The 567,257-nt window shown below is 38.0% G+C and overlaps 4 protein-coding genes across 4 annotated transcripts; 2 read left to right on the top strand and 2 right to left on the bottom strand.

Moving 5' to 3' along the window:
• Window positions 1-30,066: 30,066 nt before the first annotated feature.
• LOC131434360 (uncharacterized) lies at window positions 30,067-30,576 on the bottom strand. Its single transcript, XM_058601028.1, has one exon. The coding sequence runs from the start codon at window positions 30,574-30,576 to the stop codon at window positions 30,067-30,069; it is 510 nt and encodes a 169-aa protein (XP_058457011.1).
• Window positions 30,577-84,579: 54,003 nt separating this feature from the next.
• LOC131437484 (acid sphingomyelinase-like phosphodiesterase 3b) lies at window positions 84,580-325,683 on the top strand. Its single transcript, XM_058606862.1, has 10 exons — window positions 84,580-85,337; window positions 146,607-147,465; window positions 208,812-208,880; window positions 209,336-209,495; window positions 261,728-261,936; window positions 262,426-262,886; window positions 296,130-296,328; window positions 296,389-296,498; window positions 296,598-296,776; window positions 322,967-325,683. Exons 2-10 carry the CDS (start codon window positions 147,333-147,335, stop codon window positions 323,334-323,336), a joined length of 1,890 nt encoding a protein of 629 aa, XP_058462845.1. The 5' UTR covers window positions 84,580-85,337; window positions 146,607-147,332; the 3' UTR covers window positions 323,337-325,683.
• A 69,925-nt stretch (window positions 325,684-395,608) lies between these two features.
• LOC131434359 (serine/threonine-protein phosphatase 6 regulatory ankyrin repeat subunit A-like) lies at window positions 395,609-400,085 on the top strand. Its single transcript, XM_058601027.1, has 3 exons — window positions 395,609-395,619; window positions 395,783-396,831; window positions 397,399-400,085. The coding sequence occupies exons 1-3, from the start codon at window positions 395,609-395,611 to the stop codon at window positions 400,083-400,085; spliced, it is 3,747 nt and encodes a 1,248-aa protein (XP_058457010.1).
• An 80,361-nt stretch (window positions 400,086-480,446) lies between these two features.
• LOC131434358 (uncharacterized) lies at window positions 480,447-542,940 on the bottom strand. Its single transcript, XM_058601026.1, has 3 exons — window positions 542,645-542,940; window positions 541,234-541,456; window positions 480,447-480,638 (listed from the first exon to the last, which is right to left on the bottom strand). Exons 1-3 carry the CDS (start codon window positions 542,938-542,940, stop codon window positions 480,447-480,449), a joined length of 711 nt encoding a protein of 236 aa, XP_058457009.1.
• Between the last annotated feature and the right edge of the window lie 24,317 nt (window positions 542,941-567,257).

The raw sequence follows: 567,257 nt of genomic DNA, 5'->3' as shown, positions 1-567,257 counted from the left end.
ATTAGGAAGGGTTTTTGAACATTGCTAGTATAATAACGCATGTAAAATGCCTTCAGAAATGAGCTTGCATATGACAAAATACATCGTTAATACAATGCATTGCTGTATCATTTGTCATTTTTCGACAATAACTACACACTTAGAAAAAAATCGTGTTGATTTACATCATCTAAGACCGACATATTCGAGTGTCCAAAATGATACGGATTTACAGTTGATTTCAAAGTTACATGGTTTGAATATCGTTGCAATAAAACACAAAAATCGGTAGCAACAGTGCGACTAGAATCGAGAAGCAGTAGATCACAAAGCACGTCCGTTAATCGAATGCCGCATAAATAATCGCTAATTGGCATTCCAATCGCACTTGAGACTGAATTAAGGCCGACTTTGGCTAAATATACGGCTATTCATAGATAAGACTTATTTATGACTGATGTGCATTCTGAAAACTGAATTCTGATTGATTTACAACAGATATTGAGCTATAAGCATTTTTGGTGCTCAAAAGGCTATTTTAAGGTGAAATGTAGCGTCATAAAATGCGCGCAAAATTTTATCCGCTTCAGTTGAACGAACCGTCGCACAAAGCATACCAAGAAAAACGGACACATAGAAACAAAAACTTTTTTCAATGATTGAGCGCAGTGGGCTTACCTCTCGTTATATTGACTTGTAAACAAGACTGGACGTAATGGATTTTTGAATCCCTCACACTTTGAATATATGCTAATTCATTCGATATTGTTAGTGATTACTCTTACACTAGAGTAATCACTAACAATATCATGCGTAATTATGAATGACTAACATGAGGTTATATGTATATGTATTGACCAACTTGCTAACCATGTATATGCCTGTTGTTTTTCTATGTTTATCACATTGTTTGTATCACGATAATACTTGGTTTGTATTTCATTCAGTAGCTTGTCAATGATGAAGTTATAGTTTTGCTATAAAAATTTCTACAATCTAAAATAATACCTGTTATACGATATCACACAGCCAGGCTTTATTGCATTGCAGAATTGGACATTGTTAGCATTATAAATGACAGTTACTTAGAAAATAAACAATTTTTTGCAATGCCCATTTTACTGTATTCAACTCGTTTTTATTTCAACACAAAACCCAATGCTGCATAAAATCGCGTCATTATTTTATATGTAATTTTTGCTCATGATATAATGCCACCGTGCCCACCGTGCATTTCTCACACCACCTCAATACGAAACAGCAGCGCGCAAGCAATAAAAAAAATGCGGAAAAATTTATGTAAACTTTTTCAAATTTCGGTTGTTTTAACTAAAATTTTATAATTTTGAGTTGCATTTTCAGATTCTTTGTGAAATTCTGCTACAAACACTACTTTTCAGTTCTAAAATCATCCCCGTGGAACGGAACAGTAACCGTTTATACATTTCAAAAACCAATTACGGCTCGGCAAAGCAAAATTTCAAAATTCTAAGAATACTTAGTTATGATAAATTTGATTTCGAAAACTTAAATGTTTTTGGTTTTTCGAAAATCGGTCTAGTTTTTGAATAATTGATCAAAAACGCGATTTTCGCATTCCGCTACATTTCACCTTAATGGCATTATTAGTGCTTACTGGTTACCTAGGAATTGTTCTACGGATAATTGATACATATACAGGATCCGGCACTCGAAGTGTAACCAATTAAAAAGGCCATAAATTCAGTTTGGAAAATTACTTTTACTTAATTCAAAGTACAAAATGTGTAAAAATAATACAAAATTCAGAATCAATTCACTTTTGCTCGATATGACCACCTTTTGCCTTGACTATGGCCTTGAGACGGTCAAAAAACGAATCGCAAGCTGCCGAATGTGACTTGCAGGTATTTTGGCCCACTCGCGGACAATAACTTTTTTCAGCGCCTCGAGACTGTGGTGTATCTTTTAGTTCGGACTTTGCTCTCCAAAATGGCCCAGAAAGAATAATCCATTGGATTCGCATCTGGTGAATTCGAGAGCCATTGTGTGGACGTGATGAAGTTCGGAACGTTGTTTTTCAGCCATTCTTGGTTCACTCGAGCTTTGTGAGACGGTTCCGAGTCCTGCTGAAACGTCCATGGTCTGCCACCGAAATGTTTGTCTGCCCACGGCTTCAAAGCAACCTCCAGAATACTTTCCCGATAATATGTCGCATTTACCTTGACGCCAGGCTCGATGAAAACGATTGGAGAGCGCCCATCTGCGGTTACAGCGGCCCAAACCATTATCTGTTGCGGGTGCTGCCTCCTGGTGGCCAATCGATGACTCAAATTCTCGTATGAACGGTCGGTCAAGTAAACCCTATCGTTTTGAGAGTTTACGAATTGCTCAATTGGAAAAATTTTCTCGTCAGAAAATACAATGTTCGGAAATTGATCGCTTTCGGCCAAACGAAGCAACTCCTTCGCTCTCTCAAGTCAAGATTTTTTTTTCGCGTTCACTTTTGGCAAAATGCTTTCTTGCGCTTGTAAACAATACAACTCCGAACTGTCATTTAGCAAATTTCTAGAGAGCTGATGCCCGTGCGTCAGCTGCGCGAGCGGTCTGAAGTTGGTTACACTTCGAGTGCCGGACCCTGTAAATCCATCTTGCGGAATCTGTTTGGCAAGTGCAAAGTACACAGTCAGATTCTGTAAAACTAAATGCGATTCTTCTGAGCAGTTCTACTGCAAATGACAGTTTTACTTTTGAAATTTTATTTCTGTATTTTTTTTTATTTGGCTCAAATTTTGAAAAAGCCTTATTTATGGTTAAACGAAACAATTTGCATTATAAGTTTGTCATTTTAACTCTAGCCTTACTTTTGAGAAAGAAATTCCCCGAAGTGCTGCAACTTAAAAAGTTTAGAGAAAAGTTTGGAAAATTGCTGTTGCACATTTGAATTTAAGTTATTCAAAATTTATTCAACCATATGTGAGAAAGTGAAGTGAGCTCCATTCTATCACCTTTGATTACTACTGTCAGTACTTCTGGAACCGAAAGCTGGATATCGGTATAGTGACATTCGATTCATTCAACCATAAACTAATATGACCTGCAAATTTTGTTTACGATTCTCTGTGATGATTTGAATTTTGGCAAATCATTCATCGGACTATCAATGGTTTATTTAGTTTCAGACCCAGGTGGCATTAAAATAGTCTTTTATGGGCACCTGTACTTCTTATAGCTCTATATCTGCAATCTGAAAGCTCATCTGTTGTAAATCAATCAGAATTCAGCTTTCAGAATGCACACAAACAATAAATGAGCATTATCTACGAATAGCCGTATATTTTGCCAGAGCTGGCCCTAATTCAATCTCAAGTGCGATTGAAGTGCCAATAAACGATTTTTTGCTGTCATAATGCGGCATTAGTATGTGCTTATTGGTTGCCGGGGGACTCTTATGGTTTGCAAACTAGAGAAAATCACTAGCCAATATAAAAAGGTAGTTTATGAACGAAACATTCCTGAAATTTACATTTCTATACTGAGCAGCCTACCTCCGGAACCATGGGTTTGATCCGAATGAAAATTGGGTTATTCTTGTGGTATCTTAGGACTTTCCATCTCTGAGTGAGTGACATAATTTTCAAATTTTTGTATGCATATCACCCTGTAATTGCGGAACTGGAAGTCGGATCCAAATGAAATTCTAGAACTTTGTATGGAACCATGAGACCTTTCATTTGAATCTTAGTTTGTGAAAATCGGTTTAGCCATCTCCGAGAAAGGTGAGTGACAAGACATTTGCTCAGTTCGTCGAGGGGAATCGAATAGTATATGGCCATATTCGGTACATTCGGCCCTCTGCGCCTTGATTTGAAAGTCGGTTCCTACAGTTGTTTTCAGTTTTCTAACAAAATATACGTCATAATGTATAACTAGTACTTGTGCCCGTACCAGTCGCATTTAAACTCGCGTAATATAATCAGTTTCCAATATAACAACCATGATTGCAGATTTCATCGATCATGAACTTTTGGGGATTTCCGATATCGCTTTTTCTATGATCGATACCAACAAACTCGAACTATTAACGCTCGAGGAGTTTTTTTTTCTGTTGTAAATAAACAGCTATAGTAAATCAAAAATAAAATTAATTGTTTACTTGCTTCTTTCCAGTTTTACCTTCCTTTCTTGATTGTGAAAAAAACAAAAAAAAAAACAACAAATATCTCGTTTCGTGTCGTATACGAAAAATAAAAACTACCTATTATTTGACTTCTTTTTACCTAATTTTGAGTTTTTTTTTTAAATCTTTTCTTTCATTCGCTTCTTCCATTGTTGTCGAAATACAAAGAGTAAAACCACTCAACAGCGAGAGTTTCGTTCAATAAGCTAAAATTGAGTGAACCGTATCAACCTGAAATTGAGTGAATACGGCTCAACTGTAGAGTAAATATAATTCATCTTTAAGGATTTTTAAGCATGTGCCTTACGGAAACTACCTAGAGACACTTTACCAAAAACTAGGTTATTGAACGGAGCCCCCAATGTACTTGAAATTAGGTTGTTTTGCGGTTCCGTGTAGCAACTGTGCGATTGTGTAGCCAAATATGTTTTTTTTTTCTATCATACTGATCAAAACTGGGCAATGGGTTACCATAAACAAATATATAGACTAGAGACTGGCGATCGTTTTTTGATGTACATCACGGTCCTTCGTGAAACAGGCAACAATGACGTTAAACTGGCAGCGCTGCTGAGTTTCCATACTTACAATTCACATGTCAAACTATTTAAACACTGTTTCAAATTGCATGTATAACGTCAGAAAATACCTAGCGATGATAAAAGTGTTTGTGTTTATGCTGGTCAATTGGATAATTGTGTTAATTTGCATGGGAGTAGCAAATTCGTCCGTTTGACGACAAGATTTCCTGTGTTTGGTATAATAAATAGCGGCCAAGAATTATTAATGTCATATTTAATGATTAATCAAGTAATGACATTCCTAATTTGCATGGAGAATTCATCATTACTGCCCTTACATGTTCATTAAAAATGACATTACTTTTTAGTAATGAAACTTTTAATGATCGTGAAAGGGCCGCTAGTGGGGTTTTGAGCCTAAATTTTTGCATTTTGCAACGCATTTGTCACTGTGACCAGGTAGTAGTTAGGTCATGATATCCGAATAACTTTCTGACAGCAGCTCAACTGAACGAGAAGAACTTAGGTTTTGCCTGGTGAAGAAGTGACTTCCGGTGAAACCCTCAACGAGTGAACACGTCGTATCGTATTAGTGCGGTGAAAATGCGAGTATTTCGCGAGAAAGAAAGGATTTTCATCCGTACTTCGGTGACTCCACGTTGTCACACAGCGAGGGTTTCACTTGTAGTCCAGTTAAAAGAAAGTCCATTGGACTATAAACGAAAACTAACTGGCAATATAGCTAAATCACTGTGCCATCAATCAGCGTCATCTCAAGTGAGGTGACGCCACCAGAAGTGAAGAAGAGGAAGAAGGTGAAGAAGGTATTCTTCGAGTGGTCAATCGAACATACGATGTGAGAGCGGCAACAGTAAATAATAAATAATTGATAAACAGAAATTGATTCAAATTCAATTTTTCATCATCTACTACATACTATACTGAATCTTAGTTTTTGCGCAAGCTGAAGATTTTCATACAAAGTGCAACAATTAAATTCATTTTTAGTCACGTGCAGGGCCGCGGAAAGCATCTCCTACGCCTCTGAGGGTAAGACAAATGGCCCGTGGCACGATGTTACACTACACTTTGTCACTTTCGTAAATGACCATATCTCCTTCCGCTTCGTCGAATCCACAAAATTGAATCCATTCTTCAAGACTAGGAAGAAGCGCATTTTACAATTATTCAAATACTAAAGAACACAAATATAAAAAAATGTTACCATTCGGTTTCCTTTGGGAATTGGAACAAAGAATTCTAACACTCAGCAAAAGCGGTCAAAAACATAATTCCTGAACTCAGATGAGAAAACTTTTATCTCATGCGCCATACTTCCCAGAGTTGGCCCCTTCCGACTATCATTTGTTTTGATCGACGCACTTACTACCCAAGTAGCAAATGTAACTTATTGAATTTTCAAGATGTTTTACAATTGATTTAGAAATGTTATTTATGTTAGATATGTTTAGAAATATATATTAAAATTGGTTTTACAACTTATCACTGTTAAGTTTCACAATACTACCGAAAATGTACTGTAGAACAACTTTAGGTACATCTAAAACAATTGTGCAGTAAATCACCAACTTGTTAATTTTTCACTAGAAGCTCTTCATATCGTCATGTAAAACGGGAGTAACTATAACAATTGTGCAACTTATCAAAAACTTTCCAAAAGGCTGTCATAATTGTGCCGGACACAAAATACACACACGTCGATATAAGTTGATATAAATCTCTTGTGGAAGAAAAATTGGTGGAATGAATGATGCTCTCCGCAAGGCAATAAATGTTAAGTTGAATTGATAATCTTGCTGTAAAAAAAATATATCTGCAGAGTCCGTATTGTTTTGGCTGCCTCATGAATTTTTAGACCAGTGTGCGCAGTTTTCTTCAGTTTTAAAAAAAAACATTGATATAAAATTCAAAACTTGCAAAAAAAGTTGTGCAAGATATTTGAATTCAACGTAAAACTTGCAGACATGAGATTATTATCATAAAAGTTGCAGGAATACAGCGTTATATACGCATTGAAACCAAAAATCAATCAGATATTTTGTATTCGGTTTTCATCTCGCTAAAAAAAGAAGCAGACCTGACATCACTTTCCAAAGATATTGAACGAAAAGTTAATTTCATCATAGTTACTCCCATTATTATATATTACCGCTTGTGCAACTTGTTTTTGCAACTCCAGCACACGGACTTGCCAAAAGAATACCTACAGTGCGTATCACAAAAGTCGGGCCCTCTGAGATAAATGACTATACTGCATTGTTGGTTAATTCAACTAGAAGATTAAATCTGATAAAAAACAAAACGTAGAGAATTTCTTTCCGAAATATTAACATGTTAATGTATCCTGCTACTTAGATAATATATGTCATTACGTTGGGTGAACCATTTTCTATTCAACTCACTGTTACAATCGATGCCATATTGGAAAATATTCAAGAACAAATCATTTCGAGATTTTTCAGGTTTAATTACACATTAGTTTGATCAAAATCGTCTGAGAATTTTGAAGAATGTTTGAATACACGTATTTTAAACACCATTCCGATGATTCTCATTCAAAATAATAGACTGTTATTTTCACAGAAATTTGTGTACAATCATCAAAACACTTCATTTTAAAGGCGGTTGAAAATTTCGGGCGTACGAATACATGTTTCACCATAAAAATGCAGTTCGTTGTCGATTTTTCATTTACAAAAACACAAAAGATTAATTCTAAAATATGTGCATTATCATTTTCATGTGCAGATTATTTTACAAGATCCATGTTTGTGTTGAGAGCAGTTGTATTGAAAATCATATGTGAAACTTATTTATAAGAAATTATGTTTGTTATGTTTTTGTAAACGTCATTCTATTTCTTGTTTACATTACTTAGTAGTTTTTTTTTATTCAATATTATAATATAATTTTAAGGCACACTGCTTAAGCTCTAAGATGCCAAGGGTATTTACTAATCTCAATTACGACTAACTTAAAACTAGAATAGTATCATTATGTAATGTAGCGGTAGCGGATTCTCGAGAAGCGATCGGTAGTGGCCGGTGAATTGAATATCGCATGAGGGTCTTCCATATGCCGTTGGCGAAGATCCATGTTGGCCGCATCCTTCGGTCCGTGTGGGTCCGCGGGAAACACCCCCAGGCTACGAAGGCCCGGCGGGTGGCCCGCGTGCTGGTTTTCGACTGGGGCGGCCTTCCGTGGACGATGATGGTGATGTTACGGAAGAGAATGAAAAAAAAAGTAAATATTGTGGAAACGGGGTAAAAAGGGGATGTGGGAACAAAATGTTTGAAAACGATAAAGATCTAATTAGTTGCCATCGAGATGGTGAAGAGACAGGGAAGGGGTAACGAAAAAGTTAGTGACAAAAAAAGATCTTGTTAGTTCCAATGAAGATGGTGGACAGGGACGGGGATCGAGAGAATCGGGCGGATGTTAGTGTCGAAGCTGTAGGTGGAGTTTATACTTTCTGAGCGAGGGATAACACATTACACTTGTATATCAATGTGTTTAAGGTACTGGTATATGAGAAGCATATATAAACTATCCCGACTCGCCAACACATCCCGAACCGGAACCTCAGGCGGTCTACCTCGGGCCCTAAGGGATTCCAGTAGCTTCGACCTGGCGTCACGATACTCTACGCACGACCACACGACATGCTCGATGTCCTGATAACCGTCGCCACAGGTGCAGAGACCGCTCTCCGCAAGCCCAACACGCCGGAGATGTGCGTTGAAAGTGTAGTGATTTGACATGAGCCGCGACATAACACGAATGAAATCGCGACTCACGTTCATCCCCCTGAACCAAGGTTTCGTCGATACCCTAGGGATAATGGAATGTAGCCATCGTCCCAGTTCGCCATTGCTCCATGAAGTTTGCCAACTTTCGAGAGTTTTCTGACGAGAGATACTGAAAAATTCATTGAAGCAGATTGGTCTTTCATAAATATCACCTTCTAATGCGCCCACCTTAGCCAATGAGTCTGCCTTTTCATTGCCTGGAATGGAACAATGCGAAGGGACCCAGACTAACGATATTAAATAAGACCGTTCAGATAAAGTACTCAAATGTTCCCGTATTTTCCCCAGGAAATATGGGGGACACTTTCCTGGCTTCATTGCCCGGAGAGCTTCTATTGAGCTTAGACTGTCCGTGACAATGAAGTAATGGTCTTTGGGCAAGGTTTCAATGATCTCGAGGGTGTACTGAATAGCAGCTAATTCTGCGACGTAAACTGAAGCCGGATCACTGAGTTTGTAAGAAGCGGTGATGTTTTGATTGAAGATGCCGAAGCCTGTGGACCTGTTGATGTTTGAACCGTCAGTGTAAAACACCTTTTCACAGTTGACTGTTCTAAATTTATTATAAAAAATATTTGGGGCCACTTGAGGGCGCACGTGATCCGGGATTCCACGAATTTCTTCTCTCATGGATGTGTCGAAAAACACAGTAGAATCAGAAGTATCCAAGAAATGAGCACGGTTGGAAACAAACGAAGAAGGATTAATATTCTGAGCCATGTAATCAAAATACAAGGACATAAAACGGGTCTGAGAATTGAGCTCGACAAGCCTTTCGAAGTTTTCAATCACCATCGGATTCAAGATGTCGCATCGGATTAGCAATCGATATGAGAGATCCCAGAATCGGTTTTTCAACGGTAAGACGCCCGCGAGCACTTCGAGGCTCATCGTATGAGTCGATTGCATGCAACCTAGGGCAATACGCAAACAACGATACTGAATTCTTTCCAGCTTGATGAAATGAGTGTTCGCCGCGGATCGGAAGCAAAAGCATCCGTATTCCATCACGGACAATATCGTTGTTTGGTATAACCTGATCAGGTCTCCTGGGTGGGCACCCCACCATGATCCGGTTATTGTACGAAGAAAATTGATTCTCTGTTGGCATTTTTGTTTCAGATACCTAATGTGACATCCCCAGGTACCTTTGGAGTCGAACCAGACCCCGAGATATTTAAATGTGAAGACCTGAGCTATGGTTTCACCCCTTAGTTGAAGCTGTAATTGTGCTGGTTCTCGCTTCCTTGAAAATACAACCAGCTCAGTTTTCTCCGCGGAGAACTCGATACCCATTTGAAGAGCCCATGTCGACAAGTTGTCGAGGGTATCTTGCAATGGTCCTTGGAGATCGGCAGCTTTGGGTCCTATAATAGACACAACGCTGTCGTCGGCAAGTTGTCTTAGCGTGCAAGATGTGTTGATACATTCATCAATGTTGTTCCCGTAAAAGTTGTATAAAAGGGGGCTTAAGCATGAGCCCTGAGGAAGACCCATGTAACTGAATCGTATTGTCGACAAATCACCATGCGCGAAATACATGTATTTCTCGGAAAACAGATTATACAAAAAGTTATTCAAAATTGGTGAAAGACCATGCTGATGCAACTTCTCAGATAGGATGTTTATGGAAACTGAATCAAAAGCCCCCTTGATGTCTAGGAAAACTGACGCCATTTGTTCTTTACGAGCAAATGCCATTTGAATTTCGGTTGAGAGCAACGCAAGACAATCGTTCGTTCCTTTGCCCCTGCGGAAGCCGAATTGTGTATCTGAAAGTAAGCCATTAGTCTCGACCCAATTGTCTAGACGAAACAGAATCATTTTTTCGAACAATTTCCGGATACAGGAAAGCATAGCAATCGGCCGATACGAATTGTGATCGGAGGCTGGTTTCCCTGGTTTTTGAATGGCAATAACTCTTACTTGTCTCCAGTCATGTGGGACAATATTATCCTCAAGAAGCCTATTGAATAAATTCAATAAGCGCCTTTTGGCAGAGTCAGGCAAATTTTTCAACAAGTTGAATTTGATTTTGTCTAACCCCGGAGATTTATTGTTACACGATAAAAGCGCAAGTGAGAACTCGACCATCGAAAAAGGTGTTTCGTTTCTGTTTGATGAAGCGACGCGCATGATTGTCTGTTCCGGAACAGAGTCAGGACATACTTTTTAAGCGAAATCGAATATCCAGCGGTTAGAATATTCCTCGCTTTCGTTTGTGGTGTTTTTGTTGCGCATTCGTCGGGCTGTGTTCCAAAGAGTGCTCATTGATGTTTCTCTCGATAATCCGTCTACGAATCGACGCCAATAACCGCTTTTCTTCGCTTTAATCAAGCTTTTCATTTTAGCGTCTAATGCCGCGTAGTTTCTAAAATTATCAGGTGTTCCGTTTTTCCTAAACTCGACAAATGATGAAGTTCTCTCCGCGTTTAATTCTGAGCACTCTTTGTCCCACCACGGGTTGGGGGGACGGATGTTAGTTTTCGCGCCGGGTACACGTTTCGTCTGAGCTTGAGTCGCGGTGTCGAGAATCAAGCCAGCCAAAAACGTGTACTCTTCCTCCGGAGGAAGTTCTTGTGTTGTTTCTAGATTCTCAGATATCAAATTTGCGTAGCATTTCCAATCAATGTTTCGTGTGAGGTCATACGAAACATTGATTGTTTCCGATGGTCTTAATCCGGTGGCGATTGAAATTACGATAGGCAGATGATCGCTACCGTGGGGATCAGGGATTACCTTCCACGTGCAATCCAACCGTAGCGATGTCGAGCAAAGGGATAAGTCTAGCGCACTTGGTCTTGCTGGTGGTGCAGGAATTCGTGTCATTTCTCCCGTATTCAAGATTGTCATATTGAAGTTGTCGCAGATATCATGGATCATAGTTGATCTGTTATCGTCGTGAAGACAGCCCCATCCCGTACCGTGTGAGTTAAAGTCTCCTAAAACCAACGTCGGTGCGGGAAGAAGCTCTATGATATCATTGAGCCGCCGATGCCCAACCGAGGCTCTTGGGGGAATGTAGATGGAAGCAATGCAAAGGTCCTTGCCTTTGATTGTAACATGACATGCGACAACTTCAATACCTGGTATCGAGGGGAGGTTAATGCGATAGAAAGAATAGCACTTTTTGATCCCCAAAAGTACTCCTCCATAGGAATCATCTCGATCCAGACGAATAATGTTAAAATCGTGGAGGTTTAAGGGTATTTCAGAAGTTAGCCAAGTTTCGCACAATGCAAATGCGTCACATTTCAGATTATTTACTAGAAATTTGAAAGGATCTATTTTTGGGATGATACTTCTACAATTCCACTGTATAACAGTGATTGTATCCGTGACCTCGGTGGGTGTCTTAGCCATCGAAGGATACGATCGCTGAAAGAAGGGGCCATTTTGCAGTCAACTGCTTCAAGAATGTTTTAACTGTAGGAATAAAAGCCATTATCAGGCTTTTAAGAGGTTCAGAAATATTGAAAGTAGACATGATCCAGTCCACAATATCAGAGAATTTAACAAACCCAGTATTTGGTAAATTTTCTGACTGATCTTTAGGGACTTTCGGGGGTTTTTAAGTCCCAGGAAGTGATGGAAATTCTTGCTCGGAATTCAATTTTCCAAGGCCTGGAGCTTTTCTCTCTGGTTTTTTGCCATCACTACCAGTTGTTGTAATTTTTCGAGACCCATCAGAGGACATCTTCGAACCCTTACTAGGGAGCTTTTGAAAAGATTTATTTCTTCTCTTTCTGTATGATGAGCTAAGAGGGACAGCCGAAGATGTACCTTCGAGGGGGTCATCATATTCGCTCTCGTCAGTTGCCAAACAAGCGTACAGGTTTACTGGAGGCGTAGCACTCTTCAACATTTCAGCAAAAGAACGCTTTGAATGTTGCTTAAGTGAACGCCTCATCTTATCCTGGCGCAATTTGTACGCGGGACAATCAGAGAGGTCATGCGGCCCCTCCTTACAGTAGAGACACTTTTCATTGTCTCCACTGCAGGAGTTATCCGCATGACTCCCTCCACACTTTATACACCGGGATTTATTGCAACAATGGGATGCTGTATGTCCCAATTGTTTGCAATTAGTGCAGTTCATGACCCGCGGCACAAAAAGGCGAACAGGTAAACGAATTCGGTCCAGGAGGACGTAGTTAGGCAAAGCCGAGCCAACGAAAGTCACCCGATACGAGTCTGATGGGATATAGGACTTAGTGCCATCCTCAGCGGTCGATACTGAACGCAATTGCTTGCAGTCCAGTATCTTAACGTTCTTGAGTAAGGGGTTTTTAAAACCGCCTGCCCCATGCTTAAGAACGTCCTCGCAAGTCAGACTCGGATCGGTGATCACGCCGTCTATCTCGACTTCGCGAGCTGGTACGTATACGCGATACTCCCGCGTGAAATGCTCATTTTGAACGATCTCATTAGCCTGTTTTGCACTGGCTAACAAGACCCTAAGCTTGTCCGGGCGTACTTTTTCAATTTTTTGTACGGTATTGTATCGCGAGGACAGGTCTTCAGAAAGTCTTAGAAGATTCAATTTTTTACCGTTGGCTTTGGTCCGGATGTAAACCGCATACGGTCCGGCCGGGAGTGCAAGTCCATCGGGATAATTTTTTACACGAGATATTTGGCTATAAGATGATTCCATTTTGTCATCTGGAGGGAGGTCAGGCAATTCTGTGCCTTCTGTCATGGCACGGAAATGTGTCCGTGCGGGTAAATATTGGAGGACAAATGTAGTGGTATTGAAGAACAGGGGGAAAAAAGAAAAAGGCAAAAATACTTAGCTTTAGCTCTCAAAGGGTGAACGGCAGACAAGGCCCGGTCCTAGGCAATCGGTGGATATTCCTGATCAATAAAGTGCAAAAAACCTCCTAGAGGAAAAAGCACTTTTTTGCAGTCTCTTTCTGCACTGTACAATGGAATCTTATACGTTTTTTCACTATACACTGTCCAATGTATTTGTTAACAATATAGCAGCAGCGCCCAGCTGGGCGCTGGCTAACGGTACCACACAGTGCTTCTTTACACAACTCACAATTGACCTTGAAGACGGATTAATTCGAACTATCACTCGACCGCACTGATTCAGACAATAGAATACGAAATGACCTTGAAAGCGGAATAAAACAATTTACCGCACCACTGGAGAAACACGAACTTGCGTCCGATCAGCCCGATAGTTGCAGTGGAACTGATTACTTAGTAGTTCTCACGCGTTTCACAATTGTTTTTTCGTTGATTTTATAACTGTCTTTTCGATGGGAGCGACGCATGAATTTTTGTATCAGTTGCACAATCGTTGTGAATAAATGTTCGTAATAACGGATGAACTTAAACGTATGTTGCACAACACAGAAAAATTGCGCTTTTTCCATAACACAACAGTTACTAGAATAGTGATGTAAACTAACTTGATAAATTGCACAATCAGTAGAAATATACAAAATAGCAACTTAACATGCTACTTGGGTAAGCAACACAGATAAAAATATTTTGTGAATTTACATCTATTTTCATGCACATATTTGGAGCAGGTAATTAAACATAAAATTACTTTTCAATTCTGTACGTTTCAATACAATTTAATCGCAAAATAAGCGTTAATTGAAAGATTGAGGAGTTATATTCATTGAAAATTCAATGCAATTCAATTTGTTTTTGCATCGATGAAGGTTTTCAATCAAAATTTCGATTCAACTCATCTCTATTCCATGTTACTATTGATTTACATCTCGTATAAATTTCATTATTTCTTTCTGTGAACATTTCACTAGTTGTGAATATGTGGAATAATGGCTTCATTATTGGATGAGCGGATATTTCCACGTGGTATTCATTAACATTAACTGTTACACCAGGTTTATAATTGGAGGTTTTTTCAATCAACTGGAAAAGCATATTACTTTTTAGATCGAGTTTCCAAGTGAGATGTGAAAATGCCAAATGATAAAGAACAAAATTTAATTCTTTTCTGTATTCACCACCGTCTGCATCACAAACTGAAGACCCCTTCGACGCCACTTGAACAGCCATTGAACATTTTGCAATTGCGCAAAATAATGCACATTCTTCAGAATTAAAACGTTCACTTCTTCCTCTCTCGCTTGGTGGAGAAGCCAGCGAATCACGATACGATGGTATAGATTTAAAACGGTTAGCAACACTCCCGGGCCCGGGGAGGCGAGTGCCCTCAGGGTATCCAAATTCCTGTCGCCATTGTTTGTGTGAAACCTGCCGAACACGACAACAAAGCCTTTTCATGGGCTGCGCCCTTCGTCATGTGTGGAATATTCATATGGCGTCTTTTGTCAGCCTTTCCTCGACCCGACATACGACGTCGTAACCTCTTATAAAGCGCCGTCGGAAAAATTACGGAAAGGTAAAAGTAAAGCCAACTAGGGAATTCCCAAAGCCATTATTATCCCAAACCTTTCCACGGCATTCCGTCACACACACACAAACATACTCACATATGCTCACACTTTGTCTCGCCACCAACCCCAAATTCCACCATCACCGCAAGCTGCATAAATAATGTCAACGCCATTTTGTATTCATCTTCACAATTTTTATGGGGCATGTTTCGCCTTTGACCTCTCCCCTCCCAGACGGGTATTATTATTCATATAGATTGTGATGCCATATATATATTTCCCTTCGTTCCACGGTGCTTCCGGGTCCGGGGTGCGGGTGACGGAACACGGAAAGAGTTTTAGACTAACACTCGAAAACAATAGAGTGAGTGGTTTACTACCCATTTGCAGACGGCCACCCTTTCGCCTGTTGCCCACTTAGGGGATTTCTGCTGCGGCAGCAGGGGGACAAAAAAAAGGTGATGCACTTTTCGCTCCTTACCACCAGAAGAGGAATCTCGGTATTCCCTTTCCTTTCCTTTCCATTCCATTCGCATCACCTCAGCCATCGCCTTTGATAGTCACCACAAAAAACGACGCTTGATTTATGGTGTGTTTATTACATATTTTGTAGTTTCATTTAGTTTTTTATTACCTCACCAAAACCCAACAATGAATGTCCCGGAGTGGTGTTTGGTTCCGAGCCGAACAGCAGCTGCAGCAGGTATCGTTGGTGAAAGAAGCAACTTACGACGATGGCTAAAAGTTGAGTGCATTCATATTTTCCACCTCGGTGATGTGTGTCGCAGCAGTGCTGTGGGGAGGAAGGATGTTCGTCTGAATTCTGTGGCCACACACACAGGGCCCTTCGGGTAGGATCCATTTAGATCGAAAGGATGTATCTTCCGGATGCAACCGTCTGTTGTGGGCAATGAACAATCAAACGGTGCCGTAAATTACGGTGATGCAATGATGATTTCAGTTCTCATCTCCGGCACGGGGTTCGGTTTGGAAAGTTTACAAATGAAATTCAAATTTGCCCAAATTATTACTAATTAAACCGTCGTTTACCGCAAATAATTATCGATATTATGGTCGTTATTGTTTTGATAACGTTCCATCCAGTCATTCGAATTAACATTCTAGCCAATTAGTTGAAAATCAGCATCCGAACAGACGGACCAGTAATTACCGATGCCTTTTTGCCTGCAATTTTCGACTACCATGGGATGTGTGTGCGCAGTGGTGTGAAACCCTTTGCAGCAAACCCCTGGCTTCTGATAGTTGGAAATGATCGGGCCTTCGAAACCAACACCGTTACCTAATGTCGAGAAAGTTTCACCAATCACAATTTAATTCTGTTTTTTTTTAACCAGCTACTACCGCTTCACAGCTCAATGCGTCATGAATTTGAATTTTCTTACCAAAATGTCACAGGCCGTCGATTGGCAGCTGTCGATGTCAGGTCTGTGTGTGTGTGTGTACTTTTCGAAGATATTTGAACGCGCTCAATTTTCTCAGAGATGACTGAACCGATTTTAACAAACTTGGGCTCGTTTGAAAGCTACTGTCGGACCATTGATCAAGTTCGAAGATCAAATGGCTGTGATTTTTGGTTCCAGATATATGATTGTATAAGTGACGTAACCGACAAAGCACGTTGATTTTTATCGCTCTTATATATATAAGGGTGCCAAAATTTTGGGATCACCTCTATTTTCGTTAAGCTCTAGTGCTCAAAAGTTTAAGCACCTCGAAAAAAGCCTTTATGCAAAATTTGAGCTAAATCGGACATGCGTAAGGGGTGCTGCCCGGTGGTAAAGGTTTGATATTTTCGATCTTGAAAAAGCACCATAAGGGGGAGTACATGAAATTTCTAAAATCGAAATTTTTTTTTTGATGCCGAAGCCCTTAAAACTGCATGAAACATCGATCCCAAAAAGTCGACTTTTTCAAAAAATTTTTTTTCGAGATAACACTAAATCTCGACGTTTCATGCAATTCTAAGCCTTTTGGCATTAAAAATTTTTTTTCGATTTCGAAAATTTCATGTACTCCCTCCTATGGTGATTTTTCAAGATATATGAAAATTCCACTAAGTGGACTAAGAAGGCTTTTTTTTAGATTAGCATCACTGTTCTCATACAAATAGGCAACGCAAATGTCAAGCACTAGTTTGGAAAAATGATGCTGACTGTGTGACATAAACACTGAAGCATGCTTTTGTGAACTACTCGAATCAATCTGAATCAATTGGTGTCAAAATTAGTATCCAAATTTATTTAATAAAAGTATGAAACATATTTTCATGAGACTGTTATGAAAGAAGAGAAAGGCATTATCACACCACTAGGTGGATTAAGAAGGGTTTTTTTTTTTCTATTTCAATTATTATTTTCTATTTCATTTTTGAATAATTTTTTCAGTGCTGATTAAAAGATCAACTTGCCCTTAGAACCTGATCACCCAAGTTCATCCAGAGATAATATAAATCATTACCTAGAAGCGTTTAAAATTTCGGAAATTCCGAGCCTCGGTAAACTAAAATGAATGGCGAATTTCAGTGTAGTAAACACTCACACCCAGCGAGCGAATGAATGTAACTTTTAATTTTGTCATCCAATCGCTACTAGCGGCCTCTAGCGCAGCAAGAGGTTGACTGAGAAAAAACTGAGTGTCGGTGCCTATATTCATAGACTGCCTAGAACGATGCTGTATTTTCTTCTGCAAGACGCGAAACCTCTTTGTACCGATCGAAGTAGATTAAAATGCTACGAAATGAAATTCAAGATGTAAGCATTGATCGGAACCGTCGGCCGTGCCAGAGAAATCAGGTGGATGACATCATTATGGCATGCTGTGATTGGTTCGTGAAAACACATGTTCAATCAAAACCAATGTGTTTTTAGTTAAATGTTTCCGAATCGATTGGTTGTTAAATTATATCGATCCATCAACAAATGACTTAATATCTTAGTAAAAAATTATGACAGAAAAAAAAACTTTTGAAACTTTTAATTGACATCTGGCTCCGTGTAGTGAAGAGTAAGGCATTTTTAATGCCAAAATCCTAACTTAAACTCGAACTTAGCCGATTTTTTTTAAAGGCCATAGAAAAAACTTAAACCCGAACTTAGCCGATTTTTTTAAAAGCCATAGAAAAAATTTAAACCCGAACTTAGCCGATTTTTTTTAAAGGCCATAGAAAAAACACGTCAAAAATTTAGAAATAGATTTGGAAATCATGTTGTCGAACTTACTTAACATTTGTAACTTCATCTTGATGCTAGCATGGGTTTTGTACCTAGGGCGCACAGCGCATTTTGGTATTCTTTACGTGGCGTCGTCGACTAGTCAGTGCATAACAGTTTATGTTGAACTGTTATACCACCTAGCAGATCATGAAGTAGTCTATTTCCGATGGAAAATTAGGCAGTTTTGGATCAACTCTCACTGGTATCTATTGTCAGCAATGAAAAACCACATTCCGCGTATTTTTTATATTTCCTATATACACACGTTTCCTATCGTCAATTTTGGTTATTCGAATCATTGCAAGCTTTCGAATAAGCTACCACTTTGCCTTGTCACTTCCGGACGTTCAATCATGTTCCTTTAATGAACTAAATTGCACACTAACCACTTCATTACGGAAGCCGGCTCCAGCTCTAGGAACCGACCTGCCATACTGACGCCTCCGTTTATCATTTATTTTACACCCGAACCGACAAATTTGACTCCTCCGTCTGAGCTCGTATCCGGGGACAGCCTGCGTCCTGTCCCTGGGGGTTAGAAATAAATTCACTCAAATGCAATTATTAAAATAACCGCACGTAACTCCCTTGCGCCGCCAGACGATATCCTTCCTCCCGGTGGTACATCTTGTCAGTTCCGAAAACCAGCCCACAAATGACCAACTGCAGCAGTTTGACCTCTGTCAAAGCCCTTTAATTAACAACTTCAACACCCATTACTTCGAAATTCACTAGATTCTACACTTGGTAGTGGGGAGGAAGGGGGGGGGGGGGGAGGGAGATTCAGCCACCGAGAGTTTCACCACATGGAGGCGAGAGGTCATCTACAGTTCGTTCCGAGCTTGTTTCATATGTTATGAACCTCCGGGCAGACTGACCACTCCTCCCAGTGGGGACCGAAGGGCAAACAGGCCAAACCGGTTGGTGTTGCCAGATTCTCAGCAGCAGCAACAAAATCATAACCATTCGAAGCCCATTCCCGTCGGCCTCACAAAACACGGTCGCTTTAGCATCGAAACCCGAAAGACCATTTCAATTAAAGGAATTTATTAAATGTTGATACCCACCACCGACCGCACTGGTCCCGACGTCGGTGCTGTTGTCGTCGTCGTCGTCATCGAAGTCAACTGGACGCTTAAAAACAGGGAAACCCTGAAAGATCGGGTTGGGGAGGATTGGTAGTGAAACTGTTCTTAGGCAAAGATCATCACCACCATTACAGGGCCAGTGGCTAATGAAGAGAAGAGAAATCTATTGCATCTGCAGCAGCAGCAGGAGCAGCAGTACCACTATGGCAATGCACAACTGCATGTGAAACTGCTGCCGATGTTTCGTGCGGCTCGAATAAAGTTAGGTTTCTTTGCATCCAGACGACAGGGCAAAACAGGGCTGCTGGTGGCCGGACGGGTGGCAAATCGTTCTCAATCATTTCAAGCGACAGCGCGTTCCGTCCACTTCCGGTTTCGAAGTCGGAAATCGTGTGTGTGTGTGTGTGTAGGTATGTGCAAATAAGGCTGTTCGCATCGAACAATGTGCAAGTGTTCAATTAAAACTGAATTAATATTTTATTAAGTTTGCAATGAACTCACCGAGACTGGGTTGATTTCAGTTGTTCCGGACTACCGCCGGACAGGACAGGACGGCTCAGTACGGTCATTAGGGTGGGACGTGGAAATTTTGTTCTGGTTATCGGACCACTTTTTCGATGATTTTTACGGATTCCCCGAACTTCAGAATCGCAAGGGTTTTAATTATTTTTTCATTGGTTTTGAGTGCCACTCTAAACTCTGTTCATGTCTAGATTATTAAAAGATAATTATTGTGAATGTAGCCCAACAATAGATGTGCGATTGATTTCTCAAGTGCCGATTGAACTCATTCATAGACTTTCCTAGACATAGACCGAGGTAGAACTGTATATTGTTGTTTAGTCCTGCTAGAGTCCTGATTTATAAGCGTGTTCGTTTAGGCCTCCCGGTAGGGTAGGCGGAAGAGAAATATTTTTTCGAATTAAATACTGATGCCAGTGGGCATTTGAAAAGCCCTGGGCACTTGCAAAACGAATTAAATATGCAGGATGGTGGTACTGTCGATTCATTTATGAGTTTCAATTCTCAGCTCTTATTATCGTCTATTCGGAATATGTATGTGCTGTTTGGCTTGCCGGAAGAAACGTCACACAAATGGTAAGCAAACAATAAGGCTTGATCAGAATGAAACAATTGCTAATTTTCACGTGAAAAACAAAATAAACCGAAGAGGAAGTGTTTTGTAAACAGCTCTTTGTCGGAGCTACTGAGTAGAGATTGTCGGGTCTCGGATATTTGTACCCGAACCCGACGGGTATCTGCGAAACTCTTAAAGAGCAAAATTTAAATTTTCCAAAAGCAAAAATTTCACTGATTCGTGCGTCCTCTACAGTGTGCACTGTGATACTTTGACTTGGTTAAAAAGAACATTTTTCGTGATTGATTTTCTTATTGAGATGGTTCCCCTTCCACACAAAAATTTGCTCTATGAGAGAAATTGTCACTCCCGAAAATTTGCTATTGAGAATTCTAAATTTGATATTACTATTAACTGCACTGGTATTGCAAATTTTGACGTAGGATAACTTTCTTCTTTGATTTCTATATAGCAGTGCGATTTCAAAATACGGAAAGTATGGTAACGGCTCCCTATTTCATCTGAGCTCCTATGTCCATCTCATCTCTTCACCTCATTACTTTGAACATGAATAATATCTTACAACGTACCCGAACCAAACTGTAGAATGTTTCGAAATTATTATTCAAGCTATAGTCACACTTTCTCATTGGAAAAAATGGTTTTAAATTCTTCGGTGATCGTTTTTTCATTTAAAACAAACTCACTTTTCAATTTAGGATACATTTTCGTTTCAAGATTCATAGTTCGTCATGTTTCTGAATATCTACTAATCGATTCGTCTCAAAACATGATCACTATTTCGCACAATTTTACTTCTATTGAAATCTGGATGACTTCATAATTAGCAATGTTCACTTGCCATTTGTTTAATTAACGATTAAAAACTTCCAAGATTACCCGACAAGCAATACAAGATTTACACTTGATTGCGCTTTGTTTTCATCTCATTTGGTTTCGCAAAGTTTCCAAGTTTTCTCATGACGCTACAAAAAAAATTGTTTCCCTTTTTCAAATAATCATCAACAAGCAGAGCTAATAAAAGTCGTTTTCATTGACTGAAAAATATACGAAAATGACAAGAAATTACTGTCACTCTCAGCGACGACACGACCAGAAACTCCGAATAAAAATCGGAATAAAAAGTGTTCGTGTGATTTACCACCAATCACCACAGCATTGAGTGTCCCCTTAAAAATGATACAAATAATCTTTTCGAGCAACACTGTTTTGGTTGCTACGACGTCACCTTCGTCGCCATGCACCTCGAATAAACAAACATGCAAGAATGGAAATGGACGTTCAGGTAAAAGTTACAATTATTGCAATATTTGTTTCAAATAATTTAGCATTTTACTTATTTTCTTGCCAATGATTTTACTATTTGTGCAAATAGTAATCTGCTCGGTGACGGAATCAATGGTTGCAGCATGAAATATTTCGTAAAATCTGGAACTATGCAATATGACGTGTAAAGAAGTTCGATTCAAAACGAATAGACAAGACGTCTTTTTAGATTACATTAACGATCATGGATTAATAATTGATGCCAGTTACGAAAGCGATTTTCCCGAAGCGTTATAATAAATCTCTACAAAATGTTGATAAATTTGTGTGCCCTCTTCGTCGAAATTTAATGTTTGACAGTTAATAGTCATTTCAAATATCTTTATCGTTAATGTGAATTGATTTAGTCTCTACACAAGGAGCTTGATTATGCACATCATAAGAGAGAGAACAGAACAATGAAATAAATTCAAAGCAGATATATATTCGCAAATAAATTTTGAACGTTCCGCAATTTCAGAATAGCTCTTTTCCTTTTAATTTTTAACATCTTCTGATCAATAACAAGACACGATAACCATTATTAATATGTACCTCAACAATTTTAACCTAATATTTTGAATGAACTGATTTATATATGCATTAATATATCTTTATAAAACTTAGCACTTATACTACTGAGCATGATAGAGGCTAAATTATTTGGTGTTAAATCCGTTGTGCGTAATCTCATTTGATTTTATTAATATAACGTCAGGTTACAGTCAGACATAATTGAACACTCAAGAATAATAAGTGACATTGTGACACAACAAAGGTGGCAACGATTTACATTAACTTTTACCAAAAAGCATTTTTGTCGTTATCTCGGGTTTTTCTTTTTTCTGTTTTTATACTGCCCCGTCAATTTATTAGGGTTAAGTGACGTTCTACACGATTATCAAATGCGTAACTAAGGTTACGGTATCTGTTTTTATAAATACAACAGTTCAGTCTGGGCTGCCAGTTTCAAACTTATTTCAAACGGTTTGATCTTGACGTTTCGAGTTACTGAGGGGTAGTTAAATTTGTGAGACAGTTTTGAGAGGCGAGTGGCAGGTCGTGTCGTCGCTCTCAGCTTCGCCTGCAAACTATGAAAAGGAAATCCATGTCCAGTCATTGACATAAGCGGACCAGTAGTATCAAAATTGTGGTCTTTCTTTAAATTGCCTTTTCAGTCATTTGCAGTTTTCAGTGAAAATCCCATAGTACGCAATGTCGATATTCAACCGAAGCTGTGAGAATCGAAAATGAAAAAAAGGTGTCACAATAACTTTTGCCTGTTGGTGCTCGAATTTGTAGTAGTTTTGGTTTCCAAAGAGGTTCTGGGATGTAATTACTTCGATTTGCCATATTTTAGTCACTTTTTATAGCTAAGCGTCACGGATTTTCAATACATCGATGAAAGAATGAGAATTGAAATTCTGCTGTTGCTCCCTGAAAACGTTAGTTTGGTTTCGTCTTGTCATAGAGGAAAGAGTGACGTTGGCAATTATGCTCTCTCATTTTTTCGATGAGCAACGAAAATGATTCGTCTCTCTTCGTTTGTACTGGTGTCGATCATTTACGAATGAGACAGTAAAACATTGAAAATGAGACTGCTGGAATAGTTTCTTTCATTGAGAATGCGTGACAATTTTAAGCTCTGTCAGCAAGTATATTTTTGGTATCCGTGATAGTAGTTTAATTATTATGTTGATATTAATATTTCAATAAACGAATATTACTAGAAAGTGCGTGTTAAATACTAACGAAATAACCATTGTGGCAAATCTAGTAGCACTGGTTTCTTTCCGCTATATGTCTACATAATGTTAAGTGAGGGTGCGTCAGCGGCTGTGCCCAGAGATGCCAGATATTTTGTCGTGAATACGACTTACTTTACTATGGGGCGCCTTTTCAAAATTAGCCTTATGGGAGAATGGGCAGAACTTAATCGTGAATATCTCGACTTGTATTAATGGCAGCAACATAATTCTTTCACTATTTCATCAGAAAGCAACATAATTCTTTCACTATTTCATCAGAAATGTGAGATAACCACAAACAACTCAAAAATTAAGTTTTCTGACAATTTTAAAACAACGCGGAAAACTCTTTACTTTTGCTTGGGTTTTCTGCGCAAGGACAACGATTTTGAGGTAGTCAGGCACTTATCTTCAACTGTACGTTATAAAAGGGGAACCATGGCCGAAAATCGATCATTTCGTCTTGTGCGTTGGATGGAAGCAGACGTTGGGGCGAGAAGATGCATTCAAACAGCGTCATCGGAGAGAGCACCTTCTGCGTGGTTCAAAACCTCAAACGCTCAGGTCGTAGTTCTCATTTGTCTTCCAGTCGTCAAGGCGAGTAGACGCATTAAACCGGTTTCGGATCATTTGGCACTACGAGCAAATGCAAAGCAAAGCTTCAATTCAAGCAAGAACGATTGCCTAGTAGCTAAGTTTGCATTGGAGAGAAAGAAAACAAGAAAAGAAAAGTGGACAACATTATATAAAATCAGCCGTTATTATGGCTCCAAATATTATTTAAGGAACTATTAAGATTACTTCTTTGCAAATCGAAGGTAGAAATCATCAGTTTAGTGAAAATACAAAATAATTTGATTTGCTTCGTGCACTTTTCGCTGTGCGAAAATTGTTCGAGATAAATGTTCCTAACTGTGCTAAATATCCTAGAGAATTCCACAATTTGGGCCTTCTAAAAGGCAGAAATGAATCCTGTACAGCATCTTGATAGTTTCTTTCAATGAAATATGCAACTCCGAAATAAGATAATCGACGTCAAAAATCGTTGAAAATTTTAGTAATGAATTGGGGAAAGTTTCGCAATTCACACAATCGATCAACTATCAATTCGAATTCGAAAGTGTAAAGAAATCGTGTCAGTTTTATTCGTATTCACGACATCCAGTTATGTCTCTGACATTACACACCTGTACTTTTTCTAAAAAATATGTATCTGCTCTATCTGTTCTCACTAATAAAATGAATCAGTTCAAATTGGTTTAAAATTTTGATATAAATGTTTATCAGTGTTCATCATCAAATATTTACATGAAAGATTTCCATTTTAACATGTGATTTGTAAGTTGATTTATAAACTTTCAAAGAAGTACTGCAATCAAATACTATCAGATACTCAGAGAGAAAATTTTTACTTCTCACTTTTTATAAACCTTTACAAATCTGTATCAAATTAAGAAAATCTGTATAAAATCTTAATTTGAAACGAAAGATAACGAAAACGATAAAAAAAATTTTAAACGTCGAAATGATTCCAAACTGTTTCTAAAAATATCATGTGTTGTCTCATAGTTGACATCAGGCCCTTTTTAAGGAAAATTCTGACATTTTGAACCTGAAAATGTAATAGTGTAATATTTTCGTTTTGATTGCTGTCGCCATTACTAATTTATGGGATAAATAAAGGACCAACGATAGGATGAATATAAAACCTTTGAGGTGAAATTAGGAGCACAGTAGCGAACATATCAGAAGTCTTTTTAGCTGATTTTTTAAACATTATCTTAATTTCCAAGGAATGTGAATAAATTCTCAATGTGGAGCAAGGCAAATTAAGCAAAAATATGAAAAAAATCGTAGTGATTTTTGCGGCTAAATCAGGTTTTTAAGGTAACGTCCTTACAAATGAGATGAAATAGGGAGCCCTTCAAAAAGATAAAATCGATTCGATTAGATGATGGCACTGCTGAGTCAAAAAACTTCGTTTATCTGCTTAAAATGAGAATGCACAGTTCATGTTCAAATGATGATCACTCGGTACTCATTTGATAGTTTTCATTGTATGGTAGTCAGTGAAAGAATACTATAATGTAATCGAATATTCACTCAAATCACATACACATTTCGAAAGAAGCACTCAACTGTTAAAACACAAAGAAATCACATTCACTCTTTATCATGAGCTATAATGAACTGGTGGCCGAACAAACCTTTGACTTTGTTTGAATTTTTTTTACGAGCGGGGTATTTTCGCACGCAGGTAGTGTGTATTTTGAGTGCCTATTACTCAGTGATTTGTTGATGGATTTATATAATTTGACCTCCAATCGATACAGAAACATTAGACCTATACAATTATATCTCCGGTACCGGAAATGATCGTTCGGTTTTGATTTAAATCCCAAGAGTAGCCTTCAAACAAACTTAAGCTTGTTAAAATCGGTTCAGCCATCTCCGAGAAAATTTTCCGGAGAGGAAAATCTTTGAAATGTTCACACACATCACATACATAAAGAGAGACATTTTCCGATCTCGTCGAGCTGAGTCATAACATAACACTAGAAAAACTTCGTGCTCAGTAATTGCAACTGGACGTGATTTGATGGATGGCTCTACCTCGGTAGGTGTTTACGTTTTTCTTATTCATGGTTTCTGTTTTTCCGAAAAATGGAACCAGCGCACTCACGCATAGACAAATGTGATCACCAGTTCATTTTACATCGTCACTCTTAATTGTGCTACACTCAAATAAAAATTCACGTTCGATTCACTTGAAAAACCATGTAAAATGGTTTCAATTGTCGAATTGAATATTTTCCGTTATTAGTTGCTTTTCATTTTCAGAAATGGAAATTCTACGCTAATTTTTTTAAATTTTATTTTTCATTGGATAGATTTATATAAAAATCTGAAATCTCTCTTTTTTGATTTCAACCAGTATATAAAATAGTAATACTCTGGTATCTAAATCGCATGTCTGTAAAATCGAAAAAAACATTTTTTTCCTACGGGACTCGTAGGGTTTTACACTTTCGAAAAATCATATTTTTTCTTTGTTTTTTTTTATAGTAAAACATTTCAATAATGATTTGTTAAATTTTCAAGTCAATCGAAGCAGAATTCTTGGACCTGTACGCCGAGCTCTAGCTAATTCGCAGCATAAGGTAAGCAAAGATAAAGCCCCATGAATTCCAGAGTTTTATTCCGATAGACTTGAAAATTTGGTATAATATTCTTTTTTAATTATAAAAAATGTAAAGAAAAAATAAATGATATTTTTGAAGATTTAGACCCTATCGACCCCTTAAAGCACACATAGCTTGAAGCATCGTTTAGCTGAAGGTTATTGTTGGAAGGGAGTCTTGCATTCCCGTGGCATATGCGTAAGCACGTTGGCTTACGGATCCACCCAACCCATTTAGTCTTCTCTTCAGCAACAACAATAATGTAAAGGCTACTCGTTGTATAATTTCAGGGCTACGGTAAGTCTACCCGCTTTCCTTGGTAAATCTTTGAACTGATGGTGAAAAAAATAAATCATAAAGAGCAAGGTAACTTAATTACTTTACCATGAAGAAAAATACCGCGAAAACTCATGGTGTTTTAGTGCCATTGAACAAACATGCTGAAAGTGGTTGACGCTGTTCGAAATGGAAATTTTGAACTTGGAAGATAAGGTACGTCTCTGACTACCGAAAAAGTTCTAAAATGCAGACTTGGTGACGTTGCACGATGAAGATCCGTTCTAAACACTTCAAAAACAGTTCACTACCTGTAGGAATCGGTTTTTCGATGGTCGGAAAACGCTCCAGGGCCGTCATATCTTACTATCTTAACGACAAAGTACAATACAAGACTTCATGTTCCGTAAGTCGAAAAAAACTGAAATTGAACGTTCTGCCCCACCCGTCATTTTTACGGGAAACTGCTCCACATGGTTTTCCAGAACGGTACTTTGAAAATTGCGAAATGATCAAAAATCGAATCGATTAATTCATCGAATCGAAATAAAAATAATGTTTTTAACGCAGTTTCTACCCTTTACCAGAGAGATGGCAGAAAGTGGTTGATAACGATGGGCAATACTTTGAGTAACGGTACAGTAATGAAATGCTCATAATAAATCACGGAACAATGCCAAAACAATGTCTCCAATCAATCCCAACACCAGATAACAAAAGTGGAATTGTGCTTTTCTTTATTCAAGCGAACTCCCTAATGCTATCGATATTTCAGATTCTATCATACCTTATCAAATTACAATTATAAGTTCATCGCTACGGAAAATTGTTTACTTCTCCGAAGAAAACAAATCTTACCAACGATTCCGATACAACCGTCATAATATTCCGCGTCGTTAACAGATTTTTCGGTTCAACGATTAAACCCAACGATTATTTTTTCTCCTAGCAAACGTGCCACTCCGCTTCATCCATAATCGGCCTCCTCATTAAAAAATAAACACTTGTAAGTGGCCCTCCTTCAGTACGTGACTGAAATTTCGGTCGAATTAAACGCCAATTAAATGAATTATCCCTCCAATTAATTTCCATCCATCCTACTAATAACAACAACAACAATTACAACAGACCAAAGGAAACACTAAGAAGTGGCATCGATAACCGTCCTTGATTGGGTCCGGCGAAAAAAAATTGGGCTAGATTGGGATTTTCCCCCACTCAATGTCATTTTAATTTTTTTTTTCTCGGTTCTTGTTCATCTGCAATCCACGCTGGCTGATGCTGCGTTCCATCACCCGAGTCCGAGTGGATGCGGGAAGGTTTTTTCACTTATCCGGTTTATTTTTGAGAAGGATTATGAATTAATATAATAAAATGTCAGTTTTGCAATGACTGAGCGGAAACATATATTGGAGAAGCCAAATGAGTGAAAAACTAACAGAAAAGATGATTTATTGGAAAAAGATACGCTCAGAGACAGGACTCGAACCTGCGTTGCATCATCTTTTCTGTTAGTTTTTCATTCATTTGGCTTCTCCAATATATGTTTCCGCTGAGTCATTTCAAAACTGAACTTAGTTATGGCGGCTTTACGTCAAACCAACTATCAAAAATAAATCGATAATAAAATATGTTTATGTTAACTGAACGCAGTTCAGTGTAATTTGTACTTGCTTTAGTACATTCGCGAATATCTCCTATTACTGAACGAAGCAAGATATTTTATGCTTTAGCGGCTCGTAAATAAGCTCATAAATTTACAAACATATTTTGAATAGTCTGAGAAAATCACGAATAACTCAAACTGTTTTCACAATCGGCCAGCATAAAGAAAGAACATTCCTGACACGTGATAGCGTTTCTCAACCACGAACGACGAAGCGAGTGACATGCCTGGTAGGAAGGGTGAAAATTAGTTTCTGCATAATTATTATAGTTTAGTCAATAGCTGTAACTAAATTGCAAGACTAATAGTCACTAGCTGACGAATAAAGAAGATAGTATGCATCATGTTCGTCAGAATTTAGGGATGCTTCAAACGCTACACGTCTATGAAAGACACAAATCCGTTTATGTTTCTTGTTTCGTGAGGGTCCAGGGCACAGCGGTAACGTTTAAACGTTCGAACCCGTTGAATCTTGTAAAATAACAGTTCTTTTATTGAATAATGATTCCTTCATGGATAGAATATAACAATTAATTCACCTCCAAGTTTTACTGAGCAGAAGGTACATGAAGAAGTTTCAGTTACGGGAATAAAAATTATCGATGTTCTTGCAATTATATTTAGACTCATTCTCCTTCAAAATTATATACAAGTTTTCGTTTCCATGACCATGTTCATGTATTCCATGTCGTTGTACGATCCTTTCTAACCATTTCATAATTTTGACGTTTCCAGTAGATTTTGCAAATAAGTGATTCTTCAATAGGTTAAAAATTGGAATGTACAAAGCTTACAAAAGAGTAACGGATGTAACGCCTCGTAACGCCTGTACCTTTTGAAAATGTAACACATATAACGTTCTGTAAGTTTTGCATGTAACGATTTATAATACCTCTAACTTACCATAAAGTAACACATGTAACACTTCGTAACGCCTATAACTTACAAAAAAGTAACGCTTGTAACTTACAAACGAGTAACGCTTCATAACGTCGATAACGCATGTAACGTTTTTTAACGCCTATATATCACAAGAAAGTAGCGCACGTAATGCTTTGTAACACCCAAAACTTATTAAAAGTAAAGCATGTAGTGCTTGTAATTTACAAATGAGTAATGATTTTAACGCTTTGAAACGCCTATGACTCCTAGAAAGTAACACATGTAACGCTTCATAACGCCTATAACTTACAAAAAAGTAACGCATGAAACGCTTTGTAAGTTATAACAAAAAAAGTAACGCATGTAACGTTTTTTATCGCCTATAACTTACAAAAAAGTAACGCATGTAACGTATTTCAACGCCTATATATTACAAAAAAGTAACGCATGTAACGCTTGTAACATACAAACGAGTACGGCTTCGTAACGTCGATAACGCATGTAACGATTCATAACGCCTATATCTCACAAGAAAGTAACACATGTAATGCTTCGTAACACCCAAAACTTATTAAAAGTAACGCATGTAAACAGGAACAGGGCAGGTTTTTTAGGGTGTGGAAGAGGTTGGCGTCTTTCAGGAAGTTGATGAGGATAATTTCGGCTGCCGGTCATTCTATAAGATGTTTCTTATAGAGTTTTTGATGTCATACTGTTACTGGAGGTTGTGCAATTCCGGGCAGTTGACTAGTATGTGCTCCATAGTGCTGCAGGTGGAGCACATAGTTGGTGGATGCCTCGAGACGTAATGCTGATGGGTGAGACGTGTGTGACCCGTGCGTAGCGGTGACAGGACTCGTTGTTCCCGGCGGTCGGTGCGATCTGTCCATTTGGACAGATCCCCCTTGATCTTGAGCAGGAGGCCCCCGGATGATCGCCAGTGTCGTACGAAGTTATCCGTGAGCTTAGTTCGAATGTCGGTTGACGGGACTGCGGATCTAATCCGAAGGCTTTTTCTGCCCATAGCCGCGAGTAAGTCTGCCTCTTCGTTACCCGGGATCCCGCTATATCCAGGAATCCAGCATACTGTGACGTTTCTGCCACAGTTTTCCTCGATCGCCTGGACAAATGGGTGTCTGGATCTTCCCGTCTCCAGAGCAGTGATTACTGCTAAGGAATCGGATAAGATCACCGCCTCTGGTCTGGTTGGTCTGGTTGGTACCATGGTCTCTTCCAAACTCGGTATAGACATGCCAGTTTCGGGATGTTTTTCCCGTTGAAACTCCTGTACAGCGACTTAGCCATTTGCAGTCTTTTCCAGTGGTTCGTTCTAGGTAGCCCAGGGATCTGCGGAGGAAGCCGAAAACCAGCGGAATGGGAGCAAACCCGACTCTACGCAGGCGGCTGTTGCTGGGGTACTTGGGAGCAAGTTTGAGGCGTATCTGACGGCTCTGTTGTAAGCAGGGCCCAAAACCCTGAGCAGGGTGTCCATGCTTACAGCCGTCGCCTCTATCCCGTAGTAAATGCGACTCCAAGTTAGGGACTTGGCTATGTTTATCCCCTGATGGCGGTTCTTCTGGGGGTGCCCCGCAGTAATGGTCTGGATTAGTCTTAATCCAGATTGGCAGTCTTTTTTTACTTGGCCAAAGTGGTTTGTGAAGTCTAGGTTTCGATCGAAATACTCGACGCCGAGTATTCTAGGACATTTCACAAACGGTACGATGACCGTTCCAATCGAAACCGGAGAGTTAGTGTTGCGAGAGGGAGCATTTGTTAGGAGCGATATTGGTGGATCGCTCTCGCCGTCTGCTGGATTTTTCTTCTTATTATTTTACAGGATTTACCAATGACGAGGATCACAATGTCGTCGGTATATACCAAGATGAATATGCCTTTTGGCGAACAACTGAATATGGAGTTCATCCAAACGAGCAAATGAAACGAGGCGTCGGTTTACTAGCCCATACACGAGAGGAGGCTAATTGGATGGAAGTTGTTGGCGGCGAAAAAGCCAGCCAAAGCAACCTTTGGGAATAGGAATGGTGTGGGCTGTTTTCCAATTAGCTGGAATTGTCCCAGAAGACCAGACTTGGTTGAATAGGTTCAGTAGGGCAATGCGACCTTTAGGAGGAAGATGTCAGAGCATATCATAGTTAATGTTGTCCGGATCGGTCGATTTTCCCTTTGCGGAGCTTAAAGCGAAGTTTAGTTCCTCCGCAGAAAAAAGTCTGTTCCAAACCTCGTTTGATCCAGGTGGGATTGACACAGGAGAGCGCTGGGTGTTCCGAAGTGAAATTTGGAATGTCACTGGTAGCGCCGTGTTAGCCGACAAGGATTCTAAATAACGGCCTAGGTGGTCGGCAACATCTACTGGATTGGAAGTGAATCTGCCGCTAATTTCAAGGGAGAAGCCCTTTTGTCTACGTTTCCCTCTAAGTGCGTTAACCTTTTTTCACTGTTCTGCTGAGGAAGAGTCCGCGGAGATGCCTTCTATTCCAGCTATTCACTTCAGCTTTGGCCATCTGAATGTTGGTACTTTTGAAAAATAAGATAAGTTTGACATTACAAACGCCATCTCTGGGACATTTCTAGCAATGTGTTACACTCATCATGGATTTGATTTGTGCGCCGTTCGATTCTCACGAGACACAATCGGCTGTGTCTTTGTATTCGAGAGCCCCAAAAGAACAAAACTAAACGGTTAGGGTAACTAAAATTCTCAGAGAATTGTTTGCTAAAATTCGCACACATACAGAACAAGACAAGACTGCTGGTCTAATATTAAAAAAAAAAAATATCGGCAGTAAGTTTAACAGTTCGGTTGAAAAGTTCGTATCGTTTAATAGAAACACACATTTTTTTGCCAAAATTCGTTTTTATTATTTAACATAATTGCCATCAGAGGCGATACAGCGATTATAGCGATCTTCCAACTTTTCGATACCATTTTTGTAGTATGATTTGTCCTTTGCCTCAAAATAGGGCTTAGTTTCAGCGATTACCTCTTCATTGCTTCTAATTTTTTTTACCAGCGAGCATTCTCTTAAGGTCTGAGAACAGGAAAAAGTCACTGGGGGCCAAATCTGGAGAATACGGTGGATGAGGGAGCAATTCGAAGCCCAATTCGTTCAATTTCAGCATGGTTTTTATCGACTTGTGACACGGTGCATTGTCTTGATGAAACAAAACTTTTTTCTTCTTCAAATGAGGCCGTGTTTTTTGAAATTTCGTCCTTCAAACGCTCTAATAACGCTATATAATAGTCACTGTTGATGGTTTTTCCCTTTTCAAGGTAGTCGATGAAAATTATACCATGCGAATCCCAAAATACAGACGCCATAACCTTATCGGCCGATTGTTGAGTCTTTCCACGCTTTGGGTTCGGTTCATCGCGTGCAGTCCACTCAGCTGACTGTCGATTGGACTCCGGATCGGCTCCATCACTTCAGGAGCCATGTTTCGTCCATTGTTATATATCGACGAAAAAATCGGTTTTATTTCGATATAACAGCTCCAAACACTGCACAGAATCATCAATTCGTTGTTGTTTTTGATCGATTGTGAGCTCACGCGGCACCCATTTTGCACAAAGCTTTCTCATATCCAAATATTCGTGAATAATATTTCCAACACGTTCCTTTGATTTCTTTAGGGTGTCAGCTATCTCGATCAACTTCACTTAACGTTTATTGAAATCATTTTGTGGATTTTTTTCACGTTTTAATCGGTAACAGCCTCTTTTGGACGTCCACTGCGTTCATCGTCTTCGGTGCTCATATGACCAGTACGAAATTTTGCAAACCACTTACGAATTGTTGCTTCGCCCGGTGCAGAGTCTGGATTACACTCATCAAGCCATTTTTTGGTATCGGCGGCACTTTTTTTCATCAAAAAGTAGTGTTTCATCAACACACGAAATTCCTTTTTTTCCATTTTTTTCACAATAACAAAAGTAGTTTCACTCAAAATGCAATATCTCACAAACTAATAATCAGACAGCGTATCTTTTGAAGGTTGGTACTAACTGAAAATAGTATGGATTTAATTCTAGTGGCGCCCTCTCATAGAAACGATACGAACTTTTCAGTCGATCTGTTAATACAATTTGAGTAGTCCTACGTCAACAGTTCGATCAACCCGTCAGTGGTTTCTCGTCGTATTTATTTCTTAAAGACTGTCAAAGAAAGGAAAAACCATTGCCGTTTCAACCTTCCGAGCGAACGGACGTGATTTGGATTTACTGCGAAAGCATTGAAAACCAGTTGTGTGTGTGTGATAAAGTGGTCGGACGATATTGTGTGATAGACAATAGTGCTTTTTCCTCTGATAGGTTTTTTTTTCGTATTATATAATAGAACAGTGCCTTATTGCGAGCGGTCGATCGAAACGGTACCGTTAGCCGATTATTGTTTCGCCGATCAAGGCCAAGTGTGAGGATTATAAACAAGCGGCCATTGTGTGAGGATTATATATAAGTGTGCCTTTTCCTCTCGGAGGTTTTTTGCACATCATCAAAGCGGCGATACGCCGATCGACGAAGTCCAGCTTGGTGTCCCCCGTTGGATCTTAGTTAAGTACCTTTACTTCGTTTATTTTTATTTCTTTATTTGACCATTATATTTCCCCCCGAATCATTTGTTTTTGCGCGGAAGTAGTTCCGCTATGTCTAATTTAAAACCTGCCCCCCCCCGCTCCCGATGTTCAAATGGAGACTTCCCTTGTCAGTAAAAAGTCCCGCATAAAGAGCTATCCTGATGGGCTCGCACTACCGGCCGGGCCTTACGCGGTCTATTTCCGGACCAAATCAAAGGAAAAAAAACTGAATATTTTAAAAATATCGCGGGACCTGAATTCGCGATATAATACCATAAAAAGTATAGATAGAATACGGCCAGACAAGCTCAGGGTCCTGTTTACCAGCTCAAAACAGGCTAATGAGCTTGTTCAAAATGATCCTTTTACGCTGGAGTACCGCGTCTACGTGCCAGCTCGTGAAGTCGAAATCGACGGTGTGGTCACCGATTCGAGTTTGACTTGCGAGGATATTCTTAAGTACGGGGCGGGTTGTTTTAAAGACCCCTCACTTAAGAATGTCAAGATACTGGATTGCAAGCGATTGCATTCAGTATCGATCGCCGGGGATGGAACAAAGTCTTATCCCCAATCAGACTCTTATCGTGTGACCTTCGCCGGCTCGGCATTGCCCAACTACATCCTCTTGGACCGGGTTCGTTTGCCTGTTCGTTTATTTGTACCCCGGATAATGAATTGTACCAATTGCAAACATTTGGGGCATACAGCTACCCATTGCAGCAATAAGCCACGTTGTGCTAACTGTGGGGAAGCTCATGCGGACGGCTCTTGCGGTAAGGATGCTGAAAAGTGTGTCTACTGTAAGGAGGGTCCGCATGACCTCTCTGATTGTCCCGCTTACAAACTGCGAGGAGATCGATTGAAGCGTTCCCTGAAGGAACACTCCAAGCGTTCCTTTGTCGAGATGCTTAAGAGTGCCACCCCTCCTAAACAGACAACGAACCCATATGCCTGCTTGTCAACTGACGAGAGCGATTCTGACGACCCTTTGGAAGGTCCATCTTCGGCGGTCCCTCATAGCTGTAGGAAAAGAATGAATAAATCCTCTCATAAGCTACCTAGTAAGGGTTCGAAGGTGTCTTCCGAAGGGCTTCGAAAAGTTACAGCTAACGGGAATCGGGAAAAATCACCGAAGCAAAAAGCTCCTGGTCTCGGAAAACTCAATTCCGAGATGGAATTCCCACCGCTTCCAGGGACTAAAAAATCCCCAAGCGTCCCTGAAAATCCACCAGAGAACCAACTAGGTGCTGGACTTATAAAGTTCTCTGATGTTGTGGACTGGATTTTTACAACTTTCAATATTTCAGACCCTCTTAGAAGCATTTTAATTGCTTTCATGCCAACAGTAAAAACATATTTGAAGCAGTTGACTGCAAATTGGCCCCTTCTTTCAGCGATTGTATCTTTCGATGGCTAAATCATCCACCGAGGTCACGGATCTAATCACTGTTTTACAGTGGAATTGCAGAAGTATTATCCCAAAAATAGATTCATTTAAATTTCTAGTAAACAATCTGAAATGTGACGCATTTGCATTGTGCGAAACTTGGCTAACTTCTGAAATACCCTTAAACTTTCACGATTTTAACATTATTCGTCTGGATCGAGATAATCCCTATGGAGGAGTACTTTTGGGGATCAAAAAGTGCTATTCTTTCTATCGCATTAAGCTCCCCTCGATACCAGGTATTGAAGTTGTCGCATGTCATGTTACAATCAAAGGTAAGGACCTTTGCATTGCTTCCATCTACATTCCCCCAAGAGCCTCGGTTGGGCATCGGTGGCTCATTGATATCGTAGAGCTCCTTCCTGCACCGACGTTGGTTTTAGGAGACTTTAACTCACACGGTACGGGATGGGGCTGTCTTCACGATGATAACAGATCAACTATGATCCATGATATCTGCGACAACTTCAATATGGCAATCTTGAATACGGGAGAAATGACACGGATTCCTGCACCACCAGCAAGACCAAGTGCGCTGGATTTATCCCTTTGCTCGACATCGCTACGGTTGGATTGCACGTGGGAGGTAATTCCTGATCCCCACGGTAGCGATCATCTACCGATCGTAATATCAATCACCAGCGGCTCAAAACCATCGAAGACAATCAATGTTTCGTATGACCTCACACGAAATATTGATTGGAATAGCTATGCGACCTCGATATCTGAGAAACTTGAAAGAACTCAACAACTTCCTCCGGAGGAAGAGTACACGTTTTTGGCTGGCTTGATTCTCGACACCGCGACTCAAGCTCAGACGAAACGTGTACCCGGCGCGAAAACTAACATCCGTCCTCCCAACCCGTGGTGGGACAAAGAGTGCACAAATTTAAACGCGGAGAGAGCCTCCGCGTATAAAATATTCAGAAAAAATGGAACACCTGATAATTACCGGAATTACGCGGCATTAGACGTTAAAACTAAGAACTTGATTAGAGCCAAGAAACGCGGTTACTGGCGTCGGTTTATAGACGGCTTAACGAAAGAAACATCTATGAGTACTCTTTGGAACACAGCCCGACGAATGCGCAATCATAACACCACGAATGAAAGCGAGGAATATTCCAACCGCTGGATATTCGATTTCGCTAAAAAAGTATGCCCAGACTCTGTTCCGGAACAGAAGATCACCCGCGCCTCGACACCAAATACAAACGAAACACCGTTTTCGATGGTAGAGCTCTCACTTGCACTCTTGTCATGTAACAATAAAGCCCCGGGATTAGACAGAATAAAATTCAACTTGTTGAAAAATCTGCCAGACCCCGCCAAAAGGCGCTTGTTGAGTTTATTCAATAAGTTCCTTGAGGACAACATTGTTCCACGTGACTGGAGACAAGTGAAAGTGATCGCCATTCAAAAACCAGGAAAATCAGCCTCCGATCACAATTCGTATCGGCCGATTGCTATGCTTTCCTGTATCCGGAAATTGTTCGAAAAAATGATTCTCTTCCGTCTAGACAATTGGGTCGAGACTAATGGCTTACTTTCAGATACACAATTTGGTTTCCGCAGGGGTAAAGGAACGAACGATTGTCTTGCGTTGCTCTCAACAGAAATTCAAATGGCATTTGCTCGTAAAGAACAAATGGCGTCAGTTTTCCTAGACATTAAGGGGGCTTTTGACTCAGTTTCTATAAATATCTTATCTGAGAAGCTGCATCAGCATGGTCTTTCGCCAGTTTTGAACAACTTTTTACATAATCTATTGTCTGAGAAACACATGTATTTCGCGCATGGTGATTTGTCGACAATACGATTCAGTTACATGGGTCTTCCTCAGGGCTCATGCTTAAGCCCCCTTCTATACAATTTTTACGTAAACGACATCGATAAATGTATCAACACATCTTGCACGCTAAGACAACTTGCCGATGACAGCGTTGTGTCTATTATAGGACCCAAAGCTGGCGATCTGCAAGGGCCGTTACAAGATACTCTTGCCAACTTATCCACATGGGCTCTTCAAATGGGTATCGAATTCTCTACGGAGAAAACTGAGCTGGTTGTATTTTCGAGAAAGCGAGAACCAGCACAATTACAGCTTCAACTAGGGGGTGAAACCATAGCTCAGGTCTTCACATTTAAATATCTCGGGGTCTGGTTCGACTCCAAAGGCACCTGGGGATGTCACATTAGATATCTGAAAAGAAAATGCCAACAAAGAATCAACTTTCTTCGTACAATAACCGGGTCGTGGTGGGGTGCCCATCCAGGAGACCTGATCAGGCTGTACCAAACAACGATATTGTCCGTGATGGAATACGGATGCTTTTGCTTCCGATCCGCGGCGAACACTCATTTCATCATGCTGGAAAGAATTCAGTATCGTTGTTTGCGTATTGCCTTGGGTTGCATGCAATCGACTCATACGATGAGCCTCGAAGTGCTGGCGGGTGTTCTCCCATTGAAAAACCGGTTCTGGGATCTCTCATATCGTTTGCTCATTCGATGCGACATTTTGAATCCTCTGGTGATTGAAAATTTCGAAAGGTTAGTTGAGCTTAATTCTCAAACCCGTTTTATGTCCTTGTATTTTGATTACATGGCTCAGAATATTAATCCTTCTTCGTTTGTTTCCAACCGTGCTCATTTCTTGGATACTTCTGATTCTACTGTGTTTTTCGACACATCCATGAGAGAAGAAATTCATGGAATTCCGGCTCACGTGCGCCCTCAAGTGGCCCCAAATATTTTTTATAATAAATTTAGAACAGTCAACTGTGAAAAGGTGTTTTACACTGACGGATCAAACATCAACGAGTCCACAGGCTTCGGCATCTTCAATCAAAACATCACCGCTTCTTACAAACTCAGTGATCCGGCTTCAGTTTACGTCGCAGAATTAGCTGCTATTCAGTACACCCTCGAGATCATTGAAACCTTGCCCAAAGACCATTACTTCATTGTCACGGACAGTCTAAGCTCAATAGAAGCTCTCCGGGCAATGAAGCCAGGAAAGTGTCCCCCATATTTCCTGGGGAAAATACGGGAACATTTGAGTACTTTATCTGAACGGTCTTATTTAATATCGTTAGTCTGGGTCCCTTCGCATTGTTCCATTCCGGGCAATGAAAAGGCAGACTCATTGGCTAAAGCGGGCGCATTAGAAGGTGATATTTATGAAAGACCAATCTGCTTCAATGAATTTTTCAGTATTTCTCGTCAGAAAACTCTCGAAAGTTGGCAAACTTCATGGAGCAATGACGAACTGGGACGATGGCTACACTCCATTATCCCTAAGGTATCGACGAAACCTTGGTTCAAGGGGATGAACGTGAGTCGTGATTTCATTCGCGTTATGTCACGACTCATGTCAAATCACTATACATTCAACGCACATCTCCGGCGTATCGGGATCGTGGAGAACGGGCTCTGCACCTGTGGCGACGGTTATCAGGACATCGAGCATGTCGTGTGGTCGTGCGTAGAGTATCGCGACGCCAGGTCGAAGCTACTGGAATCCCTCAGGGCCCGAGGTAGACCGCCTGAGGTTCCGGTTCGGGATGTGTTGGCGAGTCGGGATAGTTTATATATGCTTCTCATATACCAGTTTCTCAAACACATTAATATACAAGTGTAATCTGTTACATCTGGCTTAGAAAGTTCCTCCTATTTATCGACGTTGTTTCAACTGTGGCTAAGAATTATTTCTCAACTGCAGGTTCGACACTAACTTCCGCCGATTATCCCGATTCCTCATCTGTCCACCATCTTCATCGGAACTAACAAGATCTTTTTGCTGTCACTAACCTTCGCTTCCCCCCTCCCCGTCTTTTCACCATCTCGATGTCAACTAATTAGATCTCTGTCGTTTTAGTCATTTCATTCCCATATCCCCATTTTACTTCGTTTTCCGCAATATTTACTTCGCTATCTTTTTTTTTCATTTTCTTCTGTAACAACACCATCATCGCCCACGGAAACTTATCAACAGCATGCGGGCCACCCGCCGGGTATTCGTAACCTGGGGGTGTTTCCCGCGGACCCACACGGACCGAAGAATGCGGCGAACATGAATATTCACCAACGCCATATGGAAGACTCTCATGAAATATTCAGATCACCGGCCGATCACCACATGAAGGCTGGATCTGCCAAAATCAACCACTGCGACCCAAATATGACATTACTTAATGATACAACCCTAGTTTTAAGTTAGTCGTAAATTTTAAATTAGTAAAAGCCCTTGGCATCTTAGAGCTTAAGCAGTGTGCCTTAAACATTATATTCTTGAATAAAAAAGAAAGGAAAAACCGTGCGAAATGCAATCAGGAAGTTCGGTGAGAATAACACCTTTGAGGATAAACCGAAAACGGGTCGAAAAAAAGGTCCTGCTAACCCTCAGTTGGATAAACGTACAGTGAAGGCGTTCGAGCAAAAGAAGAAAGTTTCAGTTCGGGATATGACCAAAAAAGAGGGCACTTCGAAGTCAAACGTTCTTCGTGCTAAAGAACGTTTGAATCTTCGAACCTATAAGAAGCAGAAACAACCAAAACGTAGTTCAAAACAAGAAGCATCGATCAGGCCGAGGGTTCGAAAGCTGTACAATACGATTCTTGCTGGAAATTTGAACTGCATAATCATGGACGACGAAACCTACGTGAAACTCGATTACAAATCCTTGCCGGGAAGGGCAAGTGTTAAACCAATCCGAGACATCGAAAAATCTGGTAAGAAAGCTATAATCTGGCAAGCAATTTGTTGCTGCGGTAAAATTTCGAAACCCTTCATCACCACTGCTTCAATGAACAGCGGAATGTTTACAAAAACGACTTCTACCCATGATTCGAAGCCACAAGGATCCTGTTGTCTTCTGGCCAGATCTTGCTTCTTGCCACTACTCGAAATCAACGGTAGAATGGTATACTACCAAAAATGTCACTTTCGTCCCAAAGGACATGAATCCACCAAATTGCCCACAAGTTCGACCAATTGAGGAATTTTGGGCATTAACGAAGGCACATCTTAGGAAACATGTCTCGGCAGCCGAAACCATTCAACAGTTCGAAAAAGATTGGAAAAAAAGTGTCAAAACTTGTGGCCAAGAAGTCTGTACGGAATTTAATGAGGAACGTTCGCAAGAAGGTGCGCCAGCTAAACCACAATGGCTAAGTAGCAAATGTTGAGAATAAGATTCTGTTGTTGTAGTCTAATATTATCAGTATATCGAATAAAACTTGTGAATTATTTACAGTGAAATCATAGTGCATCCATTCTTTCTGGGACAGTCTTCAAATCGTTTCAAAAAAATACCAGAAATGCTTCAAACTTCGAATTTACGCGAATTTTAGAGTTATATCGAAATAAGATATTAGCAAAATACGACATTCCACTTTTAGGGGATAAATAGGAATACCGTAGGAAAATAAGACGTATTCGCGTAAAAAGTACTAATTTTGAATGCCAAAACGCTTTGAATTAGGATGCTATTCATGTGAAGAGAATGAACGACTCCAGCACTCAACAGGCAGTTTCCGAACTCTTAGCGGTCATCGTTGAAGAACTTTGAAAATCTCTGTTTTAGGAGATTTCTAATTTCTGACATTTTGGCTTGATATTCAAGCTCAAGCAAATGCTTCGTCACTATATTGTCCTAGACTGATTGTTCCAGACTGCATCCATTTTCTCGGAGAGATTCCGAAAAACAAACCTCATTTATGTCAGCGCCGGCAAAGCTCAAAATTTTATGACCACAATTCACACACGTACAGTCATTAAAGTTCGATCAGAATTCGATTGCCAGCGACGATTACAACTTTCACTAATATTTTAATTGAATATTTTACCAATCGGAGCATCGAAGAAGGATGACTCACAGGAGGATGGCGCAAAGTTAAACTACAAAAAAAGAAACTTGTTTTCGGCGCATCCATTTCTTCCTGGTGTCATTCGGTCTTCCTCGCTGTCGCAATCCGATGACATCTTCGGGACAGATGCAGCATAACAAAAAAAAAAGGAAAGAGGAAAATATGCTGGCCATTTCTTCACCGGATGCAGCATCACTACTGCTGTGGGAGCTTTAAAATTAAATTTCATTGCACCATTGTTCGCCGGGAAGAAAGAGGGCGACACGTTGCACGATTTGGCCCACGATGGGAACCTCGTCGTCGTCGTCGTCCGTTTCTCGGTGGTCGTCGCCAGTTGTTGGAAAAACCGAGATGAAAACGATGCCATTTCCATAATTGAGCCATAATGGTGGAACGTTTTGGGAACGTACGCTCGGTGTGAGTTAAGTTTTGGACACTTACTTCGACCAATGTTTGCAAAATACACACACACACACACACACACACAAACAAACGCCTCCTCTCTTTCAAGGGAACGGAGGAATGTTGGACGTTGGATTCTGAATCTGTTTTCCAGTAAATGTCGGACCATGCAAGCATAATTATGACTAAACAAACAAATGAGGAACGTCTCTCTGTTAATGTTGTTAAGTGGTTGCTGAATTGAATTCGATTTAAATTGGGAAATGCGGGAATGTGGTGAACATTGAAGGTCCTCGAGTAGGTTTTTTTTTGTTGGTTGTTTGTACACTTGGAATAATGTGTTTTACATGTTAATTTAAAATTACACGTAAACATCAAACAAAGCGATTTAAATTAAGCAATTCTAGGTTTTTTTCGATAACAAAGTCAAATCAATTTTCCAAAAATCAACAGTCGACGGATTGCAATAAGGCGCAACAAATCAAAATCTCATTATTCTCAATTATCAATAGTGACCTGTTTCGAGGCCATTTTCTCCCCCAACCTTAAGCCGTCGTCGATTTGTGCAAAATTCTGAAGCAACGACAGCGAAAAAAAAACTCTATTGTTCATGAAATGGAAATAGATGCTTCGGGGCAATTTGTTTGGTCGGTCGGTTGGCTGGCCTGTGCCGGTTGTGAAAATTGAATTTTTGCAACGAAAACTGATTCCGAATTTGTTCGCACTTCAGGCTTTTTAGGTTTTCTCTGATCATGCATCCGAGACGGGTGGCATTCGATGAATCACGATGCACACGTTCCGGCAGGTCGCAGCTGGGTTGCTTCAAAACGATTCGAAATTTGTTTTTTGACTAACGTGTTTTTTTTTTGTTTAAGATTTTTGTTGTTTGGTATGAAGAGAAAAATTATAAATTTGAAAACTTCTACCCTGTCATTTTGCGATTTTCATATTTCAGCAGTTTTAATGAAAAGTCTAGAATGAATGACTAATGTCGTTTTCGCTTGATGCCAAACCTAACTGCTGTCAACCAGTTTGTTTGAATCTAGTTTGTTTGATGAAACTACCCTGGGGATCAGTTGAGGTATTCTCAAGCGAAAACAACGTAAGAGTGGCGCATTTTGCATAATTTTTCAAAAAAATTATTGGTAATTTTGTCACATTTCATCATCCGCAAGTCTAAAGAAAAAAAAATCAATTACGCAAAAGGCATAAAATTTATCTGTGGAGTTACCACTAATATACCAGTAAAAATATCAGATCAAATTTAGATTCTCATCTGGTAGGAAAAATAATATCAGTGCTTTGCAAGAGATGGCGCCACCAGTGGTTTTTCATTTTATTAACGAAGGCCCGAATTTTATTCGATCGTTTTGAACAAATGTCACCAAAACTAATTTGTGGGCAATCATGCCAAGTTTCAAACTAAATAAAAAAAATCTTATTTTAATTCACCTACTAGTGTGATTATGCCTTTCTCATAATCCAAAGATATTCTCCTAAATGTAGCTGTGGTATTTTTCCAAAAACGTTTTTTTTAATCTTAAACAAAAACAAGAATGTTTGTACTAACGTAAATCCTCGAATTTGAACAGTTTTGAGCCTAAGTTGGAAGATATTACTGAACAATTCCATACGAAATCGGAGATCGATTTTTACTTGATTTTTTTTTTATTTTACTCACATTTCGCATATGCACTCTTCATGATCATACGAGTGACAATTTGTATCACCATTTTGCAATTGTAACTCTAGCCTTACTTTTGAGAAGGGACTTAGCAAAAATCCCATCATTTTCATGTTCAAAAAAAATATTTCAAAAACGGTGAGTCTGATCGTTTTTCTACCCTCTGCAATGTTTTTGGTAATTATGATAATGTTAATCCGGTAGGTCTCAGAACTATTTTTTTCGAATTTTTCGATGAAAATTTCAGGGATTGTAGATTTTAGGATGTAGATTCCGAAAAAATGTTTGGTTCAAATTTTTCGGTCCGGGAAAACTAGTTACTGCAATTTTCCGAACGTTACCATACGGTAACGTTGGGACCTCTAGGGACCGTGTCAAGGTGAACAAGTTTTTTTTTCTCAATGAAAAATCATAAAGTATATCAAGGGAAATGTATCAAAATGCATTTTTTTAATTACATAAAAATGATTTTAAAAAGTATTTATAGGAAAAAAACAAAAAAAAATAAGGAACAAATTATTCAGCGTGTGGTGTGGCACTACGGGACCGATCAAACGCTGTGCTACGAGTATGGTATTCTGCGAAACATGGCACACAAAGGCCAACATTGCATTTCTTGCAAATTGTGCGAACAGAAGATTTGCAAAAGTCTCCAGCGCAACGTCGTCTTGTCGGGATTGGGCCGATGAAATGATTTTTCTCATCGAATCGAAGGTTCCGGGTGATGTCTTCCTCACGTCGCTGTTTTCGTGGACCAGTTTGAATCGGAGGTGAACCATAATGTTTGCAATAGAATATTGCGATTTCACGTTTGAATTCGAGTTGTGTTAAATTTTTTGTGCCGCGTTGCAATTGCCAAGCGTTGTTCACAGCTACATCGATTAACCAAGTGAAAATTGAAGCCCACCACTTTTTTCCACGATAACCAATGCGATGGCTGTTCACATTTTGATCCATACGATCAACACCAGCCATGTATTTGTTGTATTCCGTTACGGAGCATGGTCGAATAATATTTACTTTGCTTCCAACTTGTTTGGAATATCGTATTGCGCTTGATGTAGGCAAAGATCCATAACACGTCGAACCAACGGAGACAACGGAATTGTCGACCCATTGTGTCACTCTAATTCCAGTTTCCTGCATTCTGACAGCTTCAATGGTGCCACGTTGTTGTTTTTTTAATACCTTTTTCCTTGTGACTGGGCAACTTGCGACGATCCGATTTTCTCGCATTGTTCCTGTGCCATTGTAGCCATTGGCTTTCAGATAAGCAAGCAATGGAAAACCAGTAAACAAATTATCGAAGAAGAATCCAAACGGTAATCCTTTCAATTCATCGGGGAAGTCGTCAATCATGGACAAAAGTGGCGCCGTGGCTTTGCCAAATCTCTCTTCATACTTCGGATTTGATCGTGGGTTTGATCCTTGATAAATTTCGAAATTTACCAAATAACCAGACGGTGTGCACAGAGACCAAACTTTATAACCGAAACGAATGGGTTTGCCCTTTATGAATTGTTTGCAGCCATGTTTACCGTAATAAGCGATCATGCTTTCGTCATACGATAAATTTTGTGTTGGATGGAAATTTTTCAGAAAGTTCGCTTTTAAATGATCCATAATCGGACGCAGCTTCCAAAATTTATCCTTGTTATTTCTTGGTGCATTCAAATCCGGCTCAAAATGTAGCACACGAAGTATTTCTTGGAATCTGTTGCGTCGCATCGTCTGAAATATTATTTCATTGCGGAGATCAGCTGAGCTATTCCAGTATGCTTTGATGTTCGAAACTGTATTATATCCTGTCACCAATAGAATGCCGATGAAAGCACGCAACTCTGGAACCGTAATGGAGACTGGTTTCTGAAAATGCAGCACGGAATATCGTTCTGAGCAATCACAAATATGTTGTAGCAAATCATCGTCAAAAATCGTTCAAATAACTCATGAGATTGTACATCACGGCAATCGTCGAAGTTCGGTTCAGGAAAAACTGGAATGGCAGCGCTTTCGCCTTGTTTTCGCCACGTGAAAGTTGTGTCTTTGTTTGAGGGGGGCAACGGAACGTTCGATGGAATGGAAGATGTTCTTCTCAATCGATTGACCCAGGGCTCAATGTCAGGCAATTGGACAGTTTCCACTACTATTTCTTGCTCATCTCCTCCACTTGAAACGTCCATTATTACATGCTCAATCATTTGACATGGTTGATCATTTGATAAATTGTATGCTGATTCATTCATAACATCAACGAGAACATATTCTACAATTTCACTTTCGTTTTCTAGTGGCTCTTCCATATTGAGTGTTTTAGTGTGTACACCGTTTCGTAAAACTAACTCACAACAGGCATTCAACTGATTGCGTGACAATGCATCGATTGTACCTCCTTCATTTTCATTGGCTTCGTCTTCACCACTAATATTGCCGTCATTTTCGGGAGGTTCAATGTAAATACAATCAATATCTCGCATAAAATCTTCATCCTCGTCTTCTTCGATTAGTTGTTCTAAATAGTCGACGGCATCCTTCAATGACAATTTTCTGTTTGAAATGTAAACAAATACAAGAACATACAAGCATTTGTACGAAAAAGTGCACGTAAAATGTTTTTTTTTTTGTTCGCTTCAACACGGACCCTAGAGGCCCCAACGTTACCATATGGTAACGCATTACTTTAACAGAATACATCGTATCGAAAGTATTTTAGATTTACACCAAACTTGTTTCATGCTTAAAGTATATTTCAATATCTATCGTTTGGTATAAAATTTATCAAATTCTGATCATAAATATACAAAAAATATCATAACTTACTTGGACATGTTGGAAAAAATCGATTTTCTTTCACTTTCAAAAAAATAAAAAAAATCAACGTCTTATCTGGCTTACAGTTGAACACACAATGACGTTTGTTATATATCAATGAAAAGATACAAGTGTTGCCAACCTTAAAATACCTTATGTGTCACATTTGGTTGCGTTCGTGAGTAGATAAACATTAAAAAGTCGACCAGCCTTTTGCGTTACCATATGGTCACGTTGGGACCTACCGGGTTAAAAAAAATTAGTGCTGTTGAAAAAGATTATTTAGGTTTTCTGTAATTTTAAAAATAACACTTAACCTGGTGAACGACCATAATTAGGTTAAATAAACCAAATGAAATAAAATAATAACACTTAAAATTCAAATATCTCAATATACGTATGTTTGTTTATTTTTGTATAATGTAGCTAAAGTCCAAAGTAAAATACAGTCAAATTTTTAGAGTTTAATAATATTTAAAAAAAGTATAATTTTTTCATATGCAGAAAATTTTTGAAAATTATTTTTTATGTTTTTCAACAAAATTTTAAGAAAGAACGATAACTTTCCAATAGAAAGGATGTTAATCAAAATTTTGCTATATGTTACCGATCTTGGAGTACTGAGATATGAAAAGAAAAATTCGACAAATTTTTATTTGTGTAACGATTCTGGATGATCTTGAATCTTGTTAACAGGAGAGGAAATTTACTTGAAACAGTAGATTTATTGTTAGAATGTAAAACATATATGAGAAAGGCAATAGACATTTTTCGTAAAAAATCAGAAAATATGTTTCATTTGGCCATCATTAATGCTCATGCAAAATTGGAGCCAAATCAAAAAATCAAAAAATATCATTTGAAAAAAATCGGTCATTTGCGGTGGAATTGCGTTTTTCGCTATAAATGTCAGTTAGAAACACATTTCATCCTGTAGCTCCGAAGCCGGGAGTAGGAGCCGAATGAAATTTAGCAGCAGTATGTAAAAAGAAAAGAAGAAAGTGCCAAAGTTTGTGAAAACCGGCTCTTGCTTCGTAGCTCTGAATGACGGAGATTTTTAACCACTATTTCCGGAACCAAAAAATGATACCCGAAATGAAATCACATTTTGAAACACCTTCAAAAAGATTCAACAAACAACAAACAACAAACAACAAACAACAAACAACAAACAACAAACAACAAACAACAAACAACAAACAACAAACAACAAACAACAAACAACAAACAACAAACAACAAACAACAAACAACAAACAACAAACAACAAACAACAAACAACAAACAACAAACAACAAACAACAAACAACAAACAACAAACAACAAACAACAAACAACAAACAACAAACAACAAACAACAAACAACAAACAACAAACAACAAACAACAAACAACAAACAACAAACAACAAACAACAAACAACAAACAACAAACAACAAACAACAAACAACAAACAACAAACAACAAACAACAAACAACAAACAACAAACAACAAACAACAAACAACAAACAACAAACAACAAACAACAAACAACAAACAGCAAACAACAAACAACAAACAACAAACAACAAACAACAAACAACAAACAACAAACAACAAACAACAAACAACAAACAACAAACAACAAACAACAAACAACAAACAACAAACAACAAACAACAAACAACAAACAACAAACAACAAACAACAAACAACAAACAACAAACAACAAACAACAAACAACAAACAACAAACAACAAACAACAAACAACAAACAACAAACAACAAACAACAAACAACAAACAACAAACAACAAACAACAAACAACAAACAACAAACAACAAACAACAAACAACAAACAACAAACAACAAACAACAAACAACAAACAACAAACAACAAACAACAAACAACAAACAACAAACAACAAACAACAAACAACAAACAACAAACAACAAACAACAAACAACAAACAACAAACAACAAACAACAAACAACAAACAACAAACAACAAACAACAAACAACAAACAACAAACAACAAACAACAAACAACAAACAACAAACAACAAACAACAAACAACAAACAACAAACAACAAACAACAAACAACAAACAACAAACAACAAACAACAAACAACAAACAACAAACAACAAACAACAAACAACAAACAACAAACAACAAACAACAAACAACAAACAACAAACAACAAACAACAAACAACAAACAACAAACAACAAACAACAAACAACAAACAACAAACAACAAACAACAAACAACAAACAACAAACAACAAACAACAAACAACAAACAACAAACAACAAACAACAAACAACAAACAACAAACAACAAACAACAAACAACAAACAACAAACAACAAACAACAAACAACAAACAACAAACAACAAACAACAAACAACAAACAACAAACAACAAACAACAAACAACAAACAACAAACAACAAACAACAAACAACAAACAACAAACAACAAACAACAAACAACAAACAACAAAACAACAAAAAACAGACCAAAAACAAGTGGCGCTAGAATTGACATCGATTTTTTATCTATATTTGTCATGAAAATCTTACTTTTTATCATTACTAATGTGGTAAGGAGCTATAGTCAGAGGGGTTTATCATTTTGCTTGGAGTGAATGATTGCTTTCTGTATTGATCTTGTATAGATATTTAGCAGATTGTTTGGCATCCCTTGTGGGGTGCCGAATTTACTCCTGCTCATACATTACTTCCTTCCATTTATCCTTCCCTTCCCATCAGGAAATTGATTAGAAGCCATTGATATCTGATGAAATCTATACCTTTGAAAAAAAAACTGTATTTTTAAGTTTAATAAATCGACAAACGTGAATTTTTGCTTCTACTTAAACCTTGGTTTATTGGTTCAACAATTTTTTATTGGTTTAACAAATATTACGAGTTTCGGGTGATTTATCAATTACTATCAAAGTGTGGTATAAAATTCTCCACTTTCCAGTATGTTTGACTAATTTGTGATACAAATTAGGTAGGTTAAATTAGATTGTGACTAACTTTTGAAACAAATTAGGTCAAACAAAATTGCAATGCATTCAAATTCGATCATTGAGAGAAAAAATCGGAGAAAAAAAAATGCAGAGAGACAAAAGTGTGGTTTGTCGGTTACGTCACTTATGCGATTATACATTCGGAACAAAAAGTGTTTAATTAGTGGCGTTTTTAGTCTATCAAATAACTACGATTTTTCAATTGCGTCATCCAGAAGATTACATCTCCCGAACCAGAACTTGATCAATGACCTGATAGTAGTTTTTAAATGAACCTAACTTTATCGAAATTCGTTGAGTGATTTCCGAGAAATCTTCGAACTCATTTAACCGACCAATTATAACTTTCATGCGAGCCCTAGCTAGCTGAAATCGGTTGAACAATTCTCGAGGAAATTTTGCGTAGAAAAAAATCTTTTAGAAGAACACACACACACACACACACACACACACACACACACACACACACACACAGCGAGAGACACACACACACACACAGACACACACACACACACACACACACACACACACACACACACACACACACACACACACACACACACACACACACACACACACACACACACACACACACACACACACAATTTCTGGTCTCTAAGCGCCAAAAACCATGGCTTTTTCGGCTAGGTCACTTATGCCGTTATAAATCCGAAGCCTAGGAAGCCAGTCATTTGATTTTCGAATTTATAAAATGCATTCACATCATTCGGTAATTGTTTCTTCTTTTGTCGAGGTTAAAACAATCGAACTACCAAACATTTCCATTCTACTGATATATCAGCACAAATAAACGTTTTTCAAAATGATGAAAAATCATTTTTACTTTAAAAAAATAAGCTACCGAGGTTTGAACAGCTGAGATCAGTACTTTGATTTAAGTGTGTAAGCTTGTTGAAACCGTTGTAGCCGTGTTCGTGAAAATTGAACGGAGAGAAAAATGTTTGAAACGTTAACTTACAGAAATTTTCGATTTCGTTAAGTTAGAGTCAGAAAAAATTGGCTCCTTGGCACCTACAAAAATAGTAGCCTTTTGAGACCCTCCAGCTGATGACAATTATGGTTAAAATTGAAGTGAAATAATTTATCATTATGAATAATAATAACAACAGCCTCTAGATAACTGCAATTGGAAAAATAAATCACTTCAAAAATAACTACCCCAATAGAAATAGTAACAACAACAAATATATCTGAACCAGACATAAGACCAATATTAAAAATAAGAGTTACAACAAAATTTAAAAATATAATAATCAATGCAAAAATAACTTCCACAAGAAAACAAACTAAGGCTAATAATTGAAATTACTGATATGACGAAATAAAAAATAGAACAGAAATGACACTGATAACATTACAGTCAGTTCAAAAATTACTGCAACAATACATTTAATAACAATAACAACAATAAAAAAACAACCAGAGTACGAACAAGAATAACAGACGCTGCTAGGAAAATACTACGCAGTGAATAAACTTCAATATTAACTGTCACTAGAAGGAACAATAATAACACCAACAAATTAGAAAATGACATCAGCAGCCAAAATCGCGACTGTAATATAATAAAAAGAAAGTGATATTGCAGCAAAAATAAGAGCACTAATAGTAACGGAAATACCCGCATAAAAATAAGTAATAACAGCTCATAAAAGTAAGCAAGAAAAAAATATAAGTGAAAATAAACGCAACATTAAAAAAGACATCAGCAAAGAAATGGAAAGCAAGTTAACACATGGATCAATAAGTCCCGAGACCAACAATGAAAACAACATTTTTTTTGCAAAATTTTTTTTAATCATCAACATAATCACCTTTTAGGGTGATACAATGGTTCCAACGTTTTTCCAATTTTTCAATACCATGTTTATAAAAAAATTTATCTTTCGCTTCAAAATAAGCTTCAGTTTCAGCGATGACCTCCTCATTTGAGCCAAATATTTTTCCCTGGAGCATTTTTTTAAGATCAGCAAAGAGCCAGTAGTCACTGGGGGCTAAATCTGGCGAGTATGGGGGGTGGGGAAGCAGATCAAAGCCCAATTCGTTCAATTTCGCCATTGTTTTCATCGACTTGTGGCAGGGTGCATTTTGTTCCATCGAAAGCAATCGCGGCACCCACTTGGAAAAAACCTTTTTCATGCTCAATTTTTCATGAAGGATAGTAAATACACTTCCATATGATATCTGTGTCATCTCAGCAATCTCACGGAGCTACACTTTACGATCTTTCATTATAATTTTTGTCACTTCACTCACATTTTCCGGTGTAACGGCTTCCACAGGTCTATCCGAGCGTTCCGCGTCATTTGTGTCGGTACGACCACGTTCAAACTCGGCGAACCACCGACAAATCGTTGCTTTTGATGGACAAGAGTCCGGATAACATTTTTCAATCCATTGTTTCGCTTGCACGGTGTTTTTACCCATTAAAAAACAATGCTTTATCAAAACACGAAACTCGTTTTTTTCCATTTTTTAAACAAACTACAAAACGACTTTACTCCAACCTCGATAACTCAGCTGTTTCTGGTCGGATCGAAATTTTGACCCGTTTCAAGCAAAGGTTAGTACTCTACAAAGACGTGGTTACTGGTTCACTACGAGCGCCATCTCTGCTTTAGTCTCGGGACTTATTGATCCATGTGTTAAATGCCAGCTGTAGTGAAAAATAACACCAACAATAGAATAACGCTTCATAATCCATCTATTTTTTTATTTTGTTCATTCAAATAGAATCATTTTAACATGGTTCTCATTGAGCTAATTTTGGACACGAATTTCGTTAGATCTAGTAAATTACAGATTTCAGAAATAGAACTAACTATTGACAATGTCGAAATCGGCTGGGTCATTCGCGATAAAACTGTGCTGTTAGAATAAAAAAGGGGACTTCATTGGTCTCTTATTCTGGAGCCGGAAGAATTCGATAGGAGCTATTGGAACTCAATAGATGACCTAATCATATCTTTCAAATGAACTAAAAAAAGAAATGTTGCTCATTACGCATATAAAGCCCTATTTAGATAAAGTGCAAAAGATTCTATTGAATAGAGGAAGATGTGCAATATACCTTCAATTATCCTCTGAACGGCAGGTAGTTAAATTCTCGGCCAACATTAATAACGTGTATCACGCCGAATACATACAATAAATACATCAAGTTCAATATATAAAGTATGTTTGTATCGAAGCACATCGTAATAGTGTTTGATTTTTATGTGATTCTCGGCAACGGGTAATATCCTCGTGAAACGTTGGTCGCCAACGATAACCAACCGGACTCATATCAATACTTTTCGTAATCCTCGTCCGGGTAAGCTTTGTGAGAAACTGGACTAATAGAAATCAAGATTCAAGTAGATTTAATATAACTTCTTTTACACCGATTGCCAGTAATTTTAGTATCCCTAAGAAAAAAATTTTACACAAAACAATAGAAAATACAAACTACTATAAATACATCTTCTTTTGAACTATAACATGCCGGCTCTCTAGTTTAAGTTTGGCAAAAATATATATTTACTATTTACTATCAGAATCAGTGCAGTAAAACTGCATTTCAATTCAATTGAAACTGAATGTGAAACACATTGACGATTTCTCTAATGCAGTAAACTTCACTCTCTGACAATGTTTGCTGACGGCTCGAACGGGTAGCATTCAGTTCATCACTCGTTTCTCTTCAATCGAGGCTCAGTTCAACCACCGTCAGTTGATCTCTTGAAGTAACAAAATATCTCTTTCAATAGTGTGAGAGCGGCCTTCATATGAGGTTCATGTAAACATTCGAATTGGTTCAAGATAATAGATGAAAGATTAATCAGATAGCTGAAATATCAATCACAGAATACACATAAATTAATTTTTTCCTCCTTAAGTTTTCATTTTTAACACTTTACTCCATTTATAATTCTATTCGTTCGAAATTGCTTACTACCAAGAGCGAAGACAATGAAGCAGCTAGACTACTTGGCACTTGAAACTGAGCAAGCAAAACTTCAAATGACTAAATACAATTATTAAACTGACGATGAATTCTGGGAGCTTCACTTGAAAATGGCAGCAAAAGTCAAATGGATTAGAAGGGATATGCTGACGGTCAGTGACCATAAATTTCATTTTCATCTTATATTATTCGATTGAAAATGAAATTTTACCGCACTGATCAGAATCATTAATCACTACATATTAACTCGATAATATTGTCTTATTTTATATTCTTAGATATATGCAGAGTTTTCTAATAATTCGCACTGATTTCAGCTAGTATCGAACATTTCAATTTTGTAGGTCATTGAGTTCTACGTTTCACAGGTTTCTAGCTCCAATTAACTAATTGTCAAACGTATTTATTTAATTTGAAAAAAAAAACATTTAAAGCTTGTACTTACGTTTGGATAAAACTATGTAGAAAAACATGTAAAGAGACTTATGAAACTCTTCAGAGGTGAGAAAAAAATGACTGGACGGAAACTATAAGATTGTTTCAATCGTGCCCTTTTTATTTTAAGTAGAATTAAATGATTGTGTTCTAACCAAATTAGTAATGGCTCTGTATTCTTCCCATTTTCTAGTTCTTAAAATGGATATACTCTACCAATTTGCGATAGCCAATCTTGAATTCCAATTTTTCCACTACCAATCTTGAATTCTTGGAATTTTCCACCAAATGCACTGCCAGCAAACGAACCGACGAACCGAAAAACGTGGGGAAAGCGGAAGCCACTTTCGGCAAATCTTTGCCTGTTTGCTCACCTAATCCTAATTGATTTATTTCTGGTTTTTCGATTCCTGCCCGGTACGGAATCGGAAGCCGTCGGTTTCCATCATCCGGGTTTCGCTCCGGGACAGATGCCAATGCCGATCAAACGCAATCGAATCTAGTTTTCCATCAAAATGGGGCGGTATGTACAATAATAGTTTTGACAAGGCCATTGCTCGGTTCCATCTTTTGGCATTCAGTTTGCTGGTTATGTTAGGAACCGTACATTCGCTTGTTGTTGTTGTAGAAATTTGCAAAAGTGAGAAAAGAAAATTTCCCATTTAGTCAATATAAATCAAAAAACAAGTGAAGGAGCATCGCCGAAGTGGTTCTTTCTGTTGTGAGAGTCTTGAAATTTTAATCTTGAGTGAATGCTCTTTTCAACGAATGTTGAAACTATAACTTTTAGGATTTTACAATATTGAACAGAGGCGGATTTTAGAATCGCAAACCACTTTTTTCCCATAAATACGTTTATTTCATAGGTAATATACATAAGTTTTTCTTCGCCGTGGCATCCACAATACATAGTACTTTGAACCTAATACATTTCGAATATCATATTAGTATGTTGGTATTCATTAGTTAATCTAAACACTGTTTTTATCAAACGAGTTGCTATTATACATTACATTAAATGAAACACATTTATTTCGTACATGATCTTAGGTTTGTTTGTATCAGTTCATCACTTTTATTTAATATCTGGCTATTGGTTGAACTCATGGAAGAGAAAACAGTCTAACATAAAATAAAATTTAAATTGGAACTCCAGTGGACTTAATGAAATGATGAAGAAGTTTCATGTAAGAAAAGTCGCGACAAGCAAGAATGTTTAGAACTGGGACATTGAATTGTCTACCTTGGGTACGCAAGGAATTTATTAGTTGAGATCTGACATCACGATACTCCACGCATGTCCAAACGACATGATCAATATCGCGATAGCCTTCGCCACAAGCACAATGATTAGTCTCGGAAAGTCCAATTCGAAGAAGATGTGCGTCTAACGTGTAGTGATTGGACATGAGTCTGGACATCACACGAATGAAATCCCTACTCACATCCAGTCCCCTGAACCATGCCTTTGTCGATATTTTAGGAATAATTGAGTGCATCCACCGACCCAGATCATCTTTATTCCAAGAAGCTTGCCAGCTGGCAAGTGTTCTTTGGAGAGACGCGCTATAGAATTCGTTGAAAGCAATCGGTCTCTCATAAATTTCACCCTTAATAGCACCACGTTTGGCTAAAATATCGGCTCTTTCATTGCCTGTAATGACACAAACCACTTGGGAGTTTGTTTATTTTCTAAATTTACTCTGAGGGCAAATTGCTTTTTTCCATGTTTGTATGCATTGATGCATTGTATTTATTTTATCGGGAGAAACACCACCTAAAAAATTCTATACAAACATGAATTTCATCCAGATCCGACTTCCGGTTGCGGAATTACTGGATGAAGAAAGCTGAAAATTTCAAACAGTTATATGCAGCGGTGATGCAAAACACATTATAAAATTTGAAACTGGATTCAAATCAATTCTCATCGATAGGTCATGTCAGTTGAAGCCCAAACAAACCGACTTCAGCTATATTGGTTCTTGCTTTCGATAGGAAGCATCGGAAAGAGTTGTCATAATTTTAAAATGGAACACACTTTTCTCAGTCATAGCTTGAAATGTTTTCACAATCTTTGGTTTAAATGAACGGTCTTATTATCTCATATGAAATTCCTTAATTTCATCCGAATAAGAGTTCCGGCAGCAGAAGTACAAGATGTTAAGTTCAAATTATCAAACCGTCATATAAAGCGCATCTGTACGAACATGTGCTCGTACGGACGAAGAAAAAACAACACCGGCTTTTTTCAACAATGCACACATCAATCCGTGTTCGAGTTCATGCACGCGGCAAAGAAAACGAAATCCGAAGCTCGGAATTGAAACTACAAACGAGTTCATGTACGCATATTTGCTACCGGTGTGTAATGCTGGTTGAATACGGTGCTGTGAACAGAGCTTGAAATTGTCACGCATTCTCAATGGAAGAAACCATTCCAACAACCTCATTTTCGATATTTTACTGTCTCACTCGTAAATGACCGACACCAGAACCAGCGAAGAGGGACGAAGCATTTTCGTTTCTCATTGAAAAAATGAGAGAGTATAATTGCCAACGTCACTCTTTCCTTTAATGACAAGACGAAACCAAACTAAAGTCTGCAGGGAGCATCAGCAGAATTTCAATTCTCATTCCTTCAGGTATTGAAAATCTGTGAGACTTGGCTATGTAGAGTGACTAAAATATGATAAATCGAAGTAATTACATCCCACAACCTCTTTGGAAACCAAAACTACTACAAATTCGAGCATCAACAGGTAAAAGTCATTGTGAAACTTTTTTCTGTCATTTTCGATTCGCAAACCGACAGGGTTAATTTAACATAGAATGGGCACCAATGCTTATTATACGCTTATTCTAACTATGTGCATATAATTCTTGTATAAGGTTACCTATGAAAAAGTTAGTGAATGTTCCACACAAGGGATTTGAAATATTGTAACCTAGTATGAGAATCATCAGGTCGAATCATCGCTTCGATTTTCTGCGATAATTGTCAACTTGCGATTCTCTCTTGGTAAATTCCACACAGCGCCTACCATTGCCAGACTGTATCTATTTTGGTAAGGGCTGTGAAATATGCATTGAGTGGCAGCGGGTTTCTGTAGCATCGGCTATCAGATTGTACGATACAATGTAGAGAGATATCGAGGCCCTTTCTGCCAAATTATTGGCAATCACCAACACTACTTTACGCAATATCGAACATTACTGCATTCTACTGATAATCCATTTCATTTTCCATTGAAATTGAAATCCGAATTCAACTACAAATAGTTATTACCAGTGAAAAGAATTTTCCCCGAACACCCTCGAGTACTTAAAACTAGTGCACTTGTGGTATCATTTCAGTGGCATCCCAGTGGTGCCGAGTTCCGAATCACAATACGAACTATCCATGTGTACCAGCAGTCAGCACGGCAAAGTCCACCTGCAGGTGAATCATCGACGCACCATTTAAACTTTTTAAGACGGTGTAAAGTAGCTTACACTGGGAGTGGAAAAACCGAGTCCAAAAGACTCATATTGTTCGCAAATAAACTTTCAGCTTTCTGTATTTGCCCGTACCCTCATTCCGTTCATTTGATATTGCTTTGTTCGTGGGTCATTATTTTAAATGGTGAACTTTACAAAGCTCCTTGTGCAGAAGAAGAAGAAGTCCCTCGATGGCGAACAACCGACCCGGACAGGAACTCTAGGTGTTATAAAATTTACTTTTGGTGGCCTTCTGCAACCGCGATTGTTTGTTGTTTTTGTTTTTCCATTGTGAGAAAAAGATCGCTTTTCTTGAAAATAATAAAAACAAAATCATGAATGCAAAATCTAATCATCTTAAATTGGCGTGACCCAAATTGGCACTTTCATCATTCCTGAACCAATCGACGAAAAACAGAGTGTCATAATAAACCACACAAAAACAGCTAATACCGTGTAATATTTTTGTTTCGTTGGAAGAAAATGTTCCTTTCAGCAACCCCTTCACTGACCGTCCGGATCCGAAAAAAAAGGCTAAACAATTCCCCTACAAATGCGTCGTAAACTTTTCAACTTTATGAAACTATCCTGCGGTCAGTAAAGTTGTCTTCGCTTCTTCAGCGAAGTGGATTTCTTTCGAACCGAACCTTTTTTTTTCATTCGGTTTCGAGAGAGTAAATCCCCGTCCTTTCCCCTTCCTTTTTTTTGTACTCTCGCCGAACATTGCTATCCATTTCAGCGAAATTTATGGTCATCATTTTATTGTTGGTCTGTCATGCAGCAGCACCTCACCCCGTGTCCCTTAGTCCAGTCCCAAATCTCAAGTTCGTTTGCCGGGTACCAAATACGGAATCATTTCGCTTTTCCTTCTGCTTTTCTTCACACCGATAAATTCGGGTTGTCTTTCGTTCGGTGCTCTAGCTAGCGGCGGTGGCAAACTAGTTCGGACCAGAGCAAAAACTTTGTCCACTTCGTAATGGCTATCATATGCTGTCGAAGGGTGGTTTTTAGGGTGGTTAAAAGTGTGCTTCGTCGATTCGGTGCAGTTTTCTGTTTCATCTGCTTCTTTTTATTGTATGATTACGAAATATGGTGCACTATCCAATATCCAATCGACGACAAGTTCGTGAGTTGGGGAAGAACCCAGGAACGATGTTCAACGCAAAAAAACAGAATTCCTTTTCATAAATCGGAGCTCCTTTTTACTTCTAGTTCAAAATAAAATGAAAAATCGATCATTTCTTCGCAATCTAATCCATGAATCCGAAAGATCATAACATAAATTAGTTAATAATAAGATTAGGACATCATGCAGTATCTAAGTTTAGCTCCCATCCGACTGAGCTTTTGCCCCAAATTGGTCTGGAAAAAACCGGGAACGGTCCATAAAGCGAAACGATTCTGGTCCAGTTCGGATAAATTCGTTTACTTTATGGTTTGTACCTAATTTCGTTTCCAGATGGAAAGAAAAAAAAACAGAACAAACTTTAGGTCGGTCAGTGAAGCCAACCCCGGCGGACGGTTTAACGAATAGTGATTTAATTTCCTGATTCTATTGCTGTAACGTGTTCATGTTTATTTCTTACGGCCGTTTCCTCTCCATTAAAGTGTGTAGGGAAAAACGGATTTCGGGGTTCGAACTTTCGCCCCGGGTTCCCGGCCACTACTGGACAGTGTCGGAGTGTCGTTCGTGGGGCGGTCGGTTCAGTAACTGAAATCGGTTTAACCCCAATTGGATGATAGCTATTTCAGTCGACAAACAACAGCCAAACAGCGTCCACTGGATGTGATAAGAATTCACATTCATTGTCTTTAGTTGACTGGGAAAACCAAAAAAAAAAAGAAAACGATGAATAAGGTTGAAGAGCAGGGATAAATGTCGCTAGCTTGGCCCATCTTTCGTGACAGTAAACTAATAAACCTGAATGATCGTTTTGTGAGCTGGGCTTTATCGCGAGGATTGCTCTCGGGCTTACGACGGGTAAGATTTTGGCTTCCTTTGCAAACCCAAATTAAATGGTCTCAATGAATTTACTGTTTTACTGTCCACGCAGGACTACTGATTTGTTAGAATAGGTTGATCTGAGTGGCCACAACATTGAGGTAGACCTATATTCGATTGTTTATTTATTTTGTTAAATTCCGTCCATCTGACCAACATGGTCTTAATGGAACTGTCTAATTCTAAAAACGAACAAACAGCAAGAATAATAACAAGTAATAAATTACGGACGGACTGAGAGTAGACGCCGACGGAAGCTGTTAGAAGTGCAAATAAAGTCGAAGTGCTCGGAGACCTCGTTGAAGTGACGAGTTGAAGCAGCTAGAGAGTTATTTGCAGCGTAGTTTGTGAACTGCGGAGTCTCAAACAGTAGAGTCCTCGGTCGAAGTAAGAGCGGGCAGGAGCATATAGGTTGATTCGAGCCAGCAAGTCTGGCACATCGTACTCAGCAAGCAAGATTTTCGCAACAAAGGTAGCATTTGATTCATTCCTTCTATCAGTTAGGATGCCGAGACCCAGCAAACGACAGCGGTCGGCGTACGGTGACAGGTTACGTGGGTCACTCCATGGCAGGTATCGCAGTGCATACCTGATGAATCTGCGCACAGCTTCGAAACGTGCACTCCACATATCCTGATAGGAACTCCAGTCAACAGAAGCAAATTCAAGCAGCGAGCGAACCAAGGAACAATACAAGGCCTTGAAACATAGAGGGTCACGGAACTCTCTCGATATCTTGAACTGAATCCAAGTTGACGATTCGCTTTATCCAGCACGACACCAAGGTCCTTGACGTGGTCGACACGTTGAAGCGGGGTTCCAGCGATATGCAGGAACTGCAGTCCTGGTCCTTCGAAAGCTAATTACAGAACATTTGGCAACACACAAGACCATCATATTACGTTCGCACCAGTCGTTGAAGATGTACAGGAGGTTCTGCAGTTCTCGGCAATCAGTTTGGTTACGAACGACGTGATAAATTTTTACATCATCTGCGAAAAACAGTTTTCCTCCACGCTGTAGGACAAAAGCTGCACCATTGACGAATAGTGAGAAGAGCAATGGACTCAGTGTGCTGCCCTGCGGAACTCCTGAACAGTTGGTAAAGCAGTCAGAAGAACTATTTCCAATGCAGACCGATAATTCTTGTTGCACCAGGTACGATCTTAAGGAGTGTATCGAAAAGTAGCTAGCAACATTTACTATTGAATAAAAAAGCGAAAAAAACATATTTTGACATCAGTTTTCGATATATTGTAGAAAAATTACATTTTTATGCATTTCACTGATTATATTGAAGAAAATTCTAGTTTCTGTGAAACGCTCGCACTGTGGACTTGACATTCTTCATTAAATTCTGCACAGTTACTTTTGTAACTTTCCTGGTGGCAGCTGTCCAGTTTTTTTTTCGAATTCCTGCATGTTTTGGGACACTGTACCTTCCTGCCGAAAGTGCCGCTTGACAATTGCCCAATACCTTTCAATTGGCCGAAGATCCGGGCAGCTCGGTGGGTTGATGTCCTTTTCCACGAATCGTACATTATTTTTTGACAACCACTGTAGAACGGAGTTGGCGTAGTGGGCTGAAGCCAAATCCGGCCAGAAGAGAGGAGGAGCCTTATGCTTTCTGTACAGTGGCAGCATTCTCTTCTTCAAACATTCTTCTTCGTACACCTTGGCGTTAATTGTGCCCTTCGTGAAGAAAATCGACGACCGCAAACCACAGGTACAAATTGCTTGCCAGACCAACACCTTCTGTCCAAACTTTTCCATCGCCACCGTGGTGTCAGCGTCGTCCAGGTCCTGGTGCACCGATTTCGTATAATATTGCGGTCTGGGCAGCGCTCGAGAGTCTTTCTTGGCGTAGGTTTCGTCGTCGATCAGGATGCATCCGTCTTTATTCTGTAGAATCCGGTTATACAGTTTTCGCGCTCTTGTTTTGGCCTGAACTTGCTGAACCAGGGACTTTTTCGGCACCTTCTTTTTCTTGTATGTTTGCAGGGAGTTCCGAACTTTGATCCGTTGAATCATCCCGATGCTGGTGTTGAACTGCTTGGCAAAATCCCGCGTCGACGCCGATGGGTTTTTCCTAATGCACTCAACCACTTTTAAGTCCCGGCCGGGCTGGCTGGGACCCGTTTTCCTACCGGATCGGGGCAAATCCTTCATGGAAAGGGTCTTACCGAACTTCTCGATAATATTTTTGACACTGATGTGGTGCACTTTCACCCGTTTTGCAATTTCGTTGTACGTGACACCACTTTCTGAGCACCAAGTGTGCAGAATTTTCTTTCGCGTTTTCGGATCAATTCGACTCATCATTGAAACGATAAACTGTACCAAAACCAATCGATTGCGCAGCTGTTATTGACATGTAAACAAACATGTCACCGCAAAACACGCTGCAAAAAATTAAGCCATTTCAGAGTAATAACTGTTTGAATGTTGCTAACTACTTATCGGTACACTTCTTCTCCAGTCGCAGAATCCAGACGAGCATCCCATTTTTGCAAGTTCAGCGAGCAGAATGTCATGGTTGACTTTGTCGAAAGAAGCTTTCAGATCCGTGTAGATTACACCCACTTGCAGTTTTTTGCATAATTGATCCATGCAGAATGATGTAAAGCTAATGAGATTAGTCTCAACAGAGCGACCCGAAAAGAATCCATACTGGTAGGAACCAATGTATTGCTTATAAGATGCGAAGAGTTTTTCGTAAATCAGCGACTCAAACACCTAGGATTCCACTCCCAGGGAGGTGATGCCACGGTAGTTATCCCCTTTCTTGAACACGGGGAACATCGTAGAGCGTTAACTTATCAGTAGGGGACATAGCAATGTCATTGTCGAGATGCAGCCTTGACGGGAGACTATTTCCTTTCCTCTTTGTATTGACGAACGACCAAAATCCCTTCTGGTTTCGGCACAGATTCTGTTGAGTGCGATTGACATACCGCTTGTAAAGAAACTTATTGTAGCTGCGATAGTTGTTGCTGGCAATTGAGAAGTTCTGTTTCGTAAGGGGGGATCGTCTTGCAAACATTAAATCCAAAAAGTGAGATTGAACGTTAAAAACATGGCTGAGGTCTGAGCCAACCGAGAAGGGCAGCTCCATCGACAAGCAAGCGGCTGGCAGGAGTAGTTGTCGATATTATCGGATCGGGAAACGCATATCCATGACGAGTGGGTGATCAAACAAGTACATGTCGAGAGAGAAGTTTATTCTTAACCCACATCGTTTCGATCGAAGTGAACCGATCGTCCCTGATCAAACCGGAGTCCAACGTGTTAGACACCGCGATTAACACTCCTCCGCCACGTGTTCGAATGCTATTAGCTATGCTGCGGTCACGTCTGTAGACGTTGAAACGGTCACCAAATAGTTGAACAGAATTGATTTGCTCGTCCAACCACGTTTCTGAGAAGACATAAACATCATAATCACTATCCAGTGCAGCCAGGTAGACATCGTCAAGTTTTGTCTTCAGTCCCCGAGTGTTTTGATAATAAACACGGAGACCGCGTGCGGATGCAGAGTGAGTTGTACCACTTCGGCGAGTTGGTGGTTGGTCCATCGGTGGATGAGAGTTTACTCCATTGGTGAGCCCAGCATTTCTGGGATTACCAACGGTTGTAACAGGGTTTCGATTCGTGGGACCTTCAGAGCTCTTGGCTTCCAAAAATCCGCCGTGTTCCTCCGACCGTCGAATTCTCGGAAGAAGATACCGTTCGGCCAAATGGATGGGTCTAAGGCATTGTCCTTAAGTTCACGATCCACTCTGACCTTGAAGGACACGAAGGCGAACGAAGAAAGATCGGCATCTTTTTGTGTCATCTCTTGACAACTAGCTCCAAGTCGGTGACACACTCCAGAACCATAGCAGCGACGTCCTCCTCGGTCACGTGTGGAGTAATTCGGGAAAGGTATAGCCAGACTTTCTCCACTGGCTTCGGTACGGTATCCGCCGCTTTGACAGTATCACTGACTTCGCGAGTTCCACTTAGTAAAGCTGACGTAGGCCTTCCACTAGGAGTAGCCTTGTAGCCAGTATCGGGTAGATGTTTACCAGTGAGCCTATTTGACGCTTGCCGACGAAGTGTTGAACTGGTCAGACTACGCTTGTACTGCACAATTAGTCTTGTCCAGCTCAAGTTTAAACTCCTTCAGACAGTCGTTGATACAATCGGAGACCGTTGAAACAAGATTCACCGTGGTTGAAGATGAATTCTGTTGTTTCAGTTGGTCCAGTGTTTAAATGTAGTCGTTGCAGAACCATAAAAGATTCGGCGACTGGTTGTTGACAAAATCGAGGTTCAATCTGGTCCATCCGATGCATTTAATGTGGGCCGTGTGCTCACAAAAGTGACATTTGATGAAATCCAGGCTTTTCACCGGCTTAGAGCTCTGAAAGCAAGATGAATCCATTTTCCAAACTTGTCGCTCACAAAAAAGTGATCAGTCTTTATATATGTTATCTTCGCACTTAGTCAGACAGAGTGTAGCTATTGTCATACAGATGTCGCGACGTAACCCGATTTAGTCGACATCCCCTGTATGTCCTGGCTGCCCAGACGAGATCGAGACGGCTGAACACGTCTTGTTCGCATGTTCCCGTTTCGCGGCTCAAAAGAGTGAGCTACTGGAGTCATGCGGCATTGACACCACACCGGAGAACCTGATCCAGAGAATGTGCCACTACGTAGAGAACTGGAACGCAGTGTCGACCGCGGCATCCCAAATTGCGGGCATATTACAGCGGAAATGGAGTGCGGATCAACAACAGGCAGCCGCGACCGCTAGCCGCGTGCAACCGTAGTAGGCTCAAGAGGGATCAGCGAATAAACGTCGGTCCGGGAGAACCTCCTTCGCCGGAAAGCTCTTCGTCGAAGTAATCTAGATCCATCGTCGGGGACTAGACGAGTAGTACGTAAAACTGTCAGGATCGTTGGGGCGCCAGTGAACCGGAAGCTATCCCCCAACCGGAATCACTGGATCGACCCAGGCATCCTCTCGGTCGGGCGTTGACGGGAATCGAAAGCGTCGGTTTCGGGAGGGCCTTTTTCGTCGGGGAACTCTCCGTCGGTGTAGGCTAGATCCTTCGGCGGGGGCTAGTCGAGTAGCCGCCAAAACACCGATTCGAGTCGTCGAGGCGCCAGCGAACCGGAAGCCAGGCTCCAACCGGTATCGCGGGACCGACCTCGGCACTCCATCGGGTGTCCCGTGTGGTGTAAGAGACTCGGTGTCGGGAGATTCTCCTTCGCCGGGGAACTCTCCGTCGGAGTGGTCTAGATCCTTTGTCGGGGACTAGATGAGTGGATCGTCGCGTGGTACCGCTAGGATCGTCTGAGCGCCAGTGAACCGAAAGTCACGCTCCAATCGGAATCATTGAATCGACTTAGGCATCCTTTCGGTCGGGTCGTAGACGCGTACCGTAAGCGTCGTTTCGGGAGGACTTCCCTCGTCGGGGAACCCTCTGTCGGTGTAGACTAGATCGCATTTCACAGAGAAAAAAACAAAGAAAAAGTATCGAACTCGCGCGCGCAGATTATGCCATATAATTGCTGTATTTTGAAATTAGTGCACCTTTCAATAATCGATTCTTTTCAGGCCCATATATAGTTTCACAAAATGATGCTCCAAAAGTTGATATTATATAATTTGATCTGAAAAGAAGGGCGATGGTGTGACAAATCTTTGAAAGGTTGAAATAAAGAGTAATGTTCTTAGTTACTTTGCTTAATTTGATGATTTGATCGTTAAAAGTTGTGTATAAATTCAAAATATGAAGACTGTCCCAGAAAGTATGGACGCACTTTGATTTCGCTGTAAATAATTCACAAGTGTTAGATATTCAAATTTTATTCGATATACTGATAATAGACAGGCTGCCGAGACATGTTTCCTTAGATGTGCCTTCGTTAGTGCCCAAAATTCCTCAATTTGTCGAAGTTGTGGCCAATTTGGTGGATTCATGTTTTTTAGGACGAAAGTGACATTTATGGTAGTATACCATTCTACCGTTGATTTCGAGTAATGGCAAGAAGCAAAATCTTGCCAGAACACAACAGGATCCTTGTGGCTTTGAATCATGGGTAGAAGCCGTTTTTGTAAATATTCCTTGATGTATATTTCGCTGTTCATTGAAGCAGTACTGATGAAGGGTTTCGAAATCTTACCGCAGCAACAAATTGTTTGCCAAATCATAGCTTTCTTACCAAATTTTTCAACTTGAATCGATGTCTCGGACTGGTTTAACACTTGCCCTTCTCGCACCGTATAATATTGTGGTCCCGGCAAGGATTTGTAATCGAGTTTCACGCAGGTTTCGTCGTCCATGATTATGATTACGCAGTTCAAATTTCCAGCAAGAATCGTATTTTACAGCTTTCGAACCCACGGCCTGATCGAAGCTTCTTGTTTCGGACTACGTTTAGGTTGTTTCTGCTTCTTATAGGTTCGAAGATTCAAACGTTCTTTAGCACGAAGAATATTTGACTTCGAAGTGCCCACTTCTTTTGCTCGAACGCCTTCAGTATACGTTTATCCAACTGAAAGTTAGCAGGACCATTTTTTCGACTCGTTTTCGGTTTATCCTCAAAGGTGTTATACTCACCGAACTTCCTGATTGCATTTCGCACGGCTTTTTCACTTACTCCTTCCATTTTTGCTATCTTTCTCAGTGACAGTCCGCGTTCTGTGCACCATTTGTACACAATTTTTCGACGTTGTTCTGCTGAAAGTCCACGCATTTCGAAACAAACTAATGAAAACGAATAAACAACTGCACAAGTGGTTAGAGAAGAGTGTAAACAACAGAACGCTGCCATAAAAATTGACAGATTCTGAACCATTGCGAAATGGTAGCGGTTTTTGGTTGCGTCCATACAGTCTTTACAGTGTTACTTGTGTTTGAGATCACACAATCGTCACTGTTGCTACCACACACTAGTGGAGATCCATAAAATCGATGGATGATACTATCGTGTGTTACCTCGTAGATAGCGAAATAGATAAAAACAAAGTTCTCGAACCAGTATCTTGCGGCAAAAATAGATGGGTAGAAATAGACTCGTGATCATTGTATGTGTTTCTGTTGAATTTGGTTCCGTCGATACGGGACTGTAAGTGAATACCGTAGTGGCTAATTACAGCGAAGCATGCTTGGTTTCGTCTAGTCAAATGGACTTTGTCTTCATATGTTTTCATATGCAGGGTAGTTTAATTGGTAAAACAATTTCCCCGGTTAGGAGTTATCTACGGGTTCGAGTCCCGTCTCTTTCGTAACATTTTCGCGGTTTTCATTGTACCATTATGTTCATATGTCAGTTTTCCAATCTGTTTCCCCGTTAAATACTGATCATATTAAAACTAGCTCAAGACGGCTCCACGTCTTAACAAAGACTAAAACAAATCGTTGAAAAATATATTCATGTTTCAAGAATCCGTCAAGAATTTTGTGTCCAAAATTATGAGTCCGGTTTGGCCTCACGTTTTGTTCCACTTTAACCCGAAGTACAATTAATTATGATTTTATTTCCTACGTAATCAAAAATCACTGAACTTTTAAAAGCACTAACCTGACTATCGTTTCGATGAACAGAAATCAAATATACCCAAAAAATCAGAAAATAAATAAAAATCAGTAATTCAGATTGCCGTAATTGTTGGTTTATGAGATACGTGGTCCATTTAACCCCGGTCTCCCTACAGTTATGCTTTCAGTAGTGATGAATCGATTTCGGACTAAGTTGTACCATCGGGTATGTTAAATTAAACGACACAAGTTTTGTGCTGGTTGAGGCTGTGATGGCTAAATAGTGGTACTTCAAACGTTATCGCTTCCATCATCTAATGATAAAAATAGAAACCAGTTTCGGTGAAAACAGAACAGTTTTGACTCTGAGCGCAAGAGTTTTTTCTTAGTCCTTTGAATCCTGATGTAATTGATGTTCGAAATCCAATTCTCTGGCGGAACCAATATCAAGTAAAATCCCCCAGTGCAATCAATCATTTTCGAGTTTCATCCGCAAAACCCCGGCTCCGAGCTAGAAATTATTACGCACAATTAGGCTGTCTGCTCTTATTAGCCCAGAGTAAAGAGAGTGTGAAAATAAGCAAATCGCGACCATGTTTGCTTTTCATCAACCGAATCGTCATCGTCATCATCATCATCGTTGATCGGAGTATCATCCGCATCAGGCATCAGTTCTCTCCTGTGACACTATGCATGTACTAGAAATTACTATACTATTATCAGAGGTCGTTGTTGCGAAATCAGCATGACCCATGCAATAATTTGAAACCGTTTTGTGACAGCATATGTTTTTCTATTCGATGGGTTGCAACAGAAAATTGCTAGCAGGAGTCCAGCATATTTTTTACCCGACAAGCTTCCGCCTGTTCTCTGACTAGCAATCAATCGAACCCAGAACCTCGAGCATTGATAGAGGAAACCATTGACCTTCGGAGTGCTGACGGTACCCGGTACAAAGGCAAATGAAGCCGACCATTGTGCAGCCAGTCGCTGTCATCAATCAATAGCGGGGAGCACATTTTATTACGCGCAAATCCCGCTCGATTCAATAAAAATGATGATGTTACAAATCCTTTTGATAGGAAAGTACACTGCCGAAGCACTGCTGTGAGCTTCATCATTTTCTACGCCGACGGAGGCGCGCGTGTGGCGCTCATAGACCGGAATCGGAAAAACAGATCGCTGAGCATCACTACTACTAACCGGGGCGGCCCATAGCTGAGAGTCACGCTTCTGTGGTGTGCCTCTGCTGTGTGAATATCCTATCCTTTATCCTTTTCCCCAAAAGGCGAAAGGCGATGCCACTGGGAATTTCGCCATCGGGACGCAACGAGGGACGAGAGACGGAAGCGAAAATAAACTACAAAATAAATATACAATCCATCGTACTGCCGAATGATGACGAAGCTGATCCTTTTTCAGGCCGTTTCCTACCCTGATTCCAGTGTGGCTCCAGTGCAGTCAGTCCCTAAACAGAGGGCCGAATGACGCGATTGGGGTGTTGATCCCCAGGGCAAACATCGGGGAAGCTACGCCGGATGATGTAAATACTGTTTGACCTCTGGCACTAATTACGTTCCGGGAGCCGAGCTCTTCGCTTCATCAGAGACACTACTACTACTACGTATGAGAGATACACATTCCTCCTGAAAGTGGTGTTAATTATTCGAATCAATGATGAATAGAAACGGAGTTGCACTGATTGCACAATGACGAACACATTTGCCGGAAGCAGAAGATCCTGACTGCATTAATTTATACTAACGGCAAACGAGAAGAGAGACGGACCGGACGGTTCTGATGAGTTCGGATGAAGGATTTAGAAAAATTAATTGCTTTTAACGTTTGGCTGATCAGGCACTGGCGCTTCATGATCGATCGTGCTGATGGAAACGTAATTAAAGTATCAATCAAACACATCTGCGAGTTGATCCTGGCTGACTGACTGACTGGGCAATGGCTAATGATAGAATAATTGCAAAACATCTCTGATCCGGTGTGGTAAAAGTTTGCTGAAATGTTGATGCGTTGGTGAAACTGAATATTTCCCTTGCCGAAAATTTCGTGGGCGGTGGAAAAACTGGAGCTCCCACGCCAAAACTGATAAAAGGCAGTCGTAGGTGTCCACGACCACCGACCGGAATCGAATTGGGACTTTGAACCTTCTTTGAACCATTTTGTGCTATTTTCCAAGTGCATGGACCGATGAAAAATCGGGCGAAACAATTCCAATCTACATTCTTTGTAACGCCGGTATCCGTTTATACACCACCACCACCATTGAAGGACATGTGTGTTAGCCCGGGAAGGTTGATTTCTTTCTTCTTGTTTTGTCGTTTCGTTTCGTTCCGTTCCGTCGTCGGCAGTTCCTATAGTTGAACATTGCTTTCAGTCGGGCAATCAACCGTTCCGGTTTTCAACCCTTCTGCGAAGTGATTTTGCCTTCATTCCATCATCGACCGTGTAAACATGGCGGAAAATTGTCCACTGGAGACATCTCTTCTTTATTTTCAGAACGGGAACGGGTCCTGAATCGTAAGGAAAAATGGCCAATGGCAAGGGCATCCTTTTCAGACACGTACGCACATACACACGCACACACATACGTGCGGTTCGGTGCGACAAAGTTATGTTTAAGGCGAGGGACTGTCTGGTGTACATTGTTTTGTTTGGTCAGCTAATAGCTATCCTGGAGATTATCTACTCACATAATGATGTATGGAAAAAACTGCAACCACTTTCTCGGTTTTTCGACTGCTTAATAATTTAGATGTTTTGTCGTACATTTGACTCACTTTATTATGGGGCGCCTTCTTTCATATTTTACCCTGTACCAGAATGGGTAGAACTTGATCGTGAATAACTCAAAATTGAAGTTTTCTAACTTGTTTGGTATAAGGAGTGTATCGGAAATAAGCTATCCACATACATTTGAGTTGTACGCTTGTATTTGTGATGATTTTTTATGCTCAGATCACAGCATGCTGTGCGTTTGGCTGCCATTTTTCGTTTGTTTACTTGTTTATGCGGTTTAAAATGTCGCGTATTGAAAAGGAAGTGAAAATTAAGGTTCTGGACACATGGCTAAATGAAAAGAGTATTACTATGCGAAAATTGGCAAAGCGGTTTGAAGTTCATCATGCCAGTGTCAAAACCATCAGTAATCAGTTTGGGGAGCACTATTCTTTAGATGAGCTACCAGGAAGAGGCAGAAAACCTGGTTCTTCCAATCCGTAACTGGACCAGAAAGTGGTATCTCTAATTATGAAGAACAAATCAATGTCAATACGTGATTTGGCCAAAAAAGCAGGAATGATCCACCGAATCAAGAAGTGAAATTCCCTGAAGACCTACAAGAAGCAGAAAATCTCGAAACAAAGTGTAGAACAGAAGAAACGAGCAGCAACAAGGGCCCGGAAACGCATGTGTTTTGATGGATGATGAGACTTATGTAAAGGAGTCAAAAACCCTTCCAGGTCCACAATACTTTACTGTCGTCGTTGGGGAGGATGTGAGCGATGCGGACAGGTCAATTCAAGTGGAGAAATTCGGTCGAAAGGTACTGGTATGGCAAGCAATATGTTCCTGTGGTTTGAAGTGAACCATTTTGTACACTACCGGAACTATAAATGCAGAAATCTATCGATCTGAGTGTCTCCCGAAGAGATGCCTGCCTTTATACAAGAAGCATAGTACACTTCCACCATTTTGGCCGGATTTAGCGTCGGCTCACTATAAATTTCGTTGAGAAAAATATCAATCCACAAAATTGCTCTCTGCTTTCCTAAGATGTGCCTTCGTTAATGCCCAACATTCCTCAATTGGTCGAAGATGTAGGCAATTTGGTGGATTCATGTCTTTTGGGACGAAATTGACATTTTTTGTAGTATACCGTTCTACCGTTGATTTCGAGTAGTGGCAAGAAGCTAGATCTAGCCAGAAGACAACAGGATCCTTGTGGCTTCAAATCATGGGTAGAAGTTGTTTTTGTAAGCATTCCTTAACGCATATTTCGCTGATGAAGGGTTTCGAAATCTTACCGCAGCTACAAATTGCTTGCCAGATCATAGCTTTCTTACCAAATTTTTCGACTTCAATCGATGTCTCGAACTGGTTTAACACTTGTCCTTCTCGCACCGTATAATATTGTGGTCCCGGCAAGGATTTGTAATCGAGTTTCACATAGGTTTCGTCGTCCATGATTATGCAGTTCAAATTTCCAGCAAGAATCGTATTACACAGCTTTCGAACCCTCGGCCTGATCGATGCTTCTTGTTTCGGACTACGGTTTGGTTGTTTCTGCTTCTTATAGGTTTGAAGATTCAAACGTTCTTTAGCACGAAGAACATTTGACTTCGAAGTGCCCACTTTTTTGGCCAACCTCCTTCTTAGGCTCGAACGCCTTCAGTATACGTTTATCCAACTGAGGGTTAGCAGGACCTTTTCCTCGACCCATTTTCGCTTTATTTTCAAAGGTGTTATCCTCACCGAACTTCCTGATTGCATTTCGCACGTCTTTTTCACTTACTCCCTCCATTTTTGCTATCTCTCTCAGTGACAGTCCGCGTTCTGGGCACCATTTGTACACAATTTTTCGACGTTGTTCTGCTGAAAGTCCACGCATTTCGAAACAAACTAATGAAAACGAATAAGCAACTGCACAAGTCGTTAGAGAAGAGTGTAAACAACAGGTCGCAGCCATAAAAATTGACTGATTCTTAACCATTGCGAAATGGCAGCGGTTTTTGGTTGCGTCCATACTTTCTGGGACAGTCTTTATTATGTGAAAGAAGGAAATCTTGAGGAATTTTGTGCATAAACGACTCAACGGTAGATTGTATCGGAGTTTACAGTCTGTTACATAAGATAGTTGTCACGATTACTCGCGATCGGTAAAGGGTAATGGTGTGATTATTTTTATAACACAGAGGGCAGTAGTGTCCTTCATCAGCTGACTATTGTTTAGAAAACGATCTCGGCATTTTTCCAAATGAGTACCGTTCGCTGCAGTTTTTTTTGTGCTCGCACCCAAAAGGTCCCAAAATGATCCATGCTGCCGCGGCGAAATACATGCAAAAGTCTAAACAGTTTGTGAGTAAGTGGGTGAATCGTTTTAAAGAGGTCAAAAATGTCAACGACTTTCCAAATCGCGGTTCTGGCGGTGTATTGTCGGACAAAGGCGAAAAAGTGATTTGGGACTTGTTTTTCAAGAATTCGACATTACCTTTGCACGAATATGCTTTAAAATTAACCAAAAAAGGTTTAAATATTTCGTACGGAACTGTTCACCGACATTTGATCGAAAATGATTTGAAATTTCAAACTACTTTACGAAAACCGATGTTGGCGCCGTGACCTTGGATCGGCCCTCTCAGTCGCCCGATGCCAATCCAATAGAGAACGTTTGAGCTAGAATGAAGATGAAGCTTGGAAAAAACCGACCCCACAATTTGAAACAGCTTGTTCGTCGAATTCACAAATTTGAAGGTCGTTGTCAGAAGAATTCGCGCAACATCTCGCTCAAAGTATGCCTCGAAGGTGCCAAGTAATTATTAACGCTGAAGGAGGTTGGACTTGCTATTATTGTATTTGTATGTAGGTTTTTAATCTAACAAAACAATATTCAAAAGTATTTTCGTGTTGAGTCTTTTCATTTTCTCTCAACAGCGACCAGAATATTATTTTGAATCCTTTGAAGTGTTTCGTTCCTGGTGGGGAATCAGCTTCATCGAATGGCTGCATAAATCAGAGCTGGTAGAGATGCAAGTTTTGAAATCAATATGAATTCAATATCAATTTGAAAGACTGTTCCAGAATTTGATCTGATTTTAGTTTCTTGTTTTCTTAAATGCTATAATTTAAAATATTTGACTTACGATGTATTGAATAAAAACGTACAAGTTTGTGCCTTTTTTGCTGTGGAAAAGTTTCTAATTATCTCATTTGTCTTCTGTAATCGTTAAAGATTCAACAAAAAGGTATAATAATTACATCGAATTTCTTGATATCAAAAAATTTCATATTCATTTTATATCCACTCTTATTTGACACGGAAATAGTGTTTAATCGATAATTGTACAATAGCAAAAACCGTTGAATAATGAATAATAATCCACACGCGTTAAGTCTTCACGTAAATCCCGTGCCATTACTTACCACCGTGAAGAAGGACCTAACTCTGACAACAAACGACATAATCTTATGCAAATTACCGCGAATTACCGTCGCCGCGCGGATTTGTTCCAGTTTCGCACCTTAAAGTCAAACTGTTCTTCCGGTATCCCGGGCAGGCATTGAATTTAAATGCCGAATTTTGCGGCTGCTTTCTTTTCGCTCGCCCGGCACCCGCTGTGCGTTGTGATGTGTTTTCCCTCCCGCGGCTGTTGGTGGGTTGTTTCTTTTTCCATTGCCACACTCTGTCATATTGCTGCCGAAAAAGGTTGATCACAGAAAAGTTCGGTTGCCAGGATTTTGTATGTGTTGTTTGAGGTTCGACTTTCTGTTGGGTAGGTGTCAAAAGTTAAATTTCGGTTAGCAGTCTATTAGTGGTCATTGTGTGGCTCTCGCAGCAGGATGGTGCCAGTAGGAAACTGGCTGACGATCGAAGGAGTGGAGAAATTTAAATATTTATTTGAATAATCACATTTAATGCAATCCGTTTCTTATTGACAAACTACCATTCCAACATTCTTTCGTTCTTTTGTTCTTTCGTTCTTTCGTTCTTTCGTTCTTTCGTTCTTTCGTTCTTTCGTTCTTTCGTTCTTTCGTTCTTTCGTTCTTTCGTTCTTTCGTTCTTTCGTTCTTTCGTTCTTTCGTTCTTTCGTTCTTTCGTTCTTTCGTTCTTTCGTTCTTTCGTTCTTTCGTTCTTTCGTTCTTTCGTTCTTTCGTTCTTTCGTTCTTTCGTTCTTTCGTTCTTTCGTTCTTTCGTTCTTTCGTTCTTTCGTTCTTTCGTTCTTTCGTTCTTTCGTTCTTTCGTTCTTTCGTTCTTTCGTTCTTTCGTTCTTTCGTTCTTTCGTTCTTTCGTTCTTTCGTTCTTTCGTTCTTTCGTTCTTTCGTTCTTTCGTTCTTTCGTTCTTTCGTTCTTTCGTTCTTTCGTTCTTTCGTTCTTTCGTTCTTTCGTTCTTTCGTTCTTTCGTTCTTTCGTTCTTTCGTTCTTTCGTTCTTTCGTTCTTTCGTTCTTTCGTTCTTTCGTTCTTTCGTTCTTTCGTTCTTTCGTTCTTTCGTTCTTTCGTTCTTTCGTTCTTTCGTTCTTTCGTTCTTTCGTTCTTTCGTTCTTTCGTTCTTTCGTTCTTTCGTTCTTTCGTTCTTTCGTTCTTTCGTTCTTTCGTTCTTTCGTTCTTTCGTTCTTTCGTTCTTTCGTTCTTTCGTTCTTTCGTTCTTTCGTTCTTTCGTTCTTTCGTTCTTTCGTTCTTTCGTTCTTTCGTTCTTTCGTTCTTTCGTTCTTTCGTTCTTTCGTTCTTTCGTTCTTTCGTTCTTTCGTTCTTTCGTTCTTTCGTTCTTTCGTTCTTTCGTTCTTTCGTTCTTTCGTTCTTTCGTTCTTTCGTTCTTTCGTTCTTTCGTTCTTTCGTTCTTTCGTTCTTTCGTTCTTTCGTTCTTTCGTTCTTTCGTTCTTTCGTTCTTTCGTTCTTTCGTTCTTTCGTTCTTTCGTTCTTTCGTTCTTTCGTTCTTTCGTTCTTTCGTTCTTTCGTTCTTTCGTTCTTTCGTTCTTTCGTTCTTTCGTTCTTTCGTTCTTTCGTTCTTTCGTTCTTTCGTTCTTTCGTTCTTTCGTTCTTTCGTTCTTTCGTTCTTTCGTTCTTTCGTTCTTTCGTTCTTTCGTTCTTTCGTTCTTTCGTTCTTTCGTTCTTTCGTTCTTTCGTTCTTTCGTTCTTTCGTTCTTTCGTTCTTTCGTTCTTTCGTTCTTTCGTTCTTTCGTTCTTTCGTTCTTTCGTTCTTTCGTTCTTTCGTTCTTTCGTTCTTTCGTTCTTTCGTTCTTTCGTTCTTTCGTTCTTTCGTTCTTTCGTTCTTTCGTTCTTTCGTTCTTTCGTTCTTTCGTTCTTTCGTTCTTTCGTTCTTTCGTTCTTTCGTTCTTTCGTTCTTTCGTTCTTTCGTTCTTTCGTTCTTTCGTTCTTTCGTTCTTTCGTTCTTTCGTTCTTTCGTTCTTTCGTTCTTTCGTTCTTTCGTTCTTTCGTTCTTTCGTTCTTTCGTTCTTTCGTTCTTTCGTTCTTTCGTTCTTTCGTTCTTTCGTTCTTTCGTTCTTTCGTTCTTTCGTTCTTTCGTTCTTTCGTTCTTTCGTTCTTTCGTTCTTTCGTTCTTTCGTTCTTTCGTTCTTTCGTTCTTTCGTTCTTTCGTTCTTTCGTTCTTTCGTTCTTTCGTTCTTTCGTTCTTTCGTTCTTTCGTTCTTTCGTTCTTTCGTTCTTTCGTTCTTTCGTTCTTTCGTTCTTTCGTTCTTTCGTTCTTTCGTTCTTTCGTTCTTTCGTTCTTTCGTTCTTTCGTTCTTTCGTTCTTTCGTTCTTTCGTTCTTTCGTTCTTTCGTTCTTTCGTTCTTTCGTTCTTTCGTTCTTTCGTTCTTTCGTTCTTTCGTTCTTTCGTTCTTTCGTTCTTTCGTTCTTTCGTTCTTTCGTTCTTTCGTTCTTTCGTTCTTTCGTTCTTTCGTTCTTTCGTTCTTTCGTTCTTTCGTTCTTTCGTTCTTTCGTTCTTTCGTTCTTTCGTTCTTTCGTTCTTTCGTTCTTTCGTTCTTTCGTTCTTTCGTTCTTTCGTTCTTTCGTTCTTTCGTTCTTTCGTTCTTTCGTTCTTTCGTTCTTTCGTTCTTTCGTTCTTTCGTTCTTTCGTTCTTTCGTTCTTTCGTTCTTTCGTTCTTTCGTTCTTTCGTTCTTTCGTTCTTTCGTTCTTTCGTTCTTTCGTTCTTTCGTTCTTTCGTTCTTTCGTTCTTTCGTTCTTTCGTTCTTTCGTTCTTTCGTTCTTTCGTTCTTTCGTTCTTTCGTTCTTTCGTTCTTTCGTTCTTTCGTTCTTTCGTTCTTTCGTTCTTTCGTTCTTTCGTTCTTTCGTTCTTTCGTTCTTTCGTTCTTTCGTTCTTTCGTTCTTTCGTTCTTTCGTTCTTTCGTTCTTTCGTTCTTTCGTTCTTTCGTTCTTTCGTTCTTTCGTTCTTTCGTTCTTTCGTTCTTTCGTTCTTTCGTTCTTTCGTTCTTTCGTTCTTTCGTTCTTTCGTTCTTTCGTTCTTTCGTTCTTTCGTTCTTTCGTTCTTTCGTTCTTTCGTTCTTTCGTTCTTTCGTTCTTTCGTTCTTTCGTTCTTTCGTTCTTTCGTTCTTTCGTTCTTTCGTTCTTTCGTTCTTTCGTTCTTTCGTTCTTTCGTTCTTTCGTTCTTTCGTTCTTTCGTTCTTTCGTTCTTTCGTTCTTTCGTTCTTTCGTTCTTTCGTTCTTTCGTTCTTTCGTTCTTTCGTTCTTTCGTTCTTTCGTTCTTTCGTTCTTTCGTTCTTTCGTTCTTTCGTTCTTTCGTTCTTTCGTTCTTTCGTTCTTTCGTTCTTTCGTTCTTTCGTTCTTTCGTTCTTTCGTTCTTTCGTTCTTTCGTTCTTTCGTTCTTTCGTTCTTTCGTTCTTTCGTTCTTTCGTTCTTTCGTTCTTTCGTTCTTTCGTTCTTTCGTTCTTTCGTTCTTTCGTTCTTTCGTTCTTTCGTTCTTTCGTTCTTTCGTTCTTTCGTTCTTTCGTTCTTTCGTTCTTTCGTTCTTTCGTTCTTTCGTTCTTTCGTTCTTTCGTTCTTTCGTTCTTTCGTTCTTTCGTTCTTTCGTTCTTTCGTTCTTTCGTTCTTTCGTTCTTTCGTTCTTTCGTTCTTTCGTTCTTTCGTTCTTTCGTTCTTTCGTTCTTTCGTTCTTTCGTTCTTTCGTTCTTTCGTTCTTTCGTTCTTTCGTTCTTTCGTTCTTTCGTTCTTTCGTTCTTTCGTTCTTTCGTTCTTTCGTTCTTTCGTTCTTTCGTTCTTTCGTTCTTTCGTTCTTTCGTTCTTTCGTTATTGTTTTGTCATTTTGCAAGGTTGCTGTTTTGTAAATTTGGACCTTGTGAAGGACTGATTATCGATGCTTTAACGTTTTAACGATCAAAGTTTTAACGTTTCAATGTTTCAACGTTTCGAAGTTTTGACGTATCCATCATTTTAACTTTATATCACGTTATGGTTTCGTTACAACGTTTTTTATCGTCTAACGTTATTATTGTTTTAACATTTTTTTTATTAATTTTTTTTTATTCTGACCAATTTGCGTACAAGCTTTACGTGGCCGAATGAGCCATGTTTTTATTAGATAAAATATTTTTTTTACCGTTGGATCTCGTTGTCACCTTTTTTCTAGGGGGAGAGGAGCTTCCAATTTTATCTTGCGATGAGTGAGGGGCACTTTGTTCGTGGCTCGTCTCGTCCTCCATTGCCGCATCGGTGGTATCGTTGTTGGTTTCCGTTTTTTTTCGTTTTTCTTGTAATTCGCATTCTTGGGTTGGTTGTTAGTTGCTGTAGACGCGCCTTGTTGTGCATTAATTGCAGTTGCTGGTGGGTTTGATGGTACAACAGGAGTACTTTTTAACATTTTAATCGTTTTAACGGTTCTACTGTCTTAATAATTTTAATTTAAGTTTTGCCATTTTGTTTTCTTTGTTTTTTTTATTTAAGTTTTGCCATTTTGTTTTCTGATAACTTAGATTTATCTGTATTCTCGTTTAACCGTTTAATCACCTGTTTTGCCGTTCAAAAATTTAGCTAACTGACCGATTTGACGTTTTGGTATTTGACCGATTTGATATTTGACGTTTTGAATCATATTGTCGATAAATTGATCTGTCGTTATGTTATTTTGTGGTTGTGCGGTTCTGTTTTTCATTCCAGAGCTGATATCATCTGTCACTATCAACTAGCAACATTGTACGATAAATATTTGATAGCTTATGTCACTTTTGCCAACCAAGCTCTACAAATCACCATGTACCGATATGTCAAACTCAAAGTGCTCTCTATATTTCACTCGTCAGGACGCTCACTGATTGCAGATGCAATTGACATTATCTTCCGATGTTTTATTATTTTGAAATATAGCTGTTTTGTAATCCTGTTGTTCTACTGTTTTTTATACTGTGTTTTGCAAATTTGTACATTGTGAATGACTGATTGTTTGAACATATCGCTATTTTGTCATTCGATTTGCCATTTTAACATTTTCCCATCGTAAGTCGTTTAGCCGTTTGATTGTTCGACCATTTTACTGTTTTGCTAATTCATGATTTAACGTTTTGAAGTTTTTAACGTTCTAACGTTTTTCGCGTTTTAGCGTTCTACACATTTTTGAGTTTTTTTTTGTGTTTCAATGTTTTTCACTTTTAAACGTTTTAAAACTTTTCATGTTTTTGGCGGTTGTATCATTTTAACGTTTTAAAAATTTATCGTTTTCCATGTTTTATTATTTTCAATGCTTTACCTTTTTCACGTTTGAGCGCTTTTCCCGTTCTAACGTTTTTTCAGGTTTTAATATTTTAGATGTTTTAACCTTTCACAAGTTTCAACGTTTTCCATGTTTTAGAGATTTTCACATTTTGTCGCTTTTCAACGTCTTTAACGTTTTTCACGTTTAACATTGTTCACGTTTTAAAGTTTTTCACATTTTAACGTTTTATTGTTTCAACGCGTTTATAGTTTTTATCGTTTCAGCGTTTTCATAGTTTTTATCGTTTTAACGTTATTCATATTTTAACTTTTTTCTCTTTTGAAAGTTTTTTCACGTTCTAACGGTTTTTATGTTTTATAGTTTTTCAAGTTTTCACGTTCTTCACGTTGTAACGCTTCATTGTTTCCACATTTTAAAGTCTTCCACATTTTAACTTATTTCTTGTTTTACCTTTTTTTCACGTTTTATACGTTTTTCATGTTTTAACTTTTTCCACGTTTTTATTTTCTTCATGTTTTAACGTTTTGACATTTTGCACGTTTTGAAATTTTCCACGTTTTAACATTTTTCACATTTTTATGTTTTCCACATTTTTCACGTTTCGGCATTTAGCACGTTTTGACATTTATCATGTTTTCACGTCTCTCTTGTTTTTCACGTTTTAAATTTTATCACTTTTGAATTTTTTTTTCGTTTATCGGTTTACACGTTTTTACGTTCTTCACATTTTAACACTTTAACGTTTTAGTATTTTCCACGTTTTCAACGATTTACCTTTTCAGCGTTTTAACGATTTTCACATTCTTACGTTTGAATGATTTTATCGTTTCACGCTAATATCTTTCTAATGTTTTTAACGTTTAGACGTTTTAATAGTTTAAACATTATTATCGTTTAAACGTCTTCATCGTTTTCATTTTTCTAACCTTCCTATCTTTTTAACGACTTCATCGTAGTTTTTGTATTTCCAACGTTTTTATCGTTCTATGGTTTTTCACTTTTAAACACTCTCATGTATTAATGTTTATCTCGATGTTTCAATGTTTTTTTTCGTCGGTTCAATGTTTTAAACGTTTTTATCGTTTCTACGTTTCTTTATTTTGCGGCTTTTATGTTTTAACGCTTTCAACGTCTTAATGCATTTTTCGTTTGAACATTTTCACGATTTCACGTTTTTCGTGGTTTGATGTTCTTGACGTTTTTTACGTTATAAGTTTTTTGCGTTTTAACGTTCTCTGCGTATTCACGTTTTAACTCTTTAATGTTTTCCACATTTAAATGTCTTTCACGTTATAACATGTTTTACCATTTTTTACGTTTTAATGTGTTTATCGTTTTTTACGTTTGACGGATTTGATCGATTCAACGTTTTTCACGTTTTAAAGTTTTTAATGTTTGAACTTTTTTTACAATTAAAGGTTTTTCACGTTTCTACATTCTTCACATTCAAATTTTCACATTTTAAAGTTGTTCACGTTTTAAAATTTATCGCGTTTTGCAATTTTTCATATTTTACCTTTCTTATACTTTAACGTTTTTCACGTTTGTTCGTTTTTTCAAGTTTCAACGTTTTTCTCGTTTAAACAATCTTTTAACGTGTTTATAGTTTATATCGTTCTATCGTTTCAATTTTTTTCCCCTAGTTTTTGATGTTCTAACGTTTCTTACACTTTAAAGTTTTTCAGTTTTTAGCTTTATTCTCGTTTTAAAGCTTTGCACGTTGTAGCGTTTTCTATGTTTCAAAGTTTTCCACGTTTCAACGTTTTCCACGATTTTTGCGCATTAAACATTTTTCGCATTTTAACAATTTTTGCTTTTTAATGTTTTTCACTTTCTAACGTTTTCTAAGTTTTAACGGTTTTCACGTTTATGATTTTCTAACGTTTTCGACGTTTCAATATTTTTATGTTTTAACGTTTTTCACTTTTTGAAGTTCTTCATGTTTTAACATTATTCATATGTTAATGTCTTCTATGTTTGAATATTTTTCACGTTTTTACATTTTTCATGTTTTAAAATTTTCACGATTTAACATTTTTAAAGGTTTAATTTTTTCACGTTTCTTACATTTTAATGTTTTTTATATTTCAATATCTTCCACGTTTCTATATATTTCACTTAACATTTTCCACGTTCTTATGTTTTCATCTGCTTAACGTTTTCTACGTTTTTCACGTTTAATGTTAACGTCTTGCACGTTTTTCTTGTTTTGTACGTTTGAATGTTTTTCACGTTTTAAAATTTTTCACGTTGGAACATTTTTCACGTTTCTACGTTCTTCTTGTTTTACAACTTCATCGTTTTTCACATTTTGATGTCTACGTTTTGACGGTTTAATGTTAACGTTTTAACGGTTTCAACGTTTAAACGTTTTTCACATTCTTACGTTTAAACGTTTTAAGGTTTTCATCGTTTTCACGTTCATATCTCTTTAACGTTTTCATAGTCTTAACATTTTTATCGTTTTAACGTTTTTGTAGTTTTAACGTTTTTATCTTTTCAACCTTTTCATCTCTTTAACGTTTATATTGTTTTGAATTTTCAATCTTTTTAACGTTTTTATTGTTCTATTAGTTTTATCGTTTTCAAGTTTAAACGTTTTTCTCGTTTCAACGTTCTTCACGTTTTTACGATTTCACGTTTTAACATTTTTTCGCTGGTTAATATTATTAAAGTTTTGACGTTTTTCTCGTTTTAACACTTTTCACATTTTTACGTTTGAACGTTTTCAGGTTTTTATCGTTTTTACGTTTATATCTTTTTGACGATTTCGTAGTCCTAATATTCTTATCGTTTTAACGTGTTTGCATCTTTTATTTTTTTAAATTTTTTATCGTTTTAAACTTTCATTCGTTCTAACGTTTTTGTCGTTCTTATGATTCTATCGTTTTACAATTTTTCAATTCCTAAACTTTCTCATGTTATATGTCATGTTTTTCGCGTTTAACGTTCTCCACGTTTTTATGCTTTCGCGGCGTTTTAACCGTCTAACATTTCAATGTTTTCATCGATTGAACGTTTTCATAGTTCTAACACTTTTATCGTTTCAACGTTTTTCAAGATTGATCGATTTAATGTTTTAACGTTTCACGTTCTAACGATTTTGACGTTTTTCTTGTTTTCCAAGTTTTAATGCTTTTTCTCGTTTTTTTTTTTGTTTCCATTATAGAAGTTTTAACATTACGGTCATTCACCTCTTCGGACCAGAAAAGTTTTCTGACCCTATGTGCGGGGTTGGGAATCGAACCCAGGTGGACTGCGTGAAAGGCATAGACTTATCCATCACGCTATATCCGTTCCCCTTTCTCGTTTTTAAAATTTTCACGTTTTTCATTTTTTAACATTTTTTCACTTGTTAATATTATTGAAGTTTAGACGTTTGTTTTGTTTTAACATTTTTCGCATTTTTACGTTTGAACGTTTTAAGGTTTTTATCGTTTTTTCGTTTATATCTTTTTGACGATTTCATAGTCTTTACAATTTTATCGTTTTGACGTGTTTGTAGTTTTAACGTTTTTATTTTTAAACCTTTTCTTTTTTCAACGTTTTTTTAACTTTCATTTGTTTTAACGTGTTTGTTGTTCTAACGTTTCTATCGTTTTACAATTTTTCACTTCTTAAACTTTTTTATGTTATATGTCATGTTTTTCACGTTTAACGTTTGACACGTTTTAATGTTTCCTCGATGTTTTAACCGTCTAACGTTTCAAAGTTTTTATCGATTGATCATTTTAATCGTTCTAGCGTTTTTCATCGTTTCAACGTTTTTCAAGTCTAATCGTTATTTTTATTTGGACGTTTTTCTTGTTTTCCACGTTTTCACGTTTTTTTTTGTTTTTAAAATTTTCACTTTTAACGTTTTGAAGTTTTTCACGTTTTAACACTAATGTTTCTCACATTTTAATGTCTTCCACGTTTTGATATTTTTGACTTTTCAACGTTTTTCATGTTTTAACGTTCTTCTCGTTTTTACGTTTTCAACGTTTTAACGTTTTTCACATTTTTATATTAGAACGTTTTTATGTTTTATCGTTTTCACGTTTTCGTTTTTTAAAATTTTTATCTTTCAATCGTTTTAACGTTTTTGTTGTTTCAACGTTCTATCGCTTTATCGTACTTCACTTATTAAACTTTCTCATGTTATAACGTTTTTCACATTTTAACCGTCTAACGTAACGTCTTTCGTTTCTGTTGGATCATTGTAATCTGGTGATACAAAAGATGAGGAGGTTTTATGCCTGCTGGAGAGAGAGCTTGTTATATTTCATCTCCATCGGGCTTTTCCCTGCTCCCCAAAAAAAATAAATAAATAAGTGTTTTTTATAGATTCACTGTTGTAAAGGTTTTTTTTTCGTTTTAACGTCAAAATCGTTTGAACAGTTATTTCGTTTCAGCGTGTTTATCATCTTCACGCTTTTACCATTCTAACACTTTTATCGCTTTGACGTTTTTATACTTTTAAAGTTTTCATTTTTGTATCGTTTTTAACGTTTCGTTGTTTCGTAGTTTTGTCGTTTCATCATTTTATCGTTTTATCGTTTCATCTTTTAACTTTTTAATCGTTTCAACATTTTATCGTGTTAAATTTTTTTGGTTTTAACATTTCGGCATTTCAATATTTTGTGGTCTCAAACCATTTTGTCGATTCAACATGTTTTCGTAGACCATCCGATGTCCCAGTTCGAGACATTCTTGCTTGTCGTGACATCTCGTATATGAAACTTCTTTATCATTTTATAAAGACAATTGAAGTTTCAATTTAATAATTGATCCTTTTGAAGGTTAGTTCTGACTCCTACTGCGTCCATTAGTTCATCCAATAGCAAAATTTTTAATGCGAATGATGTGCTGACAAACACAAACTCGAAATAGATTATGAAATCAACAACAAAATATATAAAAAATTCAGCTTATTTTATAATTTATAGAAGTTAATCGTTTGGTTCAAATAATATGATATCGAAAAAATAAGAGGAAGATGTTTTATGAAACTCAAATCATTGTGACTATATTAGTATTAGATTAGGATAAGAATTTTATGTAAAAGTGATACTGCGGCGAAGAAAAACTTATGTAAATTACCTTAGGAAATAAACGTATTTATGGAATAAAACATGTTTTCGTTTCAAACATTTATCAATTTCAAACATTTTGTAGTTTCACACATTTTACCGTTTCAATTATTCTGTCATTTCAAACTTTTTGTCATTTCCAACATTTTGCTGTTTCGACATTTTGTCATTTTAAACTTTTTATCGTTTCAACAATTGGTAGTCTTAACATTTTGTCATTTCAACGTTTTGCCATTTTACTGTCTGATAAAAACTCGATTCCCATCATTGTTCAATGACTCGAAGATTTAGGAATTATTTTAACGCAAAAAAATAGAACAAATGTTCCGAAAATGTCCTTAGCCGACGAACAAAAGTAAGAAAAATCGATAGATTTAAGGCTTGCATTTAACACCATATCAAAATCGAAATCTCAGTGAAAAGTGTCCTACTTTTTTCGTGTTCTACACATTTAAAGCCTCGAATTGACAGTCCTCTCGGTAGGCACCATCAAAGAAGACGACGAGGACGACGACGACGGACCTCGAAAGGAATCATCGCGCCGGAAAACATTTGAATAATTTATTACGTACGATTCCTTGGCCAGATTTTTGCTGCCGCTTGGTCGCCACGATGCAATCACGGAGATCATAATAATAGTTAATGGCGTTGTCATCGGCAAGAAAAAAAAAATTCGCACGGTTGTGTTGGACTAACGAAAGGAGGGTGTGGCATTGGAGGATCGTAATGCTGTTGTTGAGAAGATTTTTCTGGATTCGTCTATCAGTGATATTTCTAGTCTCCGGAATGCAAAATTTATATATCAATTTACCAACGACATCCGCTGTGACGTTAGCAAATTTTCTACGCGCTTCACTTCGCGAAAAACATCGAATGTCACAGATCCATCCGCTTAGGACCGATGAAGTAAAAAAAAAAAGAAGAAAATACACTCACGGAATGGAAACGTGTAAGCTGCCATGCGAGACACGTTATATTAAAGTTTCAGCAGAATTAGGTTGACGACACCCACCCCCTTTTCAGTCCACGTTTCTCCGCGTTCGTGTTCCACTTCGTGGTGGTCGCTTTGCTTTCTGTGTGTGTCGTGACTAGGCAAGCAAAGTCTCAAACGGCCAAACAAACCGAAAAACGTTGCGTTCCTCTACGACAGCCACATGAATCTAGGTTATGGTTGAAGAGATTGTATGGAAAGCTTCTACGTTCGGTGGAATGCAACTGCTGAGTTCCCTGAGTTCCCTGTGAGCATGAAAGCTTTCCGTGCCGGTTCAGAGCTCTGAAAACCGAAATGCATGTTTTGACAACCACTTGGCCCTTCCAGTGGACATGCGCATCCGGTCGCGAGTGGTCCGAACACACCGAACGGAATGGGCTTTCGAGTTACACGAATCCATCCTGCTGTTGGAAGGAAACGAATTAAAAAAAAAACCGAAACCGAAAATGGCAGCAGCAGCAGCAGCAGGACTGCGAAAGGAACTTTCAAGCACGACTTTCGGGTTACTGCTACTGAATTGATCAGTTTAATGTGATACCGTCGCCTCGTTCGGACGTGTTTTTCGCGTTGGTCCTCGCGTAGCGATTTTTCCCAAGGCGGTTCCGTCAGTGTGTGCATCAGCTGTGCTGTGTGCTGAGGAAGTCTGAGTTTCACAGGCACAGCGTATCGAGAATACGCGTAGGCGTCCAAAGCCGTGCCGTGCCGTTGAAGGTCTCTACCGAGTCACAGCTTCCAGGCGTAAATCGACACAAATTTTCAAACGTTTTTTTTTGCCTTTAAAACGTGAAGGAACACCCTTTCGAGGTGCCGGGCATCTAGAGAACCGGTGCACACGGATCACGCGTCACGATGGGGGTGATGTTTTAGGTTGAAGAAAAGAAGAAAAGAAAAAAAAATAATAAAAACGAAAAAATTGTGCGTGTGAGTGTGTGTGTTGCCAATTTGCATTAAACATATTTTTGATCAGCAAAAGTGCGGCCTGCTACGATGCGGGCGGATAAAAAGGTGTCCGTAAAGAAGTTGAAAATATGAGTTTCGAGATGAGAACTCGTTTCGAAACGTGATTTTGTGTAGGTGTGTGTATTCGAGGGTGAAAAATCTTGCGTCCGCAGTGAAAGCCATCTGCCAGTGACTAAGAAGATCAAAAGCAAGAATCAGCTTGGATATTAAAGAACACGAGAGAAAGCGAAACGAAACGAAACGAAACGAAACGAAACGAAAACCGTGGTAGCAACGGTGGATGTCAAAGTTGCTGGAAAAAGACGCCAGGATAGCACACGGTATTTATTAACTTACTTTTTTTTAATATGCTTCATTTCCATGCCGTTAAGAACTGTCAACGAGTTGTGACAGGTTTTCCCGGGAGAGGCAAGCGTCCTTTTTTTCTGAGCAGTTACAACTTCGTTCCGGGTTCTTTGAATGGGATGGAATTGGTACCCGCTCCGTGACACCTTGTTGTTACTTGGAAACGCCGTTCCGAGCATCGGAACTTTTCCATCATCACTCAAGGAGTTTTTGTTTTTTTTTGGTCTGGAGTTTGCCAACGTTTCAACCTGTGTGTTTCCGTTCAACTTTAGTTCAATTCCGGTGGTTTCTGTCATCGGTAATGGAACCGGTTAAGTTTGACTGCAGCAACGGAACTAATTTCATTGAGAGGAAAGAGAGAGAGAGAAAAAGCGAAAGAGAAGTAGGAAGTGATCCTTGATCCGAAACCGGAGGCAGTTGAAACTTTAACTTTCGAATGATATCAGCGAAAGTTCTACTGTCGATTTCCGAGAAATGGGGAAATGACCACAAGGCCACCCGAGTTGGTGCTCAGTTGGAATATCCAAATCCGATTCCGATATCACTCCTGAAGCTTTGAACTTTCATCCGGCAAACATTTTCCTAATCAAATCACACTGGAATCGGTTGGCTGGCGGATTGTTTTCGTAATGTAATTGGAAGCTCAATCCGCACTCTTGTTACAGCAACGTTAGGGTTTGTTTGGAACTCGGCTTCCTTGGAAATTACATTTTGATGTATTTCATCAACCCACTTAATTTGAGATTCAAATACTATGTAGAGAGAAATGGTACAAACAATAATTTTTTTGCCAATCCTACAGGATAGAAATAAAATGTTCATTCAAGATCCCATCGAGCGAACATTGAGTAAACGAAATAGAGGTTCAGCATAGACAACAAAATCTCACATGTCGTTACCCAACTTGGAGAATTGAAGGAAGATTCATTCGGTATGGGAAATGTTTGGTACATTCGATCACAGGTGGCAATTAAAATTTAAACCAGATCATATACGAAGTTTGGTTTTCCACCGGGAGAGTAAGGGTGTATCGAAAATAAGCTATCCACAAATTTTTCATTCAAATTACGATTAAAAGCGATATTCAAACTAAAAATTGATCCGTTGTACGATATTAAACTTGACCATAATGAAAACCGGATGAAATTTAAGTTTTCGAACTTTTGATCGAACGCTCTTCATCAAGTTCAGGACAAGTGCTGCATCGCATTTTTTTGTACGCTTGAGCCCATATTTTTTTTTGAACTCCTGCATGTTCCCAGCTGTCTTACCAAGTGGCATTACATTCCTTTCGTGGAATTTGTCCTTCCTGTTTCGCAGATTTCGCAGCCGATTCATAGCGTACAGAATCATTGCATGGCTAGTACTATGGATCCTACTGATACTAAGAATCCTTCCAGGTCGGGACTCGAACATACGACAGCTGGCTTGTAAGGCCAGCGTCCTATGCATTGAACTGCCAACCCGGGTCACCAGCGTTTTACCAGTCTTCTTGAAAACCCTCTTCACGATTGCCTAGTAGCGTTCGATGGATCGATGGAGCTGAGGTCAATTTGGTGGATTGATATTTTGCTCAACGAAATTTATACCCTTTTCCGCAAACCAAATGAGAGTGGTTTTGGCATAGTGAGCCGACGCTAAGTCCGGCCAAAACAGTGGAGGTGTACTATGCTTCTTATATGAAGGCAGCATTCTCTTCTGGAGACACTCAGATCGATAGATTACTGCATTTATAGTTCCGGTAGTGTAAAAAATGGTTGACTTCAAATCACAGGAACATATTGCTTATCATACCAGTACCTTTTGACCGAATTTCTTCACTTGAATCAACCTGTCTGCATCGCTCACATCCTCCCCAAAGACGACAAGAAAGTATTGTGGACCTGGAAGGGTTTTTGAGTCCTTCTTTACATAACTCTCATCGTCCATTAAAACGCATGCATCCGGACACGTCAAAAGACGCGGATACAATTTCCGGGTCCTTGTTGTTGTTCGCTCCTTCTGTTCTACACTTTGTTTCGAGATTTTCTGCTTCTTGTTGGTCTGCTGGTGATTTCACCTCTTGATACGTTGGATCATTCCAACACTCGTTCCTGCTTTTTTGGCCAAATCACGTATCAACATGGTTTGTACTTCATGATTAGAGATACCACTTTCTGGTCCAGTTTCGGGTTGGAAGAACCGGGTTTTCTTTCTCTTCCTGGTAGCTCATCCAAAGAATAGTGTTCCCCAAACTTATTAATGATGGTTTTAACACTGGCATGATGAATTCCGGGTTGGCGGTTTAATGCATAGGACGCTGGTCTTACAAGCCAGTTGTGGTATGTTCGAGCCCCGACCTGGAAGGATTCTTAGTGTCAGTAGAATCCATAGTACTAGCCATGCAATGATTCTGTACACTAAGAATCGGCTGCGAAGTCTGTTGAAACAGAACGGCCAAATTCCACGAAAGGAATGTAATGCCAGGACTTTGCTTTGCTTTATGATGAATTCCAAATCGCTGCGCCAATTTTCGCATAATACCCTTCTCACTCAGCCATGTTTGCAGAACCTTAATTTTCACTTCCTTTTCAATACACGAAATTTTCAAAACGCAGAATTTCAACCGCACAAACAAGACAACAAACGAAAGCTGACAGCCAAACGCACAGCATGCTGTGATCTGAGCATAAAAAACCATCACAAATACATACGTACAACACAAATGTATGTGGATAGCTTATTTTCGATACACTCCTTGATTGGTTTTCTAAATTTACAAACGATTACGGTTCTGTTCTACGGGGATGGTTTTAGAAATGAAAAACAGTGTTAGAAGCAGAATTTCACAAATATTCTAAAAAGGTAACTCAAATCTACAAAACTCTAGCTGAAATAACCGAAATTTGAAAAAGTTTCAAGTGAATTTCAAAAACTTTTCATAATTTTCTGTATTACTTGCGCGCTGCTGTTTTCGTGAAATTTTTGAAAAATATCAAAGTCTCAGAAAGTCGATATTTTCGAAAAAAAATTTTTTTTTAATAACACTAAATCTTGATGTTTCGTGCAATTTTAAGATTTTTGGCATCAAAAAAAATTTTCGATTTCGGAAATTTCATGTACTTCCCCCCTGCCTTTCCAAGATCGAAAATTTTCAAACTTTAACCGCCGGGCAGCACCTCTTATCCATGTCCGATTTAGCTCAAACTTTGCATGAGGACTTTCTTAGAGATGCTTGACATTTGAACAATAGCGCGAATTGTACGAATTAAGAGTTGATCCCAAAATACATTAGAGCGGTAAAAAACAACGTGTTTTGTCGGTTACGTCACTTATACCATTATATCTCCGGAACCAAAAGTCACAGCCAAATGGCCAAATTCGAACTTGATCAATGGACCGACAGTAGCTTTCAAAAAAGCATAAGTTTGTTAGAGTCGGTTCAGCTATCTCTGAGAAAATTGAGCGCGTTAAAATATCTTCGAAAAGTGCACACACATATACATACACACAGAGCCATTCTCCGATCTCGTCGAACTGAGTCGAATGGTATATAACACTATGGGTCTCCAAGGCTCCGTTCGAAAGTCGATTTTTTCAGTTATTCCAATATTTTTCTATAGAGAAAGGCAAAAATGACACGAATTTGTGCCTCCGATTACTTTTGGGCCGACTGTCGTTTAGAAACGCAGTGTGGATCAGACCCCGTAACAAATAAACAAATTGCTCTTTGTCCGCCGCGAAATTATTTTTTTTATGGCAAATTTAGTATGCCTAAATTTTGGCTATAAACACATTAAGTTTGTGATTCTATTTTTAGATCAGCACGACTAAATCGTAGTAATCAAAATTGGGTACAAATAGATATCAAGAACTGGGTATAAACTAATATTCTTGTGGTATTGGTTTGGTATCTTAAATAGCTCAACTTGTTATAAATCTGGTATGAATGGTGTAAGTTTTTGGTATTCAAGCTTTAATATTTTAGCTCCTAATTCAACCTAACCAATACCATATAAAACTATTTAGCTATTCCGGAAAGAATGACAGAATATGGTCTTCGTTTGATATTCTCTTCTGATATTCTCTTCTGATCACCCCTAAATGAGTGATTAACTGTTTCAAACAGAACTCCAGCCCGATCAGAAGAAGATATTTAATGCATACCATATCATACCCTTGTATTCGATTAGCAAAAGATTTTAAAATGATATTCGTGAGGTTAAATATTAAGAGCTGAAATAACTGAGTAGAGAAATATCTGATTGAGGTATTTCCAATACCAAAACCAGTCACTAAACTTAAAATATATTTGAATTCTCTCCGAGGTAATACGGTTTCGAAAAAATTCACTACAAAATGCTAAAACTTCTCTAGAAGTTATCAAAATTTTATAACAATTTATTAAATGCGTTGGTCTTACACCTGCATAAGTAATATTATCTATAAATTGCAGAATAAAAGCAAAACAAGCTGAACTATTATACCAGATTAATGTAGTATTTGGCCATTTCAATGATAAAATAATACCGAAATAAGCAAAGATTGTAAAATAAACTATTACTATGATATGAGTTTGCTATTACTATATATTCGGGGCTCTCCGTCCGAGAGCTAGCTGAGGGTATCGTCTGCAATCATACATCGAGCTTAAAAAGCTAACCAAAGTGCCGATTTACTTAAGCGAAAAAAACCGACCATCGAAATACCATTGTTGTGATAAACTTACTGTACACGAAGATTCTAATACAATTTGATTACGTTGTACAGCTTTTTAGAAAGAAATATTATACGGTAACTAGAAGATGTAAGATAGCAGGGACTTCAAGGCAAGTCAAGCTGTCGAAGTTAGAAAAAAATAACTTGCGGCAGGAAGGCTCTCTTCTTCTGTGGTATAAAAAGTGACATTTATATCGCGACCGGGTCCTTCAATCAAAAAATGGTACGATACGTTGATCCGTTTTGTTTCGGCTGGAATTGGCATCTTGCCATCACGGGAAAAAACTAATGGAGTTGAATGACGTGAACAACTTCCAAATGCAACTCAAGAACATGTATCCTGCTAACGTGCCAAATCTCTGCACAATAACGGAATATCAAAAACAAATTGAAAATTATTAGAGAGATTCAGTTCAAGCGACTTTTTATGAATTTTATGAAAGCGTGATGGGTAAGTCGATGTCTTTCCCCCGGGGTTCGATTCCCAATCCCGCACATAGGGCCAAGAAGTTCTTCTGGCCCGAAAGGGAAATGACCTTATTGTTAAAGCCTCTAAAGACGAAAACAAAAAAATGGCCTTCTGCGGTGGAGAATGTGATCAAACAAACCTTGATGGAAAAATTTGTTTGCTTTTTAGCGATTTTAACCATTCAAAAATATTCGCTGCAGTTAAAGGAAAATATAGCCATTAGCGGAAGGATCATACTAATAGTCCGGGAATTCACGTCAGTTAAAACGGAGCCTTTAGTGACTAGTTTCTATTTATCCTATGTGCATTGAACTTGGGTAAAAATAATGGTTTTCAAATAAAAAGTTTTATCGATTTACAGACTTTCTTATTTGACCAAGTTTTGATCGTGACACCCTTTAAGAAGGTTTTGTTTAAGTCTTTTCCCGAAAATCGATTCATTTTCCATGACAAAATATTGACTGCATTTTTTTACATCGTTCTCAATAGACAGATTGTGTGGGAAACTCTCTTCAAAGGTGTAAAAATTTATATATTTTATCACACAAAACCAAAAAAAGGAGTGTTGACTCCGTTCAACGATTTCTTTACAGAACCTTTCCGAAACTATAACGCTCAAATGAAACACAGGTGTTTGGTGATGAGAAGTTATAATTTTCCTATCGAGTATAGATTGAAAAAATGTAAAGTTCAGTTTAGCTAATGGTATGTAACAATTAATTAATTCAAAACATTTAATTATATGAACATAGTATATTTGCAAATATATAAATTAGTCACGTTTAGTTTTACTCGTAATTTCGCCTATTCTGTTACGATACGGATATCTTGACGAGATCAAGAGCAAGTTCTGTTCAATCAATCAGTGATCCTAATATTAAGAATAATTTGTAAGGAAAATTTACGGCTATTTTGCATTATTTCTTACCAATTCGCGTTATTTAGTGATAAGAGCACTGCGATAAGGTAGTTTTAAGCACTAGCGATAAGTTAGTTTTAAGAACTAGCGATAAGATAGTCTTATTAGAGTTGTATTTGTTATAGGGATTTTTGTTAGCAATTCACTAGATTTTACTATTATTTTTCTTATTAACACCGATGACAGCAGCGATGTCGCAACCAGCATAGGTGGCCTATCGTCGTTGGTGAGTTGGTGTGTGTAAGTCCCTGGATTTATAGAAACGGTGTCCACATTTCCAGGTAAGGCTGAGTTGATGAAGGTGCGCAAACTTGCGCTTCGTGCAAGGTAAAAAATTGCGAAATCAGGCAAATTATCCATGTACGGAATCTTTTAAACTTTCCGTGAGCGGGAAATTCTCTAATAGCGGTTGTGCTGTGAAATACATATTGATCAAAAGCGCCGCCCACCAATTCGAAGAGTATTGTTTTTCGCAGGTTAGTCAGCAGCCAAACCGAGTCGTAAATCGACTTCAAATGTTTAAAAACGATCTTTACCAGTAAATAACTTGAATTGGATTTTTTGTGTCAAGATGCGAAGTCTGTTAAAACAGAAAAGCCAAAATCCACAAAAGTAAACGTTTCAACACTTTGCTTTGCAAGAATCATTTAACGACGAATTTCGCGTCAAATCGCATTCGCAGTTGGCAACATGTGGACTTTGTCACAAAAACTCATTTTGCGCACAATGCAAAAATTGATCTAAACTGTCTTTTAAAATGGTCCAAACTTTTTAAACTATTTTTCTTTTCAAAAAGTTATTGTCGAAAAATGACAAATATTACAAAAAAGTATTGTAGTTGTATTTTCGAATAAAAATACTGAAAAAAGTCTTTATTGAGCCCTACACTGTGACATAAATTAACTTTCAAAATTTAAAATCGATTTGAATAAAAAAAACCTTCGATGCCGATAAAATTTTTCCCCAAGGTAAGTGATTATGTTCCCTACCGACCGTTCATACATTGAAACATCCCCGGTAATCAATTAGCACATACTAATGCCGCATTATGGCAGCAAACAATCACTAATTGACATTTCACTCGCACTTGAGACTGAATTAAGGCCGACTTTGGAAAAATATACGGCTATTCATAGGTAATGCTTATTTATGACTGGTGTGTATTCTGAAAGCTGAATTCTGATTGATTTACAACAGATGAGCTTTCAGATTGCAGATATAGAGCTATAAGCATTTCTGGTGCTCATAAGATGGTATTTTAATGCTATTATTCATGCTTACTACTTACCTGGGATGGAAGAAAAAAAAGTTGTTCTGACAAAAACTGTTTCTTGTACAAACTGATTTTTTTGATCAGTGTCATTTTATCGAAAATAAAACTGAACTGAAAGTCTTTATTATCTAAGATTCCAATAAAACTCAATTTGTGAGAAAATCATACCAATCTACCCTATTACTATTTACCCGATATTAGCAAAAAGTGTCAGTACTAGGTGTGTCCCGGGTTGGCGGTTCAATGCATAGGGCACTGGTCTTGTATTGAGTTAACAACGATTTGAATACAATACAATAAAATGAGTATTTTAATAAATCGTTCATTTTCTAGGGTAATGTTAGTAATGTCCAACTCTGTTCAGCTCAATGCATTGATGTTGTTTGTTAGTTGTCTAGACAGGCAACTGAATGAAATGAACACAAGCCAAGTATTATCGTTCATTTACATCACTTTAACATATAACATTCGTATAACCTGGTGCGAGAATCATAATTCAAAAATATATACGTTTAAGAAAATAATTTATTTGGTACATTTTCATTGTCTAGTGAATGTCCAGTAATTTCTTATATCAACAGTTTTTTTTCATCGATGAAGAAATTCGGCCGCGCTCTCTGATTCAGCGTATTGCTATTTGGTACTAGTAAAGATACCGAAAATACTTGAATGTTTTCTTGTTTTCAACCGTTCTATACTTACTACTAAACTCAGGCGTATTCATTGTCAGCATAGCAACTCTATAACCTTATGTTAGCCAAACATAAATACTAATAGCGTATAGATCTGGTGTCATAGTAATCAATAACAATAAAGATTAAATTAGCATACATTCAAATTGTGAAGTACTCACGAATCCATTACGAATCAATGTGTCTCTTTTTTACACGCCAACAAAACGTGTGGTAAGCCCACTGCGCTCAATCACTGAGTTCTGCCATTTTTTTTTAAAGCTTTACGTGGCCGATTGGCTTACATTTTTGTTACTTAAATTATTTTGCTATTGGATCTCGTTGTCACCCTCTTTACAGGGGGAGATGAGTTTCCATTTCCATCTAACGAGGATCGGGGATCACTTTGTCCGCGGTTTATATGCTTCATCGTCGTTGTTGTGTGTGATTTCCGTTTTCTTTTCGTTTGCCTTGTTGGTCGTAGTCTTGGGCTCGTTGAGAGTTGCTGTAGATGCACCTTGTTGTACATTGGTTGCAATTCCTGGTTGGTTGGAGGGTAAGTTGTTAACTGCAGCTGGTGTACTTTGTTCTATAGGGGATACTGCTGGTTTCGTTGAAGGGGATGCTTCATTGTTGTTTGTGGCTGTCACAGGTGTACTGGGGTAGCTTGGGGTTTGTGTGAAGGAAGCACCGCTGTCCTTTGGTGTAGTTGTCTCCTTGTCCAGTTTATCACATGGCTTACCGTAGTGAACAGCTTTTTGGCAATATTGACATGTGGCCATCTGATTGTCATAGGTAACAAGTGATTTGCACGGGATTCTTGTATCCTGACCGAATGTCACATAAGAAGGTATAGGCCTCCTCAAGCGCATGCGTAACAAACGTACGCCATTTAGAACACCGGCGAAAAACTTCTTCCACTTTTCTTTTTCGATAGAGAGAATCACTCCGTATTGGGACATAGTTTTGCGAATATACGAATCGGTGACGCTTGAGGAAAGATCATGCACACGCACTTCTATAGCACTATCTTCCATATATACTGGAATGTTGTACTTAATGTTCTCGTGCTCCACATAGGGCACATTGTTATTGTCTTTTGCGTATTGAATTGCATCGAACTCTTTATAAAACTGGATGTAAACAACATTATTTGTCTTATTGCATTGAAGTGCACACGTTTAATGTCAAGATGCATTTGCTGCTTAAGCAAACTTTCAAGTTCTCGTATCGAAGGTCGAATTTTTCACTGCCTGAAGTCAACAAAAAATGTATTCTTTCGTGTCGGCGGTAGCTTTTGTTCATTTGGTTCACTCATTTCATGGTAGTTTTATTGTTCACTACACAATACTGTACTTGGTTTCTTCAGTACCGAACGTAAGCGGTTTTGTTATATCGACTGACTTGGATGAGATGTGAAAGCGAACTGATTAAATTCTGGTTGATTCGACGTAAAGTCGCCATAACAAAGTTCAGTTTTTCAATGACTGAGTGGAAACATATATTGGAGAAGCCAAATTAATGAGAAACTCACAGAAAAGATGATTTTTTTGAAAAAGATACACTCAGACACAGGACTGGAACCTGCGTTCTTATGCAATCCGTGCATACGCATTTACCAATTCCACCACCCTGAGCTGTAAGTGGCACAGTTCTGCCGCAAAACTGGGTTGGTAAGTGTATATCAAACAACGTTCTAATTCCTAGCCGCCTCACGACGGGTACCATATATCCAAACATCTTCTCTGTTCATCAGACTATAATCACTTTATACTCTAAAGTGTTTGTTGCCTGATGAACAGAGAAGATATATGGTACTGGTTGTGAGGCGGCTAGAACTTAGACCGTTGTTTGATATACACTTATCAACCAAGTTTTGCGGTGCGTCGATTCACCAATATCTTCTGATCTATGAGAGTCTCGAAGTAAATGGTACGTTTTGTTATGCTTTGAAATAAAAGTGCTTCCCGCAAAAAAAGCCTGAAAATATACGCTTTTCAGAAACAAACAGAGTGGCGTTATTGTCAAACGTTCAACAAGACCGGAGAATCTGATGGTTGCGCAAGCTTTCGTGCACAGTTCGAAAAAATCTTGTTATTTTACATCTCATAAGATGCATATAAGTGGAGCGTCGACATATTTTACACAAATTTGTATTCAAGAACATGTAAAATTGTGTGATGTGAGAGTTATATGGTTTGAATCCGCATGAAATATAAAACAAAAAATCGATACCAACAGCGCGGATTGAACCGAGAAACATTAGAATACAAAGCACACCAGTTAGTCGACTGATCCACAGAAGCTCATATCTGCTTGATGAATAATTGATACATTTAGATGCATACAGCGGCATTTTGTATTATAACCGGAGCCTGTGAAATTTTGTGCGAGTTGAATGTTACGTCATTTGAAAAGTTAAATAGTTATGAATTGTATCGTTTGTAGCATTATGTCACAGAATAAAATTCATATTTAAATTTTTGGTGTAGATTACTGCAATCTCTATTCTGATTTCTATTCTAAGTTTTATACATTTGAATCTACAAGTAGCAAGTATTCTTTGCATTTTATACATAAGAATTTACATTCTCTGGAACTTAAATTTAGAATATAAAATTAGTTTCAACCTCCATCGATATGACTTTTTATATTTGACTATACTGAATACTTGTATTTGACTTGTATATTCATTCGATTCTTCATCCGGTCGCGACCAGAAAATGTTTGTTGATGTAGGCGATAAAAATATGCACTCACTTCTCTCTTAGATGGCCGAACCGATTTTCACAAACTTAGATTCCAATTAAATATCCGATGATTGCATCAGTCTGCTAGTGAATTTTATTCGATCCCTTTATTTGTCACTTGGGTAATATCGGTTTTCAGCATGAGGAAAATAACTTGATTCAGGTTTTCAGCTTGAGAATGACATCTCCACATCACTAGGTGTATCAGAACTAGATATTACCTACTGCATTGAATGGACTAAACTTCCTTTTCTACCCCAGTTTGCTGTGGTGAACGGGTGTAGAAAACGAAAACCCTGTTAGATATTTGTTTTTAAATTCGAGCGTAGCGTAGTAGGCTATCACTGGAAATCACTTTTTCGCGTGAAGTTTGCCATTCGCCTCTACCTCTAACATCATTCGTTGGTTCCGACCAACGCTCCGACACGCTTATCAACGATGACATCATGTCGATTTTGAGGTTGTTGTTAATTAAGGGTTTTTTTTTCTATCGCGACGTCAAAAATAAAATCGCTACTTTAAATGTTTTAAAAACACATATAATGTGACTCATTCTTGTCTCTAATGTGTGGCTTACGAGGTCTGTTCAAAAAGTTCCCGGATTTTTTTTAACTGCGCGCGTCTGGAGAGTCCGGTGGTCAAAATTTTTTTTTTATTGTGTTGGTACATATGTCCCAAATGTATGGTGAAATTTCCAGCTGTATTCATTGTTTACATTCTGTCTTGTAGCGGCTGGTGTAGACGTGTTTTTTTGAGCTCGGCGATTTTTGTTAGTTTAAAAAATGGAAGAATTGAAGAGTCAAAGAATTTGTATAAAATTGTGCGTGAAAAATGAAATAAAGTGTAACCAAGTGTGCGAAATGTTACAGAGAGCCTACGGTGAGTCTGCTATGAAAAAAACAAGTGTTTACGAGTGGTATAAGCGTTTCCAAGATGGCCGCGAAGACGTTGAAGACGACGAACGCTCCGGTCGACCCAGCACGTCAATAATCGATGAAAATGTGGGAAAAGTGGAAAAAATGATTATGGATGATCGCCGAATCACTATTAGAGAAGTTGCTGATGAAGTTGGCATATCATATTTTTTCAAATGTTTTGGGCATGAAACGAGTGGCAGCAAAATTCGTTCCAAAACTGCTGAATTTTGATCAAAAAAACAAACGCATTACCATCGCTCAGGTGCTGTTAAACGACGTCAACGACGATCCAAATTTGCTTGAAAGGGTCATAACTGGTGATGAAACATGGGTGTACGGTTATGATGTCGAAACAAAAGCACAATCGTCCACGTGGAAGCACCCAACGTCACCAAGAGTGAAAAAAGCACGTCAAGTTCGATCAAATGTCAAGGTTTTGCTTACTGTTTTCTTCGATTATAATGGCATAGTGAGTATTACCTTGAAGTAATGCGACGTTTGCGTGAAGCAATTCGAAAAAAACGCCCCGATTTATGGAAAAACAATTCATGGTTTTGCACCACGATAACGCACCTGCTCATTCATCGTTGCTTATTCGTTATTTTTTGGCTAAAAACAAGACTTTAATCATGCCCCAACCTCCTTATTCACCAGATATCGCTCCGTGTGATTTATTCCTGTTCCCAAAGTTGAAGAGACCCATGAAAGGACAGCGTTTTTCATCGATTGAAGAGATAAAGGCAGAATCGCTGAGAGTGCTACAGAGCATTACAAAAAGTGACTATCAGGGGTGTTTCGAAGACTGGAAAAAACGCTGGCATAAGTGTATTAAAACATTAACTTTAACAATCTCATAAAACATACTAGTCGAGTATGTGACTTTCTATACCGGGTTCCGGTCAATCGCATCAAAGCTTTCCAAATCGAACAGAAATCAATTTCCAATTGCCTACGCTTCCGGATGACTCAGTGAATGCCTGAAATGACAGCAGGAGTAGCAGCAATAAAATATACCTGCCTGTGATTCCGACATTTTTTACCCTGGTTATTCATATCGATAACTTCATCGGACTCCATCGGTTGTGATTCAATTTTCATCCATCGAATCACTGAACTGCATTCGATTGAAGCAGATTTTGATCCGATATTGGCATGTTTAGTTGTATTTTTTTACTCGATTCTGGATGAATAGCGTTTCGACCATGCTCAGATAGTTTTCGAAGGAAGTACCAAATAAATGCAAGTGCAGTTATGGAGCGGAGGGCGAAACGAGAGAGAGAGAGAAAAAAAAAACTATGTATTTCTGCATTCATCCGAGGATTTAAATATATTTTGGCTTCGGTGACTATTCTCTTGGATGAATAGATTTTCACAACGAATGTGAGTTAAATTAAAATCAAACGATTTAAGCTATGGATGATGATGCGAGCTAGTATATTTTGCATTTCTACATTCATCATATGTTGGGATTTGTTGAAGACAGGATAATACTGAAACGGAAACGTTGGAAATTGAAAATGATGTCTCTCAATTATATTAAAGATATTAGATTATCGTCTTCTAACAGCTATAGAAGATATCGTTAAGCTGCACAGATTTGTGTCGTAAATCCATTCTTCATGGAAAACCGGTCATTCACAAAATTGAAATGTTGCAATTGTTGATTCTTGCCTTGACCATTTCTACTTTCACTGATTTGAAAAACATGTCTGTTATTTTGTTTCATTTAAAAAGGCGGGTGGATAATGTCAGAGACATAACTGGATGTCGTGAATATGAAAACAACTGACATGTTCCTTAACACTTTCGAATATCAATTAGTTGATTAATTGTATGAATTATGCAAGTATTCCCCTTTTTCACATTTTTCGCGAAAGCAAAGAAGGCTTCACTTGATCTCGATTACTGTGAATTTCACACAGCGAAAAGTGCACAAATCTAATCAAACTGTTCAAGATATGCACTAAACTGAAGATATTTACCTTCGATTTGCGAGCAAGAAATCCTAATAGTTCTTTAGAAAACTTTTAGAGCCATTAGAACGGCTGATTTTGTGTGATGCTCCCCACCGTTGTCCTCTTTTCGTTGTTTTTTCACCAATGCAAACGACTGACAGCTGTGACGTAATCGATCTTGTCGGAAGCGAAACTAGCTTTGCAAACGACACACAATACATCTACTCGCAGTGGCGATAGAATCCAAACTGATCCAATTTTTGTTAAGATATTTCTTTTACGTGATTTAAATTGGTCTAATGAGGTGATTTCTCAATCATGGTTAAGGTAATGGATTTTTATCCGTGTAGGATTTGTTTCTTTATTCAAGTATTTGAAATTTTTGATGCCAAAAGTCTTAGAATTGCACGGAACGTCGAGATTTGATGTCATCTCGAATTTTTTTTTTAAATATCGACTTTCTGGAACTTAGTAAAATATCAAAATTTTTGTCCCAGAAAGTCGATTTTTTCAAAAAAAATTTTTTTTTATATAACACTAAATCTCGACGTTTCATGCAGTTTTAAGAATTTCGACATAGAAAAAATGTTCGATTTTGGAAATTTCATGTACTCCCCCCTATGGTGCTTTTTCAAGATCGAAAATTTTCAAACCTTACCCACCGGACAGCACCCCTTTCGCATGTCCGATTCAGCTCAAATTTTGCATGAAGACATTTTTCGAGGTGCTTAAACTTTTGAGCACTAGCGCTTTACGAAATTAGAGTTGATCCCAAAATAAGAGCGGAAAAAATCAACGTGTTTTGGCGGTTACGTCACTTATACAATCATATCTCCGGAACCAAAAGTCATCGCTGTTTGATCCAATTCTGAAGTTCGTGAAATTTAATTCCAAATATCCAAGATTGTCAGAGTATGGATCGTCCAAAATCAAAGTCTAGAATCTCTTTCCAGAATTCCGGAACTGAACCCAATTTTGGAACTACAATCTGCATCTGGGAACAGAAGGATTTCAATTCAAGACCTGAACTCTAGAACTAAATTTCAGATGTAAATTTTGGACTATCTGGATTTGAAATTGAGATTGAAAAAGACCAGAACTCAGCTCAAAAAATCAGCTCCACAATTCTAGAAGTGTAACCGAATTTTGGAATCGGATTCTGAAGATTTTGGAACTAACTAACTAACTAATGGTATTTGAAAATTGAATCCTAGACCGTAATTCTGCAGCTAAAATTCAGCTACAGAATACAATCCAGAGCTCAGTGTTAGGATTCAGGATCATATTTCAGTGCCGAATCAGGGTTCTGGTCCCGAATTCAGTACCAGAACACAGATTCAGCGATAAGTTCAACGATCCATTTTATTCGTATTCACGTCATCCGGTAAGGTCTTTGATATTACCTAGCCGCCTTCTTTTATAACCTTTCAGAAATCGTGTAGGGTTGATTTTTATCGATCTGGCACATGTTGAAAAACTGATACTTGAAGGTTGACTAGTTTTTGATGAAAATACTTTGTGGAGCGTGTGCAATAATTACCCTGAAAATTGCAATAATTAAAGACTGTCCCAGAAAGTATGGACGCACATTTAATCCGCTGTAAATAATTCACCAGTGTTAGATATTCAAATTTTATTCGATATACTGATAATATTAGACTACAACAACAGAATATTATTCTCAACATTTGCTACTTAGCCATTGTAGACTAGCTGGCGCACCTTCTTACGAACGTTCCTCATTAAATTCCGTATAGACTTCTTGGCAACAAGTTTTGACACTTTTTTTCAATCTTTTTCGAACTGTTGAATTGTTTCGGCTGCCGAGACATGTTTCCTAAGATGTGCCTTCGTTAATGCCCAAAATTCCTCAATTGGTCGAAGCTGTGGGCAATTTGGTCATGTCTTTTGGGACGAATGTGATATTTTTGGTAGTATACCATTCTACCGTTGATTTCGAGTAGTGGCAAGAAGCAAGATCTGGCCAGAAGACAACAGGATCCTTGTGGCTTCGAATCATGGGTAGAAGTCGTTTTTGTAAACATTCTTTGATGTGTATTTCGCTGTTCATTGAAGCAGTGGTGATGAAGGGTTTCGAAATCTTACCGCAGCTACAAATTGCTTGCCAGACCATAGCTTTCTTACCAAATTTTTCGATTTCAATCGATGTCTCGGACTGGTTTAACACTTGCCCTTCTCGCACCGTATAATTTTGTGGTCCCGGCAAGGATTTGTAATCGAGTTTCACGTAGGTTTCGTCGTCCATGATTATGAAGCTCAAATTTCCAGCAAGAATCGTATTGGACAGCTTTCAAACCCTCGGCCTGATCGATGCTTCTTGTTTTGGACTACGTTTTGGTTGTTTTTACTTCTTATAGGTTCGAAGATTCAAACGTTCTTTAGCACGGAGAACATTCGACTTCGAAGTGCCCACTTGTTTGGCCACATCCCGAACTGAAACCTCCTTCTTTTGCTCGAACGCCTTCAGTATACGTTTATCCAACTGAGGGTTAGCAGGACCTTTTCTTCGATCCGTTTTCGGTTTATCCTCACCGAATTTTCTGAATCTGCTGAAAGTCCACGCATTTCGAAACAAACTAATGAAAACGAATAAACAACTGCACAAGTGGTTAGAGAAGAGTGTAAACAACAGGACGCAACCATAAAAATCGACAGATTCTGAACCATTGCGAAATGGCAGCGGTTTTTGGTTGCGTCCATACTTTCTGGGACAGTCATTAGTTTGAATTTTGGAAAAAAAATGGTCTATATGAGTTCTATTTCGGAGTTATTTATTATTACTTTCAGTACTTCCAGGTTGTGGTTGGTCATTATTCGTCACAACTAGCAAATCCAAACGATTACGTACTTTGCGCCAACTTTTTGTCATTTAGAAATTTATGTTTCGTCTTTGCCTCGTCAGTGCATAACAGTTCACATGTTGAACTGTCGTGCCACATGCTACAACATAAACCGCTAAGCTGACGTAAAGTTAAGGAGTGTATCGAAAAGTAGTTAGCAACATTGATTATTGAATAAAAGAGCGAAAAAAGACATATTTTGATATCAGTTTTCGATATATTGTAGAAAAATTACATTTTTATTCATTTCACTGATTATATTGAAGAAAATCCTAGTTTCTGTGAAACGCTCGCACTTTTGACTTGACATTCTTCTTTATTTTCTGCACAGTTACTTTTGTGATTTTCCTTATGGCAGCTGTCCAGTTTTTTTCGAACTCCTGCATGATTTGGGACACTGTACCTTCCTTCCGAAAGTGCCGCTTGACAATTGCCCAATACCTTTCAATTGGCCGAAGATCCGGACAGTTCGGTGGGTTGATGTCCTTTTCCACGAATTGTACATTATTTTTTGACAACCACTGTAGAACGGAGATGGCGTAGTGGGCTGAAGCCAAATCCGGCCAGAAGAGAGGAGGAGCCTTATGCTTTCTGTACAGTGGCAGCATTCTCTTCTTCAAACATTCTTCCTCGTACACTTGGCGTTAATTGTGCCCTTCGTGAAGAAAATTGACGATCGCAAACCACAGGTACAAATTGCTTGCCAGACCAACACCTTCTGTCCAAACTTTTCCATCGCCACCGTGGTGTCAGCGTCATCCAGGTCCTGGTACACCGATTTCGTATGATATTGCGGTCCGGGCAGCGCTCGAGAGTCTTCCTTGGCGTAGGTTTCGTCGTCGATCTGGATGCATCCGTCTTTATTCTGTAGAAGCCGGTTATACAGTTTTCGCACTCTTGTTTTGGCCTGAACTTGCCGTACCAGGGACTTTTTCGGTACCTCTCTGTTTCTTGTACGTTTTCAGGGAGTTCCGAACTTTGATCCGTTGAATCATCCCGATGCTGGTGTTGAACTGCATGGCCAAATCCCGTGTCGACGCCGATGGGTTTTTCCTGATGTACTCAACCACATTTAAGTCCCGGCCGGGCTGGCTGGGACCCGTTTTCCTACCGGATCGGGGCAAATCCTTCATGGAAAGAGTCTTACCGAACTTCTCGCTAATAGTTTTGACACTGGTGTGGTGCACTTTCACCCGTTTTGCAATTTCGTTGTACGTGACACCACTTTCTGAGCACCAAGTGTGCAGAATTTTCTTTCGCGTTTTCGGATCAATTCGACTCATCATTGAAACGATAAACTGTACTGAAACCAATCGATTGCGCAGCTGTTATTGACATGTAAACAAACATGTCACCGCAAAACACGCTGCAAAAAACTAAGCCATTTCAGAGTAATAACTGTTTGAATGTTGCTAACTACTTATCGATACAATCCTTATTACTATTTGCAATACACCTATATTTAGCATCGAAATTCCAAGTCCTTCCTGACGTGCCGAAACGAAAACAAGTTTCAGCTAATACCGGCCGAGGCAGCTAGTACTGGCATAAACTTCTACGCACTGACGAGTCTAAAATGAAACGTAAAGATAACTATTGTGTGTTTTTTTTTTCATAAATACGTTTATTTCTTAAGGCAATTTACATAAGTTTTTCTTCGCCGTACTATTGTGTTAATAACCCGATAAAAATAATTTTTCGTTCGACTATAAGTTTTGAGAAAACGTCTTAAGTGCTAATTTTTGTGACCGAAACAAACACGGGTACATTCCAATTTTAAGTCGTTGCCCTAACTTTTAGCAAAATTTCCAGAGAGGACAAAAATATAAAAACAAAATTTTCAACCGAATAAATCTCAAACTAAGCTAGTTATGACAATGTGTAACAACCAAAACCACAAAACTTACTGAACCCTACCATCGACTGCTGAAAATACCATGTTTCAAACGTTTGAGTGGTGAACATCTGTTTTAAGTTTACTAAAAATAGGAATAATAGTAAAAACGCTGAAACTATCTACCCTCAAGCCACACCGCGAAGGTTTCCCCGGAATTTTCGTCAGTTCGAAGCAGCAAAACAGCGTCGCTAATCCACTTGATGTCTACTGAAGAGCTAAGGGTAAATAACGGCTGCGGTCGCGATTTTCTGCACGCTCGGCTGCGGCCGGTTGCCATGAGAAGAGGAAGGACTTAGTCTTCGTGCCTTTTTTTTCGTTGCCCGCCAGCGAATGAAGCGAGCAAATCGTTTCGCCTGGTTGGAAGGCAAAATATGATTCTTACGCTTTATTTAACTGAGCGATATAATTTTTTGCCTTGCTTCCTGTCTGTATTCACCGTTCGCCGCGTTTCCCTTCGGGGGGCGTGCGTATGAACTGCTAGGAGCTTAGTTTTTTATTTCTGCACGGGAAAATCACTCAGCCTGGATAGGGAGGAATGCGGTCGATTGGGACGGAAGCTGACTGGTGAACACACAAGGAATCTTGTTCTGATCGGGTGAACATTCAAACAAAACAAAAAAAAAACACGCACAACATCCAATGGTGTCAGCTATTCTTGTAAAGCGTAAACAACAAGCAAACAAAAAAAAAGTTTAACGCCCTCGAATGGAGAAAGCATCGTCACGCGAGATATCGATAGCTCGTTCAAACAACACAAAGACACTTTCCCCCCATTTCCACGAGGACGGACGAGGACACATGGCGCTCAATTGCCACACGCATTCGGTGTCACTTCCGTGGAAAGTTTCCCCCCACCCAAACGCGCGCTAACATTCGGTTCTACCTGGTCGGTCGCGGAGGTGTCGGTGATAAACGCCGACGCCGCCGCGATCATTGAAATTCGATTTTTCCTTCCCTGCTGGGAGAAAAAAACGGTCGAAAGTTCGTCCTATAGGGCGCCATCCAGTCCGGGACTGATGCAACTGACAGGTTCCGGCTTTTCATCTGTGAGGTAACAGATGACGACGACCGCCACATGTTTGAAAGAGAGGGAAGCTTTTGTACGCACCCGACCAGGAACCCAGGTGCTATTTCAAGCTATCATCCATCCAACAGCCGAACAGTGTTGATTTCTGTTTGAATGCCGGGGCAACATTCAAAAGCCGAAGCTCAAGGAAAATGTAGGGCAGGATAACTGTACGAATGGGATTTATTTTCCGACGCCTAGGCGTGGACGCGAACGAGTTTCATTGATTAGTTTTTTTTGTGACGATAAAAACCTTTCGTTTTCCAGCAGTCATCTGTCAAAGGTGTTTTGAGTAATTATTTTCCATAGCAACGAAAATTGAATCGAATTCAATTGAAATATCAGCTCCACGGATCGTTCAATGCGTTGACGTAGGACTACATACAAGTTTTAACGTGAGCAAAGAAAATATAAAAAAAAACACAGTAAACAAATCACATTCTCGTGGATTAATGCTCCAGCACGGCGCACTTTCCAACACTTTCCTTCAACCATCGCGCCGCAGTTCCCGGGGATAATATGTTACTGCTTTCGCTAGTCGTGACGGTGACGATGACCTTCTCACCTGCTAAATTAATGATGCTTTTGTGATTTATACACTTTCGCATGAACGTGACGGTTCTCATTAAGGCGGCCCCCTCAAAGGGAGAATTTTTTTCCGCCCACCCGGGGTTTTTTTTTCTCCGTTGCGTTCAAAAAAAGGTAAAAAAATCACCACCCAACCGAAACCGACGAGAAGCCTCCGAGCTTCCTTCTCCCAGTTGGAGTTCGAGTGCTCTATCCACGTTGTCAGCACTGTCCCGTTGTCGGTCGGTGTCGGCCGAAATCGACATTGCGGCTGAACCGAATCAGACACTGGAAAAAGAAATTATCAATAAACGAAGGGGAAATAATAGGCACGTCATTACCGAAATTGTTTGTTCTGGTGCTCTAAAGAGACTGTCTCTGCCTCTGCCTCGACTTGACGGCTCTGTGTGTGTGTGTGTCTGTGTGATAGAAACCTGGAAACCGGTACCTGGTTATGTGCTCACCAGCAATCAAATCGATTTCTACCGACAAATGAAGAATCCTTCGGAACTGTTCCGTTTGTGTCCTCTCAGCCCAGTAGCTTATTGCTGAGTTTCGGATTGTGTCTGCCCTGATCCGGTCCGAGCGAAAACAAGCTGCCTGGGTTTATCGCGTTAATGAACCTTGTCGTGAGTGCCGGGTTGTGGTGGGTGGTGCCATTAAGTGGGGTTGACTTTTATTTGGCATAAAGTTGGGCAGTTTTTTTTGGATGTTTTTCTCTTCTCTTCGGATTCGTCGGGTTGGTGCATGCGGGGGTGATGGCGGTGTTTTTGATACGATGGAAATAGGAAAAAGACAAGCATTCATATTCAATTAGAAGTGATACCATTGGAGTCCGAGCTTTTTGAGTACCCGCCGCAGCAATTTTACTGTGAGATCGAAGCCTCACTTAAAATGGCATACAGAATCGTTAAACGATTGATTTTGGAGCTGAGAAGACTATTATTCAATTTACAATGTGCTGATAATTCTAAATACTCAGTTCCTAACGTTAAAGAGCGGGTTATTTCACCGAAATTCATATCATCGAAAGCCGTTTATCCAAACGGGTCATTTCGTCGAAACACATAAATAGTTTCGGAAAGTCGTTTTTTCAATACATTTTATTGTAGTTTAACATTTCAAAAATATTGCGTAAAAATTTCAAATCAATCAATCGAATTCAATGTAAGTTTAACAAAATTATTTTTTTGCTCACTGCTTGAGAAAAAAAATTTAAATGCGTTTTTCTGAAAACTAATTTTTCGAAGTCCAAGAACACGATCCTGCAAAATCAACTGAACCGATTCTTTTCAAACCTGAAATTTTTTTTGTTATGGTAGTTTTTTACCTCAAAATTGACGGAAAATTTAGCGCAAGATCGTATTTTTTTATTTAGATTATTCCTTACTCCCCCCTTAAAGACATACAAAATTTAGACGAAAAATTTCCATTTATAAATTTCTGACGTAAAAATTTCTGACAGCGAAATTTCTAAAGTAAAATATTCTGACGGAAATATTTTCAACGGACTATTTCTGACGTAATATATCAGACTTAAAATTTCGGACGTAAACATTACGAAAATTTGTTGACGAAAAATTTTTGATAGAAAAATTTCTGATCAAAAAATGTCTGACTAAAATATTTACAACGGCAATATTCCGACAGAAAATTAATGATGCACATTTTTTTTTTGTTTTCACTCAGACGTAAAATTTGTTACGTTTTTCGATCTGAATCCACATAAAAAGGAAACGTCTAGGTCTATTCGTTTTTTATACCATTTTTTTACAACGGCTTTAACCTTTTTGGTCGTTTACTGTTCGTTTTGCTTAGCTTACTTAAAGCTTGATTGTACAACCTGCTGATTGTGTTTTTCTTACCTGTTTATTTTTCTTCAGTAAAAAGCGTAATACACCAATTATTAGTATCTTGTTATATTCACTCCCCGACCCATTGAAATCTTTGATTTATTAAAAAGTTTATACAAATTCATTCCTCATTGGTTCCCAATGGCAAAGTTTAATTTGGAGATTCATTTACTATTGAGTGAATTCGTTATTTGAAGCATAACAAAGCCTAATCACATAACCATACTTCAATGCGGTAGTTGATCTTCTGTATTCTTCCAAATCGTAGCTCAAACATACGATATCTAGCATTTGGAAGCAGGATCTTGCCTTCTGAGTCATCGACCCGGACTAAGCAAAGCCAAATGTGATAAAAAATATACAAATTTACCACTATCGATCAAGAGGAGGGAAACATAATAGTGCTAGAAATTAAGCAGTAGGCGTGGATAATAATGAAACCATTTAGAAAAAAACTTTATGTCTGCTTTTAGATTTTAGACGTAAAAAATTCACATATAAAACGTACGAGATAAAAATTCTGACGTAAAATTGCTGACGTATTAATTTCTGAAGGAAAAAAATTTGACGTAAAAATTTTTGACGGATGAAGTTTTGAGGTATTCCTGACAGAAAATTTCTGACGTATAAATTTTTAACGTAAAATATTAGACGTATAAATTTTTAACGTAAATATATTTTTGACGCATAAATTTTTTACGTAAATATTTTTGACGTTGACTTCTGTTGCTGACGTACAACGTACTGAAAAAAAAAACAATTCTGACAGAAAAATTTCCGACTAATAAATTCGGTCATAAATAATTTTAGACGATAAAATTTAACATATAAAACGTAAGAGATAAAAATTGTGACGTAAAATTTTCATGTACAATTTTCTGACGTGATATTACTGACGTATGAATTTTTGACGGAAAAAAATCTGACGGAAAAATTTCTGACGGATGCAGTTTTGAGGTATATCTGATAGAAAATTTCTGATGTATGATTTTTGACGTAAAAAACTAGACGTAATATATTTGACATTGACTTCTGTTGCTGACGTACAACTTTTTGTCAAATAAAAATTCTGACGGAAAACTTTCGACGAAAATGAGCAATTTTTACTTAAAATATCAGATGTGAAATTTCTGAAATAAAAATGGCGAAAAATTTTCACGAATAAATTTCTGTTGTTAAAATTTTCTGATATAAAAACAGCTCCGAAGAAAACTGCTTACAAGAATTCCCCGAAAGTACTGCTCGACAAAACTATTCGAAAAACATATAGTTACTTTCTAATAAAAATGCTCGATAAAACTGCTCTAAAAATTCTGGCTGCTCCGGAAAAGTTGCTTCCAAGAACTATTCGAAAGTACTTCCCGGAAAAACTGTTGTACAAATTGTTTCAAAAATAATTGTTAGAAAAAGTGCTTGAGACAGCTTCTCGAAGAAAATCTAAAAATTCATTACGATGAATTGCCAATGAAAAATTTCAGACGTAAGTTGAGACATAAAATTCTGGCGTAAAGTTTCTATGTAAAGTTTTCTGATCAAAAGATTTGGACTGTTTGAAAAACTGCTTGGGAAAGTGTTCGAGTAAACCATTTAATGAAAATATGAGGTCAACAATTTTGGCGTTAAACGTAATGACGTTTAACTTCTGATATAAATATTTCAGTTGTAATACTTGAGACATAAAATTTTCTGACATAAAATAGCAGACGTAAAATTTTCGTACGGAAAATTTTTGACGTAAAATGTCAAACGTTTAATTTCAGACGCTTTATTCTGATGTAAATATTTCGTACGGAAATGTTAGTGTAAAAACAGTGTCCTGCATTCTTTTTTCCATTTATGTCTATATCTCAAAATAGTTCATACACACCAAAAAAATTTGAATAATACAGGTGACCTAATTCCTCATACGATGTAATTCATAAAGACCTAATCTGTCAAACGACGGAAAATTTTATTTGTAATGACTTAATGCTAGATGAGTTTGAATTTTACTGATTTCGACTGTAACTTGCATTCTGTTAGCAGGTGCGACTGTATGAATTTAAATGCACCTTTCACCAGCCAAGTAGTTGTGTGCTTCTGTGGCTCAGTCGATTAACAGATATGCTTTGCGATCTAATGATTCTCGGTTCAAGTCGCGGTGGTCACTATAAGTATTCATTTTTTTTTATTTAAATGAATTTCATGCTATGGAATTTTATACACAATATTAAATATTCTTCGACGTTAATTTGCCTAAACTGCGACGCTCCTTTTATGTGCATCTAATAAGATGTAAAATCACAGGGATTTTTTTAAGTGTGTAGCAAATTATTTTCACGAACGTCGGTGAAGTTTAATTGACTTTCAAACAGCTGAACATTCAGTAATCAGTTTAGTGAAAGTTTCATTAGCTTAATGATCGGTAGATTTGAACTGAAATATGATCTGTCATAATTCTCCTGACTTGCTTATCAGCTAATACCAACGTTCGGCGAAATTTAGAAAATAATCCTCAAATATATAAAAATCCCTAATATGCGAGGTATTACTTTTTTCTTTGTTAAATTTCAATAAACGTCTGTGAAATGAAAGGAGCTTTTTCTAAAATCAAAATATATTTTCTTCCTTTCAAATGATTTATTTATGTGTGATAAGTGATGGTTTGCACTTACTGTACTCGAGAAAACTGCTCTAAAAATTCTGTCGCAAAATTTCTAACATAAAAAACAGCTCCGAAAAAATGTTGACAAGAACATCCCGGAAGTACTGTTCGACATAACTAATCGAGAAACTGCTCAAAACTACTTACTCGAGCAAACTACTCGAAAAATTGCGATGTAAAAGTTACTGATAAAAAATTTCAGATGTAAAATTTAAAAATTGAGACCTAAAATTTTAGACCTTTAATTTCACGTGTAAAATTTGAGACATTAAATTCCTGACGAAAATTTTTTCAACGTAAACTGTCTGACGGCAATATTTCTGAGCGTTAAGGGGTTAAATCAACTCGGGCAATGTTATTGATTTGCTATAATAATCAAAGTATACTTATTGATATACGTCATAAATTCTTTGAAAAAAGTTCGGTACGAAATCAATATCGTATGTTTAATATGAAAAGTATTTTATAGTGAATAAACGTCCACATAGACCAAGCTTGCGTCGGATACACATTTAAAATTACCTCTACAAGTAGAACAAAATCTTTTTCAACTTGTTGAAAAGAATGTTTGAACTTTTGTTTTAAAAGATCTGGGTGAAGCAAGCCTGTGAGCAAATGCGCGAAAAAAACTTAGTTGATTTTTCCATGTGTCTCCCCGATCAACAGAGCATAACAGGATTCTATCAAAATTATATGTGATCTTAATATTTATATCTCATTATGTTATAAATATAATTACAACTCAGAAGCAAACATTCAGATGTTATTAAGATTGTAGCAAGTCCAGATATTATATTAAGGTCCGTTACATTTAAGGAAAAACTATACTAGAGAATTGAGAAAAAAGAGTTTAACCATTTTTGTCGATCATGTTTTTGACTTTCAACCCGAAAAATGCTATGCTTCAATGAAGAGCAGTAACAAATTTTTTTTCCAATTTCACATACCTGAAGATGCGTTTGAAAACAACCATTTGATATTTGATTTTGAAATGACAGCCTAAATTTTAAATTTGAGAACGTTCCTAAGTAATTACTACTTAAATTGTGCAAAGTTTGTATTCAAATATTAATTTTAAATTGAAAATAATATTTTTCAAGATGATTTTGCGCTTTTTTTCTTGCGAACAATGAAAGGTTAGGCAAAACCTTTAAAACTCGACTAATAAATATTGGAAATAGTGATATAGCATTCGACTCAGTTCATTGAATCCACAATGTTTCCTAAGAGATGATTTTCACAAGCTTGGAGTAAAATGAATGCTTAAGCTCTTCAATTTTATCGGTGGCCGTTTTTTGTTTCCGAAAACACAGAGTGTTAAAAATTTCAAAATGTCTTCAAAAGTGACGCTGCAATAAACGGAAAATAAAATCTAAACTCAGCTCAATACTTTTTCGATTTATAGGTTTTTTAGTTGCAGATTGAAAATAGCGACTTTAGTTTTACCAGATCCCGGATGTACTGGAAATAGAGAAAAAAAAATCTTAAAAAAAAATTCGTATCGATTCATCTTTAGTTCTTGCTGTACTTTATACTATGTTGATCTGATGATGTTTCACGTAGTTCTAAATAAAAAACTTTGTTAATATTACATTGAAAAATGTTCACTGGTGGCGCTGATGATATCATCATGGCCTAACGCAAACTAAAGTAATAACGAATCACTTTCATAATTTTTGGATCAAAAATCAGTAAAATCGAGATGAGCTGGTTAGGTCATCAATTAATAGGATCTACGAATTGCAGATATCGAATTTTGCCGTTGTCATCTATATCATTGCATGAACATTTTTAAATTCATGAATCAGACAAAAACGATTTATTGCACCATAATCAGTGCGGTAAAATTTCATTTTTAATCGAATAATATAAGATGAAAATGAAATTAATGGCCGCTGACCGTCAGCATATCCCTACTAATTCATTTGACTTTTGCTGCCGTTTTCAAGTGAAGCTCCCGGAATTCATCGTCAGTTGATTAATCGTTGATAGTCATTTGAAGTTTTGCTTGCTCAGTTTCAAGTGCCAAGTAGTGTAGCTCCTTCATTGCATTCGTTCTTGGTAGTAAGCAAGTTCGAACGAATAGAATTATAAATGGAGTAAAGTATTAAAAATGAAAACTGAAGAAGGAAACAATTAATTTATGTGTATTCTGTGATTGATATTTCAGCTATCTGGTTTGTCTTTCATCTATTATCTTGAACCAATTCGAATGTTTACATGAACCTCATTTGAAGGCCGCTCTCACACTATTGAAAGAGATATTTTGTTACTTCAAGAGATCAACTGACGGTGGTTAAACTGAGCTTCGATTGAAGTGAAACGAGTGATGACTGAATGCTGCCCGTTCGGACCGTCAGCAAACATTGTGTGTGTCAGAGAGTGAAGTTTACTGCATTAGAGAGATCGTCAATGTGTTCCACATTCAGTTTCAATTGAATTGAATGAAGTTTTACAGCACTGACCATAATACCTTCGATTTGAAAAGTTCAATTTATTCATATCTGATAAATTTATGATAGTTTTTGTAGTATTTTGATTACTTCCAATCCGGAACCATCAGCTGGGATTCGAAATTTGAAATGTAGAGTTTAAAGCGATCGACCCGCATTATGAGACTTTCCATTTGAATCATTTTTCTGTGAGTTAATCTAGCTAGATATCAAACAATCAAACCGGAATGAACGTTCAATTTTGATAGTTTTTGAACATTATGCGGGGCTTCTGGTTGCGAATATCGCAAGCTAATGTGACAATTGGTTGATCATCAATCATAAAAACTTGCTATTTGAATCGATATTATATACACTTCTTCTGATTTTTCACTGCCTTTCAAACGAATTTTTATTCTAATCTAAATTCACGAAAATCGATTCCTCCATCTCCGAGAAAATTAAGTGCACATTTTAATCAAATATACCCGCCAATCGACATACATACACGCAGTGTTGGTGATTGCCGAAAATTTCACAGAAGCTGCTATATTGCTATCTATATTGTATACAACATTTTCAATCCGGTAGAAAATGCTACAAGAACTCGAGTCTCTCAATGCCTGAACCGCGAGAGAATTTTTCTACATTCCTTCGCTCCACTTCATACTCTGAGTATTTCTCGGCCCTTAAAAAAAATGCAGTCTGATAATGATCGCCGCTGTGTGGAATTTCCCAAGAGAGAATCGCAAGTTGACAATTATCGCAGAAAATCGAGTCGTTGATTCAACTTCATGATTCTCATACTAGGTTGCAATATTTCAAAACCCTTGTGTGGAGCATTCACAGACATTTTCATAGACACCACTAATACAAAGGTTAATTGCACGTAGTTAGAATAAGCGGCAATAGTAAAATGATTCTATCGCAATTATCAACTGCCTGTATAGAATCGGATCGCGAAACGAGAATAAGCAACCGTTTGTTGTTTCAGAGAGGATCCCCACAGCAGCGTGCTAACCTTTGATTCTCAGAAATGTCATCGAGAGAAATTCGCTCTCGCACTGGTGTCGATTCTATGTTAAATGAGCCATGGCGGGTTTTTTGTTGTTGCGATAATTTCCAACTCTCTTTGATGGCACTGATTCAATCGGTGAAGAGTTGCCAGCGAACGTTCTTTGATACGATAAAAGCCATCCTTGCATACACGTACAGATTTCACTACTTAAATTGAACGAGCGAACTGATTCAAACTGAAAGTCGACAAGGGGGTATGAAGAAGAAGAACCTGAAAAACTATCATTCATTAGTTAATTTCCTCAGATTCTATAAGGTAGGGGAAAGTGTTATAAAGCGGCCATGCTGGCCAAAACGCCCCCCTTCCATTTTTAAGTATTCAAGACTTTTCTCAACGAAAGTTTTATCTCTAATGTTATCTTTTCGTTAGATCTTACTGGTATGCAAGTTTGACAGTTGTGGTTTGCTGGAAAATATGAAAAAAACTGAAAATATCATTAGATAGCTTTTCGATGTAAGGTTTTGCTTCGACTAAACAAGCATTTTAATCGTGTAAAACGTCTAATGGTCGGTTGCAACTTAGTAATTAACTTTCAGCAGTGCTAATGTCTCTATTTACAGTATAAATATCTAGAGAAACAAAGCCATTTCTTTGATATACGAATTTTCTCATAACAATCACTCTGTGGATTTTATGCCCCACCTTCGATTCAACAGTATGTTTCGAGTTAAAATATTGTTTAAAAGATTTATAACGGTTATTAAAACAAAAAGTAGCGTTGGGAGGATAAAAAATGTTGGTTTCCAATTGTAATTAATTGATTATGCAATTGATTTCTGATGCAAAGAATATCTTCTTTATCTGCTTTTCTTCTATACCGACATTTCAAGGGGCATATTGCATCATTGTTGTGGGGCATACCACTGATTTGTTGTGAGGCATATTATACGGTTGCTGGGGCATTATGCCAACGGCAAGCGAGAAAACTTAGAATGTGGTCGTTTTGGAAAATGTGTTTCTATCAATCAATTCTCATCACTTTTTCCGAAATCATTGATAATTATGTTCCTCAGACGTATTGCAAAGAAATGCATACATTCTAGAAGAAAATATATCAGTACATTTAGAAATATCTCAATGTTTTCTTAAGGGGGGCATATTATAACACTTTACCCTTGTTTTGTTTCACTGAATTTAATCATTTCCGTTCATTTACAACTATTCTTCAGTACCAAAAAAAGCTTGCTCATAGTTCTAAAATAGCCCCTTTGTCATTCCTATGCCGGTTGGAAGGAAACGACGAAAGAGGTGGAGAGCGATAGATTATTTTTGTTGCAATATGGACTTACACTAGTTATTATATAATGCCAATATATCCTCCCAACCTCAGTTGGTTCTCATGCCCCGATGCAATCGTAGTGTATGTTGGCAACTCAAAACTTCCCGGCTCGAAACCAGTCGCTTAACTGTTCATGTTTTTTTTATCGCAAATCCCTCCCATTGGTTGGTGGGCTTGACGGTATTGCAAACATCATCACATACAATCAATTAGCGTTACAATTTGATAAAGATATGCGTTACAGCTTTTAGTTTCATAATTGAATTAAATGAATAATATATGGAACGACTTGAATAAGATGTTGATTGCATTACGCTCCAACATCCGGGGTTGGAGAGGCCGGTAGGGCTTAACTGAGCTCTTTTTTATGTTTTATTTTCATACTACCGGCCCTTATTACCAGTGAGAAGTGAGAATTAAGTAGAGTAAACGTATCCCAATTGGGTTTCACACGATGACAATAAATGAACGGTAAATCGAGTCCATCTTTGACGTTTATTGGTGGTTTGTGTACCATGGAATACTGTGGAATGAAATAGAATATTGTATAATAGAATGAACTAATAATAATGACCGAACCAATGAGAAAACCACTGATAGCTGTCAAACGATGTTCATCCAGTTTATATTGTGAGTATGTATCGTTTGGGACCTGATGGGTGGGATGATGTGTGAGTGCAAAATAAGAGTAAACATGTAAGTGTAATCATGCAAGAATGGTAATAAAGGCCACCGTTTCAGCTCAGGACTAACGATCGACCATTAGAAGAGATAGAAATCGGGTAACGGTACCCCCATTCATCTCAAATCCATTAGTCATTTCATATACGAGAACCACTAGTTAGAGTGAGATATGTTATCTCTGTTTGATAGATTAATTTCAAGAGTAACATGAAATTTGGAGCATTTTGCTTCGTTCAAATAGCAGTATTGAACCATTTCCGAACTACTTTTATGCGCCATTGCTTCTTACAGACGAGGTAAAGATTTTGTATTCGATTTTATCACAATAAACTTATTGAAAGTCGAGTAATCGGTAAAATAACATGGTGACTCTACTATTGAGATGACTAAAGGCACACAAATTTTAGTTAGAATCTATTAGAATAGAAATAGTAACTCAATGTTGTGATGCTTGCTTGTGGAATACATGTAGGTATGTATGCATGTGTGTATGCGTGTGTGCCTGTGTGTATGTATGTGTTTTTTGTGTGTACAATATACATTATACCGTTCCCTCGGGTGCGTTGTATCAAATTGGTTGTGATGCATTTCCATTGTGAGTCAGTGTACACCAGATGTTCAAAAGTGTCTGAGCGGATGGTAATGCTGTCAAGGATCAACCGAAGATAACGAAATGTGAACATGCTGTAGCAATACTAACAAAACCCAAGTGGTAATATCATTTAAATAAAAACGCATGTCCTCAGTTCTTATCCGTCAAACCATGATGAGCTGCTCTATAAAGATCAAAGAAACACTAATATTTTTTTTTTTTTTTTTTTTTTTTTGGAACTAACTGGATGAGGAACAAGAAATACGAAAAAGCTGAAAGAATTAGAAAAGAATATTGGTAAGAACATAAACACCACAGCATACAACTAACTTTAACATTTAAGGAAACAACATAACACGCCAGCAAAAGTACGGAGTGAAAAATGACAACAAAAGACATTTACGAATCACAGCTGAATAGAACACTGGAATTAAGGTAAAACAGAATATAAACTATGACCAAAGGTAAGAAAACCAACATAAATAAATTATAAAAACTGTTGAGTAATAATAAAATTTCCTCATATTGAAAGAGGCGTTTATTATTTATACAATTTTGTTATCACCTATGTTAAATTGAGTTATAATTTTTGCTATTTTAACTATTAACGAGGCCAAGATTATGACTAATTTAGATAGAAAAAACGAAACAATTTTGTTCTTCCTTGTTGTTCGGGAGTTTATATTAGAGAAAGTTTTTTGAAAAAGAATCTTGATAGAATCGTCTTGTGATGTTTTCAAAAATATAAGTAATGCGAGAAAGGCATCATTACATCACTAGTGGGATTAAGAAAGGTTTTTTTTATTCAAATTATCTCTTACTCTTCCTTTAGGAATTATGCTTTTGGCAAAAGGCTTATTTTCCATTGAAAATTAAAGCATGTTTGTTCAGTCCTAGCTCAATTAATTCGGTTTTAGGTTTTATCAGAATTAATGAATCCTTTCTTTGAACATTAAAATTTATTACCAAAGTACAGCTGTTCTGCCTACTCCTGCCTGACTGTTGCGAATTGTTAAAACCAGGAAAACTGGAAAAATTCGGCTACTAAGACGGGAGAAATGGAACACAAAACAAGGATTTGTGGGCGCCCTAATGCAGCATGCTGGTTTAATCGTAAATATTATCACTCCTGGATTATCGCCATGAAGCTAATGCACTATCAATCTTCGCCAATCTCGAGTGCCATTAATCCGGAAAATCTCTTTTACAAACCTTTACCCGCCCTGAGAGGCGCTTCGAAGCGTAACACAATTTTATCTAGGCTCAATTATCTACTGCAACGGAACCCATGCCAACAAGGATAACAAGGCCGGACCAAAAATTAGATATTATTCATCACAGCCCAGGATTCGTTACACACCGAACCGAACGGAAACTTCATTATCACTTGCATGCATCCAGCAAGGCATCTCGATTCATCTCGCTTCGGAAAGACCATGGCCCCAGTTTACACTCTAGCAAGGGAATCGATTCCACGACCTCGTAGATCAAAAGAAGTCAAAATTTCCCCCCGAGGGGCTGCTTCCAATGACCGAAGACTGCAGCACCGTAACAGCATCATCATCAACCCGGGGAACCAACGAACGAAACACCGAAGCTAATGAACATGTGTAATTTTCCCCCTCAGCCGACCGACGCGATGGCAAAACCGGCCCTTTTCAAGGAGGCCACTGTTTGCCTCTGGAACAATTACCTATAAATTACAAATTGGATCGTCTCCAGAGGCACCGGGGGTTTCCACACTCTTGCCGATCTATTTTGCGTACAGTTTGGGGTACCAACCCCCCTCCCCACCTCAACCCAGTTGATTTCGGCCGGCATGGCAGTCAGTGTCGGGTTAAATTTATGCCTCCCAAAGTATGCCGTAGTGGCACTGGTTTTCCTTTTTCGTGCCGCAGGAGGCCCACCAGAGGTCCCCGGTGCGGCTTACAATTACCGGAGCGCAGATTGGCAATCGGGCAATTCTCGTAATAGGAGTGATAAATTGGCTGCGGTAGGAGGTGCGTTCGGTTCGGTTCGGTTCGGTTCGTGTTCGTGTTCAGGCCGGATGGTGGTTTGTCAGTCATTTCCTTGAACCCCCTTCTTCGCGTTTCGGTGCGAGGTTTTGGTTCCTTCGAAAGATTTAATTGGGTGGTAATGAATGGGTCGAGAATTAATGATTAGGATTATCAAAGGCCTGTTGAAGGCTAGCAGCGGATGACGTCACGAACTATGAGCTCCCTTTGTTTTTCATTGCTTGCTTCTCCTCCTCCTCCTCCTCCTTCTCCTTCTTAGACGAGGGTTAAAGGACAACAGACTTTGTTTGAAAAACTTTTTTTTCTGTGTCTCGAGCTAAGTAATAAATGTTCCGCCTCACTCAGTCTAATTGAACGTTAAGTGATTTCAAAACATAAATTAGATTCCCCTGAAAACACTGTTCGTCATGCTTCGTTTCCTTCGCCATTAACGGCCGCTTCGAAAATAATCATTTCCTGAATCAAATTTGAAATTTCGAGCCGGTTTGTCATCAAACAAACGCACAAAAGTTCGCGGCCGTTAATCGAAGTTCTGTTGGCTGTTGGGGAGAAAACGAGCCGTCGAAATGAGATAGCACACAAATTGTTGTTTCCAGAAATACCTGCAAAAATCCAAAGACTTTCAAATTGCTCATTTTAACCTGCTCACTTTTGGCGCATTTTCTTTGCACCAAAGAAGTCGTCGGTCGCTTCTCACGCCGATGGAACAAATTAAATTTTCCACTTGTTTCCAAGGTTGACTGCAAAAACCTTTTACCGGTTAGATTCACCTCTGAGTGGTCTTTTCGGGGGCAACGTAAACACAAACAGCCCAGGTCCCGATGGTCCTGGCGGCCAGGCTGAAATGAATGGAGTACTGACTGACCTGCCTTCCTGACTCCCTTCCTGACTGCCCCGCCCTTCTTCGTATTACTGGCACAAATTTCACTTCGTTACGGAGCGGGTGAAGAAGCGTTTTTCTCTCCCCCCACGACACTGCCTGGTTCGCTTTCATCAAGGGCCGAAGGACCAGGAAAAATGGTTCGCTTATTTATTTCATGGCGTCCGGACATTAGCTACCTTTTTATCTTCGGCTGGGCCAATTTTTCAACTCTTTCTGCTTCTCGTCGTATTTCTTGCTTAGACGATGCTGATGATGATGATGCCCGGCAATTTTCTCTGTTTTTGTACTTCTCCTCGGCACAGGCTTCTGGCATGTATATTTCCAACAAAAAAAAACCCGGAGTATCTACACGGAGGAGAAACGAAAAAACGCTGGCATGGATGTGAAGTGATTCCATTGTGACCGTTTCGAGTTCTTTCATTGGATGCTGACCCAAGCTCGCTTACTGCTGTGCTGAGTTCTTTTGCGCGACGAGGGAATGCTTCGAGATAACGGGACATTAACGGAATCTTGGCGGTACAATGCCAGTGATCAAAGTAAAACAATGGCCGGATGATAAGTGGCGCCGGGTCCCCCCCCCCCTCGTGGCACAGTGAACTGGATTGTGGATGGAGGATCCGCTGGTTTTTTTTCTGTCCCGACATCCGCTGAACTTGTTCGTGGTCTTTTTCACCGTTTTTGTGTGTCAAAAATTTAATCGATGGATTCTTGTGACTAGCTTAAACCAACGTTCAAATCCACTGGCGTTGATTTTTCAAATAAGAAACGGTTACGGTACCGTTCCACGGGGATGATTTTAGAACTGAAAAATAGATTTTGCGAGCATTATTTTTTTTTTGAGTCAGAAGATTTTACGACAGAAATTATTCGATCAAAAAATTTTCGCCACTTCAAGTTTAAAAATTATTCATCACAAATTTCATGTCAGAAGTTCAAATGTCAGAAATTTTACGTTTGATATTTTACGTCAAAAATTTTCGGTCAGAAACATTTCCGTCAGGAACATTTTCGTCAACCATTTGACGTTAGAAATCCACGGTCTTAAATTTTACCTCTGAGAACTTTTACGTTGCAATTTTGTTATCAGAAATTTCAACGTCTTACGACTTACTTTACTATGGGGCGCCTTTTTAAAATTGACCCTGTACAAGAATGGGCAGAACTTTATCGCGAATATCCCTTGATGTACTTAACCCAACAACATAATTTTTTCTACAAGCTATCGGAAATATGATCAGGAATTTGTGATTAAATTTTCAACAGTGTAAGATAACCATGAATAATTGAAAAACAAAGTTTTCTTAAACTTTTGGAAATAATGAGGAAAATTCATCACGCTTGCCTGACATTTTCGCACCCGGACGACGGTTTTGAGGTAGTCAAGCAGATATCAGTACCGATTATCTACTGGGCGAGTATAAAAGGTAAATTTTGATTGAAAATCGTTCATTTCGTCTAGTGCTTCAGACGGAACTGGATGTCGAGGTGAAGTTCTCCCAAAAATCATCAGTAAGAAGTTCTAATGGATCCAAATTTAATCTAAAGAACTATAAAGAATTGGTAATTAAAATCAATTTGCAAATTGGTAATTAAAATCATCAGTGTAGTGCAAATCTGGGATAATTTGATTAGCTTTGTGCAATTTTTGCAGTGCAAAATTCGCAACAGTGTTTAATATCGTTTATATCTTAGATGATTACATAATTTGGCCGTTCTGAATGCCAGGAATTAATCCGGTACTGCACTTTGATAGTTTCTTTCACTGTAATATTCAAATCCAAAATGACATAATCGACATCAAAACTGCATGTTGCTATTTTGAACCATCATTGTATACCCAAAAAATTTTGCGAAATTTTCCTCCACTATACTGTATATGGCCCATTTTTCAACCAGCTGTAATTTGTACTAGAATTTTCTGCTGATTTGCTACTTAACATGCATAGCATCGACTCAGAACAGATTTGAACTCAACTCGTCACACTCCATCACGAACGCCTTCATAAAAGTTTTTAGAACCACCATCATTTTATCATAAATAACTAAGCTAAGGTAAATAAATAACTAAGCTAAGGTTATTTCGTAATATTTAATTGTATGTCAGAATGTTCAATGTAACTAATCTGTACTTTAGTTTAGGTGTATCGTTAATTATTGCCTTTCCGGTTGGACGCAGGCATTTTTGAAATGAATGAAATTTTAAATTAAATTTACTAGGCTTAATTAGTCTTCGATTAGACTCCTAGTTTGGAAAAGTCTTGAAAAAGACTGATTTTGTGGTAGTCTCAATAAAGACTGATTAGTACGAAGAATAGTTCTTTGAATAGCTAGCCTTGAAAAAGGCTGATTAATTTCTTAGTCTTGAAAAAGACTGATTATATTAGAATTTCACTCTTTGTATTAGCCTTTATAACTACTACTGTCACTGTCACTGTCACAATGTAAACTTTACAAAGTTTCAGACTTAGAAAAATTCTGATTGAAAATACACAATGGGTAAAATATTACAGTCATTTAACACTGATGCCATTTGACTCCGAATACCCTTTAGTAGCATCAACTAGATGTTGCGCTAGCAATGAGGAACGTCAATATATTTACGTTTCGTCTTTGACTCATCAGTGCATAGCAGTTCAAATTGAACTGCTTTATGCAAAACGCGGATGCTCAATTTAAACCGCTAAGCAGACGTAAAGTCTCTGCCATTTCAGGAACGCTTTTTTCATTGCTTCGAAATTCAATGTCGATACTGACGTGCCGAACGAAAAATGACGAAAGTGCAAAACCCTCACCAAACCAAAAACTACCACTTAGGTTCTTCTGGCTCTTTCTCACATTTCCATGGTTGCTCAATTGACAGAGCAATTCTAGTGATTGGAGAAACATTTCCCGTAAGAGGTGCAATAATGACTGCTTCATGATTTCAGTTGTCTATTCAAAGATTTTGTTCACTAAACCAAGTGGTTGTCAAAACATTTTATTACAGGTACAAGGATGCATGTATGGTAAATTTATGTGTATAGTTTTTAGAATTGAATGACAGTAATGTTATCTGAAATCCGAAATATTCAAATACCAAAAACTAACTCTTTGTTTTCAGATTGCCACTTGATAGACGAACTTTGCTCTTTCCAATTTAGATAACCGGCAAACATTTTTCGTACGATTTAGAGCCGATGAGCACCATTACACTTCTACTCAAAACTCGTTTTGCAAGTGATGGTGTATTCTCAACAAATACAACAAATTCTCTGTCAGCATACTAAGGAAAAGAAACATCTAAATCAAGAATAAAGTCTTATTCAAGTTGTACGAAGACCAAAAATGAATAATGGATTTTATTCTGATTAGATTGTGATCTATAATATATTGTTCAGCATGCCCAAAAATAATGAAATCATGAGTTAGTAGTGGAAAGAGATGAAATAAAATTTACAAAATGATAACTCAATTGGGTAAAATCTTTGTTGAATTTCCTACACACAGCTCCGTGTTAGAAGTAATCATCCATTTTAATGACATAGAATAAAATAGGGAACAAATCCGTACCTTCCCATTAGAGTTTTCTTATTTCAGAGAGAGAGAGAGAAAAATGACACCGTATTTTGGCAATTCAAATCTCTCGCCGTTGGTTTCGGAGGTTTCGTCCGACCGACCAACCAACCAACCGACTGACAGTGACAGTGTGAAAAATGACGAAGAAACTCTGACAGTTGCGTTCACTTTTCGTTTCATGTTGTTGGAAAAGGTGTACCAACATATTTTGATTTCGGCTCTCAAGGAACTGGAAAATGGATAGGCAGCCGAAACATAATAATTCTGACTACCTTCACTCAGCATGCAAAGCGGGTGGGGATTCTGCTGCTGCCCGGAATGGTGGGTGGATGAACAGACAGTGTTCTGGTTGAATGATTTAATGGTTCCTGTATTGTTTGGAAAGAAATCTTCTCGCTACAATCCTCGGGAGTGGGTGGGAATCCGTTTGTGCGAATTTTCGGATTGTTTCTGAAACGACGACGACGGGATGCCTGTCGGGGTTGCCGGAAGCATCGGGTAAATCTGGGTCAGGAGCGGAAATTGTGATTTACGGCTACCATTTCAGCAAGTTTCGGAACAAAGGCGCAACCGTTTGAAATATTCGAAACGTGTTTCCAAACTGTGATGTATTGTGGAGGAAATGCTTTGCAGCGTGAAAAATTTATGAGTAAGAAGTTTTTTCCCACCGACGGCATTCGCAAACCGGTCGTAAGGATATTAACAGCTCAACACCTGACGAGAAAACGAAAAACTGAAACTTTGATCGATAATTTACAGTTGCCACGGATTTATTGAAAAAAAAGCTACACAGTGGATCTCAGAAAAGCAGAAAATTCTTTAACTCTAACTCAAAAATTAAAACGGTTTCCCATTAATTATTAAATGAGAAATGTTTAGAGTAAGAAATGCGCCCTAGGCTTCAAACGAAGCCGCGTACTTCAAGGAAAAGGGTTTAATCAAATTAAGCGAAGGGTGGACCCAATAACTGTGAAACGATTTGCCTGATGGCAACAAAAAATAACAATTAATCGCTAAGTGGCATAACTAGAATTGATCACCTTTTTGGAATGACTATCTTTACGTCTAAAAATAACACATTAATTATGTATTGAGCGATCATTTTTTAGCATTAGGCTCGCAGTTATTTGCACCTGAAGTAAAATTAACGAGGTTTACACTGAAAATGTCAAATTTCGTGCAATCAAAGCATCAATTGGTATCATTTTTTTGCTCTCATTTTGGAAAGAAACAATTCAAAATGATTCAAATACCATTGCTGTTAAAAAGCATATGAAAAACTTATTTCTTTGGTACACTGATTGCTGAAATTTCATAAGCGGCAGTTCTGACATGGAATGAAAAATAAAACACAGAAACACAGTGAAAATTCACAGAAAAAGACTTAAAGGTAGTACTAGAGAAATAGTCGCGAGATTGACGCAGGACTGCATTCAAGATATTTATAGATATTAACAGATTTGATACCGTTTAACCGTTTATGATTTTGTACTCCTGAAAAGAACAATTCGGTTTCGGAAGATTGCGTTTGTATTCTAGGGATTAGAGCGGCAGTTTCAGACAGTTTTCTAAATAAGTTCTTCACGTTACTTTTGGGGTCCTAAAAAGGACCATTAGTGGCTTTGGAGTCCAGGAAAAAACTATTTAGTTACGGATGATTACGTTTGTGTTGAGCTTTGACCTAGAAAAAAAACCGATTACATCAATCTAGTTGTAACACAAGTCGTACAATCGCTCATATATTTCAATATTTCATACATCTCAATATTTTAACGAAAATAACTATCAAAATACTGTACGGGATTCATTTCCGACTTCCAGAAGGATCACATTGTGGAATTAATCACTGTTTGGAACATTTTTCTCGAACGCGACGCAACCAAATGCCAGCTTTATTTGCGCTCGTTTGGTGCGAATTTCGCACTGCGAAAAATGCACAAAACTAATCGAATTATTCTAGATTTGCACCAAACTGAATATTTTCACCTTCGATCTGCACAGAAGTCATCATAATAGTTTTTTGAATAACATTTAGAGTCATTAGAACGGCTGATTGTGTATAATGTTCCCCATCGTTGTCCACTTTTTGTTTTGTTTATCTTCAATTCAAACGACCAGCACCCGGATGACGCAATCGCTCTTGCTTGAAGCGAAACTAACGGACACAATGGGGACTAAAACAAATATTTCTTTCGTAAATTTTCATTCCTGGTATTTCATACAACTGTCTTTGGCCAATTCGATTTTGGTCGTGTTTCGTAAAACACTCTCTGTTATGAGAATTCCTAATACAGGGTGGTCCATTTAAAGTGCAAACATTGGGTAACCCAATAACTTTTGACAGAATTGTCAAACCGATTACCGCGTTGCAAGCGTCATTCCAAGACAATTTTACCATGGAGCAGTACTCATCAAAATAACTTCAACTTTTGGCGAAAAATCATGTTGCTTCACCTACTTTCGGGAAGGACGACGACTCTTAATTCTTTTCCATAGATCCGAACGGAGTTGGAGATTTGGTGTGACGTCAGGGATTCGTTCTAAGCTAACGATGCGAACGATGGTTTGGTTTGTGATTTTATCATAAAGTGTACAATAATCAAATGAAAATTGGAACAATTTAATCGACTACATCATTCCGGTCAATTCAGAAGCCCAATCCCCATTATTACTAGTTCCATGTAATCACCAATTCAATACCAAGAAGGTCGGTTAAAAATGATAATACCTCATGTGTCATTTCATGTGAATAAGTCATAGAATCACAATTATAAAGACTTCATTTAGTACGTTTTCCACTAAAATGAGATAAAACTACTACTGCGATTGCTTTCTTTAGTATTTCACTACTAATGTCACGAAGCAGTAACAGACACAGCTACCAGTATGAACGTAATTTTTATATCTCGGCAGTCGAAACCAACAATTTGAAAATTATTGGAAAAAACTGTCAAATCTGGTGTTCAAAAGGTTTGTGCTAAATCCAATAAATAGTTCTTCGGAATTCATTATTTTTCTTAAAAAAGTCCAAATCGTCGAATTTCTGCCAAGTTAAATCAGATGGTTGAATTTCCCTTGAATCTAAAGCATCACGGATGTCTCTTGCATAATTTCCTACCACTTTCCGAAGAAAGATGTTACAAATTTAATGACAGGATTGGAATTCTTTTTCCTTTCTCTTATTCCGCCCTACTACGCCACCCAAAACGACCAAGACAGCACAGCTCTCCGATAGATTCGAATGTTCGACCGGATTCCGCCCACCGAATCAAAATCTAATCCAATTTGCAAGGGATCTTCTGTTCGGGCCCTCGGTTTCAAACGAAGCATGATTCGTTCCTCCTAGAGTTTTCCCGTACTTATTTGCATCGTTTATCTGATTGGATCGTTCTGCGCCGATCGCCGTGGCGGCGGTTGACGATGGCCATTAATGTGAGGCCATTTTTCAATCAGTATTTTGTTTCCCTGCTTTGCTTGTTTATATTTCCCTTCCGGTATTGATTTAGGCTTGATTTGGTCACATTTTCTTTGGTAAGGTCAGTGTAGAACTATGAGATGAAGCAATCGGTGCGATTGCAGCCCTGGATATGATAAATTGACTTTTGTCGCGAATACAATCGGACACTCTCCGGAAGGAAATTTTGCTTCGTTGATTGTTTACTTTCAACAAAGCATCTATGGTTCCTTTCCTTAAAAATTTGAACCGTTTTAAAATAGATAGAATATGAATTTCAATCATTTTCCTTTGATTTTGGTAGATAAGGTACGAGAGATTCAATTGAACGAAACGAATGATTTTATATACTTTCAATTCTTCTTGGAGCGCTACACTCATAATTTCAAGAACAAAAGTCGAATGAAGTCGGATTTTATTCAATGGTAATCCATGAAACCATTTATGTGTGTACAAGTTCGTCGAAATTGAAACAGGCATTTCGTAAGAATCAAGGTGAGCTCTTCTCCGGTGTCTTTTGATCACCACTTGCGATATTTTCAGGACTTGAAAACAGGATACGGTAGAATTGAAGCGATTTTTTTTTTCATCATCAACCAAGATGATCTGCAAATTCTAAAAGTTATTCAGCCAGTTCATACAAAAATTTAACAATTTTAACTCTAATGGTCCTATAATTCCGAAATCGGAAGTCGGATCGTGTTTTTAAACCCGAACTCGATCAAAAATAAAAATCCCTTCCCTTTACCAGATCCGAACCCAATAAAAACCCGATAATTTTATCTCGATTGTCCAACCTGACCCGAATCCATCGAGTTTGTTTTCGGATCTACTTTCTGGTTCGAATACCTCATCATCGTCATCATCAATAATAATCTTAACTCGTACTAGAAGTGGTTGGGTAAGCAATTTCATAAACCCGAACCCGAATTGTTCGCACGCAAAACAAAACTTTTATGCGCACCTAGGGATGTCGGAATGACGATCGATTTTTTGAATAGTGTTGCTTTACAAAATATTTATTTTGCGTTAAAAGCCGACGTTTCGATATTCTTTCGAAACGTCGGCTTTTAACGCAAAATAAATATTTTGTAAAGCAACACTTGACCAAAAAGCCATCTTTCAATAAATTACAACAAAGTGGTCGTAACGTCTTCACAATAATCGATTAACAATCCAGATAATCGACTGAAATTCAATCGATTAGTTTAAAACTAATACTAGATTATTTAACAAAACGAATAATTCAGAAATGACCTATCGAGGTATCGATTATTAACCCTGTTAATAGATTATAATTAATTCGATCAGAGTAAAATTATTTTTTTCGAGTAATTAGAAAAATCCGACAACCCTATCCCTTGCCCGATCCGAACCCGAGAATAATTTTCCTTCCAAACCCGGACCGAATTCGAACCCGAAAAAAATCAAGTGTTTGAATTCGAATACCCGAAATTAAAAATAAATTAAAATGTAAAAATCGTCACCCGAACTCTATAAAACCCTACAAACATAATCTTTTCAGAGGCCTAAGCCCGGTTCAGGTTCGGGCTCGAGTCTGATTTCATGTACAAATACTCGAACCCCGACCATCTCTAATTAGCACTCGATCCATTGCCGTTTCAACCTTCCGAGCGAACGGACGTGCTTTGTGTTTACTGCGAAAGCGTTGAAAACCAGTGCCGTGTGTGATAACGTGACCGGACGATCAAAACTAGATTATATCGCTATTGTGTAATAGACAATAGTGCTTTTTTCTGTGAGAGGTTTTTTGCACATTATACACTGAAGCAGTGCATTGTTGTGAGCGGATGATCGAAACAGTACCGTTAGCCGGTGATTGTTTGATCGATCAAGGCCAGATTTCAGTGGCCATTGTGGTTATAATGTGCGGATTACAAGTGCGTGTGCTTTTTCCTAACGGAGGTTTTTTGCACACCCTCGAAGCGGCGATACGCCGATCGACGAGGGCTTGGCCTTGGTGGCCCCCGTTGGATTAAAAGTTAAGTACTATTATTTTGTATATTTTTTTTTCTTCTTCATTCGACCGTTCATTCCCCACCCCCCCCCCCCCCCCCATCACGAATCATTTATTTCTGCGTCATGTCAAATTCGAATCCCGACCCCTCCGTTCTCGATGATCAGATGGAGACTTCTGTTGGCAGCAGTAAGTCTCGCATAAAGAGTTATCCCGATGGGCTTGCACTCTCGGCCGGGCCTTACTCGGTTTATTTCCGGACCAAGGCTAAAGAAAAAAAATTGAATATTTTGAAAATATCGCGGGATCTGAACTCGCGATACAATAGTATAAAAAGTATTGATAAAATACGCCCAGATAAGCTCAGGGTTCTGCTCACCAGCTCAAAACAGGCTAATGAGCTTGTTCAAAAGGATCCTTTTACGCTGGAGTACCGCGTCTACGTGCCAGCTCGCGAAGTAGAAATCGACGGTGTGGTCACCGATTCGAGTTTGACTTGCGAGGACGTTCTTAAGTACGGAGAGGGCTGTTTTAAGGACCCCTCACTTAGGAACGTCAAGATACTGGACTGCAAGCGATTGCATTCAGTATCGATCGCCGGGGATGGAACAAAGTCCTATCCCCAATCTGACTCTTATCGTGTGACCTTCGCCGGCTCTGCTTTGCCCAACTACATCCTCTTGGACCGGGTTCGTTTACCTGTTCGCCTATTCGTACCCCGAGTAATGAATTGTACCAATTGCAAACATTTGGGGCATACAGCTTCTCATTGCTGCAATAAGCCCCGGTGTGTGGGGAACTGTGGGGAGGCTCATGCGGATGGCTCTTGTGGTAAGGATGCTGAAAAGTGTCTCTACTGCAAGGAAGGTCCGCATGACCTAATGGCATGTCCTGCGTATAAGCTGCGAGGAGATCGGATGAAGCGTTCCCTGAAGGAACACTCCAAGCGTTTCTTTGTCGAGATGCTTAAGAGTGCCACCCCTCCTGAACTGACAACGAACCCATATGCCTGCTTGTCAACTGACGAGAACGATTCTGACGACCCTTTGGAAGGTCCATCATCGGCGGTCCCTCATAGCTGTAGGAAAAGAATGAATAAATCCTCTCATAAGCTACCTAGTAAGGGTTCGAAGGTGTCTTCCGAAGGGCTTCGAAAAGTTACAGCTAACGGGAATCGGGACAAACCACCGAAGCAAAAGGCTCCTGGTCTCGGAAAACTCAGTTCCGAGATGGAATTCCCACCACTTCCCGGGACAACAAAATCCCCAAACGTCCCTGAAAATCTATCAGAGAACCAACTAGGTGCTGGACTTATCAAGTTCTTTGATGTTGTGGACTGGATTTTTACAACTTTTAATATTTCTGACCCTCTTAAAAGCATTTTAATTGCTTTCATGTCAACAGTAAAAACATATTTAAAGCAGTTGACTGCAAATTGGCCCCTTCTCTCAGCGATTGTATCCTTCGATGGCTAAATCATCCATCGAGGTCACGGATTTAATCACTGTTTTACAGTGGAATTGCAGAAGTATCATCCCAAAAATAGATTCATTTAAATTTCTAGTAAACAATCTGAAATGTGACGCATTTGCATTGTGCGAAACTTGGCTAACTTCTGAAATACCCTTAAACTTTCACGAATTTAACATTATTCGCCTGGATCGAGATGATCCCTACGGAGGAGTACTTTTGGGGATCAAAAAGTGCTATTCTTTTTATCGAATTAACCTCCCCTCGATATCAGGTATTGAAACTGTCGCATGTCATGTTACAATCAAAGGCAAGGATCTTTGCATTGCTTCAATCTATATTCCCCCAAGAGCCTCGGTTGGGCATCGGTGGCTCAGTGATATCATTGAGCTCCTTCCCGCACCGACGTTGGTTTTAGGAGACTTTAACTCACACGGTACGGGATGGGGCTGTCTTCTCGACGATAACAGATCAGCTATGATCCATGATATTTGCGACAACTTCAATATGACAATCTTGAATACGGGAGAAATGACACGGATTCCTGCACCACCAGCAAGACCAAGTGCGCTGGATTTATCCCTTTGCTCGACATCGCTACGGTTGGATTGCACGTGGGAGGTAATTCCTGATCCCCACGGTAGCGATCATCTACCGATCGTAATATCAATCACCAGCGGCTCAAAACCATCGAAGACAATCAATGTTTCGTATGACCTCACACGAAATATTGATTGGAATAGCTATGCGACCGCGATATCTGAGAAACTTGAAAGAACTCAACAACTTCCTCCGGAGGAAGAGTACACGTTTTTGGCTGGCTTGATTCTCGACACCGCGACTCAAGCTCAGACGAAACGTGTACCCGGCGCGAAAACTAACATCCGTCCTCCCAACCCGTGGTGGAACAAAGAGTGCACAAATTTAAACGCGGAGAGAGCCTCCGCGTATAAAATATTCAGAAAAAATGGAACACCTGATAATTACCGGAATTACGCGGCGTTAGACGTTAAAATAAAGAACTTGATTAGAGCTAAGAAACGCGGTTACTGGCGTCGGTTCGTAGACGGCCTAACAAAAGAAACATCTATGAGCACTCTTTGGAACACAGCCCGACGAATGGGCAATCATAACACAACGAATGAAAGCGAGGAATATTCTAACCGCTGGATATTCGATTTCGCTAAAAAAGTATGTCCAGACTCTGTTCCGGAACAGAAGATCACCCGCGCCGCGACACCAAATACAAACGAAACACCGTTTTCGATGGTAGAGCTCTCACTTGCGCTCTTGTCATGTAACAATAAAGCACCGGGATTAGACAGAATAAAATTCAACTTGTTGAAAAATCTGCCTGACCCCGCCAAAAGGCGCTTGCTGAGTTTATTCAATAAGTTCCTTGAGGACAACATTGTTCCACTTGACTGGAGACAAGTGAAAGTGATATCCATTCAAAAACCAGGAAAACCAGCCTCCGATCACAATTCGTATCGGCCGATTGCTATGCTTTCCTGTATCCGGAAATTGTTCGAAAAAATGATTCTCTTCCGTCTAGACAATTGGGTCGAAACTAATGGCTTTACGGGATGGTCGTAGGATCGAATGAACGGCAATATTCGTTTTTGGAGACACTCTTTCTGGCATAGTTCCGATGTGATTGTCTTATTTGTAACGAAAACTTTCGTTTTTTGCCACAGCTGCAAATGCCCTGTCAAATCATGAATTTTCTTGCAAGTTTGTCGGCAAAAACAAATTTCAATTTAGCTAGAACATCCCCCCGAGCCGTTGCCAAGTAAAATTTTTGATCTGGGATTTGCCCGAAGTCAGCCTTGACATAGGTTTCATCGTCCATCAGAAGACACCCGTCGAACTTGGTCATATAACACCTGGTCATATAGTTTCCGAGCACGAATTTGGACCACACTATTCTGTTTTATGGTCCGATTTGGCTGTTTGCTAGCTCGATACGACTTGATTCCTTCCCGGAGTCGAGTTCTCCTCACGGTACTATGGGCAGCACCGAATTTTCTGGCCAAATCACGGTCCGACAGATTAGGATTCCTCTTAATCGTCTTCAAAATCTTACCACGCAGTTTCCGTTCGACAGTTCCACTCCGACGATTGGCTTGAGGCTTCCGAATCGTCGTTTGATAACGCGCCATGCGGTATTTCTAGGCAATTTCAGCTGTTTAGCTAGCCTAGATGCAGACCACAATGGATTTTCCAAATAATTGTGTCTTTCGGCTTCCATGTTGATTGTTTACAAAGTACAGTCGATTAGCGGAATGTCAAAAATCATACGTGAAGATGACAAAATTCCCGACACGTGGGCGCCAAGAACTTCCAAATCCATCCACCAGGAGCGCCACAATATGAGCAAAAGTTTGTTACAACTCTAAATGAAGCAAGCCGTAGCATAAAAATAAATTCTTATTGTCTATTTTTGCGGATTTCCGAAGCTACGCGGTCTCAAATTCTTTTATTTCCAAAGTCGTTTTTATCAACAAAAAAAATGTTTTTGAAACTACACCACATTTCGACGATTCATGTATTTCTAAAATATTTGGCATAAAAAATATTTCTTTAGTTTTGCGGGTTTTTTGTATAAGAAAAATTTCGAAAATTTTAATCCAAGATGGAATGGTTAAACTCAAAACAAACAATTATTATTGATTATTATGCCAATATAAAATTAAAAATTTAAATATCATTCCTTAATCTTCAAGGCAAAACCAACAAACCTTCTTAACGTTGGCTGATACCGTGAAATAAATATTGTTAAAGTAACAAATGACCAAAACAGCCATAATACTATCAACAAAGGTCGTTATCAAAATGAATTCAATCTCATCTGAGAATAGTTAGAATGTGTAGAACATGGAATGAGATGAATCAAACATGTTCGAGTCCTGTCTTAGATAAGTGCTATTTCATTTTCTTAATTATCAATCTTATCATCTAGCGTTTTCCAGTCTGCCTAGTGCAGCTGGGTAAGACTCGTCGGTCACAAAACTTGACGTCTAACAGCTTTAACTGAACCTGATGGCATTAATCGTAGTAGGCGCCTGCTCGAACAGCATGCCTACTCTGCTGAATACTATCCCAATATATTCGAGGATAGCTGTGATTGTTTAGCTGTGCATGAAAGTCAAAATCAGAACGTCAAAAAAAAAACGTAACGTCACCTCAACTCATAGCTAGTGTCGTGTGTCGCGAAAGCATCGAAATTATATACCAAAAAAACCGACTAATGTGGCATGAAAAAAAAAATTAATGCGACCGAAGGAATTGAGTTCGGCTGGCTTTAACTAAGCGAAATATAAAAGAGGCCGCCTAACGCGACTCGGTTTCAGTACTCGTGCGGCTCGAATGATTGCGGATAAAGATAAAACACCCAGAACGCATTATGTAAACGACTGAAACCGATGCCACTTACGTGCGGAAGACCAAACAAGCTTCCTTTCCGACACAAAGACACAATTTCAAAAGACTCCGACTATGACGGCTTGCAAGGTTGGAGGGAAATACGGGAGAATGTTACGCAATTTTTTTCCCTGCTCCCGCCACAGATGAAGCTCACTCACATTCCATATTTCCTATTAGCTTTCTTCCGACTCGGAAGCACCCATGGCACTTGGGAAAACCTGCTGGAACTCCATCATCACTGGGGGGCGAAATATGTGTGGGCTCAACATACGCACACACTCACACAGACGCACAAACTTACGGGAATACTTTCACCGTTAGTGAGGCGAAGAAAGGACGTCTCAAGAGGATTAAAATTATCGTATTACGTGACGCGGAACCATAATGATTAACATATTTCTTGGTACGTGGCGTTGCCCTTGCAAGAGCGGACAGACTACGTGAAGTGTCGTGTCCTTCAATTCCTGCTGATGATGGCATTATTTTTGTTCCCGAAAAAAAATTCGATCCGATCCACATGCTCACCGGCTGCGGTTTAGTTGGTTCCAGAGAACAGTTTCAATTCGTCACGAAACTAAACAAAGTATGCCATGGCCAAATGGCGGAACACAAACCTTACATAACCTCATTAAAAGTTGCTCCTACACCAAACAACAGTATTGTCAATACATGGGGTATTGACAATATCTTCATCGGATGGACGAAAATATTGTCAAAGTATCCAAAATTCTCATCAATCCGACAATACTTTCACTCCTGGGAGGAAAATGTTGAATAGGTGTAGGGAGCTCTTCTCTAAATGGTTCAATATTCAGTTTTAATGTTTAAAGCTCCAAATTCATTCTGGATTGACAGTAATAACTGAGTTTTATGAAAGACATTTGACAGTAGTTGTTTGTTTATTAATATATGGAATGAAAATCAATCCTTTTCTACAAGTGACCTCAAGGACAAAGCAATAAAAAATATTGTTATTGCATTTTATTGCTAGCTCTTCTCGTAACTATCTAAATATATTTTCATTAGAACATCATGGGAAGTTCCATATGTTTTATAGCAGTAAAATCATTTAAAATCGAATGTGAACCTAAATACTGTCCCAGAAAGTATGGACGCAACCAAAAAAAGCTGCCATTTCGCAATGGTTTAGCATCTGTCAATTTTTATGGCTGCGTCTCGTTGTTTACACTCTTCTCTAACAACTTGTGCAGTTGTTTATTCGTTTTCATTAGTTTGTTTCGAAATGCGTGGACTTTCAGCAGAACAACGTCGAAAAATTGTGTACAAATGGTGCACAGAACGCGGACTGTCACTGAGAAAGATAACAAGAATGGAAGGAATAAGTGAAAAAGCCATGCGAAATGCAATCAGGAAGTTCGGTGAGGATAACACCTTTGAGGATAAACCGAAAACGGGTCGAAAGAAAGGACCTGCTAACCCTCAGTATGCTGAAGGCGTTCGAGCAAAAGAAGGAGGTTTCAGTTCGGGATGTGGCCAAAAAAGTGGGCACTTCGAAGTCAAATGTTTTGAACGTTTGAATTTTCGAACCTATAAGAAGCAGAAACAACCAAAACGTAGTCCGAAACAAGAAGCATCCATCAGGCCGAGGGTTCGAAAGCTGTGCAATACGATTCTTGCTGGAAATTTGAACTGCATAATCATGGACGACGTAACCTACGTGAAACTCGATTACAAATCCTTGCCGGGATCACGAGATTATACGGTGTGAGAAGGGCAAGTGTTAAACCAGTCCGAGATATCGATTGAAGTCGAAAAATTTGGTAAGAAAGCTATGGTCTGGCAAGAAATTTGTAGCTGCGGTAAGATTTCGAAACCCTTCATCACCACTGCTTCAATGAACAGCGAAATATACATCAAGGAATGTTTACAAAAACGACTTCTACCCATGATTCGAAGCCACAAGGATCCTGTTGTCTTCTGGCCAGATCTTGCTTCTTGCCACTACTCGAAATCAACGGTAGAATGGTATACTACCAAAAATGTCACTTTCGTCCCAAAAGACATGAATCCACCAAATTGCCCACAACTTCGACCAATTGAGGAATTTTGGGCATTTACGAAGGCACATTTTAGGAAGCATGTCTCGGCAGCCGAAACCATTCAACAGTTCGAAAAAGATTAACACTCAACCCAGTAGTTCCGGAACCGGTAGTCGGATCCAGATGAAATTCAGGAATTTTAATTGGGAAATATAACACCTTCTGCTTCATCCTAAGCTCATGAAAATCGCGGTTAGCGGTTTGGAAGCTTTGACACTCATCCCCCTGCAATTGTGGAACCGATAGTCAGATCCGAATGTAATTTCAAAGTAGATTTTGAGACAATATTGGCTTTAATTCAAATCACGATTTGTAAAAATAGTTTCAAGCATAGCTTTGAAATCGAAGGGAGTTCTACTAATAAGTTCAGCAAAGTAGAAGAATTTATTAGCCAGATTTTATGGGAATTGTGCTTGTTTTTGGCATCGTTTGTGAAAAAATACTCATGAAATTGAAAATTTTCCATTTATCACACTCTAGTTCCGAAACCGAAAGTCGAATCTAGATAAAATGTACTTAAAAATTTTTGTATCAACTCAAGATCTTTCGTTTGAATCTTACTTTGTGGAAATCGGTTAAGACTATCGTCCAAGTACCTTGTGCGCGGGTGGTTTTAAGAAATTTTTGATGAAAATTTTGCAAAATTTGCCAAAACCAAAAACATACAGACCTTTATAAAGCTTTTATCTATCTGCAGGGCAAAATTGGCTGAAAAATTCGGAGGATTTTTCGAGTCTTATCAAAAATAGCTCTGAAAAACGTTATTAATCCACCTAGCTGTGAGATGATACCTTTTTTTATCAATCCGCATGTGTTGTTTTTGCATGGATATTCTTAGATGTTTTAGTTCTCATGACATTTTTTTAATTATCGTCGTTTCAAACGGCAAATTGAGATTTTAATCACTCATTACCCTGTAATTTCGAATCTGCAAATCGTACCGAATTTCAATCTTAACTTGTGACATTCGATTGAATATGCCATGAGATGTCGAAGTAAGTTCCACTTTAGAGTTTTTCGTCATTAATTATGGTACTTCCAGAGCTGGTATTCAGGAACTAGCATAACCCAAAATGATTCGAATGGCCATAAATTAATACGCCAAACAATTTACATCTTCTATATCGGTATGAATTTTAAAAATTCATCATCTGTAATTCCAGAATCGGATAAAATTCATCAATTTTGTATGGGACCTTAAGTCCTTTAATTTGAATTTTTGTTTTTGAAGTTCGATTTGGGCTTTTTGAAAAAATGATTAAACTTTGAGAAACGATTCGAAACTGGATCCGGAGTTCTAAGATCGGTGTAGCCGAAATCAGATAAATTCACTTGAGGAGTGTGTAGACATCTTTGAGAAATTGTAGTGCGAATTAAAATTTGGGGGTACATTCCGAATCCAAAAAAGAATACCGCTTAAACTCAAATAAATTTATTTGGTAATCGACTATCCAAATTTGCAAACCCGATAAACCTGATTAATTTATGTGAAATGGAAATTTTTATACTAATCACCCTGTATCTCCTAAACCAGAAATCGGATCTGACTAATTTTTATAGGATTTTAAAACCTCTCATTTGAATCATAGATGATTCTTAGATTTCATTTGAATCTTAGATCGGTTCAGCCATCTACGAGAAAATAGAATTGCATTATTTTAATTTCGTTTCACATGTCATCCTGTGGTTCCGAAATCAGAAGTCGGATCCAAATTTGGAAGTATACTAGTTTTCATATGAATCTGAGTTTGTAGAAAACGGTTTAGCCATCTCCGAAAAAATTGAGTGAAATTATTTGTCACACACGCATTTGCTGATCTCGACGAACTGAGTCGTATGGTATATGGAAGTTATGTTCTTCCAGCTTTTATTGCTGTAAGTAGTTTAAATCAATATAATTATGGAATTACTCTCAACTCGAAAATGCTGATATCATCTGGTTTATAAATGCCATATTCGAACGATTATGTTGCCAAAAACGAACCGTGCTAAAATCGGTCCAAGGCAAATTGTCATGAAAAATGATGCTGTACACAGTCTTTTGGGCACTTCTAATTGTATGTCACAGTATAAAAATCGTGTTTTCCGTTTTTTTTGACATAATTTTTTTTTCAAATAAACCTTATGCTGGCTACAAAGATTACATTCAGACACATTTTGATAAAACCTTTTCACGCTTTTCATATAAAATCAACGAATTTCAAAAATTTCAATGAAATTGGTTATATGAAATTCGTTTTTTTTTTTTTATTCAATATTATAGTATAATTTTAAGGCACACTGCTTAAGCTCTAAGATGCCAAGGGTATTTACTAATCTTAATTACGACTAACTTAAAACTAGAAAAGTATCATTATGTAATGTAGCGGTAGCGGATTCTCGAGAAGCTATCGGTAGTGGCCGGTGAATTGAATATCGCATGAGGGTCTTCCATATGCCGTTGGCGAAGATCCATGTTGGCCGCATCCTTCGGTCCGTGTGGGTCCGCGGGAAACACCCCCAGGCTACGAAGGCCCGGCGGGTGGCCCGCATGCTGGTTTTCGACTGGGGCGGCCTTCCGTGGACGATGATGGTGATGTTACGGAAGAGAATGAAAAAAAAAGTAAATATTGTGGAAACGGGGTAAAAAGGGGATGTGGGAACAAAATGTTTGAAAACGATAAAGATCTAATTAGTTGCCATCGAGATGGTGAAGAGACAGGGAAGGGGTAACGAAAAAGTTAGTGACAAAAAAAGATCTTGTTAGTTCCAATGAAGATGGTGGACAGGGATATGAAATTCGTTGATTTTTCATAAAAAGCTTGAAAAGGTTTTCCAAAAATGTATCCGAATGTGATCCTTGTAGCCAGCAAAAGGTTTATTTGAAAAAAAAAATTTCACACTATCGAATTATTTTTTCAAATAATTGTGAAAGATAAAAAAACTCATTTTTCCGGAGCTATTTTTGATAAGACTCGGAAAATCCTCCGAATTTTTCAGCCATTTTTGCCCAATTTGCTCAATTCGTCGAGCTGAGTCGAATGGCATATGACATTTGTCCCTCTTAACCTCTGTTAAAAAGTCGGTTTCCACAGTGATTGCATAACCTTTCTATATGAGAGAGAGAGGCAAAAAGGGCTGCTATATATTGTTTGTCTGAAAATCCGAACATCTACAAATGTTACATTGATCTGCTAGAATCAGATCAATCGTAGAAAGATTTCTCGTAGAAGATGAATTAGTTGAGCTATTGGAAATAAAACTGGCCTAAAACCAGTGGAGAGTTCATCATGAAGAACTCGTACTTTCTGATTACTGCACGAGCATTTCGAATCTTGTTAGGAAAAAATAGATCGATATCTTGTGCGTTTTTACAGCTATCATTTGATTTATTTACCCATCAACGCAATGAACAGTCACGTACCTAGAGGGGGGGCCCGAGGGACCCTGGCCCCTCCCGAAATCAAAAACAGATATATAATTATTCAGATGGACTCAATGTTACATGTAACAACAACACAGTAAACGTAAAGAAATGTAATACAATAACAGTTCCAGTGAAAAAGTGTCTGTTAAAACACCCGTAAAAGGCACACCGAGAATTTGGTACATCAGCAATCTTCAGGAACATTATTTTTTTATCTTTGGGCCCCTCCCGAAACGAAATCCTGGGTACGGGCCTGGCAATGAACATCGTAAACATGCTGCATTTCAAAAATGGGATGACATGACTGATGTACCTTAGGTATATGTACATCTAATGATTTCAAATTGAATTTAATTACATGAAAATTTAAAATTTTTGGTCTGATAGGACATTGTTGATAATTGGTTTTATGGTTTCCAGCACAATCGCAGCTTGACAATTTATCTGAGACGATTTGTTTTAGTCTTTGTTAAGACGTAGAGCCGTCCTGAGCTAGTTTTAATATGATCAGTATCTAACGGGGAAACAGATTGGAAAACTGACATGTGAACTGACAATGATGTAATGAAAACCGCGAAAATGTTACCGCAGAGACGGGACTCGAACCAGTAGCTAACTCCTAACCGGGGAAATTGTTTTACCAATTAAACTACCCTGCATATAAAAAAACACATGAAGAGAAAGTCCAATTGATTGGACGAAAACTAAGCATGCTTCGCTGTACTTAGCCACCACGGTATTCACTTACACATACGAATTCAACAGAAACACATACAATGCTCACGAATCTATTTCTACCCATCTATTTTGGCCGCCGCATTTTCGGGTGGGAAGTAGACGGAGCAGAAAATATGAACTTCACCCGATATTGAAACGTTGGCCCATACATGTTCAAATTCTTTATATTTAGGAGTAATAATTTTTGCAGAAGTAAAGCAAGAGTTAATGGCTATGAGGACTCCACCTCCAGATTTTTTCTGACAAAGAGATAAATTTCGGTCGTGCCGAAATACGTTAAAATTATTCCCAAATACTTCTTCGCTTCTGACATTTTCATCCAGGCTAGTTTCAGTTCCTAGAATTACTTCGAAAGAGGAGAACTGATGAAATTCTTTCATTTTGTCTGGACTTTTCATGGGATTGAAATTTTGGCAATATACCAGAATTTCAGTCACATTTTGTTTAAGAGGCGAAGAAGTTTTTGAGAATTTTGTTAAGAAAAGTATCGAAAATAAGCTATTCCCAAATTTTTCTTGATAAAAAACTTTATTTTATTCAAACTAAAAATTGACCCTTAACTGTACGAGGTTTAACTTGAACATAATGAAAACCGGAAGAAATTTAAGTTATTTCTTCACGAATTTTCGAACTTTTGATCGAACATTTTTCATCACGTTCCGGACAAGTGTTGCATCGCATTTTTTGGACGATTGAGCCCAATTTTTTTTGAACTCCTGCATGTTCCCAGCTGCTTTACCAATCTTCTTGAAGACCCTCTTCACGATTGCCCTGTAACGTTCGATGGGTCGAAGCTGAGGGCAATTTAGTGGATTGATATTTTTCTCAACGAAATTTATATCGTTTTCCTCAAGCCAATTGAGAGTGGTTTTGGGATAGTGAGCCGACGCTAAATCCAACCAAGATAGTGGAGGTGTACTATGCTTTTTATATTAAGGCAGCAATCTCTTCTGGAGACACTCAGACCGATAGATCTCTGCATTTATAGTTCCGATAGTGTAAAAAATGGTTGATTTCAAACCACAGGAACATATTGCCTGCGATACCAGTACCTTTCGACCGAATTTATTCACTTGAATCGATCTGTCCGCATCGCTCACATTTTCCCCAACGACGACAGTAAAGTATTGTGGACCTGGAAGGGTTTTTGAGTCCTCCTTTACATAAGTCTCATCGTCCATCAAAACGCATGCATCCGGACGCTGCAAAAGATGCGAATACAATTTCCGGGCCCTTGTTGCTGCTCGCTTCTTCTGTTCTATACTTTGTTTCGAGATTTTCTGCTTCTTGTTGGTCTTCAGGTGATTTCGCCTCTTGATACGCTGTATCATTCCGACACTCGTTTCTGCTTTTTTGGCCAAATCACGTATTGACATTGATTAGTTCTTCATGATTAGAGATACCACTTTCTGGACCAGTTTCGAATTTGAAGAATCGGGTTTTCTGTCTCTTCCTGTTAGCTCATCCAGAGAATAGTGTTCCCCAAACTTATTAATGATGGTTTTAACACTGGCATGATGAATTCCAAACCGCTTCGCCAATTTTCGCAGAGTAATACCTTTCTCACTTAGCCATGTGTCCAGAACCTTAATTTTCACTTCTTTTTCTATACGCGAAATTTTGACAACGCAGAATTTCCACCGCACTAAAAAGTAAGCAAACGAAAGCTGACAACTAAACGCACAGCATGCTGTGATCTGAGCATAAAAAACCATCACAAATACATGCGTACAACACAAATGTAACTGGATAGCTTATTTTCGGTACACTTTTTATACTTACATTATCAATTTCTGTGTCTATTTCTTCGTCAAAGGGCGTCATTTGTTCCGAAAAATCGGCTGGACAAATAATTTCGGTATGCGTCGAGGTCTGCTACGGCTTCGTCCGGCTTAAGTCTATATTCTGGATGTACTTCAGTGAAGATGCACAACATTTTTATACCAGTTGGAGTTTGTCCGTCGATGCAGACGTTGGAAGATTGGTCTTTCATGTATGCTACACGGAACGACCGAAATCAGCATTTTCGCGAAAAATTTAGTTGATTTGCTGATTTTAGTTAGTTATTTTTTGAGACAACTAAAAAAATCTTACTTTTGCTGATTTAGATTTTTTATTCTCATTCCCTTAAAAATAATAAAATATTTGTTGAAATGACTATTTTTTTTAGTTGAATTCACAAATTAAACGTACTGTCATTTCTTAGCTAAGGCACACTTCATATCCAGTCAACTAATTTTTTAGTTGAATTAAAGAAATATAATGTTGTTTTCAACCAATATGAATAGTTGAATTGGCTTCTGCAATCTGCAGCTATATGGCGCCCTGTCACCGAAACGGTAACACCTTAATGACTACTAGCCACTAGATGGCACACTACTGCCGAAAAAAATTCAGACGCGGTTGTCTTTTCTATATTGGCAGGTATAAATACGATGTTGTGTTGGAGAAAAAGACATAAACGAAACGTAAACATCTTTTTGAATTTTTTTTCTTCTAAATCACTGTTTCTTCATTCTCACTGAAAACTTTGAGCACTCGGAAAACAAAAACCGAATACAAATAGTACACCGGACGGCGCAGCTCGGAAGGTTTGAAGATACAAAAAACCTTCATCACAATTAGAGTGAAACATTCGAAATTCACATCACTGTTCCGCGTAAAAACATTATTACGCACAATCGCTTCAAGTGCGCACAAATTCTGAATAAATACACTTTCCACTAACAGTTTACGTCATTTTTACATATCGGTTTAGAAAATTATATAGGGATATATCGTAACACATGCGAAAAACATCTAAACAATTTGCGAGCAGTTTCAACAAGACTGTCCCTTTTAGCTTTTTAATGGATTGTTTTGCTTTGACACTGCTGTCCTTCAGTAATGACGGTGATAGATAAATAGAATCAAAGTTTCTGATTTTAATAACGAAATTAGTTGTCAATGAGAATTTCGTGTTGGATTGAAATATTGCTGGTTTGTGTCCAGAATATTCGCCAACTAAACACATTCTCTAAAAATAAGAGTTTTTTTCAGCACAGTAAATTCTACATTTTAACTAATTTTATAGTTATTTTGGAAATTTTGTTGTTAGAATCAACTAATTCAAAAACAGTAATACGAATTAGGCGCAGAGCTAATTTCGGTCGTTCCGTGTAGATTTGAAGAGTCAGTCGCACAATAGGTGGCCGCATGGGGTCTAGTTCGAATTAACTGTCATTCGTACCGACGAACGAAATTGCGCCAGTGCAGTTGACTCCGATTGGTGATGGTTCGGCGGTGTTGTATTCTGGGTGTTGTACTGTAGATTTATTGTTGCTGCTTTCAGCTGGGGTTTTCCGATAAGGGTTGATTGTTTTGCCCTTTTTGAAGTTAACAAATATTGAGGTAATACTGACATTTGTACTTCGTTGTCCAGAAAATTGAATACACGCTGCTGCCCGTAATTCCTTGTCCGAAGGTACGGCATTATGGATAACCGATGGTAGAGGTTGACTAAGGAGTGTATCGAAAAGTAATTAGCAACATTGATTATTGAATAAAAAAGCGAAAAAAAAACATATTTTGACATCAGTTTTCGTTATATTGCAGAAAAATTACATTTTTATGCATTTCACTGATTATATTGAGGAAAATCCTAGTTTCTGTGAAACGCTCGCACTTTGGACTTGACATTCTTGATTAAATTCTGCACAGTTACTTTTGTGACTTTCCTGGTGGCAGCTGTCCAGTTGTTTTGGGACACTGTACCTTCCTTCCGAAAGTGCCGCTTGACAATTGCCCAATACCTTTCAATTGGCAGAAGATCCGGGCAGTTCGGTGGGTTGATGTCCTTTTCCACGAATTGTACATTATTTTTTGACAACCACTGTAGAACGGAGTTGGCGTAGTGGGCTGAAGCCAAATCCGGCCAGAAGAGAGGAGGAGCCTTATGCTTTCTGTACAGTGGCAGCATTCTCTTCTTCAAACATTCTTCCTCGTACACCTTGGCGTTAATTGTGCCCTTCGTGAAGAAAATCGACGACCGCAAACCACAGGTACAAATTGCTTGCCAGACCAACACCTTCTGTCCAAACTTTTCCATCGCCACCGTGGTGTCAGCGTCGTTCAGATCCTGGTACACCGATTTCGTATAATATTGCGGTCCGGGCAGCGCTCGAGAGTCTTCCTTGGTGTAGGTTTCGTCATCGATCAGGATGCATCCGTCTTTATTCTGTAGAATCCGGTTATACAGTTCTCGCGCTCTTGTTTTGGCCTGAACTTGCTGTGCCAGGGACTTTTTCGGCACCTTCTGTTTCTTGTGCGTTTTCAGGGAGTTCCGAACTTTGATCCGTTGAATCATCCCGATGCTGGTGTTGAACTGCTTGGCCAAATTCCGCGTCGACGCCGATGGATTTTTCCTGATGTACTCAACTACTTTTTAGTCCCGGCCGGGCTGGCTGGGACCCGTTTTCGTACCGAATCGGGGCAAATCCTTCATGGAAAGGGTCTTACCGAACTTCTCGATAATATTGTTGACACTGGTGTGGTGCACTTTCACCCGTTTTGCAATTTCGTTGTACGTGACACCACTTTCTGAGCACCAAGTGTGCAGAATTTTCTTCCGCGTTTCCGGATCAATTCGACCCATCATTGAAACGATAAACCGTACCGAACCCAATCGATTGCGCAGCTGTTATTGACATGTAAACAAACATGTCACCGCAAAACACGCTGCAAAAAATTAAGCCATTTCAGAGTAATAACTGTTTGAATGTTACTAACTACTTTTGATATACTCCTTAATTTTATTGTTGTTGCAGGTGACGTTATTGATATTGGATATTTAATTTTTGGTTTTGTTACTGTTGCTCTAATTGTTTGTGTTGAAGTTGACGTAGTCATTTGTTTTACTCTGTTTTTCCTGAAGCCGGCGATTGCGCTGTTTATTTTTATCCCGCTTCCAGAATTTATTTTTATCCCGATGAAGCGCCGGCCATGCTCGTTGCATGTGTCTTTTTTGCTTTTCTCTATTGAAAGGTATTAGAATTGCTCGAAAACCCGACTTTCGAACGGAGCCTCGGAGACCCATATAAGTTATATACCATTCGACTCAGTTCGACGAGATCGAAAAATGTCTGTGAGTAAGCAATTTTCGAAGATATTTATACGCGCTCAATTTTCTCAGAGATGGCTGAACCGATTTGAACAAACTTATGCTCGTTTGAAAGCTACTGTCGGGCCATTGATGAAGTATCGATCCATTAAGGTGACCGTGGACAGAAGCCAAGGAAAATAAATGTAAAAGTATTGGTGAAACAATACTTTTTCATATAGTAATAGCACCTAGCAGAACAGAGTAGACTTATCTCATCTTCATGCTCATTCTGGAGTTAACAAATTGCAATCATGCGACCACAAGAATGTAATGATTGTGCCAAAGAAGATAGTTTACTGTTTGCCTTCGCTTGGTTCTTGGCATTTTTCTTATATTACATAGTAAAAAGGAAGCTGTTACAATATATTTTTAAACAGCAACCTTCCTCGGACATGTTACATATGAAGCTCCCATATTCAAAAAATACAAACCAGGAAAGCAACCTCACCCAAAGGACATTCAAGTGGCACTTGAAGAGAGGGCTTGATGACAAATCGGCTATTTGCTCTGAAAAAATCTATCATGCAAATTTGAGGATATAATTTCATATATTGACGAAAATATTCTAAAAACTTTACCTATTGATACCAAATTATTGGAACCAGTACAGTTTCTAAATTCCGTGGTATTGTTTTGAACCGGCACTTCTGGCAGTTCTTCCACTGTTTGAACTGATGAGTCCCGCACATACTCACTACCCAAAACACACTCTATCAACGTATTCCAGCTATTTTTCTATTGATTTTCGCGAATGAGCGCTGCTTTCCTCTTTCTAGATGGACGAGGCATTTTGAAAAGATTGCAATACTTGAATTGTTTGTTTTTTTTTGCATCCCATAGCGGCGGTAAATAAGCCAACAGGGTTGCGGATAACTTGGAGGGGAAGCAATGTTTGGAATGGAAATAAGGGAAATGTTATCGTTTTTCTAAGAATATTGAAATTTTAGATGGTGACGTACGAAAGTAATTTTCATCCGTAATTCTAACTATATCAACGTGCAACTAATTGAAAATAATGCCATTTTTTAGTGCATTGCAAGGTTTTTTTTCTCTAATTATGTATGGCATCACTGCCAATATAAAAGGGTGGTATTACCAATACTAAAGCAGGCCGGCAAACTTTTTATCGTGGATTTTTGTAAAATTTTCAAAACCAGAAATGTGAGTTATTCAAAGGTTTTATAATAAAATGTTTAGATCAGAGGATAAGTTTACCGGTGAAGAACAACTCAAAAATGTTTCATAAAGCTTACTTATGTCACAGAGCTATAAACAGCAGTTGAAATCTTGAGGTGAGTGAAAAATAATAACATTCCAAGAAGAAACCTTCTAATGAAGATCCGAAAAAGTTTTGCACAAATCATTCTTCAGAGTTGATAGTTTATCGTAAACATATATCAATACGATGAATGATTATGTCACCAAATTGCATTAGCGATTCTACGCAACATGTTTACTCCTATGCGTAGAAAAAATGTGTTTCATGGTTTGTTTACATCAAGAGCATGGCAAAATAGTGGAAGGTGGAGTGGGAGGGTAGGTGTTTTCTTGGTTGCCATTTGTGGCTCGCTTCCATAGTCACCTTAACAAAGGAAGTTTTGAAACTTTTTCAATTCACACCCGGCCAATTTTCTATCTCATGAATTTATTAGCTTCCATTTTTCCCCTGGAATAATGCTTACCTACTTTGGCCAGGGAAAACAAGCAACCCGCCGGCAAATGATGAAGGAAGAAGGAAGCTTGAGCGGTTTATTGGAAACAAAATGCTGGGACATGCGAAGGTCGAGGGCGTAAACCCGTTTGCACTTCCGTCGTCGTCGTCGTCGTTGTTTCGTCGAGGGTTTATTGATCAAGTTGGCCTACAACCGAAGCGATATTACGTGATTTCAGCAAATTCGGTGGGTAGTAAAATAAAGAAACCGAAGAAAAAAAAACGGGACCGATCCGAACCACTGAATCATGATTGATTTCTTGTTTGGTCCGTATTATTGCTTTTCCTTCAGACGTCGTTATCTTCGTCGTCGTCTTCGAGAGAAACAAAGCCCAACCAACAAAAAAAAAAACACACGTCATATGACGCATGATTTGACATTGACATCCGGTTTGGGGGGAGGTCGGGTTTAATTATGGGTTCGAAGGACAACAAAAATATGCAATAACATCAACCCGTGCGCACGGTCTGGCAGAGTCCCTTCCGGGGTCACAATGTTTTTTTCTTATTTTTGTTGGTGGAAGTTTGATTGACTGCCCCCGCCGGGCCCCTGGAAGGCACGGAATGTGGCTTGTTGAACTAAACAAAGCGTAGCCTTTTTTTTTTGCTATTGGTTGGCTTATTTCATACTGCTATCGAATACTTTTTATTTTAGGGAGCGAAACTTTGCGGGCACAGACGGGAGACGGGTAATTTTCAGATTGAGGGGGATTGATTATACCGCTTAAGCATTCAGAACCGGTTTCAGTAAACAATCAATGACAAAATGCTAACTGGAATATTGATTTTTGTTTTCTTTTCAGGTTCATATCTAAGGAGACTTCAAATAGGCCTTATCATCAATCAATCGTGGTTTTGAAGGGCAGTGTTTTCAACGATCAGCTAGTTTTTTTCTCGGTGCCAAATTAAAAACATAAACCGGTAAACAGAACATTCTAATGAGTGTGAGGCTAATTTAAAAACATCCAAAATAAAGTGACGCAGTTTTCGATTAAATTTCCTTCCAATCAGTCTATTTTTCAACCGTGACACTCCACCGTCACCGTCAGTAGTCTTCGGAGAAAACAAGTGCACCAAAAATAGAACCTACACGTGTGTGCGTAATTATGGAAAGTGATTAGCCTGAAACGAAGTAATTATTTCACCACCACCACCCCGCGTAAGACTTACGCCGGGGATGTGAGAAAAAGAAATAAAAAAGTTTCGTTAAATATGTTTTCCTGTGAAGCAGGTAGATTTTCCCAGAGACAAACCCCGCCAAAGTTAGTCCGCTTAAACGCTCTGTAAGAAACAACCGGCCTTGGAAAAAGTTTGGTGACGACGGAAAAAGTGTGGTTGGAGATTTAATTCAAAACAAACATCCCGGACGGAGCGGATGCGGAGCCACTTTCGCGGAACTTGAAGCTTAAAGAGACTGTGCGGGAAAGTTGACACTCCACCTTCGAATAGGAAGTTAGTTGAACTGTGATCAAGCGGGACGCGGGAAACAAGAGGATTAACGGAACAAAGGCCACCCAAATGTCGAATGCATGAAACATAATGGATTACCTGGGCAACTTAAAATGGACCTCTACAGACGATTGAAGGTCTTCCCGGTCGTCGCCTTAACATGGGTATGCTGGGCTGCAATATGCTGTGTTAATTTGACGGAGGCGAGAATTGGTAAGTAAACACAAACGAACATCACCTTTCACACTGTTTACCGAGCGCAAAGTTGGCGTCTATGAGCAAAGTTACACAACAATTAGGAACGAACTTTTACAGATAACAATTAAACTTTTCCCCGGGACGAATCCGGCAAAACAGCAGGATTACTCCGGTCACGAATTCGCTGAATGAATATTCATATTCAACACACAAGACCTGATTCGCCTTCTCCAAATTTCGGTGTATTTCGATGTAGCACAAGCAAACAGGAATATCTCCCCTTGTCAGAAACCGCACCGCACCACACCGCATCGCGGCATGTGGCCATTCGGTTCCTGCCCCAATGCAGCAACTTTCGGAATGACAGCGACAAATGACTGCTTATTGATTCTATCGTGAATAAATGTTCCCTCTTTCTCTCTCTTTCATTTTTTTCGTTTGGTTTGCCCATCCAACTGGCATTTCCTTCCAGTGGCCATCAACATGCTATTCCGACTTCTGGCGTCGGAATTCCCTCCGAACAAAAACGAATGAAGAACTCCGAAAGTGGAAAGTGGATCGCATTCCGGTGGGAACACTGAATAAACGATTAACCTTCGGTAAATCTCCGCTGGGAATAATCGTCATCAAGGGGGCCCAGCCGAACGTGCTCATTGTTATCGGTGTCGGTTCCGCCATCCTGCAGATCTGGAACGTGCCGGGCTCCGGTTCCGTTTTCGGATGTACAATCGAACCGAATCGAACCAGCAGCAGGCTAGCGTGGGATATTATTTCTCGTTTCTTTTTTCTCGGGATCTGAAGGAGACGCACGGTGTTTCGCTGTGGTTCTCTTCGCTTGGAAACGAATCTGTATTTGGTTGATTTTTTTCGATAACATCCATTTCAAAACGCTACTGGTATTATTTGAGGGGATTGGAACTCAAGCCCAATAATCACATCGCATAATAAATCAAAATAAGCTAATCAACTATGAATATTTTTATTCTACCATTGCCATTGAATTATTAACATTACTAGCTGATCCGTCGAACTTCGTCTCGCTCAAAATTTATTTATTCGAAATTATGTTTTTGGACAGCAGAAATGTCAAACGACTAAGTGGTTAACATTTGCCTCAATTATTTTTCTGATTACTTATTCTACAATCCACGGAATTCGACACACATTCGCTTCAGCCCAAATAGAAATATCTCCAAAAATTAATGTGAAGATGTGAAATACTTTTGTTAAGCATAAATCGATTGTCATCCCATCCTTTGAGTCAATGCACTGAATAGAGATCCCTCTCTTATGGCTTCGACCTAAAAGACGTTTCTTGCTTCCGGTAATCGATAAAATAGATCACTAACCTGAATTTATATATCGATAAACTTAACACAATGTTGATAAGTGTTTCTCCTAGAGTAGTACATTCGGTAGAGTAGGATATATTTATAATTTGTATTTAGCCCAAGTAACCAATAGTTCGTTAAAAATGATTTAGCAAAGTACACTAGCGTGTTAAAAAAAATTAGTCACTTATTATGTGCGCTTTCAAACTTTAAATCGTTTTCTTACAGACAACCTGTTCAAGTTTTTAAATTTTTATCAAAAAAATGACAGAGTACTTTTTTAAACCCTCATCAAAAACTGTGTTAATTGCGAAAACGCGTAAATAAAAAACGTGGACCTAAAAAAAGCATGGATCCAAAATCTATTCTGACAATGTCTAGATAATTTAATTTAGATGCGATTAGTGCATAAAAACATATATGTTGTCACGATAAAAATGAAGTGAATGTTATTTTTTTGTGAAGGTAAGTCGATTTCTAAGCACGCGTCATTGTGTCTGCTCCAGTTTCCTGGTAACGTAACGAAACATGAGAGAGAGAAATAAACTCGGCTCATCAAGGCTGCCAAACAAGCGGTAACTTTATTGGATGCAGACACATTTTATGCAAACTTGTAACCGAAAATATCGAAACTTTTCGGGTCACCCGGCCCATCGAAGGTCGTTTTGTAAATATGCGAGAGAGCAATGTAATACGCAGAGCGAGACACGTGGTTACACGCGACCTACTGGCCTCAACCCTTAAATATCAAGAGTGAACCAAGTTAACTTGTGTTGGTAATTTGTGTATTACGTACGATTTATTTGGAACGTATTTCATAGATCTATGTATATTCATATATGCAGTGCAACCAGTTATCAAAGTGGTTCAAGCCACTTCAAGATTGATCTTTTTTAGCAATAATTTATTCTCAAATGAAAGCTAAGCCTGGTTTTGCCTTTCTCATATAGAAAGGTTATGCAATCACTGTGAAAACCGGCTTTTGAACCGAGGCCCGGAGGGCCGAGTGTCATATACCATTCGACTCAGTTCGTCGAGTACGCAAAAATCTCTCTCTCTCTCTCTCTCTCTTCTCTTCTCTCTCTCTTCTCTCTCTCTCTCTCTCTCTCTCTTCTCTCTCTCCTCTCTCTCTCCTCTCTCTCTCTCTCTCTCTCTCTCTCTCTCTCTCTCTCTCTCTCTCTTCTCTCTCTCTCTCTCTCTCTCCTCTCTCCTCTCTCTCTCTCTCATCTCTCTCTCTCTCTCTCTCTCTCTCTCTCTCTCTCTCTCTCTCTCTCTCTCCTCTCTCTCTCTCTCTCTCTCTCTCTCTCTCTCTCTCTCTCTCTCTCTCTCTCTCTCTCTCTCTCTCTCTCTCTCTCTCTCTCTCTCTCTCTCTCTCTCTCTCTCTCTCTCTCTCTCTCTCTCTCTCTCTCCTCTCTCTCTCTCTCTCTCTCTCTCTCTCTCTCTCTCTCTGTGTGGTGTGTGTGTGTGTGTGTGTGTGTGTGTGTGTGTGTGTGTGTGTGTGTGTGTGTGTGTGTGTGTGTGTGTGTGTGTGTGTGTGTGTGTGTGTGTGTGTGTGTGTGTGTGTGTGTGTGTGTGTGTGTGTGTGTGTAACGTTTTTTCACTAGCTTCTTCTCAGAGATGGCTGAACCGATTTTCACAAACTTTGATTCAAATGAAAGGTCTTGTGGTCCAATACTAAATTCCTGAATATTATTTGGATCCGACTCCCGGTTCCGGATTATGGGGTAAAGTGGGTTAAAAATTGTATACCATCACTGAAAATGGGGAAAAACCTTAAAAAAAATTTCTAAATCGACCTCAAATCTTTTCCTATTGATGGTTTTTATCAGTAGACGGTCAAACAAACCGATTTCGGTTATTCTTTTAAGAATCGAAGAAAATTATTTTGAAGAATACCACAGTATTATATATGATAGTATGATGGATATGAGAAAGGCATCATTACACCACTACGTGGATTAAAACAGGTTTTTGGATAAAATATTAGTCAAATATCAATTTTTCACCAACGTTTTATGAAAAATTGCTTACATTTTGTGAATGTGGATTTTAATTCCCTAATAAAAAGTTAGCAACACTGCTTGAATGCATTTGTGCTATGCTACGCCATTAAATTACATGTCTGTCACCCTGAATTACGGTGGTATCACGCGAGCATCATGACACAACGATGATTTCCGTACTACGGTCATTTATCGTTATACTGTGCAAAATCACCTCCCTGTTTACTGCCACCAGCGCCATTAGCGGGCGATGGTGAACTCGCGAAACAATATTTCCTTCTTCTTAAACTTCAAGCAACAAAAAACTTATATACTTTATCAACGTTGTAGCATATCTTCAAAAAGCAGTCAAACCAAGAAATCTTCATGAATTTGGTGAAGTTTTGAAATACAAATAAGAAATATAATATATTCATATTTATACATAAAATCAGCACTATTAACACATGGATCAATAAGTCCCGAGACTAAAGCAGAGATGGCGCTCGTAGTAAACCAGTAACCACGTCTTTCTAGAGTACTAACCTTTGTTTGAAACGGGTCAAAATTTTAAGTCGATCCGACCAGAAACAGCTGAGTTATCGAGGTTGGAGTAAAGTCGTTTTGTAGTTTGTTTAAAAAATGGAAAAAACCGAGTTTCGTGTTTTGATAAAACATTGTTTTTTAATGGGTAAAAACACCGTGCAAGCGAAACAATGGATTGAAAAATGTTATCCGGACTCTTGTCCATCAAAAGCAACGATTTGTCGGTGGTTCGCCGAGTTTAAACGTGGTCGTACCGAAACAAATGACGCGGAACGCTCGGGTGAAGCCGTTACACCGGAAAATGTGAGTGAAGTGACAAAAATTATAATGAAAGATCATAAAATGAAGCTCCGTGAGATTGCTGAGGTGACACAGATATCATATGGAAGTGTATTTACTATCCTTCATGAAAAATTGAGCATGAAAAAGGTTTTTTCCAAGTGGGTGCCGCGATTGCTTTCGATGAAACAAAAACAGCAACGAGTCGATGATTCAGAAAGCAGTTTATCGCTATTTACTCGCAACAAAAAAAAAAAAACATGGATACATCACTACACTCCAGAGTCGAAGCAGCAGTCATCTGAGTGGCGCACAGCAGGCGAAAGCCGTCCGAAGCGTCCGAAAACGCAGCAGTCAGCTGGCAAAGTCATGGCGTCAGTTTTTTGGGATACGCATAGCGTGATTTTCATTGACTATCTCGAAAAAGGTAAATCGATCAACAGTGATTATTATATTTTGAATTACTGGTTCGTTTGAAGGAGGGAATCGCAAAAAAAAAAACGACCGCACATGCAGAGAAAAAAATCCTTTTTCATCAAGACACTGCACCCTGTCACAAGTCGATGAAAACAATGGCGAAATTGAACGAATTGGGCTTTGATCTGCTTCCCCACCCCCCCATACTCGCCAGATTTAGCCTCCAGTGACTACTGGCTCTTTGCTGATCTTAAAAAAATGCTCCAGGGAAAAAGATTTGGCTCAAATGAGGAGGTCATCGCTGAAACTGAAGCTTATTTTGAAGCGAAAGATACATTTTTTTATAAACATGGTATTGAAAAATTGGAAAAACCTCGGAACCATTGTATCACCCTTAAAGGTGATTATGTTGATGAATAAAAAAAAAATTGCAAAAAAAATTTGTTTCCATTGTTAGTCTCGGGACTTATTGATCCATGTGTTAAGTAATTGTTTTCTATTCAATAGCAAGTAAAATTATTGTTGAAATGAATCTAATGAACATAATGATTCATATTTTGAATTACGTATGGTAATTCCATTCATCATATTGATCCTATATATTCACTTCTGGAAACTCTAAGTCTTCTAACTACTTTGTATTATATCAATATGCCGTTGAAAGAAACCTTGTTTTTGAATTATTTAGAAAGAGTCTTATTTCGGATATAAATAGAGAACAGCGAATCATGTCTTTCAGTGTGGGTGAATTGAAGCAGAAAAGGGAATCAAGTAACAAATTCAACTTAATAAATTCTTGTAGTAGTTTTCAGTGTCACTTCATTAATATAGCATAACAACTTTAAACACCTCAAACTCCTAATAAAACCATTATGAGATTATACTCCAACCTACTAGACTATTTTTTTAGATATGAAGCAAAATGAAGCATCAAACCTATGTCATATCCAAAGACTGTCCCAGAAAGTATGGACGCACTTTGATTTCGCTGTAAATAATTCACAAGTGTTAGATTTTATTCGATATACTGATAATATTAGACTACAACAGAATATTATTCTCAACATTTGCTACTTAGCCATTATACACTAGCTGGCGCACCTTCTTGCGAACGTTCCTCATTAAATTCCGTACACACTTTTTGGTGACAAGTTTTGACACTTTTATCCAATCTTTTCCAAAACTGTTGAATGGTTTCGGCTGCCGAGACATGTTTCCTAAGATGTGCCTTCGTTAATGCCCAAAATTCCTCAATTGGTCGAAGTTGTGGGCAATTTGGTGGATTCATGTCTTTGGGGACGAAAGTGACATTTTTGGTAGTATACCATTCTACCGTTGATTTCGAGTAGTGGCAAGAAGCTAGATCTGGCCAGAAGACAACAGGATCCTTGTGGCTTCGAATCATGGGTAGAAGTCGTTTTTTAAAACATTCCTTGATGTATATTTCGCTGTTCATTGAAGCAGTGGTGATGAAGGGTTTCGAAATCTTACCGCAGCAACAAATTGCTTGCCAGACCATAGCTTTCTTACCAAATTTTTCGACTTCGATCGATGTCTCGGACTGGTTTAACACTTGCCCTTCTCGCATATAATATTATAATATTGTATTGTGGTCCAGGCAAGTATAATATTGTGGTCCAGGCAAGGATTTGTAATCGAGTTTCACGTAGGTTTCGTCGTCCATGATTATGCAGTTCAAATTTCCTGCAAGAATCGTATTGTACAGCTTTCGAACCCTCGGCCTGATCGATGCTTCTTATTTCGGACTACGTTTTGGTTGTTTTGCTTCTTATAGGTTCGAAGATTCAAACGTTCTTTAGCACGAAGAACATTTGACTTCGAAATGCCCACTTTTTTGGCCACATCCGAACTGAGACCTCCTTCTTTTGCTCGAACGCCTTCAGTATACGTTTATCCAACTGAGTTTTAGCAGGACCTTTTTTCGACCCGTTTTCGGTTTATCATCAAAGGTGTTATCCTCACCGAACTTCCTGATTGCATTTCGCACGGCTTTTTCACTTATTCCTTCCATTTTTGCTATCTTTCTCAGTGACAGTCCGCGTTCTGGGCACTATTTGTACAGAATTTTTCGACGTTGTTGTGCTCAAAGTCCACGCAGTTCGAAACAAATTAATGAAAACGAATAAACAACTGCACAAGTGGTTAGAGAAGAGTGTAAACAAGTGTAATGAATTACTTCTATTTTTCTACATATGTTAGAAGTGATCACAAAATCTCCCTAAATTTACAAAATTTCGGTTTGCGAAATTACTCAACCGCTTTTATTTTCACGAAAACACAACGAGCTTTATTTTGCTGTCTTAACATTAAGATTCGGTTGCTCTGTAAGGAAACTTTAAAAATAATCGTCACATTACACAACATGTCACCACCACACGTTGAAGATGGAAACTTTATTTCGCAAAAAAATGCGCCGTAACAACTTGTTTAATTATCCTGTTTATTTCACACATCTTCATCGTCACCGTCGTCGTTGTCGTTTTCGTTTCCATTTGAGAGTGCCAGACTCGACTTGGCAGGGCCAAGTGCTCTGGGTTTTGATCCGATCAGGACCATAAAGGTTGCGCGGAAATGGATTACATGAAATTCCCCCCCCCCCCCCCCCCTCTCTCGTCCTCTGCAGCAAGCAAAGTTAAGCTCACAACTCGAACCGCACACGACAAATCCGACGAAGGGTGATTACTTTGCACATTAAACAGCAGGAGATGTTCCGTCATCATCATCGTAGCAACATCCAGAATCCCGTTGCCGTCAAGAAGAATTGACACATCCACAGCGGGTTGGTTCGCACATTGGAAGCGAATATGCTCGGCCGGCCCCGTCTTGTGTTGTTGCAATTAAATTTTGTCATGGTTTCCAGCTTTTGCCGGCATTAGAAAAACATTAAAGTGGGAATACAATCATCATCACTTCAAAACCCGACTGCAATCTTGCCGGGCCGGGCCCGGGGAAAAGTCCCGACCCCGGACATCTTTCGAGAGCCATTTCAGTGTTACTGGTGGAAACTTTTTCGTCCGAGCTCGATACAGGAAGCGACGAGTGATGCACCTGGAGCAAATGTTGATTATAAAGTAGCAGTGAAAGATGAATGTGCGGATGTGACAGCAAGCAGCTTGGCAGTCTGACAGTCGGTGCGGTGCGACGGGACGGAACGGGAATCGAAACCCTTTTCGCCTCAACAACACCCGGGGAACCGGAATGATGCTGCACACTCACTTCTGGCTCGAGAGCAAGTTCTAACGAGCTTAGATAACTTTGTTTGTGTGTGGTACATCGGGCTGGTGACCTCAGTGTGCACACGATGCGATGTTGCTGGGCTTTTCCGGCTTTACCTCGTCATGCCTTTGCCTCTTGTTATGCAAGATTATTCGGGCACCGGTTGTGAGCGATGGAGCAATTTTAAGAAAATGCAGAATGATGCTGTTTGTGGTGTGTTAATTGGTAAAGGATGATCCGACGTCCGGAAGAGATGTGCAGTGTTTTCCTCTGACAGGTTGATGGATAGTGAGAACTGACTTCAACTCAAAATATCTGGAGCGTACTGCCAGCCTATTGTTGCAGCAACTACCAGCTAGCAACTGTCAAGCAGTGGCTTTAGAACGGCATATTCTGATATCGTTTGCTAATCATCTTTTTCGGAAGGCTCGAATTCTAACCCGGAAATGTAATTGAAGATTAGGTTTTGTTCGTTCGTTTGATATAGGCTCAAAATAAAGTAATTATGTTTCTCTCTGATTAAAACGTGGTTATCCCTTCACTATCAAAATCCCATCTATTAAACACTCGTTAAGTATGGCATAAACCAGAACCTACTCGCTTGACAATAAACACGATCATAATCAATAAAACCATTAAACCGTTCGAAGACAACAACGAAAAAAAAGCAGAAATAAATGCCTTTTTAATTATGAGCGGCGTACTTCTAGCCCTGTGTGTGTGTGTGTGTGTGAGTAAATTACCCATGAGGGTTGTACACAGCCATAAATTGGTTATGGCAATGGCGTGGAAAAATCTTTTGTTTTTGGTAGAACGCCAACGCCAACAACCAGCCAGCGTCAGCGTTTTATGGACGGTCATTTATCGGTTCCGGAAAGGGTTTTATCACACACAATGCGGCAAATCGTGAACTGACAAGAAATGTATGTTCTCGTGATGGTTTTGTTATTTCGTTCATTATTTGGAACAACCGAATTTTCGAATAAAGGCAGGCATTTCAATTTGATTCACGTCTCGTTAAAACCAATGGCACATACAGCGAGATTGGTGTCCGGTAGTGAAATTTAAAATGGACGAAAACTGTCAAAACATCGATCAGTTTCAATAATTCGATTCTAACGAAAAAAAAGTTGATTTTCCACCGTGAAAACTGTTTTATTCTTCAGTATAGTCTCCATCCAGAGCGATGCACTTGACCCATCGGTCCTCCAACATTTTGAAAATCTTGAAAAAAATTGGTCAAAGCCTTCAAAATAGGCTTCCATTTCTGAAATGACCTCAGCCTTCGACGCATGTTTCTTTCCCGGGAAAACCCTTTTTAGGTTTGGAAATAGATAATACCGTAAATCATTAAATTTCACCGTTACTTTTTTATCAGGACACTAAACTTGTCTTTTTCCACAGCTTGATGAAAACTAGACTGTTATTCAAACACTGATTAGATAAATAGAATAGAGAAGAGAACAGAAAGAACAGAAAGAACAGAAAGAACAGAAAGAACAGAAAGAACAGAAAGAACAGAAAGAACAGAAAGAACAGAAAGAACAGAAAGAACAGAAAGAACAGAAAGAATAGAAAGAACAGAAAGAACAGAAAGAACAGAAAGAACAGAAAGAACAGAAAGAACAGAAAGAACAGAAAGAACAGAAAGAACAGAAAGAACAGAAAGAACAGAAAGAACAGAAAGAACAGAAAGAACAGAAAAAACATAAAGAACAGAGAGAACAGAAAGAACAGAAAGAACAGAAAGAACAGAAAGAACAGAAAGAACAGAAAGAACAGAAAGAACAGAAAGAACAGAAAGAACAGAAAGAACAGAAAGAACAGAAAGAACAGAAAGAACAGAAAGAACAGAAAGAACAGAAAGAACAGAAAGAACAGAAAGAACAGAAAGAACAGAAAGAACAGAAAGAACAGAAAGAACAGAAAGAACAGAAAGAACAGAAAGAACAGAAAGAACAGAAAGAACAGAAAGAACAGAAAGAACAGAAAGAACAGAAAGAACAGAAAGAACAGAAAGAACAGAAAGAACAGAAAGAACAGAAAGAACAGAAAGAACAGAAAGAACAGAAAGAATAGAAAGAACAGAAAGAACAGAAAGAACAGAAAGAACAGAAAGAACAGAAAGAACAGAAAGAACAGAAAGAACAGAAAGAACAGAAAGAACAGAAAGAACAGAAAGAACAGAAAAAAACATAAAGAACAGAGAGAACAGAAAGAACAGAAAGAACAGAAAGAAGAGAAAGAACAGAAAAAACATAAAGAACAGAGAGAACAGAAAGAACAGAAAGAACAGAAAGAACAGAAAGAACAGAAAGAACAGAAAGAACAGAAAGAACAGAAAGAACAGAAAGAACAGAAAGAACAGAAAGAACAGAAAGAACAGAAAGAACAGAAAGAACAGAAAGAACAGAAAGAACAGAAAGAACAGAAAGAACAGAAAGAACAGAAAGAACAGAAAGAACAGAAAGAACAGAAAGAACAGAAAGAACAGAAAGAACAGAAAGAACAGAAAGAACAGAAAGAACAGAAAGAACAGAAAGAACATAAAGAACAGAAAGAACAGAGAGAACAGAAAGAACAGAAAGAACAGAAAGAACAGAAAGAACAGAAAGAACAGAAAGAACAGAAAGAATAGAAAGAACAGAAAGAACAGAAAGAACAGAAAGAACAGAAAGAACAGAAAGAACAGAAAGAACAGAAAGAACAGAAAGAACAGAAAAAACATAAAAAACAGAGAGAACAAAAAGAACAGAAAGAACAGAAAGAACAGAAAGAACAGAAAGAACAGAAAGAACAGAAAGAACAGAAAGAACAGAAAGAACAGAAAGAACAGAAAGAACAGAAAGAACAGAAAGAACAGAAAGAACAGAAAGAACAGAAAGAACAGAAAGAACAGAAAGAACAGAAAGAACAGAAAGAACAGAAAGAACAGAAAGAACAGAAAGAACAGAAAGAACAGAAAGAACAGAAAGAACAGAAAGAACAGAAAGAACAGAAAGAACAGAAAGAACAGAAAGAACAGAAAGAACAGAAAGAACAGAAAGAACAGAAAGAACAGAAAGAACAGAAAGAACAGAAAGAACAGAAAGAACAGAAAGAACAGAAAGAACAGAAAGAACAGAAAGAACAGAAAGAACAGAAAGAACAGAAAGAACAGAAAGAACAGAAAGAACAGAAAGAGAACCGAAAGAACAGAAAGAGAACCGAAAGAACAGAAAGAACAGAAAGAGCACCGAAACAACAGAAAGAACAGAAAGAACAGAAAGAACAGAAAGAACAGAAAGAACAGAAAGAACAGAAAGAACAGAAAGAACAGAAAGAACAGAAAGAACAGAAAGAACAGAAAGAGAACCGAAAGAACAGAAAGAGAACCGGAAGAACAGAAAGAACAGAAAGAGAACCGAAACAACAGAAAGAACAGAAAGAACAGAAAGAACAGAAAGAACAGAAAGAACAGAAAGAACAGAAAGAACAGAAAGAACAGAAAGAACAGAAAGAACAGAAAGAACAGAAAGAACAGAAAGAACAGAAAGAACAGAAAGAACAGAAAGAACAGAAAGAACAGAAAGAACAGAAAGAACAGAAAGAACAGAAAGAACAGAAAGAACAGAAAGAACAGAAAGAACAGAAAGAACAGAAAGAACAGAAAGAACAGAAAGAACAGAAAGAACAGAAAGAACAGAAAGAACAGAAAGAACAGAAAGAACAGAAAGAACAGAAAGAACAAAAAGAGAACCGAAAGAACAGAAAGAACAGAAAGAGAACCGAAAGAACAGAAAGAACAGAAAGAACAGAAAGAACAGAAAGAACAGAAAGAACAGAAAGAACAGAAAGAACAGAAAGAACAGAAAGAACAGAAAGAACAGAAAGAACAGAAAGAACAGAAAGAACAAAAAGAGAACCGAAAGAACAGAAAGAACAGAAAGAACAGAAAGAACAGAAAGAACAGAAAGAACAGAAAGAACAGAAAGAACAGAAAGAACAGAAAGAACAGAAAGAACAGAAAGAACAGAAAGAACAGAAAGAACAGAAAGAACAGAAAGAACAGAAAGAACAGAAAGAACAGAAAGAACAGAAAGAACAGAAAGAACAGAAAGAACAGAAAGAACAGAAAGAACAGAAAGAACAGAAAGAACAGAAAGAACAGAAAGAACAGAAAGAGAACCGAAAGAACAGAAAGAACAGAAAGAACAGAAAGAACAGAAAGAACAGAAAGAACAGAAAGAACAGAAAGAACAGAAAGAACAGAAAGAACAGAAAGAACAGAAAAAACAGAAAGAACAAAGAGAACAGAAAGAACAGAAAAAACAGAAAGAATAGAAAGAACAGAAAGAACAGAAAGAACAGAAAAAAAACAGAAAGAACAGAGAGAACAGAAAGAACAGAAAAAACAGAAAGAATAGAAAGAACAGAAAAAACAGAAAGAACAGAAAGAACAAAAAGAACAGAAAAAACAGAAAGAATAGAAAGAACAGAAAGAACAGAAAGAACAGGAAGAACAGAAAAAACAGAAAGAACAGAAAGAACAGAAAGAACAGAGAGAACAGGGAGAACAGAAAGAACAGAAAAAACAGAGAGAATAGAAAGAACAGAAAGAACAGAAAGAACAGAAAGAACAAAAAGAACAGAAAGGACAGAAAGAACAGAAAGAACAGAAAGAACAGAAAGAACAGAAAGAACAGAAAGAACAAAAAGAACAGAAAGAACAGAAAGAACAGAAAGAACAGAAAAAACAGAAAGAACAGAAAGAACAGAAAGAATAGAAAGAACAGAAGAACATAAAGAGCAGAAAGCACAGAAAGAACAGAAAGAACAGAAAAAGCAGAAAAAACAGAAAGAACAGAAAAATCAGAAAAAAGAAAAAACAGAGAGAACAGAAAGAACAGAAAGAACAGAAAGAATAGAAAAAACAGAAGAGCAGAAAGAGCAGAAAGAACATAAAGAACAGAAAATGAACATGTTGGGAAATTTGTCAAATGAACAGTTGGAAAATTTGTCATTTTAACATGAAATAGACCAGCAATAATCGAAAAAGCAAACTTATTTTTTAAAGCTAATTGTAAAAGAACAGAATCTGAACATTATGGAAGAGAAAATTACTAAATATTTCCATTGACAAATGAAATGAGCATGTTTCAAAAGAACAAACAAAAAATGCAAAGTTATTTGGCATTCGTTTGCTGTGAAATACATTGAAAATGGAACATTTGATGGCACTTGATCACCGATGAATAAAAAATGGAAAAAATGAATTTCAATTATCGGATGAATGAGGCCAGCAAGCGATTGGGAAATAAACAGGTAACGATCCAAATTCTATTGTGACTCAAAACCGGAAGTTATCAAAAACTCACAGTAACTAAACTTGAAGAACAGAATGAGATCGAGCTGTTAATCGACAGGATGTAAAATTGGTTCGTGCAGTTTGTCGATCAAGTTGTGTACTTGGCGAAGGACGATTCTCTGGTGTAAGATATCAATGTGCATTAGAATAAAAAACTCGAAAAACGAGATCGAATACAAAGAATAGCAAATCAATCATTATTATGAACGGAAAAGTACTGAGTTTGAGATCGTCAGCAAATATCAGTTCACATTCAGTACCCAAAACGGAAGCTACATCATTGAAAAAGAGCATGAAAAGCAGGGGATTCAGATAACTACCCTGTGGTACCCCTGATCCATTGGTAAATGCGGATGATTCGCAAGAACCCAGTTTTACGCGAATGATTCTGTGGGTAAGATAAGACCGTATCCAAGTAGTTAGCTTGGGTGTGTGTGTGGCTCCGAGCAGACTGAATTAGAATCCATGCTGGTCAGTTGAAATGTAGCTAACGATTAATCAACCAATTATTTTAAATGTTACACTATACTTGACGGAAAATAATTGCAGTCATTTGAGTACATTTTGTATAACCATTGTATTTTGTGAACATCATTTCTGTTATTAACAAATGAATAAAATTATAGTCGCCCTGATGATGAACTTTCGAAACGTTAGCTGTACACGAAAAATAAATGTTTTGACAGATAACCGAATGACCAAAATGTCATCGTTTGATTTGAAATTGAGTAAAAAAAAACCTGTTTTCATCCACCTTGTGGTGTAATTTTGCCTTTCTCATGAAAATTTACCGAGAAAATGATCCATGTTTCATATTTGACATTTTGAATACTTGTTTCCGGAACCGGAATCGCGAGACTGTCGTACAATCTTCTACAATCTGTTTCGAAAATTTCGTACTTCTTTCTGTCGTGGATTATATGAATATAATGGTTTAATATTTTTATCCTTCATTATCCTATCTTTACCTCAGCACCGAATTCCACAAAAATTACACACCGGTAATAGATATTCGTGCCTTTGTCGAGATTCTGTTTCCTTCAAAACGGTTGAAAACTCGGACTGATATGTCCTCGGTTCCAATGTGTTTTCAAAATCGAGTTTCGGTGTTGGTTTTCGTTTTCTTTATCGCGTGTATGAAATCGAACACCACACACAGCGTGCCTTGTTCATAGAGGCGGTATTGTGTTTTCTTCTTCCGTACTACTGCATGTACGTTCCGGTGCGCTTTCTAAGACGGTTTTGGACACTTATAACCTTGTTATTCCGGAACCGGTAGACAGATTTAGATGAAATTCAAGAGTTCTGTATGGAATCATAAGACTATAAGCCATCACTGAGAAAAGTGAATTCGTTCCATTTTATAGTTTGTGACCACTATTTTCGGTGCTGGTATAGTCGGAGTGGATACGTTTGGCCATCAACTGAACTGATTTGAGCCCGACGTAACCCCACTTTTCCGTGTTTCACATCACTGCTCGGGGTAATTGCTTGAAATGTTCAACAATCTTCATCCTGTGATTCAGAAACTGGAAATCGAATCTGAATCTATGTGTGTAAAAATCGGTCACGCCATCTCTGTGAAAAGTGAGCATTGAATTTTAAATTGGAGTGTAAAAACTCGTCGTGTAACTCTGGAACCGGAAGTCGGATGAAGATAAAATTCAAGAATTTATTATGGGATCATTTATGGGACCTTTCGCTTGAATCTCACTTTGTCGGTTAAACCATAAAAGTGCAATAAAACGTTGCATACAAAATTCTTGAATATTATTTGGATCCGTCTTAAGTTTTCGGAGTTTTGGGATAAAATGTGCAAAACAATAAAAATATGTGTACTAACTTTTCTCAGAGATGACGCGACCGAGTTGATCCAAATTAATGATCTTATGGTGCTTTACGAAACTGCTGAATTTCATCTGGATTCGACTTGCGACTCCGGAGTTATGGGGTAAAGTGTGTTAAAAATTAGATACGTCACTAAGAGCGGCGAAACAAAAAACGAAAAATGTTTCTAAACTGACCTCAAGACTACTTCAATCGGTAGTCATTATCAGTAGATGGCCAAACAAACCAATTCCGGCTATCCTGGTTTCCGGTTTCCGATTCCGGAGGCACCGGAAATAGTGATCATATTTTCCTAAATGGATCTCATTTAGTTTTCTCAGCGATGGTTTGGCCGATTTTCAAAAACCTAGATTTAAATGAAAGGTTTCGTGGTCCCGTACGGAATTCCTGAATTTCATCCGGAATTAAAAGGTAAAATGTGTTGAAATTTTTATACCGTCACGTGAAATTTTGGGCCTAAAAAGTACGTCTTTTGGTACGCCATTATTAGTAAGTAACCAAACAAACCGATTCCGGCTATTCTGGCTCCAGAGTTTTGAACAACGCTGGAAGATAATAGTCATATACTTAAAATTGGATCTTACTTGTTTTTTCAAGAATGGCAGAACCGATATTCCCAATCTTAGGTTAAAATAATAATTCAGTAATAATTTACACCGTTGTTTAAAGTGCGATATCAAAATCGTATATGATCTTCGAAAATTTATTTAAAACTAGTAGAGTTTGTACGTCGTTTTAGTTGGTGGCCGTACGAACCGACTTCGATTATACCGGTTTTCGCGTTCCGGTGCTGGAAGTATTTATAATTGTGAACCCACGCCATTTTCTTTATGATGGTCTAAGCGATCAAAGCACTGTTTCATTCTGTAGGTTATACTAGTTTAAAGCACAATCTATTTATTTTCTTTCAAGAATCAATTAGAAGTATTTTGAATTGAATACTACAGTATTGTATACGAGAATGTGATTGATATGAAAAAGGCATCACTACACCCCTAGGTGGATTAAAACAGGTTTTTTATTTAATTCATTTATCTGACTCAAGATTTATAAATTTAACGGAGCCGAAGTTTCATCATCGTTGTCGAACAGTTGACATTGTCTTTGGTTGAAAATGTCCTTTTTGCAGTTTCAATGCAAGGTTTGCCTTTGTGTGTAGGTTGTTCGCAAAACTGACATCAAACCAGCTGATTTTCATAGGTGACCAGCGTTTTACACGGATGTGTCCCACCTTGACCACAAATGATGTAAGATGGAATTGCTTTACGTAGTTGCATACGTACCACTCGCACGCCATTCCGGATACCGGGGAAAAAAATTCCGCCATACTTCCCTTTCGATGGAAAGAATTTCACCGCCCTGCGACATATTTTCCCGAACGAACTGATTGCTGGCGTGCAGGGGATTCTGCTTGTTTTTTTTTTTTTGCATTCCTTTGCGACGGTAAATGAGAGAGCAAAATTGCGGATCACCTGGAGGGGAAGAAATTTTTGAAATGAAAATAAGGGAAATGTTATCGTTATTTTATAAATATTGTAGTTTTGGATATTGATGTGTGAAAGTAGTTTTGATCCGTAAATTTAGGTATTACAATGTGCAAATAATAGAAAATAAATCCGCTTTTAGTGGACTGAAACGTTTTATTACCATGATATTACCAATACTTATGCTAAAAAGCTATAAAAAGTACTTTTCTTTACGTTTCGTCTTAGACTCGTCAGTGCAGAGCAGTTCAAATTGAACTGCTTAATGCAAACTTAAACAGTTCAACTTGAACCGCTAAGCAGACGTAAAGTTAATGCTACTTGCAAAACACTTATTAATTGGTACCGAAGTGCCATGTCTTTGCTGACGTGCCGAACGAAAACGTTATTTTCGGCTAATACTGGCCGATTCAGGTATGGTCATTTAGGGGTAAACCTAAGTTTGTGCTTAGGGCACATAACCGTTTTTACTTTTCTTTAAAATAACGTTTTCGTTCGGCACGTCAGCAAAGACATGGCACTTCGGTGCCAATTAATAAGTGTTTTGCAAGTAGCATTAACTTTACGTCTGCTTAGCGGTTCAAGTTGAACTGTTTAAGTTTGCATTAAGCAGTTCAATTTGAACTGCTCTGCACTGACGAGTCTAAGACGAAACGTAAAGAAAAGTAAAAACGGTGCCCTAAGCACAAACTTAGGTTTACCTATAAAAAGTAGTTGAAATCTTGAAGTGAGTGTAAAATAATAACATTCTAAGAAGAGTTGATAGTTTATCGTAAGCATATATCAATATGGCGAATGATCATGTCACCAAATTGCAGTAGCAATTCCACGCAACATATTTACTCCTACGCATAGAAAAAAATGTGTTTAATGCTTTGTTTATATCAAGAGCATGGCAAAATAACGAAAGTTGGAGTGAGAGAGAAGGCGGTGAAGAATATACCATGGGCATTGTTGTTGTGCATTCGGACGCTTCGGACGTGATTTACCGGCTACAGTCCACTTAGATGATAACCGTTTTGATTCCAGTATGAAGTGATGGATCCATGTTTCATCCATTGTCACATATTGACGAAAAAAAGCTGTTATTACTTTCATAGAACCGATTGAACTGTACATGCAGACTGTTCACTGTCGGTAAAATTTCACTCTATTTCGGTACCTATTGTTTTATACAGTAAGCAACCAAGGCCTCAGATAGTGGTAAAATGCCATAGATCTTACAGCTGACTATGAAATATGTTGCCGTGTAGAATTATTATTGGGTAAAGCAGGAAGTTTTGAGGGCTTTGAATTAGATAGTGTTAGAATTGAATAAATAGAACTAGGGGACGGGTATAGCGTGATGGGATAGTCGATACCTATCACGCAGCCTACCTGGGTTCGATTCCCAACCCCGCACATAGGGTCAGAAAGAATTTCTGGTCCGAAGAGGTGAATGACCTTAAGGTGTTAAAACCTCTATAATTGAAACAAAAAAAAAAATAAATAGAACTACGAGAAAAAATTCGTCGAACAATCAAATCACCGTCGACCTTTTTATAAAATAACTAAATCTTTACTAATTGGAACTGTTATCTTAATCTTGCTTTCACCTCTAGCTCTATCCTTAGGGAATAAAGAAAAAATATTCCCTTTTTAGTGAGTTCAAATTGCCGGGTCTTCTATTTGACATTATTCATCAAGATACTGTGAAAAAGCATGCAAGCAACAGGAGCCTCGCTTCGAATTTTTGCTCGCGCATCTGGAAATTTCACACTACACGCACGCAATGTTTGTGCAAATCAAAGCTACCCAAAAGTTTGCTATATAGTGGAGCTATCGCGTGTTGGAAGAGTTCCTATCTTTGGACATCACCTGAATGTTGCTCTCGGCATGCCACACCATAGCCATGTTTGGCTAGATGCCAAACTCTGCCAAAATAGAACAGAATAATTATATTGCTTGAGTTAAGAAAATAGACGATTTTTAATGCGTTGCTGTGCCTAAATAGTGAGGTTGATTCTGATGAAGATGTCGCTCATTGCGAACTTTGATATGTTGGAAAATCACTGCCGTCTTATCTTTTTCAATTCACATTCACTATCACTGTCCGGGAAGTGTTTTTTTTATAAAGTCGGGCTTGATATAGGTTGCATGTACCAAGCAATTGAACTAAATTAGCAGCTCTACATAAATCTTCCAAGCAATCGTACTCTGACCAACCCGTTTTTGTTTATCATCACGATTTCAGGACACAACTTTCTTGAAAGTCGACATTTTGGTTTGTTTTGCAGCTCGATACTCGATTGTAGAAGACACTTTCTGCTTGTTTGCAACATCGTACATAGCTGACCACTATTTTCGTTCGATTTCCTACCAAAGTAGTTTTCCTAGCTGTTAGCTAACTATAATTATGTTGGTTGTAGTTGATTTGTCACCAACTTTGCGTGCGAGTTTCCACGCGAAATTTCCAGATGCGCGAGCAAAATTTCAACGCGAGGCTCCTGGTTTTTCGATGTTCTTATCTTATGATTATTCGCTATTTATAATGAAAATAAAATCAACCAAAAAGGTTCAATAGCGATGGAGGCTATTATGCTTTTACCATAAGAAGGAGTGTTATTTATTTGATCAATACTATTTCCGAATATTTTCAAATACTTGTCCACAGCGGCGACGGTGCCACAGCCCACACACAGAGCAGTTCCCATTTTCTTTCAACTCGATTTAACAAATCCTACCAGTCGCCAGTGTAATCGTCCGGAATGCCTTTCTCAGCAACTTTACCTAAATTCGCTCCGTTCTTTAGTTTTTTAGATCACATATTTTTTCCGGGAACAGGTTTTAATTAAATTGAGCATATACTTTTAATTCCATTCCGACTTCGACCGTACCAACGAACAAAGCACGATGAAATAGTTTCCCCTGTAACCACCACCAGCACCTTCTAGCCACTATCGTTCGAAATCCTTTTGGGAAAGCGGGTTGACTTACATTTCCGTTGCATGCCCCGCTTTCGTCGCCGCCCCACGACATTCGGCGTCCATTTGCAACCGGTCGAACCTCTGGTGAAGTTTTCGCAAGTTTTCTGTAACCAAGTGGCATGCCCACTGTTACTGCTTTGAAATACGTCAGTTCACGATTTCGGAGTGCTTTTTAAATTGACTTTTGTGAGTTTTCCTGGCGAGCTGAATTGAAACAAAAGACATCGATTGTGAATTCAACAAGTATACTTTGCAGATACGATAAACTGATCGAACAGATTTGAGTTTCGATGTTTGATTCAGCGAAAACATCCGAAAGCAAGAGGCAGTAAGACTCGAGAAGTAGGTCGCCACAGTCCAACATCCGTTCACTGCAGTCCACATCAAGTAAATCGGATGCACTTGTGAAGTGGACAAACGACCAGTACGTGTTTGGGTTGCCCCACTTCGATTAGCTTATCCGGAGCTGGAACGAGCAGCTGGAGCTTTCCAACGGATCCCGGTCCCGGGGCAGAAAAACAGACCATGTTTCACCATCTTTATGCATTGCGGTTTTGCACCATTCTTCGGTTGCAGAATCGATTCATTTTTCCGACCTTGTTACGCTTTGTATCGGGTTGGGTTCTGGAAAACCGATAAAATCGTTGCTTTAATTAACTTTCATCAGCACATGATAATCGAGCGAGGGTTCGGCAGAAATGGATGCAGTTATTGGATTTTAATTGAATCGAACTCGAGCAGTTGAATATCAGGATCGAAATCAGGATCCGCTTCGATTTGTCGGTGGTGGGTGTTTTGTTGGGAATCTCGGTACTTCTTCCTTTGCGATACACGTCCCGGTTTCCAGTGCCAGCCAAGGAGAGACCACAGACCAATCGTATCGTTGTTGAAAATGATTGGTTTAGAAGAATCAGATTAGATGTTCAATGTGTTGGCAGGGAATGGAATAACGCAAACTTAGGTTCAGATTACTCTAAATAAATCAAAATGTACTCATCTGGTTTGGAACAGTATCGATGTAACAGTTTTGCAAGAGAACCTCAAACTAAAGATATCAGAACTTTCACTCAAGAAATATCTCATAATTAAACATTATTGTTTAATTAAAATTGATTTCATTCAAATCAACCTATCGTTTTGAATAGAAGGGACGGAAAAGCTACCGTACATACGAAAAACATCAAGCCACAGTATGTTGTTTTAACTGTTTAAGCGATAATTCGAAAATGTGGGTGGGTAATGTCAGAGATATAACTGAATGACATGAAGACGAACAACACTGATACACTCACACTTGATTGAGAAATTTGTGCAAGATGAGAATGTTGAATTCTGTTTTCAATTGATGCCACGAACTTCCGTTACTTCCTCTCACCGTCCGACCAGTAGTCCGTGGGTGCGATATCGATACGGAATACAAAATGTGAAGCTTCTACTGTTGTTATGTGTTGTTAGGAAACTTCCAGATAATCCCCCAGGTGAGCACAAGGAAAAAGTTCTCTGCTGCAGAACTGCACGCGGTGTGAATGAATTAACACTGACACTAGCTGAGTGATAGGGCGGTCTTGAAATATTCGCGTCATTGAAATTTTACGGTATGTAAGGCGGGGCTACCCAGGTAGCACCTGTGACTTATTCATACAAAAAAGAAAATAATTAATATGTTGCTTAATGGTCGCTAGACACAACGAAACCAGGCGCATTATGATGGTGACAATGAATTCAAAACAATGCGCAGTGGGGAAAAATGGACCAAAACGCGACGATTTTTTTGGAAGCATGATACAGCTCACCACAAAGCACTTTTTTGGTATGAAATAGTCAGTAAAATCGATTCCATATATTTAGAAGTACCGCACGGAACGCTATCATGTTCATTTTACCCCAAGTTCCCTTTTTATACTGCATTGTATTCAAGCTTAACTATATAACATGAAACCGAAGAACTTGCAGGAGAGTGAATAGAGTGTTTCCGATGTAAAAAAGCCTAACAAATCGATTGCATATAGTTTTATTGACAGCAGCAAACTCGTTGCACCGTTTTACCCCATTTATTTTCTAGTTATGATATTCAATTGAAATATGATCTACAATCCAAAATCAGATCCAATGCGATCTATCAATATTGGTTCATATTACGTGCAAAACATCTGTGATCCAATTAAGCACAATGGGAATGACAATACTAGCCTGTTTAACCCGTTTTACCCCAATTTATATCAAAAGTCGTATTTCTGGTTAAACTTTCTCTCGCATACCAAAAGCAGGCTGATTGCGGTTGAAGAAAATCGATTGATATTACGAAGAAAGGCCTGAAAATAGGACTACAAATGAATTTAATGATCGCACGAATCTTGTTATACAGTTTTACCCCAATTTATCCTTTAAATGAGTCTTCAGATTTTGCTCCACATTAAATTCATTTGTAATCCAATTTCATGGTTTTTCTTCGTAATATCAATCGATTTTCATCAACCGCAATCAGCCTGCTTTCGATATGTGAAAGAAAGTTGAGCCAGAAATACAACTTATGAATTAAATTGGGGTAAAACGGGTTAAACAGGCTAGTATTGTCATTCCCATTGTGCTTAATTGGATCACAGATGTTTTGCACGTAATATGAACCAATATTGGTAGGTCATACTGGATCTGCCTCGGGATTGTAAATCTGAATTCAACATAAAATTATATTTGTCGGAAAACAATCCATTTATCTAACTTATGAGCATGTCAGGAATACCTTTCGATTGGTGGAATTGATTTTTTTTCCTGAGTTTCGAAATTAACAGTTCGGCTGAAAAGTTCGTATCGTTTAATAGAAACACACATTTTTTGCCAAAATTCGTTTTTATTATTCAACATAATTGCCATCAGAGGCGATACAGCGATTATAGCGATCTTCCAACTTTTCGATACCATTTTTGTAGTACGATTTGTCCTTTGCCTCAAAATAGGCCTCAGTTTCAGCGATTACCTCTTCATTGCTTCTTAATATTTTACCAGCCAGCATTCTCTTGAGATCTGAGAACAGGAAAAAGTCACTGGGGGCCAAATCTGGAGAATACGGTGGATGAGGGAGCAGTTCGGAGCCCAATTCGTTCAATTTCAGTATGGTTTTCATCGACTTGTGACACGGTGCATTGTCTTGATGAAACAAAACTTTTTTCTTCTTCAAATGAGGCCGTTTTTTTTTAAATTTCGTCCTTCAAACGCTCTAATAACGCTATATAATAGTCACTGTTGGTGGTTTTTCCCTTTTCAAGGTAGTCAATGAAAATTATACCATGCGAATCCCAAAATACAGACGCCATAATCTTACCGGCCGATTGTTGAGTCTTTCCACGCTTTGGGTTCGGTTCATCGCGTGCAGTCCACTCAGCTGACTGTCGATTGGACTCCGGAGTGAAGTGATGGAGCCATGTTTCGTCCATTGTTATATATCGACGAAAAAAATCGGTTTTATTTCGATATAACAGCTCCAAACACTGCTCAGAATCATCAATTTGTTGTTGTTTTTGATCGATTGTGAGCTCACGCGGCACCCATTTTGCACAAAGCTTTCTCATATCCAAATATTCGTGAATAATATGTCCAACACGTTTCTTTGATATCTTTAGGGTGTCAGCTATCTCGATCAACTTCACTTTACGGTCATTGAAAATCATTTTGTGGATTTTTTTCTCGTTTTCATCGGTAACAGCCTCTTTTGGACGTAAAGTAAAGTTAGAAAAAGAGGAATTGGAGCAAAACGGGCATGATAGCGAATTTTGCGGATCTTCTAACTATCATAAATCGATTCTACAGAAAAATTTGCATAAGAAATACTAATTTTGAAAATATTTGCTCATGTTTTTATAAAAGTATTGAGCAAAGTCGCGTTTTTGATCGTATTTTTCCCACTGTGCAATGTTACGAACTCACGTCTCATTTTACCAAGTAACAATACAATTTCGACGAAACTTTTCGATAGTATAATTCTTACGACATATTTTCGTTGACTGTGTATGGTTGCACAACCGGTCACCGCAACAAAGTGTGACAACGGAAAAGTGACAATCTACTTGATGTAGTTAAAATTAAAAAAATAACAGTGTCGATTGAAAGTTTTCATACATTTTTCCAAACAATAAAATTTATTGAATCGAATAATTTCTAGATGAGATGAAAATGCTAACGTATAACGCAAGGAATTTTTTCAGACGGGTTTTATGTAATCAAATTGAAATACCTGTTTTTATCCATCTAGAGGTATAATACTGCCTTTCTCATACTATTTTCTCCTATATATCAAAGACTGTCCCAGAAAGAATGGACGCAACCAAAAACCGCTGCCATTTCGCAATGGTTCAGAATCTGTCAATTTTTATGGCTGCGTCCTGTTGTTTACACTCTTCTCTAATCAATTGTGCAGTTGTTTATTCGTTTTCAATAGTTTGTTTCGAAATGCGTGGACTTTCAGCAGAACAACGTCGCAAAATTGTGTACAAATGGTGCACAGAACGCGAACTGTCACTAAGAAAGATAGCAACAATGGAAGGAGTAAGTGAAAAAGCCGTGCGAAATGCAATCAGGAAGTTCGGTGAAGATAACACCTTTGAGGATAAACCGAAAACGGGTCGAATAAAAGGTCCTGCTAACCCTCAGTTGGATGAACGTATACTGAAGGCGTTCGAGCAAAAGAACGAGGTTTCAGTTCGGGATGTGGCCAAAAAAGTGGGCACTTCGAATGTTCTTCGTGCTAAAGAATGTTTGAATCTTCGAACCTGTAAGAAGCAGAAACAACCAAACCGTAGTCCGAAACAAGAAGCATCGATCAGGCCGAGGGTTCGAAAGCTGTACAATACGATTCTTGCTGGAAATTTGAACTGCATAATCATGGACGACAAAACCTACGTGAAATTCGATTACAAATCCTTGACGGGACCACAATATTATACGGTGCGAGAAGGGCAAGTGTTAAACCAGTCCGAGACATCGATTGAAGTCGAAAAATTTGGTAAGAAAGCTACGGTCTGGCAAGCAATTTGTAGCTGCGGTAAGATTTCGAAACCTTTCATCACCACTGCTTCAATGAACAGCGAAATATACATCAAGGAATGTTAACAAAAACGACTTTTACCCATGATTCGAAGCCACAAGGATCCTGCTGTCTTCTGGCTAGATCTAGCTTCTTGCCACTACTCGAAATCAACGATAGAATGGTATACTACCAAAAATGTCACTTTCGTCCCAAATGACATGAATCCACCAAATTGCCCACAACTTCGACCAATTGAGGAATTTTGGGCATTAACGAAGGCACATCTTAGGAAACATGTCTCGGCAGCCGAAACCATTCAACAGTTCGAAAAAGATTGGAAAAAAAGTGTCAAAACTTGTCGCCAAGAAGTCTGTACGGAATTTAATGAGGAACGTTCGCAAGAAGGTGCGCCAGCTAGTCTACAACGGCTAAGTAGCAAATGTTGAGAATAATATTCTATTGTTGTAGTCTAATATTATCAGTATATCGAATAAAATTTGAATATCTAACACTTGTGAGTTATTTACAGCGAAATCAAAGTGTGTCCATACTTTCTGGGACAGTCTTTAGTAATAATAAATATCCTTTAAGTACTACAATCCTGAATTAGCGGGTCTATAATAATTTTTTTTGACATGAGATATGTTTAAAACTTGAATTGAAGGAAGGAAACGATTTGAACATTTTTGAAAAAAACGGGAATTAAAAATAGTATCTGTATTTGTCAAGAAGCATCGTTTCTCGTCGAATAAATTCTATTTTGAACTTTAACACTTTTAAGTGAACTTAATACAGCTCTCCTCCATGATTACCCTTATATCCACTCTTGAGTAGTGTAGAAAGTATCTGTGCTCGTCAAAAAGTATCGATTCACTCCTTTGGTACATGTGATGGCGCATCGTTTAGTTATTTTGTAGTTATATTGAAACTTACAGTCGCTACATTGGTACAGTCGCTTTCATTGGTAGATGAAGATAAATTTCCATCAGTTCTTTGAATCTTCCGGAAAAATGGAATAAGATCTCTTGAAATTATGAATACTTTTGTGTTTCATTCCAATTAATTATAGCAATACTACCTAGCATGACCTTGAAATTCTTGTCCCTGTCTTGTTTTTCAAAAAATGGGAGATGGAAATTGATTTTCAAGACCTCCTTCTAGTCTAACTCACCCCCCTATTTAGTCGACAAATAAGCTAAATTTCAGAATAAGCACCTCTCGTAACAGTCACTTGCTGCAATATCCACCCTTTTGATCACCTCAATGAATATCTAAGCTCGCCGATAAATTGAAAAACGCCCTTAGAACCACCTCCGAATTGCAAAAAGTAACTGTGCCAAGTTTGGTACAAAGTTGTTGAGTTGTTATGAAACTTTGCCGATATATGCAAACACTTTGACTTTCAGCTTCTTTATAAGCGACACTTGCTATCCTTTCACGCGTATAAATATCCTAATAACCATCTCTTAGTTGTTATAAATCTCTGGGCCTGTCGAATAAAAATTTTTTGCAAAATTCTAAACTTTTTGCCTCAAATTCCCCTTGTTAGCAAACACTTATTATACACCTCCCCCTCCACTCTTTAAATATCCTTATAGCAACCTATAATAACTTTAGCCAAGTTAGGTGTGGTAGTCTTTTGAGTTGTTTCGGAATTATGGTCTACACTCAGGCAATAAATATATGGATTTTCATTAGGATATCTTATGGGTTTTAGGAAAAAGAATATCGTATGCGAATCCGTAGACCGCATTATTTGGTCACGAAAATTGGAAATCCAATTAAAAGCCTTAAGAAATTCATACGAAATTTTTAGGAATATTGTGCGAAATATTATGACAAACATAACTTCTCTCATATACTGCGGAATTCATAAGTTGTTCATATGAAAACTATTATAGTGATAGATGAGATGTATATTGCAGACTCATAAACATTATAATAGAGGTATAATTTTTGTATTAATCTTTTGAAATTGTGATTCTGGTAAGTTTTGATTTATCATAAGATTTGCCTGATATCGTTTATCGTTAAGAACACTTGCTACACACTCTCCCCCCTGAAAATATCCCAATGATCATCCCTAAAGAGCAAGAAGTATCTGTGCCAATTCTTTCAGTAGTTAGGAATTTATGCCGTTACAAATATTACACTCCCCCTTTTCAGAGGCATTCACTACATCCACCCCACACGAAAATCCATATAAGTTGTGCAAAAAGTATCTATGATCTTTGAAAGGAATCAATTCTCGTCAAATCAAATAAATTTTGTCATCACTCTCCCTGTTAAGTAGATTTGCTACGCTTCCTCCCCTATGAAAATATCCTTATGACAATCTTTGAAGAGCAGGAAGTACCTGTGCTAAATTTGGTGGCAATCCGTTCAGTAATTTCGGAGTTATGTCGTTACCTACATTATGTCACCCATTTTAAAGGCAAAAAGTGATTATGATCTTGAAAAAGTATCGATTCTCGTCAAATTCAAATTTTTTTCATGGCCCCCCTATTAAGGACACTTACTACGTTCCCTCCCCATTAAAATACCTTTATAACCATCTCAGAAGATCAAGAAATATTTGTGTTAAGTTTGGTGGCAATCCGTTCAGTAGTCTCGGAATTACGCCGTTACAAACATTACACCACCCTTTTGAGAGCACTTGCTACATCCGCCCTCCTTATGATCATGTCTACGTATAGAATCTTGTCAACTTATATGAATTTTTATCATGACCCCCCCCCCTCCCCCCTTGTGAATGACACCCTAAACCATCTTTAAAATGAATGAAGTGCCTGTGCCATATTTGATGGTAATTCGTTCAGTAGTTCCAGAGTTATGGCGTTACAAACATACAAACTTACATCCATTTTATATATAGATTTGTTTATTTGGAGCAGCGAAAAGCCCACTGGAGCTAAGCATCACCAAATATTTAATTTTCTCTCCAGTAGGCATAAAACCTCTCATCTTTTGTACCAACAGCTTATAATTATCCAAATAATACATATCCTTACTATTCCACACAGAATCATTCTTATCTCTAATACTAATACTAATACAATACTAATAACTAGAGCGACAATAATCTTTCAAACAAATGCTTTATGGTGTTATAAGTTAAGTGAAAATCGAACACATTTGAGCATACAGACGGAAGGCTCGTTGTCATCGTAAATAGTTCTAGTGGAAGGAAGACGGTGGAAAGTACGAATTCGAAGAACACGACGGCGAATATCGAAGTCTAGTGAGTGTAGGAGTTCAGAATAATCGGTTCGAGATACGAACCAGAGCACAATATAGCGCTTTTAGACAATGTATAAAGACTGTCCCTGAAAGTATGGACGCACTTTGATTTCGCTGTAAATAATTCACAAGAGTTAGATATTCAAATTTTATTCGATATACTGATAATATTAAACTACAACCACAGAATATTATTCTCAACATTTGCTACTTAGCCATTGTAACTGGCGCCCCTTCTTGCGAACGTTCCTCATTACATTCCGTACAGACTTCTTGGCGACAAGTTTTGACACTTTTTTCCAAACTCTGTCGAATTGTCGAATTGTGGGCAATTTGGTGGATTCATGTCTTTTGGGACGAAAGTGACATTTTTGGTAGTATACCATTCTACCGTTGATTTCGAGTAGTGGCACGAAGCAAGATCTGGCCAGAAGACAACAGGATCCTTGTGGCTTCGAATCATGGGTAGAAGTCGTTTTTGTAAACATTCCTTGATGTATATTTCGCTGTTCATTGAAGCAGTGGTGATGATGGGTTTCGAAATCTTACCGCAGCTACAAATTGCTTGCCAGACCATAGCTTTCTTACCAAATTTTTCGACTTCAATCAATGTTTCGGACTGATTTAACACTTGCCCTTCTCGAACCGTATAATATTGTGGTTCCGGCAAGGATTTGTAATCGAGTTTCACGTAGGTTTCGTCGTCCATGATTATGCAGTTCGAATTTCAAGCAAGAATCGTATTGTACAGCTTTTGAATCCTCGGCCTGATCGATGCTTCTTGTTTAGGACTACGTTTTGGTTGTTTCTACTTCTTGTAGGTTCGAAGAGTCAAACGTTCTTTAACACGAAGAACATTTGACTTCGAAGTGCTCACTTTTTTTACCACATCCCGAACTGAAACCTCCTTTTTTGCTCGAACACCTTCAGTACACATTCATCCAACTGAGAGTTAGCAGGACCTTTTTTTCGACCCGTTTTCGGTTTATCGTCAAAGGTGTTACCCTCACCGAACTTTCTGATTGCATTTCGCACGGCTTTTTCACTTACTCCTTCCATTTTTGCTATCTTTCTCAGTGACAGTCCGCGTTCTGTGCACCATTTGTACACCATTTTTCGACGTTGTTCTGCTGAAAGTCCACGCATTTTGAAACAAACTAATGAAAACCAATAAACAACTGCACAAGTGGTTAGAGAAGAGTGTAAACAACAGGACGCAGCCATAAAAATTGACAGATTCTGAACCATTGCGAAATGGCAGCGGTTTTTGGTTGCGTCCAAACTTTCTGGGACAGTCTTTATTGCCGAAACATCTCGTAACACGAAAAGTAAATCCAAGTAACTTAGAGGCTTTGTTGATTGTGTAATCCACATGATCCTTGAAGTTTATTTTCGAATCCAAGATAACTCCAAAGTCTTTAACGATTCTCTTTTAAGAACGGTTTGTGAGACAAAATAGTCAAATTTAACTACTGAGTGTGAACTGAGTGATGGAAGAGTTTGATATCGTCGGTAAAGGATAATTTCCTGCATTTTAGCAAAATATTGAAATCATTCAAGTACAGCAAAAATAAGAACGGTTCCAGATGACTGCCTTGTGGAACTCCGGAACTGACAGTAAATGGTGATGTAAAGCACTCACCGATATTGAGTTCATTTCATTTATCTTGTCAAAAACCGCAGATAAATCGGTGTTTATGGCATCTACTTGTAGTCGTGCTTGTAAGCAATGAATGATAAACGAAGTATATGATACAAGATTTGTAGATGTAGATCGTTTCGGTATAGAACCGTGTTGGCTCTCGGATATATAATATGAGAAATTATGCGTGATAAAGACCAAGACAATCCGTTCGAATAATTTAAATAATGCACATAACGCAGCTTTTCGTCGGTAATTGGAAATTTCGTTTTTGCGTCATTATTTTTAAACTAGGAAGATGTATGAAGTTTTCATAAGTCGGGGAAAATTCCTACGCAGAATGGTAGAATTCTTTTTAGTAAAACTGACGGAATCCCGTCTGGACCCCCACTGAAAGATGGTTTAAGCTTTGCTAATTACAGCCGTCATAACATTGGGATGAGGACCTATGGGAGTAAGCAGAGAAACGTTCCGGGTTACTTCAGAGGTCTGTTCATCCACTAAAATTTCGTCATAGAAAAAACACTGCTGAAGTGCTTGCGGAAGAGATCACAAAAAGCAGGTGTTGATGCTCCTTGAACACTCTCGAGTGACGTGTGAGTTGGGAATCCTGTTTCTTTACGCTGTTCGTTAATGTAGTGCCAAAAGATGTTTTGGGTTCATCCTAAGACTACTCTGTATCCGCCGTTGGTATGCTTGGTAGAGAGTCTTATTCAATGGTTTATAGCGATGATTTAAAAACGAATAGTGCGATCTGAGATGGATTTATGTTCCGCATAAATGGCATAAATTAAAAATTCTACATAATAATAACAGTTCGGCTAAAAAGTTCGTATCGTTTAATAGAAACACACATTTTTTTGCCAAAATTTGATTTTTTTATTCAACATAATTGCCATCAGAGGCGATACAGCGATTATAGCGATCTTCCAACTTTTCGATACCATTTTTGTAGTACGATTTGTCCTGTGTCTCAAAATAGGCCTCAGTTTCAGCGATTACCTCTTCATTGCTTCTAAATTTTTTACCAGCGAGCATTCTCTTGAGGTCTGAGAACAGGAAAAAGTCACTGGGGGCCAAATCTGGAGAATACGGTGGATGAGGGAGCAATTCGAAGCCCAATTCGTTCAATTTCAGCATGGTTTTCATCGACTTGTGACACGGTGCATTGTCTTGATGAAACAAAGCTTTTTTCTTCTTCAAATGAGGCCTTCAAACGCTCTAATAACGCTATATAATAGTCACTGTTGATGGTTTTTCCCTTTTCAAGGTAGTCGATGAAAATTATACCATGCGAATCCCAAAATACAGACGCCATAACCTTACCGGCCGATTGTTGAGTCTTTCCACGCTTTGGGTTCGGTTCATCGCGTGCAGTCCACTCAGCTGACTGTCGATTGGACTCCGGATCGGCTCCATCACTTCAGGAGCCATGTTTCGTCCATTGTTATATATCGACGAAAAAAATCGGTTTTATTTCGATATAACAGCTCCAAACACTGATCAGAATCATCAATTTGTTGTTGTTTTTGATCGATTGTGAGCTCACGCGGCACTCATTTTGCACAAAGCTTTCTCATATCCAAATATTCGTGAATAATATGTCCAACACGTTCCTTTGATATCTTTAGGGTGTCAGCTATCTCGATCAACTTCACTTTACGGTCATTGAAAATCATTTTGTGGATTTTTTTCACGTTTTCATCGGTAACAGCCTCTTTTGGACGTCCACTCCCGATCAGATGGTAATAACAGAATTATAACAACTGGAATAATTTATTTCAGATAGATTTTGTAACAAATTTTGAAATATTTTTGGCTGGTAAGCTGTTGAAATAACAAAAATCATAACAAAAAATACTCTAGCGGGAACAAAATCGTAACAGATTTTGAAACGTTTGTATCACAATTATAATTGAATTTGATATAACTACAGAAGTCCGAAAGCAGAAGCTTGTAATAAATTAGATTAAATGAATAATTTATTTAGTGATCTTTTTTTTGTTTTATTTTTTTGAAATTCTGATCATTATATTTCGATATAAAGCAACGGAAGAACTCATTTTTCCAATTAATGAACGTTATCATAAGTCTTGCAAACGAAAATAAAACATCATAACTGATTTTGTTATTATATTGTTATCATAAGTTTCAACTTTCAACTGTTTTCATTTGTTAAAAATCTCAAAATAACACAAATTGTTATACATATCAACTGTTGGTATACTTGTGTTATGATTTTGTTATGTGCATCTGATCGGGCTGCGTTCATCGTCTTCGGTGCTCCAGTACGAAATTTTGCGAACCACTTACGAATTGTTGCTTCGCCCGGTGCAGAGTCTGGGTAACACTCATCAAGCCATTTTTTTTGTATCGGTGGCACTTTTTTTCATCAAAAAGTAGTGTTTCATCAACACACGAAATTCCTTTTTTTCCATTTTTTTCACAATAACAAAAGTAGCTTCACTCAAAATGCAATATCTCACAAACTAATAATCAGGCAGCTGTCAAATTTATACACGTATCTTTTGAAGGTTGGTACTAACTGAAAATGGTATGGATTTAATTCTAGTGGCACCCTCTCATAGAAACGATACGAACTTTTCAGCCGATCTGTTACACAATGTAAAATTAGTAAAATAATATACCACACCAACTAGTGATTATAGCGACAAAAGACTTTGTATTACTTCCAGCTAGTTGATACTGATAATGATGATGTTCGTGAACTGTTTAAATTAAACCCGAAAAAACACTATTTGATGGTGCGTTCGAATTGGCGTAGCAAAATCCTGCACTCCTGTTACTTCTGCGTATGATTATTATAAGCTAAATAGGGTAACAATCAGCTGCATAGCACGCTTTGTGATTGGATGTGTTTTTCTAATGATTATAATTATTATTCATCGCAGCATGTATGTTAATATTAGTAGCTGTTTTTATTAAAAATATATCACTCCATCACGACGGTATTGCTGAATAAATTTCAAATACAGCACGAAGCTATAATGAGCTATATGAGCTATAATTTCTGTTATTCTAACTATCAAAGAAACCAAGATTATGAATAATTTAGTAAGATTAAATGAAACAACCTCAAATACAATTTTATTCACCTTTGATGATCGGAATCCATCCACGCAATCCAGTCTAAATCTACGCTACCAACAATCAATATACACAATAGTAATAAATACACGCCAATATAAATTGAGCTAACACGCGATATTCCTGGTCCTTTTCCAGGGATGCTGTTGGAAAATCATTTGGTCTTCTTGATAGACTGTCTTTGAACATGATACGGTTTTCTCGGTCACGCATTCTGTTTGTTTTTTGTTGCTGATTGTTGGTTGGACATAAATTCCTATAATTACCTAAAATGCAGTTCAGAATAATTGAGTTACTAATTGGAAATCCATGGGAGAATCTGCTTTTGCTGGCCAGAAATTTTTCACAAAATAATATTTATTTTTAAACATTATCACTTCCTACAAAGTGAAATATCACCGTCTTTTAGTTTTTTCAGTGAGAAAAATATCCATGCCAAAAAAATCTCACCGGCTTTAAAAGCTCATGAAAAGAGTTCAAAATCAGATAAAACATACCGCAAACTTGATAAGCTGCTGCTGTTTTCTTCGATTCGAAGCTTGGTCTGTCTTGAAAACAATCAGTTTACTAACAAAAGCAACTAAATTCTATCGTTTAGCTACCAGACGAATTATCGGTTTACAGATTCGTCGAAAAGAGCTTAGCGAAAGATTTGAACATGATTTTTGTTTTCGGTAGCCTGAAGCTCGTTGAATTTCATCTTTCGCTCGCCTAACAACAAGGTATATCAACTTTCAGTCTGCAATAGTCCGGGAGACGAAATTTGATTAGAAAGTGCTTCTGGGCTGGCAGTCTGGCGATGGATTGACGATCAACGGCAAGTAAGTGGGTGGATTTGTGAGGTGGTGTCGGGTGTCTCCGGAGATTCCACGGAACGCCACCGGAGATAACCTGAACATTCAATGGCTTTTGACTTCTCTTTTTTTTGCCGAAGCTGAAAATCGACTCCGTAACGTAACCCGGCGCGTTCGAATGAAAGTTTCAAGTGGGTGATTGCATGACTTCGGGAATCGAGCCGGTATTTGATAGCAATCGATTTGGTTGGAAATTGTTTTGTAGCACGTAGTTTTCAAGAGTTGACATTCTGTAATACAATGAACCTCGTCAATCAACGATGTTTTTTTTTTCATCTCACCACCATTTTCTTTGGCGCGGGTTGAAAAAGCTTTTCGATAAACAATAGAAAAACTTTCCACTCCCCCCATACCACACAGTCGTTCCGAAACGTACCCAAATTTTGCAGCAGTAGTATTTGTTTCAAATTCCACTTGGAATAATCAGATGGAAAAATCGGAACCGAAGGCGATGTCACGAGAGTATTATCCTTCGTACAAAGGTACTCCATACAGAGCAATTGTTGGATCGCAAAGAGGATCAGCACTGCAATCAGCAGAACTACGTGAGGTGTCAACGGAGCGAAAGCCAACACAGCCTTCGTCATTGCGGGTTGAGTGGGATGAATTGCAGAGAGAGAGACACACACACACCCACCAACAAAAAAAGAATGATAACAATAGAGTCCGACGGAAACGCGACCGGTGGTGGAGGTTTTCTAGGATCAGATGAGAAGACAATGAAAAAAAGGGAGTGGGGAGGGGGTGGTATACCGAGAAGCACAAAAGATCTTGATGTTCCGCTTCGTGCCGCACGGAATCAAGGACGGACGAACGGCTGCTGAGGTGCTTCTCTTTCAGCAGCAGCGCAGAACACGAGAAGCTACATTGCTTTTCAGAGCAGATTGTTACTTAAATCCATGCTTCCGTGCCGTGCCGTACTTTGCTCTTTTTTACTTGCCATTATTTTGTCGTAACTGCTGTTCCATCGCAGCCGGATAACAGAGTAAGTATGCTGTTGGAAAGTCATGTCGCCGATTTTTTTATTTTTTTTCTCTGAGAGAAATGTGAACTTCTTCAAATAAATTCGAGCATCATTGAGCAGCTCAAGTATTGGTGATGATAGAAATGCATAAAACTTTTGAAAACAGTTCAGCTCGCGTTTCTTCTTGCTGAAATGAGCGTCATCATAATGACGGGAATATATTTCATTCTTAGTAAGGATTCGCTAGTGCTTGTACTATTTTGTTAGTCTTAACGGCTCTATCATTTATGTTATATTCGTTTTTTCTACCTTTGGTTATAACTTTGGAAGTCATGTATTTTTTCTTTATCTTGAACAGAATTAGAACTTTGAAGAAAGAATCACAAGGGACTCTCTTGTTTCTTTTCGCTTGATGTGCTGATTCTAAACACGTACAACCATATTGGAACTCATTGATGGAACATACCCTCTTCGTGACAGGACCATTGAATTTCCGCAAACTTTTCAGCTGTATCATAGCGCACAAAATTGAAAAAATAAAATCTTGTATATAAAAAAATAGAAAAGCAAAAATAAATAGATAATTACTAGTGTTATTAGTGATATGTTTTTCCCGTAAGAAAGATTGAAATGAGATCCCATTCGATTGTGCATGTACATATACGGCAGATTACTAGAAAATCATTTGCACGAAATCGAAGTAGCTTGCAAAATTACCTTGGTTTTAAATTGATGTGAGTCGATGTTGTTACTAAAGGGTACTAAATTACCGCTATCATTTAGTTTACAAACTTTCTATATCTCACAAACCAACAGAGCAACATATTTGTTACTTATCGTAATTTAAACTTGCTTTCATTTTGTCTTTTTTTTCTTTTCCGTCTTTCCGTCTTTCCGTCTTTCCGTCTTTCCGTCTTTCCGTCTTTCCGTCTTTCCGTCTTTCCGTCTTTCCGTCTTTCCGTGTGTCCGTGTTAACTCTTTACTCTCCATTTTGTGCTCTCCATTTTGCGCTCTCCATTTTACACTCTACAATTTTTACTCTATTTTTTCAGTCTCCGTTTTATACTTTCCATTTTGTGTTCTAAGTTTAGCACTCTAAAATTTGCACGCTTTATTTTGTATTCTCTGTTTTGTACTCTCAATTTTGTTCTCTCCATTTTATATTCTCCACTTCGAACTCTCCATTTTGCGCTCTTCGTTTTCCTGTGCATAAATTGTTCTCTTCATTTCGAACTGCCCATTTTGTATACTCTATTTTGAACTCTGTGTGTAGTAAACTTTCTTCTGTATTCAATTAGTAAACACCAATATATGTCATCCAATATGTTTTCTGTGTACTGTTATCTACTTTCTGTACTCTTCTGTTTACAACTTTCTTTCTTTTCTCTTCGTTTTGTGTTCTTCTTTCTGTTTACTCATTTCAGTATTTTTCTCTTTACATTCTTCTCTCTGTACTTTCCACTCTGTATTCTCCTATCTGTACTCTTCATTCTCTGTTTTTCATTTTTTACTTTTTATTTCTTACTCTCAGTTTTGAGCTCACTCTTCTGGAATTTAATTTCTATTTTCTCCGTTCTATACTTTATTACATATGCTTTATTTTCTATTATCTTCCATACAATTTTATCGTTAAATTTGATGTCTATTCAGTTTTTATTGTCTCATTTTTCCGATCCTATACTATCCATTCTATACTTTTTATTCCGCAGATTCTATTAATTTTTGAAAAATTTTCATTCTATTTTCTCTCTCTCCAGGTACTTGCTGTTGTATCTGTTCTGTAGTCTTATTTATTTGCCTTCCATTTTCCATCTTCTGAATACTTTATCTACAATTATTAGTACCTCTTATTATGCAGGTTCCTTTTAAATATTCATTATTCTGTATTGTCTATTATGTAGCCTTTTTCAGCCTCTGTTTTGTACTGCCTATTTATGCTCCAATTTATGGACTCACTTATTCACTTTCGTATGTACTCTAGATGGGTAATCCACTCGCGAACGGTTCAAGTGAACCGTTTCTTCTCCAAGAATAGGTGAACTGGAGTTCTTTATAAAATAATGATAGTTCTCTATTATTTTGTGGAAGTATTCAAAATATTTGATGATGTATACAAATTAACTGCGTATTTTGAAAAGGTGATAAGTTCCAGAAACCTATGGAAGTTGCGTACATTCGCAACCCTTGAAAATCTATCTGTATTAGAACGATTATTGGAATATGTACATGAACAAAGTACACACTATTAATGAATCTGTTTGCTACAAAATATAATTTGTGATTCTCATATTACTTTCGAAGAAAAATAAATTTTTTTTTGAAGAACGAAAGAACGGTTTAACAACAGAACTAGTACTTTCAGTAGAACTAACAAGCTCTTAACGGTTCCTTGAACGGTTTTGTCCATCTCTAGTCTGTAGTCTCTATTCTGTTTCCTTTATTTTGAAATCTCAATTTTGTACTTTTTATTCTGCACTTTGGTCAGTACTTTTTATTCTACATTCTGTATTCTCTCCTCTGAACTTTCTGTTCTGTACTGTCCGCGCTATACGGTCTATTCTGTTTTCTTTGTACACTACTTTTGCTAATAATATTCAGTTAATATTCTCATTTCTGTACCGTCTCTTCTGTATTCCTTACGGTTCTTGTCAATTTTGTTATCTTTATTCAACACTCTCTATTCTTTACTTACTTATTTTGTACTCTCTATTGTGTATCTTATCAATATATCCTCTTCATACTGTAGTCATCATTTTAGCAAAGTTCACACACTCCATTGTGCACTGTTTCTTCAATACTGTCTATTTTATATACTCCATTAAGTACTCTTCTCTATGTTTCACCCTCTATTATGCACTCACTATTATGTACCACCATTCTTTACCAGTTGTTTAATCCACCTTGTTTTGTTCCCTCGTTTCAGAATCTGTTTCTGTCATACTTTTGATTTCTCATTTTCTTTTTAGTATTTCCTCTTTTACACTTTCTTATTGATAGTCATTATCTGTAGTTTTTTTATTTCTATTTTGTATCCTGAATTTTGCGCATTTTTTCGGTACTCTCTTTTTTGTTGCTTCTGTGTTTTCTTTTCTGTTCTTTCGACTTTCAGCTCTCCATTCTGTACTCTCTGGTCTTTATTGTATTAATTGCAGTATCTATTTGAAACTCCCTATTTTGTGTTTATTATTCAATACTTTCAATTCTATACTCCCCATCCTATACTTTTAATTCTGTAATCTTTATTCAAAATTGTCTGTACTGTCTCTTTTGTACGTGTATTGATTTTCTATTTTGTGCTCTTTATTCTGTAGTTACTATTCTGTAGTCGCTGTTCTGTACTTTAAACTATGACCCGTCAATATTGTTTGTTCTGTAGGTATCTATTTATCATTATTCATTGTATGTACTCCCTGTTCTGTGGTCCCTTTGAAATATTTACTCCTATGTACTGTCTTTTTTGCATTCTTTAGTTTTCTACTATTTTTGTGAACTCTATTCGGTACTTCATATTTTGCGCTCTCTTTTCTATACTCTGTATTTTGTACTTTCCGGAGCTAATCAAACTCATTTTCGTTGACTCAAAATAGACGAAAATGTCGAAAAATAAATGTCTCTGTCAGCTCCGCTTTCAAATTGTGAGAACGGAATCTATGTCCAGTTAACGAAATAAGCGTAACAGTAGATTCTAAGTTGTGTTCTTTCTTTGATTTACCCTTTCAGTCATTTTCGGTTTTTCAGTGAAAATCGTATACTATGCAGTATTCAAGCGAAGCTTCGAGAATCGATACACATCGACAGAAAATGATTTTTACCTGTTGGTGCTCGTATCTATAGTAATATCGGTTTCCCAAGAGATTCTGGGGTGTAATTATTTCTTTTTTCATTAATTAGACCAGGGGTTCCCAAAGTGGTCGATATAGACCCCTTGGGGTCGATGTCCTTTTTGTGGGGGGTCGACGTAAACGAAAACTGACTATGGGGGTCGACGAGGTCTAGAAATCTACTCCCTATTGTTTGATTTAAGTTGTTATTTGAAATATTTACGCTAAAAAAGTTGTGTTTATTCGACCATCCGCAGAAATTGGTATTCTTTTTAACATCAATAATAAAAAAAGCAAGAATATGAATTTTCAAAGGAATTTGTTGATGGGTTGTCAATATATCGATGCAAGAAAGAGAATTGAAATTCGGTTGATTTACGCTGCAGACAGTTTTTTGCTTTTGTCTTGTCATAGGAAACGAGAGACGTTGGCCTTGATACTCTCGTTTGTTTCTATGACAGATGAAAATGCTTCGCCACTCTTCATTTGTTTTGGATGCGATCAATTACCTGACAATTTTAAGCTCTAGCACTTTCTACTCGATACTCGCAATATTTTATCATCTATATTCAGTACTCTGCCTGTTCGGTGTGTAGCGAGAACAGTGAGGCCAGCACGTTATATGTGTTGTATTTTTCATCTCTATTCTTTGGTTGTTCTAAATGATATATTGTAGTAAATATTTCAAAATATGTTCAATATACGTATTAATGTAAATAAGGAACTCATTTGTGTCATAAGTAAAAAAATATCGGATTAAGTTTTGTTTAATGCTTCGAAAATGAACGCTCTCGGCAGTACTGCCAGATGTGCGAAAAGCCGTTGAAATGTTCTGTTTGAATGAAAAAAGAATTTCAAAATGCAGATTATGTGAGTGATTTTTCCTAATACAATCCGAAGTAGGCTTTAATCTACAATAGACTAATTTTAAAGCCGATGTGTTTTGTATGTCTTAAATCGTTCATGACATTGCGATCGCAGTAGTCGTTAAAATTTCGAACCTTTACTTGTTGGCTTGGCATGAATGGATATTATACACTGTAAATTGTTCCAAAGTAGGCGTTTGTAATTTTATGTATGTGAGTCTTTTTTTATTTAAAAGATATTTTTTATTCAGGCCTATTTGCGTACAAGCTTTACGTGGCCGATTGAGCCGATTTTTTAAATAATTTTTTTTTGTATTGGATCTCGTTGTCACCCTTTTTCTAGGGGGAGAGGAGCGTCCATTTCCCTCCTGCGAGGATTGAGGGGCACTTCGTTCGTGGTTCGTCTCGTCATCCATTGCCGCATCGATGGTATTGTTGTAGGTTTCGTTGCTAGTTGCTGTAGATGAACCTTGTTGTACATTGTTTGCAATTGCTGGTTGGTTGGATGGTAAGTTGTTCACTGCATCTGGTGTACTTTGTTATATAGGGGATACGTTGGATGGTTTCCTTGACGTGGATACTTCACTGTTGTTGGTGACTGTCACAGGTGTACTGGGGTCGCTTTGGGTTGGTGTGAAGAAAGCACCGTTGTCCTTTGGTGTAGTTGTCTCCTTGTCCAGTTTATCACATGGCTTAACGTAGTGAACAGCTTTTTGGCAATATTGACATGTGGCCATCTGATTGTCATAGGTAACAAGTGATTTGCACGGAATTCTTGTATCATGACCGAAAATCACATAAGAAGGTATAGGCCTTTTCAAGTACATGCGTAACAAACGTACGCCATTTAGAAAACCGAGGAAAAAGCCATTCCACTTTTCGATAGAGAGAAACTCTCCGTATTGGAACATAGTTTTTCGAATATAAGAATCGATGACGCTTGAGGGAAGATCATGCACACGCACTTCTATAGCGCTATCTTCCATATATACTGGAATGTTGTATTTAATGTTCTCGTGCTCCACATAATGCACATTGTTATTTTCTTTTGCAAATTGAATTGCATCCAACTCTTTATAAAACTGGATGTAAATAACATTATTTGTCTTATTGCATTGAAGTAAATGCACACGTTTAATGTCAAGATGCATTTGATCCTTAAGCAAACCTTCAAGTTCTCGTATCGAAGGTCGAATTTTGCACTGCCTGAAGTCAACAACAATTGTATTTTTTCGTGTCGGCGGTAGCTTTTGTTCGTTTGGTTCACTCATTTCGAGGTCGTTCTATTGTTCACTACACAATACTGTACTTGGTTTCTTCTGCCCCGAACGTAAGCGGTTTTGTTATATCGACTGACTTGGATGAGATGTGAAAGCGAACTGGGAGATGCGCATTGTTCTGTCTAAGTGAGTTGATATTTTGACTACTAATGATGTTTCAGCTGAAGAGCAATTTGCTTATTATTGAAAAGCTATAGCTCTCGCATTTTGAGATCTGATGCATCGAAACAGAAGCTTTATACAGTTTATTATATATGTAATCTTTCTTAAAAATTTTGTTCCATCCATGCAATATTCAGAAGAATTCCCGTTTTCTAGTGTTTCAGCACGAATCATTATAAAATCTTTGCTTAATGTTAAAAAAAATTAGCAAAGTATCAGAGAAAAGAGATGTAGTAAAATCTAAATTTTGTGTTTGATTATGCTATTCTTCGCTCTTTTTTAGCGCTTTTTTCTGACTGATAAAATTTTAATATTGATTCCCACTGAATAGTCATGTTTCCAAACTCTTTTGGCCGAAGAATATTGAATTAATTCTAAAAATATTAAAAAAAAGGTGCACTGAAAATGTGCAAAATTATCGTATTCGAATTTAATTCATTCACCAATCAATAAAGCATCGGATCTGCAAATTCAATTACTAACATTTTCAAATAGGACCACACTACGTTCGCTGGAAATGTCCTATTGGAAATGTCCGTCGAAAATGTCCAAAATTATCAAATTGCAATTGCTTTTGATTTACTATTAAATGGAACATGACATCAGCAAAAGTCGAAATATTTACAAATGTTATTAACCCAAACCTCCGTTTACGAACACGTTACCTTTTTATACGTTACCTCTTTTTACGTAACTCTTTTTACGAAGCAAATCCCAAATAACGTAAATTCTTTTTACGAACCTACTTCGTAAAATGAGGTTTTGGCATACATCGAAAGCGATTTCCGACTTAATAATATTCCATGGAAACTACTACAATATGGGTATTTTTGAAACGGGTTTAAAGAGTAGATGTCGGAAAACGATGTTTGAGGTGGTTCTAAAATTCCAGATGGCGACTTCCGGTTTAGCCTTGAAAACCTTAACAATATGGGTATTTTTGGGAAAGTATTTTTTTGAAACGAGCCCAAACATCATGTTCAACATCTGAGTGTTCTTCAACTGAATTCAAATGCGTTAATTGTCTGAAAATGAACAAAGAAAGGAAATTGAATTTAGACATTCACCATCCAGCATTTAGTAAGCAGTGTCCTGTATATCTGAGATTGCTTGAAACGAAAAAGAACAACATTATGTCAATGGAATAGCAACTAATCAGTGAGAGGCATTCAGATATTTTGTATTTGAACATGGCCGGTTTGTCTTCTAATTATGTCGCATTGCGTCATCTTATAGAGGATAGACATCCTTCATTGGTTTTGCTCTCAGAAACACATATTGTTGATTCTGACGCTTTCGATCAGTTCAGTGTTCCGGGTTACACTGTTGCTTTTTGTTTGTCCCATTCCAGGCACACGGGTGGAGTTGCAATTTACGCCAGAGAATCAATTAAATTCAGCATTCAATCAAACGAAGCAGTTGGAAATAATTGGTTCTTGGGTATATCAGTTGAAAGAGGCGTGCAGATGGGAAATTATGGAGTTGTTTACCACTCTCCAAGTTCAAGCGATCGCCAGTTTCTGGAAATTCTAGAAAACTGGTGGGAGAATTTCGTAGATTTTGGTAAACTAAATATTATTACTGGAGATTTTAATATTGATTGGCTCAGTGATCAAGGTTCGACTCGATTGAAACAGTTAGCAGAATTCTTCAATTTGAAGCAAACTGTGAATGAATTTACAAGAATTTCGAGATACAGTAAAACATTGATAGATCACGTGTATTCCAATTTCGACGGTGTTTATTCAAATGTGGAATCCGATTGCAAGATTTCAGATCATGAAACAATTGCAATTTCCGTAATGAGTAGCTCTAGAAATGAGGAAGATACGGTGAAAATCAAGTGTTGGAAAAACTATTCAAAGCAAACCCTATCTCGACTTGTATCAAGAAGCTTGGGTTGTACACAGTTGACTGGAAATTTGGATCACAGGGCATCTATTCTTACTGACATATTAAAAAAGTGTACTAATGAATTAGTAACTGAAAAGTATGTTAGTTTGAACAGCTCGAGTAGTTGGTACTCAATAGACCTCTTACGGTTAAAACGGGAGAGGGATAAGCAGTACAAGAGATTCTGTAGAACTAACAATGATAGTCACTGGAGTAGATATACACAAGCAAATATTTATTCACGGGCCCTGAAGAAGACTAGATGTGAATACATACAGAGGAAGATCAATCAAAATCAACAAAACAGCAGAGAGTTATGGAAAATTCTCAAACAGTTGATCAAGCCTACACATAGTGCATCGAAAACCATAACTTTTAACGGTATAGAAGAGCACACAGAACAAATTGTATCTGAAAAGTTCAACAGTTATTTCATAAATAGTGTTCAGCAGATCAATCAAAGTATTGAATTGGTTGGTGAACCTGTTGAAATAACACAGCCGATGAATAACTATTGTAGACTTGATGAATTTCAACCAATCACTTTTGAACAATTGAAAAATATTTGTTTCAATTTGGGAAAATCGACTGGTATTGACAATGTAAACTCAAAGGTGATACAGGATTGCTTTCATGTTATCGGACACGATCTACTGGATTTGGTAAATGAATCGTTGTACACGGGGCACGTGCCAGAAGTGTGGAAAGAATCTCTGGTGGTTCCTATCCCCAAGGTTACTGGAACGGATAAAGCCGAGGAGTACCGTCCCATTAACATGCTGCACACACTGGAAAAAATTCTGGAACTTGTTGTTAAAGATCAGCTGATTAACTATTTGAACTCTAACAGTTTGCTAATACCGGAACAATCGGGATATCGTAAGGGTCACTCTTGTGAAACCGCTTTGAACCTAGTATTGGCAAAATGGAAGGAGAAAATCGAAGCCAAAGAGAGTATTTTTGCTGTGTTCTTGGATCTGAAGAGAGCCTTTGAAACAATTTCAAGACCTTTATTGTTGCAGACATTGCGGCGTTTTGGCATCGGGGGAATGGCACATGAATGGTTTGAAAACTATTTATGTGGTAGATCTCAAAAGACTGTTTTTAACGATGTAGTGTCTAGTTCCCTCGGTAATTCACTTGGTGTGCCTCAGGGAAGTGTGTTAGGTCCTATTCTATTTATTATGTATATTAATGATATGAAGCGAGTATTACGTTTCTGTGATATAAATTTGTTTGCTGATGATACTGTTCTGTTCATTACGGCTAAAGATTTCAATGAAGCTGTTGCACATTTAAACGAGGATCTAAGTTCGCTGGTTCGATGGTTAAAATTTAAGCAACTGAAACTAAACGTCGCGAAAACTAAATATATGGTTATTTCTTCTGTTAGCACCGGTCATGACGCCAATGTGGAAATTGATGGTGAAACTATTGATCGCGTTAGAGAAATGAAGTATCTTGGAGTCATAATTGATGAAAAGTTAACATTCAAATCTCATATCAATAACGTCATCAAGAAGATTGCCAAAAAGTATGGTGTATTATGTCGTTTGAAAAATGACTTAACGACCCATAGTAAGATTCTTTTGTATAAAACAGTCATTTCACCACACATTGACTTTTGCCCATCCATTCTGTTTCTTGCTAATAACACACAAATCTTGAGATTACAGCGACTGCAAAATAAAATCATGCGATTAATTCTAAAATGTAGTAGATATACCTCGTCAGGTTTTCTACTGAACGCATTACAATGGCTTTCAGTGAAACAGAGAATTTACTACTTAACCATGGTATTTATTTTCAAGATATTAAACGACATGCTGCCTCGATATTTGTGTGATCGAATTGAAAGAGGAACTGATTTGCATAGGTACAATACTAGAAACGCATCTGATGCTAGAACACCAAGCTTTCTGTTAGCCAGATCGCAAAACTCATTGTTGTACAAGGGAATAAGTTTTTTCAATTCGATGCCAAGAGAAATCAAGCGCGCGGCGACATTGGTGGAGTTCAAAAGGTTATGTATTTCACACATAAAGTCCGCTTTGTAGGCAAATATTTAGTTAGTTAGTTCAAATTTTTTAGATTTTTTATTTTTTTTACGTATTACGAAGATTGTATTTTCTTTTTCTTTTTATATATTATTGTGAGACGAATTAAGTTACTATGTTCGGTATGATGATGATGGATTTTTAGTTTGTTTGAGAGTTAAAAATAATGAGCAGTCTACAAACGTTTGAGCCTCGCGCGCGAAGCAGGTAGTGACTATTTGGAAAGCGAATAGGACTGGCCGAAGAGCCTTAGCATTCAGTGTGTTAAGTTTGCTCTTGACCTTGATCGCAAGGTTTGATTAATAATTTAAGGAATTGATTCGGGAGATTAATTGGGATCGACAGTTGTTGATGGAATTGGGCTTGGCTCTGCTCATCCGCAGTCTCGTTACTCCATCGTAGCTGATGTGTGTAGCGATGAACTGGTCCGGCGGGAAGGGCCAGGTGAATTACTGTCTGATACTGGTAAAGATATCGGGTTCGATTCCTGATGTGATCAAGGATCTTCCCGGGTTGGAAATTTTCTTGATTAACCCTGGATAGTAAATCCGAAATATTTGAATGTTATTTTGTGGTCAGTCGTTCTTTTGAAGAAGAATCAATACCTGCTAGATTGATCAGATCGTTTTGTTTTGTTTACTGGTTAAGATATGTGCAAAATATTAATTATCATTTAGATAACTCGTTCTGCTCACACCTTTGTAGGGGTATGAGGTGGGACCATCATCATCATTTTCTACTTACTTACTTACTCTTCACATCCGTTCCGAAAATAGCCATATGATGCGCGGTTTCCACATTCATTGCACAAAACTTTTTTCACGAAGTAAATTCCAAATAACGTAAATTTTTTTTACGAACTACCATGTTTTACGAACCCCCGTTTAGTTCGTAAATGGAGGTTTCGGTGTATTGCGCTCGATAAAAATGTAAAAATTATCCGATTCGAACTGCTATTGTTTCCAGAATCAACAGACCATCGAATTAGTCTAAGACTCAATTTGTCAATTTTTCAAAAAGAACCACCCTACGGTTACTGGAAATGTCAAAAATTGTTGAATTTTAACTGCTTTAGATTCAATATTTAATAAAACATAGAATTACAGGGTCCGGCACTCGAAGTGTAACCAATTAAAAAGGCCATAAATTCAGTTTGGAAAATTACTTTTACTTAATTCAAAGCACAAAATGTGTAAAAATAATACAAAATTCAGAATCAATTCACTTTTGCTCGATATGACCACCTTTTGCCTTGACTTGATGACTTGAGAGAGCGAAGGAGCTGCTTCGTTTGGCCGAATGTGACTTGCAGGTATTTTGGCCCACTCGCGGATAAACAAAAACTTTATTCACTTTAAGGTGTTTGAGCTCACGAACAATCGCTGGTTGTGATTTTCCATCTAAATATAAAGCAATCACACTATTACGTTTTAAATCCATCACTGATTTTTTTTTCGCGTTCACTTTTGGCAAAATGCTTTCTTGCGCTTGTAAACGATACAACTCCGAACTGTCATTTAGCAAATTTCTAGAGAGCTGATGCCCGTGCGTCAGCTGCGCGAGCGGTCTGAAGTTGGTTACACTTCGAGTGCCGGACCCTGTAGTAAAAGTCAAAATATTTACAAATTTTCATATTGCGCCACCCAACGCTTGCTGAAAATGTAAAAAAAAATCTAATTCGAAATCGTGCATCATTGCGAATGACATCGAAATGACATTAGTTAGAAAAAAATTCTATTTTCCATATACAGGCACCCTACGCTCGTTGGAAATGCCCAAAATTACCAAATTCAATATCGAATTTGCGAATGACGAAACATTTTCAATTTATCATATTGAACCACCCGATGCTTGGTTCGGTGATGCTTGCTCGAACGATGGTACTGACAAATTTATACTCGCGATGATGGTTCGCTTTTTGGTTCGGAACGAACATGTTTTGCGTGTTCGGAATAATGCTAATACTGCTGGTGGTAAATCGTTAACGCACACTTTTTATTCTAATATTTGTTCGGAGTGGCTGGTCGTGTATTAGTCGCTTAAATCGTTCTTGACATTGCGATCGTAGTAGTCGTTGAACTTTCGAACCTTTACTTGTTGGCTTGGCATGGATGGATATTATACACCGTAAATTGTAACCAAGTAGGCGTCTGAAATTTTATGTAAACGATGTTAAAATACTATTTTAATACTATTTTACTAGTCTGAATGGCATATTTTTCCTAATTATTCTTCGGCTTACCTAAAATGACGAAAAAATGATCAAATATTTTTTTAGTTTAACCGCGCAAAAATTTTACAAAAGACATGCTATGCGAAAGCTTGTTCCGAAGCTAAATGAGCGGTTGCAGAACAAGCGAATCAAAACAAACAAATTAAATTCTGTCAGCTCCAGTGAGAACTCTTTCATGTCGAGTTTGTTCTGGTGGCAAGTTTAGGCCTACGCCAAACGAAAAGTTGCTCCACGGTAACAAACTGCTGAAGGAACTCAAAACTGAATCGAATCGGCTTACCGTTGATTTCGTACCGAGTTTTGCTCGTTGAGTACTTGAGGATTTTGTTTCATTTCGTCAATGATTCACAAAACCCAAACAATTATGGTGGTGGAATTTTATACAGGATGGCGTCGAGTTCTTTACCTTAATGAAGTACTGAGGTAACGATGTTTTGGTAAAATGGAGTTGAAGCACTGCTCGAAACTGGCATTAAAATCAAATAGCTTGACAGCAGTTGGCTTCGACATCAAACGGAAACGACATCAGTCAAATTCATGAAAGCAATATACCTTCGTTTGATTTTGAACACCAAATCCATGCTCACTCGCTTATATCGATTCCAAGAAAATCATGACATAGCAAGCTTAAAGAACAGAATGGACCCTATGGACACATCCACAATCCAATAGCTGGAATCCACTGCGCCGGAAACGTCCCTGATCCCTTTTCTGGCCAGCCAAACCCGGCACTTTAAGCTCAATCTATTTGCATACAATGTTCAACAAATCCGATTCGCTGCCGTCAGCTCACGTACCACTCTCTCTCCCCCTCCCGTCTCGTTCCGTCCGCCATCGGTCAAACAACAAACACCATTTCGCATTTTGGCTCCGAGCCATCCATTCCGCTTACGCCGCAAAGCATGCCAAAACACAAATCCTTTTGGTCCTTGAAATCAGGAATCCAAACCCGGCACTGCTCTGCTTCGGTTTTGTACTCGTTCACTGGTTTCTCCGCCCCCCTTTCCTTTTCCCGCGCGGATCAAATCCTTCGGAGAGCGTTGCTGATGCGGATTGGAATGCCACTTCAGAAAATCGATGAACAAATTGGGTAACATCGTCTTTTATTTACATCTTCCATCCCTTTCGAAGCCATTCGTAGTCCCCAGCTTTTTAGAGACCGGATTTCACATCGTTACTGCTGTATGATAGGAATCAGGTAACAAACAAACGGTCTCTGTGAACGTCACAACCCTTCCCTCTCCTTTTTGCCGTGGCATAAATCCAGTATGGAGCCTCCGTAGAGCCTGCATCAATAATAAATGAGAACCGGCTTCCCACCCAAAACAACCCCAAAACTACGGGCACCGAACGAACGAACGAACCAACCGAGGAAGTAGAAACACATTCATCGACCGGCTTGATAAGGCATTCAATCATTCCTTAAAAGCTCCACTTTACCTTTCATTCGGTTCGGTAAAACTGGAGAATCTCAGTTTAGATTATGAAACTTTGCCAACAGCCAGCAGCCAGCAGTTTCCTGCGTAAATGGACTAGAAAAGGTTTCTGGTAACGAGCGGTACATCGAGCCAAGTACATCTGCCAATTGGGTATTGGTTGCGGTTAGCCCGAATGAATGTACGTATTTCCCACAAAAATACCTATGATTTCATTTTGTGTACACGTCGAAAAATAGGACCCTGGCAAGAATGTGCGAACGAACTTGTTACTGGACGTGTGAGGCGTTCCCGGTATTTGTGATTGTGATTTTAGGTATGCTTCCAGCTCCGTGTATAATAAATAGACTGTGGTGTTAAACTTTCGAGCCCATTCTCCACAAGGCTTCATCGATTCCGTTTAGGATCCTTTGGTAACTGCACGAAATGGTGGTGGCGGGGACAATCTACAAATTCGTCAAGGATTTCAAAGTATTTCTGTATGACCGATCAGTATGGGGAATTTGATATTTGACAGGGACAGATATTCGCTTGTAAAGAATTAGGGTAAAGTGTTATAATATGCCCCCCTTAAGAAAACATTGAGATGTTTCCAAGTGTATTAATTTATTTTCCTCGAGAATGTGAGTATTTCATTGCAATACGGATGAGGAACATAATTTTCAATGACTCCAATAGAAAAGATGAGAATTGATTGATATAAACACATTTTCCAAAACGGCCACATTCTTAGTTTTTTTCGCTCGCCTCAGACATAATGCCCCAGCAGTCGTAAAATATGTCTCACAACAAATCAGTGGCATGACACACAACAAAAGACATTTTATCCCACAACAATGATGCATTATGCTTCTTGAAATGTCCATAAAGTTACTGTTTTGAGATAATCAGTATGTCAAAGAAATGGCGGATAAAACATCTATTTAGTCGAAGCAAAACCTTACATCGAAAAGCTGCCAAATAAAATTTTCAGTTTTTTTATACTTTCCTGCAAACGACAACCACCAAACTTGCATAGCAGAAAGATCCTACGAAAAGATAGTGTTAGTGATAAAACTTTGGTTCAGAAAAGTCTTCAATGCTTAAGAAAGGAAAGGGGGCATTTTGGCTAGCAGGGACGCTTTATAAGACTTTCCCCTATTTTTAAAATGTGTATGCGTTTAGGTTTGTAGGAGCGTTTAACTTAATCTACCAGGTGTACAAATATGAAACCGTCTTCTTTTTGCAAAAAAACGTCTATTTTGAAAAAATTGTAACAGCTTTATTATTCAAAGTACACAAAAAAAATTGAATTTTACAGGTGACTTAATCCCTCATACGATGTAATTCATAAAGACCTAATCTGTCAAATGACGCAAAATTTCATTTGTAATGATTTAATGTTAGATTAGCTTGAATTTTACTGGTTTCGACTGTAACTTGCATTCTGCTAGCAGGTGTGACTGTATGCATTTAAATGCTCCTTTTATCAGCCATGCAGATGTGTGCTTCTGAGGCTCAGTCGATTAACAGACGTACTTGCGATCCAATGATTTTCGGTTCAAGTCGCGGCGGTTGCTATCAGTGTTCTTTTTTTATTTCAACGAATTTCATGTCATGGAGTCTTAGACACAATATTGAATGTTCTTCGACGTGAATTTGAGTAAACTGCGATGCTCCATTTATGTGCATATAATAAGATGTAAAATCACAGGGTTTTTTAAGTGTGTAGTCACATTCAATTTTTCGGGTAATTTGTGGATACCCGGAAAAATTTATTAACTTTACATGTGACATAAACCTTCAAACGATATAATTCATAACTACTTGATTTTCCACGTACATATTAGGTGTAAAACTTTGCTTCCGCCGTTTTTTTCCAAAATTTAAATCTTTATTGCAAAAAAGTGCTTACAGATGTATTATTCAAAGTAGCGACAACTTTCTCCCATCTTTCCGGAAATTTTCGGATTCCGGCTCAAAAAAGGAGTCCTTTTTTGACGCTATCCATAAAGCAATCCATTTTTCCAACTCTTCGAAGGATTGAAAATGTTGATCTGCCAGGCCGTGTGCCATCGAACGGAATAGGTGGAAGTCAGAAGGGGCGACATCTGGGAAATACGGCGGGTGGGGCAAGACTTCTCATTTCAGCGTTTCCAGGTACTTTTTGACCACTTTTGCGACGTGAGGCCGAGCATTGTCGTGTTGGAGGATGACTTTGTCATGTCGCTCTTGATACTTAGGCCGCTTTTCTTTTAGTGCGCGACTAAGGCGCATCAGTTGCGTTCGGTAGTGATCTCCTGTGATGGTTTCACCCGGTTTTAAGAGCTCGTAGTAAATTGTTATTCATCTTTGAAGGTTTTTTCGCTTCGACCATCATGTTTGTCTCCGTCATCGAAATCACCATTTTTAAAACGTTGAAACCACTCCCGACACGTTCTTTTACTCAGAGCAGCATCACCGTAAGTTTCTGAAAGCATTCGATGCACTTCAGTTGCATTTTTTTTTCGAATTGTAACATACCTTATGATCAAAAAGAACCGGAATTTTCATTTTAAAATTCCCGCGCTTGTCCAATCGGTAAACTTTTATTCTCTCAACGTTGGCAACACTTGTATACACATTCTGTCATATATTGACGCATATCGTACGATTAGTTTTAGTTTGGCGTCTTTACAAAGAAGTTGGAAAATTTTCGTGTGGCGATTTTTATAATGGATGAAAATTTAGAACAACGGCTCGCCTTCGAAGCGCCATTCGGTCGATTGTTGTGCGGCTTCGACGTCATATTCATAGATCCACACCTCATCACCAGTTATGATGCATTCGATGAATGTGGGGTCACTATCTGCGTTGGAAATCATCTCTTTGGCCACATCAACACGACGCTGTTTTTGAATGAAATTCAGCTTTTTTGGCACCAGCCGAGAAGTGACGCGTTTCAAACCCAAAACATCAGTTAAAATGTGTTCGGCTGATTCATAAGAGATGCCCAACAACACAGCAATCTCTCTAATCGGTACAGAACGGTTTTGCAACACGATTTGCTTCGCTGATTCAATGTTTTCTTCAGTAACAGATGTTGTTGGGCGGCCAGGGATCTCATCATGATCCAAGCTTGTACGACCACCTTTGAAGCGTTTATGCCACTCGTATGCCTGTGTTTTTCCTAGACACGATTCATCAAAGGCCTTTTCTAACATTTTCAACGTTTCGGAATACTTAAATCCATTTGCAACACAAAATTTGATGCACGCACGTTGTTCTAAATTTTCATCCATTATAAAAATCGCCACACGAAAATTTTTCAACGTCTTTGTATAGAAGCCAAACAAAAACTAATCGTACGATATGCGTCAAAATTTGACAGAATGTGTATAAAAGTGTTGCCAACGTTGAGAGAACAAAAGTTTACTGATTGGACAAGCGCGGAGATTTCAAAATGAAAATTCCGGTTCATTTTTGATCATAAGGTAAACAGACATTTTCGAGCGTGAATAATACGAAAACAAGAACAACTGTCACTGAAACGGCGATGAAAATTCGTTAGGCACTGTACACACTCATTTTAAAGGCATTATCATCTATGTATTTTAACCAGCCTCAGCCGGTACAGCCACCTATCGGAAAACGGCGGAAGCAAAGTTGTACACCTGATAAAATGTTACACGCTTCGATTGTAATTTGTACTCGGCTACCAATTACCGCAGTATGGATTTATATGTATCAATTATTCAACAAGCACATATGTGCTTCTGTGGTTCAGTCGATTAATCGATTGCTTTGTGATCTAATGTTTCTCGGTTCAAGTCCTGCTTTGCTATCGATCTTTTGTTTTTTTTATTTCATTCGAGTTTAAGCCATGTAATACGACGCTTGTCATTCTGATCTGTTTCAGGAAGAATTTCAGTCTTCCAAGAACTTTTAGACCGGGAACAATAAATACATTAATGTACCATTTTATGCTGGTTGATCCTAAAGCCTACTCTCCAGGCAGTGTTGGTGATTGCCGAAAATTTGACAGAAGCTGCTCGATATTTATCAATATTGTATACAACATTTTCAATCCGGTAGAAGATGCTACAAGAACTCGATTCTCTCAATGCCTGAACCGCGAGAGAATTTTTCTACATTTCTTCGCTCCGCTTCATACTCTGAGTATTTCACGACCCTAAAAAAATTACAGTCTGATAATGATTGGTGCTGTGTGGAATTTACCAAGAGAGAATCGCAAGTTGGCAATTATCGCAAAAGATCGAATCGATGATTCGACTTTATGATTCTCATACTAGGTTGCAATATTTCAAAACACTTGTGTCACATTCATTTTCATGGACACAACTTATACAAAGGTTATATGCACATAATTAGAATAAGCGGCAATAGTAAAATGATTCTATCGCAATTATCAACTGCCTGTATAGAATCGGATCGCAAAACGAGAATGAGCGACCCTTTTTTTGCCCACAGAAACGTGCTAACCCGTGATGCTCAGACGGATCATCGAGAGAAATTCGTTCTATGTTAAATGAACCCTGTCGGTTTTTTTGTTGCTGAGATGATATCCGTCTCTCTTTGATGACGATGATTGAATCGTGTGAAGAGTTGCTAGTGAGCGTTCTTTGATACGATGAAGCCATCCTTGTCTCCAGGTAGTTTGGCACTTTTTCATAATTCATCACAATGATCCCATTAATTGAATGAACGCACTACTGTCATCGATTACGTTACGACCTCAAGGCCTGTATTCCAAGGAGGCTTTGGATGGTCAATAACTTCCACAGACATTGACACAGTATGTCAATTTGCTGAATAAATATAGTACTACGAACACCAACAAGTACCGCCCTCAAAATACATGCAAAAGTCACCAGTCATGCATTTATATAACGATTTCTTTTTTCTAGGTAATTCTTGGATACGCACGACCTTAACTAGAACCAATGAAACTAAACAATTCCGTAATGTACATTTCGTAAAATTCAATTCACTGAAGCATATTGGATTGTTTTTTATACGCATTTAAAATAAATCTTCCATAAGGCGATAAAATTTGGACGCGGTTATCACGTGAATCGATTTGAAAATCTCGCCATTTCAAATAAAGGGCTTGTAAATTAGCGTAAATTGGGAACGCGTAAATTAAGTTCGCATGAACTAGTACAAATAGGATGATATAAGTCATCTTGAAAGTAACAAATAAGGATATGTTTTGATTTGAGAGACCATTTAAGACCGCTTACTCTATGTTTTGATTATACATATTTTCAGCAGATTGCAGTTTTCGCATGAATTGTATAAACATCGGATCGTTGGTTTGGTTCAATTGGACGGGAAGCATAACGTATTAAACAAAGCTTCCTTCATCATGCAAAATTTTTTGTCTTTCTCATATAGAAAGGTTAAGCAATCACTGTGAAAACCGATTTTCGAACCGAGGCCCGGAGGGCCGAATGTCATATACCATTCGGCTCAGCTCGTCGAGTACGCAAAATGTCTGTGTTTGTAACGTTTTTTTGCACTAACTTTTCTCGGAGACGGATGAACCGAGTTTTACAAACTTAGATTCAAATTAAAGGTCTTGTGGTCTCATACAAAATCCCTAAATATTACTAGGATCCGACTTCCGGTTCCGGAGTTATGGGGTAAAATGTGTACAAAAATGAAAATATGTGTTCTAACTTTTCTCATAGATGGCGAGACCGATTTTTACATACCTAGGTACAAATGAAAGGTCCTGTGGTCCCATTCCTGAGTTTCATCCGGTTCCGACCTTCGGATTCAGAAATATAGGGTAAAGTGTGTTAAAATTTTTATACCATCACTGAGAAAGGCGAAAAACCGTAAACAGTTTTCTAAATCGACCTCAATTCTCCTCCAATTGATAGTTTTTATCAAACCGATTTCGGTTTTAAGAATCGAAGAAAATTATTTTGAAGAATGCCACAGTATTATATATGATAGTATGATTGATATGAGAAAGGCGTCATTAAACCACTAGCTGAATTAAAACAGGTTTTTCACTTAGTAAACGAAAAATCTCACATAAATTTGCTTGGTAGGTACACCTATGCAATTGCTTTGATGCTTAGTTGCTAATAGTCATCAAGTTTCCTTGGGAACTCCGTTCTGAGGTTCATAAATTAATCTTTATTTAAGAGTACAAGAACCAATCTTTATTCAAGAGGTACAATTGTAGCTCAACAAAACGGGCGTTAACGTATTACCATTGATTTGTGTTTATTTTAAATTAATTCCAATTATAATATTAAGACAATTGCAGGTATCGGCGAAATGACCCTTTCGGCGAAATGGCTTTTGGCGAAATGTTATTCGGCGAAATGACCCTTTCGGCGAAATAACTTTCGGCGAAATGTCTTTCGGCGAAATGACCCTGATCCGTTTGATACATACTATTTAAAGATTCATTTAACCGGTACTTCCGGTACTTTTGGAAACGGAATCTGGGAATCGGTATAGCCAAAGCCACTTAGTTTGGCCATCAACTAATAAGGCCTACATATTTGAAAAGCTTTAGCACGGATTCTCAGAATTTTCCCATATTTTGCCTAGTCACCAGCATTTTTCAACCAAAAGCCGGATCCATATAAATTTTCATAGTAATGTATGGGATAATAAAATCTTTCATTTGAATCTTCGGAGAAAAGCAATTTTCATTTTGGAATTTTTAACCAATTTTTCGGCAACCGGGAACCGAAATGAGGTATTTGGCTATCATCAACTTACAAGATTTGCTTGTTACAAGATTTAACCAACAGTTTTGAATAACCCGCTCCTTTTTGCAATCGAATTTTTTGTGCTTATCGTCCTGTAACTTCCGACCCAGAAGTCAGATCTAAATGAAATTTTTTTATTGGATCTTACATCCTTTCATTTGATATTAAGTTTGTAAAAATTAGTACACATACTTTCACTTTTGAACGCTAGTAACTCGGTAATACCGTAACCGGAAGTCGTTCTTTAAAAAAATATTTTGGGGAGACAAAAGGTGGATGAATATTATGGGGCTAGTGCTACTGCGTCCTGTTAGTGTACAATCATCAATATAAAAATTAAAGGAAATGCCACTGGATGACCGAAAAGAGAGGGTGTCATAAGGGTTAGTACTGAACGAACATATGCCGCTGGATACCGCGCCCTTGCATACTCAGGATTAAAAAAAACGAACGCGAGCACACTTCGAAAGCATGTTCGGCTATGCTGATACAGATTCGTGTTGGTTGGTTACTGTTGACGAAGCCTGGATCCTTATAGATTAAAATTAGCACGAGTGCTCCGAAGCGGCCTAGGGAGGTTTAAATGGGTGGAATCGGTTCTTTGAATTAGATTATCTCGATTTTTCTGTTGTTGCATTATCAGTCCTAATTTCGGATTTCAATTTTTAATACTCATCACCATCACTTTTAATACATCATCACCCATATATCCAGACCAGAGATGCAAGGTAACAATTTCAAATATATTTAGGCTCCATAAATACGTTTATTTCATAGGCAATATACATAAGTTTTTTTTTTGCCGTGGCATCCACAATACATAGTACCTTAAATCTAATACATTTCGTATATAATATTAGTATGTTGGTATCCATTAGTTAGTCCAAACACTGTTTTTATCAAGCGACGTTTTTATTCACGTGGAAGAACATTAAATATTGTGTCTAAAACTCCATGCATGAAATTCGTTTAAATAAAAAAAGAATACTGATAGTAACCGCCGCGACTTGAACCGAGAATCATTGGATCGCAAATACGTCTGTTAATCGACTGAGCCACAGAAGCATACATCTGCTTGGTTGGTAAAAGGTGTATTTAAATTCATACAGTCGCACCAGCTAGCAAAATGCAAGTTACATTCGAAACCAGTAAAATTCAAGCTATTCTAACATTAAGTAATTACAAATGAAATTTTTTGTCATTTGACAAATTAGGTCTTTATGAATTACATCATATGAGAAATTAAGTCACCTGTAATATTCAATTTTTTTTTGGTGTGTGTGCATGTCTATTCCATGATATTGTTGATTTACCTGTCGTATGAATTTATTTTTTCTTTCTGTGTCGTCTTTTAATCATCATTACGAGCAAATCAACTATTGTGGAAAATCTCCTACAGCCCAAATGTTATTTGTTAAAAAAATCATCCATACATTAGAGATGTTTGTCCGGTTCGGTTTGGGTACGGGTGACGATTGTTTCATTCTTAAAGAAGACTATTCGGGTTTGAAAATTTAGTCGCGTTTCGGGTATTCGAACACGAGTTTGTATTTTCATCGAGTACGGTTCGAGTTTGTAGGGAAAATCATTCTCGGTTTCGGGTCTGGTACGGGCTTAAAGAAAGTTTACCCGACCCTACTTACCCTACTACCATGCAAGAATATGAATTTAAAGAAAATTATAATATTGTTATTAATATACATCACAGTGTTAAGATATTGCAAAATGTCTGGCATCCCTGCAGTATCACAATTCCACGTTGCCAGATATACCGATTTCTTGATATATCTACTGATTTTTGACCTCTAGACCGCAATACAGATATGTTCTCGTAAAATACCGTTAATTCACAGTTCATACAGGTAAATACCGGATTTCGGTTTTTGTTTGGATATCAATGACAAAAGGTTGTCGTGGGACCTTTTGTTTGCGCACTTAAAATTAACTTCGGTGACATTTTCCTGGTACTTATGTAGTGTGTAGATATGGATGGATTTTTGCACCGGATAAAGATTTTTGAAAAAACAAATGATCTGGCAACGCTGTAACAGTTTGCAATATTTAATGAAACAAGACATATCGTGCAGAGGCAGATACGAAGCAATGTCGCTTGTACCAAAACCAAACAAACAACAACACGTATCGTGTTTATGTTCCGAAAATATTTTATTTGTAATATTATCAAAATCTGAATTGTGATTATGCTGGAAATACAGTTCAAGGTGATATTGATTAATTTCTTAGTTAATTACAAAACCCGCTGATACAGGTACATACATTTTATAATTTGCGGATTTCTTCCTCTCAAGCAGCTTTATTTTTGAAGCATTCATAACCAATCAGATACGTCTAGCGAACGCTTTCAGTCCGAAGTATGTTTCCATCATCTTCTCATGGTTACGTAGCACAGTTGTAAATTAATGGAAGAAAAAGATTTTTAGTAAAACAGAATACAGTTATTTGCGGTCGTTCTTATTAACAGCAATCCTTTTATAGAATTTATGAAAATGTCAGGAGTACTATTTGATTAGCAGAATTTTTTTTTCTCAGAAATTTATAGTCGGTTTTTCAAAGTAAGGTAAGGAAAAAGAGGAATTTGGGGAACAGTGGGCATGATAGCGAATTTTGCGGTTATTCTTATTTTCATCAATCGATTATGAGGTCATATTTGCATAAAAATAACCTACCTTGGAAATGTTTACATGCAATTCTATGAAACTATTGAGTAAAGTCACGTTTTTTATGCAATCACTTGAAAACCCGACTAGTACAAATTGGCCCGGAGGACCAAGTGTCATATACCATTCGACTCAGTTCATCGAGATGAGCAATGTCTGTGTGTGTGTCAAATAATCTCACTAGGTTTTCTGCGAGATGACTGAACCGATTTTGACAAACTTAGATTCAAATGAAAGGTCTTATGGTCCCATACGGTATTCCTGAATTTCATTCGGATCCGACTTCCGGTTCCGGAGTTATAGGGTAAAATGTGTTGAATACTGTACACCGTCACTTAAACCAGCGAAACAAAAACCTTAAAAAATGTTGTAAACTGTACTCAAAACCGTTATTCCCAATCTCAAGCTCAAATAAAAGGTCTTATGGTCCTACAAAAAATTACTGCATATTTTCGGATACAATAAACATTTAAATCGTCAATTAGAGTGCGATGGCAAAATTTTATAAAATCTTCAAAATTTGAATAAAAACTGGTAGTGTTTGTACACAATGGATCAATAAGTCCCGAGAGTAACAATGGAAACAACATTTTTTTTGCAAATTTTTTTTTTCATCAACATAATCACCTTTTAGGGTGATACAATGGTTCCAACGTTTTTCCAATTTTTCAATACCATGTTTATAAAAAAATTATCTTTCGCCTCAAAATAAGCTTCAGTTTCAGCGATGACCTTCTCATTTGAGCCAAATCTTTTTCCCTGGAGCATTTTTTTAAGATCAGCAAAGAGTCAGTAGTCACTGGGGGCTAAATCTGGCGAGTAGGGGGGGGTGGGGAAGCAGATCAAAGCCAAATTCGTTCAATTTCGCCATTGTTTTCATCGACTTGTGGCAGGGTGCATTGTCTTGATGAAAAAGGATTTTTTTCTCTGCATGTGCGGTCGTTTTTTTGCGATTTCCTGCTTCAAACGCACCAGTAAGTCAATATAATAATCACTGTTGATCGATTTACCTTTTTCGAGGTAGTCAATGAATGGCTAAGTAGCGAATGTTGAGGATAATGTTCTGTTGCTGTAGTCTAATATTATCGGTATATCGAATAAAATTTGAATATCTAATACTTGTGAATTATTTTCAGCGAAATCAAAGTGCGTTCATACTTTCTGGGACAGTCTTTAGTTCCGGAATCGAAAGTATTATCCACAACGAATTCAGGGAGTCTGTATCTATAGTTTTTGCCTTTCTCTATAGAGAGGTATTAGAATTGCTGGAAAAACCGATTTTCGAACGGAGCCTCGGAGACCCATAGTGTTATATACCATTCGACTCAGTTCGACGAGATCGGAAAATGTCTGTGTGTGTGTACTTTTCGAAGATATTTGAACGCGCTCAATTTTCTCAGAAATGGCTCAACCGATTTTAACAAACTTGGGCTCGTTTGAAAGCTACTGTCGGGCCATTGATCAAGTTCGAAGATCAAATGGCTGTGACTTTTGGTTCCGGAGATATGATTGTATAAGTGACGTAACCGACAAAAATCGTGCTATTTGAACTCGCTCAATTTTCTCAGAGATGGCTGAACCGATTTTAACAAACTTGGGCTAGTTTGAAAGCTACTGTCGAGCCGTTGATCAAGTTCGAAGATCAAATGGTTGTGACTTTTGGTTCCAGATATATGATGGTATAAGTGACGTAACCGACAAAACACGTTGATTTTTACCGCTCTTATATATATAAGGGTGCCAAAATTTTTGGATCAACTCTATTTTCGTAATGTTCTAGTGCTTAAAAGTTTAAGCACCTCGAAAAAAGCCTTCATGCAAAATTTGACCTAAATCGGACATGCTTAAGGGGTGCTGCCCGGTGGTAAAGGTTTGGCAATTTTCGATCTTGAAAAAGCACCATAGGGGGGAGTACATGAAATTTCCAAAATCGAAAATTTTTTTTGATGCCAAAACTCTTAAAACTGCATAAAACATCGAAATTTAGTGTCATCTCGAAAAAAAATTTTTTTGAAAAAATCAACTCTCTGGGACTTAGAAAAATTTTCATATTTTTTCTAAGTCCCAAAAAGTCGATTTTTTCAAAAAATTTTTTTTTCGAGATGACACTAAATCTCGACGTTTCATGCAATTCTAAGCCTTTTGGCATCAAAAATTTTTTTTCGATTTCGAAAATTTCATGTACTCCCCCCTATGGTGATTTTTCAAGATATATGAAAATTTCACTAAATGGACTAAGAAGGCTTTTTTTTAGATTAGCATCACTGTTCTCATACAAATAGGCAACGCAAATGTCAAGCACTAGTTTGGAAAAATGATGCTGACTGTGTGACATAAACACTGAAGCATGCTTTTGTGAACTACTCGAATCAATCTGAATCGATTGGCGTCTAAAATTATTTAATAATTGTATGAAACATATTTTCATGAGACTGTTATGAAATAAGAGAAAGGCATTATCACACCACTAGATGGATTAAAAAGGGTTTTTGAGTATCGATTTGGCCATCTCCAAGCAAAGCTTTGTATGAGACCATAAGACCATTACTTGATCTTAAGTTTGTGAAAATTGGTCACACTATATCTGAGGAAAGTGAGGAAGTAATCAACTTCGGTGGTGGTTTCCGTTTTGTTTATAGCGTGTACGAAATTAAACAAAACTCGCTGTGTGCATTGTTTGTAAAAGTGTGTTTTGTTTTCTTGTTCCACACCAACACGTACCGGTGCGTACCGGCTTTGTATCGTCATTTTATATGACGGTTTGAACACTGATCGCTCTGTAATTTCGGAACCAAAAATCGGTTCGGATTAAATTTCACAGTTGCGTTTTAGACAATATGAGCTTTAATTGAAATTAAGATTTGTGAAAATCGGTTCAAGGATTTTTTTTGGATTTGTACTACTTTACTTTCGGTGGTTCCGACACAGGAAAGGGGGAAACATCAAAAACGGAATCCAATTTCCAATTACAAGATTCGTTCAAACAATCGGTAATATTTCCGTCAAGCGGACCATTTTTAGTTTCTCCGGTTTCTGCGGATACGGATTTGATACGGAACTCATCATTCACTGCTCGCCCAATCAAGGAAATCAATACAATCTGGTAAGGATCTGGACTGAAAGTGTGCAATAAAAACATTGAAAAAAAAAAAAAAAGAAAACGGATCTAACCGATCCCGAAGAAATCTTCTCATATTGCGAACCAATTATTCGACTGGCATAAAAATATCCTTCGCGGTAAATAAGCATCCGTTCTTCTTGGTTTCAATTTCGGGCTGGGAGGTGGTGGCAGGTGACAGTGGGAATCGATGTAGAAAACGGTGTGCCTCCCGAAAAGGGGGTACACCTAAAAAACCCGCAAACCGTTAAGAGCTGCTGACAGGAAAAGCGTTTACGAAAGCACGACGGGGTTCGCCAATCTGTATCCGTATCCTTCGTGCTTCTCAAGCAATAATAAGAGAAAAGCAAGCAGAAACGAAATAAATAGGATTCTTCTCGACAGGAATCTATCTTGTTCGGGTGCTCAATACTCAATACACAGCCCGGGTTGCACAGCGGTTCGATTGCCCGTTTGGATGAGCGCAATGGAGTCCAAATGGTGAAATGAAGCTTCGATTCCGGCCATTGAAATGCTTCGCTCAGCTTCGTTCGACGGATGTGTGTTCTGGTGATAGGGTGGATTTAATCCCCCCCCCCCCCCCCCCCCTTCGGTGTCAGTGGGTTTTTCTTTAATCTCTTGACAGTTAATTGGTGAAGCTAAATTATCCAATTTGTATAGGTGCTTTTATGTGAATGTGGAAATACACAAAAAAAACTAATTTTCCACCACCCTGACTGATTCTGCTCATTGGTTGTTATCCGGGATATGTGTGCTGTTTTTTTTTTTGCTTTCTATTTTGATTCAATATTTACATGTTTTATATCGTTTCCTATCTTTTCTTCCAATGTTTGCAGGATACTTCTGGCACATAACGGATTTACATTTCGACTCGTACTACACTACCAAGGGAGATATCTTCCGAAGTAAGTATACGGCGCCTAGTTGGGGCTAGTTGATGTTAAAACGGAAACTTATTTGCTTTCCCGAGTTCCGACTGGGGGCATTGGAATATATTCTTTCACTGCTCCGGGTGCAATAAGTTTGCTGCTCGTTTGCAATCTCAGTGGACTAACCCTCCCACCCCCCTCTTCACCCACCCTTCCACAAAGCTCGATTTTGATTGGGCTTCGGCAGTTGGAGCAGCCTCGGGTCGTTAAAAGCTAACCGTCTTCGGGCGAGGCTCTCCGATGCTTTGAAAAAGGGTAAATCCGGACCAGTTTTTCCTTCATTCTAGTTCTTTGTTTTTTTTTCTTCGAAAATAAAACTAGAACTAATGCTTCATGTGTGTTTGTTTTGTTCGGTTATTCCGACTTCCTACCGAGCCCCCTCTGAATTTAGTTGCTATGAAAAATAGTGAACAATGTTTTTTTCCGTACAGGTTGTTGGTACAACGAGCATCACTCCGGCACGAGTAACATCAAGCGGCCGGGGACATTCGGAGACTACATGTGCGACAGTCCATGGAGTCTGCTGGAATCGGCCACCCAAGCGATGAAATCCAAGCAGGGCGATAACGTCGAGTTTGTCCTGTGGACCGGGTGAGTAACATTCGTTAACATCGAATAAGCGGGATAATTTCGGTATTATTTTCCATTGAAATATTGTCCTCACGGGTTTCCTCCACCCTTCCGAAATCCTTCTCCAAACCGAACCCGCATGTTTCCTCCCAAAAAAAAAAAACCCGGGATACGTCAGTCAGACATTATTGACATTCTACCGAGTAGCAATAGCGAATAAATCAAATCATCGTTTCCCGGCAAAACGGTTTGCGCCTTTTGATCTAGTGCTTTGTCACGCTGTTTTATTGTCCCTAAACTTCCAATTGCTCCCATGGGGATCAACCGGGAACAGCGAGGCTGTGCACGTTCTGGTTCACTTCCCATGTTGAATGAAAATAGGCCGTTGTGAGACACGCGTTATGAATAGTAATTGCGATTCCGTGGTTTCGGTTCGGTGACTGTCGTGTCTCATTGGAGGAATTTTTCCGAAAACATTTTTCATTTTCGAGTATCGTTTATTCAAACATGATTTGTAACTCCGAGTTTATTTGAGAACAAATCACTTAATTGTACTACATTCCAACCATAAAATACCAAACGGAACTAGTAGATTTTATGTGCGATCAACGTTTTATGAATTCAAATTTAATCGACTACAATTACTCTATCATCAAGTTTCAAACGTTGCTTCGATTGTAGTTTTCAGAGCTTGTTTGTAACTTTATTGTAAAACAGTGCATGTGAAGTTTCACATGTGAAGTTTCTTTTCAAAAATTTATCGTTAGTGCTAAGAATTTAGTCATGTAGTTATAACAGTTATTAACTTGAAATGTATCATTTGAACATTCTGTAAATAGTTGGTATAAAAGATGAGGATGTTTTATGCCTACTGGAGACACAGTGAGAAATAGATAACAGATCGGCTGAAAAGTTCGTATCGTTTAATAGAAACACACATTTTTTTGCCAAAATTCGTTTTTATTATTCAATATAATTGCCATCAGAGGCGATACAGCGATTATAGCGATCTTCCAACTTTTCGATACCATTTTTGTGGTACGATTTGTCCTTTGCCTCAAAATAGGCCTCAGTTTCAGCGATTACCTCTTCATTGCTTCTAAATTTTTTACCAGCGAGCATTCTCTTGAGGTCTGAGAACAGGAAAAAGTCACCGGGGGCCAAATCTGGAGAAAACGGTGGATGAGGGAGCAATTCGAAGCCCAATTCGTTCAATTTCAGCATGGTTTTCATCGACTTGTGACACGGTGCATTGTCTTGATGAAACAAAACTTTTTTCATCTTCAAATGAGGCCGTTTTTTTGAAATTTCGTCCTTCAAACGCTCTAATAACGCTATATAATAGTCACTGTTGGTGGTTTTTCCCTTTTCAAGGTAGTCGATGAAAATTATACCATGCGAATCCCAAAATACAGACGCCATAACCTTACCGGCCGATTGTTGAGTCTTTCCACGCTTTGGGTTCGGTTCATCGCGTGCAGTCCACTCAGCTGACTGTCGATTGGACTCCGGAGTGAAGTGATGGAGCCATGTTTCGTCCATTGTTATATATCGACGAAAAAATCGGTTTTATTTCGATATAAGAGCTCCAAACACTGCTCAGAATCATCAATTCGTTGTTGTTTTTGATCGATTGTGAGCTCACGCGGCACCTATTTTGCACAAAGCTTTCTCATATCCAAATATTCGTGAATAATATGTCCAACACGTTCCTTTGATATCTTTAGGGTGTCAGCTATCTCGATCAACTTCACTTTACGGTCATTGAAAATCATTTTGTGGATTTTTTTCACGTTTTCATCGGTAACAGCCTCTTTTGGACGTCCACTGCGTTCATCGTCTTCGGTGCTCATATGACCAGAACGAAATTTTGCAAACCACTTACGAATTGTTGCTTCGCCCGATGCAGAGTTTGGATAACACTCATCAAGCCATTTTTTGGTATCGGCGGCACTTTTTTTCATCAAAAAGTAGTATTTCATCAACACTCGAAATTCCTTTTTAATGTGGAACACATTTTTGTTTTCTATATAGCGGTGCAAACTAGAAACTCAAGAAAAATACATGTAGAAATGTGGTCAGGCTTTGAACAATTACAGCTCAGTCAATTTTGTATCAATGATTAATATTATGTCACCATTTGAGTGGAAATATTTCTACGTATTGATTTGAATGTTCATAGCCATGTATTTTTAATTGTATATCATTGAAATGTTGATTAATAGCTAGCAGTGCCCTATTTTGGCTGCAAAAAATCTCCGGCATACCGGATTTCCCTGCCATAGTCGACGGTTTTGAAGGAGTAAGCGATATATCAAAGGGAAAGCATCGCTTAATTGTATACATTTGGGCTATTGATGTAATTTCGTCGGCTACAAAACAAATACAAATCACGATAAATAGAGTCTATATTCTGGGTTCGCGTGTTCGGTGTTGATTCCTAATAACGATCTAAGCAGACTCTTGTGCATTTGCGGATTCAAAAGTGTGACGATTAATTGAAAATGTCTATCATTGGAAATTTTGGTTGCCTTGTTCCACATCAACGGCTCGAACAACCCCATGGGGCTGATCCTTGTAGTTTTTTCCATTTTTTTCACAATAACAAAAGTAGCTTCTCTCAAAATGCAATATCTCACAAACTAATAATCAGACAGCTGTCAAATTCATACACGTATCTTTTGAAGGTTGGTACTAACTGAAAATGGTATGGATTTAATTCTAGTGGCGCCCTCTCATAGAAACGATACTAACTTTTCAGCCGATCTATTAGATGATAACTTATCTCTAGTGGACTTTTCCCTGCTCCAAAAATAAATAGATAAATCAAATCAATACAAGGTCTTTATGAATTGCATCGTACGAGGGATTAGGTCACCTGTACATTATCATTCCAAATCATCTTTGACGTAGTGACAGGATGCCAAATTAGGCCAGAATAGCGAGGAAGTGTCCTGGCTGCATAAAAGTTATAACAATGGCTTCTTTAGGCATTTTTCGCGATATATTTCCTTGTTTACTGTTCCGGTGGTGGTGATGCTTTGGGTTACTTGACCACAGCTGCATATTGCCTGCCATTTTTGAAACTTGGGCCTTTTCTTCCTCCTGAAATGCTCCTCTATGCCGATCCGTTGCATGGTAGTATGAAAAGATATCCCGGGAAGCTGCGCAAAGTGTTCCAGAATGTAAAATTTATCGTCCATCATCATGCAGGAAAATTTTGGTTACGGTTCGGTAAACATTTAGGGGTTTGGTACCTCATGTGTACCGTTTTTTTTGCTAAAGTGCACATGACTAGTTTTCGATTTTTTTTTACGTTTCGCATTCGGCTCATCAATGCGTCAGCAGTTCATGTTGAACTGCTAACGCCACCTAACGGTGCAACATAAACCGCTGAGCAGACGTAAAGTATTTGCTACTTACAAATCACTTATTGGCACCGAAGTGCCATGTCTATCCTGACGTGCCGAAAGAACAAAACAAATTGACGACATACTGGCCGCCAACAGATTGTAGTCATTTAGGGGTAAAGTTTTCATCTTGAACGACTTCATATCTTGCTGGTGCTTGAAAGTTGGAGACATTTTTATTGTTTTAGCAACAGCACTTACCGAAAGTTTTTGTTCCGCTTTCATCCTTCCTGGTTGTTGTCAAACTGTTTATCGAAAGATTTACCAACCAACTGACAGATCCGGATTTTCATTGCGACCGACCGCAAACAATTACTTTGCATACTGGCTCTTCTTTCAATGCCATTTTCGATCAAAAAGCTTTATTTTATACAATAAACAGACATACGTAATCAGTCTGCGAAATACCTTCTATTTAAAATTGACCCGGTCTGGGGTCATTTTGAACCTCGCGCACAATCTCAATCGGTAATTTTTTTTTTACATTCCAGTTAAGTTTGAGCAGGATATGTCAATTAATGTGTTTGGCTGCTGTTTTTTTTACGACACGAGAAATTTGCCTAGTTATTTTGATTATGAAAAAAAATTGAACAACGAATTTGTTGGAAACTTTGCGTTTCAGAAGGAATTTCGACTGCGGAATCATTGAAAATGTTGCAGAAGTGTTGTTGGAAGTCTACTCTATCGAGAAAGCAAGTATTTGAGTGACATAAAACATTCAGGGAGGGTCGTGATATCGTAGAAAATTTGCCTCATGCTGCTCGCCTGTCCACCTTTGTTAACGACGATAACATCAAAAAGTGAAGGATATTGTGCTTAAACTCGTTAGCATTAGAGAGATAGATGAAGATAGTGGCATCACTTATGGATTGGTTGAAGTTTTGGGTATAAAACGCGGTTATTTTGGTTAAAGTTTTGGGTATGAAACGTGTCGATCCCAAGCTCGTACCGAAAGAACTGATTTTTTTGCATGATTGTGACTAAATTTTTAACCGAAAGTCATCGCTCAGCCATCGTATTCGCCAGATTTGACCCCCTGGAACTTTTTTTTTATTTCTAAAACTAAACTATCCACTCCGGGGAACGCGCCAAAACATAAGTAATATCGAGGACATAAGTAATTCGCTGAAGGAACTGAAGGCCATCCCGGTCGAGACCTATGGCAAGTGTATGGAAAGTTGGACTGACCGCTGGAATTCAAATTCAAAAGGAGTCTATTTTGAAGGCTTTGTATTTTTTTAATTCAGTCTGGGTCCATTTTGATCAAAAGGTATTTCACGTGTTCACGAAGTATTTTCAGAGATAAACGCATTTCGGGGTTTCCAGATTTTGTCGCAAACTATCCTCAAAAAATTAATATATTTAAAAAAGTATGTACTAAAAATCGAATGACAAAAGATCGAATGACAAACAAAATGTCGAAAAGCCGATTTCGTCATATGGTATAATGAAAGTTCGAACGCAACAAATAAAGGGTGATTTTTTAAGAGCTTGAGAACTTTTTTAAACAATAAAACGCATAAAATTTGCAAAATCTCATCGGTTCTTTATTTTAAACGTTAGATTGGTACATGACATTTACTTTTTGAAGATAATTTCATTTAAATGTTGACCGCGGCTGCGTCTTAGGTGGTCCATTCGGAAAATCCGCTTTTTTATCGACAAATTTTGTTCAGCGATGAGGCTCATTTCTGGTTGAATGGCTACGTAAATAAGCAAAATTGCCGCATTTGGAGTGAAGAGCAACCAGAAGCCGTTCAAGAACTGCCCATGCATCCCGAAAAATGCACTGTTTGGTGTGGTTTGTACGCTGGTGGAATCATTGGACCGTATTTTTTCAAAGATGCTGTTGGACGCAACGTTACAGTGAATGGCGATCGCTATCGTTCGATGCTAACAAACTTTTTGTTGCCAAAAATGGAAGAACTGAACTTGGTAGACATGTGGTTTCAACAAGATGGCGCTACATGCCACACAGCTCGCGATTCTATGGCCATTTTGAGGGAAAACTTCGGAGAACAATTCATCTCAAGAAATGGACCGGTAAGTTGGCCACCAAGATCATGCGATTTGACGCCTTTAGACTATTTTTTGTGGGGCTACGTCAAGTCTAAAGTCTACAGAAATAAGCCAGTAACTATTCCAGCTTTGGAAGACAACATTTCCGAAGAAATTCGGGCTATTCCGGCCGAAATGCTCGAAAAAGTTGCCCAAAATTGGACTTTCCGAATGGACCACCTAAGACGCAGCCGCGGTCAACATTTAAATGAAATTATCTTCAAAAAGTAAATGTCATGTACCAATCTAACGTTTAAAATAAAGAACCGATGAGATTTTGCAAATTTTATGCGTTTTATTGTTTAAAAAAATTCTCAAGCTCTTAAAAAATCACCCTTTAGTTGCACTACAGTACAAATAGTTGTACAGTACACCACAGTACAGACGCGCGTGCGAGCTTGTTTCCTTCAATAGAAGCAAACATGTCACAGTTAATGCGATGCGATAACAGTCCATCGCATTGAATCGCTTCGCTTCGGTCCGCGTTCCGCGTTCACTCTGACATCAACCTTAGGCTGCTGTCAGAGAGAACACCATTTGAGAAGCGATGCGAAAGCGTTTTGATGCGATACACTTTTGCCGCATCGCGTTCACTCTGACAAGTTTACTTTGATCATATGTTACTAGCTCACAAGCGCTTCCAGACGATTCGTGTGACGCTTTCACTCTGACAGCAACCCTTAGGTGCAATTCATGCGAGAGTCGCGTTTTGGTGTTGGAAATACACAGAGAGTTTATTCTCAAGTATAGGGGCCCGTATTACTGCAATCTCCGTATTTTCTCTCGGCGGCCCTGAGAATCACTATCATTTCTAGTAATTGTCTTAAGCAATTATTTGCTCATATGAGCAGTGTCAAACTTCATTTGCTTAATTATAAATCACTGTTGCAAAGTTATTGTCGATTGCAGTTTTTTCTACAAAGAAAGACAATTTTTCTATGAAGCTTTCTGAAGTCAGAATTCGAAAATTTGCACAGAAAAAAATGACAATTTATAGTTTCTGATAAAATGTTGATAATTTTGTTCTATTCAATCATTAAAATGACTTTCCAGAAGAAACATTGAAATTTTTTTCTTGTTAAAGTTATGCTAAAAACGACATTTTTCGTCACTTTTCCTACGAAATAATGCCATTCTTCAACAAAGAAACATATTTGAATTAAACTTTTACAACTCACTGATAACACAAAAACACGGCCGAAAAATTCAAAATTGGATATAAATAAACGACATCAATAATAATAATAAATTACGGAAACAGATTTGTTTTCACGATTATTTCATACATTTTTTTTTTAAAACTGTTGATTTTTTCAAACTTTTGAAAAATGGGATTAGACTATCATTATATAATAAAACGGGAGCGGGAGCGACTTCTCCGTAAGTCGTTTCGCCGAAACGGTAATTTCGAATACATTATATTATTATTTGTGTTATTATGCCTCCTGTATAAGTGATGTGGCACAGCCACATAACCGAAGCCAAGATGTCTCGGCGACATAAAGCCGAGGCGACACCGGCTGAGTTGGCCGCCGACTCGCCGCCGGAAGCGGCGGCCTCTTGCATACAAACCTGTAACCGCCTCGAATGCCCGGTCTACTCAAAGCTAGGTTTTTTTGCTGCAGTTAGAATCAAGTCGATGTGGCGAAGCCGCATTAGTTATTTTTTCACTTAGTAAATGGAAAATACCACATACATTCGCTTGGTAGATACACCTATGCAATTGCTTTGATGCTTAGTGGCTAATAGCAGACCCTGTCAGCTTGGAGCGAAATCAATCTTCAGTTCAGAAACGCCATCGCGCGGCATCACATTCAACCTATCATATCAATTGTATGGATTCCCAGTGCTACTATTTTGGCGCGCACGAATTTGACATTTCTCGCCCTTACTTCTATGCAAAAAAGGATGTTGCCAATGATTTGGTCGGGAAATGTAAGAGCTGAATATCTTGTTAATATGATGTCTTTGCTAATAGTCAATAAGTTTCCTTGGGAACTCCGCTCTGAAATTCATGAATCAATCTTTATTCAAGAGTACAAGTATCAATATTTATTCAGAAAGTACAATTGTAGGTCAACAAAACGGGCGTTAACGTATTATCTTTCATTTATTTTTATTTTACATCAATTCCAATTATAATATTAAGACAATAGCATGAATCGGCGAAGTGACCCATTCGGCGAAATGATCCTGATGCAATAAAACATCGAAAAATCTAAATCCGTTGAAAAATTTGTGGACCAGCAAATATTTCAAAACTATTGCCACAGGGGGTTGCGAAGTAGGTCATTTAATTATTCAAATGGACCAACACTTGAACTAACTTGAACAAAAAATAAGAATTATAACTTGTTCTGGGCGATTTTATTAATTACGACCCAAATATTTGCATAACTGGTAACCTTGCTTACAAATTTGACAACTACCAGAAAAATGGAACCATACTATTGTGTTTTTCGTTTACTGACCTAAAAGTTTTATCAAATGAAAGCAGTTGAACTGTTGATCACACTTTTCGATTAGTTGTGAACTGCACAATAACATATTGTGGAATCATTCCTTTTTTGTGCTGTGTTCTTGAACGTCTTTTATGGTACATCACAGTTATAACAAAAAGAACGGAAAATAGGTAGAAAATGATGGCAAACCAGTCTCACCAGGCTCGCGGAAGTGTTGTTCTCATACCGACCTCTCAAGCAGCGATGCCAACCCTTTGGATTTGCCCGTAGATTGTACGGATATAAGGATGAATCTTTTTAAATCGACAAATTCTTCATTATTTCTTCAGAAATCTAAAGATTGTTTTATATATGTCATATGCCATTTCAGCTAACTATTTGCGTTATTCGAAAAAAAAAACAACGGGATATGTAAATACTGTAACAACATTTCCATATTTATTGTTGGGAATGTCCAGTTATCTTATGTAACATTTATTCACCACTCATTTTTGGGAGCCTGTCTTTATGGCTCAGATCTCTAAGCTGTTAATTTTATTGCAAATATATCAGCATCCAGTACACGTGAAGCTATACCTATGGATTTTACCTCAGGGAAAAGTGACATCACTGCTCTCAAGTCATGTTTAAACTCAAACTCATACATTTGTTCACGAACACGTGCACATTTTCGGTGGTACAATCAATCGTGTATGATCTCGATGTTCGCCTACTGCTGAACAGTGATTCCAGATTACATCAGCAATATCTACAAATGAATTTTCAAGTGAAAACATGAAAAGTGTCATTTTTGAATCAACATTTACTTCACTTGCTGCTGTTTGAATATATTTTGTTTGAGTTATAGGACAAATTAAGAACCTCAAGTACTTGTCATGTTTGAAGACTTTAATGGTCACTAAAAAATTGTTCAAGTAAAACCTACCCGTATCATTTAAGGGTTAACCTTAATTTGTGCTAGGGCACATAATCAACTTCACTATCTTTACGTTTCGTCTTAGACTCGTCAGTGCAGAGCAGTTCAAATTGAACTGCGTACTTAAACAGTTCAATTTGAACCGCTAAGCAGACGAAAAGTTAATGCTATTTGCAACACACTTGTAATAAGCAACGAAGTGCTAAGTCTTTCCTGACGTGCTCTGCACTGACGAGTCTAAAACGAAACGTAAAGATAGTGAAATTGGTTATGTGCCCTAGCACAAAATAAGGTTAACCTCTAAATGACCATCTGAATCGGCCAGTATTAGCCGAAACTTGTTTTCGTTCGGCACGTCAGTAAAGACCTAGCACTTCGTTGCTTATTACAAGTGTGTTGCAAATAGCATTAACTTTTCGTCTGCTTAGCGGTTCAAGTTGAACTGTTTCAGTTCGCAGTAAGCAGTTCAATTTGAACTGCTCTGCACTGACGAGTCTAAGACGAAACGTAAAGATAGTGACTATCCGTACCTCCTAAATCGTATAATACACAGGTTTCTTGGTGAACGGTTTATTGGATGTTGTGTTTATAAACTTTAGATTGTTTTAGTATAAGATCCCTAAAATCGTAGACCACGGTATTGGCTTAGAACTAATATCAAACACATTTGAAAAACTATTGTTGGATTAATTTCTTTGCCAAATCTACGTAAAAAATCTTTTTTAATTCACCTATTGGTGTAATTGTTTCTCATATTACTCATACCATCACCATAAATATACCATACCATAAATATTATTGTATAGTTCTAAAACAACTGTTCATTGAATAAAAAAGGGAAATTTATTCGTACGTAATTTAGAGAAATCTGCTGAATCAATGCTGAATGAAATCAAAACACCCTATAGTTCCGAAACTGGAAGTACTACGCACAATCAATTCAGGGTTTCTGTATGAAACCGTTAGATTTTTGCTTTGAATCTGGAAGTGAAAATCGATTTGGTCATCTTGAAGGAAAGTAAGGTAGGAACCGAAAGTCAGATCCAGAATAAATCCAGGATTTTTTTTTTGGGATTATAAGACCTTCTACTTAAACCTAAGTTCATGAAAACCGGCCAGACCATCTCTGAGAAAAGAGTCTGAGTTTCATTTTGGAGTATTTAAACACTTTTTTTCGATGTTTCCAGAATCGGAAATCGGGATTAGTCGAATTTAAACATAACTTCAATTTATATAAAGATTTGTAGAAATCGGTTCAAGCATCACCGATAAATCGAAATGAGTTCTATTTTGGAGTTTTTCTTCATTACCTGTGGTGCTCTCCGGAACAGGAAAAGGGGAACTATTAGTGCCGAATCGGGTTTATATGCTCACAAGTTAATAAGTTCTGCAAACTAGAAGAATTTATCAGTCAGTTCTATGGGATATGTTCTTGTTTTTGCCATCGTTTGTGAAAAATACTCTTGAAAATGAAAAAAAGTTCCGAAACCGGAAGTCAAATCTGGATAAAATGATTTAGAAAAGTTTAAAATATTACGTTTGAATCTTAGTTTGTGAAAATAGGTTCCGCCATTTCCGAGTAAAGTGAGTGCATATTTTTGTTATACACATACATCAGTCCGTCGAGCTGAATTGAATGGTATATGACATTCGGGATTCGGTTGAAAAGTCGGTTTTCTCATTGGTTGTATGGCCTTTCTATATGAGAATGAGAAAAAATGGCAACACTCACATTCACAGTTTTATTTCTTTTGTCTTATACTCAACCTTTTCTCACTCAGATTGATTTTTGCTTTGTTCTGTCTTTCCTCCACCACTGGTTCAACCGTACTGCTAGGATGCTATTGTGCCCCGGTATACGTATACAATGTACGTGCTTGTTGAAAACTCGAACCAATGTACGCACTGTTCGTTCGTGTGCGATGCTCGGGATGAACTTGAACATGAACTCGCTGCTAGTTTGAGGTTGGATATGTTCTTGAATGTTCGTGCACGGGCAAATGTTCATGGGAAGACTGTGGCAAACTATTAAAAACTGTTTAAAAGTTAGTAAATATATTTAACCACTTCTAGTTTTTGAAGAGTACTGCATTGATATCAAAGGACGATTTTCAACAATAATTATATTCGCTTTGTTCCATGAACAACTCGTTTTTGTGAGTTACTCTCTCACGGTGCAAAATAATATGTATTTCATTTAGTACTTCCAAATGTTCAAAATATATCAAAATCGTTGATTTTCCATGAAAAGCGTGAAAAACTTTTCCAAAAATGTGTCTGACTGCAATCCTTGTAGCCATCATAAGGTTTATTTGGAAAAATATTTCCATATCATCGCATTATTTTTCCAAATAATTGTGAAAGATCACAAAAACACTCATTTTTCAAAGCTGCAGATAGATAAAAGTTTTTCAAAGGTCTGTACGTTTTTGGTTTCGACAAATTTTTCAAATTTTCTTTCGAAAGTTTCCTAAAACCACACGCGCGTATGATACTTGGACGATGGCATTTAAAGTGAAACTTATTGACGTTCGAAAGATTCTATACAAATCAAAGCTTTTATGCTTGACTAAGTGCACGTTATTACTTTTGACAGCCGATCTAGTGGCTTTGTCATTCGAATCGTTTCGTGTTTACTTGAATCTCGTTACATCGATATACATTTTATATGAAATTTGAATGTAATTTGATCTCATTTACTGTTTGGTTAATCTTGGTCGCCCCACTATCATTCTTTTGGCAGGTGTAGTACTTTATTTTGGTGAGAGCCTAATGACCGTAGCAGACAAAACACGAAAGCGGACGCAAATATTTCCGATTTCATTAACTTTTGGGAAAGTTTTTCTTAAAATTCCACCTATTTTTGGAGACATCCTAGAAAGTGTTGTAAGTCAGTTACAATCTTCAAAAAAATTTTTGTGTCGTTTTTTATTCACCTTCAAGTTTTGGAAGCTCAGCAAGTTCACTCGAATATACTATTCTGTTAAACTCCAATCATGTGGAAGTAATGAATAATGAATCAAATTCCACTCGTTCTCGTGATACTTGTTTCTATATCCTTTTCGCATTGTCGTTTTTCCGTTTATGAACATTGAATTATTTTAGGAAGAACAGTTTGCTATCACTCTTTGCAACGATGTAGCTCAGATTTGAGTAGCTCTTTACAATACGAATGGTAGTCGAGGGCAATTCCTCAGGTCGAATTATTTTCGCAAACAAAGAAACACGAAATTGAAATGAGTGCCCGAAAAGTGCTAGAGCCAAAGAACATCCATTTTCACTTATAACAAATTTATGTGGAAAAGTTGAAAGCATAATTTCAATATTTCACCGTCCGACATTTCAACTTTCGACGTTTCGTCGTAAATCCAATTTCAACAAACCATGGCAAAACATGAGCCAAAATACTAAAAGAAAAATTGTACTGGATGTACTGGACGCGAGTGACGCCGGTTTCGGCGGAAAATATAATCAACTTATCACCGGTTTCGGGCCATTTTTCACGCGCTATTCGAATCACGTCCGACATCTTTTCTTTATTAATTTCATCGGTGTGGCGTTCGGCGCGTTACAAGAAACTACGCGGGATATCAGAGCTATCCGACTTTCCGCTTCTGGTGGACTTCGTTTTTCGGCTTGGGTCGGTATTCCAGACTGGCAGCCGGACGGACGCGACAGGTGTTCTGATCTAATATTAACGAGCAACTTCCTACGGATTTCGACGGTCGGTCGGTCGAGTGGTCGAACGGATGGTTTATTCCTATCCGGACCGGTTTCTCTGTTGGCGCCAGGTTCATCCGTGCAAAAAAAAAATAGAAACGAACCCGGGATGGAAATCTACGCGAATGAAGAGCGAAGAAAGAAATAATCAATTTTATCATTAACGTGAAATTAGATTGAACTGAATAAGTTAATTATTCTGAACTTCGTTTCGGAAGCGGCTACGGCGTTTCGCTTCAGGAAGGTAATAAGAGGTTTGTAATGTCGAGAACCGATGCCGATGGAGTGGAAATTGGAGACGGTCGGGGTGCACCCCGAGCACTCGACACCTTGAGGAAAATGAGAGGATATTATGGAAGAAAGATGAAAATCGGAAAATTAATAGAATGAAATTTAAATTGGATTCAATTTTGTGCTACTTCAAGCCGGTTGAACGCGCCCTGGAAGTTGGAGTTGGTCCGACGAGGGACGACGACAACGACGACGATGGAAATTAAATGCGAAAATGATGCCGGGTGCTCGGGTGGTTCTCGGAAGGATTTGTCAGGACGGCAAAGAGTCTGACGGGACAGAACGAAAGGAAATTAAAGATCAAGCTGCGTAACAATTAGTGAGTTATTTTCCGTCGTCAGACAAAGACAGGAAATTATGTTGGATGAGCGCGAAAAGCGAGAGGTGATCTATTTATTAATGAATAGCACTGATCCTTGGCGAAGTCTGAATGATCATTCTGGGCAATCTAGTGAACAAATTCCAGTAAAACGTTCCGATTTGTTTGTACTAGAATGATTAAAATATAAATTTTATCCGTCTATCTGCTAAAAGACGGTGTTTTCAGGTATTATTTTAACAGAGACCGCTTGAAAATCCGTTCTAGCGATTTTAATTCAATAAAGGTTGCTTTTTTGTTTAACTTATATAACATCAACATAAAGTTTCATTGAGTTGATTAACCTCTTCTACAGTTGAAGGATACTGAACTATGTAACTTCCAATGAGTAGAATTATGAATGTATTTTGATTCAATGGCGTTGAAGATACACTCTTGGGTAGATAAAAAAACCTAGATACAATGGGTGTTTTTTCCAATTTCTAAGAAGTGTCCGGCTTAGTCCCGGTCTCCCCTTCGATATAAGAGCCAAAAAGCTGTGAATTCTCTCCAAGTGACCTCACTTCTAGAATTGACTTCCGAGATATGGAATAAAAAATTAAATTCGAAGAATAAACATTTTCCATAAATTTAGAATGCAAGAACAATAATCTATATATATAAAAATGGATGTAAGTTTGTATGTTTGTAACGCGATAACTTCGGAACTGCTCAACGGATTGCCACCAAACTTGGCACAGGTACTTCTTGTATTTCAGAGATGGTTTAGGGAGTATATTTCTATGAGAGAGAGCGTAGCAAGTGTCATAAACAAGGGGGGGTCATGGAAAAATTAAATATGGGGGTGTAATGTTTAAAACGGCATAATTCCGAAACTACTGAACGGATTGCCACCAAACTTGGCACAGATACTTCTTGCTCTTCTGAGATGGTCATAAAGATATTTCAATGAGGGAGGGAGCGTAGTAAGTGTTCTTAACAGGGGAAGGTTAGAAAAAATTTGTCTAATTTGACGAGAATCGATACCGTTTTAAGACCATAGAAACATTCTGCATATATTAGATATGATAATATGGGGGGTGGATGTAGCAAGTGCCTTTAAAAAGGGGGGTGTAATGTTTGTAATGGCATAACTCCAGAATCACTGAACGGATTGCTATCAAACTTGGCACATGTACTTCTTGCTCTTCAGAGATGTTCATAAGCGTATTTTAATGAGGGGAGAGAGTAACTTGATGAAAACCAATATTTGTTGAAGATCTTATGTCGTTTTCGTTTTTAAATTGCACTACACAGGTGTAGCGAAAGCTGCACTGAAACCGTTCGTTTTTACCAATTGCACTACACCAGTGCTACACTTTATCTGCACCGATACCACTAGTGTAGCACTCATCAAAAGTTTGGTGTAGCTCTGTGCAATGGAATCGTTTATTGTAGTCAATGGTTACTGTTTATGTTTTCATCATTTTTGTTCGTTTATTCATGCCATGGTGTAGCACTCCACCGGTGTAGTGCAGTTTAAAAACGAAAACGACATTAGAAACATTTTGCATACCGTAGATATAATTTAATGGGGGATGGATGCAGCAGATGCCTTTAAAAAGGAGGGTGTAATGTTTGTAATGGCATAACTTCAAAACTACTTAACGGATTGCTATCAAACCTGGTACATGTACTTCTTGCTCTTCAGAGATGGTTATAAGAATATTTCCATGGGGGGAGGGAGCGTGGGAAGTGTCCTTAACAAAGGTGGTCATAAAAAATATTATCTAATTTGACGAGAATCGGTACTTTTTGAAGACACTTTTTGCACAACTTAGATTAGATTATAAGGATATTATGTGGGGAGAGGGTGTAGTAAGTGCCTCTAAAAAAGGAGCGTAATGTTTGTTACGGGATAACTCCAGAACTATTGCAAGAATTGCTATAAAATTTGGTACAGTTATTTATTGCGCTTCAGAAATAGCCATTAAGGTATTTTTATAGGGGAGAAAGCGTAGCAAGTATCATTAACAGGAGGGGACATGAAAAAAAAATCATAAAATTTGACAAGAATCGATTATTTTTGAAGATCATGCAAACATTTTCCATACCTTATATATGATAGATATGGGGAGTGAATGTAGCAAGTGCATTTAAAAAGGGGGATGTAACGGCATAGCTCCGACACTACTGAACGGATTGCTATCACACTTGGCACAGCTGCTTTTTGCTCTTCAGAGATAGTTGTCAGGGTATTTTAATGGGGGAGAGAGCGTTGCAACTATCCTTAACAGGGGTCATGAAAAAAATTATTTAATTTGACGAGAATCGATACTTTTTGAAGACCATAGATACTTTTTGTGCAACTTAGGGTATTCGTGTTGGGTGGATGTAGTACATCCCTCTAAAAAGGAGATGTAAAGTTTGTTACGGCGCAACTCCGGAACTACTGAACGGATTGCTATCAAATTTTGCACAAAGAAGCTGTTCAGAAATGATCATTAGGACATTTTCAGGGGGGAAAGTGTGTAAGAAGTGTCCTTAACATGGGGGAGAGGGTTAATGACGAAACTTGAAGAGAATCGACATTTAGACTAGAAGGAGGGGTTTTTGAAAATAAATTTTAATCTCTCATTTTTTTATAAAACAAGAGAGTGGCAAGAATTTCAAGGTCGTCTTTTTCTTTAAATAATTACAACAGATCTGTTTCCATTTTGCCGGGGAATTCAAAGAACTAAGGGAAGATAATTTTTGTCTGCCTATGAACGTGAGTGTATTCAAGTCTCAGCATAACTACAAAACAACTAAACGAATCGCCACCAAGTTTGGCACATGTATCAAAGGTGGGAATCGATATTTCTTGAAAAGTGAAGATACTTTCTACACTACTCAGGGTAATCATGAAGGAGATCTGTAGTAAGTTAACTGACAAAAAGTAAGTTAAATAAAAATAGATTATAAGGTTATTTAGAGGGTGAGAGAGTGGAGTAAGTGCCCCGAACATGGAAAGTGAAAGGGAAAATTGATTGGGTTTTACGAAAAATTGGTACTTCTTTACGAGTATAGTATATTTCTAGCAACTAAGTGAGGTTCACATAAATATTCACAAGAGTGAGGGGGAAATAAGTATTCTCAACATTGATCTGAATTGACGAAATCATATAATCAATGTGTACTTTTTATGTAAATTGATAAAACTCAAGGTAATGGAAATAAGTTTACAACAACATTTGTATTAACTGAATCGTTATTCCACAACTTTTCCTCCCCGATGAACGGCCAAAATGATTAAAGACTTGATAAAATAAAATATATAAAAATGTTATTCGATAGTACGAATGTCTTTATGACCTTACAACCTTTCGTTATAAAATAATCATTATCAGATGGAAAATTTTGAACAACTCATGATGTCATAAAATTTTTATAAAGAGGAGAGAGTAGCAAGTGATTATATCCATGGAAGCCAAAGGTATTGTAGATCAATTGTGACGAGGAAGTACTGAAGTATGTTACAAGCACATATAGATATGAAACTCGGAGGTTACTAAGAAGGTATTAATAGAGAGAAAGGTGTTTTAAATGTTTCTAACAAAAGGGTTCAAATGTAAAACTGACCCAGGTTGTCGAGAATACCATGAAAATTATGATTATTGTGAGATCTGAGATGGGACACTGATCATTCGCAATCTGAACATGAACGGAATATTGTTCAATCGGGTTTCCGTCTAAGTTATGTTCCACTACAAGAGTATTTCACTAAGCAAGACAACTTTGAGAATTTTTTTCGGCCTTCCCTTCACGAAACATTTCCGAGCAACGCCGGGTAATTCAGCTAGTTTTTAATAAAACATTAAATTATTTATATCTAACATAAATTACGCAATTCAACAAAGCTTCCACGACGCTTCGTAGTTTCACGCTGCATCGGAAATCAGTGTGAAAAAGAACCGTGAGAGAAATGAATCCACATGAGAATAAATCGCTTAACTGTGGATGTCCACATGAAAAAAAAACGACTAACTTCGGAAAACCGCATACAAAAACGACGTTAATGTGGAACTTTTGGCGGAATTCTGCGAATCCACTTAAATAAATAACCTCGTAATGAAAACGTTGAAAACGCAAATTCGCGTAAAAAATGGGCAGCTTTGAATATCCACAGAAACAAAGAAAACACATGGAAATTCGGAGGTTCGCTTAAAAAAATCCGCTTTTTCGGAAAATTTGCAACGCGTCATTTTGGGAATCCGCTTAAAATAAATAAACTGTGTAACTTCGTAAATTCCCATAAAAATGCGTATCTAAGGAATATCGCCCATGCTAAAAAATAAGGTGTCTATCGAAAAATTGATCCTTCATTGTACGATGATAAACTTGAGCATAATGAAAACCGGATGAAATTTAAATTATTCCTTCACGAATTTTCGAACTTTTGATCGAACGCTCTTCTTCAAGTTCCGGACAAGTGTTACATCGCATTTTTTGAACGCTTGAGCCCAATTTTTTTTGGAACTCCTGCATGTTCCCAGCTGTATTTACAGTCTTTTTGAAGACCCTCTTCACGATTGCCCAGTAACGTTCGATGAGTCGAAGCTGGGGGCAATTTGGTGGATTGATATTTTTCTCAACGAAATTTGTACCCTTTTCCGCAAGCCAGTGGTTTCGGCATAGTGGGCCGACGCTAAATCCGGCCAAAACAGTGAAGGTGTACTATGCTTCTTCCATAAAGGCAGCAATCGCTTCTGGAGACACTCAGATCGATAAATTTCTGCATTTATAGTTCCGGTAGTGTGAAAAAAATGGCTTCGCAAAACGCTTCGCACATCGCGTTCTCTCTGACAGCAGCCTAAAGTTGATGTCAGAGTGAGCGCGGAATGCGGAGCGAAGCGAAACGATTCAATGCGATGGGATGTTTTCGCACCGCATTCACTCTGACAGGTTTGCTTTGATCGAATGTAACTAGCTCGCACGCGCGTCCAGACGCTTCGCGTGATGCTTTCACTCTGACAGCAGCCTAAAGCCTATCTGCACTCGGCCGGTGTGGCCCGTCAGGCAAGTTTTTTCTCTTCGGCTTTGACTGAGCGTGCTGTGTTTGCATATATTGGTATGACGGATCCGGAAAAAATTGTAGATCGGTCGCACCGATACACAGTTTAAAATCTCCGAATTTCCGGACCCTCTGAAAAAGTCCGGCCCTGGGGGGATTTTCCCCTTGCCAGCCCTCCCCCCCTCTCGACGGCCCTGCACGTATCTTCGGAAATCCGTGTGGAAAAAGAAATGCGAAGCTTCGAAAATTCGCGTGAGAAATGTACGGTTAACTACGAATTAATTATGGTTTCGGCTTTAGCGGTCTGTTAAATAAGAACGGCTGTTATATACTGCCCGACGTTTCGACCACTGGTTATGGTCTTTTTCAAGGGAAACTGTAAGTTTATTGGTTATAAAAGATATTACAAAAATATTAAAAAACTCACTATCTTATCGTTCCTCGTCTAAAAATCGTATGCCCACGAACGGTTGTTTACATAATAACAAAGCTTCTTTCGTCACTTTTCTAAAAGATACAAAGAACATATGTGCGATCACAAAAACCTATTCATTTACAATCATTATAATATTTTAATTAAATTGATTTCTTACGTTGCTCTAATAACGTTTGTTTTGAACATTAGCCTGTTTTACCACTATGCACTACCTAACGTCACTTTCAAAGATGGTGGGTGAATGATGAGATGGTGCTGAATTCAGTGAACTTATTTGCGTAACTGAGCTTGAGCGAGAATGGTGAGATGGTAATTTATCATAGACATAGACGGTTTAAGTACTACATACGCAGGCGTACTCCACACAGTTAAAACTACCCACTTTAAGATCTCTAGATCAAAAGCACAACAGAATGATAAATTACCATCTCACCATTCTCGCTCAAGCTCAGTTACGCAAATAAGTTCACTGAATTCAGCACCATCTCATCATTCACCCACCATCTTTGAAAGTGACGTTAGGTAGTGCATAGTGGTAAAACAGGCTAATGTTCAAAACAAACGTTATTAGAGCAACGTAAGAAATCAATTTAATTAAAATATTATAATGATTGTAAATGAATAGGTTTTTGTGATCGCACATATGTTCTTTGTATCTTTTAGAAAAGTGACGAAAGAAGCTTTGTTATTATGTAAACAACCGTTCGTGGGCATACGATTTTTAGACGAGGAACGATAAGATAGTGAGTTTTTTAATATTTTTGTAATATCTTTTATAACCAATAAACTTACAGTTTCCCTTGAAAAAGACCATAACCAGTGGTCGAAACGTCGGGCAGTATATAACAGCCGTTCTTATTTAACAGACCGCTAAAGCCGAAACCATAATTAATGCAATATATTTGTACGGTCGTACCAATCATCTTAACTACGAAAATCCGCGTAGCTTTGATAAACCACTAATCTTCGGAAATCCGAATGAAAAAAAAAAGTGAAATTATGGAAATTCGCTTGAAAAAAACAACACGCAGCTTCGGAATCCCACGTGAACGAAAAAAATGTGAAACTTCGGAAATCCCCGTGAAAAAATGTGAATCTCCAGAAAACCTCGTGACAGAAAATGCGAGCTTTCGAAAATCCGCGTATTTTCGGAAATCTCCATTGGAAAAATGTGCATCGTCGGAAATCCGCATAGAAAAAAACACTTTACTTCGGAAAACCGCATTAAGTAATTTCGGAAACATGCGTGAAAAAATGCATAGCTTTGGAAGTACACGTGAAAAAAACAGTATGGCTTCGTAAATTCGGGTGATAAGAAAAACTGCGTGACTTCGGAAAAATGCCTAAAATTCACATAATGTTAGGGACGGATATAGCATGATGATTTAGTCGATACCCTTCACGCAGCCCACCTGGGTTCGATCCCCAATCCCGCACATAGGATCAGAAAGCTTTTCTGGCGCAAAGAGGTGAATGTGGTGACGTTAAGGTTGAAACCTCTATAATTAAAACCAAAAAAAAAAACGTAATATTAAAAATCGAATTAAAGAAACCGCGTAATATTTTGAAAATCTGCGGAAATACACAGGTAGCTTGAGAAATAAAGCGTTGGTTAGGAATTTTGCATTAAAAATCCGCCTAATTTCAGAAATTTGCATACAAAAAAAACTTAAATCTTCGAAAAATCACGAAATTATGGATATTCTGCTAAAAAACATATAGCTCCGGAAATCTGCGCAAAAAAGAACGTGTAACAAGTATCAGTAAACAACCTGGTAAATAAGGACTCAGTGTATATCGATGATAATCAAATACACACGTTATTAATTGTAGCTGTAGCGTTAGCTTGAAAAAAATAAACAACTGTGACTATTTATTTCGCTACAACTTCTTCTTGGCTACTACTTTTATTAAGTTCCGAATTACAACGCAATAATGAAGAACGGCAGGACTCATAAAAAAGTTTTTTTATTCCATGTCTAAATGCACTGGGAGTGCCTGCAATCAAAAGAAAGGATACTATTCCATAGTTTTTTTTAATGCTTGTGAATTGTTTTAAGTATAGCTTCTTCGTTAAACTTCTGGACATTAATCATATTCACGTTCAATGTTGGTTAAGTATAAAATAAAAATACTGACAAAAAATTGGAGATGCGATTCTCTATCCGTGATAAATTGGTGGTTTGCCATACTGAAAACGTGTATAAAGTTCCATCCAAATCGAAGATAGAAGATCCTGATTGTGTCCCCTTTACTGCTGCTAGTTTCTGGAATTGCTAAAAAAGAAGAGGAAAAATTAGGAACAATAGGTTTTCTATCTACGAGTTATAAATGCAGCAATCACATCTGTCTAGGTTTATTTGTTCTGTAGCTGTAAAGAAAATAGTTTTAAAATAATTGTTCAGTGTGTTATCACAGTGATGCGTAGAACAATCTGAATTGTCTGTCTTCCAAATTTAAAATCGATTGTAACTATCCATTCGACTTTGCAGTGAAAACCCACAGATCACATTGTCACTCTTTTCAAGTGAGTAGACAAACTAGCGTATGAAATTTAAAATATATTTATTTATTCTCCGACCGAATATTGGTCGTCCATTTGGTTGTTTGTTCCGAACTACACCTGACTGAGTCAGTATCATATATTCACAATTGAAAAGTTCGATGTGACAACAATGTATACCTAACAAAAAAAAACACGAGTTGAAAGTGGTGCCCATAAATTGTAGCTCAAACACTCAAACCTGTTCGATTATGCAAATCCCGAAACCGAAGTCATTAGGCGGGCAAATAAATTCACTTGTTATCTAATTTATAATCATTCAACTAAAATGCACAACGGTTTTTGGATTCAACGTGTAACAATTATTAGCCCCAATTTTGATAACGTTAATTTCCAGCAATTCTCTGTTTCCGTTGTGACCTCTCGGCGTTGACCTGCGCGATCGGGACCGAGTGCCGATGGTGAAACGGCATCTACCAAAACCAAACAAAAAAAATGAATATTTAATAACGTTGCATTAGCATTTCCGATTAAATGAATTCCGAAACTAACCTGTTTTCCAACGCCACCTTTTTACACCTCGGAACCGTTGTTCGGAAACAGGCATCGGAGTGTAATTCTGCCAGATCACTTCGAGATTCAATGGATTTCATTTCAATTTTCAACCTTCATTCGTGTGTTCCAAGGCTGGGAATGGCAGCAGTTGTGTGCTTCTTGGGAAACCTCGACAGCGCCACACTAACTAAAATAACATCGTGATAAAGCTCTTAAAATAATTGCATGCCACCTCACTCCCCGTCATCCCCGTGCCCATCGAACCAGCATGAATGGCTGCTGCTTCTGGGATCGGAAACAGTAATATGAAATTTTGTTCAAATGAAAATTTTATGCCGCACTTTTATGTTTTCCGTCTGTTGCTTACTGCGTAACGAGTGAATTTCTTGGAAAATCCTTTTCGAAATGCGCGCGCTTTGGAACAAAAAAGAAAACCCCCGGTCGTTTGACAGTCATCTTCAGCACAGTTTCGAATGTTTCGTCTACCCCCCCCCCCCCCCCTCTGCATCGTCTTCCCGGTTGCAATGTGTTTGAATGTGTACGACACCACCCCCCACCCCCACCCGACGAGCCACGATCATACGAGCCACCCGCAGAAACACCGGTTCGGAAGTTTTTTCTTTGATTACTTGCGAATGTTTTATTCATCATTTCGGTTACGAATCGAGTTTCGACTTCAACGGATTCGATTCAGTGGTGGCAGGTATGCGGCTTTGAAAGTATGTACGGTAATCATGGGTCATCAAAAAAGTGTTGCAATTGTCACGTTGCTGAGTTTGGTTTGAGTTTACATAATTTGAGGCAAAAATTGATACTTTAGCTATAAAACTTCTGGATGAGCTTAGATGAAATATTGTGGTGATAAATAATAAACTCGATTTCTCGAATGTGCCCGGGTTTGCAATTCAATGCTTATAGTGCTAGTCTTCCAAATGAATGGTCTTGAAATCTTTTAAAAAGTTCCTAAAGACTGTCCCAGAAAGTATGAACGCACTTTGATTTCGCTGTAAATAATTCACAAGTGTTAGATATTCAAATTTTATTCGATATACAGAATATTATTCTCAACATTTGCTACTTAGCCATTGTAGACTAGCTGGCGCGCCTTCTTGCGAACGTTCCTCATTAAATTCCGTACAGACTTCTTGGCGACAAGTTTTGACACTTTTTTCCAATCTTTTTCAAACTGTTGAATGGTTTCGGCTGCCGAGACATGTTTCCTAAGATGTGCCTTCGTTAATGCCCAAAATTCCTCAATTGGTCGAAGTTGTGGGCAATTTGGTGGATTCATGTCTTTTGGGACGAAAGTGACATTTATGGTAGTATACCATTCTACCGTTGATTTCGAGTAGTGGCAAGAAGCAAGATCCACCCAGAAGACAACAGGATCCTTGTGGATTCGAATCGTGGGTAGAAGTCATTTTTGTAAACATTCCTTGATGTATATTTCGCTGTTCATTGAAGCAGTGGTGATGAAAGGTTTCGAAATCTTACCGCAGCTACAAATTGCTTGCCAGACCATAGCTTTCTTACCAAATTTTTCGACTTCAATCGATGTATCGGACTTGTTTAACACTTGCCCTTCTCGCACCGTATAATATTGTGGTCCCGGCAAGGATTTGTAATCGAATTTCACGTAGGTTTCGTCGTCCATGATTATGCAGTTAAAATTATTGTACAGTTTTCGAATTCTTGGCCTGATCGATGCTTCTTGTTTCGGGCTACGTTTTGGTTGTTTCTGCTTTTTTTTTAGGTTCGAAGATTAAAACGTTCTTTTGCACGAAGAATATTTGACTTCGAAGTGCCCACTTTTTTGGCCACATCCCGAATTGAAACCTCCTTCTTTTGCTCGAACGCCTTCAGTATACGTTTGTCCAACTGAGGTGTTATCCTCACTCAAAGGTGTTATCCTCACCGAACTTCCTGATTGCATTTCGCACGGCTTCTTCACTTACTCTTTCCAGATTTGCTATCTTTCTCAGTGACAGTCCGCGTTCTGTGCACCATTTGTACACAATTTTCCGACGTTGTTCTGCCGAAAGTCCACACATTCCGAAACAAACTAATGAAAACGAATAAACAACTGCACAAGTGGTTAGAGAAGATTGTAAACAACAGGACGCAGCCATAAAAATTGACAGATTCTGAACCATTGCGAAATGGCAGCGGTTTTTGGTTGCATCCATACTTTCTGGGACAGTCTTTAAACAGTGGATCCAGATCCGATTTTCGGTTCCATTTTCATTTTCTGAATATTTTTTCACAAATGATAGCGAAACGAGGTGCAAATTTTCATAAAACTTACTGATAAATTCATCTGGTTGGTAGATTTCGTTAGTTAGTGGATATATAAAACTATTTTGGAACTACTAGTCCACGGTTTTCGCTTCCGAAAGCACTGGTAATAGTGAAGAAAAGCTTCAAAAAACGGAACTCACTTCGATTTCTCAGCAACGGTTATACCGATTTTCACAAATCATGATTCAAATTAAAACACTCATTGTCTTAAAAGATCCTGTGTAATTTCATCCAGATTCGACTTCCGGGTTTAAATTATAGAACGATGAGTGTCAAGACTCCTAAACTGGCACACAAAATTATGCAAAACCGGTTCGCGCTGCCACGGAAGAAGAAAACACCACCGCCTAGCACACAGCATGCTTTGTTCAATTTTGTGTAGCGTACAGTGTTGCCACATTTAAATCTATATTAACTTGACATAACTGTTTACGAATTGAAAAGGTTATGGAAGCTTATAGCCAAGGAAAGTTTTTGATTTTATTCAAGTTTGAAAAATATATTCTTGACAGAATCTTCTAGTGATGTTTTCGAAAATATAAGTAATAGGAGTAGTGCAGTAGAACTTCATTCAATTCAATTGAAACTGAATGTGGTTCACATTAACGATCACCCTACTGCAGTAGACTTCGCACTCTGACACACCGAACGGGCAGCATTCAGCTCTTCACCCGTTTCTCTTCCAATCGAAGCTCAGTTTTACCATCGTCAGTTGATCTCTTGAAGTAACAAATTATCACTTTCAATTGTGTGAGAGCGGCCTTCAAATGATGTTAATGTTAGGGAGAGTGTTCGGTAACCGGCACCTTTTTCCTTTTAGCTCATAACTTCTAACTTAGTGCACGTTATGCGGACATCTATACATTAATGGAAAACTAAAGTCCCTGGCTAACAACTGATTAAGAAACTAAGTTGATTCATTTGATTGAAAAAAAATTGTTATAAATTTAGTAAAGCGATAAATTTTGGCCATTATAAAAAAGGTGTTCGGTTACCGGCACCCCTAGAAATTTCGCTAAAAATGGAAAAATATAAGTAAAGACTGCAGCTATTGGCTCTCTTTGTCGAATATTTGGATGGTGGCGCCTTTGGTATTAATTTGGCCGGTCTTCAACATTTTTTTCTTAGTCGGAGCATCTGCTGTATGAGCAGCTAGATGTTTGTCTCGAAAGCAGCCTGCATATCACTGACAATTTTTACGGTGAAAAATAGTGACAATGGTTACCAAGCCAAGTGAGCCAAACAGGTTTATTAAGTTAAGAAAGAAAATTGTGGGAATATCCAAAGATATTGCGTTTTTGAAAAAATTCAGTAGATTTGGAATGATTCCCACATGCTGTAAGGTAAAGGGTGGGAGATCTTTTTCTAGAAAAATTCTAATTAAAATTCAACACGTAATTTTGAAAGAGAAGGTTAAAAAATTGTATAGCATTCAGATCGTAGAAACTTTGGAATGCTATAACCTTCACTTGAAACTAGCGAAACAATATCCCCAAGGCTCCGAAACTTTTCTAAACAAAGTAAAAATTGCAGAACATTGCGAATCCGAACGCAAATGAATTCTTCTTCATAAGAAATTCGAAAATTTACGTTCCAAAAATATTTCAGACCGGCCCCCAAAACATTGCAATTTCTTCAAAAGTAAATCTCGAACAAGTTATTATAGACATAGAAACAGGTTTAAATAACTGTGATCTTTCCTTTCCTCAAATTAATGACGCCAAAACTATCGTAGCTGACGTCATTAGAAGTACTTCTTTGAATAATCAGCAAACCATTGATGAAAAAGAACTAGTGAAACAATTGCGAGAAAAGCCTGTTTTTTATGTGAAGGCTGACAAGGGAAATAAAGTAGTTATTATGGACAAACAAGATTATGACAACTTGATAACCCAAAAAATTAATGACGGTCATTATAGGAAACAAAGAACCGTCCCCGTTCCTGAAATTATCAAAAAAGTGGATAAAACTCTTCTTGAATGTAATCCAAACTTCGATATCAACCTCAATTACCTCAAAGTTCCTAACCCTTCTTTACCCAAAATTAAAGGACTACCAAAGGTTCACAAACCTGGTAACGAAATAAGGGAAATTATTTCTTCAGTGGGAGCCCCTACCCAAAAAATCGCCAAATGGCTAGTAAGAGAATTCCATTCTATGGCAAAAAATTTTTTTCAGTAGATCAGTCCCCAACACACAAGAATTTACGACTCAACTTCAAAACTCTGGTGAAATCGAAGAAGACGAAATAATGGTATCATTCGATGTAACCGCCTTATTTCCAAGTGTCCCGGTGAAGGACTCAATCAATCTATTGGAAGATTGGTTACTTCAACAACATAGTAACAGTTTATGGAAAAGCAAAGTAAGGTCATATCTGAACCTAACTCGGCTTTGTATGGATGTAAATTACTTTAAATTCAGAGGCGGATTTTATAAACAGTTACAAGGGGCAGCACATCATTTCAAGTCAAAAGTAGCTGAACATGCCTTTTCTGAAGATCATGAACTCACTACCAACGACATAAAAATCATAAGACAAATTTCCAACCCATGGAAATTAGACACAGCCGAAAGTTTAGAAATCTTCAAAAATAACTCCATTTCTTTATTAAATCGTGACCAAGGAAATAAGCCCTCCTGGCTATTCAAGTTATTACCGACGCATAAGATACAAATAGATTTAGAAAATACTTAATCTCTTAATATTCCACTTCATCAGTTTGTTGCCCTCCGCTGACAATCAAACTACCGTCCTACCCGTTTGTTACTACCTGTTTCTTTCCGTTTTTACCTGTTGACAATAAGACATTTCGTATAAAAGAAGCAGCATTACAGCATTCTTTCAAACAAACTTATAAAACCGATACACTGAAGAAGGATGTAAATAACATTCCGAAATACGCGTATCTGTATTGTAACGTTTGTTATGCTCCATTAAAGTATAGTGACTTTGTGAAAGTGTAATAACGTGACAGGGAAATAGTGGAATTAAATGGTACATAAATAGTACAACTGTTGAATTTTTCACGATTTGTCGAAAAAATAGGGCCCGGTAACCGAAATTGGTAGACATTATAAAAATGACAAAAAAATCTTTGGTTGCAAAAATTTTGATAGCATCCGGTAATAAATCACGAAATAGATCTATTTCACCTCATAAATATTCAATCCACTTACCTTTCCGATTGAACACCTTCCCCTAAACATTCGAATTGGTTCAAGATAATATATGAAACACAAATTAGATAGCTGAAATATCTTTTACAGAATATACATAGATTAATAGTTTCCTCCTTCAGTTTTCATTTTTAATACTTTACTCCATTTATAATTCTATTCATCCGAACTTGCTCACTACCAAGAGCGAAGACACTGAAGCAGGTAGACTACTTGGTACTTGAAACTGCGCAAGCGAAACTTCAAGTGACTGGGTACGATTATTCAACTGACGATGGATTCTGGGAGCTTCACTTGAAAATGGCAGCAAAAGTCAATTGAATTAGTGGGAATATGCTGACGGTCAGTGGCCATAAATTTCATTTCGATTTAGAAAACTTTTTACGGTTTTTCGTCCTTTTTAGTGATGGTATAAAATTTTTAACACACTTTACCCTATATTTCCGGATCCGGATAAAATTCAGGAATTATGTATGGGTACACAGGACCTTTCATTTGAACCTAAGTTTGTGGAAATCGGTTCAGCCATCTCCGAGAAAAGTTAGTGCAAAAAAAACGTTACATACACACATACGCACACACACGCAGACTTTTTGCGTACTCGACGAACCGAGTCGAATGGTATATGACACTCGGTCCTCCGGGCTTCGGTTCAAAAGTCGTTTTTCACAGTGATTGTTTAATCTTCCTATATGAGAAAGGCAAAAAGCGTTACACGATCTTGTTACACTTCTTCAAACACACGTAAGTTCTCAGTAATCTGAGAGAGTCAGCACAGACTTTTGACTGTCTTTTTGAAATTTCTGAATTTTTTTTTTTTTTGAAATTTCTGGTTTTCATCTGAATCTGACTTCCGGTTCCGGAATTATAAGGTGACTAGTGCAAAAATTCCAATTTCAAATTACTTACTCACTTTTCTCAGAGATGGCGTAACCGACTTTAACAAACTTAGTTTCAAATGAATGGTCTTATGGTTTAGCAATATTGATGAAAACTAGGTGGAATAAAAAACATGTTTTTCATCACAAATTTGTGATAGCAGAAAATTATGCAACTTACTTAAAAAAGTAATGAAGGTAGGTAGATGGCGTGTCAATGGGACTCATTAGTTTTTGACCATCAGTATGATTTTGGTGGTGTTCAAATCTATGAAAATGGGTTAGGATCCCTTGAGAAACGCATACTAATCATCGCTCATTGACAGGTCCAATCACCCATAATTGAATTCCTGAAGGCAACGAAATTCATCATTTTAATCGGTTTGAACACCGGCATGTATATAAAACAGGGTGGCAAGTGACCGGGAAAATCGGGAAAACCGGGAAAAAGTCATGAATTTGATTTCAACTGGAAAAACGTGATTAATCCACCTAGCAGTGAAATGATACCTTTTTTTTATCAATAAGCATGTGTTTTTGCATGGATATTCTTCGGTGTTTTAGTTCTCATGACATTATTTTAATTATCGTCGTTTTAAACGGCAAATTGAGATTTTAATCACTCATTACCCTGAAATGCCGAAACTGCAAAACATATCGAATTTCAATCTTAGCGTGTGACAATAGATTGAACATTTCATGAGATGTCGAAGTTAGTTCCACTTTAGAGTTTTTCGTCATTATTTATGGTACTTCCAGAGCCGGTATTCAGGAATTAGCATAGCCCAAAATGATTCGAATGGCCATAAATTATTACGCCAAACAATTTACATGAAATTTATAAACTCATCATCTGTAATTCCAGAATCGGATAAAATTCATTAATTTTGTATGGGACCTTAAGTCCTGTAATATTTGTTTTTGAAGTTCGATTTGGTCTTTTTTGAGAAAATGATTGAGCTTTGAGAATCGATTCGATACTGGAACCGGAATTCTAAAATCGCTGTAGCCGAAATCAGTTAAATTCATCTGAGGAGTGTGTAGACATCTTTGAGAAATTGTAGTGCGAATTAAAATTTGGGGGTACATTCCGAATCCAAAAACGAATACCGCTCAAACTGAAATAAATTTATTTGGTAATCGACTATCCAAATCTGCAAACCCGATAAACCTGATTAATTTATGTGAAATGGACATTTTTATACTAATCACCCTGCATTTTCTAAACCAGAAGTCGGATCTGACTAAAAAGTAAGAGGTTTTATAGGATTTTAAGACCTCTCATTTGAATCATAGATGATTCTTAGATTTCATTTGAATCTTAGATCGGTTCAGCCATCTACGAGAAAAATTAATTGCATTATTTTAATTTAGTTTCACATATCATCCTGTGGTTCCGCAATCAGAAGACGGGTTCAAACGTAATTCAGGAACCTTGTTTGGGAGTATACGACTTTTCATATGAATCTGAGTTTGAAGAAAACGGTTTAACCATCTCCGAGAAAATTGAGTGAAATTATTTGTCACACACGCATTTGCTGATCTCGACTAACTGAGTCGTATGGTATATGGAAGTCATGTTCTTCCAGCATTTATTGCTGTAAATAGTTTAAATCAATATAATTATGGAATTACTTCCAACTCGATAATGCTGGTATCATCTGGTTTACATATGCCATATTCGAAAGATTATGTTGCTAAAAATGAACCGTGCTAAAATTGGTCCGAGGCAAATTGTCATAAAAAAGGATGCTGTACACAGTCTTTTTGGTACTTAGAAACAATTATATGTAACAGTATAAAAAATCGTGTTTCATGTTGCTCCCAAGCATTGCTTTTTCATACAGCGCTCAAAATTCCTTCTACTGGAATAAGGTTTACACAAAAATATCGATATCTCCGTTAAAAATGGACGGATTTTAACAATCTATGGCTTGTTGGATAGCTATTACCGTGCGGAATCTAAGTCTGAAAACATATTCTGTTTTCAAGGTCAATTGTGACAGATACTGTCAAAAAACTGAAAATTTTGACATAAAACTTCGTATAACTCAAAAAGTAAACATCCGATCTCAAAACCATTCAATAGCGTTCTGGGTGACCTGGAGACCTTTCATTTGCGACTAGTTTGATCAAAATCGGTCCAGCCATCTCTGAGATCTCGACCTCTTAGTTGACAACACACATACAGACACACACATACACACACACACACACACACACATACATTTGCTCAGTTTGTCGAGCTGAATCGATTGGTATATGACATTCGGCCCTCCGGGCTTCGGAAATTTTTTTTTTGAGCTGTTATCAATAACAGCATAATGAAAGCTCATTTTGAATAATGAGGATAATTTGGATGCTTCTGTTAGATTTTTATTAAATTTTTATATAAGTATTCAAAACACCTGCAAATTTTATGGCAAAATCTCAAGGTAACATAGGGAAAAATTTTAAGTTTTTAAGTTTGCTAATAATTACCCATGTTTCATCATAATTTGTCTCAGTAGGCACAATACTTGTGTTATGCTTATATTTCTGTGAGATGTCAAAAGGACTCACAAAATTGAAAGAGTTGAAACTGGTTTCTGAGAACCAGTATAGAATCTTATGTCGTTTTCGCTTGAGAAAACTGAAACTGACCCAAGGTAGTTTCATCAAACAAACACTTTTCACGAAACTGTGTTGATTTCGCACTTAGCAACGGGGGTTTGAGTAAAACTGATTTAAAAACCAGGTTCGAAACTGACTCGATTTTCAGTTCAACAACGTTGAAACTAGGTTCGAAACTGACTTCAAACAAACGGTTTGACAGCAGTTAGAGTGGAAACTGGGTTAGGTTTGGCATCAAGCGAAAACGACATTAGAAAGATTTAGAAAATTAATTGATTTGTTATAGTCGATTAGTTCTAAGCTGGTAGAATATATAACTAATTGAACTAATCATTGCTTAATTTGAAACCCTGAATATTATTGATTGATTTGCTAGAATCAGATCAATTGTTGGATGATTTATCATAGAAGATAAACTAGTTAAACTATTGGAAATAAAACTGTTTTCAAACCAGCGGAGAGTTCATCATGAAGAACTCATACTTTCGGATTACTCTACGAGCGTTTAGAATCCTATTAGGATTAAATCGATATATTGTGCGTTTTAACTGTTATCATTTGATTCATTTGCCCATCAACGCATTGAAATCGTAAACATTGTTTATTGACTAACAGAATTAGTAAAAAAAAAAGCAAGTCAACGGTTTTGCGAAATCTTAGATATACCTACATATAATGATTTTAAATTCAATTCTATTACATGAACATTTCAAATTTTTGTTCTAACATGACTTTGTTAATAATTGGTTTTATGGTTTTCATCACAATCACAGCATGATAATTCATCTGAGGGTATCGTTCATTGAACAGATGTGCTTGCAAGCGACATAATTCAAACAGTGGCCCTTATTACCGTTCTCACTTCCACTTTCACATTCACTTCACTTGATTTTCCCTATTACCAGTATCACGCATTGTGAATTTATCACTGTAGTGGAAAAACTCATTTTTTCAACGAAATGTTGGTGGCGTGATGTTCATAATGACATCAAGTTCACTCAAATAATTACTTTTGTCTTTGAAGCGATTTCCGTGCTAAGGCCCTAAATTCACTTCACTCGATTTTCACCGTGTAGTGATACCCGTAATAAGGGCCAGTATATGTCCATATAACAATTTATTGTACCATGGCCGTAGCCCTGGCAATGAAGATATTATGTTAGATTCGCTGTGCCAGCTTCAGTGTTGGTGATTGCCGATAATTTGGCAGAAAGTGGCTCGATATTTTTCTACATTGTATATAATTTTCAATCTGGCAGAAGACAGAAGTTAGAATTAGCGGCAATAGTAAAATGATTCTATCGCAATTATCCACTGCCCGTATAGAATCGGATCGCCAAATGAGAATAAGCGACCGTTTGTTGCTTCAGAGAGATTCCCCACAGCAGCGTGCTAACCCGTGATGCTCAGACAGGTCATGGAGGGAAATTCACTTTCGCACTGGTGTCTATTCTATGTTATATGAACTATGACGGTGTTTTGTTGCTGCGATGATATCCATCTCTCTTTGATGGCCATGATTGAATATTGTGAAGAGTTGGTAGAGAGCATTCTTTGGTACGATAAAAGCCATCCTTGGCAATTGTGCCGTTTATAATTTTCCCGCCGATCTGAGATTTCCACTTTTACTTACGGAAGGAGCGCAGAAAGCTCTGTACAAAATGATTTGAAGTTGCAAGCATAGATTGTTATAGTTTTTTTCCGAGTGGCAAGCGTCCGTTTTTGAGGGGAGCGGGTCATATCGCCGAAAGCCATTTCGCCGAATGCCATTTCGCCGAAAGTCGTTTCGCCGAAAGGGTCATTTCGCCGAAAGGGTCATTTCGCCGAAAAGGTCATTTCGCCGAAAGGGTAATATCTAATGCATGTTATGTTTTCTGTATAACTAATGTGGCGCAGCCACATAACCGAAGCCAAGATGGCTCGGCGGCACAAAGCCGCCGAGCCGACGCCAGCTGAGTTGGCCGCCGACCCGCCGTCGGAAGCGGCGGCCTCTTGCATACAAACCTGTGACCGCCTCGTTTGCCCGGTCTACTCAAAGCTAGGTTTCTTTGCGTTAGTTAGGTCCGAACGAGCGGTAACGAGGTCGGACAGCACATGAACCAAAACGATGTGCCCGGCGAAAAGTTATTCGGCGAAATAACCCTTTCGGCGAAATGGCTTTCGGCGAAACGGCTTTCAGCGAAATGGCTTTCGGCGAAACGGCTTTCGGCGAAATGGCTTTCGGCGAAATGACCCTGATCCGTTTTTGAGATTGTTGTTCCTTATTGATTTATATTCAATCCTATTTATTCCAAAAAAATAATAAAAACAGTTATGTACTCTCGGAAGAAATCGGTTACGTGTAACCAAAACCCCTGAATGACTTGGAAAAGGCTTTATGCTTTTCTTATACGCACATGCTATAATTTATTTTTTTACAATGATCCTTTTTGGACAAGGGATATCTGTTTAAAGCCTAAATTAAAAATTAAAAAAAACTAAACAGGGGTGATTTGAGCCTATTCCAAAAACCGGGAAAACCGGGAAAAACCAGGGAAATTGAAATCGGCAATTCACTTTCCACACTGAATAAAAAAGTCACTACCGAATTGATTTTGTTTCAAAATTTGATTTGTGTTAATTTTGAAAAAGTTTTCGGTAGCCGGCTGCCCAGATCAGACATGATAACTTAACTTATTCCACCGTTTCTAGCCAATGTATTTTTTTTATCTATCAGTTCTGAATCGAACTTTTTGTTCAAATCAAATGCAGTCTTTACTACATTTCTCACATCAATACGATCTTTGTTGATATCTGTTTTCATGAGAGAAACCAGAATGACATTTTCTTATACCAATTAACTGCATTCTCAGCTTTCACCGACAAATTGTAGTTACCCTAAGAATATGATTTGATTTTACCTTCGAGAGTATTTGATTGGAATTTCATCCTGAATTTAATATTCAACTGTGTTGGTTGTTTGTAAAAATAAAAGAAAAATCTCGTCTGCATTCCAACACAAAAGTAAACCGTTCATTCGAACGAGCACAAGAAAAGGTTAAACAGCATTCCTCTGAAGAACCATTTGTTCTAATTCATTCTGCCATTATTCAAAGAGCACAACACCGAGCTTTAGCGAACAGCGTTAAATGAACTAACACCGACCTCTTCGGTGGAGAGAAAAGTACAAACCGAAACCATTTGTGAAATACCTTTTTCTCGGTTGGACTCCCAACTACTTCGCAGTGTTTTCTTTCATCAACCTCTGCGCTCTCGCTCTGCCCAACAGCAAACCCCTTCTTGCTTCAGCCACAGCCATTCGCCAGGTTCCAGCAAGTGAATGGTGAAAATATCCCGGAATGATAGTAAAGAAAAGGCAATTCACTTCCGCCGTAGCTAGAATCTCCGGGGTGCGGTGGCGTGGCGAGTTCGGAACCAGCCGGAAGTCAGCGGAAGGCAGCACGATGTTGAATCGAGCGCTTTTCTCTGCCGGACACGGAAAAGGCGGTTCGCAGAGGGGGGAAGGGTGGGACGATCGTGGGAACGGGACGAGAGACAGACTGCGAAAGACGATGGCACTAGAAACAATAACGAGCGCAACTTACTCATTTTCTCAATTGCATAATTATGTACGTACAAACAGCCAATTACTGCCATTTGCAATGTTTCCACTTTGGCGCTGATCATCTTTGCAGTGTTAGTTTTCTTTTTGTTTTTTTTTTGGTCTTAGCGAATGCCTGTGTTTTGGGTGGAACCGAATGGGTCAATTCGATTTGGGTGTGTGTTTCTGAATGGAATCACAATGCGAAACTGCAAGGGGAATACACAAAAAGTTTAATCGAAGCACTTTAAAAAAAAATTCTATTCGTGGAACGTTTTCCCGACGCCGAGTTGGACACAAAGAAAATGATTCGATTTGATTAGCACCATTCTTTATGTGACAATTTAATTAAAGCTGCAATAAAACATATTTTGAAGGCAGGAAATTTCGGCTAATGGAAGTTTTCTATGAAGAAAGCATTGGTCTTTTCTGGAAGAAGAGAGGAGAATTAGAAAACGTAGATATTACTTTTTTTTGCATTTTTGCAAACAAAGAACAAAATGAACAGAGAAATGTTCAAAAAACCTCTTTGGAATGCTGAAAAATTTACATGCCTTTTAAATATTGTTGTTACTTAAACGATGGCAAAATAGTTTGGTGTACCGTAAAACCGTATTAAATGTTAATCAACGTATTTAGAAAAAAAAAATAGTGGCCGTTCGTGACTGGCCGGGTTCGTTTTATTAAATTCATTACAATAAAAGCTTTTATCTACTCTAAATAATTGTTTTGCCTTTCTCTATAGAAAGTTATAAGAATTGCTGTAAAAACTGACTTTGGATCCATAATGTTCTACAACTGTGGGCCAAAAACACTTGTACCAACGATTTTTCCAATCCAAGAAGCAGTTGTTAAAGACAATTTCCGCAATAACCTTCAATGTGCGTAGCAATTCAGGTTTGATGTCTTCAATTGACTCAAAACGGTTTCCCCGGAGCGATCATTTGTTGAATTGCCAAATTTCAACAAGCTTATGCTCGTTTGAAAGCTACTGTCGGGCCATTGATCAAGTTCAAAGATTAAATGGCTGTGACTTTTAGTTCCGGAGATATGATGCTATAAGTGACGTAACCGACAAAACTCGTTGTTTTCTACCGCTCTTATATGTATAAATATGCCAATATTTTGGAATCAACTCTAATTTCGTAAAGCGATAGTGCTCAAAAGTTAAAGCATCTCGAAAAAATTCCCCATGCGAAAGTTGAAAATTTTCGATCCTGAAAACTCACCATAGTAGTACTCCCCGTGCATGAAAATTTCCTAAATCGATTTTTGTCGTGAATACGACTTACTTTACTATGGGGTGCCTTTTCAAAATTTACCCTCTGAGAGAGTGATAAGTTTTTGATCGTGAATATCTCTTGTTGTATCCAATGAATCAACATAATTCTTGCGACATGCCATCGGAAATATGATCACAATTTTATAATAAAATTTTCAGTTTTGTGACATAGTCTCAAATAATTCAAAATTAAACTTTTCTGAAATGTTTGGTATAAACGAGTATCAAAGAGGATAATTCATAAGGCGCGTTTGCCTTTCTCGTATTTTTAAAGCTCATAGCTCAGTGATCTGTGAAAGGATTTATATAATCTAACTACCAATAGAATCGAAATTTTCCAACTTAAACGTGTATAGCAACAGCATTGAAGTATTTCAATAGTACACTATCGAAAAACCTGTCTCATTTGATCCATGTCAACACCAGCCAATCAGAACGCGTTCTAAGGAAGAGAACAAAATATCTGCTGCTGTACAACAGATCGTTCGAGAAAAATGTTCCGAAAAGTGGTAAATATCGTAGTGAGTTCCTCAATTTGGTCCTTCTGAATGCTAGAAACGAATCCCTACAGCATATTGATAGTTTCTTTCAATAAATTTTGCAAATCCGAAATGAAATAATCGACATTAAAATTCTGTATGTGGCTATTTTTATAGCCGTTAGGACCGCCCATTAGTGAAAAAGCTACAAACGAAATCACATAAAAGGAAATCTCTTAACAAAAATTCAATCAGTTTGGATTCTATCGCCACTGCGAGCAGATGTGTTTTGTGTCGTCTGCACAACTAGTTTCGCTTTCGACAAGAGCGATTACGTCACAGCTGCCAGTCATTAGCATTGGGAAAAAAAACAACGGTGGAGAGCATTACACAATATCAGCCGTTCTAATGGCTCTAAAAGTTTTCTAAAGAACTATTAGGATTTGTTGTTCGCAAATCGAAAGGAAATATCCTCAGTTTAGTGCAAATCTAGAACAGTTTGGTTAGATTTGTGCACTTTTTGCTGTGTGAAATTCACAGTAATCTAGATCAAGTGAAGTCTTCTTTGTTTTTGCGAAAAATGTTCCAGAGTTTAATGTCGTAGAGAATTACGCAATTTGACCTTTCTGAATGCTAGAAACGAGTCCCTTCAGCATATTGATAGTTTGTTTCAATAAATTATGCAAATCCGAAATGAAATAATCAACATTAAAATTCTGAATGCGGCTATTTTTATAGCCGTTAGGACCGCCCATTAATGAAAAAGCTACAAACGAAATCAGGTAGAAACAAGCCTCTCAACAAAAAGTGAATCCTTCTTTGTTTTTGCGAAAAATGTGCAAAGGGGAATGCTTGCATAATTCATACAATTGATCAACTAATTGATATTCGGAAGTGTTAAGGAACATGTCAGTTGTTTTCGTATTCACGACATCCAGTTATGTCTCTGATATTACCCACCCGCCTTTTTTTTCATGTCAAATGTTTTAGAATTACATGTAAGGTCGAATTTTAGTGTCAACCCGTAACATTTTCTTTAATCGACTTAAAGAGATTTTTAAAAATTTTCATATATATATATATATATATATATATATATATATATATATATATATATATATATATATATATATATATATATATATATATATATATATATATATATATATATTCGAGAACAACTCAGAAACTTTTTTACGTTTTTTGTTTCGCTGCTTTAAGTGATAGTATCAAATGTTTAACACACTTTACCCTATAAATCCGGAACCGGGAGTAGGATCCGGATGAAATTTGAAAGTTTTTTATAGGTCCATGCGTTAAGTTCGAGAAATTCGGTCACACCATCTCTGAGAAAATTGAGGAAGTTATTTGAAATAAGAATTCTAACGCGGTAATTCTGGAACCGGAAGTGTGTTTCGAATAAAAATCAAGGACTTTGTATGGGGCTACAGAACCTTTCATATGAATCTAAGTTCATGAAAATCGGTTCAACCGTCTCCGAGAAAAGTAAGTGCAAAAAAATGTTTTAATCCACCTAATGGTGTATGATGTCTTTCCCATATTACTCATAACATCATAAATATTACTGTGCAATTTGATTTTGCGAGGAAAGTTTGTTCAGATTCTGTTCCTACGCATAGCATTATTAGGGAGTCTTCTCCAAATAATGGTTCCATTGATAGCCCCTTTACAATGATGGAATTTTCCATAGCACTCATGTCTTGTAACAATAACGCTCCTGGGTTGGACAGAATTAAATTCAACTTGGTGAAAAATCTACCCGACCTTGCAAAAAGACGTTTGTTGGAATTGTTCAACAAGTTTCTTGAGCAAAATATTGTTCCACCTGACTGGAGACAAGTGAAAGTTATCACCATTCAAAAGCCGGGGAAACTCATATAAACCCATTGCATTGTTGTCCTGCATCAGAAAATTGTTCGAAAAAATTATTCTTCGACGTCTCGACACTTGGGTCGAGACGAACGGTTTGTTGTCAGATACTCAGTTTAGCTTCCGTAGAAATAAAGGGACGAATGATGTCCTTGCATTACTTTCGTCTGACATCCAAATTGCCTTCGCTCAAAAGCAACAAATGGCATCTGTATTTTTAGACATTAAAGTAGCATTTCCACTGATGTTCTTTCAGACAAGCTCCACCAACATGGACTCCCAGCGGTTATAAATAATTATTTGCACAACCTTTTGTCAGAGAAATGCATGTATTTTTCACCTGGCGATTTGGCAACATTCAGAATTAGATGCATAGGCTCTCCTCTATAAATTTTACGTGAATAACATTGATAATTGTCTAGTAACCCCATGTACACTAAGACAATTGGCAGATGATGGCGTGGTTTCAGTTACTGGACCCAAAGCTATTGATCTGCAAAAACCATTGCAAGATACCTTAGATAACTTGTCCGTTTGGGCTGTTCATCTGGGTATCGAATTCTTTGCGGAGAAAATAGAGCTGGTCGTCTTTTCGAGAAAGCATGATCCCGCCCAGCTTCTGCTCCATATGATGGGAAGAATGATCCAACAGGTTTTAACTTTCAAATACCTCGGGGTGTGGTTCGATTCCAAATGCACGTGGGGAGGACCATTAGGTATCTGATAACGAAATGCCAACAAAGACAATAACAGGATCTTGGTGGGGTGCTCACCCGGAAGATCTAATAGCATTGTACCAGACAACGATACTTTCAGTGATGGAATATGGATGCGTTTGCTTTCGTTCCGCTGCAAACTCTCATATTATCAAATTAGAGCGAATTCAATATCGTTGTTTGCGAATTGCTTTAGGGTGCATGCATTCGACACATACAATGAGTCTTGAAGTTTCGGCGGGAGTTCTTCCATTGAAAGATCGTTTTTGGGAGCTTTCATCGCGACTGCTAATAAGATGTGAGGTACTGAATCCCCTGGTTATAAATAACTTCGAAAGGCTAGTTGAGCTTCAATCTCAAACAAGATTCATGACAGTATATTTTAACCATATGTCACAGGAAATCAACCCTTCAAGATATATTCCTATCCGTGTCAGCCTCCTAAATGTCCCTGACCCAACTTTAATTTTCGACACATCCATGCAGCGCGAAGTGCGTGAAATCCCAGAACACCAACGCTCAATGGAAATCCCAAAAATATTTGCAAGTAAGTTCAGGCATATTGACTCTGAGAAAATATTTTACACGGATTTTTTTTTGTTTCGGTCTCATTTAGGCTTCAAGAACCTGCATCTGTTTATATAGCAGAGTTAGCCGCAGTTCATTACAGTTTGAGTGTAATCGTCACATTATCTCCAAACCATTATTTTCTCTTCACAGATAGTCTGAGTGCAATTGAAGCCATTCGCACAAACGCTACTGGCAAAAATGAACCGTTTTTCTTGGGCAAAATAAAACGGTGTCTGAACGACATATTGAATAATAATTATCAAATCACAATAGTTAGCTCCATTCCAGGCAATGAAAGAGACGATATTTTAGCCAACCGTGGTGCTATTGAGGGTGAAATTTATGAGAGACCGATTGCTTTCAACGAATTCTATAACGCGTCTCGCCAAAAAACACTTGCAAGCTGGCAAGCTTCTTAGGATAAAGATGATCTTGGTCGGTGGATGCTCTCAATTATTCCTAAAATATCGATAAAGGCATGGTTCAGGGGACTGGATGTGAGTAGAGATTTCATTCGTGTGATGTCCAGACTCATGTCCAATCACTACACGTTGGATGCACATCTCCTTCGAATTGGACTTTCGACATGATCATGTCGTATAGACATGCGTGGAGTATCGTGATGTCAGATCTCAACTAATAAATTCTTTGCGTACCCAAGGTAGACTATCCAATGTTCCAGTTCGAGACGTTCTTGCTTGTCGTGACCATATGTTCGACCCCTTTCTCTTCCATGAGTTCAACCAGTATCCAGACATATTAAATGAATAAAAGTGATGAACTGATACAAACAAACTTGAAATAGTTATAAGATCATGTACAAAATAAATGTATTTTATTTAATGTAAAATGCCTTCGGGCCTCGTTACAAAGATCGGTTTTCGCAGAGATTGTATAACTTTTCCATATGAGAAGAGCAAAAATCCTGTGAAATAATATTTCATTCTGAATATTGATTATAGAGACAAAGACATAAATTCCAATTGGTTGACTTAAAGACTGTCCCAGAAAGTATTGACGCACTGGCGCACCTTCTTGCGAACCTTTCTCATTAAATTCCTTACGGACTTCTTGGCGACAAGTATTGACACTTTTTTCCAATCTTTTTCGAACTATTGAATGGTTTCGGCTGCCGAGACATGTTTCCTAGGATGTGCCTTCGTTAATGCCCAAAATTCCTCAATTGGTCGAAGTTGTTGGCAATTAGGTGGATTAATGTCTTTTGGGACGAAAGTGACATTTTTGGTAGTACACCATTCTACCGTTGATTTCGGGTAGTGGCAAGAAACAAGATCTTGCCAGAAGACAACAGGATCCTTGTGGTTTCGAATCATGTGTATTTCGCTGTTTATTGAAGCAGTGGTGATGAAGGGTTTCGAAATCTTACCGCAGCTACAAATTGCTTGCCAGACCATAGTTTTCTTACCAAATTTTTCGACTTCAATTGATGTCTTGGAATGGTTTAACATTTGCCTTTCTCGCACCGTATAATATTGTGGTCCCGGCAAGGATTTGTAATCGAGTTTCACGGAGGTTTCGTCGTCCATGATTATGCAGTTCAAATTTCCAGCAAGAATCGTATTGGACAGCTTTCAAACCTACGGCTTGATCGATGGTTCTTGTTTCGGACTACGTTTTGGTAGTTTCTGCTTCTTATAGGTTCGAAGATTCAAATGTTCTTTAGCATAAAAAACATTTAACTTCGAAGTGCCCACTTTTTTGACCACATCCCGAACTGAAACCTCCTTGTTTTGCTCGAACGCCTTCAGTATACGTTTATCCAACTGAAGGTTAGCAGGACCTTTTTTTCGATCCGTTTTCGGTTTATCCTCAAAGGTTATCCTCGTTTTCGGTTTATCCTCAAAGGTTATCCTCACCGAACTTCCTGAATCTGTTGAAAGTCCACGCATTTCGAAACAAACTAATGAAAACGAATAAACAACTGCACAAGTGGTTAGAGAAGAGTGAAAACAACAGGACGCAGCCATAACAAGTGACAGATTATGAACCATTGCGAAATGGCAACGATTTTTGGTTGCGTCCATACTTTCTGGGACAGTCTTTACTATCTCATGCTCCATTTCGATTAGAGCAATGAATCGACATTGCAATTGCCTTTACATCGTGAAGCCTGAAGTACCGATGTTAATTTTTTTCAAATAAATTTCAATTCACTGACATTCTTTTATTCTTTCGGTCGCACTTATAAAATAGCGAGAATTTCTATCAACCGCAGCATCATTATTAAATTTCACAGTAGCTTTTGAGACAATGTAAGCTTCAATTTAAACCTGGATCTGTGAATTTTGAAATCTAAGGAGTGTATCGAAAATAAGCTATCCACAAATTTTTTCTTTCAAATTATGATAAAAAACGATATTTTATTCAAACTACAAATTGATCCTTAATTGTACGAGGTTAAACTTGAGTATAATGAAAACCGGATGAAACCTTAGTGTTTATTTTTTACGAATTTTCTAACTTTTAACCGAACGGTCTACATCAAGTTCCGGACAATTTTTTGGACGCATGAGCCTAAAGTTTTGTCGTGAATACGACTTACTTTACTATGAGGCGCCTTTTCAAAATTTACTCTCTGAGAGAGTGATAAGTTTTTGATCGTGAATATCTATTGTTGTATCTAACGAATCAACATAATTTTTGCTACATGCCATCAGAAATGTGATCACATTTTTATGATGAAATTTTCAGTTTTGTGACATAATCTCAAATAATTCAAAATTAAGCTTTTCTGATTTGTTTCGTATAAACGAGTATCAAAGAGGATAATTCATAAGGCGCATTAGCCGTGTTCTCGTGTTTTGAACGCTCATAGCTCAGTGATCTGTGAAAGGATTTATATGTTATAGTCTAACCAATAGAATCGACATTTTTCAACTTAAACGTGTATAGCAACAGCATTGAAGTATTTCAATAGTGCACTATTGAAAAACCTGTCTCATTTGACCCATGTCAACACCAGCCAATCAGAACGCGTTCTGAGGAAGAGAGCAAAATATCTGCTGCTGTACAACAAATCGTTCGAGAAAAATATTCCGAACAGTGCTTAATATCGTAGTGAGATCCACAATTTGTTCCTTCTGAAAGGCAGGAATGAATCCCGTACAGCATCCTGATAGTTTCTTTCAATGAAATGCAAATCCGAAATTAAATAATCGAAATTAAAATTCTATATGCTGCTATTTTTGTAGCCGTTAGGACCGCCCATTAGTGAAAAAGCTACAAACGAAATCACGTAAAAAGAAACCTCTTAACAAAAATTGAATCAGTTTGTATTCTATCGCCACTGCAAGCAGATGTGTTTTGTGTCGTCTGCACAGCTAGTTTCGCTTTCGACAAGAGCGATTACGTCACAGCTGCCAGTCATTAGCATTGGTGAAAAAAACAACGGTGGAGAGCATTACACAAAATCAGCCGTTCTAATGGCTCTAAAAGTTTTCTAAAGAACTATTAGGATTTCTTGCTCGCAAATCGAAGGGAAATATCCTCAGTTTAGTGCAAATCTAGAACAGTTTGGTTAGATTTGTGCACTTTTCGCTGTGTGAAATTCACAGTAATCGAGATCAAGTGAAGCCTTCTATTTTTTTGCGAAAAATGTGAAAAAGGAGAATGCTTGCATAATTCATACAATTGATCAACTTATTGATATTCGGAAGTGTTAAGGGACATGTTAGTTGTTTTCGTATTCACGACATCCAGTTATGTCTCTGATATTACCCACCCGCCTTTTTTTGAACTCCTGCATGCTCCCAGCTGCCTTACCAGTCTTTTTGAAAGCCCTCTTCACGATTGCCCAGTAATGTTTGATGAGTCAAAGCTAAGGTCAATTTGGTGGATTGATATTTTTCTCAACGAAATTTATACCCTTTTCCGCAAGTCAATTGAGAGTGGTTTTGGCATAGTGAGCCGACTCTAAATCCAGCCAAAACAGTTGAAATGTACTTTACTTCTTATATAAAGACAGCAATCTTTTCTGGAGACACTCAGATCGATAGATTTCTGCATTTATAGTTCCGGTAGTGTAAAAAATTGTTTACTTCAAATCACAGGAACATATTGCTTGCCATACCAGTACCTTTCGACCGAGTTTCTCCACTTGAATCGACTTGTCCGTATCGCTCACATCCTCCCCAACGATGACAGTAAAGTATTGTAGACCTGGAAGGGTTTTTGACTCCTCCTTTACACAAGTCTCATCGTCCATCAAAACGCATGCATCCGGACACTGCAAAAGACGTGAATACAATTTCCGGGCCCTTGTGGCTGCTCGCTTCCTCTGTTCTACACTTTGTTTCGAGATTTTCTGCTTCTTGTAAGTCTTCAGGTGGTTTCGCCTCTTGATACACTGGGTCATTCCGACACTCGTTCCTGTATTTTTGGCCAAATCACGTATTGACATTGATTTGTTCTTCGTGATTAGAGATACCACTGAATGGATCAGGGTTATTTCGCAGAAAGGGTCATTTCGGCAAAAAATGTTTTAATGAGACTGGTCCGATGAAAGAAAAAGGCATCATTACACCACTAATGAATTAAGAATGGGTATTTATCTTAAAGTTCATCACAGAGCGCATTCTGACACGATTTTGACCACTATCCGTATCCTCGTTACACAGAAAACAATGCGAAACAATGTTAATGGTGAGTTTTTGAGTTGTCTGTCAGACTGAAAGGTAAGAATTAAAATTTGAAAATTGTTCATTTCTTTCAACTCCGGACTCCAGTCAGCTTTCAACAGTTTTTTCTCGTCCTTTATTATTTTTTCCTCACTGGAACAATACTTCTGGAATCTATTGGCAGTAATTAAAACCATTCGATTCAATTTCATCGCAATAAACCGAAGCTCGACACGGTGGCACCTGGAATCGATTAGCATATTTCGTTAATTTAGTTGCCGTTGCCGCTGGTAGCTTGTCCGCCTTTCTTTTACATTTGTTGATTCATTCGAGTGTTCGAGCTCTCACACGGACTACTAGTTGAGTAATAAGGAGCGAGGTGGGGGACGTAGTAACTTTTCCGCACCTGGTCAGTTCCTCCTCTGTCAATCCTGTAACATGAAACGAACACGATGATGGTTCGCCGTTCGTCGCTCTCGGTGACTGTGCAGAGGAATACACATTTTCTAATTTCAATTGCAAAAATGGTGCACTTCAAACACTGTCCGACTTGTGAACCGGATTGGAGGGGGGAAGGAGAACGAGTTTGTTGTTCTCACCCTTGATCAATGATGGTTTGATGGTAACTAGAGGAGGGGGAAAATGCAGTTGGAAGCTTTACTACACTCATTTGCTCTGTTGAAGAAAAGTTTGCGGAAAAAAAAACGAAAACATCAGATGATAATGGTCGTTGCGGAATGCTGTTAGTTTGAATGGTCCATTCGAGAGAAGTTTCAGTTCTCTGTGTAATAACAAAAACAAACAACCAACCCCAGTCACGTTACGACCACAAAGGATGATCTCAAGCAAGAGCAAGGAGAAGTGCGGATCGAAGTGCAATGGTGATCGAAGGCGACCGCGCGAAAATCATTCCCCCGAGCAGCACCGAACAGCTCTTGTCGGACTCGTGTCTGTGATTGCCTCCCATCAACGTCTAATGGAATGACTTTATGTTCGCAAAAGATAGATAGTTTTCTCGACAAACCGTGCGAGAAAGATAATCTTGAAGCATCATGCATTGATAATCAGTTAATTTCCTGTAGCACACGACGCTGCGCACTGGCTTTTGTTGGGATCAACTTTCTGCAGCGCGGCAGACGGGAAAAAAAGTTGCAATATAAGTGTAATCACTGGGAAAACTGCTTCTGTTACGGCCTGGTCTACCCGAGGACGGAACGAAAAACCGACAGCGACGTGGGAAACGATGCTGATTATGCCCGGATCTGGAGGTTGCTTTGGGATATGCGGTGAAAGATTGTATTCGGGTATGTTTAGCGTGTGTTTCTGTGTTGGTGTCGGTGTATGTGTGTGTGTTTGTGTGTGTTTGTGTGTGGTAGCTGGAAGATATGAAACTTTGAGATTATAATTCTGTGCTGAGGAGAGAGGCTTTTTCAAACTCAAGTGCCCTAGCGAGCTCGATGCGGCATGCGGAGCTACACACAAGGATATACTTTCGTCGAGTACAATTTTCTTGCTGCCGAACATCACCCAGCAGCACAAGTCAAGCTACACGTACGTCGTACAATAAGGTGAGAGCGCCAGGATGGAACAACTAAAGTGCACATAAAGTGGCTCACATCAACTCAAGTAGCAGTTCTAGTTTTGTCTTTTACCATCATCGCGCTCTGGGCGGGGTATTTTTTGGAATTTACCAGCCTCTCGGAATTTTGTCGAACACTCGAGCCACAGGATTTTGCTTTACCTCGTGGCAGCCGCAGGCTGCCAGGGGGATAATCCTACGTGAAAATAAATGTGTAATTACTTCTAACTATGTGTTATACATCATCATCATCATCATCATCATCATCATCAACAACAACAACAACAACTCTTTGTAGCTAGGCCGGATGAAGAGCAACAGCAGCGATGGTTTCAATTAAACTGACTCCTATACGCTTATAAAATGCCGTTGGTTGTTTATCCAACTACCATAGAGCTAATTTGGTATGATTCTGGATCTCTCATTGGAAACAACGGGAATCGTAATACTGGGCTGGCATCGAATGTACCGATTGAAATGTCTTTTTTTTAATAACTATTTATTGGAATATGAGTTAAAATTAAATTATTAAGATTTAAATTGGGTGTTCAGCCACAAGTGGTGACTTTTCAGCCCTATTATATATATATATGATTTGGTTATTACCATGAGGACATCATTTGCTTCCGCAATTCTGAGATTTTTGTGTAGGGAAAATTCTAATCCTACTTGTATTGTGTAATGGGGAGAAGGAAGTTATATACTAACTTACTAACTAATACAGAGAGCGAATCGATTCAATTGAAGATTGCATCGACATTGTCGGAATTTGCTTATAATATTATGTGACATTACATCTAATGGTTCTATATTTGTGAGTCTGTGTAACTCATTTGTACTGAACCAGGGAGGACGCTTCAAAATCATTTTCAGAATTTTATCCTGAATCCTTTGAAGCGTTTTCTTCCTGGTGGAACAACAACTTGACCAAATTGGTACCGCATAAAGCATGGCTGGTCTGAAAATTTGTTTATAAATTAACAATTAGTTTTTTTAGACAGAGCTTAGAATTTCTGTTTATAAGAGGATATAAACATTTAATATATTTATTACACTTTGCCTGGATTCCTTCAATGTGATCCTTGAAAGTGAGTTTTTTGTCACACGTTAAACCTAAGTATTTAGCTTCATCAGACCATGTCAATTCCAAGCCATTCAATTTGAGAATGTGATTATTGTTTGGTTTAAGAAAAGAAGCTCTTGGCTTATGAGGAAAGATAATTAATTGCGTTTTTGCTGCATTTGGTTTAATTTTCCATTTTGACAGATAATCACTGAAAATATTTAAACTTCTTTGTAGGCGACTGCAGATCACTCTTAGATTTCTACCTGTGGCTAACAGACTTGTGTCGTCACAGAATAGCGATTTCTGACAACCAACGGGTAGATTTGGAAGATCAGAAGTGAAAATATTATACAAGATTGGAGCAACGCTCGAACCCTGCGGAACACCGGCTCGTACGGGTAGCAATTCTGATAACTAACCTGAAGAGTACGATCAGTTAAATAATTTTGAATCATTTTGATCAAATAAATAGGAAACTGGAAATCAGACATTTTTGCTATTAAACCTTTGTGCCAAACACTGTCGAATGCTTTTTCTATGTCTAGAAGAGCAACTCCAGTGGATAACCCAGAAGATTTATTTGATTTTATCATGTTCGTTACTCTGACAAGTTGATGAGTAGTTGAATGTTCATGACGAAATCCAAACTGCTCTGGTAAAAAAATTGAATTCTCATTTATATGAGTCATCATTCTTAACAAGATAATTTTTTTCGAAAAGTTTACTGATAGAAGAAAGTAAGCTAATTGGTCGATAGCTTGATGTTTTTATCAGGTTTGAGGATAGGAGTCACTTTAGCGTTTTCCCATCTTTTTGGGAAGTAAGCTAATGAAAAACACTTGTTGAAAATTTTAACCAGGAGTCTCAAGGCAACATCTGGAAGATTTTTAATAAGAATACTAAAAATTTCATCATTACCAGGAGCCTTCATGTTTTTAAGTTTCCTAATAATTGATTTAATTTCATCAAAATTCGTCTCAATAATGTCATCTTGTAATAACACTTGAGTTGAAATATGCTCATATTTCAGTGAGACTTCATTTTCAATAGGACTCACAACGTTCAAATTAAAATTGTGTACACTCTCGAACTGCTGAGCAAGTTTTTGAACTTTTCAGCCATTCGTAAGAAATGTTTGATTTCCTTCCTTGAGAGCAGGAATTAGTTTCTGAGGTTTCTTAAGAACCTTAGAAAGTTTCCAGAAGGGTTTAGAACATGGTTTAATTTGTTCAATTTCTTTAGCGAAATTTTCATTTCGCAAAAGAGTAAATCTATGTTTAATTTCTTTTTGTAAATCCTTAACTATGTTTTTCATAGCAGGATCACGAGAACGTTGATATTGTCGTCGACGAACATTCTTCAACCGAATGAGCAGCTGAAGATTGTCATCGATGATAGGAGAATTTAATTTAGTTTGAGCTTTGGGAACTGAAAGATTCCTAGCTTTGATAATGTAACGATTTAAATCATCAATTGCTGTGTCGATGTCCGCAGAATTTTCTAAAATAGTTTCATGATCCACATGATTTTCAATGTGATATCTGTAATCCAACCAATTAGCTCTATGATAGTTGAATATAGAACTAATTGGATTAATTAAAGCTTCGTTGGAAAGTCTGAATGTTACAGGAAGATGATCTGAGTCAAAGTCAGAATGTGTAATCGGTTCACTACAAATGTTACATTGATCTGTTAGAACCAGATCAATTGTAGAAGGGTTCTTCACGGAAGAGAAACAAGTCGGATTACTGGGATGCAGAACTACAAAATAACCAGCAGAGAGTTGATTATGAAGTATTTTACCATTACTGTTATTTTGCCTACAATTCCACTGGACATGCTTTGCATTCAAGTCCCCTATTACGAAAAATTTCGGTCGATATCTTGTAAGTTTTTGCAAATCGCCTTTAAAGAAATTTAATTGTTCGCTGGTGCATTGGAAGGGCAAATATGCTCCAGTGATTAAAAAAATCCATGAATGGTTTCAACTTCGATTCCCAAGCTTTCAATAACTTTAATATTTTAAAGAAGGTCAAATTCGATGTTTAATATGCCGTTGGATAAAAACTCCGTCACCCATTCTAGTAAACCTGTCGAATCGATGAACCACATTATGTGGATTGCTTTTCAATTTGACATTTGGTTTAAGAAAAGTTTCTGTCACAATGGCAATATGAAGTTTGTGAACTTTGAGAAAATTATAAAATTCATCTTCACTCGATTTTAAAGATCGAGCATTCCAATTTGAAATATTCAAATAATTATTTAACATCACTGTTAAATTTTAAATTCATTATAATATTATTTGCAAATTGCCATCAAATTTAAAATGCTTCAAAAAGTGATGAAGCCGAATTCATTCGGATGATCATTTGAAAAAGTTGATCGTGTAGGTAGATAATTTTATTTTCAGTTATATCCTCTAAATCGGCTTCGTTTAAAAAAGGAAATGGCATTGAAGGAATATTGGATAGGTAGATGTCTACCTGTTACACTAGTGTAACTGCCATTAGAAGAAGTTGATTTGGCCGATCTACCTATTAATAAATTGTTTTCGTTAGAAGATGAACTGGAATGCGTTCCTGTGTTTTGATTATTTACAATAGAAGAATTGAAAGGTATTTGTCTACCTGTCACCAAAGCGTAACTGTCATTAGAAGAAGACGATGACGAGGTCGATCCACCTGTCAATAAATTGTTTTCGCTAGAAGACGAATTGGAAGGCGTATCTGTCTTTTGTTTTAAATTCGAAGAAATCAGTACCTTAGAAGAATTAGGCGTGGCATTTGTTACGTTTTTTTTAATTTTCAGATTTGTTCTGTAAATTTAAGGTTGTTGATTTGACTTGTTGTCTAATTTTTTCCCTAACAGGACATTTCAAATAATTTTATTTATCATTTCCATCCATGCAATTTGAACATGAAAATTTATCAGTGGTTTCATTCATTGGACAAACGTATTTCGAATGCGATTTACCACAATTCAAACACAGTATATCCATATGACAATTTTTGGTTCCATGGCCGAAGCCTTGGCAACGACGACATTGCGTTAAGTTTGCAATACGATTATGCCGTTTATAATGTTCCCAATGAATTTTATTGATTGAAATATCTTCAATATTGGTGATTGTAGGAGCATTGTTCTCTTGCCGGAGAATGCCACATGGTTAGACTGGGAGTTAAACTACGTAGCTGCCGTACAATGATCGGAATTGTGTTTCGCAATCAGAGTAGTCTCATCGTAACAACGATTTCGTCGACTAGGAAAAGTCGTTGGGTCAGGTCGTGTCCCGTTTCCCAAAATCTGAAAAAATGAACGAGTTCTTCATCAAACATTTTGTGAGAAACGGATATTTCTGATGACGATTTTGATTTAGTGTAAGGAAATATACACTAAATCAAAATCGTCATCAAAAATATCCGCTTCTCACAAAATGTTTGATGAATAATTCGTTCATTTTTTCAGTTTTTGGGACACGGGACACGACCTGGTTGAGATTTTTTTAACCATCAAAATTTCGCTAACTTGTGACGCGCTCTGAACAAGAAATTTGTTATTTGCATGCACTTACATTCACATTCCCTACGTGTTGTCACTGTTATTTCTGACGTTTTGTACGGTCCCAAATTAAAATTCGATGTGTAAAAGATTTAAAATTCTGTATGAATTTACAGTGTAAAAATACAGTACAAATTAAAATACAATATATTTGAGGCAAAAAAAAACAGTACGCAGTATTTGGGTCAAAAATTCAGTACAATACTGTAAAATACAGTACGGATACGAGTGTTAGGTATAACGATAAACATTCTTTTACACGTTAGATTAGATAAATTTTACACGTTTACTCGGTTAATGCCTTTTCTAAATAAAACCAGTCCCGGGTTGGCGGTTGAATGCATAGGGCACTGGTCTTACAAACCAGTTGTCGTATGTTCGAGTCCCGACCTGTAAGGATTCGTAGTGTCAGTAGAACCGTAGCACCAGCCATGCAATGGTTCTGTACACTCTGAATCGGCTGCGAAGTCTGTTGAAACAGAATATCAAATTCCACTACAGGAATGTAATACCAAGGAAAAAAAAATCAGACAGAGACAGATGGTAAAATTAGAATAGTGGAATGTGGAATGTTCTTTTGCAGGAGGATAGCAGATAGCAAAATAAATTCTTGGCAGTGTTCATTCCTTTTGTGCATTTTGGCTTCTCTGTTCCCACAGACTTCGCAGCCGATGCAAAGCGTACTACGATCCTACCAACACTAAGAATACTTCCAGATCGGGGCTCGAACGTACGACAATCGACTTGTAAGACCAGCGCTCCACGCATTGAACCGCCAACCCGGTTCTAGACTGGAAAAAATGAATCACGCACCGATAGAAAAAATGGGGTGACAGGGAAAGTTTTGGACAATTTCCAAATTCATGAGTTATATTTCATCACATCCATAGTAATTCAATTGGTAGAACGATTTTCACGGATGAGAAAAAAATGCTAATTCGTATCTCGTCTCAACCATCGGCAGTGTTCAAGAGTAGCTCAATGGTAGAGCAGTTCCATCGTTTCTGTCTAATTTCCTGGCGATCCTATAGTTTCTAAGCAAACATTGAGAAAATTACTACCAATTTTTGCAATTCTCACTCAAAACATATACGTTAAAGCCATGTTTGCCCCGGTTCCTCGTCTTGATATGTTCGAGAACATTCAATGTTTTCAAAATTACCAATTGCCTTTAAACAATATGAAAACCTATCGCAATATTGTCAACAGGAAAAGAAAACATATTCCGTTGGTTTTATTGCAATCCCGATAGTGCCCAGTTCCCTTCGATCCCAGCAGCATTTTTGTTTTCGGTCGTACACCAGGTTGAATTGGTTTCTGCTGTCCTTTTCCGCTCCCATCCGTGAAAATCCTCTTACATAAATACATTACATGCACACACCACTGCCTGTCACAACCAACCAACCCCCGGTCCCCAGGTGCCCACAGGAACGGACAGATGACAATGGACGGGTCGGCTTGGCTTCGTTTGGCATGCTGGCGACAAAAAAAAAACAAGCAAACAATCTGCTGAGTCTTATTTCCATTCGCTGCCTGCCCATAAACGATTACCTGCAAGTAGCTTCAAATACCGGGGCAATATGCTGATGATTCTGGGGAAGGAGAAAAATCTGCTTCCAAAGCTCTTTGGATGCGGTTTATTCCGGTAGTTCTTGTTCTCGGAATATTTAAACTATTTTTTTGTTCTGGTTCTAGATAAAATGCATTCTGTGTCAGCATATCGGCTCGTGAGTTTACATGTGTTCCGTGTCACCGGATTTTCTTACAAAAATATGGCTTTTTCTTAGGTTAAGGAATTTTCGCAGACCTAAATAATTCATGTATTAATCATATGAGTTCGACAAGCGATATGAAGGTGAATTATTTATCAAGGATTTTTCATTTAAATTCGAATGATGTCACGTAGACGGTAGAATAAATGGCGAGAAACCCTCTTTTTTCATTAGAATGAAAATCTCACCATCAGAGAAATCACGGAGACCCGTGGTTGAAATCATCTTGACAATGACTTGTATTTTCGGCATTCCGAAGACAAGCAACAAACGACTCATGGTGATCCCTTTTCTGGCCAACCATCCTCCCTCTCCAACAACCTACCCCTCCCCCGAAACAATTTAATTTCCTTTCACGCGCCGAAAAACTAATTTTCTCAGCCCCGAAAATAACGTGTTTCGCCACCAATTTAACTCAACATCCGATCTTTTTTGCTCAACAAATTTCAGCGATGGCTTATCACACTCGGCTAAGCGGCTGCACGAGACGAGCCGGCTGGAGCTGCTGCGGAACATCACCGAACTGATGAGTCGCACCTTTCCGTCGCAGTTTGTCTTTCCGGTGCTCGGCCACGAGGACGGCAGCCCGAACTTTGTGCAGCTGGGCGAACTGTGGCGCCACTGGCTCCCATCCGAGGCGCTACAAACATTCGAGAAAGGTAAGTAAGCGCAGCAATACGAAACTGACGGACCAACTTATTTCCGGGAAAGGTGAAGAAAAGCGAGAGCAAGACAGATTCAGATTAGATTCAGGTGAATATTTCATTTAGGAAGTTGTCCGTTGTAGCTTCCTCTGGGGTAGCTGAATGACACTCGTCCGGGAAGTCAGTTGCTCTTATGAAAAGTGTCAGTTCTGGTGAAAGTGACATCAGAACAGCAAGAAACTACAAGTAACACAATTTGCATAATTGTGTTATTGTGCTTTTCTGCCTCGATTCAAGTGGGATGATTGCTGCCATCTCAGGTGAGCAATCGTTCCGAATGTAGTTGATGATGAACTTCTCGGTTGCTCGTAACGGCGATGGGGATGCTGTTTGGCAATAGTTTTTTCTTCGACTAAATCGACTCTTGAATTTGAGAACTTGACATGCAAAACAAAAAAAATGTAACGAAATCGTTTTTCTTTTCTCTTGACTTTTTTTTTCCAGGCGGTTACTACACCATCGAGCAGACCAAAAGCCGTCTGCGGATAATAGCTTTAAATACCAACTACATGCGCCACGACGCCAAATATTCGCAGTCGCATTCGTCGGCGGTGAAGCAGAGACCGGATGGTTCGATCCATTACACCGGCGGAATCGGTCACGGTTACGATCGGGACCATCACATGGGGCTCGGTAAGCACTACCATCGGGGCTACAGTGCCCCCGGTGGTGTGGGGAGCCCCGGCGGTTATCCTGTGTACAGTGATAGAAGGAATAGCTATAGCAGCAGTAGTATCGTAGATGGCAGCAGCAGCGGCAGCAGCAGTAGCAGCATTAGTGGAAGTAGTAGCAGTAGCAACGGTGGCCACGTCAGTGCATTATCGGGATCAAGCAGCCACGAGTCGGAGAAGCAGTGGGAGTGGCTCGAGGATGTGCTCGCGAAATCCAGTAGGAATAAAGAAACTGTAAGTAGACTGAACGCGGCCGGATCGCATTGTGATTCAAATAACCGAATGATTCAAAATTGTGAAATAATAATCAAGAATAACAACCGGGATTTGTTTCCGCTAACGGCTTTGAAAATTTAACACAGAATTAATTTCTAAAATCCTTTTGAAAAATAGACAAAGGCAAACCGTACATGCACGCTAAGGTGCCATGGGAAATGGGTAACCATCGCATTTCGATAAGCTGCGATCATAAAAAAGTAAGGGTTGCAGTAAGATACGACCGAGCACGATTAAATTAAAAATGAAATAATTCTATGATTATTCCCATGGTAAATAAAAAAGAAAGATGATGGTGGATGCACTATACTGTGACAAATTACAAACTAACTCTACTTTAAGGGCTTGGATTTTTTTGCGAATGATAAATTGACAATTAGATTCTTTCAGAATAATATACACCACTCTCCCTAAGCTACTTGCACTTGCTGTTCGATGACAGCCAAACGATCTTTTCATATTGCATAACCGTAGCCAACACTTGTGCACCAAAATTGCGTCTAAATACACCCATCGAATAACATATACATCCAACCTAAAATCTCTTGTTGCTATGTTGATGTTTATTTTCGTACCCATGAGACACTGCACAGGGAATCAAGAAGAAAAGGGAATTACTCAGCTCAGTTCTGAGATTTGTTCGTTCTCTCTGTCACGTTTGGCTTTGTGAGAATTTCTATGCACCTTCAGGAGAGGCTTCAGTGGCTTATGCTTATGTCAGTCGAAAACGAATTGCTGTCTCAGTTGCAACGTAGAAGCGGTTTTATTTATGAAGCTTTTGACTGATTTGCTCGACGTGCAGAGCGTCGAATCTGCATCTTCTATTGTATCGATGAAACGAAATAAGTTTAATAAAAAATCCCCATCCAAAAGTATATCGTTATTTCATTGTTTTGAAAAACATAAGCAAATATCCACTGCTTAATCTTTAGTGTTCACTTACAACGAACTGTTCTATATAATATCATACCACAGCAGTGCACAACCCGTAAATTTTGACGGGACGCCACTGCTTACGACGCATGTAGTGACAAGATGCTTGTTGTTTTGATGCAAATGATAATTGAACTGAAACTGGCGGTGAACCGAGTTCAGTGAGGGGTCCTATTGAAATAAAACATGTAAAATCGCAGATCAGCTTATTTTGAGTTTATCTTTGATACTATTTGATATTGCATCTAATAATTCTATATACGTGAGTCTGCGCAACTGATTTGTACTAAGTTGTGAATCTTTCGAAGCGGACAACAACTTGTTTAAATTGATACTGCATTAGACAATATTAGACCAAAATGTTATGCTCTATAAAACTGAATCAATTTTTTTTGTACATTATTTTCATTTGGTTCCTTTGCACTTAAACTTGACGCGGTCGTTAGACAATACTCCCTAGGCTTTGGATGATGAGCTACAGGGCGCGTACCACCGCTTGGCGGTTGGGGGTGGGAGTCAATTTATACACCAATTTGAATTATTTTGATCCAGTTGGGATGAATATTAATATATTATATTCGTCCTGAGCTTGGTGAATTTAATTCAAAAAGAAGGACTAACAGTTCGGCTGAAAAGTTCATATCGTTTAATAGAAACACACATTTTTTTTGCCAAAATTCGTTTTTATTGTTCAACCTAATTGCCATCAGAGGCGATACAGCGATTATAGCCATGTTTCGTCCATTGTTATATATCGACGAAAAAAATCGGTTTTATTTCGATATAACAGCTCCAAACACTGCTCAGAATCATCAATTAGTTGTTGTTTTTGATCGATTGTGAGCTCACGCGGCACCCATTTTGCACAAAGCTTTCTCATATCCAAATATTCGTGAATAAAATGTCCAACACGTTCCTTTGATATCTTTAGGGTGTCAGCTATCTCGATCAACTTCACTTTACGGTCATTGAAAATCATTTTGTGGATTTTTTTCACGTTTTCATCGGTAACAGCCTCTTTTGGACGTCCACTGCGTTCATCGTCTTCGGTGCTCATATGACCAGTACGAAATTTTGCAAACCACTTACGAATTGTTGCTTCGCCCGGTGCAGAGTCTGGATAACACTCATCAAGCCATTTTTTGGTATCGGCGGCACTTTTTTCATCAAAAAGTAGTGTTTCATCGTGTGTTGAATTACTTTTTTTCCAGTTTTTTCACAATAACAAAAGTAACTACACTCAAAATGCAATATCTCACAAACTAATAATCAGACAGCTGTCAAATTTATACACGTATCTTTTGAAGGTTGGTACTATCTGAAAATGTTATGGATTTAATTCTAGTGGCGCCCCCAGGAATAGGAGTAAATTGACATCTTATGTTATGAACCGTTAAGGAACTTTCAAACCTTTTCGTACCTATCGGTACTAGTGTTTACAAGTTGCAATGACGGCGAAACTGTTTGATCAGGTGTGAATACACGCTCAAATCGGGAAAGGTTTGAGCCTAAATTACCTAAATTACTCCAACTTTGACACAGATATCACCTTTTAACTGAAAGTGTGAGATGTGTGATTCTGGAAGAGAGCGGTTCACGTGGACCATTTCATACAAAAACACCTAGTATTTCTTTATGAAATACATGTAGTTCTTGTTCCCTGGATGCGTGCTCAACACTAGAGAGCCTAAAACTTCATAGAGACCTAAATTGCTCAAAATCAGTCAACACGATTGAAAGAAAGAAAGACTAAAACTGTTATAGAATAACTAAAAGGTATTGCAGTGTGCCTTAGTGCATATATAGTTAAATTAAGAGTTAAAAAAGATCTCAGAATTTTAAGCAATCCATCCATTGTGTACATAGTGTGACTTTCCTGGGCAATTTAGTGTTAAATGCGCATCCTTACATTATATAATTTAACAAGATCACAAACATCTGATTTTATTTTATTTTAATGAGGAAAAACTAAATAAATGAGACTGTTGAAGTAGAGGATTGTCATCGAAGATTCATGGCCAAGAAGGTGTGAGGAAGAAGTCTCCTAGAATGTCCCAAGAAAGTGATGAAGGATGGATATTTTATGTAATAACCTAACTTTTGGTAAGTTGGGATATAATGGAAGAAAAAGGTGATAGTACTACTATTTTTACTGTCACTATTATTATTATTATTATTATTATTATTATTATTATTATTATTATTATTATTGTTATTATTATTATTATTATTATTATTATTATTATTATTATTATTATTATTATTATTATTATTATTATTATTATTATTATTATTAGTATTATTATTAGTATTATTATTATTATTATTATTATTATTATTATTATTATTATTATCATTATTACTATTATTGTTATATTATTATTATTAAGGTAATGTAAGGTAACACCGACAAAGATAGAAACAATCAGAGCTGATTGGAATGGATAGTGTTAGTAGACCAAACATATCTACAGTGATTTAAGAACCTTAAAATAATAATCGTAAGTACCGCTTCAGATATAAAAGACAATATAGGAAAGCAGAGCCAAGACCGACGCGGATACAATGCGAAATTTTCCAAAGTCATCGACGAGGACAATTACGACACAGAAACAGTTGGTAGGATGACAAAATACCAATACGACAGAGACGCAAGACTCAATGATTGACTGGTTACAGGGTGAAGCACACACTTCCTGCCCAAGTGTCAAAATCTCTGGCGAACTTGCAATATAAGATATTCGTATCTTTCATTGCAAATTGATAACCGTAAAGGAATCTGTCGCTTGGGTTACATGCTGGAGGGAACCTATCAATTATAGGTCGGTCTCCTCCTTCGTTACTAGTGTTCATTTGGGCACCATAGCCTAGTTCGTCCGGTATGGAAAGAGCGGATCGTTGTAACCACCCCCTCGGTCAGAGTAGCCCATAAAGGGCTAAAAATACACTTTCCACGAAGAGCTTACGTCATTTTTACATATCGGTTCAGAAATTTATATATGGATATATCGTAACACATGCGAAAAACATCAAAACAATTTGCAAGCAGTTTCAACAAGACTGTTAATGAAACCAATTTCATTTTTGTTTTCTTTGTGCTGTCTTTTAGTAATGAAGGTGACAGATAAATAGTCAAGTTTTCAGATTTTGATAACAAAGTTAGTTGTCAATGAGAATTTGTGTCCAGGAAATTCGCCAACTAAACACTTTCTCTAAAAACAAGAGTTCTTTTTCAGCGAATTCTGATCTTCTACTAATTTGATTGTTATTTTGGAAATTTTGTTGTTAAAATCGACTAATTGAAAAACAGTAATACGAATTAGGCGAAGAGCTAATTTCGGTCGTTCCGTGCATCGTTCGAAACCCCCTCCCTCACTGGAATACCTCCCCCCCCCCTCCTTGAACCACAACAACCCCTTGAACACCACCCCACCTTTTTTAACCCTCCCTTGAATCCTCCTTGAATGATTCCTTTGCACGGGCCTGGATAGACTTATTAATCCTCAAAGGCATTAATACTATACTATTATTATCAACTAGTGTTTTTTTTTCAGTTCGTGCTCGCATCTCACACGATGCAGTCGAAAATCATTCACGGTCGAAACAACAGAAACAAAGACAGTACAGTACAGTGAACAATAGAGTGTACGGAATGGTCAAATACGATTTAACAAAGCCGGAATCTTGGCTTACAAGACCAAATTCAATTTGTATAAATTTCAAGCGCTGCAAAGTTAAACCAGCAGCAAATGAAATTGAAATCTTACTTAAAGAACGAATGCATCTAGACGCTAATAATGTAACTGAGATTCAATGAAACAAGGCGTCTAACTGTGTGTACATTATGTTTAAACGTGAAAGCGATGCAATAGCATTCACTTCGGTTAACATTGAGGTGCACAGTGTTGAGTGGGATAACATTGAATACAAAATCCCTGTGCACATGGTGGACAATGCCATAGAAGTACGCGTGCATGACCTCCCCCCGCAGGTCACCGATCAGTACGTTCGGGAGAATATGTCGCGGTACGGTGAAATCCTTTCCGTCGAAAGGGAAGTATGGCGGAATTTTTTCCCCGGTATCCGGAATGGCGTGCGAGTGGTACGTATGCATCTACGTAAGGCAATTGCATCATACAGCATTTGTGGTCAAGGTGGGACACATCCGTGTAAAACGCTGATTACCTATGAAAATCAACAAAAAAACCACCGATGCGGCAATGGATGACGAGACGAGTCACGAACAAAGTGCCCCTCAACCCTCGCAGGAGGGAAATGGAAGCTCCTCTCCTCCTAGAAAAAGAGTGACAACGAGGTCCAAATGTATTATTTAAAAAATCGGCTAATTCGGCCACGTAAAGCTTGTACGCAAATAGGCCTGAATAAAAATACCTTTTAAATAAAACAAAACTAGTGTTTTTTTTCATACAGTTTTTTTATTCGACTTCTTTACACTCAAGTTCAACGTGGACGTTTTACAGTAAAAAATATTTATTTTTTTGCTGGATCTTGTTATAATTTTTTTCCTTGGAGGAGAGGCGCTTTCGCTGTTATCTAGCGAATGAAGGGGGAGCGGTGATTTCGCACACTCCCGTCCATTGGGTCAGCATCACTGTTATTGGCGGAGCAATCGTTATTTTTTGCATAGGCTTTGGGTAGGTTATCAGCTGCAGCTGGTGTACTTTGTTCTATAGGGGATTCTAAGGTTTCGTTAAAATGAATGCTTCATTTTTGTTGATGACTATCACCGATGTGCTGGGGTTATTTGAGGTTGTTCTTTGGTGTAGATTTCTTCTTGTCCAGCTTATCACATTGCTACCATATTGAATAACTTTTTGACAATATTGACATGTAGCTATCTTATTGTCATAGGTAGCAAGTGATTTGCCCGGAACCTTGCATTCTGGCCCAAAATCACATAAGAAGGTATAGCCTTCTCCAAGCGCATACGTAGCAAACGTACGCCATTAAAAATACCGGGGGAAAAGTTTTTCCAGATGGAAAGAATCACTCCGTACTGGGACATATTTTTGCGAATATAAGGATCGGAGACGCTTGAGGGTAGATCATGAACACGCACTTCTATAGCACTATCTTCCATATATACTGGTATGTTTTACTTCATGTTTTCATGCTCCACATAGTGCACATTGTTATTGTCTTTAGCAAATTGAATTGAATCCAACTCTCTATAACACTGGATGTTGACCACATTATTTGTCTTATTGCATTGAAGTTTAATGACAGGTACAATTTTCATTGATTACAAGGGTGCATTACAGAGGTAATTTGTGCGATATGAGACGTTTGCGTGAAGCTATTCGCCGAAAAAAACCTAATTTGTGAGCAAACAACTCGTGGATCGTGCACATTTGGCTAAAAACGAAACGAGCAACCACCGAACTCACCCGGTTTGGCTCCCTGTAATTTTTTCCTATTCGGTCGACCCAAAAAACCGCTCCGTGGAACGCGTTTCAGCACCCGAGATTAGATTATGGCAAAATAGCAGATCGCGCTGAGGGCCATACCGAAAACTGAACTTAAAACCTGTTTTAATCCACCTAATGGTGTAATGATGCCTTTCTAATATCTCAAATATTCTCACATATAAATGTGTGGTATTCTTCAAAATAATTTTCTTTGATTTTTGAAAAACAAAACTAGTATAACCTATAGAGTGAAAAAGTACTCAGGTCGGTTAGGCTATCTCTGAGGAAACGAAAAGAGGTACTTCCGAAACCGTAATCTGGGAACCGGTATAATCAAAGTTGGTTCGAGAAAAGAGACTGGGATTTTGAGTCTTTGGTTACAATCTTCGGTCGTTCATTAAAAACCCAAGAGCAAACAAGAATGCCAAATTAATGGCCGTCTATTGACAATGGCTCCCGATTGGAATAGTTTTGAGACAAGTTTAGAAAATATTTTACATTTTATTATTTCATTTTATTTCCGGAATCAGACAACGAGAACCAGTATAGCCGGAACCGGGTTGTTTGGTTGTCTATTGACAATGGCTACCGATTGGAATAGCTTCTAGGCAAGTTAAGAAATTTTATTACGTGTTTTGTTTCGCCGCTTCAAGTGACGGTATCCAATTTTTAAAACACTTCACCATATATTTCCGGAACCGGAAGTCGGATCCGGATGAAATTTTGAAGATTTGTGTGAGACTATGATACCTTTCATTTGAATTCGGAAGTCGGATCAAAATAAAATTCAGAAACGTTGTATAAGAGAAGTGTACCTTTCATTTGAATCTAAATTTGTGAGAATCGGCTAAGCCGACTCTGAGAAAAGTAAGTGCATTTATTTTAATTTTTTTTGCACATATCACCCTGTAATTCCGGAACCGGAAGTCGGATTCCAAAAAAAAAAAAATCAGGAACTTTGTGTGGAGTTACAACATCTTTCATTTAAATCTAAGTTCATGAAAATCGGTTCAGCCATCTCCGAGAAAAGTGAGTGCAAAAAAATGTTACACACACATACAGACGTTTTACGTACTCGACGAACTGAGTCGAATAATATATAACACTCGGCCCTCCGGGCCTCGGTTCGAAAGTTGGATTATTGGAACAATTGTATCACCTACAATAAAACATGTATGCTCCGGTTGAATTGAACACATCAAGCTTTCTAGGTAAGCAGAAAAGTTATTACAATCAAAATTAGGAGAACGATACACTCTATGAATATTATAAAAATGTCCTTTGAAACAAAGTTCGATGTTTATATGGTGTAATCCGTCGTACGTCTATGAGTCTATGTTCAATATCTTACATGACATATATTGCTAGGCCTCCACTAGAATGTACCCTTCAAGCAAAAAAGGTTTTAGGCAAAAAAAAACTTTTTACTTACATTCCATTGCAAAAACTTACAGAAAATTTTCGATGTGCCACTTTTATCGAATTCGTCCTTCATTTCAGCAAATTGTTTGTCATTTGATACTCATGATTTTCGGATGGATAACCATGAAAAGTCGATGGCAACTGAACTTTCCATCCCTTTTTTTCCTTTTTCAAGATCATATTTCACAATCACATTTAAGTAAAGAGTAAAGAATCGGAACGAAGCTAGGTACCCGTTTGAAATAATTACTGTCCGAAACATGCTCAGTAATCATTTTAAATTAATAATTTTAAATTAATAATTTTAATCGGACTCGAACCAGCGAACCTGAAATGAGCGATACAAAATGATCCTAGAAAGGAGTTGGACGAACACTAAAAGTTATCAAATTTAGCGAATTCTGGTGTCTTGCGAGCGAGGCGGTGGGGGGATGAATGTAAAACAGACAGACACATTCACATAGCACCGTTGCTTGAGAGCTGAAGTGCAACAACATTTGTTAGTTGTCCCAAAAGATTTAAGTAGAAGGAAAATACAAGCCGCCACCCGCCCTGCCCCGCCCCAGACAACCCACGAACGGCTCAGCCAAAACTCAACTCCGGTGAGCGGAAGAAGAATGAAAATAAAAACCGAAAGCCGGGACGTGGGATTATAACCAGTGGAAACTTTTAGCCGTAAGACTTTTTTAATTAATTTTACTTTCCTTTGCCTGATTCCTGTGTTTCAGCCTTTTCCCGTGCACCCACATGCTTAAAACTTAGTGTGATGTGCAGTGGAAGCAACAAGAAAGTCATAAGGTTTTTTGTTTCACTTTGACTATCCATCTACCAAACGACTGTGCTGTTCTCTGGTGTACGGGAGCTGCATGCATCGCCACATCGCGGGATAGTGCGAAAAGTTGTCTGCTTATTTTTTTTTTTCATTGTGACGACGGTGACAGAATAAAGGCAGCTTGTTGTAACTAAAGCTTAAAAGTGGGTTATTATATCCAGAGAAATCAAACAAAACCCCTTCTGATTTCCGGATGTAGCCGAAGTCGAATACGCCCCAGGCGGTAAACCGAAGGAAGCAACTTATTGATGAAAGTTTTGCATTTCGAGTGTTTGTTGCCGGTTTGCCTTTGAGCTTCCTCGAAACTTTATCAGCAGGGGATGAATAAAATTAATTATGGCCTTTTCTGTTCCGTTCGGAACAAAGTTTTTTTTTTTCGTCGTCGTTTAACTTTTGTTACTGGGCTTTTGTTAAAACAACCATACATGCTCTGAACACTTTGTTGGAAATGTGAAACTGAATTACGTTATTTGTATTTCGGATGTTTGCGCTTCACAAACGAATCAGCAACAATTGTACAAGTCGGAGTCGATCTCCGAAAATTAAATGAACCTCTTAGCTCTACAGAATTTCTCAGCTCAGTGCGGTTTGATTATCCCTTTCGGCGGTGTGCTTTCAAAATAATCCAAATTGAAATTGAACTTAGCGAGAATGGCATTCAACAACCTTTCCATCCCCCCCCCCCCCCCTCCGGCCATCCATCCGTATATAAAATACAAGAGAGATTCCACAACCGAGTCCGAAAATCCATTCATTTCATTTCGGGGCAAATCCTTTTGATGCTCAACCCTTTCTCAATATCAATCAATCATGGATGGAACGCGGCCAAACAAGAGTCGGCGTGTTTTTCCAAACGTAAACGATATGATTGAGGAAACTCCATTGCCAAGGCAGATAGATAGAGAGAGAAAAAAAAGGTACACACGTATTCAGCTCACAATGCTCGGCTTATTCTCTGTATTGAAAAAAAACCCCCCGGACAAACGATACGATGAAGGTCCGACGGTATAAAAATAGTGCTTTCTGGCCTATTCTTCTCGATTGGAAACTATTTCGGTTGACCGGTCGGTCGGTCGGTCGGAGGAAAAAAAAACGAGCATCCCATTCGGATGGATTTTACTTCAAATAATAGCTGGATATCCATTTGTTTGTTTCGGAAAATGTTAGGGTTTGCTGGAAAAGAGCAGTTCATGGTGAACTTCCATTTCTCAGGACAGACCTGAGCATCAGCTGTAGCAAATCTTCACACATGACAAACTCTCGGCAAAGTGACGCACGAATTATTTTCCCTGGGCGAGAGACAGTGACGCCGTTCGCCCCTCGCACTTTCCACTGGAAGCACTGCAATTTCGGTTTTGCGAAAACGCCAGTCATCCTCGCCGGTGATGTAGACGAGTTTGTAATAAATTAATTTTCCAATCGGGTTGGTACCTGCAATTGATTGGATTAGTTATGAAACGAGTTGTGTGTGTGTGTGTGAGCCAGTGTGTGATGGGATGGTGGTTATATCAAATTTTGGAACTTCAACCGAGCGCAGAAAAGAGTTTCTGTTTTATTCTGTCGTAACAAATTTACTCATGGTGAATGTTTTCAGGTCGAACATTCCTTGAACTGAAAAGGATTTGAACGGGTAAAATCAGTAAAAAGGACTCTGATGGCAGAAGTGTGATCCAAATTAGTACAGCTAATTTTCTGATCACAGTCGATAATGTGCAACCGAAGTCGACCTTAAACGATAACGTTACTTGCTAAACTGTATATATTTTTTTTGATTCACCCATCCATGTGTGCTGGATTGAGTTAAAGTTCACTCACAGGCTTCCTACTGTCAAAATTTTGCTCGCGCATTGCAAAAAACCAAGTTACTCGCATGCCACATTGACGAGATTGTTATATGAAGCTAAATCAACTGTCACCAACGTACTTAAAGAGTTAAGAAATAACGTTTGCGAACAGCCAAGACCAAGAGAAACGTCGAAATTAATAATAAGCTATTTGCAATTGAATCATAACTAAAACTGAAAAACGAGCCGAACTGTTGACTTAAAGAGCAGGCAAAGAGCCAAAATCGTGACGGTTAAGTACTATCGCCGTTGAATGGAAAAGTTGAAGCAAATTTGAATACATTGTCCAGGTTAAAAGATAAAGCTTGCTTCAGATAGAATTGGAACAAAGACAATTGCCTGTATTTCAGTTATTTATTATTGAATTCAAGATCTTTTTTTATGCAAATGTAGCGGTTTCTTCATACTTTTAAGAAAAAATACGGATAAAATTATTCGTCACAGTTTCGAAGGAATTCTAGAATTTTTCCGGTAACACGGCGCACACCTTCTTCGTCCATCGTTTTAGCTAACTTATTCCACCAGGTCGTCATCTGATTGATGTCTTTGACAACCTTACCCTTTGCCTTGAGTCTCCTCTTCATGATTGCCCAGTATTTCTCAGTAGGGCGGAACTGGGGGCAGTTGGGAGAGGGTTAAGGTTTTTTCGGAACAAACTGGACCCCTTTCTCTGCATACCATTCTTGAACGACTTTGCTGTAATGACAGCTTGCCAAATCTGGCCAAAACATTACGGGATGGTCGTGGGATCGAATGAACGGTAAAATTCGTTTTTGGAGACACTCTTTTTGTTATAGTTCCGATGTCATTGTCTTATTCGTAACGAAAACTTTCGTTTTTTTGCCACAGCTGCAAATGCCCTGCCAAATCATAAATTTTCTTGCAAATTTGTCGGCAAAAACAAATTTAAATTTGGCTGGAACATCCCCCCGAGCCGTTGCCAAGTAAAATTTTTGACCTGGGATTTGCCCGAAGTGAGCCTTGACATAGTTTTCATCGTCCATCAGAAGACACCCGTCGAACTTGGTCAGCACCTGGTCATATAGTTTCCAAGCACGAATTTTGACCACACAGTTCTGTTTTATGGTCCGATTTGGCTGTTTGCTAGCTCGATACGACTTGATTCCTTCCCAGAGTCGAGTTCTCCTCACGGTACTACGGGCAGCACCGAATTTTCTGGCCAAACCACGGTCCGACAGATTAGGAGGATTCCTCTCAATCGTCTTCAAAATTTTACCACGCAGTTTCCGGTCGACAGTTCCACTCCTACGATTGGCTTGAGGCTTCCGAATCGTCGTCAATGTTTCCTTATACCGTTTGATAACGCGCCATACGGTATTTCTGGGCAATTTCAGCTGTTTAGCTAGCCTAGATGCAGACCACAATGGATTTTCCAAATAACTGTGCACAATTTTTTCCCTTCTTCCGGCTTCCATGTTGATTGTTTACAAAGTACAGTCGATTTGCGGAATGTCAAAAATCATACCTGAAGCTGACAAAATTTCCGACACGTGAGCGCCAAGAACTTCCAAATCCGTTCACAAGGAGCGCCACAATATGAGCAGAAGTTTGTTCCAATTTTAAATGAAGCAAGCTTTAACGTCCACGGGTGTGAATCTTTCTACCTTTTTGTCGTGAATACGACTTACCACGTCTTTCCAGAATTTACCCTCTGAGAAAGTGATAAGTTTTTGATTGTGAATATCTTATGTTGTATCTAACGTATCAACATAATGTTTGCTACTTCAGAGTTCAGTTCCAGTTCTATGACTATCAAGAATTCAGTTCAATATTAATCGATTGTGGGACGTTCGCCGAGCCAGTTTCGCTTCAAACAAGAGCGATTGCGTCATCCTGGTGCTGGTCTTTTGCATTGTGGCAGAATACAACGAAAATTGAAAAACAATGGGGAACATTGCGTACAAAATCAGCTTTTCTAATTGATGCTTCATTTATTCCTGCCTACATAGTTGACTCGTTCAGTAAAGATCAGAATCCAATTCTAGGGTTTAGTTCTGAATTTCAGTTTCAGAATCCAATACCTGATATTTTTTTCAATTCCAGAAGCCAGGTTTAAAATGCGGTTCCTCGCCCAGACCATAAGTACCATAATTCTGGAACTGAAACCGAATTTCAGAACTTGATTCTAACTCGGGATTTTGGAACTGGGTTCTGGATCTGATATCAGAATTGATTCGGGACCTGAACCTTGGATGTGAATTTTGAAACTAAATTCTGAAACTGAAATGTCCGATAAGAAAATCCAACCTGCAGTTCAGAGTCCAAGTTCGGAGCTCTAAACCAGAATACAAATCTAGAGTTTGGCCACTAATTTGTCACTTGAGCGTTTAGTAGAATAATTTCACTGGAATAATATTTTAACACCATTGAATTCTACTACATATAGTGAAATTGCATGGTGGTAAAATATTATTCGACACGAATTTGGTTCCAAAGTTCAGTTGTACAATTCTAGAGTTTAGGAACTAGATTCGAAAGATCTTTGAACCACATTCTGAATCTTCTTAGGTGAATTGTCGATCCGAATTAGAAAAATTGAGAAATCCTGGACTGTAAATTCTGTAACCAAAAATCAGTTGCGGATTAGAATCCAGGTCCAGAGTTCAGTGCTTGGTTCAGAATACAAAAGAATCCTGGTCTCGAATGATGAGTTTAACTATTCAGAACTCAGTTACCGAGTTCAGGTTCAGAATTCAATTTCCGAATCTAGCATCGAGATTGAGTTTCAGTTATCAATTCTCACATTCGAATCAAAACCTCGGTTCCGGAATTCCAGTTAAAAACATCAGAATCGTTAACGTCAGAGTAACTGAACGATCCATTTTATTCGTATTCACGTCATCTAGATATGTCTCTGACATTACTTACCCGCCTTTTTAGCACACCAGAACTCGGTCCAGTAAAGAAATATTCGACCACCGCCAAGCGAAGCACCTGTGGAAGACGATTTGCAACGAAGAAAGTGATCAAAAAGAATGTGAAAACCTGTTTTAATCCACCTAGTGGTGTAATGATGCCTTCCTCATATCAATCATACTATCATATATAATACTGATTCTAAAAAGAAAACCGAAATCGGTTTGTTTGACCGTCTACTGATAAAAACTATCAATTGGAAAAGATTTGAGGTCGATTTAGAACATTTTTTCCCATTTTTTCCCCATTTTCAGTGATTGTATACAATTTTTAACCCACTTTACCCTATATTTCCGAATCCGGAAGTGGGATCCTCATGAAATTCAGGAATTACGTATGGGACCACAGGACCTTTCATTTGAACCTAAGTTTGTGAAAATCGGTTCAGCCATCTCTGAGAAAAGTTAGTGCACATTTTACCCCATAATTCCGGAACCGGAAGTCGGATCAAAATAATATTCAGGAATTTTGTATGGGACCATAAGAGCTTTCATTTGAATCTAAGTTTGTTAAAATCGGTTCAGCCGTCTACGAGAAAAGTTAGTGCAAAAAAACGTTACATACACACACACAAACATACACACACAGACATTTTGCGTACACGACGAACTGAGTCGAATGGTATATGACACTCGGCTCTCCGGGCCTCGGTCCAAAAGTCGGTTTTCACGGTGATTGCATAACCTTTCTATATGAGAAAGGCAAAAAGCAGTTTAATGAACGCTCTGGCACAGGCGCGTATACAAGGGGGTGGGGGAGGTGTAGGAATGAGGGGTTCAGACACCCCCCCGACACTCAAGAAATTATTAGGAGAGACAAGGTCTAGACCGGACACGTGGTTAAACCGGGCAGTTTAAATATTTGATAAACGTGCTATTTTATTTTGATTCATGGATTGACTTTATAAATGCGCTCAAAAATTATGCGGTAGAGATGACTTGGGTAAAAACCCAGTTTTAAATAATGTTTTTTTTTTCAATTTCTAAAAAGTGTCCGATTCAGCCTCGATATCCCCTGTATTACGAAAACACCCCCCTGGGGTGCACAAGAGAAAAGTTAAAACGGTTTCGAAAAAAAGAAACCTTCGTAAAATTACACTATGAAGAATTTTAACTGTTTCATTATAATACTAAAATAATAGTGACAGACATATACTCGAAACTTTTTTCTCTCTGACACTCGATTTTTCTTTAAAAAAATATATTTTTTAAATATTACACCAGATGTTAACGTTTCACGCTTTTCGAAAAAAGTTTTCATCAAAACAAATTTCGATTTCGGAAATCACGAAATTTGGCATCAAAAAATAAATTTCGATTTCGGAAATCTCAAAATTTGGCATAAAAAAAGTTCGATTTCGAAATTCTCCAAATTTGGAACAAAATTTTCGATTTCGGAAATATCAAAATTTGGCATCAAAAAAATAATATCGATTTGAGAAATCTCAAAATTTGGCACCAAAAAAAATTTGGATTTCAGCATTCTCAAAAAACTCCAAATTTGGCACCAAAAAAAATTCAATTCCGAAAATCTAAATTTGGCTTCAAAAATAATTTCTATTTTGGAAATCACAAAATTTGGCATAAGAAAAAACAAATTCGATTTCGGAAATCTCAAAATTTGGCATCAAAAAATAAATACTCGATTTCGGAAATGTCAAAATTTGGCATCAAAAAAATAATATCGATTTGAGAAATCTCAAAATTTGGCACCAAAAAAATTTCGATTTCAGAATTCTCAAAAAACTCCAAATTTGGCACCAAAAAAAATTCAATTCCGAAAATCTAAATTTGGCTTCAAAAATAATTTCTATTTTGGAAATCACAAAATTTGGCATAAGAAAAAACAAATTCGATTTCGGAAATCTCAAAATTTGGCATCAAAAAATAAATACTCGATTTCGGAAATGTCAAAATTTGGCATCAAAAAAATAATTTCGATTACGGAAATTTCAAAATTTGGCATCCAAAAAATAATTTCGATTTGAGAAATCTCAAAATTTGGCACCAAAAAAGATTCGATTTCGAAAATCTCAAAATTTGGCATCAGAAATAATTTCGATTTCGGAAATCTCAAAATTTGGCTTCCAAAAAAATAATTTCGATTTGAGAAATCTCTAAATTTGGCACCAAAAAATCAATCGATTTCGGAAATCTTCAAATTTGTCACCAAAAAAAATTTCGATTTCAAAACACTCCAAATTTGACACCAGAAATAAATCGATTTCGAAAGTCAAAATTTGGCTTCAAAAATAATTTCGATTTTGTAAATCTCAAAATTTGGCACCAAAAAATAATTTCGATTTCGGAAATTGCAAAATATTTCATCAAAAAAATAATTTCGATATCGGAAATCTCAAAATTTGGAATCAAAAAAAAAAATTTTCGATTTCGGAAATCTCAAAATTTGGCATCAAAAAAATAATTTCGTTTTCGAAAATCTCTAAATTTTTCGCCAAAAAAAATTTGATTTCAAAAATCTTCAAATTTGGCATAAAAAAAAAATAAATTTTAATTTCGGAAATCTTCAAATATGACATCAAAAAATTAATTTCGATTTCGAAAATGTCAAAATTCTCAAAGTCGATAAAAAAAAAACAAATTGTTTTTAGATTACACCATATCTGAACGTTTCATGCTTTTTCAAGATATTTGGCTTGAAAATAATTGTTATTTAGTTTTGCCGGTTTTTTACGCGAATTTCCGAAGTTACGCGGTATTCTTAACACGATACGTACTCCCCTTGTAAAAAGAGACATCAATGTATTTCGAATGCTATTTGCTCTCATCCTCAGTGTATCAGTTTAGAAGGCTGTGCGAGCTGTCACAACTAAACATTAGAGAAAAGTTGATTGATTGCTTTTTATTCATGTTTTTTTTTATGTTTCTTCTTCGATTCATAATTTTATCCCTTCATGTTTATCTTCGACTCATCAGAAACTGCTAATGCACCGCTGCAGACCAGGATTCGATTGTTCAGTTTCGAACCAGAACTCTTGTCTCGAATTCAGTACCTGAACACAGATTCAGTGATCAGTTCAGCAAGCCTTATCTAGAATTCAGTTCTAGAATTCTGTTTCAGAATTCAGTTCCCGAGTTCAGATTCAGAATTCATTTCCAGAACATAGCATCAAAATTAAGTTTCAGAATTCGGTTGAAATTAAGTTTCAGAATTCGGTCAGCTCCAAAATTCAGCTCCATCATTCCGTCTCCAGAGTTCAGATTCTTTAACATCAAAGATCCTGCACCATCAATTTTATTCGTATTCACGTCATCCGGTTATGTCTCTAACATTACCCACCCGCCTTTTTTCAAACAGTAAAAATGAAGTGTAAATCTCGTTGAAGTGAATCTTACCAACCGCAAATATTAGCAAAAACTAAAAAAAACTCAACTTTATCGCTAGTGTTCCGTGATAACCTTTAATTTCGCTCGTCATCGCAAGTGCTTTTAAATCCCATTTTCATAGGAACCCGAGAGGAAAAAAAACACAAGTTTCTTTCGTGTAGAGCCCATTCGTTCAGTGGAGTTGATCACGGAACGCAATTATCCCACACCAGCAGTCGAAACTAGCCCCCAGGTGAGGAACGATAAAGAGAGAAAGAGAGTAAGCATTTGACTCGTTGTTGTCGGTGTTAGAGTTGCTACACCTTCGGCCAGTGATTTAACCAACACAAAAGGAAAAACTTGACCTGTTCTCGTAGTCGGTTACCTGACATCATTTCACAAGCATTTTCATGGGGGAAGGAGGCGAGGCCTACATCACGTTTCATTACCAGAACGAGTGATTTCCAGTCGGTCGAACGCATGGATGAAGTGAGAAGAGCTGCTGAAAATGGTTTTCCCTCTATCGTCTATCCCGACAGAGGGACAACAAGTTCGACGCGTCGGCGGTGGCAATGCAGCGGTGATTCACTTTCCAAGGACCCCGGAGGATCCCGTTTGACCTGTTATAGGCATTGCTTGTCTCCGGCGAAAGAACGTCTGCGAGAAAGTTAAACTCATTAAAAAGGTTAGATCCCTGGTGCTGGCTGGCCTGAATGCGGGAAAATAACTTTGCCCGTTCCCGTCTGGTGGTATTCTTTATTGCATACAGACAATGTGAAAGGAAAGCATGCTTCACTGGAGGAAGAAAAGAAGAAAAAAAAAAGATCTAACAAAAGTGTCAGTACGGCACTCTCCGTTTCGATCGTTAAGCGATTGAGGAGGAACTTGACTTCCCAGGCAGCGCAAGAAAGCAAAGGGACAAGGAGGCTTTTACTTTTCTGCACTACGGCACCTACCTACCGATGGTCACACTCATTACAGGTTGTATGTCGGCTGGTTTCGGCGCTGGGGAGAAGCCCTTTTCCGGTGGTTCCAGGTTCCAGCCCATGACGGCCAGTAAACAGATGTAGAATCTAATTGAATTTCTCTCGTCGCTTCCAGCAAATGTAACTTTTCTGGAAGACGGAAACGTGACCGTGGAAACTTTCAGCGCATAATTTAATTTTTTGAATAGGAAAACACTTTTGCGGGACATAATTTCTCGGACAATTGAAATTCCGTGCGCTTTTGTGTCTTTCGTTGAGGGATTAATTTCGTTTTGTGGTCGTGTTTTAAACATTCTGCTGTTGCTCCGGGAAGGAGGTTGTGTTCGACCCGATAGAAATAGATTGCTTGATCACTCTTGTATAAATAATCAAAATCAGATCGATTAGCTTTTTTTTTCTTTTGCGTTCCTTCACAGATTCGATGTAATTAAATTGACCGGCCTTGCCCGTATTTTCGACCGATAAAATTCAACCGCCGGTTCCATGATTGAAACAATGAGTTTCCTTTTGATGTGCAAAAATGTGTTTGGCAAAACAACGATACTGTTGGGATGTAGGTAAGAAAAGGCCCGAAGACGGAAAAGGTCCGTCCGTCCACCGTAGACCGCATTTTTAATTTGGTTACGCAGAACGAATCACGGGTTGCCGTGAGTTGTGTGATTATTCTACCTATATTCAAAGATATGCTATATTCACCTAGATTTTTCCCCGAGAATCATCCGTATTTCTGCGTCGTTAATCACGGGAATCGTATCGTGTTTCGTTACGGAAGCTGGAGCACAGGATAGATTTGTACACAAAGTTTCAATGACGTCATTTTCATTAATATGTCCACGTCATAACTGAATATTGACTGAATAACATAACATAACTGAACATGTTGACCACAAAAAAAACTGCTACCTAAACTTTCAAAACAAATATCAACAGTGATGTCGATAAAAGTTGTATAGTCCAACGCCAATAGTTTGAGTAACCCCGTATGGCTGTAAATCGGCTATCCGGGACTTGAAAAAAAGGTGAGTGGGTAGTGTCAGAGACGTAACTGCAGGGCGGGAATACGAATCAAACAGACATGTTTTTTCGTACTTATGAATAACAATAAATATAACAAAACTAGTTGAGTTGAAATCAAATGAAAGTAAAAAATAGTAGTATAGTAACCAGAGCCGTAGTGGGCGATTCTGGAGCCCGAGGCGAACTCCAAAATATTGTTTTTAAAAGCACCGTGAAGACAACCACATATTATTATATTTTCCAGTGAGGTTAACCCAAGTAACATTTTGAATTTTAATAAATACTATAAATCTTGAAATTTTGTATTGAAACTACAAACTCCGCCAGTGAATAATTTTTCGCTTCGGTTATAAAGCAGGAATCAGCATGACATGCATTCCAAAATGATTCAAAATTCAAGAAAGTTTTAAAACTTGCTTCACGATCCACATTTAATTTATTCGGAGGAATTCCATAGTAGAATCTATTTACGACTTTCAGGTTTTCTCTGATAAATGCGTTTTCATTTTTATCGTGAATATATGGATAAAAAAATTATAACTATTTGCCTTAAAATAAATGCGCTTTTTACAAGAGCTTGCATGATTCACAAACATGTTTTTTTGTTTCGTCATTCTGGTTGTCAAAACTTGTGTGTTCTGGAAATGAAACATAAAAGTCGATCATATTTTCTCCTATTTGGATTTTGAAGTTTATTTGATGTCAATAAATGCTAGAGTAGAACATCAAAATGGCGGACATGAAATTTTGGGCTGTATGAAAGGCATCGACTAATCCATCACGCTATTCCCGTCCCCTGATTCTAGTTATTCTATTTTTGGTGAGTTGCAATGCAATCAAAATGCCAATGATAAGGCCAAAATCTTGCTAAGTTATTAGTCCGTGCAAAAGGTTTTACAAAAGCTTTAAAAACGACCTAAAAACTTTTAACCTTTCTTGTCAAATGACGAATTGATTATAGCTTTCATGAAACAGCTAATCATTGTTGAATTAATTACATAACCCTGATATATTACAATTAAAACTTAAAGACATTCGAATTGATACTTGGGTATATGTTATATGTGCATAGCATGAAACACTACAAGGTATAGTTCTTTGGATTTGTTCGTACAGTTGACGTAGGACTACACAATTATTGTGCAGCCGCTATTAATTTCTGTTTTGAACATTCAGGAAGCACTTATCTTTTGTGTTCCTCATATCCTTATGTATACCACGTTTAAATATACTCTTTCAGCAATTCTGAAACTGAAACTGAATTTCAGTACTCGACTCTAAACCTGGATTTTGAAAACGAAATCAGAAATTGAGATCAGGATCTTGTTTCTGGACCTGTACTTTGGAACTAAATTTTGGAAATGATTTTTGAAACTGAATTCTGAAACTGAAACTAGAGTTCACTTACACAATTCGGTCGAAAACTTAATTTCAGAATTTTGGTTTAGAATTTTGAAATTGAATTCTGAACCTGAAGTTCTATAACTTGTCAGCCAAATGCCAGTTTCACAACTCTAGAAGTGTAACTGAATTCAGGAACTAGATTCTGAGAATTTTTGAACTAAAATCCGGATCTGAATTCTGGAACGAAATATCGCAGTTGAATTCTTGATCCTGATTTAAAAACTGAATACTAGACCGGAACTCTGTAATTAAAGTTCAGAAGCAATCCAAAATCTGGATCCAGAAGTCAGTGCTAGGATTTAGGTTTAGGATTCAGTGTCTAACCGCAGTCTCGTTTTCGAGTTCAGTTCCAAAACACATGTTCAAAGCTCAGTTCTAGAATTCAGTTTGAGAATTTGTTACCTGACTCTAGTTCCAGAGTCTGGCAACAAAATTGATTTTCAGAGCTCAGATTTAGAATTCAGCTCTAGCATATTGATTCTGAATTATTTCAAAATTCAAGAGCCTTATTCGTGACCTGGAACTGGCTCAGAACTCAGTGCAGAATTCAGGTTCGAAATCCACATCAAGAATTCAGTTCTAGAAGTTTGGAACTGAGCTCAAGTTTAGAAATTATGAGCTTGAATACCGAGCCAGTTCCTTAATTCAGTTGGATCTAGTTCCAGTCCCGAATTTAATTCCAGCATGTAGGCTCTGAATATTGGATATGAATTTTGAAATTGAATTTGGAAATCGCATTCTAAAATTGAATTCAAGAATTAAACTCTGGTTCAGAAGTCAATTTCAGAATTCAGATTCAGAGTAGAGATTTAAAATTTGTTCCCGAGTCCAGAGCCTAAAATTCATAACTTGAACTTGGTTCCAAAATTCTGAAGTTGAATTTCAAAATCAGAACTTTGGATCCGAATTTCGAACTAAAATTAAGGCACTTGTCATGAACCCAGTTCCAACAATATCGTTTTAGAATCCAGAATAAGAGTTCAGTGCCAGAGTCTAAGCTTAAATTTTGCTATCAATACTTTGAAACTGAATTTTGAAACTGAACTCGGAAATCAAATTCCAGTTCTTCATTTCACAGAGCGAATTTTAAAAAGGCTCCCCATTGTAAAGTAAGACGTTTTCACGTAAAAAATGACAACTTCGAATGAAATTTCTGAATAATCATTCCCGAATACTTTTGGAAGGACTCGAAACATGATTTATTAAAAGTATATATATATATATAAGTTCGTGTCAGTTTTATTCGAAAATTGAAACTGCATTGACAGAAAATAGTTATAGCCACTACCTTTTCGCATCTTTCTGGCAAACTATACTATGGGTACCTCTTTTGAAAAATGACTTCATCGTAATTGGAGAAGGCCTAGCTCCACCGACTGGAAGAAATAGTAATCGGAAAGAGCAATGACTCGGCTATACGGTGGGTTCGACAGTGTTTCCCATTCGAGCGTTTCCAACTATGTTTTTATCGGCTGTGCAAGCATTGTCATGTTGCAAAATTATTCTATTGTATCTATCGGTGTTCGGTGTTTTACTTGCAATGTTCGGGTCAAACGCATCAATTGTCCTCGGTAGACCTCCCCGTGATCCTTTCAGTCGGTTGCAGTAACTCATCGTACACTAAATCCAGCTGGTCACAACATATACAGAGCATAAACTTCAGAGCATGGATGTTTTGAGTGATCGTCCATGATGATTCGTTGCCATGTAAAAAAACATTTCTTTTGTGTCGTTGAAGCAGTTGAACGACTAATGGCTTCAATTCGTAGTTGTCTACCCTTCGGATCATTTCCAGTACTTTTAAACGTTTCCAAATGGCTGACTAAGTATCTTGGAGTGAGTTGGCAAGTTCTTCTTGAGCTTACGACGAGTTTTTTGATCGAGAAATTCCTCCAATTTTTCATCTTCAAACTCGTCTCATTCTCCTAAACCAAATAACCACTTTTAAACCATGCAAACCACTTCCAAAGCGTTTGCTCAGCTAGAGGTTACTAACCACGCATTTCCACCAGTATGCGATGAATTTTGGAAGCGGAAATTATTCATTATTATTTATCGATTCACGGAAAATTTTGCAAAAGTTTTATTGAATTGGGAAAAGGTAACGAAATTTCTAAATCTGCCAATCATGTCAGTGAAAGAAAAGCGAATGCTCAGTAATATTATTTACAGTTTTCTAAAACCTGGTAATTTATTGACAGTTGACTGTGAATTGGAAAGCGAAAATTAAAAAAAAAAACACAGAACAATTCTTGCAAATTGGACTCTTAACTGTTTACTAATTGAAAAGAGTATGTTATTTTATTCATCAATATCTATATTTTATATTAAAATAAAAATAAAAACAAGTTTAAAAATTATGAGTACCCGAATATTTCGTAACACTTTCGTAATGATTATTCAGTTTTTTTCCAATCATTTAACACTCACACTCTGGAAAAATATGTATTAAGATTCTAACCCTACCTGAACGATCGTCTATTTTAAAAAAGTGAGGGTTTGAACCCTCACTTCTGGACTCTGGACCCTCACTTCTGGACTCTGGACTCTGGACTCTGGACTCTGGACTCTGGACTCTGGACTCTGGACTCTGGACTCTGGACTCTGGACTCTGGACTCTGGACTCTGGACTCTGGACTCTGGACTCTGGACTCTGGACTCTGGACTCTGGACTCTGGACTCTGGACTCTGGACTCTGGACTCTGGACTCTGGACTCTGGACTCTGGACTCTGGACTCTGGACTCTGGACTCTGGACTCTGGACTCTGGACTCTGGACTCTGAACTCTGAACTCTGAACTCTGAACTCTGAACTCTGAACTCTGAACTCTGAACTCTGAACTCTGAACTCTGAACTCTGAACTCTGAACTCTGAACTCTGAACTGTGAACTCTGAACTGTGAACTGTGAACTCTGAACTCTGAACTCTGAACTCTGAACTCTGAACTCTGAACTCTGAACTCTGAACTGTGAACTCTGAACTGTGAACTGTGAACTCTGAACTCTGAACTCTGAACTCTGAACTCTGAACTCTGAACTTTGAACTCTGAACTCTGAACTCTGAACTCTGAACTCTGAACTCTGAACTCTGAACTCTGAACTCTGAACTCTGAACTCTGAACTCTGAACTCTGAACTCTGAACTCTGAACTCTGAACTCTGAACTCTGAACTCTGAACTCTGAACTCTGAACTCTGAACTCTGAACTCTGAACTCTGAACTCTGAGCTCTGAACTCTGAACTCTGAACTCTGAACTCTGAACTCTGAACTCTGAACTCTGAACTCTGAACTCTGAACTCTGAACTATGAACTTTGAACTTTGGTTTATGGATAGTAAATTTTCGATATGGAAAAATTTTAGTTTGGGAATTTTTCTGCGTTTTTGTAGATGAGTTCCAGAATTACACGGGCGGAAGTTCGCTAATTACTCCAACTTTTGGTTTGATGGTACATTCAAAAGTTGGAGTAATTAGCGTACTTCCGCCCGTTTTTCACGAGTTTTGTTTTTAAATTAGTCCCAATTCTGCTTCGGTTAGAATATTTTAAATATTAATGCAATGAAAGCCTAAAAATATTTTTTGTTGCTGTTGTTGTAAGATTAAAATACCTTGAACATTTCTTCTGTTAATCGAAACTTAATAAAAAATTGATTTTATATAAAAGTATAGAATATAATAAAATAGAATACGAAAGCCGAATTCTCCTTTGGATCAGGCTCAGAACTATCATCTCCAATCCGAAGAATCGCTTTATCTGTGAGCTACCCTGGAACTACGACGATGCCACATCTAAAAAGCAATCAGGAGAAGTAAAGTACCAAGACGGTGATCTATCAAGACTGTTAGAAACTGACAATTTAACATTGTCTCTATCTGAAACGTGATAGTGGTAGATAAAAAGGATTGACTTTATGTTGATGGGAAGGATTACTGCGTGGTGTCGATGCAGCTCCAAAATAGCTCAAAAATTGGTAGGTCACTTCCCACACCTGAATAGTAGTGTTTCATTTTCGATATTGCATTCTACAGTCTTTTTATCGATCTACTATTTTTAGGAAGCAGACATAAAACGAAATGACAGTTTCATTATGAAACATAAATTATCCTCCTATTTTACGATCCAAACTCAGGTTATATCATTCCCACCAGCTGTATCTTTCGTCCTGTAATCCCATTTAATCATTAAGGGGCATCCCAATTCCTTCAAATTTCAAACCGAGATCCCAAACTGACCACACTGACGCGATGTTTTAATCCCGGTAGATCCTAAAACTCTTGTTTCCGACAGGGGCCAATATCGGCAAGCACAATAAATAATCGTGACTTAATTTCCTGAAACACTTCCCCGCTGGCTACCACCGGGAAGGAAACAAGTAACTCTAAAAATTGAGCTCCTCATCGTTAAGCAGTAAATTCTCGCGCTGTAATTACTGTTATAAATCCTCGCACAGATAAAAGATAATCACTTTTGCGAAGACCGTTTCGTTCCACTCAGTCATTCAGAGCTCGAAGCACTCGCAAGGAGGGGAGCACCCTCTTGTCTTCGAATAATTTTAAGAGGGCGAAAATTACCGCAGAAAAAAACGGCGAACAGCTTCCGCCCGTTAATACACACATAAATCCCTGGCAAGTCGCGATAATTATGTTGTCTTGCTGCAAAATAAATGACGAAACGAGCACATTAATCGATTTTTAATTTAGATTTAATTTTTCCGAAAAACCCCTTTCGAAGGGTTTCAAACTCAGCCTACTACGGTTTGGCAGTGACAAAAGCATTCTCATTCGTTTCTCATCGGAGCAGTGCGATTACACTGATAGAAATCATCATCAAAGTCTGGGCGTTGTCAACCGGGTTGGGGTTAGGTTGGATAATTGCTTTTAATTTTTTTTTGCCTTTCGGAAAATCTTAAGGTGACAGCTGCTGGCCTACTCGTGACCTCGCCTGGTTTGAATGGGAAAAGTTTTTCTTCCAGTTGCCACTGGATTCGAGTGAAACTGGCTCCGGGGAAAGAGAAAAAAAAATTTGCCCCATCAACTTTGTCAGTCTCGGTGTCAAGAAGCTCGGTAGTGCTCGGGAACAGCAGATACACACACACACACACCACTACTGATGCAACTGAGGACAGCTGTCTCTGCGATAACGCTATTAAAGTTTGATACACCAGATGAGTGTCCAGGATAAAGAGTGAGTTGGATATTTTTGCTCCGTCGTCAACTTTTTCCCCCCGGGGGAGGAGAAAAAGTTTCATGGTTTGATGCAAATTCCAGAGCCAATATAAATTTGTTTCTTGGCTTTGAGTTCTGCGGTTTCGCTTCGCGAAACACGGAGTTTACCAACCAATAATTCTTGCTGAGTTTGTGTACAATCCGAAAACCGCACCGCGTCTAGTTCCTAGTTGCTTAGTTCTTGACGGAAGTTGTACTTGGCTTGATTAGCCGACGTTCCATGAGTGTAGTTGTGTGTAGACATGCATTTTCCGGATCATTTGCTTAAGGAAATGAAAATGCTTTTACGTGAACATTTGCTCCCCTGGGACCCTTGCCAGGGAAAAAAAAGTTCACGCTGATAAACAGAAATTAATATGTTTCCCCCAGTTGGCTATCTTTTGTCCGGCACATTCTGGTTTTTATATGAGAGTAGAAAACTTTTTCTTCACGGAACAATTTTAGCACCGCCTCTCGAGCCAGCCATAATGTTTAGGGTGATGTGCATATTTTCCTACATTAAATGATTGTTAGTTAGTATTTCAAAGCACGAACTGAGAAACGAGCAATTTGTTTTGTGTCGCACGATTTGATGTCCCATCTAGTGTTCATATCCAGAAATACAGTTCTTTGAGACTGTTCTCATAGTCTTGGAAATTACTGTGTGAAAGCTTATTCTACTGGTAGCCAATGAAGAGAGGGAGCTTATGTCATAAGAACTAATTATGCTAGTTTTTTTACCCGTACCAATTTACCTATTTGCTGGGTTTGCAGAACTAATTCTTTTATTAGTTTGAGCGAATTTTATACGTCTTGATTGTTCTCGATTTTGTATGCAAAAAGTTTGATTTTAAAAACCTATTCCATTTAATCTTTCAAATATGGATACTAATGTGTATATCCGGATAATTTGCGATCTCTATTGTGTCTTTTTACCTTTATATATATATATATATATATATATATATATATATATATATATATATATATATATATATATATATATATATATATATATATATATATATATATATATATATATATATATATATATATATATATATATATATATAAATAGGTATAGAATTCGCTCAAACTTTAGAAATTTTTTCCGAGGACCGGAGGGCCGAATGACATATACCAGTCGATTCAGCTCGACGAACTGAGCAAATGTCCGTGTGTGTATATGTATGTGTGTTGTCAACTAAGAGGTCGAGATCTCAGAGATGGTTGGACCGATTTTGATCAAACTAGTCGCAAATGAAAGGTCTCCCCGTCACCCAAAACGCTATTAAATGGTTTTGAGATTGGATGTTTACTTTTTGAGTTATTCGAAGTTTTATGTCAAAATTTTCAGTTTTTTGACAGTATCTGTCACAATTGACCTTGAAAACAGAATATGTTTTCAGACTTAGATTCCGCACGATAATACCTATTCAACAAGCCATAGATTGTTAAAATCCGTCCATTTTTAACGGAGATATCGAAATTTTTGTGTGAACGACTTTTCCCCCTATTCCAGCAGCAGAAGTTTTGAGCGCTGTATGACAAAGAAATGGTTGGGAGCAACGGAAACACGACTTTTTATACTGTTACATACAATTGTTTCTAAATACCAAAAAGACTGTGTACAGCATCCTTTTTCATGACATTTAGCCTCGGACCGATTTTAGCACAGCTCGTTTTTGGCAACATAATCGTTCGAATACGACATATCTAAACCAGATGATGGCAGCATTTTCGACTTGATAGCAATTCCAAAATTAAATTATTTAAGCTACTTACAGCAATAAATGCTGGAAGAACATAACATCCATATACCATTTTAATTAGTTCGTCGAGATCAGCAAATGCGTGTGTGACAAATAATTTCACTCAATTTTCTAGAAAAATTTCTTTTCTACAAATTCAGATTCATACGAAAAGTCGTATGCTCCCAAACAAAGTTCCTGAATTATGTTTGGTTCCGACCTCTGCTTCCGGAACTACAGGATGATATGTGAAACTAAATCAAAATTGTGTTTTCTCGTAGATGGTTGAACCGATCTAAGATTCTATGAAACATCTTGCTCTTCAGTCAGACCCAACTTCCGGTTTCGGGAATACAGGGTGATTGGTATAAAAATGTCTATTCCACATAAATTAATCAGGTTTATCGTGTTAGCAGATTAGGATAGTTGATAAAACAATTAACTTTTTTCAGTTTTAGTGGTATTCAGAAGGCACCTAAAAATTTAATTCGTGCTATGATTTCTCAAAGATGTCTTCACTGATTTTCAAATATTTTGAAACAAATGTAAACTATACAGCTACTCAGGTGAATTTGTCTGACTTCGGCCATACCGATTTTAGAATTCCGGTTCCAGTATATAATCGTTTTTCAAAGCTCAATTGTTTTCTCAAAAAAAGCCTAATCAAATTTCAGAAACAAAAATTCAAATTAAAATAAACTTATATACAAAATTAATTAATTTTATCCAATTATGACTTCCGATTCTCGAATTACATAATGAGAAATTTTTAAAATTCAAACCGATATAGAATATGACAATCCCGAAAAGCTTCAAAGTTGGACTCAAAACTGTTGTAATTTATTCTTCATATGGCCATACGAATCGGTTTGGGTTATGCTGGTTCCTGAATACCGGCTCTGGAAGTACCTTAAATTACCCTAAACTCTAAAGTGGAAATTACTTCGACATATCATGGAATGTTTAATCGATTGTCCCACTTTTAGATAGAGTAATGAGTGATTTAAATGTCAAATTGCAGCTTAAATCGACGGTCATTAAAACTTAAACACCGAAGAATATTCATGCAAAAAACACATGCGGATTGATAAAAAAGGTATCATCTCACTGCTAGGAGGATTAAACACGTTTTTTATTCAATAATCAATGTTGCTAACTACTTTTCGTTACACTCCTTATATCATTTGGATCATTTGGAATCTGTTGATTCAAAAGAAAAGGAGGTTTTATGCCTGTATGGTGGAAAAGAAACATCACAAAAACCGATTCTTACAATCAATGGCTTCGACTAAAAAAAGTGTTTCGCAAATAGCGTTAACTTTACGTCTGCTTAGCTGTTCAAGTTGAACTGTCTAAGTTTTTGCATTAAGCAGTTCAATTTGAACTGCTCTGCACTGACGAGTTGAAGACGAAACGTGAACAATTAGCATTAGCATTAGAGACCGCCCGTGTGTTGCTACTCCGTTATTGATCTGGACCAATTGAGATTGCAAAATGATTTTTTGAAGTAACATGTTTGGGAATAACACATTGTTTCACACTGTGCAAACTGTATTGAACCATGCATGCTGATCAATACCGACGCCGGCCACGCCCGAATGCAGATCTACTTGGGAGGGAAAGGATTGTTAGTTCGATGCATGTTGCTACTAAGAACCGAGGAATCCTCTGCATTCCCACATGCATCACAGGAGAGGATACTTTGTTAGTAAATGTTTTAATAATGTTATCATGTGTTTATTGCTCTGGGTAGCCGGCTACCAAGAATGTTTTGAAGTATTATCGTTTTATGTGTTACTTTGTGCTGGCAATATAATGCACGAAACAGTCAATCTCCGAAATTGACAAAACTCCGGACAGCCGGCTGTCGAGTATGCAGTCACTCGTTTATGCAACTACCGTTCGCGTTTTTTTTAGTCATGCAAAAAAAACACATGCGGATTGATAAAAAAAGGTATCATCTCACTGCTAGGTGGATTAAGCACGTTTTTATAAATGAAACTACGTGATATAAAATAAACGAGCGAATAGGATTTAGACAAAAAAGTTGATTCATTGCATTGAAATATTCTAAACAGTTATTATAAAATCATTTTAAATCACCAAACAAAGGTCAACAGATTTCACACGCGTCTTGATTCTTTATTATTTCCGCTTTATTAATTTAATTATTTATTAAAATTATTAATTGGTTATATTAGTTTCGGCTACCGAGAAAAATATTAATTTACTGTTTGAAATATTAATATCAAGTGTTTTTTACTATGTATTCAATATACCGATATATGTTATCTCTGTTATTAACTTTGTAATATAAACGGATTTGCGCAATGGTTGATTTTTATCATTCATTTTATAATCCTGAAAGACAATCAATAACATGGAAGAAGAAATCATTCCTAATAAAACTTTTCTCCGAAGCTAGACGGAAATTGATAGGTTGAATAAAGAGATGATTTAGTAAAATAGAGTAATCAGAAGTAAAACATTGAAAATATCTGATAACTGAAAGGAAAAAGAAACTCCTGCAATTGTCGCCTTTTACGACATGGAAGCAGGAACCCAGTGGATCTATTCTTGGTTCATTTTTTTCCGCCGGATTCCACACGGCATCTAGGCTGGTACTGTCCGGAGAGAGCTAATAGGTACTATCAATCTCCTAGTGGACCCCAGCCCTTAGTTGAAGACGGAACGTGAACAATAACGATAAAGTAAATTTGAAACCAAGTTTTCAAGGTCAATTGAGGCAGATGTTGTAAAAAAACTGCAAGTTAGTAAAACTCGGAAAGTAATCATTAAATAGAAAACAAAAACAATCATTAAATAGAAAACAAAAAAAAAACAAGATCTTTTATTTGCAACTAGCTTAGTTGTCCCGGGCTGACGGTTCAATGCATAAGGCACTGGTCTTACAAACCAGTTGTCATATGTTCGAGCCCCGACCTGGAAGGATTCGTAGTGTCAGTAGAATCGTAGCACCAGCCATGCAATGGTTCTGTACAGTCTGAATCGGCTGCGAAGTCTGTTGAAACAGAAGGTCGAATTCCACTACAGGAATGTAATACCAAGGCTTTTTAGTCAAAATCAGTGCAGCCATCTCTGAGATCCACGTCTCTTTTTTTTTCACACACAATTTTCAGTTTAAATAATCTTTATTTTCCTTTATGCCTTTCTCTATAGAAAGGTATTAGAATTGCTGGAAAACCCGACTTTCGAAAGGAGCCTCGGAAACTCCTAGTGTTGTATACCATTCGACTCAGTTCGACGAGATTGGAAAATGTCTGTGTGTGTGCGTGTGTATGTGTGTGCCCTTTTCGAAGATATTTTTACGCGCTCAATTTTCTCAGAGATGGCTGAACCAACATAACATACTAAGGCTCGTTTGAAAGCTACTATTGGACCATTGATCAAATTCGAATATCTAGTGCTCAAAAGTTGTAACACCTTGAAAAGAGTCCCCATGCAAAATTTGAGCTAAATCGGACATGGGTAAGGGGTGTTAACCGGCGATTAGGGTTTGAAAATTTTCGATCTAGATCTACCATAGGGGGGGAAATGAATATGAATAATGGGAGTACATGAGATTTCCGAAATTGAAATTTTTTTTTTGATGTCAAACGTTTTGGGTTGATGTCAGAGTGAGTGCGGAACGCGTAGCGAAGCGATTCAATGCGATGCGATTTGACAGGTTTGCTTTGATCGAATGTAATTAGCTCGCACGCGCGTCCAGGCGCTTAGCGTGACGCTTTCACTCTGACAGCAACCTTAGAATTGCATTAAACGTCGAGCACCAACTAAGGTGATTAAGTAGTAGACTAAGAAGGGTATTTTAGATTAGCATCACTCTTCTCAAAGTCAAAAATCAAAATCATAAATGAGCCCCGTTTAGTGTCAGAAATTATTTTATAAAAAGAATAAAAAATCATGAGACTATTTCGAAGAAAGAGAAAGGCATTATCACACCACTGGGTGGATTAAGAAGGGTTTTTTTTTGTTTATAGAGTAACATGAATTTGTTTTTTTAAGTGATTCAGGTTGACCTTTGCATCTTTGATATTTTTTACGCACATACTCACAGACATTCGCTCACGTCGTCGAGCTGAATCGATTGGTATATGGCACTCGGTTTTGCTGCAACAAAAAATTTTTGATGTTCTCGTTTTCCGTGATTTCTGCGGAACTGATTTAAATAATATCAGTTCTCATACGTTGACCTGAGTCAGGATAAATTCTTTGTTGCGATTTGCTAGGATATTTTTCAAAAGTACAGGTGATACAATTTCACTCTGTTGGTTAAAAATAGGTAGTATGAAGCAAACGCTTGGCAGTTGACTCATCAAGGGTTCAATATTTTCCTCTGTCCGCTACTAGCTACCGTGTCTTTTGGTACGCAAAATCCGATCCCCAGTGCGGTAAATCTTGCCTTGGCAGTTGCAATCAGTTTTTGCAGTAGCTAGATGATATAAGTGCTCTGATATTGTATCTGTATTCGTTTGTGTGTGTGTGCCTCTGTAAATCTCGTCTGTCTGCGGCCCGACTGTGGTAGCGAGACGGTGGTGGTGGTGGCTTCTATTTCGGATTCAATTATTCATTGGAAGATACTCATCTTGTCTGCTGAGAACATGAAGCACGATAAGGACAAGGCAACAAACAACGGGCGGGATTGCGGTTCCACGGGATGAGGATAACTTGTCAAACAGCAAATTGACTTTATTAATTCATGAAATGTAGATATGATTTATATTGCAGATGAGTAGTGGAGCTCTAACTGTATTATCCGATCTAGTAATGCCGACTGCGAGGATCATGTTTTGCACTTGGTTTTGCAGACAACTTGAATAATGCATACGAATGGGGGTTGTGGCAATATCGCATTACACTGGGAAAACCGGATTCCTGCTTTAAGTTGCCTACATAAATTCCTTCCGTTTCAGATTCAATTACCACAGATTTCCACAAGCGAAATCCATTAAATTCCATAACCATTGACTGACCATCAAATCGCCAGCCACGTACCTTTCGACGTTTTCCTTTTCTCAATAAAATTTATAACCCTGGTTGAGGCCCGGTTCGCTTTCTCTCCCCCCTCGGGCCCGACGGATCCTTAATTCTTTTCGTTTCGAAATAAACTCTTGCAGTTAAGCTCACTTCCGGTGTATGAAGCAGCAAATGGGGAACTGCGGTAGCATGCTGTATCTGTTGTAGTTTGGGGTACGGTTAGTGGCTACTGCCGAAGTTCAACACATCCATTAGTCATTTCTTGTTTGATCAACCGAAACGGGGCTCTCTTCCCTTCGCACCCCATGCTTCGGTTCCATGCTGGATGGAATGAAAAGGAATGGACTGTCCGCCGAAGATATGATTTGATTCGGATGTAATCGTCTCTACTTCTTCTGGGCTCCGGCATTGTGAGGGTAAGAGACCGTACCCTCCTTAGGATCCAGTGAGCCAGAGATCAATTTCATCCGAACGGAGTGAAGAACCAAAACAAGAAGAAGAAGAAGAGTATTTTAAAAGCCCATACAGTCCCAAACGGCGTTCGTTTTTGCTGGGCTTCCTTGAGGCTACCGAACGAAGACGCCCGAAGGTGAAGGATGATAAATGACAGCACGTTGCTCGTTTCGTTTGTGTTCGGTCCGAACGTCTTTTCCGTCTTTTACAAATAGGATGAGAAGAGAACCGTTAGGATTTTATTTCATTTTTATTGATACCCATATTCGTTCGTTCCTTTTCCATGTGAACAAACAACAATAACAGACCGGATCAATAGACCGAAGCTACCGTTTGTGCCAACCATTTTCCTGTTCGGAAATGTAAAAGAGTTTGGGGAGGGGGGTTGGAAATCCATCGACCGGCTGAAATCTGTTGAGGTGTGATGTTAGTTTCAACTGCCGAAGTGCTACGTGTGTTCGACTAGGAAAACATTTTATAGACAACTTCTGATGAAGAATGATGGGTAATATAGACGGGGGGACGGGACCAGTTCCTAATTTAATAGACCGAAATTGAATTTGGTTATTTGGATCACATAAAAGTTAAACAACAACAACAGACATCATTTGGATTACAACTTTTATCGGGTCATTTCATCGTTCGTTTTGTTACTACTTTCCACAGGTATATATAGTAGGACACATACCACCAGGATCGGACGAGCGTCACATTGGCCACTCGATGCCGTACGGGCACACGAGCTTCACCGAGAAAAACAACCTGCGCTATCTGCGGCTGGTGAAAAAGTACTCGTCGATAATTCAGGGACAGTTTTTCGGCCACCTACACTCGGACTCGTTCCGGGTCGTCTACAGTGACAATGGTAATTGGAACGTTTGATATTGAACAATGCACATTTTAACAAATTGGTTCGTTAACGCAGGCAAACCGGTCTCGTGGATGATGATTGCCCCCTCGATAAGCCCACGACGAATGGCCGAGTCGAACAACCCGGCGATGAGGTTGTACAAATTTGACACCGACACTGGACAGGTACGAATTTTTGGTCGTGACTCTTTACACCCCGAAAAGTACAACATCTCCGCGTTGCTTTCGTTTTTTTTGTGTATTCCGCAAAATAACAAAACACAGGTCCTGGACTACACTCAATATTATCTGGATCTGGCGCAAGCCAACCTACAGGAGGAAGCGGTCTGGGTCCCGGAATATAACCTAACAACTTACTACTACGGCCTGGGAGAGGTTTCGTCGGTGGCCCTGCACAACTTGGCCGATCGATTCACCAACGCGGACGACACACAGTTTATGAAGTAAGTAAAATGTCAGCTTTGGCAGTAGATAAACATTTTCTTTTTAAAGACTGTCCCAGAAAGTATGGACGCACTTTGATTTCGCTGTAAATAATTCACAAGTGTTAGATATTTAAATTTTATTCGATATACTGATAATATTAGACTTCCCAAGATGTGCTTTCGTTAATGCCCAAAATTCCTCAATTGGTCGAAGTTGTGGCCAATTTAGTGGATTCATGTCTTTTGGGACGAAAGTGACAATTTTGGTAGTATACCATTCTACCGTCGATTTTGAGTAGTGGCAAGAAGCAAGATCTGGCCAGAAGACAACAGGATCCTTGTGGCTTCGAATCATGGGTAGAAGTCGTTTTTGTAAACATTCCTTGATGTATATTTCGCTGTTCATTGAAGCAGTGGTGATGAAGGGTTTCGAAATCTTACCGCAGCTACAAATTGCTTGCCAGACCATAGCTTTCTTACCAATTTTTTCGACTTCAATCGATGTCTCGGACTGGTTTAACACTTGCCCTTCTCGCACCGTATAATATTGTGATCCCGGCAAGGATTTGTAATCGAGTTTCACGTAGGTTTCGTCGTCCATGATTATGCAGTTCAAATTTCCAGCAAGAATCGTATTGTACAGCTTTCGAACCCTCGGCCTGATCGATGCTTCCTGTTTCGGCCTACGTTTTGGTTGTTTCTGCTTCTTATAGGATCGAAGATCCAAACGTTCTCTAGCACGAAGAACATTTGACTTCGAAGTTCCCACTTTTTTGGCCACATCCCGAACTGAAGCCTCCTTCTTTTGCTCGAACGCCTTTAGTATACGTTTATCCAACGGATGATTAGCAGGACCTTTTTGATGTGGAACACATCTTTATTTTCTATATAGGGGTGCAAATCAGAAACTCAAGAAAAACTACACGTAGAAATGTGGTCAGGTTTTAACCACTTACAGCTCAGTCTATTTCGTATCAATTATTAATATTATTTCATCATTTGATAGGAAATATTTCTACGTTTCGATTTGAATGCATCAAGCCACGTATTTTCAATTATACATGATTGAAATTTTGATTAGTAGCAAGCAGTGTCCTATTTGGCTGCTAAAAATCTTTGGCATACCGGATTTCCCTGCCATAGACGACGGTTTTAAAGGAGTAAGCGATGTATCAAAGAGAGAGCATCGCTCTGATTGGTCAATCGATGCAAAAGCGAAGCTGTTGGAAGCACGCGAATCTATAAATAGAAGCGAAATTAAAGCTAAGGTTTCATTCTGTGTTTAGCTCTCTCCGAGTAAAGACGCATTTTTGAAAGTGTTAAGTATTTGAAAGTTTTCACGCGTTGTTCGCTAGTTCGTCAGTATCCCAAGTAATGGGAAAAGCGGGCTCTAGTAAAGGGCAATCCAGCTCAGGTGCTGGCAAACGTCAGCATGATCCAGATGTCGGCGGAGACGAGGCGGCTGCAACCAAACGCCTGTTAGGCAAAAATAAGTTCGCTGGACTTGAAGTTCAGGAAATTGAAAAGAAGGAGAAACTACCACCTTTCTACATACAGGGATTTCCTGCTACCCTTCGTACGGATCTCAACAGTTTGATCAGCCACGGTTTACAAGCAACAATCCGTATGTGTTCAAACGGATACAAAATCATCGTGCCATCTCGACTACATTACAACTCAGTAGAGAACTACGTGAAGATGATGAAGCTGGAGTATTTCACCCACGACATCGCTTCCAGTAAACCTTTCAAGGTAGTTCTTCGTGGTCTACCAGATATGTTATTGGAAGAGCTCCAGAAGGAACTGGCAGATAACAAACTGAAGCCAGTGGCAGTATATAAAATCAAACGGCATAACCAAAATGTCAAATACCGGGATCAGCTCTACCTGGTACATTTTGAACGAGGTTCTACAACGATTAGCGATTTGAAGAACATCAAAGCTCTATTCCACATCATGGTAGAGTGGGAACGATACAAACCCGTCCACCGTGAGGTAACACAGTGCACCAATTGCCTTAAATATGGTCACGGCGCACGAAACTGCCACATCCAAAGCCGTTGCTCAACCTGTGCCGGAAAACATCGAACTGAGGAATGCGAGCCGATGGGAGAACCGGCCATCAAATGTGCCAACTGCGGAGGCGAACATCACGCGACCAACAAAGCGTGTCCACAGCGAGCTGAATTCATCAAAGTCAGAAAAGCAGCGATGGAGAAAAAGCAACCAAAGCAGAAGCAGAAACAGATGCCACCGAAAGTACTGGATATGTTCTTCCCACCGTTGAACCCGATACCACCTCTTTCCACTCCTCCACCGCCTCCCCTTGGTGGACAACAACAGGTTCCTCCAGGATTCCGTAGCTATGCTGATGCAGTAAACCAGCCCCCCACTGGTAATCAGCTCTACTCAATGGAACAGCTCGCCTTCCTATTTACGGAATTGGACAAGCAAACTCGTGCCTGTCGTACTGCGCAGGAACAAGTATCAGTAATGATGCTTTTTTATTACCGTCACGGGCAGCTCGTCAATAAGACTCCTTAATTGGAACGCCCAATCTTTGGGTCCCAAGAAACTGGAATTCGCCGAATTCCTCAATACCGAAAACATCGATGTTGCTGTAGTCACCGAAACACACCTGAAGCCAAACACCAGCTTTAGTCTTCCGGATCATGTCATCGTACGTATGGATCGCACCTCTTCTGGGGGAGGGGGTGTGGCCATACTCATCAAAAGAGGAATTCGGTACAAGCTACTGCCTGCTTTCAAACTACGTTTGCTGGAAACCATCGGGATCGAAATGGAAACAACGAGAGGACCCATTGTCATCATTGCAGTCTACTGTCCGATGCAATCCAGCACACGGAATGGTACGGCTGCAATGCTGAAAAACGATTTGTCATTGGTCACCCGACGGAATGGCAAATTTATCATCGGCGGAGATTTCAACGCTAGGCACGAAAGATGGGGAAATGGAAGGCGGAACCGGAACGGGCTCGTCCTCGCTGACCATCAAGAAGCTGGGCAGTACAACATCCTTGCCCCGGACTGCCCAACGAGATTGTCCAAATCGGGAGTCCATTCCGTTTTGGACATATTCCTCAGTAACATCGTCATCGACAGCCCTCCGGTCACCATCAATGACCTCTCATCCGACCACTATCCGGTGGTACTGACTCTGGACTCTCCAGCATCGACAGTGCCGATACAACATCGCCGGAACTACCATCGTGTCGACTGGCCACGATATCAACAAATCACCGACCAACTCATCGACGTCGATCTTCCACTTGGTACCCCGGTGGAAATCGACGCAGCACTATCAAACATCCATCAAGCTATCGTGGTCGCTCGGGACAGGACGGTTTCGGCGGAACATCATCAGGTGAGTACCTCTCTCCAAATAGATAATAATACCAAATATATCATCCGTCTCCGGAATATCTTCCGGAGACAATTTCAACGAACTGGCGATCGTGCCAAGAAAATAGCTTACCAAAATCTGACTAGGGTTATCAAGGAAAGATTGACTGATTTACGGAATAAAGTATTCCAGCAAAAGCTAAGGCAAATTCCGCCTCATTCTAAGCCCTTCTGGTCAATGACGAAGGTGCTTAAGAATAAAAAACGACCTATCCCTCCACTGGTTCCGCCTGAGGGCGCAGATGAAGGGATACTTATAACACCTTTAGAGAAAGTGAATGAACTGGGGCGGCAGTTCGTGTGTTCCCACAATTTGGGACTTAACATAGTTAGTCCACATGAACGGGCCGTAGCCGACAGCGTAGCCGAAATTGATGGATCGGACAGTTTAGTACCTGAGGATATGAGAGTTACTGCCGATGAGCTGATAGCTTTTATGAAGAAATCAAAAAATATGAAGGCCCCCGGTTTCGACAATACCTTTAACATCGAGCTGAAGCATCTGAGCACTCGCTCATTTGCTTTTCTAGCTAAAATATTTAACCGGTGCTGGGAGCTTGGCTACTTCCCTTCAATGTGGAAGTTAGCTAAAGTTATCCCAGTACTGAAACCGGGAAAAGATCCTTCTTTTTCCAAGAGCTATCGACCCATCAGCTTACTCTCTGCCCTGTCTAAGCTGTTCGAAAAATCCATCCAAAGCCGAATTCTCGCATTCGCCGATCAACATGGTGTCTTCCTGGAGGAACAGTTTGGGTTCAGGAAAGGAAGATCTACCATTCATCAACTCACAAGAGTTACCAACATCATTCGACGGAACAAGTCAGTATCCAAATCGACAGCAATGGCGATCTTGGATATCGAGAAAGCGTTCGACAATGTGTGGCACGATGGCCTGTTGTACAAGCTTCATCGATACAATTTTCCGATGTATCTGATTAAGATCATCAAAAGTTATCTTTCAAATAGAGCTTTCCAGGTTTCTCTGCATAATGTTCAATCGGACAAATTTTCCATCCCTGCAGGTGTGCCCCAAGGAAGTATCCTGGGTCCCATCCTGTATAACATTTTCACATCAGACATCCCACCTCTTCCGGGGGGTGGTGTCTTGTCACAGTTTGCTGACGATACGGCCATCCTTTATGATGGACGAGTAGTCAGTATTCTGAAGAACAAATTGCAGAGGGGTCTGGATGCTCTAAATGAATATTTCACCAACTGGAAAATTGTAATCAATGCGGCGAAAACTCAGGTCATCCTGTTTCCGCATTCGAGATCGACTAGACTTGTTCCGTCTGACGAATGCAGAATTCGGTTCGGTGGCGCTGACGTGCAGTGGTCCGACGAAGTGGTCTATCTAGGACTAACGTATGACAGACATCTGATCTTCAGGTCACATGTTGAAAAAATAATCACCAAATGTAACATACTCATCAGGTCTCTGTACCCGTTGATATGTAGAACATCTAAACTGTGCCTGAAGAATCAGATGGCTGTCTACAAACAAATCATCTACCCCGCAATCGAATATGCAGTCCCCGTTTGGCGGGGTTGTGCACGGACGCACAGACTGCGGCTCCAGAGAGTTCAAAACAAAATCCTTAAAATGATCCTGAATCTGCCCCCTTGGACGAGAACCAGTGAAGTGCATGAGCTAGCTTCCCTTGATACCCTAGAACAACGATTCGAACATCAAAATATAAAATTTGGAGAGAGGTGCTCTGCCTCAGAAATAGCAATAATTCAAAATTTGAATGTTTTAGGTTAAGATAGATTAAGTAGGTAGGAGTATTTTAATAATTCAAACAAACAAAATCAAAATTTTGAAATGTAAACCAATCCAAGATAAACTGAATAACAACATTAAAAACTTAAGATAGGGAAACAAAGATGAAAGGACTATGAACCGAAACACTTGTAATGTAAACCATTGATGTAAAACGCAAATTCATGATCAATAAACATACAATTTAGTCAAAAAAAAAAAAAAAAAGCTAAGGTTTCAGTCCTACTCGTAGCATGCTTGTTGCTAGAGTGTAAGACAAAAACGTGTCATAAAATGATTTGAAGCTTTAAGGGCTGATGCCAGTTGTTAGCGTAAAACCGTGTCGCTCGCTGTGCGTATTACATTTCGCTCCATGCTCTCTCGCAAATGCGCAAAATGACTCTCAATGTGGCCGGGTGGTCAAGAAAGTTTTGATATTTTCGGTTACAAGTTTGACTACATCACATAAAATCCAATAAAGCTACCGCTTGTTTGGCAGATGAGCCGATTTTATTTCTCTCTCATGTTTCGTTACGTTTCAGGATACAAGAGCAGAAAAAAATGGTGCCGCCATAGAAACGTACTTACCATTACAAAAATAACATTCACTTAATTTTTATCGCGACAACATATATGTTTTTATGCACTAATCGCATCTAAACTAAATTATCTAGACATTGTCAGGATAGATTTTTGATTCATGGTTTTGAAAGCGAGATATTCAATGAACAAGTTGAAAGACGGCGTTTTCAGCTATGCAATTCTTCCTTCAGAAAAAAGACTTTCCCTTCCGCTAAAGTCAAACAATCATTCTGAAATTTTCACAGAATAATCTAAACTAATTTTCTAAGAGATTGTCAGTTGGATTTTTTGATATTCGTCACCGTTTCTGAGAAAATCAGAATTGAAGCGTGAAAATAGCCCCTTAAAACGCCCTTAAAACACACTGGCCTCAGCCCTTAATTGGTATGCTCTGATCTTGTGTCATGCAAGCTAGCTCGGAATTCCATGTTATGTCGTTTCCCCATGAGAAATTGACAAATACCCCTGGATAAATTTTGAGTGCTTAAGATTAATTTCTAATTCATATTAGATGAACTTGATTGATAATGAGAAATAGTTTATTGCTTCAACTGAAATCGCAGAATGGTAGAGAAACTTAACGCTAAAAAAACTGCTTGCATAAAACACTTGAACACAAGTTTGGCGTAGAGAAACTTAATTATCGAAATCGCAAGTATGTACAAAGATATAATTGCATATACTTGGGATAATGGTGTCATTTCGTCGGTTATAAAACAAATGCAAATCAAGACAAATGATGTTCGGTGTTGGTTCGAATTGATTGAACTTTTTGATTGTAGATCATTAGATATTTTGGTTGCCTTGTTCCACATCAATGGCTCGAACAACCCCATGGGGCTGATCCTTGTAGTTTTTTTAGGATGTTTTGGCGAAGGTCTTTTTTCGGACGGCCTTTTTTACAGAAGAGCCTTTTTCAGAGGACCTTTTTTACCCAAGGTCTTTTTTAAAAAGGCTTTTTTGACGACAACTATTTTACAGAAGCCCTTTTTTGTAGGAATTTTTGCCGATGACCTTTCTTTGTAGAAGGTTATTTTTTACCGAAGGTTCTTTTTACCGAAGGCCTTTTTTCCGAAGGATTTTTTTAGCGAGGACGTTTTTTGCTGGAGGACTTTGTTGTCGAAGGCCGTTTTTTCCGAAGTTCTGTTGTGCCGAAAACCGAAGGCAGTTTCGTCGAAGGCCGTTTTAATGAAGGCCATTTAACCGAAAGTCGTTTCTCAACGTTGTAGAAGGTTTTTTCTGCCAAAGACCTTTTTTTAGAACACTTCTTTTGAGGAACTTTTTGTCGTGAATACGACTTACTTTACTATGGGGTGCCTTTTCAAAATAAGCCACATGGAAGAATGGGCAGAACTTAATCGTGAATATTTCGACTTTTATTAATGGCAGCAACATAATTCTCTCACTATTTCATCAAAAATATGATCAGGAATTCATGATAAAATTTTGAACAGTGTGAGATAACCACAAATAACTCAAAAATTAAGTTTTCTTAAAATTTGAAAACAACGCGGAAAACTCTTTACTTTCGTTTGCGTTTTTTGCGCAAGGACGACGATTTTGAGGTAGTCAGGCACATATCTTCAACTGACTGCGTATAAAAGGGGAACCGTGGTCAAAAATCGATCATTTCTTCATGTGCGTTTGATGGAAGCCGACGTCGTGGGAATGATTTAATCAATCAGCAGCTTCGGAGAGTGCACTTTCTGCGTGGTTAAAAACCTCAAACGCTCAGGTCGCAACTCTCATTTGGACTTCAGTCGTCCGGTGGAGCAGATGGCAATGAAAGCAGGCTTTTGGCGTGGTATAAAGCCTTAAACGCTTAGGTCGTGCTTTCATTTGGACTTCGGTTGTCGGGTGGAGCAGTCGCTAGTAATAAGAGCAGACCTTTAGCGTTGTGCAAAACCTCAAACGCTCAGTTCGCAGGGCCAGTTTCCCTTCGAAGAAGATCGATTACATCATCCTGTTGGTGATTGTTTGCATTGGAGCAAAATACAACGGAAAATGGACAATAATGTGGAACATTATGCAAAATCAGTCCTTCTAATGGCTCTAAATGTTACCTAAAGAACTATAAAAATTGCTTCTTTATAAATCGAAAATTGAAATTATCAGTGTAGTGCAAATCTAAGATAATTTGATCAGTTTTTTGCAATTTTCACAGTTCTAAATTCGCAAGTGTTTAAAATCGTTTATATACAATCAGTGTTTAATATCTTAGAAAATTATACAATTTGGCTCTTCTGGGATGCCAGAAATTAATCCCGTACAACATTTTGATAGTATCTTTTACTAAAATATTGAAATCCGAAATGAAATAATCGACATCACAATTCTCTAAGGTGCCATTTAGAACCATAATTTTATATTTTTTAAAGAATTATGCGAAATTTTACTTCAATATACTGTATACGGCCCATTTTTTCAACCAGTTGTAGTTTGTAGTAAACTTTCTGCAGATTTGCTATATAAAATGCATAGCACCGGCTCAGAAGCCATTCATTTTGAATTTGGTTGTCGTTGTCATCGTGTTCAGTATAGTGCGATCGAAAATTCTCCAAGTGAAAAAAAAAGCTTGTTACCGCAAGCGGAAGAAGCAGGAGACTCCAACAAAACACATATCAGTTTCGCATTCACGGTCAACAGGTCATCCTGGAAATAGAAGATGGAAGTCAATGGTATCCATCGGAATTTGAACTCAACTCGTCACTCTCCATCACGAACGCCTTCATAAAAGGTTCTTTCCAGAACCACCATTATTTTATCATAAGGAACTATACTGGTTATTTCGTAATATTTGTGTGTCAGAATCAGGCGCGTAGCCAGAGAAAATTTTCGGGGGGGGTTTTAGAACATGGTGATAAATCAACACATGTACAATTTATATCACAATGTTCCCCATGGGTTATAATTTTTTGTTTCGGGGGGGGTTTGAACCCCTAAAACCCCCCCCTGTATACGCGCCTGGTCAGAATGTTTAATGTAACTAATCTGTACTGTAGCCTATCGATCAATTAATTTATATTCGGAAGTATAAAGTTAAAGCGTCAGTTTTATTCGTATTCACGACATCCAGTTATGTCTTTGACATTACACACCTGTACTTTTTTTTACAGAAGGCATTTTTTGTAGGCTTTTTTGTCAAAGGCCGTTCTTTGCTGAATATTATTTTGATCAAGGCCTTTTTTGCCAAAGGCCTTTTTGACAAATTCCTTTCACAGAAGGCGTATTTGTATGCCTTTTTCTGTTGAAGGCTTATTCACGAAAACTTTTTTCCCAAAAAAATTTTTTTTTTCGGACCTTTTTAGTAACATTTTTTGCTAAGGGCTTTCTTTGTAGAAGGCTGTTTATTCGAAGGACTTTCATTCGGAAGCCTTTTTCCCCAAGACCTTTTTTGCTGAGGCTTTTTTAGAATGTTTTGGAGAAGGCCTTTTTCCGGACGGCCTTTTTTACCGAAGGGCCTTTTTCAGACGACTTTTTAAACCGAATGCATTTTTTACGGAAACCTCACAGAAGGCCTTTTTTGTAGACATTTTTCCGAAGGCCTTTCTTTGTTAAAGGTTTTTTTTTGCCGAAGGTCTTTTTAACGAAAGCCTTTTTTCCGAAGGCTTTTTTTACCAAGGATCTTTTTTTGTCGAAGGCCGTTATTTCCAAAGTTCTTTTTTGCCGGAAGCCGAAAGCAGCTCCGCCGAAGGCCGTTTTAACGAAGGCTATTTAACCAAAAGTCGTTTCTCAGACTTGAAGATGGTTTTTTTTAACGAGGATCTTTTTTGCCGTAGGCCTTTTTTGTCGAAGGCCATTTTTTCCGAAGTTCTGTTGTGCCGAAAGCCGAAGTCAGCTTCGCCGAATGCCGTTTCAACGAAAGCCATTTAACGGAAAGTCGTTTCTCATATTTGAAGAAGGTTCGCATAGGCTACTTTGCCGAAGCTCTTTTTTGTAGACTTTTCTGCTGAAGGCCGTTTTCTGACAAAGGTTAAACCTTTGTTGTCGAAAGTTTTTTTCAGCCGAAATCCTTTTTTGTTGAAGGTTTTTTCGCTGAAGGTATTTTTTGCGAAGGCCTTATTTGCCGAAACCTTTTTCTCGTCGAATACCTTTTTTCTATGCCAAAGACTTTTCTTGTTGAAGGCCTTTTTACTGAAGGCCGTTTTTTCCAAATGCCGTTTTATCGAAGGTAATTTTTGCTGAATACCTATTTTGTCGATGGTTTTTGTGCCGAAGGCCATTTTTGCCGAAGGTCTCTTTTTTCCGAAGGCCTCTTTTATCGATGGCCTTTTTTGACGAAGGCAATTGTGACAAAGGATTTTTTATTGAAGGCTTTTTTACTGAAGGCTTTTTTACCAATGGTCTTTTTTGTCAAGGAGCTTTTTTGTCGAAGGGCTTTTTTGTCGAAGGCCTTCTTTGCCAAAGGCCGTTTCGCTGAAGGCCGTTTCGCTGAAGTCCGTTTCGCTGAAGGCCGTTTCGCGAAGGCCGTTTCGCCGAAAGCCGTTTTGCCGAAAGCCGTTTTGCCGAAAGCTGTCACTGTGATGTTCAAAATCAGAAATAAAAAAAAAGAAATTATTTCGAAAACGATATGAATTTTTGTCACGAACTTCTAGATGAATTTCTGGACGATGGTGAGCCAGAGTGCTTCTAAATGAAACTGTATTATTCATCGCCACACACTTACAATTTCTATTGACAATTTCAAAATGTCATTCGACGCTTCGACATCTCGTCTGTCAGATTTCGTTACCCAAACTCAAGCAAGAGAGCTAATACAGTGTTCTATTTTGTGTTTCAAATATTTCACAATTTGAAACAAATTCGACTAGCAATTTCAACTCTCTTTCAAATAAAATGTTCCGGGTCTGTCACAGAAAAGACGTGAATAATTTCGAACCGTGCAAATGTTTTGTTGATAACAATCCTCCTAATACCTAATTTCATGACAATCTATCCATTAGTGTTTGAATAACAGCTAATCTTGTCAGATCGAGTTCTAGTTTTCATCAAGCTATGGAAAACGGGGAAATTGAATGATTTGCGGTACGGATTGGTCCAGATCTGGCCCTCAGCGACTATTATCTATTTCCAAACATGAAAAGAAATTTTGAAGGCCTTGACAGCTCTTTTTCTAAAGGGTATCAAAATGTTGAAAGACCGATGGGTTAAGTGTATCGCTCGAGATGGAGATTATACTGAAGAATAAAAAAGTTTTCGCGGTAAAAAATCGACTTTTTCTTTGTTTGGACCGGGACTTTTCATTTCATATAGTAAATCTTGTACAAAACAAAACTATGTTGCAAACAACCACGCACAATAAAATCCCACCTTTAATAGGTGATGGTAAATCATGTAGAATCAATACTTTTCAACCTAAAAATCAACCTAGGCGATTGTTAAACCACACCTGATTCTATCAAGCTGTAGGTCCAAAAAAAATTCGGGTTTCCATCGTTGAACCGAACGATTTTTATTGTTATTGCTCTTCATTTCCATATTTTCTTTTTTTTTCTGGTCGTTACATGCCAAAACCCACGCACTAATCCTTTGAATGGTGAATCTGCGGTTGCTGTTTGGATCTTTTCGGGCAAACATTCACAGTATCGACACAGCATCGGCAGTAGGTTTCGAAACGATTACATCGTTTATCCGCTGGTTGAAATGCAATTCTTATGAAAATAATCCCACTGAGGATGATGGAAATTGCAAAACGGGGGAAAGAGAACTAATCCAATTCGTCCTACAGTTTTCTCCGTGACGAGTGTTTTCCTTTCGTTTGGAAGATAGAAAAAATAAATAGTTGAACCGGCCCAGAACTAACCGCTGAAGCTTGGCAAGAAGGCAAGCACCCCAAAAGCAATGGGAGGAGTTAGTGAATAATAATCTCTCTTGTGTGAAATCAGAAAAGTTTTCCCTTTCGGCCGCAAGCAGCGTCATTCGCAGGCTTTCTGGTGCCAACTTTGTCACTGAATTCATCCTCTCCCTGAATCCTGGTCGGAACAGAGCCCAAGATTTCCCCAAACAACGCCATCATCGCTTCCCATCGGATCGGATCGGATCGGAATAGTAGAAGGATTTTCTCGTGTTATCTGCGCTCAAAAGAGTTCCTGTTCCGAAATGCTATTCTTTTCGAGTACGGATTTCGGTTGATGATTTGGGCTAGTCCGGACACAACTTTGGCCACCCCGGAATGGGTTTTGGCGAGTAATGGCGTGTGACTCATGCGGGAATGGATTAAAGTTTTTGGGCCAAGCAATTTCCGCAGTTCTGCCATTACCTAGTTTAGCGAGATAAATTTAAGACCGAACTGGTCGTTTCTTTTTTTTCCCTTCGTCGTCTCTCCCAAGCCGAACGATAAAATCACTGAAAATATGAGGTCAATTTCGATCCACGGGGCTTGAGGTTTGGGGCTCAGGCGACTCCTGAGGTAATGGAACGAAACCAATATTGATATTTATAAGTGGCACTGAATGTTATCGATCCGTTAAAGTGGCCTCCAAGTCAGCAGCAACAAAATCCTAAACCTCTTTGCGATATCGATTCATCTCGGAAAAACCGTGAAAACACGTTCCGTTTTTTTCACCACAACGACGACGACAATTCCCGCAGAGAATATCAATGTTCATCCGAGCTCCGAGGTTGATTGGAATCACAATTTTAACCGCAATTCCTGTAGACCAAATCGAACCGAACCAAGGCGGTTTACTTATTTAAATCTTTTTTTTTCTTCCACTTCCTGAAATCCTTCGCAATGACAGCGCAAATAACTCAGGAGACAGTAACGTTTTTTTTTGGTTGCCTTTGGCTTTGCCGGTCGGTCCACGGCACCGAGTAGAAAAACGAACCTCGCCAAACAGGTTTATCTATTGACCTTCTTCCGTCCGAGACAGTGGTTTTGCTTTGTTCGTGTGGCCTACGCGTGTGGAATTCCGGAATTCCGGCCGTCCCCCGCTGGTGTGATAAAACATTTCCAAAAAAAAACCGATCCAATGTTGGATTTCGCGATTTTTCAAGTGGCTACGTGAGAGGATGCCCAGACAGCCCGGGAGGATTTTCCCGAAACCCAACGGGTCTTTTATGTGCAAAAAGGCTAGTTAATGTTCCGAGCACGTGCAGGAAATAAGTGGGATTTGCCCAGTACAAATAGGCAAACCGCCTCACCGGCCCCGTTGAGTAATTGATGAAACATTGGCTTTGCATTGGATCGAAATTTAGAATGATTTGATTGGCTTAGGGTCTTTTTGTTGGTTAACTGCCGCTGAATAGGATAAGTCAATACTTTGATGAATTTCATTAGGCTGGGCTCAAAGCGCCAGACTATCGAGTTTCTGTACCTCATAAACCAATGAAAAAAAGATTTTAGTCCGTGCGTCGGTTCGTTTCGTGCGCTTATTCGATTGTGATTTCGGTTGTGAGATAAATAGATTTTGATTATAGCCTTTCTCGTCGAGAAAGAATATGAACATGTTTTGATTAGTAACAATTTGCCCGCGATTAGTAATAATTTGCGACCGATCACGATGACATTAAAAATGCGGGAAAATCGGGAAAACCGTGAAAGAGTCGGGAATTTCCTAGTCCAAATCTTAGTTACTATTTTCAGCGTCATGATTTTCCTGATACAACAAATGTAAAGATGAAGGCCATTTTGTATTTGAACTAGAAGTTCAGTACAAGTTTTGAAACTTCTTATTGTCCCTCACAGATTCAATGGTGCACAATCCATTGAAAATGAACCCAACACCTCAGCAATTTTAAATCAATAAGAGCTTTCTTAGTTGTCATCAATAACAGCATAATCAATGCTCATAATGAAAAATAAGGATAATTTGGATGCTTCTGCTGGATTTCTATTAAATCTCGACAAATATTCGAAAAGATTCCAAGTGCAAATGACAGTTTCTCTTTGTTTATTTTCTCTTTAAATTATAATGTTTAACAGCAGATCGAAAGTTGATAGTTTCAGTCGTTATTCTATACAAAGTGTAATATAGAAAGATTGCCTATAGGACCGTAATAATCGAAAGAAAGTGTAAAGAAAGAGGAACTGTCATTTGCACTTAGGACCATTTCTAGTTTTTTTCTTCAAATTTCAGAATAAGTATGCATAATGGTAAAACTAACATCAGGTAACATGTTTGATAAATTTTTTAAAAATTCTTAGAGGCCGTGTTTTTAGTTGCCAGCCAATGATTTCCCTAATTTCACCAAAATTTGTCTTAGTAATGTCAATTTGTGACAATACTTGTTTAGTAATCTTGGTATTGATTTCAATAGGATTCGCAAAATCGACAAAGCTGTCTACTTTCATTTTGTCCACCGTTTGCAAGGAATATTTGATTTCCTTCTTTGACAGCTGAAATTGGTTTTTCAGAGTTCGTAAGAGCTTGCTCAGTGTCGATTATAGGAGAATCAAATTTAGATCATCTCAGTCACTAGAGGCATAGATTGTTGATGTTTTTCCAAAGTGACAAGGGTAACAGTTCGGCTGAAAAGTTCGTATCGTTTAATAGAAACACACATTTTTTTGCCAAAATTCGTTTTTATTATTCAACATAATTGCCATCAGAGGCGATACAGCGATTATAGCGATCTTCCAACTTTTCGATACCATTTTTGTAGTACGATTTGTCCTTTGCCTCAAAATAGGCCTCAATTTCAGCGATTACCTCTTCATTCCTTCTAAATTTTTTACCAGCGAGCATTCTCTTGAGGTCTGAGAACAGGAAAAAGTCACTGGGGGCCAAATCTGGAGATTACGGGGGATGAGGGAGCAATTCGAAGCCCAATTCGTTCAATTTCAGCATGGTTTTCATCGACTTGTGACACGGTACATTGTCTTGATGAAACAAAACTTTTTTCTTCTTCAAATGAGGCCGTTTTTTTTTAAATTTCGTCCTTCAAACGCTCTAATAACGCTATATAATAGTCACTGTTGATGGTTTTTCCCATTTCAAGGTAATCGATGAAAATTATACCATGCGAATCCCAAAATACAGACACCATAACCTTACCGGCCGATTGTTGAGTCTTTCCACGCTTTGGGTTCGGTTCATCGCGTGCAGTCCACTCAGCTGACTGTCGATTGGACTCCGGAGTGAAGTGATGGAGCCATGTTTCATCCATTGTTATATATCGACGAAAAAAATCGGTTTTATTTCGATATAAGAGCTCCAAACACTGCTCAGAATCATCAATTCGTTGTTGTTTTTGATCGATTGTGAGCTCACGCGGCACTCATTTTGCACAAAGCTTTCTCATATCCAAATATTCGTGAATAATATGTCCAACACGTTCCTTTGATATCTTTAGGGTGTCAGCTATCTCGATCAACTTCACTTTACGGTCATTGAAAATCATTTTGTGTACGAAATTTTGCAAACCACTTACGAATTGTTGCTTCGCCCGGTGCAGAGTCTGGATAACACTCATCAAGCCATTTTTTGGTATCGGCGGCACTTTTTTTCATCAAAAAGTAGTGTTTCATCAACACACGAAATTCCTTTTTTTCCACTTTTTCACAATAACAAAAGTAGCTTCACTCAAAATGCAATATCTCACAAACTAATAATCAGACAGCTGTCAAATTTATACACGTATCTTTTGAAGGTTGGTACTAACTGAAAATGGTATGGATTTAATTCTAGTGGCGCCCTCTCATAGAAACGATACGAACTTTTCAGCCGATCTGTTATATACTGTTTGAAATCTCTCTCATGCTCGCTTGTACGGTCAACACTCGAATATTGTTCGTCAGTATGGAACCCTCACTTTCATAATGGAGCTTTAAGACTTGAATCAATACAGCGCAGATTCGTTCGTTTTGCTCTTCGTCGTTTGCCCTGGAATAACCCTCATCAGCTGCCTAGTTATGAAAGCCGTGGGATGCTTATCGGACTCGATACTCTACAAGTACGCCGAGATCTGTTCCGGACAATGCTAATTGCCGATATTATGACGAACAATATTGTTTACCCTGCACTACTTAGTCAAATCAACATCAGTGTTCGTTCTAGAGCTCTTCGCAACAACAACCTCCTCAGATCAGTTCGTGCTCGCATCTCACCCAACACAGTCGAAAATCGTTTGCGGTCGAAGCAAAAGAAACAAAGACAATACAGTGCAGTGAACAATAGAGTGTACGGAATGGTCAAATACGATTTAACAAAGCCTGAAACTTGGACAACAAGACCAAATTCAATTTGTATAGATTTCTAGCTTTGCAAAGTTAGACCAGCAGCAAATGAAATTGAAATCTTACTTAAAGAACGAATGCATCTAGATGCTAATAATGTAACTGAGATTCAATTCAACAAGGCGTCTAACTGTGTGTACATTATGTTTAAACGTCAAAGCGATGCACTTTCATTTGCTTCGGTTAACAACGAGGTGCACAGCGTTGAGTGTGACAACATTAAATACAAAATCCCTGTGCACATGGTGGACAATGCCATAGAAGTACGCGTGCATGACCTCCCCCGCAGGTCACCGATCAGCACGTTCGGGAGAATATGTCGCAGTACGGTGAAGTTCTCTCCATCGAAAGGGAAGTATGGCGGAATTTTTTCCCCGGCATCCGGAATGGCGTGCGAATGGTACGTATGCAACTACGTAAGGCAATTCCATCTTACATCATTTGTGGTCAAGGTGGTACACATCCGTGTAAAACGCTGATTACCTATGAAAATCAGCTGGTTACATGTCAGTTTTGTGAACAACCTGCACACTACGGTAAACCTTGCACTGAAACTGCGAAAATAACATCTTCAACCAAAGACAAGGTCAACCGTTCAGCAACGAAAACTAGTGAGCGTAGTACTCCTGTTTTACCATCAAACCAACCAACAACTGCAACCAATGTACAACAAGGCGCATCTACAGCAACTAGCAACGAGCTCAAGACTGCGAACAACAAGGAAAACGAAAAGAAGACGGAAATCAACAACAAAACCACCGAAGCGACAATGGAGGACGAGATTAGCCACGAACAAAGTGCCCCTCAACCCTCGCAGGAGGGAAATGGAAGTTCGTCTTCTCCTAGAAAAAGAGTGACAACGAGATCCACTTCAAAAAAATTTTTATTTTAAAATTCAGCTAATTCGGTCACGTAAAGCTTGTACGCAGGACATAATATATAAAACCGATGGCTTGCCGAAACGCAAACAGGCAGCGTACAATTTACCGTCTGAAAAAACTCTAAATTCACGCTACAGACTCATAACGATTATTGATGGTAACAGAAAAGTAGAACGGATGAGAAAATGACGTTCAAATTGAAATGGCATAGCAGTGGGCATCATTGAAATGCGTGGAATGAAAACTTTTCTTCTTGTAATTTGCCATTTATTCCAATTGCGATTGACTTTTGAACTTTTAACTTTTGTTTGTACTTATTCCTCTATTGTCTGCACTTTATTTCGTACTTTGTGTGCTTGTTTCTGTAATTTGTGTGTTTGTTCCTATACTTTCTGTGCTCGTTTCAGAATTTGTTCTTGTACGTTCTATACCTGCTCACGTATTTTCCGTATTTGGTCCTGTAACTTCTGCACTTATATCTGTACCATCTGCACATTCTGTACCTTTTTCTGCACTCAATTGTGCCAGTACTTCCTTTACTTGTTTCCCTCATTCCTGTACTTGGTTTTGTACTTTCTGCACTTGTTCCTGTACCTTCTTTACTTGTTCCTTTTATTTCTGTACCTGTAGCTGTCCCTGTGAATTTCTCACAGCTCAAAAATTATCTTTGGATGGAAATTATTTCGAATACTCTTAAATTAGAATAATCGAGCGACCCTCATGATTGCTCGAAATTAGTGAAGTACAATCGTAGAGTGTTCTGTAAAAATGAATCATTGTTTTTGACTCGATCTCAACATTTTTTCCCCAATTCAGGTACACACTTCGCACTTTAATGCAGTTCTTTTCTGCTCCTAAAAGTCCCAAATGATTCAAGCAAAATACAACCAAAATCAGTTTGACGGTTTATGAGCAAGAGAGTGAATCATTCGAATAGGTGTTACTGTGGCAGACGGGCAGAGTAAAGTTTACCCCTAGTCCCTGGTCGAGCCACGGGGACCGTCTGGGGTGGACTCTCACGGTCTCTTTTCTTGCACCAGCTCGATCTGGAGAAACTCGAAGGCTCTCAAGGTCGGCTCCGAGTCTACTTAGAAATCAAGAGTTCGGATATATTTAGTTTAAACACTCACTTATCTTTTTTTTAAGCATATATTCTACTCACTAAGGTGTGTGGGTGTGTATGTGGGTGATGATGTATTCTGGTGGTGCACGTGGTCGGCCAACCTTCTGTTCTGCTGCTCTGCTACTATGCTTTCCGGGGTCTCGAATGTGATGTTACTTAATTGTCCAGCTTGTCGTAGCCTCCCTCTCGAGCGCGTACGACCTCAAAGATGGTAGACAGACAGCTTCAGTGGACCGCTTTAGTCGTGTGTTCAGATTTGGGGATATCGGGCGTTGGGAATAATCTGTAACCCGTCGTAACTTTCCCAGTGAACGCATACGACCTCGAAGGTTGAGGTGGACCGCGGTAGTGCGTACCAAGCCGATAATTTAATAGTAGTATAATTGGTCCTAGCGTGGTGGTAGAGAAGCTTGAGGTTAGGACTCGACTAGAAAGCAAGTTTCTCGTACTAATTTACCTGACTTTCGTCTATCAATTCACTAGAACAGAGGTTTTCACTTCCAGGTGATTCCAAACTGTCTTGCTTTTTATACTTATTTGAACTTTTATATAAACTTCAACACCAGGTCGGTTGACTAACGACCATTCACGTTGGCTATCTATTCAATAAGACCGACATAACCCTTCAATTCTAGCCTATCAAGCTCTCTACCGGATTATCTCCACTGAACTGGTTTTTTTTTCAGGTGCATAGTGCAGCAATTTTCGTGTAGTGTATTTGTAGTGTTTTAGTTTTTAGATCTAGATGTTAGCACAATATTTTCAATTCCTTATTTATACATATTTGAATATTTGACAATGTAAACTGTATGTTCTGTTATTCTATCTCTGATAATTATTAGTACCTTTTAATTTACAATAGAATGAATATATTTTAATATAAATTTACAATATATAAATAGAACCAAAACGCATGCCCATCCTAACAGGAATATAAAACAAACTCATGATGAACTCTAGTGTCCCTAGTTCTCCAGTAGTGCTCCTATAGGGGCATGATAGGGTGTACAACTCGAAACGGAAACATAGGTAAAACATGTCGATGAGTTCCCAAATCTCGGTTCAATCGATGTAATTTAAAAACAGAAGGCAAACGGGATGGTTCGAGTATATTGGACGAAACTGTTCATAGCTACTCAAATGCAAATAATTTGAAATTTCGGAATACTCTGGGTTGATATAATTCGAATCGCGTTTGGGCCAATTGAAGACGTTTGGACTCAAATAAATAACCGAACTTGCAATTTGAAACAATTGACGAAATTTGGAGGTCGTTTCGATTTCCAATAAATCCTTCAAAGGTATAGCACGGGAAATGCTTATGAAAAATTTAAGCCGAAAAAAAAACAGAAAACATCCTTCTAATTCGAATGGAATCGTTCCAAAAAGTAGAGAGCCGAACAGTTTTTGGTGTTTGAGTTGTGCATTGTGAAAGCAATAATTATATCTACCAAGAAGATACAATTCACGTTTCTGGAGTTTTAGTAAAACAACGAATCATTAAAAAACGTTAATCACTTTCTTTTCTTATAGTCGTTTTATAATTTGACTTCACGGTATTGAACCCAAATTTATATATCGGAAAATGAAAACCCGTATGCTGTTCATTTGGCGCCCTTACTTAATTGAATATGTGATTCGAAATAAAAAAACGTGTTTAATCCACCTAGCAGTTAGATGATACCTTTTTTTATCAATCCGACTGTGTTTTTGCATGAATATTCTTCGGTGTTTAAGTTTTCATGACATTATTTTAATGACCGTCGTTTTAAGCGACAATTTAAGGTTTTAATCACTCATTACTCTGTAATGTCGAAACAGCAAATCGGATCGAATTTGAATCTAAAAGTGTGATAATCGATGAAACATGCCATGATATGTCGAAGTAAGTTCCACTTTAGAGTTTACGGTAATTTAAGGTACTTCCAGAGCCGATTCAGGAACCAGCATAACCCAAACCGGTTCGTATGGCCATATGACGAATAAATTACAACAGTTTTGAGTTCAACTTTGAAGCTTTTCGGGATTGTCGGTTTGAATTTTAAAAATTCATCATCATGTGATTCGAGAATCGGAAGTCATAATTGGATAAAATTAATTAATTTTGTATAGGACTACAAGTTTATTTAAATTTGAATTTTTGTTTCTGAAATTCGATTAGGTTTTTTTGAGAAAACGATTGAGCTTTGAGAAACGATTCGATACTGGAACCGGAATTCTAAAATCGGTATGGCCGAAGTCAGATAAATTCACCTGAGTAACTGTATAGTTTACATTTGTTTCAAAATGTTTGAAAATCAGTGTAGACATCTTTGAGAAATCATAGCACGAATTAAATTTTTAGGTGCTTTCTGCATCGAAAGCTGAATATCATTAAAACTAAAAAAAGTTTATTTGATTATCGACTATCCAAATCTGCTAACCCGATAAACCTGATTAATTTATGTGAAATAAACATTTTTATACCAATCACCCTGTATCCCCTAAACCGGAAGTTGGATCTGACTGAAAAGCAAGATGTTTTACAGAATCTTTACACTTTTCGTTTGAATCTTAGATCGGTTCAGCCATCTACGACAAAAATGAGTTACACAGTTTTAATTTCGTTTCACATATCATCCTGTAGTTCCGGAACCAGAGGTCGGAACCAAATTCAGGAACTTTGTTTTGGAGCATACGTATTTTCATATGAATCTGAATTTGTTGAAAAGAAATTTTCCGAGAAAATTGAGTGAAATTATTTGTCACACACGCATTTGCTGATCTCGACGAACTGATTCGAATGGTATATGGATGTTATGTTCTTCCAGCTTTTATTGCTGTAAGTAGTTTAAATCAATATAATTATGGAATTACTTTCAACTCGAAAATGCTGATATCATCTGGTTTATAAATGCCATATTCGAACGATTATGTTGCCAAAAACGAGCCGTGCTAAAATCGGTCCGAGACTAAATGTCATGAAAAAGGATGCTGTACACAGTCTTTTTGGTACTTAAAAACATTTGTATGTGACAGTATAAAAAATCGTGTTTTCCGTTGCTCCCAAGCATTTCTTTGTCATACAGCGCTCAAAACTTCTACTACTGGAATAAGGGGAAAAGTCGTTTACACAAAAATATTGATATCTCCGTTAAAAATGGACGGATTTTAACAATCTATGGCTTGTTGGATAGCTATTACCGTGCGGAATCTAAGTCTGAAAACATATTCTGTTTTCAAGGTCAATTGTGACAGATACTGTCAAAAAACTGAAAATTTTGACATAAAACTTCGTATAACTCAAAAAGTAAACATCCGATCTCAAAACCATTCAATAGCGTTCTGGGTGACGGGGAAACCTTTCATTTGCGACTAGTTTGATCAAAATCGGTCCAGCCATCTCTGAGATCTCGACCTCTTAGTTGACAACACACATACAGACACACACAGACATTTGCTCAGTTCGTCGAGCTGAATCGATTGGTATATGTCATTCGGCCCTCCAGGCCTCGGAAAAATTTTCGAAAGTTTGAGCGAATTCTATACCTATTTTTTATATATATAAAAAAAGGTAAAACACGCGAATCAAGTAGGCTCAGTGAAATTTTTGCACAAATCAACTCGTTTGGCGCCAAAAGAATTTGTTATTAATCTAGTATTCATATTTTGCTCTCCAGCGGGCAGCAACATTGCATAACTCGATACGCGCCAAACAATTATTAGAAATCTAGCATGCATCGAATGGAACATTTCCAATTCTAAACGAACCAATTTTCTAGTTTTTCTCTACTTTCCCGAAGGATTTTCCTTATGTACCTATGCCTAAAACCTCCCCTTATGCCTAAAACCTCCCCATAAACGTCACCTTTCGAACAAAAAAATCATTTTAAGATCGACCCACGCATACCAGAGAACATTAGCAACAACACTTGTTTCGCTATTATCTATATATATATAAAAATAAATGTAAGTTTGTATGTTTGTAACGCCATAACTTCGGAACTACTGAACGGATTACCACCAAACTTGGCACAGGTACTTCTTGCATTTCAAAGATGGTTTACGGATTATTTTTATGTGGGAGGGAGCGTAGCAAGTGTCATAAACAAGGGGGGTCATGAGAAAATTCATATAACTTGACAAGAATCGATACGTTTTGAAGACCATAGAAACATTTTGCATACCTTAGATATGATTATATGGGGTGTGGATGTAGTAAGTGCCTTTGAAAAAGGGGGGTGTAATGTTTAAAACGGCATAATTCCGAAACTACTGAACGGATTGCCACAAAATTTGGCACAGATACTTAATGCTCTTTTGAGATGGTCATAAGGGTATTTTAATGAGGGAGTGAGCGTAGCAAGTGTCTTTGATAGTATATTGAGCGTAGCAAGTATTTTTAACAGAAGGGTCACGAAAGAAATTGTATAATTTAACGAGAATCGATACTCTTCCAAGACCATAGATACTTTTTACACAACTTAGATATGATTGTAAGGATATTCGTGTGGGGTGGATATAGTAAGTGTCTCTAAAAAGGGGGTGTAATGTTTGTAACGGCATAACTACGGAACTACTGAACAGATTGCTATCAAACTTGGCACAGATACTTCTTGCTCTTCAGAGATGATCATTTCCAGGAGTGTATAGCAAGTGTTCTTAACATGGGGGTAGGTCGATACTTTTTGAAGACCACACATGCTTTTTGAAAAACTGAAATATGGTCTTAAGGATATTTGTGGATATAATGAGTGCCTCTAAAAAAGGAAGTTTAATGTGAAGTTGATAGATTATTCCAAAGCATGATACTTATTGCTAAGTACAGATATTATTTACACTTCAGATGATCCTAAGAGTATTTTTAGGGGCGGGAGGAGGATAAAATAAGGGTCTCATTCAAGGGGGTGCAAAGCTCAAATTTTTGAAATGATCGAACATAGCTCCGAAACAATACCTAACTTGGCAAAAGTTATTATTGATGTTCATAACACATGGATCAATAAGTCCCGAGACTAAAGCAGAGATGGCGCTCGTAGTAAACCAGTAACCACGTCATTAACCTTTGTTTAACGGGTCAAAATTTTAAGCCGATCCGATCAGAAACAGCTGAGTTATCGAGGTTGGAGTAAAGTCGTTTTGTAGTTTGTTTAAAAAATGAAAAAACGGAGTTTCGTGTTTTGATAAAACATTGTTTTTTAATGGGTAAAAACACCGTGCAAGCGAAACAATGGATTGAAAAATATTATCCGTACTCTTGTCCATCAAAAGCAACGATTTGTCGGTGGTTCGCCGAGTTTAAACGTGGTCGTACCGACACAAATGACGCGGAACGCTCGGGTAGACCTGTGGAAGCCGTTACACCGAAAAATGTGAGTGAAGTGACAAAAATTATAATGGAAGATCGTAAAGTGAAGCTCCGTGAGATTGCTGAGATGACACAGATATCATATGGAAGTGTATTTACTATTCTTCATGAAAAATTGAGCAAGAAAAAGGGTTTTTCCAAGTGGGTGCCGCGATTGCTTTCGATGGAACAAAAACAGCAACGAGTCGATGATTCAGAAAGCAATTTATCGCTATTTAAACGACCGCACATGCAGAGAAAAAAATCTTTTTTTCATCAAGACAATGCACCCTGCCACCAGTCGATGAAAACAATGGCGAAATTGAACGAATTGGGCTTTGATCTGCTTCCCCACCCCCCATACTCGCCAGATTTAGCCCACAGTGACTACTGGCTCTTTGCTGATCTTAAAAAAATGCTCCAGGGAACAAGATTTGGCTCAAATGAGGAGGTCATCGCTGAAACTGAAGCTTATTTGGAAGCGAAAGATAATTTTTTTTATAAACATGGTATTGAAAAATTGGAAAAACCTCGGAACCATTGTATCACCCTAAAAGGTGATTATGTTGATGAATAAAAAAAAATGTTGCAAAAAAAATGTTGTTTCCATTGTTAGTCTCGGGACTTATTGATCCATGTGTTAGGTTGCAATAAGGATATTTTAAGGTGGGGGATATTGTAAGTGTTTGCTAACAGGGGGAATTTGAAGCAAAATGTTTCGAATTTTGCGATAATCGAATTCAGATGATCAGATTTATCTCGACGAGCTTAGATGTTCATTACAGAGGTGATCAAAAGGGTGGAGTTTGAAGCAAGTGCCTCTAAAACGGGGTGCTTTTTGAAAAAATTATTTTATTTATCGTCAAACAAAGGGAGAGATTTGGATGGGGAGATTGCAAGGAGGAAGTTTTAAAAATCAATTTTTGTCCCATATTTTGTAAATCCAGAGAGGGGCAAAAATTTCAATGTCGTGCTAGATAGTGTTTTGCCTTTCTCTATAGAAAGGTATTAGAATTGCTGGAAAAACCGGCTTTCGAACGGAGCCTCGGAGACCCATAGTGTTATATACCATTCGACTCAGCTCGACGAGATCGGAAAATGTCTGTGTGTGTGTGTATGTATGTGTGTGTGTGTATGTGTGTGCACTTTTCGAAGATATTTGAACGCGCTCAATTTTCTCAGAGATGGCTCAACCGATTTTAACAAACTTGGGCTCGTTTGAAAGCTACTGTCGGGCCATTGATCAAGTTCGAAGATCAAATGGCTGTGACTTTTGGTTCCAGATATATGATGGTATAAGTGACGTAACCGACAAAACACGTTGATTTTTACCGCTCTTATATATATATGGGTGCCAAAATTTTGGGATCAACTCTATTTTCGTAAAGTTCTAGTGCTCAAAAGTTTAAGCACCTCGAAAAAAGCCTTCATGCAAAATTTGACCTAAATCGGACATGCTTAAGGGGTGCTGCCCGGTGGTAAAGGTTTGACAATTTTCGATCTTGAAAAAGCACCATAGGGGGGAGTACATGAAATTTCCAAAATCGAAATTTTTTTTTGATGCCAAAACTCTTAAAACTGCATAAAACATCGAAATTTAGTGTCATCTCAAAAAAAAATTTTTTGCAAAAATTTTGATAGTCCCAAAAAGTCGATTTTTTCAAAAAATTTTTTTTTCGAGATGACACTAAATCTCGACGTTTCATGCAATTCTAAGCCTTTTGGCATCAAAATTTTTTTTTCGATTTCGAAAATTTCATGTACTCCCCCCTATGGTGATTTTTCAAGATATATGAAAATTTCACTAAGTGGACTAAGAAGGCTTTTTTAGATTAGCCTCACTGGTTACAAATAGGCAACGCAAATGTCAAGCACTAGTTTGGAAAAATGATGCTGACTGTGTGACATAAATACTGAAGCATGCTTTTGTGAACTACTCGAATCAATCTGAATCAATTGGTGTCTAAATTTATTTTATAACATATGAAACATATTTTCATGAGACTGTTATGAAAGAAGAGAAAGGCATTATCACACCACTAGGTGGAATAAGAAGGGTTTTTTTTATTAATTTCAAAAAATCTGGTTATCTTCCGCCGGGGAATTCAAAGAATTAAGGGAATATTAATCTTTATCTGCCTTTGAACGCGAGTTTATGTAATTTTCATAATTCAACTACGAAACAGCCAAACGAATCGCCACCAAGTTTGGCACATAGACTAAAGGTGGAAATCGTTACTTTTTGAAGAGCATAGATACTTTCTACACTACTCAGAGGGTAATCATAAGGGTTATCATGGAGGAGAGTTGTAGTAAGTTTAGGGGAGTTAAATGTGAAAATTATTCGACGAAAAACGATGCTTCTTTACAAATACAGATAATACTTTTACATCAAAGAAGATTACCAGTTATTTCAAGGAAGAGGAAGACTAGCATGGGAAATGTAAGCTAAAATTGATCGAATTCTACGAAAAACATAACAACAAAAAACTGACTCGATATGACGAGCATACCGTGAAAATTATGATTTTTGTTAGATCTGAGAATAGACACTGGCCGTAAGGAATCTGGACATGTACGGAGTACTGTTCAATCGGGTTGCCGTCTAAGTTGTTCTTCATCACAATCATCACAATCAGTATTTCACTGGGCAGGACAATTTCGAAAACATTGTTCGCGGCATTACCATCCAGAAACATTTCCGTGCAACGCCGGGTAATTCAACGCCGGGTAAAAAAGAAGAAGATTATGCAGTTCACACGATCATTCAATGAGTTGGAGCGATCGCCAATATTCAAAAAAGTATAGTCTATTTCATCCGTATTTACGTCATTGAGTTGTGTCACTGACATTACCCACCCGCCTTTTTCCTACTTCTCCGTTGAAACCGCCGAACTAACCTGTCCCGTTTCGTTTTCTGCCCTTTACTTCCAGATACTACCGGGCCAACTCGGTCCGCCACTCGACGCAGTCCTGCGAGGGGGTCTGCCTGCTCAATCACTACTGTGCCATAACGCGACTGGACTACCGTGAGTTCCGCAGCTGCCTGGAGACGGCCGCCAAGGCAATGGCTTCCAAGAACGGTTCGGCCGGAACCGGCGCTATCGGTATCGTTCTGCTAATGGCACTACTTTCCCTGCTCATCGGTGATCGCACATCGGTCACCCGTCGTGGACTTTTGTGGTATGCCGCCGTTCGTGATTTGGCCTCGCTGATCATCACTTTTGTCATTTCTGTGCTGTTCATTTGGCCACCGAAGGTTCGTCGCTTGCTAACCGAAACCCTGCAGTCACCGCTGATTTAGACCACACCACCGCATCATTATTGAACCTCCCCCCTCCCCCCGTTCGTGTCCGTGTGTGTAAGTGTTTTCTTTTTATTTTACATCCCCCCCCACACCCCACTTGTGTGTAGTGTTACTAATGTACGCGATAGAGTGCGAAGCATTATTATTGAGAGGAAAATATTTTACGTATTCATTTAATTTATTGATTTCTGTGCCCTGTTCTGTCGGTTCACTTCATCTCGAATAGCAAATTACTGTGCGGAAGCAACCCGATCCCAGTGGGAACACGAGAAAAATATCCGGAAAGCCCCACGGATTGGAGGAGGTGAAAAAACGAACAATATAGAACCAGTGCTTTTGTGGTTTCGTGTCCATAGCACCTAGCCAACCAAAGTGGTGGCCAGGTGGAAACAAAAACCAAAAACAAAAAAAAAAACGCCACGTTACCGGTCACTGGTAAATTTAAACAAATGTATGCTAGCAAATTATTTTTTGTGTAAACGATAACAGAATATGCCTGGTAGCCAGCAGCAGTAAAAAAAAACGAGGAGGGATTACTGCGGCCTCGCTGCTATTAGCGATGGTGGTTTTTTGTTGTTGTTGGTCCTGTTGTTATTCGGTAGGGATTTGGGATGGTTGCATGCGCTTGCAGTAGTAGCAGCAGCAGAAGCGCGGTGAAAGTGCCTCTGCAATGATGATGTTGATGCTCCTGTTCTGTTGACCGGTTATTCCATGAGGGGTTACACGGAGGGGCTGTGTGAGTCTGATCAACAACATCGCCGCCATGGCTTCGCCAGTCGAATTCGAACCAAGTCAACATCCATCGAGCGAAACCCTTCAAACCCTTGCACAACCCCGCCACCGGAACTGAACCGAATGAAGCCGCTACGAATTTCTGTTTACCTCCTGTAATTGGGATGTTGGTTCTCATGGGGGGGTTATTTTCCAGCATCATCATCATCATCATCGTCGTCATGAGGAATGAGCAGAGCAAAAAAAAAACACGAACCCTGAAAACTGATATGTTATTTCATCCCCGACATGTGCGATTTTTTTTGTGTGCCGCTACCTCTGCCTCTCCGGAAAAGTGAGAAGATTATCCAGTCAGAAAGTTGAAACGGCACGATTCCGGAGAATCGTTGCGTTGAATAATGCAATTATGTGGGAGGGATTTAACGTGGGCGGTGGAACAAAAGCAGCGTCACTCGGCTTTGAATTCAGGTTTTAATTACAATTTGGAATCGGAGAACCCCGTCTGCAGCTTTCCGGCAGAAACGGGAAAAAGCAATTTTGAATTATTTGCAGAAGGTGCCAACGGAGCTTGTTCATCTTCAAGCATCGAAAGGATTGAGTTTTTTTTTCGTTCGTCTTGAATTCGAACTCACAGTAACTCACAAACGCGGACCGATAAATCAGGCCCCCAACTCCCCGTGCGCTGGGGGGAAAATCCTCTGCACTGGAAAAGATTCCATCTTCCGCCAAATTGAACCGAAATTAAATCCGTTTTTTCGGTGGCCCAAAATTAAAAGCACTGCCATTAAGATTTATCCCGGGAACTGACCGAGGAAAAAGCTGGGCTCAGTCCATTTCGAAGTAGCACCGAAGTAAAGTAAGGGGGTATAAATCTTGCGAATGGCTTTTCGGTTCCAAACCCCCGGACTAAGGCTACGAGAGCAAAAAAAAGAACTAAACTCATAGAATCATCAGTTTGCGCCAATGAAAAAGTTGACCGGCGAGTTGTGTCCGCAGTAATCCCCCCCCCCCTGGTTCTACCCAAGGAAAGAAGTAAGCGTATCGAGCCGGAATTAAAGCGACAAAAGAAAATTGGTTCCACTGGAACCGGAGCAAAACTAGTTGATTCAACATTTTCATTACTTTTTTTTTCTTGCTAAACGAGGGAATTTAATGTGATAAAACTGATTGATCGCAAGCGCAAAAGTTAAATGATGTGGAGCAAACGCGAAAAGGGGAAAATTTATGATAATGGTCGGTCAGCGTGTGTAACAGCGTTTGCATTGTAAATACACTCTCTCTGTCTACAGAAAGACCCCATCAACGCAGAGCAGAATCGAATCGCCGTAAAGCCACGTGACGTCGGAACTAGCCGGATTCACGCAGATGCTAACAGATGCAGCAACATAATTTACTATAACGCTAAGTGTTTTATGTTTCGAAGGCCTCCGGCTATGGGAAAAATATGCAAAATTCAAGTTTCAAATTGTAAATCTAACTGCTTAGGTAAGGTTAAGAAAATGTGTATAAATTTAACAGGAAGCCCGATTTTATCTGCTGGTTTGTGTTTGGTTCAAAAGATAGAGAGCGAGAGAGAGAAAGAGTAAGAAATAGAAAAAAAAGGGATACTGAACTAACCCCGGGTCACTCGTACCAATTTGTTGTCTGTTTGGAGGCGATCATATTTTACACGAACATCCCATTAACTAGATTTTATTGTCCGGATCGCCGGAACGGCCGAGAGAATCCGTAGGAGAAATTAACGAATAAAGATACTATTTTAGGATAACTGTAAAAACCGGTTTGGTAAAAAAAAAACCAACCACAACAACTCTCCGAACGGGAATGCATCTATGACAGCCAGAGACAGAGACACTTCATTCATTCGCCGTTAGGATATACTAAAATTGCTACCAAAAAAAAAAGCAGTATGTTTAGAATACATGAACAAGAACAAGAACAAAAAAAAACACTGCATATATATTACATCACAGAAAAAAAAAAAAAACAAAGAATATGAGAACGACAACCTAAGCGACTGTCAAACCAGTGATTGAGTTAAATAAAGAAGTAAATGTTTTTAAATAAATTGTAATTGGTTGTGTCAGTTTATTGCATCCGAAATTCTAAGATGGAGTGTTTTGCCGGATACCTACTTACCAGGAAGACGACGACTCATGATTCTCTGGAATATGTGTCGCGGAGTTGTAGATTTGGGTAGGTATGAGGTCGGGGATTCGCTCTAAACTAACCAACTACCAGTGCCGTAAAACTTCATTACTATTCAATTGAAACCGAATGTTGTAAACTGGTTAAAGTTGTGATTAAGATTGATTTATTTCTATCAGTTCGCTAACTTATATATCCTATGCTCTCCTAGCCTAGCTAATTAGTTTTTACAATTGGGATTACTGAGAATCTGGGAGGAGGAGTTAGAACGCGCAGTGTAAATCGGGTTCAACCAATGGGACTCGTTGTATCGTGTCGCCATCGTATATTTTGTGAGTAAGAGAGGAAATAAGCTTCTTGATGAGAGTGAGCGGGTGTGATACGGAGAGGAGAGGGCGATAGCATGTTGGGTTATTCTCGTGAGTGTCGGTTTGAGTTAGTGTGTGCTCCTGAGTTACTGTTATTCTAGGTCGTGCTGGCTGGTATTCAATTGTGGACATGAGGGACGCCAAGAAGAGGGAAGTGACACAGTCGGTTATGTTTATTTTGTGTGTTCTGCCTTTTTGATGACATAACGATTTGAAACTTGATGCTTCCTTGTTTCTGCAGTCGAATTTTATGACCACGGTGTTTCTTTCTCTGGGTCACCGGAAAGTGCAAGTGTTGATATTTTAGTTGCCTTCATGTAGGTAATGTATTTATTTTATGTAGGTTTTCGTGGGATGGTGCTTTTACGGGATTTTGTCAAGTGCATGTGGTCTGGGGTGTGTGAAAGATTTAGTCTTGAATATTCATATTACATGGTCTGGAATGTGTGAGGAGATTTAGTGTTAAAGGCTCATATTACAATGTGGCATGATCACTGACGATCACTCTACTGCCGTAACCTTCACATTTCTTACACAAAACCTTCGCTGACGTACCGAACGAGCAGCATTCAGTTTTTCATTCCTTAGTAAGTTGATTTCTTGAAATAACAGAATAACTCTTTCCATTGTTTGAGAGTGCGGCCCTCAGATTCATGTAAACATTCGAATTAGTTCAAGATAATGGATAAAGGGTAAATCAGTCATGGTAGCTAAAATATCAACTACAAAATTGAAACATAAATTAATTCATTTAGGGGTTAGCCAAATTTTGTGCTAGAGCACATAACCGTTTTCTTAATTTTTACGTTTCGTCTTTGACTCATCAGTGCCGAGCAGTTCAAATTGAACTGCTTAGTGCTAAACTCGGCAGTTCAATTTGAACCGATAAGCAGACGTAAAGTTTCTGCTATTTACAGAACACTTTTTGTTTTGCACTGATGAGTCAAAGACGAAACGTAAAAATTATAAAATCGTTTATGTGCCCTAGCACAAAATTTGGCTAACTCCTAAATCACGAAACTTGCGTCGGTCCTAAATAGTCGAAAACACGTTTTCGTTCGACACGTCAGAAAAGACATTGCACTCCGTTGCAAAAAAAAAGTGTTCTGTAAATAGCAGAAACTTTACGTCTGCTTATCGGTTCAAATTGAACTGCCGAGTTTAGCACTAAGCAGTTCAATTTGAACTGCTCGGCACTGATGAGTCAAAGACGAAACGTAAAAATTATAAATTTATTGTTTCCTCTTTCTGTTTTCATCTCTTCTCATTAGGTTTCAAACAGTGGAAAATTATCGATTTAAACTTGCTAGTGATAATAGAAAATTCAAATGAGAACCATGCCTATTCATTCGAACTTGCTCACTACCCCCAGTGAAGACAAGGAAGACAATGAAACGGCTAAACCACTTGGCTCTTGAAACTGAGCAAGCACAACTTCAAATGTCTAGGTACGATCATTCAATTGACGATGAATTCTAGGAGCTTCATTTGAGTATTATAGCAAAAGTCAAATGAATGAGACGGAATATGCTGACAATCAATGGCCATAAATTTCATTTTCATCTAATAACATTCGATTGAAAATGAAATTTTACCGCACTGCCAACGACCTTGGAATACGATGGAACCCAGACTGAACGGTTGGTTTCCCTCATCAAACGCAAAAAAAAATTTGAAACAGCTGTTCCTTTCCTGTCAAATCAGAAATCCATGATCACTAGTTCTCTGTAATCACCAACTTTGACACACAGAGAGATTGGTAATTATGACGAGACTTCATGAGTCAGTCTAATGTCGTTTACGCTTGAAGCTAAAACTAATCCAGCTTCGACCCCAACTACCGTCAAATTCGTACATTTGACAGCAGTTGGTGTTGAAACTGAGACTGAAAATTTTTTGAATTGTTTTTCTATAAATACGTTTCAAATTTCTGACTCACCAATAGATTAAGTTCGATCTTCAGGGTGGTCCATTTAAAGTGAAAACATTTGTTTCCGAACAAAACTTTTTTTATTTATTTTCATTTCGATTACAATTTATCTAGGTAGATATCTTACAGCGATTTTTTTGAAAATATTATCGAGTTAATGGCCACCTTGAGAAAAAAATATGCCTTTTTTCCGGCGTTTTCCATCGTTTGGAAACAATTATCTCATAAAAAAAATCGATTGTTAGTCGAGCTGTATGGCATGTTGCACCGTCCTGTTGAAACCTATCATGGCTCGATAGCACCACACTAAACTGTATCTTTTTTGTCGTACAGCCTCAATTATTCCATTATTTGAAGGTTTTCAGTGGCATAAATCCGACAATTTTGCTTTTTAACGCATCCATTTACCGTGAAATGTGCCAGCAGCGTAGCTTTTATTATTGAAAGCGAAGAAATTGTTTTGAATGTAAATTGTTAGCTGTCAGCAAGTTCTTTTGGTAAGATTGTCTTAGAGTGGCGATTCCAACGCGGTATGTCATTAGTCGATCTGACAATTCTATCAAAAGTTCAAATTTTTAGGCCGGGTTTTAAAGCTTGCTACAGATAGAATTGGAACAAAGACATTTGCCTGTATTTCAGTTATTTATTATTGAATTCAAGATCTTTTTTTTATACAAATATAGCGTTTTCTTCATACCTTTAAGAAAAAATACGGATAAAATTATTCGTCACGGTTTCGAAGGAATTCTCTAAATTTTCCTGTAACACGGCTCATTAGACGGCGCACACCTTCTTCGTCCATCGTTTTAGCTAACTTATTCCACCAGGTCGTCATCTGATTGATGTCTTTGACAACCTTTCCCTTTGCCTTGAGTCTCCTCTTCATGATTGCCCAGTATTTCTCAGTAGGGCGGAACTGGGGGCAGTTGGGAGAGGGTTAAGGTTTTTTCGGAACAAACTGGACCCCTTTCTCTGCATACCATTCTTGAACGACTTTGCTGTAATGACAGCTTGCCAAATCTGGTCAAAACATTACGGGATGGTCGTGGGATCGAAAGAACGGCAAAATTCGTTTTTGGAGACACTCTTTTTGGTATAGTTCCGATGTCCTTGTCTTATTTGTAACGAAAACATTCGTTTTTTTTGTCACAGCTGCAAATGCCCCGTCAAATCATAAATTTTCTTGCAAACTTATCGGCAAAAATAAATTTAAATTTGGCTGGAACATCCACCCCCATCCGTTGCTAAGTAAAATTTTTGACCTGGGATTTGCCCGAAGTCAGCCTTGACATAGGTTTCATCGTCCATCAGAAGACACCCGTCGAACTTGGTCAGCACCTGGTCATACACTATTCTGTTTTATGGTCCGATTTGGCTGTTTGCTAGCTCGATACGACTTGATTCTTTCCCGGAGTCGAGTTCTCTTCACGGTACTGTGGGCAGCACCGAATTTTCTGGCCAAATCACAGTCCGACAGATTAGGATTCCTCTCAATCGTCTTCAAAATCTTACCACGCAGTTTCCGGTTGACAGTTCCACTCTGACGATTGGCTTGATGCTTCCGAATCGTCGTCAATGTTTCCTTATACCGTTTGATAACGCGCCATAATACGGATTTCTGGGCAATTTCAGCTGTTTAGCTAGCCTAGATGCAGACCACAATGGATTTTCCAAATAACTGTGCACATGTTTTTCCCTTCTTTCATGGAAGCCGAATTGTTTACAAAGTACAGTCGATTTGCGGAAAATCAAAAATCATACGTGAAGCTGACACAATTCAAAATTCAAATTGGATGAACCAATGGACGCAGTAGGAGTCTTCAATTGTCTTTATGAAATGATTAAGAAGTTTCGTGTAAGAAAGGTCACGAAAAAATTTCTTAGAATTATTGACTGAAATGGGATAAAAAATGTTATAAAAATTGCTATTGCTTTCAAACACATTTTCTCTCTGATTATTTTCGTTTATTCTATAGACTTATCATCGTAACTTCTTTTATTGATAGTCGTTGGTAGCTGTTCTGATTTAAGAATTTCTGACAATATTTCCCCCGGTCTCACAATTCTGGTTAAAAACCGAGCATGAGATAAGTAGTGAATAATGGCGGCCTCGTGTGAACAGCAACCAACAGTTCTATTGCCAATAGCGCATTCACAGCAACGGCGCTGGATTCCCAAATATCCAGTCGAATTTGTAGTGTACTTGATATAGCACTTGAAAGCTTTTTAAAAATGAGACTTTTTACGGGCCCGAATAGTTTTTTTGTGATCTGTGTGTCTTAATTGGGTCATCTCGTGATAAAGCTTTAAATCCAAAATTACTTGGCAGAATTTCCTTCTCAAAAGCTTCTATCATAGAGCTACTATATTTCCATACTTGTTGCTCTCGTTCCAATCCAAGGATTGATGATAGTACTTTATTAGAACTTCCCGTTCGCAATTTGAACAAAGATACGACCAAATCTTTCTCATTGACACCAGCACATCACGAAACTCAATGATATTTGGCCATATTAAACCTGTAAAAACCTGGAAGCGTTCCTCTGAAAGTGAAAATCACTTACTGAGTTAATTATGAATTCTCAGATACTTTCTGGAAAATACGGAGCTTTCTACACCCAAAAATTAACGAAAATCGATTCAACGAATCAAGTTTTTTAATAGACATGGTCGATAACTGCTTGACTTGAAATTATGCAAAGGTTATAACTCAAAAACAAAAAATAACGCATCATAATTTTTTTTAATCTGTTGTTGTTTCAAATTTTAGAATAAATATAAAATTATATAGCGCTCTCAGTCAACAAACCATGAAAACCAATCTTTATGACGTTTTCAAACACAAAACTCCAACTTTATCTCTATCACATACCAGTAAGTTCTTGCTTCGTAGCTCTCTAGGTTGTACTCGAAGTATGATCGTGTATGTATTACACAGATAAAAATATTTTGTGAATTTACATCTATTTTCATGCACATATTTGGAGCAGGTAATTAAACATAAAATTACTTTACAATTCTGTACGTTTCAATACAATTTAATCACAAAATAAGCGTTAATTGAAAGGTACAGTTATATTCATTGAAAATTAAATGCAATTCAATTTAGTTTTGCATCGATGAAGGTTTTCAATCAAAATTTCGATTCAACCCATGTCTATTCCATGCTACTATTGATTTACATCTCGTGTAAATTTCATTATTTCTTTCTGTGTAAGCAAAGGTTGAAACTCATTTCCTCCTTTTCGTTACTTTGATTTCTAAGCCCTGCGCTTGAGTTGCATAAACTACTAGGACAAAGCACCATGCGTTTCCTTATAAGAGAACTTGATGGGGACGCATGGTAGACTTTTAATTAATTTTGTAGAAAAAATCAAATATTTTGGTCGTCCACATTTTCTAAAAATATGAAAACATACCACTTTAACATGCTCAAAAATTCTTTATTTATCACTAAAAAATCCAGGGCGGTGCAAAAGTTGGAAGAGGGAAAAAATATGTTTCAAAATTTTCTAGTATTTTTTAATGAAAGAAATACATATTCAAAAATTTTGAAAAAAATTTGTAAAGCATCCCCATTAAACATACCTGATTTTTTTCAAATTTTTCGGAGGAGCAGTTTCTTCAAAAATCAAATAAAATAAAAATCGATTGAACCACCCTAGCTCCGTCAATATGGCAGTTAAAGGGTTGGAACTTTGAGAAAATTGTTTACAGTCTATGACCTTTCGAATGTGGTATAACACTATGAATTCCCTTTGGGGGCAGATTTCACATGCTTATCCTGCTGTTATAGCCTTTGTAAACAAACCCAACGTGGATAACCGAACGGACGGTGATCAGACAGTATTTAGATCTCTTCATCACGTTGATTCCCTCACCCCGGCGCTTGCAAAAATTGTAAAACGAAACCAGAGAAATGTGCGTTTAGGTTTCAAATGTTTGAAAACTAACGCATCTCTTTCCTCCAAATTGAAGGGTCCGACATCGAAACTTGTCAGACGCAATGTGATCTATCGCATTCCCTGCATTGATTGCGATAGTTCTTACATTAGTCTGACTACACAGCAACTGAAACAACGGTGGTCTGCACATCGTTCATTAATACAACGATATAAAAAATTCATATTAACGGTTTCCGAAAAGACAGAGAGCAAAATAGATGAGTTAAAAAAAAACCGCATTTATGGTTCATATAATCGACAATGAACACAGTTTTGATCTAAACAAAACCAGAATTCTCGATCAAGAAAACAGAAATAATGCTTTACAAATATTGGAAATGTGCCATAGTTTTACTGACAGTTCAACCATTATCTTCAGGACCGACACGCATAATTTGAATGCTGTGTATTCCGGTCTGTTGCTCTCTCTCACACATTAACTGTCAATCTCGCCTCCGATTTCGCTGTCTATCATTTCTCATCTGTTTCACTCTAATTTTTGCTCTACTGTCTTCCATATTCGCTGCTTGCAATATTTCAGTGCTCAATCGAAGTCGATGTGCGTGGGAAGTGCTTGTGTAAGTTCTTGGCAAAACAAATAATTCGAATTAAAATTTCTAAACAAATTCGTATGTCTCGTTTTTGTGTTTTAGTGTAGAGTAGCCGTTTTTCAACCAACTATTATAAATGTTACATCATACTTGACGAAAAATATTTGTAGTCGGTGTGAGTACATTTTGTAAAATTATTGTATTTTGTGAAAAAAAAATTGTGACTAAATAATACATAAAATTACAGTTGCCCTGAAGATGAAGGTGAAACCTTCGAAACGTTGACCTTTAACGAAAAATAAATGTTTTGACGAGAAACCAATTGACCAACAAGCCATCTCTTTATTTGAAACAACATTGGTTGGTCGCACCCGCATCAAATAAATAGTAAATTCATTCCTCTAGCTCACAAGGTCTTGTAAGTTAAGGACCACACAAACTCAAATCGGACATACCGGAACATCTGTTCCGTTGGACAGTAAATGAAAGCAACATACGAGGTGTGATAATTAAGTAATGATACTGATTTTGCTGTCGCGCTTGTGGTACACCTCCGTTCTCGATTGGAATCCTTCTTCTCTCCATTGATATATTTACCATCGCTCTAGCATGTGTAGGTCACTACCTTTACGTTTCGTCTTAGACTCGTCAGTGCAGAGCAGTTAAAATTCAAATGCTTACTGCAAACTTAACTAGTTCAATTTGTACCACGAAGCAGACGTAAAGTTATTACTACTTTCAACACACTTGTAATAAGCTCCGAAGTGCTAAGTCTTTACTGACGTGCCGAACGAAAACCAGTTTCGGCTAATACTGGCCGATTCAGACGGTCATTTAGGGATTAACCTTATTTTGTTCTAGGGCACATCACCAATTTCACTACCTTTACGTTTTGTCTTAGACTTAGCAAATAGACTACAACTTTACGTCTGCTTAACGGTTCAAATTAAACTGTTTAAGTTTGCAGTAAGTAGTTCAATTTGAACTGCTCTGCACTGACAAGTCTAAGACGAAACGTAAAGGCCCTAGCACAAAAAATAAGATTAATTCCCAAATGATGTGTAGTTCGTCTGCTGGTGTTATTCACGAAAATTAAGCGTTACTTCTCAGGAGCAATGCATCGCGACAAAATTTTGCGCCAGATTCGGCAAAACAACTTCGCAAACGAACGCTCATATTTTAAACGTGCATGATGGTAGTGCCCTTGGACGTTCGAAGGTGTTTTGATGGCATAAAAAGTCTAATGGGGGACAGTAAGATCATACAAGACGAGGAGCGATATAGAAGGCAACCGTAAATCACGTTTACTATCGAAAGATTGCGGAAACGAGTCAACGGGGTGCGCTCAAACATCGTTTGTAACTGGATTTCTCATCACGACAACGTCACGTCATCAACGTGTACCAGTATTTGGTATCAAAACGGATCGCCGTATTGCAACAACCGCCTATGAGTATTTTTGGTCCCTAGAACAAAATTGTTGGTCAAAGGAACCCAGATTACAGATATCTAGGTGGCCGTGACGAGGGTACTCGTTGACATTCCATTCTAAGCGTTCCAGAAATGTTACGAAACATATAAAACAAACTGAAATCTTTGTGTAGTTACCCAAAGAGACTGCTTCGAAGGGTATGGTAGAGTCGTGAAATAATTTTAAAATATACGGTTTCCATTGAATCAGTCTTGTCACACCTCGAATTAAAAATAGGCGGGTGGGTAATGTTAGAAATTTAACCGGATTGACGTGAAAACGAATAATTTTTCCAACTTAAAGCAGGTTTAATGAACAACCACTAGCGTTTCCTGAATTCTCTAAAACGCATTCAAACAATAACACACGATGCTTTTTTCTCGAACGCAAAGCAGCTGAATGTTGGTTTTATTTGCGCGCTGCAAACGATTCACTAAGCTAATTGTGGTCATATTTCATCAGTTGAATAATTCTTATAGCTCTTTTGTTAACTTTTATAGCCGTTAGTAGGGTTGATTGGTAGTATTTTCTTCGTCGTTAATCTCTTTTTGGTGTATTTTGACTCAATTGAAACGACCAGCCTGTCGCTTACTTCCGGAAATGCGTCGTCGCGAGTACAAGAAACGCAAACACCCGTCATGAGTGTTCCTGTATGATACTCGTTGATTCCAAACATTCCAGAAAAATTCAATTTTTTCATACAACCGACAATTTTATCCCAAATTGATGAACATATTTCCGATGGTATGTAGCAAAAATTATGACGATACGTGAGATACAACAAAAGATAACTGCGATCAAAAACTTATCACTCTTCCAGAGGGTAAATTTTGAAAACGGCGCCCCATAGTTAAGTAAGGCGTGTTGACGTCAAAATTAACCTTTAATTTCCGGTCAATTTCATGGTTGGGATTCGCTGAGCGATCTTACCTCTCTTCATGGACCTCCAGAATCAAGTATGAAATAATAGTTGCTAACAGTTTCTTTCCCGACTAGTTGATTATTTTGTTCAGCCTTTTAGTAATTGTCACATTCATCAAATAAATCAACTTATTTTCAAATACGTCGTCGGGTACCGGTTAACTTATTCCACTTACCCGGCAACAGTCGATTTAAGCTCCATCCTCCGCCGTCTTCCCCGTAGAATCCAATCCACTAAAAAAAACTTGATCCAGATCCAGAAATCGGATTTCCTATTTACCTTCGTTCCAACGTAATCTCTCCGGAATCTTCAAACCGAGTGAGTAACGATTTCGATTGTTGCCAAACCCGATTGTTCTCTACGGTCGCCTGAAGCCTTCTTCTTTATGGGTTTAAATTTTGTCATCTTGGCGGGGGAGGAAAAAAATCTGCGGATAATAATAAACCTACTAGTTAAATGTCATCATTTTTTCTCCGCTGTCATCGCGTCTTCCCTCGTCTTTCTATCTCTCTCTTTCTATTCGCTCCAATCCCGATTGCCGATTCAAAATGTCTCTCGAGGGCAACATTGACGGATCATTCTTCTTATTTGGCACTTGTTTGTCGCTGTAGTAAAAAAAGGATTTGGCTCATATTTTCCCCGCGTCCTGCTGCTGCTTTTTTTTTTGTCTTCGTTCGCATGTGAATCAAGCGAATTCAGGGCGATTCATTCTTTGCTGTCATCGTTATCAGGCCGGTCGACGATGTTGGTGATTGTCGTTGGCGGTGAGCGGATCTTCAAAAGCGGATCTCGTCTTTTTTTTGTATGTGTGTGTGTGTGGGTGAGTGTGTTTCGTTTTCACGATTCACAATTCCGCGTAAGACATTTAGAAACAATACTGATCCTTGCCAGTCATAGCGACAAACGACGGACGGTGCACGTGGTGTGGAGGGGGGGGGGATAATCTCTTTTGTTTCGTCGGATTTCTTTTGTGAACCGGTGGATTTTCCTTATCTTTTATGATGCTTCTGAGGCTTCGTCCGTAGCCGTACTCCTGGCTGATTGATGGCCGTCATCCACGGGACAAATTGGAACCGGAAAAGAAGGGGGAATTTATTACCGAGGCTGAGATTCATCGTACATTTTTTTCTCTTTTCTGTGCTGTTGTTGTTCTGGGTGAGTTCCCCGTCGGATTGGGGAGAACACGTATGTAATATGAACCGGCGGGAATCGCCAGTGGAACCCTGCGTCAGTTCAGTTGGAAAATATGAAACGAACGATAAAATCTGTCGTGTCTGGCAAGGTACGGATGAAAACGAATGAAACTGCTGTTTTGTGGAACCGGTTTTTTTTACTACCGCTAATGATTTTATCTATTTAGGGCTTCTCATGGTGTAAATTTCTCCGTTATTCTAGTCTAATTCCATCGATTATTTCTTATCGTTGGACCACATGGAAAATGTATTACTAATGTGACGCATTAAAACTTTTGAGTGTTTAAGTTTCAACAAAACATTAACACAGAATATAATTTAATATTTCCTTTTAATAACTATTTTCACTATTTTAAAGTGAAATGTAGCGTCATAAAAATACGCGCAAAATTTCATTCGCTTCAGTTGAACGAACCGTTGCACAAAGCATACCAAGAAAAACGGACACATAGAAACGAGAACTTTTTCCAATGATTGAGCGCAGTGGGCTTACCTCTCGTTATATTGGCTTGTAAAAAAGACTGGAAGTAATGGATTTTTGAATTCTTCACACTTTGAATATATTCGAATTCAATCATTATTGTTAGTGATTACTCTTACACAAGAGTTATAAATCATGCTTAATTATGAATGATTAATATGAGGTTATATGTATATGTATTGACTAGCTTGCTAACCATGTATATGCCTGAGTTTAGTAGCAAGTATGGATTCTTCTTCAAAAGAACGATTGAAGACAAGAGAACATTCAAGTATTTTCGATATCTTTGGCAGTAGTTCACCAGGCCACATTGTTTGTATCGCAGGTTATATAAAAATTATATTTTCAAATATTCTATGTGAACGATAATACTTGGCTTGTATTCATTTCATTCAGTAGCCAGGGTTTAGTAGTTTTAGTTTTGCTATAAAAATTGCTACAATCTAAAATTGTACCTATTATAAAATATTACACAGCCAAGCATTATGGCTTCAGCAACATCAATGCGTTGAACTCAACGGAGTTGGACATTTTTAGCATTATAAACGACAGTTACTTAGAAAATAAACGATTTCTTACAATACCCATTTTATTGTATTCAACTCGTTTTCATTTCAACACAAAACCCAATGCTGCATAAATTCGCGTCATTATTTGATATGTAATTTTTGCTCACGATATAATGCCACCGTGCCCACCGTGCATTTCTCACACCACCTCAATACGAAACAGCAGCGCGCAAGCAATAAAAAAAAATGTGGAAAAGTTTATGTAAACTTTTTCGAATTTCGGATGTTTTAGCTAATATTTTATAATTTTGAGTTGAATTTTCAGATTCTTTGTGAAATTCTGCTACAAACACTACTTTTCAGTTCTAAAATCACCCCCGTGGAACGGAACAGTAACCGTTTATACATTTCAAAAACCAATTATGGCTCGGCAAACCAAAATTTCAAAATTCTAAGAATACTTAGTTGTGATAAATTTGAAAACTTAAGTGTTTTTGTGGTTTTCGAAAATCGGTCTAGTTTTTGAATAATTGATCAAAAACGCAATTCGCGCATTCCGCTACATTTCACCTGAATGAGACATTTATTGCGTATAAAAATTTGCATTGGCTTTATAACTAACAACCCGACTAGAAACAATTTTTATTTTAAATATTCGTTACGTTAAGCAATTGTTCAGAACGATCTAAGAAAAAAAATTTACCCTACTTTGCCCAATGTAGGGGGCACTGCGAGGTACTTTATAGAATCTCATGATAATGCCTTTAACATCAACATATATTTATGAATATTTGAAAAACCAATATTCCGTCGACAATTGATGGTTACTCGGGCAAAGTAAGGTTACATGCTGTGGAATACCCTGCTTTGTTTTACCCTGCTTTGTTAGGACAAAATATTTTTCTTTCTGACTCGTAGCAAACACAATAATTCTTAGAATTAAAAAATCTACTACGCTATTGAAGCCCATAGGAAAGTACCATGAAATACTTCGATTTTTTTTAATATGAATTGTATCTCAATTCAAATTTAAACGTGCGATTGAAAATCTCGAACGATTATAAAGAAGCACCGCAAACAAAAGACTAGTGCCATGAATATAATACTTCTTCAAGAGAATTGACGAAAACGAATGGTAAAGTTTGAGAGTGTTTCAAAATGAAATTCCATTTTTTGTGGTAGCTGGAACCATAAACCAGAAGAGATATTAAGAAAACCCTGCTTTGCTTCTGTTCCCACATTGCCCTCCATTCCCCTACCATTCGAACTAAAGAGTGTTCCAGAAAGTATGGACGCACTTTGATTTCGCTTTAAATAATTCACAAGTGTTAGAATTTCAAATTTTATTCGATATACTGATAGTATTAGACTACAACAACAGAATATTATTCTCAACATTTGCTACTTAGCCATTGTAGACTAGCTGGCGCACCTTCTTGCGAACGTTCCTCATTAAATTATGTACAGATTTCTTGGCGACAAGTTTTGACATTTTTTCTCCAATCTTTTTCAAACTGTTGAATGGTTTCGGCTACCGAGACATGTTTCCTAAGATGTGCCTTCGTTAATGCCCAAAATTCCTCAATTGGTCGAAGTTGTGGGCAATTTGGTGGATTCATGTCTTTTGGAACGAAAGTGACATTTTTGGTAGTATACCATTGTACCGTTTGTTTCGAGTAGTGGCAAGAAGCAAGATCTGGCCAGAAGACAACAGGATCCTTGTGGTTTCGAATCATGTGTATTTCGCTGTTTATTGAAGCAGTGGTGATGAAGGGTTTCGAAATCTTACCGCAGCTAAAAATTGCTTGCCAACCCATAGCTTTCTTACCAAATTTATCGACTTCAATCGATGTCTCGGACTGGTTTAACACTTGCCCTTCTCGCACCGTATAATATTGTGGCCCCGGCAAGGATTTGTAATCGAGTTTCACGTAGGTTTCGTCGTCCATGATTATGCAGTTCAAATTTCCAGCAAGAATCGTATTGTACAGCTTTCGAACCCTCGGCCTGATCGATGCTCCTTGTTTCGGACTACGTTTTGGTTGTTTCTGCTTCTCATAGGTTCGAAGATTCAAACGTTCCTCAGCACGAAGAACATTTGACTTCGAAGTGCCCACTTTTTTGGCCACATCCCGAACTGAAACCTCCTTCTTTTGCTCGAACGCCTTCAGTACACCCAAACCTCCATTTACGTAACTTATATATGTATGTATGTATGCTTACACACTCACTCGTTTGCGTATATGTGTAAATATTTATATATATAAATGATCGCTTTTACTTCACCAATATTTATATGTATTAAGAAATACAAATATTTGCACACATGCGTACGTATATTAATACATATATACATATATAAGCTACGTAAATGGAGGTTTGGGTGTATACGTTTATCCAACTGAGGGTTAGCAAGACCTTTTTTCGACCCGTTTTCGGTTTAATCTCAAAGATGTTATCCTCACCGAACTTCCTGATGACATTTCGCACGGCTTTTTCACTAACTTCTTCCATTTTTGCTATCTTTCTCAGTGACAGTCCGCGTTCTGTGCACCATTTGTACACCATTTTTCGACGTTGTTCTGCTGAAAGTCCACGCATTTCGAAACAAACTAATGAAAACGAATAAGCAACTGCACAAGTCGTTAGAGAAGAGTGTAAACAACAGGTCGCAGCCATAAAAATTGACTGATTCTTAACCATTGCGAAATGGCAGCGACTTTTGGTTGCGTCAATACTTTCTGGGACAGTCTGTAGGCTACGTCGCCCAACTGAACACCAGTAACACCGGTGGAAACTGCGGACATTATCGAAAAGAAATGTTCCCTCCAGCTTATAAATGGCGTTGCACTAATTTATTTGAACCGAATAATAAAAGGGGCACGGGTTAAGATTTTTAGTTTTTATCGGGTACGAGTCGGGCTCGGGTTTGTAAGAAAAATTAATCTCTAGTAAGCACTCGTTATCTTCCCCCACCAGAACATTAAATGGATACCGATTCCTGGAAATCGCATGTTGTGGACAGCAATAAAACTCCGCGGGTTAAGGAATATCCCGATGAATGTTCGCTATCTGCCAGTCCGTATGTGGGATAATTTCGGACCAAGTCAAAAGATAAAACGTTGAATTTATTGAAATTATCGAATGACCTGACGTCACGTTACCCGACTGTAACATTCCGACAAATTTACGGCGTAGTCAGTTCGACTTGCGCAGACGTTCTAGTGCACGGGCTTGGTGGTTTTCAAACTAAACCTGACTTTTGGGGATCAAAAAGTGCTATTATCTTTATAGAATTAACCTTCTCTCGAAATTAGGCATTAAAATTGTCGCATGTATTTGTATCCGAAACCCTACCCGTACCCGATGGGTATTGGTTGAGTTCAGATAAAGAGAAAGGATATCTTTGTCGGTTTCGGAGCGAGTAAGCGTGTCAATTTTTACCTATTTTTATATATATAAAAAATAGGTATAGAATTCGCTCAAACTTTCGAAAAATTTTCCGAGGCCCGGAGGGCCGAATGACATATACCAATCGATTCAGCTCGACGAACTGAGCAAATGTCTGTGTGTGTATGTGTGTGTGTCTGTATGTGTGTTGTCAACTAAGAGGTCGAGATCTCAGAGATGGCTGGACCGATTTTTATCAAACTAGTCGCAAATGAAAGGTCTCCCCGTCACCCAAAACGCTATTGAATGGTTTTGAGATCGGATGTTTACTTTTTGAGTTATACAAAGTTTTATGTCAAAATTTTCAGTTTTTTGACAGTATCTGTCACAATTGACCTTGAAAACAGAATATGTTTTCAGACTTAGATTCCGCACGGTAATACCTATCCAACAAGCCATAGATTGTTAAAATCCGTCCATTTTTAACGGAGATATCGAAATTTTTCTGTAAGCGACTTTTCCCCGTATTCCAGCAGTAGGAGTTTTGAGCGCTGTATGACAAAGAAATGCTTGGGAGCAACGGAAAACACGTTTTTTTATACTGTTACATACAATTGTTTCTAAGAACCAAAAGGATTGTGTACAGCATTCTTTTTCATGACATTTAGCCTCGGACCGATTTTGGCACGGCTCGTTTTTGGCAACATAATCGTTCGAATATGACATATATAAACCAGATGATGGCAGAATTTTTTTTAATTATATTGTTTTAAACTACTTACAGCAATAAATGCTGGAAGAACATAACATCCATATACCATTCGAATCAGTTCGTCGAGATCAGCAAATGCGTGTGTGACAAATAACTTCAATTAATTTTCTCGGAAAATTTCTTTTCTACAAATTCAGATTCATACGAAAAGTCGTATGCTCCCAAACAAAGTTCCTGCATTATGTTTGGTTCCGACCTCTGGTTTCGGAACTACAGGATGATATGTGAAACGAAATCAAAATTGTGTAACTCATTTTTCTTGAAGATGGCTGAACCGATCTAAGATGCAAATGAAATCTAAGAATCATCTAAGATTCAAATGAAAAGTTTCAAAGTTCTATAAAACATCTTGCTTTTCAGTCAGATCCAACTTCCGGTTTCGGGGATTGTATAAAAATGTCTATTCCACATAATTTAATCAGGTTTATCGGGTTAGCAGATTTGGATAGTCGATAAAAAAATTAACTTTTTTCAGTTTTAGTGGTATTCAGTTGTCGATCAGAAGGCACCTAAAAATTTAATTCGTGCTATGATCTCTCAAAGATGTCTTAACTGATTTTCAAATGTTTTGAAACAAATGTAAGGTGTACAGCTACTCAGGTGAATTTATTTGACTTCGGCCATACCGCTTTTAGAATTCCGGTTCCAGTATAAAATCGTTTCTCAAAGCTCAATCGTTTTCTCAAAAAAAGCCTAATCAAATTTCAGAAACAAAAATTTTAATTAAAACTAATCATAATTGGATAAAATTAATTATTTTATCCAATTATGACTTCCGGTTCTCGAATTACATGATGATGAATTTTTAAAATTCAAACCGATATAGAAGATGACAATCCCGAAAAGCTTCAAAGTTGAACTCAAAACTGTTGTAATTTATTCGTCATATGGCCATACGAATCGGTTTGGGTTATGCTGGTTCCTGAATACCGGCTCTGGAAGTACCTTAAATTACCGTAAACTCTAGAGTGGAACTTACATATCATGGCATGTTTAATCGATTATCACACTTCTAGATTCAAATTCGATCCGATTTGCAGTTTCGACATTACAGAGTAATGAGTGATTAAAATCTCAAATTGTCGCTTAAAACGAGGGTCATTAAAATAATGTCATGAAAACTTAAACACCGAAGAATATTCATGCAAAAAACACATGCGGATTGATAAAAATAGGTATCATCTCACTGCTAGGTGGATTAAACACGTTTTTCATTATCAACGGGTACGGGTCGGGCTCGGGTTAAAAAATTAGGTCGGGATTCGGAACTTTTTTCGGGTTCGAGTCCGGTACGGACAGTGATTTTTATTTTTCATCGGGTACGGGTAATAGATTTTCAGTCCCGGTCGGGTACAGGTCGGGTTCGGGTTTGAAAAAAATGCTTACCCGACCTTCTCCAATGTGAAGTAACAAGGCACAGTGGTCCAGGTAGCAAAATTAGCAGGAAACAATTTTTTGGGTGGCTCTAAAACAAACCAATAATTAAATAATTATTTCGAAATCTGTGTTTATATTAGAACGGTTTAGATTTCCAAAGTTAGGATGCTTCTCAAAATAACAGTTTTTTCCATAACTTTTTTATTAGAATCTTCTCAATAATGTTATGTTCGAAGGAATTAAAAAAGATTTTTTTTATATTGTCTGATTCAACAGCTATGGGAAATTTTATCAAGAAAATATGCCTATTTCAAATAACGATATCTCAAAATGGGGTCATGCTAAAACCAAAATATTATTGCGTTTGATAGCTGGTATTTTGTTGTATAGCACGTGAAAAAATTGGAAAACCGTTATTTTTCTATCTCATTAAAATCAAAATTTCGTGCGTGCACTTTTGTACGTATTCATACAGCATGACAGCGATTAATATGAAAGATATTTCATTTCGAAAATTTGAATAATTCATGTTGAAGACAGACATAAAGTTTCTGCGATATACAGAATACCTTTTGAACAGAAAAAGTGCACTGCTTGGTAACATAACAGTTCAACATAAACTGTTATGTACTCACGAGTCTAAGTCTAAGTCTAAGTCTACCGTACCAGCACGAACCGATGCGTACCGATTTTGAATCACTTTGTATGACAGTTTGAAAGTTTTCATTGCCCTATAATATAATTTCATAACCGGAAGTCGGATCAGGGTGAAATTGCACAGTATTTTTTAAGTCACTGAGAGCTTTCATTTGAATCATGATTTGTCTCATCCCCACATCCATTGCTACAACAACAAACACACACACACACTAGCAGAGAGAGAGAGAGAGAGAGAATCAGGAATCAGATCAAATTGGCTCAAATGGCACGTTCCCCTTGATATTTGGAGATTTGTGCCTTGCCATCAATTTGTTTTTAGCATCATTTTCCCGATATATAAGAGGGAAGGATTGAAAGGAAATGGTAACGGTTGGACTAGGAGGATGGGAAAAAATGACGACACAAAAACACATAAAAGCAGAAGTAAATTCTGCACCCCTAAGGGATGCCGAACAATCTGCTGGGGATCACATCTGGTGGAAGCAGAAGTAAATTCTGAACCTCTAAGAGGCCCCGAACAGTCTGCTATTAATAAAACCTCCAACCCCCGAGAGGATTTAGAGATCTTACAAAAGCGACACCATTCTGCACTCCCGGAAGAATGCAGAACGATTCGCAGTATGTACGAGCAGAAGTAAATTCGGTACCCCCCAAAGGATGCCAAACAATCTGCTAAACCCTATTTAAGGTGAATACAGAAAGGATTCATTCACTCCATGAAGAACGATGAACCCTTCTGACTATAGCTCCTTACCACATTGGGTGAGAAACGAGAGAATATCCTTCAATTTTAGCTCCGCATACACAGACTCAACCATGTATGGAGAACCAAAAACCCGGATACGTAGCTGCGTCAATGCGGGACAGTTACATATCAGATGATATGGAGTACCATAATCGCATTCACACAAATCACACGAATAATACTCAGCACGTTGAATAGTAGCCATGTGATAATTGAGTTTGCAATGTCCAGTCAGAGCTCTGACCAGAATACTGCAATGATGCTTGGAGAAATGCAGTAGACACTTTGACATTTTCAGATTTAAATCTGGTAGAAATGCTTTTGTCTGAGCGCAAGTATGCAAGCTGCGCCAGTAGCTGGCATGTTTGGATGCAGCCCAAGAACGAATCTTGTGCTTTATCCAACTAGTTGAAAGTGGTAAAGCTGGTTCAGGACCAACGAAATCATTCGTTGCACCAGCTCTATCCAACTCATCAGCCCATTCATGTCCAGTAATACCAGAATGGCCGAGTACCCATAAGAAGTAAACAGCATTTGAAATGCTGAGGTCTTCAATTTGAGTTCGACATGCGATCACTAGATTCGACCGTGAGTCATTCGAACTGAGTGCATTTAAGGCTGCCTGACTGTCGGAACAAAGAAAATTCGTTTACCACAGATCATCTGCTGAAGTGCCGATTGTACTCCACACAGAATCGCGTAGATTTCTGCTTGGAACACAGTACAGTATCTACCAAGTGAATGAGACTGCTCCAGCCTCATTTCACGACAGTAGACACCAGCACCAGCACGACCATTCAACAGAGAACCGTCCGTATAACAAACTATGTGTTCATCAAGTTGTCGTTCCAGACAACCAGACAACCATTCCTCACGAAGAGGATAGCTCACATTGAATGTTTTGAAAGGAAAACTGCATGTGAGAGTTAGGTCACTAGGAGCGAGTAAATACTCATCCCACGTAACCATTTGAGACCACAAGCGAATGTGGCTGGTAGCATAATCTAATGGGTTACTGTTCCAAAGCCCTGTAACCTTAAGACGATATGCACAAGATAATGCTTCTTGTTTTAGGAACACATGTAGTGGTTTAATACACAGTAGCGCCTCTAGAGCAGCAGTAGGAGTTGTCGTGAATGCTCCTGTCATCGCCATTAGGACCATCCTTTAAAGATGATTTAGCTTTGACTGAACTGTCGCGACTTCTCCTTTCTGCCACCATACAAGACATCCATATGCTAAAATTGGTCTAACGATAGTTGTGTAGATCCAATGAATATATCTGGGTTTGAGTCCCCATGATTTTCCAAAAGCTCGTCTGCATTGGCCGAAAGCCATGCAAGCTCTTTTAATCCTGAAGTCAATGTGAGCAGACCAATTCAGTTTTGAGTCAAGAATAACCCCGACGTATTTAACTTGATCGACCACAGTGACCTCTGAACCGAAGAACTGTAACGGACGAGCTCCTGTGATTATCCTACGATGAGTGAAAAGCACCATTGATGTTTTGCTCGGATTTACAGATAATCCAACCTGACAACACCATTGTTCAACAGATCGCAGGGCTTGCTGCATTAAATCAAAGAGAGTGTTAATGCTTATACCGGTCATCAATATATGATAATCGTCGGCAAAACCATAAGTCGGAAATCCAAGGTTATTAAGTTTCCTTAACAAACCATCAGCGACTAGGTTCCATAAAAGTGGGGATAGTACACCACCTTGAGGACACCCACAGACACTCAGCTTTCTAATCTCTGCTTGCCGAAGCGATGAACAAAGAAGTCGATTGCTAAGCATTGCGTGTATCCAATTTGTGATACTTGAAGGTATGCCATGACCACGGGCTGCGTCCAGAATTGAATTGAAAGACACGTTATCAAAGGCACCTTCAATATCTAGGAAAACTCCCAAGCAAGATTGCTTTTGTGAGAAAGCTTTTTCAATGTTGTACACAACATCATGTAACAGGGTTGTAGTGGACTTTCCACGCTGGTAAGCATGTTGCATTCCATGTAGCGGATGCAGGCCCAAACTAACATTTCTGATATAGTGATCGACTATGCGTTCCACTGTTTTAAGAAGAAATGAGCTAAGACTGATAGGCCTGAAACTCTTCGCTTCCTCATAAGTGTCGCGACCGCCTTTGGGAATAAATTTGACAATTATTTCCTGCCAGGCTCTTGGAATATATCCTGTCGCAATACTAAAAGTAAGTATTTTCTTCAAAACATGTTTGAAATGTTCATACCCTTTCTGCAGTAACACTGGGAAAACTCCATCCTTTCCAGGAGACTTGTACGGAGCAAAACTCTCAACTGCCCATTTGACCGATTCAATCGTCACAACGCTTCGAGCAAGGGCCCAAGAATCGTAACTACTTGAAAAAGTCTCGGGAAGAGCTGTCGGTGATGGATCCATACATCCTGGAAAGTGAGTGTTAAAAAGGCAGTGAAGTACATCACTTTCATCAGACAAGTGTTCACCATCTGAAGTTCTTAAGAAACTGACATTAAAGTCCTTAGACTTCGAAAGTAACTTATTTAATCTGCTAGCCTCGTTGAGACTAGAGACATTTGTGCAGAGGCTTTTCCAACCACTTCGCTCAGACGATCGAAGAGCATTTTTGTAAGCCCTTCGAGCCGACACGAATGCCTCCGACCCATCTCTGCGTCGGTGGTTCCAAGCTCTTCTGCATAGTTTCCTTAGTCTAGCAAGTTCAGCATTCCACCAAGGAGTTCCTCTAGTAGCTCGCACAATCCGAAGTGGACAAGCCTCTTCATATGCTGCAACTATGAGTGAATTTGTCTCGTCGACAACATTTTCCAAATCAATTGGGGTTTCAATTGTTGGTTGGTACCCGTAAAATCTAGTCGCAAAGCCCTCTTCATAGAGGTCCCAGTTTGTAGATTTGGGATTACGATATGTGATAATATCAAATTTAACGTTTGAATGATCAAAAAATATGTACTTATGATCAGACAACGAAGGTTCGAGCTCATCGGAGACGAGCCAATTCACCAACTCATGCGCAATTCTATCAGAGCAGAGAGTTACGTCCAAAACCTCATCTCTTCCAGATCTCGCAAAAGTTGGGCGGTTTCCTGCATTGACTATGTGCAGGTTTGTACTGCTCACGAATTCCATCATATCAGAGCCTCTCGAATTTATATCTGTGCTGCCCCAAATGATATGGTGAGCATTTATGTCACTGCCGATTACAAGCGGTATATCACTCTTGCAGCAGTATGATACAACCTTTTTGAAGTCATCGCTTGGCGAAGGTTGGTTATGCGGTAAATATGCCGAACAATAGACATATTTCCTGTCTATGCCATCAATAGTCATACCAACTGTGACAGCACAAATATCCCGAGTTGTGAGCTCCGATATGAGAGAAACATCGAGAGCACTATTTGCAAGTATGCATGCTCGAGGCATTTCACGTGGATTAGTCATACCGATCTTGTTGAAGGCAACAAAGACTGGGTTTAACAATTTTCCAACGTAGAAGTTTCCTTTTTGGAAATATGGTTCTTGAACCAAAGCTATAGAAGCTTTGCCTTCTTGAAGAAGTCTGGATAGATTCATAGTTGCTGTACGTTTATGCTGAAGATTGATTTGTGCCACTCTAACCATTATAAATTAGAGTAACGAACATTCCACCTCCAGCACCAATCGTACAACAACTACAAGAAACCAAATATATTGGCTTATAATCGCCTATAGCGAACCATGGAAGGATTTTTTTAAATGTTTTAATCATTTAAATCCCACGAGTTGCGAAGAAAGAAGTCGTCCACTGTGCCAGAGCTTCGCTTAACACAGTAAGGGAACACCCCAAGATATTCCGTTCACGACTGCATTGTTCAACCTCCTGCAGCCATTCAGCCATCGGCACGGAAATAAACCTTGGCTTAGGAGTTCCTATTTTTGTGGCCTTTTACGACATGGAACAGGAAACCAGTGGATCAATTCTTGGTAAAAAAAAATAATTCCGCCGGATGCCACACGGCTTACCTGTTTGGTGGACTTATACCATCGGTACAGGTGGACCGTAGCGTTATTCTTAGCCAGTTGGGAAACCGCTACCGACACTACACGGCTATCTAGGCTGCTCAGAGAGGGAAGTTGACATTGATGGTCAACTTCCATGGATGGCCGAGCAGCCGACTTCTTGAACGATTTTGTCAACTTGTGACCTAAATATCAGATCTCTGTCTCATCACCAAATCGTATTCTGCATTCGTCTGATGGAACAAGTTTTGGAGATCTTGAATGTGGAAACAAGATGACCTGAGTTTTTGCTGCATTGATCACAATTTTCCAGCTTCTAAAATATTCAGTTAGAGCGTCCAGACCTGTCTGTAGTTTATTCTTCAGAGCATTAATGACACGACCTTTGTAAAGAATGGCAGTATCATCAGCAAATTGTGACAGAACACCACCACCCGGAAGAGGTGGGATGTCTGATGTAAAAATGTTGTATAGAATGGGACCTAGGATACTTCCCTGGGGTACACCAGCAGGAATAGTAAATCTTTCTGAAAGTGCATTATTCAGAGAAACCTGGAATGCTCTATCTGCAAGATAATTTTTGATAATTTTAATAAGATACATGGGAAAATTATACCGATGCAGTTTGAACACCAGGCCATCGTGCCACACATTATCGAATGCCTTTTCAATGTTGGACAATGATTTGTTTGGCTGGATGACGTTGTTAACCCTTGTGAGTTGATGGATGGTGGATTTTCCTTTCCGGAACCCAAACTGTTCTTCCAGTAATATATCCTGTTCATCTGCGAAAGCAAGAATTCGTCTTTGTATTGACTTTTCAAACAGCTTGGATACGGCAGAGAGTAAGCTGATGGGTCGATAGCTCTTGGAAAAGGAAGGATCTTTCCCCGGTTTCAAAACTGGGATAACTTTAGCTAACTTCCACATTGAAGGGAAGTAACCAAGCTCCCAGCACCTGTTAAAATTTTAGCTAAGAAGACAAATGAGCGAATACTCAAATGTTTCAGCTCAATGTTGAATGTGTTGTCGAAACCGGGGGCCTTCATATTTTTGGATTTTTTCACAATAGCCATCAGCTCATTCGCAGTGACTCTACTTTCCTCAGGAACTAAGCTGTCTGATTGGTCAACCTCAGCTACGCTATCAGCAACGGCTCTTTCATGTGGACTAACAATGTTGAGTCCTAAATTGTGAGAACACACAAACTGCTGGCCTAGCGCATTTGCCTTCTCTACTGGTGTGATTAAAGGTATTCCTTCAGCTGCGTCCTGGGGTGACATCAGAGGAGGAATAGGCTTCGGTTTTTTCTTAAGCACCTTCGTCAAGGACCAGAAGAGGATGTGGATGTGGGAGAATTTCTCGAAGCTTTTGCTGGAAGTTCCTGTTGCGCAGCTCAGATATCCTTTCCTGGATTATCCTAGTTAAGTTGTTATAAGAACATTCTTCCTATCTAGGATGCCAGTTCGTTGATACTGCCTCCGGTAGATATTTCGAAGTCGGATGAGTTTCTTGGTGACACTGTCAATTTGAAGAGAGGAACTCGGCATATGTTGTACTGGAACCGTCCTATCACGAGCGACTGTGATTGAATGCTGGAAGGAAGATAGGGCCGCATCGATTTCCATCGGGGAATCAAGTGGCAAATCGATATTAATAAGTTGGTCGGCGATTTGTTGAAATTGGACCCAATCGGTGCGATAATAGTTCCTCCGAGGTTGAATAGGCACTGTTTCTGGTGAAGATCCCAAGGTCAAAATTACTGGAAAGTGGTCGGAAGAGAGCTCGTTGAAGACAACCGGAGAGCTGTCTATAGCGATGTTGCTGATGAATATATCCAAAATGGAATGAACTCCCGATCTGGAAAGTCGCGTTGGATGATCCGGAGCGAGGATGTTGTATTGTCCAGCTTCGTAATCTTCGGCTAGTCGTCGAGTGAGCATAGCCAGATCTCGCTTCAATGATGCACACGTACCATCTCGAAGATTGGTTTGTTTGGGGCAGTACGCTGCAATGATGACGATGGGTCCCATCGTCGTTGTAATCTCAATTCCGATGGCTTCTATGAGTTGCAATTTAAAGGCTGACAGAAGCCTGTGCTGAATGGATCGTTTAATGGCACTGGCAACTCCCCATCCTCTGGTTGTTGTTCTGTCGAGCCTGTGAATCCTGTAATTGGAAATAAAAATAGAAATTTCAGGTTTAAGATGAGTTTCAGTTAAAACAGCAATATCGACATTCTTCTCTTGAAGAAAGTCAGACAATTCAGCAGTTTTGCTCCTGAGTGAGCAAGCATTCCAATTTACTATAACCAACTCATTATATTGCATATTCGATGATGAATTTGCCTAAGGCGTTGATTTGATCTAACCGCGTTCTGCAGTTTCGTAGTTTTGTTGTCATTGTTTCAAAAATGACGATCAGTTGTTCAGCAGATAATAAGTCACCAGAGTCATCCTTTGCTTGTGGTTGATTATTGCCCCATCCAGGAGGGATTTTTGAGGAAGATTCTTTTTGTGATCCAGCGGCTGAACCTTTTGGATTGTTGGGAGGAAGTGGCGGCAAATTGGGAATATCGGTGGGAGCCGTGGGAAATTAATTTCATCCTTCTGTGGAACATTCTTGCGTGTTGATTGTTTATGGGACGCCTGTTGTCGAATTTTGTGAACTCAGCACGTTTGGGACACGATTTGCTGGTAGATGGATGGTCGCCATCCCAGTTCACACATTTGACAGCGATGTCATCTAGTAGGCAATCGTTGGTATTGTGTGATCCGGCACTTTCCCCGCACCGAGATTTCATGTGGCAATTCCTCGCTCCATGGCCGTAGTTCAAACAGTTCGTGCACTGTGTGACATCCCGATGTACCGGTTTATACTTTTGCCATTCGATGATTATGTGGAAAAACGATTTTATCGTTTTCAGTTGACTCATGGTGATGGAGCCCTTCTCCAGATGAATCAGGTACAGTTGATCTCTAAACTTTTTGTCCGTATTATGTCGTTTCATTTTGAACACCATCATAGGCTTTAGTCCAGCCTCCGACAGTGCCTGCTTTAGTTCGGCTTCCATCATGTCGGGTAGTCCTCGAAGTACAACCTTCACAGGTTTATTGGCGGCAATATCGTGTGTGAAATATTCCGCTTTTGTCTGCTTCAGGTACAATTCCACTCCTTTGTAGTGATTCAAAGCCGGAACAGTTATTTTGTAGCCTTCAGTACATTGTTGTTGTAGTCCTTTGCTGATCAGTGTGTTGAAATCCGAGCGTAGAGTTGGTGGGAAGCCCTTCAGGTAGAAAGGAGGCATTTTTTCCTTCTTCTGCAGTTTCTCTTCGACATCAACTGGCAGCTCAGCGTATTGGTTGTTACTCAGCAAACGATCGTTTACCTGCACATCACTTGGCTTCGGCGCGTTTTACCCATAGCTTGGGTAGGTAGAAAGCTGCGAATAAAAGATAAAACAAAATCGAAATTAGTCGTAGTAGGTCCGCGTCGAGTGTAAGATGACGAAATGAAACATTAGCTATAATTTCGCTTATATTTATTGATTCGAGCGCTTAGAATGACGAATCAGAACGATGCTTATCGACCTATATGTCGCTTACTCTTTCGTGTCCGTTAGGGAAAGCCAGTAAGCCAGCGTAGTGTGTAGAGATGTTTTGCAGGCAAGATAAGGTTGATGTCAGAGGGAGCGCGGAACGCGGACCGAAGCGAAGCGATTCAATGCGATGTACTTTTGCCGCATCGCGTTCACTCTGACTGTAACTAGCTCACACGCGCTTCTAGACGCTTCACGTGACGCTTTCACTCTGACAGCAACCTAAAACACTGCTTGCTATTGATAACAATTTCATTCATATGTCAATGGAAATATGTGGCTTTATCCATACAAATCAATACGTAGAAAAATGTCCAACCAGTTTTTGAGAAAATATTACAAATCGAACTGAAATTTACTGAGCTGTAAGTTCAAAATCTGATCACTTTTCTGTACGTTTACTTCCTTTAGTTTCTACATTGCACCTATATCTAGAAAACAAAGATGTGTTTCACAACCAAAAACTATGTAATGTAATAAGAAAAAACTTTTGTAGTTCGCACCACATCTGTTCGAATAACCAAGTAAGGATGTTCCTTTGCATTTCTTATGTTTACAGGATTATTAGCCAGTATTAAGGCAAAATTCTATCGGAACTAATGTCTTATTCATGACAGTGTTGCAGCGCCACACCGTGTCAACAATGCCAAGCTGGGCTTCGCCGTACCAATCATCAATCTGCTAAAATCGAACGGTTCGGATCGGGATGGGAAACTTTTTAAATATTGATAATAACAATAATAACAATATTAATAACAAAGTTTATCGATAATTGATAAACTTATTCGGAACCAGCCGGTGGGAATAGACGAAAGATGAACGACCCGAAGCTGGAACTGGAACAAGCGAACGCACAAGCTAGTGAAATATTATCTTTATGTTTTAATTAAGTTTTATGTTATGTTCGCAAATGGTGCCGAGAAATTCGGCCAAGCTGCAGACTAGGGACAAAAAGTCCCCCCCCCCCCTTCCAACGCATTTTCTGTGCCGAATGGAGCGAAAAACCACCGAAGAGCCGTACGGGAATTCCTGCTTCTTTTGCGCGTTCCCTCACATTTCGGGCATCCTTTTGTACGTACTTTGTACTACGTAATAGTCATCAGTATGTGTGACGCGCGGCTCCCAGGAAAACTTTTCCTGCATTCCGGAAAACGGAAGGAAGAAATTCGCTGGAAATTGGTGGTTCGAGAAAGTTGTGGATCATAAGTATGGCAATTTGCTGCGCTGAAAGGAGGCAAAAAATATATATGGGGCAACACGAAGGCTCAGCAGTAGGGAAATTAGTGGGGTTTCATGGTTTTTACTTACGAACGGGAATCGGAGTTGTTACGGATTTCATCGGCATGTAAAAGGATTTGAAGTTTCAGACATCATAGTAAGGATTTCGATAAGCTCCGGCAAAGAACGTACATCCGAATGGAGTCTCGAAGCGAGTATTTCGGGGGCAATTATGGGCCTAAATTAAAGATATAAATGTTATGTTTGCCTCAATAATTCATAACGACTTTCGAATACCGAAAGTGACCTACCGCCACGCCGTTCGGAGAACTCGAAAGCAATCTGATAAAGAACGGCCTTGGTCTGCCGGAGAACAACTGAAATAATCGCCCTCAACGGTGTCGTAATATTTAACGGATAAACTACCGTGCCAGCAACGGTTGGGGCCAAAAAATTCCAACGATTCTGCGAAGCAACAGTTTAACAACCGCGGAGGCAGTTCCGGCCAGGTTGTACGAGCAACGTCATCGTCATCAGTACCGGCCTCCGGGTTGTAATAATAATCATAACTGCCCTGGGCCCTGGTCAATTCCCAATTATACTCAACAGAAAACAGCTTCATTACTCTCGGTTTGATAACCCAAAATGGAATTACAGTTTTTCATTGGCATTCCCAGTGAGTGTCGAATATGAAATTTGAAGACTATCGTTGTTACAGGTTAAGCACTGGGATTCCTTTCGCCATCCGACCAGATTTAGTAGGTTAACTTACTGGCTTCAACCCGTCAAAAGCGACTCACTGACACGCACTGGGGTTTTGTTTTTCCTTCCTTTCCGATTAGCCGCCTGACTCACCGCGGAATGTCAGTTCATTTCTCTGTTGGAAAATTGTCTCCAACTTTCCAAAGCTCCGAACCTCATCCAAGCCAATGAGGACATGAAGACAATACAGGTCCTCTCGTTTGTGAGTTCGGGGGAGAAGCTTTCTACACTTTTTACGAGCGGAAGTCAAAACCCCATATCACGTATGTGTGGCGTTAGGACGCGCGTTTGTCTCGCGTATTTCCCTTTTATCTATGCTGACTCGTCGGAGCCAACGCCATCGCGCCGTCGTCGGGTTTTGGTGCTGGAACACGGCTGGTACGGTGAATTCCGCCAGTCATGCGGGTTTCGAGTCGATCCTGTTGCGTTGGCATTCGAGTCGAGTCATTCGAAAGTCCTAGGGCCCCCGCTCGCTCATACCGAGAAATCACAACGTCACGACGACGACTACCACGCTAATAGACGATTATGGCAATCCGACAGACTGCCGGGCCACAGAAGGAGCAAATATTTGTAATGATTTTCCGGTGGTATTTTCGGTAACGCATTGAGTCTGGTACTGATGTTACGTTTGTACGGGGGTAAAACAGGGTGGCCAATAAATTTACGATCCAAGCGTGGGGCTGTCATCCGGAAGCGGCGGTGCGTTTGCAGATACCGGTTTTCTGATAATTCGATACAGTTGACACACACACGCATAAAAGACAATACATTGCTGATTAGTTATACGTGACATTCGAAGACTCATTGAATTATATTAAAATTTATATTTGCGATGTATCTTCTTACGAAAATTTCGATTCACCTAACTTTTTTCCGAACCAAGCCAAGATGACGTAATCTTTTTTACGACCCATATTTTGAAACTAGGTGCTGTAGCAAAATTCAAGTCTTATACTTTTAAAATTGATCAGACCAAAAACCAGTTTTAATTCGATTCAGTATCCAAGATGGCGATTTCTAAAAAAAACCTTTAAAACATCGATATTTTTATAGCGTATTTAGTGATAAGAAGGCCAATAACGATGTTTGAGGTCGTTCAGAAGTCCAAGATGGCGACTTCCGGTTTAACATTCCAAATACCAAGCCTGAAAAAAAGTTGGAACGGTAACTTTGAGCTGTCATAGCTCACCTGTTTTTCAACGAAACTCAATTTGTTATAAATACAGAGATTTTCCATTATTGGAAAAATTTCACTCTTTATTTTGCCCAAGAAAAACGGTTCATTTTTGCCAGCAGCGTTTGAACGAATGGCTTCAATTGCACTCAGACTATCAATGAAGAGAAAATGATGGTTTGGAGATAATGTGACGATTACACTCAAACTATAATGAACTTCTGCTAACTCTGGTATATAAACAGATGCAGGTTCTTGAAGCCTAAAGGAGACCGAAACATCATTGTTTAATATACCAAACCCAGTAGTCGCTTCAATTTGTGATCCGTCCGTGAAAAACATTTTCTCAGAATCAATATGCCTGAATTTACTTGAAAATATTTTTGGAATTTCCATCGAGCGTAGATATTCCGGGATTCCACGCACTTCGCACTACATGGATGTGTCGAAAAATAAAGTTGAGTCAGGGACATTTAGGAGGCTGTCACGGATAGGAATATATCTTGAAGGGTTGATTTCCTGTGACATGTGGTTAAAATATACTGTCATGAATCTTGTTTGAGATCGAAGCTCAACTAGCCTTTCGAAGTTGTTAAAAACCAGGGGATTCAGTGCCTCACATCTTATTAGCAGTCGCGATGAAAGCTCCCAAAAACGATCTTTCAATGGAAGAACTCCCGCCAGAACTTCAAGACTCATTGTATGTTTCGAATGCATGCAGCCTAAAGCAATTCGCAAACAACGATACTGAATTCGCTCCAGTTTGATAATATAAGAGTGCGTTGCAAACGCGGAACGAAAGCAAACGCATCCATATTCCATCACTGAAAGTATCGTTGTCTTACACAATTTTATTAGATCTTCCGGATGAGCACCCCACCAAGATCCGGTTACTGTCTTTGTTGGCATTTTGTTATCAGAAACCTAATGTGTCCTCCCCACGTGCATTTGGAATCAAACCACACCCCAAGGAATTCGAAAGTCGAAACCGTTTGGATCATTCTTCCCATCATATGAAACTGAAGCTGCGCGGGATCATGCTTTCTTGAAAAGACGACCAGCTCTGTTTTCTCCGCAGAGAATTCGATACCAAGATGAACAGTCCAAACGGACAAGTTATCTAAGGTATCTTGCAATGGTTTTTGCAGATTAATAGCTTTGGGTCCAGTAACTGAAATCACGCCATCACCTGCCAATTGTCTTAGTGTACATGGGGTTACGAGACAGCTGTCAATGTCATTCACGTAAAAGTTATAGAGGAGCGGACTGAGGCATGAGCCTTGCGGGAGACCCATGTAGCTAATTCTGATTGTTGCCAATTCGGCATGTGAAAAATACATGCACTTCTCTGACAAAAGGTTGTGCAAATAATTGTTTATAACCGCTGGAAGTCCGTGTTGGTGGAGCTTGTCTGAAAGAACATCAATGTATCAAATGCTTCTTTAATATCTAAAAATACAGATGCCATTTGTTGTTTTTAAGCGAAGGCAATTTAGATGTCAGACGAAAGTAATCCAAGGCAATCATTCGTCCCTTTATTTCTACGGAAGCCAAACTGAATATCTGACAACAAACCGTTCGTCTCGAAGTCAAGTGTCAAGATGTCGAAGAATAATTTTTTCTGATGCAGGACAACATTTCAATGAATCTATAAGAGTTGTGATAGGAAGCTGGTTTCCCCGGCTTTTGTATGGCGATAACTTTCACTTGTCTCCAGTCAGGTGGAACAATATTTTGCTCAAGAAACTTCCAACAATTCCAACAAACGTCTTTTTGAGAGGTCGGGCAGATTCTTCATCAAGTTGAATTTAATTCTGTCCAACCCAGGAGCGTTATTGTTACAAGACATGAGTGCTATGGAAAATTCCATTTTTGAGAAGGGTCAATGGTACCATTATTTAGAGAAGACTTCCAAATACTGCTCTGCGTAGGAACAGAATCTAGACAAACTTTCCTAGCAAAGTCAAATATCCATCGGTTCGAGTATTCCTCACTTTCGTTTCCTACTTTACGATTCCTCATTCGTCTGGCCGTATTCCAAAGAGTGCTCATTGAGGTTTCTCTTGACAAACCTTCCACAAAATGTCTCCAATAGCTGCATTTCTTGACCCGAAGTATGTTGTTGTACTTGGTTTCTAAAGTCAAGAATTTTTCAAAATTCTGGGAGTTCCTCCTCCTCGTTTTAAAAACGTGTTGAAAGCATTTTGTTTCTTCCCACCAAGAATTTGGAGGCCTTCTGTTAGACGATGGGCCAAGAAATCGTTTGGTTTGGGCTTGTTCTGCGGCCTCCAGAAACGAACAAACGAGGAAGTCATATTCTTCAAGTGGAGGGAGCTCTTCCATTGAGTCCGAGGTACTTGAGATACTACTTTGGTATTTAATCCAGTCAACATATTTTGACAAATCATATGGAATATTAACTGAATTATCAACGCATTTGTTACTGCTAATTGAGATGATGATTGGTAGATGATCGCTACTGTGTAAATTTGGAAATACTTTCCAGGTGCAATCTAGTCGAATTGAAGTCAAGCAAAGAGATAAATCTAATGCACTTGGACGTGCAGAAGGTCTTGGGATCCATGTCATGCTACCCATCTTCAATACTGTCATGTTGAAATTGTCGCAAATATTATATATTAAATATGATCTGCTATCATTGTAAACGGAACCCCACATCATTCCGTGCGAATTGAAATCTCCTAAAATCAAACGTGGAGCAGGAAGGGCTGCGACCATTTCATTAAGCTGTCGTTGTCCAACTTGTGCTTCTGGAGGTATATAAACCGAAGCTATACAAATATTTTTTCCTTTAATGTTTTTGACAAGTAACCACATCTATGCTAGAAGTCGGAAAATATTTAATCTATAAAAGGAAAAACATTTCTTAATTCCTAAAAGCACTCCACCATACGGGGAGTCTCTATCGCGACGTATAATGATAAAGTCATTAAAATTTAAGGCTATGTTTGATGTAAGCCATGTTTCGCACTAAGCAAATACATCACATTTTTGACTATGCAACAAAACTTTAAATGAATCAAGTTTTGGCATGATGCTTCGACAATTCCACTGCAGGACAGTGGTTGGATCATTTGCGGCGGAAGAAAAATTATCCATCAAATGATACAAAGCCTGAGAGAACTGGTCATTGAGCTGATAACTGTTTTAAGAAAGTTATAGCTATTGGAAGGATGGTCTTTAGAGGTTCAGAAATATTGAATGCCTCGAAAATCCATCCCACAATTTCAGAAAACTTCAGTAATCCTGATGGTGACTGTGAAACAAAGCCCACTGGATTATTGTCTTTTGTTGTGCTAGTTCCTGGATTGGATTGTGATTTTGATAAACCAGGAGGCACAGTTTTCGGTTTTGAATGTTGCTTTTTAGATTTAACACGAGGATCTTTTTTTGAAGGTGTAATTTTAGGTGTCTTTTTTTGGGATTTTGTGGTTTGGTAATCTCCTCTTAATAGACCCTTGAGGAGTGACAAACGAGGTATCTTCACTATTTCCGTCAGAGTCATATTTCTGTGGCATGTCAAGTTTTGAAAAACCGTTTTCAGTTTCCAAAGGTTGGACATCAATGATCGTTTTAAGCATTTCAGCATATGTGCGCTTAGACCGTACTTTTAAAAGAAAGCATAATTTTGTCTTTACGCAACTTAAATGCAGCGCATACTGAAAGATCATCATGAGGACTCTCCCCACAATAAACACATTTTTCAATAACTTTATCGCAAAGATTATCCTTATGAGGTCCTTGACATTTTATAAATTTAGATTTATTACTACAATAAGTAGCTGTATGTTCGATTTTTTAACGGTTCGTGCAATGCATAACATGCGGTACGAAAAGCCGAGCAGGAAGACGAATTTTATCGATACAGACATGGCTAGGCAACGCAGATCCGGCAAATGTTACTTGAAACGAATCTGAGGGACGATAAAACTCTTTTCCATCGACAATAGATGCTGAGTACAATTGCTTGCACTTGAGTATCTTAACTCCCTCCAGCATGGCGTTTTTAAAACGGCCAACTCCATTTTTAAGTAAATCATCGGCTGTCCGACTTGCTTCAGTCACAACACCGTCAATTTCCACCTCCTTCGATGGAATGTAAACTCGATATTCAATAGCAAATAATTTACAGGTTACAATATCGTTTGCCTGTTTCAAGTCGTTGACAACAACTCGAATTTTATCTCTATTAACTTTAAAGATTTCTGCAACTTTTGAAAAATGTGACGTTTTTTTCGAAAATAGACTATCCATGGCCCAGTGGTCAGGGCCGGAGAAACGTGTTAAGCCCAGGTGGGTAATTTTGCGGACCGAGGGGAACGGTCCAGTTTTTTTTAAGTATTTCTGAATTCTAATGGAAATTGTGTTTAATATGTAATATAGTTTAATATATAACACAATTTTTGAATGATTTTATTTATTATCCCGAGATACAAAAAAATTTTCGTATTAATAATAATTTTACTATTGAAGTGCACACATAGAGGTTCGTTTTATTTATTTATTTATTTATTTATTTATTTATTTATTTATTTATTTATTTATTTATTTATTTATTTATTTATTTATTTATTTATTTATTTATTTATTTATTAAACAAAATCCATCGGACTGATGTCTAAATGGACTAACAGAGTGGGAAAAGCCCATCTGAGTTGAAAAATGTATATCATTCTCAGATAGGCATAAAAACCACTATCTTTTAAAACAATCACAAAAATTACATGACAACTACACAATTACTTAAAAGCTATTACAAACAACTTATAACAAATTAAATTATCCATAGTCAGATTGTTTCAGAACGCTTGACTTTTTCAACGAAGCGGCGGGAAGGCTCTCCAAACTCAAACAACTCTTCTACTGTAGTGAATGTTCTTATGCATGCAGTAATAGGCTCGTTGTATCCGAATACAGTCCTATGGAATCTGTTCTGAAGCAGGTTTGTGTTACGCAGTGATCTATTTGGTATTCGAAAATTAAGGTCATAAAGCAGTTCAGGAGCATCAATCTCTCCGTTGATCAACTTAGCAATTATCAACGCCTGTTGAATTTTCTAAGGCTCCACGATACTTGATACGGAGTCAGATTACCGACGCGTTTTTGAGAATTTGGCGACGAGTGAGCAATACAAAGCCTTAAAGCAATGCGGGTCTTTAAAGTGCTTTGCAATCTTAGCGATGAAACCCAATTGACGTGTTGCTCTCGAAACGATTTGAGAACGATGAGCATCGAACGTCAGTTTAGCATCCAACTGTACACCAAGATCACACACTTGATCCACTCTAGAGATAATTGTACCATCAATTTTATAGTCAAATATGACTGGAGATGAAATCCTATGAAATGTGATGACTTGGCACTTGGCTACACTTATCATGAGTTTGTTTTTCCTGCACCAATCGCTGAACAATGTAAGCAGACATTGTAGTCGCTGGCAATCATCTACACTACGAACAGTGAGATACAGATTTAAATCATCTGCGTAGACTAATTTACATCCAGCTCCCAAAAGCAACGCCACATCATTGAAGAATAATATGAAGAACAGGGGTCCTAAGTTACTACCTTGTGGGACACCTGATTTATTCGAAAACTCGGATGATGTGCTGTGGTCTATTTTCACGCGTAATTTCCTATCGGAAAGATATGAGTCCAACCAAGATACGAGTTGCGAAGATAATCCAAGGCGAGATAATTTGCAAAGAAGTATTTTATGATCTATTTTGTCAAAAGCAGCTTTGAGATCGGTATCGATAACATCCATTTGTGTTTTAGCTTCCATGCTAGTTATGCACTGGGATGCGAAGGCCAACAAATTCGTTGTAACTGATCTCCCCGGCACAAAGCCATGCTGATCGAATGAGATATAATTCTTCGCGCGATCCAAAATTGCAATACTCACAATTATCTCGAATAATTTCGACGATGCCGAGAGGCTTGTTATTCCACGATAATTCGCTACATTACGTCGATCACCACTTTTATAAATGGGACAAATAAACGACTGTTTCCATATACGAGGGAACCTAGCTTGCTCAAACGATCGATTGAAAATTATGCTCAATGGCTCAGCTAAAGTTGAAATACAGCGACACAAAACAACGGATGGTATACCATCCGGACCAGGAGAAAAGGAGCGTTTAAGATTTTTTGGTGCTTGTTCATTCAAGTATGGTGTAACGGTAAAAATATCCAAATCCAACAAATCGGTAGGTACATTTGAAGCAGCGTCATTCGCGTCGAATGTCGAGGTAGAACTACTCGAGAAAACACCGGCAAAGAAACTCGCAAATAGTTCACAAGATTCTGGAATTGAAGCAGAAACCGTATTGTCCAAAAATACGTTTGAGGGGATTGAAGAACATTTTCTCTTTGAATTCACGAATCGCTAGAAATTACGAGGGGTTTCTTCGGAGCTTTGTCTGCACTTTAAATACATACGATCTATGCAATGTCGAATTCAGTGTGCGATATGCATTTACAGATTGGTAAAATTTTATAGTATTTGCTAAACATCGATTCCGCCGCAGCTTACGTTGACAGGAATTCCGCTCACGTTTCAATTGACTTAATTTTGATGTACTCCATGCTGGAGTGACAGCCGGCCTGATACGAGGAACATTACTATCAAGCCACTGATTGATTTCAATATCTCTCAATGATTGCGGATTCATTTCTTTACGTTTCATCAGCTCTAATGCCATATCCCTGTCACTTACTAATCTCAACTCATCGAAATCACCTTTATAAAACAAGACAATTTTTGCAACATCAACCTTTTTATCTATTGCAAATTTTTCTAAAATTTGAAAAAAAAATTGCAGAATCATTATCGAATCTACTTCTCAAAGAGCAAATAACTTGATGGAATATTTCGTAACGTGTTCTATGATAATATTCTTCTGCAATCTTGAAAATATGGTTGTTATCTTTTTTGCTGTCTATTCGCTTCGAAATTTTAAGTTGACGTGGCAAATTAGGTTCTTCAATATCGAAATTCTTAGCAAACTGGATGCTTTTCAACCAAATTGATTCAAATTTGGAGTCACGAGAAACATCCAATGCGAAGGTCACAGCTTCTATTTTCCGAGACGAATCAACGACACAAAGCTCTACCTTCTGAAGTTATTTGTTCAAAATTTCGATTCGGTCGAATATCTCAATCAATGAATTTAAATGAAAAAAACGTGCTTAATCCACCTAGCAGTGAGATGATACCTTTTTTTATCAATCCGCATGTGTTTTTTTCATGAATTATCTTCGGTTTTCATGACATTATTTTAATGACCGTCGTTTTAAGCTGCAATTTGACATTTTAATCACTCATTACTCTATCTAAAAATGTTACAATCGATTAAACTTTCCATGATATGTCGAAGTGAGTTCCACTTTAGAATTTACGGTAATTTAAGGTACTTCCAGAGCCGGTATTCAGGAACCAGCATAAACCAAACCGATTCGTATGGCCATATGACGAATAAATTGCAATAGTTTTGAGTCCACCTTTCAAGCTTTTCGGGATTATCATCTTCTATATCGGTTTGAATTTTAAAAATTCATCCTCCTGTAATTCAAGAATCGGAAGTCAGCATTGAATAAAATTAATTAATTTTATATGGGACTATAAGTTTATTTAATATATAATTTTTGTTTCTGAAATTCGATTTGGCTTTTTTGAGAAAACGATTGAACTTTGAGAAACGATTCGATACTGAAACCGGAATTCGAAAATCGGTGTAGCCGAAGTCAGACAAATTCACCTGATTAGTTTACATTTGTTTCAATATGTTTAAAAATCAGTATAGACATCTTTGAGAAATCGTAGTACGAGTTAAATTGTTGGGTGCCTTCCGAATCGAAAACTGAATACCACTAAAACTGAAATAAGTTTATTTGGTTGTCGACTATTCAAATAAGCAAATCTTAGATGATTCGTAGATATCATTTGAATCTTAGATCGGTTCAGCCATCTACGAGAAAAATAAGTTACACAATTTTAATTTCGTTTCACATATCATCCTGTAGTTCCGGAACCAGAAGTCGGATCCAAACATAATTCAGGAGCCTTGTTTAGGAGCATACGAATTTTCATATGAATCTGAGTTTGTAGAAAACGGTTGAGTCATCTTCGAAAATAAGGTAAAAAATTGAGTGAAATTATTTGTCACATACGCATTTGCTGATCTCGACGAACTGATTCAAATGGTATATGTGTGTTTTGTTCTTCCAGCATTTATTGCTGTAAGCAGTTTAAATCAATATAATTATGAAATTGTTCAGAATTCGGAAGTACTGCCATCTTTTCAATATGTCATATTCGAACGATTATGTTGCCAAAAACGAACCGTGCTAAAATTGGTCCGAGGCAAAATGTCATGAAAAATAATGCTGTTCACAGTCTTTTTGGTACTTAGAAACTATTGTATGTAACAGTATAAAAAATCGTGTTTTACGTTGCTCCCAAGCCTTTCTTTGCCGTACAGCGCTCAGAACTTCTACTGCTGGAATATGGGGGAAAAGTCGCTTACACAAAAAATTCGATATCTCCGTTAAAAATGGACGGATTTTAACAATCTATGGCTTGTTGGATAGCTATTACCGTGCGGAATCTAAGTCTGAAAACATATTCTGTTTTCAAGGTCAATTGTGACAGATACTGTCAAAAAACTGAAAATTTTGACATAAAACTTCGTATAACTCAAAAAGTAAACATCCGATCTCAAAACCATTCAATAGCGTTCTGGGTGACGGGGAAACCTTTCATTTGCGACTAGTTTGATCAAAATCGGTCCAGCCATCTCTGAGATCTCGACCTCTTAGTTGACAACACACATACAGACACACACACATACACACACACACACACAGACATTTGCTCAGTTCGTCGAGCTGAATCGATTGGTATATGACATTCGGCCCTCCGGGCCTCGGAAAATTTTTCGAAAGTTTGAGCGAATTCTATACCTATTTTTTATATATATAAAAAAAGGTAAAAAAAGGTAAAAACGTGCTTAATCCACCTACCTTTTTTTATCAATCCGCATGTGTTTTTTGCATGAATATTCTTCGGTGTTTCAGTTTTCATGACATTATTCTAATGTTCGTCAATTCAAGTGGCAATTTGAGATTTTAATCACTCATTACTCTGTAATATCGAAACAGCAAATCGGATCGAATTTGAATCTAAAAGTGTAACAATCGATTAAACATTCCATGATATGTCGAAATAATTTCCACTTTAGAGTTTAGGGTAATTTAAGGTACTACCAGAGCCGGTATTCAGGAACCAGCATAACCCAAACCCAATCGTATGGCCATATGACGATTAAATTGCAATATTTTTGAGTCCAACTTTGAATCTTTTCGGGATTGTTATCTTCTATATCGCCTTGAATTTTAAAGATTCATCATCCTACAATTCCAGAATCGGAAGTCAGAATTGGATAAAATTGGATTTATTTTAATTTGAACTTTTGTTTCTGAAATTCGATTTGGCTTTTTTTTAGAAAACGATTGAGCTTTGAGAAATGATTCGATACTGGAACCGGAATTCAAAATTCGGTGTAGCCGAAGCCAGACAAATTTATCTGAATAGCTATGTAGTTTACATTTGATTAAAAATGTTTAAAAATCAGTGCAGACATCTTGGAGAAATCGTAGCGCAAATTAAATTTTTGAATACCTTCCGAATCGAAAACTGAGTACAACCAAAAATGAAATAAGTTTTTTTGGTTATCGACTATACAAATCTGCTAACCCGATAAATCTGATTAATTTATTTGAAATAGACATTTTTATACTAATCACCATGTATCTCTCTAAACCGGAAGTTGGATCTAACTGAAAAGCAAGATGTTTTATAGAATCTTAAAACTTTTCATTTGAATCTTAGATGATTCTTAGATTTCATTTGAATCTTACATCGGTTCAGTCATCTACGAGTAAAATGAGTTACGCAGTTTTAATTTCGTTTCACATATCATCCTGTAGTTCCGGAACCAGAGGTCGGAACCAAACATAATTCAGGAGTCTTGTTTGGGAGTATACGATTTTTCATATGAATCTGAGTTTGTAGAACACGGTTGAGTCATCTCCGAAAAAAATTGAGTGAAATTATTGGTCACACACGGATTTGCTGATCTCGACGAACTGATTCGAATGGTATATGGCTGTTATTTTCTTCCAGCATTTATTTCTGTAAGTCGTTTAAATCAATATAATTATGGAATTGCTTTCAACTCGAAAATTCGTCTGGTTTACATATGTCATATTCGAACGATTATGTTGCCAAAAACGAACCGGTCCGAGGCAAAATATCATGTTGTACACAGTCTTTTGGGTACTTAAAACCAAATGTATGTAACAGTATAAAAAATCGTGTTTTATGTTGTTCCCAAGCATTTCTTTGCCAGACAGCGCTCAAAACTTCTACTGCTTGAATAGGGGGAAAAGTCGTTTACACACAAATCTCCGTTAAAAATGGACGGATTTTAACAATCTATGGCTTGTTGGATAGGTATTATCGTGTGGAATCTTTAGTTTTTAGAGATTTTATTCTTAATGTAAATCTGAAAGAAGATAGGAATCGAGAATATACTACCTTTTTAAATTTGTGATGTAATTTTGAATTCTATCTTGTTGGACAGTATGCTGCAAGAGCAGGAACCACATTCTGATTCAGCCTGTAGTTCATGAAACCTCGCGAGTCGTTTGGGTGAATCCCTGATAAAATTAATCAAGTCTTTCACATATCCGACGAAATTCCTCGCAGGGAGAACTTGTTCAATCCCATCTTGAAGAATAAGATTCAAATTGTGGGTGTTACAGTGTGGACGAAAAGTGCTCTCAGCTCTTCCACTTTAATACGTTGTTGCAATCCCGTAATTTTCCCAGACACATTCGATGCACCGTCATAGCATTGTCCCTTCATCTTCGAAATTGGCAAACCAAAACGTAGAAGAACGTCTTTGACTATATCGAACAACGTTTTTGCTTTTGTATTTGTTGTGGAATAAAATCCTAAAAAGTATTCAGAAGCGACAAGGTTTGGAGAGACAACTCGCAGATAAATAGAAATCAGCTTCGTTCTTGAGATATCCGCCGTTTTATCCAAAAGTATAGAAAAGTACATTGCGAGTTTAATTATCTATACTTTATCAGTTAAAGTTTTCATAGTCATAACATGCAATATTTCATTTTGAATATCGTGATTCAACCATTTGTGACCCGCTCTTTCCAGCCAAGATTCCAACTCAGAAACATCTTCTGTGCGCGCTCTCAATATTGCCATGAAATTCGAGTTTTCGTCGTTTTTCGTTCCGCGGATTGCAAATCCTTGTCTTCCTGAAATTCTCAGAGTACTAAATATTTTCCTCAAGGCTGTCCGGTGATCCATCATTTCTTTCTGAGATGCAGTTGATAAATGTTGCACAACGTTGACTTTTCCGCGATTTCTTAAAGCCTCTGCACATGTGATATGGATAGTACTCTTTGAATGCTTTTTTTATTCTTTCCGCTCCATGTTTCCAATTGCTAAAACCATTCTCCGCCCGCGTTACTTTCGACGTCAAATCATGTGGTTTAAAACTGATTAATAAATTTCATTTTTTACGCTTCCGTACAAATTGTGCAGATTAATTGACCACGACCGTTTTCATTGAGCCACTGATGATTCAGTTTCCAACGTTTGTAAGCTTGAGGAATTCCAGAATTTTGTCCTGAGATTAATAAGTCAAAGCTGTTGTCTCTGTTCCTCTATCGTAAAGAACGACGTGGAGCTCATCCAACGATTTTCAATTGGCAGTCTTCTGTCGTTTTCTGCTATCTCGGTTGCTCTGCCGTCGTTGTGGTCACCACTGAACTTGATGTGCTGCCTGTACCTGACCCCAGTTACAGTGCTGTTGCTCTTGGTGGCGATCAAATCTGATCCCTGCAGTGCTACACTCACGATATATGTCGTCTCTTTCGATCCTACGCAGCGTACAAATTCTGGTACCTGGTAGATCAGCACTGGGTTGCTTAAGGGCCTTTGTGCCTTTGCACCCCTTCGTCTTCGCATTTTTATGCGATGGCACCTCTTTGACTCTAAACCTCTGTGCGTATGAACGGAATTGCCTTCGTTGCTAGCTTTCCAGTCGGGAAACGCCCCGAATATTGCCTTGGCTATTAGCACCAGCAGTTTTAACTACCTGCAACTGTTAACTCACGTGCAGTATAATCGAAACACAACCTCTTCGCTTGAATGGTTTTTGCTGAATCTTTGAAGATCCAGATTTGAAAACACTTTGAATCCAGTTACAAAATGAAACAATGTCTATGGTTAAACTAACAAATCTTAAAGACACTGTTAGGCTCTTAGAAGCAATTCAAAGCAACTTTCGGAAACGTCAGGACTTTGGTGCCATCACTCAACAATCTCCAGAAGGCTGGCTTGTGTGGCTTGCCCTAAAGGAAACCGTCTCCTCGCTCTCAATTCCCGGTCCGTTTTCCCGCTTCCAGTTTTGATTCTAGTTTCGAATGAATCACCTTCACTTTTGATATGCTTTTACTTCGACCACGGGCAGCAATAGAGGGAGAAAGGGAGACATTACTCGACTCGGAACTAATGCAATCGACGAATGAAACGGGACACACATGCCAAAAAACGAGACCGAGTTAGTTCCTTGTAGCCCACCCCCCTCCCAACCCAGCACCGACGTCCGCAGTGATCAAACACCAACTCGAGTACCGCCCTCACTTTTATCGAGGAAATGTGTGCGAAAATTTGTGAAAAATGTGGTTTTCTGCAAGGAAACTAATTAAATATTTGATCAGTGTGCGGTATGTCGGCGAAGAAGCACTACTGACTGTGTTAGAAACGGAACCATTGTCGGATGCAGAGCGATGGCGATTCCGACTAGGAAGCTGAATTCCTGGGCCAAACCCGGGCCGGGGAATAGAGGATTCACTCACTGTCTCTCTCTGTGTGTGTGTATGCTTTATCTGCTGCGGCTTGGCGAAAGACTCGTCGAAAATGGAAACGTTTTTTAGTGCGGACGACATATTCGTTCCAACTTCTCCTCTATGGCAACTTGCGGTTTCCGGGCTCTGTTCCGGACTGCTCCGAAACGGAAAGAAACTCCTTCAGTGACGGCGTTTGGTGTGGAATGGGGAAAACGAAGGGGAGACAGTGTCAGCTCTTGAGACATTTGCTATGAAATGAAAGTGGTTCTACTTCTGGTACCGAGAGTAAGTCTGCCTTTGCGGTGTCGGCTCTCGATGAATTTATAAAGCACATTCCGAGTTGATTCCAGGCGGAGGCGAGCGGAAAGTTTTGTTCCGGAAAATTGTCATCCAGCGAATGATTGGGTGAGTGTGGATGTGGGTGTGTGTGTGCAGCACAGGAAACGGGTTTGGAATAGTTTGAAGTTGTGATGCTTGTCGTGGGGTTCCGGTTTTCAGTAAGAGATGTTTCTTTGAAAAACTTTTCCCCTTTCACTCCGAACGGCCATTAAAAGCAGCAACAGCAGGATAATAAACTCTAGCATTTTTCTGCGCTGGCAAAGTTGGAATTCATTATTATGTGCTTTCAATTGATGTGCGTTTTGGAAAATTTCTACCTAAAGTTGAGAAAAGTTTTGCTCGTTCCCGTGAACCGTTATCCGAAATGACAGGCAGCTTTAACCAATTTCTGGCGCCAGCCTACAAATTTGCATTAAATTTTCACCCGTGGAAGATTTCCCCGTTGGGCCATTAAAAGCCCACGTGAAAGACGACGCTCGACGCTTTGACACGCGACGATAGCACGACTCGGTGTCATTCAATTATCTGTTCGGGGAAAATTTTGCAAACGCATTTCAGCACTTAGCTTAGCTTCCGATTCTTCCGAGCGACTTATGTCTCGAGCAGGAGCAGGTCAATTGTCAGGGTAGTGTATACCAATCGGCCTCATAATCTGCGGAACTTTCAAACTTACTATACCGGATATAGTTTACGATGGGATGGGTGTGGTAATAAAAGTTTCGAGTTGAACCGAACCGGGGACTCTGCTTCTGGGGACGATTTCCTGCTGCTGCTGCGCTAAGCTCGATAATGATATTCGCAGACATGAGAGCAAAGTCTTCTCCGGGAAATCCGTTATGAGTGAAGTTAGCTGTGAATGTGATAATGGGTAAAGTTTGCGTGCTAAATTATGTTAATAACCAGTCGTAATTATGGAGTTTCATGTTTCATAAATTTGTGTTGATTTTGAAAAATTTAACTCAATTTTGCTGGAACTAATATTTACTATACTTCATTCTTTATATCACTTCTTGTTTGCCACACTTTAATCTTGACTTTTTTAATTGGATTTTTCATTTCGTTTGATGCTCCACTACTTCCCATTCCTAACTCTATAGACTGTCCCAGGAAGTATGGACGCACTTTGATTTCGCCGTAAATTATTCACAAGTGTTAGATATTCAAATTTTATTCGATACACTTATAATATTAGCCTACAACAGAATATTATTCTCAACATTTGCTACTTAGGCATTGTAGACTAGCTGGCACGCCTTCTTGCGAACGTTCCTCATAAAATTTTGTATAGACTTCTTGGTGATAAGTTTGAATGGTTTCGGCTGCCGAGACATGTTTCCTAAGATGTGCCTTCGTTAATGCCCAAGATTGATCAATTGGTCGAATTTGTGGGCAATTTGGTGGATTCATGTCTTTTGGGACGAAAGTGACATTTTTAGTGACAAGAAGCAAGATCTCGCCAGAAAACAACAGGATCCTTGTGGCTTCGAATCATGGGTAGAAGTCGTTTTTGTAAACATTCCTTGATGTATATTTCGCTGTTCATTGAAGCAGTGGTGCTGAAGGGTTTCGAAATCTTACCGCAGCTATAAATTGCTTGCCAGACCATTGCTTTCTTCCGAAATTTTTCGACTTCAATCGATGTCTTGGACTGGTTTAACACTTGCCCTTCTCGCACCGTATAATATTGTGGTCCCGGCAAGGATTTGTAATCGAGTTTCACGTAGGTTTCGTCGTCCATGTTTATACAGTTTAAATTTCCAGCAAGAATCGTATTGTACAGCTTTCGAACCCTCGGTCTGACCGATGCTTCTTGTTTCGGACTACGTTTTGGTTGCTTCTGCTTCTTATCGGTTCGAAGATTCAAACGTTATTTAGCACAAAGAACATTTGACTTCGAAGTGCCCACTTTTTTGGCCGCATCCCGGACTGAAACCTCCATCTTTTGCTCGAACGCCTTCAGTATACGTTTATCCAACTGAGGGTTAGCAAGACCTTTATTCGACCCGTTTTCGGTTTATCCTCAAAAGTGTTATCCTCACCGAACTTTCTGATTGCATTTCGCACAGCTTTTCCACGTACTTCTTCCATTTTTGCTCTCTTTCTCTGGGCACCATTTGTATACAATTTTTCGACGTTGTTCTGCTGAAAGTCCACGCATTTCGAAACAAACTAATGAAAACGAATAAAAAACTGCACAAGTGGTTAGAGAAGAGTATAAACAACAGGACGCAGCCATAAAAATTGACAGATTCTGAACCATTGTGAAATTTCAGCGGTTTTTGGTTTCGTCCATACTTCCTGGGACAGTTTTTATTGCGTTTTACCTTTTCGAGACGTCGAAGAATAACCCAAGTAGCAAATGTAACTTATTAAAATTTCAAGAGGTTCTACAATTGTTTCAGAATTGTTTTTTATGTTAGATATGTTAAAAAAGATTTTAAAATATATTAAAATCGGTTGTGCAACTTATACCTCTTAAGTTTTACGATAATACCGAAAAAAAATCACTATAGAATAATTTTAAGTAAAGGGTGATTTTTTAAGAGCTTGAGAACTTTTTTAAACAATAAAACGCATAAAATTTGCAAAATCTCATCGGTTCTTTATTTTAAACGTTAGATTGGTACATGACATTTACTTTTTGAAGATAATTTCATTTAAATGTTGACCGCGGCTGCGTCTTAGGTGGTCCATTCGGAAAGTCCAATTTTGGGCAACTTTTTCGAGCATTTCGGCCGGAATAGCCCGAATTTCTTCGGAAATGTTGTCTTCCAAAGCTGGAATAGTTACTGGCTTATTTCTGTAGACTTTAGACTTGACGTAGCCCCACAAAAAATAGTCTAAAGGCGTCAAATCGCATGATCTTGGTGGCCAACTTACCGGTCCATTTCTTGAGATGAATTGTTCTCCGAAGTTTTCCCTCAAAATGGCCATAGAATCGCGAGCTGTGTGGCATGTAGCGCCATCTTGTTGAAACCACATGTCAACCAAGTTCAGTTCTTCCATTTTTGGCAACAAAAAGTTTGTTAGCATCGAACGATAGCGATCGCCATTCACTGTAACGTTGCGTCCAACAGCATCTTTGAAAAAATACGGTCCAATGATTCCACCAGCGTACAAACCACACCAAACAGTGCATTTTTCGGGATGCATGGGCAGTTCTTGAACGGCTTCTGGTTGCTCTTCACTCCAAATGCGGCAATTTTGCTTATTTACGTAGCCATTCAACCAGAAATGAGCCTCATCGCTGAACAAAATTTGTCGATAAAAAAGCGGATTTTCCGAATGGACCACCTAAGACGCAGCCGCGGTCAACATTTAAATGAAATTATCTTCAAAAAGTAAATGTCATGTACCAATCTAACGTTTAAAATAAAGAACCGATGAGATTTTGCAAATTTTATGCGTTTTATTGTTTAAAAAAGTTCTCAAGCTCTTAAAAAATCACCCTTTATATCTAAAATAATTGTGCAGCAAATCACCAACTTTCCCACGTTGCACTAGTAGTTATAGAAGCTCTGCCAAAATTTTCACATCGTCATGTAAAAACGAAGTAACTAAAACAATTGTTCAACTTATCAAACATTTTCTAAACGGCTGTCATAATTGTATCGGACTCAATATATGCCGAAATGGCTATATATCTCTTGTGAAGAACAAAAATAGTGAAATTATGCTCTTCGCAAGGCAAAAACTGATAAGCCGAATTGAAAACCTCGCAGTAAAAACTATTTTGCTACCGAGTCCGCATTGTCTTGACTGCCTCATGAAATTTTAGGTCAGTGTGTGCAGTTTTCTTCATTTTTAGAAAAACAATTCGAAACTTGTCAATAAGTTGTACCAGATTAATCTGCTTGAAATGAAAGAAAAACTTACCGACATGAGAATATTATCATAAAAGTTTCAGAAATACAGCATTACATACGCAATGAAAACTAAATTCAATCAGATAATTTGTATTCGGTTTTCATCTCGCGAAAAAAATGAACAGACCTGGCATCACTTTTCAAAAATATTGAACGAAAAGTTAAGTTCATCATAGTTACTCTCATAGTTATATATTACCGCTTGAGCAACTTGTTTTTGCAACTAAAGCACATGGGCTCACCAAAGAATACCTACAGTGCGTATCACAAATGTCGGATTCACTAAAATGAATGACTAAACGTTATTGATTTGATAAAAATAAAAACATATTTTGATAAAAATAAAAACAAAAATTTCTCTTTTCAATATTTACATTTTATTATTTCCTTTTATTTGGGTAATATAAATCATTACGTTGGGTGAACCATTTTCCTTTCAACACACTGTTACCCTCGATGCCATATTGGAAAATATTGAAGAAAAATTCATTTCAAGATTTTTCAGATTATTTGGAACATCAATATGATTAAAATCGTCTGAAAAGGTGTATGCATGTTTGAAAAATTTTCTTATACATATTTTAAACACTTTCCCGATCATATTCATTAAAAAGAATAGAATGTTATTTTAATAGAAATTGGTGTTCAATCATCAAAACACGTACATTCAAAGGCGTTTGAAAATTTCAGGCGTACGAAGACATGTTTCACCATAAAAATGCAGCTCGTTGTCTATTTTCTATTTACTAAAACATAAAAGATCAATTCTACAATATGTAGTATTACCATTTATTTATGTACAGAAAATTTGTTAAGTTCCATGTTTATGTTACGAGCAGTTGTATTGACAATCAAATGTGAAACTTATTCATTAGAAATTATGTTTGCTATGTTTTTGTAAACATCAAATCAATTCTTGTTTACATTACGTAGTAGTTCCCATGAGTTTCACAATTGTTTTTTCACTGATTTAATTGCTGCATTTGAAATGGGATCGATGAATGAGTTTTTGTGTCAGTTGCACAATAATTGTGAATTAATGTTTGTGACAAAGGAAGAACTCAAAGATATGTTGCACAACACAGAAAAATTGCGCTTTTTCCATAACACAACAGAGACTACAATAGTAATATGATCTAATTTTATAAATTGCACAATCTGTAGAAAAATACAGGACAGCAACTTAACGTGCTACTTGGGAATTTTAATGTTGAAACCATCTCTATTTTTTATATAGAGGTGCAAATTAGGAACTCAAAGAAAAATACAAGTAGAAATGTGGTCAGGTTTTAAACACTTACAGCTAAGTATATTTTGTATCAATTATTAATATTATTTCATTATTTGATTGGAAATATTTCTAAGATTCGATTTGAATGTATCAAGCCACGTATTTCCAATAATAAATGATTGAAATTTTGATTAGTAGCGAGCAGTGTCGTATATGTCTGCTAAACATCTCCGGCATATCGGATTTCCCTGCCATAGACGACGGTTTTGAAGGGGTAAGCGATATATCAAAGGGAAAGCATCGCTCTGATTGGTCAATTGATGCAAAAGCGAAACTGTTGGAAGCATACGAATTTATAAATAGAAGTGAAATTATAGTTAACGTTTCAGTCCTACGCGTAGCATGCTAAGGGTAGATTGTTGCTAGACAGCACGACAAAAAGTGCCATAAAACGATTTGAAGCTTTAATTGGTATGCTCTGATCTTGTGTCATGCAAAGCTTGGATGAAATTCCATGTTATGTCGTTTCGCCTGAGAAATTGACAACTAACAGTTCTGCTGAAAAGTTCGTACCGTTTAATAGAAACACACATTTTTTTGCCAAAATTCATTTTTATTATTCAACATAATTGCCATCAGAGGCGATACAGCGATTATAGCGATCTTCCAACTTTTCGACACCATTTTTGTAGTACGATTTGTCCTTTGCCTCAAAATAGGCGTGCAGTCCACTCAGCTGACTGTCGATTGGACTCCGGAGTGAAGTGATGGAGCCATGTTTCGTCCATTGTTATATATCGACGAAAAAAATCGGTTATATTTCGATATAACAGATCCAAACACTGCTCAGAATCATCAATTCGTTGTTGTTTTTGATCGATTGTGAGCTCACGCGGCACCCATTTTGCACAAAGCTTTCTCATATCCAAATATTCGTGAATAATATGTCCAACACGTTCCTTTGATATCTTTAGGGTGTCAGCTATCTCGATCAACTCCACTTTACGGTCATTGAAAATCATTTTGTGGATTTTTTTCACGTTTTCATCGGTAACAGCCTCTTTTGGACGTCCACTGCATTCATCGTCTTCGGTGCTCATATGACCAGTACGAAATTTTGCAAACCACTTACGAATTGTTGCTTCGCCCGGTGCAGAGTCTGGATAACACTCATCAAGCCATTTTTTGGTATCGGCGGCACTTTTTTTCATCAAAAGGTAGTGTTTCATCAACACACGAAATTCCTTTTTTTCCATTTTTTTTACAATAACAAAAGTAGCTACACTCAAAATGCAATATCTCACAAACTAATAATCAGACAGCTGTCAAATTTATACACGTATCTTTTGAAGGTTGGTACTAACTGAAAATGGTATGGATTTAATTCTAGTGGCGCCCTCTCATAGGAACGATACGAACTTTTCAGCCGATCTGTTAATCCAGTGTAAATGTTGAGTGCGTAAGATTAATTTCTAATTCATATAAGATGAACTCGATTGATAAAGGGAAGAAGTTTATCGCTTCAACTGAAATCGCGGAATGGTAGAGAAACTTATCGCTTTAAAAATCACTGCTTGCATGCTTTAATATCTTTTCCGTATCGCAAGTATGTACAAAGATATAATTGCATACATTTGCTATATTGGTGTAATTTCGTCGGCTATAAAACAAACAATTTTTACTGTTGGTTCCTATTCAAGATATATCTAAGCAGACTCTCGTGCAATAGCGGATTCAAAAGTGTGACGATTGACTGATCTGTTTGATTGTAGATCATTAGAAATTTTGGTTTCCTTGTTCCACATCAATGGCTCGAACAACCACATGGGGCTGATCCTTGTAGTTTTTTCGAATAATTGTCTGATGCAGGACAACATCGCAATGGGTCTATATGAGTTGTGATTGGAAGCTGGTTTCCCCGGGCTTTTGAATGGCTATAACTTTCACTTGCCTCCAGTCAGGTGGAACAATATTTTGCTCAAGAAACTTGTTAAACAATTCCAACAAACGTCTTTTTGCGAGGTCGGGCAGATTCTTCACCAAGTTGAATTTAATTCTGTCCAACCCAGGAGCGTTATTGTTACAAGACATGAGTGCTATGGAAAATTCCATCATTGAAAAGGGGCTATTAATGGAGAAAACTCCCTATTAATGCTATGCGTAGGAACAGAATCTGGACAAACTTTCCTCGCACAATCAAATATCCATCGGTTCGAGTATTCCTCACTCTCATTTCCTACGTTACGATTTCTCATTCGTCTGGCGGTAGTCCAAAGAGTGCTTATTGAGGTTTCTCTTGACAAACCTTCGACAAAATGTCTCCAATAGCTGCATTTCAAAGTCAAGAATTTTTCAAAATTCTGAGGAGTTCCTCCTCTTCGTTTTAAAAACGTCTTGAAAGCATTTTTTTTCAGCGTGCTTAGCATCTGAGCACTATTTGTCCCACCAAGGGTTTGGAGGCCTTCTGTTAGACAATGGACCAAGAAATCGTTTGGTTTGGGCTTGTTCTGCGGCCTCCAGAATCGAACAAACGAGGAAGTCATATTCTTCAAGTGGGGGTAGCTCTTCCATTGAAGTTAAGACACTTGAAATATTACTTTGGTATTTAATCCAGTCAACATTTTTTGTCAAATCATATGGAATATCGACTGAAATAGCAATGCCTTTGTTACTGCTGATTGAGATGATGATGGGTAAATGATCGCTACCGTGTAAATCAGAAAATGTTTTCCAGGTGCAATCTAGTCGAATTGAAGTCGAGCAAAGAGATAAGTCCAAGGCACTGGGACGTGCAGGAGATCTTGGAATCCGTGTCATGTTGAAATTGTTGCAAATATTGTACATAAAGGATGATCTGTTATCATTGTAAACGGAACCCCACAAAATTCCGGGAGATTTTCCAGAATCAATCGTCTAGCAGGGAAGGCATACCACATATTAAGCATAGTTTTTGCATCGTCCAGCATTGCATGCTTTGCTGTCTCTGTTCTTGAATCTTTCGCAGGCGGTTAATGAGTTGCGTGAGGCGAATTTCAGCAACCTCTGATCACCCGAGTCTCCTAAAACTCCTTCACAAACACAAAAACTTAAAGAAATGTTTCAAAATATATTTTAAAATTTATATAATTCAAATAAAATAATACTATTATGTTAAATTCTACACATAATAATGACCTTAGTTTTAATGGTTTAAAGAAAAACAATAGACAAGACAACTTCATTTGCTCCATCATGTTTTTCTTTTATTGCAATTGTGTTCTGAGTGCATTGTCGGTAAGTGGCACTGTATACTCTAAATGAATTTTTCCATTTTGCAAAAGTTTGTTGAGAAATTGAACTGTATGAATTTTTTATTCCAGTCGATTTTATGAAACTTTTTATAGAACAACATTTTTATGCTATTAGAATTTTCCAAGTTACAACGATGCATGCAAAATTCCATGGTTTGCCTTACTGAAGTCGTGTTCAACGTCTCATGTTGGTTTCGGTAATTTTTCAATATTCATTATCAAAATGGTAGCAATGAAGCTAAAAAAAGGAACGAAAAGTACACGGTAACTAAAATCACTAACCACAATTGGCGCTTGCGTTTGGAAACTACTCCAGCACTCCCACACAATTTCTAGTTTTCCAAACAATAGACCACGTCGAAAACAAAAACCGCAGAAAACTGCAACACCACCGCACGATTGGTTCAACATTCATTCGTCCTAGGAAATTTCGCCTGCAAACTTTAATTTATTTGTCCTGGAGGACGAACCTCAAACGGACAACTATTCTGCCAACTGGATTCTGACGTAGCGTCTTTTTTTGTTGTTGTTGTTGTTGTTTCGTTCCTACTATGTTGTAGCATCATAACCCAGCAGCAGCAGACCGGTAATGTATCATGCTGTGAGTCTCGGAGAGTCCAAAGTCCACCACCACTCCGGCATCCATATCTGAAAGCATGAGAACTTTTCTCCCGCATCGCAGAGATGCATGCCCAGAAATTATATCACTTTATCAAATCATAAGTTATATCCCTGTAGTTTTGCTATTTATCATAATTCTGCATGCAAGTTAGGAAGTGGATACAACAAACACCGACCACGGCGCGAGTTGTCTGAAAAGTTTTTTTTTCTCCCTCTCTCCATTCATTCATCCAGAACCGCTCCCATCTAGTTCTGTTTTACTGGTCGGGTTTGCACCGCTTGGCAGGGGAATTGGAACTCCCACTTTGGCGCACATTGATGTTTACTATTTACTCATACTCGGAAGTTTTGACTCGGTTCTGCTGCCCCATGACCGCACCTGGGCTGGATGGATAAAGGAATCAACGTATTTTTACCTTAAATGTAATGAGTTGAGAATGAGCTTGTAAAAATTAACCTCATCATGCATCACAACGTTTTATGTCAGTGTGCACATCAAAGTTGGCTATGTTATTAATATGGGAGTTGTAGCATGACAACAGACGAGGGGGGGTTGTAGGATGGTGTTAAAACAGCTGAAAATGATAAATGGTTCCCAAAACGAGTTCTATTGTTTTTTTTTTCGGGCAAACCTTACACGGTTGATGTGCGGCTGACAAAAAGTCAATTAAGTCGGAAAACCTCAAACATCATTCATCAGTGAACAATAATTTGTCTTCTGTTTTTTCTTTTCGTTTTTCACTTGATCTGTCCCTGACAATTCACTTATTGGTAAAATCCAACATCAGATCCGTATGCACCATCAGGCAAACGGAACGAGATAAGGATAAACGCGTGGAAAAACATTCCAGCTGGATGTGTGTCCTCTGCGGTACCGGCAAAAATGACATGAAGACTTCGTGTCGTTTCTGAGAAATACGCTCCCCGTAAGCTTGTTCAGGGCTAAATACTATTGATCATTCACCACCCTGTTAAGGAGGCACGTGAGCCATCAACATCAGGAGGAAACAAGGCAATTCATTTTGTGATGTTGCAATTTCCATCGGAGCATGAATGACTCGATGGGCGCACAATTTATCACGTTGACGTTGGCTCGGGACATCCACTTCACTCTGCCCGGCTTTCTTCTGACCCACCTGCACACATTCCGAACGGCCCCTGGCCGGTCCAGTCGCCAACCGAACGAACGAATCGATTCGTTTAACCTTACACCGACCGAAGGACGGAAGGAAGTAAATTGATTCGACCGCTGTTTCCGGTTGCCGTCGATCGGCTGGCGGGGCGATGTTTTCCGCCCAAGTGGCACTTGGTCGTGTAAATGTTTGTTCTGGGTCAAGTGGCTTTCGATGAGCGGGAGTATCACTGTGGAATCACTGCACGACGGCGATTACCGAAAGGGAAGAGCATTCGCAGTGCGTGTGGGATCCGTTGTAAATGCTCTGATGTCGGGATAGTAAAAGGTGACCAATAGAAACGTTAACCGTTAAGTGTAGACACAGAAGATTAAACAGCGAAGTAAAGGAGTGGATAGTAAAACGGGATGAAAAAAAGTAAAAATAAAGAAGACGAATGGTGAAATAGATAAATGATAACACAAGTAAAAAGTTAGTAGTGAAATGCGAAAAATCTAAATAATCTAAAATTAACAACGATCGAACCTAAACTTAATGTGATATAGGTAAATAAGGGGTAAAAGCATATAAAACAAAAGAAGTGAAAAGCCCACAGAAGCAAAAATTTATTTTTTCGAAAATAAATTTCAAGGATCAATAGCGTAAGTCAAAAAATGAAAAGAAACAATATAAATAAATATTGAGTGAAAGAAATAAGTGTAACATAATAATTATAAAGTTAGCAGTATAATGTGTAAGTTATTAGTGATGAGTTAAAAGGAAAACATAAACCTGTTTTAATCCACCTAGCGGTGTAATGATGCCTTTCTCATTTTAATTTTCTCCTGTATATTACGGAAGAAATTCCTCGTAATACTACAATTAAAAAAAGTTCAGAAAATAGTTTTGAAGATCTCTGTTGCATAATACTTCTTCATTGATACACTACATTTGAGTTTTAGTTAGTGAAAATCTATTCAATCATATGTGAGAAAGTGAAGTGAGCTACATTTTAGGGTAACTGAGGTATTTTGGCCCACTTTGTAAAAATATCCATCAAATGTTGTAATATCTTCGAAAACCCTTCCGCAATAGGTAATTTAATGTGATTAGCTTCAAATTGATGCAACATGGGTTACTTAAAATCGATTAAATCCATCAAGTTTGTTAGGTGGGTCAAAATATATGAAGTGGCAAAAATACCTGTTACTCTATTACATTTTATTACTATTGTTGGTACTTCCGCAACCAAAAGCTGGATATCGACATAGTGACATTCGGTTCATTCTACCATACACTAATATGACCTACAAATTTATTCATGATTCTCGATGAAGATTTGAATTTTGGAAAAAAATGAACCGGTAGTCGGGCTTGAATAAAATTCAGCAGATCTTTTATGGGATTATTCATTTATCAGACTCTCATGGTCGGCCAACTTGAAAAATTAACTTGCAAATAAAAAGATGTAGGTTATGAAAAGAAATTCTTGAAACTGACATTTTTACTCTAAGCACTCTACCTCCGGGGTTAAAGCCGAATGAAAATTGGAATATTCTAATGGTATTTTAGAATCTTTCATCTGAATCTAACTTTGTCAAAACCGGGTTAGTCATTTTCGAGAAAAGTGAATGATATTATTTTCTCATTTTTGTTGCATACCACTCTATAATTCCGGAACCGGAAGTTGAATCAAAACGAAATTCCGGAACTTTGCAATATAAGATCATAAGATCTTTTATTTGAATCTAAGTTCGTGAAAATCGGTTAAGTCTGGTCCGAAAGCACCGAAAGTGGAGAAGAAAAACTCCTAAAACTAAATTCACTTCGATTTCTCTGCGATGCTTGAACCGATTTTCACAAATCTTGATTTGAATTAAAGTTCATACTGTCTTTAAAGCTACTGTGAAATTTCATCCGGATCCGACTTCCGGTTTCGCAGTTACAGGGCGGTGAGTGTCAAAGTTTTCAAATTGCCATATAGATTAACAAGATGTACAACACCGAAAGAAGAAGAAAACACAAAACAAACAAGGCGTGCTTTGTTCTATGTCGTACACGTTGTGTAGTGATTGCAATAATAATAATAATAATAATAATAATAATAATAATAATAATAATAATAATAATAATAATAATAATAATAATAATAATAATAATAATAATAATAATAATAATAATAATAATAATAATAATACTAATAATAATAATAAAAATAATAATATAGTACATGTTTTATGCTGCTGATTCATGCTGTTTAGCTTGACTTACATATTCAGAAGTAACAAAAACGCAGGTTCGTTTCGTTTGTTAGAGCATGAGATAGAAAGTATAGGTTTAACTACGTTCAAAACTGTTCCAATTTGGAAATAGTGACTAAAAACTACAAAGGGTATCTCACTAACTTGTCTTGGAGATGGAAAAATCGATTTTCACAAACTTATAGGTTCAAAAGGAAAGTCTTACAGTTTTATACGGAATTTCTTAATTTGTTGTGGATACTACTTTACGGTTCCGGAACTACAGGGTAAACAGGATTTATAGAGTTTGTGAGATTAGGTCCGAACAAATTTTCCTATTTCTATTCAATAATTCAATTTGTCAGTTTTCGACTACAGCCATTTGAAAAAATAAATTGGTGAAAACAGTCTGGCCATTTTCAGAAGACAGTCTAGATCATTTTCACTACCAACATTTGTTCGAGTTCACGCGAAACATCTAAAAAGCAGTATGTGGCACGCGAGCCGCAGATTGTTTATCTCCGCATTTAGCAGATTATGCAATTCTTTTTCATCAGTGTATGAATAGATAACGCTTCAAGAGTGGAACCTTATAATCAAACACTTGTGTTTTGTGTCGTATGCGTAATAAAATCGTTTTAACTCAAAATTTTTAGAATATTAAAAAATGAATTACTGTTACATTTTTAAACATTATGACTCATCATCACCAGTGTCTATTAATATCACAATCATCGAACAATTTTATCACCTAACGCTTTTTAACATTGTTTAATCATTGAACGAATGGTTAGCTGTTTCAAATTCGGTAGAAAGTTACCGAATTCTATAAGTTTTGCACGATCGACAAAATGACAACCCGGACATGTATTCAGGGCTTTGGGTAGCCTTTCTGCTGGTGTTTTTATTTTTTCTTCATTTGGACGATACGCGAATCGTACTTCCGCTCCAAAAATCGCAGCTCTAGTGGATCACTCTCAGCTCCGGCTGTCTTGTTTTTGTGTGTATTTATTTATGATAACGCACTTCTGAATACTTAAACGATCGCTGTAAGCATTTGATAATTGCGACCAATATGAGCATAATGCCCATCACTTTTTTAATGCCTGGAGCGGTAATTGTTATCAGCCAAAAAAAAATGAAATATTTGTCGAAATGTTATCAGTGGTAGTTTTGCCAGCATTCGTAATTGCCCATTTTGGGCTATAAGAATTCTCAACAAGTTCCGTTCGATATCAGTTACCTTTGAATAATTGGTTCGAGTGTTATCTAGTGGTGAACGTTTGATTGGCCTAAAGAAGAAGATATTGAAGATAAAAAGGTGAATTTCGTAACTTTCTCGTAATTTTTAAAATCTAAGACCAGTGACTAATCAATTCAATTGCTTGTAATTCAATTGCAGTGAAGCAAATTTTGATTTCAAATTAGCGAAACAAATAAAAATATGCATATGTTGGATTTTTTCTTATCGAACAGAATACAACGTAGAAACGATTTATATATTTTATTTGTGAAGGCGTATGAGCCGTTTCGAATTTCATTAATTTTTTTACCTGTACTCAACAAGTGAACAAACGAGGAAAAAACTGTTTCATATAGGAAAGCTGCATGCATTCTCTGTAAAAATTATCCAGCGTCTAATCTATCAACGTCTCAGTTCGTCGAATATTTGTGTTTGGCCTATTCTTTAACAAAAATGCAAAATGTGAAATTTTCCCGAACGCGCGTTCTTCAATTTCCGCGTCTACTCAAACACATTTTGGCAGAGATCTCTCAGATTTTAACGAAATTTTCTGGACAAGTGTCGTTTGAAAAAGAGGCCAAACAGTAATACTCGGAAAGTGACAAACCCTACCAAAAAGTGTTTTTGCTAGTTGTTTTAAAAAAAATCAGTGGAATTTTCGAAAAACAAATGTAAATATTCCCAATTGAGACCAACAGTACAAACAATTGATTTTAAATTTTCGATTTAATCAAATTTTCTACCACAAGAATGGTATTTATGTTCCTCATCCAACGTTCACACATTTGCAAGATGGGAACTTTGTAGGAAAATTTGTTTTCTTGTGCGAACTGATTTTTTTTTCAGTATCTTTATCGGAAACTAAGGAGTGCATCGAAAATAAGCTATCCAAAAATTTTTCTTTCAAATTATGATAAAAAACGATATTTTATTTGAACTGAAAATTAATCCTTTATTGTACGAGGTTAAACTTGAGCATAATGAAAACCGGATGAAATTTAAGTTATTCCTTCACGAAATTTCGAACTTTTGATCAATCGCTCTTCGTCAAGTTCCGGACAAGTGTTGCATAGCATTTTTTGGACGCTTGAGCTCAATTTTTTTTGAACTCTTGCATGTTCCCAGCTGCCTTGACAATCTTCTTGAAGACCCTCTTTACGATTGCCCAGTAACGGTCGATGGGTTGAAGCTGAGGGCAATTTGGTGGATTGATATTTTTCTCAACGAAATGTATACCCTTTTCCGCAAGCCAATTGAGAGTAGTTTTGTCATAGTGAGTCGACGCTAAATCCGGCCAAAACAGTGGAGGTGTACTATGCTTCTTATATAAAGGCAGCAATCTCTTCTGGAGCCACTCAGATCGAAAGATTTCTGCATTTATAGTTCCGGTAGTATAAATAATGGTTGACTTCAAACCACAGGAACATATTGCTTGCCATACCAGTACCTGTTGACCGAATTTCTCCACTTGAATCGACCTGTCCGCATCGCTCACATCCTCCCCAACGATGCATCCGGACACTGCAAAAGACGCGAATACAATTTCCGGGCCCTTGTTGCTGCTCGCTTCTTCTGTTCTACACTTTGTTTCGAGATTTTCTGCTTCTGGCAGGTCTTCAAGTAATTTCGCCTCTTGATAAGCTGGATCATTCCGACACTTGTTCCAGCTTTTTTGGCCAAATCACGTATTGACATTGATTTGTACTTCATAATTAGAGATACCACTTTCTGATCCAGTTTCGGGTTGCAAGAACCGGATTTTCTGCCTCTTTCTGGTAGCTCATCCAGATAATAGTGTTCTCCAAACTTATTTATGATGGTTTTAACACTGGCATGATGAATTCCAAACCGCTTCACCAATTTTCGCATAGTAATATCCTTCTCACTGAGCCATGTGTCCAGAACCTTAGTTTTGACTTCCTTTTCCATACGCGACATTTTGAAAACGCAGAATTTCAACCTCACAAACAAGTAAACAAAAGAAAACTGACAGTCAAACGCACAACATGCTGTGATCTGAGCATAAAAAAACATCACAAATACAAGCGTACAACAGAAATGTATGTGGATAGCTTATTTTCGATGCACTCCTTAAACTAAAATGAAAGTCATAATCATCCAACCAAACTCAATTTTCGAGGAGAATGCTCGATTTTTGTAAAAAATCATAATATTGCTTTAAACGGTTTAAATCGACTTTTTAGGTGCAGAATTCTATTAGTAATTTTATCAGTAATTTTGTTCAGAAATTTGACAAATTTTTGTTCTTTTTTTAAAGATTTTGTTGTTTTTCGACTAGAATTATTTAAAAAAAAACAAACGGCGACAAAAGAGCGCCCCTTTTCAAAAGACAGCCTGGATCAATTTTAGATGTTTTGGCTGAGAGGGTGCTGCCAACTGAAATTACGATCAAGAACGCAATTCGTCATATCGAATCCTTCAAAGAAAATTAATCGGTTTCCAAAGTTCCAAGTCATACTACGAAAAACACAATTTTTGATGTTGATGAAATTTTGTCCCAAGATTTTTGATTATGTTCCCTTCAAACCGTTGATATATTTTAAGATAGGCATTTGGGGATGGACAAAATTTTGATTCCTGCTCCATCAAAATTTTCGTTCAAAGGTTCATCTCAATCGGTGGAACTATATTTACAAAATAATCGGCTGGAGATCAACCTATAAACTCCAAAAATCAGTGCATATGTCATTAACGTAGGTAATTTAATGAGGAGGAAATCCTTCGAAGACTGTAAAACAATCCGACATCTGTAGACGAAGTTATTAAAGGAAAACTGACACAAGGTCCAAGCAATGGCTCATTTCCTAATACATCTGGCATCACTGCTGCTAGTGGTCGTAATGTGATTAAACTTTCTTTTTGTATGCTATAACGATTGATCTGAGTTATTTGATGTATTTACGATAGTTACTCAGCTTGCTATGAAGATTTTTTTTTAAGTGACTAGCTGACCCATCGAACTTCGTTTCGTCCAAAAATGAATTCTTCGAATTTATGGTTTTGGATAGCAGAATTGTCAACCTATGACTATGTGGTTAACGTTTTTCTCCATTATTTTTCTAATTACTTAACCTACTATCAACGAAATTCGGCACACATTCATTTTAGCCCAAAACAGGAAATATCACAAAAAATTATAGTGAAATTCTTCTGTTAAGCAAAAATTGAACAATTCTCAGATTTCTTTTCTGAACAGTCCGTTTTTTGAGAAACAGGTACTCATACGTGAATAAAACCCGACAGAACAACAAACTTTGAAGCAGTTTCTTATACACAAAAAATTTCTATTTTTGTGTTCGGTAATAATTTTTGCGGCAACGATCTGTCAAATATTATTTTTACAGAAAGATACGTAAAATTTATCCAACTAACGGTCATCTATATACGGAACTACTGAATATAGGAAAATCTTATGTAAAAGTTACGATACATTTACTGACACTGTGTGAAACGTCAATTCTCTTGGCAAACTCAGTTGACGATGTTTTACCAATATTCGGAAAATTAATTTAAAAAAATGAAGGAATTCAGTAATCATCACTGAAATATTAAGCAGAAATACAGATTTGTCAAATGACATCATTTTCGGACGTAAATATGTGAACATTTCTAGATTTGTAGAGAAAAAAAGGTGCAAATTGATTGCTGTGCACAAAATAGATAATACTGATTCCTGGTGGTAAGTTTTCATTGAGTGAATATATTCAAAAAGCCTTCTTCAACTGTTTTATTTCCGGATTCTAAAAATAGTATGGGAGATCCTACTTCTACATGCATTGAGAATCCGAAAGATATTAGATTCGTTTTATTTGTATAAATTATTTCTGGAGAGAAAATGTAATTCAATTCATTCATCACACGCGAATAAATTAATTAATCGGATGAAAACATGTTTTGAAAAAAAATTGCTCCTTCCTTTCACCGATCTACAAAACTAAATTTACCAAAAAACAGTAATACTTTACCGGTCAAGACGTTTACATAAAAGTTAGGATTGTTTTGTAAATTTCGCCGAACATCGGTATTGAATGATGAAGAAGTCAGTAGAATTATGACAGATCGAAGTTCAGTGGAACTCTACTATCTCATTCAGCAAATAAAACTTTTAATGAACGGATTACCGAATGTGTTCAGCTGTTTGAAAGTCAGTAAAACTGTACCGACATCCGTAAAAAAATAATTCGGTGTGTACAGTTTTTAAGCAGCGATTAAGTTTTCTCAGAATCTGTTCTGTACGTTCAAGTTATCAAAAAGCTTACCATGCGTACTTTAGAGCTCTAATATTTAGTGGATATTTTCAGGTACTGCGGAACTTTTGATTGCTTGGAAATGACGCTTAAATTTTAATTTCATATTGATCTTACCAGCTCGATCATTCTTCACAGAATATGCAATATGAAATGACAGTCTCAATATTCTTTATGGTAATCATCTTGAACATTGATATCTAATAGTCACTTACTGTGTTCGCATAGTCTAATCTAGATCATTAAAAAGAAAAAAGGCAAGGAAAATCTTTTAGTTTGACCTTAGCGCTTCTACAGTACAATCTTTTCATTGATTCATTAAAAAAATTTCTGATTTGTTAACCTTGCTCCCGCGATGACCAATACTATTCATCTGACTCCATTGAACACCCAATTCATCAACTGGTAAATGATATAGACCTTTTTCTCCTGCCCACAGCGGTTTTCTAGAGCATATGACATAGCATTCCGTCATTAAGTCATTTGGCAAGCAACAATTTTGATACCCAATTAAGCACGTGGTTCGAAGTAATGACGAATCACATTACATCAAGTAGGCATGTGAAATCTTCACACAAAACTATTCGTTGCGCGCCAAACGATTTTTTCTACGATCTAGTATTCTTTCCTTCGACGGTCAAGCACTTATGCAACTCGTTGCACGCCAAACATCAATCGTAGATCTAGCAATCATTGGCGACTTTTTCAGTGGAAAATTCCATTGTCCATACAAAATAACTTTATTGGCTTTTCCCACTTTTCCGGTAAGTTTTCCAAATTTTTTTGATGTACGAACCCGGTGGGGGTAAAAACTGATCAAACAAAAAAAAAAGCATCTCAATCCGTCCATCCGTTCTTACGTGATGCGATTACAAAGAATGATCTCTGCATTTTTATATATATAGATAAGCCATGTTCCAAAGCTCACTGCAAAAACACAAAAAGACATGTAAATTATGTTTATGTTTGCATAAAATAGCATCGTCCACATCTTCTAAAGTATATGAGATAGAGAGTTTACGTCTTCGGCAACGTTATTGGGTTTATGTTTATCTAAAACATTGTCCAATACCCTCGGCATATATAAATATATCGTTGAATTTAAAAAACATTGTCCAAGAAAACCGAAAACCATTTTCTGAAAATGAAAAGCTAGACTTTTTTCTGTCTTTACAGTGAGTTTTAGAACATGGCTTATCACTTAAAAGGAATCTTCATACTAAGCTGAGTATCTATCGTGAAAACATCAAACAACACAAATCAATCGTCATAGCATAATAAAAGAAAATCAAATCATTTTAAGACCACTAGCAGCAGTGGTGCCAGATGTATTAGGAAATGAACCATTGCTTGGACCTTGTGTCGGATTTCCTTTAATAACTTTGTCTACAAATGTCGAATTGTTTTATAGTCTTCGAAGGTTTTCTTCCTAGTTAAATTTCCTACAATAATGATATATGCAATGTTTTTTAGAGTTTATAGATTTATCCAGCCGGATATTTTGTAAAAAGTCAATTTCGTCATACTAAAACCCATACAAACTTTAAACCTCGGGCGCGAAAATATAGTTTTACAAGTCGAGCTAAAATTTTGCCCAGTTCTTATGGGACCAAAAGGAACATGAAAAATTTGGTGGAACGAGAAAATAAACATTTTCATCTTTTTCCCATACAACCCTAATGTCCCACCCTAATGGATACATTTGAGGAAAAAAAAGTTTTTGTAACAAAAATTGATTTTTTTAGTATATTTTTAACGAAAGCTAAACTAAACTCAAAAATTGCATCCTTGAGCGGTTAGTGGAATGAACTAAGTCGCTTCAAGGGGAAACAGAATCTAGTTCATTTTACATTAAAACCAGTTTGAATCTACCTAGTGGTGTGAAGATACCTTTTTCTTGAAAACATGACATCTCACGATAAAACCGATGCAAGTTTCGTATTCGATATATGGACTAACACATGGACTGGAAAGTCCCGGGACTAACACAGAGAACACCATTTTTTTGGTTTAAAATTAACTTCATATATCAACGTAATCCCCATCAAGAGTAACGCAATCATTCCAGCACCGCTTTTGCTTCAAATTTAATTTAATTTATATTGTTTATTCCTGCGATAACCACTTCATTCGTGCGAAATTTCTTACAAGTGAGTATTTTGTTCAGGGCTGCGAACAGCCAGTAGTCGCTGGGAGCCAAAATCTAGCGAATATGGTGGATGTGGAAGCAATTCGAAGTTCAGTTCAAATAATTTTGCCATTGTTTTGATTGACTTGTGACCAGTGATGTCCTAGCTCAGCACACAAGCTGCTCTATACCTGCTGTTTGTGCTTATTAGTGCTGTGCTTTTTCAAACCAGACTCATGAGCGTATGCTATTTGTGTAGTCCACCTACTGACAAGAGACAAGACAAGAGCGGACACTATGTGCTTAAAAATTATATTATACTATTGAATAATAAAAAAGAACGGACACTCAAGTCAGCACATGAGACAGCTCACGAGCTAGCCCCTCCATTCCAGCTCATGAGCCAGCACACCAGTTGAATCGTGAGCTGGTTCTACGAAGCACACGACTCTCGATCTAGTAGCAACACGGCACACGCGCGTGTGCTTTAGACCTCATGTGCGTGTTTTTGAAAAAGCACAACACACGGGCTGTATGAGAACTGGCTCGTGTGCTGGACCATCACTGCTTGTAACACGGTGCGTTGTCTTGATGAAGCAATTTTTGTCGTGAATACGACTTACAGTTGTGTGACATAATTTCAAATAATTCAAAATTAAACTTTTCTGAAATTTTTGGTATAAACGAGTATCAAAGAAGATAATTCATAATGCGCATTTGCCTTTCTCGTATTTTCGAAGCTCATAGCTCAGTGATCTGTGAAAGGTGAAAGAATCGAAATTTTTCAACTTAAACGTGTATAGCGAAAGCATTTAAGTATTTCAATAATACACTATTGAAAAACCTGTCTCATTTGACCCATGTCAACACCAGCCAATCAGAACGCGTTCTGAGGAAGAAAACAAAATATCTGCTGCTGTACAACAAATCGTTCAAAAAAAAAATGTTCCGAACAGTGCTTCATATCGTAGTGAGTTCCACAATTTGGTCCTTCTGAAAGACAGGAATGAATCACGTACAGCATCCTGATAGTTTCTTTCAATGAAATGCAAATATAAAATGAAATAATCGACATTAAAATTCTGTATGCGGCTATTTTTATAGCCGTTAGGACCTCCCATTAGTGAAAAAGCTACAAACGAAATCACATAAAAAGAAACCTCTTAACAAAAATTGGATCAGTTTGGATTCTATCGCCACTGCGAGCAGATGTATTGTTTGTCGTCTGCAAAGCTAGTTACGCTTCCGCCAAGCGCGATTACGTCACAGCTGCCAGTTGTTTGCATTGGTAAAAACAACGAAAAGAGGACAACGGTAGGGAGCATCACACAAAATCAGCCGCTCTAATGGCTCTAAAAGTACTATTAGGATTTTTTCTTCGCAAATCGAAGGTAAAAAACCTCAGTTTAGTGGAAATGTAGAACTGTTTGATTAGATTTGTGCACTTGTCGCTGTGTGAAATTCATAGTAATCGAGATCAAGTGAAGCCTTCTTTGCTTTTAAGAAAAATGTGAAAAAGGGGAATGCTTGCATAATTCATACAATTGATCAACTATGTTTTTTGTTTCGATTATAGAGGTTTAACCTTGAAGTCATTCACCTCTTCGGGCCAGAAAAACGTTCTGACCCTATGTACGGGATTAGGAATCGAACCCAGGCGGGCTGCGTGAAACGCATCGACTTACCTACCCATCACGCTATACCCGTCCCCTGATCAACTAATTGATATTCGGAAGTGTTAAGGAACATATCAGTTGTTTTCGTATTCACGACATCCAGTTATGTCTCTGACATTACCCACCAGCCTTTTTTCCTTTCTCATATGCGGCCGTTTCTTTTCAATTTCAGCATTCAAAAGCTTCGAAAACGCTATATAATATTCACATCCCAAAATGCCGAGCCCATAACCTTTCCAGCCGATTGTTGTGCATTCGGAAGCATTGCTGTCCTCTCAGATGACAATCGTTTTGATTCCGGAGTGAAGTAATGAATCCATGTTTCATCCATTTGTCACATACCGACGCAAATATTCCGGATTGTTATGTTTAAACATGGTCAAACATTGCTCAGAATCATCAACACGTTCTCGTTTTTGGTCAACAATGCACCCACTTTGAACAGAGCTTTCTCATAGTCAAATGCTCATGCGATATAAAGCCAATACATTCTTTTGATATCTTTACCATGTCAGCTGACTCACACAACTGCACTTTTCGATCATTCAAAACGATTTTGTGAATTTTTATTATGTTTTCTGGTTTTACCGTCTACTACGTTCTGCATCATCAGTGTTTCTACAACCACGTTTGAAGTCAGCAAACCGACGTTTTATTGTTGATTCTGATGGAGCGGAGTCTTCATAATACTTTTCAAGCCATTGCTTTGCTTGAACGGTATTGTTTTAAGTTTAATCGCCCTTAAAATAGCCACAAGTTGAAATAGTTTTGAAAATTTCGTACTTTCACGTTCATTTATAACTTTAATCAACCTGCGATTTTAGAACTGGTAGTTAGATCCGGATAAAATTCAACCGCATTCGATAGTACAATATGCTATTTATTTGAATCGAGGTTCAATCGGTTCAGCACCGGTGAGTTGAATTGATAATAAGGTTATAAGGGGTCAGGGTTATTTCATTGAAAGCTCAACCCCCTTCGATGAGCCTCTCCAAATTTTGTTTCGTTTGATAAATTGAAAGACACTTACTGAACACTTCAATACCTGTTTGCACGATAATCAGTAATGACAGACGATAATTCTACCATACAGACGGCATGATTTTTACCGTACTCTACACTCACTACGTAAACTGAACTGAAGGCTATTATTATCAAAGAAGAAGTTTTAGTTAGGAAAAAGATTGTTCCTAAAACTGTCCATCCTGGAATAAATGGTAGGGAATATACACTCTTAGAAAAAACGAAATTTACGCTTGACGTAAATTCAAATGTGCCGTAATTTCTTCGGTGTTGACACAATATTACATCTACTAACATGTAAATATAAATTTTGCGTCTGTATCGATGTAAGCTTCAGTTAAATTGACTGTGAAGTTAATGATATGACTTATCTTTTCATGCTTTGTATTATGAATGTAAGTGACGACGCTCCTTTTATGTGCATCTATGCAGATGTAACATTTTCTAAGTGTGTAGTTATTTATCTACACACCTAGCAAAAGAACATGTAAATTTACGTTTCCTGAAAGCGACATATACGAGCGTCAAATTTGACTCATTTTTACAATAAATCTAACACATATTTAATGCAATCTGACATCTTTTCCTGAAACATGCAAATTTACCCGTTTGCTTGAAAAGCCGGGTATTTTTGACACTTATTTGAATAAATCTTGTAAAAATCAGTCATTTGACGCATTACGTTTATTTTAATTGTGACATATGTGGATTTATGTCACTTTTAAACTTAATGTCTTACTGACGGAAACAACAGAGCAAATACGACTATTTTTGTAATATACTGAAACATCAATGTAATTTGCGTCACTTTCTAAACGCGTTTTGTTTGAAATAAGGGCTTTTTTTAGTTATTGCGTAAATTCACGATCGCTTAGAAATTTTTTTGGCATAATGAAGGAAATTTTTATTTTACGTATACAAAACAATCCAACATACTTCCGTGAATGTAATATTATAAAAAGTACACTACGGATGTACATATGTTTGGTTTCATATAATCTGATAAATCCAATAATCTGGATATCCAAGAATTCTATGAAAAAAGGGGTCAATGTATCATCCCACGACTGGTGACTTTTGTATGACTTCTGAGATATGGTGGAAATGTCTGTGGAAGTTTTTGACCATCTAATATCTTCTAGAAAAATAGATCTTAAGGTCAACCAATGTAACCAAAGATCTTAAGGTCAACCAATGTAACTAAAGATCAACCAAAATAACAAAGTGCACAAAGGATCTTAATCATCACGTTCCATACTTATGATTCACTGAACTTCTTTGATGACTGAAAACATTTCTGAAACGGATCAGAATAGAGAAATAAGCAGTATGTAGCTCCACGACTATGAACAGTATTGAAAAAATTACACAGACGCAGCGGATTGTCTCGTGCAGATTTTAAGATCTGCTTTCGCTGAATTCCTCCGACGACTGTGAACATACCTAGAATAACTATAAATGGACAAGTTAAGACTGTCCCAGAAAGTATGGACGCAACCAAAATCCGCTGCCATTTCGCAATGGTTCAGAATCTGTCAATTTTTATGGCTGCGTCCTGTTGTTTACACCCTTCTCTAACCACTTGTGCAGTTGTTTATTCGTTTTCATTAGTTTGTTTCGAAATGCGTGGACTTTCAGCAGAACAACGACGAAAAATTGTGTACAAATGGTGCACAGAACGCGGACTGTCACTGAGAAAGATAGCAAAAATGGAAGGAGTAAGCGAAAAAGCCGTGCGAAATGCAATCAGGAAGTTCGGTGAGGATAACACCTTTGAAGATAAACCGAAAACGGGTCGAAAAAAAAGGTCCTGAGGGTCAGTTGGATAAACGTATACTGAAGACGTTCAAGTAAAAGAAGGAGGTTTCAGTTCGTGATGTGGCAAAAAAGTGGGCACTTCGAAGTCAAATGTTCTTCGTGCTAAAGAACGTTTGAATCTTCGAACCTATAAGAAGCAGAAACAACCAAAACGTTTCAAACGAGGGTTCGAAACCTGTACAATACGATTCTTGCTGGAAATTTTAACTGCTTAATCATGGACGATGAAACCTACGTGAAACTCGATTAAAGTACCTTGCCGGTATCACAATTTTATACGGTGCGAGAAGGGCAAGTCCAGTCCGAGACATCGTTTGAAGTCGAAAAATTTGGTAAGAAAGCTATGGTCTAGCAAGCAATTTATAGTTGCGGTAAGATTTCGAAACCCTTCATCACCACTGCCTTAATGAACAGCGAAATATACATCAAGCAATGTTTACAAAAACGACTTCTACCCATTATTCGAAGCCACAAGGTTCCTGCTGTTTTCTGGCAAGATTTTGCTTCTTGCCACTACTCGAAATCAACGGTAGAATCGTATACTACCAAAAATGTCATTTTCGTCCCAAAAGACATGAATCCACCAAATTGCCCCCAACTTCGACCAATTGAGGAATTTTGGGCATTAACGAAGGCACATCTTAGGAAACATGTTCCGGCAGTTCGAATGAATTACGGTCGAATCTAGCGATCGCATGTCGAACTCAAATTGAAGACCTTACCTTCTCAAATGCTGTTTACTTCTTATGAGTAACCGGCCATTCTGGTATTACTGGAAATGAATGGGCTGATGAGTGGGCTAGAGCTGGTGCAACGAATGATTTCGTTGGTCCGGAACCAGCTTTACCACTTTCAACTAGTTAGATAAAGCACAAGATTCGTTCTTGGGCTGCATCCAAACATGCCAGCTACTGGCGGAGCTTGCAAACTTTCCCCTTAGACAAAAGCATTTGAATCTGAAAATGTCAAAGTGTCTACTGCATTTTTCCAAGCATCATTGCAGTATTCTGGTCAGAACTCTGATTGGATATTGCAAAGTCAACCATCTCATAGCTACTATTCAACGTACTGAGTATTATTCGTGTGATTTGTGTGAATGCGATTACGGTACTTCATATCATCTGATATGTAGCTGTTTCGCATTGACGCAATTACGTTTCCGGGTTTTTGGTTCTCCACGTATAGTTGAGTCGGTGTATGCGGAGCTAAAATTGAAGGATATTTTATCGTTTCTTACCCAATGTGGTATGGAGCTATAGTCAGAAGGGTTCATCGTTCTTCCTGGAGTCAATGAATCCTTTCTGTTTTAACTTAAAAAAGGTTTTAGCAGATTGTTTGGTATCCTTTAGGGGGTGCCGAATTTACTTCTGCCCATACATACTGCGAATCGTTGTGCATTCTTCCGGGAATGCAGAATGATGTCGCTTTTGTAAAATCTTTAAATCCTCTCGGAGGTTGGAGGTTTAATTAACTGTGCATTTTGGCACCTGCAAATCGTTCAGCTTCCTTTCGGGGATGCAGAACAATTTGTTTCTTTATGTTTTGTGCTGTTTTCCCACCTCATCCACTTTACAATTCCCTTCCATGTTCCTTTTATCCTTCCCTTCTCATCAGGAAATTGGTGAGAAGCTACGGCAAGGCACAACTCTCCAAATAGCTAGCGGAACGTGCCACTTGATCCTTTGTGGCCTTTCGAGGAATTTTAGCTGTAATATATAGGAGAAAATGAATAATATGAGAAAGGCATTGTTACACCACTAGGAGGATTAAAACAGGTTTTTGAAGAGTTTGTCATTTTTCGACTACAGCCATTCAGATAAAATTGGTAAAAAAAGTTTGGCCCCTTTCAAAAGACAGTCTAGATCATATTTGGAAAAGCAAAGTTCGAAAAGTGTTTTTTTTTTGTGCCAAGTGCTATCAACTCCGAATACGATTTAGCGCGAAATTCATCAATCGCACCAAAACGCTTCACCTCGCTTCGCAAATCGCGTTCACTTTGGCAGCAACCCAAAAAAGAGCTGTTTTGTTCCGTTCCGTTTCTGTTATCTTGTTTATAGATAACAGAATGTAGATCACTTTGATGCTTACTGGAAGCGATTGTTATTCCATCAATTATTTACTACCACCAAATTGAAGCTTATTTGAAAATTTTATGAAAAATATCTTGATAAAAATTATTAAATTAAATAAAATAATGTAAAAGAATTTATTAACTCTAAAACAAAAAATATTCATCTTAGGTAAAAACCAAACTGCCGGCGACTAGGCGACCATACAACTATGGGCGAACCAAATGAAGCACTGAATGAACAACGTGTAATCTCTGCCTGTCGGAATAACGATCTTCCGTTGTTAAAAAGTCTGCAAGGATCGAACTCATTGCAAAACTTCCACTCAACCGCGCCTGACGAAAGCAGCCACAACGCATTTTATTATGCCATACGATCGGGAAGTGTAGAATTACTCGAAACGCTAATTGAACTATGGTTGAATTGTAATTCAAAAAATTCGCATCATTCGCAAGATTTGGATGACCTTCTTTCGGACGCATACGAAGACTTACAATTAAAGAACCTAAAATTGAGCGAAGATATCGAAATATTTTTACAACGGAACCTGATAAATTTGCGTTTCTTTACTGAAAAATCTTCGGTTAGTAACGATGAAGACTGGAATGATCTTCCCGGCCGGATTGATTGGGTGATTGAAAAGTTGAAACGGTTGGGTGATGATTATTCTCCCGACGAGGTGGAAGTGGATGATCGATTTCTGTTCCTGTGTCGAATTATAGCACAAAACGTGGACATTTTGAAGCAACAGCTAAAAACGACCTACCACAGGGTGCCTTGGGAAGAAATGGAATTTTGTTTGTGTGCTTTCGTGTCTTCTTACACCATCCGGGATGAAATGAACTTTTTCTACGCAGCAACTCTTACTAAAACAAGACTACTGAAACATCTGAAGAATTTTTTGGAAGAAATTGAGAGCCTCAAGACTGAGATGGGAAACAAATCCGTTAATGGCCAAACTAAAGCAACTCGTTCTCAAAACATTGAAAACATTCGAAAAAGGAACCCGGCTTTTGAGGGACTTTTCGCTGATTATAGTCAAATCAAAGAAATTTACTCACTAGTGCGTATGAGCCGTTACGTAACGTTAGCTCTGACCGAAGAAACCGAAGACGAAGACGTACTTTGCCTTCTATTCGAACGGGCTCTGCAGGTTGTCGGGGAGTATTTGAACGATTCGCCGCAGTCTCCGCATCTGTCCAGGAAAGTAAGTGACTTGATATTTGATAGTTTTCGCAAAGAACAGAGAAAAATACTGGTAGATATGCGGAATGAATTATCGCATGCGATAATTAACAAAATGTACATATTCGGCAAACGTGCCGAAGCTCGCCGAAGGAAGTTGGATTTCAGGGAGGATTTCTCCCGACTCAACGAACTCATTCAGGGAGTCGTTTTCGATAAGAAATATCAAATGTTAATTACGATACTAAGAAGTGTGTCTGTCGATGGCGAACAGTATCCATCGAAGCAGGCGGAGCTAACACGAATTTTGGAAAACGTAGAATTCAAGAATTTTGAGTCAGATTATTTTAGTTCAAGGGTCGTCAAACTGGCAATCATTTTTATTGATAATGTGAAAAAACACTCATCAGAATTAACGGATTATCAGAAGAAAGTGATTCAACGAATCGAAGGTACTTTATTCACATCCCAAACGAACACTGAGAGAAATCATTTACAATATGTTTCCGGAATTGCTTTGCTAGGAAGTGCCGCAACACAATCATTATTGCATACTTTGAAACAATGCCTGAAATCTTTGGAGTACGAAATTTCATCCGAGAACTTTTTATTAAGAAATTTATTCACTGATATAAACTCCCTGTTTGAAAGTATCGGTTCGAAAGCGGTTAGAGCTATTTTAAATGACACATATCTAAAATTGGCAAGAATAGCTTATATCAAAAATGAAAAATTTACCAGCGTGGAAAAGTACCGAAGCTGTTTCAATCGTGAAACAAGTGAAGCTTATTACGAAGAGATAATGAATTCACTTTACGATCAAATAAAAAAATTTGCAAATTTCAACGAAAAAGAAATGGAAGAATTCACTAAAAAAATTGAAAAATGGCAGACCATTCCTGTGACAAGTTCCTGCAAACGGTCTAACGTAGGAGATTTGCTAAATAAAAGACGGAAAGCTATTGACTTGGGAGAATCAAAAAAATTACATCAAATTATATTCGATTTGTTTAACATAGAGATTAAACCGAAGATCGCAATGTTAGATAAGATTAAAGCTGCTTTAGAACAAATTCGAAATGAAGAAGCCCAGCAGAATCAGAACCATTTCGAGAACCGACTGGAAACATTAAGAAAATTTTTTGCAACGGAAGACGAAAACATTGCAAGCTCTGCTCTCGAAACGGCTTTGCTTGATATTTCAGCATATTTGGAAGAAATACGGTTTCTGTTCGATAGGGGAGCGCGGAGCACTGCCGCCTGTCTCGAGAAAAACTGCCCAGTTTTGACAGGAAAACAGATGCGAAACTATTTGGCTCACGGGAATGCCCTGTGGAACATTTTACCCTCCGATCCGTTGGTTGCAGTTTTGAGCAATATTCAGGAAATTTTGAACAATCAACAAAAAGCATCGGATGATCGCATAATCGCACAAACCTATTCCAGTTTTTCCAAATGGGAAGAAAAAGTGAACATTAAAATCGAATCTCTGATCAATCAACAAAAAATGTTTGCTGCTGCCGAAAGCGGCAATGTCGAAGAAGTGATCAACTGCCTAAAAATCGGAGCAGACGAAGACGGGAGGGATTTTAAAAATTGGAACATGTTTCACTATGCCGCCAAGGGGAATAGCTCGAATATTTTCAAAAAATTCGAAACAAATAAAAGTATGCAGCAATCGGAAGACACGGAAGGAAACCAACCGATACACATCGCGGCTCGGTACGGTAATCTGGAAATAATAGAACTCTTGATGAAGGATACGACGGTCGAAAATCTAAACCTAATGAACAAGGATGGAATGACTCCCTTACACTTTGCAGCTCTGAATGGCTATACCGAAGTAGTTAAAATTCTACTGAACAATGGTGCAAATATAGAGGCTCTTAACATGGTCGGTGTGACAGCATTACACTTAGCGGCACTGAACGGCCATACAGAAGTGGTTGACAGTTTGCTGACCATAGGTGCGAATGTAGATGCTGCTAATAATTTCGGTGGAACACCATTGCACTTCGCAGTCCAGAATGGTCATGCGGAAGCAGTTCGCGTTTTACTGGCCAAGGGTGCGAGTGTAGTTGCCGTTCTTAATCACAGTGTGACACCGTTGCATATTGCAGCGCAGAGTGGTTATGCGGATATAGTTCGCATTTTACTGACCGAAGGTGCGAATGTAGATGTTGGTGCTGGTGGCTTTGGTACTCCGTTGAATTTTGCTGCGAATAATGGTCATACAGAAGTAGTTACCATTCTACTGAGCGAAGGTGCAACTGCCGATGCTGCCAACAATGCCGGTTTTACGCCATTGCACTTGGCGGCACAGAGTGGCCACACAGAGGTAGTAAAAATTTTACTAACCAAAGTTTCGAACATAAATGCTACTACCGAGCACCGCATGTCACCTTTGCACTTTGCCGCTTCAAATGGTCATTTAGAAGTAGTTAAAATTTTACTGACCAAAGGAGCGAATAAAAATGCTACGAATAGAAACGGCTTGTCAGTACTCCACTTCGCAGCAAATAATGGCCATGCAGAAGTAGTGGAACTTCTACTGACCGAAGGTGCGAATGTAGATGCAACTAACATCGACGGTTGGACAGCACTGCACTTTGCAGCAGACCGTGGACATACAGCAGCGGTTACGATTTTACTTATCAAAAGTGCGAATGTAGGTGCTACTTTAAAAGACGGTTGCACACCGTTGCACTTGGCTGCACAGAACGGCCATACAGAAATAGTTACCATTTTACTAACCAACGGTGCAAACGTAGATGCTGAATGTACCAACAGAGCAACACCATTGCTCATGGCAGCAAAAAACGGTCATACAGGAGTAGTCACCATTTTAGTAAACAAATGTCGGAATGTAGATGCTGCTACTAGTGACGGTGAGACACCATTATACATTGCAGCACAAAATGGTCACATAGAAGTAGTTGAGATTTTGCTGACTAACGGGGCGGATGTAGATGCTTCGGAACGTGACGGTGTGACGGCTTTGCACATCGCAGTACAGAATGACCATGAAGAAGTAGTTAACATTCTACTGACAAAAGGTGCGAAAATAGAAGCTGCTGATAAGAACGGTGAAACACCATTGCACTTTGCAGCAAACAATGGTCGTACGGAAATAGTTAATATTTTGCTGGCGAAAGGTGCGAATATACATGCGACAAATGTTTACGTTTCGACATCATTGCACATTGCCGTACTAAATGGCCATAACGAAATAGTCAGTATTTTACTGACCGCAGGTGTGGATGCAAATGCTACCAATAAGGCCAATCAGAAGCCATTGCACTTAGCTGCACTGAAGGGTCACAGTGCGATTGTTAGCATTCTGCTTTCCAAAGGTGCGAATGTAGATGTTACTTTAAATGACGGTGGGACACCGTTACACATTGCAGCATTTCACGGTCATACAGAAGTAGTCATTATTTTACTATCCAAAGGTGCAAATGTAGATGCCATTACGAAGCGCGGTTTGACAGCATTGAATCTTGCTGCACATAAGGGTCATGCTGAAGTGATTCGCACATTGCTTACAAACGGTGCGAAGAAAGACGCTACTGACAGTGACGGTTTAAAACCGGTTGACCTAGCAAAACAAAAGGATCACGAAGAGGCGGTTAACACTATGCTATCGAATCACTCGAAGCTTTCGCCAGCATGCGATAGTAGCTGTCAACTTCAAAACGAAAACTGAGCACGAGAAATGTGGATGGAAAAAGTACTTTCATTGATATATATGCCGTTTTTTTTAAATAATCAAACTGTAACAGAAATGTAATCAGACGTCGGTAATACCAAAAGCCTTCAAAACGTTGGTACAATCACAGTAACTGTCTTTCAGAATGTGGTAACCTTAAAGTTTATCTTCCATATTTATAAGGCAGTATAAAATAATCATATTCTACAGTTTAAGTGAAAAATTGTGAAGCGAACTAAATCAGTATTTCAAACGACGACAAATTTTATTGAAATAGTAACAAAAGAAAATCTAACTTCAAACTGTACATATCTAGTCTAGTCTAGTCTAGTCTAGTCTAGTCTAGTCTAGTCTAGTCTAGTCTAGTCTAGTCTAGTCTAGTCTAGTCTAGTCTAGTCTAGTCTAGTCTAGTCTAGTCTAGTCTAGTCTAGTCTAGTCTAGTCTAGTCTAGTCTAGTCTAGTCTAGTCTAGTCTAGTCTAGTCTAGTCTAGTCTAGTCTAGTCTAGTCTAGTCTAGTCTAGTCTAGTCTAGTCTAGTCTAGTCTAGTCTAGTCTAGTCTAGTCTAGTCTAGTCTAGTCTAGTCTAGTCTAGTCTAGTCTAGTCTAGTCTAGTCTAGTCTAGTCTAGTCTAGTCTAGTCTAGTCTAGTCTAGTCTAGTCTAGTCTAGTCTAGTCTAGTCTAGTCTAGTCTAGTCTAGTCTAGTCTAGTCTAGTCTAGTCTAGTCTAGTCTAGTCTAGTCTAGTCTAGTCTAGTCTAGTCTAGTCTAGTCTAGTCTAGTCTAGTCTAGTCTAGTCTAGTCTAGTCTAGTCTAGTCTAGTCTAGTCTAGTCTAGTCTAGTCTAGTCTAGTCTAGTCTAGTCTAGTCTAGTCTAGTCTAGTCTAGTCTAGTCTAGTCTAGTCTAGTCTAGTCTAGTCTAGTCTAGTCTAGTCTAGTCTAGTCTAGTCTAGTCTAGTCTAGTCTAGTCTAGTCTAGTCTAGTCTAGTCTAGTCTAGTCTAGTCTAGTCTAGTCTAGTCTAGTCTAGTCTAGTCTAGTCTAGTCTAGTCTAGTCTAGTCTAGTCTAGTCTAGTCTAGTCTAGTCTAGTCTAGTCTAGTCTAGTCTAGTCTAGTCTAGTCTAGTCTAGTCTAGTCTAGTCTAGTCTAGTCTAGTCTAGTCTAGTCTAGTCTAGTCTAGTCTAGTCTAGTCTAGTCTAGTCTAGTCTAGTCTAGTCTAGTCTAGTCTAGTCTAGTCTAGTCTAGTCTAGTCTAGTCTAGTCTAGTCTAGTCTAGTCTAGTCTAGTCTAGTCTAGTCTAGTCTAGTCTAGTCTAGTCTAGTCTAGTCTAGTCTAGTCTAGTCTAGTCTAGTCTAGTCTAGTCTAGTCTAGTCTAGTCTAGTCTAGTCTAGTCTAGTCTAGTCTAGTCTAGTCTAGTCTAGTCTAGTCTAGTCTAGTCTAGTCTAGTCTAGTCTAGTCTAGTCTAGTCTAGTCTAGTCTAGTCTAGTCTAGTCTAGTCTAGTCTAGTCTAGTCTAGTCTAGTCTAGTCTAGTCTAGTCTAGTCTAGTCTAGTCTAGTCTAGTCTAGTCTAGTCTAGTCTAGTCTAGTCTAGTCTAGTCTAGTCTAGTCTAGTCTAGTCTAGTCTAGTCTAGTCTAGTCTAGTCTAGTCTAGTCTAGTCTAGTCTAGTCTAGTCTAGTCTAGTCTAGTCTAGTCTAGTCTAGTCTAGTCTAGTCTAGTCTAGTCTAGTCTAGTCTAGTCTAGTCTAGTCTAGTCTAGTCTAGTCTAGTCTAGTCTAGTCTAGTCTAGTCTAGTCTAGTCTAGTCTAGTCTAGTCTAGTCTAGTCTAGTCTAGTCTTGAATCTCTGATCGGTTGTACTTTGATTACAGTAATAAATTACAAGCCATAAAATCTCAAATTTATGAAAACTTGGAATCAAGCCACAGCTATTTTTAATCATCGCTTCGCAGAGCAAAAGTTCCTTCATGGAAACAAACAAAAAAACAGTTGTCATAACTAACTTTTTCGATGGAGTCGGTTAGATAGCACTTGAATTTCGATCATCAATTTCCGACAGCTTCCCGATGATAGTATCTAATTGTTGTGTCATATCATAGGCAGCAGTATCGATGAAAATTGTTTTCGATGAATTTCCGGTGGCGAAGTCCATCGATTGCATTTAAATTCGTATGCTTTGAATTGCAATAAATGAATTCCCGAGAGAAGAAGAAGAAGGGAAAAAAATGATTCTCGTTCCAGGACCGCACGGAATGTGATGCAATTTTTCATTTTCACCAGCACTCGCACAGAGTTTTCGAGTCCTGACAGTTTCCTCTCTCTCTCTGTCTGTCTCTCGAGTTCAGCTTTGATTGCTTGTGCAATTTAGTGCCGATATTTTCGCTTCCGTGATTTATGATCACATCAAAGCAATCCATTTCGTCACGTTTCCATAATCATTTCAGCTCGTTTTAGAGCGAATCAATTCGCTCGGAATGAGTCCAACGCAGAATCCGCACATAAAATTGACTGTTGTTCGAATTTTTAATGGTAGCATTTGCGTTTTCCATTTTCGGAGGCCCATAAATCAAATTCTTCATTGCGTCGCGTACAGCCGGCAGCCTTCAAGGTACGGCCCCAGCACCTGGGCGTAAATCCTACCGAATGACCGTAATATAAAAAGCGAAAGAATAGAAAAAAAGCATATCAATTTTATTGATCCATTATTTGCCGCGTTCCCGTCTAGGGAAAACACTGTGACGCTGTGCCCAGTTTCTATTTTTTTTTTGGTTCTTCTGTTATCACCGGGAAACGAGGGATAGCCGGCGAAGGAAATGTGAATTCTCATTATCGTATAATTTTACAATATCGAAATTGAGTCATTAAAAAGTGCTCAACAGCACCCAGGTTCCGTGGCGTCGACTGCGGATTTGAATAAAAGATGGTTTTACAGCTTCTCATTCTGGTTCTTTTTTTTTTGCTACCAAACTCGATCTAGCATCGAACTGAGACTGAGGCTACTGCTCAGGATCGGAACCAGAACGGAACAAGACTAATGCATCCTTGTTGGGTTGGGTTGGATGGTGCCGGAGAGAGGGGGGAGCGGAGGCAAACATGTGCATGTTTGCGCTAGCTTTGTTTAAGCTTTCGCCCTTCCGGGTACGGATTATTTTTTTTGCTCTGCACCTTACACCTCTGACAGTAAAGATATAAAAATAAACCAGCAAATGCCTTTTTATAGAAGAGCGAAGCATCCCTGGCTGGAGTGAAAATTTCAGCTGGTAGCTGGTCTTGGCCGGGCCTTTAGCTATTCGATTTTGATGGGTTTTCGATGGTGCAACATCGAAGGGGAGACACCTGTGAAACTCGATATCGATGAAATAATACTTCGCGGTTGTAAAAAAAAAGAAGAAATAACGAAGACGCTGTCGCTGTCATGCACGACCTGTCATTGGCTTGTCTATCGTAATGGTTCATGTAATTTGAGCTTCCCTGGGTTGGGCTTTTTTTTTCGTTGTCTGGGATTTCCTATCTTTTTAGCATAACTACAGGGATTTTTTTCTTTTTACGAGTGTGCTTTGCCATTGGTTGGCCCGGTGTTTCTCTGGTGGTAAATGGCGGAGAAATCGTTAACGCGTCGTCGATTTGCAGCTCCTAAGCGATTTTGAAAGAAACGGGCTTCACCAAAATTTGTCGTAAATAAGCAAATTTTACTGTGTTCACTGCTGGGGCACGGTATTGGATCGCAGGTGAAGTGTAAAATTTTCAATTAACTGCCGACGTAATATACCCAGTGAATGTTAGGGCAGTCGAAATCAGATTCTATTCTATTCACCCACTTCTCAACATGCCGATTTTTCATTTGAATGATTACAAAAAAAGGATAGCAAATCAGCAGACTTCACATACTTAGATCTGGAAGAAACTTTGTACGTTTTTTAGCACAGTTTTTTTTTCTACTAAAAAATGTCCAACTAGATTTCTTTGCGTTTAGTTGGAGTAAGCTTGTATTGCACCAAATATGAAATATGTTAGTTTCAGCATCGTCAGTGTTTCTTACTTCCGTAAAAAGCTACAGGTCGCCTTCATAAACAAGTTAAGAATGCCCAAGAAGGAAATGTCGTTTACGTACAAGATGAAAAGAAGGCGGCCTTATTGTGAACCTTGAGGCACATCTGAAGTGACATTTATTCATTTGGAGTGCGTATTTTGATAGCGTACAATTTGTAAAATACGATTCAAGCCATACCGAAAGTGTTTGTTGAATGCCGTAATTTTTAAATTTTAAATTTTAAATAGTATTATGTCAATTCTATCAGAGCGCTGAGGACAATTTACATTGTCCAAGGCATCCAAAGTAGATGCAATGAATTGACATATTTTTTATGGTAAAGAAATTTTTTATTTGTTGGAATATTTTTTCATGTCTTTTTGTTTAGGTTATAAATAAACCTTAAGGTCGTTCGCCTCTTCGGGCCAGAGAAACTTTCACGCCTTATGTCCGGGGGTTGGGAATCGAACCCTGGTGGGCTGCGTGAAAGGTGTCGACTTACCCATCACGCTATACCCGTCCCCGCCATTTATAACTTTTTTCAAATAATTTTGGAATGCATGAGATAATAGCAATCTAAATATATATATATATATATATATATATATATATATATATATATATATATATATATATATATATATATATATATATATATATATATATATATATATATATATATGTATATATATATATATATATATATATATATATATATATATATATATATATATATATATATATATGTATATATATATATATATATATATATATATATATATATATATATATATATATATATATATATATATATATATATATATATATATATATATATATATATATATATATATATATAAATGGATGTAAGTTTGTATGTTTGTAACGCGATAACTTCAGAACTACTGAAAGGATTGTCACCAAACTTGGCACGGATACTTCTTGCTTTTCAGAGATGGTTTAGGGAGTATATTTATATGGGAGGGAGCGTAGCAAGTGTCATTAACAAGGGAGGGTCATGGAAAAATTCATATAACTTGACAAGAGTCGATACGTTTTGAAGACCGTAGAAACATTTTGCGTACCTAAGATATGACTATATGGGGGGTGGATGTAGCAAGTACCTTGAAATAGGGGGGTGTAATGTTTAAAACGGCATAATTCCGAAACTACTAAACGGATTGCCACCAAACTTGGCACAGATACTTCTTGCTCTTCTGATAAGGTCATAAGGATATTTTAATGGGGGGGGGGAGCGTAGTAAGTGTCCTTAACAGGGGGAGGGGGGGGTGCATGAAAAATTTGTCTAATTTGACAAGAATCGATACTTTTTGAAGACCATAGAGACATTATGCATACTTTAGATATTTCTATATGGGGGTGGATGTAGCAAGTGCCTGTAAAAAGGGGGGGGGCAAAACTCCGAATATACTGAACGGATTGCTATCCATATTGCACAGATACTTAATGCTCTTCAAAGATGATCATAAGGGTATTTTTATGGGAGAAGGAGCGTAGCAAGTGACCTTAACAGTGATAGTTGTTCTTGTTTTCGTATTATTCACGCTCAAAAATGTCTGTTTATGTGTCCAATTCTCGCCATTTGCGGGAAGTTTTACTTTTCTGTTACAATTCGAAAAAAATGCAGCTGAAGCGCATCGAATGCTCTCAGAAACTTTCGGTGATGCTGCTCTGAGTAAAAGAACTTGTCGGGAGTGGTTTCAACGTTTTGAAAATGGTGATTTCGATGTCGAAGGCAAACATGGTGGTGGAAGAGAAAAAACCTTCAAACATCAACAACTAGAAGCATTGCTTGATGCAGATTCGTGCCAAACCAAAAAAGAGCTTGCCGAATCGTTGGGAGTGAGTCAGCAAGCCATTTCAAACCTCTCAAGGCCCTGGGTATGATTCAGAAAGAAGGAAACTGGGTGCCATACGAGTTGAAACCGAGGGACATCGAGCGCCGTCTATTTGTATGTGAGCAACTGCTTCAAAGACAAAATCGTAAGGGGTTTTTACATCGAATCGTAACCGGTGGCTCGATACGATAATCCTAAACGCAGAAAATCATGGGGAAAGCCCGGGCATGCTACTTCGTCGAAGGCAAAACCGAATATTCACGGCGCTAAGGTGTTGATTTTTGTATTTTGGTGGGATCAGCTCGGTGTGATTTACTACGAGCTCTTGAAACCGGGTGAAACCATCACAGGAGATCGCTACCGAACGCAACTGATGCGCTTTAGTCGCGCGCTAAAAGAAAAACGGCCACAATATCAAGAGCGACATGACAAAGTCATCCTTCAACACGACAATGCTCTGCCTCACGTCGCAAAAGTGGTCAAAAAGTACCTGGAAACGCTGAAATGGGAAGTCTTGCCCCACCCACCGTATTCCCCTAGATGTCGCCCCTTCTGACTTCCACCTATTCCGTTCGATGGCACACGGCCTGGCAGATCAACATTTTCAATCCTTCGAAGAGTTAAAAAATTGATTGCTTCATGGATAGCGTCAAAAGAGGACTCCTTTTTTTGAGCCGGGATCCGAAAATTGCCGGAAAGGTGGGAGAAAGTTGTCGCTAGCGACGGACAATACTTTGAATAATACATATGTAAGCACTTTTTCGCAATGAAGCTTTTAACTTAAAGCAAAGTTGTACACCTGATAATTTGACGAGAAACGCTACTTTATGAAGACCATTGATTTTGTATACCTAAGATATGATTATAAGTGGGTTGATGTAGCAAGGGTCTCTAAAATGGGGAGTGTAATGTATATAAGGACAAAACTCCGAAACAACCGAACCGATTGCCACCAAACTTCGCACAGATACTTCTTGCTCTTCAAAGATGGACATAAGGGCAATTTTCAGAGGGGAAAGCGTAGCAAGTGTCCTTAATAGGAGAGCACCATAACTATTTTATCTAATATGGCGAGAATGAATACTTTTTTATGGCCATAGATACTTTTTGCACAACTTAGATATGTTTATAAAGGTAATGTGCCTCTAAAAAAGGGATTGTAGTGTTTATAACAGCATAATTCTGGAGAAGGGGGAGAGTGTATAACAAGTGTCCTTCACATGTAAGGTGTGGACCAATGACGAAATTTATCTGATTTAAACAGAAGCGATACTTTTCGAAGACTGTACATACTTTTTTGAAGACTCGAATATGTTTTTCAGGGTGGATATAATGAGTGCCTCTTAAAAAGAAAGTTTAATGTAGAGTTGTTAGAATTTTCCAAAATACGATACTTCTTGCTACGTACAGATATTATTTTTAAGGGGAGAGGGAGGGGGGTGTGGATAAAGTAAGTCTCATCCAAGGGGGGCGAAACTCAAAAAACCGTACTAAGATCAAGTTATCAATGCTATTCATAGGTTGCTATAAGGATATTTAAAGAGGGATGTACTAAGTGTTTGCTAACAGGTCGAATTCGAGACGAAATGTTTCGAATTTGTGAAAATGGACATGTTCCGACAGGCAAAAATATTTATTACAACTAATGGTCGTAAGGATATTCATAAGCATGAAGTAAGTAAGTAAGGGTAACAAGTATCTCTAATAAAGAAGCTGGACGACAAATTATTTGTATGTATCTGCATTGTTCCATAAAAACTCAGAAAACTATCACAAACTTGGTTCTTCAAGTTTTCTTCAGGAGATATTCATTGCCAAAGTGAACAAAAGGGTGGAATTTATAGCAAGTGCATTTAAAAAGCGATGCTTATTGTAAAATTTATTCTCTATGTCGACAAACAAGAAGGACAGGAGGGGCTTAGACTAGAAGAAGGGAGTTTGAAAATCAATTTCCATCTCCTATTTTTTGTAAAGCAATAGAGAGGAGAGATATTGAGGGTCATACTAGATAGTATTGCTATTCGTAATTTGAAACCAACACGAAATTCTTAAAATAATTTCAAAAGAATTGCCGGGGAATTCGAAGAACATAGGGTAAATAATCTTTATTTGCGTATGAACGCAATTGTTTGTAAGTCTTAGCATAAGTACGAAACAACTAAACAAATCGCCACCAAGTTTGAAACATGTACCAAAGGGGGGAATCGATAATTTTTGAAGAGCATAGATACTTTCTACACTACTTGTGCGGTATAGGAATATCGCAGTGTGATGCAGGGTTGCTTGAGCGACACAGTGAACGTGGCAACACTGCTCATAAGGTTGATATAGCGATGGTAGGAATCGATCCGAGGATGCCACTTAAGTGACTGTTGCCAGGCATCCTCGGATCGATTCCTACCATCGCTATATCAACCTTATGAGCAGTGTTGCCACGTTCACTGTGTCGCTCAAGCAACCCTGCATCACACTGCGATATTCCTATACCGCACACTACTCAGAAGTTATAAGGGTTTTCATGGAGGAGAGCTGTATTAAGCTCACTAAAAATTATGATTATTGTGACATCTGACATGGAATATTGTGCAATCGGGTTGCCGTCTATGTTGTGTCACTACAATCAGAGTTTCACTGGACAGGATAATTTCTAGAATTTTTTTGCGCCCTTACCTTCCCGAAACATTTCCGAGCAACGCCGGGTAACTCAGCTAGTCTCTCTATATATATACGTACGTCTGATTTTGAACCTGATTTAAAGACAGTTACTGAGCAGGACGATTCCTATATTTCTGGAAACATTTCTGTTGTTAAAGAGGTGAATTAAGAAATTCTTGTGCTTAATCTACCTAGCAGTGAGATGATATCCTTTTTTATCCGCCCGCATAAATATCCTCCGATGTTTCTCATGAAGTAACTGCTAGCCGGATCGAAAAGATACGTTGTATGAAACGTGTGACCGTCGATTGAGCATTTCATAAGATGTCGAAGTAAGTTCCTCTTTATAATTTTTTGTCATTATTTCTGGTACTTCCAGAACCGGTATTCACGGAGCAGCTTCAAACAAAAACGTTTGTATGACAATGAATTATTATGACGAAAAAAATCGAATAGTTTTGAGCCCTACTTTGAACATTCTGTGAGTATCTTCATCTACTACGACGATTTGAATTTTAAAAACTCATCACCCTGTAATTCCTTAATCGGAAGTCGAATGTAGATAAAATCTTCCAATTTTGCAAGTCTTTTTGTTAGAATTTTTGTTTATAACATTCAATTTGGTCTACTTTGAGAGAACCATTTAGCTCTCCCGTTCCCGATACCGGAACCGAAAATCGGAAATCGGTGTAGTCGAAGTCAATTTATTTTGAAAACAGTGGATAAATCTCGTCTATCTGCATTCAGTTATATTTCCGAGTCGGTCCTGCATAATAACTATTGAAAAACAGTTTTCAGATAAACAAAAAATGATAATAATTCTCATTCATCCGACTCGACCAGTTTTTTTTAAGAATATTTATATGATAAATCGAAAAAAGGCACAGGAAGAGAATATGAACCAAAAATTTAAAAGTTCCTGCTTGCCGAACAAAATGTAATTTCTAGATAAAACTTTTTTTGTCCAATGGCTCGTATCAATGAAAGCTATTTTTAAGACCGGAATTTAATTTATAAAATGTATAAATAGGGTAGACCGGGGCCAGCTCGAATATCTTCTAAACCAGTATTTATTTCGAGCCATCAATTGATTTTGTTTATATGTGACAGACAGTTAGCTGGATGGAGCTGAGTAAATTGTAAAAAGGTGTTCGCTTTTTGCCGGATTTTGTTCTTGAAATTTTCATTTTTTTTTTTAGTATTCGATTCCTGTGGATTGTTATGCCAGTCGTACTGAATCCAGTGATCGTTGAGTGGTTTTGATAACGTAAAAAATAAAATTATAATTGCATCTCGAAGATGAACTATTTGTGCGGGGTTAAACCGGACACATAATTTTCGATTTGAAATTCTTAACGGACTCTTGAAACGTACCGAATTATTGATTTCCATTCTACTTCTTATCTCCTATACAAACTAGATTTACTATAAATTTACATTTTCTTGTAGTTTTTCATTTCTAAAATTTATGGACCTGGGATCGATGATTCAATGTAAGTTATCAAAAATATTTTTACTCACTTTTTCAGAAAAAAAAAAATTAAACGCGTTTTTCTGACAAACAAATTTTCGAAGTCCGTGAACACGATCCAGCAAAATCTACTGAATCGATTCTTTTCAATCTTGAAACATACCTTCTTGGTATAAATTGGCTCCCTCCTACGTTTTTGAAATTTTTCCATTTTCGTATTATGGTAGTTTTGCACCATCAAATTGGCGCAAAATTTAGCATGACATCGTGCTTAAATATTCCACGAACTGTTAGAAAATCAAATTAATTACTTGAGAACGACGGAGGGGGGAGAAATAACTCGTACTTTAGGTAAGTTTAAGAACATTTTTGATTTCAGATAATTCTACGCCGAGTTATCGTGTTCACCGCGCAACGTGATTCTCTGAAATGGTTTTGGGGAATGCTCTGTTACCGCCTTAGTTTTCAATATTAATAAACGGAAATTTAACTAACTATTCTTTAAATGATGTTTTTTTTATGTAAAAAATGTTTGAATAAATTCGCTTAAACTCACTGATTAACAGAAACCTGATACACTGATGATGAATACAAGTAGTATTCGAAATACGTATCTGTGATAAGATATTATACATATTTTAAAAGTGTTGTGAGATACATACTGAATGTGTATAGTGACGTGATATACCTATAGAAGGTAAAAAAAATATTCTATCATTGCTTAAACTGTTTCTCCGTAAAAAAAAAATACAAAAAAAGTTCTTTGATTTAAATAATCCCTTACTCTTCCTCTAATTAAAACGTTCAACATTAATTATCTAGTGTTTCAGGTGTAAAGTTTCGAGACAATAACTTGGTTCCAAGCGAGCAGAATTATGTATCACGCAAGGTTGAAATCAATAAACAATCCATTCGAACACAGTTTCATTTCTTTCGAATAAATATTGGATTCTGGGTTTGTCACTTTATCGTGATTTGGAATAAAAACGAATGCATATTCTTCCAAACCACAAATTGGGAGTTATGAGGAGTGTAGCGATAAGTAATTAGCAACATTCGAACAGTTATTACTCTGAAATGGCTTAATTTTTTGCAGCGTGTTTTGCGGTGACATGTTTGTTTACATGTCAATAACAGCTGCGCAATCGATTGGTTTCGGTACGGTTTATCGTTTCAATGATGAGTCGAACTGATCCGGAAACGCGAAAGAAAATTCTGCACACTTGGTGCTCAGAAAGTGGTGTCACATACAACGAAATTGCAAAACGGGTGCAAGTGCACCACACCAGTGTCAAAAATATTATCGAGAAGTTCGGTAAGACCCTTTCCATGAAGGATTTGCCCCGATCCGGTAGGGAAACGGGTCCCAGCCAGCCCGGCCAGGACTTAAAAGTGGTTGAGTACATCGGGAAAAACCCATCGGCGTCGACGCGGGATTTGGCCAAGCAGTTGAACACCAGCATCGGGATGATTCAACGGATCAAAATTCGGAACTCCCTGAAAACGTACAAGAAACAGAAGGTGCCGAAAAAGTCCCTTGCCAAAACAAGAGCGCGAAAACTATATAACCGGATTCTACAGAATAAAAACGGATGCATCCTGATCGACGACGAAACCTACGCCAAGGAAGACTCTCGAGCGCTGTCCGGACCGCAATAATATACGAAATCGGTGTACCAGGATCTGGACGACATTGACACCACGGTGGCGATGGAAAAGTTTGGGCAGAAGGTGTTGGTCTGGCAAGCAATTTGTACCTGTGGTTTGTGGTCGTCGATTTTCTTCACGAAGGGCACAATTAACGCCAAGGTTTACCAGGAAGAATGTTTGAAGAAGAGAATGCTGCCACTGTACAGAAAGCATAAGGCTCCTCCTCCCTTCTGGCAGGATTTGGCTTCAGCCCACTACGCCAATTCCGTTCTAGAGTGAAGCCACCATCAGTTCAAGGACTTGCCAGTGGATGCGGGTAGACTTACAGTAGCCCCGATATGACTCATCCATTCACCTTCTTACTATAGCTGTTGCCGAAAAGCGAACAAAAAGGGTTGGGCGGATATGTAAGTAGAGTCACTTACTCGTATTCCGCGGGAATAAAAGATGCTCTTCCAACCATAATATCCAGTGCATGGACGAAGCATATCGCTATACATGCTTGAACCCGCCTGATGGTTTGTTTGAGAAGGGCGCGTCAGACGCATTTCAAACCTTCAGAAAGAAACAAGTTTCCTTCAAGTGACTTGAGCTGGCTATCCACAATCCCTAGTTCAGTCATCAATTCGACCGATGCCCTGATGCTCCCTCCCCTTTATGCCCCCGTGCAAAATGTTTTATATTGATAAATACAATGAAACATTGTGTAATGAAATTAATATAACATAAAATGATATAATAAATTACAAAATAATATAATATAACATAATATAATATAATATATTTTAATTTATTATAATATAATACAATGTCATACAATATAATATAATATATTACAAAACATGATATAAAATAACAGTTAATGTAGAGTGTCAGTTATGCTCTTCTATCTTCGCAATACTGCAGGAAGTAGAATATTTCTCTTCTAATAATAATAATAATATCTACATCTATAAAAATAATATATGTTATTATTATTGATGACAAATTAATAATAATAACGATAAATATAATAATGAAAATAATAATAAAAAAAAACAATATAATATAGTACAATGAATTATATAATAAATAATAGAATGAATACCACAGACACACGTGTAGGCATGAAACAGGAACCAGTGAGGACCAAGCTCACCTTGTAACGACCTTGATATTTAGTTGAGAGTTACTTTAAAAATGATAACTTATAAGGAAAACAAATTTATATTTTGCGCAGAGGTAGGTAGTACTACTCATAATAAACCCTATAATATAATATAATATAATATAATATAATATAATATAATACAACATAATACAATACATATAACATAATATAATAAAATACAATATAATTTAATAAAATATAATATAATATAATACAATATAATATGATATAATGCAATGCAGTATAATACAATACAACATAGTATATAATAACACAAAACAGTGTAAGACGATAATATATGAAATAATATGCTATGATACAATATAACAGTTAATGTAGCAGTGTAAGTTACGCTCTTCTAATAACAATAATAATAATAATAATAATAATAATAATAACAATAATAATAATAATAATAATAATAATAATAATAATAATAGTAATAATAATAATACTAATAATAATAATAATAATAATAATAATAATAATAATAATACATGATGTAATAAACAACAGAACTATATGTTGTTATATACTATGATTAACACTGCACTTTAGGACGGGCTTCAACCTACAAGCCATTTCGCAGCCTCTCATTCTGCTACTAACGCAGAAGGCGATAGCACCCAGTCGACGCCGTTCTATTGACCAAATGTCATCATAGACGCTCGGGGAGGCATGAGATAGGGACTTGTGAGGACTTAGTTATCTCACCATTTGACGACCCGCCAACTCCGTTCTACAGTGGTTGTCAAAAAATAATGTACAATTCGTGGAAAAGGACATCAACCCACCGAGCTGCCCGGATCTTTGGCCAATTGTAAGGTATTGGGCAATTGTCAAGCGGCACTTTCGGAAGAAAGGTACAGTGTCCCAAAATATGCAGGAGTTAAAAAAAACTGGGCAGCTGCCACCAGGAAAGTCACAAAAGTAACTGTGCATAATTTAATGAAGAATGTCAAGTCCAAAGTGCGAGCGTTTCACAGAAACTAGGATTTTCTTCAATATAATCAGTGAAATGCATAAAAATGTAATTTTTCTACAATATTTCGAAAACTGATTTCAAAATATGTTTTTTTCGCTTTTTTATTCAATAATAAATGTTGCTAACTACTTTTCGATATACTCCTTAGCTGAAGGTTGAAGTTACACAATGGTATTGGTAGATTGGGTAAAATAATGCTTCTCTCAATTTCCTAAAAGTGTCTGGCATAACCCCGGCCCTTGTTTCTATGGTTTTTATTGTCGAATTAGTAATTCTGAAAAAGTAGAGAAAAAATGCTATAAAATGAAATACTATTGAACAGTGACAGCCCTTTCTTACCCTTTTAAAAGTCTAGTTACAAAACATTATCATTGCACCATATAATTTGTATGGAGGAATGCTAAGAAAGCTTACAATACCCTATCTTTGAAAAGATGTGGAGAGATTATTTCTTATTCAAAAATTTTTATACTTTAATCTGTGATCTTTCAACTATCAGCATATCCAAAATGGAACACAGGAAAAAAAACTCTTTTTTGCATTTCTGCCACCTTGGCATCACTGTACGCTGGGTCGTCTGGGTTTCCTGGATCGATTTTATCACATGGGGAGTGATTTTTCCCTACCATATCGTGATCCACCTGTGCGACTAGCCTGGATTATCACGACCACGACCAAAAATTTGGTCTTACCGCGTTCTGGTTGGAAACCGTCTCAATAATCATTTGACTGATTGTGACATGTACATGTAAACATTACACGCTAAGCTAGTTTTAGTCGAAATTTGATCAGTTTTTTCCTATGCAATAAAAAGTTTCAATGTCGTAAACGGCTGAATTAGTGACAGAATTTAGTACTGGCCCATCGTAATATTTTTCTTAACTTCAGAGGGCATTTTACATTTGTTTCGAACTGCAGATTAAACTTATTTCAGTGAATAATATAGTGAACTTTGAACAACCAATCATTTCTTAACGATTTATCGATTTTTAATAGGTTTAACGTAAAGGACCAAGAGAAAAATTAGACTGAAAATGCATGAAATCTCACAGAAAAGATGATTTGTTCGAGGAATTTGAACCAGCTCAGAGTGGCAGAAATGGCAAACGCGTATGCACGGAAAGCATCAGAACGAAAGTTTGAGTTCTACCTCTGGGTGTATCGCATTTCTTGATATCACAGATATTCCACATATTGTCACATTTAGTACCGGAATGATGTGAACCAGTTTGAAACCAAGTCGGTCGACCGTGGCCGGGATCAAACCAGAACTGAAATGATGTGAAAATTTCATTTTTATTACTCCATTGTGTTAATGCTCTTGCTACAGCTAGACTTGCCATCATCATCTCGTGAATCTGCGCGAGTGGCATGGAGCGAAATCAAATTGTGGCCAGAGCCAGTGGGGTGCAAATTGACAACTGATGACGCCCGGCTTTATACACGAGTCAACCCCCCAAGTCAACGTTGCCGCAGGAAGTCCCGACACGATGCTGAGCAACGGGATGTACGTGACTGGTTTTTTTTCTGGCTTTGATGCTGGACGGTTAAATTCACCGCTATTTCCTATCAATTTTATGTTCATGGGAAGCCTTCCCTTTCCGGGTGATGCGTTACTCTTTCTTATAGCTACTGTCTGCTAAAGGAAAAAACCAGCACGAAGACGCCGAAGACGCTGGTGAAAAAATATTGCGTATGAAAATTCCATCCGGAAATATCCGGCGATGTCTCGGCATCGTTTCCGTTATGGTGATATTTATTATTATTATTATTGTTATTATAGGAAACAATTTCGATGATATTTTTATTAGATTTCGCGACATGACGAGAGACAAAACAAAAAAAAAACAATCATTTCTGCAACTTTTCCCCAGTTTCTTTAAGAAGGGAACCCAACCGAAACCGAAGAAATCCGAAGCACAAACGAAACAAACATATCTTATCGCGGCAACAAAAATGACATTTTAATTAGGACCTGATGAGCACCGGCACACGTCAGATACAACTTCCTTAACACAATCAAGACGACGACGGCGACGACCGAAACTGGACGCCGAAAGCGGTGTTCGGCAGGTAATTTGATATCGTTTCTTCATTTCAGGAAAACTTTGAATGATCCTCGTCGGCCGGCAGCCGGAATTAATTCCGAACTTACCAACAAGATACAATCTCAGCTCAGCTTAACCCGGCCCGGAACCATCTGCCTTTCAACCTATGGATAGATGGATGGATGGATGGTTGGAAGGATAACGAATCTTTGAAGTAAAAGAAGCGTCAGGAAGAGTTTTCCTCGTCCTGTTGGAATTGTGTTTTCTTGTATCCGAACGGACGCACGAATACGGCCAGTGGGGATCGGATTGCTGTTTGAATTTTCAGATGGTTAATTAATTTTGTTTGGGCTGGCCCCGCACTCGTGTCTCGTGCACAACCACACGTACGCCCTCACGGAGTTTGGGAGTTTGATGGAGACATGTGCTATCATCAGGATCGGAGAGACAGCCGAAACACGTGGCACTAATTAGATGTTTTCCTTCGAATTGCTAATGCCTGATGAAATTAGGCGGAAATTGTGATAATTATCAATCGTTACGACTAATGATCAAAGTGAGACGGGACTGGGCAAATCGGTTCGGTGGAATCCGGAATGTGACTCCTTTAATCGAATCGATGATTGTGTGATTTGTTTTATTTCCGTTCGTAACCGGAGATATTGCGGAGGGCCGGTCGGAATTGCTCTCGACTGCAGATAAGCGGGATTCTTCAGTTGGATGATTCAATTATAGCCAGTGTCAGCTATGGGCAAATGACACCGATAAGAACGATAGTAAATTATCTGACAGTTGCTGGGGACTTGATTCTTTCGGTGAGGCGAATCTCACCAAAGATGCTGACGTTTGTTGGAATTTCAGGCCCGGACAGATGTAACTGATAAAAACTTTACTGGGAGTGAATTAAATTGAGTTATTACTTGCGACAGCTTTCGCAATTATGACTCGTGAAACCGTGGATTAGGGAATCAGTACAATAGTTAAATGGGAAGTATGATGCGAGATTAATTTCATAATTAAAAGCTGCTTTTCCCGAGAAAGAATGGGGTACTTTAGGAAACTTTTCTGTGAAAGATAATCTCAGTAAGCCGAAATGTTTTTTTTATTCAAAAATATTAAGTGAACATGGGTTTGATTTGACAATTTTAGGATCCAAATTGCCTAACAAAGAGAACACGATTTTGTTGGTTCAAAATTAACTTTATCCATCAACGTAATCTCTATCAGAAGCAACCCAATCATTCCAGCTTCTACCACTTTTGTAGATTTATATTTTGCCTCAAAATAGACCTCAGTTCCAACGATAACCTCTTCATTCGTGTGAAAATTCTTACCGTCGAGCATTTTGCAGGTCTGCGAACAGCCAGTCAAATCTAGCGATTACGGTGGATGGGGAAGCAATTCGAAGTTCAATTCATGTAGTTTTGTCATTGTTTTGATTGACTTATAACACGGTGCTTTGTCTTGATAAAACTTTTTGCCATATACGGTCGCTCCAACAACGCTGTATAATATTCACTTTTAATGGTAACATATTTCCTTTCTCAAGATAGTCGAAAAATATTACACCACCCACATTCCAAAATACCGAGACCATAACCTTTCCAGCCGATTGTTGTGCTTTCGGGTGCTTTGGACGAAGTTTATCAGTTGGTGTCCACTCAGTCCACAGACGATCGTTTTGACTCCGGAGTGAAGTGATGAATCCATGTTTCATCCATTGTTACATATCGACGCAAAAATTCCGGTTTGTTACGTTTAAACATGGCCAAACATTGCTCAGAATAATCAACACATTCCCGTTTTTGGTCAACACTGAGCAAACGCGACCTCCGTTTGGAAAAAAGGTGACTGAAATAAAACTAGCACCATCTATGCGTTAGGCCCGGGACTTTTAAGCCCATGTGTAATTGTGAAACTTTCCCCCTTTTCACTACAAGAATTTTAAACAATTTTTGACGTCGACTATCTCATTTTGGATTTGCATATTTCATTAAAACAGAAAAACTATCAACATGCTGTACAGGATTCATTTCTGTCTTTTAAAAGCATTTTTAGCATTTTTCTCGAACGATCTTCACACAGCGAAAAGTGCAAAAGGTTTTATGCGTCTTCTCGTCTTGACGACCGGAAGGTAAATGAGAACTACTAGCTGAGCGTTTGAGGTTTTTAACCACGCAGAATGTACGCTCTCCGAGGCCGGCTGTTTGAATGCGTCTTCTCGCCCCGACGTCTGCTTCCATCCAACACACAAGAAGAAATGATCGATTCTCGACCACGGTTCCCCTTTTATAACGTTCAGTTGAAGACATGTGCCTTATTACTTCAAAATCGTCGTCCTTGCGCGAAAACCCCAAGCGAGAGTAAACAGTTTTCCGCGCAGTTTTCAAATTTTGAGAAAACTTAATTTTTGAGTTGTTTGTGGTTATCTCACACTGTTCTGAATATTATCCTAAATTCCTGCTCATATTTCCTATGAAATAGTCAAAGAATTAGATTGCTGACATTAATTAAGTTCTGCCCATTCTTCCATGCAGCTAATTTTGAAAAGGCACCCCATAGTAAAGTAAGTTGTATTCACGACAAAATTTTAAACTGTCTGTCACATGGTCGGTAAAAGGGAACCTTATACTTCATAAAACTTGTACACGACAAAATCTGGATAGATTAAATTTGGAATAGAATAAATTTGCTGTTAGTTGAATCCAAGATTGCAATTTTAGTTCATTTAATTGTGCATTATTAATCTTTTTAAAACTAATAACAGTTACTTAACTGAGGTGTCAAGAACCTTAGAGTTACTCCAGCCATAAAGGTCTACAGATTTTTCTACAACCGATTTAGTTGCTTTTGTCCGAATTTTTCGAAATATGCCTATAGTTGTCACTTGTTGTTGTTTATATTGGGAGAGTTCTCTCTTCACGAGAGCCAAATACCGCTCGATAAATCGCAAATCCCGTACAGTTAGGTGGATTTGTCTCTTTTGGTATTTTTGACGTTGTCTCGGCTGCGTAGGAATAGTAGGAATTGCTAATTTAGGCATTCTTAACGCTATATTGCTTTGTATACCGTTCCGGGTGTGATAAAGCTTTGGGTTGCTTGACCACAGCTGCATATTGCCTGCCAAACCAAATATTTTTGTCGCGAAAACGACTTACTTTACTATGGGGCGCCTTTTCCAAATTTACCCTTTGAGAGAGTGATAAGTTTTTGATCGTGAATATCTCTTATTGTATCTTGCGTATCAATATATCAATTTATGATATCTGTCGATTTATTTATCTGTCTATTCCAGAACTCTGTCAAAACATTCGAAACTACTGCAGTGTACCGCAAAATTATTTACGTAGGATAGCATTATAATTTCGTAGAGGTGCGATGAACAAGAGCAAAGCAAAGTCTAGGCATTACATTGCTTTTGTGGAATTTGGCCTTTCTGTTTCAACAGACTTCGCAGTCGATTCTTAGCGTACAGAATCATCGCATGGCTAGTACTATGAATCCTACTGACACTAAGAATCCTTCCAGGTCGGGGCTCGAACATGTTTTTACTACATCTTTGAGAATCACATGGATGTACTTGGAATGCATGCACAAAAGTCCATTAATCTTATTTATTATTTGTATATTTTTGCATCACATCCATTGATGAAAGGAAATGAGAGCCTTTGACGCCGATAAACGTTTTTTAATACCCAAGGCAACTCAAACAAATAATACGTGATGTAATCAAACGTTGAATTCCCACAGAACAACCAGAACCATCCCGTTCATATTCCACGAAGGATTAGAAAGTTGCTTGTCGAAGTAAATTTCATATCTGTATCAGCTCATTCACATTCAACAAAGTATTTGTTTATGCTCGAGAAGCGATCGATTTTGGTTTTAGATTAATAATAGTAAACGCAGACCACATTTTGCAATTCGATAATTCATTACCACGAAAAGCGAAACATCTAGAAGGAAGGAAAGAGACAAGTTCGAAGCAGCGATGAAAGCGTTCTCATATCTGTGTGACGAAGTCATTTAGTAGGGCTTATAATATAATGACTGTATTTCAACTCACTGCCAATCGGATGTCATGGCCTTGCGTTGAAACTACCGACTTCCACTTCAAAAGCGTAGGTTCGAAACTATTTCATCTTTAAAACAAACATGTTCAATAATATAATTCCATAAATAAATTTAGCCTTCAAGTATGCAATTAAGCTCAATTATTTTTTATGCAAATTTCATATGCCTAAATGTTGACTATAAATACATTAAGTTTGTGATTCTATCTTTAGATCAGCACGACTAAATCGTAGTAATCAAAATTAGGTACAAATTGACATCAAGAAAAAAATAGGGTATAAACTAATATTCTTGTGGTATTGTTTTGGTACCTTAAATAGCTCAACTAGTTATGAATCTGGTATGAATGGTGTTAATTTTTGATATTCAGTTTCGACATTTTAGCTCTTAATTCAACCTAACCAATACCAAATAAATCTATTAAGCTATTCTGAAAAGAATGACATAATATGGCCTTCGTTTGGTATTCTCTTCTGATCGATCGTGAATATTTCAATTTCTTTCCAGAGTTTACTGAAGATATTAATGTAAATCAAATCGAAATGCTAGACATAATAGATGCCCTAAACAAATTGGATGTCTCCATAAAGTGCCGGACCTGATGGGATTCCACCTATATTTATGAAAAAATTAGCATTAGATCTGGCAACCCCTTTGTGCTGGCTTTTTAATAATTCGCTTCAGCCTGGAGTTTTTCCAGATACGTTGAAAAATTCTTTCCTTATACCAATTTTCAAAAATGGGCAAAAAGCAAACATATGCAACTATCGCGGGATTGCTATTCTTTCATGCATTCTGAAGCTCTTTGAAGCGATCGTTAATGACAAACTGTTTAGTCAAATAAAAAATAGAATTACTCACACGCAACATGGATTTTTCAAAGGACGTTCCACTACTACTAATTTGCTCGAATTCGTCCGCTATACCCTGACCGTTATGGACAAATTCCCTTGAAGCTCTTTATACAGATTTCAGCAAAGCATTCGATCATGTTGACATACCCATGCTTATGTTCAAATTACAGAAATTGGGAATCTTACCAGGTCTTCTTAAATGGTCGAAATCTTATCTAACAAATCGTCGACAAATTGTAAAGTTTGAGGGTAAAAAGTCGAGCCCCATTCACGTCAGTTCCGGGGTTCCCCAGGGATCTCATTTAGGTCCTCTTTTATTTATCTTGTTTGTTAACGACATTTCCTTTCTTTAAAAAAAAAATAAAATTTCTAATACACGCAGACGATATAAAACTATTTTTAGAAATAGAGAAAAGTGAGGATGCCAAGGTTTATCAAGAAGAAATGCTTTCTTTTTATACATGGTGTAACAAAAGTCTTCTTCTTTAACTACATGTGAAAAAATGCAGTAGAATAACATTCAGTAAAAAACAAAATACACCTGACTTGATACTTACTCTTGGAAGTCAAACAGTTAAAAAATGCGAAAGAATTAGGGACTTAGGAATAACACTAGATTCTAAAATGACTTTTGTTGACCATTATAATACAATCATAAACAGAGCCAACAACATGCTAGGATTTATAAAATGATTTTGTTACTATTTTCACAATCCGTATACAATTAAAACATTAAACATTGCCTATGTTCGGTCAGTACTAGAATACTGTAGCTTAGTTTGGTCACCTTACTTAATCACATGGGAAGATCAAATAGAACCAGCTCAAAAACATTTTTTGTTATTTGCACTTTGCACTTGGTTGGACAAGACTTCCTCTTCCGTCATATAAAGCCCGCTGTATGCTGATAAGTATTCAAACATTAAAAGAACGCAGAGAATTTTCAATGGTCTCATTTGTAAATGACATTGTCTCGAATCGCATAGATTCCAGTCAACTCCTGTCCAAACTAAATTTTTACATACCATCTCAGCGTTTAAGAAATCGAAACCACCAGCGAACAAACTATGCAAAAAATGTGCCAATAAATCAATTGATGGCTGTATACAACAAGCATTCAGAAGCAGTCGATTTCACTATGTCAAAAAACAAACTAAAGCAATATTTCAGTTCTATTCGGTAAGCCAATTATTATTATTTAACTCATAATAAATTATACATTATTTAGTGATCTATTTGGAATAGTTTACTAATTTAAGACGATTATTGTAATTATCCTTATGGTCTACTTTTGATTGACGACAAATAAATTCATACCGTCACTTCAAGCGGAGGAGCAAAAAACGTTACCAATTTTGAAAGCCTTGTCAGTAGATGGCCAAACAAATACCGGTGCCGGGATTCCAGTTCCGGGTGCAGCTTAAATCGTGGCCACGAACTGCAAAATAGAACTCGTTCACTTTTTCCAGAGATGGCATTACCTATTTTCACACACTTAGAACCAATAATAAGTCTTACGATTTCATACGGAATTTCATGAATTTATTACGGGTCCGATTGCCAGTGCTACAAGGCTATTTCGATTTGTTTTTTTTTAAATAACTATTTATTGGAATATGAGTTAAAATTTAATTATTAAGATTTAAATTGGGTGTTCAGCCACAAGTGGTGACTTTTCAGCCCTATTATATATATGATTTGGTTATTACCATGAGGACATCATTTGCTTCCGCAATTCTGAGATTTTTGTGTAGGGAAAATTCTAAACCTACTTGTATTGTGTAATGGGGAGAAGGAACTTATATACTAACTTACAAACTAATACAGAGAGCGAATCGATTCAATTGAAGATTGCATCGATTTTTGTCGGAATTTGCTTATAATATTATGTGACATTACATCTAATGGTTCAATATTTGCGAGTCTGTGTAACTCATTTGTACTAAACCAGGGAGGACGCTTCAAAATCATTTCCAGAATTTTATTCTGAATCCTTTGAAGCGTTTTCTTTCTGGTGGAACAACAACTTGACCAAATTGGTACTGCATAAAGCATGGCTGGTCTGAAAATTTGTTTATAAATTAACAATTTGTTTTTTAGACAGAGCTTAGAATTTCTGTTTATAAGAGGATATAAACATTTAATATATTTATTACACTTTGCCTGGATCCCTTCAATGTGATCCTTGAAAGTGAGTTTTTTGTCATACGTTAAACCTAAGTATTTAGCTTGATCAGATGTCAATTCCAAGCCATTCAATTTGAGAATGTGATTATTGTTTGGTTTAAGAAAAGAAGCTCTTGGCTTATGAGGAAAGATAATTAATTGCGTTTTTGCTGCATTTGGTTTAATTTTCCATTTTGACACATAATCACTGAAAATATTTAAACTTCTTTGTAGGCGACTGCAGATCACTCTTAGATTTCTTCATGCGGCTAACAGACTTGTGTCGTCACAGAATAGCGATTTCTGACAACAAACGGATAGATTTGGAAGATCAGAAGTGAAAATATTATACAAGATTGGAGCTACGCTCGAACCCTGCGGTACACCGGCTCGTACGGGTAGCAATTCAGATTTACAATTCTGATAGCTAACCTGAAAAGTGCGATCTGTTAAAAAAATTTGAATCATTTTGATCAAATAAATAGGAAACTGGAAATCAGACATTTTTGCTATTAAACCTTTGTGCCAAACACTGTCGAATGCTTTTTTTATGTCTAGAAGAGCAATTCCAGTGGACAACCCAGAAGATTTATTTGCTTTTATCATGTTCGTTACTCTGACAAGTTGATGAGTAGTTGAATGTTCATGACGAAATCCAAACTGCTCTGGTAAAAAAATTGAATTCTCATTTATATGAGACATTTTTTTTTTTTTTTATTATATATCTATATGAGACATCATTCTCAACAAGATAATTTTTTCAAAAAGTTTACTGATAGAAGAAAGTAAGCTAATTGGTCGATAACTTGATGTTTCTGCTTGGTTTTTATCAGGTTTGAGGATAGGAATTACTTTAGCGTTTTTCCATCTTTTTGGGAAGTAAGCTAATGAAAAACACTTGTTGAAAATTTTAACCAGGAGTCTCAAGGCAACATCGGGAAGATTTTTAATAAGAATATTAAAAATTCCATCATTACCAAGAGCCTTCAGGTTTTTAAGTTTCCTAATAATTGATTTATTTTCATCAAAATTCGTCTCAATAATGTCATCTTGTGATAACACTTGGGTTGAAATATGATCATATTTCAGTGAGACTTCATTTTTTCAATAGGACTCACAACGTTTAAATTAAAATTGTGGACACTCTCGAACTGCTGAGCAAGTTTTTGAGCTTTTTCGCCATTTGTAAGAAGTATTTGATTTCCTTCCTTGAGAGCAGGAATTTGTTTCTGAGGTTTCTTAAGAACCTTAGAAAGTTTCCAGAAAGGTTTAGAATATGGTTTAATTTGTTCAACTTCTTTAGCAAAATTTTCATTTCGCAAAAGAGTAAATCTATGTTTAATTTCTTTTTGTAAATCCTCAACAATGTTTTTCATAGCAGGATCACGAGAACGTTGATATTGTCGTCGACAAACATTCTTCAACCGAATGAGCAGTTGGAGATTGTCATCGATGATAGGAGAGTTTAATTTAGTTTGAGCTTTGGGAACTGAAAGATTTCTAGCTTCAATAATGTAATGATTCAAATTATCAATTGCTGTGTCGATGTCTGTAGAATTTTCTAAAATAGTTTCATGATCCACATGATTTTCAACGTGAGATCTGTAATCCAAACAATTAGCTCTATGATATTTGAATATAGAACTAATTGGATTAATTAAAGCTTCGTTGGAAAGTCTGAATGTTACTGGAAGATGATCTGAGTCAAAGTCAGCATGTGTAATCGGTTCACTACAAATGTGACTTTGATCTGTTAGAACCAGATCAATTGTAGAAGGGTTTTTCACGGAAGAGAAACAAGTCGGATTACTGGGATAAAGAAGTGAAAAGTAACCAGCAGAGAGTTGATTATGAGGTATTTTACTATAACTGTCATTTTGCGTACAATTCCACTGGACATGCTTAGCATTTAAGTCCCCTATTACGAAAAATTTCGATCGATATCTTGTAAGTTTTTGCAAATCACCTTTAAAGAAATTTAATTGTTCGCCGGTGCATTGGAATGGCAAATATGCTCCAGCGATGTAATAAATTCCATGAATGGTTTCAACTTCGATTCCCAAGCTTTCAATAACTTTAGTATATTAAAGAAGGTAAAATTCGATGTTTAATTTGCCGTTGGACAAAAACCACCACCCATTCCAGTAAACCTGTCAAATCGATGAACCACATAATGTGGATTACTTTTCAATTTGACATTTGGTTTAAGAAATGCATCTGTCACAATGGCAATATGGATTTTGTGAACTTCGAGAAAATGATAAAATTCATTTTCACTCGATTTCAAAGATCGAGCATTCCAATTTAAAATATTCAAATAATTATTTAACATCACTGTTAAATTTTAAATTCATTATAATATTATTTGCGAATTGCCATCCGATTTGAAATGCTTCAAAAAGTGATGAAGTCGAATTCATTCGGATGATCATTTGAAAAAGTTGATCTTGTAGTTAGATTATTTTACTTTCAGTTATATCGCCTAAATCAACTTCATTTAAAGAAGCGAATGGCATTGAAGGAATATTTTTAGACTGCCATTAGAACTGCCATTAAAATAGGATGATTTGGCCGATCTACCTATTTATAAATTGTTTTCGTTAGAAGATGAACTGCTAGGCGTTTGTTTTGATTATTTACATTAGAAGAATTAAGTGGTAGATTTCTACCTGTTAAACTAGCATAACTGACATTAGAATTCATAATTTTCCAATCCATAAGCCAAGACTCGATCTTCGTCCGATTTGAAATGAGACTTTTACTTCCGGGAGAAAAGTAGAAAGCTCAGTACAAAATGCTTTGAAGTCGGAAATCATCACCGTCACTGGTGGCATAGATTGTTGTTTCTTCTCGGAACGACAAGTGTCCATTTTGGGAATTTTTGAAGAATTTTCTTCTATGTCGCTACAATCGGATTCAGGAAGAATCTCGTAAATATTGTTAGACGGCATAGAATCAACGGAAGGGAAATCCGTCCGTTGTCTTTTATTTTTACATTCAGATTCTATAAGATCGTGAATGTTATTAGAAAAATGTTGAATGACGGATTGTGATTTATTCCGTATTGAATTATTTTTAGCCTTAGGCTTGTTGCCTTTCCGGTTGGACGCAGGCATTTTTTAAATGAATGAAGTTTTAAATTAAATTAACTAGGCTAAATTAGTCTTCGATTAGACTCCTAGTTAGCCTTAAAAAAGGCTGATTAATTTCTTAGTCACTCTAATATTACGTTTTGTATCACTTAGTCACTCTAATATCACTCTTTGTATAGCCTTGAGAAAGGCTGACTAATTGTTAGTCTTTTAAAAGACTGTTAGTGATTCAGGTAGCCTTGAAAAAGACTGAAGACTTGGATCAATGAAACTCTAGGTAGCCAGAAAAAAATTCCAGGAGCCAAGAGCTTTACGCGTGCGGTACGAACGACTGTTCAACACCGACTGATGTTTCGATTTGTAATATTATGATAGCAAGAATTAACAGGTTTTATTAGAATCCAACGGATCACAAATAGGGTTACCACATCTACCTTAGTCCTATCCCGGAATTTTTTTCCCGTTTGGGCACAGGGAGGAATGTTATGGTGGGAAATGAAATATTCAAATCGTCAATCTTTTCATCTCTTTTGGTTATACTTCGAACTCGGGATAACATAAAAAATGGAGGTAACATTTCTTATATTTTTTTCGGATAACTAAAGTTTTTTTAATTTTAATCGATTATTTATTAACAACATTTGTAAGTCTTCTTCAATTCGTACTTAGCTTCCTCTGTTTAATTTTTATCTTTTTCCTACTTGTAAACAAAATCTGTAGTGAATAATAGTTTTCTATCATATTTTTCTATCTGAAGTAGTCAAATTGAGTCACTACCTCAAAATAGTGAAAAAAGACTATGAAAAAGTAAAAATTTACTAGCTCGATTCAGGAGACATCAGTAAAATAATTTTATTTTTTAAATTATCCCCTCTTTTCTGGTGTACTTGTAAAATATATTTGCCTTTTTTCAGTGAGGTGTCAAACATTTATCAAATTAGTGAAGCTGGTGATCTTTCGGAGAATCGGAAATTGTCTCTTAGGACAGAAAACTCCGAACGAAACCCGAAGAAGTGGTAACCCTAATCATGTAATAAAAATTGGTAGACTCCGGGAAGATTCGAAAGGTATTTTACAGATAAGCTTCAAACTTGAGCCGGAAAGCCGTTCTGTCAATTGAACTACTCTCAAATACACAAAGAAAATTTGGCACCGACAGGCATTAAACGCAAAAATGAACTTCACAATTTTGCTTTAATATGAACCGAAAACTTTACTTTATGATCGTTCGTTAAAACATGACTTTTTTATACTAAAATCGCCTGTTACAAACGGGACAAGCTCTTAAACTCTTACGAAACTTTCCAACACGTTCCGTGAGGATTATTCTCCGGCAAGAACAAAAATAATTTTCTGCTCACGAAACACTCATTAGGTCACCAAAGCAGCAGCAGCAGCACTAGCAGATGGAAGAGCAGGTTTTTTTTCTACTAACCACGGTTGCATTCCCAGGCGCTTCCGGTGCGCACAACTGGCGGCAGCATTTCGCCGATCCGTGTCTTGTCGTCCGTAGCTCTTTCCTGGACCATTTCCGGTGTAAAATATTCAGTAACATAAACGAATGGTAATGCAACACGATTCCGGTGACCGGGCGGACGATGGTCACCCGGATGACAGGGAAGAGATAGTAGTGTTCCGTCTGCAGAACTAACAGCAGCTTCATCAGACAGGAAGCACGGAAACAGGATCGGAGTTACATCCCTAGTGGGGGGATGTAAGTTAAACATACTTTTTTTTTGTTCATGGCCGGTACCGGCTTTCCGTTCTCAAGGTAGGGAAGAGCGGGCAGTGCAGGCCGGAATTTAATTTTCATCCTACTTCCTTTTGTCATGATAATCAGCTCGCAGTGCAGTCCCATAAGGACACACACACACAAAAAAATAAAGGCTGTGGTGGCACTCTTCTCGGCAATTGCAGTGTGCTGCCCTCGGTGAAAGTTCAGTGGTCAAAGTGCCATGTGATCCTTGCAAATCAGTGAATGGACAAGCATGATTCCGGGTGTGCATGCTGTAAATTGGAGCTTGGATGATGAGATTGCAGACTCAGAAACTCGTCCTGATATGCGAGGTCGACTGTGAGATAACTGCTAACTCGGACCGGAGTTGACATTTCATTTAGTTCATCTTTCCGACGTGTTTCAATAAAACTAACGATTGTGGGATTCCGGTGATAGAATGAATTAGATTTATTTTCCTTGTTCACGTATGGACTATCCAAATTTGACAATTAAATCAAAATAATGGTTATCAAGATGTTCTTCAAAATCCCTTTCGAAAACTTTCGAATTGTTTCATTTACAAACCCATTTCACTGTAGGTTATTCGTTATAAGCTACATACTTACGTGAACGGGTGAATCACTCATGAAACTTTACCAGAGATTAAAATTAATTAACCGCCGGTATTTCACCCACCTAATGGTTTGTGAGGATTGGCGGTAAACGAAGGAAACGATTCCGTTGGAAGACAGATGAAAGCCAAAAAAGAAAAGAAAACAAGATTAAAACTCAGTTTCGTGCTCGTTAGTAAGGACACTCGATACAATCATATTCGTTGAGTGCTGGCATATGCTTTTCGATTTCCACTCGCACAGCGCAGAGTACAGTCATGTCAATTGAAACGTGGATACGATACGGCTAGAGAGTACTTCCTCTAGGATTCCATTGCAGGTAATGAGAGAGAGGCAGGGATGCTGCACAATCCTATTAGATTAGGTGTTGTCCTACAAAGATTTCAATAGATGCAGTGAGTTCATATTGTGTTTATTTCGTTAAGCTCTTCATCCATCAAAGGAAATCAACGATGAAGTTGTTGATTTATGGGATAGAAAGTACCCCTAAGAAATTCCAGAAAAAGTGACAAAATCGGGTTTTATTTGTTCCGATTGTGACTGTTTTTTAGGAGCTAAATCAATGCACACAAAAACCAGATAGCTGAAATCTATATATATATATATATATATATATATATATATATATATATATATATATATATATATATATATATATATATATATATATATATATATATATATATATATATATATATATATATATATATATACATATATATATATATATATATATATATATATATATATATATATATATATATATATATATATATATATATATATATATATATATATATATATATGTATATATATATATATATATATATATATATATATATATATATATATATATATACATATATATATATATATATATATATATATATATATATATATATATATATATATATATATATATATATATATATATATATATATATATATATATATATATATATATATATATATATATATATATATATATATATATATATATATATATTGTAGCGCGATAACTTCGGAACTACTGAACGGATTGCCACCAAACTTGACACAGGTACTTTTCGTATTTCAGAAATGGTTTAGGAAATATATTTCTATGGGAGGGAGCGTAGCAAGTGTCATAAACAAGGGGGGGGGTCATGGAAAAATTCATATAACTTGACAAGAATCGATACGTTTTGATGACCGTAGAACCATTTTGCATACCTTTGATATGACTATATGGGGGGTGGATGTAGCAAGTGCCTTTAAATAGGGGGTGTAATGTTTAAAACGGCATAATTCCGAAACTACTGAACGGATTGTCACCAAACTTGGCACAGATACTTCTTGCAACATTTTGCATACCGTAGATATAATTTAATGGGGGATGGATGCAGCAAGTGCCTTTAAAAAGGGGGGTGTAATGTTCGTAATGGCATAACTTCAAAACTACTTAACGGATTGCTATTAAACCTGGTACATGTACTTCTTGCTCTTCAAATATGGTTATAAGAATATTTCCATGGGGGGGAGGGAGCGTAGCAAGTGTCCTTAACAAAGGTGGTCATTGAAAATATTATCTAATTTGACGAGAATCGGTGCTTTTCGAAGACACTTTTTGCACTACTTGTATAAGATTATAAGGATATTCTGTTAGGAGAAGGTGTAGTAAGTGCCTCTAAACAAGGAGTGCAATGTTTGTAATGGCATAACTCCGGAACTATTGCACGAATTGCTATAAAATATGGTACAGTTATTTCTTACTGTTCAGAAATAGTCATAAAGGTATTTTTATAGAGGAGGAAGCGTAGCAAGTATCATTAACAAGACGGTCCAAGAAAAAAAAATCATAACATTTGACAAGAATCGATAATTTTTGAAGATCATGCAAACATTTTCCATACCTTATATATGATAGATATGGGGAGTGAATGTAGCAAGTGCATTAAGAAAGGGGATGTAACGACATAACTTCGACACTACTGAACGGATTGCTATCAAATTTGGCACAGATACTTCTTGCTCTTCAGAAATTATCATTAGGACATTTTCAGGGTGGAAAGTGTGTAGGAAGTGTCTTTAACATGGGGGGAGAAGGTCAATTTGAATAGAATAAATAGACATTTAGACTAGAAGGAGGGGTTTTTGTAAATAAATTTTAATCTCCCATCTTCTATACATATAAAAATGGATGTAAGTTTGTATGTTTGTAACGCGATAACTTCGAAACTACTGAACGGATTGCCACTTAACTTGGCACAAGTACTTCTTGCATTTCTGAGATGGTTTAAGGAATATTTTCATAGGGGAGGGAGCGTAGCAAGTGTCATAAACAAGGGGAGTCATGGAAAAATGCATATAACTTGACACGAATCGATAAGTTTTGAAGACCATAGAAACATTTTGCATACTTTATATATGACTATACGAGGGGGGGGGGGGGTGGCTGTAGCGAGTGCATTTAAAAAGGGGGGTGTAATGTTTAAAACGGCGTAACTTCGAAACTACTGAACGGATTGCCACCAAACTTGGCACAGATACTTCTTGCTCTTCTGAGAAGGTCATAAGGGTATTTTAATGGAGGAGGGAGCGTAGTAAGTGTCCTTCACTGGGAGGTCATGAAAAAATTTGTCTAATTTGACGAGAATCGATACGTTTTTCAGACCATAGAAACAGTTTGCATATATAAGATATAATTGTATGGGTAGTGGATGTAGCAAGTGCCTTTAAAAAAGGGGGGGTATAATGTTTGTAATGTAATAACTCCGGAACTAATTAACCGATTGCTTTAAAACTTAGTACAGATACTTATTGTCATAAAGGTATTTTTTGTGGGGGAGGGAGCGTAGCAAGTGTCTTTAACATGGGGGTCATGAAAAAATGTGTTTAATTGTACGAGAATCGATACTTTTTGAAAACTATAGAAACATTTTGCATTCTGTAGGTATGATTAAATGGGGGTTGATATACCTTTAAAAAGGGGGGTGTAATGTTTTCAACGGCATAACTCCAAAACTACTGAACGTATTGCAATCAAATTTGGCATAGGTACTTCTTGCTCTTCAGAGATGATCATTAGGACATTCTCAGGGGAGAGAGTGTGTAGCAAGCGTTCTCAATTTGAGGAGGCCATGTCGAAATTTATCTTATTTAAAGAGAATTGATACTTTTTAAAACCATACATACATTTTGTAAAAATTAAATATGGTTTTAAGGATATTTGTGGATGGGGGTGGATATAATGAGTGCCTCTAAAAAAGGAAGTTTAATGTGAAGTTTATAGAATTTTCCATAAAACGATACTTCTTGAAGAGTACAGATATAATTTGCGCTTCAGATGATCCTAAGAGCATTTTTAAGAAAAGAGTGGGAGCGGATGAATAAAGTAAGAGTCTCATTCAAGGGAGGAGCAAAGTTCAAATTGTTAATATAATCGAACGTAACTCCAAAACAACTCAAACTCACCACACCTAACTAGGTTAGATATTTTAAGGGGAGGAGAGGGGGGGGGGGGTAGCAAAGTTCCGTAACAACTCAGTAAATTATCGCCAAACTTGGCAGAGGTACTTTTTACTATTCAGAGGTGGTCACGACAAGATTAAATATTCATGACAAAGGTTTATTGTAACATTTTCTTATTCGTCGTCAAACAAGATAGGGGGGCGGATTCAGACCAGGAGAAGGGGATCTTGAAAATCAATTTTCATCTTGAATTTTTTATAAAATAAGAGAAGGGCAAGCATGGCTAGATAGTATCACTATCGTTAAATTGAATTGAGTAGTACTGCTATTGTTAATTTTAATGAATTAATCGATACATTGTGAAGAGCACAGATAATTCGTACACTACTATGAGGTGGTCATAAGGGTTATCATGGAGGAGAGCTGTAGTAAGTTCACTAATTAAAGGGGAGTTGTAGCGTTGTACGTATCAAGAATGCAGAAATTTGTGCGAAAAGGTGGACATTACACAGATAAATATCTGAAATAGTTAGAGAGCCCCTCGTACTAGCAACTGAGTATAGTGGTAGAGATACTCTCGCGAGTTCTACCTTTCTCCTAATTTGCCCAAAGCTCGAGAAGATTAAATGAGTTCTAGGTTGAGTACTCTGCGCCGCATAGAGGTTCATTCGTGCGTGCTGGGAAAAAAATATGATCGATTAAAATATGGTTTGAGGGGTGGATGCGGCGCTGACACCTTCATGTAAAGTGACACCGGTATCCAGCGTATAAGTACGATGAGAGGGAAAGGTAGATTAAACTCGGGAAAAAGGACGACTCGATTTGAACTGTGCTTCTTGGGTGAAGACAATGTACAGTGCACACTTAAATTTTTTAGCTGAATCTCGGCAAAAAAATGCCGAGATTCGCACAGCCGAGTAATCCGCAATCATCTCGGCAAAAATAAAATTACTGAGCGTCTCGGCACCCTCAAATTTGACAAACGTCAAATATTGCCGAAATCGTCAGCATAAGATTTACTGTTTGCTCAGTGAAACGTTCACTGAATATTCGGCAATCCAATAAAACGAAAAAATGAAAAAAATAAATTACCGAATCATCAGTCATTTAAAATCTAGTCAATTAATTTTGTTTGTAATTTCTCAACAATATAAACACGCCATTCAGGATCAAAAATTCATTTTATTAACACTTAAAGGAGGCTTACAAATTTGTTGCCAGTAGTGCTTAAAGCCTCTACCTGAAAACATGTAGCATAAAAAAGCGGCGTTTCCAGATGCGGCCACCTTGAGACGAGCTGGAAATATGAAAATAAAAATATATATTGATTTTTGGCTTACAAAAATGTTCAATATTTATTGATGCATATACGGTATTATTCAAAAAATAAACTTACTCTGATCTATTGAATTATTCCATGCATTGGGTTATTTTTTCGCATATCCCCCAAAGTTTTGTCTCGAGGACGCTTTGAGCCCCGTGTTGGGAGTTTTTCACTTATAATCGCGAGTGCTCTGATAAAGTCGCTTTTTATAATTTATAGAATTTTTTTCGCACAATGCGAAGCGAAAATGTAACGCGACAATAAATGACAGCTGTCGTGTTGAATCTCGGCAACAGCTAGCGCATATTCCGAAATCTCGGCAAACGTCTCTGCTGATGTCGGCATATCTGTTGTTTACTGATAAATTCAGCAAGCAATTATGCCAAATTTCGGCAAAGTTTAGCATTTTACCGAAATATCAGTGAATGCATTTAACGAATTTGAATTTTACGTGTTGCTGATCAGTTTCGGCATTTTATTATGCCGAGCTCAAGAAATGGTTTTAAGTGTGTGGTCCAGGAAGCAAAATTAGTAGGAAACAATTGTTTACGCTTTTATTATTGGCCTCAGAGATTTGAAGTCTTCGGCACATTAGTTTCACTTAATAAACTGCGTGTTTCGGCCATTGTGGTTTTAGGGTGGTCCTAAAACAAACTATGAATTAAAAAATTATTTCAAAATCTGGATGAGATAGAACAATGCATCCTTCCACAATAATTTAGAATTATCAATTTAAGGCAACTTTGTCTAAGATATTGGTTATGTATCTTTAACCGTTTTTATATTAGAACGGTTAACATATCCTTAGTTAGGGTGCTTCTTAAAAAAACAGTTTTTATTCAATAACTTTTTCATTTGAATTTTCTCAATAAAGTAATGTTCTATGAAATCCAGGATCCTAAAAAGACGCAACTTTTAGTGGAAGAAGATTTTTTTTATACTACCTGGTTCAATAGTTATGTAAGATTTTAACAATAAAATACGCCTTTTTTAAATAACGGTTTCTAAAAATGGCGCAATCCGAAAAAAAAATTTTTGATTGCATTTGATAGCTTGTACTTTTTTATATAATATGAGAAAAAATTGGAAAACAGTTATTTTTCTATCTCATTTAAATCAAAACTTCGTGCAAGTATTTTTGTACGTTATCATATAACATCTAGCTTAGTAATATACTAAGGAGTGTTAGAAAAAGGAATTGATAGTGTATTTTCATAACAAATATTTAAAATCTATTCTTTGTACTTTTTAAACTTTTTATCTTTCTCATAAAGAAAGGTTTTACAATCACTGTGAAAACTGATTTCTGAACAGAGGTCCGTAAAGCCGAATATCATATACCAATCAAAAGTGTTTGTGTTTGTCAAATTTTTGCGCACGAATTTTTTTCGGAGATGGTTTAACTGATGTTTACAAACTCAGTTTCAATGGGGATCTCAGAGAAATCTCCTAATTTTCATTCCATTTATATGCAATTACATGGTGAAAAGCGTCAACAAATCAATTTCCTAGTGTTTCTTATATGTGGTAATGCAATGGAAGGGGATTTTCCTAAACTACTTAGTAAAATTAATTGGAACAATAAGTATATTAACAAGTATCATATTACAATATTAGATGCCGCGTAGTTGCTGGAAGGAAAAGTTTGTTAGTATTTTTGTTTGTTTTGTTTACCAGAGAAATTATGGGATCGGAAGTCATTAGAAGCTTTAAGAACAGATCTTCCAAGTTGACCTGTCTGTTGAATTTTCTTGTATTATTTCTAAATCTTCGAATGCATTTGTTTCTCGTTTCTGCTGCTTCTTCTAAGAACATTCCAATTGGAACAATTGCATATTGTACAATAGTCACTCCATGCACGAGTAATTTGTGTACAGTTGGTGACAAAGCGTACCAACCATACAACTTGCAGTATAGTTCATGTGTACTGTTCGTATATATTCTAAAAGACAACACATCGATCTCCATTTGCTGTTAATTAGTGATAGTATAACATAAAATCTTACCAATAAATCATGATCCAGTCCTGTAATTTTAGCAACTATCTCTCTTCTTAAAAAAAACCGCCTCACAACGTTACCGCTGTTTCCTTCCCCTGGCCGAGGTTCACTGATTCGTAGACCCAATTCCTCTTGATTATTTTCCTTTGAAATTTTCCACGTGGTTTCTCCAAGCACAAACGAAAAGAAATCTTGAGAAGCAACTCCATAGTGCGAATATACACATGAAGCGGAGAGAGTCCGTATTGGTACTGAATCGCCAAAACTGATGAAACTGACATGGAGACAAAACGCAAAACTAACCTGACGCAACACTTGCTCAGTTCAAATAATCGTGCAGTTTTTTATTCAGAGTTTTTATGGAAAACTGAACGTGTATGGGCCGTTTTAGGTTTCACACGAACATAACATAATCACAACACTACGCTGAATGAACATCATTTGCCAGATAACGGTGCTATTGTTAATTTAAGCATCGGTATATGTTAAACAAAAACTTGATTCATCATGAAGTTTTCATGTGATCTTGTAAAACTTAATTCGTTATTTTTTCACCGCAGTCAATCTTAAACGAAAGAACACGCTTTAACAATTCAGTAGTACTGTCACGTGTTTTTCTCACGCAAAACGGAACTTTTAACGACTTTTTCGTAGTTGAGCCCATGGTATGAAAGCAGGGTTGATAAGCTTGTTAAAATTTACTTTTCTTTACGTTTCGTCTTAGAGTCGTCAGTGCAGAGCAGTTCAAATTGAACTGCTTAATACAAACTTAAACAGTTCAACTTAAACCGTTAAGCAGACATAAAGTTAATGGTATTTGCAAAACACTTATTAATCGGCACCGAAGTACCATGTCTTTGCTGACGTGCCGAACGGAAACGTGATTTTCGGCTAATACTGGCCGATTCAGGTATGATCATTCGGTGCCAATTAATAAGTGTTTTGCAAATAGCATTAACTTTACGTCTGTATAGCGGTTCAAGTTGAACTGTTGAAGTTTGCTTTAAGCAGTTCAATTTGAACTGTTCTGCACTGACGAGTCTAAGACGAAACATAAGGAAAAGTGAAAACGGTTATGTGCTCTAAGCACAAACTTAGGTTAACCCCTAAATGACTTGTTAAAATTGTTCAAATAAAATATTCTTCACTGTCATGCTATATGGTAACGTACAAAAATACTTGCACGAAGTTTTGATTTAAATGAGATAGTAAAATAACTGTTTTCCAATTTTTTCTCATATTATATAAAAAAGTACAAGCTATCAAATGCAATCAAAATTTTTTTTTCGGATTGCGCCATTTTTAGAAACCGTTATTTAAAAAAGGCGTATTTTATTGTTAAAATCTTACATAACTATTGAACCAGGTAGTATAAAAAAAATCTTCTTCCACTAAAAGTTGCGTCTTTTTAGGATCCTGGATTTCATAGAACATTACTTTATTGAGAAAATTCAAATGAAAAAGTTATTGAATAAAAACTGTTTTTTTAAGAAGCACCCTAACTAAGGATATGTTAACCGTTCTAATATAAAAACGGTTAAAGATACATAACCAATATTTTCGACAAAGTTGCTTTAAATTGATTATTCTAAATTATTGTGGAAGGATGCATTGTTCTATCTCATCCAGATTTTGAAATAATTTTTTAATTCATAGTTTGTTTTAGGACCACCCTAAAACCACAATGGCCGAAACACGCAGTTTATTAAGTGAAACTAATGTGCCGAAGACTTCAAATCTCTGAGGCCAATAATAAAAGCGTAAACAATTGTTTCCTACTAATTTTGCTTCCTGGACCACTGTACATTGTCTTCACCCAAGAAGCACAGTTCAAATCGAGTCGTCCTTTTTCCCGAGTTTAATCTACCTTTCCCTCTCATCGTACTTATACGCTGGATACCGGTGTCACTTTACATGAAGGTGTCAGCGCCGCATCCACCCCTCAAACCATATTTTAATCGATCATATTTTTTTCCCAGCACGCACGAATGAACCTCTATGCGGCGCAGAGTACTCAACCTAGAACTCATTTAATCTTCTCGAGCTTTGGGCAAATTAGGAGAAAGGTAGAACTCGCGAGAGTATCTCTACCACTATACTCAGTTGCTAGTACGAGGGGCTCTCTAACTATTTCAGATATTTATCTGTGTAATGTCCACCTTTTCGCACAAATTTTTGCATTCTTGATACGTACAACGCTACAGAGTTTATATAAAATTTATTCTACGATAAACGATGCATCTTGACAAATACAGATACTACTTTTATGTCAATGTGGATTAAAAGGTTATTTTAAGGGAGAGGGAGTGCAGCAAGTGCCCCAAACATGGGAAGTGTAAGGTAAAATTGATTGAATAGCATAATAAAACTGCTCAGAGTATTACACTAAGTAGGACAACTTCTGGAATTTTGTTCGGCCTTTTCTTCCCGAAACATTTCCGAGCAACGCCGGGTCATTCAGCTAGTAATTTATATTTTAGAGTTCAGAAAATCGAAGATGACGACTTTAGGTTTGTGGATATTCTCCCAATTCGCTTTACAGTTTGTGTTTTCCAGGTCGGTTTGACAGAGAAGTTATTTAAATTGATGTCCTATTAATTCCCAACCTAAATTTAGAACTCCTAGATAATTTTTTTGTGTGAATTTTTCAAATTATGAAGGAATTTGAACATTTCGTGTGCTCCGCCTTATAGTGGTACCGCTACAATTATGTAAGTGATACATTGAAAGTTAGTAAATTTCACACAATCGATTCACTAGTACGTGCAATCAGAGCTTAAAATTGTCACGCATTCTCAATGAAAGAAACCATTCCAACAATCTCATTTTCAATATTTTACTGTTTCATTCGTAAATATCCGACACCAGAACAAACGAAGAGAGAAGAAGCATTCTCGTTTCTCATTGAGAGAATGAGAGAGTATAATTGCCAACGTCACTCTTTCCACGACAATACGAAACTAAACTAACGTCTGCAGGGAGCATCAGCAGTATTTCAATTCTCATACTTTTATAGATGTATTGGAAATCTGTGACGCTTGGCTACATCCCAGAACCTCTTCGGAAACTAAAACTACTACAAATTCGTACACCAACAGGTAAACGTCATTGAGAGAACTTTTTCTGTCATTTTCGATTCGCAAAGCTTCGGTTGAATACCGACACTGCATACTATGGGATTTTCACTGAAAACGGAAATTGACTGGGAGGGCAAATGAAAGAAAGAACACAATTTTGAAACTACTGTTCCCCTTCTGTTATTGACTGGACATGGATTTCGTTTTCATAGTTTGCAAGTGAAGCTGAGAATGACATTAATTTCTCGTCATTTTCGTCAATTTTGAGTCAATGAAAATGACTTTTATTAACTCTGCGTGCAATTATCGATATTTGGATGTGTGGAAAAATCATATCAGTTTTATTGGTATTCACGACATTCAGTTATACCTCTGACACTACCCACCCATTTTTGTCTTATTCAAGAATCAAAGAAAGGTAACTTGATGAATCTCAGAGTTATATACGTGGGAATAAGAGTAATATGAGAAAGGCATTGCAAGGTGGATTAAAACAAGTTCTTCTAGGGATTAACCTTATTTTGTGCTAGAGCACATAACCAATTTTACCATCTTTACGTTTCGTCTTAGACTCGTCAGTGCCTAGCAGACGCACATAAACATAGACCGCTAGGCAGAACTTGTTTTCGTTCGGCACGTCTGGAAGGACTTAGCTTTCCGGTGCTAACTGCAAGTGTATTGCAAATAGCAATAGCTTCACGTCTGCAGGGGGCATAACAGTTCAACATGAGCTGTTATGCACTGACGAGTCTAAGACGACGACGTTAAGATAATAAAACAAGTTCATAGAAACGGGGTGAAGACCCTGTAATTGTTTGAAAACATTTCCTTTGAATTTTAAATTATTTGCACCAATGCAAAGTCGAGTTAGCTTGAGATAAGGGCTCATTCTGCTTTTTCCTTAATTTCATCACTTAATCACTTTTTCCTTCATCACATCAGGTTAAGTGGATTTCATACGTCCAAATTTCAAATGAACGAAGCTATACTTTACGAATTAGTTTCAATTTCAGTTGAAAGCACAATCTTATAAAATTTCTGATTATGTTTGGAAAATATATTATCATCAAATACTGCAAATATAAATATTGAAACTTATTTACAAACATTGACCGACAATCGGATGTGAAACCATCTTCCTATCACAAACGTGAAAATTTATTCCATTCGAAGGGTAAATAAAATTCTTATTCCGACAAACTCCGCTCCGCTTTATTTAGTGAACCTTGATCACACAACGGACATAAAATTTAGGCAAGTTTGTATTCGGTGCGTGGTAGAGTTTCTTTGTAGCAAACGAAAGATAAATGTAAGTTTGCTTTCCATTGACCGTACCATGGGAAACGAGTGTGTGGGCGGTGGAACCAGGAATGTGTAAATGAAATATTGAGAAAATTTTCAATATTTATTCGTAACGTGTTTAGGACCAAAGGACGATTAAAAGCAGCAGCAGCAGAGAAACACATTTTGAGTAATTTTCCATCCTTAATTTTTCCCATCGTGTTTGTGTTCATACAACCAACCGGTTCAGTTGGCACTAAAGCATCCTCCGGAAAAGCTACTGCTAGTGAAATACACATTGACTTGTGTGACTGGACGGAATTACTGCTTCCCTCGTCTGGTCTGGGGTGTTCGAAAACGGAACAAAAGGTAAAATGCATTTTCTTCTCTTTTCTTCAAGCGCTTCAAGTGTTACTACTTTGCCGAAGAAAATTGCATGGAATCGAACTCTACAACAAGCTTGCTTGCTGTGTAGAGACAGGAAATACAAGTGGTTCCCCGTTCAGCGTTTCGACCTTCTTCGCCGGTGCAGGCAACAATGGACTGAATGCACCATGCAATTGGTTCTGTAAAATAGTATCTGCTACTTTACAAGTTTCTCGAATTCACTTGACTACTGGAATTGGCAGTTGGAGTTACAGCTTATGAAATCACATAGCCCTGTTCTGGGATTCCCGGTGAGCTTGAATAGCGAGCTACAAGCGAAATTTTATCAATTTAATGCAATATTCCGTCCCCCACATCTGGTTTTCCGAACGGCTATATTCATACACTTTAGACTGGCTGCATCAACATGTAAAACGGTTTACCAGACTGTTCGCGGGACTAAAACTCACTCAATTTAACGCAACTAATAATGCAGAAAATTCAATTTATGCTAAACAAATTTGGTTATAGCACCCGGATGAGGATGAGGATGAGCATGATGATGATGATGATGACGATGATGATGCGAGCTTCGGCTTCAATGTGTGCAAACAGACATCGTCAACTGGTACCGTGGGCCAGCCAACCGTCAGCAGACAGTACAATAATGGCATTACAAAGGACTTTCAGTGCGCAGTTGAGTTCACATAAATTTCAATTGTACAGCGGAATTTTAACGTAGGGCTTCCGGTTCGTCACTGCACGAACCCGAACGAAGCACTAAGTCGAGTGTAAAAACAATTTCAATTCTGGATCCGAAGTGGGGCGTTGATTCAATTACTGAACTGAAAAATAATATCAATAGGTGACGAGTGAAGCAGTGCTTTTACTATTTGCCGTAGTGAAAACTGTAACGCCGCAGATGTTGTCGATCTCAGTGGGATTCAGGATGGTATTTTGAACCATGTCCGATGAGGTATTTCAAATGAAGCATTTCATCAAAAAAAACTATTTCTGTTTATGGAACTGCTGGATAGCATAACAATTCAGCATAGACTGTTATGCACTGACGAGTCAAAGACGAAACAAAAAGTATACAAGACCATAAGATTAAAATAATTAGGATATCAGTCGTAAATAGTTCTTAGATTGGAATTTGAGTTTTTATTTACATACCAAATATGTTGACTACTATTTCCAGTACCTCCGAAGCCGGAATCCAAGAATCGGTAGTAACTGACATGACCTACAAATTAATACACCCAAACCTCCATTTACGAACACGTTTTATACGTTACCTCTTTTTACGAACCTCTTTTTACGAACCAAATCCCAAATAACGTAAACTTTTTTTACGAACCTACTTCGTAAAAAGAGGTTTTGTCATTCATCGAAAGCGATTTCCGACTCCATGGAAACTACTACAATATGGGTATTTTTGGAACGAGTTTAAAGAGTAGATTCCGGAAAATGATGTTTGAGGTATTTTGGAAATCCAAGTAGGCGACTTCTTGTTGATTGAAATTCCTTGAAAAACCTTGCAATATGGGTATTTTCGGAACGGTATAGTGTTTTAAAGGCATACCAAGTTAAAGGAAAACTGCAAAAACTTTCAAAAGATACTAATAAACCGGAAGTCACTGTTTTGCATTTCAAAACAACCTCAAATGTAATTTTCCGACGTCTACTTTTAAATCTCTTTCCGAAAGTACCCATATTGTAAGGAGTTTCAAGGAATATCAACAAATCAGAAGTTACAATCTTGGATTTAAGAACCACCTCAAACATCGTTTTCTGACAACTACTCATAGATCCCGTTCCGAAAATACCCATATTCTAAGGGTTTTCAAGGAATATCAAGAAACCGGAAGCCGCCATCTTGGATTTTGAAACGAGCCCAAACATCATTTTATTGCACTTACTCTTCACATCCGTTCCGAAAATAAACATATGATGCGGGGTTTCCACAGTAATCACACAAAACTTTTTTATGAAGTAAATCCCAAATAACGTAAACTTTTTTACGAACCAAATCCCAAATAACGTAAACCTTTTTTACGAACAACCTCTTTTTACGAACCCCCTTTTAGTTAGTAAATGGGGGTTTCGCTGTATATTCTTCAGCCTAGTTAAGATTTTTTCACGATTTATGCATCCTCGTTCTTAATACCACTTCGAAATTTAATGTACTCATCCTCTCGCAACTCTGGAACCAAAAGTCGGACCCCAAGAAAAATTCAATAGTTTTGTATGCAACCAGAAAACCTTTTATTTGGTTTCAGAAAATCGATTGTTTTTGACACACACACACACACACACACACTCACACACACATTAGCATTATCTTGTGTATACCGTCTTAAGGTTACAGGGCTTTGGAACAGTAACCCATTAGATTATGCTACCAGCCACACTCGCTTGTGGTCTCAAATGGTTACGTGGGATGAGTATTTACTCGCTCCTAGTGACCTAACTCTCACATGCAGTTTTCCTTTCAAAACATTCAATGTGAGCTATCCTCTTCGTAAGGAATGGTTGTCTGGTTGTTTGGAACGACAACTTGATGAACACATAGTTTGTTTTACGGACGGTTCTCCGTTGAATGGTCGTTCTGGTGCTGGTGTCTACTGTCGTGAAATGAGGCTAGATCAGTCTCATTCACTTGGTAGATACTGTACTGTGTTCCAAGCAGAAATCTACGCGATTCTGTGTGGAGTACAATCGGCACTTCAGCAGATGATCTGTGGTAAACGAATTTTCTTTGTTCCGACAGTCAGGCAGCCTTAAATGCACTCAGTTCGAATGACTCACGGTCGAATCTAGTGATCGCATGTCGAACTCAAATTGAAGACCTCAGCATTTCAAATGCTGTTTACTTCTTATGGGTACTCGGCCATTCTGGTATTACTGGACATGAATGGGCTGATGAGTTGGATAGAGCTGGTGCAACGAATGATTTCGTTGGTCCTGAACCAGCTTTACCACTTTCAACTAGTTGGATAAAGCACAAGATTCGTTCTTGGGCTGCATCCAAACATGCCAGCTACTGGCGCAGCTTGCAAACTTGCGCTCAGACAAAAGCATTTCTACCAGATTTAAATCTGAAAATGTCAAAGTGTCTACTGCATTTCTCCAAGCATCATTGCAGTATTCTGGTCAGAGCTCTGACTGGACATTGCAAACTCAATTATCACATGGCTACTATTCAACGTGCTGAGTATTATTCGTGTGATTTGTGTGAATGCGATTACGGTACTTCATATCATCTGATATGTAACTGTCCCGCATTGACGCAGCTACGTATCCGGGTTTTTGGTTCTCCATACATGGTTGAGTCTGTGTATGCGGAGCTAAAATTGAAGGATATTCTCTCGTTTCTCACCCAATGTGGTAAGGAGCTATAGTCAGAAGGGTTCATCGTTCTTCATGGAGTGAATGAATCCTTTCTGTATTCACCTTAAATAGGGTTTAGCAGATTGTTTGGCATCCTTTAGGGGGTACCGAATTTACTTCTGCTCGTACATACTGCGAATCGTTCTGCATTCTTCCGGGAGTGCAGAATGGTGTCGCTTTCGTAAGATCTCTAAATCCTCTCGGGGGTTGGAGGTTTTATTTGACAGCAGATTGTTCGGGACCTCTTAGAGGTTCAGAATTTACTTCTGCTTCCACTAAATGTGATCCCCAGCAGATTGTTCAGCATCCCTTAGGGGTGCAGAGATTACTTCTGCTTTTATGTGTTTTTGTGTCGTCAATTTTTCCCATACTTATAGTCCAACCCTTACCATTTCCTTTCAATCCTTCCCTCTTATAAATCGGGAAAATGATGCTAAGGAGTGTATCGATAAGTAGTTAGCAACATTCAAACAGTTATTACTCTGAAATGGCTTAATTTTTTGCAGCGTGTTTTGCGGTGACATGTTTGTTTACATGTCAATAACAGCTGCGCAATCGATTGGTTTCGGTACGGTTTATCGTTTCAATGATTCAATGATTTCAATGATCCGGAATCACGGAAGTAAATTCTGCACACTTGGTGCTCAGAAAGTGGTGTCACGTACAACGAAATTGCAAAACGGGTGAAAGTGCACCACACCAGTGTCAAAAATATTATCGAGAAGTTCGGTAAGACCCTTTCCATGAAGGATTTGCCCCGATCCGGTAGGAAAACGGGTCCCAGCCAGCCCGGCCGGGACTTAAAAGTGGTTGAGTACATCAGGAAAAACCCATCGGCGTCGACGCGGGATTTGGCCAAGCAGTTCAACACCAGCATCGGGATGATTCAACAGATCAAAGTTCGGAACTCCCTAAAAACGTACAAGAAACAGAAGGTGCCGAATCAATTAATTAATAATTAATAATCAATATTGCTAACTACTTTTCGATACTCTCCTTAAAAACAAATTGATGGTTAGACACAAATCTCTAAATATCAAGGGGAACTACAGAAATCTTCAATATTTTTTACGTTTCGTATTCAGCTCATCGGTGCATTAACAGATTATGTTGAACAGTTAATGGCACCTCACGGATCAACATAATCCGCTGAGCAGACGTAAAGTATTTATCCATTCTGACGTGCCGGAAGTACGAAACAAAACGACGGCATACTGTCCGCCAACAGATTGTAGTCATTCAGGGGTTTTGATACCTCATTTGTACCAATTTGTGCTAAAGCGCACACGAAAAATTGAAATTAGTCATGCACGCTTTAGCACAAACCGGTACACATGAAGGTACAAACACCGCTGAATTCACTGCAGGCATTGGACCAAACGATGAAGATAAACTGAGTCGGTGCTATGAATTTTAGCAGAAAATTCCAACTGGTTGAAAAATGGACCATATAGAGTACAATAAAATAAAATTTCACATAGTTCTTTGGGAATATATTAATTGTTGTAAAAAGAACTGATTCGAAGAATTCTGAAATTAAGGAGTACAAGAACTAAATTGAGAACTTAGAACAGGCTCAGAATTCAACTGCAATTTAGTGATTGAACTAGTTTCGGACCTGAATTCAGTTCCAACATGCACGGTGTGAATTCTGAACCTGTATTCGCGACTACGAAGTTGAGTTTGACAGCTTATGTGTGTGAAGTGAAGGTAAACAAGCAAAAGAAAAAAGTGATAAATTTTTAAACGTACCGTTTTCTTCGATTTTAGTTTTGCTGTTTGAAATGGTAAGTTCCAGCGGTTCTTAAAATCTTTGAAGATACTAATTCAGTTGATGAGTATAAAAAATCGCTTTGTGTGATGTCTACTTTCTCATGTAAAAAACAAGTGATCGGTATGTGAAAAACCTGTTTTAATCCACCTAGTGGTGTAATGATGCCTTTCTCATGTACATATAATATTGTGGTATTCCATTCAAAATTTATCTCTTCGATTTTTGAAACAAACCAAGAGATTGTTTGTGCATTAACTAGTATAACATACAGAATAAAACAATGCTTTGATTGCGTGAGTCATCCACATTTCCACAAACCAAAGAACCGACCACCAACTAACATGGCACACAAACTCTTCTAGTACGCACTCTAAATTACGATTTAAATGTTTGTTGTATCCGAAAATATTTTAAGTGACGGTGTACAATATTGAACACACTTTACCCTATAATTCCGGAACCGGAAGTCGGATCCGGATAAAATTCAGGAATTCCGTATGGGACCACGAGACCTTTCATTTGAATCTAAGTTTGTGGAAATCGGTCAAACCATCGCTGAGAAAAGTGAGTGAGATCTATTTTGGTATATATGACCACTATTTCCGGTACTTCCGGAACCGGATACCGGAAACCAAGATAGCCGGAATCGGTTTTATTAGTTGCCTACTGATAATGACTTTCGATTTGTGTGGTTTTGAGACCAGTTTAGAAAAATTTTCACGTTTTTTGCTTCGCCGATTTAAGTGACGGTGTACAATATTGAACACACTTTACCCTATAATTCCGGAACCGGAAGTCGGATCCGGATGAAATTCAGGAATTCCGTATGGGACCACGAGACCTTCCATTTGAATCCAAGTTTGTCAAAATCGGTTCAGCCATCTCCGAGAAAACCTAGTGAGATTATTTGATACATACACACACACACACACACACACACACACACACACACACACACACACACACACACACACACACACACACACACACACACACACACACACACAGACATTGCTCAGCTCGATGAACTGAGTCGAATGGTATATGACACTTGGCCCAATTTTCACTAGTCGGTTTTTCAAGTGATTGCATAACCTTTCTATATGAGAAAGGCAAAAAGTAAACATAATTTCAGAACAATATTCATGAATGAAAATCTCTTGCTATTTTTGAAAATTCTTCGAATTGCATTGAAACTGCATGTTTTCTACTTGTGTTGTAATTTTTTCGTCGAAGTGTTCACTTTAAATGTGAAAATAGTGCATTTTTCGATTCATCTTCAGGAGCCTTCAAAAGGTGTTACATACACTGTGTTGATGAACTTGTCGGAAGTTTTTAGCTACGCTGCCGGAGGAATCCGTTCGGATAGTTGAAGTAGATGAGATCTACAATGATGGATTTGGATTATTTTCGACTAGTCTACAGTCATCCTCCAAGTGTCGAGCCGCACACAATAAAAGTTTGCACTAGCAGTGAACGCTCTGCTTGGCTATTTACATGTACTTGCAAAACTAGTGAATGAAAATCCAAACATGTGATAGCCGTTTTGAAACATTGATTGAGGGTTTTTTTTAATCCGTGTTCCAGATCACAAAATTATTATTTTGATTTGTTACAGAAACTCGACTCAATAGAATGATTAACATCCAACGAGATTAAAACGAGCGACGGTCGGATATTCCGAACCGATAACATCATGTTTGAAGGACATTTGGCATTTGTTCATTAAGTATATTTTATTGTCAGATGAATAAATTTTATAAATACATAAACATATAAGTTTTCAAATTGACCACACGCATTGAACGACAATCGATAAAATTACAGCTCAACTTCTTAAAGATTGCTTCATTTAGAATTGGAACAAACTTTTGCTCATATTGTGGCGCTCCTGGTGGACAGATTTGGAAGCTTCACGTATGATTTTTGACATTCCGCAAATCGACTGTACTTTGTAAACAATCAACATGGAAGCCGAAAGGAGGGAAAAAATTATGCACAGTTTTTAGGAAAATCCATTGTGGTCTGCATCTAGGCTAGCTAAACAGCTGAAATTGCCCAGAAATCCGTATTATGGCGCGTTATCAAACGGTATAAGGAAACATTGACGACGATTCGGAAGCATCAAGCCAATCGTCAGAGTGGAACTGTCAACCGGAAACTGCGTGGTAAGATTTTGAAGACGATTGAGAGGAATCCTAATCTGTCGGACTGTGATTTGGCCAGAAAATTCGGTGCTGCCCACAGTACCGTGAAGAGAACTCGACTCCGGGAAGGAATCAAGTAGTATCGAGCTAGCAAACAGCCAAATCGGACCAAAAAACAGAATAGTGTATGACCAGGTGCTGACCAAGTTCGACGGGTGTCTTCTGATGGACGATGAAACCTATGTCAAGGCTGACTTCGGGCAAATCCCAGGTCAAAAATTTTACTTAGCAACGGCTGGGGGTGGATGTTCCAGCCAAATTTAAATTTGTTTTTGCCGATAAGTTTGCAAGAAAATTTATGATTTGATGGGGCATTTGCAGCTGTGACAAAAAAAAAACGAATGTTTTCATTACAAATAAGACAAGGACATCGGAACTATACCAAAAAGAGTGTCTCAAAAACGAATTTTGCCGTTCTTTCGATCCCACGACCATCCCATAATGTTTTGGCCAGACTTGGAAAGCTGTCATAACAGCAATGTCGTTCAAGAATGGTATGCAGAGAAAGGGGTCCAGTTTGTTCCGAAAAACCTTAACCCACTCAACTGCCCTCAGTTCCGCCCTATTGAGAAATACTGGGCAATCATGAAGAGGAGACTCAAGGCAAAGGGAAAGGTTGTCAAAGACATCAATCAGATGACGACCTGGTGGAATAAGTTAGCTAAAACGATGGACGAAGAACGTGTGCGCCGCTTAATGAGCCGTGTTACAGGAAAAATTCAAGAATTCATTCGAAACCGTGACGAATAATTTTATCCGCATTTTTTCCTAAAAGTATGAAGTAAACGCTACGTTTGTATAAAAAAAGATCTTGAATTCAATAATAAATAACTGAAATACAGGCAACTGTCTTTGTTCCAATTCTACCTGAAGCAAGCTTTAGTAGGGACAGAAAGCAGCGGGTACAGAAGAAGTGCTCAGAATTACTCGCATAGTTGGACGGTTCAAACCTGAGGACAGAATACGAATTACAGTTGTGTGAATTTGAGCTAGACCAATATTCAATACTTACTGGGGGGAACACAATTTATTGCCAGAGAAATGTAAATTGCACCCAAGCAGTTTTCGTTGACTCGATTCTGAATCATTGAATCCATTTATGTATCGTTCATTTTACTTGTTTGGGAAGGATTGAATCGATATACTAAATCTGGAACATAACACACTGTCGAGTCGTTTAATCTTTTTACTACTTCAACGCACAAAAAATCAAATGAGCAAACAGAGAATTAACTAATTTTACATGAGTGAAAAAGTACCGTGCTTTGTTTACATTCACTTCACACACAGATTAAACTTTCATATATAGCATCACCGTTCCTTCTAGGTCGCGAATTCTGGAACCAAGTTGATCTAGAAGAAACGGTGTTGCTATTTATGAAAGTTTAGTCTGTGTGTGAAGAAGCATCGATCTGGCCGAGGGTTCGAAAGTTGTACAATACGATTCTTGCTAGAAATTTGAACTGCATAATCATGGACGACAAAACCTACGTGAAACTCGATTACAAATCCTTGCCGGGGCCACAATATTATACGGTGCCAGAAAGGGCAAGTGTTAAACCAGTCCGAGACATCGATTGAAGTCGAAAAATTTGGGGAGAAAGCTTTTGTTTGTAGCTGCGGTAAGATTTCAAAAACCCTTCATCACCACTGCTTCAATGAACAGCGAAATATACATCAAGGAATGTTTACAAAAACGACTTCTACCCATGATTCGAAGCCACAAGGATCCTGTTGTCTTCTGACCAGATCTTGCTTCTTGCCACTACTCGAAATCAACGGTAGAATGGGATACTACCAAACATGTCACTTTCGTCCCAAAAGACATGAACCCACCAAATTGCCCACAACTTCGACCAATTGAGGAATTTTGGGCATTAACGAAGGCACATCTTAGGAAACATGTCTCGGCAGCCGAAACCATTCAACAGTTCGAAAAAGATTGGAAAAAAGTGTCAAAACTTGTCGCCAAGAAGTCCAAGTACGGAATTTAATGAGGAACGTTCGCAAGAAGGTGCGCCAGCTAGTCTTAAACGGCTAAGTAGCAAATGTTGAGAATAATATTCTGTTGTTGTAGTCCAATATTATCAGTATATCGAATAAAATTTGAATTATTTACAGCGTAATCAAAGTGCGTCCATACTTTCTGGGACAGTCTTTAGAAAGGTTATGCATTCACTTGAAAAACCGACTAGTAAAAATTGTATCATATACCTGTGTGTGTGTGTGTGTGTGTGTGTGTGTGTGTGTGTGTGTGTGTGTGTGTGTGTGTGTGTGTGTGTGTGTGTGTGTGCGTGTGTGTGTGCGTGTGTGTGTGTGTGTGTGTGTGTGTGTGTGTGTGTGTGTGTGTGTGTGTGTGTGTGTGTGTGTGTGTGTGTGTGTGTGTGTGTGTGTGTGTGTGTGTGTGTGTGTGTGTGCACTTTTCGAAGATATTTATACACGATCAATTTTCTCAGAGATGGCTGACCGAATTTTAACAAACTTATGCTCGTTTAAAAGCTAATGTTGGGCCATTGTTCAAGTTCGAAGACCAAATGGCTGTGATTTTTTATTCCGGAGATATGATGGTATAAATGACGTAACCGACAAAACACGTTGTTTTTTACCGCTCTAATGTATATAAGGGTGCCAATATTTTTGAATCACCTCTAATTTCGTAAAGCGCAATTGCTCAAAAGTTTAAGCACCTCGAAAAATGTCCTCATGCAAAATTTAAGCTAAATCGGGCATGGGTAAGGGGTGCTGCCCAGCGGTTAAAGGTTGAAAATTTTCGATCTTGAAAAAGCACCTACATGAAATTTTCGAAATCAAAATTTTTTTAGACGCCAAAAAAAAAATTGCATTAAATGTCGAGATTTATTATTATCTAAAAAAAAAATTTTTTTTGAGCCGACATTTTTTGATATTTTTTCTAAGTTCCAGAAAGTCGATTTTGAAAAAAAAATTCTCGAGATGACACTAAATCTCGACGTTTCATGCAATTCTAAAATTTCAGGCATCAACAATTTTTTTTCGATTTCGGAAATTTCATGGTGATATTTCAAGATCTATGAAAATTTCACTAAGTGGACTAAGAAGGGTTTAGATAAGCATCACTCTTCTCATACAAATAGTAAAAGCAAATCTCAAACGGTTAACAATGCTATCATTGTGAAAACCGACTTTCCAACCGAGGCCCGGAGGGCCGAGTGTCATATGCTATTCGACCGAGTTCGTCGAGTACGCCAAATGTCTGTGTGTATGTGCGCATGTGTATGTAAAGTTTTATTACACTCAATTTTATAAGAGATGGCTGCACCGATTTCCACACTCTTAGATTCAAATGAAAGGTCTTCAGGTCTCATACAAAATGTAAAAACTTTTTCCGGAGTTGAATAAACCGATTTTAACACACCTGGATCAGCTAAGAAAGATCTTCAGGTCTTATACAAATTTGTGAATTTATTTTTGGATCTGACTACTGGTTCTGGAGTTATGGGTTAAATGTGCAAAAAAAATAAAATTTGTGTACAAACTTTTCTCAGAGATTTCGACAAACTTCCACAAATTGATTCAAATGGTCTAATAATCCTTTACAAACCTTCTCAATTTCATCTGGATCCGACCTCCAGTTCCAAAATAATAGGGTAAAGTGTGTCAAAAAAATGTGTTTCAAAAATTCAAACGTATGAAAGTGCGTCGCCATATGTCATTAGCGAGTGTCTTTATACTTGAATCTTAAGCGTGGCCATGCTGATATGGACCGATTTGTGTATAAGAATAAAAAGGATCAGGGTCATTTCGCCGAAAGGGTCATTTCGCCGAATCCTGAAATTGTCTTGAAATCATAATTAGAATTGATTTAAAATAAAAACAAACGAAAGACGATAGCGTTAACGCCCGTTTTGTTGACCTACCATTATACTTCTTGAATAAAGATTGATTCATGAACCTCAGAAAGTAGTAGTGTATCTACCAGGCAAATGTAGGTGGTATTTTCCGTTTATTAAATGAAAATGAAAAAAATATCTAATGCGGCTACGCGAAACGGCTTTCGGCGATATGACCTGCTCCCGAATGAAAAGTGTAGCTTTACGACATTGATAAATGTCATAGTATGTCAATTTGAATATATATATATATAAATGTTTAATTAATATTATTTATATTCTGTCAATCATATAATTGAAAATTTTTAAACAAAATGGGTGTATGAAACTTCGTAGCACTGATTGATGTATTTTTGGCATTAAAAATGCCTTACTCTTCACTATGTGGGGCCGGGTGTCAATAAAAAGTTTCAAAAATAGTCGCGTAACCGTTTTGTGTCATAATTTTGAACGTTAATAACTCGGCTATTTGTTGATGGATTGTTATAATTTAACAACCAATCGATTCGGAAACTTTTAACTTAAACATGTATGACGACGTCGTTTCAGTATTTCAATAGCATACTATTGAAAAAATGGTTGGAATCGACCTATGTTTTCATCCACCAATCCCAGTTGTACAAAATGACGTCAACTTCTTGTTCGGCATAGGAGGCTTTGCGTCATGCATAAAAAACACCGCATCGCTCTGCTTAGTATGAAGAGAAATCTATAAATATAGGCTGCACAATATTTCTTTGCCTAGTTGATGTTTGACTGTGAAAGAAACAAGTAGCTCGTCCAGTGAGTTGATGACTGAATTGTATATGCGTTCACTTGCTGGATTGTCGCTATTGCATTATGCGTTGGTGAAATTTCCTTTTGCCGTGTTCGCTTGAGTATCTTATATATCATTTAGATATTGAAGAACCGAATCAGCGTGTTTACCGATTCTTTCGAAATATCCCATGTATTTAGCAAATTTTTGGTCGATTTCACCATTAAAAATGCCTATTATGAGATAACGACATTTGAATATTTCAATTTCATCCCATTGAAAAATTGGTTTGAATTGAGTATTTTATTTTGGTTCTCTGGTAACTATCAGGCCAATTTAGAATTATCGGCGATTGATTTTTCGGATCTAATTTGCAGCGCTTGTTCCTCGATGATTTGTTAATGGATTTCCCTAATTTAAATAATTTAATAAAATAAACTATTACTGATTGTAAACTCCAACACAAAATTTTTAATAAAATATATAACGTCTTCTCTTGGATCGATTAACTGTTTATAAAATTAATAAGTTTGTACTTTTCTCGAAAATTATTATCATAAAATAAAATAGTTTTATTTGTTCAGGTTCAAATCTTTAGGTTGTTTGTATCTAAAATTGAGTTTTCGAGTAACTTTGAATTCATCATAATTGACTTCTAGTTAAAGGACGTTATTCAAAAACTTAACAATGTAAAAACTTGTGGAAAGGAATCAATATTGAATAGAATCAATTATCAAGAAAGAATCCAATTGTCAATTTTATCATTCGTTACCAATCTAAGCGCTTAAACTAGAGTAAGTTTGTAAATAGTCAATTGAATAAATTTTTAGTTTAGTGTATCATCATCATTATCATCTTTGTTTTCGTATTTATTATGGGAACCCTAGAAACATTTCATTTTTAATGTTATTGTGCTCGGTCGTGTCTTGAATACAACTCTCTACTTTTTTTTTAAACCACATACATCAGAATCGCGGACTTCAAGTATATTTTTGTAAATTCTCGGAAAAATATAAAAAAAAACAGTTTCAGCAAATAATAGTTCCTCTTTGTTTTCTTTGTTTTCTAATTCAAAGTTGTTCGCAGGCTCAGTGTAACGTGTGTAAGTGTAACGATATGAAGAGGAACTGTTAGTTGCTAATTCAGGTCTGTGAAAAAATCACCAAAATCATTTTAGAATCTAATTGTTCAACTCATTATTTTTTTGTGATTTACCGGAATTTAATTATGGGTCACAAACCAACAGTTCAGAGATTGAAATCAGTCAACGAAAACGAAAATAACAGTTCTAACAGCATTTCAAAACGATCGCCGAAAGCCATTTCGCCGGAAGTCGTTTCGCCGGATGCCATTTCGCCGAAAGGGTCATGTCTCATGCATGTTATGTCTTCTGTATAACAGATGTGGCGCAGCCACATAACCGACGCCAGCTGAGTCGGCCGCCGACCCATCGTCGGAAGCGGCGGCGATGTGGCGTAGCCGCATTAGATATTTTTTCATTTTCACTTAACAAACGGAAAATACCACCTACATTTGCCTGGTAGATACACCTATGCAATTGCTTTGATGCTTAGTAGCTAATAGTCAACAAGTTTTCTTGAGAACTACAACGGTAGGTCAACAAAAAAGAGCGTTAACTCTATCATCTTTCGTTTGTCTTTAATGCAAATCAATTCTAATTACGATTTCAAGACGTTTTCAGGATTCGGCTAAATTACCCTTTCGGCGAAATGACCCTGATCCGTTCAAAACTTGAATCTGTTCAAATAAATCATGTTCCGAGGAACACCATCTTGGATTTTGAAATGACTTTAAACATCATTTTCCGACATGTACTTATCAAACCCGTTCCGAAAATACCCATATTGTAAGTGTTTTCAAGGAATATCAATAAAGCAGAAGTCGCCATCTTGGAAATTTTTGCTGCTTAGAACATCCTTTTCCTGTAAATACTCATAATTTTTATTCTATAACTATTCAATATAATATACATATCTAATAATACATATACATAAGGAAAACTTTTTTACGTTGAAAATTCCAAATAACGTATACTTTTTTTACGTCATAATTCGATTTACGTAGTCCCGATTATTACGTAAATGGAGGTTTGGGTGTATTCCGAACAAAATTTAAAGTTTTCCATATAATTTAATACTTACTATTTATAGAATTATTTAATATGATTCAAATCGATATGAAAAAGATTTCTTTATAATGAACCTTCTCACTAGAGTTATGCTTATTTTATTAACCAGTGCCAAGCGGTTTCCATGCAACCACACCCGCAGTTGCATTTGCTTCACGTTAATCGACAGTAAATTTGCTCCGGTACCCTAAACTATTTACTATCATAATAATACAAAAAAAAGTGCACCAGTTTCGTCATATCACCAGACAAATTCCGCAACGTCTGTGAAGTTTTCCTAACATTGCACCACTGCCGGGCTAATAACCTCAGTGCAGAGTACACTCTCTAGAGCTATTTTAGCCCAGTTAGAATGATTTCATTGCATTCCAGCAATCTCCTTGTAGTTGTATCATCTCTTGGCATAGTTGAAAGCAGGGGAAAAAATCGCATTATCCGATTTGCACACTCTTGGAGATTGTGTGTGCTGCATCCTTTGATATAGTTCCAGTGCAGTGCAGTTCGTCGTAGTGGGGCGAGGTGGAGTTGGTGGTGGGTGGGTAGAGGCGATACAAATCTTGCAAGGATAAAGTTTGTTTACGACACATCCTGTTCTCGACATGTACATTCATTCCACATGGAAACGGAACAGTGACACACTCTGGGGTGGTTTTTGTATCGGAAATAGAAAAAAAATAGGAAGAACCGGTTCCTTCCTTCCGTTTCGATGGTTTAGTGGCTGGGAGCCAATTTCCGTTCCACTTGCGAAAGCGAACAAATTCCCCTTTGCCGGTAAATTAAAACTCAATCCCATTACTTTAATCTCGTTCATTATTTCATCGGTGCTCTGATGCTTAGCCGGTTAGCCACGGGAAAGAAAGAAGAAGAAGAAGAAAAAAAGCGACCGGAGGGAATTGGAAAAATCTGCTGTTGACCCGATTAAAACGGACTGTGATCGACGGGGAGAACAGATTGGTGCTGCTTCAGCTGCGAAGAAAAGAATATCTATCAATCGTTACCGATGGATGAAAAATGGAATCAATTCGCCAACCACGTACTTAGAAAAATACCACCGAGGAAGTTGGAAAGGTTGAGCGAAGAATATCCGAACGAAAAATGCGGTTTGCTTTCTGCAGCAGATGATGATAACGCAAAAAAAGAGGAAATTACTACTGATTCAAGTGAGAAGAAACAATACGCGGAACAGTGATTACAAATTTTACGCTTTCCTCGGAGACGTGGAATGGAATTTTCTTTCGTTTGTTCTTCCGCGAAGACTGGCAAGCAAACAGACAGCAGCTGAGTAAGCAGAACTGTGTTCCGTGTTTTTGTTTATACAATGAGCCAGAAGAGAAACTTGCAAGGATTCAGATTTCTCGTGACGATGGCGAGCGAAAAAAAATATTCTCGCCATCACTTCCTTGAGAAGGCTAGCCAACGAGGAGAGGGGGGGAGGGGCAAAATCAAAGCAAGGAGCCAGGAAAAAGTGTATAAAGCTGAAATGAATTTTCCGCTTGAGACGGCTAATTAGTGCTAGTTTTTGCCGTTCCTGTCTATTTGCTGTCCTACCGAACGTAGCCCGTTTTTTCCCCTATTTGATAAATGTTGCCGCTCAAATGGTTTCCTTTCTGCCAGCGAGCGAAAAAAAAACTGAGCAACTTCATTCCAAATTTGTACTAGCTTATGAAGGAATTTTGAATCATGTGATGTTCAGTATTTTTTTTTTCCTCCTGCCAACCAATAAAGCGCCTGAAGCATTTCATTTTAATAAATTATGCGATTTTTACTGAGCTGTTAAATGGTACTAGTGGTTTAATACGAACTGCTATAGACAGATGAGTCGAAGATGAGTGGTAACAAAATCTAAATGTGCTTTGATTAGATGGCATCGCTTCTACCATCTTTAAAGACGTCACACGAGTCGGACTCACTATCAAAGGAAACTACACGAAGCATGTTAAAGGGCTGCGGTTAGGCTGCATGATAAGATTCTAATTACATAGAAGCACTGGGAGTGGCCTGCCATTCATAGTTCAAGCCATTCACGCTTAGCTAATGCACTACTCGATGCCATTGCGAAGCATCTTAAATGGTTCGTTCTGTTCGAACACCTTCTCGGACAGCCGTGAAAGATTTGATGTCCGAGATTAAACAGCACAGCACTTTATCGGTTTCAGGCTCCAGTCAGCATCAACGAGCTGTGCTAGACAAATGAGCATCTCATCAGCATAATCATTATTATCATCATCATCATCATTATCATCAGCTACTACTACCGTTGCTAACCGAACCGGACGCTAATGATCTAGGGTACGCACCCTTTCCAATTTATGGGGACTAACAGCTGTAATCAAGCAATAGTTTCTATTAAATAAACTATTCGCTTCCGATAAACCCGTCATGTAATCATCCGTCCCATTTGGGCAGGCAGTTTGGTCATCCGTGAAGCCGAGGTCATTGTGTGGTACTTTTCCTATGAATAATGGCGATGCTGGCCGACCTCACGGTTGCAGTGAACAGGGCTGTGCGTTCCGATATGAAGGGTTTTCATTCACTTTTGTCAAGATTTTCCATCCGGTACATTTCGTTTCTTTCGTATGCTCCACCTTTTTGGATGTAAATGTATAATGACGCGCATATTTAAAGAGAGCCAGTCATTAACAAACTCGTTCTCTAACAGGCTTTGTAGAACTTTCACCGGTAGGTACCAGCTTCTGCTGACGAACCGCCATTTATAGATGCCTTCCCTCCCTTGTGTTGACGCAGGACTACGTCTTTCTTTACTATGCTCATCTGGGTGCATTTTCAAAATTTTATGACACGAAAGTGTAAGGAAATTACTCCTATTACTCTCTAATTCTTTCACGAAACGAATGGAAAAAGATGTAGGATTGCTGTTAATATCACGTTTATTACTAAAAAATTGATTAAACAGTGAAAAAATGCGGGTGGGTAATGTCAGAAACATAACTGGATGTCGTGAATACGAACACAACCGACATGTTTCTTAACACTTCCGAATATCAATTAGTTGATCAATTGTATGAATTATGCAAGCATTCCTCTTATTCACATTTTTCGCAAAAAACAAAGCCTTACTTGATCTCGATTACTGTGAATTTCACACAGCGAAAAGTGCACAAATTTAATCAAACTGTTCTAGATATGCACTAAACTGAGGATATTTACCTTCGATTTGCGAACATGAAATCCTAATAGTTCTTTAGAAAACTTTTAGAGCCATTAGAACGGCTGATTTTGTGTGACCTGGTGTTAACTGGTGTTGACATGGGTCAAATGAGACAGGTTTTTCAATAGTGTACTATTGAAATACTTCAATGCTGTTGCTATACACGTTTAAGTTGAAAAATTTCGATTCTATTGGTAGTTAGATTATATAAATCCATTCACAGATCACTGAGCTATGAGCTTTAAAAATACGAGAAAGGCAAACGCGCCTTATGAATTATCCTTTGATACTCGTTTATACCAAACATTTCAGAAAAGTTTAATTTTGAATTATTTGAGATTATGTCACACAACTGAAAATTTTATCATAAAATTGTGATCATATTTCCGATGGCATGTAGCTAAAATTATGTTGATTCGTTAGATACAACAAGTGATATTCACGATCAAAAACATATCACTCTCTCAGAGGGTAAATTTTGAAAAGGCTTCTCATAGTAAAGTAAGTCGTATTCACGACAAAACAGATTCAAACACGAAACATCAAAATCAACCAAATCTATAAATCGTCCCCGTTGCACGTTTGCTAGCTTCAGTCTGTGATAATCCATGAACGGAGACACATCGAGTGCGCAGACTGCCATCTACGTCAAGACAATGAAACTACACCTGGCATTATTCAACCGGTGCTTCAGTCAATGGCGAATATGAGTTTCCGTTCATACAGCCTAAACTCAGAAAACCAACAACTTCTTCTGTAAGCATATCTACTGTTGGACATTCGCAGTGTGAGTTTCGCTTCAAACAAGAGCGATTCTGTCATTCAGCTGCTGGTCGTTTGCATTGGAGAAAAAGAAAACAAAAAGTGGACAATGATGGGGAACATTATACAAAAACAGCCGTTCTAATCGCTCTGAATCTAAATAACTATTAAAATTGCTTCTTTGCAAATTAAAGGTAAAAACCATCAGTTTAGTGCAACTCCCGAATAATTTGATAGGTTGCGCAATTCGCCCCAAACGAATGCACATGAAGTCAGCAAACGGCATATCAATATCGTAGAAAATATCAAAAAACGAAAAAAAACGTATTTTCACATCAGTTTTCGATATATTGTAGAAAAATTACATTTTTATGCATTTCACTGATTATATTGAAGAAAATCCTAGTTTCTGTGAAATGCTCGCACTTTGGACTTGACATTATTCATTAAATTCTGCACAGTTACTTTTGTAACTTTCCTGGTGGCAGCTGTCCAGTTTTTTTTAACTCCTGCATGTTTTGGGACACTGTACCTTCTTTCCGAAGATCTGGCCGAAGATCCGGGCAGTTCGGTGGGTTGATGTCCTTTTCCACGAATTGTTCATTATTTTTTGACAACCACTGTAGAACGGAGTTGGCGTAGTGAGCTGAAGCCAAATCCAGCCAGAAGAGAGGAGAAGCCTTATGCTTTCTGTACAGTAGCAGCATTCTCTTCTTCAAACATTCTTCCTCGTACACCTTGACGTTAATTGTGCCCTTCGTGAAGAAAATCGACGACCGCAAACCACAGGTACAAATTGCTTGCCAGACCAACATCTTCTGCCCAAACTTTTCCATCGCCACCGTGGTGTCAGCGTCGTCCAGGTCCTGGTACACCGATTTCGTATAATATTGCGGTCCGGGCAGCGCTCGAGAGTCTTCCTTGGCGTAGGTTTCGTCGTCGATCAGGATGCATTCTTCTTTGTTCTGTAGAATCCGGTTATACAGTTTTCGAGCTCTTGTTTTGGCCTGAACTTGCTGTGCGGACTTTTTCGGCACCTTCTGTTTCTTGTACGTTTTCAGGGAATTCCGAACTTTGATCCGTTGAATCATCCCGATGCTGGTGTTGAACTGCTTGGCCAAATCCCGCACACACACTAGCATATGGCAGATTTACTTTGTACGCCGTTCACCAGAACGAGAGGCGATCGAATTGTTCGGAATTTTACTCGTGGAAATAATGTTCAACTGTGCTGAAAGTTAAAGAGTCCTTTCAGAATCCAAAACATTTTACAAAGATCTAATGAGATTTTACTTGAAATGGAAAATTTATTAGTAGAACAATGTACCAAAATAAATGTGCATTTTAAAAGTGATCTACCCCTTGCCGACCGAGCAGTCCTATCCGCGGTTATGTCTCTAACATTACTTACTACTAGTTTTTCGAACTCGATTCTCAGAAAAAAATATTTAAAAATTAAAACGTGTCTAGCGACTGGGCAAAACTTCAGCTGCGTAATTTTCATACAACCGTAAAAAAAAAGTCTACAAGAAATGTAATGCATGGTTGAGTAGCTTTGTTTGTTCGTGTGAATCTAGTCGTATCAGAAATAGTTTTTGATTTATTCCTTGGGTAGATACTTTGGAAACACTTTTTTCATACCTTGAAAACAGAGTGGATTTCATCCAAAAAGGTCCTCTAGTACGATATGTCTTTATGAAAGTTACAAATTATAATGCTTATTACTCGTGGTTTAAGCATAGATTCCAAGTAAATTATAAACAATTTCGTTGATTGGACTTACATCTACGAGATCACATTCATTAATTTGTACGAAAATGTAACTTGTTGATAACTTCACATGTTGTATAATTGTTGCAGAATTGTTATTTACGTTAAATATGTACAGAAAGATTTTTCGAACATACTAAATTTGAGCTGACATGACGTTGCCATAGCAGTTATAGAATTAGCTTATAAGTGTCTGTTCGATGTATATTATCGAGGACCAAATGAATTATTAATAATCAGGGCTGGGAAAGTCAAGATCAAAATATCGTAAAATCGAAATCACTGTCGAAGAAGACTGTCAAAATCGACTTCTGAACCGAGGCCTAGAAGGCCAAATGTCACATACCTTTCGTCTTAGCTCAACGAACTGAGCAAATGTCCGTGTGTGTTTATGTGACAAATAATGTCACTCATTTTTTCAGAGATTGTTAAACCGATTTTCACAAACTCAGATACAAATGAAAAGTCTTATGATCCCATAGCTCGCTGTTGAATTTTATCCCGATTCGACTTTCGGTTCCGGAGTTCCAGGGCGATATGCACAAAAAAAAATGAAAAAATTGTTACTCACTTTTCTCTGAGATGGCGTAACCGATTTCCACAAAATTAGATCCGCATCCTACTTCCGGTTTCGGAGTTACAAGACAACATTTGCAAATCTATGAGGAAATGTGCTTTCAGTTTTCTCAAAAATTTCCTAACCGATATTTACAAACTACGATGCAAATGTGAGTCTTGAAATTCTTTAAAAAAAAAATTATCTGCTAAATTTATCTAGTTAGTAGACCGTGTTAGTCTACTTTTCGACTACTAGTCCCAGGTTTAAGCTTTCAAAGAAAGCTCCAAAACCGGAACTCACTTCGATTTCTCAGTAACGGTTAAACCGATTTTCACAAATCATGATTCAAATTGATGATCTCATTGTCTTAAAAGACAACGTGCAATTTCATCCAGATCCGACTTCCGGTCCCGAAATTGTAGGTCAATGAGTATCGAAACTATCAAACTGTCATACAAAATTATGCAGAATCGGTACGCATCGGTACGTGCTGGTACGGAAGAAGAAAACGCCACCGCCTAGATCACAGCGTGCTTAGTTTAATCGCTTTCAAAACTATATTGACTCATTTGTACTCTCAATACAAAACAGTAACATAGTGTGGTGAGGAGTGTATCGAAAATACACTACACATACATTTGTATTGTATGGATGTATTTGTGATGGTTTTTTTATGCTCAGATGTTATTTTTATCTCAGCATGCTGTGTGTTTGGCTGTCAGCTTTCGTTTGTTTACTTGTTTGTTCGGTTGAAATTCTGCGTTTTCAAAATGTCGCGTATTGAAAAGGAAATGAAAATTAAGGTTCCGGACACATGGCTAAGTGAGTAGGGTATTACTATGCGAAAATTGGCGAAGCGGTTTGGAATTCATCATGCCAGTGTTAAAACCATCATTAATAAGTTGAGGGAACACTATTCTTTGGATGAGCTACCAGAAAGAGGCAGAAATTCCGGTTCTTCCAACCCGAAACTGGACCAGAACGTGGTATCTCTAATCATGAATAACAAATCAATGTCAATACATGATTTGGTCAAAAACGCAGGAACGAGTGTCGGAATGATCCAGCGTATCAAGAGGCGAAATCACCTGAAGACCTACAAGAAGCAGAAAAACTCGAATCAAAGTATAGAACAGAAGAAGCGAGCAGCAACAAGTGCCCGGAAATTGTATTCGCGTCTTTTGCAGTGTCCGGATGCATTCGTTTTGATGGACGATGAAACTTATGTAAAGGAGGACTCAAAAATCCTTCCAGGTCCACAATACTTTACTGTCGTCGTTGGAGAGGATGTGAGCGAAGCGGACAGGTCGATTCAAGTGGAGAACTTCGGTCGAAAGGTACTGGTATGGCAAACAATATGTTCCTGTGGTTTGAAGTCAACCATTTTTACACTACCGGAACTATAAATGCAGCAATCTATCGATCTGAGTGTCTCCAGAAGAGATTGCTGCCTTTATATAAGAAGCATAGTAGACCTTCACTGTTTTGGCCGGATTTGGCGTCGGCTCACTATTCCAAAACCACTCTCAATTGACTTGCGGAAAAATATCGATCCACCAGACTGCCCCCAGCTTCGACCCTTCAAACGTTACTGGGCAATCGTGAAGACTCGTAAGGCATGCAGGAGTTCAAAAAAAGTTTGGGCTCAAGCGTCCAAAAAATGCGATGCAACACATAGCTTATGTTCAATACACCCTTACTTGGGTTGAAGAAGAGAGTGTGCTAAAGATTCCGCCATTTCATCGAAAACTGATCGGAATAAAACAGGTGATATTTTCTTCCTGAAAGTGCTACAAAAGAGCATTTTGTGAACAGCCTTTATTGATCAAGAAAATCCCGACATCAAGTTGATTTCATGCGTCCAGATATTAGATGAATCGAGCCTACTTAGAGCCAACTTTGAAAGTAAATTTTTGATACCACATGGAATGAAAAGTCCCGGGCCTCTCACAGAAAAGACATGGATAGTTTCGAACCGTGTATATTTTTGTTGAGACCAAGCCTCTAGATGGCCCGATTACCAAATGTCTTGACAATCTATCCACTACTATTTGAATAACAGCTGATCGTGTCAGACGAGATCATCCCCCGTATTCTCCAGACCTGGCCCGCAGCGACGACTATTTATTTCCAAACCTGAAAAAGTTTCTTCAGGAAAATAAATTTTCGTCGAATGCTGAGGTCATTGCAGGGACGGAAGCCTATTTTGATGGTCTTGACAATTTTTTGTCGTGAATACGACTTACTTTACTATGGGGCGCCTTTACAAAATTAGCCATATGGAAGAATGGGCAGAACTTAATCGTGAATATCTCGACTTGTATTAATGGCAGCAACATAATTTTTTCACTATTTCATCAAAAATATGGTCAGGAATTTAGGATAATATTTTGAACAGTGTATAGTTAACCACAAACAACTCAAAAATAAAGTTTTCTGAAAATTTTAAAACGCGGAAAACTTTACTTTTGCTTGTGTTTTTCGCGCAAGGACGACGATTTTGAGGTAGTCAGGCACATATCTTCAACTGAGCATGTTCAGTTTGGTTTTTGCATTGAAGAGAAAGCAAACAAGAAACGAAAAGTGAACAACATTATATAAAATCAGCCGTTCTAATGGCTTTAAATGTTATCTAAAGAACTATCAAGATTACTTCTTTGCAAATCGAAGGTAGATATCATCAGTTTAGTGAAAATCCAAAATAATTTTTTTTTTCAGATTGTTTATTTGATATGGCACATAGCTTTAGCTCAGAGGTACCAAAGTCTGTATTGTATTTTTTTCGTACAATATAATTACAATTATTATTTAACATATATACATACACATACAAGGTTGGTGGGAGAGTTAAAGAGTGGGGAATGCAATTATGTTTAAACTATAGAAAATTAATGGTTAGTGTTAAAAATGGAGCCGAATTACTGGCGGTTACTCCAGGTTAGTATGAAAAAAACAAATAGTTACTCAAACAATATACAATAACACAAAACAGATAATAATAATATAATAACTTCTGATTCAGTAAAAACCATTCAAGCGAAGAGGTTGTGTTTCGATTGTACTGGCTCGTGAGTTAACGGCTGCTACCGAGACAATTCTAAGCTTCAGGTAGTTAAACTGCCCATAGCAAACGCAATATTCGGGGCGTTTCCCGACTGGAAAGCTAGCAACGAAGGCCATCCCGTTCATACGCACAGAGGTGTAGAGACACAGAGGTGCGAGAGCATAGAAGTGACGAGTCACAGAGGTGCCATCGCATAAAGGTGCGAAGACGAAGGGGTGCAAAGGCACAGAGGTGCTAAAGCAACCCAGTGCTGATCTACCAGGTACCAGAATTTGTACGCTGCGTAGGATCAAAAGAGACGGCATATATCGCGAGGTGCTACACTGCAAGCATCGCATTTGATCGCCACCAAGAGCAAAAGCACTGTACCTGGGGTCAGGTACAGCAAGTGCAGTGGTGTTCACAACGACGGCAGAGCAACTGAGATAGCAGTAAACGACAGAAGACTGCCAATTGGAAACAGCAAAAGACTGCCAATTGGAAATCGTTGGAAGAGCTTCACGTCGTTCTTCACGATAAAGGAACAGAGACATCAGCTACAAGGTAGATTTAATTTAATTTATTTTTTATTTCTTATATCTGAAATTTTACTAAACATAAGTTTTTATTTTGGTATTATTAATTTACAAAAAAAATTTAATGTAATGGATGATCTCATGGAAGATCATCCGAATCCGATTCCGGATACTAGTAAAAGTTTAAATACTCCGAGGGCTAAACATTATCCACAGGGTACCACTGGGCCATGGATAGTCTATCTTCGAAAAAAAGAAAAGATTTTAAACTTGATGCAAATTACAAAGGATTTGACATCACATTTCTCTGAAGTTAAAGAAATCTGTAAGGTTAATAGAGATAAAATTCGAGTTGTAGTTAACGACTTGAAACAGGCAAACGATATTGTAACCTGTAAATTATTTGCTATTGAATATCGAGTTTACATTCCATCGAAGGAGGTAGAAATTGACGGTGTTGTGACTGAAGCAAGTCTGACAGCAGATGATTTACTTAAAAATGGAGTTGGCCGTTTTAAAAACTCCATGCTTGAGGGAGTTAAGATACTCGAGTGCAAACAATTGTACTCAGCATCTATTGTCGATGGAAAAAAGTCTTATCGTCCCTCAGATTCGTTTCGCGTAACATTTGCCGGATCTGCATTGCCTAGCCATGTCTATATCGATAAAATTCGTCTTCCTGTTCGGCTTTTCGTACCGCATGTTATGAATTGCACGAACTGTAAAAAATTCGGACATACAGCTACTTACTGTAGTAATAAGTCCAAATGTATCAAATGTCAAGGGCCTCATAAGGATAATCTTTGCGATAAAGATGTTGAAAAATGTGTTTATTGTGGGGAAAGCCCTCATGATGATCTTTCAGTGTGCGCTGCATTTAAGCTGCGTAAAGACAAAATGAAGCTTTCTTTAAAAGCACGGTCTAAGCGCACATATGCAGAAATGCTCAAAACGGTCATACATGTCTCCCCTTTGGAAACCGAAAACGGTTTTTCAAATCTTGCGGAGCCAGAGGAATCTGACTCTGACGGAAATAGTGAAGATACCTCGTTTGTCACTCCTCAAGGGTCTGTTAAGAGGAGATTAACAAACCACAAAATACCAAAAAAGACACCTAAAATTATACCTTCAAAAAAAGATCCCCGTGTTAAAGCTAAAAAGCCAAATTTAAAACCAAAAACTGTGCCTCCTGGTTTGTCAAATTCACAAACCAATCCAGGAACTAGCTCAAGAAAAGACAATAATCCAGTGGGCTCCATTTCACATTCACCAACAGGATTACTGAAATTTTCGGAAATTGTAGAATGGATTTTCGCTGCATTCAATATTTCTGAACCTCTAAAGACCATCATAACAGCATTCCTTCCAATAGCTAGAACTTTTTTGAAACAGTTATCAGCTCAATGGCCAGCTCTTACAGGTTTTGTATCATTTGATGGATAATTTATCATCCGCCGCAAATGATTCAATCACTGTCCTGCAGTGGAATTGTCGAAGCATCATGCCAAAACTTGATTCATTTAAAGTTTTGTTGCATAGTCAAAAATGTGATGTATTTGCTTTGTGCGAAACATGGCTTACATCAAACATAGCCTTAAATTTTAATGACTTTAACATTATACGTCTCGACAGAGACTCCCCGTATGGTGGAGTGCTTTTAGGAATTAAGAAATGTTATTCCTTTTATAGATTAAACATTCCTTCGACTTCTAGTATAGAAGTTGTTGCTTGTCAAATAAACATTAAAGGAAAGGACATTTGCATTGCTTCGGTATATATTCCTCCAAGAGCTCAAGTTGGACAACGACAGCTTAATGAAATTGTCGAAGCCCTTCCTGCTCCACGTTTGATTTTAGGAGATTTCAATTCGCACGGAATGATGTGGGGTTCCGTTTACAATGATAGCAGATCATCTCTAATATATAATATTTGCGACAATTTTAGCATGACGGTACTAAATATGGGTAGCATGACACGGATCCCAAGACCTCCTGCACGTCCAAGTGCATTAGATTTATCTCTTTGTTCGACTTCAATTCGACTAGATTGCACCTGGAAAGTATTTCCTGATTTACATGGTAGCGATCATTTACCAATCATCATCTCAATTAGCAGTAACAAAGGCATTGCTAATTCAGTTAATATTCCATATGATTTGACAAAAAATATTGACTGGATTAAATACCAAAGTAATATTTCAAGTGTCTTAACTTCAATGGAAGAGCTTCCCCCACTTGAAGAATATGACTTCCTCGTTTGTTCGATTCTGGAGGCCGCAGAACAAGCCCAAACCAAACGATTTCTTGGTCCATCGTCTAACAGAAGACCTCCAAATCCTTGGTGGGACAAAGAGTGCTCAGATGCTAAACACGCGAAACAAAATGCTTTCAAGACGTTTTTAAAACGAGGAGGAGGAACTCCTCAGAATTTTGAAAAATTCTTGGTTTTAGAAACCAAGTACAAGAACATACTTCGGGTTAAGAAATGCAGCTATTGGAGACATTTTGTGGAAGGTTTGTCAAGAGAAACCTCAATGAGCACTCTTTGGAATACGGCCAGACGAATGAGGAATCGTAACGTAGGAAATGAGAGTGAGGAGTACTCGAATCGATGGATATTTGATTTTGCGAGGAAAGTTTGTCCAGATTCCGTTCCTACGCATAGCATTGTTAGGGAGTCTTCTTCAAATGATGATTCCATTGATAGCCCCTTTTCAATGATGGAATTTTCCATAGCACTCATGTCTTGTAACAATAACGCTCCTGGATTGGACAGAATTAAATTCAACTTGGTGAAGAATCTGCCCGACCTCGCAAAAAGACGTTTGTTGGAATTGTTCAACAAGTTTCTTGAGCAAAATATTGTTCCACCTGACTGGAGACAAGTGAAAGTTATCGCCATTCAAAAGCCGGGGAAACCAGCTTCCAATCACAACTCATATAGACCCATTGCGATGTTGTCCTGCATCAGAAAATTGTTCGAAAAAATTATTCTACGACGTCTCGACACTTGGGTCGAGACGAACGGTTTGTTGTCAGATACTCAGTTTGGCTTCCGTAGAAATAAAGGGACGAATGATTGCCTTGCATTACTTTCGTCTGACATCCAAATTGCCTTCGCTCAAAAGCAACAAATGGCATCTGTATTTTTAGACATTAAAGGAGCATTTGATTCAGTTTCCATTGATGTTCTTTCAGACAAGCTCCACCAACATGGACTCCCAGCGGTTATAAATAATTATTTGCACAACCTTTTGTCAGAGAAACGCATGCATTTTTCACATGGCGATTTGGCAACAATCAGAATTAGCTACATGGGTCTCCCGCAAGGCTCATGCCTCAGTCCGCTCCTCTATAATTTTTACGTGAATGACATTGACAGCTGTCTAGTAACCCCATGTACACTAAGACAATTGGCAGATGATGGCGTGGTTTCAGTTACTGGATCCAAAGCTATTGATCTGCAAAAACCATTGCAAGATACCTTAGATAAATTGTCCGTTTGGGCTGTTCATCTTGGTATCGAATTCTCTGCGGAGAAAACAGAGCTGGTCGTCTTTTCAAAAAAGCATGATCCCGCGCAACTTCAGCTTCATATGATGGGAAGAATAATCGAACAGGTTTTGACTTTCAAATACCTCGGGGTGTGGTTTGATTCCAAATGCACGTGGGGAGGACACATTAGGTATCTGATAACGAAATGCCAACAAAGAGTAAATTTTCTTCGAACAATAACAGGGTCTTGGTGGGGTGCTCATCCGCAAGATCTAATAAAATTGTATCAGACAACGATACTTTCAGTGATGGAATATGGATGCGTTTGTTTTCGTTCCGCTGCAAATTCTCATATTATCAAACTTGAGCGAATTCAGTACCGTTGTTTGCGAATTGCTTTAGGCTGCATGCATTCGACACATACAATGAGTCTTGAAGTTCTGGCGGGAGTTCTCCCATTAAAAGATCGATTTTGGGAGCTTTCATCACGCCTGCTAATAAGATGTGATGTGCTGAATCCCATGGTAATTAATAATTTCGAACGACTAGTCGAGCTTCGTTCTCAAACAAAATTCATGACAGTATATTTTAACCATATGTCACAGGAAATCAACCCTTCAAGATATATTCCTATCCGTGTCAGCCTCCTAAATGTACCTGACTCAACTTTATTTTTCGACACATCCATGCAGCGCGAAGTGCGTGGAATCCCGGACCACCTACGCTCTATGGAAATCCCAAAAATATTTTCAAGTAAGTTCAGGCATATTAACTCTGAGAAAATGTTTTACACGGACGGATCGCGAATGGAAGAAGCGACAGGGTTTGGTATGTTCAACAATAATGTTTCGGCCTCATTCAAGCTTCAAGAACCTGCATCTGTTTATATAGCAGAGTTAGCAGCAGTTCATTATAGCTTGAATGTAATCGTCACATTATCTCCAAACCATTATTTCCTCTTCACAGATAGTCTGAGTGCAATTGAAGCCATTCGCTCAAACGCTGCTGGCAAAAATGAACCGTTTTTCTTGGGTAAAATAAAACAGTGTCTGAACGACATATTGAATAATAATTATCTAATCACAATAGTTTGGGTTCCGGCTCATTGCTCCATTCCAGGCAATGAAAGAGCCGATATTTTAGCCAAACGTGGTGCTATTGAGGGTGAAATTTATGAGAGACCGATTGCTTTCAACGAATTCTATAGCGCGTCTCGCCAAAGAACACTTGCCAGCTGGCAAGCTTCTTGGGATAAAGATGATCTGGGTCGGTGGATGCACTCAATCATTCCTAAAATATCGACAAAGGCATGGTTCAGGGGACTGGATGTGAGTAGAGATTTCATTCGTGTGATGTCCAGACTCATGTCCAATCACTACACGTTAGATGCACATCTCCTTCGAATTGGACTTTCCGAGACTAATCATTGTGCTTGCGGCGAAGGTTACCGCGATATTGACCATGTTGTTTGGACATGCGTGGAGTTTCGTGATGTCAGATCTCAACTAATAAATTCCTTGCGTACCCAAGGTAGACTATCCAATGTCCCAGTTCGCGACATTCTTGCTTGTCGTGACCTTCCATACATGAAACTTCTTTATCATTTCATTAAATCCATTGGAGTTCCAATTTAAATTTTATTTTATGTTAAACTGTTTTCTCTTCCATGAGTTCAACCAATAGCCAACTATAGGATATTGAATATAAGTGGTGAACTGATACAAACAATCCTGAAATAGTTATAAGATCATGTACAAAATAAATGTATTTTATTTAATGTAATTTAAAATAGCAACTCGCTTGATAAAAACAGTGTTTAGATTAACTAATGAGTACCAACATACTAATATGATATTCGAAATGTATTAGGTTTAAACTACTATGTATTGTGGATGCCACGGCGAAGAAAAACTTATGTATATTGCCTATGAAATAAACGTATTTATGAAAAAAAAAAAAAAAATATAATAACTTCAAAGTCTTCGTGTAATCTTCGTTTCATTTTGGCTCAAAATTTCCGATGTGTGGTTACCAAAAACCAATTTTTTTTTCCATAAATACGTTTATTTCTTAAGGCAGTTTACATAAGTTTTTCTTCGCCGTAGCATCACTTTTACATAATATTCTTATCCTAATTTAATTCTAACATAGTCACAACGTTTTGAATTTATTAAAACATATTCTCTTATAGCTTAAATATCAGCTTAGGTAACTCGTCATTAATTATGAAATCTACTCGGAAATATTATTTGAACCAAACGATTAACTTCTATAAATTATAAAATAAGCTGTTATTTTCAGACATTTTGTTGATAATTTAATAAACTGTTTCGAGTTTGTTTGTATCATTACATAATTTTTATTCTAATTTAGCTATTGGTTGAACTCATGGACGCAGCTGGGATCAGAACTAAGACTTAAAAGGGGCCTTTATTAAATTGAAACTCCAATTTTCTTTATGAAATGATAAAGAAGTTTCATGTATGAAAGGTCACGACAAGCAAGAATGTCTCGAACTGGGATATTGGATAGTCTACCTTGGGTACGCAAAGAATTTATTAGTTGAGATCTGACATCACGATACTCCACGCATGTCCAAACGACATGATCAATATCCCGATAACCTTCTCCGCAAGCACAATGATTAGTCTCGGAGAGCCCAATTCGAAGGAGATGTGCATCTAACGTGTAGTGATTGGACATGAGTCTGGACATCACACGAATGAAATCTCTACTCACATCCAGTCCCCTGAACCATGCCTTTGTCGATATTTTCGGAATAATTGAGTGCATCCACCGACCCAGATCATCTCTATCCCAAGAAGCTTGCCAGCTGGCAAGTGTTCTTTGGCGAGACGAGCTATAGAATTCGTTGAAAGCAATCGGTCGCTCATAAATGTCACCCTCAATAGCACCACGTTTGGCTAAAATATCGGCTCTTTCATTGCCAGGAATGGAGCAATGAGCCGGGACCCAGACTATAGTGATTAGATAATTATTGTTCAATATGTCGTTCAGGCACTGTTTTATTTTGCCCAGGAAAAACGGTTAATTTTTGCCAGCAGCGTTTGAGCGAATGGCTTCAATTGCACTCAGACTATCTGTGAAGAGGAAATAATGGTTTGGAGATAATGTGACGATTACACTCAAACTATAATGAACTGCTGCTAGCTCTGCTATATAAACAGATGCAGGTTCTTGAAGCCTAAATGAGGCCGAAACATTATTGTTGAACATACCAAACCCTGTCGCTTCTTCAATTCGCGATCCGTCCGTATAAAACATTTTCTCAGAGTCAATATGCCTGAACTTAGTTGAAAATATTTTTGGGATTTCCGTCGAGCGTAGATGATCCGGGATTCCACGCACTTCACGCTGCATGGATGTATCGAAAAATAAAGTTGAGTCAGGGACATTTAGGAGGCTGACACGGATAGGAATATATCTTGAAGGGTTGATTTCCTGTGACATATGGTTAAAATATACTGTCATAAATTTTGTTTGAGATCGAAGCTCGACTAGTCGTTCGAAATTATTAATTACCATGGGATTCAGCACCTCACATCTTATTAGCAGGCGTGATGAAAGCTCCCAAAATCGATCTTTTAATGGAAGAACTCCCGCCAGAACTTCAAGACTCATTGTATGTGTCGAATGCATGCAGCCTAAGGCAATTCGCAAACAACGGTACTGAATTCGCTCAAGTTTGATAATATGAGAGTTTGCAGCGGAACGAAAACAAACGCATCCATATTCCATCACTGAAAGTATCGTTGTTTGATACAATTTTATTAGATCTTGCGGATGAGAACCCCACCAAGATCCTGTTATTGTTCGAAGAAAATTTACTCTTTGTTGGCATTTCGTTATCAGATACCTAATGTGTCCTCCCCACGTGCATTTGGAATCGAACCACACCCCGAGGTATTTAAAAGTTAAAACCTGTTGGATCATTCTTCCCATCATATGGAGCTGAAGCTGCGCGGGATCATGCTTTCTTGAAAAGACGACTAACTCTGTTTTCTCCGCAGAGAATTCGATACCAAGATGAACAGCCCAAACGGACAAGTTATCTAAGGTATCTTGCAATGGTTTATGCAGATCAATAGCTTTGGGCCCAGTAACTGAAACCACGCCATCATCTGCCAATTGTCTTAGTGTACATGGGGTTACTAGACAGCTGTCAATGTCATTCACGTAAAAATTATAGAGGAGCGGACTGAGGCATGAGCCTTGCGGGAGACCCATGTAGCTAATTCAGAATGTTGCCAAATCGCCATGTGAAAAATACATGCACTTCTCTGACAAAAGGTTGTGCAAATAATTATTTATAACCGCTGGAAGTCCATGTTGGTGGAGCTTGTCTGAAAGAACATCAATGGAAACTGAATCAAATGCTCCTTTAATGTCTAAAAATACAGATGCCATTTGTTGCTTTTGAGCGAAGGCAATTTGGATGTCAGACGAAAGTAATGCAAGGCAATCATTCGTCCCTTTATTTCTACGGAAGCCAAACTGAGTATCTGACAACAAACCGTTCGTCTCGACCCAAGTGTCGAGACGTCGTAGAATAATTTTTTCGAACAATTTTCTGATGCAGGACAACATCGCAATGGGTCTATATGAGTTGTGATTGGAAGCTGGTTTCCCCGGCTTTTGAATGGCGATAACTTTCACTTGTCTCCAGTCAGGTGGAACAATATTTTGCTCAAGAAACTTGTTGAACAATTCCAACAAACGTCTTTTTGCGAGGTCGGGCAGATTCTTCACCAAGTTGAATTTAATTCTGTCCAACCCAGGGGCGTTATTGTTACAAGACAAGAGTGCTATAGAAAATTCCATCATTGAAAATGGGTTATTAATAAAACCATTATTTGGAGGAGGTTCCCGTATAATGCTTTGCGTAGGAACAGAATCTGGGCAAACTTTCCTAGCAAAGTCAAATATCCATCGGTTCGAGTATTCCTCACTCTCATTTCCTACGTTACAAATCCTCATTCGTCTGGCCGTGTTCCAAAGAGTGCTCATTGAGGATTTTTCTTGACAAACCTTCGACAAAATGTCTCCAATAGCTACATTTTTTGGCCCGAAGTATGTTCTTGTACTTGGTTTCTAAAGCCATGAATTTTTTCAAAATTCTGAGGAGTTCCTCCTCCCCGTTTTAGAAACGTCTTGCAAGCATTTTGTTTTGCGAGTTTAGCCTCTGAGCACTCTTTGTCCCACCAGGGGTTGGGAGGCCTTCTGTTAGTCGTTGGCCCAGGAAAGCGTTTAGTTTGGGATTGTTCTGCGGCCTCCAGAATCGAACAAACGAGGAAGTCATATTCTTCAAGTGGAGGGAGCTCTTCCATTGAATTCAAAATACTAGAGATTCTACTTTGGTATTTAATCCAGTCGATATTTTTTGTCAAATCATATGGAATACTAGCTGAATTAGCAATACATTTGTTACAGCTAATTGAGATGATGATTGGTAAATGATCGCTACCGTGTAAATCAGGCAATATTTTCCAGGTGCAATCTAGTCGAATTGATGTTGAGCAAAGAGATAGATCTAATGCACTTGGGCGTGCAGGAGGTCTTGGGATCCGTGTCATGCTACCCATATTTAATACCGTCATGCTAAAATTGTCACAAATGTTTTGTATTAAAGATGATCTGCTATCATTGTAAACGGAACCCCACATAATACCGTGCGAATTTAAATCCCCCAGAATCAATCGTGGAGCAGGAAGGGCTTCAACCATTTCATTAAGCTGTCGCTGTCCAACTTGTGCTTTTGGAGGAATATAAACCGAAGCTATGCAAATATCTTTGCCTTTAATGTTTATTTGGCAAGCAACAACTTCTATACTAGAAGTTGAAGGGATGTTTAATCTATAAAAGGAACAGCATTTCTTAATTCCCAAAAGCACTCCACCATACGGAGAGTCTCTATCGAGACGTATAATGTTAAAATCATTAAAATTTAAAGCTATGTTTGAAGTAAGCCATGTTTCGCATAAAGCAAATACATCACATTTTTGACTATGCAATAAAATTTTAAATGAATCAAGTTTTGGCATGATGCTTCGACAATTCCACTGCAGGACAGTGATTGTATCATTTGCGGCGGGTGATAAATTATCCATCAAAAGATACAAAACCTGAGACAATTGGCCATTGAGCTGATAACTGCTTCAAAAAATTTCTAGCTATTGGAAGGAGTGCCATTATGAGGGTCTTTAAGGGTTCAGATATATTGAATGCTGAGAAAATCCATTCAACAATTTCCGAAAACTTCAGTAATCCTGTTGGTGGCTGTGAAATGGAGCCCACAGGATTATTACCTTTTTCTGTGCTAGATCCTGGATTGGTTTGTGAATTTGACAAACCAGGAGGCACAGTCTTTGGTTTTGACTTTTTTTGTTTAACACGGGGATCTTTTTTTGAAGATGAAACTTTAGGTGTCTTTTTTGGTAATTTGGAAGAAGACTTCTTTCTCTTAACTGACCCTTGGGTAGTGATAAACGAATTACCTTCACTATTTTCGTCAGAGTCAGAGTCCTCTGTTTCCTCTAGATTTGAAAACCCGTTTTCGGTTTCCAAAGGGGGGACATCAATGACCGTTTTAAGCATTTCTGCATATGTGCGCTTAGACCGTGCTTTTAAAGAAAGCTTAATTTTGTCTTTGTGCACTTTAAATGCAGTGCATACTGAAATATCCTCATGAGGACTTTCCCCACAATAAATACATTTTTCAATTTCCTTGTTGCAATCATTATCTTTATGAGGCCCTTCACACTTAATACATTTTGGTTTATTACTACAGTAAGTAGCTGTGTGTCCGAATTTTTTGCAGTTCGTACAATTCATTACATTTGGAACAAAAAGCCGAACAGGGAGGCGAATTTTATCGACATAGACATGGGACGGCAACGCAGATCCGGCAAATGTCACTCGAAACGAGTCTGATGGGCGATAAACTTTTTTTCCCTCTTCATAAACTACTGAGTACAGTTGTTTGCACTCCAGTATTTTCACACCCTCAAGCATAGAGTTCTAGAAACGACCAACACCATGCTTGAGTAAATCATCTACCGAAAGACTCGCTTCGGTAACAACACCGTCAATTTCGACATCTTTGGAGGGTATGTAAACTTTATACTCTTTATTGAAATGTTCCGAAGAGACAATATCATTCGCGTGTTTCAAATTATTTACCACAACACGAATTTTATCGTTATTTACTTTTATGATCTCTTTGATTGAAGAGTATCGTGATGTCAAACCTTTATTAATTTGAAAAATGTTTAATGGCTTTGATATACGTCTAAAAAAGACTATCCAAGGCCCAGAAGAGCTCTCCTGATATTTTTTCGTTCGTGGGGGTATCGGATTCATGCTAGGATTTACGTCCATGGATTCATCCATTACATTAAAATTTTTAACTAAACTTTAAAATAAAATTTGAAACCAACACTACACAGTACTCAATCAAAAGGAAAAGAAAAAACTTCTACCTTGAAATTGTTGTCTATCTCCGTTGCACTGCCGTGTAGATCCTCGTTGCTCTAGATGTTCTTGTTGGATGCTGATTGTTGGATGTGATGCTACTGCTACCTGACATCCAGCATCACTCGATTTCCGATTTACTTTTGTCTTCGCCAGCTGCAACCAGCGCAGGTCACCGGTGTATACCTGCGTGTTGTATGGCAGTGGAAAGACCGAGTTATCTTGTCTCCTTCTTCCTTGTGCTCCGTACCGATATGCTTCTGCACCGAAGTGCCTTCGCACCGGTGTGCCTTTGCACTCTCCTGCTTCTATGTGCCTTTGCACTCTTCCTCTTCGATGTGCCTTTGCACTCTCCTGCTCAGCACTTGTGGCTGTATATTGCGGCCTGGGTAGAGTTTGGGAAACGCCCTTTGTTGTTTCCTTCACCAGCTTGGCCCAGCACTAGGGCTCTCTTATGCAGCACGACTATACGTTTTAACGGCTGCTGCCAACAGGTCTCTACCTGTAGTTCAACCGTTGTCGTATTTAACGCGTGTAAACTAACCAGCGTTATTAAACTGTACGCTTCTATACACAACCTTCTCGGTTGAACGGCTATTACTGAATCAAAAACCAATTAGTACGTCACAAGATGGCATTTTGGGAAAAGGTGAACTGTAAAGGATGTTAATAAAGAGAAGCAGTAACTAGATTGATAAACCAATAGTTTTCAGAAAGATGTAAATCGAGTGCAATCGCGACTTGCTAGTGCATCTCTCACCGGCACATTGGGTGGCCTACCTCGGGCCCAAAGGGAGTCTTTTAACTGTAATCTTGCGAAGCGATTCAGGGCACATGACCACACAACATACTCAATGTCGTGGTAACCATTACCACAAGCGCAGATACCATTCTCAGCGAGACCTATTCGCCAGAGATGCGTACCCATCTCGGAGTGATTAGACATAAGTCGGGACATCACACGAATGAAATCGAGACCCACTTGCATCCCCTCAAACCAAGGTTTCGTCGATACTTTTGGTATAATAGAGTATAGCCAACGTCCTAGGTCTCCATTGCTCCATGAAGCTTGCCAACTTTCGAGTGTCTTCTGACGAGAAATGCTGAAAAATTCGTTGAAGCAGATTGGTCTTTCGTAAATATCACCTTCTAATGCGCCCACTTTAGCCAATGAGTCTACCTTTTCATTGCCCGGAATAGAGCAATGCGAAGGGACCCAGACTAACGATATTGAATAAGACCGTTCAGATAAAGTTCGCAAGTGTTCCCGTATTTTCCCCAGGAAATATGGGGGGTACTTTCCTGGCTTCATTGCCCGGAGAGCTTCTATTGAGCTTAGACTGTCCGTGACAATGAAGTAATGGTCTTTGGGCAAGGTTCCAATGATCTCGAGGGTGTACTGAATAGCAGCTAATTCTGCGACGTAAACTGAAGCCGGATCACTGAGTTTTAGCGAAACGGTGATGTTCTGATTGAAGATTCCAAAGCCAGTGGATCCATTGAGAACTGATCCGTCAGTGTAAACATTTTTTCACAGTTGACTGCTCTAAATTTATTGTGAAAAATATTGGGGATCACCTGAGGGCGTACGTGATCCGGAATTCCATGAATCTTTTCTATCATGGATGTGTAGAATTAGAAGTATCCAAGAAATGCGCACGGTTGGGAATATATGAAGAAGGATTGATATTTTGAGCCATGTAATCAAAGTACAAGGACATGAAACGGGTCTGAGAATTGAGCTCGACAAGCCTTTCGAAGTTTTCAATCACCATCGGATTCAAGATATCGGAAGCAGAAGCATCCATATTCCATTACAGATAGTACCGTTGTTTTGTACAACCTTATTAAGTCTCCTGGGTGAGCTCCCCCCCAAGTTCCAGTTATTGTACGAAGAAAATTTATTCTCTGCTGGCATTTTTGTTTCAGATACCTAATGTGACATCCCCACGTGCCTTTGGAGTCGAACCAGACCCCGAGATATTTAAATGTGAAGACCTGAGCTATGGTTTCACTCCTTAGTTGAAGCTGTAATTGTGCTGGTTCTCGCTTCCTTGAAAATACAACCAGCTCAGTTTTCTCCGTAGAGAACTCGATACCCATTTGAAGAGCCCATGTCGACAAGTTGTCGAGGGCATCTTGCAATGGTCCTTGGAGATCGGCAGCTTTGGGTCCTATAATAGACACAACGCTGTCGTCGGCAAGTTGTCTTAGCGTGCAAGATGTGTTGATACATTCATCAATGTTGTTCACGTAAAAGTTGTATAAAAGGGGGCTTAAGCATGAGCCCTGAGGAAGACCCATGTAACTGAATCGTATTGTCGACAAATCACCATGCGCGAAATACATGTGTTTCACGGACAATAGATTATACAAAAAGTTATTCAAAACTGGCGAAAGACCATGCTGATGTAACTTCTCAGACAGGATATTTATAGAAACTGAGTCGAAAGCCCCCTTTATATCTAGGAAAACTGATGCCATTTGTTCTTTACGAGCAAATCCCATTTGAATTTCTGTTGAGAGCAACGCAAGACAATCGTTCGTTTCTTTGCCCTTGGGGAAGCCAAATTGTGTATCTGAAAGCAAACCATTAGTCTCGGCCCAATTGTCTAGGCGAAATAGAATCATTTTTTCGATCAATTTTCGGATACAGGAAAGCATAGCAATCGGCCTATACGAATTGTGATCGGAGGCTGGTTTCCCTGGTTTTTGAATGGCGATTACTCTCACTTGTCTCCAGTCGTTTGACAATATTACCCTCTAGGAACTCGTTGAATAAATTCAGCAAGCGTCTTTTGGCGGTGTCAGGCAGATTCTTCAACAAGTTGAATTTGATTCTGTCTAGCCCCGGAGCTTTATTGTTACATGACAGGAGTGCAAGTGAGAACTCTACCATTGAAAACGATGTTTCGTTCCTGTTTGATGACGTGACGCTGGTGATCTTCTGCTCCGGAACAGAGTCAGGACATACTTTTTTAGCGAAATCGAATATCCAGCGATGAGAATATTCCTCACTTTCGTTCGTGGTATTATGGTTGCGCATTCGTCGGGCCGTATTCCAAAGAGTGCTCATTGATGTTTCTCTCGACAATCCCTCTACGAACCGACGCCAATAACCGCGTTTCTTAGCTTTAATCAAGCTTTTCATTTTAAAATCTAACGACGCGTATTTTCGATAGTTATCTGGTGTTTCATTTTTTCTAAACGCGATGAAAGCTGAAGTTTTTTTTACTTTCAGTTCTGAGCACTCTTTCTCCCACCACGGGTTGGGAGGATGGATGTAAGTTTTCGCGCCGGGTACACGTTTCGTCTGAGCTTGAATCGCAGTGTCGAGAATCAAGCCAGCCATAAACGTGTACTCTTCCTCCGGAGGAAGTTCTTGTGTTGTTTCTAGTTTCTCAGATATCGAATTTGCGTAGTATTTCCAATCAATATTTCGTGTGAGGTCATACGAAACATTGATCGTCTCCAATGATCTCAATCCGTTGGTGATTGAAATTACGATCGGCAAATGATCGCTACCGTGGGGATCAGGGATTACCTTCCACTTGCAATCCAACCGTAGCGATGTCGAACAAATGGAAAGATCCAGTGCACTTGGTCTCGCTGGTGGTGCAGGAATTCGTCTCATTTCTCCCGTATTCAAAATGGTCATATTGAAGTTATCGCAAAGATCATAGATCAATGCTGATCTGTTATCATCATGAAGACAGCCCCATCCCGTACCATGAGAGTTAAAGTCTCCTAAAACTAACGTTGGTGCAGGAAGGAGAGTTATGAATCGCAAAACCGTCGGTGCCTAATCGAGGCTCTTGGGGGAATGTAGACGGAAGCAATGCAAAAGTCTCTGCCTTTCATTGTGACTTGACATGCGATAACTTCAATATCTGGTATCGAAGGTTAATACGATGGAAGAAATAGCACTTTTTGATCCCTAAAAGTACTCCTCCGTACGGAGTTTCTCGATCCCAGCGAATAATGTTAAAATCGTGGAAGTTGAGGGGTATTTCAGAAGTTAACCATGATTCACATAAAGCAAATGCGTCACATTGTAAGTTGTTCATTAGGAATTTGAAAGAATCTATTTTAGGAATGATACTTCTGCAATTCCACTGTAGAACAGTGATCAAATCCGTAATCTCTTTCAATGATTTAGCCATTGAAGGATATGATTGCTGAAAGAAGGGGTCATTTTGCAGTCAACTGCTTCAAAAATGATTCAACTGTGGGTATAACAGCTATCACAATGCTTTTAAAAGGATCAGACATGTTGAAAGTAGATAGGATCCAATCCACGATGTCGGAAAATTTTATAAACCCAGCACTGGTCTGATTCTCTGACTGATCTCGTGGAACACTGAGGGGTTTCGATGTTCCAGGAAGTGCTGGATACTCCTTGTCGGATCTAAGATTTCCTAGACCTGGAGCAATTTGCTATGATTTTTTTGGAGCACTAAGTTTAGATGTTGCATTTGATGGTCCCTGAGAAGATATCTTCGGGCCTTTACAGGGAAGTTTGTTGGACGTAATATTTTTTTGCTTCCTAAAACTTCTAGGCACAGTAGAAGATGTACCTTCTTGGGGATCGTCAGACTCACATTCGTCGTCACATATCATGAGGAGTATTCCCACAGTAGACACATTTTTCGGAATTTCTACTGCACGATTCGTCCTCATGATTATCTCCACACATTTACCACACCTATCTTTATTACCACAGTGAGAAGCGGTGTGACCTAACTGTTTGCATTTTAGGCAGTTCATAACACGTGGCACAAATAGACGAACAGGAAGACGAACCCTGTCCAAGAGGACGAAGTTAGGTAAAGCAGACCCGGCGAAAGTTACTCGAAACGACGCTGACGGAAGATAAGACTTGGTTCCGTCTTCAGTGATTGATACTGAGCTCAATTGCTTGCAATCGAGTATCTTCACTTTCTGAAGTAAATAATCACTGAAGCCACCAGTTCCATAATTCAACAAATCCTCGCATGTCAGCGTCGAATCCGTAACCACCCCGTCTATTTCCACTTCATGAGCGGGCACGTATACGCGGTACAGTGGAACAAACAGCTCGCATCTAACAATATCGTTTGCCTGTTGTACATTGGAAACAACGACTTTCAATTTATCTGGTCTGATTTTTTCAATTTTGGTCACGGCCGAAAATCGTTTCGTAAGATCTTGCGAAATTTTCAAAATGTTCAATGGTTTTCCTTTGGTCCGGAAATACACCACCCATGGTCCGGTTGATATAGAGGGATAAATTTTTAGTCTAGGTTTTTTGATAGAATCCATCGGTTCCATTGAATCTAAATCCATTATAGTGATTTCTGCATGGATTTAGATGGATTCACGTAAAAAAAAAATAAAATGAAAGTAATTCACGTGAAATTAATAAAATGAAAGTAAAGAACAAATACTAAACTTAAAGATAACACAAAAATAAGGAAACAATAGATACTTAATAAAAGATACACTGAATTGAATTTGATTCGTCTTCCAGTTACGGTGAGTTAGCTTTGTTGACTCTCATCCAAATGATCAGGAACGATAACAGCAATGTTCCGAAGAGGTAACGATCCAATCGAATCCGGAAAAACCAACGCTAGACGGCTCTGCTCTGCTTGCTGCTTCAGCAACACATCCAAGTCGATACTGTGCCGATATCCAAACACAGGCTGTTCCACGGTTCTTGATTTTTTGTTCTGTCGTGAAATTTCGCAGAAAAACTTGATAGACGAATTTTTATCGCGTCCAGTTTTGGCGAGGCCTACTGAGATCTGATCCAAAACAATTTGATTTGCGTCGTGCAATTTTCGCTGTGCGAAAATCGTTCGAGAAAAATGTTCCGAACTGTGCTAAATATCGTAGAGAACTCCACAATTTCTTTCAATGAAATATGCAAATCCGAAACGAGATAATCGACATCAAAAATCGTTTAAAATTTTTGTAGTGAAAAAGGGAAAAGTTTCGCAATTCACACAATCAATCAACCGACGACACGACCAGGCACTCCGAAGAACAATCAGAATAAAAAGAGATCGTGGGCGATTTACTGTCAGTTACCAGAAATATTGCGACCCCTTGATAATGATAAAAATAATGTTCTTGAGCAACACTGTTTAAGTTGCTACGAAGTAGTTACCTAGGAGCCCCACAATAAATAAACAAACCATTTTAAGAAGTTCTATAAATTTCTATTAATATACATTTTGTTTCATCAGCGCAAAATTTGATAAAAACTCACTAATTATTCTGAAGAAATACACAATTTAAGGACAATAAATTGACGAAAAATGCTATTGGCGATAGAGAAAAAATATTTCAACTGAAAAAAACGAAATAGTATGAAGAAAAGGATTGATAATCATGATCGTTTGATTGTGAAAGTTGTACGTTAACCATGACTGGAGTCTTGTACCATTTCTAAAAGATGAACATCACGCGCACTTTACGAAGGCCTCCAAATCACTGAGAGTAGTATTAGCGGAGTAACTCGAATTTCCAAAATATGACGGCGTGTTGTTTCACAACATGTACGCTGGTTGATAACGAGGGTTGAACGATTTGGAACAAATAAAGAAGTGGCGAATGGAGAATGATTTGACGAACAATTGAAATCGTTTTACTTCAGTTATTAGACATTAGTCATTAGAAAAGAACAAATATGAATTCTGTATTCGTACCGATGAAGTGCTACTCTGGAAAAAATTAAAAAATAAAGTCAAATCTTAAAATACCTTTGATTCGCTGTAAACGATTTTTCTTTGCATGTCGTAGAATAGTATCGATATACCGTTTTATCCGCTTTATCATTTATGTGTACTAAATTTTGATTATTGGACAGATGACTTCAAACTTGACCACCTTTTAAAAACTCATTAACAAAGTAGATAGTCTTGATAAATCTAAGTCGTTACATCGTTACCTAATACCGACAACACATTGAAAGTACCCAATATAAGAAATCCTGGCCACATACGGCAACCTTATAGCGCTGGTTTCAAAAGCCATTTTTTGCATGTTCGAGCCCCAACCAGCGCTCACGAAAGCCTCTATCTGATTAAACTGTTCGATCTACGGCTCTAACAGGTGATGAAAACGGAGAACTTGCAACTAATTGCAAAAAAAGGACCTCCCCTTCGAGGCAGTTTGTATTTGTTTACATTTCTCAAGTCTTCAATATGCAGTAACCAAGGTGATGATAACTGTTATTCAAAATCAATAAATCATCATCTTGTGTTGCCAGTTTCAATAGTCTTTCCAACGATTTCATTTCGACATTACCAGTTACTGAGGGGTAGTCAAATTTGCGATACAGTTTCGATAGACGAGTGGCAGGTCGTGTCGTCGAATCAACTATCGATTCGAATTCGAAAGTGTGAAGAAATCGTGTCAGTTTTATTCGTATTCACGACATCCAGTTGTGTCTCTGATTATTATTATTAGTATTATTGCATTTCTTACAAGCATTGACTGGAGTGTAATTCTTGACAATGGCGATGTTAATCTTGCAGCTCAAACATTTTCCAACGTTCTGATGTATGCTATTGACCAATATGTCCCTAAACAAATTAGTAAGCCACCCGAACAAGTACCGTGGCAAACCGTAGAACTACGACGACTGAAAAGGTTAAAAAGGACAGCATTGAAGAAATATTCTAAGAAAGGAGGTTTGTTGCTCCGGCAAAACTACGTAGAAATCAACAAAGTTTACAAAAAGACAGCTGAACGTTGCTATGCCAACTATTTACGCAGTGTACAGAGGAGATTAAAGTCTAATCCAAAATCATTCTGGAAGCACGTTAACGAGCAAAGGAAGGAGTCAGATCTTCCTTCATCTATGTTTTACAATGAACAGACAAGTTCTAACATGCAGGAAATTTGCGAAATGTTCATGAAAACATTCTCTGAGATATTTTCTAGAGAAATCTTAGCACCTTCCCAAATCACCCAGGCGGCACTTAACGTTCCCGTTTTGGGACAGTCAATGAATTCAATGAACATAAGCGCAAGTTCCGTAAAAACAGCAATCGCTAAAATGAAGTCTTCATACTCTGCTGGACCCGACGGTATCCCGGCAGTTATTTTGAAGCGTTGCTCTAGTGGTAATATAGTACCTCTATGTCTTCTGTTCCGACTGTCACTCATGACTGGAGTATTTCCTGATATCTGGAAATCTGCTTATATGTTTCCTGTGCACAAAAAAGGAGACAAGAAGAACGTCGACAATTACCGTGGCATCACCGCTCTTAGCGCCATTCCTAAATTGTTTGAGCTTATCGTTTTGGAACCTATTTTTAATCACTGCAAGCAGTACATCGTTGAAACTCAACACGGGTTCATGCCGAAACGCTCAACGGCCACTAACTTACTAACTTTCACGACGTTTATAACGGATGCTATGTCTAAAGGTCATCAAACGGACGTTGTCTACACGGATCTCTCTGCTGCTTTTGATAAAATTAATCACGCTATCACAATTGCCAGATTGGACAGACTGGGCTTCGGTTCCAACATTCTTCGGTGGATTCAATCGTATCTTTGCAATCGACGGCTGGCGGTTAAGATCAATGAAAATGTTTCCAAGGAGTTTTTTGCTTTTTCTGGTATTCCACAAGGCAGTCATCTCGGACCACTGATATTTCTACTGTATTTCAACGACGTGAACTTTTCATTGAAAGGTTCACGATTATCTTTCGCGGACGACCTGAAATTATTCCAAATTATCAAGACTCTTGAAGATGCCTGTCTCCTTCAAAGTGAGCTTGAAATTTTCTCCGAGTGGTGTGAAATTAATAAAATGACGCTAAATATCAGCAAATGCTCGATTATCACCTTCACACGAAAAAAAAACACCAATTCGTTTCAATTATTGTCTTCGAGGATCAGTGATTGATAGAGTCAATTGTGTCAAAGATCTTGGCGTTCTTCTCGACGAACAATTGAATTACAAGCAGCATATTTCGTACATCGTGGCAAAAGCTTCTCGTTGTCTAGGATTTGTCATGAGAACCGCCAAGCAATTCACAGATATATATTGTTTGAAATCTCTCTACTGCTCGCTTGTACGGTCAACACTCGAATATTGTTCGTCAGTATGGAACCCTCACTTTCATAATGGAGCTTTAAGACTTGAATCAATACAGCGCAGATTCGTTCGTTTCGCTCTTCGTCGTTTGCCCTGGAATAACCCTCACCAGCTGCCTAGTTATGAAAGCCGTGTGATGCTCATCGGACTCGATACTCTACAAGTACGCCGAGATCTGTTCCGTGCAATGCTGATTGCCGATATCTTGACGAACAATATTGATTGCCCTGCACTACTTAGTGAAATCAACATCAACGTTCGTTCTAGAGCTCTTCGCAACAACAACCTCCTCAGAATGCCTCTACGTCGTACTAACTACGGAATCAACGGTGCCGTTATTGGATTGCAGCGAACCTTCAATGGCGTATCGATGGGATTCGATTTCCATTTTCCTCATAGCAGAATAACAGCGAATTTCTTGAATATTCTTAGAAATAATCATTAGGACTTTAGTCTGTCTGTTGATTAAAATATATAAATAAATAAATAAATAAATAAATAATTCACACACCCGTGCTTTTTTTCTGATCAGGTTTTCGCAATTATCAGTCAACTGATCACATCATCGGAAATTTTTTATTTTGAGATTTTTCCATTTCAACAAAAAAAATAATAGAACATTGATTTTTTCTTAAAAAAAATTAAGTTTGTTGTTGTTCAACCCAACCCAACCCGACTCCATTTCCAACGGGAGCCCGTTCGGAAACGTTGATTCCTCAAATTTACTCGAACTTGGTCGATCCGGTCTAATTCAATCACCAATGGAATCGATTGCCCGTCGATTGAAACCCGAAAATGACCGTCCCGGAATGAAATCACCGGACGCGTCACCAACACAACCCTGTGCGGTGACCCGATCCGGAACAGTTTCCCCATTTGCGTTAATGATAATAATATTAACTGACCCACATTTGTCTCCGTACTTAGGGAGTCCATTTGATGAATTAAATTTTGCATGCAAATTTACCGCGTTACCGCTGCCAATGAAATTGACGCTCGTACGCACGCACACCCGACAACGTTAAACCGGGACCACACACACACACACATTCGATGTGTGGGCGTTGCAGCGTATCTCCTGCATGCTACATGCTGTGTCGGGCAGTGCCATTCTATCTATATATGCTAGACTCTCTAGATTGGACCTGGACCTGGACCTGGACACGAACGTCAACCACAACCGAGCACAGAAACGGAAGGAACGCGGTTACAGAAGATCATCATAATTATTACCGTTTAACTTACAGGTTGATCGCCACGACCAACGTTTCCAGAAACGAGAGACAGGGGCTAATCGGAGATGCAAGTTGATTGATTGCAGTTTCACGAACGTGCACAGACCGTGCATGTCATTCAATCTGACTCGAACTTCGGACACTAGGTTAGAGATGCAACAGGTCCTGTGATTCACATTTCACATCCTTTCAGCACTGCGAAACACAAGAAAAAACGGAATTATAATTATACAATTACGTAGGATGAATTGAATCACGACAGGCAGAACAAAAATGGAACAATCGATTTTTCGAGCATCGCCTTAACTAACATAGCTGCCGATGCCGAAGCCGCCGATGGAGCGTTTCCTGATGTGTCAACAGCCTTTCGCCGAAATCGCGTGCCAACGTGTCATATAATTGAGTCATTTGAGATAACAAATGTTGTTAATGTACACATGCAATTATTTTCTAAATAATGCATTATTCTCACTCCAAAACATCTTGGGTGGGTTCGTGAGTTAACCACCCAACCCGACCCCGAGTCTGGTTTGGTCTGGTCGTGGCAGCAGCAGCAGCAGCAGCAGCAGTAGCATAGCACAACGACCATCGTCACGGGGAGCCGTCAGTTCGAGCTCGTAACAGCTCGCAACCTAGCAGCAGCAGCAGGGTAGCTGGAAAATAACGCGACCAAACTCATTTTTCCAAACCTCATTTTCTTCGGTCCTGCGGCAAACTGCCACCTATTATGCCAGTCGAGTAGTAAGTTTGCCTTTACTTCACTTTTGCACCAATCTATTATGGTCTCGCTAACCATATCGCCCTCGGACAATTACCAACATTTTTTACCATTATGACAAGGCAGAGAGTTGGGAAGGCAGCGAGAGAAAGCGCAAAAAAAAAACAAAACAATCCCCTCCCACCCCCACCCACTGGCAGCGAAGGAAATTGAGCCAACCGACCAGGCGTCTCCAGCAGTCCGAAGCGATTCGGCGATCAATATTTGCCAGCTCATGCTTGCACTATCACTCTCCTTGATTGCTACGTGTGGCCACCCAAAGCACAGCTCGACAACAATTTGTTCGTTATTTGCCGCCGTTTGTAACAACCGGCCCCAGTAGATCCCCTTTCCTCCGCCCACAATGGTCAAGCAGATTCGGCCGGGCCTGAAAATGATCATTGGAACAAAGTGCAGCTGCGATTTCCGCACGTATCGATGGCATCATCGGCATCGGTAGGTTCGGTTCAGTTCTGTTCTGTTCAGTTGACCGAGGGGCGTACGAATGGATGTGAGTATGAAGATACTGTTCGTTCGTTGGTACGTACGTGGCTGGAAGACGGTGTTACCTTCCTGGAATTTCAATGAGCGGGGATCGTACTACTTGATACGGGTGGGGACGGGGTCGAGTTCCACCCGAGAGCAGTACATCGATGGAATCGGTTTTTCGAAATAGCGACAAACAGGTGTTTCAAAGCGTCGGTGCAATTTATGGTCAAGGTGTGATAAGCGAAAAGTGATAGTTGGATGAACGATCCGAAGAAATTTTACGATTAAAAAATGATTGGTGTTTTTTTTTAACGGTGGTTAGTTATGTCGATATGAATCAAACGTGAAAAATTGCACACCTGGTAAGCACCTTTTTACCGCGGAATTGGAGGGTAAAATAAGCTCATATATTTCGAATAATCTTTTTTTTTTTGAAGACCCTCTTCACAATTGCCCAGTAACGTTCGATGGGTCGAAGCTGAGGGCAATTTGGTGGATTAATATTTTTCTCAACGAAATTTATACCCTTTTCCGCAAGCCAATTGTTTGGCACAGTGAGCCGACGCTAAATCCGACCAAAACAGTGGAGGTGTACTATGCTTCTTATATAAAGGCAGCAATCGCTTCTGGAGACACTCAGATCGACAGATTTCTGCACTGATAGTGTAGAAAATGGTTGACTTTAAACCACAGGAACATATTGCTTGCCATACCAGTACCTTTGGACGGAATTTCTCCACTTGAATCGGCCTGTCCGCATCGCTCACATCCTCCCCAACGACGACAGTAAAGTATTGTGGACCTGGAAGGGTTTTTGAATCCTCCTTTACATAAGTCTCATCGTCCGTCAAAGCGCATGCATCCGGACACTGCAAAAGACGCAAATACAATTTCCGGGCCCTTGTTGCTGCTCGCTTCTTCTGTTCTACACTTTTTTTCAAGATTTTCTGCTTCTTGTAGGTCTTCAGATGATTTCGCCTCTTGATACGCTGGATCATTCCGACACTCGTTCCTGTTTCCTGCTCACGTATTGACATTGATGTGTTGTTCATGATTAGAAATACCACTTTCTGGTCCAGTTTCGTGTTGGAAGAACCGGGTTTTCTGCCTCTTCCTGGTAGCTCATGCAAAAAATAAAAACTGTCCCAGAAAGTATGGACGCAACCAAAAACTGCTGCCATTTCGCAATGGTTCAGAATCTGTCAATTTTTATGCCTGCGTCCTGTTGTTTACACTCTTCTCAAATCACTTGTGCAGTTGTTTATTCGTTTTCATTAGTTTGTTGCGAAATGCGTGGATTTTCAGCAGAACAACGTCGAAAAATTGTATACAAATGGTGCACAGAACGCGGACTGTCACTGAGAAAGATAGCAAAAATGGAAGGAGTAAGTGAAAAAGCCGTGCGAAATGCAATCAGAAAGTTCGGTGAGGATAACACCGTTGAGGATAAACCGAAAACGGGTCGAAAAAAAGGTCCTGCTAACCCTCAGTTGGATAAACGTATACTGAAGGCGTTCGAGCAAAAAAAGGAGGTTTCAGTTAGGGATGTGGTAAAAAAAGTGGGCACTTCGAAGTCAAAATTTCTTCATGCTAAGGAACGTTTGAATCTTCGAACCTATAAGAAGCAGAAACAACCTAAACGTAGTCCGAAACAAGAAGCAACGATCAGGACGAAACAAAACAAGAAGCAACAAATCCTTGCCGGGACCTCAATATTATAGGTGCGAGAAGGGCAAGTGTTAAACCAGTCCGAGACATCGATTGAAGTCGAAAGATTTGGTAAGAAAGCTATGGTCTGGCAAGCAATTTGTAGCTGCGGTAAGATTTCGAAACCCTTCATCACCACTGCTTCACTGAACAGCGAAATATACATCAAGGAATGTTTACAAACACGACTTCTACCCATGATTCGAAGCCACAAGGATCCTGTTGTCTTCTGGCGAGATCTTGCTTCTTGCCACTAATCGAAATCAACGGTAGAATGGTATACTACCAAAAATGTCACTTTCGTCCCAAAAGACATAAAGCAAAGTCCTGGCATTACATTTCTTTTGTGGAATTTGGCCATTCTGTTTCAACAGACTTCGCAGCCGATTCTTAGTGTACAGAATCATTGCATGGCTAGTACTATGGATCCTACTGACACTATGAATATCCCAAAAGACATGAATCCACCAAATTGCCCACAACTTCGGTCAATTGAGGAATTTTGGGCATTAACGAAGGCACATCTTAGGAAACATGTCTCGGCAGCCGAAACCATTCAACAATGCGAAAAAGATTGAAAAAAAGTGTCAAAACTTGTCGCCAAGAAGTCTGTACGGAATTTAATGAGAAACGTTCGCAAGAAGATGCGCCAGCTAGTCTACAATGGCTAAGTAGCAAATGTTGAGAATAATATTCTGTTGTTGTAGTCTAATACTATCAGTATATCGAATAAAATTTGGATATCTAACACTTGTGAATTATTTACAGCGAAATCAAAGTGCGTCCATACTTTCTGGGACAGTCTTTAGTGTTCCCCAAACTTATGAATAATGGTTTTAACACTGGCATGATGAATTCCCAACCGCTTCGCCAATTTTCGCATAGTAATACCCTTCTCACTTAGCCATGTGTCCAGAACCTTAATTTTCACTTCCTTTTCAATACGCGACATTTTGAAAACGCAGAATTTCAACCGCACAAACAAGTAAACAAACGAAACCTGACTGGCAAACACTCAGCCTGTAGTGATCTGAGCATAAAAAACCATCACAAATACATGCGTACAACACAAATGTATGTGGATAGCTTATTTTGTTTCTTAGACCACCCGAAGTTTCACAATGTCTGTGTGTGTTTGTTCGATCTATCCCAAGCCCCGCGTCTGACATTGGTTTACATAAAAATGATGTTTCCATGTGTTTTGTTTCAACATGCAAATAACTTTAGTCCAGGACTCATGGAGATGTTAGCTCAATCGAATTCCGATGACCCATTTCGCATACAGAACAAATCTTGTTTCGAGGTCACCGTTCCATCGACCAGCCCCGCCCCAATGAAATGTTTGCATCAAATGGATTCAAACATTACCGAAAGACTTTCGAGCCCCGTGCAATCGAAGCGTATTTTGTTTATGTTTAAATAGTTACCATTTGCAGTTCTTACCAGTATTCCAGTTTGCACCCAACTTCCTATTTCTTACCAATCGTATCCAAATATTCAGTCTTCGGAAAGAGCCAATTACACTCTTGGGACATAGTATGATATTGCACACGTCTGAATATTTCTCGCATAGACGCTTCTTAATAAAATACTAATAATAAGAATAGAAACATTATTCATATCCAAACAGCTAGGGTAACAGAGGTATTTTGACCCACCTAACAAACTTGATAGATTTAATCGATGTTAGGTAACCCAAGTGGAATCACTTTGAAGCTTATCAAATTAAATTACCTATTGCGGAAGGATTTTTTATTGATATTACAACATTTGGTAGATATTTTTTCAAAAAATAATTTATTCAAATATGGCAGTCAGTTGCTATCACATCTCAAAAACGAAGTGTGTTGTGTGTGTCTTGAAGTAGGCCAATAATTACGAGCTATTCGAAGTCTAGGACTATGAAAATAAAAGCAAAACAACCTTGTTTGATGAACAATTACGCCATATCCAAAATATCTTCCATATTTTAAGAAAAGTTACGTTTTCGCCATAAGAGTTTTTATTTCGTGTAAGGTGACTGATTGTCAGCAACAATGTTACAGAGCTCGATATTCGGAATTGGTTCAAGGAAGGGTTAGCGATTTTGGAAGAAGAAGGACTCTCTGAAGTCTTTATGAGCGCCGACGGTGTAGTGAATGATAATGAGTCGTCCTTCTATCTTGATCCAGCGATCGATAAAGTGATTTCTAGACGTGGCGAATAAAAAAACAAATGTATACCACCTTGGTAAAAAAGTTCCCTTCATTCATTCTTTCATTCATTCAGAAAAATCAAAATACAATTTCATGTAAGTATTGATGGCTTTCCTAGTCCCAAATCACTAGGCAAATGATTTAATTCTCAAATTGCCCATTAGATTGCTTGCCTAGCTTTTATATTTAGTTTTCGGCATGGCCATCAGAGCCATCTGCGATTTTTCCATAATCTCATATCGGGTGCTGTTTCTTGAGTCGACCGAATAGGAAAAAGTCGCAGGGAGCCAAATCGGGTGAATTCGGTGATTGCTGAATGATATTCGTTTCGTTTTTATCCAAATGTTCACGGGTAACGATGGCATTGTGTGACGGTGCGTTATCGTGGTGCAAGATCCACAATTTCTTGATCATGAATCTGATCTTTTTCGTCGAATTAATAAACGCAAACGTCTCATAACGCCCAACCTAAAACTCCTTGTTGACGGTTTGGTCTTACGGAAAAAAATTATGATACACAACACCCTTGTAATCAATGAAAACTGTGAGCCATGCCTTCTTTTTCAACTGAAAACTCTCTTATCATCATCATCCACAACCTCACGGTCACTTATGAAACGTTCGTGCCAATGATAAACGACTGTTTTCTCCAGAGTATCGTTGCCGAAACACTTGCAATGAAACTTCTAACATTTGCAATGTCGCCGTACCATTGAATCCGTTTTTAACGCAAAATTTAATGCAAACTTATTGTTTCAAATTAATTTTCAATTTGAAAATTGTACAGAATCGAAAAATCATCTGAAAATTTGATAGAATATCAATGACAGATGAGGCAATCTAAAAAAATATTCGGGAGACTGAGAGCGCCACACGGTGGTGATTCCGGGAACTTTTTGATCAAGATAGTAAGTTCTCGACCAGGGTCATGCAAAAAGTAATATAACAGTTATGTTTACTTGTGCGGCAAATGGAATCCACCAGTGGGTGTTCTGCCACATTGAAAAAATATCAATTTTCAACGTTACCAGAAGCGCCACATAGAACAGAAAAAAAAAGACGTTTTAAACATCGGAGTCCAGCTGTTTTTATTTCACATCGTACATTGCAATATCATATAGCGATAACTTTTTGCATTTAAGTAGACAGCTTGAAAAATTACACTTTGAGCAAACTAATTTGAATTTGAACAAAGACATCATATTAACAAGATATTTCACATTTCCCGAACAAATCATTGGAAACATGCTTTTATGCGAGCATAGTGCCCTCAGGCGAGTCCGCATCGAATCTCGTTGTCAATGTCAAATTCGTGCGCGCCAAAATAGCAGCACTGCGCACCCATAAAATTGACATGATATGTTGAATGTGATGCCGTGCGATGGCGTTACTAAACTCCAACCTGACCTGACAGGGTCTGCTATATGCTAATTTCAAAGCGGGCGAAAATATAGTTGATCCATATTTGCTATGGCCAAAATATTTTTTCATCATGGGTCAAAACACCTGTTTCACCCTACTGTTACTCGTATTTTGCTTTCGAATAGTTTTAAGATGAAATGAAAATGTTAATTTATGCCTAATGCAAGAAATTTTACAGACCGTTCTTATAAAATCAAGTCGAAAAAAGACTGGATAAATTAACGTCAATTTAAAACCACATTAAGATGTTCAAAATCAGCAAAATCAGCAACAACAGCAGCAGGACGGTAAGCAGAAATAGTTGATCCATTTGAAGGATTTAAAATATTTTTTTCTATTTCATAGGAGATATTACATACAAACCAAATCGCACCCTCTCATTCCGCTACTAACGCCATAAGGCGATAGCACCCAGTCAACGCCGGTCTATTGGTCAAATGTCATCATCGACACACGGGGAGGCATGAGATCGGATCTTAGTTATCTCACCTTTTGATGACCTCGAATGAGTGAAAATGCACAATGAACCGAAAAAAATTAAAGGATTTTATGCAAGACACGACCGAGCACGATTAAATTAAAAATGAAATAATTCTATAGTTCCCATAATAAATACAAATATAGTTGATGGTGGATGCACTAAACAGTGACAAATTACAAACTTACTTTGCTTTTAGTGTTTAGATTTTTTTTGCGAATGATGAAATTGACAAATAAATTCTTTCAGAACAATTGATTCTACTCTATTTTGATGCCATCCACAACTTTTTGCATTTTAAAATGTTTGAAAGATATCCTTTAAATGAAGTCAATTATGACTATTTCAGAGTTACTTAAAAGACTAATTTGACTCAAAAAATTCAGTACTGGTATAATTTTAATGATCCTTCTTTAAAAAGCGTCTGTAATGTTCGGGAAGTGTTTGAAAATACCAGAATACATGGAAGAAAACATGATAAACAGTCCTCAAAAAGTATTTTGTTACTTCCATTGATTTTCACTTTTGCATATTAGGAATCAATGCAAACGCAACCAAATTCCTTTATTTTTTTCCCTGATATTCTTAATAGCTAAACAAACATTGTTATAGTTGCAACGCACGTAGCGATAAGACGCTGAGCTCACATACAAAAGAGAGCGAATAGATGTAACTTTAAGTTTCGCCATGCACTTACTACTCAGATACCTTCCTTGCTAACAGTCAGGGGTGAACTAAAGCAGAAATGTGTTCGAGCATATATTTACGGTGTAAATCGGACGAGAGGATGACATCATTGAGACACTGTGACTGCGACTGTGATTGGCTCGTGCAAACAGGTCAATCTAAACCAATTTTTTATAGTAATACTGAAACGAAGTTGCCATACATGTTTAAGTTAATTGTTTCTGAATCGATTGGTTGTTGAATTATATCAATCCATCAACAAATGACTGAGTTATTATCGTTCAAAATTAAGACAGAAAAAGGTTGTCCACTGCATTTTCCCAAGCATCATTGAAGTGTTCTGATCAGAGCTCTGACTGGACATGGCGGTTTGAAAGCTTTGACATTCATCGCCCTGTAACTACGGGTCCGGAAATCGGATCCAGATGAAATTTCACAGTAGCTTTTGAGACATTGTGAGTTTTAATTTAAACCAAGATTTTAAAAAATTGCTTCAAGCGTCGCTGAGAAATCGAAGTGAGTGCTTCCGGAATAGAAAAAGGATGAGCCAGTACGGCCGAATTAAGTTGATATGCCCACAAACTAACAAATTATGCAAATTAGAAGAATTTATAAGTCCGTTTTGTTGGATTTGCACCTGTTGTTGACCATCGTTTTTGAAAAAATATTCACGAAATTGAAAATTTTGACTGATCTCGCTTTAGTTCCTTAATTTTTCACATATTTTCCTGTTACTCCGGAGCCGGAAGTCGGATCCCAAAGAAATTCAATAATAGAATATGGGATCAAAAGACTTTGCATTGGAATCTAAGTTTGTGAAAATTTGTTCAGCGATTTCTGAAAAAAGTGATTGCATATTTTTACATTTTTTTAAAAGACATATCTCTGGAACTGGAAATCGGATCGGAAAGAAATTTAATAGCAGGGACCATGAGACCTTTTATTTGAACCTGAGTTTGTGAAAATCGGTTAAGCCATCTCGGAGAAAAGTGAGTGCATTTTTTTGTTACATACATACAAACACACAGTCGTTTGTTTAGTTCATCGAGCTGAGTCGAGTGACCCTCCGGGCTTTGATTTAAATTTCTGTTTTCACAGTAATTGCATAGCCTTTCTATATGAGAAAAACAAAAATAAATCTGTTGAAAGTTTTATTTTTTTTTTCAACGCCAAACTCCATATGCTTAATAGCATTAACAAAGCAGTTTTCGGTCTTTTAATTTTGACATTTTCACATTGTGCTTTATCATAACATTACTAGTGCAAAAATCATTCAATTAACCTCTGCATTTTTACATTTTTTTTTTATTTCATTTTTGGTGGTTTTATATCAGCTTTACAGTAGCAGGTAGGATTGAATGAGACAGTTCCATATTCGTACACAAAGAAAACATACAACATCGTTTCGATGCTTATTGATTCTTTGGGTATATTATCAAAAAAAAAAACAATTTGAAAAATTGAATTGAATGATGAAGGGAAGGTTTGTATACATTTTTGTTTTCGGCGAATGACCAAACGGTTGAATCCGAGGTCAGATAAAGGAATAATAATAATGATAATAATAATCTATGAAGACTATCAAAGTGATCTGCACACAATTGGTGCAGTTTTTCGAAAATCGAAAATCGATCGTAAAATTTCAAAACGTTGCAAACAAAAAAAAGGTTAAGAATTTAGAATCCGAACAATCGAAAGATTTCTTTCCGAAAATCTTACTTTAAAGTTTTTGATCAGGGATTGACGATTTGACTTTTGAACCTTGAAATCTATTGAAATTCTACTGATATTTCACCGTGATTTTTCTAGCATTTCTTTGGAGTAAGCAAAACCTAAAAAGTAGTCAGACAGCTATTGTGTAGTTATTAATTTCAAACCCATTAACTGTGTTGCACAATAAATTAAAATCTCATACTTTTCAAAGGCAAACCATCGAATTTAATCTTGCCCGGGGGCCGCCTGTTCCGTTTGCAGGGCACTGAGCATAACACAGTTTGCTTTGCACATTTCCCCGGCAGACGAAAACACAAGCCATTTAATGCCGTTTTTATGTTCGGGGATTTATTGTCTCTGTGGCCATTTCTGCTGATAAAGCATATTTACGTTGACTCGTCCTACTACTACTAGTCGGTCCCGGAAGCTGCAGGCCACTGTCCGGATGGTTGTATCCATTTCAACATCCAGGTACGTACGAAGGACACAGTTAGAACATTTATTTCAGCTTCTTCCCTCGGTCTCCGGTGCATTGCTTCTTCGGCGTTGGTGGAGGACTTGGCGGCGGCGGCGGTGGCAGCGTCTTGTAGGACAATTTAATGCAATTTTGCCCTGTCATTACGATTGTAAATGGTCACCATGTTTGCTTTTCTTCACCAGAGATACCCTGTGGATCCCGCGTGGACAACAATCCGGATTAGAATACGCATCAGTTGAGTTGCATCGAGGACGAGTCCATCGTCTCGGTTCTTGGCAAGGCGCTTGTATCGAATAATGCACGTGTAATGTATCATTCCGGACAAGTGCAGTTACAAGTATTACAACAGCCAGTAATGGGCAGATTGTGCATATTTGTCAATTGTCGCAGTCGTGAGAGGATCGACTTCCTGGACTGGTCCGGCCGGGCAATCTTTCATATCAGCGCTATCTTATGAATGTGTACAAGTAGGTTTATGAGAGTGACAAATGGAGCTTCTCATACCGGCGGTGAACAATCAAGTCGGGGACCGGATTGCCGTGGCGCATCGAGGAACTGCAAATGGATAGATATGGACAATGGCCGGAATATGAATTTACGATGACACATTGCATTGCAATGTTAGACTCTGTCAGAATGTCAGCGGGAAAACGTAGATCTGTTTAGGCGTGACGTCGCTGCTGGGTTCCGTTAAGCAACAGTCCGAACAAAGATGACTCGTTAGCGCAACTGATTCATGATCGTTTGAAAACACAGTTATGCTGCTTTATCTTTTACAAACATCAAATCATTTGTCACTGAAACGGTGGTCGCATCTTTGCCGGTACTTGCGGGAAAACAGATAGCAATGTTTGTACTAAGTTCATCAGAGCTTTTCGTACACACGAAAACACAATCCGAAGTGGTTGCTTTTCGGGAAGTTTGACGTCCAGTGATGGGTTTGGCGTGATTCTAGCAATTTCCAGTTTTCGAAAATATGACTCAAGAATACAGCTCCAAGTCGGGATTGTTTTAATGTAACAAAAACCAAGCCATCCATAGACAGATACAGAAAATAATCAGTCTTATTCCGTATTGATTCTGATGAAATGGCGAACTCTCTTTTCATTGCCTCACATCATTTTTGTTCGTCATCGTGAGGGACCATAGTGTTTATTGTGGTCATTGAATTTTTATTAATTTACTAGCTGACCCGTCGAACTTCGTCTAGCTTGAAATTATTTTTTAAATTTATCTTTCCTGACAGCAGAATTGTCCAACGGTAATGCTTCTTTCCATTATTTCACTGATTATTTAGCCTAAAATAAACAAATTACGACGAATTCGTATCCAACACATTAACTTCGGCCCGAAAAAGAAACATCATACAAAATTATTGTGAACATGTTGAAAGATTTTGTTGCGGAAAAATTAAGTGAATGCACCGATCGCAATCTTATCCTTTGATTTAGTGCACTGAACAGAGATTGTAGATCTCTCTCTTATGGGGCAATTTATCATTTCAGGAAAACAGCCATTGTTGCAAAACGCAAAAGTAGTTTTCTTAACTGTCTTCGAGCAGAAATTCAGAACAGAAAAATCAATTTGTTTGGCACACTTTTTCTGAATAAACTGACGTTTTCTTCGATTCATCGAGAAATAGTAGAGAAAACTGCCATTGCGTTTTTCAACAATGGCTGTTTCCCGGAGATTGTTTGTGGAACCTTAAACTAATTTTTCGACATATGAAATAAGCGGTGGAGCAGAGATGATCAAGATGAATACTTGAAATTAATTCAGAAAAATTTCCAAAAGCGACTTTTTTTTTTTTTTTAAATAACTATTTATTGGAATATGAGTTAAAATTAAATTATTAAGATTTAAATTGGGTGTTCAGCCACAAGTGGTGACTTTTCAGCCCTGTTATATATATATATGATTTGGTTATTACCATGAAGACATCATTTGCTTCCGCAATTCTGAGATTTTTGTGTAGGGAAAATTCTAAACCTACTTGTATTGTGTAATGGGGAAAAGGAACTTATATACTAACTTACTAACTAATACAGAGAGCGAATCGATTCAATTGAAGATTGCATCGATTTTTGTCGGAATTTGCTTATAATATTATGTGACATTACATCTAATGGTTCTATATTTGTGAGTCTGTGTAACTCATTTGTACTAAACCAGGGAGGACGCTTCAAAATCATTTTCAGAATTTTATTCTGAATCCTTTGAAGCGTTTTCTTCCTGGTGGAACAACAGCTTGACCAAATTGGTACCGCATAAAGCATGGCTGGTCTGAAAATTTGTTTATACATTAACAATTTGTTTTTAGACAGAGCTTAGAATTTCTGTTTATAAGAGGATATAAATATTTAATATATTTATTACACTTTGCCTGGATTCCTTCAATGTGATCCTTGAAAGTGAGCTTTTTGTCATACGTTAAACCTAAGTATTTAGCTTGATCAGACCATGTCAATTCCAAGCCATTCAATTTGAGAATGTGATTATTGTTTGGTTTAAGAAAAGAAGCTCTTGGCTTGTGAGGAAAGATAATTAATTGCGTTTTTGCTGCATTTGGTTTAATTTTCCATTTTGACAGATAATCACTGAAAATATTTAAACTTCTTTGTAGGCGACTGCAGATCACTCTTAGATTTCTACCTGTGGCTAACAGACTTGTGTCGTCACAGAATAGCGATTTCTGACAACCAACGGGTAGATTTGGAAGATCAGAAGTGAAAATATTATACAAGATTGGAGCTACACTCGAACCCTGCGGAACACCGGCTCGTACGGGTAGCAATTCAGATTTACAATCCTGATAGCTAACCTGAAGAGTACGATCAGTTAAATAATTTTGAATCATTTTGATCAAATAAATAGGAAACTGGAAATCAGACATTTTTGCTATTAAACCTTTGTGCCAAACACTGTCGAATGCTTTTTCTATGTCTAGAAGAGCAACTCCAGTGGATAACCCAGAAGATTTATTTGATTTTATCATGTTCGTTACTCTGACAAGTTGATGAGTAGTTGAATGTTCATGACGAAATCCAAACTGCTCTGGTAAAAAAATTGAATTCTCATTTATATGAGTCATCATTCTTAACAAGATAATTTTTTCAAAAAGTTTACTGATAGAAGAAAGTAAGCTAATTGGGCGATAACTTGATGTTTTTGCTGGGTTTTTATCAGGTTTTAGGATAGGAATTACTTTAGCGTTTTTCCATCTTTTTGGGAAGTAAGCTAATGAAAAACACTTGTTGAAAATTTTAACCAGGAGTCTCAAGGCAACATCGGGAAGATTTTTAATAAGAATATTAAAAATTCCATCATTACCAGGAGCCTTCATGTTTTTGAGTTTCCTAATAATTGATTTAATTTCATCAAAATTCGTCTCAATAATGTCATCGTGTGATAACACTTGGGTTGAAATATGATCATACTTCAGTGAGACTTCATTTTCAATAGGACTCACAACGTTTAAATTAAAATTGTGGACACTCTCGAACTGCTGAGCTAGCTTTTGAGCTTTTTCACCATTTGTAAGAAGTATTTGATTTCCTTCCTTGAGAGCAGGAATTGGTTTCTGAGGTTTCTTAAGAACCTTAGAAAGTTTCCAGAAAGGTTTAGAATATGGTTTAATTTGTTCAACTTCTTTATCGAAATTTTCATTTCGCAAAAGAGTAAATCTATGTTTAATTTCTTTTTGTAAATCCTTAACTATGTTTTTCATAGCAGGATCACGAGAACGTTGATATTGTCGTCGACGAACATTCTTCAACCGAATGAGCAGTTGAAGATTGTCATCGATGATAGGAGAATTTAATTTAGTTTGAGCTTTGGGAACTGAAAGATTTCTAGCTTCGATAATATAATGATTCAAATTATCAATTGCTGTGTCGATGTCCGCAGAATTTTCTAAAATAGTTTCATGATCCACATGATTTTCAATGTGAGATCTGTAATCCAACCAATTAGCTCTATGATAGTTGAAAATAGAACTAATTGGATTAATTATAGCTTCGTTGGAAAGTCTGAATGTTACAGGAAGATGATCTGAGTCAAAATCAGCATGAGTAATCGGTTCACTACAAATGTGACTTTGATCTGTTAGAACCAGATCAATTGTAGACGGGTTTTTCACGGAAGAGAAACAAGTAGGATTACTAGGATAAAGAACTGCAAAGTAACCAGCAGAGAGTTGATTATGAAGTATTTTACAATTACTGTTATTTTGCCTACTATTCCACTGGACATGCTTAGCATTTAAGTCCCCTATTACGAAAAATTTCGATCGATATCTTGTAAGTTTTTGCAAATCGCCTTTAAAGAAATTTAATTGTTCGCCGGTGCATTGGAATGGCAAATATGCTCCAGCGATGAAATAAATTCCATGAATGGTTTCAACTTCGATTCCCAAGCTTTCAATAACTTTAGTATTGAAAGAAGGTAAAATTCGATGTTTAATTTGCCGTTGGACAAAAATGGCAACTCCACCACCAATTCCAGTAAACCTGTCAAATCGATGAACCACATAATGTGGATTACTTTTCAATTTTACATTTGGTTTAAGAAAAGTTTCTGTCACAATGGCAATATGAATTTTGTGAACTTTGAGAAAATTATAAAATTCATCTTCACTCGATTTCAAAGATCGAGCATTCCAATTTAAAATATTCAAATAATTATTTAACATCACTGTTAAATTTTAAATTCATTATAATATTATTTGCAAATTTCCATCCGATTTGAAATGCTTCAAAAAGTGATGAAGTCGAATTCATTTGGATGATCATTTGAAAAAGTTGATCTTGTAGGTAGATCATTTTATTTTCAGTTATATCGCCTAAATCGACTTCATTTAAAGAAGCGAATGGCATTGAAGGAATATTTGTAGGTAGACTGCCATTAGAAGAAGATGATTTGGCCGGTCTACCTATTAATAAATTGTTTTCGTTAGAAGAAGAACTGCAAGGCGGTCCTGTGTTTTGATTATTTACATTAGAAGAAATAGGAGATAGATTTCTACCTAATATACCAGCATAACTGACATTAGAAGAAGATGATGACGAGGTCGATCTACCTGTCAATAAATTGTTTTCGTTAGAAGACAAATTGGCAGGTGCCTTAGAAGAATTTTCAGGTATGTTCTGTAAATTTAAGGTCGTTGATTTGACTTGTTGTCTAAGCGAACGAGCGTTTAAAATTTTTTCCCTGACAGGACATTTCAAATAATTGGATTTATGATTTCCATTGCAATTTGAACATGAAAATTTATCAGTGGTTTCATTCATTGGACAAACGTCTTTCGAATGCGATTTACCACAATTCAAACACCGTATATCCATATGACAATTTTTGGTTCCATGGCCGAAGCCTTGGCAACGACGACATTGCGTTAAGTTTGCAATACGATTATGCCGTTTATAATGTTCCCAATGAATTTTAATGTGGGAAATGAAACGTACTTTTTCTAAAGTTTTCAAATTGTTTACATCACTTCGATTGAAGTGTATTAGGTAAAGTTCATGGGAAATTCCAGAGCGTGGTTTAGAAGTACCATTCGCTCTTTTTTCATAAGTATTACTTGGGAAGGGGCAAAACCAAGCAGTTCTTTTAGTTCATTTTTAATTTCATCAATACTTTGATCATTTGATAATCCTTTCAAGACAGCCTTGAAGGGTCTGTCTGATTTTATATCATATGAATAAAATTTATGAAGTTTTTCGGACAAATATCGAATAAGACGTTCGTAATCTTCCAATCCATCCACCAAGACTCGACATTCTCCTCTTCGTCCGATTTGAAATGAGACTTTTACTTCCGGGAGAAAAGTAGAAAGCTCAGTACGGAATGCTTTGAAGTCGGAAATCATCACCGTCACTGGTGGCATAGATTGATGTTTCTTCCCAGAACGACAAGCGTCCATTTTGGGAATTTTTGAAGAATTTTCTTCTATGTCGCTACAATCGGATTCAGGAAGAATCTCGTAAATATTGTTAGACGGCATAGAATCAACGGAAGGGAAATCCGTCCGTTGTCTTTTATTTTTACATTCAGATTCTATAAGATCGTGAATGTTATTAGAAAAATGTTGAATAACGGATTGTGATTTATTCCGTATTGAATTATTTTTAGCCTTAGGCTTGTTGCCTTTCCGGTTGGACGCAGGCATTTTTGAAATTAATGAAATTTTAAATTAAATTAACTAGGCTAAATTAGTCTTCGATTAGACTCCTAGCTAGCCTTAAAAAAGGCTGATTAATTTCTTAGTCACTCTAATATCACTCTTTGTATCACTTAGTCACTTAGTTAGTGATTCAGGTAGCCTTGAAAAAGACTGAAGCCTTGAATCAATGAAACTCTAGGTAGCCAGAAAAAAATTCCAGGAGCCAAGAGCTATACGCGTGCGGTGCGAACGACTGTTCAACACCGACTGAACCAAAAGCGACTTGTTGTTTGTCATTGTAAGGCTTAACTGTAGATTGAAGACGTTAAAAAATTTAATGGTAATTAAAGCTGAATTATCGAAAGGAATAAACCTGTTTTGAGCGGTTGTCCATTAGCTGCTTCGCCGCTAGTCTGATGATAATACTTAATCTTGTTTGATGAATGTTTGCAGCATGACAATCACAGGATCAATTTCCGATTAACAATTTAGCGATGAAGTAAGAAATTATTGAACATTCGAAAGCTCAAACTATTATTTTATTAAATTAACTAAATTTTTAAATAGTTGTATCAATAGTCGTCTCATTAGTTGAGTCACCTCATCATTTTAATTAGTACCCGATCTACAATTAACGAATGGCGTTGGGTTCGGTCTTGAGAGTCAATATCAGGAAGAATTATATGAAAGAATGTGCAATTTTTCTGTTCTAGCGGAGTGAATATGAGGAGTGATTATACCAGTATTCTTCTTATCGTTCAAACCAATGCATAAATCAGTAGTAGTAATGGTTTTTGAATGCCACGATTTCTCCTCCAGATATGGTATTCACGATTTGCATTTGGTAATTGGTCAAGTAATACAAAGTTCGAAAAATTGAATGATGTAGCTCAAGCAGCTTACAAATGTCATGATGTCATAAGCAGCCTAAGCATCCTGTAATCCAACCTTAAAAATTTACTCTTTATTTGACCTCATTATTTCAGCAGCAGAATCCTGTCATTAATTCGTTAGAAAATTGTTCTATATGTTGATATGTTCAACTCACAATAGTCAACATTATTTATTCAACTGATCACATTGTACACAATGCATCTACTGGTAAACGATGTCAGAACTTTTGATCCTGCTTACGATATAGCAAGAACAGTCAAATGCGTTCCACCAGTCATTTGGCAAGCACAGATTGTGATACCCTATTCAGTACGTGTTTCAAAATAACGAATCACGTGCATGTAAATTCTCCACCCAAAACTACTCGTTGCGCGCCAAACAATTTTCCAACGATCTTGTATTCTTTTCTTCAACAGCGAAATACTGAGCATCTTCTTGCGCGCCAAACATCAATCGTAGATCTAGCAATCATTGACGACTTTTTCAGTGGAAAATTCCATTGTCCATTCAAAACAACTTTATGGATTTTTTCCACTTTTCCGACAAGTATTCCCCGTATTCCCAAAACCGAAGCTCGAAACAGTTTCAATTGAAAGTAGATGATACGATTTTGGACGTCCTTGAAGGCAAAAAAAAACTGCAGGGAACAATACTACGAGATTGTTCGAACTATCAATGTGGAACAAAGCTACCAAAATTAGAATGGTCGATATATTTAATCAGTCGAGTTGACATAACATTCAAATGCAAATAGGAAATTGTAATAGTGGCACAACACTTAACACATAAATTGTAGTTTTTCGTGTAAAAATTCGGAAGAACAACTAACAGGTAAACCAAGAACTTTGCCTCTGTACGCCTTAATTTATATATCCCTTATACGCAATCATTATTGTAGCACTTTCTAGTGGGTAAAAATGTCTGAAGTGTCCCACCCTCTATATTCATTACCAAAACTGGTTTTATTTTATAGTCAGTGCTGTAAAAATTCATTAAATTCATTTGAAATTGGATGTGTGACACATTGCACTATGGTACGAAATGGGAAATCAGCGTGACAAAAATATTGTAATATTAAATATTAGTTTTTTGTAGTTGGTGTCTTCAAAAAAGTTGTTTTTAATCAAATGGCGCTCCTTTTTATGAAAATGTTACTAGGGTGGTCCTTTTTTAGATTGAAATCTGAAATCTAACTTTGTATATTGAACTCAAAAATGATTTTGTTGTACAATAAAGTTGTAAAAAATTTTATTTTGAGCAACTTTGCTGAAAAAAGTACCTCTATAGCTCTTTATTTAATCGAGTTACATCAATTTTCCCGAATAAAAGTAGGGTGGCTCCTGAAAATTTACTTTTTTGTTCTAACTTTTTTGTGAAACGTTCTACGTAAAAGTTGTATTCAGAAGAGTTGTTGAACTAATTATTGCGCACAATTTTGTTCAAAAAAGATTTTCCATATGAGCTACCAGTAAAAAGTTATGATTATTTTTTCATCAAAAACTAGTCAAGCTTCAAATATCGATATTCATTAGATGCCAGATCGATAAATATGTATCCTATGCGGTTCCTGAAAGGTCATAATATAAGTAAAAATATAAGAGAAAATTGGAAGGGTGTTATTTTTATTCAAAAATACCTTTAAAAAACCTGTTTTAATCCACCTAGTGGTGTAATGATGCCTTTCTCATGTACATATAATATATGGTATTCTATTCAAAAATTTTCTCTTCGATTTTTGAAAAAAACCAAGTGATTGTTTATGCATAACATACAGAATAAAACAGTGCTTTGATTGCGTAAGCCATCCTTAAGAGAACGAAATGGGTTCACTATTGTATGCACTTCCGGCACCGGAACCCGAGAACCGGTATAATCGAAATCGGTTCGTACGGCCACCAACTAACATGACACACAAACTCTTCTAATACGCACACTATAATTCCGGATTCAGAAGTCGGATCCGGATGAAATTCAGGAATTCCGTATGGGACCGGAAGACATTTCATTTGAATCTAAGTTTGCGGAAATCGGTCAAAACATCGCTGAGAAAAATGAGTGAGATCCATTTTGGTACGTATGACCACTATTTCTGGTACTTCCGGAACCGGATACCGGGAACCAGGATAGCCGAAATCGGTTTGTTTAGTTGCCTACTGATAATACCTATCGATTTGTGTAGTTTTGAGACCAGTTTAGAAATTTTTTTACGTGTTTTGTTTCGCCGGTTTAAGTGACGGTGTACAATATGTAACACACTTTACCCTATAACTCCTGAACCGGAAGTCGGATCCGGATGAAATTCAGGAATTCCGTATGGGACCACGAGACCTTTCATTTGAATCCTAGTTTGTCCAAATCGGTTCAGCCATCTCCGAGAAAACCTAGTGAGATTATTTGACACATACACACACACACACAGACATTGCTCAGCTCGATGAACTGAGTCGAATGGTATATGACACTTAGTCACTTTTCACTAGTCGGTTTTTCAAGTGATTGCATAACCTTTCTATATGAGAAAGGCAAAACTCAAAAACATTGCATAACTCTAGAACGCCTTAACGTATCAACATACTCAGAATAATAGTATCAAATTAGTTCTACAAGTGTTCCATACATTATCTTTCCGAGAAATGAAACACACAAAAACTACAGCCGAAAATAGATTTGTTGCAAGTCAAAGCACTTCCTGAAACCCACAAAAATCATTAGTTTGTTAAAATGAGTAGAAATGATTAGTACAACAACTCTTCTGAAGACAACTTTTCCGTAGAACGTTTCACAAAAAAGTTAAAAAAAAAAGTGAATTTTCAGGAGCCACCCTACTTTTATTCGGCAAAACTGATGTAAGTCGATCAAATAAAAGGCTAGAGAGGTACTTTTTTCAGCAAAGTTGCTCAAAATAAAATTTCCTACAACTTTTTTGTACAGTAAAATCATTTTTGAGTTCAATTAAAAAAGTTAGATTTCAGATTTCAATCTAAATGAGGACCACCCTAGTAAAATTTTCCATCAAAAGGAGCGCCATTTGATTACAAACAACTTTTGTGAAGACACCAACTACAAAAATCTAATATTTAATAGTGAAAATATTTTTGTCACGCTAATTTCCCGTTTCGGACCACTGTGCATTGGCGATCACTCTACTACAGTAAACTTCACATTCTAACACACAACTTTCGCTGAGGTATAGAACGGGTAGCATTCAGTTCTTCATTAATTTCTTTTCCAACCGAAACTCAGTTTATCCACAACCGTCAGTTGATCTATTGAAGTAACAAAATATCTCTTACTATTGAATGAGAGAGCAGCATTCAAGTGAGGCTCAAGTAAACATTCAAAATGATTCAAAATTAATTCACAAGAATTAAATCCATACCATTTTCAGTTAGTATCAACCTTCAAAAGATACGTGTATAAATTTGACAGCTGCCTGATTATTAGTTTGTGAAATATTGCATTTTGAGTGAAGCTAGTTTTGGTATTGTGAAAAAAAAATGGAAAAAAAGGAATTTCGTGTGTTGATGAAACACTACTTTTTTGATGAAAAAAAACTATAAGGATCAGCCTCATGGGGTTGTTCGAGCCATTGATGTGGAACAAGGCAACGAAAATTTCTAATGATCTACAATCAAACAGTTCAATCAATCGTCACACTTTTGAATTCGCAAATGCACGAGAGTCTGCTTAGATTGAACTTTATTAGGAACCAAAACCGAACACGCGAACCCAGAATATAGACTTTATTTGTCGTGATTTGTATTTGTTTTATAGCCGACAAAATTAAACCAATAGCCCAAATGTATGCAATTATATGTTTGTACACGATACGGATATCGATATTTAAGCTTGCGATACGGATATCGATATTCAAACTTCTCTTCGCCAAACTTGGGTTCAAGTTTTGTATGCAAGCAGTTATTTTTATAGCGTTTCTCTACCATTACTACCATTCTGCGATTTCGGTTTAGGCGAGTTTCTTATTATCAATCGAGTTCATCTTATATAAATTGGGAATTAATCTTATGCACTCCAAATTTACCCTGGGGTAGTTGTCAATTTCCCAGGCGAAACGACATAACATGGAATTTCATCCGAACTTGCATGACACAAGATCAGAGCATACCAATTAAAGCTTCAAATCGTTTTATGGCACTTTTTGTCTTGCTGTATAGCAACAACCTACCACTAGCATGCTACTCATTGGACTGAAACGTTAGCTATAATTTTGCTTATATTTATAGATTCGCGTACTTCTAGCAGCTGCGCTTTAGCATCGTTTGACCAATCAGAGCAATGCTTTCCCTTTAATATATCGCTTACTCCTTCAAAACCGTCGACTATGGCAGGGAAATCCAGTATGCCGGAGATTTTTTGCAGACAAAATAGGACACTGCTAGCTATTAATCAACATTTCAATGATACACAATTAAAAATACTTGCCTATGAACATTCAAATCAATACGTAGAAATATTTCCAATCAAATGGTGACATAATATTGATAATTTATATAAAATTGACTGAGCTGTAATTGTTCAAAACCTGACCACATTTCTACGTGTATTTTTCTTGAGTTTCTAGTTTGCAGGCCTATATAGAAAACAAAAATGTGTTCCACATTAAAAGTGCCGCCGATACCAAAAAATGGCTTGATGAGTGTTATACAGACTCTGCACCGGGCGAAGCAACAATTCGTAAGTGGTTTGCAAAATTTCGTTCTGGTCATATGAGCACCGAAGACGATGAACGCAGTGGACATCCAAAAGAGGCTGTTACCGATGAAAACGTGAAAAAAATCCACAAAATGATTTTCAATGACCGTAAAGTGGAGTTGATCGAGATAGCTGACACCCTAAAGATATCAAAGGAACGTGTTGGACATATTATTCACGAATATTTGGATATGAGAAAGCTTTGTGCAAAATGGGTGCCGCGTGAGCTCACAATCGATCAAAACCAACAACGAATTGATGATTCTGAGCAGTGTTTGGAGCTCTTATATCGAAATAAAACCGATTTTTTTCGTCGATATATAACAATGGACGAAACATGGCTCCATCACTTCACTCCGGAGTCCAATCCACAGTCAGCTGAGTGGACTGCACGCGATGAACCGAACCCAAAGCGTGGAAAGACTCAACAATCGGCCGGTAAGGTTATGGCGTCTGTATTTTGGGATTCGCATGGTATAATTTTCATCGACTACCTTGAAAAGGGAAAAACCATCAACAGTGACTATTATATAGCGTTATAAGAGCGTTTGAAGGACGAAATTTCAAAAAAACGGCCTCATTTGAAGAAGAAAACCTATTTTAATCCACCTAGTGGTGTAATGATGCCTTTCTCATATTACTTATTACATCATAAATATAACCGTGAAATTCGCAAAAACAACTGTTTATTGAATAGGAATAGGATAATTTGTTCGGATCTAATCTCACAAACTCTATAAATCCTGTTTAACCTGTAGTTCCGCAACCGAAAGTAGTTTCCACACCAAATTAAGGAATTTCGTATGAAACTGTGAGACTTTTCTTTTGAATCTATAAGTTTGTGAAAATCGATTTGGCCATCTTGAAGGAAAGCGAGTGAGATCCTTTTTGCAGTTTCTAATTACTATTTCCAATTCTCCCGAAACCGGATTCAGATGAACGGAATAGCCGAAGTTGGTTCGTTTGCTACCAACAAATATGACCTACAAATTGGAACAGTTTTGAACGTAGGTAAACTTATACTTACTATCTCATGCTCTATTTCGATTAAACCAATTAAACGAAATCTAACGAAACGAACCTGCGTTTCTGTTACTACTGCGTTCTAAACAGCATGAATCAGCAGCATGAAATATGTAGTAGGATTGTTATTATTATTATTGACATCACTACACAACGTGTACGAAATAGAACAAAGCACGCCTTGTTCGTTTTGTGTTTTTTTTCTTCTTTCGGTGTTGTACATATTGACACTCTATATGGTGATTTGAAAACAATGACACTCATCGCCCTGTAACTGTGGAACCGGAAGTCGGATTTGGATGCTTTTCACAGTAGCTTTAAAGACAGTATGAGCTTTCATTCAAATTAAGATTTGTTAAAATCGGTTCAAACATCGCAGAGAAATCGAAGTGAATTTAGTTTTAGGAGTTTTTCTTCTCCACTTTCGGTGCTCTCGGAACAGGAAAAGAGGGGACCAGTAGTGCCGAATTAAGTTTTTATGCCCACAAACTAACAAGCTCTGCAAACTAGAAGAATTTATCAGACAGTTTTATTGGATTTGTACCTGTTTTCAACCATCGTTCGTGGAAAAATACTAATAAAATTGGTAATTTTCCACTTATCATGCTTTAGTTCCGGAACCGGATCCAGATAAAATGTTCCACAAATTTTTAGGGTAAAAGTGAGTGCATATTTTTGTTACACACACACACACACACACACACACACACACACACACACACACACACACACACACACACACACACACACACACACACACACACACACACACACAGAGACATTTGATCAGTTCGTCGAGCTCTGGGCCTCGGTTAAAAAGTCGATTTTCACAGTGATTGCATAGCCTTTCTATATGAGAAAGGCAAAAAGTTTTGTTTCATCAAGACAATGCACCGTGTCACAAGTCGATGAAAACTATGCTGAAATTGAACGAATTGGGCTTCGAATTGCTCCCTCATCCACCGTATTCTCCAGATTTGGCCCCCAGTGACTTTTTCCTGTTCTCAGATCTCAAGAAGCAATGAAGAGGTAATCGCTGAAACTGAGGCCTATTTTGAGGCAAAGGACAAATCGTACTACAAAAATTGTATCGAAAAGTTGGAAGATCGCTATAATCGCTGTATCGCCTCTGACGGCAATTATGTTGAATAATAAAAACAAATTTTGGCAAAAAAATGTGTGTTTCTATTAAACGATACGAACTTTTCAGCCGAACTGTTAATTCTTGCACGGACGCAATGTTCTCATCAATTACGTTGTCGTCTCGACTGTGATCAGGCGAAATATAGACAGCACATATTTTTAAATGTTTACCTACCCTTAATCCATGCTGAGCCAGAAACTAAATAACCATGTGTAATTGAAAGAGGGAAAAATATTTTTTTTAATTTTATTTCAAATCCAAATTTTAAATAGTCTTCAACATGCCGTGCATTTCGTTTAGTGTTTATATTTCAAACTGGGAGCTTATCCAGTAATAAGCTATTTGTGCAAAAAATGCGCATTATTTTTTCAGAGTATACTGAAAATAAAGCTTTGTTTTTTTTTGTCGTGAATACGACTTATTTTACTATGCGGCGCCTTTTCAAAATTTACCCTCTGAGAGAGTGATAAGTTTTTGATCGTGAATATCTCCTGTTGTATCTAATGAATCAACATAATTCTTGCTACATGCCATCGGAAATATGATCACAATTTTATGATAAAATTTTCAGTTGTGTGACATAATCTCAAATAGTTCAAAATTAAACTTTTCTGAAATGTTTGGTATAAACGAGTGTGAAAGAGGATAATTCATAAGGCGCGTTTGCCTTTCTCGTATTTTGAAAGCTCATAGTTCAGTGATCTGTGGTAGAATTTATATAATCTAACTATCAATAGAATCGAAAATTTTCAACTTGAACGTGCATTGCAACAACATTGAAGTTTTTCAATAGTACAGCACCAGGAAGTTTTTCAATAGGACAGCACCAGCCAATCAGAACGCGAGATGTCTGCATCTATACAAGAGCATCCATATAAAAGTTGAGTGGTTCATTTTTCCTACCATTTGCTGAGCAGTTGTTCCCAAAACAAGACACACACGAGAGCAACATCGAGGACCTGTCTCACTGTTTCTCGTTCTGCGAACAGGAAAAGAAATTTTGGAAAAGGGGCTGTCCATACACCGCTGCCAGTAGCAGGTATAAAACGAAATGTGATGTGAGAAATTGCGTCATTTAAGTTAAAGCAGCTACTCTGAACGAACGAGACACCGTCAGTATGATGGCACCGAAAACCGGTAGAAAGGTAGCCAAAAAGTCCAGCAAGGCCCATTCAAAGTACTTTTCAGTGCTAAAGATCATCATAAAGAACTAGTTGAATTTTTGTCGCTTTCCTACCATTTTCTGAGCAACTGTTGCCGAAACGAGACACACACGAAAATCATCTCAGATCTAAATGCAGATCTTGTTGATTGTGATAATTCAAGGCACTTTTTAGTGCCCCAGATTATCATTAAAAGTTAATTAAACCTTCAATATTTCCTACCAAAAGATTTATCAATATGGAAGTTAAAATAATTTGCACCGTCACTAACACATTCAATTACGAACGGCAATGTGAAAGCGAAAGTGATGATGTTGAACACATCTTTTTACTAGTATGGGGTCGTGTTAAAATATGCCATGCGAAACAGGGTTGCCATATATACAAATTAATCTGTATTATAATTATTATTATTATTCTTATTATTATTATTATTATTATTATTATTATTATTATTATTATTATTATTATTATTATTATTATTGTTATTATTATTATTATTATTATTATTATTATTATTATTAAAATTACTCTTGCATACCGAAGATCGTCGATACATTTCAGACCAAGCCATTACAATAGTCTCGTACTGAAATCTGAAGAATCAGATTTCTTCGAAGTTCATTGTTTCAATAAAAATAAACTACAAATTTGTTGTACTTACCTTCCTATATTAGCAAATTAAAAAAGAATTGTTTTAAGTTTGGAATATATAGTTGTAGAATAGTAGCTGTTTAATGTAACTAATCTGTACTTTGATGTAGGTGCATCGCTTCAAACTCTATTAGTGAAAAGGGGGAAAGCTTGCACAATTCATACAATTAATCAACTAACTGATATTCGGAAAAGTGATGGGAGCGTGCCAGTTTTTTCGTATTCACGACATCCAGTTGTGTCTCTGACATTACCCACCCGCCTTTTTTTTTATTCAGATGTGTACGTGATATGATTTTTATGCGTTTTCATTTACCGGAGATATGTTCTTTGGTTTTATGACTAGATCCCGGGCTGGCCATTTTCCAGTGCATTCATGGCATTGACGTATAGAAACTAATGTTCATTCCAATGTATACTCAATCCAGAGGAGTTAATCTGGTTGGATAACGCAACTTCGCTCTAAAACGATCCTTGAACCCGTCCACTTTGGATCTTGGTAATTATGAGGCAAGATTGCTTTCTCTAGAAAAGTTCGCAGAACAAAAGCTTTCAGTGATTTTTATCATGACTCTTCAAAAGAAAGTTCGGTAAATAAACTACTGTTTATTACCTCTGAATCTGTCAAATGGAGTATATTCAATACTCAATAAAATTCATGTGTTCAAAAAGAAATAAACATAAAGTACAAGAAAACAGTTCCATCCCTTTCACAAAACAAAAAAAATACATCCCAGCTGATTTGACCTCAACCACAAAATGGACTGTGGATTAAGAATCGTTCAAACTTTCCTCCAGGACCCATTTATCCCACCGGAACTACCGTTCGTTCCCGATTACAAAACAACTCCAAACTAGCTCGGGGTTTACCATTTTTCAGAAGCTCGCTCGGAAACTTTTCCATCACACTCACACACACACACACGTGCCGTGGTTTACCAAGGCGTCCACTCATCCCGCTAAGTGTTACACAAGTGGACTACAATCCTCCGGCACCGGTTCCATCGAAAGTGTCGGAAAAGTAAAGGGAAAAACTTTTCTTTTTCTCAAGAACTCACCGAAAAACCCCTCAATCCCATCGGGTTCACACACTCTTATACTTACTTAAACTAGGTGCCGGAGAGTAGAGATCTACATCCAAGCGGACAGGCGGAAGAAATGAGCTCAATGTTTGGGAGGTGCATGCGGCGGAGTCCGAAGGGTTGCTTTCACAAGTGTCAAATCCGTCCAATATCTTGTGGTTAGAACATCCGGAGAAACGTTCGGACTCTCTCTCTCTCTCTCCGTCTCTGCATCCGTCTGTCCAACCGACGAGTGTTGTTTCCGTGGCTGACAGGTCGAATTCGGAAAGTGTAACTCTCCTGGGAAATATGTAAGCTCCCGCTGCGTTTTCGAACAAAGCGAATCAGAGACTGTAGCCATCCGGCCACAAACTCCGGCTTCCGTTTATAAGATTTTCATGAGTTGGTTTTAAAGTTTCAACAAAATTCAAGATTCTATTGACAGCCCCAGCATCGAGATTTATACAGCACTCATGACCTCGGGGACATGAGTCCCTCACGTTCGCACCCGATTTGGCAACCGCTGGCGGCGGAAGTGTTTGGACAGGGGATGGATGGAATGTTTGTGGTAATGTTCTCCGTAACCGAGCTAATTCACTAGAAGCGAGAAGGTTTGCGACGGCAAAACTTTCGACCGCCCAGAAAAAGCAGATTATGGTAATGGCTGGATACCGCAGTTTCTCTGCGTCAAGCAGAACTAATCCCCAGCCAGTGACAGTGTCCGTGCCAGTGTCTGCCACCTGCTGGTTACGAGTTCTCCTCCCGCACGTCGTCTGCCGAATAAACTCGCATAATTATGATGGAAGCGGAAACATTTCTTTTCATTACAACTTTCGTTCCGAAGTGCGAGGGGCATCCTTCCAACAGCGATTGTACGATTTTACTTCCGGGTTTGGGGTCGACCCGAGGAAAACCGGCGACTCTGGGTCTCGGTCGGTCTGTCTGGAGACTTGCAAGAAGCAGAAAAAACCACGAAACATAAATGAAAGAAAGACGCCAGTCGGAAAACAGCATATGAATTGAATTCCGGCGTTTCGATGCGTGGAACGTCGAAAAGGTGCATCTGGGAAAATGTTTCACTAGACGGGACAGCATCATTCTGGTTTATTATAATGTTCCGAGGAATCGGCTACATTCTGAAAGATTGGCCCTAATCAGCCTAACCATTATTATGGAATGAAATGGTTTTCTGTGAAAGTCTAATCCGATTAAAGTTCATGCGTCACCCAGGGTAACTAAAAATTAATTATGAATTCACCTGGTTTAATTCAATAAAGGGCACACGGAATCAAATTTCATCACTTTTAAATGGTCGTAATTTTTTACCCATTGGGTATATTCAATTAAAATTTTGAGTGAATCTAGTTTCGAAAAAATATTCTGCACACGTACCTTGAAAATCCGGATCTCTCTCATCGTTTTCAAGAAGCTAAGAATTTGTATCTCTTGCTTTAAATCGGTACAACGAACGATTAACTGGTGATCAGATGAAAAATAATGAGAATCTCCGTATAATGAAAGGGATCACCAGCTTTTAAGTGAAATCCAAACTATCCAAATAACACTTTCGTGCAAGATGCCAAAAAAACACGTACACGACGGACGACAAAACCAATGTGCAACTCGAAGACAAATCTTTCCCGGTGCCATAATACGCAGCAACTTTCGAACCAGTTCGAGAGATCGATTCAATTCGAAAAAATAGACGAGAAAGCTATGGTTTGGCAAGCTATTTGTGATTGTGGCAAGATTTCATCATGCTTCATAGCAACTTCAACAATGAACTGCGCAATTCATGTATCACGGAATGTACACAACAACAATTTCTACTTTTGACTCGAAGCCACAAGGATGTTACTGTACTCTGGACAGACCATCCAAAGTATTACTTTTGTTCCAGCAGACATGAACCCACCAAATTTGCTCACAAATTCGATCAATTCAATTCAGCAGTTTTGAAAGGGTTGGAAAAAAAGTGTAAAAAACTTAATGCTAAGAAGGCTGAGTAGAATGACTTTTTCTAATGAAGACCTATAACATGAAGGTGCGTCACTCATTCTGAATAGTTAGCGATAATGAAATCCGAAATTTTTAGGTTACAAAAAATGTTATGTATGAAATATTTACTTTCGAAGTTACCACGCCGGATTTTTTAATGTCTGCAAAGTTGTAGGATTTTGAAGGATTTTCACAGGATTTTTCAGAATTTTGAATGATTTTCAAAAGTTTTGTAGTGCATTGTAATCATTTTTTTTTAAATTTTGTAGAACTTGGAAATTTTGTAGGATTACGTAGGATTTTGCAGGCTTTCATAAGATTTTGAATGTTTTTTAATTTCCAGAAATTTGCAGGACTTTGATGAATTTAACAAGATTATGATTTTTTTTGGATTGTATGGAATTTTGTAGAATTTTATAGGATTGATGAATTTATTTTCAATTCTGGGGAATTTTGTCTGATTTTGAAAAATTTGCATTACTCTGTATGGTGTTGTAGAACTTCGTAGGATTTCGAAACGAATTTTTTTCAATTTTGGGATTTTTTTTTTAATGATATTGCAGAATTTTAAATGAATTGTTAAAGTTTTGTTGGATTTTGTAGGCTTTTGAAGAGTAGGATTCTGTATGACTTTAAAGATATATTTTCTTTGATTTTGTTGAGTTTTTAATAATTTTTTTTTTGGGTACAATTTTTTTTTGATAATTTTGCAGGATTTTGAAGAATTCGGGAGAAATTCTTTAATTGTGTTTTGAAGATTTTTTTTTAATTTAGAAGGATTTTGATAGATTTTCTAGGGTTTTGTAGATCTTAGCAAAAGATTTTGATTCAATGAAGTTTTATATATTGGAAGATTTGGACGAGTTTTGGAGGATTTTAAAAGATTTTTAAGGATTTTTTTTTATTTCGGAGGATTTTGTAGGAATTTATGGGTTCTGGATGAGTTTTGAAGGATTTCGAGGGATTTAAAATAAAATTATTCGGCGCAATTTTGTAGAATTTATAATTCAGAAGGATTTTGAGGGAATTTGTTCGGTACAGTAAAATGTAGTAAGATTTTGATAGATTTTCAAAGACTTGTATATAAATTTTGTAGAATTTTGAAGATTATTTTTTGTTTTAAAATTTTTATAGGGTTTTGTTGGATTTTGAAAAATTTGTCGAACTTTGACGGGTTTTGTAGAATTTTAAGAATGTTTTTATTAATTATGTGGGATTTTATAAGAATCTTTAGGATTTTGTAGAACTTTGAACGATTTTTAGGGATTTAGAAATAAAAATTAAAATTTACTAGGATTGTGCACGATTTTGAAGGACTTTGTTGATTTTAGAAGATTTTGATTCTTATTCCTAAGAATTTTATTTGATTTTGTATGACTTTACTAGATTTTGAACATTTTTAAAGTACTACGAAGAATTTTGGAAGCTTTTTGTTTTATTTTGTGGGAATTCGAAGGACTTTGTAGAATTTAGTAATATTTTGTGATTCTGTAGAATTTTATAAGATATTGTAGGAAGTTTGTAGAATCTTGATTTTTCTAGGATTTCAGAGACTTTTGTGAGGTTTTGTGGAACTCTGCAGAATTTTTTTTTTGTGCTTTGGAGGCTTTAGAGAAGCATTTTTTTGTATTTTGTAGAATTTTATACGACTTTGAAGGATATTGTAGTTTTGTAAGATTTTGTTCGTTTTTGTCTTTCTCATATAGAAACGTATATGATATGTGAAAAATTGAGTAGTAAAAGTAGTTCGGCCATTTCGCCCAAGGCTATTACGTGGATTAAAAACGGTTTTGTAGAATTTTGAAGGAGTAGGATTTTGTAGAATTTTTAAGAATTCTTTTTATTATATATGTATATTTTAACCGGATTTTTTGAGATTCTGTAGGATTCTTCAGAGTATTGTTTTATTTTGAAGAATTTTTTTCAGTTTTGTACAATTTTGATGGAATTTAAAAGATTTTGAAAAATTTTTATTTTTTTCAGGATTCTGCGAAATGCTGCAGAATTTTGAAGAATTTTACAGCTTATTGTAGAATTTTTTAGGATTTTGTAGAATTTTCTAGGGTTTTGTTCAGGATTTTTGTAGGTTTTTGGAAGGTTTTGGGAAATTATATTTAATTTTGTAAGTTTATTACATATGATCTTATTCGGAGTTTTTCAGTTTCTAGGGTTTAGAAGGATCTTATGAAATATTTTTGAACTTTGCAGTTTTGTTTGATTTTTGTAGAATGTTTTGTTATTTTGTAAGGATTTGTAGGATTTTGTATAATTTTGAAGGATTTTGTGAAATTTTGTTCAATTTTGTAGAATTATCTCACTGTAGAATATTTGGGGTTGTGAAGGATGTTGCAGGATTTTTTAAAATTTTTCAGAACTTTGTAGGATTTCGTAGGGTTTAGTGAAATTTTGTATAATTTTGTAAGATAATCCTACAAAGATAATTATTCAAAATTTTGCAGAGTTGTCGAAGGATTTTAAAATTTTGTTTGATTTTGTAAAATGTTTAAACATTTTGAAGGATTTTTGCAAATTTTTCTATAACTTTGAAGTATTTTGCAAAATATTTTTCGATTTTGTAGGATTTTGAAAGAATTTGTAGGAATTGTCTATTGTCTATTGTCTATTGCCTATTGTCTATTGTCTATTGTCTATTGTCTATTGTCTATTGTCTATTGTCTATTGTCTATTGTCCATTGTCTATTGCCTATTGTCTATTGTCTATTGTATATTGTCTATTGTCTAATGTCTATTGTCAATTGTCTATTGTCTATTGCCCATTGTCTATTGTCTATTGTCTATTGTCTATTGTCTATTGTCTATTGTCTATTGTCTATTGTCTATTGTCTATTGTCTATTGTCTATTGTCTATTGTCTATTGTCTATTGTCTATTGTCTATTGTCTATTGTCTATTGTCTATTGTCTATTGTCTATTGTCTATTGTCTATTGTCTATTGTCTATTGTCTATTGTCTATTGTCTATTGTCTATTGTCTATTGTCTATTGTCTATTGTCTATTGTCTATTGTCTATTGTCTATTGTCTATTGTCTATTGTCTATTGTCTATTGTCTATTGTCTATTGTCTATTGTCTATTGTCTATTGTCTATTGTCTATTGTCTATTGTCTATTGTCTATTGTCTATTGTCTATTGTCTATTGTCTATTGTCTATTGTCTATTGTCTATTGTCTATTGTCTATTGTCTATTGTCTATTGTCTATTGCCTATTGTCTATTGTCTATTGTATATTGTCTATTGTCTAATGTCTATTGTCAATTGTCTATTGTCTATTGCCCATTGTCTATTGTCTATTGTCTATTGTCTATTGTCTATTGTCTATTGTCTATTGTCTATTGTCTATTGTCTATTGTCTATTGTCTATTGTCTATTGTCTATTGTCTATTGTCTATTGTCTATTGTCTATTGTCTATTGTCTATTGTCTATTGTCTATTGTCTATTGTCTATTGTCTATTGTCTATTGTCTATTGTCTATTGTCTATTGTCTATTGTCTATTGTCTATTGTCTATTGTCTATTGTCTATTGTCTATTGTCTATTGTCTATTGTCTATTGTCTATTGTCTATTGTCTATTGTCTATTGTCTATTGTCTATTGTCTATTGTCTATTGTCTATTGTCTATTGTCTATTGTCTATTGTCTATTGTCTATTGTCTATTGTCTATTGTCTATTGTCTATTGTCTATTGTCTATTGTCTATTGTCTATTGTCTATTGTCTATTGTCTATTGTCTATTGTCTATTGTCTATTGTCTATTGTCTATTGTCTATTGTCTATTGTCTATTGTCTATTGTCTATTGTCTATTGTCTATTGTCTATTGTCTATTGTCTATTGTCTATTGTCTATTGTCTATTGTCTTTAGTAGTATGCTAGTCTAATATCCAAGAAAAATAAATTGTCCAACAACTTTTTGCATTATTTCCACTAACAGTCACAAATTCATGATACCTATTATTTACTGTTCCTGGGCTGCATTATTTTCCTAATGCGCCAAACAAATTCATAATCTTGGTGAGGTTAACTAAAGTGAACAACAAAATAATCACATCGTAACGTATCACAGTCTGTAATCCCAGTAAGTGGGAAGCTTCCGGGGCCATCACGTTGAGTAGTTGTGATTCTCGGGGTAACCGTTGAATTATGGCGGATAATAAAATATCATAGTTGCAATAACAACGACACCATTGCGGCGCAGTCAGCAAAGTTTGTTCGTTGGAAAGGTCATAGCACAGGAGCCCTTGGTTTCGAGCCCCGCCCGGTGGATTACGATTTCCCACAGCAATAAACCCTCCCGGTTGTAATGGACCGAATGGATTAAAACAAGATTAAAACTAGCTGTAATATGCTCAACGAGTAGCAACTTTCTACCTCCCCTTTCGAAAAATGATGATCCATTCGCCTTTACATTCTTGCTCTCAACCACAAGTGATGTGTGCAGAGAGAATAAACTAATTTCCCAACGGTTCATCGAAAGCATGACTTCACTGGAAAGCTTGCAGCAACAATCAGCAGAAGAACGGTTCGTTCTATCGCTCACTCGAACAAGTAATAATGAAAAGCTGGTCAATTCGGTTGGTTCTCCACCGGATCGCCCGACCCCCCTCCCCCTTGCTTGTGTCATTGGAAAACAGCAACCCCGCTGGGAAGGACTGATGATTTGTGTGTTTTTATTTACAACTTTGTGTAAACAAACTGAATCCTTCCACACCGATCGGCTGGACACCGGTCGGGTTTGGGCATGTTAGAACTGGCTTTTGTAACAGCCTGTATGCGAATGTGATTCAGTTAGTGGTTTTCAAAGATGTCATCATGACCCGGCTAATCTTTACTGCGACTCCTCTGGGGCACCGTTGAAAACTACTTTCTAGAGGATTACGCCATTCTGCTGGAGCCAAAAGGATTACATTAACAATTCTTCACAGCAAACACTTGTTCGGTGCGATGCTGTGTCATATCGACAAAGTTAATTAGGATCACAGTGAATCCGAACCGAACACAGCCGATGTGGGTTAGCCTGACTCGTGTGATGTGGAAATTATTTATGCCGATGTCGTGGTTAAATTTGAAAACATCAGCTTTCATCTATTTATAGCATTCCGGTTTAAATGAAATCCATTCTAATCAACCTGCCTTCACTCCCGGTTTCGGGAAATATCGTAAATTACTCGCACCTTTTACATCACCGAAAACTGCTAATAAACAATGTAGCAAAGCCAGAAGCTATTATTTTAATTGCTAATACATCAACCGTGGCAAAATCTACCATCACATTTCCGCAAGCTTTCGTGCACAACAAACAGTGCCACCTCGGCCGCCAACCAACGCGTCGTCGAAATCTGTAATGGGCACAATAGATTTTCGCAAATTGAAACCGATGTCCAAATAATTTATATTTACGTTTAATAACAAATAATGCCGTGTGTTCGGTTTCGAAGGGATGACAATGATCCCTTTTTGCTGTTTGCACTCTCGTCTCACGCCCCACCCTCCCCCGTACTAATGAGCCACACTTTTGCCCGGCCTCGGTCGGTAATCCGGAATCGGGTTTTACACAGTTATCGGTGAACTTTGTTCTTTGTTTCAGTTGTACATTTCAGATCGAAAATATTGATGATCCGTGGTCTCACTTCCAACAGTAGCGAAAACATGTTATTTTTTTCGGCAGGCAGTAAGACAGGAAGAATCAATAAATCTTGCCTGTATTGTTCATGGAAATCGAACAAAAAATAAAATCGCACAATTAGTTTATAAAAGGATCAATTTCTTTAAAAAAAAATCATATATAGGTACTATTTAAATCACATGGAAAAAAATTGAATTTTTCAGGTGACATAATTCTACGAGCGATTCAACTCATAACCAGAGCTGCTAAATGTCACTATCAACTAGCAACTTTGCACGACGAAGATTGGAAAGTTTATGTCACTGGACTGCTGCCAACCAGGCTCTACCAATCATCATATATTGAGTGTCTGAGAGCCGATCTGTCATAACTTAAATTCTCTTGATATTACACTCACCAGGACGCTCATTGATTGCCGATGCGATTGATATTATCTTATTTTCTCCTGTCACTGCTTGATTACGATGTGACTAAATATTAATCAAGCAGCATAAACATTGAACTAAATTCATGTACAATCAATAAACTCTGAAATGCGATGACTTTTTACAAAGAACAATGAACTTTATCAATTGTTTATGTTAGTACTCTCATGGAATTTTTTTACTTCAACAGGGAATAGGAGAATGAGAGAGAACAAAATAGGTTACCTGTCTTTGACTGAATATACTTCTACTTGGTCATTGAACTATCGAGTATCTCATTTGACAGACACTTTGACCGTACCGATTACAGTTGACGATGATTTTAGTCAGTCTGTCAAGGTCATTTGACATGACTGACAATTTGCAGCTCTGCTCATAACTACTTAACTTGTCAAATGACGCAGTATTCCCCTCAGACATAATTGACCCTGTAACCGAGTGCAATCTGCACTCAGCTACCAAATGCCACTGTAAGGGTTTATATGCAGTATTGGTGATCGCCGAAAATTTCACAGAAGCTTCTATATTGCTATCTATATTGTATACAACATTTTCAATCCGATAGAAGATGCTACAAGAACTCGAGTCTCTCAATGCATGAACCGCCAGAGAATTTTTCTACATTCCTTCGCTCCACTTCATACTCTGAGTATTTCTCGGCCCTAAAAAAATTACAGTCTGATAATGATCGTTGCTGTGTGGAATTTCCCAAGAGAGAATCGCAAGTTGACAATTATCGCAGAAAATCGAGTCGATGATTCAACTTGATGATTCTCATATTAGGTTGCAATATTTCAAAACCCTTGTGTGGAGCATTCACATACATTTTCATAGACACAACTTATACAAAGATTATATGCATATACACTGAGGTCTTTTTTTATGCGGTTTTTTTTACGCGACTTTTTTTATGCGAATTTTCAAAGTTATGCGGTTTTTTTTATGCGAAGTTTCAGAATTATGCGGTTTTTTTTTATGCGAATTTTCAGAGTCAGACCCATTTGCGGAGTGATGCGGTTTTTTTTTTATGCGAATTTTCAGAGTTATGCGGTTTTTTTTTATGCGAATTTTCAGAGTTATGCGGTTTTTTTTTATGCGGTACGTAAATTCGCATAAAAAAAGACTTCAGTGTAGTTAGAATAAGCGGCAATAGTAAAATGATTCTATCGCAATTATCAACTGCCTGTATAGAATCGGATCGCGAAACGAGAATAAGCGACCGTTTGTTGCTTCAGAGAAGATCCCCACAGCGGCGTGCTAACCTTTGATTCTCAGAAATGTCATCGAGAGAAATTCGCTCTCGCACTGGTGTCGATTCTATGTTAAATGAGCCATGCCGGGATTTTGTTGTTGCGATGATTTCCAACTCTTTTTGATGGCACTGATTCATTCGTGGAAGAGTTGCGAGCGAGCGTTCTACGATACGATAAAAGCCATCCTTGTTTATAAATATGTACCCATCAATTATTCATTAAATAGATATGTGCTTCTGTGGATCAGTCGATTATCTGCCATGCTTAGTGATCTAATGTTTCTCGATTCAAGTCGCGCTGTTGCTATCGGTCTTTTGTTTTGTATTTCATTCAATTTCAAGCCATGCAATTTTAAAATCTTTCAATTTTACATGTTCGTCAATATAAATTTGTGTGAAATACGACGGTCCATTTATGTGCATCATATAAAATATAAAATCACAAGATTTTCTCGTACTGTGTAGATGTAGAACTTCAGATAAGTATTATACTGTTACAGAAATCCGATGAGAGGCCACCGTGATTTATTTACATGAACGTGCAACTGCCCAGCCATTTTTGTGAGGTGTTAACTCAAACGAATTCCGATGACCCATTTTGTATACAGAGCAAATTGTGGTCTGAAGTCACCGTTCCATCAGCCAGCCTCGCCTAAATGAAATGTTTGCATCAAATGGATTCAAACATTACAGAAAGACTTTCGAGCCCTTGCAATTGACAAGCAATCGAAGCGTGTTTAATTTATATTCTTCAGTTATGCATGAATAATTAACATTTTCTAATCTTACCATATTTCATAGCCTTCTGGATCAGCCCAATTACACCCTTGGAATATAGTATGATATTGCACACTTCTGACTATATTTACTACTAGCTGACCCGTCGAACTTCGTCTCGCCCAAAAATAATTTGTTCCCATTTATGAGTTAGGAGAGCAGAATTGTCAAACGACTATCAAAGGAATTCGACACACATTCGCTTTAGCCCAAAAAAAGAAACATCACCCAAAATTAATGTGAACATGTGTACAGCTTCTAAGCATCGATAATGTTTTCCAAAAACTTATTCTGTAAGTTCAAGTTGCCAAAAAGTACCACACGTACTTTAGAGCTCTAATAAAGTGGATAATTTTTAGATACGAAGGAACTTCTGGTGCCTTGGAGAGACAACGCTTACATTTTAAGTTGATATTGAACTTACCAATTTGAGCATTCTTCTCAGCAAGCATGGCTTTTATCGTATCAAAGAACGCTCTCTAGCAACTCTTCACGCGATTCAATCAGTGCCATCAAAGAGAGACGAATATCATCTCAGTAACAAACACAGAATGGACTCCAGTGCGAAAACGATTTTCTCTCGACGACTTGTCTGACCATCACGGGTTAGCACGTTGGGGTAGGGATTCGCTCTGAAGCAATTCTTGTTTTGTGATCCGATTCTATACGGGCAGTGGATAATTGTGATAGAATCATTTTACTATTGTCGCTTATTCCAACTATGTACATATAACTTCGGCATAAGTTGTGTCTATGAAAATATCTGTGAATGCTCAACACAAAGGTTTTGAAATATTGTAACCTAGTACAAGAATCATCAAGTTGATTCATCGGCTCGATTTTCTGGGATAATTGTCAAATTGCGATTATCACTTGATAAATTCCACAGCGAAAAATATGAATAATTGAATATCTTGAATATTGATATCTAATTGCCACTTATTATGTGCGCTTCGTGTAATCTAATGGCGTTTTCGTTTTTAATTTGCACTACACCGGTGCAGTGCTACACTGAGGCATGAATAAACGAACAAAAATGACGAAAACAAACAGTAACCATTGACTACAATAAACGATTCCATTGCACAGAGCTACACCAAACTTTTGATGAGTGCTACACCAGTGGTATCGGTGCAGAAAAAGTGTAGCTCTGGTGTAGTGCAATTGGTAAAAACGAACGGTTTCAGTGCAGCTTTCGCTACACCAGTGTAGTGCAATTTAAAAACGAAAACGACATAAATCATTCGAAAGCAAAATGCAAAAAAAATCTCTTAGTTTGACCTCAGCGCTTCTAGAGCACAAACTTTTTGTTGATTCCCAATGACCAATAGTATTCATCTGACTCCATTACACACATTCTGGAATTCCACCAGTCATTTAGTAAGCAACAATGTTGATACCCAATTAAGCACGTGGCTCGGAATGACGAACCACATGAATCAAGTATGAACTTCAAACAAATCAACTCGTTGCGTGCCAACAGATTCTTTCAACGATCTAGTATTCCTTTCTTCGACGGCCAAACACTTATGCAACTTGTTGCGCGTCAAACATCAATCGAAGATCTAGCAAGCATAGACGACTTTTTCAACGGAAAATTCCATTGTCCATACAAAATAATTTCATTGATATTTCCAACATTTCCGACAGTTTTCCTAATTCTTTTTATGTACGAACCCGGTGGGGGTAAAAACTGATCAAACAAAAAAAGAATCATGTAAATCCGTCCATCCGTTCTTACGTGATGCGATTACAAATAATGATCTCTGCATTTTTATATATATAGATAGAAGATAGATAGATAGACGCTCCTGCATAAAACACTAATAAAAGGGATAGAATTATTTATATTTATACGTATTTTGCTTTATGCGTCAAATTATGCAAGGATAATATGCAAAATGCTAATTTATGAATTGCAAGGAATGCTGCAGACGGTTTTCATGAAAACAAGTTGATAACTTGAAATCACATTAAGGGTTCATTTATACTTCAGCAATAGGACGTCAAGGCGAAATACTTGACCTATTTGAAGGATTTTCGATAAGTTTCGCGTTTCACCCTCTCATTCTGATACTAACGCAGAAGGCGATAGCACCTAGTCGATGCCGTTCTATTGACCAAATGTCATCATATAGGAACTGGTGAACACTTAGTTATCTTGCGTTTGGACGACCATTTTAATCAGAGGTGACATTACACATCCAAATCAAATCGACTCTTCCGCACAAGCGCTCGTACAAAAAAGGTTTTTGGTTTCGATATGAATTATGCGGACCCAGCACCCCAAGTAGCACACGTTATTACATTTCAATGACAGTAACTTATATGACTCAGAGTCACATTTTATTACGGTGACCAGTTGGCGACTAAAACCAGTCAATGCGAGCACGTCGTAAGAGTTAGATTACCGAAAACTACCGTTGGAACTTATTGCAACTTAGTATGATGATCATAATATGACTTGTTTCGTCGTGTTTGTCATGCGACCATTATGCAGCATCTGTATTGTTTTTATTTTTTTATGAACAAGTTACATGTGCTACTTGGGACCTCTCATCACCAACATGAATAAACCAAGGGTACTTTTCAGGAAATTTAAAATTCTGAAAGAATTTATCGAAAGTATATTTCGCCGTGATACATATAAGAATATTAGGAGCAGAAAAGATAACTGCTATCTCAACGTTCAAATTAGAAATTTACAATAATTTTGACAATTGTGATGCAGTCCTTCGTCAAACGAAACGACTATCCCTTGTAGTCTTAATTGAATTAAATAAAAATTCATACGGGTTTTGTAATTATTCCCAATACCTATTTAGATAAGTAATATAATAGTTTCTGGTCGTTTTCGAAGCATTTATAAAACCTTTTGCATGATATATTGATTTTACAATTGCATTGCCGCTCATCAAAAATAAAACAACTACAGCGAGAATCTAACAATGCACACATTCTCAATATTGCTTCCAAACATTCCAAAAATCCTCTTTATAAAATTATTGTTAATTCAAGTCCTTCACAAAACTAGTTTGATTTTGTGTCTAAGGATAGGTAAGTATGATCCTGTACAACCGTCAGAGCTTAAAATTGTCACACATTCTCAATGAAAGAATCCAATCCAACAGCCTCATTTTCAATATTTTCATTCGCAAATGACCGACACAAGAACAAACGAAGAGAGACGAAGCATTTTAGTTTCTCATCGAAAAAATGAGAGAGCATAATTGCCAACGTCACTCTTTCCTCTATGACAAGACGAAACCAAACTAACGTCTTCAGGTAGCAACAGCAGAATTGAAATTTTCATTCTTGCATCGGTGTATTGAAAATATGTGACGCTTGGCTATAAAAAGTGACTAAAATATGGCAAATCGAAGTAATTACATCCCAGAACTTCTTTGGAAACCAAAACTACTACAAATTCGAGCACCAACAGTTAAAACTGATTGTGAAACCTTTTTCTGTCGTTTTCAATTCTCACAGCTTTGGTTGAATATCGACACTGAATACTATAGGATTTTCACTGAAAACTGCAAATGACTGAAAGGGCAAATGAAAGAAAAAACACAATTTTGAAACTACTTTCCCGTTTATGTCATTGACTGGACATGGATTTCGTTCTCATAGTTTGCAAGCGAAAGTGAGAGTGACAATAATTTCTTGTCATTTTCGTTTATTTTTCAGTCAATGAAAATGACTTTTATTAGCTCTGACAACCGTCCATGTAATGCAAGATTGATATCTTGAGGGGTAAAAGTTTCTCTAGATAAAACTTTTTCTAGTGCAGTACTGATAGTTTTGCGAATATCGGGCAACTAGCGGTATAATCTTCTGTGACATCTCTTCACAAATCTTAGTTTCACTTAACTCTTGAAGGATTCTGACTCTCAGTTCATTTTTCGATAAAACGATACTGCAAAAATATCTGTTTGAACAAGAAGTTTTTGTTAGAAATAGTGAAGACCGGGGCTAGTCCAGACACGGGGTTAAATTGACTTTTAAATGCGCTTTCATGTGACAGATAGATATCAGTTAGCTGGAAGACGGTGAGCCAATTCAGTTTGGCAAGAATCGTGTTCGTATCAAAAGACGCACGTTTTTTATAGATTTTTTTTAATCTTCTGATTTTTTGAGTATATTTTATTCTTGTGCATTGTAATGCGGGTCGAATCAGCGCTTTCAAACGTTTATTTTATGCTGAATCCAGTGGCTATTGAGTGCTTTCGATTACGTGGAAAATACAATTAACCCATCTTGCAAAATATTGGTCGGGTAGGACAAAATCATCTATATTGGTGCGTAATTTTATCAATATTAAAACTGATGCTTTTTGCAATTTGATTTTAAAATTTCAAAGACGATTTTCTTTAGTGTATAAATTAATGGGAAAATTTTTCAATATTTTTATTCAAAAATTTGACTAATTTTGCCATTATTACTAGTAAAGCGCTTTTCACAGGAAATGTCTTTTTTGATAATAACTGTTTGGAAATAAACCCTGTTTTCATCCACCTAGTGGTGTGATGATACCTTTCTTATATAACTCGTTTTCTCCTATATATTAAAGCAGAAATTTCCTACAACTTCAACAATTTTTTTACGATTCTCTATGACGTATGGAAAAAAATGTACCTGTAGTCGGACTTGAATCTAATTCATCAAATCTTTTATGGGACTATCAATGGTTTACTTGGTTACGAACTCTAATGATCTGCAAACTAGAGAAATGCACTGGCCAATATAAAGAGGTAGCTTCTTAGCAAAGTACTCCTGAAATTGATGTTTTTACACTAAGCACCCTATCTCCGGAACCAGGGGTTTGATCAGAATGAAAATTGGGATATACTTACGGCATCTTAAGTCCTTCTTTCTCTAAGAGAAGTGAGTGACATTATATTCACATTTTTATGCATATCATTATATAATTCTGGAACCGGATGTCTAATCTAAATGAAATTCCGGAACTTTGTATGGGACCATGAGACCTTTCGTTTGAATCTAAGTTTGTGAAAATTAGTATAGCCATCTCCGAAAAAAGTTAGTGACAATATTTGTCATACTCACAGCAGGCATTTGCTCAGTTTGTCGAGCTGAGTCGGATGGTATACTTTATGATCAAAATAGAACCGGAATTATCATTTTGAAATTCCCGCGCTTGTCCAATCGGTAAACTTTTATTCTCCCAACGTTGGCAACACTTTTATACACATTCTGTCAAATTTTGACACATATTGTACGATTAGTTTTGTTTGGCGTCTATACAAAGAAGTTGAAAAAATTTTGTGTGGCGATTTTTATAATGGATGAAAATTTAGAACAACGTGCGTGCATCAAATTTTGTGTTGCAAATGGATTTAAGTATTTCGAAACGTTGAAAATGTTAGAAAAGGCCTTTGGTGAATCGCGTCTAGGAAAAACACAGGCATACGAGTGGTATAAACGCTTCAAAGGTGGTCGTACAAGCTTGGATCATGATGAGATCCCTGGCCGCCCAACATCTCTTACTGAAGAAAACATTGAATCGGCGAAGCAAATCGTGTTGCAAAATCGTTCTGTACCGATTAGAGAGATTGCTGTATTGTTGGGCATCTCTTATGGATCAGCCGAACACATTTTAACTGATGTTTTGAGTTTTAAACGCGTAGCTTCTCGGCTGGTTTCAAAAAAGCTGAATTTCATTCAAATGCGCCGGCTCACACACCTTCGGCGGCCTATAAAACTTGTATGGAAAATTGGGTCAAGCGTTGGCATGCATGTACTGCCGCAGGAGGAGAGGCGATAATAAAGAAATTTATTAAAAATTGAAATTTTGCGAATTTTTTAATAAAATTCCGGTTCTTTTTTTATCATAAGGTATGACGTTAGGCCCTCCGGGTCTCGGTTCGAAAGTCGGTTTTTACAGTGATTGTATAGTCTTTCTATATGAGAAAGGCAAAAATGAAAAATCTTTTCAAACGACAGTCTAAAAGTATGCTAAATGGCATTTTGCGACGAAATCCAGAATGTCCAGAAAGTTTCCTACAAATCTGAGGAGGTGCTGCCAACTCCGAGTGAGATTTGGCATGAAATTCGCCCATTCCTCGATTCATATGCTATTAACTGATGGAAAAGCTTTCATCGTCCAATAATGCATATGACGTTTATTAAGTACCTACTTTCAAAATAATAATTGCAAAATTTCCTTACATTTCGATTAGTCTTAGTTTACTTTTGTCGTTATCAAAACAGTTTCGTGTGTAAATTTATCATTGCTTCTTGATCAAAAAAGAATACTGTATAAGTTTAGAAATGGTTTCAAAAGTGTTCCATGTTATGTCCATGTTCATCATGCGAAACAGTGTTTGATGTTGATGAAACATGGATCCATTACTTCAAATTTAAAAGGAACAATGTTCAGCCGAAAAATTTATGGTTTCATTATTTTGGGATGCATATGGTATAATCTTTATCGATTATCTTGAGAAGGAAAAAAACAGTCAATAGCTATTACTACTCGATTGAATGCAGAAATCAAGGAAAACGCCTTCTTATGTCAGAGAAAAGCCACTGTTTCTTCAAGACAATGAACCGACTCACAAGTCGACTGCAACGATGGTTAAATTGAACGTATTACTTTTCCAATTGCTTCCTAATTCACCATACTGTTCAGATCTAGCCCCCAGTGCGACTACTGACTATTTGCTCAACTCAAATGAAGAAGTTATTGCAGAATATGAAGCAGTTTGTAAGACAAAAGACCAATCCTTCTTCGAACACGGCCTCGAGAAGTTAGAGAAGGGTTGGAAGTATTGTATTGCTCTCGAAGGAAATCGCATTGATGAGTAGAATCGATTTAAATAAAAATGTATTTCTTAGTTAGTCGGACGACTTAGCACATGGGCTGAAAAGTCCCGGGCCTAACAAAGTGAACACGATTTGTTAGGTTCAAAATTACCTTTATTCATCAACGCAATCTCCATCAAGAGCAACGCAATCATTCCAGCGCTGCTCTAACATTTCAATGTACCACTTTCGTAGAACGATTTATCTTTAGCCTCCGAATAGGCCTCAGTTTCAGCGATAACCTCTTCATTCGTGCGAAATTTCTTACCGGCGAGTATTTTTTTCTGGTCTGCAAACAGCCAGTAGTCGCTGGGAGCCAAAGCTGGGAGCGAATACGGTGGATGTTGGAACAATGCCCATTGTTTGGATTGACTTGCGACACGGTGCGTTCTCGTTTCTTTGCAATTTTAGCTTTCAAACGCTCCAATAATGCTATATAATATTCACTGTTAAAGGTATTTCCTTTCTCAACATAACCTTTGCAACCGATTGTTGTGTTTTCAAACGCTTTGGACGAGGTTCATCAGTTGCTGTCCACTCAGATGACGATCGTTTTGATTTCGGAGTGAAGTGATGAATCCATGTTTCATCCATTGTCATATATCGACGCAAAAATTCCGGCTTGTTACGTTTAAACATGGCCAAACACTGCTCAGAATCATCAACGCGTTCTCGTGTTTGGTCAACAGTGAGCAAACGCGGCACCCACTTTGAACAGAGCTTTCTCATAGTCAACAATATGAAACCAACACGTTCTTTGATATCTTTACGATGTCAGCGGCCACGTTTGAAGTCTACAAACCAACGTTTTATTGTTGTTTCTGATGGAGCGGTAACACTTTTCAAGCCATTGCTTTGATTGAACGGTATTTTTTTTCCCATCAAAAAGCAGTTGAAAATAAAAACATTGTTCTGAAAATAACAAAAGTAGCCTGAGTCTTAGCACAATAACTCACAAACTAATGAGTAGAATATCATAAAAATTAAACAGCTGTTATTGAAAGGTTAGTTTTAACTGAAAAAAGGTGACTGTAATAAAACTAGCGCCATCTATGTATTAGGACCGGAACTTTTCAGCCCATGTTTTATTGAGTAAGGAGTGTATCGATAAGTAGTTAGCAACATTCAAACAGTTATTACTCTGAAATGGCTTGATTTTTTGCAGTGTGTTTTGCGGTGACATGATTGCTTACATGTCAATAACAGCTGCACAATCGATTGGTTTCGGTACGGTTTATCGTTTCAATGATGAGTCGAATTGAATCGACTCGGAAACGCGAAAGAAAATTCTGCACACTTGGTGCTCAGAAAGTGGTGTCACGTACAACGAAATTGCAAAACGGGTGAAAGTGCACCACACCAGTGTCAAAAATATTATCGAGAAGTTCGGTAAGACCCTTTCCATGAAGGATTTGCCCCGATCCGGTAGGGAAACGGGTCCCAGCCAGCCCGGCCAGGACTTAAAAGTGGTTGAGTACATCGGGAAAAACCCATCGGCGTCGACGCGGGATTTGGCCAAGCAGTTGAACACCAGCATCGGGATGATTCAACGGATCAAAGTTCGGAGCTCCCTGAAAACATACAAGAAACAGAAGGTGCCGAAAAAGTCCCTGGTACAGCAAGTTCAGGCCAAAACAAGAGCGCGAAAACTGTATAACCGGATTCTACAGAATAAAGACGGATGGATCCTGATCGACGACGAAACCTACGCCAAGAAAGACTCTCGAGTGCTGCCCGGACCGCAATATTATACGAAATCGGTGTACCAGGACCTGGACGACGCTGACACCACGGTGGCGATGGAAAAGTTTGGGCAGAAGGTGTTGGTCTGGCAAGCAATTTGTACCTGTGGTTTGCGGTCATCGGTTTTCTTCACGAAGGGCACAATTAACGCCAAAGTGTACGAGGAAGAATGTTTGAAGAAGAGAATGCTGCCACTGTACAGGAAGCATAAGGCTCCTCCTCTTTTCTGGCCGGTTTGGCTTCAGCCCACTACGCAAACTCCGTTCTACAGTGGTTGTCAAAAAATAATGTACAACTCGTGGAAAAGGACATCAACCAACCGAACTGCCCGGATCTTCGGCCAATTGAAAGGTATTGGGCAATTGTCAAGCGGCACTTTCGGAGGAAGGTACAGTGTTCCAAAACATGCAGGAGTTAAAAAAAATGGACAGCAGGAAAGTCACAAAAGTAACTGTACAGAATTTAATGAAGAATGTCAAGTCCAAAGTGCGAGCGTTTCACAGAAACTAGGATTTTCCTCAATATAATCAGTGAAATGCATAAAAATTACATTTTTTCTACAATATATCGAAAACTGATGTCAAAATATGTTTTTTTTTTAGCTTTTTTATCCAATAATCAATGTTGCTAACTACTTTTCGATACACTTCTTAATAACCTGAAGAAACTGCGATATAAGTGGAAGGCTGACCGAATATTACTTTTCGTATCCTATCGGGCGATGACTTCACTCATCAATCATGACTCATAACTTCCTGTTTACTATCATATACCAACGAAGAAATTACACCGAACAAATAAATCAGAACGAAATGATGTTTGATCAACTTTCACTAAGTAAATATTTTTTCGATCAAACTCAAACTTGTCATGCAATCCCGCTTCCCACCTCTGCCTTAGCGCTAAATCAATCGTTTCGAATTTTCCCGACGCTCAAGCAACAGCTGAAGTGGACAATTGTTTTTTTTTTCTTTTTTTTTTTGTTATTCGTCCCCGTCTGTTAAGAATCATTATTTGATTGCATGCTGTTAAGTGGTTGACTGTGTTGGCGACCATAAGCGTTCCCGTCGGTGCCTGTGAATCGTTCTGATTTTTGATCCTTTCGAGTGCCGGCCGGCCCCGAGTGGAATCACGGACGAAACGACACGACACGGGGCTCATTATGGCATTGGCAAACGGTCGGACGGTCGAGGGGATCTAGCCGAAGATAAGCACCCATTATGATAATTACGGTTTGTCAATGAGTCCATGAGCGGTGGTGGAATAAAAATGCACTTTTTCATAACAGCAGAAGTTGAAAACAAAATGAAAATTTCCTCGAGCACCAACGAGGATGTACCGTTTGGAATAATTTCCGGTGGACGTCGGATTGTTTGCGAACGTAATCATAAATGGCAAGGGGTTCATCAATACACAAAACGGATGGTAGAAAAATACCCCCCTCGATTGAGTTTGGTTTGCGCGCCCGGTCGAGTTGATGTTGTTTCCCCAACGATCGAATCACGGATGATATCGTGACCGGAGGAAATTATGATTTGATTTGTGTTCACTTCACCAGTTCCGATTACCAAAGGCCACCCGAGGGGTTGAAGCATGACAAAGACAACCGATTACCTGTTGAATGATTGATTCGGTCACGTTGAATGACATCGGAGCAAAATTGATGCACCGCTGCTAACTGAATTATACATGGCCCGAATGGTTCCACGTATTATCTATCAACATCTAAAAGCACTTCAAAATTCAATTCTTCCGTTTCTGTTCCGTCAGCTTGGTGCCAAGTGCCTTTTTTTCACAACACACGAAGGGATAAATTCCCACACCCTAGTAGTTAATAAAGTTGGGTAGCCGATTTTGAAAGCTTTTAATTTTTGCTCCACTTAAACTATCACATTACGATAAACAAACTGCCAGTCAAGAGCCGGATGAAATCGATTCCTCTCCGAAAAGGGACAAACCCTTGGAAGTACGTCGTACGGGTAAGCTTTCGGGAAACTGTGTCCCAGACCAGACGGAATTCCGTAACACTATCACAAGCCAAAAACGGTCAATCATGTTCGATCGAAATAATAATACATCATCAGTGTGTTTGTGTGTGTGTCTCCCTTTCCAATATCCTTAGAGAAACATTCGGTACCCAGGTGTCGAAAATTGTGTTAAACCCGTGTGTAATCGGAGAAAATAGGAACAACAAAAACCATCAACCGTGTCGGGGCTAAAGGGTTAGTTGCGGAAAATTAATGTTGTCCAACGACGACAGCATCCGAAGCAGCACCGGAAAGCACTCAGGCGTCCGTGTCCTGGAAGCGATGGGTGACAGATATTCTGGTGACAACATCAATAAAAGTCAACCATCACGGCTGAATTCTTTGCCGGCCGAACGTGGAAGCCTTCGGGCGACGGTGATGATGCTGGTGATAAGTCATCTCGACGCACATCGAAGATCGAAGGGCTTCTTTTCCGTCATACACTTGTCAACTGTCGAATCGGCGAAAAATTCCGAAAACCGACAAACTCAGCACGGACGAAGACAACCGACAGCGACAGGCTCATCTCGGGTGCAACATCAAAGGTGCTCCGGCTGAGGCTGAGTTTTGAGGGAGGTTCGAGAGGAAAATTATTTTGCCAATTCCACCAAGTTTTTGTGAGTTTTAGGTTTAGGTTCGAATCTATGGTCTCCCGAAAATGACATGTGGGCCTAATACCGATAGTGGAATCCTCCGAGCCAGGTGTAAAATGTAGAATGATGGATTACCATGAAAAGTCAGATAAATGTACACGAACCTCCACGAGCTGTCTAAACTAATTTGGGAATGATGCGCAAAAATTAACATGCCAGGATTGGTTCCGTTGATATGTGCCAAACGATGATCTTTATTTATTTATTTATTTATTTGGGAGCAGGGAAAAGCCCGATGGAGATGAAATTTAGCAATCTCTCTCTCCAGCAGGCATAAAACCTCCTCATCAGTATCAACAGATTACAATGATCCAACAGATACATTTGGACTTAACACTAACAATTAGAACTAACAATAAAAACTAACAATTAAAACTAACAATGAAAACTTAATCTATAATCCTATAACTAGTTGATGACACCAAGCATTGCATGGCAGTAATAGTGCTCTTTCTTAATAGGTGAGAGAGAAGAAAAAAGTGGGTGTGCGAATGGAGTACCAGGGTTGGTGGAGGAGGTGGTAAAGGAGTGTGGACTAACGACGATGTTAGAATCGGCATGTAGATCTAATTAGTGACTAAAAAGGTGGTGGAAGGAAAAGAAAACGACGATGTTAGAATCGGCATGTAGATCTAATTAGTGATCGAAGAAAGCATGGTGATAGACAAAGAAAAAGAGGAAGGGACGACCGGGTTAATTCTGCGAGCAAATCTAGTTAGTGTCCAATGAAGATGGTGGAGACACGAAGTGAGGGTTGAACGAAAAAACAATATTGTCGGTTACAAAACAAATACTGATCGTAAGGCTAATCTGACAAGTGATTACGAAACAATCGTTTAATCATATTTCGAGATAAATGAAAATCGAAAACATTGGAACAGTTGTTGATCTATAGAAGTTTTGATGATTTTGGTCATCATTCTGTTTTAATGGTAATGGCAAAATGTTCATTATTTTTTCACTCCGATTTAGGCCTGGGTTTGCGGTTCCATGCGTAGGGCGCTGGTATTACAAGCCATGCAATGATTCTGATTTACACTCTCGAATTTTGAGAAGTACGTAGATTGATTCAAATACTTTGTAACAGATGATTGGTAAAGGAAAACCAATAAACATTTGATTTTTCCCGTTCCAGGTTTTTTTCACGCGCCCAATATGCCCTATCTGCTTTCCTAGAGATGTCGTAATATCGATCGATTAATTGAATAATCGAGTAATAGCACAGTTAATCGAATGAAATTTAATCAATTTAATTTTTTCAGATAATTGCAGTAATCGATTAATTTACTACGATTATTGTTTCGATTAGTATTGTGAATTTTAGTTTGGCGTAGAATGCGACGAAATTGTCGCAGAATTGCGAAATAATGAGAACAGAACCACAGATACCAAGTTGTAGATTTTATGTGAATTTGATGAATTTTCTTTTTTAGAGCACTATGCAGTTTAGCAGACTTTTTAGAGGTTTAGAAGTTTTTTCAGACAATCGTCTAATTTACAGACTTTCAAAATTGTGTGGGGCTTTTTTTTCTCGTCAACTACAAAATTTAACACGCATTGGAGCATTTCCAGTATGCAGACGTGCAAAGTTTTACCTGACATTTCTGCCAGGAATTGATTAGCTGTTTTTTTAGCTGTCCGTTGTTTTGAAGTTGATAGCATTTTTATATCAAGCATGAGATCGATTAGAAAAAGGCGAGTGGGTAGTGTCAGAGACATAACCGGATGACGTGAATACGAATAAAATGAATATTCAATATTTCTTTACGTTTGAACTTCTTAAAGTTAAACTCAGCAGTTCAAGCAGACGTAAAGTTAACGTTATTTGCTAAATACTTTTTTATATTGCACCGAAGCGTCTGACTGTCTAATCTGACGTCCTGACGGAATTCATAATTCTGAATTCTGAGACTGTATTTCTGGAACCGAATTTTGAAGCCGAATGCTAGAACTGAAACCTAAACTCTGAAACTCAATTTCAATGCTAATCTGGAACTGATTTCTGAGCCTGAACTAGGGAACTGAATCCTAGCACTGAGCTGTGGACTTGGATTGTGTTCTACAGCTAAATTTTAGTTATAGAATTCCGATCCAAAATTCAATTTTTCAAATTTGGATCCAGAATTCAGCTCAGAAATTCAGTCCTAGAAACCAGATCCTGAGTTTCGATCAAAAATCTATAGAGTTTAATTCCTGATTCCAGTTACACTTCTACAATTTTGGAACTGAGTTTTGGAATCAATTTCTAGGGCTGCACCTGAATTCCGAACCTGGATTTTTTATTGCATTTTCGAACGAAATTCTGGAAATACAACTAAATTTTGAATCTAAATTCTCATTCCGTGTTAAGAACTAAGTTTTTCAAAATAAAATCTGAATTGGGAACTGAGTTCTGGTCTGAGCGTTAATTTCAGTTTCCGAAATTTAGTTCTCAGTCCAGATCTAGGCTTAAAATCAAATTCTGGTACTCGATTCTGACCTTGGACTCCGGATAAGGAACTGAAGTTTAGACCTGGATTCTAAAAATGAAAAAAAAAACTGGTCTTGGATCCTAAAACTGAATTTCAGAACTGATTTCTAGAATTGGATTCTGGACCTAGATACTGGTCTGAACTGAACAAGTCAACTACGCAGGCTAATTAGAATCGATCAAACTGTGAACCTTCACTAAACTGATTATATTTACTCCCGATTTGCATATTCTAACAGATAAGTAATTCAAATAGTTCTTCAGATAACATTTGGAGCCATTTGAAGGACTGATTTTGCATAATGTTGCTTAAAATTGTTCAGTTTTCGTTGCACGGGGTGTTCCACGAAAACTTTCTAATTTAAAAATGCAATAATAAACGAACGGTTTGATAGATTTTAACGATTATACATTTATTTGTAAGGTTGTTTCATTGTATTTTGCTGCAATGCAAACGACCAGCAGCAGGATGACGCAATCGCTCTTGCTTGAAGCGAAGCTGGCTTTGCGAACGTCCCGCAACTAAGCTGCTCAAAGTGCCGATTGATTTCAAATTGAACCAATTTTGATTGAGAGCTTTCATTTTACGTGATTTCGTTTGTAGCTTTTTCACAAATTGGCAGTCCAGGCCATAATTTACTTGATTTCTTGATCCGCATAGAAACATGATATATATTCAGAATCGATGCTTTTGGTAAGAAATAGATAAAATTCAATTAATTCTTAATGACGATCTGTGGGACTGAAAGGTGCCTTGAACTTGTCACGACCAACAGGATCTCAAAACTAAACAACGCTCCCATGACTACTGACGACTTCCATTGGCAAGCTTTTGTTGTGTGCCCGGCTGCGACTATTCTTCGGTACAATTCTGCTGTTCGGCACTCGCTTCATTACAAAATTGTTAGGTCTTCCGTATGTCTTGCTTCGAAAACCGTTGCTCAGAAAATGATGGGAAAAAGTGGAATGTTCATCTTTTATATCAATACAGTTGTACAGCAACAGATATTTTGTTCTCTTCCTCAGAACGCCTTCTGTTTGGCTGATGTTGACATGGGTCAAATCAGACAGGTTTTTCAATAGTATACTATTGAAACACTTCAATGTTGTTGCAAAACACGTTCAAGTTTAAATTTTTCGAATCTATTCATAGTTAGATTATATAAATCCTTCTACAGATCTCTGAGCTATGAGCTTTCAAAATACGAGAAAGGCAAAGTTTCGCTCTTTCATACTCGTTGATACCGAACATTTCAGAAAAGTTTAGTTTTGAATTATTTGAGATTAAATCGTACAACTGAAAATTTTATCATAAAATTGCTGACCATATTTCCAAAGAAATGTAGCAAAAATTATGTTGATACGTTAGATACAGCAGGAGATATTCACGATCAAAAACTTATCACTCTCTCAGAGGATAAATTTTGAAAAGGCGCCCCATAGTAAAGTAAGTCGTATTCACGACAAAAAATTCGTCTGGTGAACTAAGGGCAACGACAAGAGTTATTTATTCGTTCATTTGATGCTTCAACAAATATATGTATCTGTCAAAGATGACTTTACTTTTAGAGGAGACGATATACAATTTTTTATAGTAGTTCATTCTTAAAGTTAAAATCGAAAGTGTTCCAAGTAAAGCAGTAGATTTTGAACACAAAGTTTTCGATAAATACTAAGTATCATTGTATAATTATTCTATTTATAAAAAGTTTGGCGATGCGAATGACAGTTCCGCTATCTTTGCGGCCTTCTGTCGCTATCTTGTCGCATCGCAGTTTTTGCTAACCGCCAGTGAAAATTACAATACAATAAAATGAAAGAAATGGCTCCAGTTTCACTAATGTTCATTATAATCTTCTCAATTGTAGTATTCCTCACATTTCTTTTTCGTTTCATTTTGTCCTAGGACAAGACCTGACAACTGGGGGTGCTGCTTTTGTTCCAAAATGGACCAGTTTCTGATTGGCTGATTTTGATGTTGCTACCCGCACATTTAAAAAAGAAAAAAACTTTTGCAGGGTACGCGAGCAATGATGCCAAGTATAAAGAAAATCAGAAAACAAGTTTAATAAAATGTATAATTTTAACTCACCAATGAAAATTAAAATTTCCATAGAATGTTTCATTTTTTTCAATCCTATTCGTAATAAATGTTTCTAGTGGCAGCTCTGTGTAAATCAGCATCAAGCCGTTTTTCTTTTGTCGTGAATACGACTTACTTTACTATGGGGTGCCTTTTCAAAATTAGCCATATGGAAGAATGGGCAGAACTTAATCGTGAATATCTCGACTTGTATTAATGGTAGCAACATAATTCTTTCACCATTTCATCAAAAATATGATCAGGAAATTAGCATAATATTTTGAACAGTGTGAGATAACCACAAACAACTCAAAAATTAAGTTTTCTCAAAATTTCAAAATAATGCGGAAAACTCTTTACTTTCGCTTGGGTTTTTCGCGCAAGGACGACGATTTTGAGGTAGTCAGGCACATATCTTCAACTGAATGCGTGTAAAAGGGGAACCATGGTAAAAATTGATCATTTCTTTTCGTGCGTTCGATGGTAGCAGACGTCGTGGGAGTTAAACCTTCAACCAGCAGCGACGGAAAGTGCACCTTCTGCGTGGTTAAAACTTCAAACGCTCAGGTCGCAACTCTCATTTGCTTTTCGGTAGTCGTAACGAGAAGTTCAGATTTTAGTTTCGCAATATAGGTTTAGAATTCAGAGCCTGCGTGATGAAACTGGATTCTTGAACTGTATTCCGGAACAAATTTGAGTTTCGAAATTTCAGTTCTAGAATTGAAACTGGATTCTGAGTCTGTTATTGGTTCTAAATTTAGTTCTTGAACTCAGGGTCCAATTCTTTATTCCAGACTTCTTCTAATCGGTTCTTTTTAGAACCATAATAATACTCCTAAAGAATTATGCGGAAATTTACTTTACTGTACTCTACAAAACCCATTCTAGTAGTCATGGCGAAAAATCGTCTTCAAGTTTCAGAGCTTAGTTCCGGAATATGGGTTTAGAATTCAAAGTCTGCGTGCCGAACTAACTTAACTCGTCACTCTTCATCACGAACGCTTTCATAAAAAGTTCTTTTCAGAACCAACATTATTTTAATATAAAGAACTATACTGCTTATTTCATAATATATAATTTTTTCGGTTTTTTAACGATATCGAACTAACTAGAGATTATAAGAGGAGAAAGAATATGAAATTATAGAGCCATAGTACTCAAGGAAGAGCAAGGATGTGAAGAATAAAGTGCGGAAAAGTGAGACGTGACAAGGGCCATTTAAGTAAGCAGAAGTTCGACTCCCCTGGTAGAAGGTAAAAGTTTAGATACGAGAAGCCTTCTGCTTACTTAAATGACCCTTGTCACGTCTCACTTTTCCGCACTTTATTCTTCACATCCTTGCTCTTCCTTGAGTACTATGGCTCTATAATTTCATATTCTTTCTCCTCTTATAATCTCTAGTTAGTTCGATATCGTTAAAAAACCGAAAAAAGTAAAAATTACAGACTGACCAGAAGTCATAAATAAAACAGTAAAACATAATATTTCATTGGGTTTCAGAATGTTGAATGTAACTAATCAGTAATTTAGTCTAAGCGCATCGTTTAAATTTCTAGTAATGAAAGAGGGGAAAGTTGCACAATTCAAACAATAGATCAACTACCAATTCGAATTCGAAAGCATAAATAAAGCGTGTCATATTCGTATTCACGACATCCAGTTATGTCTCTGACATTACACAGCCGTACTTTTTTTAGTAAGTTAAAGTGTAACCAAAAAAGATTTGTTAAATTAGTGTAAACTCGAAAGAGTGTTTAGTTTTACGAGAAGAATGAACTGTGGAACACACACTGTGGCCACAATAAGCATTTCTAGCCAAACTTGACTTTTTCCGGTTTCCAAACGATCCGGTAATACGTCAACAATGAATTCGATTTCGCGTTCATTATGAGATATTTCGTGTTCTGTCAGCAAAGCTCAATTAATTGTTTTAGGCATTAATAAATAATAAAAAAAAAGCATTCGCCAAAACATTTTTCATGTTTATTTCAAATCAAAAACCGAGTCTAAAAATTTATATTCAATAAATGTTTCTTATTTAGCAAAACAGTTATTAGAAAATCTGTAAAAATGGCTACACTGTATTTAATAATATTTAAATTTAATCGATAAGTCGGTATTTATTCCATAGAGCGAAAATGACGAGAAGGATGATTCGGAAGGAAGAATAAGAAGCCAGTTGTCAGGTCTTGTCTTAGGCTGATGTCAGAGTGGAAGCTGGAAGCTGTGCTGAGCGGGTATTTGACATAAGCATGTGAGAAGCGAGAAACATGTTTACGATATAACAAAATGGGGTTGTCAGAGTGAGTGCTGAGCGGAGCTGAGCTGAAAGCGTTTGAAAACAGGTAGAGCGAGATTGTTATCTTCGATCATCTTTCCTGCTTGAATTTTTGTTGGTTTCACTTTATTACAAGCCGAAAATAATGGAAATAGATGCAGAGCTATTAATAAATGAAGTTTTTTCACGTCCGCCCTTGTGGAATCAACTAGATAAAAGTTACCGCAACAGAATTAAGGTAGAGAAACTATGGAAAGAAGTGGCTTTATCTACAAACTCAACAAGTAAGTAGTTTTCAACTCCATGATTATTGGAAGTTTTTATTTGCACCGTACGTTATAAGTAAAACCAGTGCTTAGAATTAGCCGATATACTACAAAATTAACTTTCATCATAATATTATTATCAAATTTAAATTTTGTTCGCACATACAAAATCACGGAAAATATCCCTGACATGTTTAGCAGGTTTCTGGACGACGTTACTTTTGCTTCGCTTCCGACGGTTGTTTTCAATATTTAATCCAATTTCTTCTGCTTCCTGAAGACAACGATCGATTCCTTCATGATCAATAATAATGTTATGTAACAAGCATATAGTTTTCACAATTAATTCGGTAAATTCCGGACCGGTTTCAATGGGTTTCCACAGAATACGCCATTTAGCGTTCATAATACCAAATGCACATTCAATGCATTTTCTTGCTCGCGATAGTCGGAAATTGAAATATTCGCTCTCTGTGCTGCAATCCTGGCGTGAACAAGGTCGTAGCAGGTTTTTTAAAAGCGGATATGCTTCATCAGAAATGAACACATAAGGCATCCTAATATTTGATCCTGGAAAATTTGAATCCGGTGGAATGCGTAAGTTATTTGCTTTCAATAGTTGATACAATTGGGAAGATGAGAATGTACCACCGTCACTCTGTTTACCGTATCCACCAACTTCGATTACTATGAAACGACAATATGCATCTGCCAATCCTTGCAGAACGATAGAATAGTACTTTTTATAGTTGTGAAACATTGAACCAGATTGCGCAGGGCATTTGATTCTCACATGCTTCCCATCGAGAGCACCAATGCAATTAGGAAAGTTCCACAAATTCCAGTAGTCGTTAGAAATTCTCAAAAATGTTTCCTCGGATGGCGCAGGCATATGATCCGGGAATAATTCATCCCATAAAGCGGTACATGTTTCCTTCACTATAGCTCCAGCGGTTGTTCTACCAATCCGGAAAGAAAATCCTAACGCAGAAAATGATGCACCTGTTGCCAAAAACCTTGGAATAATATATACAACATATGAAAATATGAAAACTGCTTCGAAATTGTTATTACAGTGTTTTGTTTTATTTACAGATGAACAAGCTAAGAAAAAGTGGAAGTATCTACGGGATCAGTTTCGCATAGAGTGGAGAAAGATACCTGTGGCTAGATCGGGCGATGCGGGAATATCGGATTCTGAGTACGATTCGTATACTGGTTGGCCATATTTCAGAAACATGTTATTTTTGAAAGATTTAATGAAAAACAGAAAAGGTTCTGGTAATTTAAATATCGTAAACAAACAGAATGATCTAGAAGATTATTGCGAAAAAGTAGATCACGGCTTAAATGAAAATATGATGGAGGAAGTCGAAGAGAATGCTGTTCATTTAGAAGAAACACCAACATCGACGAGAAATTTTCGCAAGCATCATCTCAATCAAGGAACCGAAATAATCAACATTGAAAATAAAAAATTAAAATTGCTGGAACTTAAGGTAAATAAAAAACTAGGAAGAGATGAGTTGTCAGTCTGATTCAACCAGATCGACTCATCATGCCTTACATTCTCACTCTCAATCATCAGAACCATATGATGTAATAGAATACATAGATGACTATCAAGAAATATAAATCAATGATTCATGTTTAATAGTTTCGCATTTGACAACATGTATAACTTTTGCAAGTACTGTATTTTTTTCTAATCAAAATTCTTTAAATTTGAAAAAAATAGGAATATGAGAGCGAAGGAACAACCATAAGTTGGTAGTATTTATAAAAAGTAAAAATTAAATAAATGAAAGATGAAAAACGATTGATTTAATAACCTGTTAAAGAATGTATCACATTTTTTATGTATGATACTAATGTCGTAAATGACATTCACATTTGTTTCTAATAATCTAAAATTGAACTAATGAGCAAATCTAAAAATCTTTTTTAACTTACTTAGCATTGCAATCATGTCTTTCACATAAACATAAAAGAAAAATCTTTTAGAGTTCCATGTGGAAGTTTTTAGCCATTAGTCGGTAACCGGTATAACTAAATTGCATAAAAGTCTATTCCACTATGCCAGGTCGATCCGGGAACATTTTCGTACATGTTTACAAAGGTTACTTCAGTAAGCTAGCTGATGGTTTCCAGTTTGAGAAAGCTGGGACTTGGTTTCATGAAACATTGGTTGATTTCATTCTTACCTGAGAGTGATGATCAGTTTTTCACATGGAAATATAGGAGTTTTTATAAAATTTGTCCATTCCTTAGTAATTTTCGACTCTATTCGACTGAGAACATGGTCAAAAGTTTCAATTGACATTCTAGTGTAGGCGTAGAACCTATCAGGATATTTTCGTAAATCATAATAAAGATGCTGAAACTCGCCATTTTTACGTCTTTGCAAATTTATTGGATGTATTCCAATAACTTTCTTTTTTCCGAAAAAGTGATTGTGAACGGTTGGAGAAACAAAAAATTCTTCATCAGACGAGTTCATGTTTATTTATGATTGTCAGTTTCTAAACAAACTTTTATCGCGTTCAGTCTGACATCCTCCCGCTTCTAATCAAGCTTAAACAAGTTTAGCTTCCAACCCAGCTCAGCTTCCAGCTTCCACTCTGACATCAGCCTTAGATTTTGTCAATCAGTTGAGAGGTTTTAAGGGATGCCAGATGCACAGATTTTCAAAGTATTACACAGTCAATTCTGTTGATTTTTTTGTTCTAATGGATAATCTCTGGTTCATCAAAAATATTTATATTACAGATTTATAAAAAATATTGACATTACTTTATTTATATTACTAGCGGCAGAATATTTACTAAAGCAGAATCTTTTTGAATCTTTTAACTATAAATCGTCTACTTGAAAAATTTAAATCTGAGATAATTCAAGTTTCCTGAATTGACATTCTGAAAGCTTTAGTTCCATGCTCTCACATTTACCATTTCGAAGAATATGATTTGTCACATAAACCTTTGCGTTACGCGAAACTATGATATTCACAGTATTTTATTATTAAAACGATGAGGATAGTAAATTAGGTTTGCTAAATAGAATATCATTCGCAGCAAGCAAACAAATGTATATTGTTTCGGGTGATTTGTTGTCTTTCTTAGTTTGTTCTTGTTTGAAAGAGCCATATTTTGATTAAAAGCTATTTTATACTCATTTTTGGGTTTATCTACATCAAATTGATTTATTGATTTCTAGTAATCTTAGTGTACGAGGACCGAGAGCTTAATTAAGTAATTTAAACTTCATTCAGAAAAAACAGTTTAATGAAAGCTATGAAACGGTTAGTTGCTCAGTAAACATCAAATCGATAGATTCAAACTAGAATGTTATTACTTCAATCGAGGACATGGTTGCTCCAAACAAATTGTGCTTATTACAAAAATGTATATCGTGTTTGTTTTAAAGTCACTAAACACCCTGCCATTTACTTGAAAACCTGTTATGTACTGGATGAGTGTTCAAGAAAAGTTCTCTTATTCGTTTGGTTGTTGAAAATATGCTCTATTTTGAATAGTTCACCTGCATTTCTTCAAAGAAAATTTTGCCATGTGACTTATTGGTTTTTATAAAAACGAGACCAATATTTGATTCAAATTAAAATATCTTTTACTTCTTATTACTTGGTATTTTTTAAATTTTTGTGCGTGAACTAAGTAAGTTGTTCCGAAAACAATCTGGCACCACTTGCAACAACAAATCGACTTGAATAAAATTGGCATTCGAACGCAGAAATAATTTCACCTGACGCGCCATCTAAGTTTCATTATTTGAACCTTTCTTAAGATGATAATTGAATTTTACACAGGCTGCTATGGATAACTCATATAATTTCAATTATTTTGTAGAATTCTAGGACCTGTTATGAGAACTGTTCATTTTAAAATGTAAGAAAATTTATTTTCGTTTGTTTCTTGTAATCATTTTTGTTTTTATAAGATGATATATTGATCAAAATCGAGATCCGGAATTAGTTCGATTCGGTTGAGGATCGCTACAGGAATAAACCCAAAGTGCGGTAAAAAACTATTCCTCATGATAATATCGCATATTCGGTTAATCATCATCCTCGCACACGTACGCATCTAGCAGTGAAACACAACGTTAGATCGCCTATCTAATTTAGTCATAGTTAATCGCAAGCTAATCGATTAATCGAGTAATTCTGTACGATTAATCAAGCAAATCGATTAGATTGAAAAGTTATATTCGATTATTGATTAATCGAGTATTTCAAAATAAGCGACATCCCTATAGCTTTCCTATTTTCTTTCCTTTGGTATCAACGTCGCATATGAGCAATTCCAGGAATGAGTAGACGAAAAAGTGACAAAATCAGTATCAACCTTCTCCGATTTGGATGAAACTTTGCACATGGCTTCAGTATGGCAAACCATAAGTTTTGAACCGATGGAGAGGTCAATCCGACTCACGACTGATTTTTAAGAAGGGCGTATGTATTTTTGCATTTCATAAAAAGTGCCTTTTTCAAATCGTTGTAACTCGGAAACCGTTAATTGTACAAAAATGGCGTCCAGGAAGAAGTTGTAGGGAATCAGTAGGGCACTATATATCAAAAATATACACTGAAAACATTTTTTTTTCTCTATAATTTCAAAATGAACCAAAAAAATTAAATAAAACAAAATCAGGGATTCTATTTTTTTTTTGATAATTTTTATTTTAAAGCTCTTATTAAAACCAACAGATTGGTGGCTATCCCATCCGTGCCTTTTGAAAAATGAAGAAGTTACAGCAAAAACAATTTACAGATCTATTCGAAATTTCAAGTTCTCGTTGAAAGATAATTATTTAAACAGTAGAATATTATTCTACAGGTTAATGGCAATAAATTTGTTCATGATATCCTTTCTTCTAAAAGTAGCTGTTCTTGAGATACTTGGGTATTGAATTATAACACCATTTTTTATATTTCCATGAATTGTTTATTTGCTTGCTATATCTAAAATTATTACATGTACATGAATTATTCTTGATTAAATTTAAGGTTTTAAGTTTTTGAAAATTGTATGAGTACAACGTGCATCGTCATTCGAATACAGACTTGTGACGATCGTGGTTTCTGAAATCGGTCAAAAGAAAGAATGGTATTTCTGTGTGCCTGGAATCATTTTGGTATCCTTATAAACACTACTCCACTCGGTCACACCCCGTTCATATTCTTCTTGTGACACGTAACAAAAAGACATGGCCGTGAATGCATCTCTACGTCTCTGCTCTGCCCATTCATAAAATTGTTTTGCAGTTGTGATTGGGTGTTCATGTAGTTTAGCCATACCTTTCACGTCGTGCCTTTCGCTTTAAATTACCCCCGAGTGCATCACATGGTCCTTTACCATGAGAAGTTGCAAAAAAAAAATGCCACTCAGCATCAATGTTATATACATAATTTACAGAGACTTGCACATTTTTTCTGTTTTTGTACTGCGAGGCAGCTCCGTCAGACATAAATATTGCGTTTTGCCTTTCTCATATAGAAAGGTTATGCAATCACTTGAAAAACCGAGTAATGAAAATTGGCCCGGAGGGCCAAGTGTCACATACCATTCGACTCAGTTCATCGAGCTGAGCAATGTCTGTGTGCGCGCGTGTGTGTGTGTGTGTGTGTGTGTGTGTGTGTGTGTGTGTGTGTGTGTGTGTGTGTGTGTGTGTGTGTGTGTGTGTGTGTGTGTGTGTCAAATAATCTCACTAGGTTTTCTCGGAGATGGCTGAACCGATTTTGACAAACTTAGATTCAAATGAAAGGTCTCGTGGTTCCATACGGAATTCCTGAATTTTATCCGGATCCGGCTTCCGGTTCCGGAATTATAGGGTAAAGTGTGTTCAATATTGTACACCGTCACTTAAACCGGCGAAACAAAACACGTAGAAAATTTTCTAAACTGGTCTCAAAACTACACAAATCGATAGTCATTATCAGTAGGCAACTAAACAAACCGGTTCCGGCTATCCTGGTTCCCGGTATCCGGTTCCGGAAGTACCGGAAATAGTGGCCATATATACCAGAATGGATCTCACTCACTTTTCTCAGCGATGGTGTGACCGATTTTCACAAACTTAGATTCAAATGAAAGGTCTTCCGGTCCCATATGTGAATTTTGTCTTTCAAAAATGAGAGTCAGTGTGAAATAAACACTTGAACCGCGATGATATCGTGTTTAAGCACTTCTGAAATAACAATGAAACATAACATAACATAACATAATCGGCTTAAAAGTTCGTATCGTTTCTATGAAAGGGCGCCACTAGAATTAAATCCATACCATTTTCAGTTAGTACCAACCTTCAAAAGATACGTGTATAAATTGGACAGCTGTCTGATTATTAGTTTGTGAGATATTGCATTTTGAGTGAAGCTACTTTTGTTATTGTGAAAAAAAAGGAATTTCGTGTGTTGATGAAACACTACTTTTTGATGAAAAAAAGTGCCGCCGATACCAAAAAATGGCTCGATGAGTGTTATCCAGACTCTGCACCGGGCTAAGCCACAATTCGTAAGTGGTTTGCAAAATTTCGTACTGGTCAAATGAGCACCGAAGACGATGAACGCAGTGGACGTCCAAAAGAGGCTGTTACCGATGAAAACGTGAAAAAAATCCACAAAATGATTTTCAATGACCGTAAAGTGAAGTTGATCGAGATAGCTGACACCCTAAAGATATCAAAGGAACGTGTTGGACATATTATTCACGAATATTTGGATATGAGAAAGCTTTGTGCAAAATGGGTGCCGCGTGAGCTCACAATCGATCAAAAACAACAACGAATTGATGATTGAAAACCATGCTGAAATTGAACGAATTGGGCTTCGAATTGCTCCCTCATCCACCGTATTCTCCAGATTTGGCCCCCAGTGACTTTTTCCTGTTCTCAGACGTCAAGAGAATGCTCGCTGGTAAAAAATTTAGAAGCAATGAAGAGGTAATCGCTGAAACTGAGGCCTATTTTGAGGCAAAGGATAAATCGTACCACAAAAATGGTATCGAAAAGTTGGAAGATCGCTATAATCGCTGTATCGCCTCTGATGGCAATTATATTGAATAATAAAAACGAATTTTGGCAAAAAAATGTGTGTTTCTATTAAACGATACGAACTTTTCAGCCGAACTGTTAAATGTTTAAGCTCTTCTGATTCTCCATAATAAATTTCAAACGGATGAATGGTTGCTTGATCATTGCTCCAATAGTGGCTTTGAACAGCATCCTGAAGCACAAATGAAAAATTTCCAAAAAAAATCACAAATAATTACAATTTCTCCTGTCTCTAAATTAGATTTTGCCTTTTTAAGAAAATCTGATTGCTGATTTTTAATAAAACATGAGTCACAAGTTTTTTTTTAATTTTTCGCGAAAATATGGTGCAAATTCTTCTACTGGTTTGACAAATTTTTCTAGATCACATCTGTCAGTAGAAACCCATTGTTCAAGTCTTATCTCAGTCAAATCACGTTCCTCGAAATTGTCTTAAACGCTTCTCTCCAGATCTTGTGTCGCTGGACAACTTTTGCATTCATGGAGGTAGCAGGATCTTTTTGATTAGTCTCATAATAGCTTTTTTAAATAATAATTCCTATCATCACACTTGAAATATTTTTCAACAACATGAATCGTTAATGAAACATTCTCATGGATTGTGCAAACACATATGTTCCTTCTTATAACCCAAATAAATTTCTTTCAATCTATATATATAAAAATGGATGTAAGTTTGTATGTTTGTAACGCGATAACTTCGGAACTACTGAACGAATTGCCACCAAACTTGGCACAGGTACTTCTTGTATTTCAGAGATGGTTTAGGGAGTATATTTATATGGGAGGGAGCGTGTCATAAACAAGGGAGGGTCATGGAAAAATTCATATAACTTGACAAGAAACGATACGTTTTGAAGACCGCAGAACCATTTTGCATATCTTAGATATGACTATACGGAGGGTGGATGTAGCAAGTGCCTTTAAATAGGGGGGTATAATGTTTAAAACGGCATAATTCCGAAACTACTGAACGGATTGCCACCAAACTTGTCACAGATACTTCTTGCTCTTCTGAAAAGGTCATAAGGATATTTTGAAAGGGGAGGGAGCGTAGTAAGTATTCATAACAGGAAAGGTTCATGAAAAAATTTGTCTAATTTGACGAGAATCGATACTTTTTTAAGACCGTAGAAACATCTTGCAAATATTAGATATTATTATATGGGATGTAGATTTAGCAAGTGCCTTTAAAAAGGGGGGGTGTAATGTTTGTAATGGCATAACTCCGAAATTACTGAACGTATTGCTATCAAACTTGGCACATGTACTTCTTGCTCTTCAGTGATGGTCATAAGCGTATTTTTATGAGGGAGGAAGCGTAGCAAGTGTCATTAACAAGGAGGGGTCATGAAAAATTACATATAACTTGACGAAAATCGATATATTTTGAAGATCTTAGAAACATTTTGCATATCGTAGATATGATTTAATAGGAGATGGATGTAGCAAGTGCCATTGAAAAGGGGGGTATAATATTTGTAATGGCATAACTTCGAAACTACTTAACGGATTTCTATCAAACCTGGCACATGTGCTTCTTGCTCTTCAGATATGATTATAAGAATATTTCCATGGGGGAGGGAGCGTAGCGAGTGTCCATAACAAAGAAAGTCATAATTTTTTTCTAACTTGACGATAATCGGTACTTTTTGAAGACCGTAGACACTTTTTGCACAACTTAGATATGATTATAAGGATATTCTGTGGGGAGAGAGTGTAGTAAGTGCCTCTAAAAAAAGAGTGTATTGTTTGTAACGGCATAGCCCCGGAACTATTGAACGAATTGCTATAAAATTTGGCACAGTTATTTCTTTCTCTTCAGAAATAGTCATAAAGGCATTTTATAGGAGCAAGTATCATTAGCAGGTTAAGAAAAAATTCATAAAATTGGATAAGAATCGATAATTTTTGAAGATCATGCAAACATTTTCCATACCTTAGAAATGATAGATATGGGGGTGGATGTAGCCTTTAAAAAGGGGGATGTAACGGCAGAACTCCGAAACTTTTGAACGAATTGCTATCACACTTAGCATAGAAGATTTTTGCTGTCCAAAGATAGTTGTAAGGGCATTTTTATGGGGAGGGAGCGTAGTAAGTATCCTCAACAGGGATCATGAAAAAATTTATTCAATTTGATGAGAATCGATACTTTTTGAAGACCATAGATACTTTTTGCGCAACTTAGATATGATTATAAGGGTATTCGTATGAAGTGGATGCAGTACGTCCCTCTAAAAAGGGGTTGAAATGTTTGTAACGGCATAACTCTGGAACTACTGAACGGATTGCTATCTAATTTGGCCAGATACTTCTTGCTCTTCAGAGATGATCATTAGGACATTTTCAGGGGGATAGTGTGTAGCAAGTGTCCTTAACAGGGGGGGAGGGGGTCAATAACGAAATTTATGTAATTTGAAGAGAATCGACATTTAGACTAGAAGGAGGAATTTTGAAAATACATTTTCACCTTCCATTTTTTGTAAAACAAGAGAGTGGCAAGAATTTCAAGGTCGTAGTAGATAGTATTGCTGTTGTTGATTCGAGTGCAACACAATTTTATTTAAATAATTTCAAAGGATCTGGTTCCATTTTTCCGGGAAATTCAAAGAACTAAGGGAAAATAATCTTTATCTGTCTATGAATGCGAGTGTATTTAAGTCTCAGCATAACTACGAAACAACTAAACGAATCGCCACCAAGTTTGGTACATGTACCAAAGGTACATTTACGAGTACAGTATATTTCGTAGCGTAGTAAGTGTTCATAGCCATGGAAGCCAAAGGTATTGTAGATCGAATGTGACGAGGAAGTACGGAAGTACGTTACAAGCTCATATACATATGAAACTCTGAGGTTACTAATAAGGTATTTATGGAGAGGAAGGTGTTTTAAATATATCTAACAAGAGGGTTCAAATATGAAAATAACCCAATTTGTCGAGAATACCACGAAAATTATGATTATTGCGAGATCTGAGATGGGACACTGATCATTCGCAATCTGAACATGAACGGAGTATTGTTCAATCGGGTTTCCGTCTAAATTATGTTGCACTACAATCAGAGTATTTCACTAAGCAAGACAACTTCGAGAATTTTTTTCGGCCTTTCTTTCACGAAACATTTCCGAGCAACGCCGGGTAATTCAGCTAGTGATGAATAAAGCAATCGTTTTTGTTTGCGTTCACACTTACCATTCATTTTGACTGTGACTGATCTCTTGATCCTGGCATTACTCTGCTGACGTCATCGCTGTTGAAATATTGTAGCACCTCGTTTTTTCATCGTTTCGTTCCTGCTGCGTCCCGTTTGTTTCTTGGCATTTTTTTCGTCCGTTGATTCTCTTGCCTCCGACACAATGTATTTTCTCTTTTGACCACGAGTTTGGCAAGACTGGCTTAGCAAACTGCTCTATCATTTTAGTAATCACTTCATCCAACTCTGCTGCTTTCGTTTTGAGTAATTCTGGATCTTCTTCTTCCGCCGGGATCCCGAATATTTGCCTTTTTATACCTCTTGAAATATCCAAATATTTTTCTCGAGGATAATTAACATTCCGGGTTTTCTTCGTTGATATCGGAGACACGTTGATTCCTGCGATGCCCTTGTTGAAGAGTTCAATGTTGTGGGCTCTAGAATACTTCACCGCGACTGATGCTTCAGAAGATGCTGAGTTGATTGAAGCTGCTGATGGTACTTCCTCTAAATCGTATTGCGATGTGGATGGTTGTGGTTCCGTTGTTGACTGCCCTTCTATTTCCGACGTACGACTTTCCTTATAAGCCGGCCTACGACAGCGATCACAAATGCTCAATTTAACCTTGCACTTTTGAGCTTTTAATTTCCGATTATGGTTTCTGTTAATTGGAAAAATTTTCCGGAACACACAAATCCAGGAAAAGGTTTACAACACTTCGAGAAAACTATATTGCAGTATTGTAACTGTTTCGAAAGAGATTTGTTATTTATATGTGAAACAGGTAGAATTTAGGTAAGCAATTCGCCGGTACGTACGTTGGTTGTAAACAGTAGGTAGTTAACGGGCACACCTCTTTGATTCTACATGTGTTTATTGGTTTTTACGTATTTACGTTAGTTCTACTGTTTAAAAGATTATCTTTCAACGAGAACTTGAAATTTCGAATATATCGGTAAATTGTTTTAGCTGTAACTTCTTAATTTTTCAAAAGGCACGGATGGGATATTGGCTTTGATGGGTTGGAAATAATTTAATCAATATTATTATTATGCTACATCTTTGTCGGGTACGGGACTTTTGTCGGGTTCGGTTTATGTTTTTTTATCGGGTACGAGTCGGGTTTGGGTTGGAAAGGAAAATTAGTTTGGAGTTTATGTCGTGTACGGTGTAAGTTTTTTTTTGTCGTGAATACGACTTACTTTAATATGGGGCGCGTTTTCAAAATTTACCCTCTGAGTTTTTGATTGTGAATATCTCTTGTTGTATCTAACGAATCAACATAATTTTTACTAAATGCAATCTAAAATATGATCCCAATTTTATGATAACATTTTCAGTTGTGTGATATAATCTAAAATATAAATATATTTGGTATAAACGAGTATCGAAGAGGATAATTCATAAGACGCGTTTGCCTTTCTCGTATTTTTTAAGATTATAGCGCAGTAATATGTGAAAGGATTTATATAATCTAACTACCAATAGAATCGAAATTTTTCAACTTAAACGTGTATAGCAACAGCTTGGAAGTATGTCAATAGTACACTATTGAAAAACCTGTCTCATTTGACCCATGTCAACACCAGCTAATCAGAACGCGTTCTGAGGAAGAGAACAAAATATCTGCTGCTGTACAACAAATCGTTCGAGAAAAATGTTTCGAACAGTTCTTAATATCGTAGTGAGTTGCACAATTTGGTCCTTCTGAAAGGCGGAAATGAATTCCGTACAGCATCCTGATAGTTGCAAAGCTAGTTTCGCTTCCGACAAGAGCGATTATGTCACAGCTGCTAGTCGTTTGCATTGGTGAAAAAACAACGAAAAGAGGACAACGGTGGGGAGCATCACACAAAATCAGTCATTCTAATGGCTCTAAAAGTTTTCTAAAGAACTATTAGAATTTCTTCTTCGCAAATCGAGGTTAAAATTCTCAGTTTAGTGCAAATCTAGAACAGTTTGATTAGATTTGTGCACTTTTCGCTGTGTGAAATTCACAGCAATCGAGATCAAGTGAAGCCTTCTTTGTTTTTGCTAAAAATGTGAAAAAGGGGAATGCTTGCGCAATTCATACAATTGATCAACTAATTGATATTCGGAAGTGTTAAGGGACATGTCAGTCGTTTTCGTTTTCACGACATTCAGTTATGTCTCTGACATTACCCACCCGCTTTTTTATTTTCGATCAGATTCGGGTTTGAAAACATGCTTATCCGATCATCTCTAGTTTGAGGTTCAATGCATAGATCTTACAAGCCAGTTGTCGTATGTTCAAGCTCCAACCTGGAAGGATTCTTAGTATCAATAGATTCGTAGTACTAGCCATGCAATGATTATATAGGTTAAAAATCAGCTTTGAATGTAATGCCAAGATTTTTCTCCAAACAAGAAAACATAATTCATTTGGGGGTTAGAAAAGTTTTGTGCTAGGGCACATAACCGTTTTTTATTATTTTTCGTTTCGTCTTTGACTCATCAGTGCAGAGCAACTCAAATTGAACTGCTTAGTGCTAAACTCGGCAGTTCAATTAGAACCGCTAAGCAGACGTAAAGTTTCTGCTACTGCTAATATCTTTTTCAAAATAACGATATTATTAATCAATGTATTCTCCAATTGTTCGAAAGGTGTTCCTCCACTTCGACATCACTTTTATACTACGGATTATCTCTGGCCACAAAAAACTCGTCAGTCACAGCGATGACCACAACATTCGTAGTAAATATCTTTCCGGCAAGCATTTTTTCTCATATAGAAAGGTTATGCAATCACTGTGAAAAACTGTGGAAACCGATCACACAAAGTTCTTGAATTTTATTCGAATCCGACTTCCGGCTCTGGAATTACAGGGTGACATGTGCAAAAAACAAAGAAAATAAGTACACTAACTTTTCGCAGAGACAGGCTTGACCGATTTGCACAAACTCAGGGTAAAATGGAAGGTCTTATTGACTTCCTAAATTAGGTCCGGATACGACTTCGGGTTCCGGAATTACAGGGTGAAGATTGTTAAAATATATAAACCGTTACTAAAAGCGGCGAAGTAAAACATGTAAAACAATTGCTAAGCTCGCCCCAAAACTATTCCAATCGGTAGTCATTGTCATTAGACAGCCAAATAAATCAATTTCGGACTTCCTGGTTTTCGGTTTTCGATTCTCGGCCAAAGATTGTAGCCATAGAAACAAAACTGGATCCAAGTCATTTTTCTCGAGCCGACTTCGATTATACGGGTTCCGGATTCCGGTTTCGGAAGTACCCCCAATAGTGGATATCACTTCGTTTTCTCAGATATGGCCTTACTCTGTAGGTTATATCAATTATGTTTCGTCTTCGACTCGTCAGTACATAACAGTTTATGTTGAACTGTTATGTAACCTAGCAGCTCAACATAAACCGCTAGGTAGACATAAAGTTTCTGCTACTTACAGCACACTTTTTTTTATTTGCACCGAAGTGCAACGTCTTTACTGTCGTGCCGAACGCAAACGAGTTTCGACTTAAACTGCCCGATTCAGGTGATGGTCATTTAGGGGTTATCCTAAACTGTTATGTACTGACGAGTCGAAGACGAAACATAAAGTCTAGAAATCGGTTATGTGCCCAATGCACAAAATAGGATAACCCCTAAATGACCAGGTTATATCAGTTTATGGACAATCCTTTTTGAGTTTCAAGAATCAAAGAAAATAATTTTGTAGAATACATCACATTTAAGGAGTGTATCGATAAGTAATTAGCAACATTCAAACAGTTATTACTCAGAAATGGCTTAATTTTTTGCAGCGTGTTTTGCGGTGACATGTTTGTTTACATTTTAATAACAGCTGCGCAATCGATTGGTTTCGGTACGGTTTATCGTTTCAATGATGAGTCGAATTGATCCGGAAACGCGAAAGAAAATTCTGCACACTTGGTGTTCCGAAAGTGGTGTCACGTACAACGAAATTGCAAAACGGGTGCAAGTGCACCACACCAGTGTCAAAAATACTATCGAGAAGTTCGGTAAGACCCTTTCCATGAAGGATTTGCCCCGATCCGGTAGGAAAACGGGTCCCAGCCAGCCCGGCCGGGACTTAAAAGTGGTTGAGTACATCGGGAAAAACCCAACGGCGTCGACGCGGGATTTGGCCAAGCAGTTGAACACCAGCATCGGGATGATTCAACGGATCAAAGTTTGGAACTCCCTGAAAACGTACAAGAAACAGAAGGTGCCGAAAAAGTCGTCGATTTTCTTCACGAAGGGCACAATTAACGCCAAGGTGTACGAAGAAGAATGTTTGAAGAAGAGAATGCTGCCATTGTACAGAAAGCATAAGGCTCCTCCTCTCTTCTGGCCGGAATTGGCTTCAGCCCACTAGGCCAACTCCGTTCTACAGTGGTTGTCAAAAAATAATCAACAATTCGTGGAAAAAGACATAACTGCCCGAATCTTCGGCCAATTGAAAGGTGTTGGGCAATTGTCAAGCGGCACTTTCGGAAGGAAGGTACAGTGTCCCAAAACATGCAGGAGTTCAAAAAAACTGGACAGGAAAGTCACAAAAGTAACTGTGCAGAATTGAATGAAAAATGTCAAGTCCAAACCGCGAGCGTTTCACATAAACTAGGATTTTCTTCAATATAATCAGTGAAATGAATAAAAATGTTATTTTTCTACAATATATCGAAAACTGATGTCAAAATATGTTTTTTTTCGCTTTTTTATTCAATAATCAATGTTGCTAACTACTTTTCGAAACAGTTATATGGAAATATGTGACATAACAGTTCGGCTGAAAAGTTCGTATCGTTTAATAGAAACACACATTTTTTTGCCAAAATTCGTTTTTATTATTCAACATAATTGCCATCAGAGGCGATACAGCGATTATAGCGATCATCCAACTTTTCGATACCATTTTTATAGTACGATTTGTCCTTTGCCTCAAAATAGGCCTCAGTTTCAGCGATTACCTCTTCATTGCTTCTAAATTTTTTACCAGCGAGCATTCTCTTGAGGTCTGGGAACAGGAAAAAGTCACTGGGGGCCAAATCTGGAGAATACGGTGGATGAGGGAGCAATTCGAAGCCCAATTCGTTCAATTTCAGCATGGTTTTCAATCATCAATTCGTTGTTGTTTTTGATCGATTGTGAGCTCACGCGGCACCCATTTTGCACAAAGCTTTCTCATATCCGAATATTCGTGAATAATATGTCCAACACGTTCCTTTGATATCTTTAGGGTGTCAGTTATCTCGATCAACTTAACTTTACGGTCATTGAAAATCATTTTGTGGATTTTTTTCACGTTTTCATCGGTAACAGCCTCTTTTGGACGTCCACTGCGTTCATCGTCTTCGGTGCTCATTTGACCAGTACGAAATTTTGCAAACCACTTACGAATTGTGGCTTCGCCCGGTGCAGAGTCTGGATAACACTCATCGAGCCATTTTTTGGTATCGGCGGCACTTTTTTTCATCAAAAAGTAGTGTTTCATCAACACACGAAATTCCTTTTTTTCATTTTTTTCACAATAACAAAAGTAGCTTCACTCAAAATGCAATATCTCACAAACTAATAATCAGACAGCTGTTAAATTTATACACGTATCTTTTGAAAGTTGGTACTAACTGAAAATGGTATGGATTTAATTCTAGTGGCGCCCTCTCATAGAAACGATACGAACTTTTCAGCCGATCTGTTATGAGAAAGACATCATTACACCACTAGGTGGATTAACACAGGGTTTTTATTGTAATTTTCAGCCACTGTATGAAAATACCTGAAGAAGAACGCCAAAAGACTTTCATAGGTTCTTTGAATCAAGTCGTGTCACACTCTCTATCCGACGATACATACAGGCAAGCTAACAGCTTTTTACAGAATTATCAGATCAATTAATGACATACCGCGTTAGAAGCGTCATTCCAAGACAATTTTGCCATGGAACAGTACACACCAAAGGAACCGCGCTGACATTGTTCAGCATTACATTCAAAATAACTTCTCAATTGTGAAAACCAAACTTAACACATTTCACGTTAATAAGCAAATTGTCGGTTCTATGCCACGTTATTTGAGGAACAACCTCTATACGACCAAAATGTTGAAGTTTGGAGTGGTGTTTGTGCGTATATGGTGATTTGTCCCTATTTGTTCCAAGACGATAATGGAGCAACAAAAACTGTTAATGGCGATCGTTATCGAGCCATGATAAATGAGTTTGTGATGCCCATTGGACGTGAAAATGGTTTGAATGGCTACTGGTTTCAACAGAACAGTGCAACATGCCATACAGCTCGACTAACAATCGATTTGTTGTGACTATTGTTCGAGATCACCCGATTTGACGCCATCAGACCATTTTTGTGGGGATATTTGAACTCTAAGGTATACACTGATAAGCCAAGAACGATAGCTCAACTCAAAGAAATCACACTACATGAAATCGCCACCATATCAACCGATACATTGGCCAAAACGATAGAAAACGCCGAAAAAATTACACATATTGTACTCAAGGCCAAAGGTGGCCATTTAAGCGGTATCATTTTCTAAAAATGGCTATAACATATCTCCTTGAACCAAAATAAATTATAATCGAAATGAAAAAAAGCAAAAAAAATGTACTTCATATATGTTGTTCAGAAACAAATGCTTCCATTTTGAATGGCCCACCCTGTAGATATTCACGGATTGCTGCAGTACTACCAGTTTCTGTTGCTCCAAGTGAACGCTCCGTTTTTTCTTGCTTCGTAGATTGAAAACTTGCTTAAGAAACACGATGGGGAAGGATCGATCAAACGGAATAGCACTACTTAACATAAATCAATATATAGATGTCTCTATGGAAGAAAATTTGGACGTTATGACGAAAACACCAAGAAAATGGATATTTTACTGAAGTGTACATTAATACAAATTATGAAAACTCATCAACAAACAACATTGAATAAAAGGAAGAACACATTCTCAAGAAGGTTACTCTCGTACACTTTCCTTTTGTTGATGTTCTATGTTTCAACAGCTCCAATCATAAGCGGTTTATGACTGTATTAAACGAAACACGTAAACGTGCTTCAAAGAGTGACATGAAGATCACATTGCAGTCAAAAGTTATAATTGGAATCTAAACAATATTCAAGCTCATAAGTGGTTCGATTTTTACCCAGTAGGACAACCAATTAGCTACAACTTTTTTATCTTTGTGAAACTTTTTCCACAAGCTGCATTCATCAAATCTTGGTGTCAAACTTTGCAATACATCGTACTCTTTCAATTAGAAGCAATATTATTACCATTCGCTCGATCTGTACTGCGAATTATTTAGTTTCTTAGTAAAACTTGATCCTTTGCCAGAGATTGAAATGCAACATCAATTACAAATTAGGATTAGAGATCCTGTTTAGTCTGTCGGCCAGGATGAAGTTTATCTATTTTCAACAAGAGAAATCAAAATAGAGCTTGTTTTCTTAACCAAATCGTCTGCATTCACAGAGAGAACAAAAATAAGCCCGTCACCCACGAACCGAGAACCAATGGTGATAGTTTACGACACACTTCTTTTTTATGGGCGAGATGCACATTACGCTTTTCATATCATCGCAAAACTGTTTTCTCCTCCGTTCGGCTGTTGCAGCTGTTCACGTTTTTTGAACTGCACCAGATTGTATCGTACATATCGGTTTTCGCTACCATGGTTACCATGGTTGAGCTACTTTGATGGTAACCCGGGTGTCGGAGATGATACTGCTGCTGCTGCTGATGCTGACGCGGGAAACGACGACGCTTGCTTGGTTTGAATACACAACATTCTAGGGGGGATTTCAATCACCACGGGAACGCACACAGCGAAGCGAAGCTATTTATTCATCGCGTGCATCTCTTCTACAGGGGAAGGGGGGGGGGGGCACCTAAAGTGACGGCTTATTAGCTCGATGATTTCAGTCGTCTTAGGTCTTGGAAGAAAATTAATAAATTGATGAATGCATAATTTGTCATTTTGGTTGTTGCAAGAAATTACGCCTTCAAATAAAATCATCGGTTTCCGTAATAGCGAGGATGCACTGTACCAATACAATATGCAGCATCTCTTAAGATTTTGTAAGACGAATGAAAAGCGTTCATAACGATCTACGCATTTAGGTGGAGGTTGAAGCATCATAATACGGTACACTCGGGCTATGGTTGACATAAATAGGTAAGAAGGACGATTCTAAGGTTGTGGTTCGAAGTTGTTTCTTCTTTTTCTTTCTTTTCTTTTGCGGTTAAATATTCCGACCTGCTGTGAAAGTTGGATGCAGAACGAAGAGAGGTTGCGTCAGTCGGCTAGGATTTTCATCGTTACGAGGAAAAATTAACACCTGAAGGGAAGCCATAGAAAATGCTTTTAAGCTCGTATTTCAGCTTATTGGAACGTTAGTTCATAGTTTATTATTAATACGTCATGCGTATCAGATCAAATTAAATAAACTATTGTAAAATCGGATTGAAAAAAATTGCAGGAAACAAGTAAACCATGCTCCGCTAGCAGAACTGCTCTACCGTTGAGCTACCCTGGACACGTGAAAAATCATCTCTCAGAAACAATCCAAGGTCAAGTCAAGCACCCGTTATCAAAATCGACCAAATCAACGAACATTCGCCAAACGTGAAAAAAATATGTTGTTCTTTTTGCAGCTTCAGTACTACCAACTTTATTAATTATAAGGGCACATTTGAAGTGGCGTCTCCAATCTCAGAGCAATCGTGGCTTTGGAAAGGCTTTTGACATGTCAAGAAGAGATGGTCGAGTGTGCAATTATTTAAAACCGAATCCGAAAAATTCAAAAATAAAAATAGAATTAAAAAACTTAAAAAAAAAAAATTCACTCGTACGCGAACCAGAGAATAATTTTTGATACAACCCGAACCCGATCCGTATCCAATAAACTAATGAAAATATTTACCTGTACAGAATCGCAACCCGAAAATTTGTTTTCTCTGAGCCCGAACCTGATTCGAGTCTGTCGGTTTAGTTTTCTAGTCGGGATTTGGTATCGAATACCCAAAAGCCGACCATATTTAAATGTAAAATTTTAAACACGAATCCGGTAAACATTTTAGGTTTTTCTGAACCCAAACTCGACCTGTATCCAGCGGATTTCGGATGCAAGTACCCGATTCACTGATATCAGGGACACATTTTGGTTATACACATGTATTTTTTTCGGAATTTTATACTGAGTTAGTGTACTGTGTTATTCATAATATCAAAATTTGATACAATTTTAATAATCACATCGAATCGGGTTCAAAGTAAAATAAAAAAAGGCAACAAAGAGGAATCGGGCCAAAGCGTTTTTAATAGTGAATTTTACAGCAATTCTTACCATAATAGATTTAATTTACTTTAATGAAATTCGTCTGGGTTTCTATAGAATTATTCAGTAAAGTCATGTTTTTCGAATCCTTTTTTTCCCACTTTACACCAAGTGAGTCATTTTCGCAATTTTCGTAAAAATCCAAGCGCTGCTCAGAAAGTGCATGACACAACGAAGCAAACTAATGATAGTCTGGCCAGAAGACAACAGGATCCTTGTGGCTTCGAATCATGGGTAGAAGTCGTTTTTGTAAAAATTCCTTGATGTATATTTCGCTGTTAATTGAAGCAGTGGTGATGAAGGGTTTCGAAATCTTACCGCAGCTACAAATTGCTTGCCAGACCATAGCTTTCTTATCAAATTTTTCGACTTCAATCGATGTCTCGGACTGGTTTAACACTTGCCCTTCTCGCACCGTATAATATTGTGGTCCCGGCTAGGATTTGTAATCGAGTTTCACGTAGGTTTCGTCGTCCATGATTATGCAGATCAAATTTCCAGCAAGAATCGTATTGTACAGCTTTCGAACCCTCGGCCTGATCGATGCTTCTTGTTTCGGACTACGTTTTGGTTGTTTCTGCTTCTTATAGGATCTTCTTCGGAAATTCAAACGTTCTTTAGCACGAAGAACATTTGACTTCGAAGTGCCCACTTTTTTGGCCACATCCCCAGCTGAAACCTCCTTCTTTTGCTCGAACGCCTTCAGTATACGTTGATCCAACTGAGGGTTAGCAGGACCTTTTTTTCGACCCGTTTTCGGTTTATCCTCAAAGGTGTTATCCTCACCGAACTTCCTGATTGTATTTCGCACGGCTTTTTCACTTACTCCTTCCATTTTTGCTATCTTTCTCAGGGACAGTCCGCATTCTGTGCACCATTTGCACACAATTCTTCGACGTTGTTCTGCTGAAAGTCCGCGCATTTCGAAACAAACTAATGAAAACGAATAAACAACTGCACAAGTGGTTAGAGAAGAGTGTAAACAACAGGACGCAGCCATAAAAATTGACAGATTCTGAACCATTGCGAAATGGCAGCGGTTTTTGGTTGCGTCCATACTTTCTGGGACAGTCTTTACTGAAAAAATACCCAAATTGAGAGTTGAAATTACTCGTGATCATTGACGGGAAACTAATGGTTTTGACTTTTTCAAATTATGTATCATTAAAAAATTAGTAATAAAGTGCTCAGACTCTGAGTAACTATTTTCTAGCGACAAGAACTCATTGGAACAACTAAGTTGAAATGACATGTAGAGGCGTTACTCGTACAGAAATATAAATGTTTCAAATCAGTTCATGTTTTTAAGGCCAGGTTCCTCCATAAAACGTGTTTTTTCATAAATTCCACTGAGCAATAATTCAAAATTATACATTTTACAGATAAAAAAGTCCATATCGTATACTAAACTTTAAAAAAAAGCAAAAAGCGAAACAGTTTCATATTCTGTATCGAATTGCTATGGTCGGAACTAGAATGAAAGTTTCCACCGAGAAAAAACAAAATGGTGGTCATTTTCCGATTATCGACTCTTTCTGCACTTTTAATTGTGAATAACTTTTTTAAATAACAGTAAATATTTTTGGTTGTAGTTCCGACCATGAAGAGACATCTAACGAGCAGAATGCCATTGGATTTATAGTTTTCAATAGTTTTGGAATACGAGTGACACCCAGTTGAAAAAACCTGTTTTAATCCACTTAGTGGTGTAATGATGCCTTTCTCATGTGCATATAATATTGTGGTATTCTATTCAAAAATTTTCTCTTCGATTTTTGAAAGAAACCAAGAGATTATTTGTGCATTAATAAGTATAACATATAGAATAAAACAGTGCTTTGATTGCGTAGGTCATCCTTAAGAAAACGAAGTGGGTTCACTAATATATTTTAGTAATTTTTGGTAGGACCATAAGACCTTTCAATTGACCCTAAGAAAATTTTTTACGTTTTTTGTTTCGCCGGTTTAAGTGACGGTGTACAATATTGAACACACTTTACTCTATAACTCCGGAGACCTTTCATTTGAATCTAATGTCGTTTTTCATTGATTCTACTAGCTCGGTGCCAGTGCTTTGCTCTGACAGTTGATCAATGAAACGGTTTTGTAAAGTTTGGTTTGCACGCTTGCTGCTCGGAAATGAAAACGGGTGCAAAATAGTTGCCCGCGAATTGCCCTGAAAGTGCACATTTTTCGTGCGGTGCAAATCAATGAAACAGAGTGCACCTGTTTTGATTGCCCAACTGCAGGAAAAGTGCAAAACACTCCACGAGTGTTCTCAATGAAAAACGACATAAGTTTGTCAAAATCGGTTCAACCATCTCCGAGAAAACCTAGTGAGATAATTTGATACACTGATATTCTTTTATAATTCTAGAAAATACGGCATGCTTGAATTCACGTCTTTCCTATTAATATATGTTTGAATATTTTGTTGTTAACATCCAACGTTTCGATACTTTTGGTTTGCGTCTTCTTCGGGGAAAACAGATTATCGTTCGTTTAACCTATTATTGACTTAAAAGCCGCTAAAACCATCAGCATTCCAAAGAGTCCAGCCGAAAGTTCCCAAAATTAGTCAAGAGTAATTTTAATTTTTTTATGAGTCTTGGGTTGACTTCTCACGTACAGATAATGATTGATTCCAGACTCACTGACGCCATCTTATGTGAATCGAGAGGAAGGTAGATGATTTCAATTGAGAAAAGAGAGCAACTTTACGAAAAAGAATCGCCCAGAGTAAGGATTACAAAAAACAACCTTCTCCTCACCACAGAGAAGTGCTACCAATACCAATATGATATATTCTAGAGAGAAACCCAATTAAAGAGTACTCGTTACCTTAGCCTTAGCCAAACAACGTTTTCACAGCCAAACTTGGTTCGCATCAACCAATAGTACTTGCAGTGTTGGTGATTGTCGAAAATTTGACAGAAGCTGCTATACTGCTATCTATATTGCATACAACATTTTCAATCCGGTAGAGGATGCTACAATAACTCGAATCTCTCAATGCATGAACCGTGAGAGAATTTTGCTACATTCCTTCGCTCCACTTCATACTCTGAGTATTTCACGGCCCGTAAAAAAAATTACAGTCTGATAATGATTGGTGCTGTGTGGAATTTACCAATCGATGATTCGACTTGATGATTCTCATAAGAGGTTGCAATATTTCAAAACCCTTGTGTGGAGAATTCACATACATTTTCATAGACAGAACTTATACAAAGGTTATATGCACATAGTTAGAATAAGCGGCAATAGTAAAATGATTCTATCGCAATTATCCACTGCCCATACAGAATCGGATCGCGAAACGAGAATAAGCGACCGTTTGTTGCTTCAGCAGCAGCGTGCTAACCTTTGATTCTCAGAAATGTCATCGAAAGAAGTTCGCTCTCGCACTGGTGTCGATTCTATGTTAAATGAGCCATGCCGGGTTTTTGTTGTTGCGATAATATCCGTCTCTCTTTGATGGCACTGATTCAATCGTGTGAAGAGTTGCCAGTCAGCATTCTTTGATACGATAAAAGCCATCCTTGACATGATTTGGAACCTGATTCCGCCTGCGTTCTTTTGTTTTATCTAATCCCCATTTCCTAACCTCAAACCGCAATAACTAACGTCGTCTCATTTCGAAAAAGTTAACATTTCGAGACAGCTGGACAGTCAGTGTGTCGAAAAATCGGTGAACCGCAGAAGAGTGCCACGATCAACAGTCATCATCCGAATCATCGGAAGCTCAATCAGCTTCTCGATGGAAATCAGTTTATCACCGTGAGCAACGTGAGAAACATGGCCAGCACATCATCAAATATTCAGCTCTGAGATAATGATTTTGCTTGCCGAGAACACGATGGTCAGCGCACCGGTGGGGGGACGACGACGATTTGATCATTGTTGTGGGTGGATTTTATGAATAAGGTTAAATGGATCCAACACACGACACAGACGACGAGAAGAAGGATGATGACGATGAGTATGTAAGCTGAGAATCTCGTCGGGTGCGAGAGGCAGATGCTATATTTAAAACACGAATGCACAAGTGGAAATCCATTGGGTGGGGGATCAACCTACATACTTGCGAGACGGATGAAATATAGGATGGAATCACAGAATCTCATCAGCAGTTTTCGCATGTGTTGTGAAGAACGTTGCGCCATTGAAACCAATATATATCAGCGACAGGCAATATTTTTTGTGTGTGATGGTCATGGATTTGATTCTACTGAGATCAGAGTTTTTTTTTCAAGAATGCTTTCTGATAACTCTGATATGCGTCTGTGAATAGAAACACGTACAGTAGGCGTTGGCTGCACGATGTAAAATGTGTTGAAATCTTTATCTTTCCTGTTTTGGTTCACAATGAACAGCACATAGCAAGCCATGATTACTCAGTATCACAGTGCTAGGTTTGATTACGGGTTGCTTTTTAGGTATCGAGTGTTTTAAGGGCTGAGGCCAGTGTGTTTTAGGGTGATTTAGAGGGCTTTTTTCACGCTTCAAATCTGATTTTCTCAGAAACGGTGACGAATATCAAAAAACCCAACTGACAGTCTCTTAGAAAATTAGTTTAGATTATTCTGCGAAAATTTCAGAATGATTTTTTGACTTTAGCGGTTGCATAGCTGAAAACGCCGTCTTTCAACTTGTTCAATGAACATCTCGCCTTCAAAAGCATGGATCAAAAATCTATCTTGGCAATGTCTAGATAATTTAATTTATATGCGATTGATGCATGAAAACATAGGTGTTGTCACGATAAAAAATGAAATGATTGTTATTTTTGTGAAGGTAAGTCGATTTCTAAGGCGGTGTCATTTTTTCTGATCCAGTTTCCTGGTTACGTAACGAAACATGAGAGAGAAATAAAATCGGCTCAGCAAGGCTGCCAAACAAGCGGTAGATTTATTGGATTTTATGTGATGTAGTCAAACTTGTAACCGAAAATATCAAAACTTTTCGAGAGTCATTTTGCACATTTGCGAGAGAGCATGGAGAGAAATGTAATGCGCACAACGAGCCGCGTGGTTTTACGCGACCTACTGTCCTCACCCCTTAATACCTAAACAAGACACACAGATGTAGTGTGCACGGAAATCATTTGAATTCGGAATGATGTCAAGTATGTTAGGGATACAATTCTAACGTCGTTTTTTTCATGTTCGTACTTTTCTCGGACGATGGATTAATATGAACATTTTCAAAGTTGATCGTTTTTTAACTTTTTCAATAAAAATCTCTCCTTCCGATACTCACAAACAACTTCTACACAATCACATGTTTTCACAATTTAATTTATTACAACAAAGTATACTTAGAATTTTGGAATTTTGCTTTACAGAGCCGAAATTGTTTTTTGAAAAATAGTGTTTGAGGTGAAATTTCACAAAGAATCTGAAAATGTATCTCAAAACTATACAATTTTACCTAAATTTACCGAAATTTTAAGAAAGTATCAAGTGAATTTCAAAAACTTTACACCGTTTTCTGTATTGCTTGCGCGCTACTGTTTCTTAGTGTGGTTGTACGAGAAATGCACGGTAGGTTCGGTGACATTTTATCATTAGCGAAAATTACATATGCATGTACATTGGCACGAAGAAAAAACCCTCTACTTATTCGAAGATGACATCGAAAGTCAACAAAATGGAATGAAATATATTGGCAGTAAATGGTCAGCAATTGTTTGCTTCAACAGTTTTTAAATCGATAATAAAACTCGACCGCGCTCTCCCATGCGTGTCAAGTGAATACTTTTACGTAAATTTCATCTCTTCAACGGAAAGGGCCTGGCGAAATTCCTATTTGGTACTGGCAAAGATACCGATTATACTTGAATGTTTTCTTGTTTCCAATCATTCTTTAGAAGGAGATGCTATGCTTGATACTAAACTCAGACTCATTGTTAGCATGTGAGTCAATACATAAACGTATAACCTTATGTTAGTCAACCATAAATACCCATAGTTCATGGTTCTAGTATAGTAGTAATCATTAACGATGAAGGATATATTAAAAGTGTGAAATATTCAAACATCAAACACGAATCAATAAGAGTCTGTTGTACAAGCCAAAAAACGTGTGTTAAGCCCACTGCGCTCAATCACTGAAAATATTCCTGGTTTCTATATGTGTCCGTTTTTGCCTGTTTTGCTTTGTGCGACGATTCATTTATCTCGAGCGGTGGAAATTTTGCGCTCAATTATCGTATCTATATTTCACCTTCAGGTCATTCCATAGATCCGTTACCATATGACAATGTTATGTAGAATTAACCACAAGTTACACTATGACAGAAATAATAGAATTTCACTGCAAATCGAATGATATCTTGAAAAAGAAAATAATAGCCGGCGAACGACTGCAACTAAGTTAAAGTCAGGTATAAATAAACGATATAAAAATAACAATTATTGCACACTTGTTCAAATTTAGCAGCAAAACCAATGTGTTTTTTGCACAAACCATAAAAAAACCAGTCGTCACTCATTTAAATTGAACTACTAAGCGAAGTTGGAAGTTAAATTTCAACTGATGAGCTGAAGGCGAAACGTTCTTCTTTGTACGTAGAGACAGACTACTTTTTTTTTGGTTAAAGTGATTAATGGGTGGTCCTAAATTAAGTCATAACTTAAATAATTATTTTGAAAGGCTATAGCAGGATAAGCATGTGAAATCTGCCCCCAAAGGGAATTGATATTGTTATACCACATTCAAAAGGTCATAGACTGAAAACAATTTTCTCAAAGTTTCAATCCTTTAACTGCTATATGGACGGAGCTAGTGTGGTTTGAAGAAACCGCTCCCCCGAAAAATTTGAAAAAAAAATCAGATATATTTAAGGCAATATGGGGAAGGCTAACAATTTTTTTTTTTTCAAAATTTTTGATTATGTATTTCTTCCCTTAAAAATACTTGAAAGTTTTGAAATATATTTTTGCCCTTTTCCGATTTTTGCACCACGCCGGATTTTTTAGTGATAAATAAAGAATTTTTGGACATGTTTAATAAATTAGTTAGAAAAAATCAAACATTTTGGTCGTCCACATTTTTTAAAAATATGAAAACATACCACTTCAACATGTCATAAAATTCTTTATTTCGACAGATTCTTTATATGAATTATGTAATTAACACTGAAATCTATGTCAGACTTTTTCTACGAACAATGAGAGAAAAATTTACACCAAAATTTCATT

This window comes from Malaya genurostris, chromosome 3, assembly GCF_030247185.1.
Source record: "Malaya genurostris strain Urasoe2022 chromosome 3, Malgen_1.1, whole genome shotgun sequence".
Taxonomy (NCBI): Eukaryota; Metazoa; Arthropoda; class Insecta; order Diptera; family Culicidae; genus Malaya; species Malaya genurostris.
The sequence above is the reverse complement of the archived record's forward strand: the minus strand, read 5'-3'. Positions and strand labels throughout refer to the sequence as shown.

Excerpts from the sequence above, each read along its gene's own strand:
- LOC131434359 (XM_058601027.1), top strand. Across the intron at positions 396,832-397,398 it reads AGTGATTCAACGAATCGAAG|AGATTAAACCGAAGATCGCA; the intron begins GTACTTTATTCA and ends TGTTTAACATAG.
- LOC131434360 (XM_058601028.1), bottom strand. The coding sequence starts at position 30,576 with ATGGTACCAACCAGACCAACCAGACCAGAGGCGGTGATCTTATCCGAT.
- LOC131437484 (XM_058606862.1), top strand. The coding sequence starts at position 147,333 with ATGAAACATAATGGATTACCTGGGCAACTTAAAATGGACCTCTACAGA. Across the intron at positions 147,466-208,811 it reads TTTGACGGAGGCGAGAATTG|GATACTTCTGGCACATAACG; the intron begins GTAAGTAAACAC and ends CAATGTTTGCAG. Across the intron at positions 296,329-296,388 it reads GGTCGTCTACAGTGACAATG|GCAAACCGGTCTCGTGGATG; the intron begins GTAATTGGAACG and ends TCGTTAACGCAG.
- LOC131434358 (XM_058601026.1), bottom strand. The coding sequence starts at position 542,940 with ATGAACTCGTCTGATGAAGAATTTTTTGTTTCTCCAACCGTTCACAAT. Across the intron at positions 541,457-542,644 it reads AAACTGATCATCACTCTCAG|GTTTTTGGCAACAGGTGCAT; the intron begins GTAAGAATGAAA and ends TATTATTCCAAG. Across the intron at positions 480,639-541,233 it reads GTGCTCTCGATGGGAAGCAT|AACAAAAAATCAAGAACCGT; the intron begins GTGAGAATCAAA and ends ATTTCACGACAG.